We start from the raw sequence: 576,716 nt of genomic DNA, 5'->3' as shown, positions 1-576,716 counted from the left end.
TCGTCCCTCGATCTGCTGGCAGTGCCCCTACTTATACATCCCAAAATGCCATTGGCCTTCTTGGCAACAAGGGCACACTGTTGACTCATATCCAGCTTCTTGTCCACTGTAACCCCTAGGTCTTTTTCTGCAGAACTGCTGCCTAGCCATTTGGTCCCTAGTCTGTAGCGGTGCATGGGATTCTTCCTTCCTAAGTGCAGGACTCTGCACTTGTCCTTGTTGAACCTCAGCAGATTTCTTTTGGCCCAATCCTCTAATTTGTCTAGGGCCCTCTGTATCCTATCCCTACCCTCCAGCGTATCTACCTCTCCTCCCAGTTTAGTGTCATCTGCAAACTTGCTGAGGGTGCAATCCACACCATCCTCCAGATCATTAATACAAATGTTGAACGAAACCAGCTCAGGACCGACCCTTGGGGCACTCCACTTGATACCGGCTGCCAACTAGACATGGAGCCATTGATCACTACCCATTGAGCCCGACAATCTAGCTTTCTATCCACCTTACAGTCCATTCATCCAGCCCATACTTCTTTAACTTGCTGGCAAGAATACTGTGGGAGACTGTGTCAAAAGCTTTGCTAAAGTCAAGGAACAACATGTCCACTACTTTTCTCTCATCCACAGAGCCAGTTATGTCGTCATAGAAAGCAATTAGATTAGTTAGGCATGACTTGCCCTTAGTGAATCCATGCTGACTGTTCCTGATCGCTTTCCTCTCCTGTAAGTGCTTCAGAATTGATTCCTTGAGAACCTGCTCCATGATTTTTCCAGGGATTGAGGTGAGGCTGACTGGCCTGTAGTTCCCAGGATCCTCCTTCTTCCCTTTTTTAAAGATGGTCACTACATTAGCCTTTTTCCAGTCGTCCGGGACCTCCCCTGATCACCATGAGTTTTCAAAGATAATGGCCAATGGCTCTGCAATCACATCTGCTAACTCCTTTAGCACTCTCGGATGCAGGGCACCCGGCCCCATGGACATGTGCTTGTCCAGCTTTTCTAAATAGTCCCGAACCGCTTCTTTCTCCACAGAGGGCTGGTCACCTCCTCCCCATGCTGTGCTGCCCAGTGCAGCAGTCTGGGAGCTGACCTTGTTTGTGAAGACAGAGGCAAAAAAAGCATTGAGTACATTAGCTTTTTCCACATCCTCTGTCACTAGGTTGCCTCCTTCATTCAGTAAGGGGCCCACACTTTCCTTGACTTTCTTCTTGTTGCTAACATACCTGAAGAAACCCTTCTTGTTACTCTTAACATCTCTTGCTCACTGCACCTCCAGGTGTGATTTGGTCTTCCTGATTTCACTCCTGCATGCCCGAGCAATATTTTTATACTCTTCCCTGGTCATTTGTCCAATCTTCCACTTCTTGTAAGCTTCTTTTTTGTGTTTAAGATCAGCAAGGATTTCACTGTTAAGCCAAGCTGGGGGTTGCCTGCCATATTTACTATTCTTTCTACACATCGGGATGGTTTGTCCCTGTAACCCCAGCTCTCCTGGACTCCTTTCTCCCTCACGTTATTCTCCCAGAGGATCCTGCCCATCAGTTCACTGATGGAGTCAAAGTCTGCTTTTCTGAAGTCCAGGGTCCATATTCTGCTGCTCTCCTTTCTTCCTTGTGTCAGGATCCTGAACTCGACCATCTCATGGTCACTGCCTCCCAGGTTCCCATCCACTTTTGCTTCCCTTACTAATTCTTCCCGGTTTGTGAGCAGCAGGTCAAGAAGAGGTCTTCCCCTCCAGCACTTGCACCAGGAAATTGTCCCCTACACTTTCCAAAAACTTCCTGGATTGTCTGTACACCGCTGTATTGCTCTCGCAGCAGATATGAGGTGATTGAAGTCTCCCATGAGAACCAGGGCCTGCGATCTAGTAACTTCTGTTAGTTGCCAGAAGAAAGCCTTGTCCACCTCATCCCCGTGGTCTGGTGGTCTATAGCAGACTCCCACCATGACATCACCCTTGTTGCTCACACTTCTAAACTTAATCCAGAGACTCTCGGGTTTTTCTGCGGTTTCATACCAGAGCTCTGAGCAGTCATACCGCTCTCTTGCATACAATGCAACTCCCCCACCTTTTCACCCTGCCTGTCTTTCCTGAACAGTTTATATCCATCCATGACAGTACTCCAGTCTTGTGAGTTATCCCACCAAGTCTCTGTTATTCCAATCACATCATAATTCCTTGACTGTGCCAGGACTTCCCGTTCTCCCTGCTTGTTTCCCAGGCTTCTTCCATTTGTGTATAGGCACTTGAGATAACTTGCTGTTTGTCCTGCTTTCTTAGTATGAGGCAGGAGCACTCCCCTCTCACGTTCTCCTGCTCGTGCTTCCTCCCGGTATCCCACATCCCCACTTATCTCAGGGCTTTGGTCTCCTTCCCCCGGTGAACCTAGTTTAAAGCCCTCCTCACTAGGTTAGCCAGCCTGCTTGCGAAGATGCTCTTCCCTCTCTTTGTTAGGTGGAGCCCGTCTCTGCCTAGCAATCCTCCTTCTTGGAACACCATCCCATGGTCAAAGAATCCAAAGCCTTCTCTCCGACACCACCTGCGTAGCCATTCGTTGACTTCCACGATTCGACGGTCTCTACCCAGGCCTTTTCCTTCCATGAGGAGGATGGATGAGAACACCACTTGCGCCTCAAACTCCTTTATCCTTCTTCCCAGAGCCACGTAGTCTGCAGTGATCCACTCAAGGACATTCTTGGCAGTATCATTGGTGCCCACGTGGAGAAGCAGGAAGGGGTAGCGATCTGAGGGCTTGATGAGTCTCGGCAGTCTCTCCATCACATCCTGAATCCTAGCTCCTGGCAAGCAGCAGACTTCTCGGTTTTCCCGGTCAGGGAGGCAGATAGATGACTCGTCCCCCTGAGGAGAGAGTCCCCGACCACCACCACCCGCCTCCTTCTCTTGGGAGCGGTGGTCATGGAACCCCTATCCCTAGGACAGTGCATCTCATGCCTTCCAATTGGCGAATCTACTTCTGTTCCCTTCCCTCAGACGTATCATCTGGTCCACTCTCCGCATTAGTACCTGTGGAGAGAACATGAAAACCTGTATCTGCATTGCTGGTACATGGACGCTCCCCTTTCTTCTTCTGGAGGTCACATGCTGCCAAATTTCTTCACCGTCCTTCTGTCCCCGCAGTGCAGCCTGCTCTGAATCTTCAGAACATTCTGCCCGTAGAAGCATATCCTGACGTCTGTCCAGGAAATCTTCAGTTTCTCTTATGCAACGCAGGGTCGATACTTGTTTCGCCAGACCTTGAACCTTCTCTTCCAATATGGAGACCAGCTTGCACTTTGTACAGACAAAGTCACTTCTGTCCTGTGGAAGAAAGACAAACATGGCACATCCAATGCAGGTCACAACAGCTGAACGCTCTCCATCCATATTACCTTCCTTCTACAAGCTTCCTCAGGAGTGGTAGTAACTACTCAGAGAAGCCAGGAAGATATAAGCCTCAGTGGGCTCTCCCCAGGCGAACTCCCAGGCAAACTCCCTCTGTTCGCCTCTCTGCTGCTCGCCGCTCCACTCTTTATCCTGCTATACCGTCTCTGACACCTTAGCATATTACTTATAAGTGACCCATCATTAACACCCATTGGCCCAATCGGACCTGTAACTTACTGCAACAAACACATCCTTGCTCAATTTGCCCTTCAGAATTCAAATCCTGGGACTTTTGCAAAAGTGCCCCAAATGATCCCAGTTGCCTATGGGGAATACTTAATGTAGAGCTCTATAGATCACAATTAACATCTTGAGTTTCATTCAGAAGTAAAGCTGATGACAAAATAAACTTCACAGAATAGATAGATGATGATCCTCAGGATAACTTGTGGAAGTAATTAGCATTCTGCTTTATCAGAGACTACCAAATGCTCTTCAGCGTAGCATATTATGTGCATTACAGTAATGTAATTTGAATAAATCACCAAGGCAAAGATTATTTGGCGAGATCCACATCAGAGAGAAAAGGTCATAACTTTCCAGTCAAATGCCAATTTTAAAAAGGGTTCTTGCCAATGTTACTAACTTTGTAGCACCCCCACCCTCTCTATGCAGATGGTTATGTGTTATATCTTATAAACATGAAGGAATTTAGTCTCATAGCACCTATCTGAGGTAGGGAAGTATTATTCCCTTTGATAGATGGGGAAACTGAGGCATAGAATGATTAAGGGATGCTGTGAAGGTTCCAAAGGATGTATGTGGTAGAGCTGGGAATGGCTTGTCTACATGGGGACATCCATAAAATCTAATATGAATTAGATTAGTGAATTTTAAATAGGTTAGTTAAACCACATTAAATCCCCTGTGTGAGTACTGTTGTTCAGAATTCAAGTGGCCTTAATTTGGTTTAGTTTAAATTTACTTTGGAAATGAGTTAAAACTAAATCAAATTAAGGCCACTTGAATTCTAAATGAGGGTGTTTACACAGGAGTTTAATGTGGTTCAACTAATCCACTTCAAATTCATACCTTCAGTTAATTTGGATTAATTTCCGTCGATGTCCTCCATGTACATAAGCCCCAGATCCCCTGAGTCATAGCTTACCCAGGGTTAGCTTCTCAGTCATCTTCCCCACAAAGGGAAGACAGGAGACTCAGTGGTAATTGGTTATTAAAATTGGTCCTATAACCACTTGATGTCTGCAAATATGATTTTCTTGATATATTTCAAATGTAATGAGAAATGACACTGGATAGTCATAACTTCTTTATTTACTAGTTTTTCCTCAAGGTTTAAATTACATCCCTGGGCATTAAAAAAAAAATTCCTGATTTCATATTTCGCTATTGCCAACATGGTGAAGTGCAGCAATAAAGAGTACAACATTTCAACGTTCCTCAGTTCATCAGTGAAAATTTTGCCAGCTGATCAGTTACATGTTCCCCAATTCATCAATTCAAAGTGCATCATTGTAGAGCATGTGAGTTGAAAGTTTATAAGCTAAATTGTTTCTAAGGTCAGTCATGGAAGAAAGTATTAAGTTTAGCCATCAATTCAGTGGCTGAAAGCTGTCATCCCTGATAAGGGCTGTCGTATTTAGATGGAATAAATGGGCCCAAAGAGCCAAAGATATTAACATAACCCAGTCACTGTTTTAAACAACGTTTGGCATAGAGAGACCTCAGCCTACTTAGTCCCATGGAAAACGCACTATTAAACATCATTTGAACCTTTTATTAAAGATAGAGAAAATAAGGAAAAACAGTGAAAGCATTTGAAATGTAAAGTATTAAGTAACAATCTCATTTTAACAACATCCCTTGTTCCTTCCCTTTCTTGGAAGGATTTTTGGAAGGAAATCCCCCCTTGCTGACAGTCTCTTAGTTGGTATTAAAGATGGTAATAAGTGTTCTTTTGGGGGAAAAGACAAAGGTAGTTAAGATGGGCTGGAGCTGTCATGGTTGCGGTTGTCAGAGTTCAGTTTCATTTCCTCGACGACAAAACAAGACAAACACAAAGGGAAAGAGAGAAAAGAACAGTTACTTCTGTCTCTAATGTTGATGCTCACTTGTAACCTCACTGCTGAAGAAGCACAGGCACAATGTGACCAGCCGCTCCGAGGCATAGCAAACTTGTCCCGGCATGAGGCTGTTCAGGGCACTGCTTTTAGTTGCTTTTAGTACAGACTCACAGCAGTGTTGCAAACTATACAGTATTGGCTGACAAAGCTAGACTGTTAGACAGAAGGAAAAAGGAAAGATAGGAAAGAGAAGAAATAAGATGGAGAAGGAAAAGAACTGGAAAGGGGGAGGAGAGACAAACTCTTACATCCCAGGTGATGTTCGGGATCTAGCTGAAGTTGATAGAGGTCGCAGTTTCATCTGGATCCTTCTCTCTGGACCGGACAAAGGTCTGAGGTCCCAGGAGATGGTGTAGGCAGCCATGATAGTGAAACTCCCTCCAGTAGTAAATTTTTTCTTCCCAAAGACTCTTTCTAGAAGGACCCCAAAAGGGAGCGATGAGTGGAATAGCCCATCTCCTCATTATTTTGCCCACCAATTAGGCCTACTTCCTGACAAACTAATTCTGGTTCACTGATTTTTGGTCTCACTGGCTTGTTTACCAAGCATGACCTCAACACAGTCCTTGAATTATGGCAGTAGGCCCTTTTGTTTGGCCTAATTCAGTCTGTCTCACTTCTGCAACTTTTCCCATTAAACATTTGTTGTTATAGTTTATTGCAACTTATATGTTTACATTTTATGAACTTTTTAATGTGGTTTTCACAGTTGAGCTCAGTTATGATAAATTTATGGGCCCAATTATCACACCAGGGCTCAGCAAACAGCTACGCTCACAATTATACATACTCAAGAGTAACACCATTGTCTTTAATTCTTACTCTGGCAAAATGCACATCGACTTAAGGTTTTGGCTGTAGTATTAGGCCCCAGGTTCTTTTTTTTTTTTTTTTTTAACAGTGAACATCTAGTGTCTCTTAAAAGGCCTTTCTATTGTGAGAAATAACAGCACACACCCACAATACCTGGGGGAAGCCAAACATAACACTGACACATACCCGATTCTGGCCCTGATTTGCCACTCACACAATGAAGAGTAATGGCCACAGGGCATCAGTGATCCTCAGCCATTCTGCCTAAGTGGAAGTTAGAGAAATATGTGCCCTACTCTAATTTCTGTTCATGCCAGTGGAACTCAGTTCCACTACACACTGTTCTGCCCCAGCATACATCCAAGACACCTTATGCCAGGTGGTAGAGGGCAGCTACCAAAAACAGCTCAAAGTGAGGTTGGCAGACTATGGTACCCAAACCTCTATCTTCCTAGTGTTCAGTGAGTTGTCTTGTCTTTGAATCTGTGGTCAATATATAGTGGAACAAGATTTTATACAGTGAGATAATTCACTCTGTCTAGAGTCTTATATTGGTTCCAATTCTCATAACATTTGTAATGGCCACAGCATTTCAAAGCATCCCAGAAGGCTAGATTCTGACTTAGTCTACACAAGGTAACAAGGGGAAGTAAAAACAGTCCTACTGCCCTTCATAGTTTGGCTGGATTTTGGGGGGCAGGGAATGGCCAGAAAGAGAGCATGGGTCATCTAGTCTGACCTCCTGCATAACACAGGCCAAAGACCCTCACCCAGTAGTTTCTTCATCAAACCTCTGTAGAAGACAGCATATATTTTAGAAAAATATCATGTCTTGTCTTAAAGATAGCAATGATAGAGAATCCACCCCATCCCTGGGTGAATGGTTAATTATCCTCCTTTTAAAAAATGTATGCCTTATTTCTAGTCTCAGTCTGTCTAGTTTCAAGTCTAACCATTTGATCTCATTATGTTTTCTTCTGCTGGATTAAAGAGCTGTCGCAAAACCTCTTCCCCATGTAGAAACCTAAAACCATGGTCAAGTCAGCTTTTCACTTTCTCTTCACTAAACTAATGGATTGAGCTTCTGTAGTCTCTCTAAAGCATGGTTTCCAGACCTCCAATCATTCTTGTAATGATCTTCAATTTCATAATGTCTTCCATGGATACTCCTGGGGTAGTGCAATTTACACACTTCCCCTTGTTCAGGGATGTGCTTTAATTTCTTTTTAATGCAGTCATTTATTAGTGATTAAATAATTTCATCTTTTATTTTGCAGAAACAGCAAATTTGCAGAAACGTATCACTTCCGCAGAATTCCCACTGCCCCAATTTATGTAAACAGAAAACTTTACATAGTGTGACAGCCAAACAGCAAAATGGAATTGATTTGTTGCAAATGTAATGTGTTAGGAATACATTCTAGGTCACAAAACATCGTATCTGCATGGCAGAATCATAGAAAGGAAAATGATAACGTTACATAAAAGAGAAGTAACATCTGACCTTCAGATTAATCAGAATGAAGAACCATATATAGCTACACAAGTAACTCTGTCATATCAAAGATACCTCTAACTCCCAGTTACTTGTTTGCAAAATGACTCACTGGAGAACTATAATAAATTCCATGGTATTCTTCCCCCCCCCACACCACCACCCAAAAGAAAAATCAAAGTGTTCATTCTATGTCTAACACAGCTTAATGGTAGTAACTTTTCCTTTGCTTTGTAATTTCTGTGGAGTTTCATGTAACAACATAATATCAGAGAGACAAGATAAGTGAGGTAATATCTTTTATTGGTGGAAGGGACAAAGCTTCACAAAGCTCTTCTTCAAGTCCGGGGAATGTAACCAGAGGGTCTGAGCTAAATACAAGCTGGGACAGATTGTTAAGCATAAGGGGTTCACACATGCTGTAAGCAACCACTGAAAATGAAGTGGGCAATTTAGGATCAGCAGGCAGTAGGTTGTGTTATAAATTGTTGTAAAGAGCCATATCACCAGTGTCTCCTGTTTAATCCAGGTTTATTAGTGTCTAGCAGAGTTATAATTTTAAGTTCCCAAACTGCTCTTTTGAAGGTATTGGGAAAGTCCAGGCTACACATCTAAACCTACTTAAAACTGCCTTCACTAAACAAGGATCCTTCACCAGACAAGTAGATCGCCTCATGGAATGGGCCACCCAAATACCACAGGAGAACTTGCTTCAATACAGAAAAAAAAACCCACTGACCTCACATTTCTACTTGTTACCTATCACCCCACACTGGATTCCATATGGAGTATCATCAGACAACTACAACACATACTTGATGAGGACCACATCTGGAAAAGAAATATTTCCTGAACCCCCTTAATCCTAATCCTAACCTTTAATTGCCTACTTCATTTTAAAAGATCTCTTACAGCATGTGTTAATCTCTTATGTATATCAGTCTGTCCCAAATTGCATTTAGCTCAGACACACTATGTTCCCCAGACCTAAAGAAGAGCTCTGTGAAACTCAAAAGCTTACCTCTTTCTCCAGCCGAAGTTGGTTCAATAGATGATATTACCTGCCCTACCTTGTCTCTCTTTTATATCATGGCACCAACAACACCACTACAAATATAGCATAATTTCAGTTTATACAATGCTTCAGCAAAGGGTGGTCACTGTAATGATAGATAAATAACCATAGAACCCTGATTTGAAATATTAATAAAACAGCCTCTTCTAGTGAGGACAATGTTACTTCTTTGGTTATGCAGCTCAGATACTACACCAGGGATCGGCAACCTTTGGCATGCGGCCCGTCAGGGACATCTGCTGGTGGGCCGGGCCGCTTTGTTTACCTGCAGCATCTGCAGGTTTGGCTGACTGCAGTTCCCACTGGCCACGGTCCCGTTCCAGGTCAATGGGGGCTGTGAGAAGCGGCGTGGGCCGAGGGATGTGCTGGCCTGGAGGTATTAAAGGGTACTTCAGTCTCCTTGGATTCTCTGCCACTGTAGATGGATTGCCACCTCCAACTTGTCCTGGCTGTGTGATGCAGCTCAGAGCCACGTTGGCATGGCCATTGCTGCTGCTTCTTGAATGGTATGGGAGAGGAAGCTGGGCTGGAGCTGCATTGGTATGGAGTTAGGAGTGGTGGCTGACTAGGCAGAGCCATCTCTGAAGATTAAATACCATTAATAGTCCCTTATGTGGCCTAATCTTAGTGCCAGCCTTCTTTCTCAATCCAGGCTCCTTGATTGCAAAGCTCCTTGTGCGAGGAAGGTAACCACAGTCCCTCGCTGCCACACTGCAAATTCTGTTTATTCAGGTGGCCTCTTTGTGTGGCTTCTTGTTTTCTGTGTCTCCAAGCACTTGTTTTTTCCACATGCCTCTTAGCAGCTGAGCATGAAGCTCTGTTTGAGTGAGGTTGCTTGTGTGAAAGCTAAGTAGGCTTTCCCTTTAGCCAAATTTGTCTGAATGTTGCTTCATAGCATTTGGGACGGGTTGATTCTTCTTTCAGGATGGGATTTTCCAAAGAACGTAAGTGACTTAGGAGCATCTGGCTTTCAATGGGAGTTGGGCTCCCTAGTCACTTAGGGACTGATTGTTAAAGCTATTTAGGCACCTTAAGATCCAGATAGATGCCTAGTGGGATTTTCAAAAGTGCCTATCTGCATCTTAAGGTGTCTAAATATCTTTTCAAATCTTGCCTTTGGATTAAAAAAGTCTGTCTGTCTATCATAGGTCCTGATATGGCCCCCAATAGTATCTGAGTGCAAAATCACAATTTTTAATCAGAACATGCTTAGGAGGTAGAGAAATACTATTATCCCCATCTTAGTGATAGGAAACTATGGCACACAGAATCTCACCCTCTGATTTTTAACTATCCCATCATTTATTTTACTATATGGCACTTCGTTGCTTCATGACAAGTGCCTCTTAATAGATGAAATTAATAAAATAAAATAAAATAGAGGGGGAAAACCAATCAGCAATGTATGTGACAGAATTATAGCATAACTGGGCACTAGTTCTGTCTCTCTCTGCCTTTGTATTTTGTATTTTTAAAGCCAGGTCTTGTTGGTTTCTTTTATCCATTCTTTTGTCTCCCTGGTTTCTTTTATTCATTTTTCTCTCTTGTGTTCTACACTGTCCGGCTTCAGCTTGCATTAGCTCTTCTTGACTGACAAATTGCGAAATCGTACCAGATCAAACTTCACCAATTTCTCACTCCAGCAAGGAAGCCGTTCGTGATCTTTACTTATCAGGCTTTTCCAGCAAAAGGGGTGTTTTGTTTATGGGATGTGCAACTCTTTAGCCATTGTAACGTCCAAGAGTCAAGGGCAGTAGGTGAAATGTTGCTTCCAGACTGCACCCACTTGCTATATCAGTGGTTCCCAAACATTTTTCAGCCACAGACCACTTTGGCACAGGACTAAATGTCCCAGACCCCTTTCATTTCTGGTACTACCAGAATGCCCCTGCCAGTAAGGGAATACTGCTACTGGCATGACGGTTTCACTGTGCGGAGGATGCCATTTTGAGACCAAAATGGTGTCCTCCACGCAGCAAAAGTGCTGGAATGCTGTTCTGGCATATTCCAGCCCTGGTCAAGGGACGCACCCCCGCATAAGTCCTGGCAAACTCCAAGGGGTCCAGGGACCCCACTTTGGGAACCACTGTTCTACATCAATTAAACAGAGCAATATGGGGTAGATTGTAAATTGCTCTAAATGAGCAGACAGAGCTTGAGATCACAAGGATCCTACTTCCCTCCTTGAACAGTGACCAAGTAGAATCCCCGTTCTTGTGCTCCTGGCATGCAAAGACCTGGGTGTGCAGTCTAGCGCAGACAGCAATGCTAAACTCCCTGGTGGAGTGGGGTAGGGTGAAATTATAGCCTATAGGTAATGTATAGATATGGGTTGAAGCAGTAATGCAAAATCCTGCAGGCCTCGGGTCTGTAAAACAATGATCTTAGCTAAACAAGGCATAAGGCCCTAAAAGCCTTAGCATAAGTAGCTAACCAGGAGTGACCCTAGATGATAAAATACATCACAAGATGGAATAGTGTACTGACTAAACTGCTGACAGGTGACCACAAGATGCTAGCTTGTACCAGCTTGGGATAATTTAAGTTAGGAACATTAGTAGAAGTCTGACTACAAGAGTGCCATGATAACTAATTGTATATGCTAATAAGCTTGAGGTAAATGGACTAATAACCTCTGGGGAAAGGGCACCCTAACATTAGTAGGGTTAGGAAATAAAAACAAGGAAAAGGGGATGAAACCCCTACTGAATATGCATTAGGTCTAGTGGTATCAGTGTAACACATTATAAAAGTTGTATCCCAGCCACTGTGCTGTGGGAGATTGTGACTCCTGGGAGAAGGCAAGATGATGATCTCTGATGGCGATGGTGAGTCTGATGATGATGAGGATGATGACTAACACTTCAGGTCCTTTTGCAAGGGATGGTGAGTATATGGATGCTCAGTTGCACGTTATATTATCTCTATCTACTTCACTACTTGTATTAATAAAACTATTGCAAATTCAGAAGGCTTTTCCTGACGGAGAGTGTTGCAACCATGCACGTCGGGTTTCCCAACTGAACAATAATTCTAATAATATTGGTTCTGATCTTGGGAAGAGAACCTATCAAACTTCAGAGTGTTAATTGGGAATTCTTAAGTGATCAACATAATCAATGCACAATCAATAGATCATACAACAATATGGAGCCATGCGCCTTAACGCCCTCTCCACACCAACAAATGGGTGGGTTCTCATTCTATACCCTATTAAAGGGCCTTGTTATATTGTGGACTGTGCCTTTGTGGAGGTGTTACGAACAGAGAACTGGCCTCTGCATCAGGAGGAGTCATTGATTTCAGTGGTGCCAGGATTTCACCCCTGAGGACTGTTTTTGGATTTGCCACAGACTTGCTGTGGGCAAGCACTTCACCTCTTTCTGCCTCACGTGGCCTATGTGTAAAATGGTGGTAGTAAAACGTATCCTTCTTTAGGGCTTGAGTACTGCAAAGTGCTGAAATCCCTCAACTCACATTGACCCAGGGGTGACCTGGGGAATTACAAACCAGCAAACCTTACATGTGTACCTGATCAATTGGTTGAAATGGACATTTTAAAATAGCATAATAAAGCACCTGGAAGATCATTATAAGATAAAGTCTAATGAGTACAGTTCATGAGATGTTTCAGAGTAGCAGCCGTGTTAGTCTGTATCCACAAAAAGAACAGGAGTACTGGTGGCACCTTAGAGACTAACAAATTTATTTGAGCATAACCTTTTGTGAGCTACAGCTCACTTCATTGGATGCATGCAGTGGAAAATACAATAGGGGGATTTTATATACACAGAGAACATGAAACAATGGGTGTTACCATACACACTGTAAGGAGAGTGATCAGGTAAGGTGAGCTATTACCAGCAGGAGAGAAAAAAAAATCCTTTTGTAGGGATAATCAAGGTGGGCCATTTCCAACAGTGGACAATCACGTGTGAGAAACTGTAGGGGGGAAAAATAAACATGGGGAAATAGTGTTACTTTGTGTAATGACACATCCACTCCGAGTCTTTATTCAAGCTTAATTTAATGGTGTCCAGTTTGCAAATTAATTCCAATTCAGCAGTCTCTCGTTGGAGTCTGGTTCTGAAGTTTTTTATTGTAATATTGCCACTTTTAGGTCTGTAATCAAGTGACCAGAGAGATTGAAGTGTTCTCTGACTGGTTTTTGAATGTTATAATTCTTGACGTCTGATTTGTGTCCATTTATTCTTTTATTAGAGACTGTCTGGTTTGACCAATGTACATGGCAGAGGGGCATTGCTGGCACATGATGGCATATATCACATTGGTGGATGTACAGGGGAACGAGCCTAATTAGGCCTAATCACATCAGCCACACTATCAGAGGCTCTTTCACCTGCACATCTAGTCACTAACGTGCCACAAGTCCTCCTTTTCTTTTTGCGGATACAGACTAACACAGCTGCTACTCTGAAACCTGTCAAAGACAAGATACTGGACAAGACAGACCTCTGGTCTGATCTAATCTGGTGAGTCCCACGTACCTCACAGAAATGCTCAGCAACCTGACGGATCCAGGCTGAGTAGAATACTTTGAGATCTTGGGATGAAAAATGTTATTTAAATGATACTTTTGAATTTGGGGGGAAATGGCAGCATGATTTTGAAAATCAGTGAAACTGTATCTATTTTTGTTTGATGGATTTTGCAAGAATGTTGTCACAAAAGTTTTGCAAAGTGAAATCCAAAAGTTTCACCTGGCTTTAATTTCTGTTTCTTAAATGTGTTTCCTGATCTTAGTGGTTGGAAATACATTGACACTCTTTAGAACATGCTAATTGGATTAATACGCACACATTGACGCCCAATACACCCTTATTTGCATGTTGCTCTATACTTTTTACTTATATTTAGCATCTTCGTCTTGTAATTTTTGTGTGATGCCTGGTAACATTTCTATTAATGCACCAACCAATGAGGAAAGGAAAAGCAACAGCTCGACCAAGTTGTTAGAAATGGGTCATTTAACTGACTTGACTTTTAATCTAATTAAATATTTTGGGGGCAATGCTAATAGGAGTCTCACGGTTAATTCTTCATGTATCATGCAGAAAATATACTACATATTATCAACAGAAAATTGAAAGTCAGTTTAAAGATGGAGAAATTCATTGAGGCAAGGATGCAAAATATTCCAAGATATGACAAAAGTGGTCAGAAATATGACACCAAGAAAGATTTTGTCCCACTGATTTGAATGTTTTCACTTCTTTACTAAATCAGGGGTGGACAAACTTTTTGGCCCGAGGGCCACATCTGGGTGGGGAAATTGCATGCAGGGCCAGGAGTGTAGGGCTGGGGCAGGTGGTTGGGGTGCAGGAGGGGGTGCGGAGTGTGGGAGGGGGCTCAAGGCAGGGGTGCAGGGAGGAGTGCGGTGTGCAGGAAGGGGCTCAGGGCAAGGGGCTGGGGGGCAGGAGAGGTGCGGGCTGTATGAGGGGGCTTGGAAGAGGGTTGGGGTGCAGGAGGTATGCGGGGTGTGGCAGGGGGGTTGGGGTGCAGGCAGGGTGCAGCAGGGGGCTCAGGCCAGGGGATTGGGGTGCAGGAGGGGTTTGGGGTGTGGGCTCCGGCCAATGGGAGCTTCCAGGCCAATGGGAGCTTCAGGGGAGGTACCCACAGGCAAGAGCAGCACTCGGAGCCCTCTGTCCCTCCTCCCTAGGGGCCGCAGGGATGTGGTGCCAGCCGCTTCCTGGAGCGGTGCGGGGCCCGCAGCCTCATGGGAGTGGCAATCCCATGGGCTGGATCCAAAGCCCTGAGGGGCCAGATCTGGCCTGTGGGCTGTAGTTTGCCCACCCCTGACATAGATTGTAAGCTTTTGGGAGCAGGGACCATTTTTTTGTTCTCTGTTTGTACAGCGCCTAGCACAGTGGGGTCCTGGTCCATGATTGGGGCTCCGAGGTGCTAATGCAATACAAATAAATAATGAGGTATTGGACTGGATTATAGAAATTGATCTCAAGGTATTACATATCATTAAACTATAAAACATTTTATGTCACCTTTAAGTCGATTCCAATTAAAGCAGCAGATTTAAATAGTCAAATAAGAAACTGTGGAAGTTAAGGATAAGTATACAACATTTACTCTGCCCTGTCTCAGACTACAGACTTTAGTTACATGTTCACATACTGTGTATTTCTCAGTACTATCACCCCATTTTTCCTGACGAGTGTAAAATGTATATGTATATGTATATATTCAATCATACTGTGTACTTATATTATTCTAATTGCTTATGTGTTGTGTATTTTTCCAGTTTGCCATCACACAGCAGGGTGACCAGATGTCCTGATTTTATAGGGAGAGTCCCTATATTCGGGGCTTTTTCTTATATAGGCGCCTATTACCCCCCACCCCCATCCCAAGTTTTCACACTTGCTGTCTAGTCACCCTATCACTCAGATGCCCGACACTGAAAAATTATAATGATTTCCCTTGAAGGTGATAATGTATTATTGTCAGATCTCACTCATTGTATCTCAAAGACATACACTTAGGATCTGATCTAAATCCCATAGTAATCAATGGGAGTTTTACCATTAGTCTTTGGATCAGGCCCTTATACAATTGTATTTATATTCCCTGTGTTTTATGAATTCTTGTTTAATTGTGTCTCTTTCATGTAGCCATTTAGCTAGTATGTACTTTTTGTTAGCTCCTAATAAAAATTTCCAGAAAACAGAAACTGGTCACACAATTCGTCACTGTATATCGCAAACAAAAAACGAATTAGAAACATTTACCTCTCCTGCCTTGTTTATGAAAATATCTTATGCCTTACCAAAACACATGCATTTCCAGGAGAAGGCATTAGCAAGACAATGTTTGCTAACTATCCCCACCCTTTCCCCACAGATATCTCCTATTCTAAAAACAGGGAAAACTAGTACATTCAGATACTGTTATGTGGCAACAAATGCCAACTTTAATAAATTCTGTTACTATAATAATATGTTACACTTAGACTGAATATTTATTCTAAGGATCACAAATTTATTTTCAGAGGCACTCAGCTACAATACCATGTGAATGGGTATGGTATAAAAGCCCAGACAAAGATAAATAGTCAGTAAATATTATTGCCTGAATTTTATGGATTGGGAAATTGAGGCATAGAGAGATTTTTTTTTTTTTACCAATCTGAAAGTGACACCAATCCCATTTATTTTGTTTATTCCCAAAAGTGCAGATTTATTTAGAGTGTTTAGCTGTGCAGATGGCACTCGGGCATTGCAAATTAGCCCTTGTTGGTCTTATTATGTGTAGCGCATTTTCACAGAGCATCTATTGACTGGTAGGAGTAGAAGTATGTAAAATAAATGTATGAGGAGCAGTTATAGAACTAAGCTACAGAGCTGTAAATTATGTCATTCAGCCCATTCCAAAGTCATTTTCATAACCACTCTGTCCATTCTAGAGTCAGTTCACTACTTTTTCATCATGCCACCAGCCGACCAAAGTCATTATACCACTATCACATGATTGATCTTTCATTTTGCCATGCAAAGTAAAGATGCTGAATTATTTCTCTTCATTGGAAGTTAGTGTACTGGAAAATATTATGGTGATGTACACAGCACTGATGTGTGCAAGTCCCAGTTGTATGCAATATTTAAAAATGTTACATAACATGCCTATGCTACACAAATCCTGACTGTGAGCAATTTTCTCTAGAAAAGTGGGCTTGCGTTCAAGAAGACTTAATTGTATTTCATATTATCAGGAATGATTTTGCCTTCTGAAATGGCTGAAAAAAATTAGTCTTATTTGACAGTAAGCATAGTTTAGCTGAAAAGAAAAAGAATATAAGTTACCGAGCCTTTAGGTAAGAATGGAAAGAAGTGGCACCATCGTCTCCATGTGTGATGCTGTCCACTGCCACAATCTTCTGGGAGAGCTGTGTTTCTTTCTTCCTCCGTCCTCATGTACAGCTTCCACTACTCTGCCAGACAGTCTGGCTTTTGTAGGTGCTCTGGCTGAAAGTATGGGGGAAAACAGGCACTTATTCATATTCATATTCCAGACACGTCATCATAGCTTTTTATAGTATGTATATGTGACTTTGCCTCTCCGAGACTCTTCCCAGTTTGGTGGGAAGCTCAGAGGTGGTAAGTGGTCTGTGAGTATGGAGGGTGCTGGGTACATTTCAGTCTACTGGGAGTGGGGAGGATGGAGCTACGTTCCAGATTTCTTTGTGCGTTTGTGTGCTCAAGGCACTACAATGGGATTGGGGTGGGGGATTGTGAGGGGTGCCGGGGGGTCTGGACAGTAATCCCCTCTGTATCCTCACTCTCTATGGCGTTATGCCAAGGTGGGTCACTAGGAGGCAGAGAGTGGTCTTATTCAAAAAGGCAAAGGGGGGGACCATCGAGATACGCTGTGCAGCTATTCACCAGGATGGTCCCTACAGAAGCACTGCATGAGTGGACGGGGATTGCAGGCTACTCCAAGGGACATGAGCATGCTGCTATTTCCTGTAATGTACAAACAAAATCAAGCTATTTCTCAGTCTGAAGTTCTGCTGTATCTCCCCTTCAGACATGGAGAAAGTACAGAGGAAAACAGGTGGGGTCCTGGAATGATTGTCAGCTAACATGCATGTTTCTGGGCATTTGTACCTCAGCGGGGAGCAGTATTGGTTGTGGCTTGACTTGGCATGCAATGTATACTAATGCCTCTTGTAAACAATGAAAACAAACCACATGCTGTTTCCTGTAAGCTCTATCTTAATAAACTGTTACATTTTGTGCAAATTAATGCTTTTGTTATTCAAATCCCCTTTGGGGTTGGGGGGCAGAAAGGGGGCAGGTTATAGACTGTGACGGCACCATGCTGTGGGCGCCATTTTGAAACAGCAAAAGGATGGGTGGGGGGAAGGAGGCAGGCCTCCTAACTCACATCCACCAACAATTATATGTAATATATTGTAAACAAAGGTACTGACAGGACAAAGTTTCCTCCAGGGGATCAGACTTTTCAGTCCCAGCCTGGGTTTCTGGCTGGGACTCAGGCTCAGCTGATGCAGGGCAGGGCTAGTGCTGGCTTTCCAGCTGGCCTTCATCAGAGTCCTAAGTACCCAAAAGATCTTGACTCCCAGGGGACAGCTCCTCTCAGGCATCTTCCTGCTCATGTCCTGATGGGTCAAGCCAGTAACCCTCAGTGGGGAGAGGTAAGAGAGTGCCAAGGAAGGTAGGTATTGTGAAATATCTGGAAAACTGCCTTGCTATGAAGAACAACATATTATGGAACCATCAGAGTTTTGGCCTTGTTGTGGAAGGGATTAGTTATCTTCACAGCTCAGAGTGGGCCTGTGTAAGCCCCGTGGGTCCAGCTCACACTTGTTTTGTATCTGGCCCTGTATCTTATACCCACTTTATACTCCAAGTAGGGGTTAAGTGGAGCTCTAGTGATGTATGTCTTGTCCTGGCCCTCTGCACAGGGGTGAATTTCACACTATGTGGGGAACAAGAGCCCCATGAAGGGATTTCTCTGGGGCTGCTACTGTGGCTTCTGGCTAGGCTTCAGTATTTGGCAATTTGGAACTAAATATTTTATATAAAATAAAAGGCCAGATTCTTCTTTCCACTAAGGCCCCACACATTGCTCTGGGAGTGTAAGGGGCCTTAAAATGGGAGTACATGTAATTGGGGCCTTTCTTAGGTATAATTGACCTGAACTCTATTTACACTTTAAGGTCCACTTACACTGCCAGAGAGTGTAAAGTGGCCCTAGTTGAAATGAGAATGAGGCCCAAGATACTTTAACCTAATAGCTTTAACACTTCTAGGGAAGACAGAACCATTTTGTGATATGTGATGCTATCTCAGCACTTTCAGATATATATTACAGTTCTAGCTGGAACAGTGACTCTATGGTTTCATGCAATATAGGAGCCCATTTATCAATCTGTCTCAAGTGAAGCTGCTAACAAGACAATAAATGGCTGTGGAGAATGAAGAATACATCTCTTTAAGGAACCTAAGAATAGTTTGCAAAGTCACAAACCTCTTAGCCCCAGCCTCCTGCACAATGCACTTTGCATAAGCTGTGCAAATCATCTCCAGAATGATCTGTAGGAAGAAGAGGATCTCTCTGAATACATAGCCACTGCAATGCCAAACACAATACCCTGTGGCATAAAGAGAAAACCTCTCGCATGTTGACCTGGAATACACGTCATCTAGACCTATTGCACTCAGTCACGATGAAAGAGATGCAGAAGATGAACCAATTTTTGTTGTTGTTCCAGAAATTAATGTGCAGCAGGTTGACAAGTGTTCGCAAGAGCTAGTTTGTTCCTCCATCTGAGGGCTGCAGGGTTCTCCATCTACTGCAGATGACCCCAGGTTGAGACTAACCCCAATGGAAATAACGCTTCGTACTTCTGTAGCACCTTCCCTTGGAGGCTCTCAAAGTGCTGTAGGGACACTAATGAATGTAGCCTCCCTTCACTGTCGCTGAGAGGAGGATTAAGAATGTATCCCTGTGAGGATAGGAGGTTGTACTTTGGGCAAAGACAATAGCTCGTGCAAAAAAGGGCACCAGGATTGCTACTGAATAACCGAGTAGCAAACAATGGATTAAATACCCCTCACATCTAAAACAATCACAGGATACCTCAACCTCAGAGAGCGGAGAAATTAGCACCTTTCATTTCATTAGCTGAAGTGCTGTCCTTTGTTTTCTTTCTTATAAGCAACTGGGATGCAACAGATGTTATAGGATGAGAGAATCATATGGTTGAGTTCTATCTTTTATAATGGCCTTGCCTATCATGCGCTCTTCCAGCTCCATTAATCTGAAGAAACAAACAGTTGCATTCCTAAAATGACTATTTTGGAGCATTGCATGTTTCCTCTCTGCCAGCTAGTAAATAGTGTAGCTCCTGTTATGCTTTCCCTCAGCTTTTGCTTTCTCTCATTGCTAAGGGGGGTTTGACATAGTCTCACGTTCCTATTTTGTACACGGGAAAACTGAAGCAGGGGGAGATTAAGTGACATGACCAAGTTCACAAAGGAAATCTGTGGCAGAATTGAGGATGGAACCCATATGCCCTGCCTGCCAGTGAGGTGCACTAGATAGTGAAACGGCCTGCATGGAGTGGAGAAGCACATTCTGCACAAGGATGTAGATTTTGCTTTTTTAGCGTGTCACCTCTTTGTGCCATGTCTCTGGGAGCTAGGACCAGTGAACCGCTTCCAGCTGCAGGCTGTGGCTTAAAGTCACAATTTAGTCCTTAGTTTGTAAAGTGCTTTGAGTTCTTTTGGGATGACAGGATGCTATATAAATCCAAGATATTATGGGGATATAATAGAGATATTTTAACAAAATGTATTGTCCACAAGACACCAGCTCAATTGTTTCCTTTGTTTTCCCATTAGGCATGTAAACCTTAAGTAATGTCTTAATTTCTTTAAGGCTAATGGATGTAGTAATAATTTTATAAAAACTTTAGAAACATCTTTTAAACAATAATAATTTAGCTACTGAAGGGTCTGAACCAAAAGTCCCTTGAATTCAGTGGAAACACGCCCCCCCCCCCAGCCCTTGACTTCAGCAGGCTTTGGATCAGACCCAAAGAGCCACAATTGCCCAAGCTTGGACTTCAATCTGTAGCTAACAGGGGAGTTACAGAATAATGATTCTCCCAGCCAACAACGTCTGGTGCTTCCCAGTTCATGCCATCAATCAAAAAGAAGTTTGACATTGGGAGAGACCTACAGTGGCATTCCTGTGGCCTTTAAAGCCAGATATTACCCCAAGGATTGCACCAGTCATAAAACCTGAAGAGTAATGTTGCAGCATCAGCTGCTTGGCTGAAAATATTGCTATTTCTATCAACTGGGCACAGACAGAACTCGGTAATTAACATAAGTAGGCACAGAGTGGAGGGATGGGGTGGGGGAATCCCATGGAAACTAACTGGTCAGGAAATACTTTGGATCCGTATGGCTCGAAGGAGCTTATCTATGTTCAGATGGACAAAGCTGGCCAAATTTCCTCTGGCATTCGGGCTCTGCAGTCATTACAAACTGGGGCTCTAGATCACTGTTTCCCAAGAACTTCCTTCTTTCTCCCTGGCTTTCTTGCTAGTATGTAAAGCCACATCGCTTCAGGCCACGTGTTATTTCTTGGTCTCCTGCACATCACATCTCAAGTCAGGTGCTACTATGTAGTAACTGATTTACTGTGCTGTGGGACAGCTGCTGCACAGAGACGAGAGCTGCTATTTAAATGGCTGCTGCAGTGCAGAGCTCTGTGAAAGAGCCAGTGTAGCAGAGGTGGACAGCTGAACTGTCAGACTAATGGGAAATGTGTGGAGACCTTGGTAACCATCCTAGGGGGCCAAATATGGAGATTACTAATTTTTTACTGAGTCCTTACTCACGCAAACTCCCATTGGGTTCAATGGGAGATCAAGATTTGGCCAAATACGACCGGGCTGGTTTCTTGGTTTGTCTTGCGTCATGGCATTAATTATGCATTCATTAATTATCTTTTAAAGTAATTATGCTGCTCAACTATAATGCTACTTGGAATATCCAGGCAGTCCTGTTGCAAACCAAGCTAACTCTCCCCTCTCCCTCTGTGTGGGTATATAGAGATAGACAGAGAGAATATGATTCTCTCTCTATATAGATATAGTTAGTTATTGTTGCTGCACTTAACCCCTCTTGGCCAAGGATAATGGCACTGCTCAATCTGTGACTATTTTGTGAAGAATGTGGGTCATTGTACTGTACAATAGACACGAACCCAAATGTTGTGTAGTCTTTGGAGTGTAAACTATTCCTTACAGTCAGTGTTGCAGCACCTTTCCCCATTTCTGCCTGCCCATTTGGTTCCAATTTTTCATTCCCTCTCCTGCAGAGCAAATAGTGACCCAGAAGCCCTCTAGTATTTTCAGAAGAAATGGAAATCTATCTTCCTTTGTTTTCAGCCTTCAGATTCACTAGAGGAAAGCTACCCACTTATCTGCCTTTTCTTCACTAATGGAGAGAGCACCGCTCCTTGTTCTGTACAGGAGGAGAGGGATAACAGTGAGAGGCAGAAGGAACAATTTGTTAGAGAAGCTTTCGTCACATGAACTATTCAATGAAACTATTTCAGTAAAAATATTATTTTTAGGAAAAATATTTCTTATAATGCCTAGGTCTTATTTTTAAACTGGTTCTGCTGCTCCCTACTTCTGCTGTGACATACGGGGTGTAATATTTCATCCCCATTTCACTGATGGGTAAATGGAGGCACATAGGGCAAACTCTTAAAGGACCCTCGGCCAAGACTTTGGGCCAGATTCTCCGGCCCCCAAGTTAACTTTGCACTGTGTAGGGAATGGCTTTAAGTTCACTAAGTGCTGCATAGGGAACCTAAAGCAGCTTGAAATTCCCCCCTGGAGAATTCACCCCATGTAGGGACAATCTAAGTTGGCATAAAGCTGGTGGAGATGGCTGTGCTGGCCTCCTGCACCAGAATCACCAGTAGCAGTATAGGAAAGAGTGTATGGGGGAGTGGCACTAGATATGATAGAGCAATGCTCAGCTAAACCCAATTCTCCACTTGAGACAATGCATGTCAATGGCATAAATTACATATGTGCCATTGAGGCTTTAACTTGCTTTGAAACTGGGCACCTGAGAATTTGGTAGTAGCAACCAGCTCCCTGATAGCCCCTCACTGAACTGCCCCAAAGTGGAGGTCAGGCCAGGTGGAGAATCAAGCTCTTTATTTTCCTGTGTATACATACCAATCTAATGGCTTGGTTTGTGGGTGAAGTCAGACATGCTACCATTTGTGCTGGCAGTTGATTGTGATGCAAAAGTAGAAGTTTGGATATTTTAAAAAAAATAATCATTTTCCTCTTGGGCTTGTCTGGCAAAGGTGGGGCTAATAGTGCTCTGAGTGTTGGACTGAGCTCTACATCCAGGTCTAATATTGGCTCTGTCACCGATTACCTTTGTAGCCCTGACCAAACCAGTTCACCTCTCTGGTTTACTTTCATAGAATCAGAGAATATCAGGGTTGCAAGGGACCTCATCTAGTCCAACCCCCTGCTCAAAGCAGGACCAATCCTCAACTTTCCCTGTCTGGAGCATCGACTTGACAATATTATTTACCTGTCTCAGAAGAGTGTTGGAAGAAATATTGAGTTAAACTTTACAAAATACTTAAAAGATGAAAAGCGCTACAAAAAATGCTTATTAGTGTCAGCATTATTAGCACTAACAGTTATTAATCTGCAAGGGAAATGTATAATGACACTTAATTGAGAAGGCAGTTTAAAAAACACATGGCAAACCTGCGCTGAAGTCATCGAGAGTTGTGGGTGTGCACTAGCAGCCGAAGTGCATTATCTTGCCCATCACTGAATAAAGAGCTACATGATAATACAATTTATTAGGCCAGAAAACTCCATTCTTCATGGTCCAAAAGATTGTGTATAATAATGTATTTGTTGGGCTAATAAAAGATGTTATGATATCTCTCCAGATTTGTTGTTTGAAATGAATAACTTTGAATGATTTGGGAGAGTGATCAGGTAAGGCTATTAATAGCTCACCTTAAGTGATCACTCTCATTACAGTGTGCATGGTAACACCCATTGTTTCATGTTCTCTATGTATATAAATCTCCTCACTGTATTTTCCACTGAATGCATCCGATGAAGAGAGCTGTAGCTCACGAAAGCTTATGCTCAAATAAATTTGTTAATCTCTAAGGTGCCACAAGTACTCCTTTTCTTTTTGCGAATACAGACTAACACAGCTGCTACTCTGAAACCCATAAATAATCTAGTTAGCTGACTAGCAGGTCAACTATCATCTAAATTTGGACTGGATTCTTGTTGTGGAATTCATGACAAGAAGTCAAGTTGGCAGTTCTAAAACATTCTTTTAGAATAAGCTGTCTTAAAATGTCCGGCATATCATGCTGGGGATCTTGTTTATGTTGCATGAAGTGTTCACAAGCTATGATTCTCAATATGCACCTGGACAACAGCTGTGTCAAGGTTCCTTCCCCACTCTGAACTCTAGGGTACAGATGTGGGGACCTGCATGAAAACCTCCTAAGCTTACTTTTACCAGCTTAGGCTAAAACTTCCCCAAGGTACAAACTATTTTACCCTTTGACCTTGGCCTTCCACCGCCACCACCACCAAACTTTATCAGGGTTCCTGAGAAAATGTTGTTTGGACACGTCTTTCCCCCCAAAATCCTCCCAACCCTTGCACCCACTTCCTGGGGAAGATTTGGTAAAAATCCTCACCAATTTGCATAGGTGACCACAGACCCAAACCTTTGGATCTGAGAACAATGAAAAAGCATTCAGTTTTCTTACAAGAAGACTTTTAATAGAAGTAAAAAAAGAATCACTTCTGTAAAGTCAGGATGGTAAATACCTTACAGGGTAATTAGATTCAAAACATAGAGAATCCCTCTAGGCAAAACCTTAAGTTACAAAAAAGACACACAGACAGGAATATTCATTTTATTCAGCACAGCTATTTTCTCAGCCATTTAAAGAAATCATAATCTAACACAAACCTAGCTAGATTACTTACTAAGTTCTAAGACTCCATTCCTGTTCTGTCCCTGGCAAAAGCATCACACAGACCCTTTGTTTTTCTCCCTCCTCCCAGCTTTTGAAAGTATCTTGTCTCCTCATTGGTCATTTTGGTCAGGTGCCAGTAAGGTTACCTTTAGCTTCTTAACCCTTTACAGGTGAAAGGATTTTTCCTCTAGCCAGGAGGGATTTTAAAGGTGATTACCCTTGGACAACTACAACAGCTGTATCTAATTCCCTCTTGTGTTCCAGGTACTGACTGTGACAGCAGGGATTTAATGGCACAAGTAACTGAAAGTGATGAATGCCAGAGGATGCAAATTTTGTATCACAAACTGCAGGGTCCCGGTGACACATTTTTAGGCTTGAGAATTCTTGCAGAACCTCATTAAACTGCAGTATGGCACAAAGCTATCATAATTAGAATCCATGCATTGGCCGCCTCACAGCAAACTTTGTATCAGAAAATCTGCAGACAGCCCTTGCTGAAATCACATTTTTCTGGCTATTCCCTGATAGATTCAGTTCCTAGATTCATAGAGTTCAAGCCCAGAAGGGACCATTAGATCAGGTAGTCCAGCATGTCTCAAAATGGGGGTCTCAACCCAAAAAGGGGTTGCAAGATTATTGCAGGGAGGTTGCGAGAGCAGCGGCTGCTGGCCGGGTGCCTAGCTCTGACGGCAGAGCTGCCAACAGCAGTAGCGCAGAAGTAAGGGTGGCATGGGGCGGAGGGGGGGCTTCGTCAGTTGTAGAGAGGGGGCCCCTCATCCCAGACCAGCTGTAAGGGCCAAATCCAACCCGCGCCCCTACAACCTGGCATCAGAACTGCCAAACTTCTTTCTTTGTCAAGAGGAAAACAGATTCAAGGTGCACACAATGGGTGCACAGTCCCTTCAGGGCAGTGCAGGAGGGGGAGATGAGACTGGAGCGTGGGAGAACCAGGGACCAGTCTGGAGGATTGTCCTTTGCATGGATATTGAGGCCCTGTGTCTGCAGTAAGCAACTCCAGCTATTTAGCTGCGGCTGAAAGAGGAAAAGACAATTTGATCCCCTCCCCTAGTGCAGTCCTTAAAGCAGCAGTCTGTGCCCTTTTAGTCACACTTCACTCACTTTTTTGTGTAGAAGCTACACTGGGATCTGCTCAATAGTCTGAATTTATTTTGATAAACTGCTGCCAAAAGATCAGCTGGGTTTCTGGCAGTCAGAATGGCGGAGCTATCTATCCGAATCATAGAAGATCAGGGTTGGAAAAGACCTCAGGAGGTCATCTAGTCCAATCCCCTGCTCAAGGCAGCACCAACACCAACTAAACCATCCCAGCCAGGGCTTTGTCAAGCCTGACCTTAAAAACTTCTAAGGAAGGGGATTCCACCACCTCCCTAGGTAACCCATTCCAGTGCTTCACCAGTCTCCTAGTGAAATAGTGTTTCCTAATATCCAACCTAGACCTCCCACACTGCACCTTGAGACCATTGCTTCTTGTCCTGTCATCTGCCACCACTGAGAACAGCCCAGCTCCATCCTCTTTGGAACCCCCCTTCAGGTAGTTGAAGGCTGCTATCAAATCTCCCTCACTCGTCTCTTCTGCAGCCTAAACAAGCCCAGTTCCCTCAGGAAAATAGCTCATGGAAGCTTACCAAGACAGGGGCGGCAGGTTTGTATAATTTTCGGTGGTGCCCAGAACAGGTCCAAGTCCCGCCCCTCCCCCCACCTGCCTTGTAAGCCAGTATACAGTAACTCCTCACTTAAAGTCATCCCGGTTAATGTTGTTTTGTTGTTATGTTGCTGATCAATTAGAGCAGTGGCTCTCAAACTTTTTTTTCTGTGGACCACTTGAAAACTGCTGAGGGTCTTGGCGGACCACTTAATGATCTTTCCAAATGTTGTTTGTACCGTTAGCTAACTATTGTAAAGCACTTTGGATAAATGTGCTATATTAAAAAAACCCTAAATAGTAATTAACTTTTTTTGTTCTACACATAAACGCACACAACTCATATTTTAATATCAGTAGTCTTAACCTTTCTAATGCGATGGATGTGCCCTCTCTCCCGCACCGCAGCAGCCCCCAAGCTGGGGCTGGGAAGGAGTGGAAGGGGGGGTCTCTCCTTTTCTCCCCTGCCGCAGCAGCCCCCAAGCTGGGAGTGGGAAGAAGGGGGGTCTCTTCCTCTCTCCCCCACTGCAGCAGCCCCTGAGCTCTGGCTGGAAAGGAGGGGGGGGTCTCTTCCCTGCCACAGCAGCCACAGAGCTGAAGCTGGGAAGGAAGGGGGTCTCTCCCCAGCAGCCGCAGCCCTAGAGCCTCTTTCTCTGGCTGCTGTAGCCCTGCATGTCCCAAATTCCCCCCACCCCCTCTTCTCACACCACTGCCCCCTCCTACCTATCTCCTATTCCCCCCCAAGGTCACCACCTCCCCTTACATGTGCATCTTGTCCAGGGTCCAGGGACCTAATTAGAGGAGCCACGCCTGCGCAGCTCCACTAATTAGGTGGGTGGGCCTTCATTCTCTCATGTGCGGTCATCCAGGAGTGCACCTTAGAGGGAACTATCCACGGACCACCTGAGTGGAGCTCGTGGACCACTGGTGGTCCGCGGACCACAGTTTGAGAACCTCTGAATTAGAGAACATGCTCATTTAAAGTTGCCCAGTGCTCCCTTATATTGTTGTTTGGCAGCTGCCTGCTCTGTCCACTGCTTGCAGGAAGAGCAGCCCGTTGGCGCTAGCTGGTGGGGGCTTGGAACCAGGGTGGGCCGACAGCCCCCCCATCAGCTCCCCTAAGTTCCCTGTGTGGCTGCTGCCCACCACGCTATCAATTGCCGGCAGTTCAGCTGTCCCTCCCCACACTGCCCTGTGCTGCTCCTGCCCTCTGCCTTGGAGCTGCTCCCGGGAGCCTCCTGCTTGCTGTGCAGGTAGGGTGACCAGATGTCCCTATTTCATAGGGACAGTCAGGGGTGAAAGTAAGTTAGAGGACTTACCGGTACGCCGGAGTCCTGAGCCGGGGGCATGGCCTCAACCAGAAGAGGTGTGGCCTTAACTGTAAGAGGCAGAGCCTTAAATCCCCGGGCCCTTTAAATCTTGATTTAAAGGGCCTGGGGTTCCAGCTATGGTAGTGGCGGCTGGGAGCCTGGGGCCCTTTAAATCACGCCCGAGCTACCAGCTGCAGAGGCATCTGGGAGCCCCGGGGCTCGGGGGCGATTTAAAGGGCCCAGGGCTCCAGCTGCCGCTACCAGGCCCTTTAAATCAAGATTAGCAGGGCTCAGGTGGAGATTTAAAGGGCTTAGGGCTCTGGCAGCCACTACCACTCTGGCCCTTTAAATCCCCTCCAGAGCCCCGCCGCCGCTACCCTAGGGCTTCGGTAGCAGGGTTCTGGCGGGGATTTAAAGGGCTGGGGTGGTAGCAGCGGCTCGAGCTCCGGCGCCTTTTAAATCCCCGCCACTACCCCAGGGCTTTAAATTGCTGTCTGGAAAAGCCGGTCCCGGTACGGCGCACCGGCTCTTACCGGTACGCCATCCTGGGGCACACCAGCTTACTTTCACCTCTGGGGACAGTCCTGATTTTTGGGTCTTTTTCATATACAGGGTCCTATAACACCCCACCCCCTGTCCTGATTTTTCACACTTGCTGTCTGGTCACCCTATGGGCAGGTGGGGAGGGGAAAGAGGGGTGTTGTTGTCAGGGTGTCCCCCTCCCCCGTTCCTGCCCCCCCCATCTCCACAGAGCAGGGGGGGACACAGCAGGGCTCAGAATGGAGGGAGCTTGCTGGCAGCAACTGCTGTCTCCAAGTCTCTCTCTCACACACAGGGTGTTGTCTCTGTCTCTCTCTCGCTGCCATGCTGTCTTCCCCCCTTCATTCCTGCTGCCTTATAGAGTGAGGCTGCATTAACAACAATGTGTTAACCCTTGGGGGCTCAGCCAAGTGCTAGTTCACCCTTTAGCAGCAAAGCATTCCCTGGGAAATATCCCACCCTCTTCCACCCTCTTGACTCCACCACCTCAACCAAGCTTCACAATCATCATTGCTGTGTACAGTATTAAATTGTTTATTTAAAACTTATACTGTGTATATATATATATATATATATATATATATATAAAATATAGGCTTTTGTCTGGCAAAAAAAATTCCCTGGAACCTAACCCCCCATTTACATTAATGCTTATGGGGAAATTGGGTTTGTTTAACATCGTTTCACTTAAAGTAGCATTTTTCAGGAACATAACTACAACATTAAGTGAGGAGTTACTGTATATTTTTTAAAATAATGTAAAAATGTGAGGGCTCTGGGGTGGGGCTGGTGATGAGGGGTTTGGGGTAGGGGGGCTCAGGGCTGGGGCAGAGGGTTGGGGTGCAGGGGGTGAGGGCTCTGGAGTGGGACAGGGTTGGAGATGAGGGGTTTGGGGTGCAGACAGGCTGCCCCGGGCAAGGGCCAGAGAGGAGGATTCCCCCCAGCCCTCTCCCCGCAGGTAGCAGTGAGCTCCGAGGCAGGGTCCCCCCACCGGGGGAGGGCTCCCCCACTTCCCCCCTGCACCACACTCACTTTGCACCACTGCCATTGCACGTGCTCCTAGGGCCCCTCTCAGGTACAGGAAGCCCCCTTACCTCCCCTGCAGTGGGTGCCGTGGCGGGGGGGCTGCCATCACATGTGCACCTCCTCCCCTGCTGCTGCCCCGCACTGTAGTTTCACTGGGGGTGGGGCTGCCCCTTGTCCAGCGTGGGGTAGGGGCAGTGACTGTGGGCGGAGGAGCCCCCTGTGCTGGTGGAGGGTCCCGTTGGAAAATGAAAGTGTCTGAGGGGGAAGGGCAGGCTCAGGGTCAGCCTGTCCCGGCAGAATTGGATGGGGGGCGCTAGGACCCTGCAGTGGCAGTTGATGCAGGAAGGCAGCATAGAGCTCCAGGGGAGACCCGGGCAGCAAGGGGAGGCCGGGGCACACTCGGGGGAGGTGCAGGGGAGTGGCAGGCAGGGCCAGGGGAGAGACCTGGCCCCGAACATTGGTGGAGCTGGGCCCCCGGGCTCTGAATATTGCTGGAGCCCGGGCACCATGGGCCCATATAACTCCCCACCTATGTACCAAGAATAGAAAGGGTTAGAACAAAATAAACAAGCATATTCCAAATAGGTGAGAAAAGGTGTTTATAAACTTTTCCACTTCTATTGTCCCCTTTGCTTTTAGTGGAAACTACTTTTCATGGTGGAAGGATAAGCCCCCTAAAAGTTCAATGGAATTGTCAGGTGTACATTAGTCACCTTCTTGAAGTTGGTATTGGAAGATGACGCATGGGAACAGGGAACTCTAGCGGGACATTTTATACCGGCCTATAGTTGTGATAAGTCACAGCATTCTAAATAAAAACAGCAGTTATAATTAACACTTGTTTTAAATGTAGCCAGTGTGACATTCTCACTTAAAGTCTCATGAGACAGAATGTGTTATGTTGAATTAACACCTTTACAGGCAATGTGCTTTTTAAAGCAAGTGGATATACTGCCAGTACTTCATATAACCAGGGACCTTTCCCTTTGAATGCACATTTTGAAATCTTGATTTACAGCCTTTCAGGTGAACAGCTGCCAATTTTATGGGAGGGGTTGGGGTTCATCCCCCCCCCCTCCCCCCGCCTCACCATCTCTCAGCCTGTAAGCCACTCCTTTTCCTCTCTCCTCTTTGCCCCTGCAATTAACTCCTGTTGACATCAGGTCTGCTCAGGAGGGGAGCAGTGCTGCTATGTCAGTGGCTCACTCAGCCTTGTTGGATGCCTTCACAGGGAGGTCCTGTTTGCCAAAGGCTGTGGCCTCTGCTGCAAGCCTCCCTCCAAAGGTGAAGCGTAGTGTTACTGTCAGGGCGCAGAGGGCCTCAGATGGTGCCCCCATGGCAGTCAGTGAGAATGGCATCTGTTCATCTGACTGCCATGGCTATCGTCTCTAGAAACTGGGCCAACCTGCCATCAGTGCCTGGGCAGGTGAGACGCTGGGGAATAGTGCAAGAGAGCATCTCTAGTTACTATGGAAACAAACCCCTCCTTCACATTCACAGGATGATGAGCTTTTTTAATGAGCCAGAGCCTCCTCTGAGTTACACTGGTGTAAATCAGTAGAACTGATATTGAACTGAATATATATCTGGAAGTCTATTGTTCGAAAGGTTTTTTTTCACAATTCGTGTTCTTCTGCTATCATCACAAATCTATGTTCTTTGCCAGGTAAGTTATGCTAATATTGAGTGTAATAAGTCAGTCTTAGGGCACGTAATTGAACAGAAGGAAGTCTAAGCTTGTGTAAGACAATCTCATTTAGGGCACTTAGATTTGTCCCTTTTTTGTCTTCTGGCCCTTTTTGGATGACTACTCAGCTTTCTTGGTAAAGCACTTTGCGATCTGTGAATGAAACATTCCATAAGAACTAAGTGTCTATTATTGTTTTATTATTCTTTTACACATTACCAACAAAATTGGAACTAACAATGTGGTAAAAAGGATTTCTAAGGCTAATTATACTTGCTCATCCGTTCCTTCTATCATCTTTTCTTCTTTTGATGATAATCACAAGGAGCTAGCATTGGAAGATAATGAAGAATTAAAAGATTGGTGATATGGAAAGTTTACACATGAAAAACAAAGTCAAACAGTAAAGAAGTCATGATGTGAAAGCTAATGATGGAGAGGGTGTAATTCCCCTTCATATAGCTCTAGATACAAGGGGAGGGATAGCTCAGTGGTTTGAGCATTGGCCTGCTAAATCCAGGGTTGTGAGCTCAATTCTTGAGGGGGCCATTTAGGGATCTGGGGCAAAAATTGAGGATTGGTCCTGCTTTGAGCAGGGGGTTGGACTAGATGACCTCCTGAGGCCCCTTCCACCCCTGATATTCTATGATCCCTATGGCAGTTCCACATGGGGAAAAGATAGTGCTGCTTACCTTCTGCCGTGATAAAAACAAAGCAGTGAAGCTTTACAACTTAGGCTGGAATTCCATGATTTTTTCCCAAAGATCTCGCGTAGAGTTGTTGTGATGCATTAAAAATGTGTGGCTATAAACAGGGAAGTGAATGACTTACACTCTCCCAAGACAAGAGACACGTAGCGACTGATGCCCACAGCTCCCATTGACTTCAGCTAGGGTTGAGGGTGTCCAGCTGTTGGTGACACTGGGCACTACTCTAGGTAACTCGGGAGGGTGGAAGACCACGAGTGTCGATGAAGCCCTCTTGCTCTAGGCCCAGGCAAACTGAAGCTCCTTGAACTTTCTGTGACCCTGCACAACTATGAGGAAGCTAGCACACAAACAGACAGGTTTGCACACGGCTCGCTAGCCAAGGCCAGCTTTGGCCTGGGAAACGTATAGATAAGGCAGAAATGTTTAGCAAAAACTAGTAACAAATAGACCCAAATAAGGCAAGGCTCGGGCAATGCTACTGAGGAAAAACACAACTGGCTGCTTTAGCTGATTGGCTACGGTATTGTACGGGGCAACAGGTAATTGGTTATTTAAGCTTGTGTAGTGAAATAGGCAAAGGTATAAATTGTATACTGTAATCTGCATTCGGGGCTGCAGGATTTGAGACAGCTCAGTCTCCCTGCGCCCTATTTGAAGTTTCAAATAAATCTCTCTGCTTCTCCACCCCATTGTGGTCATTGGCAGACGCACACCAGGCAACGAACCCAGCTGTTGCTTGCCTCGGGCACTCTGTGCCGGCAACACAGCCCTTCTGAAGATCATGCTCTATGGGTCATATCCTCAGCTGTTGTAAACTGGCACAACTCCATTAACTTTAGTGGAGTTATACCAATTCACACCAGCTGAGGATCTGGCCTGCAGTGTGTATTTGTAAATGGATGAAATGCATTAGTAGGTGAAAAACAGCTCTCCTATAAGAGTGACTGTTTGTATAACTAAGGCCCCCCCTACGTATCTTTAGTAAAACTTCTGTAAATTGGAATATTAAGAACCTTAAGTGCACACAGCACTTTAATGGCTGGCTAATCCTCTTCAGAGGTGAGACTGTACTGGTTGGGGTGGCTAGCAGAGGGACTAGGAGTCTGGAGAAATGGGATCTGTTTTCAGCACTTCCACTGATTTGTTGTGACCTTGAGCAAATCATGTCACTGCTCTGTGCCTCAATTTCCCTCACTGTAAAATAGGGATAATAATACTTAGTCCATTGTAAAGTGCTTTGAGAATGTCTGATGAAAGGAATTACCTAAGTGCAATGCATTAACCACAACAATAATAGTAACAGATACCAATATTGATACTTAAACTATTGTAAAGGTTAAAGTGGTTTCCCACTGGGTCAAGCTTCAGAGGGTCTAATAATGTTTGACCGACAACATGGGCCGCTCCTGAGATTTCCTGCAGCAGTAGTGCAAACTAGTTGAAATATAATAAAATGTAAAAACCAGTACCTGACAGTATCTTTTTTAAAAAATACTCCCTTGAGAAAGGCTGAAGGTAAGTTCTTGCCTTGTTCTTTTGGAATAAATCTGTGGAACAAAAATACGTTTTCCCATGCTGTTAAACATCAACAGAAGTGCCTCCCTTCTTCACGCAGTAGGCCTCACCCAAAGCTCTGTGACGTCAACAGAATTGACTTCAGTGGGGTTTGGCTTGGGCCTGTTTCTGACATGATGGGTCTACACAACAGCAGTGGCACAGATTTCTTCTACTCACCCAACCAATGTGCTTCTGCCTTGACAAGCAGCACAAAAAGGAGCATGCAAAAATGCCCATGGCTGTTCATTTCCTCTCTGCTGTGAGGGCCAACAAAGGTGCCTGTCACAAGGTCACTGGTCCCTTTAAGAGGGAACAGGTCCAGTTCACATATGACTCATTCGCTGCCTCCCAGTGGGTTTTGATAGAGGGCACCTGGGTGCCATAAAGAGCCAGGCAACAGTTAGGAGAGAAGACGAAGGGGGCAGCAGCAGTAATAATAGCTGTTGGTGATGATGATGGGAGCTGTGGGGAGAGAGGTGCCGCAACCCCGTGAAAGCAGTCGTTGGAAAGCTAAAGGGAGTGGGGTAGAAGAGCTGGCATGGAGAAGGTGTGACAGGACTGGCCAGGGATGAGGAACCCTGCCAGGTAGATGGGTCATGCAGAGGCCCCTAAGTACAGAGGAAGAACCACCTCAACCAGGGGCAGGCTGAGCTCAAGAGCAAGAGGGTGATCCTGGAGGAACTCAGTCAGGCTAGGGCTGACAGGCAGAGGGGCCTGGGGAATGCTGCAGGGAGCTCTGATGCGAGGATTGCAGTGGAACAGTTGTAAGAAGTGTGGCAAAGACTCACCTGTGTGAAGGCTCTGGAATAGGGTGCTGGGAATCACGGAACTATGTGTGCTCATTTTCAGGTGGGTGCCTTGGAGAGTGGGCCCTGGAATAAGGGCAGAGGAACTGAATACAATGAAACTGGAGAACTGCTGCTTTTTTACTGGTTTTACCTCAGGGTTTATGATATATCTCAATTTAGAGTGGTACTAATAAAGTGTGCCCAGACGTGGACCTTGAAATGGACTTGGAGACAGCATCATTCCTTTCCTGGGCTGGTGGAATGGCTGTTGGTTGAGTTCGTGGAGGAAATGGCCCCAGGGACAGCAAAGGTACAACTGAGGCAGGACTCCACTGTCATGCTGTGGTCAACAATTTGAAGGTGGCCCTGGCAGTGGCAGGCCCTGTTACAGTGCTATTTATTATTTTAATTCATGGAGTTTGGGGCTGAAAGGGACCACTCTGGTCATGTACTCTGACTGTATAACACAGATCAAAGAACTTCATCCAGTATTTCCCATAGCGGGGGGAATTATTATTCTCTACTATGTAAGTGGATGCTAATTGAGTCCATTAGCTTGTGATCAAGCCAGACAACATCTTTAAGAAACATATAATCTCTATTTTTGTGTTTTATGATGTTGATATTTGTCATGTAGGAAACAGGATTGAAAACCCCAAATCCATTCATGGAGACACAGAATAACTACTCTAATAACTAGCAGTAACTTTTCTTTCAGTACCAGCTTGGACCACATATAAACCACTGACTCAACAGTGAAAACTTGTACCATATATTCCATTAGAACTCTTCTGAACCATCCAAGCTATGCCATATTTTTTGTTGTCGTATGACACTTTTTGCCATTGCAAATTTAAGCCGGAAATAACTTCTTTCTGCCCTCCTCTCCTTACTGTATAAAGGAGAATGACATGACTACCAGAGGAAATGGGCTTAACAAACAACAATGACTTCCAGCGTTAAGTCAGTTGATAATATGATAGGAAGTTTGTTGCAATAGTCAGTTAAATTTAGAGGGGACAAAGGCTGGCATTCCAGAAATAGTTAAATTTTAATGCTCCTTTAAAAATGCATGTCTTTCACTGAGACTAAAAAGAATATATTAACCTCCTGCATTTCCTTCATTAAGTAACCGTGCTCTTGTGTCAGCACCAAAGAAAATCCCCAGTGAACATGCCGTGAGAGGTCGCCAGGATTTCTAGCTATTCATTCACTCTGAAGTGACTAGTCCGGCTTGAATACTGCCAAACGAGCTAAAGCACTTGTTAGGACTGTATCAAACTGCACCCACTCAATTCCCTGCTCTGCCACAGACTTCCTATGGGACCTCAGGCAAATCACTTAGTTTTCCTGTGCCTTAGTTCTCCATCTGTACAATGGTGATGATAATACTTCCCTATCTCACCATATGTTGGGTGGATAAATACTTTAAAGACTGTAACGCTTAGAGATCTACTGAAGAAAAGCTTTAGATAAGAGTGAGGTATCATAAATGAACAACACTAAATGGCAAAGAGTAAATTCTGAAAACCAACAGACTTCCAGAAAAGCCAAGATGCATCCCCAGAAAATCTAGAGAGGTCCGTGGTAGTGGCAAGAATTGTGCAGCTTATAATCAGTCCAAACTGAGTCACTCAGTATGGTGATAATACAGCAGTAGAACAAAGGTTTGTGGTAACTCATAGCGAATGGTGACATGATCACTCTAGCTGAGGTCTGCTAGCATCCAGATGACACTTCCCAGCAAGTGTCTGCATGCGTGTACTTCACGCTTCAAGACCCTCTCTTTCTGGGGGGAGACCATGTTAACAGATGATTGTTACTTCCTTACTGTGATGTCATGGCCTCATTGATCTTAAGAAAATTCTAAAATTCTGTTATTAGTTTCTGCTACAACAATGACTATGGCCAGTGGAGATGGCTATTTGAAATCTGACCCAAGGCCAGTGAAGTCAATAAGAAGATTACAATGGGCTTTGGATCAGGATGATAAATAGATTATAGATTTTGGAAACATTTGTTTCACCCAAAACTTGCAGGTATGTCCATTAGCGGGCCAACCATTGTAAACTACAACTTGAAACAGACCTCGGTTAGGATGTTAATAGGGTGCATTTTTTGAAAGCACCTAATAATTTAGGAGCTTAAGTCCCCATTTCACAAGTGAGTTAACAAGCATCTGCAGGGTCCAGGTGGACAGTTAGTGTGCAGCAGGCTAGTGCAGGATAGATTCACACACACACACACAGGCTTGCCGCAAATTAATTGTGTAGGCAAGCCCTTAGGCACTTAGTGCTAGATTCATAAGGGGGACATATGTGCCTAACTGCCCCTTTCAGTAACTTAAGTGCAACATTTAGGTGCCACTCACATCCACAAAACTGCGGCTTAGCTGCTGCCTAACCTTGTAGACACCTAAGTTCCCTACATGCCAAAGGTACTGCTGCTAAAGCTTCCATGGTGCCTAAACTTCTGCATATGCATGTGCAAAACCACCCATATCTTGGTGCCACTGTGAAGTGAGCTGTAGCTCACGAAAGCTTATGCTCAAATAAATTGGTTAGTCTCTAAGGTGCCACTGGTACTCCTTTTCTTTTACCACCTAGTTCATGCCTCAATTCTGACAGGATTCACAAATTAAGCATTCCCCAGTCTATTTCGCCTTCAAGGCCTTATCTGCTAGGTGTGCTCGAGAAGTGCTCTCAACCTTTCCAGATTACTGTACCCCAGCAGGAGTCTGATTTGTCTTGTCTACACCAAGTTTCACCTCACTTAAAAAACTACTTGCTTACAAAATCAGACACGAAAAAGTAAGTGTCACAGCACTCTATTACTAAAAAATTGCTTACTTTCTCATTTTTATCATATAATTATAACATAAATCAATTAGAATATAAATATTGTACTTACATTTCAGTGTATAGAGCAGTATAAATAACTCATATGAAATTTTAGTTTGTACTGACTTCGCTAGTGCTTTTTATGTAGCTTGTTGTAAAAGTAGGCAAATATCTAGATGAGCTGATGTACCCCTGGTTGAGAACCACTGGCTCAGAGCACACCAACTTGCACAAAGGACAGTCTGGGGAAGGCACCCCCCCATCCCACACACACACCTTCACCTCCACCTCCCTGGCACCCATAGCCCATGGATTAGAAAACTCACTCACTTGAGATGTATGAAACCTGGGTTCAAATCCCCACTCTTTCTGATTTGATGCAGAACATTGAACCCAGGTCTCCCCCCTCACAAGTGAGTGCCTTGTGCTATCGGGTATTCTTGGACAGGTGTCTCCTGTCAAAGCTCTTCCAATTTCTATTAAATATGTAAATAGTCATTGGCCTCAAGAGAACATGACTGGGGCACTCATCTGTGGCATGGAGATCTAGGTTCCAGTCACTGCGCCAATGAATATTTCATTATTTTATACACAATGGGACATCTTTAACAAGAGAGACTGAGAGAGCCCTGTCCTGAGACACTCTATAGGACACTGGTTAGAATCCTCTGGGGGGAGATGTGGAGCATTTTCCATTTCCATTTTTCTTATAGTGTTTCAACATCTCTGCTGTTAACCCTAAAGGAATTACTACTCTGTTACCTTTCAACAGAATTCCTTCAATTGCTGATAAGTATTGAATAAATTAATTATATGGTTTTGGTATCTTGTTTTTATTATATCATTTTTCAATAGCTGTAATAACCGTCTGTAAATTCTCATCCTGTGTAGTTGCTCATGTAATTTCTTCCCATACTCTTTCTGATCTAGGAAATAATTTTTAAGTGCATCTACATGCACTACATCATCTTCTTTTTTCAATTACATTGGTTACTTCATAAGCTTTAGAAAGAATATCATAAACAAATAATGATTTCCCTGGCTGATAGTCTAATTTTAAATCATATAAATAGAATTGAAAAAATAATCTGTGCAACCAAGGTTATCTCTGTCATGTTCCTTTTTGAAATATTAACTTATGGTTTATGATTTTCTGCCAGTACAGATCTGTCATATATAAATGTGAAACTTTTTGCATGCGAAAACCAATGCCAAAGCCTCATTTTCTATATGAGCACGCTGACATTCTGTTTCTGAGATAGCTGTAGATACATAAGCCGCTCATTTCCACAGAGCACCATACCATTAATAGAACTGCTCCTAAGTCCTGTCTGAATGCATCTGAAAACATTTTTTTAAGTCTGTTACTATCAAATACTTTTAATACGGGAGCTGTTTTTATTAGGTGCTTAAGATGTTTAAATTCTTGTTGATGTTGACGTCCCATTTCCATTGATTATTTTTGCAAGTAAAGCCCTTATGTTTGTTGTTTTTTTTCTAGGTAGGTTTGTATTTTCCTACAAAATGAAACATACCCAAAAAATCCTGTAATGACGCCTTATCTTTTGGGTAAGCAATATTATCAATGGCTTGTATTTGTTGTGGATCAATCTATAATCCCTGACTGGTCAGTTTTTCTCCTAGAAACTTTAATTCTTGCATTTTAAATTTACGTTTATGTTTGTTACATTTCAATCCTGCTTCTTTTGTTGTAGATAATGCTTTAGTTAATCTTATATCATACTCTTTTAACTCTCTCCCCCATATTATTATATCATCTATGTACATTTGTGTGCCATCTATATTTTCAAAAATCTTTCGTATTGTTCTATGAGATACCTCTGGATGCTGACCATAATCCAGAAGGCAATCTTTTAAACCTGTAATGTCCAATAGGTGTGTTAAATGTGCATAGCAATTGACTTACTTGCACCAATGGTATTTGCTAAAATCCACTGGAAGCGCCTGAAGAAGAAAAGGATTTTGCTCCTGACTTTTATCCAAATGTTTCTTCACGGGTGCTTATTTTAAAATGTTCCCTTTTAACACACTTATTTAAGTCATTTGTATCTAAACATAAAGGCAAAGATCCATCTTTCTTTTCCAATATTACTAATGAATTCACCCATTCAGTCAGTTAGTCCACTCTTTTAATTATCTCTAAATTAACTAACCTTTCCAATTCGTTTTGTACCCTACTTGTTAAAGCTAAGGGTATTTTTCTAGTTGCCTGTATGACTGCTTTCTTTGGTTCATTTTACTCTATTTTATATATTATATCCAATTTACCAATGCTAGTGAATCAATCTGTAAATTGATGTTTTATTTCCAGTGTTTCAGAATACTGAATAGTCTGAGTTCTGCCAATCAGATTTCGTGCTAAACATGTTTCAAAGCCTTCACAAATACTCACAATAGGAATTGGTTCACCACTATAAGATTGTAAATTAGTATGTATTTGTTCTCTTACTACAGGTTTTACTTTTAGACATTTTACAATTTCTTCTGCCGTTACATTAGCTTGTGCACCTGCATCTACTACATATGAAAGAAATGTTCCATTAGTAGATAGCAAAATGTCTCGTGGCCCGCCAGCGGATTACCCCGATGGGCCACAAGCGGCCAGCGGGGCTGCATGTTGCCCACTGCTAACCTAGATGGAGCTACTATAAGGTGGGTGCATAACAGGTTGGAAAACCATTCCCAGAGAATAGTTATCAGTGGTTCACAGTGAAGCTGGAAGGGCATATCTAATGGGGCCCTGCAGGGATCAGTTCTGGGTCTGTTTCTGTTCAATATCTTTATCAGTGATTTAGATAGTGTCATAGAGAGTACACGTATTAAGTTTGAGGATGATACCAAGCTGGAATGGGTTGCAAGTGCTTTGGAGGATAAGATTAAAATTCAAAATGATCTGGACAAACTGGAGAAACAATCTGAAGTAAATAGGATGAAATTCAATAAGGACAAATGCAAAGTACTCCACTTAGGAAGGAACAATCAGTTGCACACATACGAATTGGGAAATGACTGCCTAGGAAGGAGTATTGCAGAAATGGATCGGGGGTCATTGTGGATCACATGCTAAATATGAGTCAACAGTGTAACATCATTGCAAGAAAAGAAAACATCATTCTGGGCTGTATTAGCAGGAGTGTTGTAAGCAAGACACGAGAAGTAATTCTTCCACTCTACTCCACACTGATTAGGCCTCAACAGCAATATTGTGTCCAGTTCTGGGCGTCACATTTCAGGAAAGATGTGGACAAATTGGAGAAAGTCCAGAGAACAGCAACAAAAATGATTAAAGGTCTTGAAAATATGACCTATGAGGGAAGATTGAAAAAACTGGGTTTGTTTAGTCTGGAAAAGAGAAAACTAAGAGCGGACATGATAACAGTTTTCAAGTACATAAAAGGTTGTTACAAGGAGGGAGGAAAAAGATGGTTCTTCTTAACCTCTGAGGATAGGACAAGAAGCAATGGGCTTAAATTGCAGCAAGGGTGGTTTAAGTTGGACTTTAGGAAAACTTCCTAACTGTCAGGGTGGTTAACCACTGGAATAAATTGCCTAGGGACATTGTGGAATCTCCACCACTGGAGATTTTTAAGAGCAGGTTAGACAAACACCTGTCAGGGATACTCTAGATAATACTTAGTCCTGCCTTGAGTGCAGGGAATTGGACTAGATGACCTCTCAAGGTCCCTTCCAGTCCTACGATTCTATGGTCAAATTACTCCAGATTCACACCATCATCCACAAGAGATGAATGAGGCCCTAAGCATTCTCCAGGATAAGACAGACTTTGATGGAATCTCATTAACTGTCTACATGTAGCCAAATCCATCTGGCAACCCTTTTGCCTCCATATTGCTCTTTTCTGTCTACATTGATAGCCAGACGTTTTATTTTCTCCTCCTTCATTGGCCCTCTGAACTATAAGCCTTTTTAATGAAATGAGCTGGCACACTCTGCTTATGTTGTGGCTGCCTAGCTAATGATCGGTGGCCCAGAAGGAATGGTATCATCAGAAGGTCTATTTGAATCCACAAATTATCAGGCAGCTAAAAAGGTGGTTGTCAGGTTGTGTTTATGAGGCCTGGACATTTATAGCAGCTGTCACAGAGTCTTTGGAAATAGCTGTTTCTCAAACCTGGTTGTTTTTGCACAGAAGTGCAGTAATTAGACCCCTGAAAAGTTTGTATTTGTTGTGTTATCCCTTTGTGGATTTTCAACATCAATTTCTCCCAATTTTGCTTTCTTCTTCCTTTCAGGAAAATGGCTGTTGTTGCACTGAAAACTCACATTGGTTTTGTTCAAAAAGGGATCCATTTTCAACAGAAAATGAGCCTGATTTCACATGAAAAATGTGCATAATTTAGGCAAGTATTTTGAGTTGACCCAGTTTAGAGACAAGAATGCCCACCCTGTCCAAGTTTTAGATCTACCCATTATATTTATTTGAATAATGTTTTTCCTTTTGGTATCTGAACTGAATGTCTCTCTCCCATAATGCCAGGCACTAAGGCTAAAATTTTCAAAAGGGCCTAATGGACTTGAAAGCCTGTTTTATTTGTAACAGTGTCTAAGGCATTTAGGAATCTTATTCTCATAGAAAGTCAATAGGACTTAGGATCCTAAAATTTCAGAGTTGTTTAGGTGCCTACAAATTTAAACAGGGATGTAGTGGGAATTTCTAAAAGCACATAGCTCAGTGGTTATAGCACTCCCTTGGTTTGTAAGATACGTTGGTTCAAATCCACACTCTGCCTGACGTGGAGCAATTTACATTTTCAGTAGTGACTGATAATGGACTTCAATTTCACAGCCAAGAGTTTAAAAGTTTTGTCTAGTATATGATTTCAAACATATTACATCAAGTCCAGGTTACTCACAACCTAATGGGCTAGTTGAAAATGATTTTAAAAATAGTAAAACGATTACTAACAAAAGCTGAAGAAACAAATACTGATTTATATGCGGCATTATTGAATTACAGAACATTGTCATTACAACAAGGTTTATCATCTGCATAGTTGCTATTTTACAGAAAACTTAGAAACAGATTACCTGTGCTTTTTCAGGAAGGATATAAGGAAAGGAACAAGTGTAAACATCAGACAAGTTTGTATCAAAAGAATTGTTATGACATAGGATTACATAAACTACCTTATTTGAGACTGTATAATAGAGTACATATCTATAATCAGGGGCGGTGGGGATCATAGGCTGGGGGAGGCTGGGACTCCCCAAACAGCCTGGCATGGCCCTGCCCTTATTCTCCCCCCAGGTCCCCTCCTGCAGTTCCCGTTCTTCTGTGGCCCAGTATTATTGGGGCTGTGGGCCTTCTGCTGGGACTGGGGCTGCGCTGCCTGCCCAGCACTCGGGGTACTAGGACTGCGCCACCCGACAGCCTGGTGCTCTGGGGCTTGGGGTGCTCAGGCGGTCTGGGGCATGGGGGTTGCTCTGGGCTCCTGGGGGGGGGGGCAGAAGGGGAGGGACAAGGACTTGGGAAGAAGGGGAAGGGCCAGGGGCTAGCCTCCCCCAGTGGCTGGTTCACTGGCCACCCATGTTTATAATGCTAGAAATTGGGTTCTGCAAGCCACTGTGACAAAAGAGGTAGCACCTCAGTCTTATGATGGCATGACTACTAATGGTCAAATGTATAGATGGAATTGGAAGCATTTGCATTTGTTATCTTGAAGACCAAACTCAGCTGAGAGAAGAAATGATATAGTACAGCAACAAGAGCAGCAACCAAATGGAAATGACATCAGTCCTCTAAGTAATAAGACCACTTCAATAATACAATAAATATAGAAGTCCATTGCACCAGAGATCTGTTACCAGACTTATAGAAAGCTGTTAAGATAATTCTGATATATATCTACATATGAATAAATTTGTGACATAAAAATGAATTAAAAGAAAGGAGATGTGGCATTACTGTGGCTTTAAGAGAATGGACAGAATCTTCCAGGTGTGGGAGCTGACAGTGGGAGGAGGCTGTTGGTTTTAGGTTAGACTGACCCATTGACCTGCGTTAAGATGCTCCGTATCCATGTTAACTGTGTATCTAATACAAACTATTATTTAGTTACTAGCGATGAATTATGACTAAGACGAGGGGCTTACTTGAATATAAAGCAACACAGAGGCCATTTAGGAAAGTGACAACCACCATCTTGGCTGATAGTGGGGTACAAAGCGTGGCTCTCCAGAAGTGAAAGCATAAGCTTCTAAACCTTGATCTAGGGAACTGGGCTCTCTGGCTAGGAGCTGTGACGGACTCGTCCTTTGTTTTGTGGGACACAACACGCACTGAGCAGCGGCTTACAGAAAGGCTCTGGTGTCCTTGATACTAGGGCTGATAAAAGTCACGAGGAGAATGAGAGGATAATGGAAAAGTTACTATTCCTGAAAGATGTTTCTAAAGTAATTAAGAGCAAGATTCTGATCTTGCTTACAATAGTATAAGTCTGGAGAAACTCCATAGGCTTCGGCAGCGTTAGTGTGGACTTGTGCCAGGATAAATCAGTGCAGCATTTGGCCTGCAGGTGTTGATACTGCTGGGTGATAGGGTACATTTTTATTCTGGTTCAGGTCAGCCACTACTATGCTGCCACTTTAAGGCTGCATTCACAAAAAGAGAGAAATTCTGCCGGTCTTTCCTGACACTGATTAGTCCTGTCCTCACTGGGACTGAGTGAACTGATATGAGTAAGGGTGGCAGAACTGGGTCCCAGGAAAATATCTGTTGATCTCACTGTGATAGTTCCCTCTGAACCTGTACTTGCAGTTGTGCTGCTGGGAACGAGGCCCCTCTCACTGCGTTGCACTGGAACGCAGCAGCATTGCATAAAGCTGGGAGCGCATTATTTGGAGGGGTTAATTCCTTGGACTCAAGTGACAAAAGAGAGCCATGGAGACGTTCACTATAAACAAAGGGCTTTAGATGGCCTGCAGCATTGCACCCCTTCCTTTACACAGCTGTTCCTGATGTGCCATTTTAGGGGTGAGTTGGGGGGAATTAGACTCTGTGGGTGGGATTCACAAGCGGGACATACACCCAAGTGCCACTTCAGGTGCTTAAGTCCAAAATTTAGGCACCACTGGCATTCACAAAACCCCTGCTCAGCTGCAGCCTAACCCTGTAGGCATCTAAAGTCCTTCGGTGCCTAAGCTTCCACCATTAAAATCACTGAGGTGCCGAAATTTCAGCAGCTGGGCATGCACACAGCTAAGTCCTGACTCCTCTCAGCAGCTTGGTACCTAATGCATACATAAACCCCAGCAGGATTAACACACTAGATGTTCCCCTGCCTATCTTGCCTTCAGAGCCCAGTCTGGTAGGCATGCTCAAGACACTTATAACACATTAGACACTTTAGCCCAGTGGTTAGAGCACTTACCATGACTCAGATCCACAGCTGTTTGATATAACACAGGGATTTGAACTTGAGTCTTTCCCCTACCAGGAGAGTGCCCTGGCCACTGGTTATGGGATATTCTGGGGTCAGATCGCTTTCATTTGCTCCTGTTGAAGCTGTTCCACTGTGTATAAATACTTAAATATTCATTAAGCCACAGAGAGAGACTCTGTAGCCCAGTGTTTAGGGCACTCACTTGGGCGAAAGGAAACCCAGGTTCCAGTCCCCCCCCCTTCTCTAATGAGTATTTATACACAGTGGAACTGCTTCAATAGGCCAGAATGAGAGAGCTGCAGAATACCCCATTGCCTAGGGCACTCACCTGAGAGATTGAAGACCTAAGTCTCTGCTCCACATCAGGCAAAAGGGGGATTTGAACATGGATTTCTCACATCCTCAGTGAGTGCTCTAATGCCTGGGATAAAGGTTATAAAATCACCACCCCTTTGGTTTTTTCTTAGAAACCTAACTCTCCCCGGGCATTGTATAGGCAGGCTGGATACCTAGTTCAGGGTGGTGAATGTAACTAGGCAGCAGAGCATCTAAAAACTATGTGCTATAATGCTGAGCATTGCAGCAGCTACATTCCTCCCCCCGTCCCTTGTGAAACCAACCCTAAATGTTTAGGTGGCACCAAAAGCTGTTCTGTGCAATGGGTTTGGCCATTGAGTATGTAACCAGTTAAATGTATGGTAGTAGTTTAAAATTACTGGAAACTGACTCAGCTGAGTGAGGTTCCCCTCAGCTGTAGGCAGAGCTCATTTGAATGAGGACCTGGTTTTTGGCAGGCCCCTGTGAAGGTGCTCAGCTTTGGAGGAGAGCACAAGGATGATACTCACCCCTGTGCATGGAATGTCCCCTGCTGGGGTCCCCTGGGCTGCAAGTCACCCCAAAGGGGCAGAGCGGAGTCCGGGTTATTGCCTCCTTGCCCATGCACCAGCCCATGGAGGGGAGAGACGCTCCAAAGACAAGGTGCAACAGGTGTGCTCCTGCAAATAGTGGTCTCTGGGAAGTGTTGTGGTGTCCTGGGCTCACCACCTCTGTGTGTTCCAGTGTAGGAGCTGTAGCTCTGCACTGCCTCTCCCCAGGCCCGTGCTGTACGTGCAGTTTGTGATGGATGCAGCCTGAAGACTTAGGTCAAGATTTTTAAATGTATTGAGAAGCTGAACTTCTACTGACATCAATGGAAGTTAGGTGCCTAAATACCTTTAAAAATCTGGCCCTCTAAACTGCTGCACCTCCTTGATGATCTTGTCCCATCCGAGTGGCACTTTGGGATTTAAAGGATGGCAGTGACATTATTAGATGCTGTGTCTCGTTAAAACATCAATGCTGTCTCTGTCTTTAATTAGTCCTGGTGATTCCCAAATGAACCTGATCCAGTGGCTTCTTCACAGATGTCTGTCTCTTTTCCATTGCTTGTAACTTTACTTAATACCAACTGATGTCTGCTGTATGGCGAAGAGCATTTGTAGTTGCTCCCTTTCACAAAGCACAGAGCACAACTGATTTTGCAGCACGGATTGTACAGTGCTATGCCCTATTCTGTTCCTTCTGGGCAGGGGTGCTAGAACTCGAGGTGCTGCGGGTGTGGCAACACCTCTGGTCTCGAAGTGGTTTCCATCATATACAGGGTTCACAGTTTTGTTCAATGGCTTTCAGCACCCCCACTATAAAAATTGTTCCAGCACCCCTGCTTCCATTCCTGCTTCCAATTGTTCCAGCACCCCTATTAAGACACATAAGACGGGGTATGTGTCTTAATCAGCTAGCTTTCTCTCTCTCCAGTGAATGACAGCTCTTACCCCTTTAGCTCTAGGTCCCTGCCTGTTTTTCTCACCAGAAAGCAGTTTGGAGGCTCAGAACCTATTCATGTATCTCCTTTTACATAATTTTATAAAAGGGGTAGGGTAGGGAAGCCTGCATTGGGGAGATGAGCTGTGCAAGAAGCAACACTGTGGATTGGCAGCTCTGAGGCTGTAGCTATTATGATGTGTCAGTATTTCTCACCTAAAGCTTTGAGATTATGACTTATTGCCAGAAGGGGGGGTTTACAGTTTTAGCAGTCTCAGCATCAGGTCAAAACTGGCTAATTCACGCTTCACTAATCCACACACAACCTTACAGCCCCTACCTTACATCTTTGAAACATTTCCACAACGACACAAGATTTACTAGTGCAGTGCAGGACAAGTGTAAGTCATTACAAGTAAACTACATTTGGCTGTTACTGTGTGTGACCCAAATACATCTTATGATGCATTATCCTGGTTCTTTTTAATTGTGTGTGTGTTCCCTTACTCATTAATTCACAAAATGGATCTTTAGTGCATTGGAGAGGTTCTTCATTATATACACGCCTGACACGCCTGAGAAACTCAGATTCAAATCCCAGATGGTGTGTCATTAAATTGGGTTCCAGGAAGTTTTTTCTAATGAGATCTTCAAGGTCCCTTCTTTAAAATCCTGTGGGATAAGAGGTGCTATATAAATGTAAATGATCACTAGAAACAAACAGTCTGGATGCTAGTCCATCCTCTTAGGGAATGGAAGGGAGGCAGGTCTGGTTTTCATCGTAATGGAGAAGACCTCTGTTTCTTGGTATACATCATAGCTGCAGGAAAAAAAAGACCCAAGCTTCGTTGTGGCATATGTGATTGACAGCCTTGTCTTGTCCTCTGCCTCACACAGCAAACAAACTGACAACCAGTCATTGAGCAGGTCTTCAGTCAAGAAAGAGCAGATGTCAGGTCTGAAATTAAGGGAACTGCTTGCATCCCAGATGAATATGTGGCATCTGCTCCAAGTACAGAAGCCTGAGAGAACAGTAACAACAAAATTAAAGCCAAGGAATGTTTCCTTCTCCTTCCATCTACCCCAGCTTATGCATCTCAGCAGGGATTCTCCCCAAATAGCCAATTGTTTGGGATAAATTGATTGTAATGTGAACTATGGAAATAAACAGAGCAAATTCTTGCATGTGAAAATATGAACCTGGATATTAATGAGACCAAGAGCTTCATAGGATTCACAAAAGGATCGGACAAACAAGAACACCCAGAGTCACAATAGCAAGCAAAATAAAAACGAATGAGAACCTTGGAAGGGATAAACCTTCCTGCTGCAGGGCATAAGCCAATCAATAATTATTAGAGGTTAAGATGGAACTTTCCCTGGAGACATCTTATCCCACAACTGCCTGCTGCAGGATTTCTTTCACCATCCTTTAACACATCTGGTGCTGGCCATTCTCAGAGGCAGGATTCTGGCATAGGTGGTCTATTAATCTGATCAGATATAATTCCTATGTTTCTATCCCTAAGAAAGCTCTGCCTTGTGAGATTCCCCCATTAAGATAGTGGAAATTTCATCTGTTCAGAAGATTTCAGCTTCCTCCTATTTGGGGTCAAAAGCTCATGAGAACATGAGCTCATGAGATTTCAGCGTCATCTTATGTAAACCTAAACCAAAGCCCAATTCTCTGCCCAAACCCCAAATGTTAGCCTCAGCCAGTTTCATAGATCCTGATCCAAACAGTGTTTCCTGAGCCTGTCTCTAAGAGCTGTAAATATGGGTAGAATGATTACCTTAGAACAATGGCATTTAAAGAAAAATGATTTAATATACATAGCAAGATGAATCATTGCCCCTCTAGCCAGTCCCTTGGCATAAGAACATCAACAGCGAAAATATTTTACATTTGTAATGCTTCTGCCAGGTGGAGCCAGCAGCAACCAGGGCCGGGTTCAGTATCTAGGGGTTCCTTTTCAACAATACAACACAAAACAGGCTCGAGCCCCCACCCAGTGACCTGGGATAATTACACATCACTTCTTGGTGCCTCTGAGTGGCAATACTTCCCTTCTCGCAAGCACAGTCTGAGTGTAGCAAAAAAAATTAATAAAAGGAGGGAATTTTCAGCATTAATTTGTGAAAACACAGCAACTAGGGTTCATAAACACAAACCATGAGCAAAAGACCCACCCCCAAGTAAGTTGGGGAGTGTCCTTTTCCACTCAGGTTCTTAAGTCCAACAAGTCCCTTTAACATGCCCATCCCTTCTCTGCACCCCACTCACAGTTGCTGTCCTGTCCAGTGCAGCCCCAGAGTTCCGAGGTTCATTCACAGAGTTCACCTCCCACCCTATGTGGAAGGGGGGGGTAAGGAGGCACCTTACACCCTCCGCTGCTTGGGCACTCACTTGTCGCCCTCCTGGCCGCTTGCTGTGTCTTTTTGCGGGGCCCTGCTAGCCACTTGCTGCGCCTCTCTGCCAGCCGCCCTGCTGGCCGCCCTGCTGGCTACGCCTCTCCACCAGTCAAGATGTCTTCAGATCCCACCACTTAACACAGCTCTCACTGATTTCAGCTGTTAGTGGGGGAGCCTCACTCCTGGTGCACACTGGGCAGTCTCTTGCAATAGACACTGTCCCAAAGTAGGTCTGATATTCAGACCTAAGTATCAGTGATTTCAGCTCTGCAGCATGTGACAAGACTCTCAATTGACTCTAAATTAGCTCTTTTATTATACCATGAGAAAACCAAGCTGATGACAAACATGATGGGATCAAGCTCACATATCGCTGTCAGCGGACAAGAGCTGGAGACAGTGAAACAGTTCAAGTATTTGGCGGCAATCATCACTGATGAAGAATCCAAGGCAGAAATTTGGGCAAGAACTGCACAAACAGCAGCAGCAGTGGCAAAGCTAAAGTCAATCTGGAGGAATAAGAACATCTCCCTGGAATCCAAACTGAAACTGCTGCACGCATTGGTCATCTCCATTTTTCTGTATGCATGCAAGACATGGACCCTTACAGCAGAACTTGAATGGAAAATACAGGTAGTAGAGATGAGATACTTCCATAAAATCCTGGGCATCTCCTACTTCCACCATGTCACTAATGAAGAGGTTCGCAACATCATCACCCAATCGCTGGGTCATATGAAGACCTCCTGCCGACCGTGAAGAAGCACAAGCTGAAGTGGTATGGTCATGTAACAAGATCATCTGGCCTATCCAAGGTCATCCTCCAAGAGACAATAGAAGGGAAGAGAAGTAGTAGTAGACAGAAGAAGAGATGAACTGACAACACAAAAGAGTGGACAGGATGGACTTCACAGAGACTCAAGCACTGACACATAATCATCAGGGGTGGAGACAATTGGCTGATTGATCATCAGTGATGGTGCCCCAATGACCAATGCAGTTATGGGAGTGGTGATTATGATGATAATAATGATTATACCATTAAGAGCCAAAGGGTGTCTAGGATCCTTAAACAGGGCCCACATCACCAAGTACAGATGTCTGTCCCCATCTCTCTCGACTCATTGGGCTTTGGAACCCATGTCCCTTGCATAGCAATTGCCATTCAGTTGAGAGCAAGTCCCTCCATCGGGGTATGCCAGGTACAGTTCTGCTGCCCTCAGTTCACACAACAAGGATGACAACCTTTTATTAGTCCTGCCCCAATAATAAGGAGACTGGGGATCCAACACTAGCCACAAGTGATCATTTGGTCAAGCAATTCCATCATGCTGAGCACTTAGGCAGGGTGGGTGTATCCATGCAAACGACATCAGCTCCTGAAGTCCTTTTCCACAGCTCACCACTAGATGTCAGATGAGAGCTCATTCAGACTCTGCTTACACATTCAAAAGAGATCTCACAACTGTGGTCAATGATCATAAATAAAATACAAAATGTCAATACAGTGAATAAAATGTTCTCTAGATTGTTCAGAGTTCTGTGACTGAGTTTGTTTATTATATAAACGTTACCTTCAGCAGAATGGCATGCACCTCGCAGGAAATCTACGGAAAAGAACATTCTGATGTTACTTATACCTCTGGAGAGTAAGCAGGATCAGCATAGTGTTTGAATATAGAATACAAAACTATCAAAGTTCTTGGTTAAAAAGAAAAAGCCATAGATGTAATTCTTTAGCTTTTTGGAAGTGGTTGTTGGGTTTTGTTTACTTAGGGTATGTCTACACTACGAAATTAGGTTGATCTTATAGAAGTCGATTTTTAGAAATCGATTTTAGACAGTCGATTGCATGTGTCCGCACTAAGCGCATTGAATTGTCGGATTGCGTCCTCACTACCGTGGCTAGAGTCAACTTTCAGAGCATTGCACTGTGGGTATCTATCCCACAGTTCCCGCAGTCTCTGCTGCCCATTGGAATTCTGGGTTGACCTCTCAATGCCTGATGGGGCAAAAACATTGTCACTGGTGGTTTTGGGTACATGTCGTCAGTCACCCCTCCCTCCGTGAAAGCAACGGTAGACAATCGTTTTGCACCTTTTTTCTGTGCAGACGCCATACTGCTGTTATCATCCACTGCTTCCGCTACAACTCTGCTCTCCTGCAGATGCCATACCATGGCAAGCAAGGTGCCCGCTCAGCTCACCACTGTTGTTGTGAGCATTGCAAACACCTCATGCATTATCCTGCAGTATGTGCAGAACCTGCAAAAGCAGGCGAGGAGGCGACGACAGCACAATCATGATAGTGATGAGGACATGGACACAGACTTCTCTCCAAGCATGGGCCCTGGCAATTTGGACATCATGGTGGTAATGGGGCAGATTCATGCTGTGGAATGCTGATTCTGGGCCCGGGAAACAAGCACAGACTGGTGGGACCGCATAGTGTTGCAAGTCTGGGATGATTCCCAGTGGCTGCGAAACTTTCACATGCGTAAGGGCACTTTCATGGAATTTTGTGACTTGCTTTCTCCTGCCGTGAAGCACCAGAATACCAAGATGAGAGCAGCCCTCACAGTTCACAAGTGAGTGGTGATAGCCCTCTGGAAGCTTGCAATGGCAGACAGCTACTGGTCAGTCAGGAATCAATTTGGAGTAGGCAAATCTATTGTGTGCGCTGTTGTGATCCAAGTAGCCAACGCAATCACTGAGCTGCTGCTATCAAGGGTAGTGACTCTGGGAAATGTGCAGGTCACAGTGGATGGCTGTGCTGCAATGAGGTTCCCTAACTGTGGTGGGCAATAAACAGAACACATATCCTTATCTTGGGACTGGACCACCTTGGCAGCCAGTATGTAAACTGCAAGGGGTACTTTTCAATGGTGCTGCAAGCACTGGTGGATCACAAGGGACATTTCACTGACATCAGCGTGGCTGGGAAAGGTGCATGACGCTCGCATCTTCAGGAAATCTGGTTTGTTTGAATCGCTGCAGGAAGGAGCTTACTTCCCAGACCAGAAAATTACCATTGGGGATGTTGAAATGCCTATAGTTATCCTTGGGGACCCAGCCTACCCCTTAATGCCATGGCTCATGAAGCCATACACAGGCACCCTGGACAGTAGTAAGGAGCAGTTCAACTATAGGCTGAGCAAGTGCAGAATGGTGGTAGAATGTGCATTTGGACGTTTAAAAGTACGCTGGTGCAGTTTACTGACTCGGTTAGACCTCAGCGAAACTAATATTCCCATTGTTATAACTGCTTGCTGTGTGCTCCACAATATCTGTGAGAGTAAGGGGGAGACATTTATGGCAGGGTGGGATGTTGAGGCAAATTGCCTGGCAGCCGATTACGGGCAGCCAGACACCAGGGTGATTAAAAGAGCACAGCTGGGCGCCTCCTCTCATTGCGCTCCTCCCTCCTCTCATTGCGTTCATTTAACTCTTTCCTGGACTCTGCCATTGTTTGCCTCCATGCATTCTGCTGAGCTCTTTCAGTGTGGGAGGACTGCATGAGCTCTGAGAACATTTCATCGCAAGTGTGTTTTTTTCACCTTCTAATCTGTGCTAGCCTCTGGGACGGAGATGATAGGGGGAGCATAGAAACATTTTCAGCTGCATGAGGAAAAAAAGGAAGAGTAAGTATTTAAAAAGATACATTTTAGAGAACAAAGGAAAGACTATTTCACACTGAATCAAGCGATTCACATTACATAGCACATGTGCTTTTGGTACAAGGTCGCATTTTGCCTCTTATATTGAGTGCCTGCTGGTTTGGTGTGAGACATCACACATGCTCGGCTGGGCAACAGAATTCGGCTTGCAGGCAGCCATGGTAAAGCAAAGGGTTTCGGCTTCTTCAACCTTCATAACATGTGGGAACTGTTTCAAACAGCAGCACCCTCCTTTCCCATACCAAGCAAAGCCCGTTGGGTTGGCCATTTAAAAGGAGGGGCTGCGGTTTTAGGGTGAAAGTGCAGCACAACCCAACCCCTCGCCCCCAATTCTCTGGGATGTTTTCTTCACCCTTCCCCCCCACCCCGCCCCACCGTGTGGCTAGTATCAGGGAAGATCCCTGTCAGCCAAACGCGAACAGCTCAGCATGAACGGGCCTCCCCCAACTGTGTGGCTAACAGCGGGGATGATTTCTTTTTAGCCAAAGGCAAACAGCCCAACAGGAATGGGCACCTCTGAATGTCCCCTTAAACAAATTTCCCATATTTCAACCAGGTGACCATGAATGATATCACTCTCCTGAGGCTAACACAGAGAGTACCTCCAGGAGAGCTTCATGGAGATGTCCCTGGAGGATTTTCCACTCCATCCCCAGACACATTAACAGACTTTTCCAGTAGCTATACTGGTCGCAAATGCATCTCAAGTCTTCAGGGCAAATTAATCATTAAATATGCTTGCTTTAAAATCCTGTATTATATTTACAAAGGTACACTCACCAGAAGTGCCTTCTCTGGCTTCATGGTCCGGGAGCCCGCCTTGGGAGGGTTGGGAGGGTATTGGCTCCAGGGTGATGAACAGTTCCTGGCTGCTGGGGAAAAGGGATTCTCTGCTTGCCTGCTGTGCGCTATCCTCAACCTCCTCCTCATCTTCCTCATCCACAAAATCCTCATCCCTGTTGCATGAGACTCCCCCCTTTCAGGTCCCCATGGACAGTGGTGGGGAAGTGGTAGGGGCTCCCCCTAGAACTCCATGCAGCTCATCATAGAAATGGCATGTATGGGGCTCTGACCTGGAGCAACCGTTTGCATCATTTGTTTTTTGGTAGGCTTGCCTCAGTTCCTTAACTTTCACGCAGCACTGATCTGTGTCCCTGTTGTAGCCTCTGTCCATCATGCCCTTGGAGATTTTGGCAAATATATTGGCATTTTGTCTTTTGGAACAGAGTTCTGCCTGAACGGATTCTTCTCCCCATACAGTGATCAAATCCAGTACCTCCCGTTGGTCCACGCTGGAGCTCTTTTGAGATTCTAGGACTGCATGGTCACCTGTGCTGATGAGCTCTGCATGGTCACCTGTGCTGACCAGCTTGCCACGCTGGCCAAACAAGAAATGAAATTCAAAAGTTCCTGGTGCTTTTCCTGTGTACCTGGCCAGTGCATCTGAGTTGAGAGCACTATCCAGAACAGTCACAATGGAGCACTCTGGGATAGCTCCCGGAGGCCAATACCATCGAATTGCGTCCGCGCTACCCCAAATTTGGCCCAGCGAGGTCGATTTTAGCGCTACTCCCCTCACCGGGGAGGAGTACAGAAATCGATTTTAAGAGCCCTTTAAGTCGACAAAACAGGCTCGGTCGTGTGGACGGGTGCAGGGTTAAATCGACCTAACGCTGCTAAATTCAACATAAACTCATAGTGTAGACCAGGGCTTAGAAAGGAAGTACCAAGTCAACCTGAAAGGGGGAATTTAACAACTTTCTTAATAGCTGAAGATAGGAAAAAGCCTGTGAGGCAGAGCTGGGAACAGATTTTGCAATCCTTAATCCCATGCTGTAAGCACCAGACAAGCTGACAGCTGTGTACAGTGATCTAACATTCAGAGAATGGTAGAAAGGTTACAGAGGGAAATGAATGTCCCAACTTGTCTGATTACATGCACTGCTCTTCACTTTCCAACCTTTGATTTGAAAAGCACTGATGCATCCACCCAAATTACTGGAAATAGATGGACAGCAGCATGGGATGTAGTCATTAGAATGTTGGCCTGGAAGTCACCTCAGTTGTGAACGTGGCTTTTTCTGTAACCAGTACAAATCACTTTAACTGGTCTGTGCCTCAGTTTACCCATCCATAAAATGAATATACTCCTCCATCTATTGGAAGTGCAGGGGGATCTTTGGATAAAGGTTCCCTAGGCGTGCACAGGATTATTGCTGCTAGTACTTCAAGATTGGGGACAAATCTTCAACCAGTATCAAACTGTGAAGCTCCATTGAAGTCAGTGGTACTGTGTTAATTTACACCGTATTAGGATACAGCTTGTAATATCTGGAGGGTTTCGTTCACATTTCCTACAAACCAATGAATCAATATTTGCACTGATTTCTAACAATGTTTTATAGAGATTATTATAAAGAACACCTGGAAAAGAGCTACATTCTGCTCTCATTTCCACAGATATAGATCTGGAGTAACACCATTCGCTTCAGTGGCATTACACTTGTTTGACTCCAGTGTATCTGACAGGTGAGTTTGGCCCCATAGCTTCTGTCTCTAAATTGCATCAGTAAGAGACTGAACCCCATAGTCAGGGAGCCGGTAATTCATAATGAACAGTTAGGTAGATGAAGCTAGAGGTACTGGCTGTAATTACATGAAAATAATACGTTATCACCTACCCAGGAATCCCTCTATGAATTTTAAATTAAATACATCAAATTTTACTACTTTATTAGCAAATCCTGTGGCCCTTAGGGCTGTGCTCATGTGAGTATTGGCCACGGCACTGGATTCTTTGTTAACATGCATTTTCTAATCTAGTCTGAGAGATTTCACACTCACGGTTTAAATGTATCTTGTTGGTTCCATACAGTAATGTGTGCAATCGAATGAATGTAAATGTTGTTCTCTATGGTTACCCACAGAAGAAATGGCTCCAGATACCTGTCTCATTTTCTCCAGATACATCTGGGAAATAATATGATTTGTGGAGGTGTATTCAGTAGATGATAAAGAGGCTACTTGGTAAAAAGATGTCTTAACTTCTGCATAGCAACATGAATCAAGTGGGTATTGCCTATACTTTTATGTGATCATACAGCAGAGATCAGCCGTACACTTTGTCGATAACCTTAATCTAAAATAAAGTTCTGTTGCACAAAGAACAAAAGTGATATATCCATGAACGAATATATGTAGGTACGTGTCTCCTGTGCTAAGCTAAGAGCAACTGAGACTGAAATGGCTGCCCAGCTCAAATCAAATGGGAGATCAAATATGCCATTTCCTCAAAAGAAAAGGGGATCCATTTAATAGCACATATAAATACACCCCGAAAATGTATTTAAAATATTTCTGACCTTTCTGATGCTTTACACTTTTAGGGGTGAGAGTGCTGAAATTCATGTGATAAAACACAAAGCCCGATGATGCTTTGTGTTTTATCACATGAAGAGCTACATGAAACTGTATTTATCACATACCTTTGATTGCCTCACATGTTGTCTTTCCACTAATTCATAGATTCATAGATACTAAGGTCAGAAGGGACCATTATGATCATCTAATCCGACCTCCTGCACAACTCAGGCCACAGAATCTCAACCACCCACTCCTGTGAAAAACCTCTCACCTATGTCTGAGCTATTGAAGTCCTCAAATCGTGATTTAAAGACTTCAAGGAGCAAAGAATCCTCCAGCAAGTGACCCGTGCCCCATGCAACAGAGGAAGGCGAAAAACCTCCAGGGCCTCTTCCAATCTGCCCTGGAGGAAAATTCCTTCCCGACCCCAAATATGGCGATCAGCTAAACCCTGAGCGTATGGGCAAGATTCACCATTCATTTGTACCAGAACTACTTTAACCTTCCTTTAAACTTTCAAACGGTACCTTTTTAATATAACAGCCTGACACAAATATGTTCTTGTTTACCCCAAGTATTACACTCTGTTAAACTACAAAGTGGACAATATTCAGTCCTGGACCAGTGACTGCTTTCAGCTCTGATATTACATGAACAATCAGGGCTAAAAATGCGTGTTTTAAGAGTATAATAATTGAGTGAATAATTGTTAATGACATATTCTTGTAACCCTAGTCTTTTTTCTGTTCACAGAGTGTCTGAGCAGACTATGATCTCCCTGAATGCATTTGTTGCTTGAAATTTCACACTATTTTTTCAATAATAATAATAATACTCTGTATTAATCACAAACATTTCTCTAAAAAGAACAGGCAGACTTGTGGCACCTTAGAGACTAACACATTTATTTGCGCATAAGCTTTCGTGAGCTACAGCTCACTTCATCGGATGCGTTCATGAAGTGAGCTGTAGCTCGCGAAAGCTTATGCTCAAATAAATTTGTTAGTTTCTACCATTGTTTCATGTTCTCTATGTATATAAATCTCCCCACTGTATTTTCCACTGAATGCATCCAATGAAGTGAGTGGTAGCTCACGAAAGCTTATGCTCTAATAAATTTGTTAGTCTCTAAGGTGTCACAAGTACTCCTTTTCTTTTTGTGAATACAGACTAACACGGCTGCTACTCTGAAACCAAACATTTCTCTGCAAGTATTTGCTGTTCAAGCTGCCTTGCTTTGTTGTGGTTGGTTAAATAAATTACATAGTGTATTGTCTGGTTTCTGACTGGATAAGTGTTGGCTACATGCAAATTCCCAATTAGATTCCATGAACATTGGAATATACAGTCTTCTCCAATTGCTCATCAGCATCTTCTTTTTTAGTTTTAGCCAAAGGTTCAGCTGTTTAAAACAGGGGTTTTCTCATATCGCAAAAGTGCCCATTTTTTTTAGTAACCAGAAAGTGGCCACTGCATGAAACAACCCTTCTTGCATGTCATCTGCCTTCCATTCAACAACTGTGTCAACTTCAAGGGGAAATTTCCTTTGGCTTTTTCTACTCTTGTTTTCTCTCTACATTATACATTCCTTGAAATGGTTTATGTTTAAAACAATTTTCATGTGTTTGTCCACCAGGAAATAAAGAGCAGAAGTATCAAACTATGTGATCATAAGCTGGCTGCTTATTGAGCATAATAACTGGCACTTTGCTGATATCGTCCAGTATACCACTAGCTAATTGATATGAAGCGACATGATGCAGGATAAGCACATATGGAAATTTCAAAGGGGGCTGTAGGGTGGCCGTGGATGTGGCCCATTGACTTTAGAAACAGGGTATTATCTGGTGCAGAATATGACCCTTAGGCTGGCCCCTAACCCTTAACATAGCATTCTATCTTCTTGGTGCTAACGCAGATCTTCTTGGTGTTATTAGTGATATGAGATTGTATCAGTTCGGAGCCTGTTGGGTTTATTTGATTTGAAGGAAGAAATCAAAGAGACATTAAGTTACAGTTTGCAGGTTATACCAAACTGAAAGATGCTGCAAACACATGAGAAGGCAGCAAATCGCAGAGAGACTGATGATGAAATAAGCAGAAATTCATAAAATGAGGGTTAACAAATGCAGGCTAATACATTTGGGCAAGAATGGTCTCAAAGCAGGAGGGAAGTGATTAGAGAACTGTAACGATGAGAAACTTGGAAATGAGAGTGAATAACAAATGTAATAGGCTGTTGTGTTCTGTGGTAGCTAAAAAGGGCAGTACAATATTGGACTTTTTCCTGAGTGAGGCATCACATCAAGGACTAACGAAGGAGGTAATATCACTTTATACAGCATTGGAGTGGCTCCGGTTAGATGACAACATGCAGTTTGGGCCACCTCCGATTGTAAAAGACAAAACTTTTAGAGAGGATCCAGGGAAGAACAATAAAGGACTTGTCTACATGGGTGGTTACTGCACGGCAAGCTGGTTATGAATCTACAGCTCACCAGCTTCCCGCACACTGCTACAGCACTGTGAAAGTCCCAGAGTGTGTCTTGTAGCTTGTGCGTATTGTCCACATGGGATGTTATGGCACAGCAATCTAGTGAGGTGTAGATTCCCACCCTGGTTTGCCATGCGGTAACATCCCACGTAGACAAAGATGGCTTGTGAAATGATATTTTATGTTTTTTATGAAAAATGTCATTCTGAGGCACACCTGTGGGTTGATATTGATGGGTGTGGAGACTTTGCGATCGCGGTGCAAAATGTTTGTAATTCCTTCTACTGGAAGCTGAAATTTCTCTCCTGACTTAAAGGAGCAGTGTGCTGATTGTAATACTCACTGATAGAATCACAGGGGTTTATTGGAACACTGCAAGTACCAACTCCAGCACACAGGCAGTTCTGAACTTCCTGCTAAACCCCCCAGACCAAATACAATAACAGAATAACAGAGAAGACAACAACTTAACACTAAGATAAGCACCATCAATTGGAGGAGGTGCTGTTTGCACTGATCATTACATGATCACTTAAAATATCACAAATAAACTAACTTAGTCCCTTTGCCATCATTCTCCTCTCCTTAAAGAACAAGTAGTAATTTCTTAAAGCCTGGAAATGATTGGACCGATACTGAGCTGATTATGAAAAGTATGATTCTACATGTCCTCAAGTCTCTTGCTCAGGGTTCTAGTCAGATAGTCCCTGTTCATTCTCTGCCCAGGCCTTCAATTCATAAATTCATTCATTTTCTGACAAAGCACAATTTTTTAAATAAACCAATATGTTATTGTCACCAATTACTTGATTTTAAGGCACTTTATTTTGTATTTTCTCTCTAGCTAAATGTTTGGGAAGATACTAGCTACTTTTGCAAACCCCAGACCATTAACACCAATAATGTTTCCCCATGTGACCTCAGTACAACAGCCACGCCTACTACTTCCTCTTTTTCTCTTTGTCTGCATCATTGACAAACACGTTTTGTAAGAGATTGTCAGGATTTAGAGTAAGGTACGAGGTATGAAAATTCTGGCAAAGAGCAGCTCTGAAACAAAGAAAATGAAAAGGGAGCAAATATTTTTAGATCTTTCATGGTAGGTTTCACTGTTGATTTTTCTCCATTCTGACCACTGACCTGACTCTGAAGGTTTGGCAAATGTATAAAGTAGGCTGTTGTCTAAAATCCCCAAGAGCAGAAAACTCAGCATTCATTTCATTTCAAAGCAAGTATTGAATGTGAACCAGATCTGTGCAGCGTCTATTTTAATCTCCATTTTTCTATAACTGTTTAAAGTTGGACCAAAGAGAAAGGGAGCTGGGCCATGGTGAAACTGCCAGAAGTTAGTGCATCTGCCCACTGCAGGTGAGTCTGACATGAGGATGTTGCCACTTTCACCTTCTCAATGGCAGGCAGAGACTGGAGCCTCCTCCTGTCATTTTCACCACTTCTGCTATACATCTGAAAGCATTTCTTGGCAGTGGGAATACCTGGCCATGGAATAACCTCCAAGGGAAGCGGTGACATCTCCAGAGCTTCTTGACTGGACAAATAGATGGAGACTATACTGTAGAAAATAATCGCATCCTGGCAATGGGGATGGACAAGCTGGCAAAACAGGTATTTACCACTCTCATTTCTTTTCATAGTTAAATGTGATTAGAATATCAGATACATTCCCTTACCATTTTGTCCAAGAAGCTGGTTATTCATTCTTGGTGCTCTGAATTGCACCTCTTATCTTAAAGTACTGTAGCACTCTTTTCATCATTCAACAAGAGATCTTTTATGAAAGGCACGGTGCTATGTGAGTGCTAGCAGGTCTTTCCTATTGTTCGCCAGGTTTTCAATATTTATTTTTTTAACAAAGGGAGGTAGGAACTTTCAACTCACTAACATTCAGAAACTTACTGTATTGTGGTTTTCAATAGCCTTCTGCAGTGAGTAATGGCACTGGAAGTTGAACTGCCACGTCTTTAAAACAGGGTCAGTAAACAAACAGTGATGTATTAAAGGGATAACAGGAAGGGCACATAGTTTCAAAAGGCAATAAACGAATCTGATATGTTTTTTTATGAGAGTACAAGTTTTGTTGATAATAATGTTGACATAACATATTTTGACTTCTGTAGGGTGTTTGATTTGGTACCTACCTCATGACATTTTGATTTTAAAAACTAGAATAATATAAAATGAATATGGCACATGTTAAATGGATTAAAAACTGGCTAGCTGAGAGGTCTCAAAACTTAATTGCAGGGATTGGTTCTTGGCCTTATGCTAGTTAACATTTTTATCAATGACGTGGAAGAAAACATAGATCATCAATGATGAAGTTTGCAGTTGACACAAAAATTGGAGAAGTGGTAAATAATGAAGAGGACAGGTCACTGATACAGATCAGTTTGGATTGCTTGGTAAATTAGGTGCAAACAAACAATATGCAGTTTGATATGGCTAAATGAAAATGTATACATCTAAGAACAAAGGCTGTAGGCCATACTTACCGGATGAGAAACTCTATCTTGAGAAACAGTGACTCTGAAAAAGATTTGGGGGTCGTAGTGATTAATCAGTTGAACATGAGCTCCCATTGTGACTGTCAGGAATCAGGGTCTGCAGCAGAGTCAGTCTCTGGGCACCCTAACAAACACAGATGACCTGTCATAGGCTGCCAAATTGGCTACACCATCTGCTCTTTTACCCAGCAGCAGCAGTTCAGTGGCTGCTCAAAGCATTTGTTCACAGCTGCAATAACGTCCCTGTGTTTGTGCACAGCCTTGGCCCCTGCCTTGTTCCAGTGCTGGTCCTGACTGTCTGCTGCCTTGGAGCCAGCCCTACTCTTGCCTTGAACCCTGCCTTGCCTCATTCCAGGTAACCCAGTTCTGATCCTTGGCTCTCATTCCTGACCCTTGGCTCTGACCCTTGGCTCTGGCATCTGGCTCTGACCATCAGCTCCTAGTCCTGGCTACCAACCCTTACTCTGTCCATTAGCCCTCACTCCTGCTCCAACCACTAGGCATGATTGCACATGCCCCAGTCTCTGATAGTGACATTGTGGACAAAAGAGCTGATGCAAGTCTGGGATGTATAAATAGGGCAATCATGAGTAGGAGTACAGAGGCTATTTTACTTCTATATTTGGCACTGGTGTGACCACTGCTGAAATACTACATCCAATCCTGGTGCCCACAATTCAAGAAGGATGTTGATAAATCAGAAAGGATTCAGAAACTGAGCCATGAGAATGATTAAAGATTAGAAAATGTGATACTGATAGACTCAAAGAGCTCAATCTATTTAGCTTAACAAAGAGAAGGTGAAGGGGTGACTTGATTACAATCTATAAGTGCCTACATGGGAAACTAATATTTAATAATGAGCTTTTCACTCTAGCAGAGAAAGGTAGAACATGATCCAATGGCTGGAAGTTGGAGCTAGACAAATTCAGACTGGAAATAAGAAGTAATTTATTAACAGTGAGAGTAATTAACCATTGGAACAATTGACCAAGTGCTGTGGTGGATTCTCCATCACTGGCCATTTTTAAACCAAGACTGGATTTAAGATCTTCTCTAGGAGTTACGTTGAGGAAGTTCCATGGCCTATGTCATTCAGGAATTCAAACTAGACGATCACAATGGTCCTTTCTGGCCTTGGAATCTACGAAAAAAATTGGTTCACAAGCAGATAAGGGAGTTGGATTATGTCCATGGAAAAACAATGGGAGAAACAGTTGCTGGCATGTGAATGAAACTGGAAATGGAAGCATAAAAACAAAGGAATCTGAAATATATGGAAGAGTGAACAGAAATCAAATAAACTTACAAAAGGGCAAGGGACAGTCACAGTCACATTCTATGCTATTATGCCACAGTATTCATAAAAAGGAATCAAATCTCAAACTTAAAATATGGCTTGAGTGTGTAGCCCGATAGATAAATATTACATTGATTACTTAAGAATCCCCAGTTATCACTTTGAGGGTTGAGAGGTTCTTGTCCCAAGATCAGGCCCAGTATTATTCTTATTGTTATGTAGCTGGGAACCCCGATGTGCAACACTCAGACTATAAGAACTCTTCTATATTTACAAACAGTTGATTAATACATTTGTCACAGTCACAAACACCCCAACTCAGTAAGGTAGATAGAGAGAATGTAAATCTGCACACCCATATACTCTCATCATTCCTTGTAGAACAACCTGAAATGTTAGCCATCATCTTCCTCATCACCATCTCCTTCCCCCTCATCACCAATGACCATCATTCTGGCACCTCCCAAGGACCACATCTCCTTCTCCTACTTCCGCTAGGCTGGGATGTAACTTTTATAATATGATACCCTGATGCCACTATATTTGCTGCATATTCAGTAGGGTTATTTCTCCTTTTCCTTATTTGTAGATCCTCATCTTACTAATGTTGGAGTGTCCTTCTCCTATAGGTTAGTATGTCAGTGATTTCAACTTATTATCATATATGTCAATTCGTTACCATGGCCCTCTTGTGGTCAGGTATCTGAGAATGTAGTTCATGTACCTGTTATGTACATCAATTTTTTGCCATGACACTTTTATGATTGGACACTTACACTCTTCTGGTTCATTTTTCCTATGGTCAGAAATTCCCCTTAAACACTCTATTTGCAGCTCCCCAATCATTGGGGTTTTCCATTGGACTGTTCATCTGTTCAAAGATCTCAGCCTTATTCTAACTTGCTGAATATAATGCAAAGCAGTGAATATAATAAAGGCAAGTTAGCCCTATGGGCTACAAGTGGGACCTTCTTTGCACAGCAGGTCAACTTCTAGTGTATATTCAGTCACATCCCTTCATTTTACTGACTAAAATGAGTCTTTAGAACTTTTTATTCCTGATTGCACTTGCAGAGCCAATATAGCTGTGGGAGCATGAGACTGGCTCAGACATCATCAGGAGAATTAACTTCCAAGTGCAAAATCTGTGTCAGTGGTGACTAGAAATGGTTTAGGAATTGGCACTGAATTTCTATAAATCTTTCAAGTTTTTAAAACTCCTTTAACCAGATTCAGATACCTTCATATTTACTCACCCCCTTGAGCTACTCTGATATCCTTGAGTAAGTATATCAGACAGTCTTTTATTTAAAGGGCTAGATTCTGATATACTGTTTACTCTCATATAGTTTAGTATTACTTTTGTAACCCACCTCTCAGGTGTGGCTGCAGCCTTCTCCCTTCTCGCCTCAGCGTTATGGGTCCAGGTTCACCTAAAAGAGCACTTGGTGCCTCCACCCAAGGAAACCCCTTCTAGTGCACAGAACACAGAGGGCTTGGCCCTTGGGAAAATATTTAACATACAATCTGTTACAGAGGAGTTTCAGTCAGAGCACAAAAAATAAAGTAACTAGAGTAATAAAACAGTAACTGGGACTTTACTCGGTATGGGGAACTCAGGATAAGTGACAGTGGAAAAGGGTTTAGGATAATAAAAGACAGAAACAACAATACATAAACTTTACCCCTCCCAGCATTTACAGCCACAGTACAAAGCACCCTGTGTTCCCTTCCAGCAAATGCCTGGGAAATAGGGAGTTTATGCTCAGTTTTTGATATGTACTGCAGCACTGAAATCTGGTGGCTAGCTTAAAATGAAAGAGCAAAATAAATAAACAAGGGTGTTGTTACAGAGTAACCACACCAAGGATGGTAAGATCATCCTTGTGGCTTTCTTCGCTGGATTCCAATGCACAGGTAGGCTGGCTCTTGGTAGCCTGACCATAACTCGCTTCAGCCTCCTCAGCAGGAATGCGGCAGGTAGAAGGGTCCTCCCTAGCTTCAATGCTTGTGCCCCTACCCTACTCCAAACACAGCCAAAACCAAAAGTAATACCAACACTTTCTGGTAGTGATGCTAGTCAGTTCTATCTCTGTCCTGAACCCTAGGCCATCTGAGAATCAGTACTGAACTTCTGTCAAAATTGCTGCTCTCGTCGCGGGTGAGTCCCCTAGAGGATCAGTGTGGTATTTCAGGAGTACCATCTCCAAAGGGATTACACTTTAGTTCATAAGAATGGCCATGCTGTGTCAGACCAGATGATGGAGGCGTAGGCTTATATCCAGAATAGAGCAGCAGTATTAGGACCTGAGTTAGCAGCCAAAGAAAGAATCGCATCCCAATAGAGATCAATTACATTAATTCAAATAAATTTTGACCCCATTTCTAGGTGTATTTTGCCAAAAATGTTGCGATGGTTCGAAGAATGACAGACCATCATTCCACTGAACTCCTCCTCTGCTCTTCTTCCTGGTCCCTTCTTTCCCTCCTCTCCCTATTTATATATGTCTTCTATTTTACTACTGTTACGCTCAACCTAACATGGTCTGTCTATGTAGTATTGTCTGATTTTGCATTGTCTGATCTTGCAGCATTGACAAGTTGTAAAATTGCCTGATTACAAAAGAAGATCCCATGAAGCTTGTGTATTAGGAAACATATAAAAGCTATAAGTCATTTACCTTTTTGTACTGTTCACTGTCTGTTTCTTTACGAAAATCAATAAAAAAATAATCACAAAAAATAGGTGCTTTGCTGAACTAGGGCCGTAATGCTAAGAACTGCTCAAGGGAGTTATTCTTCTCGGGACCTTTGTGGCCCCAATTAGAGATTGGCCTTTTCTTCTCCATGGTGAGAAGCGTGGCAGGGACAGCCAGTACCAAGTCCTGAGCAGATTAGATTTAGTAATTACACAAGTCAGAAATAAAATGTAATTCAGAATCTTGCTGCACTTCTAGGACTTCATACAAAAGATCAAAGAAATATAACAATATATATTGGAGAACAAAGGCTAAGATTCCATCCTCCACAGAGTTCATGGTAGGATTAGTCTAAAAGGCTTTTCTCCTTTCCTATACTGCTAAAAATGTCTTACATGGTATTTTTTGTGCATTGATGTATAGCTAAATTATATCTCAGTTCTATAAAATTAGAATACATGTGGACTGGGGATCATATTTCAATAAGTAGCAGTTTTTAACATCTGGGATTAGAAATTAGTGGAAAATGTTTGGTGATTTTAGTACAGATCAGCATTACATAACAGCACTTCTTAACCCGGAAAACACATAATTCAGCATAATTTCATTAATGAATGATCACCGGGTAAAATGCTGTACAGTTTTCAAGGTCTCATGGTGCTTGTTTAGGATCTGGTGCATTCAGCTGGAACAGCATAGTAATAAGACCTAGCATTAAGCCTGTTTCACAGTCTGGAAAATGGTTGCTTGCCATAGTGTAGCAGTTCAGACTTTTGCATGAGGAGCTCCTGTTTCCTGTAAAGCAAGTTTTCACTGCATGACAATTTATTTAATTATGTCTTATGAGATATGCAGACTCTGAGACAGAAAATCCCTGTGGTCATATAGAGCATCCTCATGTCACGACAGCCAAGGTGTTAAAAAACTATTGTGAATGCCATCTGTCACAGGGTCTACACCGGCACTCCCACTTCTGTGCCTGCACCCTGTGTTTAGGCTGGTATAATAAAGAGCCCTACCACCTTCTTCAGTGGTTTCACCTTTGTGTCTTTATTTACAGTGTTCTTGTGCAGTCCCAATTCCCCCCAACAACAATCACACCACAGACCCCTGGGTCTTCTGGCCCTTGAGGTTCCTTCTAGTAGGTAAGGAGACAGAGAAACAGCCCTTCTGTCTCCTCCCATGTCCTTAAAACCACATCAAGCTGATTTTATGAATTCAAGACCTCCCATCCCTTTTGCCTGTCTCTCTCCCCCTGCAGGAAGAGGTGAATCTTATCCTCTGAATGAAATAGATCCCTGGGATTCATCCTCATTATACAGGAAGCTTCAGAATGTCGAGCGCTCAGTTGTTGTTAGTGTTATTTCACTGCCGCAATTACGCCTGCTGCAGCCGTTCTGTGCTCAGTGCCCTGTTGGTGTAAATGTAACAGGTTTAAGGCCTTGACCCACACCTGAGTGGGGTATGGAGGGGGCTGGGATGCTACAGGAGCCCTCAGAAGGAATGTTTGTGGATTCAGAGTTCTTCCACGGAGCATGCTTTTCGGTGACAGCTCCACTATTCTGGGAGAGTGCAGTGGACAATCCCTCTCCACTTAGCCATGTGTGTTGATCTGCTAAGCAGAAAGGCAAGGCTCTGCTCCCTTCCCCAGCCGCTCCTTTGGGAGAGACTAACACTACTGGCAGTCCTAGTCACACGCTGCCTAGCCACTTGGTGACTTTCAGCTGCACAGAGGTCTGAGGGGGAAGAGGCTCCTCCTTCCTCTTCCCCCTGTAAATACCCCAACCCTGCACACAGTGTGTAATAATCTGGCCAAAGTGATTCTTTCTATCTGTGTAAAACACACACAGGGACAACAGATAGTATTCAAAAGAGTGAATTACTGAGGATTTTGGCATGGCTCTGGCTGAACAACTAATGTCTGTACAGCGCTTCCAGGATGAAAAGTGCTACAGAAGTGCAAAAAAAAAGTTTTTATCACCAAAGATTGTGATCTAGGCACGTGACTGGGAGCTGGCAGCTCCTGAGTACTAATCGATCTTCTCTATGACTTCCTTCTGTGAGCTTGTACGTGTAACGTAATCTCTCCTTCGCAGCGTCCCATCTGTGAGATGTGGGTAATACTTACAGTCGTCACCTGCCTCACATGGCTATTGTGGGGATTAACGGTTTTGAAGATAGAGATATAAATGCCACATGTTACTAGCATTTCTTTAAGGCATTAGCTATGATGATTTCTATAACCAGTCTTTCTCCTGGGATGCTTCAAATGAATATTACACTGGAATGCTGCCATTAGGATCAAACTGAACAGCATGCTCTTCTGTTGCTGACTCGATCCCAATGAGCCCCATTGGCAGGTGCATGAAACAATGAGCTTCCCAAGTCTGCTGTGAGCAGAAGCAGACTCTCTTCCTTATAAGGCCAGAGTATATGCTGGCAGCCATCTTAATAGACAGTCGGGTCAGTTAAATTATAATTGGCTCTCATTGGGACGCCTGCAAAAGTAACCGTCTTTACCTGCAGCCAACTAGCTCTTGGAGGGGAGTGAAAGTCCTTCTTGCCTTTGAACACATCAAACAATGGCAAAAAAGTCACCTCACCTCATGCTCAGTATGATAGCATCACCGGTGTGAGAACTAGCCTCCCAACTTGAATGTTCATTACAAGTGGTAAACGTGAATTCCATTGTAGCAAGACACACCCATTCAAAAAAAAATGTCACATAATTACAAAGTATTGACAGACACCTAAAAGTGACTTTGTGTGCCCAACATGAGAAACTTGATTTGTATGAGGGCAGGTGCTTGGCACTTTCTGGAAATGGAGCGCATGTAAGGTGTCTCAGTTTTGCATCCAGAACCTGAGGCACCCAAAATCACTAGTCACTTTGGAAAATGTAGACCAGAACCTATGTTAAACCTTAAATTCCATTTTTTAGGGCCTGGCTACACTAGAGAGTTCACAGTGGCGCAGCTGCACCAATATAGCTGCACCTCTGTAAAGTCTCTAATGTAGCTGCTCTGAGCTGACAGGAGAGAGCTCTTCCATTGGCTTAACTATTCCAGCCCCCAGGAGCATCAGTAGCTATGTTGGCAGGAGAAGCTCTCCGGATGACAGCACGACCCACACCAGTGCTTATGTCTGTGTCATTTACGTCACTCGGGCTGGGGGGCGGTGATTTATTCAACCCCCTGAGTGACATAAGTTACGCTGACATAAGCTGCAGTGTAGACATAGAGACTGTTGGCAAAATAGCTTCAATTAGGAGTGAGCCTACTAAACTTTCAGAGCGCACAGAGCAAGGTCTATCAATCAAACAAAAGGGCAGAGAAATGATATACTTTAACTGCATGTTTATGAAAGACGTATGGCTCTTAGTAATATTTCTCTGGGTAGTTTTCTGCAGCAGGCCTCACATAAAGTCAGACTTGGCCCTGAGGGCAACTCCAAAGGATGATAATGTTTTCCACTTGGCAGTTGATTCACTAATCATTTTTCCTCTCTTCAGCAGAATGAAGAGGACTGAACAGTTGCATAGAAAAGTCTTTTATCAAAATTCCCCATCCTCAATCTTAACCTTTAATGTTTGGCACCTAGCTCTTGGTTTATGAAGACGCATGCTGCCAAAAAGAAGCCCCTACTGAACAGAGTTGAGGATGGCTCTTTTTTATCAGGCATTTCTCCCAAAAGATAGTCACAGTTTCAAACATTATGGGGAATCTTTGAACGTTTATGAGTCAGTCATTTTCCCCAGCCACTAACCCTGACATATCAACTGGATGGGCTTTATACTTTTATTTACATTCCACCCATCACTATAGTATCTGAGCATTTTCCAGAGATGCATTCAGTGACATATCTGGTATCTGCCACATATGGCGCCTCCTCCATTCCTCTTAAGCTAGTGGGACAGCAATAATGTGCTATGGAGCAAAGAGAAGCATCAGGTTATAGGACAAGTGCACAGATAAGAGGGTGAGTTTTCATATGTAACTGGCAGAAACTTCAGTAGATTCCAGTCCAAGATTGAAATGGTGCAATATGACACACACCAGGCTATATTTCCAAAATAGTGAAGGATATTTGTTATGTGTGTCAGCTTCCCTTATGGAATTAGAGCTACAGGACTGAATATGGTCAAAATGAGTGAAATACTCATATGAATGTTCCCACTCGGTAATGACCTTATTATAATTAAATTTAACATCCTGGGGGATGGGGGGAAGGGAATACCAAACAAGCCCAGCACAGTAACATTTAACTTCAGACAGGGGAACCACACAAAAAAGAGAAAGCTAGTTAAATGGAAATTTTAAAAGGAACAGTCACAAGAGTGCAGTGCCTGTGAGTTGCATGGAAACTGGTTAAAAACATCAGAAAAGGGGCTCCAATTCATTGTACACCCCCAAATAAAAAAAAAAAGTAAGAGGACCAGAGAAATGCCACCATGGCTAAACAACAGAGTAAAAGAGATGGTTGAAGGCCAAAAGGTATCATTTGAAAATGGGAAGTCAGATGCTAGTGAGGAAAATAGAAAGGTAAGGCTGTGGCAAGTCAAGTGTAAAAGCCTAAGTAGGCAAGCCAAAAATTTTTTGAAGAGCAACTAGCAAAATATTCAGAAAATTGACAGCAAAAATTTGTTAAGCATCTCAGAAGAAGGAAGCCTGCCAAACAATCCTTGGGGCCACGGGATGATTGAAGTGCTAACAGAGGACTCAAGAAAGACAAGGCCGTTGCAGAGAAGCAGAATGAATTCCTTGCATCAGTCTTTACTGTGATGGATGTGAGGGAGATTTCCACTCCTGAGCCATTCTTTTTAGGTGAAAAATCTGAGGAACTGTCCCAGATTGAGGTGTCCCTAGAGGAAGTTTTGGAACAAATTGATAAATTAAAGAGTAATAAGTCACCAGGACAACATGGCATTCAGCCAAGAGTTCTGAAGAAATTCAAATATTAAATTGCAGAACTACTAACTCTAGTATCAGGTTTCAGAGTAGCAGCCGTGTTAGTCTGTACCCGCAAAAATATCAGGCGTACTTGTGGCACCTTAGAGACTTACAAATGTATTTGAACATAAGCTTTCGTGGGCTACAGCCCACTTCATCAGATGCATAGAATGGAACATATAGTAAGAAGATATATATATATTGTGACAGGGTCAAGCCAGATGGCTACAGGAGAGTAATAGAAGGCAGATATATTAGCCCCAGGTTAAGTAGGTCCCTTTTCCCTGGGTAAGGAAACAAGGAAGGTTCCAGAACAATCAGGAACCTTCTGGAGACAATTAAGACAGACAGGCTGATTAGAACACCTGCAGCCGGTCAAGAAGCTGCTAGAATCAATTAAGGCAGGCTAGTCAGGGCACCTAGGTTTAAAAAGAAGCTCACTTCAGTTTGTGGTGTCCATGTAAGGAGCTGGGAGCAAGAGGTGCTAGGAGCTGTGAGTGAGAATGCATACCGTTGGAGGACTGAGGAGTACAAGCATTATCAGACACCAGGAGGAAGGTCCTATGGTGAGGATAAAGAAGGTGTTGGAAGGAGGCCATGGGGAAGTAGCCCAGGGAGTTGTATCTGTCACACAGCTGTTCCAGGAGGCACTGTAGACAGCTGCATTCCACAGGGCCCTGGGCTGGAACCCGGAGTAGAGGGCGGGCCCGGGTTCCCCCCAAATCCTCCCAACTCCTGGTCAGACACAGGAGGAGTTGACCTGGACTGTGGGTTCACGAAAACGGCCAAACTGAGGGCTGCCGTGAAGCTCCAAGGCGAGCAAATCTGCCAATAAGCGCAAGACCCACCAAGGTAGAGGAAGAACTTTGTCACAATATACATACAGAGAACATGACAAGGTGGAGTAAGAGGCTAATTAATTAAGATGAGCTATTATCAGCAGGAGAAAAAAAAACTTTTGTAGTGATAATCAAGATGGCCCATTTAGACAGTTGACAAGAAAGTGTGAGGATACTTAACATGAGAAAATAGATTCAATATGTAGATGCAAAAAGAAAAGGAGTACTTGTGGCACCTTAGAGACTAACCAATTTATTTGAGCATAAGCTTTCGTGAGCTACAGCTCACTTAGCTCGTAGGCATCCGACAAAGTGAGCTGTAGCTCACGAAAGCTTATGCTCAAATAAATTGGTTAGTCTCTAAGGTGCCACAAGTCCTCCTTTTCTTTTTGCGAATACACACTAACATGGCTGTTACTCTGAAACCTGTCAATATGTAGATGGCCCATTTAGGCAGTTGACAAGAGGGTTACACATATTGAATCTATTTCCCCATGTTAAATATCCTCACGCTTTCTTCTCAACTGTCTAAATGGGCCATCGTGGTTATCACTACAAAAGGGTTTTTTTCTCCTGCTGATAATAGCTCATCTTAATTAATTAGTCCCTTACTCCACCTTTTCATGTTCTCTGTATGTATACATATATATCTTTTTACTATATGTTCCATTCTATGCATCTGATGAAGTGGGCTGTAGCCCACGAAAACTTATGCTCAAATAAATGTGTTAGTCTCTAAGGTGCCACAAGTACTCCTGTTCTTTTTAACTCTAGTATGTAACATATCACTTACATCAGCATCTTTGTACTAGATGACTGGAGGATAGCTAATGTGATTCCATTTTTTTAAAAAGCTCCAAAGGTGATCCTGGCAATTACAGTCTGGTAAGCAGAAAAGGAGTACTTGTGGCACCTTAGAGACTAACCAGTTTATTTGAGCATGAGCTTTCGTGAGCCACAGCTCACTTCATCGGATGCATAGCATATCGTGGAAACTGCAGAAGACATTATATACACACAGAGACCATGAAACAAAACTTCCTCCCACCCCACTCTCCTGCTGGTAACAGCTTATCTAAAGTGATCATCAAGTAGGGCCATTTCCAGCACAAATCCAGGTTTTCTCACCCTTCCCCCCCCTCCCCCCCCCACACATACAAACTCACTCTCCTGCTGGTAATAGCCCATCCCTCTTTGAAACCTCTCTTTATAATGCGCATGATAATCAAGGTGGGTCATTTCCAGCACTAATCCAGGTTTTCTCACCCCCCCCACACACACACACCCCTCCAAAAACCACACACACAAACTCACTCTCCTGCTGGCAATAGCTCATCTTACAATGTGCACAGCAATAATCCAAGTTTAACCAGAACGTCTTGGGGGGGGTTTGTAGGAAAAAAACAAGGGGAGATAGGCTACCTTGCATAATGACTTAGCCACTCCCAGTCTCTATTCAAGCCCAAATTAATAGTATCCAATTTGCAAATGAATTCCAATTCAGCAGTTTCTCGCTGGAGTCTGGATTTGAAGTTTTTTTGCTTTAAGATAGCGACCCTCATGTCTGTGATTGCGTGACCAGAGAGATTGAAGTGTTCTCCGACTGGTTTATGAATGTTATAATTCTTGACATCTGATTTGTGTCCATTTATTCTTTTACGTAGAGACTGTCCAGTTTGACCAATGTACATGGCAGAGGGGCATTGCTGGCACATGATGGCATATATCACATTGGTGGATGTGCAGGTGAACGAGCCTCTGATAGTGTGGCTGATGTTGTTAGGCCCTGTGATGGTGTCCCCTGAATAGATATGTGGGCACAGTTGGCAACGGGCTTTGTTGCAAGGATAGGTTCCTGGGTTAGTGGTTCTGTTGTGTGGTATGTGGTTGTTGGTGAGTATTCGCTTCAGGTTGGGGGGCTGTCTGTAGGCAAGGACTGGCCTTTCTCCCAAGATTTGTGAGAGTCTGGTAAGCCTAACTTCAGTACCAGGTAAATTAGCTGAAATTATAGTAAAGAACAGAATTATCAGACACAGGTAAACACCATTTGTTGGAGAAGAGTCAACATGGCTTTTGTAAAGGGAAATCATGTCTTACCAACCCTATTAAAATTCTTTGAGGGGATCAATCACCATGTGGATATGGGTAATCCAGTGGATATAGTGTACTTGAACTTTCAGAAAGCCTTTGATAAGGTCCCTTGTCAAAGGTTCTTAAGCAAAGTAAGCAGCCATGGGATAAGAGGGAATGTTTTTCTCATGGATCAATAACTGATTAAAAGACAGGAAACAAAGGGTAGGAATAAATTATCAGTTTTCAAAAGGGAGAGAGGTAAATAGTGGTGTCCCCCAAGCAGTTTCTATACCGGGACCAGTGCTGTTCAACATATTCATAAATGATCTGGGAAAAGGACCAAACAGTGAGGTGGCAAAGTTTGTAGATGATACAAAATTACTCGAGATAGTTAGATCCAAAGCTGACTGTGCAGAGTTACAAAGAGATTTCACAAAACTGGGTGACTGGGCAACAAAATGGCAGATAAAATTCTATGTTGATAAATGCAAAGTAATGCACATTGGAAAACATAATCCCAACTATACACATAAAATGATGGGGTCTAAATTAACTGTTACTACTCAAGAAAGAGATCTTGAAGTCATTCTCTGAGAACATCTGCTCAATGTGCGGTGGCAATCAAAAAAGCTGTCAGAATGGTCATAGAATATCAGGGCTGGAAGGGACCTCAGGAGGTCCTCTAGTCCAACCCCCTGCTCGAAGAGGGACAAAGCCCCAGTTTTTGCCCCAGATCCCTAAATAGCCCCCTCAAGGATTGGGCTCACAACGCTGGATTTAGCAGGCAAATGCTCAAACCACTGAGCTATCCCTTCCCTTGACATTAGAAGCCATTAGGAAAGGAATAGATAAAAAGATAGTAAATATCATAATGCCACAATATAGATTCCCACACTTGACTACTGCATGCAGTTCTGGTCTCTCCATCATAAAAAGAATATTAGAATTGGAGAAGTACATACAGAAAAGGGCAATAAAAATGATTAAGGGTATGGAAAAGCTTCCATATGAGGAGATTAAAAACACTGGGACTGTTCAACTTGGAAAGGAGATGACTAAAGGGGGATATGATAGAGGTCTATAAAATCATGAATGATGAGGAGAAAGTGAACCATGAAGTGTTCTGTACCCCTTCATATAACACAAGTGTGATGCTGACAGACCAGCTCAGGCCAGCTATAGGCCAATTCACTTGTGTGTGAATATCAAAGGAGTTAAATGTGTTAGTATATGTTCAGGCCAATTCATTTCTGTGTCATAGAGATCAAAGGAGATGTTAATTGTACTGTTTTTGCCAATCTATATCCTTTTGTTTATTAGAATCACGGAATCATAAAAACATAGGTCTGGAAGGGACGTTGAGCGGTCATCTAGTCCAGTCCCCTGCATTCATAGTAGGACCAAGTATTATGCAGATCATCCCTGAGAGGTGTTTGTCTAACCTGCTCTTAAAAATCTCCAATGACAGAAATTCCACAGCATCCCTAAGGAATTTATTCCAGTGCTTAACCACCCTGACAGTTAGGAAGTTTTTCCTAATGTCCAACCAAATTGCTGCAATTTAAGCCCCTTGCTTCTTGTCCTATCCTCAGAGGTTAAAGAACAATTTTTTCCCTCCTCCTTGTAACAACTGTTTATGTACTTGAAAATTGTTATGTCCCCTCTGTCTTCTGTTCTCCAGACTAAACAAACCCAATGTATTCAATCTTGATCATTTTTTCCCGACCTTTAATAATTTTTGTTGCTCTTCTCTGCACTTTCTCCAATTTGTCCACATCTTTCCTGAAATGTGGCACCCAGAACTGGACACAATACTCCAGTTGAGGCCTAATCAATGCGGAGTAGAGTAGGAGAATTACTTCTCGTGTCTTGCTTACAACACTCCTGCTAATACAGCCCAGAATGATGTTTGCTTTTTTTGGCAACAGCATTACACTATTGACTCATATTTAGCTTGTGATCCACTATAACCCCCAGATCCCTTTCTGTAGTACTCCTTCCTAGGCAGTCATTTCCCATTTTTGTATGTGTGCAACTGATTGTTCTTTCCTAAGTGGAGTACTTTGCATTTTTCCTTGTTGAATTTCATCCTATTTACTTGAGACCATTTCTTCAGTTTGTCCAGCTCTTTCTGAATTTTAATCCTATCCTCCATCCCAGATTTTTGCCAGGGTTTGCTGGCCCCACTCGGTCACATGGTGCCACCAGGACCCCTCTGCGCATGGCAGCTGCTGGAGCCAACAATCTGGGAGCTGCATTTGTGGGGAGAGGCAGCGGGAGACAACTGGGAGCTGCAGGGAGGGGCCACTAAGGGTAAGAGAGGGGATGTGCCTGGGGGCAAGGCACAACTCAAGCTGTTGGGGGGTGGCCGAACCTTTAAATTGTGCCCTCCCCCATTCTCAGCAGGCACCAGTGATCTCCTGCAGAAGCCCCTAGACCTATCACCCTGCTGCAGGTCAGAAGCCCTGAGCTCCCCGCTCTCTCTAGTCTGGTAGGTGGAGAATGGGAGGGGAAGTGGGGGTGGCTCTGTGAACCACAATTTAATTGTAAAGAGCCGCATGTGGCTCGCGAGCTGCAGTTTGGACACCCCTGCTCTATGCCATTATCTAAATCCTTGATGAAGATATTGAACAGAACTGGACCCGGAACTAATCCCTGTGGGACCCCACTTGATATGCCCTTCCAGCTTGATTGTGAACCACAGATAATTACTCTCTGAGAACAGTTTTCCACCCAGTTATGCACCCACCTTATAGTAGCTCCATCTTGGTTGTATTCCCCTAGTTTGTTTATGAGAAGGTCATGCAAGTCAGTATCAAAAGCCTTACTAAATTCAAGGTATACCACATCTACATTATTACTACATTACATTTACATTATGCATGCCTAGTAAATAAATAACCCTAGATCATAGCATATGTTAATGTAAGAGTGTATTCAGGGGTTAGAATGGCATGAAAACTAATGGAATGTTACTTTTATTGTTTTCATTTATCTACTCCTATTACAAGCTAGTGGCAGGCATTTACATTATGTTTATCCCTGTAACTAAATAACTCCTTGAACGCAAATGAAGGAGAGTGCTAAATTCAAAGCAACTGGCCATTGTGTGGGTACAGACACTTATCAGATTGTTGTCTGTGACAAGAAGCTTATAAGTACTGATTCAAAGAGAGATCCTTTATCTCTGGACTGAAAGAGAAGACAGAGATCCCCAGAATTATTCTGGGTAGCCCTGGGGGACTTTTGGGAAACTGGCAGATTATTACATCTCTGTATCATTTCGGATTTACAACCTTTACAACCTTTAACTGTTATTATATTTTACCTGCTTTAACCTCTCAGTAACTCCGATTCTTTTTTTTTTTTTAAGCTAATAAACCTATAGTTAGTTTATTATAGAATTGACCACCAGCATTGTCTTTGGTGTAAGATCTGGAGCACCAATTGATCTGAGGTGAGTGACTGGTCTCCTGGGACTGGGAGAAACCTGACATGGTGTAATTTTTGATTTAAATAACCTTTTATCACAAACTTCAGTTTGTCTGGGTGGCAAGATAGGCAGGAGAGACTAAGGTGTCTGTCTGTGACTCCATGGTAAGACTAGTATAGTGATCCAGGAGTTCACATCTGGTACTAGCTTGGTGAAATTTAATTCTAGAACACACCACCAGTTTGGAGTGTCTGCCCTATTTTCTGACAATCTGCCCTAAGGTAGGCACTCTCAGTTGTGAGCCTCTCCAGACATTGTGACAACAAGAACCAGGGGTTAACCAATGAAATTAATGGGCTGCAGGTTTAAACAAACAAAAGGAAGTATTTCTTCACACATCACACAGTCAATGTGTGAATCTCATTGCCAGGGGCTGTTCTGAAGGCCAAAAGTATGACTGGGTTCAAAAAAGAATTAGGTAAGTTCCTGGAAGACAGGTCCATCAATGGCTATTAGCAAAAGATGGTCAGGGATGCAACTCCATTCCCTGGGTGTCCCTAAGCCTCTGGCTGTCAGATGCTGGACAATAGGAGATGGATCACTTGATAATTGCCCTGTTCCATTCCTTCCCTTTGAAACATCTAGTATTGGCCACTGCTGGAAGACAGGATACTTCTCTAGATGAACTATTGGTCTGACCCAGTATGGCTGTCCTTATGTTCACTTTTCTATGAGAGAAGATGGTCTTGTGGATAAAGCCCAGCTGGAAAAGTGAGAGAGCTGGGTTCTGTTCCTAGTTCTGTCAGAGTCTTCCTGTAACCATGGCCAGTCACTAAGGTCTAAATTTTCAAACACGAGTGCCTCTGTTTACTAGTGCCGAGCTTTCAGTGAAGTGAATGAGAGCTGTGGGTGCTCAGCACCTCTGAAAACCAGGTGAGGGCCGTCTCGAGTTGCCCTTCCAAAATCAGTGGTTACTCTTGAAATGTGGCACTACCCTCTCAGTGCCTCATTTTCCCATCTGTTACCTGGGGACAATACTTCCAGGAGTATCTGGATTGTTGTGAGGCCTGATTCATGAATGCTCATCAAATACGCTAAAATCCTTGGGTGGAGAGTACTCTGTATGTGCCAAGTATTATTGTACTCAAAAATAAGTAGCTTTCGGAGTATTGTTCTGTAGGCTTGGGGCAGTGACTGGGGCATGCACTGGGAGAGAGGAGATCACGGGCCTATTCCTGCTTTGCCATTGACCTGCTAAGTGAGCTTAGCCAAGGACTTCATTGCTGTTCCAGTTCACCCATCTGTAAAAAGGGGATAATGACACTTACCCGCCTTTGGAAAGCACTGTATTAGAAGATGCAGAATCTGGATTAGAAGACTCAGAAGTTTTAAAAGGGTAAAAGTTCTGCTACTGCGAGCCTTCTACATGCAGAAGTCCCACTGACTTCTTAGGGAGCTCTGAGCAAGGAGGGCTTTGCAGGATCGGGCTCAAAGAGGCATATTCCACCTCTGGAAACTGATAAAGACAGAGAGATACTGTAATAATTTAATTTCTTCTGGGAGCTCACAGGAACAAGCTGTATATAAATTTGCCACTTTGGATGTCTGCACAGGACTCCATATATTGCACTTAATGGTAAAAAAATACATCTTCTGTATCCTCTTCAGGGCTAGGTTTATTGAACACCATAATCTATCTATACTATTCTAAGGAGAACAACAATGTATTTCTTTTAGTTTGGATACAAAGGTGCATTAGCAAGTCCTGCCTGATTTTAACATGGGCTTTCATTTCTACTATAAGGAAATAAATGAATATAGCTCAATAAAGGATTAGAGATTTATATTAAGAACAGCAGTTGCAGTTACACTAGCTAGGATGAAAAATATGAGGGCCACTTATGTTCCATTTTTAAGGCAAACACTGATCAATAGCTGAAATTAGGAGAAAGCTTCTCTCTTGTCCTAATTGGTGTTAGCTTAATGCTTTTTTTCTTTTTCTTTTTTTTTTCTTTTTTTTTTTTTTTTGAGTATGAGAGGATGGTCCTGTGGTTAGCATGCTAGCCTGTGCCTTGGGAGATCCATATTCACTTCCCTGCTCTGCCACCGACTTCTTGTATGACCTTGGGCAAGGCCCTTAGTATCTCTCTGTGCATCAGGTCCCCATTTGTAAAATGGGGAAACAGTAATAGCACTTCCCTACTTCACAGGGGTGTGGTGAAGATAAATGCATTGAAGAGTGTGAGGTGCTCAGATACTGTGGCAACGGAGGCCATATAAGTTCCACAGATAGGGTATTCACCCCTACTAGAGACAGCATTTTCAAACTATCACTGAGATAGTCTGTCTTCATCTCAGCGTCAAAATTATCACTCATACCCACAGGCTTTATCTGAATAATATATATTATGGATAGGCCCAAATCATGACCTTTGGATCAGGATTCAGTTCTGAACTTCTCCAAAATTTGGGAGATTTGGTGCTCCAATCTGGCCCATTTCAGATATAGTCACATCAATGCTATTTGACTCTCCTTTGAAACCAATGGCACTGAGAGTGATTGGAAAGAAATTGTAGAGGAAAAAGCAACAAAAGTTAGTGAGCCTTGGATAAGAAAGGAGACAGGAGCCAAAGGAGACATTATAGCTGGCAGCATCAGCTAGGAAAGATGGTGAGATGTCAAAGGTGAAGAAGAGGGAGAGGAAACATCTGGGAAGTCCTATGGCTTGTGTTATGCAAGAGGTTAGATTAGATGATCACAGTGGTCCCTTCTACCTTGGAATCTATTAATGAGTTTATTATTAAAAATAAGTGAAGTGAATGTAAATAGAACCCAATCCCTAAAACATTTGTTTGATTGCTATTATATTATTGGAGAACATGACTTAAAAAAACCTATTCCTGGTTAGCATTGTATTAGCACTAGTACATACACACACGGCTCGTACTGAGGCACTGCTACCTGTATTCCCTACAACTTGATCATCAGTGCTACCTTGCTAAGCTATGACGTATTTTCTGAAATAGACTGCCACCTTAAGGAGGTACTGGAGGTAGTGCTGACCTGGAAATTAAAAAAAAACAGCTCAATACGGTGAATGCAGCTTATATGCTTTTTACTTCAGTTATGCAACAAGAATAAAAAGAATTGGCCTCCAGAGGCTGGAACTTTTACTCATCTTGAATCACTGTTCATTTTTTGAGAAATCCCATTGACTTCAGTGGAGTGAAGTGGTATCATGAGTGTCAGAACGTAACCAATCCTCCTTATACTGTATCTCTTATGGTGCTTATTAAAGACTGCTGTTTCTTTCACGTTAGGTTCCCAACTCCCACTCAAGTTCTGACTCCTTTGAAACTCCCACCCATAAAATTTAGAACAAAGACATCTCCAGCCCTTTGATAAGACTCTTTGACTTTCTGAGAGATTAGTTCTGCGTTACTGCTTTTCTATTAACTTGGAAACATAGAAAATCTGAGGGTCTGGCTGCAGTGGGTAGACTTGACCAATTCAAGGGCATCCTAGAGCCTGAAACTGCAAAAAGAAAAACATGTTATATCGATACCTTTTTTTGTTCTCTGCTGTGCTGATGAACGCATCAATGTAATTCATGGGTAGCTGTCACTTTACATATTTTCGCCCTTGACCAGCTTGAGTTTCTTTACATTCATTCTATCACCAAAGTTTTCTTTGGAAAAATATCTCATTATAAAGGAACCTGATTCAAAACCTCAGAGCTGAACACCCTCAAAATATAAGTATGTGCAGAACTTGTTTGTTCCATGTCATTTAAAAACGTCTCTGCCTGTTTTAATTGTTTTTAAATCTCTATTTCCATCTGAGTGGTTTTCAATCCCTTTTTAAAATCTCTTCCTATTTTGCATTGTTCCTGTGGCACACAAGGGAAAGGATCCTGCCCTGACTCCCCTGTTGGGAATATCCCAGTATGGGGAATCCCACGTGGGTGTACAGCCAGCTAAATTGGTTCTTACACCATTCTTACTACAGCTCCCAGCATTTGTGGGGTTTCAGGAGGGTCATGTGAGGTGATGAGTCAGACCCAAACTAGAGCCTGACTAAGCCACGTGTGGAGATAAGTAACTCCTGTGTTAGGGCCAGCTAAGCCACAAGCCAGGACCTGGTCTGGTGACTCTAAGAGAAGGTGTATAAGCTTCACAGGAGAAACAGCAGCTCAGTCTGATCAATGTTGCTTTGCGCCTTGGAATTCTCCTCTGCCCAATAGTGGTGACAGACTCCACAGGCCTCAACCTGCCCTGGTTCCAGCCTAGCTCTTAGTCCTACCCTCTTCTTGTTCCAGCCCTGCTCTTGACTCCTGATTCTGTCTCTGATCTCTAGGCCTGGACATCCTCACTTCATTTTCTGACAGGTCAGAGGAGTGGTTGGAATGCACTGCATTCTGCTTCATATTCTACCTATGGGAATAGCCTGCTTCCACTGTAATTGAATCGTCTCGTTAGCACCGTCCCCCCACTTGGTAAGGCAACTCCCATCTTTTCATGTACTGTGTATATACACCTGACTACTGTTTTTTTTTCCACTCCATGCAGCTGATGAAGTGGGTTTTAGCCCACGAAAGCTTATGCCCAAATAAATGTGTTAGTTTCTAAGGTGCCACAAGTACTCCTCATTGTTTCATCTGGTAAACAGTTTCTTAGTGACTATTGCCAACTGGGGCAAATTAGAACAGCCTGGAGGCTGCTGGAGGCTCTGCTGGGTCCTGGGTTTTGTCAGTGAATTATGGACGCTTACCATAGTTTTATAGAATCTGGCCCCTTATTTCTATTTTGTCCCCTTCTAAAAGCTCTGCCTATTTCTATTCTGGCAGAATTATTTAAGGAGGTGCCAGAAGTAATTTGTTAGTATGTACTGTAGAAACAATTGAGCAAAGGGGGGAAAAACCAACGGACTCTCAGGGAGCATTTCCCAACGGTGAGATTGACGAGGCTGGGGAATAGTTTGAGGGCATGGTGAAAGTGCCGTCTCTAGAATTCTTGCAAAACTGTGGACAACACAAACTGGAACTGTAATCAACAACCCTGCTTTGGCATGGGAATGGACCAAGGGGTCTCATGCACCTTTATTTTCTATAGGCCAAACTGAAGTCTTCATTCAAGCAAAACTCACTCAGAAGTCAGTAGGAGTCTTGCCTCTGTAAGGACCTCAGGATTTGGCTCTAAGAGTCTATGGACCAAATTCAACCCTGGCACAAATGTGTGCGCCATTGACTTCAGTGGGGCAGGTGCCTATGTACAACGTGGCTTAATTCTGGCACTATCCCCAGTACTCCTCAATGATACACCAGCAGGTCTCATCTACTGAGGCTAGGGGATTAGTTCTGGTTACTTTAGGGTATTTTTGTCTCTCAAGCTAACAATATTGGCTGTGGAATAAAAGGTTGTGAAATCATAACCTATGCAAGAGCTAGTCGCAGATTCTAGGGCAAATGTACTAAGGCAAAAGAGGGTGCTTCTCTGTTATGGGTTACATGCATCAATGAAACATTCCCTCTCTGAGAGTATTTTACAAACAAAAGGTCCTTAACTGCATTGTACTGGATGCTTCATGTAGGATGCTGAGTGCCCTCATTTCCCACTGAAGTCAACAGGAGTTGCGGGAGCTCAAGGAATCAGCCCCCGATAGTGCAGCTAAATTGGCAATGAATACAGCTCTCTCCACGCTGTTGATGCTGCTAACTTTCACAGCAGCCGTGTTTGTCTACTTATCAGGTCAGTGCAGAGATCTCAATTCTTTCTTCTGCTAATGGCAATTTAAAAATAACACAATGCCATCGTCCAAAAAAAAATCATTGTGGCAGAAAGGGCATGTTTCAAGTCACAATAAAAATAACTGCTGGGGCTGCTGCAATTCTGCTAGTTATAAATCAGAGCCAAGAGAAAGCCGTGTCTGACCACTTTGTGCCCTGGATGGCCATTTGTTATTAGAGATTGTCTCTCCTTTACATTTTCTGAATCCTCTTGTACACAATCTAAGCTTTCAGAGTAGCAGCTGTGTTAGTCTGTATTCGCAAAAAGGAGTACTAGTGGCACCTTAAAGACTAACCAATTTATTTGAGCATAAGCTTTCGTGAGCTACCGCTCACTTCATCGGATGCATTCAGTGGAAAATACAGCGAGGAGATTTATATACACACAGAACATGAAAAAATGGGTGTTATCATACACACTGTAAGGAGAGTGAGCTATGACCTAGCATGGGATGCGGAGTATCCTGGCAGCATTAGAGGATTTGGGGCTCTCAACTAGAGAAACAACTGTAAAGTATTTCTTATCTGTTCTTGCTCTTTCTCCTGGGCATCATTAATTATCACTGTCCATTCACCTTCTGGTCCACCTACTCATTAGATGATCAAAGCAGTGCAAACTGCTTTTCAGTACATTTGGTCACACTAAGCAGCAGTTTCGTCTTTGACATGCAAAGAAGAGATTCAGGATTCATTGCTGTATCCATTGAAATCCATTGGAGTGCTGACCACCAGCCCCTCAGGAAGGAGCTGTGGATTCTGGGTCCTGATGCACTATTGAGCCAGTGTATCAGCAGGTGGCTGCTTGCACAAATGACTGATTCCAGGAGCAAGGCTCAGGGAGGAGGTCGGGAACATGACCTCCCCTGAAGAAGAAAACTAGGCAGTCACTGCAAGACCATGTTATTCAGCCAGGAGTGAGCTACCCAGGACAGCTGAAGTCTTCTGCAGTTGAGGCAGAGTCTGAAGGCTGTTCAGCACCCTCCACTCCCATTGAATTTAATGGCCCTTACCACTTCTCAGGAGGCATCCTGCAATCTACCAGATCAGGGCAAAAACATCACGTTGTTTGTGAAACTGTTATCCTTTCTAACTAACAGTCCTGGGAGATACAGAAAGCATCGTTTTGCCATCCATGGCTCTTTAATTCAGAATTATTTTGTCTGTTTAGCTTGTTATTAATTATTATAATAGCGGCTAGATCAGAGCCCCATTGTGCTATGCTCAGTACACACAGCTAGCAAGAGACAGTCCCATCCCCAAAGAGCTTACCATCTAACTAGGCAGGACAGATACAGGGGGTTCTATTAGCCTTCATTTTACAGATGGGAAACTGAGGCACAGAAAGATTAAGTGACTGGGGATTCTGGGGAAGAGCTGAAAATTGAACCTCAGGCTCCTGAGGCCCAGTCCAGTGCCTCAACCACATGACCACCTTCTTTCCCGTGCTTGTTTTGGGGCAAGGATAACGTCATCCACTGGTTTGTATGAATTAAAACAGGAACAAGTGCAGAGAAGTGATACTATGGTCTCCATTCTCTTGATTCTTTCTTATGGGAGTTGAATAAAGAGCTTGGCTTGTTTAGCCTAGGAAAACAAAGGGTGAGAAGGGATATGGCTGCTCTCCACAAAGAGATCAGGGAGCAAACGTCAGGGAGGGAGAAGACCTTTTTTAAGCTGAAGGACAATGCTGGCACAAGAACAAATGGGTATAAACTGGCATGAACAAATTAAGGCTGGACATCAGCAGCTTTCTAACCATCACAGAAGTGATGTTCTGGAACAGCCTTCCAATAGGAGTAGTGCTAACAAGTTTTAAGATGGAGCGTGATACATTTATGAATGGGATTATTTGAGGGATTTATCTGCAATAGCAGCAGCTGGACACAGTGATCCAGAAAGTCCCTTCCAGTCCTACGTTCCCATGTATGTTACCAGCTGAAGCATGACATCAGTGTTAAACAAACAAACAAATAATGATGGCAGTACTGGCTAAAATATCATTCACCAGCTGGTTTGAAATGCACCAAGCAACACTGGCAGTTCAACCTCAGCAAGCACTGCATGTGAAACTCTTACAAAGAAGCCTGATAACCCCAGAGTCTCTGTCCTTAATTTCACAGAGCATTAAATGCAAATGACAGAGTCCTGGTAATTCTGTATTTTTGGGGGAGGGGAAGAATGTGCAATTCCAGTTATTTTCAAGAATGTATTAATATTAAATATTGGTATTATGGTAGTACCTGCAGACCCCAACAAGTAGGACACCATCCCTGACCCAAAAAGTTTATTGTCTAGAATCATAGAATATCAGGGTTGGAAGGGACCTCAGGAGGTCATGTAGTCTAACCCTCTGCTCAAAGCAGGACCAATCCCCAATTTTTGCCCCAGATCCCTAAATGGCCCCCTCAAGGATTGAACTCACAACCCTGGGTTTAGTGGACCAATGCTCAAACCACTGAGCTATCCCTCCCCCCACACTGAGCTATCCCTCCCCCCAGTTTAAGATCAGATCCAGCAAGAGGGTGTAGCAAACACATGGAAGGAATGCGGAAGGAGGGGGATAGAGTGTTCTGTTAAGCTAAGATTGACAAACACTTTCGTTCATCACTGGGCATCTTTCTTACTACAGGGACTTCCTGAATTTGTTTATTAAGGAAAGATTTGTTCTCCTGTAGCCTGTGCTTTTCCCTTGTGCTCTTCAAATGTTTTTTCTTAGTTCTTGCACTTATGTCTGATGCGACTATTCCTTTTCCTCAGGAATGGCACTCAGATGTACAAGTTGGTAGTGGTGGTTTCCAGTTCCCACAAGAGTGTTTCCTGTAAAGCATGTTGGAATTTATTACTTTCTTTGTCCTTTCTGGAACGTTCTGAACCATGATGGGATCAGTTGGGATTGTGTGTCTGGGGACTGTTTGAGGCTTTGTTCCCTGGGTCATCTTTCATCATCTTTGATCAGCCTCAATCAGCCTTGTGATCACCCTGAGTGATTAACGAGGGAGTAGGGCTGACCTAGGAGAGAAGGCCTTAGAAACCAGAGGCTAAGCAACCAAGGGAAGTTACCGAATAAGGGAGTATGAAAGAGACTTTGTGGGAGGGAGTCATAATATAATCGCTACGGTTAGGAAGGGCCACATCGCCAGTGACAATGCTGCTCCTGTCTCCTCCACCTGCACCTGTATCCAGACAGAGACCTAACCCTGGATGCCTCTACCCAGATCCTGGTGTGGATTTGCAGAGACTGTGGCCTGCATTTTCCACTCACAGAAAGCCAGGCTGGGGGGACCATCCAATGTGAAAGGTGCCTTCTGGTGGAATCTCTCAGGAAGCACGTGGGAGAACTACTGGAGGAGGTGGCTAGGCTGAGGCGCATCCATGCCCATGAAGAATTCCTCGAGAGTACTCATATGGAGATGTGCAAGGCTGAGGAAGCTATCCAGCTACAGAGGATTGCTGTCACACCGTCGGGGGAGGAGGATATGGCTCTGTCACAGGGAGGACACTGGCTGCTAGTTACTTCTGGCAGCAAGTAGTGCTCCGCCCTACTCCCAACCCACCCACCATGGTGATGGAAAACTGATATGCTGCCCTGGCACGAGTGATGAGGAATCACCCACAAAGGTGGTGGAGGAGAAGCTATGTACCCCCAAGACTGGGAGGATCACAGCCACCACTCCCAGGAGGAAACGTAGGGTAGTGGTGGTTGCTGACTCTCTTCTGAGGGGTGGTATGCTGCCTGCCAGGGGCCCATATTGTGACAGATCTCTGTTACCAATCTGCCTGAGGCGTCAGATGATCAGGCTGAGGCCACAGGATCGTTAAGGGAGGAGATGACGGAACACACCAAGTGTCTACATTTTAAAGCTTTATTGATAAAATAATAAAATAACAGCAGAGAGTGCCTGGGGCGGAGGAGTGGGGTGTTCCCCACGTCACTCAGCGGAAGGAAGAAAGCGCTAGTGCCCCAAGCCCTAACCCACTTTCATACTCACACCCACACTACCTGAGGCTGCCCAGGCCTGGGTGTAACGTAAGAAGAAGAGTGTGGGGGAGGTGGATGGGAGTTCTGTCCTGTGCGCACAGGTCATCCAGGGTCTGTTGCCAATCTCCAATTTGCTTCAGCTCTCGGGATGGTTTTAAACCTTAGGGTCCTTTGAGGGCATCTTGGTCCAGGAATTCTGCCCCCCTGTGCTCTTTGTACCGGTCTGAGCTGGCCTTTCATGGCTTCTTCAGTTTTCCCAAAACATCCTGGCTTTAGGGATGCTACATCAGTTGTTTTCCCCCTCGTCGGCCTTCACTGTCTCTCTCGGTTTTGCAGCTGCTGCAGGTTTATGCAGTTGAATCTTCTTTTCTCGCAGCTGGTCAGAGTTGGAATCCAGGGCCCTCCCATCTTTCTTGGTAGGCCGCTGAGCATTGGTTGTGTGCTGTGGCCTTGAGCTGGAGTCAGCGTCTTATCTTCAGACTGAGCTAGCTGAAGTGTTGAGTTAACTTGTTCTCTGCTCTCTCCCTCCCTCTTTTGCCTTTTGCAACCTGTAAAGGAACCTTTCACCCACACTCACATCTTTAACCCTTCCCAGAATATTCTGCAATGCCTACAACAGCATTAGCAACATACAGTGCTGATCTGCCTTCCCAGAGAACCCCCGGCAGGAGGGGGGGTGATGTGTGACAGTATCCGAGATGTCACAGAGGGATTGTTGCAGATCATCCGGCCCCCTGACTACTACCCTGCGGTATTCATCCACATGGGCACTAATGATACTGTGAGGTATGACCCTGAGACGATCAGAAGTGACTACAAAGCTCTGGGGGTAAGGGTGAAGGAGTTGGGAGTGCAGGTGGTGTTCTCTTCGATCCTTCTGGTCAAGGGTAGAGACAGATGCATCCTGGAGGTGAATGCCTGGCTTCGAAGATGATGTCACCAGAAGGTCTTCGGCTTCCTTGACCACGGGATGCTGTTCCAGGAAGGACTGGTAAACAGAGATGGGGTCCATCTGCTGAGGAAGGGGAAGACCATATTTGGCTACAGACTGGCTAAACTTGTGAGGAAGTCTTTAAATTAGGTTTGAAGGGAGCCGGTGACTAAAGCCAACAGGTAAGTTAAAAACATGGAGACTTGGGAGAAGGGTTGGAATTTGGGGGGAGCATGGGCTGTTATAGCAGGGATAAAGGAGAGACAAGACAGAACTGGGTCGGGGGGGGAATCAAATCAGTATCTTAGATGTCTGTATACTAATGTGAGAAGTATGGGGAATAAGCAGGAAGAACTTAAAATGCTAGTAAATAAACACAACTATGACACAGTTGGCATCACAGAGACTTGGTGGGATAATACGCATGACTGGAATAATGGCATGGAAGGGTACAGCTTGCTCAGGAAGGACAGGCAGGGAAAAAAGGGAGGAGATGTTGCCTTAAAAATTAAAAATGTATACACTTGGACTGAGGTTGAGATGGAAATAGGAGGCAGACTTGTTGATAATCTCAGGGTAAGGATAAAAGGGGTAAAAAGCAAGGGTGATGTCATGGTAGGGGTCTACTACAGACCACCTAACCAGGAAGAAGAGGTGGATGAGGCTTTTTTTAAACAACTAACAAAATCATCCAAAGCACAGGACTTCGCTGTGATGGGGGACTTCAACTACTCAGACATCTGTTGGGGAAATAACACAGCTGGCACAGATTATCCAATATGTTTTTGGAATGTATTGGAGACAGTTTTTTATTTCAGAAGGTGGAGAAAGCTCCTCGGGAAGAGGCTGTTCTAGATTTGATTTTGACAAATAGGGAGGAACTGGTTGAGAATTTGAAAGTGGAAGGCAGCTTGGGTGAAAGTGATCATGAAATGATGGAGTTCATGATTCTAAGGAATGGTAGGAGGGAGAACTGCAAAATAAAGACCGTGGATTTCAAAAAGGCAGACTTTAGCAAACTCAGGGCGTTGGTAGGAAAGATCCTATGGGAAGCACGTCTAAGGGGAAAAACAATAGAAGACAGCTGGAAGTTTTTCAAAGAGACATTATTAAGGGAACAAGAGCAAACAATCCCATTGAGTAAGAAAGATAGGATGAATGGCAAGAGACTATCCTGGTTTAACCAGGAGATCTTCAAGGATCTAAAAACCAAAAAAGAGTCCTACAAAAAGTGGAAACTTTTAGGTCAAATTATGAAGGATGAATATAAACAATTAACACAAGTATGTAGGGACAAAATTAGAAAGGCCAAGGTACAACACAAGATAAAACTAGCTAGAGACATAAAGGGTAAAAAGAAAACATTTTACAAATACATTAGAAGCAAGACGAAGACCAAGGACATGGTAGGTCTGTTACTCAATGGGGGAGGAAGGAGGGTGGGAAATAATAACTGAAAATGGTGAAATGGCAGAGGTGCTTAAAGACTTCTTTGTTTTGGTTTTCACCAAGAAGGTTGGTGGTGATTGGACGTCTAACATACTGAATGCCAGTGAAAATGAGGTAGGATCAGAAGAGGCTTAAACATGGAAAGAACAAGTTAAAAATTACTTAAACAAATTAGATGTCTTCATATCACCAGGGCCTGATGAAACGCATCCTAGAATACTCAAGGAGCTGACTGAGGAGATATCTGAGCCATTAGCAATTATCTTTGAAAAATCATGGAAGATGGTAGTGATTCCAGTAGACTGGAAAAGGGCAAAAATAGTGCCAATCTATAAAAAGGGATATCAGAACAACCCGGGGAATTACAGACCAGTGATCTTAACTTCTGTACCCCGAAAGATAATGGAGCAAATAATAAAGCAATCAATTTGCAAACATCTAGAAGATAAGGTGATAAGTAACAGTCAGCATGGATTTATCAAGAAGAAATCATGTCAAACCAACCTGATAGCTTTCTTTGACAGGGTAACAAGCCTTGTGGAGGGGGAAGTGGTAGACGTGGTATATCCTGATTTAGTAAAGCTTTTGGTACTATCTCACATGACCTTCCCATAAACAAACTAGGGAAATGCAATCTAGATGGAGCTACTATAAGGTGGGTGCAAAATTGATTGGAAAACCATTCCCAGAGGGCAGTTAGAAGTGGTTCACAGTCATGCTGGAAGGGCATAACTAGTGGGGTCCCACTGGGATGAGTTCTGGGTCCGGTTCTGTTCAATATCTTCATCAATGATTTAGATAATGGCATAGAGAGTACACTTATAAAGTTTGCAGACGATACCAAGCTGGGGCATGGGGGTTGCTTTGGAGGGTAGGATTAAAATTCAAAATGATCTGGACAAACTGGAGAAATGGTCTGAAGTAAATAGGATGAAATTCAATACGGACAAATGCAAAGTACTCCACTTAGGAAGGAACAATCAGCTGCACACATACAAAATGGGAAATTACTGCCTAGGAACGAGTATTGCAGAAATGGATCAGCGGATCATTGTGGATCACATGCTAAATATGAGTCAACAGTGTAACACCACTGCAAAAAAAGCAACCATCATTCTGGGCTGTATTAGCAGGAGTGTTGTAAGCAAGACATGAGAAGTAATTCTTCCACTCTACTCCACACTGATTAGGCCTCAACAGCAATATTGTGTCCAGGTCTGGGCGTCACATTTCAGGAAAGATGTGGACAAATTGGAGAAAGTCCAGAGAACAGCAACAAAAATGATTAAAGGTCTAGAAAACATGACCTATGAGGGAAGATTGAAAACATTGGATTTATTTAGTCTGGAAAAGAGAAGACTGAGAGGGAACATGGTAACAGTTTTCAAGTACATAAAAGGTTGTTACAAGGAAGAGGGAGAAAAATTGTTGTTCTTAACCTCTGAGGATAGGACAAGAAGCAAGGGGCTTAAATTGCAGCAAGGGAAGTTTAGGTTGGACATTAGGAAAAACTTCCTAACTAACTGTCAGAGTGATTAAGCACTGGAATAAATTGTCTAGGGAGGTTGTGGAATCTCCATTTTTGGACATTTTTAAGAGCAGGTTGGACAAACACCTGTCAGGGATGATCTAGATAATACTTAGTCCTGCCATGAGTTTAAAGGATTGGACTAGATGATCTCTTAAGGTTCCTTCCAGTCCTATGATTCTATGATCCCTCATAGAGTAGAACAGAGCTTAATGTCCCAGTAGGTCTTTAAATCCCTTCTGGACTTGGGAGACTTTTTACATGGTCTGCATAAGAATCAAACATGCTTGTGCATAAACAATATGCAGGTGGCACGGAATGAAGGCTAGTTTACAGTACCAGTTCTTTAAGGAAACTTATTCAGCTCCTCCTTTCCTAGCAAGGGCATGGCCTTGGTTCCCTCAGGTGCAAGACTGAAGGTGGAGAAAGTGGAGGGCAGGGCTGGGAGCAGACTACAGCTGCACAAACGACACTTAATTGGTTGCAGGGTGTCCCATGTTAAATGTCTGCTGCTAACTAGCCATCAAGTTCTCTGTATTTGGCATTGACGCGACCACTGCTGGAATAGTTTGTCTGGTTCTGGTGTCTACAATTTGTGAAGGATATTGATAAATTGGAGAGATTCAGGGAAGAGCCACAAGAATGGTTAGAGGCTTATAAAACATGCCTTATAGTGAAAGACACAAGGAGTTAAATCTATTTAGCTTAACAAAGAGAAGGCTAAGAGGTGACTTGATTCCAGTCTATAAGTATCTACATCAAGAACAAATATTTTATAGTGGGCTCTTCAGTCTCGCAGAGGAAGGTATAACACAATTCACTAGCTGGAAGTTGAAGCTTGACAAATTCATACTGGAAATAGGTGTACATTTTTAACAGTGAGGTTAATTATCCATTGGGGTACAATACAGCTAATTTCTAATCATGTACCCTGTAATTACTGTTCAGGGGAAGTCAAAGCTGCAATGAGCAAACTAAATCTGTTGGATCCTGGTTACTGTAGACCTAGAAAGGACAAGGAAATGCTATAAATACACCAGGTACGACAGTTGAACGTCAAGGGCCTATCGGCCACAAAGCACTCTGTTCCTGAAAACACTGACTCCCGACACAACGTCAATGTCACCTACCTTCAGGAAACCTGGGTTATTTCTTTTCATGCTGGGCTTCCTCGAGGTCTTCTCAAGCTGAACATTGTGGACTTAGAGGCCTTAGATTGGCTCAAAACTATTTATCTGTTTTCTAAATCTAGCTTTGCTTGTCTTGCCCACATGCAATCACTATCTATCTAACAGAAGAGGAGTCACTTCCTGTGGACTTCCTAACTGGCATGATTCAAGGTGTTGCAGTGCCCTCTGTGGTTCCAGACTGTGGAATTTTCTTGTGCTTTTGCACAAGATTTTTTGCAAGCCAGCAGATTTCTCAGTCCTGGTGGGTGAAGCGTCTCCTTTTGGTGCTTTCCCTCATGTCTCCATATCTGTTTTTAATACGAAAAAGCTAGGAAATTCCAGAAAAAAACTACAAGAAAAGAATGGGCTGTTGCCAGCAGGAGAGTGAGTTTGTATGTGTGTGGGGGGGGGGGGGGGGGGAAGGGTGAGAAAACCTGGATTTGTGCTGGAAATGGCTCTACTTGAGGATCACTTTAGATAAGCTGTTGCCAGCGGGGGAGTGAGGTGGGAGGAAGTTTTGTTTCATGGTCTCTGTGTGTATATAATGTCTTCTGCAGTTTCCACGATATGCTATGCATCCGATGAAGTGAGCTGTAGCTCACGAAAGCTCATGCTCAAATAAACTGGTTAGTCTCTAAGGTGCCACAAGTACTCCTTTTCTTTTTTCAAGAAAAGAATGTTACAGATGAGAGTTTGGCACAAAAAGTCAGAAAAATTCTTTTTATTGTTGCTATTATGCAATTATTATTTATAGAATAGCAGTTCTCAGAGGGCCTAATTAGTTGTGCTAGGCACTGTACAAACAGAGGTAGACACAGTCCCTGGCCCAAATCACTTGCAACCTCAAAAAGACAGACAACATAGAAAGTGTGGAAGGACATGGAGAAAATCAAACAGATACAGTTGTATAGATGTATATACATTTGAATTCTTTCGTATTCATTTGATTTCTTTCATATTACACAAACAGGTAAAGAAGTATCAACTTCCCCCGCTGTCCCTCAGCTAAGCCTTCCTACACTGGCAGCTTTTTCTCATAGTTGTTGCTGCAGAAATAGGTCTGAAATGCAGAACAGTCTTGCACATCAGTTTGGGGAGGGCTTTCTAAGAACAATGGGCAATGCAGAAGAAAGCAAGAAGAGGTGTGCAAAGCGAACAACCAGACCGTTGAGGCTGGGAACACCAGCGGAACAAAGGGGGCCTGAGCAATGCCAGAGAGGTATATACATGATAGCTTACCTGCAAACTAAATAAATAAACTGAGGTTAGCTCTGCCTTAGCACTGCCCTCGGGCACATAACCATAGTTAAAGATTGTATTATGGTTAAGTAAGCTCACAGTGATGGTCCCAATCCTGCAAACACATATGCATGTGCTACAATTTAGGCAAATGAGTCATTCTATTGACTTCAGTGAGCCTGCTCATGTGCTTAAAGTTAAGCATGAGCAACTGGGTTTGCAGAACCAGCAGGCCTAAATTTGCTTCATTAATTATCTTAGCCGCTCAGCTGTATGTAAGGAAGGTTGCGGCTTGGGATTATCTTCCCTACTCTGTTGTACCCATATACACCTAAGCCATCTACCTCCCCCCCACACACACATCCGCTTTTATTGGGCTAATGTCACAGGCCGTTATTTAAAGGTGTTTATTTTTAAAGCATACCATAAATCTACTACAAGTCTCTTCTATGAAATATGTCTTTTCATTGGCTTTGTGATGTGATTCGTGCCAATCTCATTGCAATGACAGATGACACATGACTGTCATGTTTTAGCAAAGGGTGCACTCTTGGCAAGAACAGTGAATAATAAACCGATTGGGCCGAACTAATCTCTGATGCAATACTATTAAAGTCACAAGGGATGGAATTTGGCCTCCTCTGAAGATCTGGCTGAAAGATGTATTATTGGCATTGATTTCCATTGTGGCCATCTTTTATCAACAAATAAAACTAGGCACAGTGCCTATTGAGCTCCAGTAAAAAGTGAAGTGTAGTAGTGTATGATGTATCCCTTTTCCTACCTGGCTTCTGCTTTTACACAATGTTTCAGTTTCACAGTACACTGATGCGCCAAGAGCTGCTCGGGAATAGAAAGTACACTGATGTGGAACCTCCAGCTTCAGATGTTTTCCTCCTCCAGGCTATGAGATCTGGAGCTGAGCCACATAATTTATTTCATGTCTTCACCAAACCTGATGCTGCAACTCATAGAAACAGAAGACACGAAAGACTGAGACCCCACCACCCCAGCCCATCTGTAATAACAGCAAAGCAATCACCTGGGTACACCCATCTTATAACAGATGAGCCCTGCTCTGTGTCCTGAATATATAATTCCTTCCACTGCCACCATATACCAGCCACAGTGTTGAAAGGAAAATCCCCCCCACACTCAAACTTTTGCTTCAATGGGATCAACATCAGGCCTCTAATCCCTGAGCATCGGAACAGGTCTCACAATGAGGGACATTGATCTATTGGCAGGCTTGACAGAATTTCAATTCAAAATTTCAATGAATAATATTGATGTTTATTTTCAAGCATTATTATTTGTATTGATTTATATTTTCATAATTGTTGGGAAATATGCAGGGTCAGACAATTATTTAATGAGTGCAAATGTTGAGATTCAAAGAGTTAAGACTTTATAACTGTTAAAACTCGACTTGTCAATATTTCTTGTCAAAATATACTAAGTATATACAAAATATACTACTACCTGTACATTTCTATTATCAATTAAAATATATTTTCATCGGTTTGTGTGTGTACACCTACCTCTATGTGTGACTCAGCCACCACTAGAGGGGGACAAACACACTCTGCTTACGCTCCTGCACTCGCCTACCAGGAAATTTATATACCTATTGAAAGGTGTCCATCCCACCAGTGAAATGTTATGTTGCCAGCTCTGCTGCACTATTATTCCCTGAAATAATGGTCTCCGCAGATATGGCAGCCCAGACCCTCAAATGTGTTTATACAGGTATCAATCAATGGAAGTTAGGTTCCTAAATACCTATGAGGATCTGGGCCAGCATGCTTGGAAAGATAGTTTAAACCCACCAAACCATTGGGCCAAAAATACCTACACGATTTAGGAGCACAAATCCCATCGCGAGTCAGTGCTCCGAGGTCACTTCCAGAAAATCCCACCTGGGCACAAAAATGCAACCCCAGAACACAGCCTGTCACTACAAATCATTCCCTATATGTTGTTTGTGCTTTCTTGTGGGGTGATGTATAGCCATCAATAAATGACCTGGCATTTACTTTGATTTCATAAGTATCAAAAGAACAGAAAAAATGCATTTTTCTTTCACTGGTAAGAAGAATAAAATACAAAAAGAACTAAAGTGCCCTGATGTGGGGATAATTAGTGCCAAACAAACTAAACTGGATGAAGTGTGGAAGGACATTTATAAGACATATGACACTGGAAGACTGGCACCATGTATTCAGTATTAATATTTTGGTGAATGTTAGATTGAATTTGATATGAAACGATGAGAAGATGTCATAATTGCTCATATTTTAGAAAGGTTATTTCAGCTTATAGGAGGCTATCATGGAAATCCAAATGGAGCTGGTGATGACTGCATCCAATTAATGGGGCCAGAGCTGACTGAAGCAGCAGAGGAAACATTTGGAGAACAGAATGAGGAAGAAGAAAATATGACATCAGAGACGACATGAGAAGGATCTAAAAGCACCCTGGGGAGAAACATGGCACTAAAAGTTTGGTTGGAATTAATTAATGGAGAATTTTAATAGGAACAGTGTGAGAAAGTGATTGTGGTAGGAAAGAGAGGTCTATACTTACATGTGTAATTAAAGGCTCCATCTTGCAGAGTGCTGAGTCCCCTCAGCTCCCTCTGAAGTCTCAGTGAAGGTGCTCAGACAGCAATCCCAGGAATAGGCCCAGTGTAACTGCTGGGAGGCCAATGAGGCCTGAGAGGGTAAATAGCCATTTGTCATTCCAGGTAAAGGACAATACTGTTCTGACAGATGTAACTCTACCTTTAGGGACAGGTGCCTGATGGGGTTTACAAAAGCTCTTAAGCAGGCTAGGTGGCTAACTCACATTGATTTTTGAGTACCTGAGACAAAAAATGGCTTATGAGTATCTGAGAAACAGACTGTGTATAGTCTTTTGTCTTGCCTCTCACCCTGGCTAAAAACATACAAACCAATTTGCACAGCATTTTGTGCAAGTATTAGTTAGTGAATGTGAAAATTTGAACTCCCCTAGGGTCTTTGGCTAACACAGAGATGGATTACCTTTTTGTGGGGCCCTGGGCCAGAGCAAGTGGAAACCCCTCCCCACACCTTCCATCTGCAGTCCTCCCAACCCCGGTGCTCCTGCCAGGGAACGGGGTTGGGGTGTGGAGACTTGCCCGGCTCTGTCCACCCTGTGCTCCTGTCAGGGAGTAGGGAAGCCCCCTCACCACAGCAGGAGTGCTGGGTGGGCGGAGCGGGTCAGGGCACTGGGGAACCCATTTTGTGGGGCCCCTCCAATTGAGTGGGGCCCCTGGGCATGGGCCCCATTGGTCCAGTGGCGGATTAGCCACTAGGCCAATAGAATGGCTGACTGATGATTCACTAAGATGGCAGTGTGATGTCCTCTTACGTTATTTATAGAAATGTTTCCACCTAGAACAATCTAAATAGGGACAATTGGTTGATTGGGCCTGATTCTTATTTAGCACTAGTGTAAATTCTCTGAGATCAGAATCAGGCTAACTAGCTACTTTTACAAACATAATAAAGCAATGTAAAGAATGACTACGCTAAATCCAGTGTGTTACACAAAACTCTTCATTTGATAGACAGTTCAAGCTGTCTTTCCTTTTTCCTCTCTCTAACAGAAGCAAACTTTAAATCACAAAATATTTACAGAAACGTCTCCCAGGGCTAACCCAAGGATGTTATGGAATGAGCTACTGACTATCCTAGACACTAGTAAACTTCCTTCTCTGCTTTACAATGAGAGAGCCATGGGATCTTGAAGAAAACCATCCCTGTCTGACTTTAATGATTAGCTGATACAATGAATCCAGAAGCAGATGGAAACTGTGCCAAGAAAAAGTGCTGACCCATTCCTGGGAAATGAACAAAACATTCATTTACCAAGCAGAGATTTTATATAAATAGAATGGCAGTCACTAAGAAAGTAAATGGTCTCCTGGGAAGATAAATAGGTGGTTGTGCTCCTGGCGGTAAGAACACAGAGCTGAGAGAATAGTGCTCCCATTTACTTTATTTATAACAACGGGAAAGTATTACAGAGAAGAATTGTTTCCAGAGGTGGTGTTGGTCTGGTCTGTTTGGCTGGGAAGTACAGAAAAAGGGCCACTGGACAGCTCGTGCTCCTGTCCACACCACAGTGCAGCTTAACCTTTGCAGCTTCTGAGCAAACAGATCCCAATTCACCTCACTCTTAACCTTGTGTCTCTCCGTTGATTCAATGGAGATTAGATATCTTCTGGGGGAAATTCGACAGCCTGTATTATACAGGAAGTCAGACTAGATTATCATAATCGCCCCCTCTGGCTTTAGAGTCTATGACTCTAAAAGATCATGGCCAGATCATATGGTTCTTAAGGACGGATTAGAAGGGTAACTTTACACCATTACTGAAAGTAGAAAATAAAGTCATCATCAATGTCATAGTATCTTGATAGACTTATAGTCACAGTTTCCTTTTAAAATAAGCACTGACTATTTACTCAGCACTATACAAGATACAATCAGAGCTCCCAGTCTTGCAAAAATTAAAGTATGTCCTTTAGTTTAACTCTTGCCCTAAGAAAGTTATAATGTAAGACAAAGAGAACATAAGAACAGCAATATTGGGTCAGAGTAATGGTCCATCTAGCCTAGTATCCAAGTGGCCAATGCCAGGTGCTTCAGAGGGAATGAACAGAACAGGCAATCACTGAGTGATCCATCCCCTGTCATCCCCTCCCAGTTTCTGGCTAACAGTCACTAGGGACACACACAACATGGGACAGTATCTCTGATCATCCTGGCTAATAGCCATTGATGGACCTATCCTGCATGAACTTATCTAGTTCTTTTTAAAATCTTTTTATAGGTTTTGGCCTTCACAACATCCCCCAGCAATGAGTTCCATAGGTTATCTGTGCATTGTGTGAAGTACTTCCTTTTGTTTGTTTTAAATCTGCTGCCTCTTAATTTCATTTGATGACCCCTAGTTCTTGTGTTATGTGAAGAAATAAATAGGATTTCCTTATTAATTTTCTCCACACCAGTCAAGGTTTTATAGACCTCTACCGTATCGCCTCTTAGTCATCTCTTTTCCGAGCTGAAAAGTTCCAGTCTTTTTAGTCTTTCCTCATTTGAAAACTGTTCCATGCCCCTAATAATTTTTGTTGCCCTTCTCTGTACCTTTTCCAATTCTAATATATCTTTTCTGAGATGGTACGACCTGATCTGCACACAGTATTCAAGATGTAGGTGTACCATAGATTTATATATGGGCATTATGATATTTTCAGTCTAATTATCTTTCCCTTCCCTAATGGTTCCTGCACATTGAGTGGATTTTTCAGAGAACTATCCACAATGACTCCAAGATCTCTTTCTTGAGTAGTAACAGCTAATTTATACCCCATCGTTTTATATGTATAGTTGGGATTATGTTTTCCAATGTACATTACTTTGCACTCTGAAAACTGAATTTCATCTGCCATTGTGTTGCCCAGTCACCCAGTTTTCTGAGATCCCTTTGTAACTCTTTGCTGTCAGCACTGGACTTGACTAGCTTGAGTAATTTTACAACCTCATTGTTTACCCCTTTTTTCCAGATCATTTAGGAATATGTTGAATAGCGCTGGTTTTATTACAGATCCCTGGGGGACAGCACTATTTAACTCTCTCCATTCTGAAAACTGACCATTTATTCCTATCCGTTGTTTCCTATCTTTTAACTAGTTACTGATCCATGAGAGGACCCTCCCTCTTATCCCATGACTGCTTACTTTGGTTAAGAGCCTTTGTTGAGGGACATTACCAAAGACTTTCTAAAAACCCAAGTACACTATATCCACTGGATCACCCTTGTCGACATGTTTGTTGACCCACTCAGAGAATTCTAATAGATTGGTGAGGCATGATTTCCCTTTACAAAAGCCATGTTGATTCTTCGCAAAGAAATTGTGTTCATCTATGTCTGATCATTCTGTTCTTTACTAAGTTTCAACCAGTTTTCCTGGTACTGAAGTCAGGCTTACTAGCTTGTACTTGCTGGGATCACCTTTGGAGCTTTTTGTAAACATTGGTGTCACATTAGCTATCATCCAGTCATTGGTACAGAAGCTGATTTAAATGATAGGTTACATACCATAGTTAGTAGCTCTGCAATTTCATATTTGAGTTCCTTCAGAGCTCTTGGTTGAATATAGGGGTGCTGGCACAATTTGAATAGTGGGGATGCTGAGAGCCATTGAACCAAACTGTAAACCCTATATGATGGAAACCACTTCAAGCCAACAGGTGCTGCTGCATCCCCAGCACCCCTGGTTGAACACCATCTGGTCCTGATTACTTATTACAGTTAAATTTATCAATTTGTTCCCAAACCTCCTCTAATGACACCTCAATCTGGAACAGTTTTTCAGATTTTTCATCTAAAAAGAATGGCTCCAGTGTGGGAATCTCCCTCACATTCGTCACAGTAAAGACTAATGCAAAAATTAATTTAGTCTCTCTGCAATGGTGTTAGCTTCCTTGAATGTTCCTTTAGCACCTCCATCATTCAGTGGCCCCACTGGTTCATGTACATAAAAAAAGTTTTGCTGTTAGTTTTTGAATCTTTTGCTATTTGGTCTACAAATTCTTTTTTTGGCCTGCCTAATTATATTTTTACACTTCAATTGCCACAGTTTATCCTCCTTTCTCAGTAGGATTTGACTTCCAATTTTTAAAGGATGCCTTTTTGCCTCTAACAACTTCTTTTATTTTGTTGTTTAACCATGGTGGCACTTTTTTTGGTCTTCTAACTATGTTTTTTTAAGAGACTACACAAGCCATTGGGAAATCTAAAAAGAAGCAGTTTTGGAATTTATTGTTATCTTAATCTCTGTCTCCTTCCTTACCTAATGTTGAAGTGGAGAAGACAGTTGATTTCGGCTGATGTTTGTGAGCCTCGTAGAAGAAATAATGATGATGACCTATTGTTTTATACTTTGCACTTTTATAGTAACTTTTAGCTGAGGTTCCCGAAGTGCTTTGCAACACTGCACAAAGATGAACAATTGGCCTTCCTAGAGAGGCATGCAGGGAGCCATCAGATAATAACAGTACCTCGATCTTTTCAGCCATGCAACTCAAAGCACTTTACAAAGGAGGTATCATTATCCCCATTTTAAGGATGGGGAAATTCTTGCAAAGAGAGGGGATGCAACTTGCCCAAAGTCACCCAGCAGGCCAGAACCAGAATCCAGATCTTCTAAGTCTAGCATTCTAGCCAGTAGTCCACACTGACTCTATGCAGATTGGTGAATGACAGTGGATGTGTGAACAAAATCTTGTAGTCAACGGTATCAAAGCTACCTAGGATACCCAATACAATCAGTATATGTGCTTTAGCTGTAGCCATAACTGAGAGAAGATCAACTAATTGCAATCCATGCATTTTCTGTTTGATAGCCAGGCCTAACGCTCCACAGATTGTCCTCAGAATAATCTAAGGATGCTAGGAACCCAAGAGTTGCCCTGATCCAATCTTTTCAATGACCTTTTTCCCTTCCTTTCTCCTCCTCCACCCCCAAAAAGGAAAGAAGTTAGATAATGGTCTACCCTTAGCAAGACTGCCGCCATCAAGAGATGGCCTTTTGAGCAGAAGCTTCACCATAGCTTTCTGGAAGAGAGGCGGGTTCTTAGGTTATAATGGTAAACAAGCCTTTTCAAGGAAAGAAAAATGCTGAGGCTGATGGAAAGATAGATGGAAAGATGTGCCACAGAGTCCACCTGTTGACAATAAATTTTCCATGTTATTATTTTGCCATTTTATTCATAAGTAACCCCATTAATCAGATTAAAATCACTGGGGTTATCCTAATGGTAAACCTGGCTAAATCCAGTGAAAGAGATATTTTAAAAGACTTTATATGAGATTTCTCCCCATTCCACACTCACTCAAAACTGGCCCAAGCTTGATCGGAAGATATGAAACTTTAGCCAGCCTTCTGATGAACTTGTTCTGGTCTTTGAGTTGGAACAAAACAAAATGAGTTTAGCATGTTTTGAGGTTTGGTTGGGAATATTTTGTACAGTTCTTGCACTGATTCTCATTAGTTATACTAACTACAATTAAGTATTTGTTAACTAGCCCACTTTTTAGTTGTTTCACCCTTTTCTCCCAACATAGCTTTGGGGTACATTAACATACAGTGTAACTGTATTAAAATCTGTGGAGTTACAGATGCAATTTATATGGTCCTTTGCGTGTCTTCTTGCTTGATGATGGAACATTATACTCTGCCGAAACATAATATATTGACCCAAATTCAGACCTGGTGTTAACAAATGCATTTCCATTCAGCTCAGTGGAGTTTCAGTCACTTACAGCAAATGTGAATCTGGTGCAATGAATTAATTGCTTAAAGAGTATGTTTAATTTTCTTTCCAACTAGAGTTGAAATTAGAAAGCTCATCTATGGAGGCAAAATTAAGAGGCTAAAGGTGGATTTTTATGACCTTAGTTGCACACTCAACTGAAAAACTTCCATTAAAAGTAGAGATCTTTGCTTGACTAGTATTAATTAACCTAAATTAAGTTGCTTTACATGCAATAGACTTGGGTTCTTATTACTGAGAGATAAAACTTAAGGGCTCAGTTGGGATAAGCTATGGAAAGTTTGGGTGCCTATCAGCACTTTTTCCGCCTCTACCATACTTCTCATACTCTATCCTCTTCTTCCCCCAAATTGTCACAGCTGGGTCATGGGCAACCAAACCTAGTAGTTGGAACCAGAGTCCACCATCAACTGTGTCAGGATACCAGGAGATTAGCAGCAGAAGACAAACTGGAGATCAGAACCATGAGTTAGTAATCAGAGTCAGACTGGGTCAGGATACCAGGGGGTCAGAGGCAGGAGACAAACTAGAGGTTGGGATCCATAAGTCAGAAGCCAGGAGTCAAGCTGGGTTAGAATGCCAGGAAATCAAGCCAGGGAAGCAGGAGTGGGTAGCAGGTAGTTGGAAGCACAATGTACACAGAGCAGGGTGGAACCCAGTTGCTTAGACAGTTTCCTATTCCTGTTGGTAGCTTAAGTAGGGCCAGCAGGCCAATCAGACACTCTGGAACTCCGCCAATGGACCTCTGGGATGGAGCTACACAACGGGTCTGAGCTTCGTGGTCCTAGGTCATCTATTGTCAGCAGGCTACCAGATGGAGGGATGGAACATGGCTTTTTCCCATGAACCTTTCAGTGCTGGGTCCAAGACCTGTGGATCATGACACAAATCTCTTCCTCCATTTTCGTAACCCCAATAGGCCTCTTTGGGGGATTTTAAAGGGGGCAGTGATAATTTTACAAGTTAGTATACTACTCATCAGGTACAATGCCTTGAAACTTTATGGCTGTAACCCATTAATCAATTGCAACTCATTTGACCTAATGACTGAGCAACTCAATCTGCATAATCTCAGCCATTTTCTTAAGCAATCTCAGTTTCCAATAAATGGGTACACCTTTTCTCCCACACCTCAAAAGAGTGGAGGTATTCCATATACCTATTAATACCTTCCACTCATTCTGAATTTACTCTTCTTGGTGCTGGACAGTTGCTGTCTTAAAATCTTGCTTGTTCTGGATCTTCTTCAAGTCAGGGAAAACAGAGAAAGCAAGGCCCTGAAATTCACCAGAGCTAAAGACAGTTGCCAGCTCAGCAGATTGCCAGAATTCTGGGATCCAGAGATAGTTTGGTCCTATGGCAACCCTGTCCTTTGTCCCTTCTCCTTGACCTACAACAGCCCACTTATCATTGATAAAAACTAAGGACCTTGAACAGGATGGGCTTAGGTTTGGATTGTTTTTTTCCTAAACCATTCTCTAATTTTGTGACAGTTTAAGAGGAAACCAGAATGTGGACCAGAGTCTACCCTCATAACCCATGTTAAAAAAAAACCTGATGTCCATGAGGGGCTGTACACAGGCCCAGATTTAGAGGCAGATGACCCAGGCGACTGCCTGGGGTGCCAGGCTTCAGGGGCACTGGGCTTAGGGTGCAATTTTTGTTAGCAGCAAAAAGGGAATGTTTGAAGTAATGTGTTTCAGTATGCTGTATATGGATTCATTTTTCACTAACCTCCTGGAATGTTCTGGATCTTTGTAAAAATCTCATTGAATTTTCCAGACTTTCTGAAAACTACATTTTCCTTGAACCTCCTAAAATGTTGCCACTTATGTCCTCGCAGGTATATAAGGGCAAGGCATTGCCAGCCAGTCAGTGAGCTATAAGAACAAAGTGAAGTGAGAGTCCAGCTGCAATATTGAGAACCTTGTTTTATTGTGTAATTATGAAAGCGTTCTTGTGTTTTAAGACTTGAAGCATGTAAGTAGCAACTTATAAAGGATATATTTAATAAGAAGCCAGAGATATTTATCAAACCCCTGTTTACGCAACAGTATAAAAGAAATACTGTTACTTCTTTTGCCAGGCTGAACACATCATGTTTGACGACTTTCTAAGACTGTGGAACTAGACTTTTGCTCTCCCTAATACTGTCTGTTTTCCTCCAAAGAAAATAAAAAATGACTAAGTTCTTCATCTCAGCTGATTTGGCTTTGTGATGGGGTGTGCTGTCCACACTGGCCCTGCAAGAGCTGAATTAGGCCAGGTGAGCCCAGTCAGCTAAGTAGGCTGGAGGCAACTAATTAGAGAGAATTTCACCCATGAAGGACAGGTGGGGCGTCTACAAAAGACAGGACTTGGGAAGCAGAGGGGGCTGCAGGGATGGAGTCTGCAGTCACTCTGTGGGGAAAGGGAGGTGTGTTTGGGAGCTACAGAGATGAGTTGCGTAAAGTTACTCGCTGGGAGGAGGGAGTGATGAGACTGGCAACCCCAGAAGAGTGGGGAGGGCCAGGAGATGTGGAAGCAGCTCAGGAAAGGCAGCAAGGTGCAGGGAACAGAGCTTGGCTGTTGTGTAGAGGGTCCCTGAGCTGGAACTTGGAGTAGAGGGTGGACCCAGGTTCCCTTGACAGCCACTGCAGGAATGGCACTGGGAAGCAGAAGACTGCCTGATTCTGCTGGAGAGCAGGAACATGTGGCTCCTGGGAGCGAGAGTGGCTGCATAGGAGAAACTGATGGGAAGTTAACGGGGGGAAGGGGCATCAGCTTGATCGAGCTAATCCCCAGAACTGCCAGTAGGTGGCACCATCCAGCAGTGAGTAGAGCAATCTATTTTCAATTTATTGTCCTTGCACATTAAAAATGCCATCAAGACATGATCACTTTTATCTAAGCTACCATTATTTTTTATTTCTGTGATCAATTCCTCTTTTTGTCAAGACAAGGTCTAATATAGAATTCCCTCATGCTGGATGAAACACTTTTTGAGTTAGGAAATTGTCATCTATAATATTTAGAAATTCCAAAGATGTTTTAGCACTGGCAGCATGTGACCTCCAGTGTATGTCACTCAAATTGAAGTTCCCCATCATCACACAGCTTTTATTCCCACACATAATAGATATGTGCAAAAGGAAGCAGTCATCCTGTTGCCTACTGTGATTTGGTAGTCTGTAACACACACTAATACCCCATGTGATTTACCTGGTAGGACACTGATCCATAAGCATTCACAATCATTTTCCTCCAAGTTATCAGGATACCAGAGAGGGAAAGGAATTATTTAAGCTCAGTACCAATGTGGACACAAGAACAAATGGATATAAACTGGCCACCGGGAAGTTTACACTTGAAATTAGACGAAGGTTTCTAACCATCAGAGGAGTGAAGTTTTGGAATAGCCTTCCAAGGGAAGCAGTGGGGGCAAAAGATCTATCTGGCTTTAAGATTAAACTCGATAAGTTTATGGGGGAGATGATATGATGAGATAACATGGTTTCGGTAATTAAATATTCATGGTAAATAGGCCCAATGGCCTGTGATGGGATATTAGATGGGGTGGGATCTGAGTTACCCAGGAAAGAATTTTCTGTAGTATCTGGCTGGTGAATCTTGCCCATATGCTCAGGGTTTAGCTGATCGCCATATTTGGGGTCGGGAAGGAATTTTCCTCCAGGGCAGATTGGAAGAGGCCCTGGGGGGTTTTTCACCTTCCTCTGTAGCATGGGGCACGGGTCACTTGCAGGAGGATTCTCTGCTCCTTGAAGTCTTTAAACCACGATTTGAGGACTTCAAAAGCTCAGACATAGGTGAGAGGTTTTTTGCAGGAGTGGTGGGTGATTCTGTGGCCTGCGTTGTGCAGGAGGTCAGACTAGATGATCATAATGGTCCCTTCTGACCTAAATATCTATGAATCTATGAATCAGAGTCCGAAACAGGTAATGCCATTTTTGATGTAGAGCGCCACTCCCTCTCTCCTTTTGCCCACTCAGTCCTTCCTAAATAGGTAATAACCATTGATTTTAATAATGTGAATCATCCCTCCAGGTTTCCGTCATACCAACTAGATCAAATTTATGCTCATAAATGAGCAATTCCAATTCCTCTTGTGTATTAGTTACCAAGGCTCCTGGCATTGATATATAGCCAATTCAAGAACTTTTCTTTGTTTCCTTTGGTTCCTTGATTAATTTTATTCTCAACATCTTTATTTTGGGGCTAACTACAATCCAAAAGAAAAAAAACAGTAAATTCAAACCTCTGGGTTGCCTGAGAAGTCTTTAGCAGAACCCCACCCATCGGCTCAGGGCTTGTCCCTGTGCAGCCAGTCCTTTTGGTCAGCATTCCTGGGCCTACCTATCCCATCACTGGTAACAAGCTGTCTCAGGCTCTTGGCTGCAATCAGGCTTCCCTCACCAATGAAGAAGCAATGCTCTTCTCTGCTTCCTGGTCACTCCTGACTGAGTTGGGCCTCTTCCTTTTAAGTCCCCACTCCACTCCTGACAACGGCTGCAGAGGTAGCAGGGAGAGGTCAATTGTGTCCACAGGCCCTTGTTATCCCGCTCCCTGCCAGTGTGGGACATATCTAGCCAATACCCAAATTGGTTCCCTTTGGGAATACTTTGCATTTAACAGTTTGTTTTTTCTCAGAGCTTCTCATCTTATATTAAATTAACCCAAAGACGATATATAGGCCTTTAAAAAATAAAGTGGAAAAAACTTGATTGTTATTGTTTTTATTTTAAGAACTCCCTGTCAGCTCATGTTCCCCTTTCTCCTCCTCCACCAGTCGCTAACCCCTTCTGTAGGCCTCTCAATCCCCTGAAATTGCTACTCCTGAGCTCACCAGCCTGTTAAGCTCTGAATGTGAAGATACTTGGACTACATAAATGTAGCTTGATTACATTCTGTGCTAATCTTCATTGACAAAACAACAGTCTTATGGGTAAACAGACTATAGATGCAGACAGCTGATATCCAAGATCACTGGATTAAGAACATCTAATTTTTTGGAGTTACTTGAATTTTCCTAATGCATTTAGTCCCTCACGAATGCTTTTACACAACATTCAGGGCTTACAGTAGCTGCAGCTGAATGTTGCACTTTAGGTTTTGCACCAAAAGAAAAGAGGAAAATAAGTCATTTTATAGATAGAGCTGGTCAAAACATGAAAATTTTCGAGTTTGTTTGCCATCTTCAGAGTTCAAAATGGACCCATTTTTGGTTTTTCATGGAATATTTTTCTAAACTTTTTATTGCACTACTTCTCTAAATGTTGAGACTTTTTTTATTTACTGAAAGCTTGGTTAAAAAAGAAATCTGATAATCATTTCTATAACCATTTCAGTGCTTCTGATTTTTTTTAAATTTACTTACCTGGTGGTTTTGGTAACACATCATGGTTTCAATAACAATTTCAAGTTTAAAATGAATGAAAAAGAGAAAAGGTTGATAATGTCAATAATTTTTCCTACACAAAAAGTCAATTTCTAAACTAGACTTTTTTGCAATGGAAAAAGTCTTTGATCAAAAAAATTTCAATGAGCTCTGAATTGTTCAAGAATTGATCATGCAGCCATTGGAACCAGTGGTGCAGCTCCCATTGACTTCAGTGGGGCAAGATCAGGCACTAAGTCTGGCAATATGGAGTGTGATACAGCATGGCCAGAGGGCAGCAGGAGAGTGGTTTTTTTGGTTTTTTTTGAAGCAGAAAAGAATTTTATTTGTGTAACACTTACAAAAAATCACCAAAAAGGATAAAGCAAAACTATGCAACAAAACAAAAGCAAACACAAGGTATAACACAGCAGCCTTCAGGAGGGAGAAGTGTTCAGGCTAGCCTGGGCCCAGAGCGGGGGGGCTTCCTCGACACTTGTGGTCTTCCACCCTCCTGAGTTACCTGGTGGCCTAGAGCGGCGGGGCTTCCTCGACACTCATGGTCTTCCACCCCCTCGAGTTACCTAGTGCCACAGCCAGTGTCACCGATTATTCTTCTCCTGAGCGTGCCCGACAAGATGGGCACGGCTGCGGGGTGGGCGGTTTGGGGGTGGGGGGGACGTACACCACGTGTGATAGGACCCCTCCTAGGTGACAGTGATGATGGTATCCACAGCGGCAACGGCTGGGGCTGGGGTCTTTCTCTCTTCCCATCAATCAAAGGGTCAGACAGAGGGAACCGGACGGGGTCACCGAGCAGAGAACTTCGGACAGCACCCACCGCTCCTCGAAGGCGTCAAGGGAGTCGGTGGACGCCGCCCAGAAGAACTCTGCCCGGATACGTGAATGTACTGAGGATCGGAAAACGGCCCTACAATCGCAGGACGCTTCATTAGCCAACCTCCCCTTTCTGGTTTTATAAATGGCTGTTTTAGCTAGGGCTAGGAGGAGGTTAACCAGGAGATCTCGCGATTTTGTGGGGCCATGGATGGGGAGTGTGTAGATAAAAAGGTGAGGGGAAAAGTGTAGCCAAAAGCGTAATAAAATATTCGTGAGGAGCTGGAAAAGGGGCTGCATCCTGGCACACTCTAAATATACGTGCGCCAAGGTTTCCCTCACGTTGCGAAAAGGGCAAGTATCCGGGATGGGGGTGAACCGTGCCAAAAACACGCCCGTGCTCACAGCTCCGTGAAGGAGCCGCCAACTAATGTCCCCGATGGGCCTCGGGATCAAGGTGGAATACAGGCTGGCCCACTGGGGTTGCTCACCCTCCAAAGGTGGCAGGAGGTCCCGCCACTTTGTATCGGGGTGGGACACCAGGGTGTGGGCGTGAAGGGTGTGAAGCGTGAGTGTGTATAGATATTTCCGTGGGGCGATTTGGAAGCTGACAGGCTGCAGTTCATGCAGCCAGCTCGCAGTGAAAGGGTGAAGGGTTTGTTGGGATCTACGGGGTAGGCACCCAATTGAAAGGTCTGGTGGGCCTGGGGTAGAGGGTGGGCGGGGTGCACCCTCACGCAGGGCTCGGTTGAGATAAGCCCGAGCAGCAGGCGTCAAGGCGGCCTTCATCTCCTGGGTATGAGGTGGGGTATGAGGTCTGGAGAGCCCCATGCGCTGAGCGAGCGTCAGGGGATCCAGCCAATCTCCCTGGTCGTAGTCCAGGAGGTCTCCGACTCTCGTGACTTCCGCCAGGACCAAACTCTGGCGCACCGAGCGGGACTCCGCCGCCTGCACACGGAGTTGGGGGTTGTGTAGCAGGGGCTCCGCGAGGAGATCTGCTCCCACGGTGGCCGCCACGGACCTGGTCGTTGAAAACAGTTTCCAGGTCCGGAGGAGATCCTGGTAGAAGACCGGCAGCGCAGAGAGGTCTCGCGGAAAACCTCTCAGACAAAGATAAAAGAGCTGCTGGTCGTATTGGAAGCAGCGCAGGAAGGCGTGCGCCAATATGCTCCACGTCGAACTACCTGCACTATAAAGGAGTCTCTGCAGGGCCTGGAGGCGGAAGACACGGACCTGAGTGTGCAGACACTTCAGGCCCTGCCCTCCTTCCTTCAGGGGTAGATGAAGAACCCCAACAGGGGCCCAGTGCATTCCTGACCAAAAGAACTCTAGAATCGATTTCTGGAGGTTGGTCAGGAAACCCGGGGCCGGGACCAGGGTGTTGAGCCGGTACCAGAGCGCGGACAGGACTGGTTGGTTAAGCACCAGTGCTCTCCCTCGGAGGGAGAGACATTGGAGTAGCCTCGTCCATTTCCAGAGCCGCTCTATCATCCCGCCTTCTAAATTTTGCCAGTTCTCCGGCGGAGAAGGGTGCGTGGCAGAAAGGTAAACGCCTAGGTAGAGCAGTGGACCCGCGTTCCACCGGATGGTCTGAAGCGCGGGTGGGAGGGAGCTCACCTGCCGCCAGTCCCCCACCGCCAAGCCAGAGCTCTTGACCCAGTTGACTCGGGCGGAGGCTGCCGAATAGATGGCCTGGCAAGCCTCCACCCACGCCAAGTCCCCCGGGTCCTGGACCATGAGGAGCACGTCATCGGCATACGCCGACAGGACCAGCTGCAGCTCCGGCTCCCGCAGCACCAACCCTGTCAACCTCCTGAGGAGGAGACAGAGGAAGGGCTCGATCGCCAGAGCATACAGCTGGCCCGAGAGGGGGCACCCCTGCCGTACTCCTCGCCCGAAGCTGACCGGTTCGGTCAGGGTCCAGTTGAGCCTAACCAGACACTCCGCGGAAGCGTACAGCACCTGGAGAAAACTCACAAACAGGTCTGAATCCAAATGCCTGCAGAGTGCCCAGGAGGTACCCATGGTCCACTCTATCGAACGCCTTCTCCTGATCAAGAGACAGCAGGGCGAACAACAGACCGTCTCTATGCCCGAGTTCCAAAAAATCTCGGACTAGAAATAGGTTGTCAAAAATGCTGAGACCTGGGACAGTATAGGTCTGGTCTGGGTGGATCACGTCCGCCATCGCGGACCCTAGCCGCAGCGAGATTGCTTTCGCTACGATTTTGTAGTCCGTGCTAAGGAGCGAGACGAGACGCCAGTTTCATAAATCGCGGAGGTCCCCCTTCTTTGGCAACAAGGTGAGCACCGCTCGCCTGCACGAAAGAGGGAGGACCCCGCCCTGCAAAGACTCAGCCCACACAGTGGCTAGGTCTGGGCCAAGGATGTCCCAGAACGCGCAGTAGAACTCCACGGTCAGCCCATCCATGCCCGGAGATTTATTGGTGGGCATGCGGCGGAGGGCTTCCGAGAACTCGGCCAGGGTGAGAGGCAGCTCTAGTCGGTCTCGGTCGCCCACGCTGACCATGGGGAGTTCCTCCCAGAGCACCCTGCAAGCGCCAGGATCGGTCGGATCCGGGGAGAAAAGGCTTGTGTAGAAGTCACGGGCCCTCCCACACATCTCCACCGGATCCGTGAGGGGGGCACCGTGTTCTGCAAGAAGGCAGGTGACGTGCTTCTTGGCCCCGCTCGTTTTCTCCAGGGCATAGAAGAAACGGGAGCTGCGATCCATCTCCCGAAGGAGGTGGATGCGGGATCGAACAAAGGCACCTCGGGCCCGATGGTCCTTGAGGGCCCGGCGCTCCTCCCACTTCTCCCGGCACGCTCCGCAGAGGAACAGGTCCTCGGGGCTGGCGGCCAGACGCCTCTCCATCTCTAAGACCTCCCGTTCCAACTGCTCTATCACTGCATTTCTCCGTTGGCTGGTGCCCCAGGTGTAGTCACGGCAGAAGAGCTTGGCGCGCACCTTCCCTAGATCCCACCATCGCAGCGCCGAGGGAAAGGCACGTTGCTGCTCTCGCCAGGCCAGCCAAAACTCCCGGAAGGATGTCACGAAGCCCTCATCCTCCAACAGGCTGTTGTTAAAGTGCCAATAGGCTCTCCCCGGCCTCTGTGCACGGAGGGAGGCTGTTATGGTGGCTTGATGATGGTAGGAAAATGGGGCCGGCCGAATGTTGGAGGAGTGGGCCTGTGAAAGATGGAAAAGGGATAAATAAATACGGTCCACCCGAGAGTGGTATGACCGATGGGCCTCCACCTGGACAAAGGTGAACGTGGAAGTGTCATCTGGGTGGTGGTCACGCCAGACGTCTACTAGGGAGTGATGTTCTACTATTTCTCGGAGAATGTTCGCAGTGGCCGGGCTCAGCTTGGCCCCTGAGTGGTCCTGTTCCTCGAGGGTGGTGTTAAAGTCCCCTCCCAGGACTAAGCACTCATGAGAATCTAGGGTGCTGAGGAAGTTGGACACCCGCTGATAGAATTGCAGCCGCTTCGGGCTCGTTGTCGGGGCATAGATGTTAACGAGGTTGACCACGAGCCCCTCCATACAGACTTGGAGATGCAGCAGGTAGCCTGGCATGGTCTCAGTGACCCGCAGCACCTCGGGCCATAGGTTGAGGGAGAACAGAGTCGCCACTCCAGCTTGTCGAATCGTGAAGTGGCTGAAGTAGACCACGTCCCCCCATTCCAGCCGCCAGCTGTCCTCGGCGGTTGGAGCCGTATGGGTCTCCTGCAGGAAAACCACAGAGTACCCCCCTTTCCGAAGGTAAGAGAGCACCTGGGACCTGCGGAGAGCCATCTTACAGCCCCTGGTGTTCAAAGTTGCAATAATGAGGGGCGTCATGTGGACAGCTGGGGGGTGGGGGTTCCTTGTTGGCGGGGCTGTTCGCAGCCCCTGGCGGGTCGCGCAACAATCCGTGACCCATCCCGTAAGTGAGTAAATCATCATGGAAGCTGCGGGCCCGCCCGTAGGCCGCGGCACCGTACCTTCCTTTCCCTTTACCCTCCTTTATAAGGGCCCTTGTGGCCTGGAGGATTTGATCAAAGTTCCCCCATAGCTGGAGAGCTAGCTGTACCCTGTTGCAGGAGCCACGGATGTCTTCTAAAAACTCTCACAACACTTTTCGCAGCTCATGGGGGGGTGGGGTTGCGATTTCCGGGTTATTCCCTGGTGGGTCTCTTGGTGCAGCCTCATGGTCCGCTGAGGCGGGCGGCAGGGTGCAGACCACCGACGGGGCGTCTGACAGGCTAAAGTTATTAGGTCCGTCTCAAGCCTTGGGGTAGAAGAGGATGGCGGAGGGAAAATTGCAGCTCCTAATGGGTCGCGGCAGGAAAATGCAAAGGCTGCTCCTTGGGGGGATCCGCAAAAAAGGGAAAGAAATAACCCCAGGGGTGGCAATAGCATTGCAGGAGGAGGTGGATTGGGCAGGGACAGGGGTGGGGGTGCGGCTGGGGGCGGGGGCACAGGCGAGGCTCTGGGCTTCAGGAGGCAAGCAGCTGAGAGGTGGTGCCTCCCGAACAGATTCAAGGGTTAAGGGGGTGGGGAGGGGGCTCCCAGTGATGCTAGGCACAGGCTCTGTGGTGGATTTGGCAGCCATGGCATCAGGTGGTGGAGCACCTTCTGCAGGGTGCTCGCCCGGGAAGGCAGTTGGGGGAGGGAGCATGGGGAAAGGGGGACTGGGGTAAGGTTGCCCAGATCAAGGCCAGCCGGCAGTAAGTCATTCTCTCCCTGGGTGACCGGGGTCAAACCTAGGGCCTCAATCTCCTCATACATGGAGGAGAGGTCATCTTCTGCCACCCCGGGGGTCTCCCCTCTGGCGCCCGCTACGACGGTCGCTTCGGGGTTCGCGGGGGGTTCGGGTGATATTCGGGCAGAAGGGGCTTCCTCAGGGGTCTCGGAGGGGAGGGTCTCCCGTGGAGGGGAGATTCTACCTTCCAGTGCTATTTTGTCTTTCCCTCCTGACACCGGCGGATGGATCTCACTCGTGGGCATAGTGGAAGGCTCAGTGTCAGTGCCTCCCTTCCTGGCCTTCCGGGGGGCCTCCGCATCGGATGGGTGCAGCGGAGCTCGCTTCCGCTTGCCTCGCTTTCCCTGGACTAGGGTCCAGCCCTCCATAGCATCATCTGGCGGCTGGTTAGCAGGGGTCATGTCGGGGGATAGAGGCGATGGTTCAGAGGCTCGGGAGGGGATAACGGTGAGGCAGCATGGGGGGGGGGTTCTCCTTGGGACAGGCCCTCTCCTATGCCCGGTAATATCTTTGCTGCACCCTCCTCCATAGGCTCTGCTGGATTGTTAACAGCAAGGGCGGGGCTCCCTCGCTCGTCTGGGCGTTGTAGGGGAGGTGTCTCTTGGGCCCGGGCAGGAGCAGCGGTGGATCGAGCAGGAGGAGAGGTGGTTTCAGATGTCGGGCGGCCAGGGGCATCGGCAATGACGGAGCCGATGTCCTGCCGGGTCTCGGGGGTCTCGGGTGCCCCTCCCCGCTGGGCCAAGGGGCAGTCTCTTCGGACATGCCCCGCTGATCGGCAGAGGTAGCACCGGGCCTCTCCTGTGGAATTGTAGAGCCAATAGCGGGCTCCCTGGTAGGGGACTAGGAAGGACCCCTCGAGCGCCTCTCCGTCACGCGCCGCCGGCAGCGGTAGAAGCTGCATTTGCTGGCGGAACGAAAGGACATGACGGAGGGTGGGGTCCTTGCAGCCCAACGGGAGAGGGCTGATGACAGAAACGGGTTTCCCCAGGGTGGAGAGAGCGGGTAACAGGGCGGCATTGGGTAGAAAAGGAGGGACGGAGGTCAGGACGAGGTGGACGCCCAGGTCTTCTAGCGGCTCCAGGGGGACAAACACCCCCCCCCCCACCGCCAGGCCCTTCGCCTCCGATGCTAAGAAAAAGATGACCTTCCCGTACATTTTGGAGGCCGCCACAATAGCCGTGGGTCCTACCACCCTCGCCAATGCCTGCACGTATGTCTCCACGTGGGGCGAGGTGGGCACCAGGAGGCAACGGACGCCATGCTTCCTGGTCATGGTGGGAAAGGGGCCCCAGCCACTATTGATGGTAGTGGAGGTGGTGGGTGGGCGAGATGACGAGGTGGCAGGCGGGGGTGGGGGCTGCCATCACCCGGGCATACACCCTGGGGGCCGGGGGAGGGACGCTCGCAGAGCTGGTGGAGGGAACAGCGGGGAGGGACGCCATGGTCGATGACGAGGCCACAGCGGTGGGGGCAGTCTCTGCCATGGAGGGCTTGGTGGTTGTGGCCTTCCCCTTCTTCACACCCTGGCCTTTCCGGCTAACTGGGGGGGCTTTCCTAGAATCTGGGGGGGCGGTGGGCGTAGCAGCGGCAATAGTTGCCCGGTGCCTCTGGCTGCCGATGCCCCAGCGGGGGTGATGGAAGGTGTTTTGGCAGCCGTGGTGGGGGGGAGGCTTGGGGGTTGGGCAGGGGGCTGGGGGGGGGAGGGGAAACTGAGGTTGTTAGAGGGGCCTCACCCCTCTCATTCCCCGCCATCGTGAGCAGGGAGAGATAGGGAGACACCAGAAGGAGGAGGGGGGAGGGGGAAACAGATTAACCACTTCTCCCTGTTGGGCTGCAGGCGGGGGGGGGGGCAAATGGGTCGGACTGGACAGGGGAGGGAAACAGGAGTTGGGGTCAGGTAATAGGGGCAAACTGTGGGGTGGGCAGTCTGGGAGGGGGGGGACGTAGACCCACGCGTGTTTGTCCAAAGAGTCTTGTTTGGTCAGCTGTTGTGTCTGGTCCCGACGATGGAATTCAGGGCAAGCAGTTGAGTCTAGGGGCAGATGGCAGATTGCCAGCAGGGACGGACGGCAGGGGGGCCATGACAGTTGTAGTAGTGTTGCGGGGGTGGCACTGATGGATCGGGGGGCAGCTCCATGCCACACCCCCTGTGCCCCTACAAACGCAGTTAAGACACAGTCAAACTCCCCCCACACGAGAGTACAGTTCAAAAGTTACTCAGTCTTACGGCCCCCTCCATGATGATTTGTAGCTTCCCTGGGCGATGTCTCTGTCAGCTGTCTTCTCTCCCGGTCTTTGTGGAGCATTCCAAAAATGCCAAGCAGATAAGAAGACGATTAATTGCGGGTCCACAAACGAACAGCAAAACGGTTGGGTCTGGGGGCGTCCACTCCCCTCCTCCGGGGAGTGGGTCGGCAGTCTCCCCCCTCCTCCGGGGGTTGCAGCTGATGCAATAGCAGCATCCAAGGGCAGGCGTGGGGGGGCTGGCAGGCAAGCTGGCAGCCGAACAGCACTCGAATGGCAGCAAAGAAAAACAGCAAAAAAAAAAAAAAAAAAAAAAACGAAGAAAAAGCATCTGGCCCAGTAGCGGGGGGGGGGGGGGGGGGGGGGGGAACTAAAGCAGGGGCAAAAAGCAAGGAAAGCCCAGGCCAGAGGTCAGCAGGAGAGTGTAAGAAGGGAGCCTTCTTCCCTGGAGAGGGAAGAAAGTTTGCTATAGATTGATTAGAGCACCTGAAGCCAGTCACCTGATAAAACCCCTGTGCTTCAAACAGACAAGGAAAGGAGTTGAAGCAGAGTGGATTGCTGTTGGAGCAGAGAGCAGTTTGGAGGGAAGCAGAGGAGAGTTTGGAGAAGTGCTGCAGTGGGCTAAGAAGACCAAGACCCTAGGTAAAGGGACACCTGGTTTGTGCAGAGGGAGGGCAGGAAGCCCCACAAGCTGAAGGGCAGGAGAGGGAAGTAGCCCAGGGGAAGGAACCACTAGGTCAAGCGGTTTACCACTAACCCTAGGACACCTGGGCTGGGACCCGGAGTACAGGGCGGGCCCGGGTCCCTCCCTCTCCACTCCCCACCTCTAGGACACTAGTTGGGCAGTTAATACCCCAGTTCAGGGGCAAGAAATGGTGCCCTGAACCCTCCCCAAGAAGAGAAAGCGTGAGACCCATCAAGCAGTGCCGGAAAAAACAGACGAGCTACTCATCTGAAAAGATATCATCTAAAGCTGAAAGTTGCAAGACCACATGTTTCCCTCCTGCTTGGACCTGAGAGGAGAAAAATGATTCAGAAAGCTCCCAAACCTTCAGGAGAGTGGGAGCATTGTCTCCATGGCATGCTCCTTCATGCCTCCAAAGACTGCAGAAGCTTCTCTAGGAGAGAACCATGGGGTAGGCACTCTGCACATCAGGAAGGGTTGGAGCTCAAACATGAGGGATAAAGGCAGAGGGAAGAGCCTCCCTCCATGGCATTAGCTCCCTGTGAATTTTATATTTACCTCTGTAATATAATGCTGCACTCAGGTGCAGGTGCCTTCTTGTGCAGGTGCCTTTCCCAACGTAACTCAAAAGGAAATGTTTATGGAGAGCCACAGGGGTCATAGGTAAATGGTCAAATATGCAAACTAAAGGAGCAGTCTGAAGGAAGCTTTGAGAGTGAGAACTCAGGGGATTCCTGCCCCCTTTCTTGCAGAGAAGATTACTTGACCCTTTATCATTACACAGAAAAGTCATATTATATGTGTGACGCTCTGTACCTCGGGGGAACACCCTGCACTCCCATCTTCAGCCTTATAATATGATTGTGCGGTATCCAATGCAAAGTTTGTCATGGTGGATGTCTTCGGAAGGCTCATGATACACTGAGCATTGTTGTTCTAGTAATGTTATAGGTTGTAATTTCATGTGTATAGTTATGAGGCTGAAAATGTGTCCTCATGGCTTAAAACAAGCCCAGACAAAACTCTCCAGGAGCAGAGGGGCAGTTCACACCTCATCAGGGCATGTATGGGACAAACCCAGCCCAGCCTCACTGGAACAAAGGACACTGGCCTAGGCAGCAACAAAGGATCTGTTGGACTCTCGAGTGAGTCAGTTTGGGACTGTGATGAGGTAATGCTCACCTGACTCTGAAGGCGGTGGGGGAGCCAAGACAAAAGAAAGAATATGATAAAAGGGAGAGACATTTGCCATGTGCTTTCTCTTCCACCTCCATCTACAGACACCACCACCAAGCAACTGAAGCACTGATCAGAGGAGAGAGCCTGGCTCAAGGGCAACCAGCCAGCCTGTGGTGAGAAGCATCTAAGTTGGTAAAGGCACTGAAAGTGTTAAGCTCAGCTTAGAATGCGTTTTGCTTATTTCATTTGAGAATCTGACTTGTGCTTTGTCTTATCACTTAAAATCAATCTTTTGTAGTTAATAAATTTGTTTGTTTGTTCTACCTGAAAAAGTGTGTTTGGTTTGAAGCATGTCAGAGACTCACCTTGGGATAACAAGCCTGGTACATATCAATTTATTTGTTAAATTGATGAACTCATAAGTTTGCAATGTCCAGCGGGCGTAACCGGGCACTGCAAGATGGAGGTTCCTAGGGTTGTGCCTGGGACCGGAGATATTGGCTAGTGTCAATTGGTTGCACAGTCCAGGCAGCGGCTGGCCAAAAGTGCTCACTCACGTAGCTGGAAGCAGCTTACATGCCAGAGGCTGTGCGTGAACAGCCCAGGAGAAGGGGTTCTCACAGCAGAGCAGGGTAAAGCTGGTTCCCAGAGTCGAGGTTTGGAGTGACCTAGCAGATCACCAGTCCAGATAACACCAGGGGAACATCAGAGTATGGCATGGATTAAACACAATTAATTGCTGGTGTAACTCCATTGAAGGCAATTTTCTGGGAGGAATTTACAGCCAATGTCCTAAAATGTTTAATATAATTTGCAATTCTTTTAGCTAGACAAATCATTCATAAAACGTATTATAGTAAAATCATGGATTCCAGAGACTGAGTTTTTTAAACCCTGCTCAGGATCAGGACGTACATTCTACTGTCCAGTCAAATCCACATTTTTCTAGATTTTTGTTTCTGCAAAATTCTTGAAATTCTATGCACTGATCTTCTTAGCCAGAGTTGTTCTTTCTTATAACATGTAAAGAGATTGATGTGTAAGTCTAAATGTACCATAAACTCATAGGGCTGGAGCCCAGAACCCTTAGTGGTATGAGTAACCCCTGATGATACAGGTAGCCCCACTGAATGCTAATAGGATCACTCAGGTGAGTATGGTTTGCTCATGCAAGTAGAAGTTGCAGGATCAGCTTGTCCCTGGCCTTCATGCCAGGACCTAACAGACCCAGAAAAGTTCTGTGCTCAGGGGATGGCAAATCAAGTGCCTGGGAGCACAGCTGAAATATTTAGATAGTCAGCCTAGTTGCTAGGGAACATAAAGTATTTTTAAAGTATGCGAGGTTACAAGGCTACCCTAAAGTTAGACTAATACTATGTAGCATCTCTATGGCAACCAGGAGTGAACGGCATGTGAGGTGAAAGTAGAAGGGAAGATAGCATAATCATCAGCAATAAATAAACCTTGACAGGGCTTAGTCCAATTATGTTGTCAACCTGTTAAAGAATGTGAGTGCCCTGCTATAGTTCAACCACTCAGCTGGGAACAAAATTTTCCCTTTGCAGGTCCAGAGGAAATGACATTTTAAAAGTAGAAAGATAATGTCTGATGCTGTGGATGCTGACAATTGGAAGGGTTGAATGAGGGAGGGATGAAAGGAGAATAACCCTTATGCATGCTACATAATAAGACTTCTTCCTTAGTATTACCAGCTTGAACCAAATTTCCACAGCAGATCTAACTACATTGCCCACCCTGGAAACCCTTCCAATTTTGCCTAGGATAATGAGATGACGTTGCCATATTATCTGCAGTGTTCCCCATGAATCATTTAAACACTGTGTGTGGAATTCAACCAGTGCTGTGGTAATAGTAAAGTAGTTAAGCTAGCTCGATATCACGCTGTAGATAGGGTTCACCATTAAAAAGTCGGTTTTGCCAACAGTTAATTCATAGTGATATATGGTATTTATTATACTGCATTAGTGTTTATAGACCGTAACCAAGGTCAGGCCTCCATTGTGCTAGGTACTGTTGAAACAGTCCCTGCCCCAAAGACCTTACTGCCTAAATAGCTGGGCAACAGAGATACAGAAAAATGAAGCATCATGCCCAAGGCCACGTGGCAGGTATGGTGGAGTCACCATCACTGGCGGTTTTTAAATGAAAATTGAAGTTTTCCTCAGAGCTGCTCTATTCAAACAAGCATTAATTCAGGGAAATCATATGGCCTGTGCTATTCAGGAGGTCAGACTAGACAATCAAAATGGTCCCTTCTGGCCTTATAAAGTCAAGGCCTTAGCTACGAGACTATATGAGATATTGCAGTTTTCCCGTCTGCTCTGAACTTCATAGAGTGTGAATGAGTGAAGACCATTCGAGTGAGTGAGAGATCACAGAATTGGGCCCCAACTTCTCACTAGTTTCACATGCACTCATTCAAGGCCTGATCTTGCACCACTGAATTCAATGGGAGTTTTCCCCTTAAATTCAGTTGGACTGGATGGTAGTGCAAAGTACTTTTGGAAGTTCCCCTCAATCTTCTGCACTGGCGGCCATGCTCATTTTTGACTCTGCCATCTCACTGAAGATTTGCTGCAGCTTTAGAGACCCCTGAAGGAATGTGCACAGAACAGTTTGAGGCTAATCCTCTGCATCATGAAAACACTGTGGGGTTATCCCAGATTTGTAAGGAGGCAGTTAATGGGGGCAAAATTTGTCCTTTTTAATTTATTTTTGTTTCAGAACAGTTCTGCCAAAGATAGAACCGCCATGAGAGCTGGCACTTATATGGCCCCTATTGCCAGAAGTATCTGAGTACCTCACAAACATCTCTGTACAGTATTTATCCTCACAACACCCCAGTGAAGTAGGGAAGTGCTATCATTTTCATTTTTTAGAGGGGAACTGAGGAGACTGAGATGCTAACTGACTTGTCCAAGGTCACAGAGTAAGTCTGTGGCAAAGCAGGGTCTTGAATCCAGGACTCCCACATCCTAGGCTGGTGTTCTAACCACTCTACCATCCTTCCTCTCTGTCATGTTATTCTGTGAAACCACCAGAGATGGGAAGGTCGCTACTGTTCACCACAGCAGCTTTGCCTTTATGACAGACTATGGACATAGTAGTGGACTCCACTGCCCTTGAGACAAATGAAATCAAAAATAATCCAAATTCTGACAACACTGAGCCTGACTGAAAACTCACTGAAGTCAGTGGGACTCTTACCACTGACTTCTGCAAGCTATGGATCAAGCTCATTGTGAACTGCAATCAAATATCTAACATTCACATAGAGAGTCAATATGCCATATTACGGCATGGAGAAGTTCTCAGCATAGACGTAAGCTAATATGTTACGACAGTCAAAGTATTATCCGGACTGAGAACCGAGGATGCAGAGCTATTTTGTGCTCCAATCAAGACATGCCAGTTCTTAAAAATATTTATCATTTTTGTTATAATTTACATTTCCCACATTAACATATTTCATACTTTGTTCACTCGGACTGATAGAATTATTTTGGAAAAAAATTCACCAAGGATCTCACTAATGAAAATAAAAAAAAATTCCAAATTAAGTTGCTCAAAAAAGCTATTAGTTTTGAATGTAATTGGGCAATTAGGATACGTTAAGTAAATAAGAACTGACTGTTCAAAGTGCCTAATTATGTTGGTTAATTATAAGTTTAAATCCAGAGGAGCTATAATTAACAAATTACTGCATATTTTTATTAATACATCAAAACTTGGAAGAAATGTAGATTAGACTTCAAATCAGGTCCTTAGAAAGAATCCTATTGACTTCCATGGGCTTTGGATCAGGCCCATGCAATAATAGGCAGTGCTTTGGGATCCTCCAGGATCAAAGGCATTGTATAAAAAAAGATGATTTGTTATCTTCAAAGGGATGCAATCCAAAATTGAGGTGGATGAGCAAGATGCTATCAAAATTAAGTGGGTAGCTTGAAAGTATTTCCAGTCTGGAAGCTTCATTGCCTGAAGATCTTTTTATTTTTATTTTTTTTGTGGTGCATAGCGTCGGCCTTCTAGGGGAAGGAATAACTTGCTATTTTAAGCCTGTGAAGACTGTTATCAAAACATTTCCAGGACTTAATTGGCTCTCCACTTTTAAGCTTCCAGTAAGGCTCCGGCTACAGGAAGAGCTTCATTTTTTAATAAAAGCTGCTTTTTTTAAAAAAAATCCACCTGCGTCTTTTAATTAATTAATTTCTAAAAAACTCATATTCAGGAGTGATTTTCATTCCACTGTGTGCTCATATCCCCCTCCCTGTGTCACCTTTGTCAGGGGTCTTTTACATTTTAAATACCTGCATTTCATACTGTTTTAGTTCAATGTGCAGTGTTGGGCGAGGTTGGTGTATTGTTTTTCCTTTTTGCTTGCTGCATTAAAATGTTCTCCAAGGACGAAATTTGTCACCGTGCAGAGTGGAGGGGCTGCGGGGGTTAGGGACAGCACAAGGCCCTGGGGGACATAGATCTCATGCTGGGCTTCTACATGGGGCCAAATTTCACCATAAATGAACTAATATCAGTGAAACTACCTAATGGAACTATATTCGGACGAGATATTTACAGAAACCTTGAGTTATTCTCCTTTAAGAATAAATATTCTTTAATGCCTAAGGAGTTAGACTAGATGGATGTTAGACTAGATGACTTCATAGCCTATGATTCTAATTAATCTCAGGACAGATTGTTTCTGATGCTAGCATGGTTGCATGGACTGGGAGAAAGCACAAGATCACCTCCCAAACACCCTGAGTGGAGGCTGCGACACTACACCCCATATTCTCCACAAAGATAGTTATGATATCAGTACGGCATAACTAAGATGTGTTTTATGCAAGATGGATCTTGTGAGATCATTGGAAAGGCTATGATTTACTGAATATGATTATCCTGTTTGTATGCATGTACCATTTCTGTATCTAAAGATCGGAATATTGACTATACATCTGTACTACAAAAGTGTTTGCACCGGGGGAACGCCCTCCAGACAAAATGCAATCAGTCTGGCTGGTTGGCTGGAAACAAGTAAATAGACCATTTGAGAGAACAATAGGTCTTTGAAAATGCTAATCTCGCACCTTATAGAAGAATCATAGAAGATTAGGGTTGGAAGAGACCTCAGGAGGTCATCTAGTCCAGCCCCCTGCTCAAAGCAGGACCAACACCAACTAAATCATCCCAGCCAGGGCTTTGTCAAGCCAAGCCTTAAAAGCCTCTAACGATGGAGATTCCACCACCTCCCTAGGTAACCCATTCCAATGCTTTACCACCCTCCTAGTGAAACAGTGTTTCCTAATATCCAACCTAGACCTCCCCCACTGCAACTTGAGACCATTACTCCTTGTTCTGTCATCTGCCACCACTGAGAACAGACAAACTCCATCCTCTTTGGAACCCCCCTTCAGGTAGCTGAAGGCTGCTATCAAATCCCCTCTCGCTCTTCTCTTCTGCAGACTAAACAAGCCCAGTTCCCTCAGCCTCTCCTTGTAAGTCATGTGCCCCAGCCCCCTGATCATTTTTGTTGCCCTCCGCTGGACTCTCTCCAATTTGTCCACATCCTTTCTGCAGTGGGTGGTCCAAAACTGGACACAGTACTCCAGATGAGGCCTCACCAATGTTGAATAGAGGGGAATAATCACTTCCTTCTGTCTTCAGGCAATGCTCCTACTAATGCAGCCCAATATGCTGTTAGTCTTCTTGGCAACAAGGGCACACTGCAGACTCATATCCAGCTTCTCGTCCACAGTAATCCCCAGGTCCTTTTCTTCAGAACTGCTGCTTAGCCAGTCGGTCCCCAGCTTGTAGCGGTGCATGGGATTCTTCTGTCCTAAGTGCAAGATCTTCCTGGGATGCTACAAATGGCCTTTGACTCATGGCTGCTTTGACACTGCAGGGTCAAGTGATCATGTCACCTAGTACTGGACTCCATGACATAATACCAGTATTTTTCCACTGAGGTGGGGAGGAACCACATTGGAAAACAAAGGATTCCCGCCAAATGTAAAACCTATTTAAGACCAACGGAGGGAGATCACTGAGGTTCGTTCTTCACTGAATCCCCACCCAGGATGACTGCTGTAAACATCTAAGAAACAAAGACAAAGGAGAATAGGGGGAAAGACAGAGCCCAGGTTGGGAAGGTGCCTGGCCTGTGAAAGAAATACCTGGAGTTTTAAGCTGCAAGCAGGAGCAGCTTGCCTTCAAAGACCTCTGCAATCTGTCTAAACAAAATTTAGGGTGAGAAATTACTATTTGTAACCAGTTTCTTCAGTGTCTTAAGCTTATATTGTGTTTTTTGTTTTATTTGCTGGGTAATCTACTTTAGTGTGTTTGCTATCCCTTAGATTTGAAGTGATATCTTTTGTAGTTAATAAACCTGTTTTTGTTTTCTCTAAAACCAGTTTGTGAAATTCATAACTGTGTGTGGGGCGGCGGGTGGGGGAGGAAAGCTGTGTATATCTTCTTCCACACTGAGGGAGGGAGCAAATTTTATGAGCTTATGCTGTACAGTCCTCTGCAGTGCAAGACAATTTGGGGTTTACACTCCAGAGGGGGTTTGCACTTGAGTGCTGGGCAGTTCCCGACCTGAACTTGGGGGAGTGCAGTGATTTCTCCCTGCCAGCATCCCTAGGAGCACAATACACTGCAAAGGGGATAGGGAAGGACAGAGAGGAGACAGGGTCATTACCACACCTCCTCCTTTGCACTGACTTGCATAACAAGCCAGTCACACTGGGGGAATCTGAAGGAAATGGTGCAATATGCACCATGCTCCTGCCCTAGGGAGTGAGAAGAATTGTGCCTTCTGGAGCTCCCCAGAGGGTGCTGCAACCCCACACCATTACAAACACAGGCCTGGCCCAATCTGGCCCATTAGGTTTGAATGTATGGCTCCCAAAAGACATGAAACAAGTTCAGTGTGTGTGGGGATTGCGGCAGGATGTGTTTCTCATTATAAAGCCAAGGAAGGGGCTGGGGAAAAGGCATGAAGACAGGCAAATGGTAGGAAGAAGTCCAAGGAGGCAGTGGCAACATGTCAGACAAAGCAGACCTTGGCTCCTCATCTTTGGGAACTTGGACTGGAACCCAGTGTAGAGGGTGAGCCTATGTTCCCCTACCAGCCACTGGGAAGGTGGTGGGAAGCCCCCGATGCAAGGGGATAAAGACCATTAAAAGTCCTGAGAAAAGGGTGTGAGGAACATAGTGCCCAGAGTTGAGGGCTGAAGACTAGATATAAGTGTTGGGACTATTGTTTGTTTGACGTTTTGTTACCCTGAAAGGGGTGGAACTAGAACAGGATGTGTCCAGAGGGTCAAGCCATGAGAAGAGGCAGACTGTCAGCATGGGGTACTAGAGAGGAAAGAGCTGCTATGCCATACCCTGCCATGAGAGGGCACACCAGCACACCAGTTTACTCTTCTACACTCCCCAAACCTCAGCCCTGAGGGACAGATCCATGAGCCTACCCTCACCATACACTAGAAATTCCCTTCAATCCCTTCCTGCTGTGTACTTCTCACTGCTGGCTGCCAAGATAGCTGAGGCTTTCTTGAATGTGCCAGGGAGGGAAAGGGCAACAATGTGGGCAAGTTCTCCTCTCCCTTGTCCATAATGCAGCCATGCTGGAGCAGCCTTAGACTCATCAATGATTTGGGAGCATGTAACTCAATCCACAGTAAATGGCTGGGACCAATGAGCTAGTAATATGCCCCAAGCCACTAGGGCACTACTAGTAACTCTAAGGATGTTAACTGTAGTTGGGGTATTATATTCCACCCACTCTCAATTTCCATTGGCTGGAGTACAACATTCTTCTTCACCTGGGACCTGATCCAGATCCCCCAGGCTGAAAAGTACTGTCTGGACTTAATGAGAAAGAGATGTATAACTGGGCTTCATTGACATATCACTATGACTGAAGTCCTTAGCATCTCACGAGTTGTTCCCCAGTTTAAATCCTTCCAAACTGTGCTCTTTTTTCATTCGTTATTGTGCTAATTGTACCATAAATGGAAATTCAGATTAAATTTTCACATTTCATTTTTAGGGGGCATGATCTGCAAAGCATAGATACATGTCTTCATGTAGAACACCACCAATTTCGTCATTCATTTCACAGTTAGTTCCACTGATAAAATTCACACCAGGCATAAACATTCCCCATTTTGTGTTCCATTAATTTCTTAACTTCTTAGCCTTTTACGGTTTTCACTGATTTATTGTATCACTGTTGGACAGTGAAATTAGAGTACTCACTATGGAACAGGCAAATTTTTATTGACCAATTATCCTTCCATCTGAGTTGGGTGTTGGACTGCTGGTGGTGAACACTTAAATTAATACATTATCCCTCAAAGAAAGACATGCTGTTTTGATTTGTATCTCTTGCAGTCTTATCGAGGAAGACCAAAATAACCAGCATCCTATTTCAGCAATAGAGTTTACTCCTACAAATAGGTGGGAGATATTTTCTTAGGATCATTATTCCTCTGCAAGGGAGTTATCCTTGGTCTTCCAATGATAAGAAAAAAAATCTTTTGATCAAGAAGAATCTGTTAGAAGTGTTCAAACTGGGCCACTTTTTTGTGGTTTGCTTAAACTTTAAAGAATTTCAATAGTCCATTTTCATCCGACTGCAGTTGTTCTATTAAGATGAACAGATACACAAAGTTTATGCAGCAACCCTTCAAGATTTAGCCTTGTGATTAGTTCAGGGATCTGGAAGTCATGACATTTGGGTTCCAATCTTCTCTGTCACTGATTTACTGTATGACCTTGGGAAAGTCACAAAGGTAAGGGTGGAGACAAAAGCAGAGAGTTACATCATCATGTACAGATCAAATGAGCAACTACAAAATGGGAATTACTGGTTAGGTGGTAGTACTGCTAAAAAGGATCTGGGGGTTACAGTGGATCTCAAATTGAATATTACTCACAGGGGAATTCTGCACCAAAAATTAAAAATTCTGCACACAATATTTTCAAATTCTGCAAAATACTGCATATTTTATTTGTCAAAATAACACAATATAATCACACCAGATTTGATTATTTTGGTCATTTATTTTAAAATATCTGTCAGCAAGTATGTTAGTATCAATGGACACAACAAAAAAGATTCAGAAAATGTTTTTTGACAAATAGATTCCTTACTAGGCATGTTAATACAAAACGCTGAGTAATAATTTGTTTAAACTACAATACAGAACTCCTCAGAATCTGTGCAAAGGCTTGTGGGAGTCAGGGGTAACAGAGGAGCTGAGGGAGAGGGATGTAATTTCTGGAAAGGAGCCTGGGTGTGAACTTGAAGGGTTGTTAGGTACAGGTGGAAAAAGTATGGAACAGGTTTTTTTGAGGGGAGCAGGGAGGGACAGTTAGGGAGCTTCCCTCATGCAGACCCTGGGTGACCCCTAGCCTCTCCCATTCAGTCAGGCACATCTGACCCTGTCCCCATGTGTCCCTGCACCCTCATGTGTCCTTGCACCTTCTGTCCACTTGTATCCTTCCACCCCCACTCAGACAGCCACTCTCCCATCCCCATGTGGCCCTGAACTCCTTTTCCCTGTCACCAGGTGACCATGCACCCTTTCCCCCTGTCCCCATGTTTCTCTGCACACCCATGTGCCCTTGTGCCACCTGTCCACATGTGTTCCTCCACCCCCACTCAGACACCCACTCCCTCCATTCCCCATGTGGCCCTGCACCCCCTGTCCCTATGTGTCTCTGTGTCCCCACCCAGCCAGCCCCCTTCCCCCATGTGGCCCTGCTCTCCTTCCCCCTCTGCCAATGTGGCTCTGCACCTCCCTCCCCCGTGGCCCTGCACCTCCACTCCCATTCAGCCACTGACACAATCTGTCCTCCCGCACCAGCCCTTTTGAGCCTGTGTCTGAACCCCAGCAACCCCACACTGTCTGTCTCTCCATAGCCCCTGTCTCCTGACCTGGCCCAACAGGCACTGTGAAGAAGGCAGGCTCTTTCTCTTCCCTAGCTGGCTGGGAGTAGCTGCTGTGTTATAGTGCCACACTGCCCTCTGGTGGGCAAAAGGCAGAACTGCAGCAAAGTTCCAATGGAAGCTTTTTTCTGCAGAAAAAATACAAATATGAGTGGCTCATTAATTATGCACATGCACAGTGGCACAGAATTCCTCCAGCAGTAGAATATGAATCAACAATGCAATACACTTGCTAAAAAGGCTAATATCATTCTAGGATGTTTTAGCAAGAGTGTCGTATAGAAGACGCAAAATGTAATTGTCCCACTCAGCACTGGTGAGGCCTCAGTTAGCAGATTGTGTCCAATTCTGGGCACCACATCTTATGAGAGATATGAACAAACTGGAGAGAGTCCAGAGAAAAGCAATAAAAATGATAAAAGGTTTAGAAAACCTGACCCATGAGGAAAGGTTAAAAAAACTGGGCATGTTTAGTCCTGAGAAAAGAAGCCTGAGGGAGGAACCTGATAACAGTCTTCAAACATGTTGAGCACTGTTATAAAGAGGAAAGTGATCATTCTTCTCCATGCCCACTGAAGGCAAGACAAGAAGTAATGGGCTAAATCAGAGATATTAGGAAAAACTTTCTAATTATAGGGTTAGTTAAGCACTGGAATGGGTTAACAAGGAAGGTTGTGGAATATCCCTCACTGGAGGTTTTTAAGAACAGGTTGGACAAACATCTGTGAGGGATGGTCTTGGTACTGCCTCAGCAGAGGGGGACTGGACTAGATGATCTCCCAAGGTCACTTCCAGCCCTACATCTCTATGATCAGCAGCAGCCTGGAGTAGCTAGTTTTGGTATTTTCAATTTTTTTGGTTTGGATTGCCAAAAGAGAATGAAACCTTTTCCCCCTTTTTCAGTTCTTAGTGGGATAATCACAATTAAGTCATTCTCTGAATGGGTTCCTCTTGCTGCCTACATTTACTCTGGTAAAAGTTATTGCCTCCCACCCCCCATTCATAAAAGGAGAGATGGAGGTGAGTAGAAAGAAAATGAGGCACTTTTGAGGGGCAAGATAATGAGTAAAGGTTATTCTGCCTGGCAGTCCTCATTACCATTTAGTACTTTAATCCCAAAGGAGGCCAGTTCATCACTTCCCAAATGACCTTGAGAGTTTTTGCTTAAAACTTGTCCCGTAAATTATTATATGAACCACAATTATAATTCTCTGCATAGTCCATCATTTAATCACAGGATTCCCCGCCTGCCCTGACTTCTATTTATGCTTCCCTGTTCTGTCATCTGTAGACAGCTGAAAAGAGAAACTTTCAGACCATCCACTCAAGAAGGATAAAAATAAGAGCCCCCATGGTACTGTACAGAGGAAAGCCATTGGTGGAATTGACAAACCTGTTCTACCTATGGCATAGCAACATCAGACAGGTGTGGAAATGGAATGATTAAGACAGAAAAAGGATGATCTTGCAGTCAAGGCACTGGACTGGGACTCAGGAGAGATGCACTTCTTGGCTCTGCCAGAGACATCCTGTCTGGCTGCAGGCTAGTGTGTAAACTCACTGTGCCTGTTCCTCATATGTACATGAAAGTAACACTGCCTCCTTTCTCCCATGCATTATTGGTATAGATTGTAATCTCTCCCGCGTAGGGACTGTCTCTAACTATGTGTGTGTGTCAACTGTCTAGCACAATGGGGCTCCAGTTTTGGTTGGGGCTCTCCCAGTATTGTAAAACAAACAAATTAGTAATTGTATTGAACTTTATATAAAGTTACAGGGTCTGATCCAACACACATGATGAATAAGTTCATTTAGGTGAATTCAACAAGACTGTTCATCTGCATAAAGTTACTCACAGGCAAAAGAGTTTGTTGGACTGGGCCCATTTCTATTTATTCTATCTTAATGGAGTTCAGGTCAAGGCCCTGATCCTGAGGGGTCCAGACTACTCTACAGCTGCCGTTGAACACTGTTGGCATGGGACACTTGGGACTTATCCACATGAGTCCCTTGTCCCACATGCTTCCATTTTTCTCTTCTCTTTTTGGCTTTGGGTACCCAATGGAAGTTGGGGAGACTCTCACACTGAGCCCCTGGATTTGGGATCCATTGAAAGAGAATAAATACAAATCTCATATGATTTGAACAGTTACTTTATAGACAATAACTCCATAGGAGGTGTGGCTCCTCAGCACTGCTTGGATTTGTGTCTCTGTAGCTATAATACATAAGAATTTCTGAAGCACCTACCACAATGGTATCTAAGTACCTCAGTTCCTAGTGATAAAGATTCTGCAGCTGATCATTAACTGACAATTCTATTGACTGAGAGACAAATCCTGAAATCTTTACTAAGGTTTAATCAAATCCTAATCAGGCAAAGTCTCAATGGTTATACTCGGGTGAGCAATTTTTACTCAATGTATGTAAGGATTCCATATTCAGGCTCTAAATATGGACCTTGGAATTTGGCCCAATAAGCCAAATAAAATTCAGCTCATTCTCTCATAGGTCTATGGACTCTGCAGCGGTAATAGTAATAAAAACCAAACAGAGGTGACTCACAAGCAGTTGAAGTAAAATGGCATCATTTTCACAATCACTCTTCTCACCGTATTTTATACATTCCATGAATGGATTCTCAGTTGCATTAAAGTGCAGTTCAGTGATCCCTAACAGAAACAGAGATGACAGGGAAGGAAGTAATGAGCTCATACTGCAAACCTGGGACACACATTTCTGCCATCTCTATCTTTTTAGGGATTACAATATCCTATACTGGAATGTTAGGAGTTCCAAGCCTGACTGTGAAAAGTCACAACTTCTTTGGCCTCATTTTACCCATCTGCAAAATGGATTTACCCACCCCTCATGAGAGTGTTGTGAGGCTGAATTACCGTAATTCATAGTTGTAAAAAGAGTTTGAGAGCAGTGGGAGAAAGGTGCTATAAAAATGCAAAGGATTTTTTTATTATTGTAGGTAAGCTCTCAGCAGAGTAAAATGCAAAGCAGCTTAAGCATGAACAAATCTGTACTTTGCAAATGCTGCACATATTTACTGTGGCTAGTAAGTGCTGGTCTGCCTCATCCTTTCAGCTGTGGAAATAATCACTCAGCACTAATTACAGTTTTTCTCATCTGAAAACAGGTGTGCTGCGTATCTCTGCAAGTTCTAGAAAGCTGGTGGCAGTTTGTCATTTTGGTGTTGACACATTGTTACATTAGGCTTCACAACGTAATGACACGATACCATGAAATGATGACGTGAAAATTAGAGTGTTCACTTCTCTCCCCTAATTTGGTGCCATCAGTAAATGTAACTAGCTTACAGATTTGTCCTTCGCTCTAGGTCATTTTCTACACAGGGCTATAAACAGAATGCTTCAATGGATTGACTTGAATGTTTTCCTGAACTGGATACATGCAGATCTCTTTGCAGATGATGACCTGGCCTTAGTTATTCAAACTTTTGCCACTTCTTATCTGGACTATAGCAAGGCTATATATCTGAGCTTGAAGATAACAGTCCTTAGCAAACTCCAGCTATCACAGAATGCAGCAGTACATCTCATCACCAAAACCGGTAACCATGAGGACATCAGACCTGTCCTCTGCATCTCCATAGAGTATCAAGTCAAGTTCAAGGCCTTGGTCCTTATCCTCAAGGTACGGCATGCTCTAGGCCCAGGATACCCAAAAGATCACTGGAAACTCCAGGACGAGGACAGTGGTCAACAGCTCTGCTGTTCAGGTACAATAAAGCTGTCCACAGCAAGGTTAAATCTCATTAGTGCAGGCTGTGAAATACACTCCCACAGGATCTAAGACCTGCCTCAAACATCACCACTTTCCATTCCAAGATCCAGGGGCCTGACTTTGACCTGCCTGCATATTACAGCAGACATTATATAAAACACCTTCACAACATTCCTACTGGGGAGAAAGAATGACAAATGCTAATCATCTTGCTTATTGCATGACTGGGAGGCTCTCAGATACTGTGCTGATGAGGGCAAGTTAAGAACTGGAACAGAATAGACATAAATCCTCTAACAAGCTCTCGGATGTGCCTATAATCCGTTCATTCTGCGCTCCCTCTTTGTAGCCTTTGCTGTCTGATCAGGTGAAGGAGTTACCAGCTAGGTCTTATACCACTCTCAATAACTCTCACAGCCCCCTCCACACCAGCACATGGGGCAGGGGAAGCAGGAAAGGGGTAAGCCCAGATAACTGTTGCACCCAGCTAGTCTCAGTTGGCATACCAAGCCCTGAAGGCCACAGCCAGACAATGTAGAATGGAGTAGTCCTAAGGCTACTCTATGCTGTCCCAGGACCAGCACCCAACTAGCAGCAGAATGTAATAAATGGCTATTTAGCACATGCATTCCTATTGGGTGTAGCTGGGTAAAGACTCATTTCCACAGATACACCCAGTATGCCAACTCTGGGGCAAAGCTGACCCTTAATATTTCCATGGTCTGTGCACAACTCTTCTGTAACAGCAGCAACTAAATGTAATGCAATGCCTAGGCTTTGTTACCTATCTCCCCAGTAGCCTATCCGAGGCTGGATGTTTCGAGGAAAAATGATAGGGCAGCCAATGGGTGGTTAGCATTCTTGGGTTTCATAAGTGGGCTGGAAAGTGCCCGTGGACTAATGACTCATTCTCTCTCTCTCTCTCTCTCCAGAACATAGACCAGAACAGCAGGTGTTTATTTTTTTCCTGCTGCTGCTGCATTGAGGAAGAAATATGTGTTGGAAGATGGAGAGAATAATAAAAAAATACATTTTTTGGACATGATGCAGATAACTTGCGATGAGTTGATCAAGAGAGACTAAAGCAACTGAATTTTCAAAGCAAACAAAGCTCTCTGGACAGTCAAAAAGAGAAACAGCGTTTCATACAGGCTGTTTAACATTAATATATGTTTGAACCAGCATCTGAGAGTCCACAGAGGCACAGACACCCAGCCCCCAAAATCAGCTACAGTGGATCAAGAACATGCAAAAGTGCATAGAAGACACTGTTTAATAAGCAAATGTTTTGAGCAATTCATAATAAAAAGTAAGAAATACTATAATTATAGGACAATTTAGCACTTTGGCCCAGATCCTCAAAGGTATTTAGGTGCCTAACTTTAACCAATGGGGCACTGAATCACAGAAAAGATTGAGTGAGTCATTCAAGATGGCTCAGGAAGTCTATGATGGAGCTGAGAACTTATCCCAGATGTCCAGAGTCTCATTCCAATGTGTTAACCACAAGACCTTATTTCTGCCTCCCTATGTAACTTCTAAGTTTATAATTAGGAGGTTACATATATATTTAGAATCACACTTGAACTACGATTAAAATGGATGCATTCACAAAAACCATATGGATGCCTTTTGCATGTTCAGTATACTATATTTGCACATGATAATCAGGTAATTGCTTTCAGAAGTAACTGTTTGCACACACAAATGGTGCAACCACATTTTTGCAGATGCCTTCACTGTATTCACTTCTGACAATCTAGCCCTTAAGATCTTCCCCTTTGCACTCTTCCCCTTTGCACTCTCACCTCTTCTGTAGTTAACTATGAACAGCTATAAGCTTGAATCACAGCCCCTTCCTCAAATATTCTTCTGTATCAGGGTCATCTTTACACTCACACCCTTCCTGTAGATCTTAATTCCTTTTCCTAAGTTGAGAAACTTCAGAAGGGAAAATGCCCTGTTCTCTTGTTGTTGTTACCTTTGTTTATGAACTGGTTACCAATACTCCAACCTCATTTCTCTCATACATTTTCCACATCGTTAACTGTGTGAATTTTCTGTGCTTGGAAGGCTGTTTATCTGTGTTAAAATGCAGAATCTGTTAGCCAGTCAGAATCGGTAAAAAGACCAGATGGCATCAATAACTTAATATACTCCCAAACTTATGCTCCTGCATGCATCTAATAGCTGGCTTAAGTGTTAGCCAGTAATATTCTCTCTGTGCAATTGTTTGTATAGTTTACATTTTAATTAACCATATGTCCTGAGGGAGATACTGAAAGTATGAGATTGCTGCACATACTCTCCTCACCACACACACAAACACCCAAAATAACTCTGACTCAGAAATTTAGATAAGAAATTGACAGAGTTTGGTAATGCTACATCATTTTTTTTCTTTTTTAAAAAGGGGTCCTTAGAGAGCTGCTTTTGAAATGGCCCGTCTGTGAGTCAGTGGGGTCCAGCGGATCTGACCTGGGAATCAGAAAATGTAGGTGTTGTTTCTGGCTTGACCACTGGGTAAGCCTGGAAAAGTCATTCCTCTCTGTGTGCTGTGGTTCCCCATCGGTAAGAGCAGGGTTCTGTTACTCTCCTTCCTTTGCAAAGCTCTCTGAAATCTACAGGTAAAAAGTGCTCTGTATGAGCTAAGTATTATTACTTTGTTGAAAACAAAGCCAGTCTTTAGGGCCTGGGTTTAGGATTTGGAAGACCCAGAAACATCAGGCCTTGACTTTGAACAGCTATCCTGGAAAATCTAAAACATTTGCTATAGATTAGATTCACTGATTTTTTCCTAAACTCACAGGATACTTGGGCCATTGGGTCCAAGGGCCCAGGTCCCTGATTTCTGCCAGGACCTTTTTGTGGCTGGGAGAGCGATTGAATATAAGAACATAAGAATGGCCATACTGGGTCAGACCAAAGGTCCATCCAGCCCAGTACCCTGTCTACTGACAGTGGCCAATGCCAGGTGCCCCAGGGGGAGTGAACCTAACAGGTAATGATCAAGTGATCTCTCTCCTGCCATCCATCTCCACCCTCTGACAGACAGGGGCTGAGGACACCATTCCTTACCCATCCTGGCTAATAGCCATTAATGGACTTAACCTCCATGAATTTATCCAGTTCTCTTTTAAACCCTGTTATAGTCCTAGCCTTCACAACCTCCTCAGGCAAGGAGTTCCACAGGTTGACTCTGAACTGAGTGAAGAAGAACTTCCTTTTATTTGTTTTAAGCCTACTACCCATTAATTTCATTTGGTGGCCCCTAGTTCTTATATTATGGGAACAAGTACATAACTTTTTCTTATGCACTTTCTCCACACCACTCATGATTTTATATACTTCTATCATATCCCCCCTCAGTCTTCTCTTTTCCAAGCTGAAAAGTCCTAGCCTCTTTAATCTCTCCTCACATGGGACCCGTTCCAAACCCTAATCATTTTAGTTGCCCTTTTCTGAATCTTTTCTAATGCCAGTATATCTTTTTTGAGATGAGGAGACCACATCTGTACCCAGTATTCAAGATGTGGGCGTACCATGGGTTTATATAAGGGCAATAAGATATTTTCCGTCTTGTTCGCTATCCTAACATCCCTTTGCTTTTTGACTGCCGCTGCACACTGCGTGGATGTCTTCAGAGAACTATCCATGATGACTCCAAAATCTTTCTCCTGATTAGTTGTAGCTAAATTAGCCCCCATTATATTGTATGTATAGTTGGGGTTATTTTTTCCAATGTGCATTACTTTACATTTATCCACATTAAATTTCATTTGCCATTTTGTTGCCCAATCACTTAGTTTTGTGAGATCTTTTTGAAGTTCTTCATAGTCTGCTTTGGTCTTAACTATCTTCAGCAGTTTAGTATCATCTGCAAACTTGGCTACCTCGCTGTTTACCCCTTTCTCCAGATCATTTATGAATAAGTTGAATAGGATTGGTCCTAGGACTGACCCTTGGTTACACCACTAATTAGTTACACCACTAATTACCCCGCTCCATTCTGAAAATTTACCATTTATTCCTACCCTTTGTTCCCTGTCTTTAACCAGTTCTCAATCCATGAAAAGATCTTCCCTCTTATTCCGTGACAACTTAATTTACATGAGAGTCTTTGGTGAGGGACCTTGGTGAGGGGCTTTCTGGAAATCTAAGTACACTATGTCCACTGGATCCCCCTTGTCCATATGTTTGTTGACTCCCTCAAAGAACTCTAATAGATTAGTAAGACATGATCTCCCTTTACGGAAACCATGTGGACTTTTGCACAAAAATTTCTGTTCTTCTATGTGTCTGACAATTTTATTCTTTACTATTGTTTCAACTAATTTGCCCGGTACTGACACTAGACTTACCGGTCTGTAATTGCCAGGATCACCTCTAGAGCCCTTCTTAAATACTGGCGTTACATTAGCTATCTTCCAGTCATGGGGTATAGTAGCTGATTTAAAGGACAGGTTACAAACCATAGTTAATAATTCTGCAATTTCACATTTGAGTTCTTTCAGAATTCTTCGGTGAATGGCATCTGGTCCCGGTGACTTGTTACTGTTAAGTTTCTCAATTAATTCCAAAAACTCCTCTAGTGACACTTCAATCTGTAACAATTCCTCAGATTTGTCACCTACAAAAGATGGCTCAGGTTTGGGAATCTGCCTAACATCCTCAGCTGTGAAGACTGAAGCAAAGAATTAATTTAGTTTCTCCGTGATGACTTTATCGTCTTTAAGTGCTCCTTGTGTATCTTGATCGTCCAGGGGCCCCACTGGTTGTTTAGCAGGCTTCCTGCTTCTGATGTACTTTAAAAACTTTTTGTTATTACCTTCTGAGTTTTTGGCTAGCTGTTCTTCAAACTCCTTTTGGCTTTTCTTATTACATTTTTACATTTAATTAGGCAGTGTTTATTCCTATTTACCTCACTAGGATTTGACTTCCACTTTTTAAAAGATGGCTTTTTATCCCTCACTGCTTCTTTTACATAGTTGTTAAGCCACAGTGGCTCTTTTTTAGTTCTTTTACTGTGTTTTTTAATTTGGGGTATACATTTAAGTTGAGCCTCTATTATGGTGTATTGCTATCCAGACTTCTGCTGATGGTGGGAAGCAATTCCTCAATCTAAGAAACAATTCATCAATTTGTTTCAATTTGGAACAAAGTGATAAATTAAACAGTAAGACGTCCGCAGGACCAGATATGATTCACTCAAGAGATCTGAATGAACTCAAATATGAAATTGCAGAACAACTAACTGTGGTGTGTAAACTGTCGCTTAAATCAGCTTCTGTACAGATGACTGGAGGATAGTTAATGTGATGCCAATTATTAAAAAAGGCTCCAGAGGTGATCATGGCAATTACAGGCCAGTAAGTCTAACTTCAGTACCAGGCAAATTGGTTGAAACTATAGTAAAGAACAGAATGATCAGATACCTAGATGTACACAATTTGTTGGGGAAGAGTCAACGCAGCTTTCATAAAAGGAAATCATGCCTCACCAATCTATTAGAATTATTTGAGGGGTCAAAAACATGTGGACAAGGGTGATCCAGTGGATATATTGTACTTGACCTTTCAGAAAGCCTTGCAAAACCCTTCCTCAAAGACTCTTAAGCAAACTAAGCAGTAATGGGATAAAAGGAAAAGTCCTCTCATGGATCAGAAACTCCTTAAAAGAAAGGAAACAAAGGGTAGGAATAAATGGTCAATTTTCAGAATGCAGAGAGGTAAATAGCGGGGTCCCCCAACGGTGTCTGTTCCAGGACCAGTGCTGTTCCACATACTCATAAATGATCTGGAAAAAGGGGTAAACAGTGAGATGGCAAAGTTTGCAGATGTTACAAATTACTCAAGATAGTTAAATACAAAGAGTTACAAAGGGATCTCACAAAACTGGGTGACTGGGCAACAAAATGGCAGAAGAAATTCAATGTTGATAAAACCAAAGTGATGCACGCTGGAAAACATAATTCCAACTATACATGCAAAATGATGGAGTCTAAATTAGCTGTTACTACTCAAGAAAGAGATCTTGGAGTCATTGTGGTTACTTCTCTGAAAACATCCGCTCAATATGCAGCAGCAGACAAAAAAGCTAACAGTATGTTAGGAAACATGAGGAAAGGGATAGATAATAAGACAGTAAATATCATGGTGCCACTTTCTAAACCCATGGGATGCCCACATTTTGAATACTGCCTGCAGTTCTGTCACCTCATCTCAGAAAGATATATGAGACTTGGAAAAGGTACACAGAAGGGCAACAAAAATGATTGGGGTATGGAACTGCTTCCATACGAGGAGAGAATAAAACCACTGGGACTATTCAGCTTGGAAAAGAGACGACTGAGGGGGGAGATGATAGAGGGCTATAAAATCATGAACGGTGGAGAGAAAGTGTTGTTTTCCCCTTCACATAACACAAGAACCAGGGGTCACCTGATGAAATTAATGGGCAGCGGGTCTGAAACAAACAAAAGGAAGTACTTCTTCACATAACACTCAGTTAACTTGTGGAACTCATTACCAGGGAATATTGTGAAGACTAAAAGCATAACTGGGTTAAAAAATAAATAGATAAATTCCTAGAGAATAGCTCCATCAATGTCTATTAGCCAAGATGGTCAGTAATGCAATCCCATGCTCTGAGTGTCCCTAAGCCCCTGACTGCCAGATGCTGTGACTGGATGACAGCGGTATGGATCACTTAAAAATTGCCCTGTTTTATTCATTCCCTTTGAAGCATGTGCCACTGGCCACTGAGAGAAAACAGAATACTGGGCTAGATGGACCATTGGTCTGACCCACTATGGCCATTCTTATGTTCAGTGTGAACTCTGGCTAATGGGGCAGCCGTCTTGATAGCATGAGAGGTAGCCAATTCTAGTGGGCTAAGCATATGATTGAAAGCAAGTGACCATTATGTTCTAATCTTGGGTCTTACACTGACTCCCTCTTCAGCATCAGTCAAGTCACTTAACTTCTCTGCCTCAGTTTTCCCATCTGTAAAATCAGGATAATACTATTATTTACCTATCTTGCAGGAGCATGACAATGATAAATGAGTTAATCTTGGCATAGTGCGATGGAAATGCTAAATTCCATATGCTATGTCTCAAAGGTATGGCTCACACAGTCCATGATGAACATGGTACCAATACATAAATGGAGAGAGAGAACCTGCAAACCCTACTCACATGAGCTAACATCACTTAATCAAAATAATGCCACTGACTTCACTTGGTCTCATCAAGTGAGTAAGGGTTGCAGGATCAGGCAATTTGCAGATGGGGAAAATGAGGCACAGATATGTGAAATGACTTGCCAAAGGTCACACAGAAAGTCAGCAGTAGAGCTCAGAAAGTACAGTGCATGCTTGGGTAGAGTTGCTGTGAATTGTTAAACAACTGCTACACGCCAGCTTAGCCCAGAGAAGGCTGCATATCAACCATGAGGATCTTTATGTATCATTTTCTATTTCAGTTAGAAGTGCCTTGGACTCCTTCTGGATGAAGGGAGCTCCATAAATGTTAAATATAATTTTGTCTAAGATAATTTGTTCTGAAATCCCGAGAGTGCTCATGCCTCTGATATATCAGGGCGTTTTATAACTCATCAGTCTGTAGTTGCTGTTTTATGGCTTTCTGATGTCAGAAGGAACAATTGATTATGGCTGCTAAAAGCATGGCTCAGTACAGAAGTATTGTCATCACCTGTATGTCATTAGAGCAAATCTTAGTTATACTATCTCACCAAGGCAAGTATGATAAATCAATGTCTTAAGTCGCAATTGAATCTAGTGGTCTCAACTGACAATAATTTGTCAGGTAGAACAAGCAACCAAATTGCTCAACAGTAAAAACATTGAAGGGTAGCGTTAGATACTTCATGTAATGTAGATAGGAGACCATCCTTAAGGTGAAAAGCATCAAAACAGCAGATTTATTGTAATAGCCTTCCAAATACAGCATGGGCGGATTGAATCAGCACTCTACTGGATGCCTGGGATGGCAGCACTAACTTCATAGATTGTGTTTTAAGGGCCCGTTTTGAAATACGAGGTATGAGTGCTGCAGTGGAAGCCCCAGGAGGAAATCTGGTGGACTCGGCCAGAATACTTCCTGGGAGTCCCAGGCACGACATGCCAGGGAACCATAGCCCCAGCCAGCCTGTTCCTTACTCCATCCCTACCTCCAAGTAATGGAGTAGTGATTCTGCTCCTCTGATATATCACGGTTGCCCCATACGCTGAGGCACAAGGAGCAAAGGACAGGCATCTGCACAATACCAACCACAGTCTGGCCTCTGAAGGATCTTTTCTTGCATCTGTAGGACGCAAGGGAGCCAGCTCTGTCTAGCACTGCTATTCAGTTTAGGTGGGTTGGTCTGAAGAGTGGGTATCATAAGCAGAGTTAACGTTTGAGCGGGAGCTAAGAGAAAGAGACTGGGGTGACTATTTCCAACGTTTCCTGCCTAAGTCCCACTCCTTTTGATGTTAATATGAGGCCTTTCTTACTGCATGGGGGCAGGGAAGTAGAGAGGATTTGGGACTTACCAGGCAGGTAAAAGATTTGCTAACAAATTATTCTGGGACCAACCATTTAAGGGAGTCTCTTCTGCCTGATACTAGTTTAAGGGGCAATTTTCAAGGGCACAACTGCAGTTAGACACGCAACTCCCGTGAACATTCCGTTAGAATCCTTTTGTGCCTTGAAAAATCTCTTCCTTTGATTTTTAACTACCATCCACCTGAGACAGGTAAATCCTAGGCTGCTCCCAGTTTGCTCATCCTTCTTCACAACATGCTCTGACTCCCTCAGGCTCCTGATCTCTTCCTCCCACCTACTAGCCTTCCAGGAACCTACTGCAGAGCACCCTGACCTGCCTACTACTTCCCTGATCCCCCTGACTCCTCTGGAAAGAGCCCCATGCCAAATCCCACCTCTCTGAGATCTATTCACTCCCATCCCTCACTGGTTTTAGCCCACCTTCTTGCTTGGCCTGCTCACTTGTTCTCTCCCCCAAGCCCACTGGCCACATATCCTCAGCCAACCAGTCTTTCCCTGTGGGAGAGCAGTCACTTAGGAGCGAGGAACAGTGAGGAGCATTGCTGGGTCTAATTGTATAAGGGACCTTGTTGGACCTAAATGGGGGTGGAGCAAGAGAAGGGCTCAGTTCAACTGGGCTTTGTTTGGCCTCTGCCTGCAGTTATAAAAGCCTCGGTTTGGGAGCACAGGGAGAGGCAAAGCTAGTAGGAAGTATGGATACAGAGGCAGTTGGTCCCTTGAGGCAATTTATTTAACAAAGGTTTTATTAACCAAGATATTCCTCTGAAGCAATCTCCTGTACAGGGGCTTTCTGTGTGGGAGGCCATGTGATCTAGAGGATAGCGCACTGGAGTGGGTCTTAGGAGATATGAGTTCTGCCTGGCTTTGGGTATTACCCATAGCCAGTTTTCAAATATTTAAAGGCAGTCTATTTTATCCTCCTAGTCTGTGAGAAAGGAAGCATGTAGGTATTAGTGCTAAGGGGATTTTTCCTCCTCTGGCTTATCTGCGTGCTAGCTAGAAAGGAAAGAGAAACCTACTTTCCAAAGTGGGGCCCTTGATAGACAACATATCTCTGGTATTGAGGAAAAGCCCCTTTAAAGTGCAAACAGTGGTGTTGCCAAGACAACCAGTTCCAGAACTGGAAGAAGTGAAAAACAAAATGGACGCAGCGAAAGCCTGTTCCGTTCCTTCGGAGAAGAGGGAATGGGAGGAACCACTGCTGGGTTGGTAGGCAAATGCTAGCAGCAGTAACAGGAGTGGTACTTTCTAAGAAAGCATTACAATGTACTCTCACAGAGTTAAACAGGCATGAGGTTTTCTAGTCCCAGCGATGGGTTAAATTCCTCTATTGAGTGTCTAATAGGACAAGACCTCACATGCAGTCCAAGAATTTAATATCCTACCTATAGGATTCAGATGACCAATTTGCTAGTGAAGTTTCCTCCAAATCTAACTACTTGCCACATCTATCTAATTTATAAGATGCCCATTGCTGGGATATTTAAGTTCTCTAGTACAGCAGATATATAATATTTATTTTCCTCAGATGAAAAATGCTTTCGAAGAGAACTCAGACTTACAAACCTAAACAAATTAAGCCTCCCAACACCTGAAGCAAATCAGCATTAGATAAGTTCATTGATTTGCATTTATCAAGTGACTTGCTCAAGGTTTGAGTCTGTGAGTTGAAACCAGAACTTTCAACTCCCAAAAATAAGCTTCAGAGTAACAGCCGTGTTAGTCTGTATTCGTAAAAAGAAAAGGAGTACTTGTGGCACCTTAGAGACTAACCAGTTTATTTGAGCATGAGCTTTCGTGAGCTACAGCTCACTTCATCGGATGCATAGCATATCGTGGAAACTGCAGAAGACATTATATACACACAGAGACCATGAAACAAAACTTCCTCCCACCTCACTCCCCCGCTGGCAACAGCTTATCTAAAGTGATCCTCAAGTAGAGCCATTTCCAGCACAAATCCAGGTTTTCTCACCCCCCCCACACCCCCCCCTTTTCCAAAAACCACACACCCAAACTCATTCTCCTGTTGCCAGCAGGAGAATGAGTTTGTGTGTGTGGTTTTTGGAAAAGGGGGGGGTGTGGGGGGGGGGGTGAGAAAACCTGGATTAGTGCTGGAGGTGACCCACCTTGATTATCATGCGCATTATAAAGAGGGGTTTCAAAGGGGGATGGGCTGTTGCCAGCAGGAGAGTGAATTTGTATGTGTGTGTGTGGGGGGGGGGGAAAGGGTGAGAAAACCTGGATTTGTGCTGGAAATGGCTCTACTTGAGGATCACTTTAGATAAGCTGTTGCCAGCGGGGGAGTGAGGTGGGAGGAAGTTTTGTTTCATGGTCTCTGTGTGTATATAATGTCTTCTGCAGTTTCCACGATATGCTATGCATCCGATGAAGTGAGCTGTAGCTCACGAAAGCTCATGCTCAAATAAACTGGTTAGTCTCTAAGGTGCCACAAGTACTCCTTTTCTTTTTAAAAATAAGCTTGAATCACTAAATCATATCTCTTCTATTAAGCTCAACAATAGGACAAATTTGGAACTAAATTATAGACCTTTTGGAAGGCTCTTTATCATATTAGAATGGAAAGAATAATTGCTCCGTTCTCTCTCTCTTGTTTTTATCTAACCTCACTGTCACGAAGTGTCTTGTCTAAATATTTTTTGTAGCAAAAAATATTGTCAATGAATATTATGTGAATACTTTATCATGAGCTTCACATTCCTGAAAGGCAAGAGAGAATGTCTTTACTATGGAAACTGCAGTAGCACCTAGAGATCTTAACCAGGTTAGGGCCCCATTGTGCTAGGAGGATGTAAAACATTATAGTAAATGACCGTCCCTGCCCCAAAGAACTTACAATCTAAGCATCTGATCCAACTCCCAGGGAAGCGAATGGAAAGCCTCCTATTAACTTCAGGTAAATTGCAATGGTAAAACTTCCATCCTGATCCAAAGCCAACTGAAGTAAATGGGAGTCTTTTCATTAACTGTCAGTGGGCTTTGAATGGGGTACTAAAAGACTGAGACATAATTGGAGGATAACAAACAAGTGGTAGAGGGGGCTGTGATGGATGGATTACAGAAACCCCCTTGAGGCTGCCAACTGATTTGCCAAGACTACTTCTGCCCCTGCTTTCCCTGCCCTCCCAGCTTGGGACTTCAGTGCCTTGCCTGGTTTGAGCCAGATCCACTAGCCTGCTGCAAACCCAGACCCAGGTCTGAACCACATCCCCTAACAGCTGTAGGCTTAAACTGAAAGCAGCTTAAGAAGTGTTCCTGTCTTTAACACTCAGATGCTCAACTCCCAATGGGGTCCAAACCCCAAATAAATCAGTTTTACCCTGTATAAAGTTTATACACGGTAAACTCATAAATTGTTCGCCCTCTATAATACCAATAGAGAGATATGCACAGCTGTTTCCCCGCCCCCGCCCCCCAGGTATTAATACATACTCTGGGTTAATTAATAAGTAAAAAGTTATTTTATTAAATACAGAAAGTATGATTTAAGTGGTTCCAAGTAGTAACAGACAGAACAAAGTGAATTACCATGCAAAATAAAATAGAACACGCAAGTCTATGTGTAATACAGTAAGAAAACTGAATACAGATAAAACCTCACCCTCAGAGGAGTTCCAGTAAGCTTCCTTTTACAGACTAGTCTCCTTTTAGTCTAGGTCCAGCAATCACTCACACCCTCTGTAGTTACTGTCCTTTGTTCCAGTTTCTTTCAGGTATCCTTGGGGGTGGAGAGGCTATCTCTTGAGCCAGCTGAAGACAAAATGGAGGGATCTCCCAGGGGTTTAAATAGACTTTCTCTTGTGGGTGGATACACCTCCCTCCCCCCTGTGTAGAATTCCAGCTCCAAGATGGAGTTTTGGAGTCACATGGGCAAATCACATGTCCATGCATGACTCAAAACTTACAGGTAGCAGCCATGGTTCACATGCTACCTTGACCATCCTCATGTAGACTTCTTATGTGGATTGGAGCCTTCCAAGACCCATTGTACCTTAAGTACTTCTTGATTGGGCACTTAATTTGCACATTCCTTTCTCAAGAAGTTGACCAAATGCTTTACTAAGGCTACTTAAAAATCAAGCAAGTACACAGCCGATATTCATAACTTCGAATAAAAAAAGGATACATGCATACAAATAGAATGAATAGATTCAGTAGATCATAACCTTTACAGAGATATGTTACATGGCATATGTAGCATAAAACATATTCCAGTTATGTCATATATACATTCGTAAGCATATTTCCATAAAGCCTTATGGGGTGCAACGTCACAGGGGCTATAAGGGAAGACTGGGTATCGATTATCATAGAATGCTCTAGCACAGAATAGTTGGGTGAATTATAGTTTGCTCTGCATAGTTGTCCAAAGTGCCCTCGTGAATTTAGACAGAAGGACCCAGTTCATGCTAAAGCACTCTGAGGTGTAAAGGGGCAGGGGGGTTATTTTCTGTTAATGAGAGAAAGAAAAATCTTTCCTCTCAACTTCAAATGTCCACTGACAAAACCACTGCTGAAAAATTAGCTCTATGGGAAATGCTCTACTTCTCTCTTCATATACACCTGACACGCAGTGAGCAGGGGTATGCAGCTCTGTCTTTCCCCTTTCTTTCCCTTTGTGTATCCCTTGTTACATTTTTTATCTCTCTCCTTTTGTCTTTCCCTGGACTGAACCAAAGGCATCTGTTGCCTGTACACAGACCAAGGAACATTCTTATATGTCATGCTAAAGTGATCCAAGGCCAGCCCATAAGGACAAGCCATCTTCATCAATCTTTGTCAGAGCGCTCTACAACTGCCCTGGCAATCACTCCTGACATGCTTTCTGCTCATCTCTCTGTCTCCTGTCACTGGTCCCCAACCTGCAGTAAGCTACTGACTAGACTCTCTCCACCTTAATTTGCTAGTGTGCTGTGACAGATGGCAGTGGATATTGCTTGCTGCCCGGAGTCTGCAAGGAGAAATGCAAACTTAATGGGATAGAAGGATTCATCTCAGAATACTATAAGGTGCTTGCAGTTTCCCCTAAACCTGAAATGTATAAAGACCACTCCTCTCTCTGGAGTCACATTTTAACATTCAGCCAATGCTCAGCCAAACACACACAGTGAAAACTGGGCAGAGAAAAGTGGCTGTTTTTTGCTAAGATATCAGATGGATTCAGTGTTTTGTGTAGGGCTCCTCCAGACCACATAGCCAGAGTGATTGTTTTTACTGTCGGTCAAGCAGCAAGACAAGAGTCTCATTTTTCTGCAAAACTGCTCATGTGGTTACCTGGTCATCCCAACCCATTTATCTCTTTTGTCCACTTGTCACTCCCTTTCTGACACCTAGACTGTAAGTTTTCTGGGGGAGAGGCTGTCTTCTTTATTCATCTGTGCAGCGCCTAGCACAATGGGGCGCAGCTCCTTGACAGAGCTTCCTAAGCATTACTGTAATACAAATAACTAATCATAACAACATCTTCATTGTAGTGTTCACCACTGAACAGACAACATGCAACCAAAGTTATCACATAGTGATATCTGAGTTATTTCTTATTCTACGTGTATGGGAATACAGCTTTAACTCTGATGTAACAGCAGCTGAAAGTGCTCTCACACCTGAACGATCATGAGTCCAAATGGCCTGAGAGAGGAATTTTTGAGCATGCCATTTATTTCCTCGCCATACTATCAAACGCAGTCACTCTCAGTAACCTTTTCACAGGTGACCGTGCACCTTTTGTGGCATCCTTTTTCCTAGTGCCTTTAAAGAATGCAGTGTGTGGCATGCTGTACAGATTCCTTGTGTTAATAATGGTCAGAGGTTTGGGTGGAGCGGGCTCCAGCTAGCCTCTTTAACTTCTAGAACGTAGCAAGAAACCATACCAGAAATGCACCCCAGATTCTCTCACGCTGGTGTGCCTCCAATAGGAACTCCTCTGGGCATAGGCACTGACTTTTGTTTTTGCCAGCGGGAGCTTTTGAAGAGGTGTGTGTGTGTTTTGTGGGAGGCTGTTTTCAACATATTTATACACTTCTTTCATATTCTAGTTATTGAATATGTGCCTATCATTGGTATGTTTAGTATTTTAATAATGATTAAATTGCTATGAACTACATAATTACATTATCATGAATTACAGTGTATTAAAATTCATTATCACGAATTACGGTGTATTAAAATCATTGCAATCACCTACAGGCTGTCTTCACTAATGTCCCAGTTTAAAGACATTACGTCTCACTGCAGCTTTCTGGATGAAACTGTCAGCAATCTTATTTACATCTAGTTTCCTGATATGGTGAGCACAGTGCTTCCAGAGTACTGCAAATGACTCCAAGATCTCTTTTTTTGACGGGTAACAGCTAATTTAGACCCCATCATTTTGTATGTCTAGTTGGGATTGTATTTTGCTACGTGCATTACTTTGCTTTTAACATTGAATTTCATCTGCCATTTTGTTGCCAATTTACTCAGTTTTGTGAGATCCCTTTTTGGACTTAACTATCTTGAGTAATTTTGAGTCATCTGCAAAATTTTGTGTCATCTTTTTTCCAGATCATTTGTGAATATGTTGAATACCACTGGGCCCAGTATAGGCCCCTGGAGGACTCCACTATTTACTTCTCTCTATTCTGAAAATGGACCATTTATTCTTACCCTTTGTTTCCTATCTTTTAACTGGAGTGCCTGGCAATGTTTTCAGGATCATCTAAGGATCCTTAATTTAATTTAATTTAATTTAATTTAATTTAATTTAATTTAATGACAAGCCTTTTGTTATCTTAATCATGCCGCCACTGTTTATAAACAAACTCCCAGCCCCAAGGGCAGAAGCTGGGAGCAGCACAGAACTTATCACATTCCACACTCAAACTCCACCTGGGGCTAGGGCCTGCACTGTAGCAGGCCTCAAATATGAAACTCAAGAGGGGCCATGAACCACTATAGTCCGTTGGTGCTGAGCCCCCTCTTTTTTTCTGTGGGTGCTTGAGCCCCGGGACACCCACAGAGTTGGCACCTAAGCTGCTGTTGCCCAAATCTAAAGCTACTAGAGTAAATGCTCAGGGTATCCTGATAAAACAAAGGGGAAAGCAACAGTCTGCAAAACCCAAAGAGAAACCATTGCACATTACTGTACCTTATCAATATCATGTTCATGACACTTGGCCTTTCTGAATTACAAAAGCGAAAATTGATGCCCTCATCTTAAACAGATCCAAAAACCGCAGCACAAACTGTTTTATAGAATAGAGCCTCAACACATTCCCCAATGACGGTCATATCTCCATATCAGCTTTAGTTAAAGCCAAATACGCATTCCTTGTCCCATGTGAGCCTAAAATTTAGAGATTTACATTCAGCCTTACAGCAGCAACCTCGTATGAATGAGAGTTGAGAAGGCAACTGCTACTAAACAGGAGAATGAAAGGAAGATGAAGAATAGACTGCCCAAAATCTATGGTGTCGACATCTAGCAAATCTGTATGAGAGGCAAAAGCAAGAAATATTGGTATATTATTTGTATTGTTTTCTGTTGCTTGTGCTCCAAAAACTGGGTGAATAATAGAAAGAATTCTCAGCAAATATTTGTTTGAATTTCAAAGAATTCATCCCCACTGTGTTCAGACACCTTTCGTGTTTCTTTCTGCAAATGTTCAAACTGAATTTTACTGATGGCGAAAGGCAAATTTCAGAGTTTCATGCATTGAGTTTTCATAGACATTGAACTGTCAATTTGTATACACAAGTATTTGTGCCTGATATGACAGAGTGCCTATCCTGTCAGGGATCAGAAACACCATGTGACTTATCTAACCAATCACAACTCAGCAAACAGCTGAGATTTTGAATATTTGTGATCAGCCCATACAGTTAAAAATTGGAAAACATTGCCATTGAATGAAATCACATAATGAGTAAATGTGAAAAAGTCACAATCTGTTTGCATATATTCTAGAAGCAGAAAGAGAGGCTATATTAGCAACATATATTATTCATGTGAACTATCCTCCAGTCTCTCTCCTCTTTACACATCTTTTGTAAAAAAGGGAATCTGTTGCCTCAGAGTAAATGATATACTACTGGGAACATGACTACATGACTTTAGATTCCATTTCCTTAACTGAAGGAAGAGTTGGCAGAATTAACTCTGTTCACTGCCTACTAGCTGTGTTACTTCACACCATTTGGCAAAGCACTTGAGGAATGTTTCCCCATGCAGCACCCATCAACACCCCACAGAGTTTCTGGAAGGGAATCTCACTGTTAGAAAAGATTCCATTTGAAGAGTAACACAGTGGCATTTCGTAATGGGGTATGTCAGGTCACATTCAACATCACACTTGCTTTGGTTTTAGGGGAGAACTACATTACGTTTGGGATGGGGAACATGCCATGAGTTACATGCAAGACTTGGGTACTTGAGATACATGAGACTTGGGTATTTCCTTTTCAACACTGTCACCTACATCATCCTTTCCTGTCATTTGCTTTCTTCCAGTTATATGGCATGGCAGTTGCTTTGAAATTCACTTGTCTCCATAAACACTGAATTCCCTGGGTAGGACTTTATCTCTCACATACTTGACAAACCCCCTTAGTCATTCCACAGGGGTATTATTGTTTGGGGAACTTCTATTATAATGTCATCGTCACAGAATGAGTGACCGAAATAATTTATACTCACAAGTGTAAGTGATATTGTAGATGACATTTCTCTTACCGAATTCCAGCAGAGGGACTTGGCACTCTTTTCAGTGAACAAATTCTGCAGCAAGTCTCTGGTTCACATAGTCACCCTAAATAATTATCAGTGATCATCATTATTTATCTTCTATTAGTACAGTGCCCACCATGTGCTAGGATCCTTACTAATGATGAGGCAATTGGGCAGATTAGCTGAAAGACAATTAGACAGATTAGACATATAAATAATTAGAATGCAATAAGACAGATCTGCAGCTTTCACAACCAATTCTAGGCTAGATTGTAAGAGAATAATTAAGTTTAAAAGATGTAAATCATGCCATTGTTGAAGCTAGTGTTAACAGCAGTATATTATAAACCAGAAATTAGGTTACACAGATTGTGTTTTGGTTCATCTGGGTAGCTGTCTCTTGTAGTCTATTAACAATAATTCCAGGCATGATAAAGATGTCTCCAGCATCCTACACACTTTATCACCCTCCACAGCACCACAAAAAAGATACAATTGTAATTCATCTATATGAAAACGAAAGCAGATATACAAGGATTTTTAGATGTGCACAAGGTATGCAAGGATTACACTCATGAACAATACTGAAACTATGTTCAAGAAAATGTTGCACACTTAGTGAAGAAGGCTACAGTGTGCTATTCAGGAGCTGATCAACGTTGGAAGCAATACAAAGCTGCATGGCTATAGGGGTTATTAATTCATTTTATGCATATATGTATATGAGTAGCTTTACTCATATGAATAGTCAGCTATCTAACTGGGTACTTATTTGTCCCCCCATCACCACAGCATATGAGAGCCAACCTGGTCACTAAAATCCCATTGAGACTATTTATGAGATAAATTGTGTAAGTGTTTACAAGAGCGAGCTATAACAGTCATAATTTATCCAAAATTAAATATATGTTTCGTTCATTTCATCTTAACTCTGAGCACTTTTTTATTGCTTTCTTTCAACTCTCTAATTTTTGAGACATCCAGAAATGAATGTAATGTCCCTAAATGTGTCCTATTCTAATGAGGGTTAGTATCATTGTGAATTTGATTGCTAGATAAGATATGTCAGTTTTCCCTGCATGCATGTTTGAACTCTGGGGAGCTTTCAGAGAAAATTCTGCTTTCAATCCCTGACAGAGGATTTCTACTCAGACATGCGACATTCCCACCATAAACGGGACTCCTACTCACAAGAGTTTATGTTCTCTAGATTTGTAGATTCCAAGGCCAGACAGGAATATTGGGATCATCTAGTCTGACCTCCCTGTATAGCACAGGACACAGAACTTTCCCCAAATAATTCCTAGAGCAGATCCCTACACTACCAGCACTCCCAGTTACCTTCGAGACACCACTGACTTCCTGAGGAAACTACAATCCATCAGTGATCTTCCTGATAACACCATCCTGGCCACTATGGATGTAGAAGCCCTCTACACCAACATTCCACACAAAGATGGACTACAAGCTGTCAAGAACACTATCCCCGATAATGTCACGGCTAACCTGGTGGCTGAACTTTGTGACTTTGTCCTTACCCATAACTATTTTACATTTGGGGACAATGTATACCTTCAAATCAGCGGCACTGCTATGGGTACCCGCATGGCCCCACAGTATGCCAACATTTTTATGGCTGACTTAGAACAACGCTTCCTCAGCTCTCGTCCCCTAACGCCCCTACTCTACTTGCGCTATATTGATGACATCTTCATCATCTGGACCCATGGAAAAAAAGCACTTGAGGAATTCCACCATGATTTCAACAATTTCCATCCCACCATCAACCTCAGCCTGGTCCAGTCCACACAAGAGATCCACTTCCTGGACACTACAGTGCTAATAAACGATGGTCACATAAACACCACCCTAGACCGGAAACCTACTGACCGCTATTCCTACCTTCATGCCTCCAGCTTTCACCCTGACCACACCACACAATCCATTGTCTACAGCCAAGCTCTGCGATACAACTGCATTTGCTCCAACCCCTCAGACAGAGACAAACACCTATAAGATCTCTATCAAGCACTCTTACAACTACAATACCCACCTGCGGAAGTGAAGAAACAGATTGATAGAGCCAGAAGAGTTCCCAGAAGTCACCTACTATAGGACAGGCCTAACAAAGAAAATAACAGAACGCCACTAGCCGTCACCTTCAGCCCCCAACTAAAACCCCTCCAACGCGTTATTAAGGATCTACAACCTATCCTGAAGGATGACCCAACACTCTCACAAATCTTGGGAGACAGGCCAGTCCTTGCCTACAGACAGCCCCCCAACCTGAAGCAAATACTCACCAGCAACCACATACCACACAACAGAACCACTAACCCAGGAACCTATCCTTGCCACAAAGCCCGGTGCCAACTGTGCCCACATATCTATTCAGGGGACACCATCACAGGGCCTAATAACATCAGCCACACCATCAGAGGCTCGTTCACCTGCACATCCACCAATGTGATATATGCCATCATGTGCCAGCAATGCCCCTCTGCCATGTACATTGGCCAAACTGGACAGTCTCTACATAAAAGAATAAATGGACACAAATCAGATGTCAAGAATTATAACATTCATAAACCACTCGGAGAACACTTCAATCTCTCTGGTCACGCGATTACAGACATGAAAGTTGCGATATTACAACAGAAAAACTTCAAAACCAGACTCCAGGGAGAGACTGTTGAATTGGAATTCATTTGCAAATTGGATACAATTAACTTAGGCTTGAATAGAGACTGGGAGTGGCTAAGTCATTATGCAAGGTAACCTATTTCCCCTTGTTTTTTCCTACTACCCCCCCCCCCCCCCCGTTCCTCAGACATTCTTGTTAAACCCTGGATTTGTGCTGGAAATGGCCCACCTTGATTATCATACACATTGTAAGGAGAGTGATCACTTTAGATAAGCTATTACCAACAGCAGAGTGGGTTTTGTGGGGGGGGGGGAGAAAACCTGGATTTGTGCTGGAAATGGCCCAACTTGATTATCATACACATTGTAAGGAGAGTGATCACTTTAGATAAGCTATTACCAGCAGGAGAGTGGGGTGGGGGGAGAGAAAACTTTTTGTAGTGGTAAACACCCATTTTTTCATGGTTTGTGTGTATAAAAAGATCTTCTGTACTTTCCACAGTATGCATCCGATGAAGTGAGCTGTAGCTCACGACAGCTTATGCTCAAATAAATTGGTTAGTCTCTAAGGGTGCCACAAGTACTCCTTTTCTTTTTATCTTTTAGAAAAACATCCAATCTTGATTTTAAACTGGCCAGTGCTAAAGAATCCATGACCCTTGGTAAATTATTCCAATGGTCAATTACATTCACTGTCAAAAATTTGCACCTTATTTCCAGATTGAATTTGTCTAGCTTCAACTTCCAGCCTTTTCATCTTCTTATATCTTTGCCTACTAGATTGAAGAGCCCAGAGAAGCAGTGAGCAAGTGCACTTTGGCAAGGTCTCCCCCTTGGTACCATCATTCCTCCTTTGGATTTTAACTTTTACATGAGTGTTTAGCCTGAAATACCTCTCTAATTGTTTGCATTCATTCACTCATGAAAAGCACGGGCACTCATCACACTTTTCTTCACTCTTTTAACATTTTTTTTAAAGGAGGCTGGTGATTTAAGATGAGAAAAACATTCACTTGAAAAGGTATTAGTAAAGAAGTCTTGGAAGACTTATTTGGTAGTTAAACTTCAATGTGTTTTCTCCTTTCTCTTCTCTTGCAAACTTTTGAATGCAAATGTAGAAATGGCTCTAGTCTATTTCTTCATATCATGCCCTTTTTTTTTGAGTCATTGCATTGTTTTCCTAGACATATACTACAGTTTATTTTCACTGAAAGATAAACTAATCATTCACGGTTCAAGTGCATGCTATGAATATACAAACAAAAAAAGGTGGGGGGGGGACACCTTTAAAATCAGCCATTCTGCTGCTGCATAAACAGGATAACGATGTTGGTAACTTGGACCTTGTCTACATCAGAAAAATGTCCTGTTGCTGACAATGGGAGTCAGCAATGGATGCAGGTGAACTGGTGCTGACCCTGATTCAGAGACAAAACACAAAAAATATTCACTCCTGTTTCAGAAGCTGAAGTTTATATTAGTCCCAACGAGGTGCTGGACATTGTTTTCCTTTCTCTATACTTGCAGTTACACCACATTTATGATTTTTCTAGCATAACAAGCTCTGGAAGAGCAAAATTTTCATCTCAGATTCACATACGGGATTGGGAATTTAATATTCTGCTTTCCTTACATGCATTTGGACAAACAGAATAAAGTCCAGACCAGTTATATATATATTTAAAAGGGCCAGTTTCACATAGCTGAAAATAATTGAGCCAAATCAGCTGGGAGGAAGAATTTAATCAGAAAAATGTTAGTAACAATTGGAAATTGTTTAAGAACGCCTTAGTAGATGCCCAAAAAGCCACAATCAAGGAAGAAGGCTGTAGTAAAAAAACAAACAAAAAAAAAACAACCTGGTTTAGAGGGGAAGTGAAAGCAAATGGAAGAAAGGGAAAGTTGATAGTAATAAATATGAATTGGAAGCTAGGAATTGTTGAAAATTGATAAGGGAAGCAAAGGGACACCAGACAAAATCTATGGCCAGCAGAGTTCAGAACAATGAAAAGGAGTTTTTTCAATATATTAGTGTGATGGGATATACAAACCCCACACTGGGATGGAAGGAGTTAAAGGACTATACTGGGCCCAGCTAGCCCTGCCCCTCTAAATGTGCACAGCATGGTCCTACTGGAGACAGGGTAGAAAAGGGAGCAACTCAGCTCAGAAGTGGGAGGCTGGGAAGGAATGCAGACTTACCCTGAAGGCTCTTGCCACAAGGGGTGGGAGAAGCCTCCCTGAAGGAACAGGACTGTATGTGGAGCCCAGCTGGGGTTGGCAGTTTGTTTTCCTTTTCCTTTTTCTTTTTTTCCTTATCTGGGACCAGAGGCTGAGGGAGAGAAGCAATGGCAGGAAGCAACCCAGGGAAGGTTGTTCAGAGGGCCCTTCCCAAAGACGAAATGTTGACCACCTAGAACCCTGAGTCAGAGTGTGGAGTGTGCGGGCCTGGGTTCCCCACCACTGCCCCACGACTGAGTGGGCACAAACCACTAGACCCCTCGGCCCACCAAGTACCCTATTACAATTAGAAACAAAAAGAACCCCGACAATTGTATTGGTCTGTTACTAGATGGAAATGGTAGACTTATCAATAATGGAGAAAAGACAGAAGTTTTCAATAAATATCTTTGTTCTGTATTTGGGTCGGGGGTGGGGGCAGGGAATAGATGTAGTCATATCATATGATAATACTCTTTCCATTCCACTAGTATCTCAGCAGGATATTAAACAGCAGCTACTGAAGTCAGACATTTTAAAATCAGCAGGTCCAGATAATTTGCATCCAAGACTCAGAGCTGGCTGAGGAGCTCACTGGACCATTAATGTTGATTTTTTGATGTCTTGGAATACTAATTTTGAACATCAAACAACACCAGTACTCAGTGACCTGTTCATGAACAACCCACAGGATATAACAAAAACCACAAGGAAAATCCATTGAGTGCAATCAAATAATGAATAAATGTGAGACATTGCGATCTGCTCGCCGGTATCAAGAGGCAAACAGAGGATGAACACACTGACTACCCCAGGCCCTGCAAATAATTCACTCAGCTGTATTCTTTACATTTTCATAGGTTTCCCTTCCTGCCTCCCCCCAGCTGCCCCCACAACTCTAATCAATCTCTATATCTGCCCTGGACATTACCTGGTGTTTGGCTATCAATATTGTTCTTCACTTTCTATCCTAAATAGTATTGTTTAGTGAACTGTTTGTTAACAGGTGCTGCACTCCATGCCAGCAATAAAGGCACTTTGGTTCAGTGAAGTGATTCCTGTGTGCAATTTGTAAAGAGCTTTGGGACAAAATGCAAGACATTTTATCATTAATTATTGAGGCCTATCTCTGCCCTTTTATCCAGGCACTATAAATACCTTTACTTGTAAGTGGCTTAGAAAATTTAACCAGATGAATAAATAACTGCAGGCTGAGTGCAATGTATCACTTTGGTCTATTTCTGCCCACAAACCTCTTCATCAGCACATAGCAACAAAATCCCCAAACTGTTTTTCAGATCTGCCTTTCCTCACACCAGCTGCTGCCCAGGCCTAAACAAATAGACTTTCCCTTCCAGCTGTCGAGTAATATCCCTTTCTCTTCTCATTTCATAGCTCTATTCAACTATCATGCCATCGCATCGCCAAGACAAGGACTTCAAAATGGGAACCCTTTGAGAGTTCATGCCTGACATCATGTGGTAGGGCCCGGATTCAGCAAAGCAATCAAACATGCTGAACTTTAAAGATGCGATGAAATCCATCCTTTTGTAGAAAAGGCATACATTTAATGGGACTTTAAGCAGGTGCTCAAAATTAAGCATGTGATTAACTGCTTTGTGCACTATGTCCTGATGAACTCAAGGGGTAGCATTAATTTAATGGCAGCATACTATTATATTGGTTTTTATATATTTGAATTATCTATGGATATCTATATCATGTGCTTATATGGCCACCATCACTCTAGCATCTAGGCAAGCAGAATACAGAGCTCTCTCAGGGCAGGTCTACACAACGGGGCTAACTCGACCTAAGTCACGCAACTCCAGCTACGTGAATAACGTAGCTGGAGTCGACATACCTTAGGTCGACTTATTGTGGTGTCTACACTGTGCTGGGTCGATGGGAGAAACCCTCCCATCAACTTACCTTATGCTTCTCATTCCAGTGGAATACCAGAGTCAACAGGAGAGCGATTGGTGGTCAATTTAGGGGGTCTTCCCTAGACCTCTTAAATCAACCCCAGGTGGATCGATTGCCACGTGTCGATCCCCTGGTAAGTGGAGACATGCCCTCAGGAAAACCAAGTACTGGAAAGCCTCCACTGAATGGTCTTTATCAGAGTTCTATAACACAAGGATTTCTTGGGATGCCCTTCCCCGAAAATATCCCTACTACCCATCTGGCATAAAATTGCAAGGATTTCTGTCATTTTCCTCTAGACCATGAAGCCACCTCACACTGACATCATTCAGATTTTCTAGCCAGTAGATTATGTACAATAAGAATAGTTAAAAATAAAACTAGATGTTCCTGTAGAAAAGTCATGTTTCTTAGGAGCCCAGATCAGTGTAAAAGAGCCTCAGTAAAAGAGGAGTATTCCACCTAAGAGAAACAGAGTTGCAGATAATATACCTTTTCATTACAAATGAACTAATTTGTACCTGAAATGTTTGTAATGCTGGGTGCAAGGATTCTTTGTTATTCAGAATGATTAATGTTTAGATCATACCTGAAAAAGCGAAGTCATTTTCAGTTTGAGTTCAAGTATCTGTTTAATATTACAGCCATTTCTTCTGACATGAGCATCATCCCTGTGCTGAGTGGTAGCTTCCAAGTCAGTTTCCCAGTAGAGGAGAAATCAGTGATGCAGAGTCTCGGTATAATATAGGTGTAATTTTCTTTATTTAACATATACACCAGTCCTGAAATAAGGCAGTCAGACAGCATGCAGGGCAATCCTTTCTTCCAGGAATCTCAGCCCAACACTAACACCTGCTCCCAGGGAGTAACTCTGCCTCCAGAATTGACTCTAATCAGAGCCCAAGGCAGAAAGCAAACTCTCCTACTGCTCACACAGATCCCTCTTGCACAAAGCTGCCTCTGCATAACCTGAAAACGAACATAGCAGGCTAAGCAATGGAACAGGTCACCTAGGGAGGCTGGGGAATCTCCATCACTGGAGGTTTTTAAGAACAGGTTGGGAATGGTCTCAGAATACTTAATTCTGCCTCAGTGAGGAGAGACAAACTAGGTGATGTCTTAGGTTCACAGATTCCAAGGCTAGAAGGGACCATTGTGATCATCTAGTCTGACCTCCTTTACAACACAGGACATAGAGCTTCCCCCAAATAATTCCTAGACCATATCTTTTAGAAAAAACATCCTATCCCGATTTTAAAATAGTCATTGATGGAGACTCCACCATGAGCCTTGGTAAGTTGTTGCAGTGATTAATTACCCTCACTGTCAAAAATGTATGCCTTATTTCTGGTCTGAATTTTTCTAGCTTCAACTTCCAGCCATTAGACTGTGTTATTCCTTTCTTTGTCAGATTGAAATGCCCCTTATCCAATATTTGTTCCGCATGTAATTACTTAGACATAGCAAACAAGGCACCCTTAACCTTCTCTTTGTTAAGCTGAATATATTGATCTCCTTGAGTCTATCACAATAAGGCATGGTTTCTAATTCTTTAATCATTCTCGTGGCTCTTCCCTGAACCCTCTCCAATTTATCCACATCCTTCTTGAGTTGTGGGCACCAGAACAAGACTCAGTATTCCAGCAGCGGTTGCACCAGTGCCAAACACAAAGGAAGAACAACCTCTTTACTCCACCTCAAGATTCCCCTGTTTATGCATTCCAGGATCATACTAGTTCTTTTGGCCACCGCATTACACTTGGACCTTAGGTTCAGCTGATTATCCACCATGACCCCAATCTTTTTCTTGAGGTCTTTTCCAGGCCTATATTTCTATGATTCCATGTCTTCCCAAGAGTCAAAATTTGCTTGAATGCTAAAGAAAAAGAACTCAGAAGATGATGTGTAACAGCATTACTTGGTAATCCCTGCTATCACAATAGCCTCTCTCTCTGGGGAAGTACTATTTGCTGCACTGGCACTCAGCAATCTAGTAGGTGTTTTACTTTTCTGACTTCTGACAACTGTGATCCTCAGTTCAGATCCAGCTGCCCAGAGGTGGCACTGAGGATTGTCCATGAGTTCAGTTCTGGCTATTTTGCAGTAAGTAAAGTGATGATGTGTTGGTGCTTGGGTTAGACTCAAGCTCAGCTTTTGTGAAAGTGCCACACCTCGCTCTGTAGCAAACCCTGCAGTCAGTTCAGCAGTGATGCTGATGGACTCCACAGGAAGACATATCCATCCCATATCAGCAAGAACCACAGACAGTGTGACAAAGACCTGTTCTGTCTTTAGCTGTTGTCAGGAGCTCAGCTGGCTGTGGGCACAGCTGCCTAACAACCCAATCAGCTCATCTGAGCTCAATAAACCCTCACTAAGTGATTATTCTCCCTGACTGGACAGAAGGGCCAACAGATCACCATTTAAGCCTTGTAGCAACAGCTGCACAGCCTGCAGCTACTGCCAGACCCGCTTTCTCCACTGGTCCTGGTTCCAACCCTGGCTTGCTGCTCTCCAACTCTAGTCCCTGCCTACCTCTGAGCTCCTGATTCCTGGCTCCTGGCTCCGACCATTGGCTTGTCCCTTGACCATGTCTCTGGTTCTGCATTCTGATTCTGCTCTGATCACTAGGCCCTGACTTCTGCTCCAGCCACTAGGTCACACCGCTGACACCCCGGTGTATGAGCAGCCCACTACAAGAAGGGACTTCACCCTATGGCATGGCGCTCCCTTCCAGAAGGGCCCCAACCAGAGCCCAACCCACCTTCTTGGATGCTGTTGGGGTCCCGCAGGAAATGCAGGCTCAGATCACTGCACAACATGATCAGAATGCTGCCCTCCAGGCCCAGGTAGCATTTTCTGGCCCCATAACTCTTACATCCAAGCTGCCCCTACCCAGTAAGTTTGACAGTGGTCATGCCCAGTTTTGTGGGTTCCTTAACCAATGTCGGCTCGAGATCATACTGCGGTCACAGTCACGCCCTACAGATCAGTCCAGAGTGGGTTTAGTACTTAGCCTGCTCACAGAGAGGCCTTGAAGTGGGTGTCCTGCTCCTGGAAGGGTCCAGTCCTCTCCTTGAACACTTTGAGAGCTTTGTACAGGCAATGGTGGGCATCTTCGATGACCCTAGTTGAGAACGTATGCAGAAGCTTCTCTCCATGCCCTCCGGCAGGGTCCCTAGTCCATTCCCAAATGCACAGCACAATTCCAATGTCTGGCTGCAGACACCCACTGGAATGAGGCTGTTCAGTGACACTGTTTCAGGCACCTAGCCTGGGAGCCTTAATTGATCTTTGTATTAGGATGGATGATTGGCTAACAGAGGGAGCCCAAGAAAAACGACACGCTACCTGACCTCCACTGGCTAGAACTCTTCTGTCTCCTTAGGCCTCAGCTGCCCTGCCAGACCCCGAACTGGTGTAAGTCAACTGAGCCTGTCCCCACCTCTCCACTGATGAAAAGAATCATCATCGAGCATTGGGATTGTGCCTGTATTGTGGGATGCCTAGGCATGTTGCAGCAGGGTGCCCGGCCAATATCTGGCCCACCTCCAGGTTGTCTCCTGGCTATGGCTTTTTCCCTGACCATGCTTCTAGTTCTGTCCTCTGATTCTACGTCAACTGGTAGGACAGACTCCTGCGCCGACCACTAGGTCACATGGCCTACACCCCTACACAGCTGTCACTATCTCCCTGCCATTGCATAGGGCCAGTGATGGACCCCATCGACTGGTGTTTCTTTCCTGTGTATAGAACTTTTGTAATTTCCCCCAGCAGTGGATAGTCCTTCCCTTCTGCCCACCAGGTGTCTTGTAAAATCATTTGGCCACATCTACTTTGCCCGGTTGGTATTTGAGGGTGGTTTCCAGTTTTTCCCAAAGATACAGAAAGGAATTGAAAGGTATACATTGGGAAGGAAGTTTACTAGGGATACTCCCATTGGAGCTAGCAGACCAATAACTATTGAGGAGGGCTGATATTAGGCATCCAACCCCTTACTGTATTTGATTCCAAAGATATTGCAGCTGCTTTATTTCATGCCTAGATTCCTGACATCGTGCAGGGTTTTATTTGTACTTTAGAAGCAGAGCAAACTCAGAATAACTACTTCTCAGAGTAAAGTATTCAAATTACTGCAGAACTTCAGCATTCCCATTTATAAAGAACAGATAGATGGAATTGATTTAGTCACACACCTGGGGGAAATCGTTTGCCAAACCACAGATCCCAAAGTTGGAGATAGTATGGAACAACAGTTGCTTGGACAATAATTATTGACTCCTACCCTTCAACAAAGTCCAGAATAGGAGACATTCCACAGTGCAGCTGCTCAGTCATTAAAAACTCTGTACCAGGAAGCCTTTCCGATGCATGTCTGCAGCAAACGCAGTGGTTTGCTCCACCTCACTCATCTCACTGGCTGTAGCTGGGGGAATTGTCACCACATGAGCCTCTCCTCTTCCCACCACAAGGCAGGTGAAGCCTTGACAGTACTCACTCACAGAGGACATTTTGCCAACCTAAAACAGTCGTTTCTGCCTCTGCTATAGAAATAAATAGACAAAGAAGAGCTGATCCCACATGTCTGGTCATGGCAACATCACATAGAAACTGCATTTCACAAGTCACGGTATACAATTAAAACTATTATAGCCATATTTACATTATGCTCTACTTGTGGGTGATGCTAGTGCCACTCGTTCCATTGTCATTATTGTTTCCACTGGGGTAATCTGCCCAACTCCTTGGCATGCCAAGCCAGAACATCAGTGGAACAGGTACAGTCCCATATGGGGGATGAGGAAGAACATGGGGGCTCTCATAAGTGAATTTATTTGGGGGGAAGAGGGAGAATCTGTGCTCCATCCACCCAAACAGGTGGGTGGGTTATGGCTTATGACCCATAGGCATATGAATCCATCGGCAGATTCACTGGCCAAACTTACCCACCTGGGTAGTGGTGAATTAGCCACTTGGCCAATAGGGCTCGGCCAATTTGGGGCTCCCAGAAAAATGGACACCCGTGTTCCGACCCTCTTTGCCTGCCCAGTATTCCTGCCAGGGACGGGGGTCATGGCACTCCTGCTGGGAAGTGGGGGAAGCCCGCATGCTCCAACCCCATTTCCCTGGCTAGAGCATGGGGGCCTGGAGAAAGGGTGGGGAGGGTCCCCCCTTGCTCTGGCCCAGGGCCCCACAAACGCTTAATCCGCCTCTGACCTGGGGAAGCTGAAAAGGTCAGAAGCTGCAATTGAGTCTCTGTTCCGCTCCCCATAATTCTCCTGAGCACTGCCCCAACTCAGGATTGCAGAAGGGACAGGCCTGAGGCCACAGTAACAAATGTCCCTTAACGAGGGAAAAGCGAAGAGACTAAAAATGTTCAAACTTGTAATGAAAGGACATAAACAAAGGAACAGTGCTGGGTGCTGTAGAGGTGTCTACTGCCTTGTGTTTGGGAAGGCCGGCATAAATGACCTCTGACTCCGGCCAGTTGTTAGTGTGTGAGGACTCCCATCCCAAACTCATGGCAATGAAATGTGTATAGCAACTGGCACCATCACATATTTGCAACACACACGTACAAACTGCCTTTTTATTTTAATACAACAGCCTTTAATGCACAAGAATAAAGGAAAATCCAATCTGGTTTTCCATTTTCTGAATGCTAATAATGGGGCCATACACTTGAATAGCTACAGGCCACTGGAATTGTTGTTTGCTTCTTAGAACATCAATTTCAGCCTTCGTGCTATATTTTATGAGAAAGAATCTCCCAAATGATGGGTAGGGAAGGAGAATGAATGAATTAAAATAGATCCACTTTTAGCAGCCCTATTCCATTTGAGAATACAAACAGTGTTTTTAAAAGATTTGGCAAATGTAACCCTCTCCGATCACACTCTTTGTCACTAGTCTGAGGGAGGAATTTATATCAGTGTAGAAATATTTGTCATGCTTCTTTGTAACCCAGGTTGCTTTGACACATTGTGCCATGCACACTATGGAAATACATTCATTTGCCAAGAGCAAATATCTGTTAAAGGCAATTGATGACATGCTGGAAAGAATAAGAATGTACGTCAATCTCCCAAATAACATAGTGACAATGGTTTACAAAAGACCAACCAGCACTTACGCAGCATCTCCATATATCAGTTATTCAGCTTCATAAAATACTCTGGGGAGCCGTTTTTGTTTACTTTCATGCCACTTGTGTTTTCTGCCGTTTGGAATTATTTGCTGCTCTTTACACTGTCCGTATCAGGGAAACATCATATCACAGCAGTCAGAGAGATGAAAAGTCTCATTAGAACATCTAGATCCAGAGCCAAAGTTTTAGTCCAGGGGTGGCCAACCTGTGGCTCCGGAGCCACATGTGGCTCTTCAGAAGTTAGTATGTGGCTCCTTGTATAGGCACCGACTCCGGGGCTGGAGCTACAGGCTCCAACTTTCCAGTGGGAAGGGGGGTGCTCACTGCTCAACCCCTGGCCCTTCCCCCACTCCACCCCTTCCCATCCCCTCCCGTGAGCCTGCAGTGCCCTCGCTTCTCCCTTCTCCCTCCGCCCAGAGCCTCCTGCATGCCACGAAACAGCTGATTGGGAGGAGTGGGGGGAAGGGGGGTGCTGATCAGCTGGTGGGAGGTGCTGGGAGTGGGGGTGGAGGAGCTGATGGGGGCTGCTGACGTATTACTGTGGCTCTTTGGCAATGTACATTGTTAAATTCTGGGTCCTTCTCAGGCTCGGGTTGGCCACCCCTGCCTTAGTATATATAGGAGGACCTACATTTTTCCCATCCCACTCCCCTTCAAATGTAACCAATTATTGTCCATCATAAAAACACTACTATGCGCAGGGCCAGCCAAAGATTTTGGGAGGATCAGTGAGATTGTTCTATCCAATATAACTTTAGGTCACTCCACCTTCTATCTGCAGAAGTGTAGTCCAGGTGATTGTTTCTTTTGACCCTAGTGATTTGCCCTTGGTCAAGGATATTCGTACAAGGAGAAGGGCTAGAAACTCACTTCTACTGAAAGCTGAAATTTTCTTTTCTATGTCTAGTTTCCCTCAAATAAGTCAAGACCACTGGCATCACCAGGCAAAAAAGGCTGACATAGAGTCTGTCCAGTGGTGAGCTGGAGCCCGTTCCCACCTGTTCACTAGAACCAGTTGTTAAATTTAGAAACCCTTTTAGAACCAGTTGTTCTGCGAGAGACAACCGGTTCTAAAAGGGCTTTTAAATTTAACCGGCCAAAAGTGGGCCTTAGGTGCCGACTCCATGGGTGCTCCAGCCCTGGAGAACCCAAGGGGAAAATTTGGTGGGTGCAGAGCACCCACCGGCAGCTCCCCGCCCCGCCCCCGGCCCCAGCCCCAACCTGAGCCCCAGCTCACCTCCGCCCTGGCTCCGCCTCCTCCCCTGAACGCGCCGCCCCGCTCTGCTTCTCCGCTCCCCCAAGGCTTCCCGCGAATCAGCTGTTCACGCGGGAAGCTGCGGCAAGATGAGAAGCAGGCTGCGGCTTCCCGCTCAGGCCCAGGGAGGCGGAGGTGAGCTGGGGAGGGGGGCGGGGCGCGAGGAGGGCTGCCTGCGCTGCAGCAGGTGAGCTGGGGAGGGGGGGGTGCATGTGGGGAACCGCTCCCCACCCCAGCTCACCTCATCCACCCTCGGCCTGAGCGGGAAGCCGCCGCCTGCTTCTCTGCCCTCCCCGGCTTCCCGCTGAACAGCTGATTCGTGGGAAACCGGGGTGTGGGCGGAGAAGCAGAGCAGGGCAGCGCGTTCAGGGAAGGAGGAGGAGCGGAGGTGAGGTCATCTGGTGCCGGGCGCGGGGGGGGAGATGCCGGTGGGGGCTCTGCGCCCACCAAATTCTCCCCTTGGGTGCTCCAGCCCCGGAGCAACCAGGGACTCGGCGCCTAAGGTGCCACTTTTGATGTGAACAGTGGGGAGTGGCTGCTCCTCCTGCAACCCCCCTAGCTATGCTCCCCTGCCCCTAGGAGCCAGAGGGACCTTCCAGATGCTTCCTGGGAGCTGCCCCAGGTAAGCACCTCCGGGACTCCCCACCTCACCCCTCAGCAGGTGCCTCTGGCTCTTAGGGGCTGGGCGGGGTGGGCGCCCACTATGGTGGCCCACGAGACCCTCCTGCCCGGTTCTGGGGGCAGTCAGGGGACAGGGGAGGGGGGTGGATGGGGCTAGGGGGGCGTCAAGGAATGCGGGAGGGTTGGATGGGGCAGGAGTCCCAGGAGGTGGGGGTTGGCAATGACCCCCTCGTGGCGTGAGGAGGGAACCCGTTGTTAAGATTTCGGCAGCTCATCACTGAGTCTGAACCCTGCCAGTGAAAGACTGCTTCATACAATATATTCCCCGAGTGCTTTATCTAATCTGGTTTTAAATGACTGCTGCACATTTCAGGAACCACAACCATTCATTTGCGTTAGTCTTTGTCGCTGGTCCCATACAAAAACTGGTTAAGCAGCCACACTTGCTCTTCATTCCTGGAAGCAGGAAGCTTTGTATCTAAAACTTGCCAGAAATTAGTGTTGGTGGTGTGTGTATGGGGGGAGGTGACAGGGTGTATAAACCCCATCACTGGGCAGGAATGGGTCAAGGAGCAGCTCTGGGCTAAGTAGGCTCTGCCTGTCTGCCCTTACCGGGCATGCTCAGGTTGGAGGCAGGGTTTAAAAGCCAGCCAAGCAGCTCAGTTAGGGGCTGGTAAGAAAGGGAGGAGGACATGCCCTGGGAGCTCAAGGGGCAAACCGGAGCTGAGCCCACACCAAGCTGGGAAGCAGAGGAGCCACAACACCCAGCAACTGAGGTGAGGGTGATGGCCGGCTGGGGTACAGATAAAGGTAGGAAGTGACCCAGGGAAGCTGACTTGAGGCTGAGTCCACATGCTGACAGGTGAGCAGGCAAACCAGTCTCCCAGGGCCCTGGGTCAGAACCCAATGGAGTGGGAGGGCTTGGGTTCCCTTTTTCTCCCTGCCCCACACAGCACTGTATCCACTAGGTGGAGTTGCCATCCTGAGGACCTTAGAGACTAACAAATTTACTTATGCCCAAATAAATGTTAGCCTCTAAGGTGCCACAAGGACTCCTTGTTGTTTTTGCTGATACAGACTAACACAGCTACCACTCTGAAACCTGTCATCCTGAGGACTGTATCCACTAGGCAGAGTTGCTGCCCCTTGGACCATACCCATTAGGGCAGACTGCCACCATAGGTGAAAACCACTATGCAGGAGGCCCTGCCCTCCAATCATATGGGGCGGGGGGGGGGGTCCATAGAAAATTTCATTTTTTCATCAAAAATGCCAACTCTAATTTTGGGTGCTTTTCACCAAACAATCCCTGAAATTTTTCAGCTGAAAACTTGAAATTTTCAATTAGGGGGTTTGTAGTTTCCCAATGAAAAGCGGAAAAAATGTTGAGGAAGACAAACACTTTCTGTCACAATGTTCATTTAGTTGAAAACCCAGTTTTCCACTGAAAATAAGTTTTGGCAAAAACTTTTTGTCCATCCCTAACTGTAACCCTTCTTTTAACCATTTTTTCTTTAAGCCCTGACTCATGTAACTGTGGATGTTCCCATTATCCAAATCAATGTTCCCTGGAGAGCCTATAAAGCTGTGGGTCTCACTGCTATCTTGTGGCAATGAGTTCCGCAGGTCAGTTGAGCATTGTAAAAGTGCATTTCCTTTGTTCAATTTTAAATTTATCTGATTTGTTTTTATTTGATTATTGCTGTTACCACCTAAGGCCAGAGTGTTACTCCCAGAATTTCTTCCTGAGACTCTTTAATAGAAGTGTTGCCATTCACTGCAGTGGGGCCAGAATTCCACCCCAGTGTGTCTTGAAGACAGAGGAAATCGGGCTACAAGTCCCCTCTTATCTTTATCTTGCAAGAAGTTTTAATGAACAAGACAGTAGAAAATCTGAAAAGAAAATTAGAAATAACATAATTCTAACACTAACAAGATGTCTGTTTTTGATAATTATGTTTACTAAAATTGTAGCATTAGACATTAACAAATAGTCCCCTAAAATCAAATGACAGTTACTTGGTTTATAGAAAACTTCTGTATATAACAACCAGGATTGGCAAATACATCTTTAGCAAGATACTACTAATAAAAGCATGACTGAAAAGCAAAGAGCCATAGATTTTGGAGAGTCACTTAGTGCCCACTAGAAGTATAATGTCTGTCCTCATTTGAGTGGGAGCTAAGTGACTCTCCAAAAAGAGTAAATTAAACAATACACTTAGCACTTTAATACTTGCAACTTAAGCCCCCTTCCATGCTCAGGGGCTGATTTTCAAAGAGGCTGATCAACTCCCACTGACTTCATATACCAATCATACATACGCCCAACAAGCTACATGGCAGTGATGTTATGAACCACATCACATACCCATAAAGACAAGTGAGGCAAAAAGAACCTTTTAAAAAAAGAGAACAAAAGAACTCTAACATTTCGGAGTCAATCTGCAGATGGAATCATCATTCAAGACCTTTTGGGAATGTTTTTTCCCCCAAAGTCCCTGCACTGTCAATCCTGAAATAAATATCTATTTAGACCACTCTTAATTTTGCTGGAAATAATAGATACACCTCAACTCAAGTAGGATATGTCCTTGTGGAGCTTCCCATCATTCCTTCCTCCTCCATTCCAGTAATGGTCCCACCCATGTCAACCTGTTGGTTAGTCTGTCAGACAATCCTCTTTTTATCTTCTCCACGCAATCCCCCCTGCATGGTACAACCTCCCTGAACTTACCCACAAGGCAGCCCCTATCATCTCCATTTCTAAATCCCTCTTAAAAGCCCTGTGCCTTAGACGCAGCTGCATTGGCAGCAGGTGAACCCCAGGCCTGAGGAGGCTAGCCCCTGGCCCAGGCCGCCCCTTCTGCCAGAGCCCCCTCCCCAGGCTGCCGACCTCCCCTCCAGCATGCTGGGCAGGTGGCGCAGTCCTCCTGCCCCAGCTCTGGAGCGCTGGGTGGATGGCACACCCCCCCCAGCATGCCGGGCAAGTGGCGTGGGCCCCCTCCCCCAGCCCTGGAGCACAGGCCAGCCCCCATTAGCCCCTAACCACTCATCCAATCCCCCCACCCTCCCAGGCTCCACTAAAGTATGCTTTTAACTGATCCTGCATCAGGGCCTCACCCACAGGAGCCAAGCCTGCCCCCCTATTGACCCTCCTGGTTGGTTGCATGCCTGTTAAGCTCTACTTTCTCCTGTCTCTCACCTGCCTGCCTTGCTTTCAGAGTGTTTCTCTCCACAGGAAAATCCTGTCTGTTTTATTGGGACCCAGCACTGAAGGGGATAGACACAGGGGGAGCTGATTTGAATACCGCTGTCTGCTGTCGACTTTATTATTCTGGCAACAAACAGGAACAAATGGAAATAAGGCTTTGCTCTGAGTACAGAATGCCCAACTATTTAAAGGGGCAGAACAACACATTCCTTTGCCCTACTTTAAAATACTTTCCAAATATATATACATTACCATTTATGTCTAACGTAAAACACTATATGATTTAACTAAAAGTTACAAGTTGCATACTTCAGACTTTCAAGTTGCAAGGGATTATTGTGCCCCAGAATAACAACTGACTAACTAAACAATTTATGGGTTCAGGTGCACCACTGGTCATACTCTCTTGGGATAATATGGTGATGGTGGTGTGTCATTGTCCTGTACAACAGGAACCGTCAGTGGTAAGGAATCAACTGGCTTTGGTACCAAAGTTCCCCAAATTAGGAGTTGTAACAGAAGATTCAATCAGAGGATCAAAGAATCCTGTTGGAACATCTGTAGACTGTGACACTTGTTGAAGCTGCAACTGGTCTATATGTCATTTCCACAAAGTACCATCAGATAGTTCTACGCTGAACGACAAAAGGTACATGCATTTCACAGGTTTTCCAGGTTCTCATTTCACTCCATAACCACAGTTGTGAGTCCACACTAAGTCTCCTAAGTGAAAATAACAATTACAGGTCTTATATCATCAATTTGCATAGCTTGGGATTTGGCTACACATGAGGCAATATCCGAACATACCAGGTCCAAATCGGTATGCAAAGATAGCTTAAAAAAAAGTGCAGGGGACTCTTGGGTAGTATTATTTGGTGTGTTCCTGTAGACAAGCAAGAACATGTCCAGTTTCTGCTGATGACTCAAAGTAGACTAGTTAGTTCTAAAGGTATGCTTAAGTGTCTGTACAAAGCATTCCACTACTCAATTTGTAGGAGGATGGTATGGAACAGAATGCACGTGCCGAATTCCATTTGAAGCTAAGAACAACTGAATTTCTTCAGCTCAGAATTGAGTTCCATTGTCACTCACCAACTGTACTGGTAAACCAAATTGGCTAAACAAGGTATGAAGATATCCAATGATCTTGGTAGCTGAAATAGAAGCCATTCTGAAAACTTCTGGCCATTTCAATGGGTGTTGGCTAGAATTTAAAACATATAACCTTCTCATGGTTCAGCAAAATCCACAGGAATACATGTCCAAGGAGTCTGAGGCCACAAGGGTGTAGCCAGGATCATGCTGAATCTGCTGACACAGAGAACAGCACTTTGCCTTCCCCTAAATGTCTTTGTCTATCCATGGCCACCAGACATGACTCCGGACTATGGTCTTCATCTGTACAATGCTAAAATGACCTTCATGAAGAGTTTCAAAACAGGTATAATCACTCATATTCTCCATAAGAAGCAATCTTGAGTGCCCAGACATTTAAAGGGGCAGGACATCACACAGTCTGCTCCCTACTGAGTTCCTTTTGGTTTCCTATAAGGCTAAGGTGCCTAATAATCTTACCTATTGTCAGGGTTCCTTCTGCACTCTGAACTCTAGGGTACAGATGTGGGGACCCGCATGAAAGACCCCCTAAGCTTATTCTTACCACCTTAGGTTAAAAACTTCCCCAAGGTACAAACTTTGCCTTGACCTTGAACAGTATGCTGCCATCACCAAGCGTTTTAAACAAAGAACAGGGAAAGAGACCACTTGGAGACGTCTTCCCCCAAAATATCCCCCCCCCCCAAGCCCTACACACCCCCTTTCCTGGGGAGGCTTGAGAATAATATCCTAACCAATTGGTTACAAAATCATCAAAGACCCAAACCCCTGGATCTTGGAAAAATCAGTCAGGTTCTTAAAAGAAGGATTTTATTTAAAAAAAGGTAAAAATCATCTCTGTAAAATCAGGATTTAAAATACTTTACAGGGTATTCAGATTCAAACACAGAGGATCCCCCTCTGGGCAAAACCTTAAAGTTACAGAAAACAGAAATAAACCTCCCTCTTAACACAGGGAAAATTCACATAAAACAAAAGATAAACTACTCCGCCTTGCCTGGTTTACCTTTACTGGTTGCAGTATTGGAAACTTGGATTAGAATGGGTTGGAGAAGATGGATTTCTGCCTGGCCCCTCTGTCCCAAGAGAGATTAACCACGTAAACAAAGAGCACAAACACGACCCTCCTCCCCGCCCCCAAGATTTGAAAGTATCTTTTCTCCTTGGTCCTTTGGGTCAGGTGCCACCAGGTTAGCTGAGCTTCTTAACCCTTTACAGGTAACAGGATGTTGTGTCTGGCCAGGAGGGATTTTATAGCACTGTATAGAGAAAGGTGGTTACCCTTCCCTTTATATTTTTGACACCTATCTCCTCCCCCTCTGGCCAGGAGTCAATGAATCCATTAGTCACAGGTTCACTAACTGGCCCTTGAGCCCTTGTTTAACAGATGGTGGAACTAAGCTCCATTGCAATGATGTAATATCTAAAATGTACTATTCATTTATACGGTGTTCATAGTTGATCTCTCATGAAAGGATTCATAACTGCAAAGTTAAACAGGACTGGAGAAAAATGTTATATCTAATATCTTAAAAAGCAGTTGAGCTGGGAAAATCCTATTGTTAGAAATGTTGACAGCTGAAACAGCTCATGTACTTTTCCAGTTGAAAAGAAAGCATGTAGCAGGCCAAGAGAGAATGACGGCTACAAAAAAATAACAGACACTGTTATTAAGTGAAGAGTGGTCATTTTATTTGTGTGCAGGAGTCAAACAGAAGATACTATTTGGTTGCCAATGGAAACCTCACTACTTAAGGAAGGTATAAAGGCATTAAAGTGCCAGAAGAATCTATTAAAAATTATTAGCATCTGCACAGGTAAAGATATTCAAATAGATCTGAATATTCATAAGCAGATTTCCATTGTGAAGGGGAAAACTGCCAATTATAAGGTTCCCTTCAAAAACTATAACATGTGTTCCAGCCAAATTATGGAGAGTGGTCCTGCATGATAAATCATTGAATATTCATAAACTGGAGAATCCTTAAACAACCTGTGACCTTAGACATTCATAATCCCACCCCTCCATCCATTCATAGGAAATCAAGCACACCATGAAATGCAAAGGGAAAAGATTAGATGACACACAGATGGAGCCAGACCCCAGGAGTCCCTGGAACCCAGTTCTGTGCTCAGACTATGTTGTATCAACCAGGCAAGGTACTAACGAGCTTCAACAGGACTTTATTTTCAAAGTAGAAACCTCTTTACCAAGCTGCTGCTGCACCCTCTTTAGCTTTCTCCCAGCCTCTCAACTCGTCCCCCTCCTTCCTGTTTCCTGTCCTTTCAGACTCCCAACAGTCAGTACTCCCAATTCTAATAATTACAAGCAACATCTAAACACCACATTCCCTCCTCTCTTAAGAAACTCTCCCATTTAAAATAAACATTATTGTTCTGACCACAAGAACAAATATGAAACAAGACACTATACTGTTGGGAGAAATATTACTATGTTATGTAGTATCTACAGTGTTTTCAGTGTCTCTAGTCCAGACAGGTGGTCGTCTTGAGTGACAGGCCGTCTCTCAAGACCCGGCCCCGGTTCCAGTGCAATGTCTTGTTGTGTTGCTACTACGGTGAAGTCATCCAATGCAGATTGGGTGTTGGCATAATCTCCTCTTGGTGCATAGGCACATGCAAGATAAGAAGCATTCCATACCCGCGTGTCAGAAAGTCAATAGGTGTAAGGTCCCTTCTTCTCTATGATTTTAAGAGGAGCTGTGAGGTTTATGATCCCCTTTGCATAAAATTCCAGATTTTCGTATTCTAACGAAGGAACCACACTCAAACTTTGGTTCCTTAGCACCCCACTGCTTGTCTGTGAAAGCCTTAGACTTTGCTTGGTTCTGTTCAACTGTTTTTCTCACATCATCCTCGTTTGGGGCATCAGGTCATGCCTTTAACAATCCAGCAACGTTCAGTTTAGTATTCATCTGTTCCCCATGCAGTAACTCTGCAGGTGATCTTTGCATTGTGGCATGTCGTGTAGCCCGGTATGCTTCCAAGAAATCTGTAGTGAAGGGTATCCACAATCGCCCTTCCAGTTTAGCCGTTTACAAACTCTCTTTCAAACTTCTGTTAAACCGTTCAATTTCCCCATTGGCTTGAGGGTAATATAGGGATGACCTTCTGTGTAAAATGTTCCTCTGTGCTAGAAAAGTTTCAGACTCCAGGGAAGTAAATTGACTACTATCAAGGTTCCTCCCCCACTCTGAACTCTAGGGTACAGATGTGGGGACCTGCATGAAAACCTCCTAAGCTTACTTTTACCAGCTTAGGTTAAAACTCCCCCAAGGTACAAATTAATTTTATCCTTTGTCCTTGGAATATCCACTGCCACCACCAAACTCTAACTGGGTTTACTGGGAAACGTCGTTTGGACACGTCTTTCCCCCCAAAATCCTCCCAAACCCTTGCACCCCACTTCCTGGGAAAGGTTTGGTAAAAATCCTCACCAATTTGCATAGGTGACCACAGACCCAAACCCTTGGATCTGAGAACAATGAAAAAGCATTCAGTTTTCTTACAAGAAGACTTTTAATAGAAATAGAAGTAAATAGAAGTAAAGGAATCACCCCTGTAAAATCAGGATGGTAGATACCTTACAGGGTAATTAGACTCAAAACATAGAGAATCCCTCTAAGCAAAACCTTAAGTTACAAAAAGACACACAGACAGAAATAGTCATTCTATTCAGCACAGTTCTTTTCTTAGCCATTTAAAGAAATCATAATCTAACGCATACCTAGCTAGATTACTTACTAAAAGTTCTGAGACTCCATTCCTGTTCTATCCCCAGCAAAAGCAGCATACCGACAGACAAAGACCCTTTGTTTCTCTCCCTCCTCCCAGCTTTTGAAAGTATCTTGTCTCCTCATTGGTCATTTTGGTCAGGTGCCAGCGAGGTTACCTTTAGCTTCTTAACCCTTTACAGGTGAGAGGATTTTTCCTCTGGCCAGGATGGATTTTAAAGGGGTTTACCCTTCCCTTTATATTTATGACAACTACCATTATTTGAAACCACTTCTTTGGGGTTACCTTCCCCGCTAAAACCTGAAGAGAGGAACTTAATTACTATAGCAAAAGAGATTTGCGATGTAAACACTACCTCAGGCCATTTACTGAAATAGTCTATTAAAGTGATGGCATAACGGCAGTCACTTGGAGCAGTATCAAAGGGTCCTACAATGTCAATCACCACTTTTCCCCATGCAGATTCAGGAAGAGGAACAGGCTGTAATGGAGGGGTACATGTCACTGCTGTCCTATCATGCATTTGGCAAGTGACACAGGATTTTATGAGTGCTTCAGTTTGAAAGTCCATCCCTGGCCACCAATACAGATCCCGTAGTCATTCTTTGGTTCGGACAATTCCTTGATGAGTATCGTGTGCCAGGTGTATGAGTTTTGACTGTAATTATTCTGGCACAAGGAGCCGGTGTGTACCTCGTAGCACATAGCCATCAAACAAAGAAAGTTCATCCCGAACTCTAAAATAAGGCAGCAAAACTGAGTCAAGGTTTTTAGGGTGACTGGGCCATCTCTTTGTCAGAAATTCCCATAGTTTTTGTTGAATTGGACACACTGAACAAACAGCTTGAAATTCTTCTCTTGTAACTGCAGTGAGAGTGCTTGTAATAAGCGCAACCACTACATCCTCATCCTCCGGTGGACCATCTGGTGAAGGCAAAAGCAGGCAAGAAAGGCAATCAGTGACCACATTTTGGTTTCCAGGCTTATATTTTAGTTCATAATTGAAAGAGAGTAGTCTTGCAGACCATCGAGCAATACAGTATCCTGCTCTTCCCAGTCCTTTTGTGGTGAGCAATGTTGTCAAAGGGCTGTGGTCTGTGCACAACTTGAATGTGCGGCCCCACAGGTAAGTTCTCCATTTTTCAGTAGCCCAGACACAAACAAGTGTTTCTTTTTTGACTGTAGAATATTTTCTCTCAGCATTACTTAGTGTCCTTGAAGCAAATGCAACAGTCCTCTCTGTGTTGTCCTCATGAAGTTGTGTGAGAACAACCCCAAGTCCATAATCAGAAGCATCAGTAGTTACAATTGTGGGCAATGCAGGACTGAATAGTGCAAGTACTGAACTATGTACAATCAAATCTTTCACTGTTTCAAAACTAGCTTGTGCATCTGTTGTCCACACTAAGGTTGAACTTCTCCATAGTAATTCCCATAACGGTTCAATGACAGAAGCATAATTGGGAATGACTTTTGCATACCAGGAGGTAAGACCCAAGAAGGAACGTAAAGTTTGCAAATCTGTTGGAGGAGGAGCATTTGAAATTGCGAGAATATGATCTGGATCAGGTTTTAGTCTAGCCTGTGAAATTGTATGCCCCAGAAAGGAGAGTTCAGTTTGTCTAAATTTGCATTTGGACCTATTGAGCTGGAGGCCGGCTGTGCTGATGTATAAGACTACTCTCTTTCAATTATGAACTGGAATATAAGCCTGGAAACCAAAATGTGGTCACTGATTGCCTTTCTCGCCTGCCTTTGCCTTCATCAGATGGTTTAGTACAGACTGCAGGTTATTGTCATGCTCCTCAGAAGTATTTTCAAACACGATAATATCATCCAGATAGCACTGAACTCCATGTTGATTCTTCAGAATCAATTACATCATTTTTGAAAGGCACTTGGGGCAGATGCGAGACCGTATGGAACACGTTTAAAATGAAATAGTCCCTCATGTGTAATAAATGCTGTGAGGTCTCTGCTATCTTCATGCAACACAACCTGGTGGTATGTGCTCTGCAAATCAAGCGTAGAAAACATTTTTCCTCCACGGAGTTCTGCAAATACTTCTTCTATGTGAGGAAGAGGATGGCTGTCAATCACAATAGCTTTATTTGGCTCCCTTAAGTCCACACAAAGGTGAATGCCTCCACCCTTCTTCTGCGTCACTACTATAGGTGAAACCCATTCCAAGGAGTCAATCTCTTCAATAATGTCCTTTTGAACAAGTTTTCTAAGTTCCTCTGAAACAGCTTCCCTGACTGAAAATGGTAAGTGCCATAACTTCTGTCATACAGGCATCACATCATTCCACATTTTAACTTTATGCAGAAACCCATAAGCACAGCCGAGTTTCTCCTCAACCTGGTGTTGGGTCCCAGCTGAAACTGGTGTGTGTACCACAAGAGTGCTTTGCTGAGGAAGATCAATTCGTCCATTAACTACCCTGAGATTTAAAGCAGCCAATAAATCTCTGCCAAGGATAGCAGTGCCTTTGTGGACAACGCAGAACTCTGCCGTTACACAGCAATCACCAAAAGTAACTATTACTGGCAGGCAGCCACATACTGGAATATGGTTTTTCAAATAGCACACCAAGTGAAGTTTGGGTTCAGTAAGAGGCACATCTTTAAAGTAATGCAAATAGATGGAATCAGGTAGTATAGATACTGCTGAGCCAGTGTCCAACATTAGCTGAATAGAGTGTGATTTGCCTGAGGTTATGGCGGAAACGTTTACAGTGCACTTTATCTGTTCTGGAATATGTGCAGTAGTGATTTTGTCCATGCTAGCACAGTAACATCTGGTATTGTAACTGCATGCACCTGTTGATTGAACTGGCTACTGCGACATACTTTAGGAAAATGTCCAATCTTTTTGCAATGATTGCACTGAACTACTTTTGCCGGACATGCTGTGTAGCTTGCAAGGTGTTGTGGGGATCCACAGTGAAAACATGCTTTTAGTGTATTTTGAATTTGCTGATTCGGTGGTTTTTCATTAGTTTTCCTCTTGCAATTGTGTGTCTGCAGTGGCAGTGAACTTTTCTGCAAAGGAGCCACAGCCTGGACTGTGCCTCCTGTACCCATGCTCATTATTTTGGCTTCAGCTGTAGCTGACTCAATCTGAGTAGCAATGGTTATTGCTTTTTCTAGTGTAAGATGTGGTTCTAGGAGTAAGCGTTCTCTTACATGAAGCATGGTTGTTTTCTCAATGAGCTGGTCTCTAATCATCTCATCTGCCATATTCCCAAAGTCACAAATTACAATCAGACTCCTCAGGGAAGCAATATACTGTATTATAGTCTCCCCTAGTTTCTGCTCATGCTGGAAAAATCTGTAGCAATTAGCTACTACATTCACTTTTGGCACAAAAAAATTCTTTAATGCAGTGAGTGCAGTCTCATATTTATCATCTGCAAGGGGAAAAAGTGTAAAATATACGCTGCCCTTCTGCTCCAAGGCAGTGGATAGCAGAGCATGCTTTCTTACTTCAGAAATCTCTGTAGCACTGATTGCAAACAGATAAGTCTCAAACATATGGATCCAGATAGTAAAAGCAATTGGAGGCTCACCTGGGCTTTGCAGAAAGGGTGCAGGTGGGTTCAGAGGCAGAAGATCCAGCCTCGTCGCCAAAATGTTGTATCAACCAGGCAAAGTACTAATAAGCTTGAACAGGATTTTATTTTCAAAGTGGAAACCTCTTTACCAAGCTGCTGCTGCACCCTCTGTAGCTCTCTCCCAGCCTCTCAACTCCTCCCCCCTCCTTCCTGTTTCCTGTCCTTTCAGACTACCAACAGCCAGTGCCCCCAATTCTAATAATTACAAGCAACATCTAAACACCACAGACTAATAGACCATATATCTAAGAGAAGGCAGCATGGTTGGGGTATAGGAAGGACACAGGCCTTGGGATCAGGAGAGTGGGGTTCTATTCTCAGCTCAGGTGGCAACGCTGTGTGGTCTTGGGCAAGTCACTAAATCTCTTCCCACCTTCCCCTGTCAGTCTTCTCTATTTAAATTGTAAATGTTTCAAAGCAGGGATTGTCTCTCACTGTATGTCTGTACAGCACCTAGCACAATGAAGCTCTGATTTTGGTTGGAGCTTCTATGCACTATTGTAATACAAACAATAAATGTGAATAAAGTTAAACTGCTGAAGCTTAAAGAAGTTCACTATCTGAGGATGATAAAACATTAAGAAAGATTTTTAAAAGACCCCTAAGCTCAATAGTGCTCCAGCTTCAGTGCTCAGACTGATTTGATGTTACAGCTGTAGCTTAATGTGAGACCATCCAATTAAGTTTAACACCCTAAAGCTGAAATTTGAATTGAAAATAATGCTCTCTACATAAGCAAGGTTCTCCATGTTTCCCTGGTAGGTTTGCCCTTATGTCACCGCAGGTTATGGGACTGTCATCTGCTCTCCAGTGAAAGGTCTTTTACACATACAAAAATGACGCTACAAGAATATTAAGATTGCAAAGTCAAGCACTCAAAAGTTAGTAAATGCCAGAATGAAGTTTGCCTGTACAACCTTATTCAGCCCCTTTGTGTGTACACGTTATGAGACAGTCTTCAGTTGCATTGCATAATCATAATTTTTCCATGGCACTCCTGCCATATTCAGTGCAAACGAGGGACCTGCTCTGGGGATGAGTCGGGGTTGTGCAGTGAAGGAAGCTGTCTTCTCTGGGACACCAGCCTCTTTTGTTGCAGAAGTTGGAAGGTGTTTGGTGAGCGAGGCAGGGAATTGCCAGAAGTGAAGGACTGTTGCATGGTTAAGGCAGTTGAATGCTGCCCTGGAGAATTGGATTCTATCCTTGCCTCTTCCAGAGAGTTCCTATGTGAGGCTGGGTAAGTCATTTAAATTAAACATTTCATGGGTGGTCAATTCATTTTCTGGGTGCCTGACTTGAGACCCTGGGATCTGATTTGCAGAAGTGCAGAGTGCTCACTGCTGCAACTGAATTCAAGAGGAGCTGTGCTTTGAATATGTATAGTGCTATATAATGCTAAGTACTCTAAAATCAGGTCCTAGAGTCTCAAATTGGGCACCCAAAATTAAAACACTTTTAATCTAAAACTCTGTGTCCTTTCAATTGGCTCATAAAGTGGGGACAATACTGTTCCTTCAAGCACTGTGAAGACAAATTCTTCAATATTTGTGAAGCATGCAGATACTATGGTGAAAGCACCATACTTTCTCTGCTCCATCCCCACTCCTCCCCGAGCTGAGGCTTGTCCCCTTTGTAGTCCAGTCAGCCTGTTTCCTTCTCCTCCACACTGCCTGGGTCCATTGGGGGAGTATTAAAGGCCCCAATACCACACACATCTTCTAGTGTCCCAGGTCAAACATAAGGGAAAATGTACAGCTGGGTAATAGATCGATCCTAAACATGTTGAGATACTACCTCTTTGGTAAAACTATTGTGTCTCGGAATTATTACCATATGTAAATTAACATGGAATACGGTACCCAGTTGCATAGACCTAGAAAATAATAATTGTCTGGTTTACTTCTTAATTAGCACAATAAAATATTGGCCTTGTGACAAATTCACCTTCCACTCCTTTTGCGGTGGAATTTTCCATTGTTGTGCTGAACACTGGCAGGGAGGGGAGAAAGGGGGAATAAAAAAAAAGCCAGGTTCTAATTCCACGATGATCTACATCTTAAATAATTCAAAAGTGATGATTACTGTATGCCTGCGACTCTTATTACAGGGGAAGACAGAAGCAAAACCAAGCAGCTCACTGATTTAAAAGCTTTCTGGAGGCACCCTATTTATATCACACAGACCTGAAGAAAAAAATGCAGTAAAACTTGTAAATCTTCTTCAAATATCATAAAAATGATTAGAGGGGAGACTGACAAATTACCAGCACAGTAATTCAATCTCAGTGTTCTAATGATCTCATCGATCAATCAGGCTTCACTGCTGCGGTTCATGATACCGTCTAGACCCCCTCTATTGAATTATGGCTTTGTTACAAATACCTCCTTATCCATTATCCTTACGCTGAATATACTACCTTATTACAGCGGCACTCAGCACCATCAGAATTGAGGGTTTATCAGCAATCCCATTAGAAACCCTGTTTTTCAAAGGATTACAGTGCAGCCATGAAAATACACTCCAAGTTCAGATTCACCATGTGAGCTGGGAGAGAGGGAGAATGGACTAATGGTTAGAGTTAGGGCAGTTAGGATGCTAGCCTAGGACCTGGGAGAGTAGCTCCACCACAGATTTCCTATGTAATCTGGGTCAAGTCACTTAGGCTACATCTACACTGCTCCACAGTTTGGACTATGGGGGAATGAATAGCAGTGCACACCAAACTGCTGTTCTGTAGGTCCTCTGTGTCGATGCTGAAGGCATGAATTAAAAGATTCCTACTTTGCATTAATGTAGTCTTGTTTGAAGAGGATTATGCTAAGGTGAACCAGGAACCCTTTAGTTTTGGTGCATGCTGCTGTTCACTTCCCTGGAATCCGAACTGTGAGGCAGCATAGACAAACCCAAAGTCTCAAACTCAATTTACCTTAGGGCCAGTGCCGGTCCTCAAATCCTCCCAGCAGGCCAATAATGTCACTGAAGATGGTGTTCAGAAAAGAAAACGTTTATATTGTATTTTTTGTTTTGAATTTATTAGAAATAATAAAACTGTCACACAACTTTATACAATTCTTCGCCTGCCAGAGAGATTTTAGTGTTTGCCAGACACCTGGCAACACTTCAGTTCTGTCAGTTTGTTGATGTTTGGCCTCCGTGACTGAGCAGTTGAAACCTTCAGGATTGCAGCAAGGTGGGCATCAGATAGTTGTGGTCAGTATTTTGACTTGTTTATATTCATGTGGGGAAAAAAGTGATGCTGCCTCTATGGCTAACTCTGCCCAGAGACTAGTGATGGTATCTCTGTCCCTCTCCCCCCGCCAATGGGAGCTGTGGGGGGCGGGGCCTGCAGCAGACAGAGCCAGCAGCGTGGCTGCATGGGTCTCTCCTCTGCAGGTCGCAGTGGGGAGGTTCTCGGGCCGCAGATGGCCCACAGGCTGGGACTTTGAGACCCCTGCCCTAAGTCTCTCTGGGCCTCAGTTCCCCAACTGTAAAATGGCAACAGTAGTGCTTTCTTGCCTTAAAGGGGTATTGTAAGGATAACTACATTAAAGACTGAGAGGTACTCAGAACTACAGTGACAGGGGCCGGATAGACAGTGGTCAGATTCATATGTATGGAGGGATTGGGGTTGGATAATTTAATGTTTTTTTTGGAGGGGGTTGCAGTTTTTAGTGTTCATTTTGTAGGTCCTGAATCAGCAAAGCACTTAAACAGACGCTTAATTTATACTTATACTAATAGTTAAGCATGTGCTGAATTTGCTGATTTGGGGCAATAATTCATAAGTGAGACACACTCCAAGTGGGGAAAAACATGGTTCCAGTTTAACAGAACAGATGATTTGGAACTCAATTAATAAAGAATTAAAGGGGTGCGGGATAATATAAGTCATGCCAGTCCGTATGTGTTTCTGGAAAATAGTTCCTGTCAAACTAACTTGATATCTCTTTTTTTTTAAATGAGATTACAAGGTTTGTTGATAAAGCTAACGGTGTTGATGTAATAAACTTAGACTTCTGTAAGGCATTCAACTTGGTACCACATGACATTTTGATTAAATTAGAATGATATAAAATGAACATGGAACACATTAGATGAATTAAAAACTGACTTACTGACAGGTTTCAAACTATAATTGTAAACGGGGACACATCATCAAACTGATGTGTTTACAGTATGGTTCTGCCTGGATCGGTTCTTGGCCTTATGCTTTAACATTTTTATTAATGAACCAGAAGGAAACAAAATCATCTCTGACTTGCAGATGGCACAAAAATTGGGGGAGTGGTAAAGAATGAAGACGACAGGTCATTGATACAGAGCAATCTGGATCTGTTGATAAGCTGGGCACAAACAAATGATATGGCTTTTCATATGACCAAATATAAAGTCATACTTACAAGAATGACAAATGTAGGTCATACTTACAGGATGGGAGACACTCTATCCTGGGAAGCAGTGGTAGAGAGGATAATCAGCTGAGCATGAGGTGTGATGCTGTGGCCCAAAGGGCTAATGCAATCCTTGGACATATAAACAGGAAAATCTCAAGTAGAATTAGGGAGGTTATATTACTTCTGTTTTGGCACTAGTGAAACTGCTAATGGAATATTGTGTCCACTTCTGGTGTCAACAATTCAAAAAGTATTCTGATAAATTGGAGAGGGCTCACAGAAGAGACACGAATGATTAAAGGATTGGAAAACATGCCTTATAGTGATAGACTAAAGAATAACAAGGAGTCCGGTGGCACCTTAAAGACTAACAGATTTATTTGGACATAAGCTTTCGTGACAGGGCCAACTTGATTAGGATGGATGTAGTCCACTCCCAATAATAGATGAGGAGGTGTCAATTCAAGGAGAGGCAAAGCTGCTTTTGTAATGAGCCAGCCACTCCCAGTCCCTATTCAAGCCCAAATTAATGGTGTTAAATTTGCAAATGAATTTTAGTTCTGCTGTTTCTCTTTGAAATCTGTTTCTGAAGTATTTTTGTTCAAGTATAGCTACTTTTAAATCTGTTATAGAATGTCCAGGAAGATTGAAGTGTTCTCCCACTGGCTTTTGTATGTTACAAATTCCTGATGTCCGATTTGTGTCCATTTATTCTTTTACGTAGGGATTGTCCAGTTTGGCCAATGTACATGGCAGAGAGGCATTGCTGGCACATGATGGCATTTCTCACATTAGTAGACGTGCAGGTGAATGAGCCTCTGAAGGTGTGGCTGATGTGGTTGGGTCCACTGATGATGTTGCTAGAGTAGATATGGGGACAGAGTAGGCAACGAGGTTTGCTACAGGGATTGGTTCCTGTGTTAGTGTTTCTGTGGTGTGGTGTGTAGTTGCTGGTAAGTATTTACTTCAGGTTGGGGGGCTGTCTGTAAGCGAGGACTGGCCTGCCTCCCAAAGTCTGTGAGAGTGAGGGATCATTTTCCAGGATAGGTTGTAAATCGTTGATAATGTGCTGGAGAGGTTTTAGCTGGGGGATGTACGTGATGACCAGTGGTGGTCTGTTATTTTCCTTGTTGGGCCTGTCCTGTAGTAGGTGACTTCTGGGTACCCATCTCGCTCTGTCAATCTGTTTCCTCACTTCCCCAGGTGGGTATTGTACTTTTTAAGAATGCTTGATAAAGATCTTATAGGTGTTTGTCTCTGTATGAGGGATTGGAGCAAATTCGGTTGTAACTTAGGGGCAGCGAGAGAAGTGGAGTCTGAGAGGGCAGTGAAGTAGGCTGTCACTGCCTCACCACTCACCCAAAAATCTCCAGAGATCAAAACTGACAATATGGCTGACAAGCCACTTGGTTGTACAGCACTCTCTGCTGTAGTCTGTTGGCCTAACAGCACCTTCCTGAACAACAGTGAGGCGAGCAGTCAGGTCAGCTGTTGAGTTGTCAGAACTTTCCAGTTGTTTCTTCATGTACATTGTCCAACACTATCACTCTTTATTAATCCTAATAATTCATTTAATCCTAATCCTGCAAAACTCTTATACATGTGCTTAACTTCAAATACTTGAATAGCACCCAGTGACTTCAAGGGGACACTCATGTGCTTAAAGTTAAGCATATGCTTAAGTCCTTTGCTGAATAAGGATCATGTTGAGCTCTCTAAGGGCTTGATCCTGAGCCCCCTGAACTCAGTGAGCGTTTTTCCATTGACTACAATGGAATTTGGGTAAGCCTCTAACACTGAAGGCAAGGTGGACATTGATCACATGGCATATGTTGAAATCTCCTGCTATAAGCATCTTCAGAAAAGCAGAAGGCTGGAAGGAGTGAGGGTCTTTCTTGCTCAGTATGTTGACACCTCTGGACAAACCCTCCATATGCATGAATCTATATCTGAGCTGCTTCTCCCACAGAACAGTGAGGTACTTTCTTTGTAAAATCACAATGATTAATTAAGCTTGTCTAAATCAGTTTAATTCCTTTTAAGCTTTTCCTCTATTTTTAGAACATATAATTTTGGAACAACAACATTTTAAGATTCAGTGGCAGTTTCAGGAGAGTCTGCTCTGAAGTGTCAAGGTGAATTTGCAGTGAGCAATACAATGCGGCCTCACAAAAGCTTAACAAAGGAACAAAACAAAACAAAAAAAAAAAACCCAACTGAAAACATGAGTCAAATTAATCCCCTTGCTTCACCCACCAAAAGCATCTATAACATCCAGGAAAGAATCCTGAACCGTACTAGGGAAAAACCTCTTATTGGGTTCAACAGAGGGAAAATGTGGAGCTGTAGCATTTAGTCGTAGTAGTCACAATTCATCCTGGCCTGTTCTCTGTTGTTCTCAAGAAAATGTTTGCCAGACAGTATAATTAATGATTCGCATAGCATTCACTTCCTGGTAGAATCCATACTTCCTCAACATGTCTCTGTCCAGTGGTTGGATTGATAGAGATTTGAGTCCACTACATCGTTTGGCAAAGAGCTGAGTTTTTCAGCTGAAGTAGTAGAGGACTCCTGCTTTTAGCTCCAGAGACCACAGGTTCAGTCTTCTTCACTGATGCCAAATCCCACCCCCAGGACAACACATTACTTTGGCTCTAATTGATTTGTTCCTCTTAAAACATTCACATCCATGCAAATTCAGTGTGTCAGTGACACGGGGACCTCTTAGTCTTAGTTGAGAATAATAATATAACCTCTGGGTGTTCCTCTAGCTATGGAAAAGTGAAATATAAATTTCAAAAGGTTTGTAGAGTCTTTTTCTTAACCATACAGTTCATAGGTGCTAAACACAAAATCTAAATAAACCTTTGGGGTTCCCAGCTAATCTGTTTAACCTTCTCGATTACCTTATTTTCCTAGACTTTCTGGCTGCTTAGACTAATTAACAGTTCTCTGAGGGCAGAGTGGAAGCCTTGTGCTCTACAGGTATCCTAAATTCCATGACAATCAGACTTAATAAAAAGGTGCTTTCCCTGAGTTAGGCTGTTATAACACTTCACACGAATGAACAATTAATTACACCTCAAAGCAGCCATGAGAAGTAAGAAACGATTACGGAACAGTCACTCTAATTTTGAGACCTGGAAAGATTATGGAACAAATTATTAAACAATCAGTTTGTAAGCACCTAGAGGATAATATGGTTAAAAGGAATAGCCAGAATGGATTTGTGAAGAACAAATAGTGATAAACCAATTTAACTTCCTTTTTTGACAGGTTTACTGGTATAGTGGATTGGGGGAAGTAGTAGACATGATATATCTTGATTATAGAAAAACTTTCGACACGGTCCCACATGACATTCTCATAAGCAAACAAGGGAAATTTCATCGAGATTAAATTACTATGAGGTTTGTGAACAACTGGTTGAAAGACAGTACTCAACGAGTAGTTATCAATAGTTTGCCATCAGACTGAGAGAATATATCTAGTGGGGTCCTGCAGGGGTCAGTCTTGGGTCAAATACTATTCAATATTTTCATTAATAACCTGGACAATGGAGTGGAGAGTATGCTTATAAAATTTGTGGATGACACCAAGGTGGGAGGGGTTGCAAGCATTTGGGAGGACAGGATTACAATTCAAAATGAACTTTATGAATTGGTCTGAAATCAACAAGATGGAATTCAATAAAGACACGTGCAAAGTATTTCACTTAGGAAGGAAAAATGCAGTGCACAACTATGAAACAGGGAATAGCTGTCTAGGTGGGAGTACTGCTGAAAAGAATCTGGGTGTTGTAGTGGATCAAAAATTGAATATGAGTCAACAAAGTGATGCAATTGCAAAAAGGGCTAATATAATTCTGGGGGGTATTAACAGGAGTCTTGAATGTAAGACATGGGAGGTAACTGTCTCACTCTACTCAGTACTGGTGGAGCCTCAGCTGGAGGATTGTGCCAAACTGTGGGCACCACACTGTAGGAAAGATGTGGCCAAATTGAAAAGAGTCCCAAAATGAGAAACAGATATAATAAAAAGTTTAGAAAACCTGACATAAGAAAAGGTTAAAAAAATTGGATATGTTTAGTCTTGAGAAAAGAAAACCGAGAGGTGACCTGATATCAGTCTTCAAATATGTTAAGGGCTGCTATCAAGAAGACTGGAATCAATTGTTCTCCATGTCCGCTGAAAGTAGGACCAGAAGTAATGGACTTAATCTACAGCAAAGAAGATGTAGGTTAGATATTAGGAAAACCTTTTTAACTATAAGGGTAGTTACATTCTGGAAAAGGCTTCCAACGGAGATTGTGGAATCCCCATCATTGGAGGTTTTAAAGTACAAACACCTGTCAGGTATGGTCAAGGTTCACTTGGTCCTGTGTAAGCACAAGTAAATTAAACTTGATGACTTTTTGAGGTTCCTTGTAGCCCAACCTTTCTATGATTCCATTATTCCCATTTTACAGGCAAGAGGGGAGATTCTGTGCTGCAATTCTAAGAGATACAGTGCACAACTCACAGTCCAGGGGGAGCAGGGGCTCAGGTGGCTTTAAGCCACCTTTGCACTTCCCAACCCTGGGCTGCTCCATAGACTCCGGCATACCTTAAACAAACCTGGGCCTAAGTTTCCTGTAAGCTGTGCAGCTGTGTGGCTGTGCAGCAGCCTATTTAGTGCCGTGCAGGCACTTAGGGGGAACCCGCCCGGGGACCTGCCGCGGTCGGGGGAGGGGCGCCCTGCAGCCCGGACCCAGCCGCAGCCGGATCTGGCCCAGGCGTGGCCCCAGGTGCGGCTGGGGGGCACAGCCAGAGCAGCACACACCCAGCCATGGCCAGATCCAGCGCGGACTTGCTGGGGCTGAGGGAGGGGCACCTATCCTGTAGCCTGAGCTGCAGAGCTCCTACACTTTGGGAACTCCTCTCTCCCCACAGTAGCCCCGAAGCACCCTCCTGCACCCCAAACCTCTCATCCCCAGCCCCACCCCAGAGTCTACACCCCCAGCCAGTGCCCTCACCCCCTGAACCTAACCCTCTGCCCCAGCTCTGACCCCTCATCCCGGGCCCCACCCCAGAGCTGCACCACCAGCCAGAGCCCTCACACCCCTGCACCCCAACCCTCTTTCCCAGCCCTGAGCCCCCTTCCACAAAAACCCCTCGGCCCCATCCCCACCACCTGAATTTTGTTATGTGCACCAGTATGAAGGTGCTATGTCACACATCACCTCCATATTGGTGCACATAACAAAATTCATTCCGCACATGGATGGGAAAAATTAGAGGGAACACAGGGGGCCTGTCTAAGTTACTGGCTGACCTATGGCCTGCAGTGCTGAGTACTAAGCTCCACCCTCGACCCACCCCCTTCTACCTTCCAGCATGCACCTCATGCCAGCTCTTGCAGACGGATACTGAGAAGCCAGCCTTATCATTGTCTTCTTCAGTTCCTGTCCCAGGGGATTCTTTCCCTCTCCCTTCCCCGGCTTGATAGAGAGACATTAGAGCCCATTTACATCACTCCAACCCTTTTACTTGTGAAGGGGTCAGCGGGAAGGTGAGGATGTCACCCAGGAAAATTGAGGCACAGGGTTAAGTGACTTGCCAAAGTCACCCAAGGATAGGTGACTCTTATCCCTGTGTGATAGCTACAGGGCTATCTCCAGTCTCTCCTTTCCCCCACCCCCTTTTAATTTACTTCTTGTTTCCTTGTTTCAATAGGGGAGCAAACATTTTTTGTGCTTTCTGGCTGTGTAGTGAACAGTACTTTTCCAGAACTACCATCACTCACTTTTTTCGGTACTTAATCCAGTTCCATTAAAACAGTAACAGTCTCCTATGAGAGAGAACTTAGGATGGCCAGTAAAATATAGCATATTGCTCAGAATGAGGTCTAACATTTGCCATGTACATTACATCAAGGAGATATAATTTCTTCTTAGTAACACATTACCATTTTAGAAATGTAGCCTAGCATTCTAGACACCGACCTCACAGCAGCTGCGCGCCTCAAGGGATTTGTCTGTGATGATTTGCAGATCTCCTTCCTGGCACATCTGCTCCATCATTTTACCATTTGAAAAATATTCCTCTGCTTAATTCTGTGCTCCAGGAGTCATTATTCTGCATTCATCTGCACTGAACTGCTTTTGATATCTATTAGCACAGTTCTACTGAGGAAGTTCAAGTCCACCCAGAGCAGATTGGAATATTCCGTGTTATTTACTATTCTTTCCAAACCAATCTGTGAACCTATAACCCTCTGAAATAATCATGCCTTGTTATCTAGTATACGCAATAAGGAAGCCATAGGAGACACTTTTCATGATCATTGACAACAGGTGGTGTTATGCGTAGTGAGATAAAAGTAATCAGATCAAATGCTTCAGGGTATGTGCTGATCACAGTAGGGGTCAGGTAGGAATATCCCTACACAGACAGCATGGCACAGTTGGTTAGGTGAATTACAAGGAAGGGGTAGACTTCTGAAATTTCAAGAATTAGCATCCTGTGGAGACAGAGAGACCACCTTTGTGGCTCAAGGATCCATTGAAACAAAATCTGAGGTTGTAATAGTATGAAAAGTGTTCTGTTTCTGGTCTATTCTCTTTCCCTCTACCTGGAGGCAGAATTCTCAAAGCAGAGAATGTCTCCAAACCAGAGATGTCATGGGTGGTGGGTGAATCCCGGGCTCGGGGAGGCTAACCCCTGGCCCGGCCCATCTTCTACCCAAGGCCACGCCCTGCCTGCCAAAGCCCATAGCCCCCCTCTCCCCATGCGGCTGCCAGCCACCCACTCGCCTCTCTCCAGCATGCTGCACAGGTGGTGTGGCACCCCTACCCCAGCCCCAGAGTGCCGGGCAGGTGGGTGGGCATGAGGGCAGCATAGCCCTCCCCCCACCCCAGCCCTGGTGCGCCGGGCGGTCTTTGTGCACCCCCCTCTGCGTGCTGGGTGGATGGCACGGTCCCCCCTCTTCCAGCCCGGGAGCGCAGGTCAGCCCCCATTAGCCCCAGCTTGGGGCGACGGCGGGAAGAGCCCCCCACAGCACAGCACTGGGAAACAGGAAGGGGCCTGTGGGAGGAGCACGGGCAGGGCCACACAAGGCTTGGTGGGAAGGTTCAGCCTTCCCTGCCTTCTATACCCACCACCCATGAGAGGTGTAAATAGCACTGGCTGAAAAAATTCAGATCTTTTAGGGGAAAAATGAACACAGTCTTCATGAAAACTTCTCCCAGGTGTATTTTCTCCCATTTTCTCTCTCTTATGACCAAATAAATTGGTTAGTCTCTAAGGTGACACAAGGACTCGTCACTGTTTTTGCTGATACAGACTAACATGGTTACCCCTCTAACACCTTTCTCCTATTTGCCTCTTCTTTGCCACTTTCCCCATATCATGGCCACCAGCCCAGGTGAGGAAGAATGAACAGTTCTCACATTCAGAGCCTATCAGAACCATCCCGTAGATCACCTGGTAATACTAATTTACAGTAGATTGATGTAAGGTCCTCTCCATCCACCCATGGGTGTAGGATGCCACCTCAGCTTTGCAGCCAGACAAAGCAGCGAGAGATCAGACACAGCTTTCCTGCATGGCAGTGCAGAATTCTTCCTCCTCTGCGAAAGGATAACTCCCTCCACTGCAGGAACCCCTGGTGAAATGGTCAGGGCCGGGTTATGTAAGAGATCAGACTGGATGATCATAGTGGCCCATTCTACCCTTAAAAGCTATGAATCTGTTACTGGCTTCTGCCAGACCAGCCCCTTTCTAAGGCTTTTAATCATAAGTAAAAAAATGTTATTGACTCAAGTGAATTACCAGTGCCAGAGTTATATCACTGGTGATGACGTATGAGCCAGAAAGACTACAGCTTGACTCTCAGATCCAGGGTAAGTTCACAGAACTGTTAATTAGAAGAACCACCTTTCTTTTTTCCTCTCCCCCTGCACACTAGGCCCGTTTGATCTAGTGTTACTGAGACAGAAAAAACCGAGAATCCCACAATGCCATTTTTACTCAATCCCATCCCAGAGCATAACTGCACTTTACAAGCCTAATCCAAAACCCACATGCGGCTTTTGGATCAGGCCATAAGAATTCACTGTAGACGCTATTCACCTACAAAGTGCACTGTGTGTTTTAACACTCCAGACTCAAGGTTTCTAACCCAGCTGTGGAGCAGAGGATGTAGGTAATAGGCAGGACTCGCTACCTTACGGTGCACATACAGGCAAGTAGCCAGATTACGTTAGGCACACTGTTGACATCCCCTATTTTCATGCCACTGTCCCAGAGTGGTGGTACCCTAATGGTGGTAGCTAAAAGCAAGGACTGTGTAAGCATCAGAATCTGGTGTTCTTCATAGTGAGATAAAAACAACCATATGCATCAGGGTGTGCACTGACCACAGTAGGGGTCAGGAAGGCATCTGCACAATTGGCTGGGAGGGGATTCACTTCTTCTGAAACTGCAGGTGTTATTTTATTCGGAGGGCAGGGTAACAGGCTTAAAGGATCAAGTGTCATTTTTCGCCAAAGACTCATTTCATGTGCTGACTCGAGTGTGGGGAGACCCTTCTAGACATCACTCATCTGATTTCCTCCAAGACAGAACTGTTCTGAAGAAAGGCTCCTTGCAGTTCTGTCTATTATGTATGTAAACAGAAACGTATTGCTTACCAAACAGGCCCAGTGGCCGAGTAATTGAATTGCTCCCAAGGACAAAAGTCAATGTTACACACTAGCCCTTTATGGACAGGAACATCCAAACCAGCCAATGCAAATGCTTTTTGACAGACAGACATCATTAATCAACATCACAAAAAGTAGACATTGCTGCATATTTATCTGCTGCTGACAAGCTGGCTTCACATCCTCTAGTTAGGAACACATTGCATTGCCTGTTTCAGCAAGATAACAAAATGCCGTAAGGACCCGTAAGACTGCACTGTCCCAATTATCTATTCACTGTCACCTACTGGATAATTGTTATTCCTTGGAGACTGGGGGCTTGTTGGAGAGAGAGGGGATAAGGAAGATATATATTTTGGATCTGCACTGCAATTTAGATTAACTGCAGTGGCAAGAAGAAATATATGTGGAGCATGCAGCATAACTGCTTAATTACTCATGAATATAAATCAAATAATTTAAATTGCCCTTTAAATAAATATTTGGACAATTACTTGTCGTTGTAATAAATTACATAACTTGCCTGATGGGAAGCCAAATTGTAGGAGATTATTTCACACATGGAATCGTTCCATTGAATCACTGATGTTTTTCTCAGTACTGTAAGTACTCATGAAAGCCGTGATGGTGTGAAAGGATCTGTGTGGATAGACTTTTGAATCCACTGGGCTCCATGTGGATGTAAGGGTCCATTGGCTCAGGTCCAGCTACAAAATCAGGGCCAAAATTACATCAGGTTGATTTGAACGCACTATCTTCCCTATAGTCATGGAGTTTTGTTTGTGCTTCTGTTTAGGTCAGTTGAGTCCTGGTCAGTTCACTCCTGCACCATCCCAAACTGTACTATTAGTATCTGAAGGTTTTGCTGCTTCTGCATTAGACTGTAAACTCTTTGGAGCAGGGACTGCAAACCCAGTCCTGCTCCCACCAGAGTTAACCAGAGTTTTGCCTTTCATTTCAATGGGGGCAAGAGAAAGGCCCTGTCTCCCCCTCTGGGCCTAAGCCTAGAAACACTGCCAGATGTATACCAGGCTACCATGGACAGTACCCCTGGCTACTCACTATAGTAGCACTACAGTCAGCAGTATCTGAAGCATGAGGACCTATGCTTGCACTGCAGTGAGCACACTGTCAGTACTCAGTGCATAATACATTATAATTCATATTCAGTCCTATGTAGGTTCTTGTACAGCCCTCATCGCTGTATTATATGAAGATCAGCTTTGTAAAGTTATTTAGGTGCCTAAAGATGTAAATAAGTTCCTGGGGGATTTTCAAATGCAGCTATGCACCTGACTCCTATTGAAATCAAAGGGAAATAAGTGCCCCAGGTACTTTTGAAAATGCCAGTAGATCAGTGGTTCCCAAACTTGTTCTGCCGCTTGTGCAGGGAAAGCCCCTGGCGGGCCGGGCCGGTTTGTTTACCTGCCGCATCCGAACGTTCAGCCGATCGCGGCTCCCAGTGGCCATGGTTCGCTGCTCCAGGCCAATGGGAACTGCTGGAAGCAGTGGCCAGTATGTCCCTCGGCTCGCACTGCTTCCAGCGAGAGACTGCTGAATTGGAATTCATTTGCAAATTGGATACAGTTAACCTAGGCTTGAATAGAGACTGGGAGTGGCTAAGTCATTATGCAAGGTAACCTATTTCCCCTTGTTTTTTCCTCGCCCCCCCCCCCCCCCCATTCCTCAGACGTTCTTGTTAAACCCTGGATTTGTGCTGGAAATGGCCCACCTTGATTATCATACACATTGTAAGGAGAGTGATCACTTTAGATAAGCTATTACCAGCAGGAGAGTGGGGTAGGGGGAGAAAACCTTTTGAAGTGATAAACACCCATTTTTTCGTGGTCTGTGTGTATAAAAACATCCTCACTGCATTTTCCACTTTTATGCATCCGATGAAGTGAGCTGTAATTCACGAAAGCTTATGCTCAAATAAATTGGTTAGTCTCTAAGGTGCCACAAGTACTCCTTTTCTTTTAGTTTTAAGGAAGGATCTGATAGAGGACAATGAGGTGACTTGGCATATGTTTACAGAGACCTTCTCCCATGTGTAAGGGGCAGCACAGGAGAAAGCACTTACTAAGAAAGTTACTTATTTTGAAAATTTAAGTGAGCAGTGCAGGCTGGCATCATGGGCAGAGCAGAGGCAGGACTTGACATAATGACAATAGAGGAGGTTTGGGAAAAAATCAATAAATTAAACAGTAATAAATCACCAGGACCAGATGGAATTGCAGAACTATCATCTGTAGTATCTAACCTATCATTTAAATCAGCATCTGTTACCAGATGACTGGAGGATAGCTAATGATATAAAAAAATACTATTTTTTAAAAAGACTCCCAGATATGACCCTGGCAATTACAGGCCAGTAAAGCTAACTTCAGTACCAGACAAATTGGTTGAAACTACAGAAAGAACAGAATTATCAGACACATAGATTAACATGATTTGTTGGGGAAGAGTCAACATGGTTTTTGTAAAGGAAAATCATGCCTCACCAATCTACTAGAATTCTTTGAGGGGGTCAAAAACATGTACACCAGGGTGATTGAGTGGATATAGTGTACTTGGACTTTCAGAAAGCCTTTTAAAAGATCCTTCACCAAAAACTATTAAGCAAACTAAGCAGTCATGGGATAAATGAGGAGGTTTTCTCATGGATCAGTAACTGGTTAAAAGGAAGAAAACAAATGGTAGGAATAAATGGTCAGTTTTCAGAATGGAGAGAGGTAAATAGAAGTGTCCCCTAGGGATCTGTACAGGGTCCAGTGCTGTTCAATGTATTCATAAATTATCTGGAAACAGGATAAACAGTGAGATGGCAAAGTTTGCAGATGATACAAAATTACTCAAGGTAGATAAGTCCAAAGCAGACTGCAAAGAATTACAAAAGGATCTCACAAAACTGGAAGACTGGGCAACAAATGGCAGATGAAATTCAATGTTGATAAATGTAAGGTAATGCACATTGGAAAACATAATCCCAACTATACCTACAGAATGATAGAGTCTAAATTAGCTTTAACCACTCAAAAAGCAGATCTTGGAGTCATTAAGGATAGTTCTCTGAAAACATCTGCTCAATGTGCAGCAGCAATCAAAAAATGTTAGAATGTTAGGAACCATTGGGAAAGTGTAGATAACAAAACAGAAGGTATCATAATGTCACTATATAAATCCCTGGTACATCCACACCTTAAATACTGAATGCAGTTCTGGTTACCCCATCTCCAAAAGACATATCGGAATTGGAAAACGTACAGAGAAGGGCAATAAAAATTATTAGAAATATGGAAAAGTGTCCATTTGAGGAGAAATTAAAAAGACTGGGACTTTCAGCTTGGAAAAGAGATTTGATAGAGGGGGGATTTGATAGAGATCTATAAAATCTTGATGGGTGTGGAAAAAGTAAATACGGAAGTGTTGTTTACTCTTTCACATAACTCAAGAAAAAGGGGTCATTCAGTGAAATTAATAGGCAGCAGGTTAAAACAAACAAAAGGAAGTACTTCTTCACATAATGCACAGTCAACCTGTGGAACTCATTGCCAGGGGATATTGTGAAGACCAAAACCATAACAGGGTTAAAAAAAGAACTAGATAAGTTAATGGAGGATAGGTCCATTGATGGCTATTAGACAAGATGGTCAGGGATGCAACCGCATGCTCTGGATGTTCATAGCCTCTCTCAGAAGCTGGGAGTGGATAACAGGGGATGGATTATTTGATGATTGCCCTCTTCTGTTCATACCCTCTGAAGCGCCTCGCATTGGCCACTGTTGGAAGACAGGATACTGGGTTAGATGGACCATTGGTGTGACCCAGTATAACCATTCTTCTGTTCAATGTTTGAAAGTAAATGAGATGTGATGGATAGGCTGGGAGGTGAGAATAAGCTATGAAGGGCATTGAAAGTGAATAGAAGTAGTTTATGGTTTATACGATGGATAATGGACGGATGCAAAGAGAGGGATGATGTGAAAATGATGAGTTGGGACAGGGAAAATTATCTTTGCAGCAGCATTTTTAATGGATTTGAGCAGGGCAAGGTTGCATTTGTCAAGGCCAAAAAAGAGGATGACACAATAGTCAAGATGCAAAATTATGCGGGCCTTGTGTGTTTGAACAGAACCTGGCACAATGGATCCTAAGTCTCAGGGCCCTAGGTACTACTGCAATGTAAATACTTAATAATTATTAATGAGGATGATGTCATGTCGCAACACAATGTGGAATCTTACCTCCTCAGAGGCCTCTGTGCCCCTCAGTTACCAGGTAGCTGTTTAAATAGGTTATCCAGGTTCTGGTTGGCTGCCTGATTGGGCTTTCAATCCACTGCCCTGTTTGATACTCCAATCAATCTGTCTATCTGGCTCTGATCACTGTTGTATATGTGGAACTGTGTGAAATCTGAGCCAGGATTTAATAATTTGCTTGAAAGAAAATACATGTGTGTCAGGCCCATCACCTTGGTGTCAAGCCATCAAAATCAAGCAGGGTTATTTCATCAGCAAAGCTTCAGCACTCACACTTCGTAACAGCCTCTCACTTCACTTGTCTCTTCAGTCTCATACTTTGCAACAGCTTGTGTACAGCTTGTCTCTCAGCCCTGGAGAGCTTACAGCTGTATCCTAGCCTTTAGGGGACACACCATTACACCATGGGCACATTAAAAACCCCTGGAACATACTGTCACTGCAGCAAGATAACTGCAGTCTTCTTTTCACTGGGGAAAACTGGCTTATTACCAGTATAATGAGATCATCTGAGGGAAAAGAAACACCTGTCAGTAGATTTTTATTTATTTATTTATTTATTTTTACTCCTCCCAGTGGAATTTGAGAAAGAAAAGTTAAGAAAGAGGGAAGTAGATCACAACATCTGAAAAGGGAAACTCTTGCAGGGTTCAAACAATCCTGTGGGGGTGAGGGGGAAATGTCAGCACTGAAACTTTCCTGTGATGGCTTGAGACCTCTACTTCCACAAAGATAGGCTGAAAGCCACAAACGATGCGTCAGGGAAGCCATAGCGAATACCACCACATCGTTTACAAGTGACTCCAAACATAGAGGAATAGGCTAGTCTGTTCTGACCATCTGCTACACAACTCCTCTACAGAGGGCTATTCAACCTAGCAGAGAAAGGAGCCGACGCAATGGCTGGAAATTGAAGTGAGATAAATTGAGATGGGAAATAAGACACACATTTTTAGCAGTGAGGGTAATTAACCATTGGAGCAATTTACCAAAGGTCATTGCGGATTCTCCATCATTGGAACATTTTTAATCAAGTTTGTACATTTTTCTAAAAGATCTGTTCTAGTTCAAACAGGAATTAATTCAGGGAAGTTCTATGGCCTGTGTTCTACAGGGGGTCTGACTAGATGATCACAATGGTCCCTTCTGGCCTTATAATCGATGAATTTACTACTACTGCATCAGATTTCTTTTCATGTTAACACTTCCACCTTCTTCTTTGCCTTCTATGGCTTCTCTCATATGAGCAAGAATGCAAACCAGACCACAAGAATAGTGATAATGGCTTCTATCTGTATAGCACTTTTCAAAGGATCCCACAGGGCTTTACTAAGTATGCCCTGAATTCAGCAAAGAATCCCTTTTCAGCAAAGGACTTAAGCATGCGCTTAATGCTTAAGCACATGACTAAATCTCATTTACTTCAAGGGGACTTATGCATGTGCATAAAGCTTAGCACATGCTTGAGCACTTTACTTAATCAGGGCCTAGAGAGAGAGAAATCCTTAGTATTGACGATGTTATTGGGACAGATTCTGTTCTCGGATACCCCAATTGTAACCTGTACTAGCTCCATTGAAGTCAATGGAATTACTCTGTATTTACAACGGAATAATTTGGTCAAGTGAACTTACCCCAGCATTAGTGAGATTCAGAGGCAGCCCCAGTATGTTCTATTGCATCTGTCTCCGTTAGATCCAGACACACGCACACAGAATTTCTTTGCCTCACGCAGCACCCCAGGCATGATTTCCAAATTCAGCTTTACACATGACAGTTTGCTTCATTTTTATCTGCATACATTATCTGTGTTTGTCAGTTCCTGCCCTGGGCCCCCTCCTGTGTTCTAGCACCTGACATCAATCGTACCCATTGGCTAGAGCTATTATGACTTCTCCTGGCTTTTTTTTTTTTTTTAATAAATCGAATGAGCAAATTCCTTAGGATTATCACCCGGTTAACACAGGGAACGACCCAAAGGAGATAATAAATTATTATACACTTGGAACTGGCTACCGCAATGAGACTGGGGCCAGGGTCTGCCCCTTAAGGGGTGGTTTAAGTGCACATGGCACGCAATTCGCTCTTCTTGATTCTGTTATCATTTCTGCACGAGCCTCCTCCTTGTGTCCGGGGCATGGGAAAGAGGCCACATAAGGGCAAATTCCAGTCTGTGCTGTTTCACAAATGTGAAAAAATATTCTTTAGAAAAACAGAAACATGTGTTGCCCTGTACATCGGCCTGCCTTCTGCCTAGTGCTTCATTGGTTGGACCTGAGTGAAGTGAAAATAAAGGGAACACGCCACTCACTGAGTTCTAAAACATAACACTGTACACTTTCCCTGAACAAAGTCAGTGACATATGACACTGCTGTCATATGTACACTGCTGCTGAGAGCTGAGTGCCTCTCCTGTCAAATCTGTCTGAAGGACCAGACAGGAGCTCTCCATTTGCAACTGTCCCAATTTCTGGCTTGTTCTGAGACTTAAAACTCAGATAAGTGTTTTTTCTGAGTGAAAACAAACTCATTTCTTTGCACCTGCTAGTGTCTCATGTATTTTCAGTGCGGCTTGCTTACAAGTAGGACAAAGACCCTGCCACCTGATGTGACTCACTGCATTAACTACTCTGCTGCAGTGCTTCCACAAACTGTGATAAAAGGGTCAGACGAGACAGTTGGACTGACCCATGGTGACGGCGGGACCCTCATGACCCACCATCCCATTGTAGCTGTGGCACGGGCTGTTTGTCTGTGGCGTTGACTTCGTGTTCCCACCTGATGATGCAATGAAAATATGCTTCGGAGCTCTATTGCCAAGCACACTATTTCCTTTGAAGACATGATTTCTTCTTGGGTTTGTGAACCTCTCACACCAATATATGTATATGTCTTTAAAAAGCAGGGTACTCAGCTTATCACAAAATGCAGCACTTGGAAACAGGTAACAGCTCATAGCCATTGACTTCTTGTCTCACCTTCCCAACCAGCCAGTCCATTCCCACTCAACCCCGATCCTACCTGAATTGTTTTATTTCCTTTAAATTTTCTTCCACATCCCTCCTGGGTCTGGCTGGTAGCCAAGCTGAACTTCTGTCCCAAACGAGGCTGCTGCTGCTGTGGTACTCAGCTCTCTCCAGAGAGATGAATCAGCTAATCCTTTATTTGCGGTTCCCGTGTACGGATCTTCCATGCAGCAGCCCGTCTCCTCCGAAGCTCTTCCTCAAAATGACATCAGGATAACTTCTTTATTTCTCTCGACCTGACTGACCATGACTGTCTCTGACCCATAGGTGAATTCGGAGCATATGCTATGTTCAGATTTCTGATTCCCCAGCAGTGAAGCACAATCATCCCATTTATTGTCCAGCAGTCCTAACATATGGAAGCAACCAAACAGATACATGAGTCTGAGTCAGAATTCAGTCCAAACACACGCAGTTAAGAGGCCTACATTCCCACAGAAATGAAAGCTATGCATCTGATGAAATCCATGTGATCGCTATGGCAGGACAGTCCAGCACACCAGCACAGCTGTTACAATCCCACACGCTGCTGGCAAGATAAATATTTACTATTTACATCATGTTCCCACACATAGGGAGTCAGTCTAGAATAGTGGTCCTGAGCTCCAAAATGCAGGCTTCTGTCACTTGAGCTTCAGAACTCCTACAGCTGTAGTAAGTCACTTATGCACCCTGGGGGTTGACCAGTAGAGGGCAACATCACATACTCATAGGCAGTTCATTGCAAGCCGTTAACTAGATGTAAGAAATCGCCATCTCTCGCCCCCCGCATCAGATTCCCTTGGGTTACGCTGGGTTTTTTTATGGAACACGTGAGACAAATTCATCCATGGTATAATTCCATTGGCTCAGTGGGACACAGTTAGTGCCATATGATTTGTTTCTATTTGAATTTTTTATGATAACATTTGATTCTCTGATAATCCAGCAGTGGTTTTGCCCACTGTATATTGGCATTCATTGCCTGATTGGGGCCTCTGGGTGCTACAACAGGACAAATACAAATACATAACAGCTTTGGTTCAAGGAAACCGGTTGCTGGCTGAGTAATTCACAGTTCAGTGTGTATTATTTTCCATTTCTGTGACTGAACATTTCCTGCAACTTGCTCCCAGTTTAAGGACTTAATCCTTTAGCTAAAGCTGTAGAAGTCTGGATTGTAGTGATGAATGTGCAGAGTTCAAAGCCTGCTAATAGCCTATAATAGGGGGCGAATCAGAGCAAGGAACAGTGTGTAAGCCCCAGGGCCAGAAGAATTAGGCGGTTGGAACTCTCTGCTGCCTCTATATGGGAGAAGGGGAAAAGTCATTTCAGGACAGCTTCATTTACCTGATTTTAATCTTGCTTACCCATAATTCTAACCTATTGAGTTGCTTTGGAATCTGTTTATGTTTTGATTGCATAAATACTAATACATTTTAATTATAATAATGTATTATTATTGTATTTCTTCTTAGTGTATTGTGCTACAGCATGGCCAGAAGGCAGCAGGAGAGTGATAGAGGAGAGATATGTAAGTCCCAGGATGAGGAGAAGCCTTATTCCCTGTAGAGGGAAGAAAGGTTTCTATAGATTAAAAGCACCTGAAGCCAATTAGAGCACCTGAAGCTAGTCACCTGATAAAAACCCCCTGCTTCAATCAGCCAGGGGAAGGAGTTGGAGCAGAGTGCAGTTTGGAGGAGTTGAAGTAGAGGAGAGTTTGGAGAAGTGCCGTGGCTGGCTAGAAGACCAAGACCCTAGGTAAAGAAACACCCGGCTTGTGCAGAGAGAGAGAGGGGGGGGCAGGAAGCCCCACAAGCTGAAGAGCAGGAGAGGGAAGTAGCCCAGGGGAAGGAAGCACTAGTTCAAGTGGTTTATCACTATCCCTAGGGCCCCTGGGCTGGGACCCGGAGTAGAGGGCGGGCCTGGGTCCCTCTCTCCCCACTACCCTGCCCTGGGTTACTAGTGGGACAGTAAATACCTTAGCTCAGGGGCAGGAAACTGTGCCCTGAACCCCTCCCCCACCCCTCCAAGAAGAGGAAGTGCGGGACCCATCATAATCGTACCGGCAATTTGCTACAGTATGCGCAACGTGCCTCATGTGACCAGGATTCATCACCGATTGATTGGATCATTAGCTTCCCCCATAACTGTACTCATGGAAGAGCAATGGAATTGTGTAGGATATGTGCAGGAATGAGTGGGTCACCCTGGCATCATGTTCAGTGGACTCTAGCTTGATATAAAAAAACTCAGGTTCATTAGAAAAAAGATTCTGTCTGAGAGAATAGAAGCCATATCCCAGAGAGCAGGGATTATACCCAAGTGTTCATTTTTCTGTGGGTTTCCTGCGTGGAGATTCTGCTTCCTGAGGGGAGTGAATCTAGCCTGGGAGTCAGACAGAGCTGGCTTTCCAGCAAGGTCCATTCGGACCAATGGCAGTACACAGCGGGCTGAGCAGCGACCCAACAGACAGTGGCAGTGCTGAGCTGACTTCAGTGGAAACTGTGCTGATATCACAGAATTGGAACAGGTCACTGCATGTTGGAGTGGGGCCTGGTGGAGCAGACCTTTCTGAACTGGAGCAGGCCAACCCAGGAAGGCACCTCTTGACTATCACCACACCTAACAGGACCCTTGAGTGGCATGTTAGGAAGGCTGGACCTCCATAAATCAGACAATTACTACTTGGACATGTGGGGTTGGCCAAGTTCTTCATTTTCTTGTGTGTGTGTAATATTGTTTCACTATCTCTTGTTTGTTTTCCATGTTCCTCAAATGAAAAGTTACTTGTGGTTCCATGTTCACAAGGACTCTGAATGTCTGTGGGTTGGGAAGAACCACCTGCAAAAGTAACAAGGTAATTTGCCAGAGTATTTTCTGGGTGGAGGACTGAGCCATTGGTTTATTTATTTTAGAAAAGGAGTCCTATACAGATTTAACTTGGCCCTTGTTGTTGCTATTGGTACCTGGAAAGGGGTTTTTCTTTGCTTGTTTTGTTGCTTACAATCAACTAGAAAATATTTAATCAATGTTATTGGGACACTGTGAAGATGTTTCTAGATTTTCTCTGTATAAGAAAATGAGTGGATCCCTGTAAGTATCAGACCAGTTAATGTAGGAAAGGACAGGTCCATGGCTAAGAATTTTCTAGTGCATTGGATGCAGTGGCACATTAGCCACTGGGCCAGCAGGGCCTGTGCCCAGGGACCCCAACCAATTGGGGGGGCCCTGGAAAAATGGGCCCCCTGTACTCCAATCTGCTCTGCCCACCCGGTGCTCCTGTTGGGGAGTGGGGTCAGGGCATGGGGCTTGCCCTGCTCTGCCTGCTCTGCGCTCCTGCCAGAGAGTGCGGGAAGCCCCTGCGTCCGAACCCCGCTCCCTGGCAGGAGCACTGGGCAGGCAGGGCAAGCCCCCATACCCAAACTTCACTCCCGGGCAGGAGCACCGGGCAGGGGAGTGGGGTGGGACAAGCCCCCACGCCCTGGCCCCATTTCCCTGGCAGGAGCGCCAGAGGCGGGGAACTGCAGGTAGACGGGGTGGGGAGGGGCCCCCCACTTGCTCTGGCCCAGGGCCCCACAAACCCCTAATCTGCCTCTGATTGGATGACTCTAGGCATTACATGCCAAAGTCAGACGTGATGTAAGCAGTTGATGGAATCAGCCTACGGTGACAAGCATGGCATAAATGCTCAGAGGGATGGATGGATAGAATCAGCCTACTGCTGAGACATCTAAAGGCAAGCCTGTGTAAGCCATCTTTCAGAACCTTATCCATAGGCGTCATCCCCCATAGCTTCTTGTAGTGTGGCGGGTGCAGGCTGAACAATCGGAAGGTCTGGGTTCTATCTCTAGTCTCAGTTCTGCTACAGACCCAGAGGAAGTCATTGCATTTCCATGTTGCTTCCCTTCCCACCACTGTCTATCTTGTCTGTGTAGATATAGGACCAGATTTCCTAAGGGGTTTAGGTGCCTAATGGGATTTTCCAAAAAGCCTAAGCAGGTTAGGAACCTAAATCCCTATTCAATCGATGGGAGCTAGGTGCCTAACCTCCTTAAATGTTTTTGAAAGTCCCACTAGCGCCTATCTGCATTTTTGGGCACCTAACTACCTTTGGAAATCTGTCCCTTAGTGCAAAAAGACCACAGCTTAGATCTGGACCCCACTGTGCTAGACGCTTTACCAACACATAGTAAGCAACAATGCTTCAGTGCAGGAACTGTCTCTTTGTGTTTGTACAGTGCTTAGCACTATGGGGTCCAGATCTCCACTGTGGCCTTTAAGCATGACTGTAATCCAAATGATAATAATTAATTGGGTGCTGAAGGATTATTCATCTGTGCAAATTGGCAAGGTCTATCTATCCATCCAATCGTCAGTATTTCTTATTCAGCCAATACAAGCTCATGGTGAGCCATATGAAACTCTTCGGCAAAGGCTTTGGGTTTACATTCAGAGGTCCTGTCAAATTAGGCTCTTTTTCAGTTTTCCAAGATGATGTTCAGGCATCTGCTGATTACATGCTTCTGAGCAACAGGGGACCATAAGTGAGTCATGGCATTGAAATGGCTCCATGAATCATAATGTTGAAACAACTTTGTGAGTCATCCCTGGTACTCCAATAAGTACGGCTGACTTTTCTATAGAGCTACAATGCTTACAGGAAGTGGCTGTCACTGGAGCTAAACCCTAGCCCACTCTCCAAGGTCTACATGCTTCTTCAGGCTCAGCCTGGGGCAGGGGTATTGGCCAGTCCCACTGGTATAACAAGGGAAGGGCACCATAATTTTCATAACCTTTTTGATCAGTAATACTCATTGTTTTGGGAGGATTATGATCATCTGGGGGAGCATATCCAGGGACAGGAAGGGACGTGGCCCTAAGGGGTTGTTTCTAATGGCATAATTTACAGCAGCCCTTAGGCTAAAGCCACAGAATGAGGGGAACAGAAAGGAGGATTACAGCCACCTCCCCACTGCTTCTGTGCTTGGTGTAGCTCAGCTAGCCCCAGGGATTTGCATCTTTATCTGTCTTTCTGGGCATGATGGGTCGCTATGTGCAGATGACTTTACCATATGCTAACAGAAATATGCTGCACTTGCTCTGCAAGGATGGCTGGTGGCTTGGGATTCCCAGGGAGACTCAGGTCATTCAAGCTTTAAGTTGTGCCTCTGGTTCTGGAGTGAGACCCTGGTCCACAGGACTGGCTGGAAAACAAGAATTCAGTTTCACCAAAAAAATGAAGGTTTTGGAATTTGTTTCTGTTCTGCCTCAGAATGAAACCTTTCAGAAACATACAAGACTGGCCAATAGCCCAGTGCACTCCTCTGGGACAGGAGCGGAGCAGAGACTTGAACACAGCTGTTCTACCTCCTAGGTCAGGCCCCTAAGCACAGGGCTATAGCATCCATCTGTCCTCTTTTCTCAGTCTTGCCTGTTGGAGCTGTTCCACTCTTTATATAAATAATTAAATAGAGCTAGAACTAGTGAGTATATAGCCCAGTGGTTAAGACACTTGCCTTGCACATAGGCAGCTAAGGTTCAAGCCCCTGATCTGAAGGTAGAACCTGAACACAAGCCTCTCGTATCCCAGGTAAATGCTTTAGCTAGAGGTTATTCTAGGATGTGAGCTCTCTGACCAAAAATTCCTTTCTGGACCTGAGAAAATGTAGTACAGACTGGTACATTTCCATTTTGATAAATAAGCATTTTTTGACCAAAACTGTTTAATCAAAATATTCCAGACCAATTCTACTTCTAGGAGCCATGCAACATAATCACAGTCTAGAAGGGGAGGTGATATGGTGTCTTTAAGCCAACTTTGTGCCCCCATTCTGAGCAATTTAGGGGTCTGGGAGCCTGTCTAAGGCCTAGTCTACACTATTCAGTTAGGTCGACACAAGGAAGCTTATGTCAACCTAGTAGTGCTTGTGGCTATACTCAAATTGGTCTCCCACAGGGTAAATGCCCCATGATGGCGACATAGTAACACCACTTCCTCAAGAGGCGCAGAGCCTCAGGTCAATGCAGTGCCAGTGTAAACACTGTGTTAGTTAGGTTGAACCTAACTGTTCCACAAAGCCCAGTGTGGTCACCATTGTGAATTCTACTGCCCATGGGGCTTGGAAGCCCTCCCTCCCTTTTAAAACCCTGCAAATGTTTTAAATTCCTTTTCCTGATTGCCTAGCTTGGTGAGCACACCTAGCAGCTCTCCAATGTTTAGTGCAACTGTCCAGCTGACCATGTTGGCTACATGCTCCAGACTTGCTCCTGCCAGGAGAACACAGGAGATATTCAATCTTTTGGGCCTGCAGGGAGAAGAGAATGTGCAGGTACAGCTCCGATCCAGCCATAGAAATGTCGGCGTCAATGAGCAGATTGCTCAGGGCATACATGAGAAGGGGTGAGCCAGGGACCAGCAGCAGTGCCACATGAAAGCCAAGGAGCTTTGGCAGGCATACCAGAAGGCTAGGGAGGCCAACAGGCAATTTGGTGCCAAGCAACAGACCTGCCACTTTTATAAAGACCACAGCACTGTGGATACCTCCAAGAAGCCCAAGACACAGACCCCTGCCATAAACAGCGAAGAGGAGGAGAGAGTGGATGAGGAAAAGGAGGAGAAGGTGAATGTGGGACAGGTGACTGGGGGATCCAGCTATGCAATGAGCCAGGACCTGTTTTTGACTCCACCACAGCCCAGCCTGTCCTGCAAGTTGAGCATGGAAGAGACCAATGCAGGGGAAAGAACCTTGGGTAAATCTCACCATCTTTTGACTTTTCATTAATTTAATTGTACGAGAACAGGTAGTGAGCAGTACAACCAAGGAAGGTAGAGCTGCTATATGCTTTTCATTCCCCTCTAGAGTTAGGCAGGGAAGGACATACAGAGCAGTTTGTTTATGTACACAGAGATATCTCTTGAATCCTCCTGAGAGAGTTTGATGAAATTTTCATGGAGGTACTCTGCAATTCTATGCCGAAGGTTTCTGGAGAGGGCTGCTTTATTTCTTCATCCATGGTAGGACACTTTCCCACACTGCTCAGGGATAACTTCAGCAGACACCACTGCAGCACACAGGCTAGCAGCATATGGACTCAGACGGCTTTGGGACACCAGCTGCATCTGTGCTCTCTCTCTGTCTTTGTTACCCTCAGGAGTGAGCTATCAGCTAAAATCACCACCGCCTGTGTAAAACTGTGCCAGTATTCAGTGACATTTCCCTATATTACTAGAATCATGCAATGAAGTAATTCCCTCCTCATTTTCCCAGCAAGTCACACTCACCATCCTGGTGACTGGTGCCATGCACAAGCAATCCCACGCTAGTGTGACCAGATAGCAAGTGTGAAAAATCGGGACGGGGGTGGGAGGTAATAGGGAGCCTATATATAAAAAAAACCCAAATATCGGGACTGTTCCTATAAAATCAGGACATCTGGTCACCCTATCCCATGCAGAAGTGAGAATATAGTTTCTAAAACTTTTGGGGAGCCAGGGGAATGAGATCAGCATCTTAAGTTTTGCTTTCTTCAGTAAATACACTGACAATGGTACCTCTGTATGTTTCATTTTCAGCTGCTGCGACTGCAGCCTTCAGGATCTCCCCCACCACTCCCATTGAACGCCTGAGCCAGATCAGGAGGAGAAATAAGAGGACTGTATCGGTTCTGCATCAGAGTGTGAACACAGAGCCTGCTGATTGAATATTGCAGACAGTTTAGAGAAGGAGAGAGTGGAGAGGAGAAAGGCCCCGGAGTCCCAGCAGGAAAAGGAGAGGGAGATGCACCAGGACACAATGGGGCTTCTCAGGCAGCAAACACAGATGCAGCAGACTCTGGTGGACCTGCAGCTTCAACAATTCCAGGCTCACCTCTCTCCATAGCCCATTGAGAACTCCATTTTAGGACATCCGTCTACCCCCATCAATGTTCCACATGGCATCAGAGGTTGCTGCGCTACGCCTAACACTCCACCCTGGGGGACATTAAAGACTATCAGAGCTTCACATACACAGACCTGTGAAAGCCATGGTTAGTATAGGTGTAGCAGAAATGGACATTAATGGTCTTTCCTCTTAATAAATTCTGCTCTCTTAATTTATTCAGTCTTATTACATTTTTAATGGATTAGTTTTAAAATGGCACAGGTTTTTTTGCACTGATGTTGTTACAGAATAAAATTCTATTATTTGGAACATAATTCATCTTTATTAGTTCAAAACATATGCTGCCAAGTGCTCAGCAATGCTGAAAGTAACCAATTGCCTGTAACTGCACAATGTCAAACAACTCATAGGATCATTTACAAACAAAATTAATTGATGCATTGATAGTGTTGTATTCTCTACATGTACAGGCAATCACCAAAGGATTCCTACCAGACCACAAAAGAGCACAGACAGATAAAGCACACTACAACAAGACATACTACTCCAGCATCCTGTTAAAAGAGTCTTTCAAAGCCTGCCTGTGCCAGATAGCTCTGTGTTGAGCTCTTCTAATAACCCTTGTATCTGGCTGTTCAAATTTAGCAGACAGTCACTCCACCTCCACCCTGACAGAAACTTCCCCCCTTTGCTTCACAGATATTATGTACGACGCAGCAGGCAGCTATAACCATATGGATAATTTTCTCACTGAGATCCAATCTTGTGAGTCAACTATGCCAGTGACCCTTCGAACAACCAAAAGCACATACAATTGCCATTCTGCACCAGCTGTGCCAGTAGTTGAATCTCTCCTTGGTGCTATCGAGGTGGCTGGTGTTTGGTTTCATGAGCCAACAGACCAAGGAGTAAGGCTGGATCCCTCAGGATCACTACTGGCATTTCAACATCACCACTGGTAATCTGCCAGTCGGAAAGAAAGTCCCTGCTTGTAGCCATCTGAACAGTCCTGTATTCTTAAAGATGCAAGCATCATGCACTTTCCCTGGCTAGCCCACACTGATGTCCCCAGTGATCCACCAATGCTTGCATAACAGAATGCTTGCATAATCATTGGAAAGTTGCCCTTTTTGTCAATGTACTCACTAATGAGGTGGTCTGGTGCCAAAATAGAGGTATGCATGCTGTCTATCACTCCACTGTAGTGTGGGAACCCCATTGCTGCAAATCTATCCGCTATGTCTTGCACATTGTCAAGACTCACAGTCCTGCCTAGCAGGAGGAAAGTAATGGCCCTGCACATTTGCACCACAATGGCCCCCATGGTGGATTTCCTGACTCTAAATTAGATGACCAAGAGCAATCTGGTGTTGCAAGTTTCCACAGTGCGATCGCCACACACTTCTCCACTCTCAGTGTAGCTCTCATTGTGGTATCCCTGTGCTGGAGGGGTGAGGTGAGATCTAGGAATGTGGCTTTGCACATCCGAAAGTTCTGGAACCTCTGCTTGTCATCCCAAACCTGCATTATGATGCTAGTTCCACCAGTCAGTGCTCATTTCTTGGGCCCAGAAGCAGTGCTGCACAATCTACAGCTGCTCCATGACCACCACCAACAACCTTACATTGCTTTGAGACATAGCAAGAACCAATCTGTCCTCCAAGGAATCATCATGTTTCCCACTGATTCGGTTGTTCTTTGTGGCTCTGCAAATACTTCAGGATCATCTGTCTTGTGCTTGCAATATTCAGAACAATAGTGCTGTGCTGGGCAGGCTCCAGGCTTCTGTCAGACATGGTGGACAGCGAGGAGGGCTGTGCAGGTTTTTGAAAAAAAGGCATCATCATTATGGGATCCAGCGCACATTATGAGATGGCAACAGTTTCAAACTGGGAAGCTGACCCCATGCTCTCAATCAGCCGTGTGACTCATTTCAGCCCCATCATGCATTGCCATATCTTCCCAAAAGACAGTGTGCTGGATGATGGTGAGTTGCACACTGGGATACCTACTCATGGTGCACTTCACTCTACATTGATACAAGCACTCCTGGTGAATACGCACACCATCAACAAAAGGAGCCAAGTATGCACACACAAGCAATGTACTAACTGCAGCGGCTGTATGCCAGCATAACTTGAGTTGATGTAAGTGTGTGTGTAGTGTAGGCATGGTCTAAGTTATGGCAGTGTTCCGGGTATGCCCTATGAGCCACAATTCTGCCAAGAATCTCTGCAGCGTGGCATGCTGCACCCCACCCTCAACACACCCCTCCTGCCCCCAGCTCTGTCCTCTATTAGTCATGCCTGACTAATCTAATTGCCTTCTATGATGAGATAACTGGTTCTGTGGATGAAGGGAAAGCAGTGGACGTGTTGTTCCTTGACTTTAGCAAAGCTTTTGACATGGTCTCCCACAGTATTCTTGTCAGCAAGTTAAAGAAATATGGGCTGGATGGATGCACTACAAGGTGGGTAGAAAGTTGGCTAGATTTTCGGGCTCAACGGGTAGTGATCAATGGCTCCATGTCTAGTTGGCAGCCGGTATCTAGCAGAGTGCCCCAAGGGTTGGTCCTGGGGCCAGTTTTGTTCACTATCTTCATTAATGATCTGATGGATGGTGTGGATTGCACCCTTAGCAAGTTCACGGATGACACTAAACTGGGAGGAGTGGTAGATACGCTGGAGGGTAGGGATAGGATACAGAGGGACCTAGACAAATTGGAGGATTGGGCCAAAAGAAATCTGATGAGGTTCAACAAGGACAAGTGCGGAGTCCTGCACTTAGGATGGAAGAATCCAATGCACTGCTACAGACTAGGGACCGAATGGCTAGGCAGCAGTTCTGCAGAGAAGGACCTAGGGGTGACAGTGGACGAGAAGCTGGATATGAGTCAACAGTGTGCCCTTGTTGCCAAGAAGGCCAATGGCATTTTGGGGTGTATAAGTAGGGGCATTGCCAGCAGATCGAGGGACGTGATCGTTCCCCTCTATTCGACATTAGAGAGGCCTCATCTGGAGTACTGTGTCCAGTTTTGGGCCCCACACTACAAGAAGGATGTGGAGAAATTGGAGAGAGTCCAGCGAAGGGCAACAAAAATGATTAGGGGTCTGGAACACATGAGTTATGAGGAGAGGCTGAGGGAATTGGGATTGTTTAGTCTACGGAAGAGAAGAATGAGGGGGGATTTGATAGCTGCTTTTAACTATCTGAAAGGTGGATCCAAAGAGGATGGATCTAGACTATTCTCAGTGATAGCAGATGACAGGACAAGGAGTAATGGTCTCAAGTTGCAGTGGGGGAGATTTGGGTTGGATATTAGGAAAAACTTTTTCACTAGGAGGGTGGTGAAACACTGGAATCCGTTGCCTAGGGAGGTGGTGGAATCCCCTTCCTTAGAAGTTTTTAAGGTCAGGCTTGAGAAAGCCCTGGCTGGGATGATTTAGTTGGGATTGGTCCTGCTCTGGGCAAGGGGTTGGACTAGATGACCTCCAGAGGTCCCTTCCAACTCTATGATTCTATGATTCTACTCAAAGATTTGTGAAAGGGTCTTTGGCGGGCAGCCTCGTGGCTGTTTTATACAGTGCCTGCTCCTGGGGAATCCTCCACTGACTACATCTAGGGCTTTTAAGGACCCTTTGTGCCACTCTGCCCTTCTTATCCAATGTAAAAGAACTGGAGTGGTGATGAGGATCTCACCTCTTAGCACTCCAGTTCACCCTGCAGAGTGAATTCTCTGCACTGATATTTAGTTGCTATGTAAAAGACCAGGGCCAGCCCACAACATTTTGGCACCTGAGGCAGGGAGCTCAAATGACACCCCAATGCCCCCTCGCTTGGGCCATAACTTTGAAACTCTTTGTCCTAGTGGTGCCTCCCCAGTCTGGCACCTGAGGCGGCCACCTCAGTTCACCTCATGGTAAGGCCAGCCCTGTAAAAGACCCTCCATTCCTGTTAGAGAAGTGAAATTTGAAGGTTCCAGGAGGCTACACAAGGTTCCAGCACATGTGGTACATTTCACTAGGCTTGCTCTGACAGTGGTGATGAGAGAAGATTTCTTCCAGCGTCTCAAGTGGGCAGAGGGCAGCTCATTGCATTTGTCTCCTGGCCATCTTGACACACACACAGCAGCAGCATTGCTACAATGAGCCAATGGGATGTTGACTCCCCTATAACTGCAGGGGAGATAGAAATTTCCTTGTTGTGTGTAACCATGTGAAAAGCTTCTCTTCTGGTAGAGGCTTGCTCTCTTTGCACAACATGGCTTGTTCTCAAACTACTGGGAGATGCCGCATTTTGCCTAATGCCCAGAAGTTAGCACAGAACGATTGTTGCATGAATCTCCCCATCGCCAAGGGAACAGTGCCATTCAGAGTTAGCATACTTTCCTCATGAATTGCTTAACATGTTGCAGTTCCTGGCAGACACACACTGATCCAGGAAATGCTTAGAGTTCAGGGATACCTGTTTGGCATATTTACCCACGTTAGCCCACTTAGTGTCAAGTCCAATGTCTGTTTGCCTAGTATCTTTAGACTAGGACATAGCAAGACTCTCAAAAAGTCCAAGCCCAGTTACTTCCAGTGACTGACATCCCTGAAAGCCTCTCCTGAAATACATGCTGCTTCTTCTGGTCCTGCTGGAGCTCTTAATCTACCTTCTGCTTCATAAGCAAAAAGCCCTTCTTTCAGTCAGACCAACTTCTCCTCTTCAGTTTTTGCTCTGAGCCCACAGTGGATTCCTTAGTGTTTACTGGCTGAAGCTCAGTGTTTCATCTAATTCACATCTGATAGTCTCATCATCATTCCCCATCCATCTGAACAATATTTCCGACATGCTCCAGCCCTCAGTTCAGAGTCTGACTAAATTAAACATTTCCTTGATAAGAACCTTCCGAAACAAGGTCACTATCTCCATACCTCCAGCTCATTTCTCTATTCTCATAGCAAGGCACTCCAGGACTTATAGAACTTCACTTCCATTTATTGACTTCCCATGTAATCTGCTGTACTTGACCCAGCAGAGGTCCTAACCCCGTGCCAGCTGTTCTCTGCTTCTCCTGGACTGTGATTTTACTTCTACTTCCAAGCATACATCTCTGAAACCACAGACCAACACCCTCAAAGCAGTGCCATTCCATTGATTGCTGTGTGCACTGCAAAGCCCTCCCTAGCACAACCATCTGTTTGAACTCCCAAAACGACTGCTTCTTCTGTGAAGTTTTGCAAAAATGTTTTGCTGGTTTGACCTCCCCATAATGGCTTGGCTCTGCTCTGCTGCAAGCATGCATAGCCACTGGGCCTGACTGTTCTGTCAAGAATAAATCATGCCAAACTCACCTAATTTCCTTCTTTGACAGGGTTACTGGCCTAGTGGATAAGGGGGAAGCTGTAGATGTGCTGTATCTTGATTTCAGTAAGACTTTTGACACAGTCCCACATGACATTCTCATTGCAAACTAGGGAAATATAGTCTAGATGAAATTACTATAAGGTAGGAGAAAATTGGTTGAACGACCAAACTCAAAAAGTAGTTGTGAATAGTTTGCTGTCAGTTTTTTGGGGGGACATGTCTATTGGGATCACACAGGGGTCAGTCTTGGGTCTGATACTATTTAATATTTTCATTAATGATTTGGATAATGGAGTGGAGAGAATGTTTATAAAATCTGTGGATGACACCCAGCTGGGAGGGGTTGCTAGCACTTTGGAAGGAAAGAGTTAAAAATGACCTTGTCAGATTGGAGAACTGGTCTGAAATCAACAAGATGAAAATCCATAAAGACAAGTGTAAAGTACTACACTTAGGAGGAAAAAATGCAATGCATAACTACAAAATTTGGAATAACTGGCTAGGTGGAAGTACTTCTGAAAAGGATCAGGGAGCTATAGTGGATCACAAAATGAATATGAGTCAACAGTGTGAGGCAATTGTGAAAAAGGCTAATATCAGGAATGTTGTGTATAACACTGTCATAAATATAAAGGGAAGGGTAACCACCTTTCTGTATACAGTGCTATAAAATCCCTCCTGACCAGAGGCAAAGTCCTTTTACCTGTAAAGAGTTAAGAAGCTCAGGTAATCTGGCTGGAACCTGACCCAAAATGACCAATGAGGGGACAAGATACTTTCAAATCTGGAGGGTGGGGAAAGGCTTTGGTCTGTCTGTGTGATACCTGTGATGGGAACAGATCAAGGATGCAAGCCCTCCAACTCCCGTAAAGTTAGTAAGTAATCGAGCTAGAAAATACATTAGGTTTTCTTTGTTTTGGCTTGTGAAATTCGCTGTGCTGGAGGAAATGTGTATTCCTGTTTTTGTGTCTTTTTGTAACTTTCGGCTTTGCCTAGAGGGATTCTCTATGTTTTGAATCTGACTGCCTTCCATTCTGATCTTACAGAGTTGTTCTCTTATCTTTTTTTGTTCTTCTAATAAAGTTCTGGTTTTTAATACTCTGATTGGGTTTTTTGGGTCTTAAAAATCCAAGGCTGGTTTGTGCTCATCTTGTTTATTCTCCAGCCTCCCCAGGAAAGGAGGTGTAAGGGCTTGGGGGGATATTTTGGGGAAATAGGACTCCAAGTGGTCCTTTCCCTGCTCTTTTTCTAAATCACTTGGTGGTGGCAGCACACTGTTCAAAGACAAGGCAAAATTTGGGTCTTGGGAAAGTTTTTAACTTTTAACTTTAACTTTTAACTAAGTTTTAAGCTGGTAAAAATAAGCTGAGGGGGTTTTTCATGCGGGTCCCCACATCTGTACCCTAGAATTCAAAGTGGGGAGGGAACCCTGACAAACACGTAGGAAGTAATTGTCCTGCTCTTCTTGGTACTGGTGAGGCCTCATCTGGAGGACTGTGTCCAATTCTGGGTGCCACATTTTTGTGGCCAAATTGAAGAGAGTCTGGGGAGAGCAAAAAAAATGATAAAAGATTTAGAAAACCTGATATATGAGGAAAGGTTAAAAAAAAACATGGGGATGTTTAGTCTTGAGGAAAGAAGACTGAGGGAGGACCTCATAAGCTTTCAAATTTGTAAAAGGCTGTTTATGACACAGTGGCCCACTGGTGGTTCACTACTCTGTGTCAGTATCTGGTCACTCCTGACACACTCACTACACCTAATACACTGTCATCATGTCCCTAACCTGTACCTAAAATGTGTCATGTAACGTATACGTGATGACAGGGAGAACAAGGGTTTAAAACTCACCTTGTAAGCAACCACAGGAACTAGTGACCTGGACCAGCTAATGGGGAAGTTTTGCAAGGCAGTTTAAAAAGAGACCATGAAAGCCAGATACACTTCATAATCATTCTCTAAAAAAACAAAAAAAACCACACACACAAAGAACAAATCAAAAATGCCCCTGCAAAAGTAAAAATAATCTAGGCAGAAGTCCAAAAATAGACCGGGGGCTATTCAGTTTATTGCACTGATTGCAGCATATATGATTCCCTGCCTTGTGGGCAGGTGTCATATGTGCTCATTTGGTGCAAGCAGCTCATGGCCCTCAGAGACTGAGTATGGGCTCTTGAGACCAGAGTGGCTGAACTGGGGGAGCTAAGGGGAACAGAGAGGTACATAGATGAGACTTTCAGGGACACAGTAGAGCAGTCTCACCCCTGTCTGACAGCCTTTGTTCTGTTGAGGAGGATAAAAGTCTTGGGGAAGGAGAGCATCAAGCTGGAGCAGAGGAAAATGATCCCATAGTTGAGACCCTCCTTCCTGGTGATGTCATGGTATCCTCTCACACTGACGATATCTCTCCAGGTGAGAACTCTGTTATTAAGAAGAGACAGGTAATAGTAATGGGGGATTCAATTATTAGAAATCATAGATTCATAGATTCATAAAACCATAGAGTTAGAAGGGACCACAAGGGTCATTTACTCTAACCCCCAGCCAAAATGCAGGATTTGTGTCTAAAACATCCAAGACAGATGGCTATCTAGCCTCTTTTTGAAAAACCTTCAGTGAAGGAGCTTCCCCAACTTCCCTAGGCAGTTTGTTCCATTGTCCTACTGTCCTTACAGTTAGGAAATTTTTCCTGAGATTTAATCTAAATCTGCTGTGCTACAGTTTGAACTCACTGTCTCTTGTCCTGTCCTCTGTGGCAAGAGAGAACAATTTTTCTCCATCTTTTTTATGGCAGCCTTTCTATATTTGATACTCCTGGGGGAATACTGTGCCAAAAAATTAAAAATTCTGCGCACAGTATTTTAAAATTCTGCGCACGATACTTTAAAATTCTGCAAAAATATGCATATTTTATTTGTCAAAATAACACTGTATAATCACTCCAGTTTCAATTATTTTGGTAATTTTTTTCAAAATACCTGTCAGCAACTATGTCTATAACAATACAGACACAAACATTTTCCTCCAGGAATAGAGAGTTAAGGAAATGGCTGTGACAACCCAGTTCCTGTTTGTCTGCCCCCTTCCCTCCAAAGCCCAGCAGCAGGGGCCAGACACCCAAACCCACTCCCCACCAGAGCCCATCTGTGGGCCCCCCACAGCCCAGACTCTTACACACACACCCTAACCTTCAGAGCCCAGCTGTGGCATCCTCCATCCCAGACACTCACACCCTCTACCCCACAGAGCCCAGCTGTGGGGCACCCCCCCATCCCAGATGCTTGCATCCCTTATCCCCCCAGAGCCGAGGAATCCAGAGGGAGAAACAGCCTGATGCTGGGTCTTGGGTTTGTGTAGTGTTTCCTGCATGCCACTTCATTCTTTCGGGGTGTGCTGGGTACTGCAGGTGCTGGGAACCCTCCAGATCCCTCCCACTCCCCCCGGCAGTGTCTTTCTATTTGTGAGGGGTCCAGTGCCACCTAGCGTTCAGCAGCTCATTTTGTGGGGGAGGAAATTCTGCACATAATATTAATTTCTGTGCACATTCTGCTTTGCACAGTGGCACAGAATTCCCTAAGGAGTAATTTGAAGACCACTATCACGTCATCCCTTAATCTCCTCTTTTCCAAACTAAACACAACAGTTCTTTGCTCATATGGCTTTCATTCCACTGTATCATCTTTGTGGCTCATCTCTGGATGCGTTCCAGTTTCTCTACATCCTATCTAAATATAGATAGATAGATAGAAAGGATGTAGAGAATGTATATATATATATATATATGCACACACACACACACACAGATTTGGGTTTGTGATGACCAGGAGAACTGCATGGTGAATTGCCTGCTGGGTGCAAAGGTTGCCGACATCTCAAGATATCTAAATACACTTATGTGCAGTATTGAGGAGGAGCCAGTGGTCATGGTACATGTAGGTACCAATGACATAGGGAAAGGTAGGAGAGAGGTCTTGGAGGCCAAATTTAGGCTGCTAGATAAGAGATTACAGTCTTGGGTCTCCATGGTAGCATTCTTTGAAATGCTTCCAGTTTGATGCACAGGACCAAGTAGACAGGTAGAATGCGGGGTCTCAATGCATTTATGAGATGTCGGTGTTTAGAGGAGGGATTTAGGTTTATTAGGAAGTGGACAGTGTTTTGGGAAAGTGGACACCTATACAGGAAGGATGGGCTCCACCTAAACCAAAATGGAAACAGAATGCTGGCCTGTAAAATTAAAAAAGTCATCGAGGATTTTTTTAAACTAAGGGCAGGGGAAAAGCCAACAAGTGTGGAGGAGCATACAGTTAGGACAGAGACATCCCTTAGGGGAAGATTTATTGAAGGGCATACCGTATATCCTAGTAAAAAGAAGAGAGTATAAGTTGAAAAAGCACAGGTAACTGCAGAGAAACAGTGAAATAAAAAAGCATCCCATTCACTTACATCACATGAAGGCAGACTGACAAATTTTATAAGTGCCTGTATACAGATGCAAGAAGTCTAACTACTAAGATGGGTGAACTTGAGTGTCTGGTATTAAAATGAAGATATTGATATAATAGGCATCATAGAAACTTCGTGGAATGATGATAATCAGACACGGTAATACCAGGGTACACATATATAGGAATGACAGAGTAGGTCAAGCTGGTGGGGGAATGGCACTATGTGTAAAAGAAAGCATAGAGTTAAATATAGTAAAATCTTAAATGAATCAAAGAGTACCAAAGAATCTCTATGGTTAGAAATCGTATGCCTGAACAATAACAGTATAGCAGTCGGAATATACTATTGACCACTTGACCAAAATGGAGATGGTGATTGTGAAATGTTCAGGGAGATTAGAGAGGCTACAAAAACAGAAAACCCAATAATAATGGGGATCTTCAACTATCCCTGTATTGACTGGGATCATGTCACCTCAGGATGGGATGCAGAGATAAAATTTCTAGACACCATTTATGACAGCTTCTTAGCGCAGCTAGTCCTGGAACCCATAAAGAGAGGCAATTCTTGATTTAGTCCTAAGTGGCACACAGGATCTAAGAGGTAAATACAGCTCAGTAATAGTGACCATAATGTAATTAAATTCAACATCTGGGTGGGGGAGGAGGGGACCCAAGAAACCTACCACAGTAGCATTTAACTTCAAAAAGGGGAACAGCACAAAAAAGAGGAGACTAGTTAAATGGAAATTAAAAGGAAGAGTCACAAGAGTGAAATAGCTGCAAGGAAACTTTTTAAAAACACCAAAATAGAGGTTCAAACTATATCTATACCCCCAATAACAAAACAGTAAGAGGACCAAAAAAAAAAGCCACCATGGCTAACAACAGAGTAAAAGAGGTGGTTAGAGACAAAAAGACATCTTTTAAAAAATTGGAAGTCAAATAGTACTGAGGGAAATAGGAACATAAACTCTGGAAAGTCAAGTGTAAAGATATAATTAGACAGGTCAAAAAAAATTGAAGAGCAAGACACAAAAACTAACTGCAATTTTTTTAAGTACGTCAAAAGTAGGAAGCCTGCTGAACAATCAGTGGGACCACTGAAGAATCAATATGCTAAAGGAACACTCAAAGAAGACAAACCCGTTGCAGAGAAGCCAAATGAATTCTTTGCATCAGTCTTCACTGCGGAGGATGAGAGGGAGATTCCTACACCTGTGCCATTCTTTTTAGATGATAAATCTGAAGAATTGTTTCAGATTGAGGTGTCAATACAGGAATAAATTGATAAATTAAACAGTAATAAGTCACCAGGGCCTGATGGTATTCAATCAAGAGTTTTGAAGGAACTCAAATATGAAATTGCTGAACTACTAACTGTGGTGTGTAACCTATCACTTAAATCAGACTCTACCAGATGACTGGAGGTTAGCTAATGTAACACCAATTCTTTAAAAAAGCCTCCGGAGTTGATCCTTGCCAATTACAGGCTGGTAAACCTAACTTTAGTACCAGGCAAATTAGTTGAAACTATAGTAAAGAACAGAATTATCAGATACCTAGATGAACCCATTATGTTGGGGATGAGTCAGCACGGCTTTTGTAAAAAAAAAATCATGCCTCACCAATCTATTCGAATTCTTTGAGGGGGTCAAAAAGCATGTGGACATGGGTGATCCAATGAATACAGTGTACTTGGACTTTCAGAAAGCCTTTGAGAAGGTCCCTCACCAAAGGCTCTTAAGCAAAGCAGGCATTTATGGGATAAAAGGGAAGGTCTTCTCATGGATCAGCAACTGGTTCAAAAATAGGAAACAAAAGATAGGGATAAATGGTCAGTTTTCAGAATGGAGATAGATAAATAATGAGATCTCCCAAGTATATGTAATGGGACCAGTGCTGTTCAACATATTCATAAATGATCAGGAAAAGTGGGGAAGTTTAGTGAGGTGGCAAAGTTTGCAGAAGATACAAAATTACTCAAGCTAGTTAAGTCAACAACTGACTGCAAAGAGTTACAAAAAGGGATCTCCCAAAACTGGGTGACTGGGCAACAAAATGGCACATGAAATTCAGTGTTGATAAGTGCAAAGTAACAGTATTATTTACCCATTCACAAAACACAAGAACTAGGGGTCACCCAATGAAATTAATGGTCAGCAGGTTTAAAACGAACATAAGGAAGTAGTTCTTCACACAATGTGCTGTCTACCTGTGGAACTCATTGCCAGGTGATATTGTGAAGGCCAAAAGTACAACAGGGTTCAAAAAAGAATTAGATAAGTTCATGGAGGATAGATCCATCAACGGCTATTAGCCAGGATGGGCAGAAATGCAACCCCATGCTCTGGCTGTCTCATAATCTCTGACTGCCAGAATCTGAGACTGAATGACAGGGGATGGATAAATTGCCCTGTTCTTTCATTCCCTCTGAAGCAACTTGCTTTGGCCACTGTTGGAAGACAGGACACTGGGCTAGATGGATGATTGGTCTGAGCCAGTATGGCCATTCTTATGTTCTTATGAACTGGTGACATACTGATGATTAATATCATTGTGAAATGCATGTATTAATGCTGTATGAGGAATTATGGATACTCAGTTATATTATGCTATAAAGCCTGTGACCAAACAAAGAGAGAGAATGTTTTCTCTGAGACAGGAGGGAAGGCAGCTATCTATCAGTCATCTATTTAAATTAAGCATGGTGGATTCAAAACAATGGAAGCTCCATTTACATATAAATCAACAGAGTGACGGGAAGTCCACAGGAACCAGGGCTGCACAGCACACAGGCACTCAGGGAACTGCATGTTTATCTGCCAGCTGATGGTGTCCAGGATGTGAGCCACAGTGGCAGAACATATAAGGTACCCAGGCTTACTGGCCAGGTGGAGACACAACCTCTCACTGGTCTGGGCTGAACCCAAAATGTGACACTATAATAAAGAGGAGGGTGATCAATTGTTCTCCGTGTCCACTAAAGGTAGAACTAGAAGTATTTGGTTTAATCTGTAGCAAAGGTTATTTAGGTTCGATATTAGGAAATACTTTCTAACTGTAGGGATAGTTACACATTGGAACAGGCTTCCAAGGAAGGTTGTGGAATCCCCACCACTGGGTATTTTTAAGAACACGTTAGACAAACACTTGTCAGGGATAGTCTAGGTTTACTTGGTCCTTCCTCAGCCTCAAGGGGCTGGACTTTGTGACTTCTCAAGGTCCCCTCCAGCCATATATTTCTATGATTCTATGTTTCTCCTATGCTATTTTTACACCTGCATAGTTACATTGACTTCTGTGCATTTACTCCTGCTTTATACTGGTATGAATGAGAGAATCGTGCCCACTATCCCCAGATCCACCCCCATCTTCCAATCCCTGGTTGTTACCTGCCTAGCTACTATTTTATTTATTGCTGTTGGTGGAGTGGACCATACCCAACTTGACATATACATTATGTCAACTAACTTCAGAACTGACCTTCCTTTGAAATCACTCTCTTCATCCAGAATCTGATGGAGCTTATGCACTGTGATGGGTCTTAGAGACCCCACAGAGAGGGAAAGAGCAGTACTGGGCCAAGAGGGCCCCACACCTCAGCAGCTGCAGAGCATTCTCCAATGGAGGATCTGCCAAAAGAGGACTCTGACAATTAAGGAGGGAGGGAGAGTGAAGGAGATGCTGTCTGAAAAGAGAAAGCCAGTTTGCATCTTCTGGGGACAAAGCGATCCACAGAAGGAGGATCTGGACTGTGGGTATGTCATAAATATAAAGGGAAGGGTAAACCCCTTTAAAATCCCTCCTGGCCAGAGGAAAAATCCTCTCACCTGTAAAGGGTTAAGAAGCTAAAGGTAACCTCGCTGGCACCTGACCAAAATGACCAATGAGGAGACAAGATACTTTCAAAAGCTGGGAGGAGGGAGAGAAACAAAGGGTCTGTGTCTGTCGGTACGCTGCTTTTGCTGGGGATAGAATAGGAATGGAGTCTTAGAACTTTTAGTAAGTAATCTAGCTAGGTATGTGTTAGATTATGATTTCTTTAAATGGCTGAGAAAGGAACTGTGCTGAATAGAATGACTATTTCTGTCTGTGTGTCTTTTTTGTAACTTAAGGTTTTGCCTAGAGGGATTCTCTATGTTTTGAATCTAATTACCCTGTAAGGTATCTACCATCCTGATTTTACAGGGGTGATTCCTTTACTCCTATTTACTTCTATTTCTATTAAAAGTCTTCTTGTAAGAAAACTGAATGCTTTTTCATTGTTCTCAGATCCAAGGGTTTGGGTCTGTGGTCACCTATGCAAATTGGTGAGGATTTTTACCAAACCTTTCCCGGGAAGTGGGGTGCAAGGGTTGGGAGGATTTTTGGGGGAAAGACGTGTCCAAACTACGTTTCCCAGTAAACCCAGTTAGAGTTTGGTGGTGGCAGTGGATATTCCAAGGACAAAGGATAAAATTAATTTGTACCTTGGGGGAGTTTTAACCTAAGCTGGTAAAAGTAAGCTTAGGAGGTTTTCATGCAGGTCCCCACATCTGTACCCTAGAGTTCAGAGTGGGGAAGGAACCTGGACAGGGGTAAGAATCAGGTTGCGTGGTTGGTGCCTGTTCTTTTCCCCTCCTCCACTCCGTGCTGAGGGAAAATAACTGGACCCTATCAAGAGAGCTGGGCAATGCTTATTTGATTGAATGAGCTGCTGAGACTGTTTCAGAACTAGCTGTGAGGGAGTGGAAGGGGGCTGCGACCATGCCCCAAACCAAAGAAAGAGCATGGAGGTAGGAAGTGGCCCCCGGGAGGCAGGTCTGGTGATCTAAAGAGACGTGACTCCACACCTCTTCCCTTGGGCCATGGAACCTGGTGGAGAGGGAGGGCCTGGATCCTCCTAATTTTCCCCTTCCCCTCTGTCCATCCAGAAGAACTATGGAGCATTGGGAATTGATGGGCCGCAGATTCACCACTAGGCCTGCTGACTGCCAGGCAATCCCATCCCAGTGGTGTACAGGTAGGATCTATTCCTCACCCACATATTGTGAATTGACCTCCCTCCTCTGCCGGGACTTTGGGAGTGGAAGGACTGTTGAGTCATGGTCTCCCCACTTGACATGCTGGCCTCGGAGTAAAATCCTCTGCACATGTATTTTATTTTTCACTTCACTACTGTTATATAGAGGGCCCTTAAAGCCCCCAGTGTGACTGTTTTACACTGGTCTGATGGTACAAAGCAGCTTCAAAACCAGCTTAGTTGGCTACCTGAGCATAGGAGAATTCCCCAGGAGACATAAAAATGAACCTATACCACCCCCTAATTGCAGAAGGAGCATAGCCAGGGGTAAGGTAGCCATTGTAGCTTGGAACAAGCTACAGTAGCCCTGATCAGGGTGTGACGGGTTCTCCCCAGGGTGCCACCTGGAACCGGGGTACCACTGAACCCTTCCTCTCTCACTGTACTCCTGTGACAAGCTGCAGCCCCACTCTTGGTCCTACACTTCCACCAGCATTCACACAGGTAAGGTCACACCCAGCTGCAGCTACCTGCAGGCTCTCTGACCAGCTACTGCATTAACCAACAGTAGAAAAGCTACAGCTCCCTAGATTTGCACCTCCTCTGGAGTATAACCCCAGAATTATACTATCTTGTGCTGCACAGTGTAAGCTCATAGAGTTGGCTGAGCTGTGTTACAATCAGCATGTCAATAAACTCCAAACCCTCCACCTGCCCTACTGCTTGGGAGTCACCAACACTGAAATGGACACGAGCAAGCACTCAAAGAAAAAAAGGAGTTCCTAACCTTCTGCAACTGTTGTTCTTTGAGATGTGTTGCTCATGTTCTGGAATAGCCTTCCAAGGCAAGCAGTGGGGGCAAAAGACCTATCTGGCTTCAAAATTAAACTGGATAAATTTATGGAGGAGATGGTATGATGGGATAACATGATTTTGGCAATTAATTGATCTTTAACTATTCATGGTAAATAGGCCCAATGGCCTGCAATGGGATGTTAGATGGGGAGGGATCTGAGTTACTACAGAGAATTCTTTCCTGGGTATCTGGCTGGTGAATCTTGCCCACATGCTCAGGGTTCAGCTGATTACCATATTTGGGGTCGGGAAGGAATTTTCCTCTAGGGCAGATTGGAAGAGGCCCTGGGGTTTTTTCGCCTTCCTCTGTAGCATGGGGCACGGGTCACTTGCGGGAGGATTCTCTGCACCTTGATGTCTTAAAACCATGATTTGAAGACTTCAATAGCTCAGACATAGGTGAGAGGTTTATTGCAGGAGCGGGTGGGTGAGATTCTGTGGCCTGCATTGTGCAGGAGGTCAGACTAGATGATCATAATGGTCCCTTCTGACCTTAATGTCTATGAGTCTATGAGTTCATCCCCCGCCCCACTTCAATGTGGAGAGGAATATGCAACATTCTTTTCCCCTTGAGCTACGATTTCCCATGCTTTACATTCAAACTCACTGGTTTAGATAAGGCAAAAACAAGTTTAACAACTATAAAACATAGATTTTAAGTGATTATAAGGGATAGCAAACAGATCAAAGTAGATTACCTAGCAAATAAACAAAAATGCAAACTCAGCTTAACATACTAGAAAAATAGGATTGAATTAGCAGTTTCTCACGCTGACTGATGACATGAGCAGTCTGGCAGATTCTCAAGGCACAAGCTGCATTTGCTTTGCAGCTTGGGTTTCTCAGGTTTCCATACACAGGCTAGAAATCCCTTTAGCCTGGGTCCAGCTCTTCCCCCAGTTCAGTCTTTGTTCCTCAAGTGTTTCCAGGAGTCTTCTTGTGTGGGAGTGAAGAACAGAGGATGTCACTTCCTGCCTTATATAGCTTTAGCATATGGCTGGAACCCTTTGTCCCAAAACTCATTTTGTGGAAAAATACAGACATTCCAAGATGAAGTCCAGAGTCATGTGTCCTGGTCACAGGCCCTTGCATACCTTGCTGTGTCATAGCAGCTATTACTTACAGGCTGTCTGGAACGTTTTCAGGAAGGCTCACCAAGTGATGGATAAGCTTCTCCTCAGACCTATTGTTTTCCCTAATGGCTCATTACCCTCAATAAGCCTGAAAGCATTTTACCTAGTGGGTGTCACCCAGGTGTAACTACATTTGAAATACATATACATAGTCAATATTCATAACTTCAGATACAAAAATTATACATGCAAACAAATAGGATAATCGTATTCAGCAAATCATAACTTTTCCATTGACCTCTTACATGACCTGTCTTGATTAAAATGCAACATAACTATGCTATACTCATATCAGAATAATATCACTATAAAGAATATAGGGTGCAGTGTCACACAGGGGGAGTAAAGGGGATCTCTAGCCATATTTGTGCCTTCCCCTGGCAGGGCCTGCATCAAGCACAGCTCCATCAGACCAGAGGAACTAGCCCAAGAGAGCTAGCAGTGTAATGATTTCATCTTACCAGTACGTAGCATTTTCAGACCAGTGAAATATGTTACAGGCAATCACATTAAAATATATATATACATAAAACTCATCTATAATCTGTGTGATAGGGAAAGAAGATAAAAAGTAGAATTCCTATTGAAGCACTGCTGAACCAGAAGGTCAAAACTGCTTGTTAAATGACTTAAAAGACGAAGATCAAACCTCCCCAGATGAATTTGCTGAACCCGCTGGCCCTCCTCAGCCCCCTGCAGAAGCTTGCATCTTAGTTAAATTTAACTCCAAGGAATTCTTACACTGTTAAGCCTTCATGAAGCTGGTCTTTGATTAGGAGTGTCAGAAAATAAGAATGAGTACCATGGGAGTAAAAATGGAAATGCAGAGATTGTGAAATGAATCAGCCCAGCAGAAGTATGGAAACTAAAAGCAACCAGGAACCCAGCATAGCTCATTGTGAGACAAAACATCCCACTGGCTGAAATTATCTACACTGCCATCAAATTTAAACTGCGGGAGACTTGACAAGCTTAGAATTGCACCTAAAATAGTCTGTGTCAGCTCTGGAAGCCTCTTAGAAAATTAAAGTGAAGTTTTATATTCAAGTGCACCAACTGTAATGATATATGATGAATTAAAAATAAATGAAAGAAGCCTTCATCACTTATTTATAACAAAAAAATTACAAATTGGGCCACAAACAGTTCAGCTTACTGTCATGATTCAGCATATTATTTTCTCTTCGTGTAAAAATTACCATGTGAAATAATGGAGAAATAAGAAGGGTGGGTGATATCTTTTATTGGACCAAACGTCTGATGGTGAAAGAGACAAGCTTTCAAGCTACACAGGGGTCTTCTTCAGGTCTGGGAAAGGTACTCGGAGCATCACAGCTAAATTCAAGGTAGAACAGACTGTTTAATATAAGTTGTTAACACATATTATAAGAGACCATTCAAGGTGAAGTGGCCAGTTAACACCTTCTGTCATAGGGGGGGAAAGGGGGATTCGTGGGTTACAGATTGTTGTAATAAACCATAAATCCAGTGCCTCTGGTCAGTCCATGATTTTTAGAGTCTAGCAAAGTTATGAATTTTAGCTCCCAGGCTCATCTTTTGAAAGTGTTGTGCAGGTTTCCTTTGAAGACAAGGACAGAGAGGTCAGATAGGGAGTGATAGGTGATAGCGTATTTCTGTTCTTTATCATTTTTCTGCGTGAGTTCATTAGAGAGTGTGTTGATTGTCTTGTTTCCCCCACATAGTTGTTACTGGGGCATTTAGTGCACTGGATGAGGTACACCACATGTTGCAATAGGCATGTGTAAGACCCATGTTCATCATCAGAAGCAAGTTCTCCATAGACCAGGACACACCAGCTCAAAGCAGCACCACACCCTGCCAGAACAACATATGCAAAACCTGCAGATATATCTCCACTTCTGTGATGATCAACACCCCACATAACACATCTTTCAAGATCCGCAGGTCTTACACATGCCTATCACACCACATGGTGTACCTCATCCAGTGCACTAAAGCCCCAATAACTATGTATACAATGAGAAACACTATGCTCCTGAATGCACTCATCTAGAAAAATTATAAAAGACAAAACCACCGTATCACCCATGGGCAAACACTTTTCACAAAGTGATCTATCTGACATCTCAGTCCTCATCCTCAATGGAAACCTGCACAACACCTTCAAAAGATGAGCCTGGGAGCTTAAATTAATAACTTTGCTAGACACTAAAAATCATGAATTCAATAAAGACACTGGATTTATGGCTTATTACAACAATCTCTAACCCACTAATCCTGCACCCCTTTTCCCCTATGACTGCAAAAGTGCTAACTGACCACTTTACCTTGAATGGTCTCTTATAATATGTGTTAACTCCTTACGCTAAACAATCTGTTCTACCTTGTATTCACCTGTGACACTCTGAATAGCTCTCCCAGACCTGAAGAAGAGCTCTGTGTAAGCTCGAAAGCTTGTCTTTTTCATCAACAGAAGTTGGTCCAATAAAAGATATTACCCGACCCACCTTGGTTCTCTGATATCTTGGGACCAACACAGATACAGCAACACTGCAAATGTGAAATAATAACAGATGTGATTTTTTAAAGGGGGAAAATGCTTTTAGTTATTCACCTTCACGGAACAAGCTTATTCACTAAATTGCTTGACAGGTACAGATAATTGATGGATCAGTTAGGAAATTCCACATTGGCACATACCATATGTCAGGAGACAGACAAATTCCTACCCAAGCTGCTTGCCAAACCTTTCCTGTTGTGTACAAAGTTCTGGCAGTCCCCAGCACAAACTATTGATCTTCATAAAACTATGTAAGTATCTATATAAATTTAGCATTGGCAAGATGTTGACAACAAGCATCCTGGCTAATGCAATGTAACCACATCTTTTTCTTTCAGAATGTGGTGTAATCATTTGGGTCTGCATAATACGGAACACAATATCGCCACTGTTTTGTCACAGAGGCTTAACTATTACTTTCTTTTTTAAAAAAATTTCAGGTCACTGCTGAGGAATGTAATGGGTCAGATGCTTAGCTACTGTAGATCTTTGGCGCAATGGACCATTCCTCATTTGAGTCATATAAAACTGCAAACTGATCTGGAAAATAGCAATTCATTTTGTGGCTCCCTCTTTGGATCAATAAAATCTCTCTCAGATTAAAAAAATATTCCAGTGCTAGCTGAGTCTCCTGACGTCTCACGGAAAAATCCTCCATAATTTCTTTTTGCATTTTGCTACTCTTGTTCCTGAATGAAATATATTTTAATATCTCTTCTGGAAGATAACAAACAAGATAGAACCAAAGTAAAGAGAGAGTACAGAGTGTTTCTCCTCTGTAGCAGGCTGCAGCATCTCTGAGAACAAAATGACAGCTTCCTCAGAAGACGGAAAACTTACAGTCATGTTAAAAGTGCAATACCTGAAAAACATGATCATAACAGTTATGGCCAGGACTTCAAAAGAGCAGCTGAAAATCCCAGCCCACATAGCTACAGACCCGAGGCAAATGTGAACTACATGAAAGCAGTGTGGAACTTTGTTACCCTCTAGCGGCTGGCGCACATATAAGGTTAATGAGTTTGCCACAGGCAACAGCTGAGGGAGCCCTTTAGCTGAGCTATTAAGGGCTTGTGATTTTATCACCAAAGGGCCTGGGCCCAAGCAAAGTCAGTTACACAAACATTAACCAAAAACAATCCACAATTTTCTATTAGCCTGCTCCCTGCTCTTTGTTTTACTGTATAATTCACCAGCTTCATTTTTTTTCATCGGCAGGAGCGCAGGAACTATAGAGCCACCTGCCAAGCGACCGGTTCAGTCTGGTGCTGGTCTCTGTGCAGCATGACTGCACTTCAGCTTGCAGTATGTTCTTAATTATTTAGTTGTTAAAAATAATAATGAATTATAAATTAATAATCAGTCAGAGCAAGGGTTTCAAGCTGGCCTCCAATACTGCAGGCACAATTTTGCACTTGCAATTAATCACAGGCACAATTCAGAGCACGTATAAATCAGCTGACTGCCTGTGCTGACAGATCAGGTTTTTAGACACAGAAATGCTGTCATCTGTGCCCACAGTTAATAACAGATGGAAAATTGTCTGTGTATTTTTTGTGAGTGTAAAATTAGAAGTTGTTTCTGAAAATCAGGCCTTTACTGTTGTAATTTACTGTATTTATTATTATTTATTTGTATTACAGTAATGCCTAGAGCTGAGATCAGGGCCCCATATAATGCTAGGCAATGTACACATATAATAAGAGATGATCCCTGCCCTAACACAGACAAAAGATGGGGGGAAAGCAAATTATCTCCATATTATAGATGTAGAATTGAAACACAGAGATTTAGTGATTTGCCCAAGGTTATACAAAAAGTTTGTGGCAGGGCTGGAGTGTGACCATTATCTATTGAGTATTAAATGAAAGCCCTGAGGCAAAACCATCCTTCCCCTTTAAAAATTGTGCTAGTGTTGTAGGCCCCTTGTAACAATCCTACTGTATATGTCGGGGATGTTGTGTGCTTAAGAGAAGAGTTTCGTTCCGTACCGTAGGCCCAACCTTGCGTGGTGGTAAAATGCGCTGATGAACGTTTATGAGAATATCAAAGGATAATCCTGCATTATCAGGGAATAGAGGAGATGACCATAGTAGGCCTTTTCCATCTGTGATTTCTATCATTGTGAGAGTGAAGCCCTCTGACCATAGAGGTGCTACAAAGTCTGGTAGCTCCCCATCAAATGCCAAGCTGGGGTAAACCTCAGTGTATGCAGAGTGGCTGGGTTCTGGAAGGCTGAAGCACTGAGGGGAGGCAGATTGACGGCCTCTATTCCTCTTTCTTTTTGTATTTCTTGGATACTTAAAGCTGGGGTTGAAACAACCCCAAAAAGAAGGTTGAAGGGGACTGTCCAGATTGTGTGTCCAGATTCAGAAAGATAAGAAAACTCAGCTGGGGATATCTAGCCTGATCCCTGCCTTTTAATACATGGCCCTTTGCATCACAAAGGATCACAAAGCACATTATAAAATATCTACTAGAAATACAGAACCACTGAAATGCAGCCACGGATGGAAAGGCAACAACCAAGAACTGTGAGAAAAATGAAAATTTTGGCCAAGGACACTAGAACAAAATTCCGACTTTAAAGAAACACCCTGGATCTTTAGGCTATTCAGTACATCATTCATGCCAACAGCTTACCTTACCTGTTCTCGAATTGCTGTAAAAACAGTGTTTCAGCCACTCCCCTTGATTACTCTTATTGTTAAAAATCTATTTCCTAATGTCTACCCTAAACTTTTCCATCCCTAGGTTAAGACCCTAGCTCCTTGTCATACCATCTTCTGAGACCAAAGAATTCTCTTCCTTTATTTTTATGGTTATCTTGAAGATATTTATAAACGGTGATCATGTCCCTCCTGCATCCTCTCTGTAATAGACTACATAAATTCAACTCCCTCAGACTGTCCTCAGATCATTTATCTTCTAACCCTCGTATCTTTCTTGTTGCCCTTTGTATTTTCTCTAGTTTCTATAACACCCTTCCTAAGTAGTTCTATTTTTTTGATATTAAAAAATTTGAAATTGCACTAGCAAAGAAAAGGCTTCTTTTTTATTAGTTTTATATTTTTGCCTTTAAAGCACCAAGGGTAAAGAAGTTAAAATCACCAGTTTCAGTTTCTATATGAAGCCTTTCTCATTGTTTGATCACCGAGCAAAATGTTAAGTAACCAAGAGCAAGAGGCATTGAGCTCATAAGAACTAAAGAAGTCATAGAGGCTGACTTTTCATTTTGCCAGTGGGTGTCCCACACCGGCTCCCCCCTCTCTTGAGGCTCTGCCCCCACTCCATCCCCAGGGCCTCGCCACCACTCCACCTCTTCCCAGCCCCACTCCACCCCCTCCCCCTGAGACCCTGTCCCCTCTTACCCGCCACTTCCTGCTTTCTGCCTCCTGCCTTAAGGGCTGTGAGAGGGGTAGGGGCCAGAGAGGAGTGAGTGGCAGGGCCCTCCTCAGCAACTGATTGGTGATGCAGCCCCACTGAACAGCTGATGGGGGAGACCTGCTGAGGGCCAGCCACTGAAAAGCTGATTGGCGGCCAGCCCCATGGCCACCAGAGCAGCAGGTCTGGCCAGCCCTGAGGGTGCTGAGCACCCCTTATTTTTTTTCTGTGTGTGCTTGAACCTCTGAGCGCCCATGGAGTTGGTGCCTATGAAAACGCCGTTGTAGTCACCGTCCACAGCTGTTTGTATGCCAGCCATAAAAGTTTTCCTCCCTAGAGTCCTTCCCCAGTGATAAGGGTGGAGAATCTAATGTTAATCAGAGCCATTGTGGGAAGAATGAGTAATAAGATGCAGCATCTTTTACAGAAGTTGAAGGTTCTACTCCAGCATATGTCACAATAAACAAAAGTCCTTACTGTCAGATGGGTATTTGGCTGCCTATTTGAAATGAGCTGGGTGCTCTCAGTATAGTCTCCAATGGACAGATATTCTTTGGATGAGTCACTTTCTTCACTGCACAAGGAACTTTATAGAAAGCACTTGTGATGGGTTCAGTCACAGAGACCTCCTTGGGACTGTCACCTGATGTGCTGAAACTACCTCTGAGCCCGTTTTCTTTGTCAGCTTGGGATTCCAGAACCCTGTCTTGTTGAGCCAGGCACGCTAGCCTGCTGCAACACAGACCCAGGGTCAAAACCATGCCCCAAAGCTGCAAACTTAACTGAAAACAGCTCAGCAAGTACTCCTGTCTCCAGCACCCAGACACCCAGTTCCCAATGGGATCCAAACCCCAAATAAATCTGTTTTATCCTGTATAAATCTTATACAGGGTAAACTCATAAATTGTCTGCCCTTTATAACACTGACAGAGAGATATGCACAGCTGTTTGCTCCCCCAGGTATTAATCACTTACTCTGGGTTAATTAATAAACAAAAGTGATTTTATTAAGTATAAAAAGTAGGATTCAAGTGGTTTCAAATAATAACAGACAGAACAAGTAAGTTACCAAGCAAAATAAAAGAAAACATGCAAGTCTAAGCCTAATACATTGAGAAACTGAATACAGGTAAATCTCCCATGTAGAGATGTTCCAATAATCTTCTTTCACAGACTAGACTTCTTCCTAGTCTGGGCCCAATCCTTTCCCCTGGTACAGTTCTTATTAGTTCCAGATCAGATGGTAACTAGGGGATTTCTCATGACTGGCCACACTTTTGTTCTGTTCCACCCCCTTTTATAGCTTTGGCACAAGGCGGGAATCCTTTGTCTCTCTCTGGGTTCTCACCCCTCCTTCTAAATGGAAAAGCACCAGGTTTAAGATGGATTCCAGTATCATGTGACATGGTCACATGTCCTGTGAGACCCCTAGTCTCCATTCTTCCAAGGCTGGTCAGCACATATTCCAAGGTTTGCAAGTAAACAGAGCCATTGACAGGTGACTGATTCTGAAACACCTTTAGTGGCTTCCACTTAACATGTTTACATCAGTGATACAAGTTTATATCTTATTCTCCTAACTCCAGACATAGAAATAACACATGCAAACAAATGAGATGAACACACTCAGTAGATCATAAGCTTAGTAATGATACCTTACAAGAGACCTTTTGCATGAAGCATATTCCAGTTACATTATGTTCACACTCATAAGCATATTTCCATAAACATATGGAGTGCAACATCACAGCAGTATTGTTCCTAAAGCTATTCTGCCTCTCTTTCCCCCTCTCCGCTTTGCTGCACAGCTTCTGCGGGAAACTTCCTCTTCCCGACCTCCCCTCCTTGCTGTTACACTTTAAAGAAATAGTGCAGGATCTATCCTCACAGTTTCTGCCCTTTTGCTCTCTCTTTTTTCCTCCATATGAATTTTTTTTCTCAAGAACTAATATATAAAAACAAATGATAGCTCCAGATGAGTCACCATGAACAACCCCATTCATCTTCTAGCTTTCAGAAGGATTTTGACTAGTCAGTTCTCTTACATGATCAAATTTCAAAAGTATTGACTTCTGTTCTGTGTTTTTAATAAATAATAGGCTTCTTCTGAACAGCATGATTTCTCATTCTTCTGGCAGTGGTGCAAGTACAATAGTTACTCGAGTCACATGGCAATTTGGACTGGAAGCAGCTCCTGAAGACGTCCATTTCCTCTGTACACACTAGAGCTTACTTTGGGATAACTTAAGTCACTCAGGGATGTGAAAATGCCACCCCCCTGAGCAACGTAAGTTACACTGACCTAAGTGCCTGTATGGACAGTGCTATGTCAGTGGGAGACGTTCTCCTGCTGACATAGCTACCACCGCTTGGGGAGGTGGAGTAATTATGCTGACAGGAGAGCTCTCTCCCATCGAGCATGTACACTAGCAGTGTTACAGCGGTGCAGCTACATCGGTACAGCTGTGCCGCTGTAGTGATTATAGTGTAGACTAGCCCAGAGTATCATACCCCACAACCTGCCAAGGCCCAAATGCAGCGTGGACAAAGACCCAAAGTGAACGATACACATGTTCTTCCTTCAGTGTGAATAACTCTGTTCCTTTAGTGAAAGTGACTCTTTCTCTACCCTCAGTGTCCCGGTTCTTTATGTCTGAGGAGACATTAAATTAGTGTGGATTGTAGGTAACTTTAGGACTGAATGAAAGACATCTTTCATAGTGAGGTATATTCGAGACTAAGTTTAGTACCTTGCTCAGTCTTCCCAATGTAAGATCTTAAGTTTTCAGCTATGTCCAGTGACAGCTGTTGGTGTTGTCTAGTATTTTCCTCCTCCAGTTCTATCAGAACTGGATCTCCTTGGATAAGCTGGGTAAGTCTGAGTCTTCATTACAATACTGAAAGAAGAAAGCCCAAGCAGGTTTAAAACAAACAAAAGGAAGTATTTCTTCACACAACGCACAATCTGTGGAACTCCTTGCCAGAGGATGTTGTGAAGGCCAGCACTATAACTGTGTTTAAAAAAGAACTAGGTAAATTCATGGAGAATAGGTTCATCAGTGGCTATTAGCCAGTATGGGCAGGGATGGTGTCCCTAGCCTCTGTTTGCCAGAAGATGGGAATAGGCAACAGGGGATGGATCATTTAATGATTACCTGTTCTGTTCATTCTCTCTGAAGCAACTGGCATTGGCCACTGTCAAAAAAACAGGATACTGGGCTAGATGGACCTTTGGTCTGACCAAGTATGGCTGTTCTTATGTTCAAGACCTCTCAGGTTTGGAATCTCTCAGCCTCACATCCTTTAGGCAGAGCCACTTAAGATAAAGATCTGCCTCTGAGATTGGCAATGTTGTTCTGCTGTGTTGCACTGTAAACAACTGAGCTGGGCTTACAATCGTGACTGACCTGGGGCTTAGCTCAGCAGAATGAATATGGGGTCTTGTGGTAGCAACCTGCTCCACTCTCTCCCAGTCCATTTCTTTGTGAGTGATAACAAGGAAAGAGCGGTTACTCAGCAGTAGCTGTTCTTCCAGAGTTGTCTCCGTGTGTAGACATGGCTTTTGAAGGCAGCTGAACACCAGGGAGTCAAATCCCACCAGTGGGAATATCCAGAAGCCGTGGACAATGGAAGTTTGAAATCATACTGTATCGATACACATGGAATTCAGAGATGGAAAACTCCAGCTTCTTGATGGGGACTATTATTGTGTAAGGTCATAAATGAGAATACATTTTACAACTAATTAAAATGTTAAATTGTCAGTGACCTGCTGACTTGTGAGAAGCAGAATTTTTACAAACCTATAACCAGGTCACCCAATAAATAAATCCGTTTTCCTCATGCAGGGCTGGGACTGTTCCTATTTAAGCCCTATTAGGTGTTACTGTGGGAATGAGAGGATCTTTGGGTTTTCTTTCCACTCATTCTGTAAGACTCAAATGACTCCACCCTGTGTTTTAGGTCTTGCCCTATGTGAGGGCATCACACTGACATTTGGGCTTGCTTCTTGCACTTTGTGGCATTCCAGTGCCCCTTTATGCATCCTGTCCAAGTTCTGTGGGCTTACCATATGATTGCCATAGGTAATTAGAGCTTCATTGCAACCCAAGATACCAACATTTACTCCTCTATTTAGAACAGCAACTGCTGTTGTATCTCCAGTACTACAGTGTGGTAATTGTGGACCTTCATGACAATCACTGTATTCTAAAATAAGGTGCCGTTCTTCTGAACCCGGAATGAATATTAGATCTGTTGATTAAATCAGCCATTTAAAAATAATTACTTGTATTTTGTAGGCTTGCAGAAAATTTCTTTCTCTAGAGAGGCATTCTTCTCAAAAGAGAACCTCCCACTTGTAAAGTAAAACCCTCAGCTGGTCACTTTCCATGAATACAATGAAAAAAAATCCATGTTCTTCTTTTTTTTAAAAAAAAAAAACCTAATTCTCTTTTGAATAGCACTGACCAAACACCAGGTTGGATCCCGATAATAAAGACTATCTTACATTTTACACTGTATCTACTGTATTATGTTGTACAATAACCAGCAATTCATCTGTGAAATTCCTAAATGGGAAAGACATTATAATATTCCACACTTCAAAGGACAGTATAAACATTAACTAATTATGAGATGAGCTGGAAACCTCTATTCTCTGGCTAGGAAGTTTGTGAATTACTAAAATTTAGGGAGGAATTTAGATGTAGAGAAAAATGTTCTTATCTTTACTATGCACTTATATACCCCTGTTACCATACTATCTAAGCACCTCATAGCACCCCGTGAGGTAGGTATGTTCTATCATCTCCATTTTACAGAGAAGAATCTGAGGCACAAAGGTCTCACAGGAAGCTTGTGGCAGAGCAGGGAATCGAACCTGCATCTCTGGAGTCGCGAGCCAACACCATGCGTCATCCTTCCTCACACTTCTCCTATCTTCATACAAATTGCTGCATGCTGCCATTACTATTATTTATTTTGTCTGACTATAACGTACCTGGTAAAAATAATGATTTTGCAGCGGGTTGATAGAGCAGTTTGGTAAAGGCAATAGAATTGCATGTGCATATATCCAACAGCTCCAGTGCACTGCACTCCCAGAAACTGATCAGTGCAAAGGCCTTAAAACTGCAAATACTGAAGCAATCAGAGGTGATTTTCCCTAAAGAGTCGGAGATCACAGATTGCTGACTCCTGTCAGTTAGGAGGCAAGAGTTGTTTGCAGAGGCCTGTACTCTAAGTTGTCCAAGTTAATATTATTCCAACTCAGACTGTTATATAGACAAGGGTACAAAAGGGAAACATTCTGAATTAGTCAAACAACAGCACAATAACAGCTCCAGATCTTCTCAACTCACTTCTCCTTCTTTCCCCCAAAAGACCAGCTATTACCATCTTTCATATCATCCGAAAGATTATCAGAGAAGGGAGTTCTTTATCAAAACGCTCTATTGTTAAAGGGAAAAGGAAATAAGGGATATTGTTTTAAAAAATAGCTTTACTTAACACTTTACATTTCAAAATGCTTTATCTGGTTTTCCCTTTTTCTTGTGTAACTTTAATAAAAGGTTAAAACAATGGTAATGGTGTGTTTGCCAAGGGACTAAGCAGACTGAGGTCTGTGTATTTGAAACCTCAGATTGTGTGTAACTATTTAGTTTTGTAAAGTGACAGGTTCATTTTAATAAGCAAACTAGGGCAATATGTTCTAGATGAAATTATTATAAGGTGGGTGCACAACTGGTTGAAAGACTAACGGTAGTTATCAATGATTTGGTGTCAAGCTGGGAGGATGTATCAAGTAGAGTCCTGCAGGGATCTGTCCTGGATCCAGTGCTAGTCGATATTTTCATTAATGACTCGGCTGATGGAATGGAGAAATAATCATCTTAGTTTGCAGCAAGGGAGATTTAGGTTGGCTATTGAGGAAAAACTTTCTAACTAGAAGGATAGTTAAGCACTGGAACAGGTTACCTAAGGAAACAGTGGAAACCCCATCCTTCAAAACAGGTTAGACAAACATTTGTCAGGGGTGGTCTAGGTATATTTAGTCCTGCCTCTGTGTGTTGTGGTGGGTAGGACTAGATGTCCTCTTGAGATTCCTTCCAGCCCTACATTTCTATGATTCTGTGTTAACCTTTGGCTCTGTGGGCTTTGACTACCTCTGGTTCTGTTTTCCCTGCCAGCTTAGGACTTCAGTGCCCTGCCTGGTTTGAGCCAGACACGCTTGCCTGCTACAAACCCAAACCCAGGTCTGAACAACGTCCCCCAAAAGTCGCAGGCTTAACTGAAAACAGCTTAAGAAGTGTTCCTGTCTCCAACACTTAGATGCCCAACTCCCAATGGGGTCCAAAACCCCAAATAAATCCATTTTACCTTGTGTAAAGCTTATACAGGGTAAACTCATAAATTGTTCACCCTCTATATCACCGATAGAGAAATATGCACAGCTGTTTGCCCCCCCCCCGCCCAGGAATTAATACATACTCTGGGTTAGTTAATAAGTAAAAAGTGATTTTATTAAATACAGAAAGTAGGATTTAAGTGGTTCCAAGTAGTAATGGACAGAACAAGTCTATGCCTAATACAGTAAGAAAGTGATTACAGATGAAATCTCACCCTCAGAGATGTTCCAGTAAGCTTCTTTCACAGACTAGCCTCCTTCTAGTCTGGGTCCAGAATCACTCACACCCCCGTGGTTACTGTCCTTTGTTCCAGTTTCTTTCAGGTATCCTTTGAGGGTGGAGAGACTATCTCTTGAGCCAGCTGAAGACAAAATGGAGGGGTCTCCCAGAGGTTTAAACAGACTTTCTCTTGTGGGTAGTCCCCCTCCTCTCTCCTATCCAGAATTCAGCTCCAAGATGGAGTTTTGGAGTCACATAGGCAAGTTACATGTCCATGCATGACTGAGTTCCTAACCAGCCATGCCACATTCCTGGGAAAGCTCAGATGTGGATTGGCGTTTCCAAGTTCATTGTTGGTTTAAGTATTTCTTGATTGGGCACCTACTGAGAATAGTCTTTTCTCAGGAAGCTGACCAACTGCTTCACTGAGGCGACTTAAAATTAAACAAGTACATAGCCAATATTCATAACATTGAATACAAAAATGATACATGCATACAAATAGGATGAATATATTCAGTAGATCATAACCTTTACAGAGATGTTACATGGCATATGTAGCATAAAACATATTCCAGTTATGTCATATATACATTCATAAGCATATTCCCATAAAGCATTATGGGGTACAATTTCACAATTTACCATTTGTGAATGATACATTTTATCATCTAAAAGAGGACAAACATGAATTCCTGCCTCCCAGCTGGTCTGTAGAGGAAATGAAATCCGAGGGTATGGGGGTAATTGCAAAGCGAAGAAGAGAGAGGGGGAAGCTTCTCTAAACAAACACGACACAGAAGTGTCTTTCATCCTGATTCTGCAAACCCTTGTGCATGTGAGTCGTCCCATTAACCAGTGTGACTGAGAGTTGTTGGACCAGGTCCTTTGTCTGGCATTTAAGAAATAACGTTTGTTGGGGTGAATGGACCCACTACAAAAATTGGCTGCTCTAGATACCCTGCCCTCAGAGCAGAAGGATGTGAAATCTGCTGTGTACTTCTGAATGGCCGTGCAGTGCCACACTGTATTAAAAGCTGCCAGAAGTGCAGTAAAGTGGTCCAGTGGATAGGGCACCATTTTGGGAGTCAGGCGATCTGGATTCTATCACCACCTCTGCTATTGACTTTCTGTATGACCTTGGCCAAGCCACTTCACCTCATTGTGTCTCTGTTTCCCCTCACACCCTTTGTCGTCTTGTCTATTTAAATCATAAGTTCTTTGAGGCAGGGGCTGTTATACTGTGTGTCTGTACAGCACCTAGCACAATGGGGCCCTGGTCTCTGTTGGGGACTAAAGGTGGTATCATAATACAAAAAATAAAATGGTGCCACTTGATGACATCTGCTGCATGCAGTTTAACAAGGGGCAATAACTCAGTGACGGTAAATGAAGAGGGCCCCTTAGGGGGATAGACAAGCACAAGTATCTGACTTCTCCCTTCCACTCTTTTAGGTGCCTTATGGCAGGTGTGTGTCCTGTCTCCTTTTTTGTTTATGCCAGTCATCGACTATGGATTAAAACAATGCAACAGTGATACATATGGCCTAAAATGGAACAATTCAAGGCTATTTGATCTAGACTTTGCTGACGATAAATCACTCTTATCAGTGAAGATGCCAACGGACTACAAAAATGCACAAACCAAGTAAAAGAAGTAATGGAGAAGATAGGTTTGAGATACAATGCAAAGAAATGTAAAGTCATGTAAATGGGGACTATAGGGACAGAAATCAAAATTGAAGAAGAGAAACTGGAGAAGGTGGATAATTTTACATATCTTGGAAGTACCATCAGCCAAGATGGTACTAGTTCCAAGGAAAGAAGAAGAACTGGGAAGCAAACGCTCCATTTGGAAGACTCAAAAACATCTCCCTCGAGGCAAAACTGAATGTGTACAAAGCAATTGTTATCGCCATCATAACATATAGCAGTGAGACATGGCAACTTAGCAAGAAAGATACGCAAAAGCTGGATGCATTTCATCACAAATGTCTGAGAAGAATATTGGAAATAACATACAGAGATAGGAAGACGAATGAAGAAGTCAGAAAAATTACTGGACAAGGTACCCTCTCACAAATAATCTACAAAAGAAGACATCAGTGGCTGGGACATGTACTGAGAATGGAAAAAGAACACTTACCAAATACCGCCCTTGAATGGAAGCCAGAAAACACAATAAGGAAGAGAGGAAGACCGCAAATAACATGGAAATGAACAGTTCTGAATGACATCAAGCACCTCAACTTGAAATGGGAAGATTTGGAGAAAAGGGCAGTTCACAGGCAAGGATGGCAAATGTGGGTATCCCAATGTGCAGCAAAGCACGGGATGGAATAAGGTCTAAGGTAATGGCCCAGGATAGCCCATACTCTTTTTGGGGACTACATGTTGCCCTGTGCATCTCACATTGACAGAAATAGGAGTGGCCTGTGAAAACTCAGGTCACTAGATGGCTCCTCATTTTCAGACTAAAAAAAGTCCCAATTTTGACTTGGACCAAGGGGAAAAGATAGCCTACCACATATCAATAGCAAATAAACTGCACCTCCACATTGGTTGAACTTCTCCCTAGTCTCGCAAATTCCTTTGTCTAACTAACTGCCTCTGCTCTGATCAGCCCATCCTACTACATACAAAATAGAACTGCATTCTCATCTCATACTTAATTCTAAAAGAGTCTCTCTCAGCTGTTTTGGGCTATTGATTCTAGCTCTCTCTGATGCAGTAAACTTAAAAATAGATTTAACTGTACCTTTGATTATCTTCCAATTCTTTATTTTTGGTTATAGGGAGAATCATCGAAGATGAGGGTTGGAAGAAACCTCATGAAGTCATCTCGTCCAACCCCCTGCTCAAAGCAGGACCAATCCCCAACTAAATCATGCCCGTGCACATCATTAATGATGCACAGAACTGAAAATGGTGTGTGTTATCACCATTGCGCTCTACTGGGTAGAGTTAGAACTGTTCAGCTTTGTGACACAGGCCCCAGAGAGCTCACAGAAAAAGGAGATTCTCCCTTAAGTCTAGTGTTTAGTGGGGCTGTACTTTTGGAGCAGGAGGATCCGAGTTCTGTTGCTGTGTAGATCTGAATGATCATGCTGTGAAGAATTGGGTAAACAGTGACGTCATAAGGGTCTACGGATTGGTTACAATATTCATCTTTGTGAGCAATGGTCTTCTCTTCTAACAGCCAGACCCTGATCTCCCTTACAATGGTTCTGTGCCAGGGTCATGCCTGATCTATACCAAAGGAAGTCAGAATCCAACCCCAAAACAGGTATCACTGAGTGAGAAAACAAGTTGATAGTTGCTTGTATTGTTCATCCTCCATAGCTTGACAAATGAATCCAATGTAGCTATCATTTCTGAGATCAGATAATGGCAAAACACAGCAGTGTTTCTCCATGATCGTTCTTCCTGAAAGAGAAAAGGGGGATGGAAAGCAAAAGCTGCAATTTTGCAGAATGCCATTTTCAGTTAGCTACGGAATATCATTGCCACCTAACAAACAGGAGCTGGCAAGCATCTTTTTCTCAGTGGGAGAGTGAAGTGCTTAGATGGTGCTGGGAATGGTTTCATGTCTGTGATAAATCATCTGTAGGAGATAGGGGAGAAAGGAAAAAATTGCCTCGGTGTGCAAGCTTGGAAACATGATTAGCGAATATGGTTTAAATTCAGAGCACTGCCTCCTCATCCATTTTAATACCATGCTTTTCACAGGATCATAATTCAGTCACCACGTTTTGCTCTAAACTGAAACTCAGACCCCTAAAAATGTTAAGCCAAATTTGCAGTCTCCCAAAACCCCAGCCTGCCTGGCCTTTTTGTCTTCAAGCATCATAAAAAACACATGCAATAGCCACTTCCCACAAACCGGGTCATCTAAACAAGTATGGATTTAGGATGAGGGACTTTCTTTTGCCGACATATAATAGAGACTGGACGATAGATCAAGGCAACTAAGGTGATAATTCGGCTGAATTATCAAATTAAATAAAACTTGTGACAAAACTGCATCCAGATCTGGAAAGGGAAAACTACCAGCACAGGAGCCTTTCTGCTTTTCTGTTTTATTGTGTTATATGAGAAAAGGAAATAAATACAATGGTCAACATCAAAGGTAACCACAGACCCAGGATAACAATGAGATCAAGGAACCGCTCAGCACTTCAAAGGAATCATTCAGATGACCTTGGAAAACTGAAAGCCATCAGGGTACACTAAGTGAGGATCTATGACCAAAATTGTTACAAAGAGTGTAAGCAGCTTGGTAATGCTGGTTGGGACAAGATTGCCAATTGCCCTGTGTGCCCAAGCAGGAGAGGAAAGGTGTGCAAGAAGCTCCTTGACTCCCTTTTGCTTATTACCCAGATCATAAATCACAGCACAGGGAGGAGAGCAACCTCTATGGGGCCAGGCCCCCTTCTATCCAATCCCATACACAGGCAAGAAGTGAGTGGACAGGGCAGCACAGCTGTGCCCAGGTGGAGCAGAAAGGAAGCTGGAACAGATTACTTCCCCCGTCTACACCCTGAAGCGTGTCCCTTACTCAGGACAGGTGCAGAGTGACATTCCAACCCCTAGATGTTCCTTCTGCCATGGGTCGGCAGAGGTATGGCCCCAGATGTCATCAAAGAAGGAAAGCATCCAGTCCCACTCTGCAGCCTGGATCCTGAAGGTGGGGCAAATCTCAGCTGTGAAACAACAAACAGTCATACGAGTAAAACTTTACGAGAATACATTTTCAGGAAAAGTGAATGTAAAAAAAGAGAGCAAAGGACAGAAAATGAGATTAAAAAGCCAGATCATAGGCTGACATGTAGCCCTGTTGACTTGATCTAGCCCAGGGTTTTCAATTTACCAAAATATCCCCTAACAATGTTTCCCACTATTTGCCGAGCTCTCCTTGAGATCTCCTCTTATCTATTTAATAGAAAATGATAACTCTTCTACAAGATTTTAAATCACCAAATAGAGCTTCATAAAGTTATATCCATCCTAAAGAATTCTATGAGACTGTTCTAAAAACCTACAGAAAGGACATTCAGTTCTAGGAGCCAGATCCCCACCTCGTGTGAAGGAACATAGATTCATTTTTTTCAATATTGTCAATATATTAGCCCTAGAAGTTTCAGAGTGTTGTTCACAGAACCCTATTCAATTTCTATAGGAGCATGTTGGTTTAACCCTTTTTAAACTCTATAGGATGCTGGATGAAAGTACAAAGTATTATTAGTGCTTTGAGATGGACCCACATGGCAGATTTTGTCTCTAGCTCTGAACCCTTCTCCACTTTGATCATGGGATTTTGGATTGGCCCATTATTGAGATAGAGATAGCCACCAAGTTTGGCTCTCATACTCCCTGAAGTTGTGATATGGTTGGAGGTTGGGATTTTATTCAAGCCCCATTACCATTTTTATTTGGTTTTTGACTTTTAAGAAATAACATGAAAACAGCCAAGGGCTCTTAACTACATTACAGATTATGAGTCTGATACTCAAACAAACATGAAAGTACTTCAAGTATGTGTGTGGTCCTATTGAACTCATCTCTGTAAGTTCTCAGGTGTGAGGTCTAAATTACATGTGCAACAAAACATTGGGGTCTGGGAGCATGTTTGGAGATGGGGGACTGTTTTTCACTGAAGATGCACCCAGTGCTGGAACCTTTTGTATCCCCCTTGCACTGCAGATGTTCAAATGGATGTTCTGAAAATGTCTGTTCAATAAAGGATATGAATGAACAAAAGACACCGAGGATCTGCTGATGTGATTTGGTTTTTGGGTTGTTGATTTAGAATAAAGATCTGTTGATTCAAGCTTAAGAGGATGACACATTAGAAATGGAAGTTTTATATTTATCCATAGATCAAGTATTGCTCATTCCTCTCTGTTCTTTCCTGAATGCTCTTCTGCCTCTTATCTGAAGTTTATCTTCTATGAATGTCTTTGATATTCACATCCTGTTGCAGGTTCTAGTCTTGCTGATGACCTGAGCAGGTGGTTTCCTTTGCTCATAGGGAGGGGAAGGGAAAATTCCTGATTGTAGAACATTCGGGGGGGGCGTTATATTGATGCACCAGGAACAAGCAGACAAGGATGTAATTTCCCCTGTGAATTACACCCATTTCACAATAGAGAAGAACTTGCTTGTCATCTTTTCCATCCAGTGAGAAATCCAATCTCAAACTGTTCTGCAGCCATCAGTTTTCCCATACATTGACAATAGGAGTCATCAGGATAACCACAAAAGATTCCAACTGATGATGAACCACCAAGGGCAGACCTGTGCTCATCTAGCAGCCTGCTCCGGCATTTTGCGTGCTAGATGTTGCTGCAGGTTACTTCTACGTAAAAGAATAAATGCACACAAATCAGATGTCAAGAATTATAACATTCATAAACCAGTCGGAGAACACTTCAATCTCTCTGGTCACGCGATTACAGACATGAAAGTTGCGATATTACAACAGAAAAACTTCAAAACCAGACTCCAGCGAGAGACTGTTGAATTGGAATTCATTTGCAAATTGGATACAATTAACTTAGGCTTGAATAGAGACTGGGAGTGGCTAAGTCATTATGCAAGGTAACCTATTTCCCCTTGTTTTTCCCAACCCCCCCTCTCCCCCACTGGTCCTTAGACATTCTTGTTAAACCCTGGATTTTTGCTGGAAATGGCCCACCTTGATTATCATACACATTGTAAGGAGAGTGATCACTTTAGATAAGCTATTACCAGCAGGAGAGTGGGGTGGGGGGAGAGAAAACCTTTTGAAGTGATAAACACCCATTTTTTCATGGTCTGTGTGTATAAAACATCCTCACTGCATTTTCCACTTTATGCATCCGATGAAGTGAGCTGTAGCTCACGGAAGCTTATGCTCAAATAAATTGGTTAGTCTCTAACGAGCCACAAGTACTCCTTTTCTTTCACTGATGAGAGAAGACTGGACTCAAGAATTCTCATTAATAAATAATTTTGGCCCCAACTGCCACTGCTCCTTAAAGTTTCTGTGGCTGCATGCTACCTTGGGAATCAAGGCATGGCTGCCTAGGCTTCCCTGTGCACTGGAGTAGCTGAGGCAAGAGCGCACTGCATTTTCCACTTTATGCATCCGATGAAGTGGGCTGTAGCTCACGAAAGTTTATGCTCAAATAAATTGGTTAGTCTCTAAGGTGCCACAAGTACTCCTTTTCTTTTTTCAGTAAAACTCCATCTCTTGGTATCTGTCCTGAAAGTTCCTTTGGCTGGATTGCCCCCTCCTTGGAAGGCAATTCCATGGGAAGAGCAGTGTAGTCCATGGTTTCTGGATGCAGAATACCCAAATCAGTGCATATGCCATAGATCTGCAAGAGGCTAAGATCATCCACACACAGGCCTTGCATCTCTGCACGGCTCTGGGTGGCCCCACCAGCTACTGGAGAGCACAGCTCCATTGCAGCCACACTGCCAGGGGATTGTCTGTGAGGCTACCCTAAGAGATCCCAGGAAGAGGATTCCACAGTGCGGAGAGGAGATGTGGCATTTCATGCAGCCTCAGTTGCATGAACTTCTGGGGGATTCCCTGTGGGATACTCCTTCAAATGGGTGGCCCTGCCCCTTCAGCAGACTCCTCCAGAATCTATTGGTTCTGGTGCCTGGCATGCCCTGCCCATTCTTTGAGAGAGAGTAACTGAAGGCACAATGTGATGAGAGGACTGTGAGGGAGAACCTCATGGGGTTTTCCATCTCTACTGCCCCCGCCTCCATTTTCTGGGAGTGGGGTAACCTGGCCGTGATTACAGGTCCTGATCCAAAGATAGGCAGTGGATACTGGGGTTGGTCAACACGCAGGGAGATATTGACAAAGGCACAAAGGACACTGATGCATCCTGTTCCCACTGAAAGACAATGAGAAGCAGGCACCTAACTTCCATTGATGCCTTTGAAAGGCTCCCCACTAATAAAGAGGGACGCTTCAGAACTAGTGAGAACATTTTTGCTAATGAAAGTGCCCCCTGCCCAGTGAAAAGCTGAGCTGCCCCTGTGATAGTTTCCCATTCTGCTCTTTGTTACACCTCCCCCAGCTTAACAAATACACTTTGCCTTTATGGCACCTTGTAAGCACAGGAATGTTCCCTTTGTAGATGGTAATGTAGATTGTTCCAGGGATGACGCCAGTACTGCCATTGCCCATGCAAGTGATATTGCTAAGCAACACTAAGGAACATTTATTGCACATCCTGCTATTTATGTTTCTTGCTTCACATGTTTACTTTTACTTCTGCCTCCAAGTTCCAGTGATGGTGTTGCTGTGTTTCAGATATACCATTAGTGAAGAAGAGGCAAATTCCGCATTAGAGTCCATACAAGTTGTTGGTGTTTAATCAAGCCTACTGTTTAATTTCCCTCTGCTGTGGCAATCCTATCTACTCTATCCATATGTTGTTTGGGAAATTTCCAGCACTAATTTAATATAGTGAATATGAGATCTTCCATTCCTCTGTAAACTAGCTATATTGATTAATAAAGGTGTCAACAAGCTCTAAAGCTCATACTGATGACTCTCTAGCTCAGTGTTTCCCTTGGGATGCCGCTTGTTCAGGGAAAGCCCCTGGTGGGCCGTGCTGGTTGTTTACCTGCCGCATACACAGGTTTGGCCGATCGCGGCTTCCACTGGCCGCAGTTTGCCGCTGCAGGCCAATGGGGGCTGCAGGAAGCGGTGGCCGGTATGTCCCTCCTTACCGCAGCCCCCATTGGCCGCAATCGGCCAAACCTGCAGATGCGGCAGGTAAACAAACTGGCCGGGCCCGCCAGGGGCTTTCCCTGAACAAGCGGCATCCCAAGTTTGGGAAACACTGCTCTGGCTTATTGCATGACACCCACATGTACCCTGAAAATACTTAACAACTGGCTTCATTGCACTGTCGCTCAGCATGGAAACCTCATTTCCTATTATATTACACCACTTACTCCTGGGGGAATTCTGCGCCACCATGCATGCACAGAATTCATATCCAGATTTCAGATATGCAGATTTCCCCCCCAACCCCAATAATACACTATGCTGGGGAGGCACTGCAATTACAGCTTTTGCCCACCAGGGCTGCTGTGGTGCCAGATGAGAGAGCAGCTGGCTCATGGGCTAGAGCAGCCAGCAGCAGAGAGGGAGGGGCAGAAGTTGCTTTCCTCACAGTTCCCTGCCCATAGGGCCAGGTGACAAGGTATGGGATATGAGGGGACAGACAGCGTGGAGCACATAGGGCTGCTGGAGGGGTCACATAGACTGGGTTCAGAAGGCTAGCGGGGGGACACAGACTGGGGTGGGGGGAAATGACCTAGTGGGGTGACAGCATTGAACCTGGGGCTTAATGGGAGTGGAGATGCAGGGACACATAGGGGTGAAGGGAGGGGGTGCAGGGACACATGGGATGGGGGAGGGGTGGCTGAGTAGGTGTGCAGGGACACATGGGGATGGGGAAGGGAGAATGCAGGTGTAAACTTTGAGTGGGCTAGAGTTCACTTCATTGCCCTTCTCCCGTGCCTAAAAAATACCCCAACTCCCATAGAAAAGTAGCTGGAGACACAGAGTTCAGTCTCTGAGGATTTTCAGCAAGGATTGCATAGGGTCAACCTCCCCACATTCAAGTCCCAAAAGGAACTAAAGAAATTAATTTAATTAAATAACTTTATAAAATTTTATGATAAACAAATAATCTAATTTTTACAGCATAAAACGGCTGTTTTATTATCCATAGACATTATCTTCACAGTTATATTATAAACATAAAGAAAGAAAACAAATTAAAATCTGAACAGTTCAGTCCCCACAGAAACAGTGAGAAGAAACTGAGAGTTCCCAAAAGCTTAGGTTGAGTTCACCTGAGTCTCAGCTAGAGTCTTTGATCACCAAATCTATACAGACTGCTGAGTCAAAAACAACATCTTCCCTCCACTTGCTTGTAGAGATCTTCGGCTGGAATCCAGGCAGACTCTGTCTCTGCTGAAATCGCTGCTAGCCAGTCAGCTGACCGATTAGCCAACCACTCAGTTAAGTCACTCAGTTAAGTACAGATCTAAAGAAAACCCTGTTACAAAGAAAATACAAAATGGAGACTAGCAAAATAGAAATGACTCTTTCCCCATTAGTTGGTGACTCAGACTAGTTGAGACAATTTAACTAGAGCAGTTTGGCTAAAATCAAAACAACATTCAAAGCATACAATTAAAATAGACAAAAGTTATTTTTCCCTCCCAGTTTCCCCTGGCTATAATTACCATTGCCCATGCTGCCCTGTTAGAGGTTAACAATATCACTAACCTGCTGCTGCAAAATGCTTCAGCCTTAGGGACAACAGCCTGCTCCTGGGCCCAGCTTCTCCCAACTCACCCAGGGCACATGGCCCTTTGTAAAGCAGCTGCCATGACTGCTCGCCCTCATGGAGTCTGACCCCAGCAACAGGAAACCAATTGGAGCAGACCCAAAACTACCACACCCAATTCCAGAAGCTTCTGGATGTGGAGTGTTTAATCCGCCTAGCAACAGTGACCCAGACACAGCTCACTCCTACCTCCCCCCAATGGGTCTCTTAAAGAGATATCTCCTTATTAGGCACATGGGTTACACGAGAACACATGGGGCAGGGGAGTGGAGAGGTGGAGGGACACATGGAGCCAGAGGAAGATGTGCCTGACTGAATAGGCAAGGTAAGGGTCAGCCAGGGTCTGCATGGAGCAGGCTCCCCAATTCCCAAATCACCCCGCTCTCCAAAAAAACCTGTTCCATACTTCTCCCACCCACACCTAACAACCCTCCAAGTTCACTCCCAGGCTCCTGCCCAGTAATTACTTCACTCTCAGTGCTCCGTTACCCCTGACTCCCCAAAGCCTTTGTACTGCTTCTGAGCGGTGTGGGAAATACGTTTCTGTATTGTAGTTTAAATGAATTATTACTCAAAGTTCTGTATTAATATACCTAGTAAGGAATCTATCTGTCAAAAAACATTTCCCGAATCTTTTTTGGTGTCCGTATTGTTATAGACATACTCACTGACAGGTATGAAATAAATTACCAAAATAATTGAAACTGGCTGGATTATATTGTGTTATTTTGATAAATAAGATATGTAGAATGTTGCAGAATCTTAAAATATTGTGTGCAGAATTTTTCAGTTTTTGGTGCAGAATTCCCTGTGGAGTAACCATTTCAATGCTACTTCTGTGTTTCTATAGTGGAGTTTCTGAGTGGACCTCTTCAAAAGAATCAGAACTGATGAGAAACTAGGGAGGATCTGTGCACACATGGCTAAAGGCGCTAATATCAAAACATCCACCCTACCTGCAAGGAGATGGTGGTCTCCTCTGCTTTTCCTCGTGATTTCTTATCTTTAGAGAAAGGCCATTTCACAACCCCAAGCTGGTATCATAATGTGCTATGTTATAATGCAGCACAAGTGGGACAGGTAAAACTCATAAGGGATAGGTTTTCACATATGAGGGGCTTTGCCTTTTAAATGGGTGTCTGTATTTGAGACATTCAGAGATGAGCTCAGCAGCATGGTATTTTTGGATTTAATACCAAAACTCGTGCACCATAAGCCCCTGAATTAATATTTCTCAAGTTGGCTCCATCTAATTTCCACCTGAATTTATTTACAGTGAATTAAAATGTACAGTAATGAGGAAAACTGTAAATACTGAATATAAGTGAGAAGTTAAACATAGGGACAAACATTGTCAATACAGCTGTCTGAAACTGGATGGTTTGGATTTACAGTGGCTTGTTCAAACCTCTCTTTGTTGTCACTTTGAGTTGTATTCCTCGAACTTCACTTTGAGATTTGGGGCTCAAGCCTGAAATATCTCTAGGCACCCAGCCTACCCTCTACCCCAGTAATTTAACACAAAATATAAGTTGTGACTGCATGTCATGAGATGATCCTGATGCAGCATTTAGATTTTATTTATGCATTGGACTGGAAAGAAGATGAGAGAGCATCTTATTAAAATATTTGATACTAAAGGAAACTGGCAATGTTAAAAAATAATCAATTTGCAATATGAGAAGATGACTTTAACACAAAGACCCAATTTGATTCTAGATGTAGATGGTCTCTCTGTATGTAGTCACATACCATGTTTCTAGAGAAGGAGATGGAATAGACTGTGGAATAAGAATTAATTTAAGAGAAGTAGATTTAACACAGTAGGGAATATAGTAAATGTCAGATTAAAATATTAAATGAATTGCACTGGAATCAAAACAGGTCAGTTTTATACCATTACAAAAGAGAAATTAAGGAGTAACAGTGACAAGAAGGTCCATTAAGAAATTCAAGAAAGCAAATATCCGTACAGCGTCAGTGCTGGGAATGTTTGCATATACACAAAAGACATCTAGCTTTTCTGCAGAAACTGCAACAAAATTAATCATTTTGTTTCTTCTCCTCCTTGACCCAGTTCAAGGTCCTTTGGGCTCTGAATAACCCATATGTAAACCTGCCCCAAATATAATTTTGCCGATAGATCGCTACATCTATGGTGGGGACACAACAAGCCTGGCAATCTCTGCTCTGCCAATTGCTGTCATCAAGTTTTGCATGCTCCCAGGCTTTCCCAAGTTAGAGTCATCTGGGGATGCACTATGTTCTACTGAGCCAGGAAAACCTCAGAAACCATTAAAATTTTAAATACAGCACCTGGACCACCAGACGCTATCAGAGCTGCTGAAACTCACGTACATATCAGCAAAGGTATTTTGGTGCATAGGGATTTGGGATTGTGTGGAAAGCTGTTGGAACAAGAGACTGGATCCGGGTGGGTTAACATTTCTGACCATTTCTAACCCTTCAGAAAGTCCTGCATTCCTTTTTGTCTGCTCTCCAGATATTTCAAAGAGGTCAATCTATGCTTATTGGTGCATATTGTGCACAAGGTCGTCTCTTTCCTCCCCCTCTCCACCAAACATTGCAGAGCACACAAACTGTTGCTTGACTGGTTCACTGCCCTTTTGTTCACAGGATTCCAACTATCTGCTGACACCTTCAGGCAGAAAAATTAATCTTTCCAGTTTAAGTGTCAGATTTCAAAGTAGCAGCCGTGTTAGTCTGTATCCGCAAAAAGAAAAGGAGTACTTGTGGCACCTTAGAGACTAACAAGTTTATTTGAGCATAAGCTACGAAAGCTTATGCTCAAATAAATTTGTTAGTCTCTAAGGTGCCACAAGTACTCCTTTTCTTTTTGCAGTTTAAGTGTCTGTGTGTTTCTCACTGTTACAGATGCACAGGGTCTGAAGTGATGGGGGAGGAGGGTTCTTTCACTTCATCTTGATTTGGTTACAGCAAAAGCACAAAAGATGTAGCCCATAATTGCTGAATAACTATTGTATTGTACCTTTCTTAGGAGCTGTAAATAACTACCTGCAGTTCCTCCCTTAAGAAGGCTGAACTCTGAGCTAGCATTTATTTGCTTCAATAGGCCTTGCTTTATGCTGATGCATATGTCCCTTTGTCAGATTTTTCTCTTTGCAGATTGGAAAAGCTTCAAAAGCAAGGATAGTTTCTTCCTGTGGGTCTGGCAAGCTCCTAGCATGTTTGGGGCACTGCTTTAATCTTAATGATAAAAAATAGTGGTATATACAAATCACTAAATGAGAAGGATCAGAGGGTCGCTGTGTTGGTCTGTAGCCACAAAAACAATGAGGAGTCTGGTGGCACCTTAAAGACTAACAGATTTATTTGGGCATAAGCTTTCGTGGGTAAATGCATCTGAAGAAGTGGGTTTTTTACCCATGAAAGCTTATGCCACATTGTAAATGAGAAGATTAAAGCAGGGCAGGAGAATAGTGAGGAAGCAGAATGGTTCTGGGTTCAGACCATAGTCATGGTGTTGGATTCAGCCCTTCCATGTGAAAAACATGAAGGTTGGTCTCAGTGTTGCCAACTCCCAAGCTGGTGTCATGGTATCACAAATCTGATCGTATTTAATGTTTTCCAAAAAGCCCCAGCTCCTGGATTCATGTGATTCTATGCAAATATCAACTTTCATTTAAAAATCAAAGGAAGTTTCTAGTCTTATGGTTGTTGAAAAAAAGCTTGACAGCATAAACTGTAATGGCTCAGAAACTAGAAGGCATATAAAAAGAACCCAAAATGTTGGGGGTTTTTTTAGCATCTCATGATTTTTGAATGCTTGTGATTGTCTTTACTGAGCTTAGGATAGGGGTTCAGCATGCAATGGGAAAAGGGAGATCCGGGAAGCAAACAGTGAGCACTATATTCTCCCTTTAGAAGCAAGAAGATTCCAGGTGATCGGTGTGTGTGTGTGTGTGTGTGTGTGTGTACACACAGTATTACTGTTTGGACCAGCACTCACTCCTTCTCTCTGCAACTATACCCTGCAGAGAGGGTGCAGCTGACGCAAGAACTAAATCACTAAATGAGCAGGTTTAGTTTAGGAGATCCGAGACTGTTCCCTGTGATACCCAGGATTGTGACTTGATTTCTAGAGCTGGCTGGGAAAAGATTTTCTCCCCATGATAAATTTTAGCAAAAGCAAAATATTTGTATTTATTTAGTTAAGTTTAGTTTAGTTATTAAAGATTTTCACTGAAAACCAGCCAATCTTTTTCTAGAAAAATCTAAAATTTTCCTTTTTGAGTTTTCAGTGAAAATCTTTAATAACTAAACTAAACTTAACTAAATAAATAAATAAAAAGAGACATTTCCTGCAGAACATTCCATTTGAACAAAATACCATTTTCTGTCAAAAAAACCCCAACACTTTTCAGCAGAAAATGTTCATCCAACATTACATTTCTCTCCAGGTGCTTATGCTCTGGGAGGGATGCAGCCCTTTCTGCTACCTCATCCATGGCTCTGCAATTCCTTATTCCCCTCCTGCTAATTCAAGGGGTTTGGCATATTGTTTTTCTGCCAGGTGATTTTTCTGCAGGGGGAGGTTATGTAATTCCTGCAAGGAGAAAAGTGGCTATTTATAGATTTCTAAAGGGTTATTATTTTGCATCTGTACTTAAGTGGAAACTGTACATTAATGTGCATAACACGAGTGAATTAATCCAGATGTGATGGAGCTAGGTTCATGCTCCAGCATACAATCATTATACAAGAAATTTGGTGGCTATAGTTTATGGCAAATGTAATTCAGCATGACAGCATCCTCCCTCCTGTTTCCAGCTTAGCCACTAAAAATCCCTCTGGGCTGGAATTTGGCTCATAGGGGCAGATTCTGCTCTCAGTACTATTTGTGAAATCACACTGAAATCAGTGCGGTTGCCCAGTGCATGGATACAGAATGTGGCACTCAAGGTCTCAGGTTTAAGGGCAGCCCCTAAATCTTCTGAATAGAAAAGAAACATTTATATTGACATTTCAATGTTTTTCAGCACGAAAATGTAATGTAGCTAAATGTGCATTTTTCAAGCTTCACCAGCAGGGGCACTCAATTTAGGTTACAGTATCTAGAGTTTTTCTAATAAAAAGTTGTTTAAGGCCATATTTGACCAGACACTGTCCCTCTAATTCTTTATAGTCCCATAAGGTGAACATAGCAAATGTAAAGCTCGTGCCTGCACCATGACAACAGCATACGCTTTGACGCTATTGTAATGTTCTAGCCACTGTGTATATGTTCAGTTGCGCTCTGGTTGAAGAAATCAGAACAGCTCAGCTGCTAATTGCTGAAGCTAGTGCAGAATGTGGCAGCTGTTTTGGGACTGTCTTACTATGAGTACATGAAATGGGTGCTTTGGGATGTGCGCTGGCTGGCTGTTGGCTTCCAGGTGGAGTTTAAAGTGTTGATTCTGATCTAGAAAGCCATAAATTGCCCAGAACCTTCATTAATAATGATGTAAGCAAGGTCTAAATGAGCTCTCCCCTGACATCTAGTGAGGAGCTGGGGGAAAAGATTTCAGGAACAGACCATATTTGCATAGACATGCCTATTCTGCCTAGGTGTTCAGCAGATGGAGCTGCTTTGCAAAAGTGATCAATTTTGGCTGTGTTTGGGTTACAAATCACTTTCTATTTGAATGCAGAGGTAATGAAATGTGGTTATCCTTATTATACGAGTAAAGGGTAGCAGAACTGCACTGATTGAGGGGATCACCCTAACTGAAACCTCACTTGCTAATGCCAAAACTGAGGGGGGTGGGGGGGGGGGGAAATAGGTGTTTTTAATGTGGTGGTGTGGGTGCTGTCTAAATTGTCCTAGACACCATTTATTCCTCTATTCTCTAGTGCTTAAAGATAGCACTGATTGGGCTCAATTGAATGTCCTTGTTTCTGTTCAGGGATTAGTAGAGTTGGTATCACTGATGAGGAGATCTAGGGGCGGAGCCTTAGACTGGGTGTGGGGAAAATGTTGTAGAGAAAGACAATGCAAACCGTGCACTAGCGTGAGGTTCCCCACTACCTGCTGAAATCACTAAGAACTGGGTTAAGTGGGGGAACCTCAGAACATGACATCGCAGAAGTAGCAGGGAGCAGCAGGCGGTGGTGGAGAAAAACAATGGCACTTGTGAGCCAGTTGCAGGGGTGGTAGCAGCAACAACAGAGGTATTGCTTGATGCCCCCTCCCATGTGGTGGGAGGTGAGCCCACATGAATGCACCTCTGGGTCTAGGCTACTGTGTCCAGGGAAACAGGATTTTATGTTCATTTTTTGTTTACACCAAGCATATACATGACCCATATTCAAGAGCAGCCCTAGGGGTTTTGTTGGCCAGGGTGGAAAATGTTATCATTGCCTGTTGGAGTGGCCAAGTCTCATCCCCCCAGAAAAGCAAGCCAGTCAGCAGAATGGAGCGGGGGAAAAAGTCCAAGTGGTATGGTGACCCCAAGAAGTTAGTACCCAGGGTGACCCTGCTACTCGCCTGCCCCTACAACCAGCCCTGCTTCTATCGCCAATTTCTCATCATACAGAAGCAAATCTTCAAGGCCCCAAATACTGACTAATCACTCAGGCCAATGGGAAATGGTATTATTCATCATGGCCAAAGGTGGGTCCTGAAAAAGTTGTATTTAGCCCCTTCAGAGCCCAACACTAGTGTTCCTGTGACAAACTTACCCCTAACGTTGAAGTTCCAATTCTGCCCTCAGCTATCTAGTGGCCTGGTGGGTGGTGACAAGACTTCCAATGAATGGGAGTATTATACAAAGACGCAAGACAAGAATTTGATCCAAGATTCCTTCATGTCAATCGCTTTATTACTGAAAAAAGAGGGGAGTTTCCATTGACTCTCCATAGAGTAAAAGATCTGCCACTGTTGGGATGGAGAACCCACAGAAAGTTCTAGCCAGAAAGTCCAGATCCAGATCCAAACTACCCCTCAAAACTCATTGGTGTTTGGATCCAGGGTTTTGCCTTGGGCTTGTTTCTACAAAAAACACAAACTTCAGGCTGATGCTGGTAAACAGATCCATAAATGTACACAAAACTTCCCAGGCAAGGTTGTTGAGGTAAAAAAATGGGATCTTTCAGAAAACAATTAGATGTACCCTGAGGGTACAAAAGCAGGATAAGCCTTGATGGGCTGAGGGACCTTTACTCATTCCCAAAACAACTATTCTGTTTCCTACTAATAAGCCATTAAGTTACAGTGCTGGCATTATGTGGCTTCCAAGGTCTGAAAGAAGCTATTATTCCTCTTTCAATAAAACTGGTGGTGAGTTACAGTCAAACTCTAAACCACAGCTCCCTGCCTGAAACAGAGGGTTATTTTATGTTTTAAAGATAAAATCTTTAAAGAGTTTACAAACAAACAAAAAAACTAACCAATCAAAAATCAAAACCAGATCAATAAAACAAACAAAACCTAGGCTGAACGACCCGTGCAAAAACCCCATCGAATGAAGAACAAAAACAAGCATTTTCAAGTTTATTTTATCTTTCCCAACTCCCACATCAGTAAAATGACACTGACAATGAATGTGGTAATATTACACCATTATGTCAATTGTGCCCCTGCCTTGGCTATGGGGGTTCATAGTTTTCCTGTTACACTGATAGTTAAGGAGCGTAGCCCCCTCATGCTTTTTTCCCTTTGTTGTAAGGGAGCATTTGCTTCCTTGCTGCTTTGTGTCCTCACCAGAGAAGAGCAACGTGTGGGAAGGATTTAGCTCTCTGATACCGAGTGAGGTGGTAAACAGTGTTTGTCAAAAGACAAAATGTCTCTTTAGGCTGATAAAATATTTGCTCTCCAATTAAGTGCTCTGTTAGCAATTCCATAGTCCCCCTGTATGAATTTTTAGGTAAGACCAATTAACATGTATGATTTATTTTTACTTTAGATATGGCATTTGTCGCAATGAAGTCTGGTGAAATCATCTGCAGTGTGTTGTTAAAAACATAGCCTTGTGTCCAATTAGACGCAGCAGAATAGTTGGCTTGGCTCAGAGAGACAGTTCTGTCTGGGTGGTAGGCATGATTGTTGGCATTTTGAGAATGTTTCCAGAATGAGCTTTTAGCAGAAGATAGCATTGAAGCAAATAGTGTTGTTTAATTAAGTGGATGGGTAGGAAACATCAGGAATACTTGGCGCTGATGCTGCATTATAATGAATTGTGTAAATGGGCACTATAGTGGTGACAAATGCAGAGCTCCAGATAATATAAGAATTTCCTATGGAAATTGCTTATCTTTGACCAAATGCAGTAGATCAAATCATCACACATGAGATTTACAGTATTCTCTTGATCATAATCTAGGCTGCTGCTAAAATCGCCTTTCTGGTTTGTTGCTCTGACTCTGCCACCCCTTTCTTTAAGACTCTCTTTCACTGCATCAAACAGCAACTCTTTGCCCTAACCTTAAAAGTCCTCCACAATTTAGCCCTACTCCACCATCTGTCCTATCATTTTACCAGAAGGTCCTCTCCATTCTTTGCTCAGCCAAAGATACTGACCTCCGTCATTCACCCACAAGAACCTTCATGCTCTTTCTCATGCCATCCCCTATGTGTGGGATAATCCCCCATTTAAAATCTGTAAAGCCACCATCCTGTCCTCCTTCCAGTCTCTCCTCAAAACTCTCCTCTGCCATAATGTCATAATCTCGCTGCATTTCAGCTTCCCCATCTGTGAAATGGGAACAATTCTTCCCTACCTCAAATGGCAGTTGTGAGGCTCAATTTGTTCAAGTTTGCGAGGTGCCACAGGTAGCCATATAGCTACCTAAACAGATATATAGATACAGCTTGATATATTATATTTAGGCAAAATATAATCCATATTAGACATGCAGCCTTGGGCCATGTCACTGGCCAATGCTGATTTTTGCAATATCTCCACTGTATTGTGTGTGAATGTAACGTTACCAATCTTTGTGGTAGCATTACTGGAAGTAAAATCATTCTGTTCTTCATGACATGGAGACCACCAGATTTTGAAGAACTGCAGAAAGATGCAATTTCTGAGCAAATCCGAAAGAGAGAGGAAATCTGCTTTCTAGTTAAGGACATAATCTTGCATAGACTCATGCACATGAGCAACTTGACTTGCAAGAGTTGTCTCATTGAGGTGAATGTGGTAACTCATGTGAGTAAATTTGCTCATAAACTTAACTGATTGCAGGAGAAAACCACATTGCAGGCTTATAATCAAACCAAGTTCTGTGCTAATGGTTAGTAAAGCTACCTGATAAATAAGCTACCTGGAAGATTTCTATACAGAATAATTGACAACTTGGAATGGACTGATTGAGATACATGTTGATTTATTGGAGATATTTTCAAATACAATTCAAGATGTGCTAAATTAATGATCACAGACATAGATGAGACATTCAGTACAGGAAACTGAATCCACGCACCATGTGCCTGTGTCTACTGTACTGTGTCAGTAATTAGTTTAAATATATCTATTACATCTGTTGATTTTGCTTCTACTGCTGATTAGAATCAAATCTGCATCTTTATTTATAGAAGATCACATATTGTAATAGTTTAATAAGCCCAAATGAAAATTGCCTGAGTCGCAGGACTCTAACAGCTTAAATTAGTGTAAAAAAACACACATTAACAAATAAATATTTCACTTGAAATGGAAACTTACGGAGTTTGTTTGTACAGTTGCAAGCAACCTTTAAGGCTTTATAGTGGCTGTAAATGTAGCACTGAATCTATTCATAGTTAAGATTCTGTTGGTGGAAGCAGTGTCTTTTTCAATACCACACCTGTCAAGTATAGAGAGGGTATATTTATCTGGCAACAGCAGACTTCTACCTTTGAGTGCAATTTCCACTTGTGCTGAGAATGGGCGACAGGGGATGGATCATTTGATGATTACCTGTTTTGTTCATTCCCTTTGGGGCACCTGGCATTGGCCACTATCAGAAGACACAATACTGGGCTAGATGGACCATTGGTCTGACCCAGTATGGCTGTTCTTATGCTCTTATGAGAAGTAAAAACTGAAGTGTATATCAAATAAAGCTAAAGGTGTGGTTCTCTTCTTATTCACTATAAACACAGTCCTCATGTCCTGTGTAGGCTCAGAACTCACCCCTTTCCTGGGGATTGACTTTCTTAATAAACAAAGGAACAATAAGATGCCATAAAGTCTAGTTCAAGCCTTCTTCCCAGACTGGCTGCCCATAGAGGTCCAGTTTCAGGAAAGTATCCCTATTTAGGAAAGCACTTAAACATGTGCTTTACATCAAGCCCACACTTAAGTGCTTTCCTGATTACTGAGATGAGGATTTGGAGCTCAGGGCTGCTACCCACGCCTTCAGAAAATGGGGGACAGTTAATGGAGGTGGGATTGTCTGGAAGGGAGGGTCAGCTGACTTTTTTGTAGTTGCCTTGTTCACTTGTGGTAGGTGTCATAAATTGTACTGCACTGTACTTAGAGACAAACACCTACAAGATCTCTATCAAGCGTTCTTAAAACTACAATACCCACCTGCTAAAGTGAAGAAACAGGTTGACAGAGCCAGAAGAATACCCAGAAGTCACCTACTCCAGGACAGGCCCAACAAAGAAAGTAACAGAACACCACTAGCCGTCACCTTCAGCCTCCAACTAAAACCTCTCCAGCGCATCATCAAGGATCTACAACCTATCCTGAAAGACGATCCCTCACTCTCACAGATCTTGGGAGACAGGCCAGTCCTCACTTACAGACAGCCCCGCAACCTAAAGCAAATACTCGCCAGCAACCACACACCACACAACAAAAACATGAACCCAGGAACCTATCCTTGCAACAAAGCCCGTTGCCAGTTCTGTCCACATATCTATTCAAGGGACACCATCATAGGACCTAATCACATCAGCCACACCATCAGAGGCTCGTTCACCTGCACATCTACCAATGTGATATATGCCATCATGTGTCAGCAATGCCCCTCTGCCATGTACATTGGCCAAACTGGACCGTCTCTACGTAAAAGAATAAATGGACACAAATCAGACGTCAAGAATTATAACATTCAAAAACCAGTCGGAGAACACTTTAACCTCCCTGGTCACTCAATTTCAGACCTAAAAGTTGCAATTCTCCAACAAAAAAAACTTCAGCAACAGACTCCAACGAGAAACTGCAGAATTGGAATTAATTTGCAAACGGGACACCATTAAATTAGGTTTGAATAAAGACTGGGAGTGGATGGGTCATTACACAAAGTAAAAACTATTTTCCCATGCTAATTTTTCCCCTACTGTTACTCACACCTTATTGTCAACTGTTTGAAATGGGCCATCCTGATTATCACTACAAAAGTTTTTTTCTCTTGCTGATAATAGCCCACCTTAATTGATTAGTCTCGTTATAGTGTATATGGCAACACCCATTTTTTCATGTTCTCTGTGTATATATATATCTTCCTACTGTATTTTCCACTGCATGCATCCGATGAAGTGGGTTTTAGCCCACGAAAGCTTATGCCCAAATAAATTTGTTAGTCTCTAAGGTGCTACAAATACTCCTCGGTTTTTTTGCTGATACAGACTAACACGGCTACCACTCTGAAACCTGTACTTAGGCTGTATTTTAAAGTTATATCCAAACTCCCATTGACTTCACTAATGCAAAATCAGGCCTTTAAAGATCAAATCGAACACCTGCAAGCAAACCCGCATTATTTCTGTGGGAGCTCTGTCAAACAAAATGAAAATACTGTCTGAGATTTGTGCCATAGAAAAAATAAACAGGGATTGTCACTGAACACTTGTAATTGACAGCTGGGAGGTTGGCTTCTAAAACCGTAGCAAATGAGATATGAACTTGGTGTGTGTATATTTTATTAACATTTTGGAAACCAGATATCATAATCCACTTAGGTTTTTTCCAATAAACATCTGCTTTATCTGTTTCCTGGATCAGTATTGCTAATCTTTTTTTGCCTGGTTTGAAATGACTGATATTTTTTCTCATATGTTTACAGAAAAGGTTTAGTGGAAGGACTGCTTGCTTTGTGTGGAAGAATGAGCACTCACTTGAACTTTATAAATTCAGTGCAAAACCAGCGAAGAGGCGAACTTTTTGCAGTCTGAACTGCAGAGTATCTTTTTTTTTTTTTTTTGGCGTGTTTCTGTGAAAAGAAACAATACTTTGGCTGGTAGGTTTACCTTCGATATAAATTGTAATTGCTTTTCGTGAAAACCACAATGCAATCGAGCTGGTTTTAATGCTGTTTTAAAACTTGTTACATGGCATGAAAATACCTTGGACTGATTAACTTCTAGGTGGGTAGTCAGTGAAGTAAAGGACAGTATGATCCGATGTTTAGAGTGTGGGGCCTAGAAAACTGGGTACTGCTCCCAGCTCTGCATGTGACATTATAGAATCATAGAAAAGTAGGGCTGAAAGGGACCTCAAGACATCATTTCGTGCAGTAGTTCTCAACCAGGGGTGCGCATACCCCTGGGGGTACATCAACTTGTTGCCGGCACAGAGTGCCTGAGGCAAGCAACAGCAAGGTTCGTTGCCCGGTGTGCCTCACCCAATAATTACAATGGGGTGGAGAAGCAGAAAAGTTTATTTGAAGCTTCAATATGGTACAGGGAGATATTCACCTCAAATCCTGTACACAGAGCAGAAAGTTACACAGACTTTTATACATCCTTTCTTCAGCATACTTATCCAATAGCAAGCTGCTCTAAGTATCCATATAGCCAGCCAATCCAGATACCAGCTAGTTCCCTTTTTCTTTGTACCATCTGTTATACCATATATATAAAGCTGCTTTGTTCAGCAGTGTTTTACCATATCTGCCCTGTCTGGCCTTGTTTAGTTTCAGACAGTCTGACTTTGCAACATATTGTTGCAGATCCTCAGCATAACTGCTGCGAGTGCCTTCAGGCGGGGGGGCCATGGTCACTTGGGCCTAGTGCGAGGGGGCTTCATCGACACTCGTGGTCTTCCATCCCCTTGAGTTACATAGTGGCCATGCCCAGTGTCCCCAACAAACTCGTCTAGATATTTGCCTAGTTTTACAACAGGCTACATAAAAAGAACTAGCGAAGTCAGTACAAACTAAAATTTGATACAGACAACGACTTGTTTATACTGCCTTATATATTATACGGTAGCGCAAAGTGCGTATGCACACTGTGTTACACAGGCATGTCATGTCATTTATGGATGCGTGCAAGCATGTTAATTACATTGAAGTTGTCATGGTGTAGATGAGGTTGCAATTTAAAAATGGATCATTTTTTAAAATAAGGAGCTGGAAGCAGTGGTTGTGGCAACAGTGAAAATTTTAAGAAATTGAAAATGACTGGGAAAAAAAACATCATCAGTTCTGTGAGGAATATATTGCTTTTGTACATCTACAAATAGTGATCCACCTCAAGCTTTGTGTTTCCTTTGTGGAGAAACTCTATCAAATAACGGTATGAAGCCAGCACATTGGCAATGACTTATGAAGACAAAATACCCTGTGCATGCGGGTAAGCCAGTAGAATTTTTTCAAAGAAAGTTTTCTGAGTTCCGGGCTTGAGAGTTTAAAATGAAAAAAGTCTTCATCTATTTCTACGAAAGCACTTGAAGCTTCATGTCTAGACCATTTGGCCCACTTGACATCTAAGTTCAAGTCGTATTTCCCCAACATTCAACACAACTCAGCTCAGTTCAACTGGGTAAGCAGCCCATTCATTTTGTCAGATGTAAGCAGCAGTAATGTCGCTTGCCAGTCAGCAAGAAAATCTTCTTGAGCTGTCCTCAGACCGTGGTCTCCAAATGAAGTTTAATGACTCCACATTAACCCAGTTCTGGTGTTTAGTACAGAAAGAGTACACTGACCTTCGGAACCAGGCTTTGGATGTTCTGTTACCTTTTGCGTCAACATATCTTTGTGAAGCCTCATTTTCTGCTATGACTGCCATCAAGACAAAGAGTAGAAATAGACTCAATGGGGAGAAAAACTTAATTGTTGCTGTTGCTTCACTGCCTCCCAAAATGACAAGGCTCACAAGTGAAAAACAGGCTCAAATATCACACTGAAATGTAAGTACTGTATTTATATTGCAAACAATTTATTTTATAACTATATGGTAAAAATGAGAAAGGAAGCAATTTTTCAGGAATACAGTAACACCTCGCTTAACGTTGTAGTTATGTTCCTGAAAAATGTGGCTTTTAAGCGAAACAATGTTAAGCGAATCCAATTTCCCCATATGAATTAATGTAAATGCGGGGGTTGGGTTCCAGGGAAATTTTTTTCACCAGACAAAAACTATACATACACACAGTATAAGTTTTAAACAAACAATTTAATACTGTACACAGCAATGATGATTATGAAGGTTGGTTGAGGTGGTGGAGTCAGAGGGTGGGATATTTCCCAGGGAATGCCTTACTGCTAAATGATGAATTAACACTCGGCTGAACCCTCAAGGGTTAACACATCGTTGTTATTGTAGCCTCACACTCTAAAAGGCAGCACGAATGGAGGGAGAGGAGACAGCATGGCAGACAGAAATGGAGACACACACCCTGTGTGTGTGAGAGAGAGAGACGCATTGTCCCTTTAAGTACGCTGACCCCACTCTGAGTACATTGCCTTTTTAAATATATCAGGAAGTTGAGAGAGCAGCTGGGGCCAGCAAGCTCCCTCTGTCCTGAGCCCTGTTGTGTGTCCCCTCCTGCTTGATGAAGATGGGGAAAGTGGCATGCAGGAGTAGTGGGGAGGGGGATACTCTGACATTAGACTCCCTCTCCCCTGCCCCCCCCCACACACACAGCAAGCAGGAGGCTCCCGGGAGCAGCTCCAAGACAGAGGGCAGGAGCAGCTCACGCAGTGGGGGGCGGGACAGCTGAACTGCCGGCAATTGATAGCCTGCTGGGCAGTTGTGGCACAGGGAACTTCGGGGAGCTGATGGGGGCTGCCAGTCCACCCTGGTTCCAAGCCCCTCTCCCCCACAGCTAGCTCCAGGGCTGCTCTTCCTGCAAGCAGTGGACAAAGCAGGTGGCTGCCAAACCACGTTATAAAGGAGCATTGCACAACTTCAGACGAGCATGTTCCCTAATTGATCAGCAATGAAACAACGGTAACCGGGACAACTTTAAGTGAGGAGTTACGGTAGTGTGCTGTGACAATTTTGTATTTTTATTTCTCATTTTGTAAGCAATTTGTTTTTAAGTGAGATGAAACTTGGGGTACACAAGACAAATCAGACTCCTGAAAGGGGTACAGTTGTCTGGAAAAGTTGAGAACCACTGATCTAGTGTGTCCCCTGTGCTGAGGCAGGATTAAATATATGTAGACCATCCCTGACAGATGTTTATCTAATCTTTTCTTAAAAACCTCCAATAATGGGGATTCCACCGTTTCTCATGGAAATCATAAATGAAAATGGGAATATATTTTAACTCTCTCAAATATGTTTTTTTCCAGGGGGAGGGTTAATATAATTTGTTAAAAGTTGTGGAGAAATATTATTGTTTGTGCTAAATATTATGTAGTCACTTCATAGTCAAAACTGTATCTAGCTTTCTTACATTCTCAATTCTGACACATCCGTCATAGTTTCACCAAAACTGAACAATCCCAGCTAAAGTTTCCTCTGCCAGAGGAGAATATTTTTTATTTTATTGTTGCTACGCACATAATGCAATGTGGCTGCCCACATACAGCTATCAACACCTTTACTGTTGGGATTGAATGTGGAACCTTCAGCACCAAAAGCACACACATCTATCATCTGAACTAAAACAGTAATGCTGTTATGCGTGGCTAAGTATCAAGCTGTTACAGTCACTATTACCATCAGTCACTAAGGTGAGACATGGTCACATGCACCAAGGCCCAGATTTTTAACAGTATTTAGGCATTGTTGCACTCAGTGTAGTAATGCTTAATTGATTTAGGAGCTAACTCTCATTTTTTAAAGGGATTTAGTCATAAATCACATTGGAAGTTGATGGCATTTAGGCCCTTAAGTGTCTAAATCACTTTTGAAAATGAGATTTAGGCTCCTAAATTAGTTAAGCATTGCAAGGCTGCGTGCAGCAACACATGAATACCTTTAAAAATCTGCATCTAAATGATTAAATATTCTTTAACATTAAAAATTGGTATTAGCTGATTAAACAGCGTCACCCTATGGCCAACACTCTTCTTCTTCTAGCCTTAGTCACATCTACATGGGATCAGCTCGAGTCCTTTTTTCCATTCCAGTCTGTCTTGAAGTAGTTCCTTGGAAACTCCGCAGCTAATCAAATCCTTTGGTATGACATCCATCCATCTAGTCTTCCAACCCTTCTCTTATCCTCCACTTCTAGGTTTAATATCCTGTTTCCTATACATTCTTCCAGTCTTCTTTTCATATGGCCAAACTATCTGAACCTGGATTCCCTTAGCTTTTCTGTAATTGGTACCACTTTCATACTTCCTCTAATTCATTTGTTCCAAATATGGTCCATCCTTGTAACTCCAAGCATCCATTTTTGCATTTTCACTGCCAGTGTATTCAAGATCTGCTCCTGGCTCTTCCTTCATGCCCAGCATTCAGAACCATATAAAAGTTAAGGCTTAATTACCATTTCAGAAATCTTACTTTTAATAGATCACTCTTCTCACTTCTCTCTCTTTTGTCAATGTCATTTCTGTTTTGCTTATAAATTCTATATGACTAACATTACAAGGCAAAATCAGGCTTTGTGTGAAGAGAGATGATCACATATTTGGTTGCACGTCAGGTTTTGTCCTGCTCATTTCCCAGGATACATTACAACCATTAATTAATATAGCTCTGTTATTGAAAATAAACAGACTTGAAGAAGGAATTACAAATCAAATAATCCATGCTTCTTTGAATTTTAAGAGGCTAATTGTACTACATATATTTTCTGAAAGCCCAAATTTTCATAGAATCATAGAAATTACCTCAAAAGGTCATCTAGTCCAGCCACCTGCACTGAGGCAGGACCAAGTAAACCTCGACCATCCTGGATAGGTGTTTGTCCAACCTGTTCTTAAAACCCTTCAATAATGGAGATTCCACAATCTCCCTTGGAATCCAGTGCTTAACTATCTTTTTTGCTAGGAAGTTTTTCCTAATGTCTAATCTAAAATCTCCCTTGCTGCACATTAAGCCCATTACTTTTTGTCCTACTTTCAGGGGACATGGAAAACAATTGATCGTTTTCCTCTTTATAACATCCCTTAACATATTTGAAGACTGTTATCAAGTCTTCCCCTGTGTTCTTTTCTCAAGACTAAACATGCCCAGTTATTTTTTAAACCTTTCCTCATAGGTCATCTTTTCTAAACCTTTTATCATTTTTGTTGCTTTCCTCTGGATTTCTCCAGTTTGTCCACATAGCTTTTAAAGTGCGGCATCCAGAACTGGACACAGTACTCCAGCTGAGGCCTCACTAGTGCCAAGTAGAACAGGACAGTTACCTCCCATGTCTTACGTACAACTGGCCATTACGTATAACCCTATGATCCTTTACGTGCTTACAAATTGATTGTTTAATTTATTCCAGTATCTTCCCAGATATCAAAGTTAGGCTGTCTGGTCTATAATTCCCAGGCTCTTCTTTGTTCCTCCTTTTAAAGACAGTTACTATGTTTGCCCTTCATTCCTCTGGGACATCACCTGTCCTCCACGAGTTCTTGGAGATAATCGCTAATTCTCACCAAATAGCAGTAAAAGCTTAGTTATATACAGTAAAATTGACCAAAGCTATCCACAGAGGGAAAACCCTGCTCTTGAAACCATAAATGCTGTAATGAAGATAAGTGTTCTTCTCTCAAATCTACCCATGATGAAATCTTGATTTCAGGGAGAAGCTGTCTGGAAATGTCTGACAAATATAATGTTATATTGACATTCCTTCAAAGCCTTCAGGAGGTGAACAGATACAGAGGTGAAACGTTCACATCTCTTCATGGTGGAGAAAACAAACATCGGTGGCTCCAGTAGTGTTTCTGAGGTCATCTCTGAGCTTTCTGGAGACAGATCTGTTGTAACAGCTTTTTGGAGACAAAGCCCACTGTCGATTCAGATGCTGTCTGTGCTGACAGCAGATATTACCACATGGAAAGCTTAATAATAAAATGCACTTAATGGCAAGCTGTATTGTATACAGTTACCCACCCAATAATATGAATCACATGGCAGTGTGTAGAGAGAAAGATTAAACACTGCGGAGGGAAAATGATGAGTAATACTCCCATTCTGTAGGGAGAGGTGTTTGGAAATCATGTTCCTACTTGCTACAAAGAGGTGCAGGCAGTGTTTAAATACAGCCCCAGCCAGATCTATTTAGCTTCATGATTGTAGGGGATTTCTCAGGCCCTTCAGGGCTGCCTCTTGCCTTTTCTCTCCCTCTAATCTGGAGATGACTGGGATTTCAAAGGAAAAACTCTGAGAGAGTTGTTGGGGGAGGGTCTGATAAAGTATAGGAAAGTGCATGTGGGACTGACTCGGTAGCTGTCTCTCTTGAAAAACACACACACTTATGTCTGTCTCCCCAATCCTTACTCAGTGACTTCTCCAAATAGTCACCCACCTTTTACAGGTCCCTCATCTTGTTCGAATATCACCTCCCCTAATCTCTCACATCCTCAAGCCGCTGGAGGAGGATCCCGAAAGAGGGATCTGCCTCACCACACATGACCACAAGGAGGTGCCCTGTGCTGAGCTGACCTCCCCAGCGCACTTCCTGTTACAGACAGCGAGCTGTGGACAATCATGGGGTGGCATGTAGTGGCCCAGGGAGGGCAGCCTTAAGGCACCTCTGGCTGTCAGACCTTTGATAGCCCTCACAGGGCCCTGGGCCAGAGCCTGGTGGAGTGCGAGGGCCCAGACTCCATTACCAAACCCCCACCCCCGAGGCAGTTTGAAGGGCCTAAGCCCTGACTACTAGGCAAAACTTCCCGCAAGTGAAGGCCACTACAACTTGGTGGAGAACATAGGCAATTTTCCACCCTTGGAGAGAGGGAAGGACTGACTGACCCAGATAGTCAAACAACCTGGGACTAAAAGACGTGGGCTGGTAGGTGGACCTAGAGTGCCTGCTTAAGTGGATGATGGCAAACCGGCAGGCCAGCAGAAGCAGCAGCAACAACTCCTATAGCAAACGTCTGCCCAGCAGCAACAGCTGGTCTGGGACTTAGGGCACAACAACAGGAACTACTGCAACAGTTGGTCCAATAGGTCTTAGTCTTAATGCAGCTTCAGGGTCCGTGCCCTCCCGCCGGGACTTAATCTCCAGTGTGTATAAGCCTGAGCCTGGGCGTCCCGCCCACATCCATGAACTCACAAAGATGGGGCCTCAAGATGACCCAGAGGCCTTCTTGACAACAGTTGAACGAGTAGCAACAGTAGCCCAATGGCCACCTGACCAGTGGGCCACTCTGTTGGCACCTTAGCCAACAGGACCAATGCAGGCCGCATATCGGGGGCTGGATGCTGCCACAGGTGGCGAGCTTTGGACAATTGTGGAATGGTAAGAAGTGGCCTAGGGAGGGTAGCTTTAAGGTGTCCTTGGCGGTCAGAGCTTTAATAGCCCTCACAGAGCCCTGGATCAGATCCTAGTGGAGTGGGAGAGTCCAGGCTCTCCGACCAAGACCCTTCCCCCCATCTTCACACATGGATGGGCCTAAGTCCTGGCCACTAGGCAATGCTCCCCCCGAGTGAAGGCCATCACACTGGACAATGTACATCATATTTGCAATAGTTGAAAAGGGTGGGGTATCTCACTACATAGTGGTTCAAAACTGAGATTATAGAGAGCCAGGCACTGGAATCAAAGAAAGAAGCCACGCATCCTACCCTCCCTGCCAGAGTATGCGTCACAGTGGTGGCGGCTATGCTGTGCAAATAGCTGATTTTTCGGTTTGCTGGCCGAATCTGTGGCGCCCTTTGTGGACACGTAGCCGGGGTCACAGACTTGCGCATAATGATCAGAGAACAAACAACCTCCTCAGCTCTAGTGGGATGGCACAAGGAATTTTGAATTGCCTATCTGTGCTGCGTGGGATAAGGAGAAGAATTCGGTCTCCAACTTGACTCGTCTCTTTTTCACCTTCCTAAATTCACCTTTGAAGCCAAAAACCAATCGCTGTGCAACGGTGCACATTTCCCTTCTTAGTTAATATAGGCTCCAAACAGTGTGACTGCGCATCACTTGATAGAGAGACGCACAACAGGGCTGTGTTTGTGCCTGAGACAGCGAACAGTCTGCATGAAGCACACATGAGCTGTGTGTGGGCTAGCAGTTCTGCTTACGGACACCATTGATTTACAAGCTGATATTCATGTCAGGATTTCTTTTAAGGATATCTGAATGGGTCTATTTTTAGACTTTGCTGTGATCTTAGTCCATGAGATGTTTCATGCATAATGCAACATCAACCGGCAGATTTACACTCCTACTGTAGATTGGCTGAAAGCTGCCACAACAAATCAGAACCCAAAATGCTGCTCTGGGAAAGCTGTGCAAATGGGTTTTCTTCACAATGTCTTGATAAAACAGCTGAGCTTGCTAATTATTTCTTCCAGTGGCATAATATTCTGTGACATGTAATGCAAACCATTCCAACCTATTTATTTTTAGATTGATCAGATCCACCAATTGCAGAGTCTCTGAGCATATACACAATGACAAACCAGAATTTCATAATGTAAGGAAGGATATATATGTGACTATCTCAGGTACTTATATGGCCTCCATCACTGTACTACCTAAGCACTTCACAATCTTTCATGTATTTTTGCTCACAACATCCCTGTGAGGTAGGGCGGTGCTATTATACCCATTTTACAGATGGGGAACTGAGGCTCAGAGAGACTAAGGGACTTGCTCAAGATTATAAAGTAAGTCTGTGGTAGAGCAGGGAATTGAACTTGGGTCTACCTGAATATCAGGCTAGTGCCCTAATTAACAAACCATCTTTCCTCTTCAAGGACGGTTGTGAGGAGGTAAGGCCCAGGGCTGGGAGTTTAGGGCTCTATTTCCAGTTCTGTCACAGACATCTTGTGTGACCTTGGAGGTACTCGCTATACCAGTCCTACCTCCAAGGCTGATATGAAGTTCAGTTCATTAATCATTGAGAAACACTCTGAGATCTGCAGATGAGAAGTGCCATGTAGACACGTAGGAGTTACTTCCAGGAACACATTTCATTCTGTTTTAAGCAAGTCACTAGAGTTTGTGGGGAATGTGGTTGTTTAGTTAAAGGAACTCAAAGAGATGTGAGGAAAACAGGGAAAAATTCAATAGGAGCATATGCAAATGTTTCATCTACAAAAATTATTAAATATTTTATTAAAACAATTACACTGAAAAATTATGGGGCCTTTGAAGAGTTCTTGTGCCAAATTGGGGGGCTAAATTCACACATCAAAATGTGAATCAGGGGAATTTTAGTCCCGACTGAAGTGTAAATCCTAAAGCAACCTTAATTAGGGAGTCACGAACAATGTGTATAATAAAACAATCCAATCTAGCACTACAATCCCACAATCTGATTTGCACATGAAGCTATTTATGCTTACATGCACTTCCATTGAATTCAGTGGGGCTCTGAACAGGTGCAGGGATGCTCTCATGCAGACCAGGTTTTGTAAGCGACCAGTTTGTGTTTGTTGGGGTGTATGTATCTTTATCATGTTATCCCTCTTCCAAATAGATCTCCACATTCAGCTAATCTTGAAATGTACCAAATAATTCCATCTAGATTTTGGAGTCACCTATTTCGAAAGATACCAGGCTACAGAACAGTCTTTTATCCAGCCATTGGGTAGCATGCACCAAAGACTGTTAACTAGAGTAGGCCTGGCCTTGGCAAAATAACAACACATTAGGTATTAGCTAACACCAAGTAAGCACATCCCTGCTGCAGTTAACTGTTTCTGGACAACATCATGCATCAATTCATCCATTCTAGGTGTTAACCTGCTCATTCTTGGGTTTTCCCTTTGAAATTCTTTTTTACCCACTCCCCTGCAATCAAGTTGTGGTTCCTATCACTTAATGTGCTCTATTAACTGTTCCATTTCCTTCTTCATCTGATTTACCAATTTAGTAAAAGTAAATGTTTGCTATGTCTCCCTCCTGTGCACTCACTTCTCCCATTCGAACAGGCACCAGTCCCTCCAGGCAGACAAAAGCAACAGACACTAGGGAAACAAATTCAGGTTTTGCAGGAGCAGGTAGCAACCCCCACTCTCCTCCCAGAGCCAGGATAAATACCAGGACTACGGCTTCCAAACCCCCTGCTCTAACTCACGGAGCCCACTCCCTGCTCAGAGCTAATAATGTAACCTTCTTTTTCAAACATTTCTAGATACTGGTTATGTTTTCCTTTATATACTCTCTCACATGCAGATCTCTCAATAACTATACAAACAAATTGCCAAGAGATTGTACAGGAACACACCAACCCCTCGTAAGATAAGGATGGGATGAGAAGATAATGGATAAGGATATTTTGTTTGAACGAGCAGGTACAAGGGTCAGGGTAACTAACAACATCTACAGTGTAATACGTAACTTGTTTGTATCAATGTATAAAAGGAAAAGTCATAGGAGGGGCAACTTTGTGCTGGTCTAGGGGACAGGATCCTGGTGTCCTGATTAAACTGGTACCATTCTTGCAGGCATACATGTATTAGTATACGTGTAGCTCCTAAAGGGCGCTAGTCCTGTGCTTTGTTGACAATAAACCCGCCTGAGCGCCTTCACCACCAAACCGAGCCTATGGTCTTTTTGATGAATAGCATGGAGGTCTGCTGACTTAACATGCTGTACTATGTGCGACTGACGTCAGAGCTCCAAGAACACCAACGCTGGCAGAAGTAACAACGCCGCAGCATCAGCAACGCTCTGTATGTTACAGATCCCCTCAGCGTTGGGGCCTGGATCAGGTTAATCGTGAAGCATCCTATTTCAATACTGAAGTAGGTGTTAAAATTACATTTGAATTTTTGTTTCTACAACTCCAATTTTTAGACATGAATTAGATCTTCTTACCTGGGTTATTCAAATAAAACCAAATTATTGATTGACAGCAGAAAACCATTTACTGACTCATTCACCGATTCCAAAACAAGCAACTAAAGTCTGTGGAGTCCTTGGCACTCAATCCCTTGTATCAGCTAAATAATTTTAAAGCACAGCCAGCATGAATGAGTCCAATTCCACTTCCAGCTGAGCTGATTAGTCATTATTTTTGGTTACACATTTTTAATAGTATTTTTTGATGTTTACATAAAAATCAAACACTTTAGTGAACTGCAAAGAACAATTAAGTGTGATTAATGGAGCTCTTTTTGGTTTTGGAGAGGTAATTACTTGTTGCAATTATTGTTTTTCTAATGGTGTTGTGGTTCCTACTATAGGCGTCATCCTTTCCATGTAACTCCATTATCTGTGTGTGAAGTACAGTCATTCTTCTTGACCTTCAAGCTGTCCTTGACCATTCTTCTCACAGGGGTTTTCTCCCTGGTCCTTTACATGGCTCTACATCATGTAAGGGAAAAGCCTTCTCCTGCACAGCTCCTGCCATCTGGAACAGCCTTGCTGTATTTCTCCATTTCATCAGCGATCCCTCTCATTCTAAATCTTATCTGAAATTATTGCTCTCCTTTGCCTAGGCCTCTTACTTTCTCTCTCCCTTTTTATCCATGTTATTGTAGTATTTAATTCTGTGAAGCAGACAAGCAGCAATATTCAGCCTAGGTCTCTAGAGCCATATAAGGCTCTGCAGGGCGTCACAAAAGACTTTTGTGTTACTTATTGCTTTGATTGGTGCTTAAGCGTGAAGCAATTTGGGCAGCATTGAATAAATGGCTCAGAGAGGCAATAATCCCTCCAAGCAGCCAAAATGTGGAACAGCATAGCCTTTTTTGGCACCCAGGAAGAGAGCAAAGAAGGAGACACATGAATGAAAGATAGCAGCTAGGAGGGTGTGGAAGAGGAGAGTAGATCATGAGAGAACCAATAGCTGAGGTCCACAAAATGAATATGATGTGACATCTGACAAGACATTTCAGCGTTTGCCTAATGGCATTGCTTCAGTACTTGATGACACTGAGCTGCGACATCACAGCATAGCCCCAGGTTTTCCAAACCACATGTGTATAAAAATTCAAACATAATCTGAGTGCACAGTTGTGGCAAATGCACAGGCAGTAAACTGCAGCTGTGTACATACAGACACTGAGTTTGTCGCTGGCAATCAAACCATCATCAACAGCACTTCTGCCACTTCAGCTAAAGAAGTAACTATGTTATCTGGGAGTAAGTGGAGCGTAAAAGGCTCTTATCCTTGATGTGGGCCAGACACTAGAGTGAGATAAGATCATATGCCCTTAGCCAAGATGTTACATATTCCCCTAGTCAGACAAGTGATCTAGCTCCACAGGAGTTCAATTACCACCTGGGGTGAAAATTAATAAATTAGGGGTGCATATAGAGACCTCCCTCCTATCCCCAGGGTCAGTGGGGATCAAACCAATCTGTCTCCCTTTCTAGGTTCTGATTCTAGCGTAGCAGCGTGGTGTTCGGGGCATGGCAGCATGGTATTTGAGCACCCATGACTTGTGGTATCTAAAGAACTTGAACAGGGTGTATGGGCCCTTTAAGGGAGGCTTAAGGCTCAATACAGCCCTATTAAAAATTAAATCCCTTGCCAGTTGAGCTAAAGAAGCAACTTTACTTTCTGGAAGTAAGTTACAGGTTCTCATCCTTGATACAGGCCATCCACCAAAGGAAAAGATGATTACATGTGTGAGACAGAGGCCCACTGGTCTGTGTTCACTACTCCATCTGCATCCGATGAAGTGAGCTGTAGCTCATGAAAGCTCATGCTCAAATAAATTGGTTAGTCTCTAAGGTGCCACAAGTCCTCCTTTTCTTTTTACTCCATCTCAGCAACTCTTGTCAGGCCTTACCTACTCACCACACCTCACACACAGGGGTCATGATATTTATTTAAAAGGTAACATGTAATATATTGTTTGAAATCTAATAACACACTGGTCATTAATATCAGGGTGAAATGTTTGTACCAAGACTGTAGGTGAAATTGTGGATACTCTCTGATATTATGTCTTGGAGACTGATAAAGGAGACAAAACAGGTTTTTTCCATATAAAGAAAATATGGTGGCAGATGCCCAGTTCAAGAAAGAGGGCTCTGATCTGTTGTCTACAGGCAGCCAGTGTCTGACCCTCCCGCAGTTTTGTAAGAGTGGAGTTGTGACCCTCAGAGAACCCCATGGCCAGATGGCAAGGACTTCCTGGTTTGCAGCAATGAGTTTCAGCTGGCCTGACTAGCCCAGGGTACCGCAACTCACTGCTGTCATAACCTGTATCTAAAATGGGTCATGTAAGGTATCATATGTGAACTGGTGATACAGTGGAGATTAATATTGTTTTGAAATTTACATATTAACACTATATGATGAATTATGGATACTCACTAATATTTTGCTTTAAAGTCTGTGACCAAACAGAGAGAGAGAAACAAGTTTTCTCCCAGACAGGAGGGAAGACAGCTATCTACCTGGCTTAAGAATTAAGAATGGTAGAATCATTTGGGAAACCCCATTTACATGGAAATGAGCTGGGGAATAGGAAGGCTACAGGGAGGGAAGAGCAGCATGAGGTCCATCCTCTTGAAACAGAATCAATGAACTTTGAGAGATATAAGCAGGGACAACCATATTGGCATCTTTCAGCTAGGAAGACAAGGGAACGCAGCACCTTGTACTTCTGTGGAAGGTTCTGACTGACAGAAAGTCAGCCATGTCCAGAAAGGAGGAAGATTGGTAAAAAAAAATCTACATTGAACTAGGGCTGTAACTTGTTAAGTTAGGTCTTAGTCATTAGAAAGCTTATTCTTACTTTTATTTTCTTGTAACAATTTTTCTTTATCCCTTGTACTTGAAGTCACTTAAACCCTCTCTTTTTGTTAATGAACTTGCATTACTTGTAATCTAAACCAACCCAGTGCTGTGATTGTTTCTTGTTAACTCCGGGTAAAGTAATAAGCTGTGCTTTTGGCTCTTTGAAGGAGCAAGGGACTTTATTACATCTCTGAGTGGTCCAGGAGTGGGCCGACGCTTCAGAGTAGTTGGTTTTGGGAAAAATTAGGACTGGGGGTGCACTGCGGTCACCTTGCAAGTAGCAACCATGGCTGGTGGAGACCAGGATGGGGCTGCTGTGTTGTAGACAGGCTGCTGGGGTCAGAGTGCTGAACCAGGTTTGCACAGCATACAGACACTCAAGGAACTGCATACTTGTCTGCCAGCTGGTGGTGTCTGGGGTGTGAGCCACCACAGTAGAGCATTTAAGGCACCCAGGGTTGCAGGGCAGGAGATGACACAACCTCTCGCAGGTCTGCACTGCACCCCAGAACGTGATAGCATGCAATTACTATTTTTTCATAGTCTTTGTGTAACCTGCTAAACTTTGATTACAAAAGTACCCATTACAACTCCATTTTACCTCAGCAACAGTGAGCAGGTTGAGTCTCTTTTTACAGTAGAACTCCCACCTGTGGATAATGACACATATGCAGATTTGGACAGTTGTGTATGCTCATACCCTGAGTTGCTCTAGTTTAGAATAAAGACACCACAAGGAAGTAAAGCTGCTCAAACTAAACAAAAAACAAAACACCTTTAAGTTTATAAGATGACAATTTGAGGGTTAACTAAGACTCCTCATAAATCTAAATCTGATCTTATCATTACAGCAAAACAGCAAATACTATGTAAACAAAAATAATATCAAATGTACAGATTTCTATTTTCAGTGCCAAAAGGTACCCAGGCCACATATCCTATCCACTTAAAACATGCACTGCTGATTTGACCTTTATGTCACCACATCGTTCTGAGCTGAACAAGCAGCAAGCATCCTGTTCTTTGAATACGCTGGTATGCTTTTACTTGTGGTTATCTTCTTGGTACAATTAGTAAAAGTGGACCTTTGGGCATCAGACCTCAAGGCAGAGATCTTCACCTCCCCTCTGGTATGTCTGTCTCCCCTTGGGTTTGACTGACCTAACTCAAGAGTTTGGCACTTTTTTTTTTTTTTAATACTGGGGCATGGAATTAGTCCCCACCCTCAGAGATGTCCTACTAAGCCTGTTAACTTTTTTTTTCTGCTACTCCCAGACTAGTTGGAGTCAGTGGACAGTTGCTCCACACTTCTGGCAAAAAAAACACCCTGACTACTACTGTTTAAAGAAACAGCAGCAAAAGCATGGCTTACATTGGCAAACACAAGTGGCCTGTTAGACACATCAAAGGTTTTTGCGCACACAGTTTCTGCAACTGCATGCAGTCACAGGTTCAGTGTGAATTTTTGAGCATGCAAGTGTATACATGCAACTATTTACAGGCTGGGCTGCAATATCAGGATGTAACTCCATGATTATTTCTCTCTGTATTTATTCAATAGAACAGCAGTTCTCCGTCACTTGAAAGCTTTCTTTCATGCTATAACATTTTAGTATACATTATGTATGTAAGATGCTGTAAAAAATAAAGCTGTATTATAAAAGTCATATTAACATCAATGCAAGTGGTGATGATATCCCTGTATGACATTTCATCTTCTGCCTCTGAATTTTTGGAAACAATATATTTTAATGAGTCATAGTATTGACTTAAAGTCAAGTCAGAAAATGAAATTCTCTATACAGGGCCAAATTTAATTGGGAACCAGCAGTATTATTCTGGAAATATCAAGAATCTATTGTTCATTTTGTGATTTTTGCACAGACTTAGAACAAAAACATTTTTTCAATAGCTGCTTTATTAATGGAAAAATTTAATCCACAGTTCTTTGAAATTCTTGTTGTTCTTACATTTAGCGTTACAAAGAAAATAATGTCTTGCTTATAATCTTTCTCATGTATGTTCCCAAATGAAATGTTTCTTTCAAAAACCAATTAAGGTTGCTAAGTGACAACAATGTATTTATCATCATATCATTTAAAAATATGCAAGCACTAAAATACAAGGAAATGGATAGTTAAGGAAATGAGAAATCTTACACTGGTCATGTAATAAATATAATCCCATTGGCCAAAATTTTCAAACTTGGGTGCTGAAAGCTAGGCACCTAAATAATTCTCCTGGTAAAAAAACATTAAATTCCACAAGGTGGGTTTTCTTTCTTTCTTTCTTTCTGCCAATTTGGTGAAATAAAAGGAAAAAAGGAAATGTCATTTATTTTTCAAATTCCATTATGACCATTCTGCTGAGTCCAAATAGGATTTGCCATACTGGATCAGACCATTGGTACACAGAATTCAGTATCCCACCTCCACCTCCTGGAACCCAGTACTTCACGCTCCAGAGGAAAGTGGGGGAAGACAAAATGTATCTATTGTAGTTAACTGTGCACATACTGTACAGGTGGGGTGAGGGGGCATGGGTTGTTGGCATTCCTTTCTGACCCTTGAAGAAATCAGCTTGTTCTCTGAAGCATGACATGTATTTGCTTTATTACCACATGCCTAAACTGAAGATTATGGGCCAGCAAGTTAAAGTATGGGCTGGATGAATGGACTATAAGGTGGACAGAAAGCTGGCTAGATTGTCAGGCTCAATGGGTAGTGATCAATGGCTCCATGTCTAATTGGCAGCCAGAATCAAGTGGAGTGCCCCAAGGGTCGGTCCTGGGGCCGGTTTTGTTCAATATCTTCATTAATGATCTGGAGGATGGCGTGGACTGCACCCTCAGCAAGTTTGCAGATGACACTAAACTGGGAGGAGAGGTAGATACGCTGAAGGGTAGGGATAGGATACAGAGGGACCTAGACAAATTAGAGGATTGGGCCAAAAGAAATCTGATGAGGTTCAACAAGGACAAGTGCAGAGTCCTGCACTTAGGATGGAAGAATCCAATGCACCGCTACAGACTAGGGACCGAATGGCTAGGTAGCAGTTCTGCAGAAAAGGACCAAGGATTACAGTGGATGAGAAGCTGGATATGAGTCAACAGTGTGCCCTTGTTGCCAAGAAGGCCAATGGCATTTTGGGCTTTATAAGTAGGGGCATTGCCAGCAGATCGAGGGACGTGATCGTTCCCCTCTATTCAACATTGGTGAGGCCTCATCTGGAGTACTGTATCCAGTTTTGGGCCCCACACTACAAGAAGGATGTGAAAAAATTGGAAAACGTCCAGCGGAGGGCAACAAAAATGATTAGGGGACTGGAACACATGACTTACGAGGAGAGGCTGAGGGAACTGGGGTTATTTAGTCTGCAGAAGAGAAGAGTGAGGGGAGATTTGATAACAGCCTTCAACTACCTGAAGGGGGTTCCAAAGATGATGGAGCTAGGCTGTTCTCAGTGGTGGAAGATGACAGAACAAGAAGCAATGGTCTCAAGTTGCAGTGGGGGAGGTCTAGGTTGGATATCAGGAAACAGTATTTCCCTAGGAGGGTGGTGAAGCACTGGAATGCGTTACCTAGGGAGGTGGTGGGATCTCCTTCCTTAGAAGTTTTTAAGGTCAGGCTCGACAAAGCCCTGGCTGGGATGATTTAGTTGGGGGTTGGTCCTGCTTTGAGGAGTGGGTTGGACTAGATGACCTCCTGAGGTCCCTTCCAACCCTGATATTCTATGATTCACCATGGTATTATTTCAGTTTTATATAAGTGTTACTCCATTTATTTCAATAGACTTACTCTAGTTGTGAATCAGACCCTTTATTTCCAGATAATCCACTTTAAAAATAAGTTGTAAGGGGGTGGGGGGGAAGGAGTGTTTGTTGAAAAGGAAAATATAGACAACCAGTGAAAATTAAGAAAAACATAAAGTAAACTCTCTCGGATTCTTTCTAGCAGATAATTAAACTCCAGAGAGCTCTTGGGGATCTATGCTCTAATAGTAACAAGGAAGAGGTGATAGTGAAAATGGGGTGGTAATGGGGTGGTACAATAAAATGAGAAGAAACGAGAAAAAAGTCCCAGCAATTCAAAGTTGAAATTAGTCAGAAGCACTAACTTTGTGATTTGCAGGGCGGGTGCTCAACGCTCACTCCACCCCAAGCTCTGCCTCCACTCCACCCCTTCCCCTAAGCCCCCACCCCTGCCTTGCCCCCGCCCCAATTCTTCCCATCCCATCCCTGTCCCTGCCTCTTTCTGCCCCTGCTCCTTCCCCTCCCTCCCAGCGCCTCCTGCATGGCGCTGGACAGCTGATTGTGGCAAGTGGGAGGCGCTGGGGCTGGGGAGGGAGAGGGAGGAGCTGATCCATGGGCTGCTGGTGGGTGCTGAGCACCCACTATTTTTTTTCCATGGGTGCTCCGGTCTCGGAGCACCCACAGAGTCGGAACCTATGGAATTAGTTACAGCCCACATATCTCTGCATAAGCTATAATTAACCCCGCTTAGCACCCAGATAAAAATAAAATAGAGCCTTCCTTTAAACAGTTTGGGATTTGTCAGCATTATTTCACATAACAAGATACAAAAGACTATGCAGTGGGTGATGAATTGGAATGCATGGTTTAATAAGCAATGAATACTGCAATGAATAAATAAAAAGGTTACATGAAGGGATAGACATGCTGGGGCACTTTGGGCTAGGTAAGGAAAGTCACACCCCTTTGGGGCTGTCAGCTTGGCTGGTCTCATAAGCTAAACAAAGCTGGACCTAGTGAGCGCTTGTCTGGAACATCTAAAAAGAAGCCAGAGAGCTGCAGCAAGCAGTGCTAGTGATTCAATAGATGGCACTGTAACACTGAACCATTCCGTCACCAGGATGCAAGGGAGGTAGAGTAACCTGTGACACGCTCACTGCAATGAGTTTTAAATAATCAAAACCAAGAAACAGAGTCTGCGGCATCTAAAATCAACTATATCTGAAAAATAGAATAATCAGTCAATGTGGTAGTGATGTGAACCTTCTGGAGGATATGCACAGCTGAGCTCCTTACCACTTGCGATCATTAAAAATTCCTTGGCTAATTATGTATCTTAAGCATAGGGTTGTTAGTCCCAATGCCCTGACCAAATTCCAGTATGGACAATTACATTCTGAATAACTAAAATTCCCTCTACAGTTTCAACTGAATGTGGTTTTCTCTCTAATTTACAGTCCACTCTCCTCCCCAGTCTCTTTTAGAACCAGTGCTTTCCAGGTTCTTTGCTTTCTTGACACATCTTTGTTTTGGATTATATCCCCACACATGTATTAGCTTGTTTAGTTTTGTTTTTCGTGCTGAATTTCTTTTCTTCTGCTGCTCAGATTGGAATGAGCTAGATTAAACTTCCACCTTCCAGCACTGCCAATATTGTCACACCATCTTTTTAAAAATTACAAAAAAGGCCTAATCTCTCTGAATGGGATGAAATAGCTGTACTTTGCTCTGGGAGTTTTCTTTGTGGGCAATTTTTGTCAGTTGCTCGCTGATGGGTCCATTCTTTGTGGTACAGTGATATAAATACCATTATGTTCTCTGCTATGCTGGATGTATCAGATAGTTTCATTTTGCCCATGACTTTGCAGGCAGTTTTTACAACCCAAATTATTCTTTCCTCCCAAAAAAACCTCCAAACTTATATATAAATTCCCTAAAAAGATCATTTAAATGTTCAAGCACAAGTGTGACCACATTGTGACATAAGAAGCATAATCAAAAGAACATTCTATGGGGGATAAATAGATTGTTTTCTTATTGACATTTAAGGTGGTCTGGGTTTCAATGAGATATCCTAAATCAACAAAAGGAAACCAATCCATTTCTCCTCTTTTAGAACTCCCACTGCTTTTACATCTAATGAGCTTTCCTTGCCAATCCTAGTTCAGCCATCTGCTTTTATCTCTAATGTATTAAAAACTGAGGTGGGATTTTCAAAGCATAAAAAACAGTTAGGAACTGTGACAAAGTTCCTCCTCTGCCTTGGTGGGTCCTGTGCTTATTGGTGGATTTTCTCGCCTCAGAGGTTCACAGCAGCCCTCAGTTTGGCCACTTTCGTGGCTCAAATCTGCCGTTCACTCAGTTAGCCTCATCACTGGCCAGCACGGGGAAAGGAAGAAGAACAATCCCTGCAGTTACTGTTGATCCACCTAGTGGATAGGAGAATAGGCCAGAGACCTTCCCTTCTGGTGGAACCCACAGTCCAGGTCAACTCCTCCCGTATCAAGTAGGTAGTTGGGGATATGGAGGGAGGGGGGAACCCAGGCCCACCCTCTACTACAGGTTCCAGCCCAGGGCCCTGTGGATTGCAGCTGTCTACAGTGGCTCCTGTAACAGCTGTGTGACAGCTACAACTCCCTGGACTACTTCCCCATGGCCTCCTCCCAACACCTTCTTTATTCTCACCACAGGACCTCCCTCCTGATGTCTGATAATGCTTGTACTTCTCAGTCTTCCAGTACGCCTTCTCACTCTCAGCTTCTTGCACCTCTTGCTCCCAGCTCCTCGCACGCACACCACAAATTGAAGTGAGCTCCTTTTTAAACCCAGGTGCCCTGATTAGCCTGCTTTAATTGATTCTAGCAGCTTCTTGATTGGCTGCAGGTGTTCTAATCAGCCTGTCTGCCTTAATTGTTTCCAGAAAGTTCCTGATTGTTCTGGAACCTTCCCTGTTACCTTATCCAGGGAAAAGGGACCTACTTAACCTGGGGCTAATATATCTGCCTTCTGTTACTCTCCTGTAGTCATCTGGCCTGACCCTGTCACAGAACACAAGTCATATTGAAAGTCAATGGGTCTTGTACTCCTGGCTCCCTAACGTGCTTTTGAAAATTCCACCCAAAATGGATTTCATAATGCTAACAGGTGCAAAAAACAAATCAAGGGCACGGGTGACCAGATAAAAATGTGATTTTGAGGGATGTGGTGAGTGTTCTGTTTCTCCAGTATATACATCCCAAGATGCACTTGTTCATCAGTTCCACTTAAGCCTCCCAATAGTCTTAGGGCTTGTCTACACTTACCGGGGGATCAACGAGCCGTGATTGATGCATTGGCAGTCGATTTAGCAGGTCTAGTGAAGACCCGCTAAATCGACTGCAGATCGCTCTCCTGTCAACTCCTGTAGTCCACCAGATCAAGAAGAGTAGGGAGAGTCGATGGGAGAGCATCTCCTGTCGACATCGCATAGTGTGGACCCTGCGGTAAGTAGATCTAAGCTACACCAATTTGAGGTACGCTATTCACGTAACTCAAATTGCGTAGCTTAGATCAAATTTCCCGTGTAGTGTAGACAAGGCCTTAGTAACATGTAGGCAGAGGATAAGTATGTAAATCTACAGTAAGTGACCATAACCAGGAAAGCATTTACAGGGAGAATGAGGCAGCACAATAGAAGTTGGAAATGGTGTCCTCCACAAGTAAATCAGTGGGTATTACATAAGGAACTGATTTTTTAAAAATGATTTTATTTATTCATTTGAAGCCTTTCTTGAAATGAATTTGTGGCAGTCCCTAGTTCCCCCGGGGAGCAGGCCTCTGCAGCATCAGAGGAGAAGCAGGATTTAAGGGAGAAAGAAGACACCAGAATCATTTCACTTCCCCTTTGCAAATACAGCCATCCCTTGCAATATATTGAAGCTCAGCATGCCTGGTGCCTTCTCCTACCCACTGATTCTCCAGCTGCTGCTGCTGGCAAGTTGTGTTCCCAGCTTCCAGCAAGTGCCAGGGCCTTTCACAAAGAGGTCACTAGCAAAACTTCAAATAAATAATTAAAAAGCTAGAGAAGCTGGCAGTTTCAACCCCCAGGGCAAGAATTAGAAAACCTGGGGGAGGTACAATTGCAGCCCAGGTCTGAGATGCCATTGCAACAGCTGTGGAAATTTCGCACAGCAAAAGTATGCAACAATAGTCAGCAAAGAGCTGTATATTTTGAGCACAGTTCCACTTTTCTGTTGATATGGAGACTGCAGATCCTGTATACAAGGAGTCGGCAACCTTCAGCACACGGCCCATCAGGGTAATCCGCTGGTGGGCTGCGAGACATTTTGGTTACATTGACCGTCCACTGGCATGGCCCCCCACAGCTCCCATTGGCTGCAGTTCACCGTTCCTGGCCAGTGGGAGCTGCGGGAAGTGGCGGCCAGCACATCCCTGCGGCCCATGCCACTTCCCGCATCTCCCATTGACCGGGAACGGTGAATCGCAGCCACTGGGAGCTGCGGGGGGCCATGCCTGTGGATGGTCAATGTAAACAAAATGTCTTGCAGCCCGTCAGCGATGGGCCATATGCCGAAGGTTGCTGACCGCTGCTGTATACTATACATGCTTCTATTAAACAGAAACTTGTCTATCCACTGGTGATAAGCTGGGGCTTTGCATTAGGGTTGCTAACTTTCTAATCACAGAAAACTGAACACCCTGTCCTGCCCCTGCCCCGCCCCCTCTCCGAGGCCCCACTCTCTGCTCACTCCATCCCCCCTCCCTCCGTCGCTCACTCTCACTCACTTTTACTGGGCTGGGACAGGGGGTTAGAGTGTGGGAGGGTGAGGACTCCGACTGGGGGTGCAGGCTTTGGGGTGGGGCTGGGGTTGAGGGTTTTGGGGTGCAGGAGGGGGCTCCAAGCTGGGGCCAAGGGGATCAGACCGCAGGAGAGGGTGTGGGCTCCAGCTGGGGGTGTGTGGGCTCCAGGGTGGGGCCAGGGATAAGGGGTTTGGGGTGAAGGAGAGAAGTCACCTGACATTAATTAGGGAAAATGCCGGAAGGAGGATTCATAAGCCTAAAACTGTGAGAAGGACACCCACCCCAGAGTGCATGAGGGAGAGTCTTCTGCCTTATGTTCTTGAGTTCTACAACCAAAAGTTCCTTTTCTGTGCCCCTCTCTGCTCCCTCACTATACCCCACTCACAGTGGGTGTCCTTGGTCAGTGAGGATCCAGGGTTCAGAAGTGCATCTGTGTGAGTTCACCTCCCACCCAGGGAAGAAGACACCTGGCTTGCTCTGCCATGTGAGCACTTGCTCTGGCTGGCTGCCTCGCCAGCCGCTGTTCCTTGCCGCCTGGCCGCCCTGCTGACTGCTCGCCACTTTCACCGGCCGCTCCCGACTGCTCGCCACTTTTGCCAGCAACCAGTCTGTGACTTCGTGCTGCTACCTGCCTCTCTGCTGTGACCTCTGTCAGTCAATCTCTTAGTGATTTTTAGCTCTCAGCATGCTGGGCAGAAACACTGCCCTACCACAGGTGATTTCAGCTCTCACTGGGTTCATAACATAACAAAAGGCTTCTAAGGAAGCCTATTTATTTCTGTCTTTGAACAGTGGAGATGAACAGGTTAAACCTGACTGATGATCCATAGGGAAAGTCCATACCTCCTGGCTAGGACTTTTGTCCCCACCCCTTTTACTTTCACAGGGCTTTGGCATTCGAGCCCCTTGCTTAATGAGGTCCTTCCAGCTGAGGGTGACCCCCTCCTTTGGGATAGGTTAAGCACAGTTTTGCTCCCCTTTATTCATACAATAAAGACAACAACACTGATAACAACATTTCACTACCCCCTGCATTCAGTACTATAGTGATTTTTAACCCAACACCAGCCAAAGTTGATCACTTCGAGCAACACAGCTCTATCTGCTGGATATCTAAGCAGAGTAGGTGTGTTCATGTAAATACAGTTTGCTCCTGAAGTCTCTCCCCATCCCAGCTAGCTGTCAGGGGAGAGTTCATTCAGACCCTGCTTACATATGTGTGAACTGTACTTTAGGGCAATATTCTGTCCTTTGTGGTACTTGCTGGAGCAATTCTGGGAGAACAGGGAAACAGAATAGAGTGGCCACACCGTGGGTACAGAGAGAGCATACATGCACAGAACAGGATTGGAGAGAAGAGGGAGAGCCTTTTCAGAAGCAAGAGCGTGCACCCCATCTAGGGTCTGCTGCTTATCACAGAGTTAGGGTTGCCAGTTTTCAACCACAAAGTCCAGTCAAAAAGGGAATCTAGCAGTGTCCAGTCAGATGTACTGACTGGACACTAAAAGCCTGGTTATCACAGGTGGGGGAAAGTGTCAGCCTGTCACCCAGCCCTGAAGCAGTGGCTCTCATGGCAGTACGTGTGCACTGGCTTGTGTGGGTGGCCCATTTGAGGAGCACAGTTTGCAGGGCTGTGGGGGAGGACAGAGTGTAGGGGCCCATGGTGAGCAGGGTAAGGGGCTCTCAGAGGGCATGGAATGTTCCCCGGGAGGAAAGGAACACGAGCTGCCCTGCCAACCAGCGCTTTCCTCAGCCATGCTCTCAGGCAGCTCTGGGGCGGGGAGGGCTCAAGCAGGCAGGAAAGGGGGCTGCTGGGCAGGCAGCGAAGGAGGCAGAGGGCTGCTGGGCATAGAGGGAGGCGGGAGGCTGGCGTGAAGCATGGCGGCATCCTAGCTCACCAGCAGACGCAGCACTCTTTTGACCTACTTTTCCAGGAGGCCTGCTGGACCTGGGGTGTGCCAGTCCCTTGGGCCTGCTCATGCTGGAGTTGAGGGAGAGGAGAGCAGCGAGCTACTGGGGTCGGGGGAGAGGAGCGAGCAGGGGGCAGGGCCTCAAGGGAAGAGGTGGAGTAGGGACAGGGCCTGGGGGAAAGAGGTGAGGCAGGGGGTCTAGTTTTCAGACATTAGAAAGCTGACCACTCTACACAGAGTATGCACTGAAGACAGCCTCTTTGGGCACTGGCATGGTTTTCCTCCTCTATCCTAGAAGAATCCTGCTCTGCTGTGATATATCTGTGCTGGGGAAGGGAGTCTCCCAACATTTGTTCTTTTCCATCCCACCTGACTCTTTATCTTCTAACCTTGCAACAATGGGGCAAAACTGGCCCTGAAAGTTAAGGGGCAAGGATTCCTATGGAACTCAGCAAATAAACAGCAATCATGGTATCAACCTTATCTGAGCAGGCACCCAATGCACAGTGAGGAGACATGCACCCTGATGTTCGGAGAGACCCAGTGTTTTTCAGATAGTGCCGATCAGATCAGATCAGATCAGATAAGATCAGATCAGCTCATTTCTTCGAAAACATCATTTATTGTTCCATCCATTTAGGGCCTGAGGCCTGCTGTTTCCACACAGGCAAACTTCCCATTGACTTCAGTCAAAGTTTTGCTTGCTTAAGGACTGCAGGTTTCAGCCCTGTATGCATGTTAACAGCAGATTCCAGTTGGCTTTGATTTTTCTATTCCTCTCTGAGATTAATTATTCATATGCAATTTTTAGATACTTATAAGTTGGGGGTTATGAATTTCAAGCAATTTTTGTTCCCCAACAGGGCCAGCTCTACTGTTTTTGCCGCCCCAAGCAGCGCACCAAATTGCCGCCGCCGCGAGCGGCTGAAGATAGAAGCTGTTGCCAACTTGCCGCCGCAGATGGCTAAAGAGAGTGGCTGCCGCAGAATTGCCGCTGCGGCGCAAACGTCCTAACAGCACACGGACGGCCGCCCCTTGCAGATTGCCGACCCAAGCACCTGCTTGGAACGCTGGTGCCTGGAGCCGGCCCTGTTTCCCAGGACCTGGTAATAGCATTGTGTCATACAGATAAATGCAATGCATAATAAAGCTGCAATTGTAGGTTAGAATTCTTAATAACCTATAAAACAACTGATATTTAAAAAAATCACACATAAATAATATATTTATGTGAGGTGATCATGAATTCTATGTATATACTGCAGACTACTGGTATAATTTAAAACTTAAATCAAGTTGTCAGCTATTGCTTTTATCAGCATAAGGTTGTAATGTGACAGTTAAAAGACAAAGTTGCGGTATTGTGACAAGTTTTGTTAGAATCTTATACTGATTACAGCGTACATTTCATGTCATCCCAAAGCCCCCTGTTATGTCTTCCCCCACAGACTTCTTGTCTTTATAAGGAGCAAAAGCATGCTTCTATTCTATTCCTCATATGGAGTGCACCATAGAAGTGCAGAATAATGTAAAACAATCCCTAGCTGCCTCGGACCTTGTGAGGAGTATAGACGTATTATGGGGAACTGGCCAGCCTTTTGATAGACTGGTTTATATCTACTACAACAGGCCCTCCAAGGTTCTGGAACACATGTTCTTATGTTGCTTATCAAAAGAAATGGTCACATATAAAGTCAGCTTTCTCCTCAAAAAAACAAGTGTTCACTTCAGGTAAAATCATAATTAGGGGATTCTGTTTTTATACCCAGGCCTCTCAACCTCCAAGATTGTTTCTCTGATGCATGCATTTGTATCAGAAAGCATGATGGAGATGGTTGAGGCATAGTGGTCAGAGCCAGAGGGGCAGAGCCAGAATCAAGAGTCTAGAGCAGGGCTGGAGGAAGACTGGAGTGAAAGCAAGTCTGGAGAAGGTCTATGAACAGGGTGGGAGCTAGAGCAGAGCCGGAGCAAGACTAGGAATGGGGCTGGACAAAAACCAGGGCTTGGGGAATCTGTTGCCACTGCAGCAGAGAGTTCCAAGTTCTGAAGTGACAAATGAGCAGATTGAGCTGCGGTGCCTTCTGTGAGGCTTATATACCTGTCCTGAGAGTCACTAGACCAGTTCTTGGCTTGTGGATTGGGTGGAGCCTAGCACATAAGTGACTCATCACCTTACAGCTTGGGCCACAATTCAGCAACCCATTTCTATTCAGCAAGGAACTTAAGCATGGGTTCAATGGGACTTAAGTACATGCTGTGCTCTAAATGCTTCACTGAATAGGGATGGATTTAAGCACATTCTTAAATCCTTTGCTGGATTAGGTCGCTGGGTGCACAAAAACTGATGGAGATAGTGGGAATAGAACTCAGATTCTTCTACTCAAAAAAAAAAAGAAAAGAAAAGAAAAGGCACAAGCCCTTTTCAATTGACCTAACAGAGAGCTCTTGTAAATTCTCCTAGGTTCAGAAGCTCCAGCTTTGCAGTTCTAAAGCTTCCCAGTAGAGGTCAGTGGCACTGGCATAGACACACATTTACAGGAGTCACTGGCGACTGGAATTTCATGTCTATAAAAAGTGTTAGAGTTGGGGACTAAGTGCTGGATCTTTAAGGTACTCAAAAGAGAGTTCTGTTACCAGAGCACTTGTGGGTTTCTTGATCTCATGTAGCCCGTAGGTCAATTTCTGAACACTTGTGCTATCAAATCGGGGACTGGTCTTTCACTACTTACGATTGCCAAACTCCCATTAATTTAAAAAAACAGGCAAAAACTATACACTTATTTAAAAAAAATCCCATTGTCATAATATAGAAGGAAATCTCAGCTCACCGTATATATATAGCTTTAGTCCAGTTTTGTTTGTTTGGTGTATTTTTGCTATTATCCCTGATCAAAATGCTCTCTACCAATATTTATTTCTCCTTCATGCATTGCCAGGTGGCAGGTTCATGCATAGGTTGCAGACAGAAAGAGAAGTCTTTGTAAAACACAAAGGGCCAACCGCTATTCTGATTTACACCCAATGTGATACATCTCATTCATTTCAATGGCAGAACCTGGGTATAAGTCAGTGCGGAATTTGGCCCAGTGTGTGCTTTTTGAACTAAACGATGCTCCACAATTTTAGTGTTAGTTGTTTTTACTGCCAGCAGTGTCAAAAATGATCACTTTGATTTTAAAAGGTGATTTTTCACAGGGATTTCTGATCAGTTAGTCTCTTTAAGTAACTACGTTGCTCTAAATTGCTCAGGCATGTGCTGTTGTCGAGGTATTTAAATCATTCTCTGCATATGAAGAGAAGCTATTAACTATACTCACCAGTGTTCCTAAAACATAGAAAGTAGATATGATGTGCACTATAGTAATGGCCCAGGATTCACACACCCTTGTTTGACTCACTCTCTTGAATCTGATATATAGTCAGCAGTAAGTAGTTAATTTGCATTCATTTTATGGTCTCAGGAATCAATTTTTTAGGGATGACAGAAGAACTAGTTAATTTAGATAGACCGTGTACTATCCTCAGTTGGTCTAAATCAATAGTAGACCATTGTTTCAACATAGTGCTGCTGATGTACATCAACTGAAGATCTGGCCCAACGATCTTACAGTAAAATATACCTTCCTTCCAGAAGTACCTAAAAGCACTACAGTATAGGAATCACTTCACCCAGCATTCAAGTGCAGCTATCTCTGGGGAGAAACTTAGCAACTATTTAACAGTGCACGCACCTAGGGTGATCAGATAGCAAGTGTGAAAAATCGGGACAGGGGGTGGGGGGTAATAGGAGCCCATATGAAAAAAAGCCCCAGATATCAGGACTGTCCCTATAAAATCAGTTTCAGAGTAGCAGCCGTGTTATCGGGACATCTGGTCACCCTACACACATCACCACCGGTCATCAAGTGTATGATAGACAGTGGGAAAGATTACATAGGTGCAGCATAAGAACCTGAGTAAGTTCTCAGTGAAGATACAGAAACAATTTTTTATGTAGCTTGGCCAGAACACTTTACAGTAGCTTCCCCATTTATTTCCAGTGATGGAAGTGGTGCCAGAAGATACATGCAATATACCTGCTTCTCCTTTCTCACATGTGGATTTTCGATGCTATGTATCACTCTCGCTTTCTTAGAAGCAGGGTAAATTACCAGACCACAAGTTACAGAGAAGTATATTGTGTTTCTTAGCAGTTAGTCAGTACAGAGGTTTTTTTGTTTTGTTTTGTTTTTCTCACCACCAAGCTCAGATATGCTCTTAGGATATGTCCACACTGCAGTTAGACCTTTGTGGCTGGCCTCTGTCTGCTGACCTGGGCTCACAGAGCTTGGGCTAAGGGGTTGTTTAATTGCAGCATAGAACTTCGCTTGTGCTGCAGCCTGAGCTCTGGAACTCTCCCGCTTCACAGGATCCAAGAGCCGGGGCTCCAACCCAAGCCCAAATGTCTACACTGCAATTAAACAGCCCCTTAGCCCAAGCCCCACGTCAGCTGGCATGGGACAGCTGCAGGTTTTTAATTGCAGTGTAGACATACCCTTAATCTCCCAGTATGGTTAGCACACTCAGCACTTGGGCCCAAAACCTCAAAAGTATTTTGGCACCTAACTCCATTTAAGTCAATAGGCACTAGGAGCCTAGATAACCTTTAAGGATCTAGGCCTTGGCTACTAATCCTGTGAGGGGCTGAGCAACTTGAACTCTGAATGAGTGCAATTTGTAGGAAGTATTCAGCATCTGGCAGGATAGGGCCCCTGGGGAGAACCTAAGAGCTGCCATTTAGTCTTCACTTATAAGGGGAACACAAGGGGCCAAGTGTTCTTCCTCTACCTCACGCTCTAAGCAGGGCATTGCTCTTGTATGTTAAAAAGAAAGTGAAACATGATGATAGTATGTGAAGGAAAGAAACGGGACTGTGAGTCATCAGCTACAGAAAGAAGCTGTGCTAATTTGTAGCTGCTTCAGTTTTATACAGGTTATTTTCAGACCATGTTAGTGTTCAAAGGAACATGCCCATATGATTTTGTTTTTTCTCTACACAAAATAGGAGATTAGCATTTGCTTTGTACATTTCTGGAAGTGATTACATTTGCATTAGTGTATTATTTCATGGACTGTTTTAATTTGTTATTATAAAAATACTGTATTGTAGATAGAAGGAAGCAAAATGCACTAGGAGGAAGAGGTTTGTATTATGAAATACATTGATTATACTTTGTAACATACTTAGCTTGATAAATTGGAGCACTTTCTGGAAAGCTGGACGGCTCTGCTCTATTAAAGCAGATCAGCTGAATTCCTGCCACTCTCATAAGTATGCAAATCCTGTTAGGTGTAATTAGGAATGTACAAATTCAGGGCCCAGTTCTGTGAAACAAAATGTCCTCTTCCCATTGACATCAGCTAGTTGAAGGAGGTCAGCATTTCACAGGGTTGGGATCCTATACAGCAGAAAGAATCTGAATGAAGAAAGGAAGTAAATGTCTCCAAAATGTAAAACAGTGTATAATGAGGAAAATTACAAGTAGTTTAATGTAAAATTATAGTGTAGGAGACAAGCATGCCAATACTTGAGTCCTACAAAAAAGTACCAGAACTTACTTATCTGATGGAGCCAAGCTGAAACTGATCCAGGCCAAATTACTTATGGGCAGCAGGAGCAGAGAGGGTCATAATACTCTTGCCAGGACCCTTCAGCCTCTGCAGCAGTAAAGGACACCTTGCCTTGGGCAGAAAAAAAAAGATGCCCTCTGATCATAGGGGAGGCAGGGATGCGCACAACAAAGCCGGGAGTCAGGCACCCCTGCACCCTTTGGCTGGCTGAATGGAAACCCAGCAACTTCCACCTCTCTTCCCAGCCATACCTGGAACAGCAACACAGGGTAGCCCCTCAGCTGGGGACCCCTGCACAGGAAGTAACAGACTGGGGCAGCTGCCTCCCCACTCAATCAAGGAGCTCCTACTGGAGTTAGGGCTGGGAGGGATGGCCCCAGAGCCCTGCCAAGCTCTCTACTGGGGCTTTACATGGGGATCAGGATGCTAGAGGTCCATGGAGCTGAACTGTGTTTTATTGGCAAAAAGTGAAGGTGAATGCAGGTTAAGTTGAACAAGTGGAACTTCATTAAACCCTGTGCCCTGCTGCAGGCATGCCAAACCCACACCCCCCCCCACTGAAATTGGGCTTGTTTTTGGCTTAATTGGCTAGTGAGTTGCTTGCTGGCTAGTTTTTGGCTTGTAGCTTGTTTGGCTTGTAGCTTGTTGCTTCTTTATTTTTTGATCAGCTCCTGGCAAGCAGGGGCAAGGGGGGGCATACAGGGGAATAGGCGGGAGAGTCAGGGGTGCACAGTGGGCCCACCACAGTCCCAGACTGCAAGCCGGGGGGATCTAGTCACATAGAGTGTTGGGGTTCTTAGGGATTGGCTTGTTTTGGCCTTGTTTTGAAATGGGATTAGCTTTATTTTTGGGTTATTGTGAAAGTCGGGGTGCTTATTTACCGGGTGAAAATTGACAACTGTGCCCTGCTGTGTCCATGAGGATGCATTGCTTCCAGCCCAACATCTTTGGACTCTTGCCTTGACCAAAGTCTCAGCTGTTTGCATAGTCTTTGAGATAGTTTGGTCTCCTCAACAGGTGACCACACCAGAAGTGACCTATTTCTGTCTCCCTGTCATCTGTCTCTGAGTACAGCAAACTCTCTTTCTCTGTGGAGTCTCTTTCCTTCCTCTGGGGTTAGCTGCTGGATGGTTCTCAGTCTCTGCATTCTGTGGTGGTCTCTGTCTCTCGGAAAGCTCTCTCATGCTCAAATAAACTGGTTAGTCTCTAAGGTGCCACAAGTACTCCTTTTCTCTGGGCATTGTGTCTGCTGGTCCCTAAGTGCCTCCTGTTTCTTTGGATTACTTGTCCCTCTTGAGTAATCACCTCGTATGACCTTGGTGCCACTGCACCCTCACAACTCCTTTAGTCCGTTCCTTCTGGTGTCTCCCTAATTACTGGATCCTCACAGGAATGCCTGTCTCCAGGGCCAGTATGTCCTTCGCTGACCTGTCGTACGCTAGTGCCTGCTTTCTCTGATTGCCAGCCATCGCCTCTTGGTGGTATCTCCATCCATGCCTGTGATGGACTGTTTTGGCCTCCATGATGGGGTATTCCTGTGTGCCAGAAATGCTAACTAGGGTCTGAATCACAAGAAACAACCTTGTATGCTAGCCCCTTAGCTGTTTTCATAGCTGATCCCATCTTAGCATTACACTGTGGGTATGCTGAGGAGGAGGTGGGGTGGTCAAACTCCCATTTGTGGGCAAATTCCTTTAATTCTTCCAAGGCAAACTGGGGGCTGTTGTCAGGGAATAGAGTGTCCAGAATGCCATCTCCCGCAAAGTGGGCCTTCAGTTTGCCAATCACTGACTTGCTTCCTGTAGCAGGCAGGGCATTGACCTCCCAAAAATTTGAACAGTAGTCAACTGTAATCAAGTATTGCTTTTCATTGAAGGTAAGTTTGCTCACACATTTCCTTGTGGTTAGGCAGTCAGCCTATGTGGTAACAGTCTCTTTCTGCTGGCTGTTATCACATGACTGGCAGGCGTCACACCCTTCCATCAAGGAGTGGAATCTTGTATTCTTTCCTGGCCAGTAAACACGCTCCTGAAACTGTCTAAGACAGCTGTCAATGCCCAGGTGTGAGGCATCCTTACGTGATGACGCAGGTACAACTAACATGTCCTCTAAACATGATTCCATACTGTACGCTCAGTTCATCTTTAATTTGAAAATATGGTATTTGGACTTTTGTCTTCTGGCCACCCTGCTGGTATTGCTTTCTTGACTGCCTGCAGATGAATGTCCTTTTCCGTAGCCTGTTTGATTTTTGTCAGCTTTCCTGTTGAAACTGGGAGTTAGTGCAGCATATTAATGGATTCAGTGTCTTGATCTCCTTCCCCTAACTTGATTATACTGGATACATATGCCCTGCTCAGGGTGTCAGCTAACACCAATAGCCATCCTGGACAATATCTGATGTCTACCTGGTAGCACTGGCGTCACATCAACATGTGCTGCAATCTCTTTGGAGCAGTAAGAAGGGGCTTTGCCATGATTGTCTCTACGGGTTTGTGGTCCAAGTGCAGTATTACTGGGTGGCCATAGATGTACTGATGCAATCAGTCCACTCCAAATACCACAGCCAGAAGCCTTTTTTCTATCTGGGCATAGCCTGGTTCAGTCTCTGACAGAGATCTACAGGCCTAAGTGGCTGACTGCTCCTGCTAAAGAGCTACACCCAGTCCTTTCTCTGATGCATCAAACTGGAGTGTCAGTGGCTCTCCTGGATGGTAGTACTTCAGTACAGAGGCATGTGTTATCATTTGTTTCAGCATGTCAAATGCTTGCTGTTGGTGACTTGTCCAGTCCCATTCAACATCCTGCCTTGTGAGCTGTTATATGGGTTCCACTACTGCAGCCCAGTGGGGACAGAACTTGGATATAACAATTATCATTCTTGTGAAGTGCTGTAACCCTTTCACATCCACTAAAGCTGGCATGTCTCTGACTGCCTTGATCTTGTTGAGATCTGCTTTCAGAATCTCTGCTGTGAGCACATGTCCAATGTCTATCTCACACGGTTCGAGTCACATTTTTTCTGGGTGGAGTTTTACGTTCTTGTCTCTGAATTGCTGTAGAAAAGCTTGTAGTTTTCTGTCATGGTCTTGTTCAGCTTCTGTATCATTACTCCCTTCACCTACAGTTAGGTGGAGGAATCTCAGGAAAGAGATGGTCTTGAGTTCTGGCAGAAGGAGAACTGTGGGGAAAACTACAAGAATGGAGTTAGCCCCTGTGGTAGGCCTTGAAACAGGGCAGAACCGCAGGGAGGCAACCCTGGGAGCTGGTGTTCTGTGGAAGAATAGAGCACTGGTGAAAATCTAAGAGAACCCACTGGTGAGAACCCGTGCTGAAGCCTGGGGCAGATGGAAATTGTTTAAGTTTGTACCACTTAAGCAATTTACATGAGCTAGTGCATCACAATTAAGATTTCACTCCTTTATGCCTCAGCTCCCAATGAGAAAATCTTAAGATGCCTTGGTTCTAATTTGAGCCCCTGAACAATTCAGAGTCTCCATGGACTCAATGGGCGTAAAAACATCTCTCCTTAGGGAAGGTCAGTCCAGAGCATGGCTGAGGTATGTTGGAAAGCTGGTGGTGGGAAGTTTGTCCAGCAGTCGCCAAAGCTATACTGAATGTGTTCAGCAGATAAATAGAGGGTTTAGTAGGTTATTAATCTGGGACCTTTTACCAGCATCCGAATCACTAAAATAATGTTTTTTGTAGTGTTGTTCTAGCAGTGTTGGTCTCAAGATATTAGAGAAATAAGGTGGGTGAGGAAATATTTTTTTTTTGGTCCAATAAAAGATACTACCTCTACCACACTGTCTCTCTGAAATAATGTGAGATACATTAGTGAAATACATTATTTGTTCTCAGATGTACGGAAATAATCTTTGAAACTATTCAGGAGGCAAAGTTATATTTGTGTATGTTGAGAGTTTTAAAGAGGACAGTTACAGACAAATACTCTTCTATCTTAATTATGTGTGTAATCACACAAACTCATTATTTATTTATGCCAGGGGAGAAAGGAAGCAGCCGGGCATTGAGGGACCATGAAAATCAGCTTTTCTGTCTCAACTGAAGCTGATCCATTTTGAAGCTGCTTGACCTATTGCCTGGGAAGCTGAAGATAAGCTCCAAATGGAATCCTGCAGTGCTTGGCTTCCTTTGAAACAATGACTGATCACTCCAAATATGAATTAAACTAAGGTGTAAATGAAGTAATTGATTCTTTCCCCAGTACATGCTACAAATTTACTGTATGGCTACTGGCTATGTAAACAAACCCATTTCACATTGCCATGCCGCAGAAGGCTGTAACAAAAGCTTTTTTTTTCTTTAGCATTGAGGAAGAAATTTTGCTGTATATAACTGTGCAAAATATATTCTGTTGCAACCCAAGTGGAAAGGAATAATTTTATGGGCAAGTTCTCTTTGAAATTAGCCTAATGGGGTCAGAAACAGTGGGTGTCTTAGTTTAGTAACACACTGAAGCTGAATAAAGAGTTTACCTGAGCCCTTTCCTCTGAAAAAGCCAAAAGAGCAAACAAAATCTTTCTTTCCAGATGGCCCTACCTATTCCCACCTTAAAGATATGATACAACTATATCACTAAAATATTAGAAACTAGGTGTAGCAGAAACTTTACAGAGTTTACAGAATAATTTATGATAGACTTGATCCTCTGCCAACTGAAGTCAATGACTGCTTGCAAGCCCAGCATCTAATATTTTATATAGCACATTTCAAGCCAAAGAATCCCAAAGCATTTTACAAACTTGGGGCGTAGTTTGCAATCAGCTATGCAGTGGTACAATTTACTATAAACTGACTGAACATGGTTACCTTTTACTTGATGATAAGGGAGGTGGGTATTAGTTGTAAATTATGTATTATTCCCTCCACGCTACTGGTAAATAGGAGGAGGATAACCCCAAGGATTAGGATGGGTCACCTCTAAGACTGCAACCTGGTTATGGAAAATAGCCCTGATTGTGTGGGGGATGAACATGTTTAATCTCCCTGCCAGAAGTCATATCAAATGACCAAAGCAACGAATTATTGGGACACTTGCCAAAACGAATCATTGAATTTGTAGAGAATGGCATCACTAGTGTAAATTATACCAAAGGTGACTTAAACCATGCTAATAATTTGGTGGTTATGCAGATCAGTTATGAGGAAGTACCTGATTCTGCTCCCGCTGAAGTCCAATGATTTCACTGAAAGCTAATCTGTATTTAGTGGATTCTCGCAGACAGCCAGAAAGCAACTGAACTGAGTACACATTAAAATGCAATGAAGGCTTGAAATGGTACTTTACCACTGTGCTTCAATCCTAACCTGCAAAAACACCCCTTCTTCCAGTTCTGGGCCTCTCTTGAGTGGATGTGTTGCCAATTGTGTTCTGTTTTAGGTGGAAGGAGGATTTTTTTTTTGGTTGGATGTTTGAGGTCAGCTGACTTTTCTGAAGGGTAAGGTTTAGGGTTAAATTTCGGCAAGGTCTACCCTACAGACCTATATCAGTATAACCACATCGCTCAGGGGTGTGAAAAATCCACACCGCTGAGCAATGTAGTTATATCAACCTAACCCCCTATGTAAACAGTGCTATGTCGATGGGAGAGCATCTCCTGTCAACATAGCTACTGCCTCTCAGGGAGGTGGATTAACTATGCCAATGGGAGAAGCTCTCCTGTTGGCATAGGGGCATCTTCACCAAAGCGCTCCAGTGGTGCTGCTGCATGAGGACAAGCCCTTAAACAAAGAGATGGTCTCCTCATGTTGGCTGCCTTTTCCCTACAGGAAGAATTCTCCCCAGGTAGAGAATAAGATATACCCAGTGCATCTTATATTGGCCAGATGGATGAGGAGGTGGACCAGCTACTCTACATAGAATCATAGAATATCAGGGTTGGAAGGGACCTCAGGAGGTCATCTAGTCCAACCCCCTGCTCATGTGTTCCAGTCCCCTAATAATTTTTGTTGCCCTCCGCTGGACATTTTCCAATTTTTCCACATCCTTCTTGTAGTGTGGGGCCCAAAACTAGACACAGTACTCCAGATGAGGCCTCACCAATGTCGAATAGAGGGGAACATGACTCTATCCCTTGTGAAATCAGCAGATTTTCCATAGGAATTAATGCTGCTTAATTCCTGCTCTGCCACTCAGACATCATGTATGATAGGACTGGTATGCAACCACCGAACCAATGTCAGCTCCTGAATGAGCTAGCTGGACAGAGAATGGCATGGGAAGGTATGATTCATGGCATGCCTCCTTCCTTCTCTATGTTTTCCAAGTACCTCCCTTCCGAATGGAGAAGAAGATGCACTGGAATTTTTTGTGGATTGCCATGTAGAGTTTTCCATGGAATCTTCCCTCTCCAATATGTTTTGTTTTGTTTTTCTTTGTTTTAATATAAATGACGTAAGTGACCTTTTACAATGCTCCCAAAAAATTGCCAGCTTGTTTCATGATCCATTTTCTCCCTTAGATGGAAAGCATTTTACTACTTAAGTTTTATTTTTATGAATTCTTCTTATTTAAGGGCAAGTGTTTATTTTTCAGATAATTGCTTGTTTTCCTTCAACACAAAGTATGGAGAATCATTCCTGGAGGTGGCTGCAGCCACTAAATCTTAAGAAGTGAAGTGCAGAATACCCTTCCCCCTTGAAGACACTACTTTAAAAGGATTAAATTTCCTTGTGACATGCTAGTAAAGTGTCATTGGAGGTGTCTCATTTTAGAAATTACAGATACCACAGTGCTGCTCCTAATGGACAAATGGTGAGATCACAGAAAACACCATCATATTTGAAACCAAGTAGCTTCTTTGCCAGCAATCGTTTTCAGTAAAAATGTCAAGAATTGATGGGCATGCAAAGTGAACTCTCCCCTCTGGGCAGGGCCGTGTTGGGGAAGCTTTCATCAGTACTACCTGTGCCGTACCTGGTATTTGTATACACAGAGTACCTCATTCCCCAGGGTGGATCTGTCAGCTCCCTTCCCAATACTAAAATGTGATTAATATTTATAAAAGGAAAATACATGACAAATAAGATGCATCTCACTTTTGATTTATTATGCACACTGTCCATGGTATCAGCTATGTGGGGAATCTGAATCCCAGTGCCATAGAAGCCTTTTAAACAGTAACATCATCAAATGTTTAATAAGGTTCTGCTGGAATATATTTGGCTCAGGGTGACCTGTAATTTTTCCCAGTGGCTTTCAAAGCATTGTATATTTGGTATTTAAATAAGTAGTTCCATTTATTTTGACGTGACAAAGTACGTTCTTATTGATGTATTCAATATACTGAGCTCCTGTGCTACATATACAGTACATGGCAGAAGACTACCCAATTACATATCATTCTCATCAACCAACTCCATGCCGGTAGTGGAGGCAACAATAACTATTTCAGTGGGCAGAAACAGATTGTTGTTAATATAACCAGGTTATTCTTCCATAAATTAAATGTGGGGAAACTCATTACCGCAACCTATAGTGCTCTTATCAGTCTTTTGAGGTAACAGTAACACATTGCACTTACTTTGCACCTTTCTTCTGAGGATTCAAAGCATTTTATATATCCTAAAGTCCATATTTTCAAAAAAATGTAGTTACAGGGATGCAAACAAGTAATTGCTTATACAGAATTGGTAGTTGCTTCCACAAACACTTTTTGTTCTTTTTTTTTTCCACCTCCATTTGGCTAGGAGGTTGAAATCTATCCTCTGTGATGTAAGCACATGAGTTAGCCTTATTTTTGTGTCCTCTACACCAGTGTTTTTCAACAACTGGTCCCTGAGATCTCCCTAGCACAGTTTAGGAAGGCAGCAAGCCGGTTCCTGGTATCAAAAAGGTTGAGAAAACATTGCTCTGCACAGAACTACTGCAATGTGCGTTATGCAAGGCTACAGAGGAATGAAACACTTTAGCTAGCGCAGAATGCAGCTACTCCCCTATTTAGCTGTGCTACTAATGTGGCGTACATTACACTAAATCTTTGTAGAGTGAAGTGGCTTGTGGGTACAATTAAAGGTGATGATTTAGATCTATGAAGTCCTTATGTGGTTTGAGTTCTGATTATTCTCTCTCTGTTCACTTTCTGTACAGCTGGAGTGTTCCTGCTAATCTTCCCCAGACTGGAATTCTGGGGGACTTGCAGCAGACCAGGTCTTGGCAGAGGGCCCTCAGTTCTGAAATTCATTCCCTATCTGTTTGACAGAGCTTGGTGTTTATGAGAAAGAGGCTGAGTGGAAATTATGATCTTGGAAGTTCATTTTTTAAAATGATTTACTCTTGATTTGCTTACTTTCGATGATTGCTGAATGTGTGGGCCCAGACGTTTTACAACAGAGGAGAACTTTTATAAATGATAAGTTATAAATCATGCATTTTGCATAATAGTTTCTGATTTGTGCCAGCACACACACATTTTGTGTGTGCATCTTGAAAACAATATTACTGTAATTAATTAACCTCACAGTACTCCTGTGAATTCGGTAAATATTACTGTCCAAATTATACACAGGGGCAAACTGAATTACATGGCTTACCCAAGACATACAGTAAGAGCTATGAATAGAATCTAGCAGACTCACTCTCCTAACTTTTAGATGATACTGCCTAGTTTCACAACCTATTACCCTTTCCCAATAGCTTTTACCCAAAATTCAGCAGTTCAGCCACAAAGCACGTCAGAGGGTACTACAAAGTAATGTTAATGGGATTTCTGTCTTTAACACACATGTGGCATATTTTTAAAGTTTTTGGCCTCCTTTTTTGTGGTAGACCCATTTTTGGTGGGGAGAAGGATGGTTTCACTGTTGATCATCCACATCTTTGCAATTCAAACAATGTGTGGCTGTTTTAACACAGGCTTTCTATGTGTTTCCTTACTTGAATTTGAATCCTGTCCTAAATCTAATCTGGATCCAAACACTTCTTTCTCATTCCATCTCTAGTTGCATGTAAAAATATATACATATAGCCTGTTGCTTTAAAACAAAACATAAAAGTATACAAGCAAGAAAGGTTGTTACAGGGGAAGAAGTTTCTATATGGCATATAAAGCTTTCCAGCAGCAGTTTTCAAAGTGTGGGCTGTGGACTACATGTGCTCTACAGTCCCAAAGAGCTGACTGATCACTTAGAATAGGCTCCTCTTATGTATTTCTAGCTACTATATCACATTAAAAGATGCTAAAAGTACTTTTATTAATATATTCTCTCCGTGTAAACAATTGCATTAGTGTCCACTGGGAAGCTGAGATGGCCCAAAAGCTGAGATGGCCCAATCTCCGTTTTAAAATGTTGCCCATACTGTGGCCTTATCTACGTGGGGAAACTGACCATTCACAAAACAGAGTAATTATTCCAGAATGCAAGTGACTTTTATTCCAGAGTAGAATGTCCACACAGGTAGCTATTCCAGAATAGATTTAGTGGAATAGTTTATTGCACTATAACTATGCCAGTCAATTTCCTAATGTAGAAGAGGACTATGAAAGAGTTTGAGAACCCCAATAGTGTTGTACAGTTCTCAAATTCCTCCTGAAATGTCAAGTGCATATAGGATACAGTATAGTTATAGCCATGTTGGTCCCAGGATATTAGAGAGACAAGGTGGGGGAGGTGATATCCTCTATTGAACCAACTTCTCCTTATGACAAGATAACTGGCTCTGTGGATGAAGGGAAAGCAGTGGACGTGTTGTTCCTTGACTTTAGCAAAGCTTTTGACACGGTCTCCCACAGTATTCTTGCCAGCAAGTTAAAGAAGTATGGATGAATGGACTGTAAGGTAGATAGAAAGTTGGCTAGATTGTTGGGCTCAACGGGTAGTGATCAATGGCTCCATGTCTAGTTGGCAGCCCGAATCAAGTGGAGTGCCCCAAGGGTCGGTCCTGGGGCCGGTTTTGTTCAATATCTTCATTAATGATCTGGAGGATGGTGTGGATTGCACCCTCAGCAAGTTTGCAGATGACACTAAACTGGGAGGAGAGGTAGATAAGCTGGACAGTAGGGATAGGATACAGAGGGACCTAGACAAATTGGAGGATTGGGCCAAAAGAAATCTGATGAGGTTCAACAAGGACAAGTGCAGAGTCCTGCACTTAGGACAGAAGAATCCAATGCACCGCTACAGACTAGGGACCGAATGGCTAGGCAGCAGTTCTGCAGAAAAGGAGCTAGGGGTTACAGTGGACGAGAAGCTGGATATGAGTCAACAGTGTGCCCTTGTTGCCAAGAAAGCCAATGGCATTTTAGGATGTATAAGTAGGGACATTGCCAGCAGATCGAGGGACGTGATCGTTCCCCTCTATTCGACACTGGTGAGGCCTCATCTGGAGTACTGTGTCCAGTTTTGGGCCCCACACTACAAGAAGGATGTGGAAAAATTGGAAAGAGTCCAGCGGAGGGCAACAAAAATGATTAGGGGACTGGAACACATGACTTATGAGGAGGGGCTGAGGGAACTGGGATTGTTTAGTCTGCAGAAGAGAAGAATGAGGGGGGATTTGATAGCTGCTTTCAACTACCTGAAAGGGGGTTCCAAAGAGGATGGATCTAGACTGTTCTCAGTGGTAGCAGATGACAGAACAAGGAGTATTGGTCTCAAGTTGCAGTGGGGTAGATTTAGGTTGGATATTAGGAAAAACTTTTTCACTAGGAGGGTGGTGAAACACTGGAATGCGTTACCTAGGGAGGTGGTGGAATCTCCTTCCTTAGAAGTTTTTAAGGTCAGGCTTGAGAAAGCCCTGGCTGGGATGATTTAATTGGGGATCGGTCCTGCTTTGAGCAGGGGGTTGGACTAGATGACCTCCTGAGGTCCCTTCCAACCCTGATATTCTATGGTGAGAGAGACAAGCTTTCAAGCCACACAGAGCTCTTCCTACCTAAAGAAGCACTCTTGTGTGGTTCAAAATCTTGTCTCTCTCACCAACAGAAGCTGGTCCAATAAAATATATATTATCTCACCCACCTTGCCTCTCGAAGTGCACACAGTATTCTTGTCCACTTCCTACCCTAAATTATTTTGCAATGTTGCTGTGCACTGTTTAAATGGCCACTGCATTTTACCCTACTAAATGTTGTATGCCAGTTGTGGGTTAAGTGATTACTTTATATTTAGTTTGTAAAGCGAGTTGGGATATTTTGGGCTGAATGGCATTTGGGATGAAAGGCATATGGTAGTCACAATTTATTTATAATTCCTCCCAGTATCATTTGGGTCTTTTTGCAACTCATGAACGGAAATGCATGAATAAAGTGAAGAATTCCTACTCAGCAGACTCAATGATAAAAGAAAATTAACAAACCAGGTTTCCTATTTTGTTCCATTCACATTCACACACCAGTGAAATCTTGGCCTAGCTGAAGAAAATGGCAGACCTCTCATTGATTTCAGTGGGGTCAAAATTTCATTCAGTTTACAGTCCTCTGTCAGGGCTGGGGCAGGGAAAACCCCAACATGGCAATACCAATCATTACACAATCAATCACTGTTGTTGTTGCTAGAAACCAGAACTGGACTTAAAGTTAAACAAAGCAATTTTTTTCAACAATGAATATTTACCATTGGTTGGAGGGGAACTTAATTTAGCTGAACTCCTGGTTGGTATGGTAGTCAGAATTTTAGTGGCTGTTGTCTTTTTCAATACCATATTTACTTAATTTTCTGAGTTTCAAAATATATCTAAATCTCTTCGGCCCCAGAAATGTTTGACATAGGACCCATCTCAAGAATTCCAAAATAAGTTTCTCATTCCTCAAGAAAACCCAACAAAGCCCAGTTTGTTAATCCTGAAATTAAAGTCATTTTGCTCTGCAGGGCACTTTAAAAATAAAATTAAAGCTATCTTTCATCCTTTCTGTAGCAGGATAATGACGGGGCAGTAGAAAATAGAAGCAATTGGAATATAAAAGCAATTTAGAGATACTTTCTTAATCTCAGTAATTACCTTATTTAGAGCAGTCAGGGTTGGTTAGAAAGAGTTATATATGCTTCTGTATTTACAACTGTAAGTGTTTACTGAGCTGGATTAAATATGTGATATAAATGTTATATCTGTTCTTCTGCAAAATCATACCAAGAAAAAAACAGAGTATGATCAAGCAATAGATTTCTTTTACCTTCGGCAAAACTGTCACTATGGATACAAACTCGGTGCCAAATTCATTTTATTCACATGTATTCAACCTCACTTATATCACTGAGTATGCATGTGGGAAAGTAAAATCAGAATTTGACCCTGTGCGTGGACCTGCTGAACTGAATCCACACAGTGATTTAAGAGTTCACAGGTATTAATAATCAGCATTTTAAAAATCATGTTTTTTTAAACAAAGTAAGATCCATTTAAATATACAGTTATGAGCTGGGTGAAAAATTGTTATGTGTTGAGCTAAAACTTCATGGAGATTGATAGGTGTGAATGCACCCTTCAGTTAACATAACTGTAAGGATAAGCCTCCAACTAGTACAAAAGGAGCATGTGAACTCACTCAGGAGTTTTTGCTAAGTACTGTTTTGGCTAGGTAGGTGTGTGCAAGGGGAAGCAGAAGACAGATGACCAGAGAGAAATACAGCCAGCCAGAAAGAGCAGCTTAAAGCCTGGTGTCTGACCCTGAAAGAAACCTGAGAAGAGGTTTTTGAGTCAAGGGAGCTGGCTGAAAAGAGTGAGCAAAAGAAGCGGTTTCCTGTTGTTTGATTCCTTCGGTGTTCAGAGAAACAGGGCTTTGTACATTCTTTGTAGATAAACAAAACTGCATCAAAGAAATATCTATCACCAATTTCTACTCACAGCTGGAACTTCCCGAGAGCTCCAAATTTTGAGTAGCCACTGAGATCAAAAAGGGGCAACAAATATGCACAGTATTTCCTACAGCAGTTTGACATTCAGATTAATTTGGAAATGTCAGATAAATTTCAACTCCCACTGAAGTTACCTAGAGTTGAGAGGACATAGGACCTTGTGGGAGGGGCTCAGCACATTGCATTCAGTCCCATTTTTTCCTAGGTCACTGAAACCAAAAATTTCCAGTTTGGGTACCTAGAATCAATGGGAACTGCTCATATGCAGCATCTCTGAAAATCAGGCTACTTAGTTAACTGCCTAACTTTGGTCATCCAAAATCAGGAGTCACAAATGGCTCCTTTGTGAGCCCCTCATGTCACTGATGCACCCATTGCATATGGAGCACAGATAAAAACCTAGCATAAATTTGTCATAATTTACCCATTTGTACACTTGGTATAATACTGCTTACCTACTTACCAGGGGGATTGGGAAGACTGATTAATTAGTTAATGTTTGGAAAGCACCATAAATATAGATATTACTTATTTGTTATATTTAAGAAAAGATCATGAGACTCTCATTTTTTCCCCTTTATAAAACCTAAATTTTGGACATAAACTGGCAGACACTGTATCTGTCATTTTCCAAGACATTTTAGATCCAGACAAGCTTTATCCTTTAAACTGATTTGATTTCCGATAGTAGTTTAAGAAAGCTGCAAGGGGTTTTATTCCTTCAGTTTTGCTCCCAGAATAGCTTAAAAGTCTGACTATCAACCATTATTGAATATACACACACACACACACACACACACACACACACACACACCCCCCCACCCCCGCCAAACATCTAAATTTTTTCTTGTACCATTATCTGTGTATACTTTGGAAGTATTTTTTTTGACATACCGGGCCAGATTGTTAGCTGCTGTAAAGCAGCATAACTCCGTTAATTTTAGTAGAGGAATGCCAATTTATATTAGCTGAGGATCCGGCCCACTGCTGTTTGAAGCAACGTTTTTTTCTCTGTGCAGGTTGTGTCCCGCAAGCCTTTCAGAAATTTGTAGTGTATCATTATTGTGTACAGGACATGATATTGTCTGATTGCAGTACTTCCTTGCAATAGGCTATAACTACACAGCCTTTTAAAAAAATCATTCTTGTTACACAGAACATAATGTGGAGTATTCTGCATACAAAACAGTGCTGAAGAAATGGTCTTGGTAGCAAAAAGGAACACGTTCATTCTTTTCTACAGGGCTTTAATCAGTTCTCAGAAAAGTCTAGTTGAGACTGAAAATGGAAGAGAATAATTAGCTTTTTTTTTGGAGATTATGTTACTCAAAAATTCTGACATTACTGTTTTACTGCACAGCAGGAGGAAGAAATTGCGTAAGGTGGAGATATGTAGAATATGCACAAGTACATCAGTTCCAGCTTCTCTGAAAAGGGATTGGAAATTTGACTAATATATAAAATCTCATTGTGGGGAGGGGGAGGAATGTAGTATGATCTATACATAGTTAACTCTAGTAATGGCTAACACTGCAGGAACTCTGCATATAACAAACCATATTTAATACGTTATACTGTTTCCCACTCTCCACTGGCGAAGTAACTATAATTCCATTTCAAGCGCCCCCCACCAAATCAGCAAATTAAATTTAACCCTGGATTTAAATATTTTATAATGAAGCCATTTATCTTTTATAAATATAAACATTCCTAAAAGAAAAAACCCAAAATTTATCAAAGTTATTCTAATCTATAAGAAAAATTATCACTACAAACATTCCAGATGCCAGAGGAAAACATAAAGCACTATTTGTGAAATGTAACTAAAATGACCTTTTCCCTCATTTGACCACATTGACAATGAGTTTTCTTGTATCTCTAGGGGAATTACTGACAAATCAAAATGCTGGCTTTACAAAACACAACAAAATCTGTATAATTTATATTATAAAAATATTATTGGAGTGTAAACAAGTTATAGATTAATAGAGCACTTCCTGTGCCCATCAATACAGTGTAATAGAAATATCTATCTTTATTCCTCTGTTATTCATATAGACTGTATTCTGAGTGTATATATGTATTTTAATATGTATGACGATAATTTTCAAAAGCAATTAGTGTTACTGAGTTAAATTTTGGTCACCTAATCTGAATCACTTTAAGGATGCTTAGTTTTCTCAGGGTGGATGCTCAGCACTTCCTGAAAATTCTTGAGTCACCCCCCCACCCCCCCAATCCATTTTTTCTGTCCCCCTAGAGGTGGCTCTGGAGGGGATACTGCTGTCACCCAGGGCACTATGTGGGGAAAAGAGTGGGTGAAGATCTGCAGGGAGCCGGTAGAGGGGATTGGGGGAGCTCATTTGCTGCTGTCTTTGGATCTTGCCTGTGAAGCTATTGGACTACAAAGCCAGCCAGAATCCATCATGGTAGGTCTGATTCCTCTATTTTAACTATTCTTTGTAGGCATATCTTCTCTCCTGGTCTAAATTCAATCTTTTACAAACAATATTGTAACAAAATATTTGTTAATTCATAAAAACAAAAACATCAAGGAAAAAACAGTATATTTTGGATAGAAAAAATAGACTTTAAAATAAAAATTAAAAATGTCATCTGATTAGAATCTGATTGTAAAGACTAAAAAATATTCACATCTGTGAATATGCTTCTTTAAAATCTGCTATATCTTACTGTTAGCCAAACAAGTGACTTTGGATGGCTACAGCCCTTACCTTATGGACACTGTACAGCTCATTAGCTAATCTCCTCTATGATAAATCTACATTAAAACCATGTGAAATGAAACATTGTGAGCCTGATTATCTTCTCACTTATACCAGTTTACCACGGAGTTACTCTTGGTTTACACTGATGTGAGGTGGAATCAACCTCACTGTTTGTTTTTTTTCACCAACTCAGAAACTTCTTGAGCAGAATTAATGTACTGCATTGGCCATCTTGCACCATTTGATCCCCCATTTTGAACTTTTATTGACAGTTTTAGCTAAGGTACCTTTTACTGCTTGCTTAGGAAATTGAAAATTTCCCTGCTTCTTTATTAATGTGAACTAAGGCATGTCTACACTGTAAAATTAAGTTGACCAAAGTTAACATCGACATACAGCTGCCACAGTAATTAAATTCATAGAGCATGGCAGCAGTCCCAGCCATGGTGAGGAAGAGGAGAAGGAGGCAATTTGGGACAATAAGTGGGGAGAGTACATGAGCATCAGTATATGCAGATAGGGCAATTGCATTGAATACTGGCACTGTTTTCCACAGGCAGTGGTGATTGTAGCTGATCTCTTACTCCTGAGATGTAATGGAGGCTGAAAGGGAACAGCTCCTGCACGTGTCTGGCCGCAGACTGGATCTCCATGCTGCTAGCCTGTGTGCTGCAATGGTGCCTGCTGACATAATTGCTGACTGGCAGGAGAAAGTGTCCTACCATGGTGGAAGAAAGAAGAAATAAGGCAGCCCCGCCCCTCACCCCGAAACCTTTGGCAGAGGATTGCAGACTCCTTCCAGGAAAATTTCCTCAAGATCTCTGTGAGGATTCATGGAACATCCCAGTGCACATAAACAAACTGTTCCCCAGACCCCCTCTGCCTAGCTGTACAGGGGAATGAAAAGCAGATAGCCACTCTGCCTCTGTTGGTTATTTCACTACCTCTTCTAGCCTGATTAAAAAAATAGTAAATGAACAGATGTGTCCCTGCAATATCAAAGCAAACTGTGTACTTACCAGAGGTTCCTTCCCCTGTATCAGTCTCACTGGTGCTAGACGTAGGGACTGGCTCGACTGCCCTGGAGTCAGAAAGAGGTTATGGCTCGCCGCACCACTGTATCCCCCACTTTTCTGTCCCCCATACTACTCCTCCTCTTCGTCGTCTAACACCTCCTTTTCACTGTGCTCTTCGGGGGCCTGTGACTCCAGCTCCCTTGAAGTATCCATGGGGCTCTTGGCAGTGGTGGAGTCTCCCCCAAGGACAGAATGCAGCTCCTTGTAGAAGCGGCATGTCTGTGGCTCCGCACCAGAGCAATTGTTTGCCTCCCTTGCCTTCTTGTATGCCTGCCACAGCTCCATGATTTTCACGAGGCACTGTTGGGTGTCCCTGTTGTAGCCCTTCTTCCCCAAGCCCTGAGCAATCTGCTTATAGATATCAAAGTGTCTATGGCTGGATTGGAGCTGTGCCTGCACATTCTCTTCTCCCCACAGACCCAGGAGATCCACCACCTCCTGTGTACTCCAGGCAGGATCACATTTGCTGTGTGGAGCAGACATGGTCAGCTGGGCAGTTCCTATGTGAGCTCTCCATGCCAAGCAAACAGGAAATGGAATTTAAAATTAATGGGGCTTTAAAAGGGGAGGGGCGTGTATCTGTGTACCTGGTCACCAGGTAGCGGAGTTGAAAATGGTGATAAGAGCGGTCACAATGGAGCATTGTGGGACACCTCCTGGAGGCCACGAAAGTCGATGTAAGTAATGCAGTGTCTACTCTGACACTGCATTTCCCTAACTACGTCGCCATAAGCGTGATGCCTCTAGCGGAGGTGGAGTTAAGAAGTCAGTGTAGCGGGCGAGTTACATCCCCTGGAGCGACATTTTAGTGTAGATGCTTACCGAGTTAGGTCAATGTAAGCTGCCTCACATAAATCTAACTCCATAGTGCAGACCAGGCCTTACATTTAATTTAATAAGAAACTATGGAATTACTGCTGTCAAACTACTGAAGTCAATAGACTATTGAGTTCCTCTTTAGTAATGCCTCGGGGAAAGGCCACTTCTGGTTCACTTGCAGAGTGCTTTGCTTTTGAGTGCAGTGGAGCCAAGGAGGCTTCTCTGTTTCTATATATAGTTGCTTTTCTCTTTTCTTTATTTATCTTTTTTGGTACACAACACTGATTATAGTGTTAGACATGGTCAGCGATTGGGGAGTAGAAGTAGAGATGTTGTTAGATTGAGAGATGACTGGATGCTGATTTGTTCTTCTTATCATAATAAGAAATACTTGCATTTAATAATTAAATTCTTTATTCCTTACATAACACTTACCTAACAACACAAAGTCCAGAGCCTGTGCTGAGGTATAGTCAACAACTCTCTGTTATATGCCAAAACTGAATTAATAAATGTTTTTAAACTATAAAGATAGACTCAAAGCCTCAACATATATTGACTGTTTAACAAAATGTTAGTTACTACATACCTCATTTAGTTATAGCTATAACAGGTCTACTTAAAAACAAATAAATCGTCTTCAAATTAGCCCACAATTTAACATAACTGTGGTATTTATATTTTAAATAGCAGATTATGTCAGTTTAACAATTATAAATTATATTTAAATGTATTTTATACAGTCAACATAAGTAAACAATTCTCTAGGATTAAAAGGACCAAAACCAAAATCAAAAATGTCCTACAGCGTACTCATAGACTTTAAGGTCAGAAGGGACCATCATGATCATCTAGTCTGATCTCCTGCACATTGCAAGCCACAAGAACCTCACCCACCCACTCCAGTAATACTGTTTGCACTACTTGTGAAATACTTTCTAACCTCCAGTGTGCTTCAGAGGCATTTACTGTATATAGAATTATGGAATACAGGAGAGTCACTACTTTATTATTTACTGTATTGCCAACCTCAAAAGTACAAAAATTATGAGAATGGTCCAAAAATAATTTGATATGTGTTATGGTTTTTGTGTCTTTCATTTTTGAACTCCCATGTCTACTCCCAGTGAATGTGTGTCTATTCGAGTGCTGCCAGCTCCCACAAATGTACAAAGTAAGGTAATTTAAGACTAAAGGTTGATCATGACAGACTAACCTAATTCCCTTCTTTGAGAAAATAACTGATATCTTAGATAAGGGAAATGCAGTAGAGCTAATATACTTGGACTTCAGTAAAATATTTGACATGGCAGCACATAGAAAAATATTAGTTACATTAGAGAAGATGAGGATTAGTACAAGAATGGTAGAATGGATGAGGAACTGGGTAAAGGGGAGAAGGCAACGGGTTGTGCTGAAAAGGTGAATTATTGGACTGGAGTGATGTTACTAGTGGAGTTCTTCAAGGATAGGTCTTGGGACCAATCTTATTCGATATTTTATTAATGACCTTGGCACAGAAAGTAGGAGTGTACTATTTGAAATTTTCCAAAGATAAAAAAGTTGGGAGGCATCATCAATGCAGAGGAGGATCAGGATATTATACAGGAAGATCTGGATGAGCTTGAAGACTAGCGTGATGGAAATGTCATGAAATTGAATAGTACAAAGTGTAAAAACAAGAACTTAGGGTCTAATAATAGTAATTTCTGCTACAGGCTGCGGGGGGGTGGGGTAGGTGGAGGGGGAATCATCAGCTGGAAGCAATAGAGGAGAAAGACATGGATGTGTGTGTCAAGCACAGGATGACTATGAGCCACCAAGGTGATGCAGCTGTTGTTAGGAATTTTCTGCCATTTTGTTTTGTTGTTTGTTATCCTCCATGTTATTTTGCCTTCTTGTTTCTTGGCTTGACACTCTTTTCTTTGTTGTTTATTTTTGATTGGGTAAGCTTAAGGGATTTCTGCCTAGTAACAGAGGCAGGAAATTTGAAGGAAAAGGCAGGAAAATCTGCCTGGCAACGGGAAAGTATATAAGAGTTCCACACAGCGTGCCGGTTGCTGTCTGTCCTAGAGGTAGTCTGTGCTCGTTTGTGGTAACATTGAAGAAGAATACACCTACCTGTTCCTGCCATCAAGCGGTTCCGTATCCAATCCAGTGGTGGCTTGCTCTAGTGGTGGCGTGTTCTCCTGAGGCTCCTGGTCCGGGTTCCTGGGTTTGCTGATCCCATCTGGTTTTCTGTTGTCTCCTGCTTCCATCAATAATGTGTAATAGAAATATCTATCTTTATTCCTCTGTTATTCATTAAACCATTGATCTGTTTTGTTAATAAATACCTTTTGTTTTCTTCCTTAGAGTGAGTAATGTAATTATTGGTATGACCATAGGTGATAGATACTAATTCAGAGTAAACGGGCCTGTCTGGGAGGGGGTCCTTTATAAAGATACCTCCAAGTTTTCCGGTAACACTGTGAAAAGGTGAATACAATCTTGGGATGTATCAGGCAAGGTTTTTCCGGTAGGGATAGGGAAGTATCCAAGCCATTGTATAGAGTACTGGTAAGACCTCATTTGAAATAACATGTATAGTTCTGGATACCCATGTTCAAGAAAGATGAATTTGAAGTGAAACGGGTGCAGAGAAGCGCTACTAGGATGACCAAGGGAATGCAGGGGCAGAGGAGACTGGAAGAGCTTGGCTTGTTTAGCCTAGTAAGAAGGCTGAGAATGGACATAATTGCTTATGGGCGGCAGGTATAAGAGGCTTGGGGAGGCTAAGCCACCCCAAACGGGGCAAGAAATGCTGGATGCGGCACACCTCCCTTTGGAGGCATGCTGTCCTGCTGCCTTTACAGCACCACCACCAGAAGCTCCCTAGCAGTGGGGGGCCACGTGCGTTCCACCCAAAGGCCCTGTTCCCGCTCAGCCTCTTATAGAATCAGAATATTAGGGTTGGAAGAGACCTGAGAAGGTCATCTAGTCCGATCCCCTGCTCAAAGCAGGACCAACACCAACTAAATAATCCCAGCCAGGGCTTTGTCAAGCCAGGCCTTAAAAACCTCTAAGGATGGAGATTCCACCACCTATGGTTCCACCTCATATGATTCTATGAAATTCAGGCTACAAATTAGAAGATTTTAACTCTCAGAGGAGTGAGGTTCTAGAACAGCCTCCTAATAGTTGTGGCGGGCAAACAACTTAGTTTTAAGAGTGAGCTAGCCAAATTTATGAGCGCAAATGAATGAGGGGCTGGCTTGTGCTGGTAGGGGGCAGGACTTAGCAGCCTTAAGGCTCATTTCTGATTTATGTTTTATGTGCCTAAAAGCTCATGTGTCCAGGCTTCAGCCGGCCACCCTTAGGCTTCAAGAAGGAATCTCTTGCCACCAAGTCTATTCGGGTGTTTTTTTTATTTCCTTCCTCTGAAGTACCAGCGATGGCTAGGTCAGGAGATGCGACAGTGGACAGGATGGGTCAGTGCCCCGAGGTGCCACCGCACAGTCTCTTTTTCAGGTGCGTGGCAGGCCGGTTCTTGCCGACACACTCAGGATCTGATTGCCACAAGAGGGGCCAGGAAGGGCTTTCCCCCCCAGTCAGATTGGCAGTGAGTGTGGGTTTTCTGCAGGGTCACTGGGCAGGATTAGCTGAGTCTACCTCACTTAATCCCTGACCTGCCATTGCAGGGACTTTGGGCACTGGCGCGCCTTGGTCCCTCCCACTGTCTGCCTGGGGCACCTGACGGTGATGGGTGAGGGGGGAAAAGGTCGGAGATGGCCGCATTCAGAGACCATTAGCAACGCCAAGCAGCGGGAGACAGTCCTCAGTGGTAGCAGATGACAGAAGGAGGAGTAATGGTCTCAAGTTGCAGTGGGGGAGGTTTAGGTTGGATATTAGGAAAAACTTTTTCACCTGCTTTGAGCAGGGGGTTGGACCAGATGACCTCCTGAGGTCCCTTCCAACCCTGATAGTCTATGATTCGCACAGCATGCTGGGATTTGTATGCGTGAGCTGCCCCTTCCACCCGGCTTCCCCCAGTGACCCTCAGCTGCGGCAGGGCTGCCTCTGGGGTTAAGCAGCCTCAGTGCCGGGGTCGCGCCTCGGGGGGTAACTAGGAGACTGGGCCGCGACAGTGACCGCGGAAGGCGAGGAGCCCTCCCCCGAAAGAACTACAACTCCCACAGTGCTCCGCGCGCCAGCCGCCTCAGTGGCGGGGAGGAGCAAAATGGCTGCGGCTAAGCCGAGGAAGAGGAGTCGTGGCTGAGGTGAGTCTGCGAGGGCAAGTGAGCGGCTCCGGGGGAGGGAGAGGAAGCAGCGGGGCGGAGGGTGGCCGAGGCGAGAGGCGGCAGCAGGGAAGCGAGGCGAAGGCGGTCGGGGTTGTGGCGCCGCACAGAGGCTGGGGCACTTCGTCAACGTCGCCGGCCGGCGCGAGGCGGGGGACGGCGGGGGACTGGCGTGCGAGGCGCCCCCGCGCGCCTGTGTCCTGGTGCCTGGGCCCCCGGCCCCGCAGTTCCCGCGCTCCTGGTGCTGCGCAGCCAGCGAACCTTCGCGTGGTGTCCGCGCGCCCTGCGCGTCGCTCCGCCGGGCTGGGAAGTCAGCTGGCCCGAAATCACATCGCAGAGCGCTCCAGGTGTCACCGAGTGCCCGCGAGGGGCTGCGCTGCAAAGTTTGCCCCGGCCGCCCGCCAGCCTCCCGAGCCCTGCTGGGGCTTCACCACGTCCGTGTCCACTGCAGCGCCTGGGGCCGGGGGGGTCGGTCACTCGCTGTGGGAAGGGGCCGCGAACTCATCGCGGAACAGCCCCCTGATACTATGTTGTGATGTCAAGTATCAGAGGGGGTTAGCCGCGTTAGTCTGGATCTGAAAAAGCGGCAAAGAGTCCTGTGGCAGGATGAGATAGGCCTGTTAACATCACTATGTCCCTTGGTATTGTAGTGTCTGGAGGCAGGTGTTTCTGTTTTTCGTCGAGTGATATCCTGATATGGTATACATACAGGTCTGTCTTGCGTAGTATTGACCAAACACCATGATACAAATATTGTAGCATGCTGTCAAGCTGTTCAGGGAATCCATTTAGCGCTAACGAATGTCATTTGCTTGTCTGACACTCTTAGGATGGTTGTGTCCTGGCAACACATGACAGTGAGGTGTGACAATGCAGACCTGACCTTTGTAGTGTTAGATGAAAGTTACACAGTTTTGTGACTATCCGTGATGATAGCTTTCCATCTCTCTGACGGGCTGGTGTATTATAGAGACTAAACTTGACCTTTGGGGGGGAATTTGTTTATGGTATGATGGACTGCAGTACAGAGATTGTCTGTTGAAAGACTCTGTAAATAGGCTCTAAAATGTTTACATAAAATTTCACTGAGAAATTACAAATTTGGGGGATTAAAATACTGATTGTAGGGCCATCACACTGGGAGAACTTCACTAAGTGAGACTTTAAATTGCTTTTGAAACATGCTATTAAATCCTTCATAGGAGGAAACGATGCTTTAAAATGTGCCAAAATGAGTGAGTTGGCAGGTCTATGATTGTTCATTCAGAAAAAACAGTGTTAAAAGTGGGAACTGAAGGTAATTATTTTACAAATAAGATAGCAGTGATTGATTTCTGGTTTCAAATACTATAATGTTGGAAAATGTTAAACTTCTTTCCCCATTTTCTCCTCTGCTCTCTTACCCCATCCTAGTGTACATATGTCTGTGTGAATGTAAATATGTACTGTATCAAAATTTGGAATTCCATTAGACTGCAATACTAAAACTGCAAATAGTATGATTGATCTTCTGCTTCAGGTCTAATAAAACGGAATCATTAAGAACATAAGAATAGCCATGCTGGGTCAGACCAATGGTCTGTCTAGCAGAGTATCCTGTCTTCTGACAGTGGTCTGTGCCAGGTTCATTCAATGGAATGAATGAACAGGGAATCAACAAAACAGGGTAATTATTGAGTGATCCCTTGTGGTCCAGTCCCAGCTTCTGGCAGTTAGAGGTTTAGGGACACCCAGTGTATCAGGTTGTGTCCCTGACCATCTTGGCTAATAGCCATTGATGGACCTATCCCCCATGAACTCATCTAAATTTTTTTTTTAACTCAGTTATAGATTTGGCCTTCACAACATCTCCTGGCAATGAGTTCCACAGATGATCTCTATGTTGTGTGAAGAAGTACTTCCTTATGTTTGTTTTTGGTCCAGGAATCACACATTGAAATGAATAGGCAGTAGGTTTTTGTGTTACATGAAGGGGTAAATAGCGCTTCCCTATTCATTTTCTCCACACCATTTTTCCCACTAAAATACAGATTTCACTCCAAGGGTGGGGGAGTGGATAAAATGCCGAAGAATCTCACAACAGGTTACTTGTATGTAGTGGGCTATGAAGAAAACTTTCTAACTATAGGACGAGATACCAAGGTAGATTGTCTAATCCCTGTCACTGGAGGTTTTTAAGAACAGGTTAGATAAAGACCTTTCAGAGATGGTATAGATGACCTCTTGAGGTTCCTCACAGCCCTGCATTTCTGTGACTCTATGAAGGAAATTGTTTACATTCCTAACTACAGTGGGTGCTAGTAGGTGCCCACATTAGTAACACTGATGACTTTCAGATTCCCAGATGATTGGTTGGCTGTTGGATCAGAGACCTGTTGTGGAAATAGACTGCCATTGTTCTGGCTCCATAAGCTTTAAAGGAAATGAAAATAAACTGTTTCATGAATTTTGTGTCATGTAACATCTGTATTTTGACATCACTAAAATGGCTAATGTTAGGGGGTTTTCAATAAAAATGTCTATGAATGGGATTATCATAGTTTAGCATAGAAAGCAAAAGTTAGTAGCTGACAGCTGTTCAAAGAATCTTAAGCAATTCCAGTAGTACATTTTTGTTCCAAAATGTGTGGTTTCCCTCTAATCAACTTATATAATTTTTATGTGATTAAAATATATAAATGGTATTTTTATCAGTGCTTTCAGTTGATTTTATTTTAATATGGTGCTTCTCTACTATTTTATGCTAATAGCTGGATTCTGAGATGGCACTTTCAGAGATGGACTTTACTGAGAGAAATGGAAACTGATGGCTGGCATATTGAGTATCTTAGGAGCATCATATCAGGGTGAAATAAGATGATTACCAGTACAATGGCACTTTTAGGCTTTTTTTTTTTTTTTTTTTTTTTTTTTGTGGATGAGCATGTTAGATTTGTGGCTGTCAGTTACATGGGGAAAACTTTCCTTTTTACCCACTTGTTTCATACATTTTCTTGCCATGTTTTGTAATGATTGAAGATTTGTTTAAAAACGGGCTTGTTCCTTTTCAGTCAGTTTTCTTTTGAATTGATTCTGCAGCATATAAAGGCTGAATTTGTGGTAGTTTCCATGGCAACAGTGTCATAATATTTGTACATATACATCAGTAGTACCTATTGAGGATCTCTGTCTGCTTTACAAAAAAATACATTTAGCCTCACCGATACCCCTGTGTGACACATTATTTCAATATTGCAGATGGGGAACTTGAACAGAGGTGAAAGGCAAAAGGTACAAGTGAACAATAATTTTGAATGCTTCAGTTCTTGGGTGCCCAACCTGAGATGCCTCGTGCCTGATTTTTCAGAGGTACTGAGCACCTATATCATGATCTTTATTTGGGCTTGGGGGCTGTTCATCTCTTCCAAAAAAGAACCCTAGAAATCTCCAGTTGGGAAATCCAAAATTAGTGTCTCACAAGGCTTGTGAAAGAGCTGTTAATAAAAATACAGATCTCCTGACTCCCATTACTGTACCCTAATCACAATACTATATTTCCTCCCACAGACTCAGGATTGCGACTTTGTTGTGGGCTCAAATAGACTAGTTGGTTAAGGACAGGAAAAGAAGTAAGGAAGTATTACTATTCCTCCCCACCGCCAGCGCACACATTTTAAATTGACATAGCAATTTCTAGTTGGCTGATTGGAGGCTGAGCCTAGAGCTATAATTACCAGGCATTGCACTGATTGCTTTACTTCAGCCCAAAGGCTATATTAATTCTCCTGGAATGTATGGCAACAGGAGGGGAGATTGACTATTGTGAGAATCTGAAATTGTGGAATATGCTATGTGACATTTTTAGCTTGTAAGAGCCCACCTCGCACTAACCTTCTGCTGTAGAGCTCTTTTGGTCTTCCAGGGCGTGCTGATCAAAAGACTTTGGACTGCAACAAAGTCAGTGTTTGTGGCTTTCTAGAGTTTGTGTCGCAGCTATTTTCAGGTGGATGGGTCTGCCAGCGCAGACAATAATTCTAATTGATTGGAATATTAAATGATATATGTTCTTCACTATGCATAATGAAAAAGTCTATACAAATAAATGGTATTGTGGATTTATATCAAGTTTTTGTGTGGTTAAAAGTTAAAGAATGGCTTTTCTAACTGCCTGTCCTTCAAATTAAGCCTGGGATCTGAAAGTAAAGCTGTGCTCTTTCTAAGCCACTTACCAGTTTAAGTCACTTGTCAGAATAGAACAGCATGCTGACAGAGCCATAACTCTAAGGATATGTCTACACAGCAACTAGACACCCGCGGCTGGCTTGTGTCAGCCAACTCAGGCTCGCACCAGCTGACCAAGGCTATGGCTGCAGTGCTGTTTCACTGCTGTGTAGATGGCTGGGCTGCGGCCCAAGCTCTAGGACCCTGCAAGGTGGCGGGTGTCCTAGAGTTCGGGCTTCAGCCTAAGCCTGGTCAGTCTACAGAGAAATGAAACAGTCCCGCAGCCTGAGCCCTGCTAGCCCGAGTCAGATGGCATGGGCCAGCTGTGAGGTGTGGGGTTTTGTGTTTGTTTATTTGCTGCATAGACATCTGGGTAAGACTAATGGTCCACCCTAGCACAGTATCCTGTCTTGTGGCAAAGACCAGTGCCAGGTGCTTCAGAGGGAATGAACAGAACAGGATAGTTATCGTGTGATCCATCCCCTGTTGTCCAGTCCCAGCTTCCGGCAGTCAGAGGCTTAGGGACACCCTGAATGTGGGGTTGTGTCCCTGACTTTCTTGTCTAATAGCTATTGATGAACTTATATTCAGGGAACATATGTAATTTTTTTTAATCCAGTTATACTTTTGGCCTTCACAACATCCCCTGACAATGAATTCCACAGGTTGACTGTGTGCTATGTGAAGAAGTACTTCCTTATGTTTGTGATAAATCTGCTGCCTATTTATTTCATTGGGCGATCCCTGGTTCTTGTGTTATGTGACGGGGTAAATAATACTTATTCACTTTCTCCACACCATTCATGACTTTATAGACCTCTAGCCTATCACCCCTTAATTGTCTTTTTTCCAAGATGAATGGTCCTAGGCTTTTTAATCTCTCCTCATGTGGAAGCTGTTTCATACCCTTAGTCATTTTTGTTGCCCTTCTCTGTACCTTTTCCATTTCTAATGCATTTTTTTTAGATGTGGTGACCAGAATTGCATGTGGTATTCAAGGTGTTGGCATACCATGAATATATATAGTGCCATTATGATATTTTCAGTATTGTCTATCCCTTTCCTAATGGTTCCTGACATTCTTAGCTTTTTTGACTGCTGCTGTATGTTGAGCAGATGTTTACAGAGAACTATGCACAATAACTCCAAGATCTCTTTCTTGAGTAGTAACAGCTAATTTAGACCCCATCATTTTGTATGTATAGTTGGGATTATGTTTTCCGATGTGCATTACTTTGAACTTATCAACATTGCATTTCATCTGCCATTTTGTTGCCCAGTCACCCAGTTTTGGGAGATCCCTTTCTAACTCTTCCCGGTCAGCTTTGGCATTAACGATCTAAAATCATTTTGTATCGTCTGCAAACTTCGCCATCTCACTGTTTACCCCTTTTTCCAGATCATTTATGATTACGTTGAATAGCATTGGTCCCAGTACAGATCCTTGGAGGACACTACTATTTACCTAATTCCACTGTGAAAACTGACCATTTATTCCTACCTTTATTTCCGGTCTTTTAACCAGTGACTGATTCATAACAGGACCTTCCCTCTTATTCCATTACTTCTTATTTTGCTTAAGAGCCTTTGTTGAGGGACCTTGTCAAGGCTTTCTGAAAGTTCAAGTATGCTATATTGACTGGATTACCCTTGTCCACATACTCATAGAATCATAGAATATCAGGGTTGGAAGGGACCTCAGGAGGTCATCTAGTCTAACCCCCTGCTCAAAGCAGGACCAATTCCCAATTATATTATCCCAGCCAGGGCTTTGTCAAGCCTGACCTTAAAAACCTCTAAGGAAGGAGATTCTACCACCTCCCTAGGTAACGCATTCCAGTGTTTCACCACCCTCCTAGTGAAAAAGTTTTTCCTAATATCCAACCTAAACCTCCCCCACTGCAACTTGAGACCATTACTCCTTGTCCTGTCCTCTTCTACCACTGAGAATAGTCTAGAACCATCCTCTCTGGAACCACCTCTCAGGTAGTTGAAAGCAGCTATCAAATCCCCCCTCATTCTTCTCTTCTGCAGACTAAACAATCCCAGTTCCCTCAGCCTCTCCTCGTCAGTCATGTGTTCCAGACCCCTAATCATTTTTGTTGCCCTTTGCTGGACTCTCTCCGATTTATCCACATCCTTCTTGTAGTGTGGGGCCCAAAACTGGACACAGTACTCCAGATGTCCGCAGTACTCCACAGTACTCCATTACTCCTCACTAATGTCCAATAGAGGGGAATGATCACGTCCCTCGATCTGCTCGCTATGCCCCTACTTATACATCCCAAAATGCCATTGGCCTTCTTGGCAACAAGGGCACACTGCTGACTCATATCCAGCTTCTCGTCCACTGTCACCCCAGGTCCTTTTCCGCAGAACTGCTGCCTAGCCATTTGGTCCCTAGTCGGTAGCGGTGCATTGGGTTCTTCCGTCCTAAGTGCAGGACCCTGCACTTATCCTTATTGAACCTCATCAGATTTCTTTTGGCCCAATCCTCCAATTTATCTAGGTCCCTCTGTATCCTATCCCTACCCTCCAGCATATCTACCACTCCTGCTAGTTTAGTATCATCCGCAAATTTGCTGAGAGTGCAATCCACACCATCCTCCAGGTCATTTATGAAGATATTGAACAAAACCGGCCCCAGGACCGACCCCTAGGGCACTCCACTTGACACCGGCTGCCAACTAGACATGGAGCCATTGATCACTACCTGTTGAGCCCGACAATCTAGCCAACTTTCTACCCACCTTATAGTGCATTCATCCAGCCCATACTTCTTTAACTTGCTGACAAGAATACTGTGGGAATCGGTGTCAAAAGCTTTGCTAAAGTCAAGAAACAATACATCCACTGCTTTCCCTTCATCCACAGAACCAGTAATCTCATCATAAAAGGCAATTAGATTAGTCAGGCATGACCTTCCCTTGGTGAATCCATGCTGACTGTTCCTGATCACTTTCCTCTCATGTAAGTGCTTCAGGATTGATTCTTTGAGGACCTGCTCCATGATTTTTCCCGGGACTGAGGTGAGGCTGACTGGCCTGTAGTTCCCAGGATCCTCCTCCTTCCCTTTTTTAAAGATGGGCACTACATTAGCCTTTTTCCAGTCGTCCGGGACTTCCCCCGATCGCCATGAGTTTTCAAAGATAATGGCCAATGGCTCTGCAATCACATCCGCCAACTCCTTTAGCACTCTTGGATGCAAGTCGTCCGGCCCCATGGACTTGTGCACGTCCAGCTTTTCTAAATAGTCCCTAACCACCTCTTTCTCCACAGAGGGCTGGCCATCTACTCCCCATGTTGTGATGCCTAGCGCAGCAGTCTGGGAGCTGTCCTTGTTAGTGAAGACAGAGGCAAAAAAAGCATTAGCTTTTTCCACATCCTCTGTCACTAGGTTGCCTCCCTCATTCAGTAAGGGGCCCACACTTTCCTTGGCTTTCTTCTTGTTGCCAACATACCTGAAGAAACCCTTCTTGTTACTCTTGACATCTCTTGCTAGCTGCAGCTCCAGGTGCGATTTGGCCCTCCTGATTTCATTCCTACATGCCCGAGCAATATTTTTATACTCTTCCCTGGTCATATGTCCAACCTTCCACTTCTTGTAAGCTTCTTTTTTATGTTTAAGATCCGCTAGGATTTCACCGTTAAGCCAAGCTGGTCGCCTGCCATATTTACTATTCTTTCGACTCATCGGGATGGTTTGTCCCTGTAACCTCAACAGGGATTCCTTGAAATTCAGCCAGCTCTCCTGGACTCCTTTCCCCTTCATGTTAGTCCCCCAGGGGATCCTACTCATCCGTTCCCTTAGGGAGTCGAAGTCTGCTTTCCTGAAGTCCAGGGTCCGTATCCTGCTGCTTACCTTTCTTCCCTGCGTCAGGATCCTGAACTCAACCAGCTCATGGTCACTGCCTCCCAGATTCCCGTCCACTTTTGCTTCCCCCACTAATTCTTCCCTGTTTGTGAGCAGCAGGTCAAGAAAAGCTCCCCCCCCTAGTTGGCTCGTCTTTGCCCTGGTACAGGGATACTATGATATGATTATTCCATTCTGTTGGTACTTCGCCAGATACCCACACTTTGAAGAATATTTGTTGCAGGCTGTTGCTCACTGCTTCCAAAGCATCTTTGAGCAGGTCTGGGGGAATGTCAGGTCCAGCAGTGCATCCACTCTGTAACTTTGGAATGGCCTTTCGTACTTCCTCAAGTGACAGAGGGATCAGTGGTTTCAGAGTGGTAGCCGTGTTAGTCTGTATCAGCAAAAAGAATGAGGAGTACTCGTGGCACTAACCAATTTATTTGAGCATAAGCTTTCGTGGGCTAAAACCCACTTCATCGGATGCATGCAGTGGAAAATACAGTAGGAAGATATATATATATATATACACACACACACACACACACACAACATGAAAAAATGGGTGGTGCCATACACACTATAACGAGATTGATCAATTAAGGTGAGCTATTATCAGCAGGAGGAAAAAAAACTTTTGCAATGATCATCAGGATGGCCCATTTCCAACAGTAGACAAGAAGGTGTGAGTAACAGTAGGGGGGGAAATAAGCATGGGGAAATATTTAGGGATCAGTGTTTGTCATTGGGTCTTCAGCCTTATGGTTTGCCATGTCACATAGCTCTGGACAGTTGTCAGTGGCATAATGTGCTTTCCATCTATCCAGGACCTTGTCCATCAATGAACAGGGAAAGCTGGCCAGTTTCGTGGTGTAGATGCTGGAAAGTTGTTTATGGCTGCCAGCTAGGTGCCAGGTGACTGTAGGCAGGATGCAGATTGTTGAACTTTAGGCCATTCTCTGCCTCGTCGTCCAGGGAGTTGATGTAAATTTCAATCATGTTTTGCCACAGCTTGGAAAATGCCTTTCAGCCTTCACTCCCCCTCCCCTCTCCTCCCCAAGAGCTGAGTACCTAAAGTTCACACTGCATTTGTTACACATTAGCTCTTTGGGGCAGAAGACCTGTCTTACATGTATGTAAAGCACCTAGTACACACTGGAGCAGTATATAAATAATGACATATAAAAGAACTACAGTAAAAGAATATTAAGGTTGCTTAGTCAAGCGCTCAAAGATTTAAAAATGCCAGAATTAAGGTTGCCCGTACAAACTTAATTCAGTCCCATGTGCGTATGTGTTAGGATATAACTTTTAGTTAAATATTCAATATTTTTTCCATAGGACCTCTGCCTCATTCTGTGAGTTCCAGCAAGTTAGTTGGTGAAAGAAGGGAGGCTTTCCTGTGCTCTCAGCTCTGATAATCAGAGCTACAGCAGCCCCCAGCAACTGCAGGGAAAGTTTTGCTGAGCCTCTGCAGTCTTGGGAAGAAACGGGCTTAGTTGCTTCATGGGGATTGTGCATGTGTGGTCTGGGTAGCATCTGGGAACTGTTTCAGCATGCAGCACTACTAGTGCACATGGAATCTTCAGAGAATTTAGTTGTTGGGTTCTAACAAATCTTTACTATAAGTTTCAGAAGGTTATAAGTTGGTCAAATTTGGGCCCACTATTTATTATTTTTATTACTGGAGTGCTAGGAGCCCTAGTTTTGGGCCAGTACCACAAAGCACTAGGAGCTGTACAAACAGAACAAAACAACGGTCCTTTCCCTGAAACACTTACAGACTAAAAAGACCAGACAGACAGACAGGGAAGGCATACGACACACAAGCAGAGTGTACAATCTGGTGGCAGCAAATATAAGTTCCACAGTTTTATTTTCTCTCTGGTGGGTTTAGTTAGGAGGGGATAAGCTAAAGGGCAGAGAGAAAGGACATTGAAGGGAAGGAGGATGAGGGAACAGAAGGGGAGAAGAGTGTAAGTGGAGGGTTCCCAGGTGTCTGGTTTTCGACTGGAATGCCCAGTCAAAAAGGGACCCTGGTGGCTCCAGTTGGCACTGCCGACCGGGCCATTAAAAGTCCAGTCAGTGGCGCAGCGGGGGCCCAGGGCTAAGGCAGGCACCCTGCCTGCCCTAGCTGCACGCAGCTCCCGGAAGCAGCCATCAGGTCCTTGCGGCCCCATGGCGCATGGGTGGCCAGGGAGGCTCTGCACGCTTCCCCTACCCCGAGTGCCAGCTCCGCAGCTCCCATTGGCTGGGAGCTGCGGGGGAGGCGCCTGCGGGCGTGAGGGCAGTGTGCGGAGCCTTCCTGGCCGCCCATGCACCAAGGGGCCACAAGGACCTGGCGGCTGCTTCCTGGGAGCCATGGTAAGCGCCGCCGGGACCCCTCTCCCCCAACCCCCTGCCCCCAGCCTGGAGTCCCCTCCCACACCCAAACTTCCTTCCGGAGCCTGTATCCTGCACCACCTCAACCCCCAGCCCTGAGCTCCCTCCTGCACCCCAAACCCCTCACCCCCAGCCCCACCCCAGAGCCCACACCCTCCATACCCTAACCCCCTGCCCCAGCCCTGAGCCTCCTCCTGCACCCCAAACCCTCATCCCTGTCTCCACCCCAGAGCCCGCAACCCCAGCTGGAGTCTCCTGCACCCTGAACCCCTTATTTCTGGCCCTACCCAGAGCCTGCACTCCCAGCCCAGTGAAAAAGAGTGAGGGTGGGGGAGAGCAAGCGACCGGGGGGAGGGGCGGGGAGAATGGAGCAAGTTGGAGTGGGGCCTCAGAAGGGGCGGGGTAGGGGTGTTCAGTTTTGTGCAGGTAGAAAGCTGGCACCCCTAGTGACATAAAGTGAAGAGACTGAGGAAGGGGGAGGTTTGGAGCACACAGCCAGTCAGCACAGAGAAAGTCCAGTCAAAGTCTCTGGCTAGCTCCTCTTTGCAGCTTTCCGATCCCTGTGGACTTGGGAGAAAAGGCACACCCCTCACACCAAGGTGACTTTTCTATTGCCTGTTCTAAAGCATGGGGGTGCTAAAACTTCTGAGTGGAAAGGTTGTAAAAAAAATTATGTGGGAAAAATTTTTCTTAAGCTTGTTCTCAGAAACAGTTAAACTGTTTCAGCACAAAATTTTCAAAAACTTCAGCATTAGGCTCACACCTGGTATGAAAAACTTCAGCCTGAACAATTGAGGTTTGGCAAATTTATAAGCTTTCGAAAATAGGGTCTTATAATAGGAAGTGTCAGGCAACCGTAATTATATTTGTCTCTACCTTCTACCTATAATGTTTCACTGGCAAAGTGTATCGTGTCCCCATTCATTGCGGTTGTCAAAAATTCAACACTCATAAACATCAGGCTCTTTTAATTAAAACTTTGTTAAGGCTGCTCAATTACGTGTACTACAAATGCACCCTAAATGAAGCCAGAAAATATCTGTTCTCTGTAATCCCTGAGTCAAATTTTCAACCAAAGTTGTTAATTCATCTTTATTATACAAACATGCACCACCCACAATACACATGCTTTCCCCCTCCACAAAAAATAAAAATAAAAGCTTTAACTTTGTCCTTGTGGAGAGGCATACTTTTCAAACATGATAGATTGACTTAAATCACTGATTTTAATCAGCAAGCACTAAACCTTGATTTAAAAAATTGATTTTAATCCTACTTTGTGTTTTACTCATTAGTTATTATCTTTGAGAGGTTCATTCTCCTCGGTTGTTATAACCGTTAAAACATGTTGATTTGCAACTAAATGTAGTTTTATTAAATTTTGTACTTCTTTTTGCTCACCAGAGGATACGGTATCTGTACTCTAAACAATAATATAGCTCAACATTCATGTAGTCAGATTACTAATTTTTGTTTTTTATGATGTTAGAAAATGATGTATTATTATTATTAGATGGTTTTTTACTTGTGAATTGTCAAGCTGCATTTGATGGAAATTGGAATTCAAATAAATGTACAAAAATGGCTTTGTAAAAATTTTTTTAGTTTCATAAAACTGCCTTCAATGTGCTGTACACATAAGGAAAAATTTATCAAAGCATGTTTTGCATTTGAAATTAATACATTAAACCAATGTACATAATGTCTTGACTTCTTACTCAAATTATATTTTTATTTTCTTATAGCTTATTTCATCTTGCAAAACTGAAGACAAATTCCTGGCTAACAATGCCTGGTAGTAAGTATTACAACCTTTAGTTATCTTGAAAAAATGTTTAAGGATATCATGTTGTGTATTAAATATTGCTTAATTGGGGTAGGGGGAACCCAAGTGAAATAAGGGAACTAATGCAGGTATTATCTTTTTAGTTTAAAATGGAATTGGATTTGCTCAAGACCGTGTGATTGGCCATACATTGATGTACCAATACATATCTGTTGAGAACATTTTAAAAATGAAATCTCATATATAAGGTTGGCAACTTCTTGTTAACTGCTCAGTGATCATAAAATCTTCATAGTTGTAAAATTGTTCATCATAAAATTATGGTGAATTTAGTACGTGACTGAAAGTATGTGGTGGGGCAAAACAAAAGTTACAAAAGAAGCCTGTGGTACTCCAGTGCAATCCTACCCACAAAGTATTTTAAAATAGTAAGTAATACTGTATAGTAAATAGAATTAATAGTTAACTTATAAAATGATAGGTCTATGACTTAATATATAAAAATACAGCTAACATTTTGACAGAAGCATCTTTAAGATTCAAAAAGATCATGTATCTTGAGGAAGAAAAACCTCATGTACATAAAAGCTTCAGGCTGGGGAAGGAAATGAACCCACCACACAATTAATACCAAGTAAAGTAACTTATCTCAAAAAAACCTCCCAAAAAAACCAAAAAAACCCCCCAAAAAGTAGTATTTATAATAATTGAATTTCTCTTTCATAATGACTAAGTGAGAGTCTTCAAAAACAAAAACCAGGATTGTTGAAAATATAGATATACTGTTTTGAATATGGATTTTACAAATGTCTGGATCGATCAGGAAACATTAACCTAATTTGTGTTTTAGGTCACTTGTCATCTCAGAAATCCATGAATCAAAATATCTGCTATATGTTAGGAGCTAAATCTGTTGGGTATTTTGCTATTTAGTTACTACTTGCTATTTACTGTAAAATATTTTTGGGGTATTTTGTTGTATTACAGTGTCACAGCTTTTTGTAAATTGCTGTTCTATAGCTGAAGCAGCATTTGGATGTTTGCTGTTTGGGCCCTCATGATTATGAAATACGTTTCTATAAATATTTTTGCATTTTTTTCCCTGCATCATGGAATAAAGAAATGGAACAATCTCCTTCATTTAAGTATAGGGAGAGCTCTTGTAAAGAGAACATGTTATGTAGAATGCAGAGTAGGTGTTGTATGTCAACAATTTTAATAGCTTGCATGTTGCCAAAATGGATATTAAATTATAGTTGAATTCACTTTTGAGGTTGCTGGCATAGTGTTCATATTTCTTTTTTTTATTGAGAATGCTTCAGTGAAGATGTCAAGAGAAATAGCCTAATAAAAGAAATGTAAATTTAATTTTTTCCTCTGTCTTTATCAGAAATATTTTCCCCAGGTCTGGCAAACTGAGTGGTGACATAATAGAAATGCTATTCCTTTTTTGACACTTGTGTTATTGAATCAGAACATGGGGTTTGAGAGAATGTGTGTGATTTGGATTTTGGGAGAGAATGGAATGCGGTAGAGATAAATTGGGAGTAGAGGAGGGTTTTATTTTAAATTGAAGGGCAGTTCACAATTTAATTACTAAATTTTATTCTATATTAGGTTTGAATTCAGTGTGAACATTTGTACTGCATTCCTAAAAAGGAATTCAGATAAATGGGTGTGTGGTCTGTAATGATTGATAGCACTAATTCTATTGATGGTCCTTTATGACTATAACTGGAGTGCATATGCTTGTCTGTGATTAGGTACCTCTTCAGCATAACTTTCTTTTTGAGTAGTACATAGACAATAGAAACAAGACTTGGCCATTAAGGTCCAAAAATGGGGAGGAAGCTTGTAGCTTCTTTAAGAAGTGCAAAAGAATGGTGATTCATGGGGAAGACAAGTGAGGAAGAATACCTGTAGAGTGAATGTGTCAAGGTTGTTGATGTTGAATGTCAGCCTGCTCGCTTTGAATAATAAATCAATCGATTAGACATATAGAGAATTGATCACACAAGAGGTATATGGGTGCTTAATCAAGAGCAAAGGTTTTTAAACTAGGGCAGTACTTTTGTAAAAACGGTGGAACATCTGTTTTTAAGCAGTGATGCTTGATGCTATTTATAGCCCCTCATATCTTTTTATAATTGTCAGATTTTTTTTTTACCAACTAAATTGACCCCTTCCATCCCTACCCCCATTCTTGGGGCGGGGAAGAAATCCTCTCCGGACCAGCCTTGTATGTTTCATATTTGTCTTTATCAGATGGTTGCTTTGGTGTAAATTAAGAGATTCTGACTTGTGGATGACTTTAGAGTTGCAGAGGTAGCCCTTGTGCAGAAACAGAACCAGACTGCAAAGAAATCTGGAGATAGGAGCAGTGGGATATTCAGTACAAAATAAATAGCAAGAACTAAAATTTGTACAGTATGTAACCAAGTGGTACGGGTTGGGGAGAGAATGTAACCCAGCAGCTACACCTGTAATATTAGTACATTTGAACAAGGAGCCAAGGTAAATATTCTGTCTTAACATTTTTTCATGTAATTATTTCTAATTGGAAAGGAATGGGATCAGACTATAAAGAATATAGGATATTAGCTGTGAACAGATGAGTTTGAAGATGGGTTTTTGCAAGCCTCTGAACAAGCTTGCTAAAGATTGTACTAATCTTTCCCTGCCTCTGACATAGTGTTTTTGTTTTTTAGGGAGACACTGGTGTCATCCTGACACCACCGTTTCACGCTCTCCCACCCTTTAAGTTGTATACAGGGGATGTGTCTTGATTCATCTTACTTTACATTTTGCATACTGTGTTATTGTTCTTATGTGCTTGTAGTATTATTTACCAGCTTATTGGGAGACATTAAGGGGGGTGGGATAGCTTAGTGGTTTGAGCATTGGCCTGCTAAACCCAGGGTTGTGAGTTCAATCCTTGAGGGGGCCATTTAGGGATCTGGGGTAAAAATTGGGGATTGGTCCTGCTTTGAGCAGGGGGTTGGACTAGATGACCTCCTGAGGTCTCTTCCAACCCTGATATTCTATTCTATGGTAACTCAAGCTTTTTAAAAAAGAAAAGGAGTACTTGTGGCACCTTAGAGACTAACCAATTTATTTGAGCATAAGCTTTCGTGAGCTACAGCTCACTTCATCGGATGCAAGCTTTTTACTCTCTAAAGCTGAGTCCTCCCTGCATTATTAGCTTGAGCTTCAGCAACACTCAGTCTCCAACCCATCCTTCCTGATGGGCTACCTTGAGCTTAAAGCTCCAGTTTATTTCAAGCTAGAAACTTATGGGTGCAGTGGGGTTAGGTGTAGCGCAAGATTAATGCAGTGGAAAAAAAAAACCCTCTGAGTTGGAAAATAAAACCACTGTAAATTAGCTTCTTTGTAGATGTCACACAGGATTCCTACTAACCAACTCCGAGCATTTCTAGTTGTTAAGAAGTAGTATGTTGCTATGAAACCTCAAATTATGGCCATCCTTCAGTGCTCCACTACAGTCTACTTCTCCTCTCAATGTTACAGCTTCATTCATACTGTCATACTCAGCTGTAAAACATTGACTTCAATCTCATAGTTATTCATGGGCAAATTCATTGCCACTAGACAGGTCTGTGGTCATCTACTGAAATTCACATTGTGCATTTGAGTACATGTAATTGTGAGAAATTGAATGTGCATTTTGACTGGTAATATGTTGGAGCATGGATAAATTTATTTAAGTCAGTGATTTTAAATCCGTTTTTAATTATTTAAATCAAGTGAGAAACTTTGATTTAAATAATTGAGTTTAATCTTGTTTTGTGTTTGTACTTTTTAGGTATTTTCCTAAAGAGAGGTTCAGTCTCGTGTTCATTTGCAACCAAATATAGTCCTCACGCTAAATTTGGTACTACTTTTTGCTAACTAGGAGGATATATTGTCTATGCACACTTATGTAAGTAATTATATAGCGTGAACATTCAGATGCTTAATTTTTACATTTGTATTATGTTGAAAATGGTGAATGACTCCTTTATTTACTAGATAATTTTTTACTATGGACTTGTGTCAATCTGCATTTGCATGGGATTTGGAATTCAATTCAAAGTCCAAAAACAACAGTTTAAAATTTTTAGATGAAAGCTTCCTTAAATGTACTGTATACATAAACATTTTTTCTTAACAAAACATGTTTTATATTTAAAACTTTGATTTATTAAGCAAAGGAAGTATTATCTGCAGTTAGTGAATTGATGGATTGTTTCTGGTCACCATGGGCCAGATTTTTGAGGGTATTTAGGTGCCTGAAAATGCAGATAGATGCCTAATGGGATTTTCAAAATTTCTTAAGCAGGGTAAATACCTAACTCCCATTGAAATAAAATGAATTGACATTCAGTGGGAGCTAGACATTTAACCTGCTTAGGTGCCTTGTAGGATTTCCTAAAGCATCAATCACACATCTAAGATGTAAAATGCCATTGAAAAACTGGTCCCAGGTCCTTCAGATTTTTAGAGTTAGTAGATCGCATCCTCTGCCACATGTTTTCATTCATAGATTGGAGTAAGAAAATAAACTTTCCTGCTTTTCAATTCCAAGTTGGTTTCTTAACTTTGAGCTAATCCAAATGAAGAGAAGATCCTTTCTGCACTTGCTGGCTAAACCATTGCCAAAAGTATTTAATGGAAGAGCTTTTCTGCACAACAGAAATTGAAAGCCCTTAAATTTGGGGATAAAATTGCTCCATTGTAAAGACTGAAAACAATATAGATGCTTGCTTAATACAGTATATGATGTGATTATATTTATAAAGTTTGAGTGGACCTCATAAGTTAGAGGTGGTTTCTTGATACTTTTTTAGTTATATAAAGAAATGTCCATAATTCATTCAGATTTTAGGATGACCTCATTGATGCAGCATATTTATATTTAAATTTTAATAGATTATAAATTTAGGCCTTAACAAACTTTAAATTTAGTTTTAAGCACAATTTTTTGAAAAAAATAATTTGGATAAAAATCTGATATTTGTGATTTAAATACAGAAAATCAGTTTATCCATCCTGGTTGGAGTGGGAAGTATGTTCATTGTGGAGCTGAAGAATCTGAGCTGTGTGCTTGGGTGGCAAGGCATATGACTTGAGATTTGAAGTAGATGTGAATGTTGTCTTAACTAGTGATTTTCTAGATTTTTAGTGATTCAATTGATTGGAATACAATTAAGCAGTCTTAACTGTAAATTCACAATTTTTGTGGTGGAATGTTTATATTGCCTTTTGTGGTTAACTAGTAAGAATTCTCAACAATGATTGGCAGGCCCATTGTGTGTCACTGGAGTATGCAGGGTAATAAGCAAACATGAAGAAAACCAAGATAATGCATAAAATGTCGGACATTTTATTTTTACAAGTGTAGCTGGCTATAGTATTAATTAGAATAATAATTACAATAGTGATGTTTTTATAATAGGAAACAGTACTATAATGTTCTATTTAAATTGTTTAGTTGGAAAGAGACCACTCATTAGAATTCAGGTATATGTATTCATTATGTGAGAATTAGCAAGGTTTAATGTAGAACAAGCCCAACTTTAGAATACTCAAAATGTTCACTCATTGTTACAGAAGCATTCCAAAATCTTGGATTAGGTTTCTTCAATTATTTCTATTTTAGAATTTCATTCCTACTTCTCAAATCCGATGTGTCTGTTTCTGACATTCTGTAATGACTTTTATCTTCAACCAAAGGATGTGCTGAAGATTTTTTTTTTTAGTTTGTGTAAAGTGAAGTCTGATTTATAGCAGGTGGATTGAATGGAATGAAGGAGTTCTCTTCCTTGAGATTACAAATTACGCTTGTTTAAAAAATAGTATTATATGCTGTTGGGGATTTAAGTCTGTTTTCACTTGGGTCTTCCAATCATTCCAAACTCCAAGTAAATTAGTGACTAAGGCTTTAAATCTTACATGGGACAGATTGTTTTCAAAGTCTTTTACAGACTGAGTCAAGACCTATTGCACCAGATGCTGAAAACTTTAAATACAAACTCTTCCTTTCCCACACAATATTGTCTTTCCTTTGTTCTCCTTAATATTCTGTTTCTTGTTTATGGCAAAACTTTTCAGTCTTATATTGTGTTGAGTTTTAAAAAAAATATTATGGTAAGTTAATGACCAACTGAACAATGAGCTTACCAACTTTCTTTTAATATTACTAGCAGCAATTGTACAGAATACATTGCTATCATAGATCTTTTAAGTTGCTTTTATGTTGTCAAAGTTGCCTTTATAGTTCAGTGCCATTCTTTCCCCCCCCATGCCACAATTGGGAGTGTATATGGGGGAAATAGTTCCATGAAAGTGTTGAAACATCAGTAAATATGAGATTGTATACTTTTTAAAAAATGTTTATCCTTCTTAATATTTTAATTTATAACTGTATTCTTAGTTTTACATGATCTTATGGAAATACAAAGTATTACATGTCTTGCTACAAAGATGCTAAATTTACTGGCAGAGTTACTTGAGAAGATTAGTGGTCATTTCTAAAAAATCTCTTTTGTATTTCAAAGGGTTGTTTGTAGATACAATAGGGACACAATCAAGTCTACAACTAATAATAAATATCCATGCTAGTTAGCATGTAAGTTGTACACAGCTAAATTTGATTTGTACTTAAATGTCTGCAAAACTGAAGTGGAAATAAAATATTTCAGTGGGTTTCTCCATAATTTGTGGTCCTAGGAATTCTACTGTTGCAGATTTTGGCCGAGAATGGTGGATAGTATTGCATCTACTATAAACAAGCACATATTGAGAAAAATGATTCTAACTGTATTTCCCCACTTTGTAAAAGAGAACTAATAGTTTGTAATTCTTTAAGAAGTAAGGGAAATCAAATACTCTGGAAAGACTAGAAGATAGACATTTCCTTGAAAGAGCCAACAAGAATATTGGAGTGGAAAAACTTCCATTCACACTAATTTATTATGACTTTAAACTCCTATTGAACTCCAGTATGAATAAAGAGGAAATACCTGATACTGAGTGGGAACCAAGATTATATTTGCTTTGACTTTGCAGTCACATTAGTCCATAAATAAATGAAAGCAGCATTCCCAGGGAAAAAGGAACTAAGTTTTTTTTTTTTTTAAATTTTTCCTATGAAATATAGTTATAGGTGACCACCATAATACAGTTTTCCTAAAGCCTTATATATTTTTAAATGTTTGTCATTTTGTATTCTGTGTTGTATTGTTGAAACCCTCACTGTATCTTGCATAAGCCAAGATAAAGACTTACATACTTTTGTAACAGCGTTTAACAAAAAATAAAGGAGAGGGTTGTAGGGAGAGAGAGAGAGGGCTGTGCAGCAGTCAGGGTTCTGGGATGGTGAACGAATCTGTTTATAAATGTCATCGGAAGCCTTTCAACTTCATTCCATTGGATGATGAGGCAGGAACAGGAAGAGAAGGTCTGCTTGGACCTAGTTTTAAAGCCCATCCAAGCTCAAGAGTGAGTCATTTTCATACCTGACCCAAACCTGAAGCATTTAGGCAGGTTGCAAGGGTCTAGCCTCTGGCCTGGATTCTTTCCTTTTCCTGTCACCCCAGACTCCCTATTTGCATAAAGCCCATCTCCCTATTAAAGCCTCCTTCCCAATGCACATGCCTTCTTTACCCAAGGCCCAGCACTCCATTGTTTCCCCCGTTCCCTTGCCTTCCCATTCTGTCTCTCTGAACTTCTTTCTTACTGTCTTCCTCATTGCCTTCAACAACAGAAAGCAGCACTGTGGGGAGAACTGGAGCTCGGTTTCTCTGCACTCTTGCCTCAGCTACTCCAGTGCACAGGGAAGCCTAGACAGCCATGCCTTGATTCCCAAAGTAGTATGCAGCCACAGAAACTTTAAGGAGCAGTGGCAGTTGGGGCCAAAATTATTTATTAATGAGAATTCTTGAGTCCAGTCTTCTCTCATCACTGACTCATCAGACCAATAGAATGGTAGCATGTCAGTCAGCTGCAGAGGAAGGGTGGTGATTGGTTGTTATTTCTGAAGGGCAGTTCCCCAATTATGAGTGTCCTGACCTGTTCCCCTCTATAGTCTAAGTGCAAAATTCAACTCAACCATAACTATGGAGCTGCGACCAGTGCTTCAATTGTCAGACGAGCTGTGAACCCATTTTTCATTTTGCATGTCATATTGATGTATACGCCGATCAGATTATAAATAAAAGCTATTCTTTAAGAGTTCCTTTCAAATAAAAATTGATTAGAGTTACTCAGTGGAAAAAATATATTAATACAAGTGTTTTGTTCAAAGTGCTTATACATCTCACTTGTGTAGAGAATCTTCAGATTAATTATTCATGTAAAATTGTGCTTCAATATGAAGTATTTAATGGAGTAGTATTAAAACACTGCAGAACAAAACTTTCCTGATTGTGGATACTAGAAAAGGAATCTTCACATAGATTGTAATTTCTCCTTGAAATAGTTGACAAAGAAGGATTTAATCTGATTTACTTTAGTATTTTCTTGAAACATTGTTTTTTACCAATCTGCTATTACAAACCTTTTATTGATTTTTTTGTTTGTTTGTTTAAACACTGTTGTTCAAGTTTTCCTCTTGGTTATGCAGTTACAGTGCAGGTTTCAACATACAGAATACAAAATGACAAAATAATTGAACATACAAGGCTCTAGGAGAACATTGACTACAGTGGTGGCTTACTATTATTCAGGAGATTCTAAAATAATTTCATTGTTAGTATTCAAAGGGCACTTTGCTTTATATCTGTGTACACGTAAAAACATTAAACAATTTTAGTAAAGTTGTACAGTGTTGAGTCCACAAGATAATAATGAAACAATCTGCAAAATACAAAATAACAAATTACAACTGCCCAACTAGGACTCTATCCAGAAAATTGTACCTTTTTAGTAGGTTATACAAGTACATATTCAAAATATGTCTTGGCAGATGGTGGACCTGATAGGCAGAGAACATATTATGCCTATGAAGACTTTCATTTTGTCACATGGATATTGCAGCTCCTAATTAGCTGTTGATGATTGTCTAGTGTTCTACGTTAGGAAAGGGGCTGTGCAAATTGGAAGCAATTGAAACTTCCGTATCTAAAATTATCTATGCAATTTATAACTGATGAATGATATCTCAATTCATTTTTTTTGCATTTTCAGTATTTGATTTAATTAATACCCTTATGTCTTTTCATTCCCTACTAAAAAGTCATGTATGCATCAGATAGGTTTTTCATTTTGTAAGCTATTTGGTATAGTTTTAGCTTAAAAGCAAGCACCTGATAAAAGCATACTGAAGTTCAAAATCAAAATTTTGCAGTGAATATTTTATAAAAGTGTCGCTAAATTTTATTAACTTACCTGTTTGTTAAAACCTGTCATTGTTGTTTACAGAAATTACTTTGCAACTGGTTTTCGTATCAGTCGTTGATTAATCTTCATGTGCAGCATTATTTGATACTGATTTCTGAATCATGGGACGGACGGGTAAGACTCATGCTGATTATACATGCAAGTGTTCTGATTTTTCTTTCATAAAAATATAAAGATCAATTGGTTTAATTTTTATGTTTCCCATGTGACTATGTGCAAATTATAGTATCGAAAGACCAAGAGTGAACTGGCCTGAGATGACTGATAGCAATTAATGATACACTGAAAACTTCTTGGCCTGTCTGACAAGTGGCCTCTGGGTTTTCTTTTTTTGCCTTCTGGAAGGGACCAGTGATCACTTTAAGATCAGATACCTTGAGAATAATCAGGGATAGAAATTAATTGGATGCCTCAATTCCAGCTTTCAAATGGTGTAATCTCATTTCTAGGAGTTAATGAGAATATGTGCTGCTAAACTCATGCTGAAATTGAAGGAAGCTGGTAATTGGAAAAACTAGATCTTAAAGCAAGGATAAGATAATAAAATTTAATAACTCCTCTTGGAGTTACAGCCAAAACTGTGGAAGAGTGAACGGTCTTGGTGGTTTTTGGCACGAACTGGTGGGAACCCTACAAATGGGCAAAGAGTATATTGGCTCTGTTCCACTGGCTTGTGTGAAAGTGTGGTGTAGTTATGGCATTACCCCCTCCATGTGTTCATTGTCTCTCTCAGCTGTAGATGCTCCTAGTCATGTGCACATTGAGATTCTGGCTGACCCCTCTGCGGGTATCGTTAGGGAGCAGAGGGCTTTTTCACTTATTCCAGAATATGGGTAAAATGGTAACAGTGCCTTTGCTTAAGGTTGCCTCCATTAGAAGACCCTGTTTCCTGTGGCTTAAAACTTTTGAGTTCTTTAACTGTTCGGGTTCAAATTTTCTGAGCTGGGTGTCTGCCTAAAGCTGAAGGCTTTTGCAAGTTTCAACAAAACCAGGGTAAGCATTTCCCAGAATGAATTTTGAGGAAAAATTCATTGTTTTACCCATGTTAAATTCTCTTAGCAATTTCATTGAGAAGTGCCTCTGTGCTTTGGATGAGGAACTCAAAATTTGGCAAGGGGGTCACCTTGTTTGTTCCTTTCTGTGGAAAATATACCCAAATTTGGCCAAGTTATAAGCTGCTTTTATAAATCAGTTTGTACACGTTCAGTCGAAGTTTGTTAGAGACTGGCAGCTAAATTTTCAAAAGATTCTATCTGCACTGAGCATGCTGTGTCCCTATGTGCGGACCGGACTGTACATGTATCATTCTCCAGAGTGACTGAAAATGCTTCATCCCCAGGCTGCAGGAGCTGAGTAGGACTTCCACTGCAGTTGTTCTTCACAGTACCTGGGGGCTGCTGTGGTATGTGGCAATGGAATGGACAGGAAGGAGACTAGTCTTTTGCTCACAGTACTCCTGCTGCTGGTGCCCAGCAGCATGGAGAAGGCTGTGCCTGACTGAATGTGAGGTTTTTGGTTTAAGTCAAGTTGGTTTAGCACATCATAAGTGTTGCTTTCAAGTATGATCCTACCTTTGGATAAAATAAAAGTGATAAGGGAGTGACTGAAGCTGTGCCACCTTAAAAAATTATGCAGTATTATACAGACACTTCTTGTGGAAGAAAAATTCATATGAAAAGGTAACTAGTGGCTTGCTGGGAGTATAGGAAATCATAAATAAACCACAAAGAATATTTTTGAAAGATGGAAAGCCATTTAAAATCCAAACTAGCCTCCAGCTGTGATATCTGAAGGGCATGTCCCAATTAAAATTCTCCATTAATGGAATATTACTTTATTTTGTGAGCCTGTTGCAAATGTTTTGTAGCTACTGCAATATTTTTCATAAAAAAAGGCAACACCTTCAAAAGATACAGTAAATCAGTACCTGATTAAACTACTAATAAATCCTATTAAAACTAATTTGTACTGAGAAAATTTAGAAATATTTATAGTGGAGATTGTCTTGCTGTCACCTTATGAGTGTCCTATGCTTTTGAAAATAAACATAACTCCAGAAAATTAAATCTATAGACAGTACACTGTAGTACCAATAACTACTGCTTTCATAAAGATTAACACTTCAATATTTGTCAATCTTTAAACACTTAGAAATGATCTAAATTTACAGTAAATGTTGAATATTTGATGTTCTGGAAACAGTCTGAGCCCTAACTGATTTCCCATACTCTTTTTACAATCTTCCCATTTAAATCCACTTGAACATGTTCCACATGATAGTTAAGAGTCTGCACTATTTGTTTAGCGCTAACCCCTGAAGAAGGAAAAACCTGATCTTTGCTCCCTGGACCTCAGATATGGCTGCCAAAGCCCACTTTGTAGAACACCAAATGCAAGGGAAAAAATTAGCTTGTGGTGTCATGAAGATGATGTACAGTTCTAGCACTGGTCTAGGACTCAGGAGATCAAGGTTCTCAGTTCAGCCACCAGAATAACATAACTGGAGTTGACGTAGCATAGGGCGACTTACTGCAGCGTCTACACTGCACTGGGTCGACAGGAGAAATTCTCCCATTGACTTACCTTATGCTTTTTGTTCCGGTGGAGTACCGGAGTCGACAGGAGAGCGATTTTAATGCCTAGGGGTGCTTGCTTTTGCAACGCCAGCCCTATTTTGCCAAGTTCATGTATTGGACAGGGAACCTGCAAGCAGGCATCTGCTTTGTAACAGGATATGGCCTGACTTTAGACTGGGCCTTAGGCCTTGCACTAGGCCCTTATATCAGGCCTCAGGTCTCAGGCTCTCTCTTTCTACTACTCTGAAAACGTGGCTTCTATTGGACATGTACAATCATTTGTGCGTACCTAAATCTTGTGTATAAATCACGTATCTACCTGTGCACATGGCCTGTTGCTCTCACAAGGCAAATTAAGACTCTATCAGGTGGTGTGTGTGTGTGTATATATATATATATATATATATATATATATATATAATTTGTCTGGAACATTGGGTATTTCCATACATTATGCATATGTAAATAATTATATGTGCCTAACTTTAGCAATCTGGAACAAAGTATTTAAAGCCTCACAACACCCTTATGAGAGAGCATATCTCCAGCCCCCTGGATAGGGAAATGCAGTACAGAGAGGCTGTTGCTTGTCAGGGACGCACGGTAAGTCTTGCTGGAAATAAAACCCAGAACTCCTGATCACAAATCCCATGTGATAAACGGTAGACTGTGCACCCTTATTTGAAATGAGTAGTACCAAAGGTTTTACTTTCATTTTCAAAGCATTTTACAAAAATTAAACAATCCTTTGAACAACACAAAATTTCCATACCAGATTATGGCCAAACTCTGTGAAACATTGCGTTTTTTAATGTAGTGTTGCAATTTAGATTTTCTTTTTTCTGTGTATTGAGTGTAATATTAAAGTATATTGAGTAGAGAATGCCTTTTCTGGGTTTTAGCCATACTTGCTTATAATCAGGAAACAAAGACTATGTTCAGTGACAGTTAAGGCTGCATTAAGACACATGTAGGCACTCAAAACCTTAAAAGCAGGGAAATAAGGTAAGGGGAAAACTCCTGTTTCTTTCCATCTTCTTATTATTTACAATGTTGTTAGTATCTAGAACTTTATATGGTTTTCATTTCTGTGTCCAACAGATACCAAAAAACAATACATACCCAACTTCATCAAATTTGCACTCTAAAGTGAAACCTCAATGGTAACATCAGCAGTGTGAAAGCAAAATAAGTTCCAAAAGCATGTGACAAATGTGTCAAACTGTTGATGCAAGAGGCTGGGGTCACTGAGTTTTGCATGACAGAGTGAACTGAATAAAGTTGGGTTATGTATTGCTGTCTGATATGGGTTGGAGATGGAAGTGAATGCCTTTTGGAGGAAGTTTTAACAGTATTGTAATCAATGTAAAGATGGTAAGGAATACTGGAAACTTTTGTTAACTTGAAAGTATAAAAGTATGAACATACAAGGGTTTGAGTGGGTAGGATGGGTTTTGGTGCAACCTGAACTGTCATTAACCTTAATTCTTGTTTGTTAATTTCTCACACAATAGCAACTTGGGGGCCCAGCTGAGGGTTAAAGCCACTTTGTGGTAGGTGCTGTGTAGAAACGTAGTAAAAAGTCTGCTGTCCAAAGAGAACTGATAGTCTATGGCTGTAAGCAAAATTGGGGCTTGAATTTGACAGTGCAGCTGGTGACTGGAACAGGCAAATGGGGAGTAAAGAGAAGGGTGGGAATATGAGCTAAGAATAAAAACAGAATTTTATGCATAGTAAGCAGTAGTATTATGATATATATTTAATTATTGACCCAGTCATATTCTCACTCACGTCATGTTTTGCTACTGACTTCGCTGGGGGTAGGTCTGGGTGCTGTGTGTGCATTGGCATGTCCTGCAATACCTTGGTTGCAGCTTAGAAAGAACTACTGAAGACAGATGATATAGCAGCCTTAACCCTGCCCTCTTGGGGTTGCCAGTCGTCAGTCACCCTCTCTGACGATCCCTCTGTACATACCCCTTTACCACACTACACTCTCCCAATATCCATTACTATATATCAAACATCCATAACTACTAGTGGCTGAGGATAGGGAAAGGAATCTGGTAAACAGGTTATGCAAAAAGGGGACAGAGTTAAGGTTGCAGTGTATGTTCTGTGATGCGCAGTTGTTGTAATGGTAAAGATGTGTGGCTTAACTTTTAATTTTACTTTTGTGGATTTGTAGTCACCCTAACTGATTAAGTTTTTTTGCTTATTAATATAAGACATGCTAGTCCTGCAGTGCTTACAGTCTGTGTATAAAGTTTGTCTCATGAGATTCCCAACAAAATAATTGAACCTTAATATTTAAAATCTAGGTAGATTTTTGTCATTAGTTCTTGAAGAAGAAGTTTTATGAGCACATATAGTGAAAGATTACTTTGTGTGAAAACAAGACCCAGTTTTTTTGCCATGAAAGCTAATGGAGAAAGAAGCATGGTGACAGAAACTTTTTGTTGTGAACCTCTGCTGGGGAAAGTTTTAAAGTGAGAATTCCTCGATAGGGGAAAAAATTTGAATCTCCTCAGGCCATGTCTATACTACTAGCTTATAGCAGCACTGATGCAGTTGCGTTGCTGTAAAATGGCTCATGTAGCTGCTCTATGCTGACAGGAGAGAGCTCTCCCATCGACATAATAAAACCACCTACATGAGTGGTGGTAGCTATGTAGGTGGGAGAAGCTATCCTGCCGACATAGTGCTGTGCACACTACCACTTATGCTGGCAAAATTTATGTTGCTTCGGGGGCATGTGTGTTTTTTTTCACATCCCTGAGCAGCGTAAGTATTGCCAACGTAAGTGGTAGTGTAGATATGGCCTAAGCCAGTTAACACTTTTTACCAGCATTATAGACTGAGTTACTGAAGTTTTCAAATCATGGTTTAAATACTTCAAGTTACGTAGAATTCACCATTGACACTAGTTTAAACATGCAAGTGACCATGCCCCATGCTGCAGAGGAAGGCAAAAAACTCCCAGGGTCTCTGCCAATCTGACCTGAAGGAAAATTCCTTCCCAACCCCAGATATGGTGATCAGTTAGATCCTGAGCATGTGGGCAAGACCTGCCCAACAGATACCTGGGAAAGAATTCTCTGTAATAACTCAGAGCCCTCCCCATCTAACTATTCTGTCTGAATAATTTAGCTGTGTAGTGAATGTGTGTATGTTGGCATATGTGCTTTTAGGCCCTGATCCAGCGAACCGTTTAAGCACATGCTGATTATTGAGTGCTTTGCTGGACTGGGGCTTGAGTGAGGGTGGGATGTGCAAGTCCTTATTAGTTTAGACTGCACAGTTTACTCTTTATTAAATTAAAAATCTGTCTTGTCCATTTGACATTTTTAAAAAACAGTTTAAATAATGTCTTCATTTATCTGTAGAAGAAAAAGTATTCTTAAAACATTATTAATTCCAAAACTAGTTAAGGTTGCTGTATAACAGCATAGTTTACCCATCACTTTACAAAACCCACGCACTTGAAAGTAAAAGTTGTAGGTAGACCTCAAATCTTGCATTATGTATGAAAACACATTCAAATCAAGTGTAAAGAACTTCATATTTCATCCCAGCATAAATAGTGATTAAAAAATCAGTTCTCAAAATGTAATTGTAAATCAGACTACAAATGTATTCCTGCACATTGTCATATATTGAACAGCCTCAAATGTAAGTTAATTCATATATTTTCCCTCAGAAATTAATACTTTTCCTCCTAAAACACTATTAAAATTTCACCTAACTGATGTCAGCTTGTTCTTTGAAGGTACAGTAATTGTTAATGCTAACAGGCAGTCGTTGTCACACAAATTAATAGGCAGCAGGTTTAATACAAACAAGACGGAGTATTTTTTTTTATCCACAGAACACACAGTTAACTTGTGGAACTCATTGCCATGGGGTATTGTGATGACCAAAAGATACAATTTAGATAAGAACGAGATAAGTTCAAGGAGGATAGGTCCAGCAATGGCTACTAGCCAAGATGGTCAGGGATACAACGCCATGATCAGGGACTTCCTCTGACTGCTAGTAGCTGGGGAGGGGAGGAGGAGTGGATCACTCAAACTGCCCTGTTCTATACACTCCCACTGAAGCGTCAGTACTGGCCAGTGTTGGAGACAGGCTACTGGGCTAGATGGACCATTGGTGTGACCAGCATGGTAGTTCTTATGTAAATCATCACCTTCTACTCATCTGTTAGTTATGAAAAAATGGTTCCTTTATATCTTCAGCCATGTAGTAACTGTGTCAAAGATTGTATACAATTAGAAAATGTTTGCATGGATATTGTGTGAAACTTGAAAGTAAAAGTTTAAGCCAAGATCTTCAAAAGTGACTAGTGGTTTGTGGCTCAATTTTTTGGGTGCTCCAGTTGAGACATACTAAGGTCTAAATTCATCAAGTCACTTATGTCCCTCTTTTTCCTTGATTACATCCCTAACTTAAAGCATAAACTACTCAGATGCTTAAAGTTAGGCATATGTTTAAGTATCTTGCTGAACTGGGATCTTAATTTGTCTCAAGCTAGGTGCCAAAATCATTAGTTATTTCTGAAAATCTTGATTGTAGCATTTTATTTTTAATGTCAAGCAGAGATGGATCTAGCCTCTTATTTGTGGCTATGTAAAATTAGGTTTTCCTCCTCCTGGTTTTGGAAAGTATAAGGTGTATGGGGAGAGCAAGCTGCCCGTATGTGGGGAAAATTAATATGTGAAAAATGAGTAAATGTTCGTTACTGAGACTGCACTTAAGCATTTCAGTGCTACAGATACATTTCTGGTTTTCTGACAGTTATACCTAGATTGTTCCCTACCCAAAACAATGTTCCAATATGCAAAATAGATTGGAAGTTAACTGTTTCATAACACAGGTAAATCTTTAAAATGTTTACAGTTTCCAGAGAAACGTTTAGATTTACCCAGGTTATAAAACACAGGTAAGATCGTGGATAAGATCCTGTCTACTTTTTATGTGTTTGTAACAAGGAATAACCATGCTTTCTTGTATGGCTGTATCTCAAGTGCAAGTCTGGTCTAAGGCCCCTTGTACACCCGAACAGTTTTACCAGGTTTTTAACTTGTTAGTGGCATTAGTTGCTTCCAGATGTGGTGTTTTTCTATTATATTTGTTGAACAGTAACTCTGGATGTTAATGTTTCCCATCTAGTAGTCTAGGCTCTCACAAAGCTGTCCTGTAATCAGGTCAGATCTGTTTAGAGGATGCTATCTGCACAACAACTCATGTCTGTATCACCAGACTGAGTGGTCCTCTCTCCTCCTAGTTCTGTGTCCCATGCATGGATACGTTGCCTCACATGTTTTTCGTATTGCTTTGTATGTATGCTGGGGACCTTTGATGTCCTGACTTTCCCAGAACGTACTGGTAAAAACAGTGAAGTCAGTGTTGGTGGTGGATGTGGATACATAAGTTTGACACTTGGTTTTGATGTGGAAGAAGCTGCTGAATGGATGTAGCTCAACCATATTTATTGCAACTGTGTCAGATAAATGTGTAACTTGGCTAGTTTAATAATTGTAGTGTAGAGATAGCCTTAGTTAAAGAAGGGGTATGTGTGATATGGCGCATGATTGTGGGCTGGGAGCGTATCACAGGGTAGAAAATTAAAGCTGCTTGGAACGTCAGCCTATTAGGGATTTAGGAGCAAGCATTCTGAGTCTTGTGAAACTGCTGAGTGGAATATTACACTTTCATTAGGTGTAATTGCCCAAAAATGTTATATTACACTCAGCATAATAGTAGGCATCCTTCAGTCTTGAGAGACCATGGTACTTGAGAGAGTATTACACTCTCTCAGAACTAAATATAATCCGATTTTCCTGACATGAGTTATGAAAAAGCCATCTTAAAGTTGTGGCCCCTGTCATTACTATTTATAGTGTGATCGTTCTTTCTATATTAGGTGGACAAGTGTAAGAAAAACATATAACTTTTTTTTATTGACGTTAAGGAGGCTATGATGAAAAATCTAATTTTGGACCAATCAACCTTGGCAATGTACATCTTGAAGCAATATTGTGTATCCTACTCCAGTTTGGTTATTGCTTGCCTAGCTTACTTTAATAAAGCAGGGTCAGAAACACAATAACTTCTGTCAACAACTTGTCTTTGTGAAACGATAACTTTCTGAATTTCTTAATTGTGGTTTGTGACAGGGTGGCATTTGGGACTGATATAAATAAGATGATAAAATATGTATGTTGTATCTTTGTATTAATCCCCATATCTTTATCCCAGAGATGATGATCATGAGTTTTACGGCAGCTGACAAACACATTGGCAGGTACTACCCGCATTTTTAAAAGCTCAGAAGATACACCTTTAGAAAGCTTTTACTGTTTTACTTAGACTTTCATTAGACAGCTTTACTTCACAAGGGTAGCACTGTGTATGTGCTGATGAGTTACTTTTATTTTTTTGATTGAAAAACATAAGAATGGCCCTACTGGGTCAGACCAAAGGTCCATCTAGCCCTGTATCCTGTCTTCCAACAGTGGCCAGTGCTAGGTACTTCACAGGAGATGAACAGAACAGGTAATCATCAAGTGATCCATCCCCTCTTGCTCATTCCCAGCTTCTGGCAAACAGAGGCTAGGGACGCCATTCCTGCCCATCCTGGCTAATAGCCACTGATGGACCTATCCTCCATGAATTTATCTAGTTCTTTTTTTTGAACCCTGTTATGGTCTTGGCTTTCACAACATCCTCTGGCAAGGAGTTCCACAGGTTGACTGTGTGTTGTGTGAAGAAATACTTCCTTTCATTTGTTTTAAACCTGCTGCCTATTAATTTCATTTGGTGACCCCCTAGTTCTTGTGTTATGAGAAGTAGGAAACAACACTTCTTATCTACTTTCTCTACATTTCATGATTTATAGACCTCAATCATATTCCTCCTTTGCCGTCTCTTTTCCAACCTGAAAAGTCCCAGTCTTATTAATCTCTCCTCATACGGAAGCCGTTCCATACCCCTAATAATTTTTGTTGCCCTTTTCTGAACCTTTTCCAATTCCAATATATCTTTTTTTGAGATGGGGTGACCACGTCTGCACACAGTATTCAAGATGTGGGCGTACCATGGATTTATATAGAGGCAACATGTTATTTTCTGTCCTATTATCTATCTCTTTCTTAATTATTTCCAGCATTCTGTTTGTTCCCAACATTATTCCCAACATAAAAGATTTTCAGTATTGACCATTTTTCTTTGCTACAAATTCTTCACTTTTATGTTTGACTTAGACCTACATCATTATTCATTTTAAAACTTTATCAGATGACAGCATGATGGCAGAAATTGTTTATTCTAGAATTCTGATGGGAAGTAAGATGCAATTTATACATCCCAACTTTGAACAATATCTGTCAGAAAGGCAGACTGTGATAGTGACGGGGAATAGAGAGATTTCAGGGATGGATGTTGATTTCCCACAAGCCAAATTCAACTACAGGCTTCCCCCGCATATGATGATAAATTGAATCAGGGTGATCGAAATTAAGATAAAAATGTTTGGGTTTTTTTGGAGATTTGTGTTTTCCTAGGTGCTGGAATACTATGAATATGATAGCAGTATAAATAACTAGGTTTTCCCTCCTGCAACAGCTGAAAATTTCTCTTGGGTTAATTGCAGATATACTTACCTGGAAAAAAAAAATCTCAATGTAGTTGATCTTTGCAGACATTTGAGAGTTTGGTGAATAATAATGTTTTAGATTCTTTATCGATCATTTTTATATACAGAATAATTTTTGCTATTGACTGAATCAAAAAACGTGTCCATCTAATGTTTGAAACAACCATTTAAAAATTTCCTATTTAACAGCTTAACAAGGTGGGGAGCGAGAGCGGGATTGAATGCCAGAGGAATTGTGGTTTTGAAGAGCAAAACAAAAGTGTGTCCAGAAAGCCAGGAAACCCAAGAGCTTGAAAGATTGGGTAATGAATGTCTGTAATGAAGTGTTTTTGTGGAGACGCTGTGAAGTCACAAATGGAAGGCGTTAGTCAGAAGTTTGGAACTGAGAGCATACGGCATAGGGGTATTAAACATTGAATAGATCAAGACTTGCAGAGTAATGAAATTGTACCCAGCAGTACCACATAATTGTCAAACTCTATAAATTCACAAGGTGGCACCATAAAATAATTAGAGCTCTGCTTTTATTTTCTGTCTCCGTTTAAAAAGTGTCACTAAAACCTATGAAGTAGTGGAATACAATCTAATTAAGGAAACCTTTCTTCAGTCAACTAGATATCTTTAAAATCTCCAAACTAGTAAGACCTCATTTTCTCAATAAATTCCATTTTTGTGGGACCCACACTTCATCTCAGATCCCTAGTTGTGAGGGTTTTGATTCTTGAGGGCAGAAGATACGTGGTGAACAAGCCATGCCCTACTGGCCATTACATGCCCTACTGTGCAGAGTATAAATACTGCCTTTCAAATGTTCTAGTGAGTTCCTTCTTGACTGTGGTCAGTGAGTAGCCTGCCTCATTGGCCATAGCTCCAGCTTTTCTTTAGACCCTAACAGTTCCTCATTGGGTATCTTCCAGTCAGGTGTGGTATGATTGTTGAAACCTTTCACTTGAGTGCTTTGATAGATTCCCGTGGTGATTTGGTGCATGCCTTGGCGTTCAGATGCCACTGGTTGTTGGTGCCTGGCAGCTCTTCCATGCTCAGTCACATTCATTCTTTAAGCTAGTACCTTGGAGCTTTGATGATTGCATTCCCTGGGCCTCTTGAATCAGCCAGTTGGAACTTCAGGAAGTGTTTAAGATGCTTTACGCTCCCCCATTCCCTACATGATTCCAGCCACTTGAGTTTAGGTATGGTGAGTCTTTTTGCTGTAGGCTACTATTTGAATTCAGATGATCTGGAGCACTTGGACATCAGATACTTCTGCTTAGGAACAAGAAGACAATAACTCCCCAAGGAAGGTGCTGTCTTTCCAGGTTCTTTACAGATGCTGTCAAAGGCAATTGATTTTTGAGCTTAAATCAGTTCAGAAATCTGAAAAGCTCTAAACTGAAGAGATCTCATCACTGAACCTTTGTTCAGTTGGGTTGCTGTGACTTTGTGCCTATTTTTTACTAGATAATAGAGGAAATCATGGTAGAGCCTTCACACAGCTGTCCTAGCCTCAAAGGCAGTTGAGGAAAAAGTGCAGCTTATGCCCCCATGTCCATGTGAGAGTGTAGTGGTGAAGGCAACCACAGCTAGAAGACTGGCCACACCTGTGGTACGGTACCCCATGATCGTGAACTGCAGAATGGGGTTCATCAGGACATACGATTTACCAGCCTGTTGCTGCAACTGTATAACATGAATTACCAGTTCTTTCTGACCAATGTCCAGATGAAGTCATGGAAGAAGGCTTCTACCTAGATCAGTTTGCTCCTCCAAAGAAAGGTCAGGAACTTAGGAAGGAATTCTGTGAGGACACACATCTGGCCTGGAATCTGGTTCAAACAGGATTTGAAGCAGGTGAGATGGTGGAGGCCACTGTCTCAGGTTGAAAGCTGATCTGCTTAGTTGCAGGTATCTAGATTACATCAGACCATCCTTCCTTTCACTAGAAACAGAATTTCACTGTGATGTTGGTTTCAGTTTTTTGCAGAGGGCAAAAGAAACAGACCACCCAGCATTCTCTTGGGCCTGTATTTATGATTGTGCCCTTCCCTCAAGAAAGAGAAGGGAAAGGTGAAGCAGATTGTTTCAATCAAATTTTATTCTACACTGAAGTCAGTGGGACTTAAGCACTTGCTTAAATATGGCCATGAATAGGCATAGATGTAAATACATGTTTAAGTGGCTTCTTGAGTTGGGCCCTAAATGAGCATTTAGGTAAGGACACATCATAGTTTTGTACTAGATGTAATAGCTGAACAGTTAAACTAATCTGGAGTATGTGTTCCTGGTGACTCAAGTCATTGAGTTCTAAGGTCCGGTACCTCTACTGGTTCAATGAGTATCTCCTGTGGGGAAAAAAGATAAAAGTTAATAAGGTGGTCAAGGTGCATCTTAGAGTAGCTGACTACTGTTTAGCTTATTGAATCACATTGAGATCAGACTAGATGATCACAGTGGTCCCTTCTGGCCTTGGAATCCATGGGAATCTGCACATTTTTGGAGCTTCTTCTTGCTATGATCTCATTTTTGTGTCCGTTCTTGAAGTATAATCTTTATGGGCCATTAACTAGGGAGTCTTTACCTTTTCATTGGTATGCCCAATTTCTAACCATATTAAATTACCACATGTCCCTTCTGTCTGTAACTTGGTTCTCATCTGATTACCTTGTCTGTATGCTCATGACCAGGTTAAATCTGTTCTGTGAATCTCTCTGCTATAAATTTCACATTTATGTATTCTGTGTACAGTGGCAAATTGGAATTTGTATCTATGTATTAACATTAACAATATGGCCAGAATATCTACATAAACATATACTAGGGCTGTCGATTAATCTTAATATTTGCACTTTAAAAAAAAAAGAAATAGTATTTTTCAATCCACCTCATACAAGTACTGTAGTGCAATCTCTTTATCATGAAAGTATAACTTACAGATGTAACCAAAAAAAAAAAAAATTTACATAACTGCACTCAAAAATAAAACAATGTAAAACTTTAGAGCCTGTAAGTCCACTCAATCCTACTTCTTGTTCATCCAATCGCTAAGACAAACAAGTTTGTTTACATTTACGGGAGATTCTGCTGCCTGCTTCTTATTTACAGTGTCACCTGAAAGTGAGAACAGGTGTTCGCATGGCACTTTTCTTGCCGGCTTTGCAAGGTATTTATGCGCCAGATATGCTAAATATTTGTATGCCCCTTTATGCTTTGGTCACCATTCCAGAGGACATGCTTCCATGCTGATGATGCTTATTTTAAAAAAAATAATGCATTAATTAAATTTGTGACTGAACTCCTTGGGGAAGAATTGTATGTCTCCTGTTCTGTTTTACTTTCATTCTTAAAAATATATTTCATGTTACAGCATGTTACAGTCGGATGATGACACAGCACATGTTCATTTTAAGAACATTTTCACAGCAGATTTGACAAAACGCAAAGAATGTACCATTGTGAGATTTGTAAAAATAGCTACAGCACTGGACCCAAGGTTTAAGAATCTGAAATGCCTTCCAAAATCTGAGAGTGATGAGTTGTGGAGAGTGCTTTCAGAAGTCTTAAAGGAGCAACACTTTGATGTGGAAACTACAGAACCTGAACCACCAAAAAAGAAAATCAACCTTCTGGTAGCATCTGACTCAGAAGATGAAAATGAACATGTCTTGTTCCACTCAGCTTTTGATTGTTATCGAGCAGAACCCATCATCAGCATGGACGCATGTCCTCTGGAATGGTGGTTGAAGCATGAAGGGATATATGAATCTTTAGTGCATCTGGCATGTAAATATCTTGCAATGCTGGCTACACCAGTGCCATGCGAACAGCTGTTTTCACTTTCAGGTGACGTAAACAAGAAGTGAGCAGCATTATCTCCTGCAAATTGTAACCAAACTTGTTTGTGTGAGCGATTGGCTGAAGTAGGACTGAGTGGACTTGTAGGATCTAAAGTTTTACATTGTTTTATTTTTGAATGCAGTTATGTAACAAAAAAATCTACATCTGTAAATTACACTTCCACGATAGAGATTGCACTACAGTACTTGTATGAGGTGGATTGAAAAATACTATTTCTTTTGTTTTAAAGTGTAAATATTTATAATAAAAATAATATAAAGTGACCGTTGTCAACTTTGTATTCTGTATTGTAATTGAAATCAATATATTCAAAAATGTAGAAAACAACCAAAAATATTTAAATAAATGGTATTCTATTATTTAACAGCGCCATTAATCACGATTAATTTTTTTAATCGCTTCACAGCCCTAATATATACCTATATGTTCAGTATATTTGATTTATTTTGTAATTTGGAAAATATACCCAAATATCTCTAGGTGTGCACACCTAAGTTCCTTCTAAGCTGCGTGGCTGTGCAGCTGCCTATTAAGCCCTGCGCAGAGGCTCAGGGTTGCGGTGTGGAGAGGCACCTCTCCCTCACCATGGACTTGCCGGGGAATAGGGGTGCCTCGGCCCCAACCCAGCTCCGGCATGGACCTGCCGTGGCCAGGGGAGAGGTGCCTGTTCCTCTGCAGCCCAGGTAATGCTGTGGGGAGGGAGAGCCGGGGGCAGAGTGTGTCTGTGTCTGTGTCTCTCTCTCTCTCTCTCTCTCTCTCTCTCTCTCTCTTCTTCTTCTTCTTCTTCTCCTCCTCCCCCCGCCCCCCCACCCCCCGACGTAGCCCCTGGGAAGCCTGGAGCCCTCTGCCCCATCCCTGAAACTTCCATCCCCGGAGCCCGCACTCCCCCTCCCCGCACCCCAATCTTCTTCCCCAGCCCTGAGCCCCCGTCCCACACTCTGAACCCCTCGGCCCCCTCCCCCGCCACTTGAATTTTGTTACGTGCACCAATATGGAGGTGATGTGTGACACATCATCTCCATATTGGTGCATGTAACAAAATTAATTCTGCATGCGTGGGAAAAATTAGAGGGAACACTGGTGCACAACCACTTAAAAGCAAATGTTAAATCTAACTAAATAGCACTCCTTTGTGGTCTTCCCCTCGCCGCTTCCCCCCACCTCTTCCCAGTGAGCACCTACCAGCTTCCCACACCCTTTATGTTCTTCCAAGAAGCACTGTTTTTCTCCCCAGTCTTTCATAAACACACAAGTTGAGGCCTGTACAAAAAGAGGGGCTGATTCTAAAAACACTTGAATATACATAACTTACATGCATAGTCCTCTTGAAGCTGGTGAAACTACTCATGTGACTAAAGTTAAATTCATGTAAATTTTTGCAGAATTAAACCTTAAATTTTGAGGGACAGTGAAATACAAGTGGCAGCTGCCATTTGACTGGTTATTCTCACTGTTTGCAAACCAAAATAGGAGTCTGTAGAAATGGATTTGTGAAATGATGAATGAAAGAAAACACAATTATAGTGGTGGTAGCTTAAGTTGCCGCCTTCATAGGAGAATGCACGCAAAAGAGTGTCACCTAAACAAAACTGACAGTTAAAAACTGACAGGGAATTCAAGTCTTTTAGTCAATACTGCTCTGTTACCATGGTGAAAACTAAGTTTTGACCATATGTCAGGCTGGAAATGTCAGATCCAAGATATTCATTCTCAGAACCTTTCAAGGAAAATTAGTCTCTGATCTTCATCTCAGCAGGACCTTTGCTTCCTGGCTCCTTCAACTTTTAAAATATCAGTCATCTTAAATAAACAAAACAATTACAAAAACATGAACATGGGTTCATACCTCAGTATCTATATAACTCTATGGTGATGCCAATGTGTGTGTTTCATTTCAAAATCTAATGCTATTCCTTTTTAATTGAAAAATTACCTTTTATCCATGAAAAAGTAAAAATTCTATTCGAGAGATAGAGTGGGTGAGTTAATCTTTTATTGGACCAACTTCTCTGGAGAAAGACAAGCTTTGAAGCTACGCAAGACCCTGGGACCAACATGGCTACAACACTATAAACAAAATTCTATTTAGGAATTTGTGCTTAAGAATTTATTTTAATAGCAGTTTTGTACAAACATCGATTGTGGTCGTTTCTACTTCCATATCCTCATTTGTTGGCCACCCTGCCATTACTGCTGAGCTCCTCATTACCTTTATTAAAAACTGAATCAAAGTATTTGCTTACATGTTGGACCATGCCTAGATTCTTTAATCTCCGCCCTGTCCTCAGTGCCTAGCTGTCTCATTTCTTGTTTCCTTGGAGTATTTTATAGCATGCATATTTATTTCTTTCTCTAAGGTATGTCTACACTATGAAATTAAGTCGATATTGTAGAAGTTTATTTTTAGAAATTGATTTTATCCAGTCGATTGCATATGTCCACACTGAGTGCATTGTCGGCAGAGTGTGTCCTCACTACCGTGGCTAGCATTGACTTACGGGGCGGTGCACTGTGGGTAGCTATCCCACAGTTCCCGCAGTCTCTGCCACCCATTGGAATTCTGGGTTAAGCTCCCATTGCCTGAGGGAGGGAAAAACATTGTTGTGGGTGGTTTTGGGTACATGTCATCAGTCGCCCCTCCCTTCATGAAAGCAATGGCAGACAATCATTTTGCGTCTTTTTTCCGTGTGGACACCATACTGCTTTCAGCAGAGGTTCAGTAGGACTGCTAACTGTCATCATGCACCGCTTCCACTGCAACTCTGCTCTGCTGCTATTGTCTCAATAGCGAATTTCTCCATGTTGTCTGTCATGGGCTCCCGGGTACGTGTGTTCTTCCTCCGAAAATGTGCGCGGTGCTAACTGTCGTCATCCACCGCTTCTGCTGCAACTCTGCTCTCCTGCTCTTGTGAATCCACCTCGCACGTCCTCTCGTCGTTCTCTATAAATATCTGTTCTCGTGGCATCTATCATCAGCCACCGCTTCTGCTGCAACTCTGCTCTCCTGCAGACATCATACCACAGCAAGCATGGAGCCTGCTCAGATCACCGCGGCAGTTATGAGCATTGTAAACACCTCGCGCATTATCCTGCAGTGTGTACAGAACCACAACCTGCAAAAGCAGGCGAGGAGGCGATGGCTGCGCGGTGACGAGAGTGATGAGGACATGGACACAGACTTCTCTCAAAGTACGAGCCCTGGCAGTTTGAACATCCTGGTGGCAACGGGGCAGGCTCATGCCATGGAATGCTGATTCTGGGCCCGGGAAACAAGCACAGACTGGTGGGATTGAATAGTGTTGCAGGTCTGGGATGATTCTCAGTGGCTGCAAAACTTTCACATGAGTAAGGGTGCTTTCATGGAATTTTGGGACTTGCTTTTCCCTTCCCTGAAGCGCAAGAATACCAAGATGAGAGCAGCCCTCACAGTTGAGAAGCAAGTGGCGATAGCCCTTTGGAAGCTTGCAGCACCAGACAGTCGGGAATCAATTTGGAGTGGGCAAATCTACTGTGGGGGCTGCTGTGATCCAAGTAGCCAACGCAGTCTCTGAGCTGCTGCTATCAAGGGTAGTGACTCTGGGAAATGTGCAGCTCATAGTGGATGGCTTTGCTGCAATGGGATTCCCTAACTGTGGTGGGGCGATAGACGGAACGCATATCCCTATCTTGGGACCGAATCACCTTGGCAGCCAGTACGTAAACCGCAAGGGATACTTTTAAATGGTGCTGCAAGTACTGGTGGATCACAAGGGACATTTCACTGACATCAACATGGGATGGCCGGGAAAGGTACATGATGCTCGCATCTTCAGGAATTCTGGTCTGTATGAACAGCTGCAGGAAGGAGCTTACTTCCCAGACCAGAAAATTACTGGGGGGGATGTTAAAATGCCTATAGTTATCCTCAGGGACCCAGCCTACTCCTTAATGCCATGGCTCATGAAGCCGTACGCAGGCACCCTGGACAGTAGTAAGGAGCAGTTCAACTTTCGGCTGAGCAAGTGCAGAATGGTGGTAGAATGTGCATCTGGACATTTAAAAGCTTGCTGTCACAGTTTACTGACTCGGTTAGACCTCAGCGAAACCAGTATTCCCATTGTTATTACTGCTTGCTGTGTGCTCCACAATATCTGTGAGAGTAAGAGGGAGACGTTTATGGCAGGGTGGGAGGTTGAGGCAAATTTCCTGGCCACTGATTACACGCAGCCAGACACCAGGGCGATTAGAAGAGCACAGCAGCGCGCGCTGCGCATCAGAGAAGCTTTGAAAACCAGTTTCATAACTGGCCAGGCTACAGTGTGACAGTTCTGTTTGTTTCTCCTTAATGAAACCCCCCCCCCCCCCTTTGTTCACTCTACTTCCCTGTAAGCCAGCCGCCCTCCCCCCTTGGATCACCGCTTGCAGAGGCAATAAAGTCATTGTTTCAAAATAATGTATTCTTTATTAATTCATCACACAAATAGGGGGATAACTGCCAAGATAGCCTGGGAGGGATGGGTGAGGAGGGAAGGACAAGGCCACGCTGCACTTCACTTCAAAACTTATTGAATGTCAGCCGTCTGTTGCTTGGCCCTCCCCCCCACCCCGCCCCACGTTCTTGGGCATCTGGCAGGGGAGGCTATGGAACTTGGGGAGGAGGGCGGGCAGTTACACAGGGGCTGCAGCGGCGATCTGTACTTCTGCTGCCTTTCCTGCAGCTCCACCAGACACCGGAGCATATCAGTTTGATCCCCCAGTAGTCTCAGCATTGCATCCTGCCGCCTCCTCATCACGCTGTTGCCACCTCTCCTTTTGCTCCTGCAACCGCTCATCTTGCTTGTCCCTCCTGTTCTCTCATTCATTTTCTGCTTTCCTGGACTCTGCCATTGTTTTCTTCTACGCATTCTGCTGAACTCGTTCAGTGCTGGAGGACTTCATGAGCTCAGAGAACATTTCATCGTGAGTGCGTTTTTTTTCCTCCTTCTTATCTGCGCTAGCCTCTGGGATGGAGATGATAGCGGAGCATTGAAACATTTGTAGCTGCGGGAGGAAAAAAAGGAGAGTAGTATTTAAAAAGACACATTTTAGAGAACAATGGGTAGACTGTCATTGTGAACCAAGCTGTTAACGTTACATAGCACATGTGCTTTCGGTACACGGTCGCATTCTTATATTGAGTGCCTGCCAGTTTGGTGTGAGAGATCACACACGCAGGGCCAGGCAACAGAATTCGGCTTGCAGGCAGCCATGGTAAGCCACAGCCTTTTGGCTTCTTCAACCTTCATAACATGTGGGAATGGTTTCAAACAGCAGCGCCCTCCTTTCCCATAACAAGCACCCGTTGGGTTGGCCATTTAAAAGGAGGGGCTGCAGTTTTCAGGTTAAAGTGCAGCACAAACCCAGCTAAACCCCTCCCCCCCAGTTCTCTGGGATGATCACATCACCCCTCCTCCCACCGCGTGATGAGTATCAGGGAAGATCCCTGCCAGCCAAACATGAACAGATCAGCGAGAACGCATCCCCCCCCCCCCCCCCCCCCACACACACTTCGTGGCTAAAAGCGGGAATTATTTCTTTTCAGCCACAGGCAAACAGCCGAGCAGGAACGGCCACCTCTGAATGTCCCCTTAATAATGTCCCTGGAGGATTTCCACTCCATCCCCAGACACGTTAACAGACTTTTCCAGTAGCTGTACTGGTCACGAGTGCATCCCAAGTCTTCAGGGCAAATTAATCATTAAACATGCTTGCTTTTAAACCATGTATTATATTTACAAAGGTACACTCACCAGAGGTGCCTTCTCCAGCTTTATGGTCTGGGAGCCCGCCTTGGGAGGGTTGGGAGAGTATTGGCTCCAGGGTGATACAGTTCCTGGCTGTGCGGGAGAACGGTTTCTCTGCTTGCCTGTTGTGCGCTATCTTTCTCATCCCCAAAATCCTCATCACTGTTGCAAGGGGGGAGTCTTATGCAGGTATCTGTGGATGGGGTGGGGTAGTGGTGGGGCACCCCCTAGAATTGCATGCAGCTCATCGTAGAAGCGGCATGTCTGGGGCTCTGATCCAGAGTGGCTGTTTGCCTCTGGTTTTTTGGTAGGCTTGCCTGAGCTCCTTAATTTTCACGCGGAACTGCTGCGGATCCCTGTTATAGCCTCTGTCCATCATGCCCTTGGAGATTTTTTCAAATATTTTGGCATTTCGTCTTTTGGAATGGAGTTCTGATAGCATGGATTTGTCTCCCTATACAGAGATCAGATCCAGTACCTCCTGTTCGGTCCATGCTGGAGCTCTTTTGCGATTCTGGGACTGCATGGTCACCTCTGCTGTTGAGCTTGCCACACTGGCCAAACAGGAAATGAAATTCAAAAGTTCCCGGAGCTTTTCCTGTATACCTGGCTAGTGCATCTGAGTTGAAAGTGCTGTCCAGAGCGATCAAAATAGAGCACTCCGGGATAGCTCCCGGAGGCCAATACTGTCGAATTGCGTCCACACTACCCCAAATTTGACTTGGTGATGTCGATTTCAGCGCTGATCCCCTCGGGGAGGAGTATAGAAATCGATTTTAAGAGCCCTTTAAGTTGACAAAAATGGCTTGGTCATGTGGATGGGTGCAGGGTTAAATTGATCTAACGCTGCTAAATTCCACCTAAACTCGTAGTGTAGATCAGGGCTAAGATGTTTGATTCTGCATTATATTATCACTTGATCGACCTTGACAAAAGTATTACACTGAAGATAGGCTAATATGCCCTAGTTTGCATGATCTGTTTTCACATTTGTTATATTAGTGGTATTACAATCTATGAAGCAAAGTGCATGACACTTGGGCAAGTCTGTACAGCCCTGCTGATTGAGGTCTAGAGACTCTTATGACATGGTTTTTTAGAAGGGCAGGAGTTTTCAAGGTGCTGACTCAGTAGCAGGAAAAGAGGAATGCTGTGGGAAGGAAAAACCATTAACAAGAGTTTGTGTCAAGGTTCCTTCACCACTCTGAACTCTAGGGTACAGATGTGGGGACCTGCATGAAAAACCCCCTAAGCTTATTTTTACCAGCTTAGGTTAAAACTTCCCCAAGGTACAAACTATTTTACCTTTTGTCCCTGGACCTTATTGCTGCCACCACCAAACGTCTAACAAATATAACCGGTAAAGAGCCCACTTGGAAATGTCTTCCCCCCCCAAAATCCCCCCATGCCCTATACCCCCTTTCCTGGGGAAGGCTCGATAAAAATCCTCACCAATTTGCATAGGTGAACACAGACCCAAACCCTTGGATCTTAAGAACAATGAAAAAGCAATCAGGTTCTTAAAAGAAGAATTTTAATTAAAGAAAAAGTAAAAGAATCACCTCTGTAAAATCAGGATGGTAAATACCTTACAGGGTAATCAGATTCAAAACATAGAGAATCCCTCGAGGCTAAACCTTAAGTTACAAAAAGACACAAAAACAGGAATATACATTCCATTCAGCGCAACTTATTTTATCAGCCATTTAAACAAAACAAGAAAAGGAGTACTTGTGGCACCTTAGAGACTAACAAATTTATTTGAGCATAAGCTTTCGTGAGCTGTAGCACACGAAAGCTTATGCTCAAATAAATTTGTTAGTCTCTAAAGTGCCACAAGTACTCCTTTTCTTTTTGCGAATACAGACTAACATGGCTGCTACTCTGAAACCTGTCATTAAACAAAACAGAATCTAACGCATATCTAACTAGATTGCTTATTAACTCTTTATAGGAATTCTGACCTGCATTCCTGCTCTGGTCCCGGCAAAAGCAACACACAGACAGAGAGAATCCTTTGTCCCCCCCCGCCCCTTCCCCCCTCCAGCTTTGAAAGTATCTTGTCTCCTCATTGGTTCTTTTGGTCAGGTGCCAGCGAGGTTATCTTTAGCTTCTTAACCCTTTACAGGTGAAAGGGTTTTTCTTCTGGCCAGGAGGGATTTAAAGGTGGTTAGCCTTCTCTTTATATTTATGACAGTTTGAAAGAAATAAGTAAACCAGGATAAAAATGTATATGAGGGAATCAAGAGCAACACTGGGGAGTGGGAGGGAGAGGAAGGGTTGATGTCAGGGAAGTAGAGCAGCTAGAAGAACTGAGCAAAGGAATGTAACTGGAGAAGGAAAGTACTTGTGGTAATTGAATATTTCTATATAATGGATTGAAACTCTTAAGGGACCATCCAGAAGATGAAACCTGCAGTGGGGATTCATTTGAAACTCTTAAGGGACCATCCAGAAGATGAAACCTGCAGTGGGGATTCATTTGAATTGCTCAGTAGATTTGAAAGGAACATTTGATTGAAGATATTTAATGTTAAACCTTATGTGAGCTGGATGTTTTTGTACTTGATTTAAGTTGTTAAATTTAACTTACTGTTAAGTTTCTCACTACTTTTTGTGTAGTATGTTCTGTTTTTTAAATTTAATTGAAAGGTTTAGAGTGTGTAACGTTTAGAATTTCCTAATGGCAATATAGTTATATGCAATAGTATTGCCTTTTGAATCCAGAAAGATGTAGGTAGGAGTTATTTGCTTGCAACGAATTAGTTCCTATGACATACTATGTTTTAAAAGTGGTTTCTCTTTGAATGAAGCTGGTTCAAGGTTTTAAGCCCAAGTACGACTCCTGAAATGGAGTAATTATTTTAAGCAAAGCTGTTGAGAAGGCTAAGTCTTCAAATACTGTGTATGATTTGGGTAATATGGATAAATACTTTGATTTGCAGCAAGGACTGTTTAAGCATATACAATATATAATTGATTAGCTTGTTGTAAAATTCAGGGTATAAAAAGAGGTCATATGAAATCTGTAGAGTATCTTCCGATCTTTTGTGATTAGCCTGTGTAATTGATCTCCATCTTGGGGAGTGAGAAGACTTGTAAAACTATAAGCAGAGCACTGTGTATCTAAGTAGATGTGCATTATGGGGTGGGATGGCTTTGTCACAGCATCTTCTTAATGTGCCATTTGTGTGAGATAGATGAGAAGGTGAGATCTGCTGCTGAAATTCTTAGCTGATTTCTTTTAAAAATAACAGAAACAAACAAAACAAAAAACTCATTGCAACTGGAAGTCCAGTATCCAGACTAACCTATTGCCTTTGGAGCAGCCTGCAGCCATACGACACTAAGCTGTTAGCATGTCAGGTCTCTCAAGATATGGATGGCTGGATTGGGCTTGGAAAAGATATCACTAAGGAAAATGAAGGTGCTGTAGGAAGCTGTGGTGGCAGTTTAGTAGCTCTCACTTTTCCTTTGTCTATATCAAATAATCTAGCATTGGTGAAGTGAAGGAGTGAGTCTGTGCTCATCATTGTCTTCTGCTTTTTAGTGCCATCCAGACTGTATTGGTAGTAACTAGGCCACAGAACAAATTTACTTTAATTTTTTCTTTATTCTGACAATGCTGCTTAAGATAAGAGTAGAAGACAGATCTATAGTCTTAGTTTGGAACCTTTCTTCTTAGTAAATTACACAAGAAACCGACCAGTTTGCTTTCAGCTATGGATGGACAGTAAGGGGTATGCAAAGTCAGTGAGGTATTGGTTCCTAGATGCCTGAAAGAGAATAAATGTGTCTGTCCTGTTTAATTCTGGATCACAAAAAAAAAGGGGTTCTCCCCCCAGGATTTCTGTAAGCAGTGCATCTGTGTCTTGAGATTTTCAATATCAGTAATTTATGCATTTGATATCTGTTAAAATATTTGTCTGTCTTTTGTGATCCTTACCCAGTGATAGTCACACAATCTGCCTAATCTTCCTTCTCAACTCCTGCATTATATTTGTTAAGATATTTTCTGTGGTATAATAAAATTTCCAAAGACATTTGTCACAGAGGTTGCTAAATTGAGACACTTATAAAGGTATTTGTAGGGCAAAGTTCTGAGAAACAAAAATGAAAAACAGTTCACCAAATTTCTTGGGATGCCTCATGTGAAATTATGGTGAGGTTCATGTCTGCTTGCACCTCCCCATATTCACTGGTATTTTGACACAATTGTCAACTTTGTCAAAAGAATGATATTTCAGTTGTTTGGATTAGGATAGACAATTCAGACTTTGATTGTGGAAGCTTATAAAACTAAAATGGAGAGCTTTCATTTGTCATGTAATCATGCCTATAAATTAAAAATCTTCTATTTCATGGTCCAGAGCAAAAGCCTAGCATTTTTCGCATAAAAGATTCTCAGGTGAGTGAGTCATCTGGTTGAAGTAAAGCTCTGATTTCATTATCAGGAGGATAACATTGAATGACTTTTCTAAATTACTGTGTTAGTAAAAAGATTTCCAACTGTTGAGTATTTTGCAGCTTTATAGGCTTATGAACCATAACAAGTTTTCACGTCTACGGATGCAGTTGTAATTATGCACCATACATGAGTTTTTATGCTTCAGCTCTGAGGCTGATTGAAGACTTTTCCTGATAGGCATTCAGTGTGTATTTCAAGACTGCTTTAGATAGTAGCATTGAATAAACCTTATTTAGAACTGTCTATCTTCATTTATAGTGATCATTTTAACTTGACTTGTAGCAAACAATTACTGATCAACTCAGAATGTGGTGACCATCATATGTCTTCATGGAAAGTTTTGTGGAGGCTCCCATTGAGTTCAACAGATGAGTAGCAGTAGCATATTGTGGGTCCTCAGATGAGTTCAAAGACCAATTTTGGGCCTACATCCCTGTCTGCAAGCTTTCCACCATATCAAAGTGCAGCCTCCCAGGGAAGGAAAGAAAGTGTAAACTCCTTTAATTATGTTAGCATAGTGTTGTTGGCTTCTGCCGTTATTTCTAATTTTATCCTGAGTTGAAAAGAGTTGTAGCAAACTATTCCAGTGCAAGCTGAGAAGAAACACTAACCTCCCACTACCATTGTTTACTTTTCAGCATATTCCTGAAAAATAAATGCCACTGGGAAAGTGTGAGTTTCTTAAAACTTCATGCATGGTTTCCAAAGGAAATATTAAAAAGAACCAAAAAAAACCCTATCACCGATGCTACTGGATGCCAGAAAACTTTTGAAGCAGTTACTGAATTTAAATATCTGGGTATTTAATTAGGATTAGAATTTCATAAAATCATAGAATATCAGGGTTGGAAGGGACCTCAGGAGGTCATCTAGTCTAACCCCCTGCTCAAAGCAGGACTGATCCCCAATTAAATCATCCCAGCCAGGGCTTTCTCAAGCCTGACCTTAAAAACTTCTAAGGAAGGAGATTCCACCAACTCCCTAGGTAACGCATTCCAGTGTTTCACCACCCTCCTAGTGAAAAAGTTTTTCCTAATATCCAACCTAAATCTCCCCCTCTGCAACTTGAGACCATTACTCCTCGTTCTGTCATCTGCTACCACTGAGAACAGTCTAGAGCCATCCTCTTTGGAACCCCATTTCAGGTAGTTGAAAGCAGCTTTCAAATCTCCCCTCATTCTTCTCTTCTGCAGACTAAACAATCCCAGTTCCCTCAGCCTCTCCTCATAAGTCATGTGTTCCAGTTCCCTACTCATTTTTGTTGCCCTCCGCTGGACTCTTTCCAATTTTTCCACATCCTTCTTGTAGTGTGGGGCCCAAAACTGGACACAGTACTCCAGATGAGGCCTCACCAATGTCGAATAGAGGGGAACGATCATGTCCCTCAATCTGCTGGCAGTGCCCCTGCTTATAAATCCCAAAATGCCATTGGCCTTCTTGGCTACAAGGGCGCACTGTTGACTCATATCCAGCTTCTCGTCCACTGTAACCCCAGGTCCTTTTCTGCAGAACTGCTGCCTAGCCATTCGGTCCCTAGTCTGTAGCGGTGCATTGGATTCTTCTGTCCTAAGTGCAGGACTCTGCACTTGTCCTTGTTGAACCTCATCAGATTTCTTTTGGCCCAATCCTCTAATTTGTCTAGGTCCCTCTGTATCCTATCCCTACTCTCCAGCGTATACCACTCCTCCCAGTTTAGTGTCGTCTGCAAACTTGCTGAGAGTGCAATCCACACCATCCTCCAGATCATTAATGAAGATATTGAACAAAACCGGCCCCAGGACCGACCCTTGGGGCACTCCGCTTGATATTAGCTGCCAACTAGACATGGAGCCATTGATCACTACCCGTTGAGCCCGACAATCTAGCCAATTTTCTACCCACCTTATAGTCCATTCATCCAGCCCATACTTCTTTAACTTGCTGGCAAGAATACTGTGGGAGACCGTTTCAAAAGCTTTGCTAAAGTCAAGGAGCACCACGTCCACTGCTTTCCCTTCATCCACAGAACCAGTTATCTTGTCATAGAAGGCAATTAGATTAGTCAGGCATGACTTGCCCTTGGTGAATCCATGCTGACTGTTCCTGATCACTTTCCTCTCATGTAAGTGCTTCAGAATTGATTCCTTGAGGACCTGCTCCATGATTTTTCCAGGGACCGAGGTGAGGCTGACTGGCCTGTAGTTCCCAGGATCCTCCTCCTTCCCTTTTTTAAAGATGGGCACTACATTAGCTTTTTTCCAGTCGTCCGGGACTTCCCTGGATCGCCATGAGTTTTCAAAAATAATGGACAATGGCTCTGCTTTCACATCCGCCAACTCCTTTAGCACTCTCGGATGCAATACATCCGGCCTCATGGACTTGTGCACGTCCAGCTTTTCTAAATAGTCCCAAACCACTTCTTTCTCCACAGAGGGCTGGTCACCTCCTCCCCATGCTGTGCTGCCCAGTGCAGCAGTCTGGGAGCTGACCTTGTTCGTGAAGACAGAGGCAAAAAAAGCATTGAGTACATTAGCTTTTTCCACATCCTCTGTCACTAGGTTGCCTCCCTCCTTCAGTAAGGGGCCCACACTTTCCTTGACTTTCTTCTTGTTGCCAACATACCTGAAGAAACCCTCCTTGTTACTCTTAACATCTCTTGCTAGCTGCAATTCCAGGTGTGATTTGGCCTTCCTGATTTCACTCCTGCATCCCCCAGCAATATTTTTATACTCCTCCCTGGTCATTTGTCCAATCTTCCACTTCTTGTAAGCTTCTTTTTTGTGTTTAAGATCAGCAAGGATTTCACGGTTAAGCCAAGCTGTTCGCCTGCCATATTTAGTATTCTTTCTACACATCGGAATGGTTTGCCCCTGTAACGTCAATAAGGATTCTTTAAAATACAGCCAGCTCTCCTGGACTCCTTTCCCCCTCATGTTATTCTCCCAGGGGATCTTGCCCATCAGTTCCCTGAGGGAGTCAAAGTCTGCTTTTCTGAAGTCCAGGGTCCGTATTCTGCTGCTTTCCTTTCCTCCTTGTGTCAGGATCCTGAACTCGACCATCTCATGGTCACTGCCTCCCAGGTTCCCCTCCACTTTTGCTTCCCCTACTAATTCTTCCCAGTTTGTGAGCAGCAGGTCAAGAAGAGCTCTGCCCCTAGTTGGTTCCACCAGCACTTGAACCAATTTCTTATTATTAAATAATTTATTAATAATTTCGTATTATTAAAGCAGTCCCATTGGTTACTAAGTTGAATTCAACTTCTCTGTATGGATATTCAAAGTTCCCTATGATCTTAGCTACTTAAGAGGTCAGTACTCCCTTGTTGTCTATGATTTCTTACAACTGCTGAGCTCTAGTTGTATGCTGAAAATGTTAACTTGTGAGGAAAACTTGTTAGTGCAGGAGACTCAACTTTTATAGGAGCTGGAGATAGACTAGGGAACTCACTCCCAGGAGAGAGAAGAATGACCACTAAACCAACTACTTTCAGAATTCACTGCAAACCTCATTTTCTTCAGTTTTTCCCTCCATTTCTTCATAAACACAAAACACGTCCATTCACACACAAACGTGAACAAGCAAACAGAACCTATGTACTAATCAAGTTGTTTTTTCAAGACTATGAAGGATGGAGAGTGTTGCTTCTGTTTTTAATTCTTGGGAGGCACATAGGCTGAAGGGGCGGGGCCATAAAAGAGGCTAGGTAATATCAGAATGAATGAGTGAGTGGACACACAATCTTTGTTCAGATTGTTAATGAAAAGATCTCTATCCAAACTGTAAGATTTTTGACAGGGATTCTTATAGGTAAGATCCCAGGAAAAAACTCTGGCATGTGACAGAGGCACAATTTTTTTCCTTACCTATTTTTTAACTAAGGGCGAAAAATGCTATTTGGCTGTTCAGAACTTCTTTGTAGCTGTCTTAATTAAAAAACAAACCCTAAAACTTGCAGTGTGCATTAACTAAGCCTTTTATGTTAAAGCCAGGTTAAATTTAAGATGTTTCTGTTCATGGATTGCAGTTAAATATTTCACTTTGTTATATAACTTTTCATTACACCAAATTCAATAGATTGGGGTTTTACTCTTTTGATTTGCAGTATAATGGGATTTAGTCATGTGGTCAGCTTTTTGGATAAACTAAGCTGCAATCCCCATGCAGTTCAGTATTTTTACTCTGTAAAACCTGAGTAGTCAATAATTAGAATACCATTCAAATCTGGCATGGGTAGATTTATAATAGTTTTGAAGGGACTTCTGAAAACACTTCAGTGGATGTTTTTTAGTCTGCCACAAGTGACTATCATGTGGGAGACAAAAGGATAAAATAATGCAAGGACATAGGAATGCATTTTAAAAAAAACCTTCTAAATATTTAACCATAAGTGGAATTTCTACTCAGACAGTCTTCACTGCACCAAGGCATCTGTGAGAAGAGTCTTTATAATGGATTTAAATTTAGTAGTACCCTCATAAGAATGGCCATACTGGGTCAGACCAAAGGTCCATCTAGCCCAGTATCCTGTCTTCCAACAGTGGCCAGTGCTAGGTGCTTCGCAGGGAATGAACGGAACAGATAACCATAAAGTGATCGTCCCGTCACCCATTTCCAGCTTCTGGCAAACAGAGGATAGGGACACCATTCCTGCCCATCCTGGCCAGTAGCCACTGATGTACCTTGTGACATTGCACCCTATATTCTTCACAGTGATGGTATCATGATTATGACATAATTATAGTGTATTTTATGCAAGATCAGTCATGTGAGGTGCCATTGGGAATGTTTTGATTTGCTGAATATGATTATCCTATTTGTGTGCATGTATCAGTTTTGTTTATGTATATTGACTACATATCTGTATTCCAAATGTGTAGTTACACCTGGGTAATGCCCACTAGACAAGATACTTTTTTGAACCCTGTTATAGTCTTGGCCTTCACGACATCCTCTGGCAAAGAGTTCCACAGGTTGACTGTGCCTTGTGTGATGAAATACTTTCTTTTGTTTGTTTTAAACCTACTGCCTATTAAATTCATTTGATGACCCCTAGTTCTTGTGTTATGAGAAGGAGTAAATAAGACATCCTTATTTACTTTCTCCACACCAGTCATAATTTTATAGACCTCTATCTTATCCCCCCCCCCCCCCCCCCGTCATCTCTTTTCTAAACTGTAAAGTCCCAATCTTATTAATTGCTCCTCATATAGAAGCTGTTCCATATACCACCTTTGCTTAAACTATAAGGTATTATATACAGGTAGTTCTAAAGTGATTAGTCTCCTGACTTTTAAATAGGTGTCCCTGTCCTTAAAGTTTAACATTCTTGTTTAAAAGTCTGTTTTGTAAGGCTTGCTTATTAGCCAGGAATTTATTTAAAAAATATGATAAACTTGCTAATTATACTAAAAGAAATCCAAATTGGTAGTTTGGTACTACCACTGTAAAGTGATATACAGCAGCTGAATTAACAGAGGTTTTCCTAAAACTAGTCTATTTCTCTCTCCTGTCATCTCTCATAGAAATGGAAGGCTATACATTACATGAAGTTTGATTTTAATGAGACTAGTCATGTAAACTCATTCATAATATATCCTGTTTACAGTAGGTGGTGGTAACAGAATATGATACTTGGGTTGTCTCGTGTTTGGTAGCTTTGTTGATGTCACATGGAAAGCTAATTAGGTAAGTTTAGTGTCTTCTAGTATATTACATGAATACTGCTAAGTTGAGCAGAAAAGATGCTGAACTGTTGAAAAAGGACAGCTAAAAAGAATAGAATACATGGAAAGTAACCTCACATACAGGATGAGGCAATATGTTCAAGTTCCGACAGTTGAACAGGAAAATACTTATGACTACAATCCTGCATGGGAGCCAAGTCCATTTATGCATTTGGGTAGGTGGGAAAAAATCACTTACTATTTTGGTGATGTGCAACATTTCTCACTGTGTGGTTTGTAGAATACTTTTTTATTTAAAAAACAAAAGAGAATACTCTTCATAAATTCTTAACAGGTAGACTATGAAAGCTTGATTGAAGAGGACATATATTTGAATACTAGGAAAATGTTAAAGCTAGCGTTAATCTACTGTGTACGACTTTTACATGGAATATAATGTACTGATTCAGCTTTTTCCACTGACCTAACTTCAAGTTTCATATATTGATTTGCTAATGAATATTATTTTTTCCCATTCTACTTTTTTTGCCATAAGCAAACCAGTTCAGGGCACAAAAGCATGCCAGAATCTTTTTCTTTGTTCCTGTTGCATAGATGGTAAAATGTAGTAAATATAACACAATTGAAAGATACTATGGGAAATCTGCAGTGGGGAAAAAGGTAAAACCGACATGTTTCAAGTCTACTGTACCGGAGATTTAGCTTGATGTTTAGTTTGGCAAATTCATTTGGCTGAACAAAATTCAGTGCGGGGAGGATATTCACCACACAAGGGCAGAAATTGTGTCCTATTGCTCACATGGTCTGGCTGCCAGAGTGAATCAGCAAAGCAGCTCATAAATAAATGTCAAGATCATATCCTCTCCGTTATTTTACATTCAGATTATATAGCTTCAATTGTCAAAAACACTGTTTTTAGGCTTGATGTTGTAGCTCTTGGTGTAGAAGAGTTGCCTTTGGTAATGAGCTTTTAATTTGGCCTTTCTTGACAGTAAATGGAAGAAAGGGACACGAGTATGTGAAAGATTAAAAAAAAGAAAGTCTTTACTGGAATGAACAGTATTTTCATTAATTGTGAACACTAATAGCTGTATGGAAAATATGTATTGAGAAAGTTATTTGAAATACAGATAAATACAGAAAACAATCTCAAATTATTTTGCTTAAGTTACTATGAGTTATGCAATTGTTCTAATTTAGGAAAATAATCTAATAACATTCCAACATCTTTGCTGAAGTGTGGTGCCCAGACTTGGGCATTCACCTCCATCTGAGGACTCACTGGTGCTGAGTAGAGCAGAACCATTACTTCCCATATCTTACACATGACACTTTGGTTAATACACCCCACAATATATACCTTTTTCACAGCTGCATCCAGTTGTTGACTCCATTATCCAAGTCATTAATGAAAATGGGCAGATCCCTGAGGGACTCCACTGTCAAACTGGGAGGAAGTATCTAGTGAACTGTTGATAACTCTGAGTACTGTCTTTTAACCAGTTGTGCACCCACCTTATGGTAATTTCATGTCGACCATATTTCCCTAGTTTGCTTATGATGATCTTTACTTCAAATTTTTAGTGTTCTATAATATGTACCTGATTTAGCCAGTTGTTACATATTCAGTCTTGTTCCCTTATTTTAATCAATATCAAATATTATAAAATGTTGTACTGTACAAAACAGGTTTCTTTAAGATAATTGTAGATGTCCTTTTAAAAAATATCACATAAACCATTTACTTGGTTGATATTTTGCTGTGGACGATTCTTGTGAAATGTAGTAAGTTTTTCCTCAGTCCTATAGTGAGATCTTGGAAGAGTGAAGTAATATTTCTGTTCTCATCCCAATCTGTGGAAATGATCTATTATACCGTGTTTTCAACTATGTATTCATGAATCAATCAAAGGACTGATGAAGGTAGACTGAAGGACCAAGTGTTTAAAAACAAATTGTTGTAAATTTCACAATTGTTGTTCGCAAGTTACATAAGATAAAACCAATTAATTAAATTGTCAGAAAATAGGCATAACTGAAATTGAATGCGGCTCTTCCTTCCCAAATGGAAAGTTAATTATTAGGAGGGAGAGAAGAGGTGGATAGGGTAACAGTATCTAGTGCTGTACAGTATCTGTAATGGAGAGGGATTCAGCAAAATTAGACAAGGAGTTGTGTATCTATTACAGCTCCTCTTGACTGGTAGAAAGCAAGAGTGGAAAATTCCTGACCAGTTATTGAGTTTGAAACCAGTGGATAGCTTGTACTTTGACCTCCCATACATCTTGTTGGATGATAAATATGGCTAAAAATGACACAGGTTTCTCAGTTGCATAGAGATCCAAATGTTGAGTAAAGTCATACAACTACAGATATAACCTTCACCCCATCCCCTCACAAACACTGTCCCTACCCCCAAACAAATGAACTGCAGTCGTCAAGTTAGTACCAAGACATTCTTAAGTCTGTTTTGTTTTAACGTGGGCGTTGTTTTTGCTTAACAACCTCAACTACTTTAGCAAAGTTTTTGTATGTTTGAGTTAGATGTTAGGAAGGGGATCCGATTGTTAGATATCTAATCTCCTCTAAAGTGTTCACCACCTCCTACCCCATTATACTGCTTGCTATTTGAGTAAGTATTGTGTTTTTGAGTTTTGAGAGGCAAGCTCCCACTGATTTTTGTGGACAATTACTAATATTAGCTTACCTCTAAATAAATAGCTCCTGTGCTTCAAAGCTGCTCTACTGTGGATCTGGGACTTGACCAATGAGTTGGAATCGCATCATATCTCACCCATTTCCGGAATATTTAAAATTAGATTGGATAAAGTGCTTAAAAATACTGTAGGGAATAAATCTGCACTGGTAGAGGAAAGTGCCAGATGGCTAGCTGGCTATATTCCATTTTTGGTTTTAAATGTGCATTATTACTTTAATTGCTGTTTCTTGCATGTAAATTATAATAGGTTTTTATTCCTTTGAACAATCTGGTTGTGCTCAATCCCAGGAAAAAAGCGAACTATACCTAACCCATATTCTCTTGTCTTTATGAACGGGAAATGTGATGTGTGTTGCTTATTATGATAAAGAGAGACTGCATATTTTACTCTAAGAATCTTTTGATATATCTGAGTAGAACGTTGTCATACTGCGATTGACAATGGAAATGCGGCAAGAAGATGAACAGGCATTTTTAAAAGTGTAATTTCATGTAGTTGTCTTAATAGCCCACAAACGATAGACGGATGGGAAGGGAGCATCTTGGTATATCTTGGTTTGCATATTGCATTCACAGAATAATTAATCAGCTACTAAATATCAGATTAATTTTATTGCTTACTGTAATTTACAGATGTAAGTATGAAGTGTGTGTATACACATACAATAATATGCCCCTTCCTTATATTGTGAAAGGATAATTCAGAGCCAAGATAAGGCAATAAATGGAGCAGTTCTGGTGCAATTTATTGTCTCGTTTGGAGATGTTTGCATTTTTCTTGTCATCCCCAACCCTCGTTTAATCTAATTTACAGTGGCAAAGACATTTCTAGGACACAGTGGCTCCCAGTACTCAAGAAGTTCGCCTATTGTTTCTGAAGTATTTACAAAGGGATTATGACATCTTTAGAACAGAACAAGTATCTGAATGCTTTTCTGTTAACCATGAAAAGAAATACTTTCAGCAGTATATTCTTAGTTGTTTTTTTCTCTTAACAATTATTAGTTATTAAGAGTATTGGTTTGGGCTGTGGGAATATTCTTGTTTGAGCATGAGATTATAAGTAAATCATCTGCTGTAAAGTTAATGCATGACTTATAACATAGTTGCTCCAATCAAAGTGCATTACATATGTATTTCAGAATATTAAACTGGCCTTAACAGCCACCTGCAATCTAACACTGTTGTTCCTGTGACCTTCCCCAGGATGCAATATGAGCTGTTGGGTCTCCTCAGCTCTCCAGACTGAGATGCTTTTTACACTGCTTTTCTCATGAATAACAAAACTCTCTAGGTGCTGATCACTCTCAGCTACCAGCATGTAAAGTTTCTCCCTAGCTGAGTACATGAATGCTGTGGCCAGCCATCCATGAAGAAGTACAGGGCGACACTTGAATGCCCCTCAGTTCCAGTCTTGCCCATCAGAAATATGTCTTGTACCTTCAGTGGACTGTCTAAACTCATTTGTCATATCAACAAAGGGTAATGAATATGCATCAGTTCCGTTGACCTGACTGAAGTGTTTGGGAAATCTTTAATCAAACACAATGGTTTAGATAAGAGTAAAACAAGTTCATTAACTAAAAAAAGATAGATTTTAAGTGATTTACATGTGGTAAATTACAAAGGTCACAATTGGTTGCAAAAGAAATAAAAGATAAACATGCAGTGGAATTCCGAAACTTTAACAAGCTAAGTAAGATTTGAAGCACATGGCCTTCTCACTTCACCAGATGTTGCAGGCAGTTATAGAATCATAGAAGATTAGGGTTGGAAGAGACCTCAGGACGTCATCTAGTCCAGTGGTTTCCAAACTTTAACAACCTGTGAACCCCTTTCACTAAAATGTCAAGTCTCGCAAACCCCCTCCTAAAAATGAATATTTCCAGGGATTTTCTCCTTTACCTGAGTATAAATTATAAAAGCAGTGATCTTGGAAATATAAAGTTTGTTTTTATGACATGCTTATTACACACTATTTATTATTAATTATTATTTATCATTACAGTATTTTTATTATATTATGAAAACGGCAACACTCTTCCAAGATCTCACTTTTGTAGCTTATATCACTTTGAATAAGCCTGTTATAAGACAAGGCTCCTATGTTTCATCAAGGAGTATCAGATGTGAAACAACATGAAGGTATTTAAGAAGTCAACTCAAAGAGTTCCTCCTACACAAGCATTCAGGTCTTGAGCAGTCCAGGCAAACAACACACATTACATCAAAGCTTAAACTTGTTCTTCATAATAATTTTTAAAACCCTACTAGGTACCTATTTAATTTTAAAAACAGCAAAAAATATCCACCTCCCTTTCCATTTCTTATAAGGAGTCTTGAAGTTTAAATTTCCTCAGTGTTATAGATATGCTTGCTTTGATCTGCTTAGCTCTTGGAAGTCAGGGGCTCCAGGCTGCTGGCTCCTTGCTGTCCGGGGCTCCTAGGGACAGCTCTGTCTGCCATTAGGGAATTTTTTCCGGAGAACCCCCTGTAACATTTCGCAAACCCCACTTTGGGAACCACGGATCTAGTCCAATCCCCTGCCTAAAGCAGGACTGACTAAATCATCCCAGACAGGGCTTTGTCAAGCCAGGCCTTAAAAACCTCTAAGGATGGAGATTCCACCACCTCCCCTAGGTAACCCATTCCAGTGTTTCACCACCCTTCTAGTGAAATAGTTTTTCCTAATATCCAACCTAGACCTCTCCCACTTGAACGCGAGACCACTACTCCTTGTTCTGTCATCTGCCACCAGATGAGAATAGCCTAGCTCCAACCTCTTTGGAACCCCTTCAAGTAGTTGAAGGCTGCTGTCAATCCCCCCTCACTCTTCTCTTCTTCAGACTCAATAAGCCCAGTTCCCTCAGCCTCTCCTCATAAATCATGTGCCCCAGTCCCCTAATCATTTTTGTTGCCCTCCGCTGGACTCTTTCCAATTTGTCCACATTCTTTCTGTAGTGGAGGAACCAAAACTGGATGCAGTACTACAGATGTGGACTCCCCAGTGCTGAATAGAGGGGAATAATCACTTCCCTCAATCTGTTGGCAATGCTCCTACTAATGCAGCCCAATATGCCATTAGCTGCCTTGGCAACAAGGGCACACTGTTGACTCATATCCAGCTTCTCGTCCACAGTAATCCCCGGGTCCTTTTCTGCAGAACTGCCGCTTAGCCAGTTGGTCCCCAGCCTGTAGCAGTGAATAGGATTCTTCCGTCCTAAGTGCAGGACTCTGCACTTGTCCTTGTTGAACTTCATCAGATTTCTTTTGGCCCAATCTTCCAATTTGTTTGGGTCACTCTGGACCCTATCCCTACCCTCCAGCTAATCTACCTCCCCCCGAGCTTAGTGTCATCTGTGAACTTGCTGAGCGTGCAATCCATCCCATCATCCAGATCATTAATGAAGATGTTGAACAAAACTGACCCCTGGGGCACCCTGCTTGATACTGGCTGCCAACTAGACATCGAGCTGTTGATCACTATCCGTTGAGCTCGATGATCTAGCCAGCTCTCTGTCCACCTTATAGTCCATTCATCCAATCCATAGTTCTTTAACTTGCTGGCAAAAATACTGTGGGAGACCGTATCAAAAGCTTTGCTAAAGTCAAGGTATATCACGTGTACCGCTTTCCCCATATCCACAGAGCCAGTTCTTTCATCATAGAAGGCAATCAGGTTGGTCAGGCATGACTTGCCCTTGGTGAATCCATGTTGACTGTTCCTGATCACCTTCCTCTCCTCCAAGTGCTTCAAGATGGATTCCTTGAGGACCTGCTCCAGGATTTTTCCAGGGACTGAGGTGAGGCTGACCCATTTATAGTTCCCCAGATTCTCCTTCTTCCCTTTTTTAAAGATGGACACTACATTTGCCTTTTTCCAATAGTCTGGGACCTCCCCCGATCACCATAGATTTTCAAAGATAATGGCCAATGGTTCTGCAATCACATCAGGCAACTCCCTCAACACCCTCGGATGCATTGCATCCGGCCCCATGGACTTGTGCATGTCCAGTTTTTCTAAATAGTCCTTAACCTGTTTTTTCACCACTGGTGACTGTTCACCTCTTCCCCATACTGTGTTGCCCAGTGCAGTAGTTTGGGAGCTGACCTTGTCTGTGAAGACCAAGGAAAAAAAAGCATTGAGTACTTCAGCTTTTTCCACATCATCTGTCACTTGGTTGCCTCCCCCACTCAATAAGGGTCCCACACTTTCCCTGACCACCTTCTTGTTGCTAACATACCTATAGAAACCCTTATTGTTACCCTTCACATCCCTTGCCAGCTGCAACTCCAATTGTGCTTTGGCCTTCCTGATTACACCCCTGCATGCTCAAGCAATATAGTTATACTCCTCCCTAGTCATCTGTCCAAGTTTCCACTTCTTGTAAGCTTCCTTTTTGTGTTTAAGCTCACCGAAGATTTCTCTGTTAAGCCAAGCTGGTCGCCTACCATATTTGCTATTCTTTCTGCACATCGGGATGGTTTGTTCCTGCGCCCCTAATAAGGCTTCTTTAAAATACAGCCTGCTTTCCTGGACTCCTTTCCCCCTCATATTAGCCTCCCAGGGGATCCTGCCCATCCGTTCCCTGAGGGAGTCAGTCTGCTTTTCTGAAGTACGCTGCTCTCCTTTCTTCCTTTTGTCAGGATCCTGAACTCGACCATCTCATGGTCACTATTGCCCAGGTTGCCACCCACTTCTACTTCCCCTACCAATTCTTCCCTGTTTGTGAGCAGGAAGTCAAGAGGAGCATGGCCCCTAGTTGATTCCTCTAGCACTTGCACCAATGGTCCCCAACACTCTCCAAAAACTTCCTGGATTGTTTGTGCACTGCTGTATTGCTCTCTGAGATGTCAGGGTGATTGAAGTCCCCCCTGAAAACCAGGGGCTGCGATCTGAAAACTTCTGTTAGTTGTCTGAGGAAAGCCTAGTCTACCTCAACCTCCTGGTCTGGTGGTCGATAGCAGATGACCTCACGTCTTCACCTTTGTTACTCTCACCTCTAAACTTAATTCAGCAACTCTCAACAGGCTTTTTTCCAGTTTCATACTGCTCTCTTACATACAGTGCAACTCCTCCACCTTTTCTCACCCTCCTGTCCTTCCTGAACAGTTACCCCACCAAGTCTCTATTATTCCAGTCTATTATCATAGTTCCTTGACTGTGCCAGGACTTCCAGTTCTTCCTGCTTGTTTCCCAGGCTTCTTGCATTCCTCTACAGGCACCTAAGATAACTGGCCGATTGCCCTACTTTCTCGGTATGAATCAGGAGGCCTCCCCGTTGCACCTTCCTCCTTGTGTTTCCTCCCGGTATCCCATAAAATCATAGAATATCAAAGTTGGAAGGGACCTCAGGAGGTCATCTAGTCCAACCCACTGCTCAAAGCAGGACCAATCCCCAACTGAATCATCCCATCCAGGGCTTTGTCAAGCCTGACCATAAAATCCTCTAAGGAAGGAGATTCGACCACCTCCCTAGATAACCCATTCCAGTGCTTTACCATCCTCCCAGTGAAAAGGTTTTTCCTAATATCCAACGTAAACTTCCCCTACTGCAACTTGAGACCATTGCTCCTTGTTCTGTCATTTCCCCACTTACCTCAGGGCTTAGCTCTCCATCCCCAGGTGAACCTAGTTTAAAGCCTTCCGCACTAGGTTAGCAAGCCTGCCTGCGAAGATGCTCTTCCCTCTCTTTGTTAGGTGGATCCCATCTCTTCCTAGCAATCCTTCTTCCTGGAACAGAATCCCCCATGGTCGAAGAATCCAAAGCCATCTCTCCCAACACCAGCTGCGTAGCCATACATTTACTTCCACAATTTGATAGTCCTTACCTGGGCCTTTTCCTCCAACAGAGAGGATGGACGAGAGCATGACTTGTGCCTCAAACTCCTTTTATCCTTCTTTACAGAGCCACATAGTCTGCAGTGACCCACTCAAGGTCATTCTTGGCAGTATCATTGGTGCCCACGTGGAAAAGTTGAAGGGGGTAGCGGTCCGAGGACTTGATCAGTCTTGGCAGACACTCCACCACATCCTGAATTCTAGCTGCAGGCAAGGAGCACACTTCTCGAGTTTCGCAGTCTGAACGGCAGATGTATGACTCCATCCCCCTTAAGAGGGAGTCCCCGACCACCACTACAATCCATCTCCTTCTCTTGGGAGTAGTGATTGTGGAACCCCCATCCCAAGGACAATGTATCCCATGCCTTCCAGTCGATGGGATCTCTTTCTGATCCCTTCCCTCAGATGTCTCTTCCAAACCATTCGCCGCCATAGTACCTGTGCAGAAAGCCTGAAAACTGTTTATCTCTATCTGCCTTGGGACTACATGTGTTCTCCTCTTTCTTCTTCTGGAGGTCACATGCTGCCAATTTTCTTCTCTGTTCTGCACTGCCCTCTCTGATTCTTCAGCATGCTGTCCCTGCAGTACCAATCACTGACTTCTATCTAGAAAGTCTTCATTTTCTCTGATGCAGTGCAGGATTGAAACTTGGGTCTCTAGTCCTTTAACCTTCTCTTCCAAATGGAGACCAGCTTGCACTTCATACAGACTAAGGCTCTTCTGTCCTCTGGGAGAAAGACAAACATGGCATATCCTGTGCAGGTCACAACAGCTAATTGCTCACTATCCATGTTGTCTTCCTTCTAAGAGCTTCTTCAGATGTTTTATTTCCTGCTCTCAGAAGCTTAAAAGGCAAGATCTCTGTGAGAACTCCCCCTAGGGAAACTCCCTCTGTTTGCTTCTCCTCTGGTCGCAGTTCTTAGTTCACAGGCTGGATTTTCCTTCAGCATGGGACCACTCCCCTTAGTTCAGTGTCCTTCAGGTATTCATTGATGTTATGAGCAGAGAGATGTAAGGTGAAGAGGAGAGGTCGTTTGTGTGTTTTGTGTTCTCTCTTATATGCCAAAGTCCTTGCTGGGTCATGGGGTTAGGCAGTTCCATGATGTATGTGCTCTGCATCAATCCTTCACATATGCAGAAGGTATGAACAAGAAATTTACAATTCATATGAAGTTCAACATGTCTTCAGGGATGACATGCAAATCTTTTGTTTACAGTCCCCCCCGATGGCAAATGGTTGCTTAGGTAGCTAATAGCTTTCTAACACCTTTGGTCAGTCCTTTGTTGACACTGAGGAGCTAGTCTATGGACGTTTCCCAGAGCTAAAACATATTTCAGTAACAATCATAAAGTAGAACCTTAACTCCACACACACTGTTGCTATACATATTTCAACCGTACAATAATGTTCAGTAGATTATCCGTTTTCAAATGATACCCCACAAGGCATCCATTGTACGTAATTAGGGCTGTCGATTAATCGCAGTTAACTCGTGTGATTAACTCAAAAAAATTAAGTGTGATTAAAAAAAAAATATCATGATTAATCGCACGGTTAAACAATAGAATGCCAATTGAAATTTATTAAATATTTTGGATTTTTTCTACATTTTCAAATATATTGATTTCTATTGCAACATAGAATACAAAGTGTACAGTGCTCACTTTATATTATTTTTATTAATATTTGCACTGTAAAAAGGACAAACAAAAGAAATAGTATTTTTCAGTTAACCTCAGACAAGTACTGTAGTGCAATCTGTTTATCGTGGAAGTGTAATTTACAAATGTAGATTTTTGTTTTGTTACATAACTGCATTCACAAACAAAACAATGTAAAACTTTTTAGAGCCTACAAGTCCACTCACTCCTACTTCTTGTTCAGCCAATTGCTAGGGGTACCTCTGCAGTATGAAATTATTTAGAAATTATTCTATTTGAGTTTTCGGAAGCTATTTTATGCATTCGGTCTTCTATGTCCCCACTAAAATGCGTGATTTCAGCTGATTGCGTCCACAGTACCAAGGCTAGCATCGAATGTCGGAGCGGTGCACTGTGGATAGCTATCCCACAGTTCCTGTAGTCCCCGCTGCCCACTGGAATTCTGAGTTAAGCTCCCAGTGCATGATGGGGCAAAAACATTCTCACCGGTGTTTCTGGGTATGTCTCATCAGAAAGCTATAGCAGACAATCATTTTGCACCTTTTTGGCGTGCAGACGCCATACTGCTTTCAGCAGATGGTGCACCGCTGCTCTCCTGCTACCATGAATCCACTTCTCCGACTCAAATCTGCTCTGCCACCGTGAACCAAGCAGCACAGCTTCCGCTGCCAACTCTGCTCTCCCGCTATTGCCACGCTTCTGAGCTTTTCCATGTTGTCTGTCCTGAGCTCCTACTTCTGTGAAAGCCACAGAAGACAACCATTTTCAGCCTTTGTTCGGCTACCGTGAACCAAACAGCACAGCTTCTGCTGCCACTCTGCTCTCCTACGTTTCACGCCCTTTTTCCAGGATTACCCGTGCAGGCGCCATAGCCATGGAACCAATCAGATCTCCACTGCAATTTTGACCATTGTAAATACCTCGCGCATTATGCAGCAGTATGTGCAGTACCTGCAAAACCGGGCGAGGAAGTGACGACCGCGTGATTACTATACTGATGAGGACATGGACACAGACGGCACGGCATGTGGCGATTGGGAGATCATGGTGCTGTTGGGCCAGGTTCATGCCACGGAACGCCGATTCTGGGCCCGGGAAACCAAGCACAGACTGGTGGGACTGCACAGTGTTCCAGTGACTGAGAAACTTTCGTATGCATAGGGCCACTTTCATGGAACTTTGTGCCTTGCTGTCCCCTGCCCTGAAGCGCAAAGACACCAAAATGAGAGCAGCCCTCACAGTTGAGAACCGAGTGGCCATAGCCCTGTGGAAGCTTGCAACGCCCGACAGCTACCGGTCAATCGGGAATCAGTTTGGAGTGGGGAGATCTACTGTGGGGGCTGCTGTGCTGCAACTAAGCAACATAATCATTGACTAGCTGCTATCAAGGGTAGTTACTTTGGGAAATGTGCAGACCATTGTGGATGGTTTTAATGTGCTGGGGTTCCCTAACCACGGCAGGGCGATAGACAAAACGCAGATCCCTATCTTGGCCCCAGAACACCGGGGCGCCAGTACATAAACCACAAGGGGTACTTTTCTATGGTGCTGCAAGCACTGGTGGATCACAAGGGACGTTTCTCCGACATCAACGTGGGATGGCCGGGAAAGGTGCATGATGCTCGCATCTTCAGGAACTCTGGTCTGTTTGAACTGCTGCAGGAAGGAGCTTACTTCCCAGACCAGAAAATTACTGTTGGGGATGTTGAAATGCCTATAGTTATCCTCAGGGACCCAGCCTACCCCTTAATGCCATGGCTCATGAAGCCATACACAGGCACCCTGGACAGTAGTAAGGAGCAGTTCAACTTTCGGCTGAGCAAGTGCAGAATGGTGGTAGAATGTGCGTTTGGACTTTTGAAAGTGTGCTGGCGCAGTTTACTGACTCGGTTAGACCTCAGCACAACCAATATTCCAATTGTAATTGCTGCTTGTTGTGTGCTCCACAATATCTGTGAGAGTAAGGGGGAGATGTTTATGGTGGGGTGGGAGGTAAAGGCAACTCGTCTGGCGGCCAGTTTCGCACAGCCAGACAACAGGGCGATTAGAAGAGCGCAGCAGGGTGCGCAGCACATCAGAGAAGCTTTGAAAGCCAGTTTCATGACTGGCCAGGCTACTGTATGAGAGTTGTTTGTTTCTCTTAAAGTTACCTGCCCCCTATAATATATAAGCAAATAAAGTCACAAATTGTTTAAGAACCGTTCTTTATTATTTGTTGCACAAAACATTGAGAGAAATCAGAAGCTAGACAGGGGAGGGGGATATTGGGTTAGGGGGGTGGAGGAGGAGGGAAGGACAAGTCCAGAAACCAAGTCAGAATTTAAGATATGCCAGCTTTCTGCTGTTTGTGCAGTCCTCTGGGGTTGACTGTGTGGGTCCCCGTAGCCTGTCCCCCCCCCCCCCGGTGTTATTGGGTGTCTGGCTGAGGAGGCTATGGAACTTGGGGAGGAGGGAGGGTGGTTATTCAGGGGCTGCAGCAGCAGTCTGTGGTCTTGCTGCCTTTCCCGCATTAGATCCACCATACAGTGGAGCATGTCAGTTTGCTCACCCATGAGCCTGACCATAGCATCTTGCCTGCTCTCATTGCGCACGTCCCTCCTCTCTTCGTATTCATGTAATGCTTTACGTGACTTCGCAATTGTTTGCCTCCGCGCATTCAACTGGGCCCTATCAGTGTGGGAGGACTGCATAAGCTTGGCAAATGTGTCATCCCGAGTTCGTTTTTTCTGCCTTCTAATCTGGACCAGCCTCTGGGACAGAGTAGATAGGAGCCACATTGAAACATTTGCACCTGCTGCAGGAGGAGGAAAAGGGAGGGTAGTATTTTAAGATACATTTTAAAGAGCAAAGGGGACACTGTTTCTCAGTGAAACAGGCAATTCATAGTACACAGCACATGTTCTTTCTGTACAAAGTCTCGTTTTGCCTCTTATACTGAAGTGCCTGCCACATTGGTGTGAGTAAGCCATCACATGCAGCCAGGCAACAGAATTCAGCTTGCAGGCAGCAGCCAGGCAACAGAATTCAGCTTGCAGGCAGCCTGCGGGCTCTCTGGGATGATTGCATCACACAACACCCTCCCCCGCCCCGACACCCCCCTCCCACCGCGGGGCTCCGATGAGGCTCTGAGCAGGGATGAGCCCTTTAAACTAAACGCGAACAGCCCAGCGCCACTGGGTTTCCCCCCACCGCGTGGCTCCGATCAAGCTCTCTCTCACCGGAAGTGCCTTCTCCAGGGTCATGGTCCGGGAGCATGCTTTGGGAGTTGGGGGAGGCTATTGGCTCCAGCGTTAAGAGTAGTTTCTGGGTAGGGGGGAAAACAGATTCCCCACTTGCCGCCTGTGCACTGTCCTCCTCCTCTTTGTCCACCAAAAAGTCATATTCCTCGCTCCGTGCTACTCCCCCCTGCAGGTGTCCATGGACAGTGGTGGGGTAGTGGTGTCGTCACCACCCATAATTGCATGCAGCTAATGGCAGAAGCGGCATGTATGGGGCTGTGACCCAGAGCGCCTGTTCGCCTCCCTGGCTTTTTGGTACGCTTGCCCTGAGCTCCTTGATTTTTGTACGACACTGTTCTGTGTCCCTGGAGTAGCCTCTTTCCATCATGGCCCTGGAGACTTTAGCGTACGTATTTGCTTTCCTTTTTTTGGAATGTAGTTCTGCCATAAGATTTGTCTCCCCAACATGCAATGAGATCCAGTACCTCCAGTTCAAAGCATGCTGGAGCTCGTCTGCGAATCCGGGACTGTGTGGTCTCTTGAGATGGTGAACTCTGCATGGTTGCCTGTAATGGTGGACTGTGTTGATGGTCACCTCTGCTGATGGTGACCAAACAGGAAATTCAAAAGTTCCTGGGGCTTTTACTGCCTACCTGGCTAGTGCATAGGAGTTCAGAGTGTTGTCCAGAATGTTCACAAGGGAGCATTCTGGGATAACTCCCGGCGGCCAGTATCGTCGAATTGCATCTACAGTACCTGTAACCTGGAACTGCAATCTCAATTTTAGCGCTACTCCACTTGCCGAGGTGGAGTACAGAAATCAGAGTAAACAGCCCTTTAAATCGAAAAAACTGGTTTGGTCGTGTGGACGGAACCAGTTTTATTTCGAGGTAACTCGGCTTATTCCGAAATAACCGCGTACTGTAGACCAGGCCTGAGACAAACAAGTTTGTTTAAATTTATGGGAGATACTTCTGATTGCTTCTTATTTACAATGTCACCTGAAAGTGAGAACAGGCATTTGCATGGCACTTTTTTGTAGCCAGCGTTGCAAGGCATTTACATGCCAGATATGTTAAACATTTATGTGCCCCTTCATGCTTCGGCCACCATCCCAGAGGACATGCTTGTTAAAAAAATAATGTGTTAATTAAATTTGTGACTGAACTCCATGGGGGAGAATTGTATGTCTCCTGTTCTGTTTTACCTGCATTCTGCCATATATTTCATGTTATAGCAGTCTCGGATGATGACCCAGCGCGTGTTTGCTTTAAGAACACTTTCACAGCAGATATGACAAAACACAAAGAATGTACCAATGTGAGATTTCTAAGGATAGATACAGCACTGAACCCAAGGTTTAAGAATCTGAAATGCCTTCCAAAATGTGAGAGGGACAAGGTGTAGAGAATGCTTTTAGAAGTCTTAAAAGAGCAACGCTCCGATGCGGAAACTACAGAACCCGAACCACCAAAAAAGAAAATCAGCCTTCTGCTGGTGGCATGTGACTCAGATGATGAAAATGAACATGTGTCAATCTGCACTGCTCTGGATTGTTATCGAGCAGAGCCCGCCATTGGCATAGACACATGTCTTTTGGAATGGTGGTTGAAGCATGAAGGAACATATGAATCTTTAGTGCATCTGGCATGTAAATATCTTATGATGCCAGCAACAATAGTGCCGTGTGAACGCCTCTTCTCACTTTCAGGTGATGTTGTAAACAAGAAGTGCCATCTCCTGCAAATTTTAACCAAACTTGTTTGTCCGAGCCATTGGCTGAAGTAGGACTGAGTGGACTTGTAGGCTCTAAAGTTTTACATTGTTTTATTTTTGAATGCAGTTTTTTTTGTACATTTGTCAGTTCAATTTTCATTATAAAGAGATTGCACTACAGTACTTGTATTAGGTGAATTGAAATATACTATTTTGTTTTTTACAGTTCAAATATTTGTAATAAAAATGAATATAAATTGAGCACTGTACACTTTGTATTGTGTTGTAATCGAAATCAATATATATGAAAATGTAGAAAACATCCAAAAATATTTAAATAAATGGTATTCTATTGTTTAACAGTGTGATTAATCAAAATTTTTTTAATTGCGCGATTAATCACGATTAATTTTTTAATTGCTTGATATCCCTATACAAAATATATAACCATATAAAAGTGGTGATTATAGGGTACAGGGTGTCATATGGGATACAGAGTGTCACAGTTCCCTGTTGTATTTTCATGTAACGTGCACTAAAAGTCTTCAGATAAACAAGAGAATAGTATCTGTTCCCTAATAACAAAGGAATTGCAGTAAATCCTGAAATATAAAAATATTTAAGTATGTTTTGCCATAAACTTTAGGCAGGGATACTAAATATGTAGTAATACTAGAATATTTATTTTATAAAACAGTGGCTTGATGATTGGGGATATGGTAGGGAAGAACAGCACCTGTCTTAGGCTATGTCTACTCTAGTCATGCGTGAGTGCTGAGAGAGAGCTCTCCTAGCGCTCCTGATAATCCACTTCCATTAGGGGAATAGCTCTGAGCACTGTTCACACTAGCGCTTTAAAGCTCTCAAATTTGCTGTGCTCGGGGGGTGATTTTTCACACCCCTGAGTCTGCAAGTTAGAGCGCTATAAAATGTAAGTGTAGACAAGCCCTTATAACTTGGGAATGCGGAAAAACATCGTACTCTTCCTTTCAGTCTTTGGGGGTCAACTGCACCGGGGCTGAAAAAGTGGTGAATAGTGGAATTTGTTCCCCTAGCTGAGTAGCTTCCCTCTCCTGCTGCAGAGATAATAGCTGCTAGCTGTACTCTCTCTGCTTCTCCTGGAGATGCTTTCATCTGTGAGTGTAGGAGGTTCTAACTTTCCCCACGGTCCACTCCTTCACTTACTGGCTGTTGGAGGAAAAACTGCTGTTCTAAAAGGCAGATTTAGGGAGGAAACTGCCAATGCTCCCTCCTGGCAGCAGATCAAGAGGTTACTGTGAGGAGGTGGTTTCGCTGCTTGACTGCCGCTGTTTAACCCAGATGCTATGTGTCTTGTCCCACTTCTACAGATGGAAGTTTTTAACTTTCAGGCCCTGGAGTAGGATAGGCCCATATTCTACAAGTCTTTATGCCTATGCACATCATCTTCTGGTGGAATTGTTGCCTGTTATCTTTCTGACAGATACTGCTTCCTAAGGAAAACATGGGAAGGTGTGCAAAAAATTAGCTATATTACAATATTTAATTTTGGTTTGTTTTTAACTCACTTTCCACAAATGACCTTTTTCTAGAAAGTGAGGTTGCAGAGTATAGTTACCCTTTAACTTCTTCCCTGTATGTGTAACCCACATACCTCCTGGGTATGGTGCTCTGTCCCCCTGTAGTGGCATCAAGGCTACATAGAGATTGAGTCTGCTACAGCATTAGCTAAGAGCCATGTGGCTTTTAGCTCATACAGTAGAGGTTCATGCACTAAGCTTCAGAGGTCCCAGGTTTGGTCTCACCGATGACCTGGGTCTGTCCATGTAACATCTGCTTGTACTCTTCCTCTCTTAAATGACTCTATACAGCTTCTAAAACATTCACCTTCTAATAACCTGTTTTTTTGTTTTTTGGCAAATGTTTTTCCAGGAGTATGCTGTTGCTGTGCTGCTTTGCGCCCTCGTTACAAACGTCTGGTGGATAACATATTCCCCGAAGATCCCAAAGTAAGCAATGATTTAATTTAAACTTTAACCAGAATTTTTAATTTGAATCTTCATTTACTAAAATATTATTGTAACAGAAATAGTAATATTTTGTAACTTTTAACATACTTTTTGGAGAACGAAAGGCATTCAAATTTTAATCTGCCAGAGCATTCTCCAGTAAGAGAGAAATCTGCAAAATTGTGATCCAACCATTTGGACCACAAATATTTAATATTAAACAGAATTTTTGTTCAGATATGACCACAAGTTTGAACGTATTTCCTTTTCTCTGTTGCCTAGCACTTCTTAGTTTTCTGTCTTTTTGAAGTATATAGTTTGGTTTAACCAATGGATGATGAGCCAATTGTTTTTCATCTTTAGTTGTCCATATGTATTGGTTTATTGTGACTTCATTTGGATACACATAGTACAAACTCTTTCATGCCATGTTCCTTGAAAATATAGTTCCTTCTTGAGTGTTAAGTACTGATGATGCTAAATATCTAATACAGCTGAATGTTTGAAACTAATCCAGAGTTTCTTTAAATGGTGGAAGATCACTTTCAGTGTCTTACCAGATTTGTACTACCTTTTTCTTTTTTCTTAAAAATGAAGGCTATAAACAGTTTGGAGTTCTGTGTGTAGGTCTGGCATATGTATGAGGCAGAACGTGCAGCATGTGTGTTCTTCCTAGAAGGTCCGCTATTATCACTGTGGGCTAGCTACCTAAGTTTTGTAAAATATCGGCTGCAGGGGAGAGTTGTTCTTTTCTGTGGATCTGATATCTTCAAAGCATGGATTTTTTTTCCAGAGAAAACAGTCATTCAGAAATAAATTCTGTCTACCTACAAGAGAGTGATACTGATGGTCTGTTTTCTATATACAATCATAGAAACCAAATACTTCTTTAAACAAGTTTGGTACTAGTGGTATACATAGGCACCAACTTCTCCTGGTGCCGGTGGGTGCTCGACTCCCATCCCACCCCTATTCCAACCCCTTCCCCAAAGTCCCCGCCCCAACTCCGCCTCCTCCCTACCACTATTGGACTCCTTCCCCAAATCCCCGCCCCGACCCTGCCTCTTCCCCGCCTCCTCCCCGAGCGTGCCGCGTTCCCACTCCTCCCCCCTGCCTCCCACAGCCTGTTACGCTGCGAAACAGCTGTTATGTGGCGGCAAGCGCTGGGAGGAGAAGTGGAGATGTGGCGCTCTCAGGGGAGGAGGTGAGGTGAGCTGGGGCGGGGAGCTTGGCTGCGGTGGGTGCAGAGCACCCACCAGTTTTTCCCCGTGGGTGCTCCAGCCCTGGAGCACCATGGACTCGCTGCCTATGCTGCTATAGAGAAACGTTTCTGAACATCTAAAGTTGTACTAGCCTTACTAGTGCTGTGTGTGCTCTCAAAAGCAGCCCTGTTGCAGCAATCCATTAGACTCTCCTATTGTGCTGGTCGGTGCACAAGGTGAGGGAGAGCAGGATATTGTCCAGCCCACAATGTATGACACTGCAGATGGTTGTAGGCCTAATTTTGCATGGTAAAATGTTAATTATTGCATGGCATCTAACTGTGATCTCTTTAGACCTCTGGGACATCTTGATACTAAAGATTTTTCTTTTTCTAATGATTCATTTAATATATCATGGACATGAGATAGATAGATATAGAGATAGATATAGAGATAGATATATATTCTTCTGTGACTGTTCACACATAAGTTAATCATTCTTGTGGGACTTTGAGAGGAAATACTCTTCTTTTATATAATTAATATTTAATTTGACTTAAATTGTGAGTTTTGAATTAATGAATCTGAAATATTGTTTAAAAACTATGCTGTTTGCTGAACTGCCGGTTAAACTGCTTTGTAGTGTAAAATAAGTTGGATGATAGTAGACAATCACAGATCAGTTACTCAGCCAGGAAAGGGGACTTTAACAAGAGTACAACTTACTGCACCAGTAGCACTGCAGGAATGTAGTTATCACTTTCAGGGTTACAATGTGGCATATCTAATCACCATTACTGTATGTTCTTCCAATTGATCCCTATATTCTCCAATTTATTTAAATATGAAATTATCAAAGTATGGAAGAAGTGAAGAAAAATTCCTGCAGAATGATCAGGTCATTCTCCCCTTGAAGCTGATGCTGGTGTACAAAAAGAAATGACAATTTTAAAGATGTTACTCTAGTGGAAGAGGACTGAAGCTTCTGGTTGAAGGGGCTGAGACCCTGCTAGCGGCTAGACTTTTACCTTGATGTCAGTGAGAGAACTGGACAAAAAGCTGTGGGGAAAAAATAATTCATGAATAACCCTTTTTCCATTGAAAAAAATTAAGAAAAATGTGTATTGTCTACCAGCTGTGATCGGTTATTCAAATGAGCAATATATTTTAATCCCTGTTTCATCTCAGCTCTAAAAATTAACCTGTGATAATGCTGAGTACTCTTTGTATGTCAATAACTGTAGCTGGTACTTTGATAGTTAGAAATATCAGATGGCTTCAGCTCCTTAAACACCAGCTGTAATACAGACAAATATGAAAGCAGTGGCCTTGTACAGAGAAGAGTCAGAACTGTTAAGGCATGATATTGGAGCAATGAAACATTTAGACTGCAATTTCAGTTATATAAAAACAGTTTTAGCCTGAAAGGATTAACGTGACACACTCACTTCTGAAGTGTTTTATTGAAGTAATTAATGGCTTTTTGAAGGACTCTTACTTAAGTAACAGAAATTGGACTTTGGAAAAATAGTATGTCTGAAGAAAGATGTCACAGCTCACCTATAATCTGCCTCTGTTAGAAGGAAGGGGGAACACTGACCGCACACTTCTCTGAGAAGTACTGGGCTTAATCTTTTACTTTGCCATTTCTGTATTTTAGGCCCTGGACAAGCTTGTTAATGAATAATTTAACATATTCTAGCAAAATGACATATTATACTTTGTATTAGCCCTGAACCTGTGATTTGAATTGGAAAAGTGAAAGATACTTCAGAAGCTTAAAACTATTACTATGAATTAAAAAAACAATCTTTGTGGTATTCCTAGGATGGTCTTGTTAAAGCTGATATGGAGAAGCTGACTTTCTATGCAGTTTCTGCACCAGAGAAGCTGGATCGAATTGGAGCTTACCTAGCAGAGAGACTGAGCAGAGATGTTGTGAGACATCGCTATGGGTAAGGGATTCGGTCACTGCATAAATACTGAAGCTGAAAGTTAGCTGTTTTTCCCCTATCATTATTCTGGTTCAGTCTACAAGACATACAGAGTCAGAACCTTGGATATTGTTCATGCTGCTGGGCAGGGGATAGCCAAAATATATTGAAAGTAAAGTGAATTATGAAGTTATAGGTAATGTTGGATGTGAAAATGACCTGGATTTACAAATCAAACTTCTAGACTCAGCAGGACATATTTCCCAGTATATTAAGAGTGTTTTCTTTTAATATATCCTTCAGTTCTTGTGTTGGAGCTATAATTGTTATATAAGCTAATTGTCTGACTTCACAGGTGATTGTCCTTAATACTTGAGCTAAATTAATCCTCCTGACCCCAGGGGAACAGGTTGAAAATGGTCTTTCCTGTATTTTCCCAAAGAGGGAATAGGGGGGAGGAATATATAATGAAAATAGAGATAGGAAGAGACCATAAAGTTAAGAGATTAAAAAAATGAAACAGACAACACATGGAATTGGAAGAGAATGTTGCTGCCTGGCAGTTATTGTTGAAGATAAAGGAGTACAGATGTAAAAACAACTAAGAATTTTTTTATGGAAACGGTCAGTATGTGAGTGACAGTAAACACATCTCCTGATCAGCACTCTTCCCTCTCACTAACACGCTCTGTGTAGATTGAGATGTCTCCTTAAACTATGGAAGTTTAGATACATTGCTGTCTTGTCATACTGGGATTTTGGTAGGCTGAAAGCCCTCTACTGACTGGAAGAGTGGTGCCTTTAATATAAAATAAAAAGTAGGAAAAATAAGATTAAAAAATATTTCTATAGGAATACCAAGGAATCTTTACCTGCTTTGATTTGTCTTGAAAAATATACTTCTGAAATAAGTGGAGAATATTAGGGTGATGTGCCTTACACCTATCTGACATATAAATTTTTTTTTTTTTTTAGTTTTTGTAATATGGGCTTAAATAAAAGCATGTAAAAGTTTGGGCCAAGGTAAATATGACACAATGTGCATCTGTATGGATCTCTTCTCCATTTGCTTTCAGGTATGTTTTAATTGCCATGGAGGCACTGGACCAACTTTTAATGGCTTGCCATTCTCAGAGCATTAAACCATTTGTGGAAAGTTTCCTTCAGATGGTGGCCAAGCTGCTAGAGTCAGGGGAACCAAAGCTGCAAGTTCTTGGAACCAATTCTGTGAGTAAACAGTTTGCTAACCCAAATCTGAATCAAGTTCATAGAAGATTGGAGGTGGTGAAAGACTGAATACCAGCTGAACATCTGGCATGACAATCGAAGGAAAAAACATAATGAAAGCTTGAGATTGCATGTAGTTAGTTCCTGTATGACCCATATGAATGTATCTATAAGCAGCTTAACTATCAAAATAATCCTTATCTATGGATATTTATCCTATTAAAAGTATAAAATGATTTTCATAGTAAAAGTTGGAGGTGAATGCCTTACTCATGAATACAACTAATTTTATTTGCTCTTTTTTCCTTTACAGGGTCCATCCAGTCTTCCTCTGTTTTCACTGTAAAGTAGATTCTGCTTAGTTTCCACAGGCGTGGGGCATGGAGACAGATAGTTTGGCAGCTAATTTTGAGCAGCCAGATACCAGGGCAATAAGAGCCCAGCAAGGAGCTCTTCATCTCTAGGAGGCTTTGAAAGCCCATTTCAGTAATGAGCCACAGTAATATTTGCCGGTTATCTGCATTCTGCCTTCCCTTACCATCCCCTCCATTGCATCAATTTTCCTGTACCCAGCCCAGACCCCCATGATTAAAATAAACGAAGAACCTTTCTTTCTCAAAGTGTTTACTTTTATTGTATACATACAAAGAAACAGAACAGGAAACTAAGTCTGGCTGATAACATTGGGAGGGGAGAAACCAAGCAAGTCAGATTGTTTTTCGAAAGCAAAGCCCAAGGAATGGGCTCCTTTTGTTCTATGTATCCTCCCCTGGCGTTGAGTGGAACAGATGCTGAATTCCCCCCTGCCTCCTGGAACGTTTGGGGTAGGGGTATTGTGAACAGGGTGATGCTTGCAGGCAGTTCTGCAAGGCCTCCAGATGGAGTCTAGCCTCAATCTGCTTTTCTTGAAGCTCAACCAGATATCTCAACATGTCTGATTGGACCTTCATAATCCGCAGCATCTTTTCCTGTGTGGCATGCTCCTGGGATGCTCTCCGTGTCCATGTCCCGTTTCTCAGAGAGTGAAATCCTCTGGGCTCGCTCCTCCTCCTCCAAAATGTTGTCCTTCTTGTTGCCTGTGGTGGCCCAGGACTCATACTCCTGGGAGATGTCCACACTGTGTTTGTGGGGGTGTAGTGGGGTCACCACTGTGAATCGCATGCAGCTCATGGTATAAATGGGATGTCTTGGGCAGAATCAATGCCTGGCAGCTGAGCAGTGAAGTTGTAAACGATGTCCAGAGCAGTCACAGCGGAGCATTGTGGGACACCTCCTGGGGGCCATTTGAGTCAAACTACACAAAGCTGTGTCTGCGCTACCTCTCTGTTGACCCATCAATATCAAATTAAGAGGTGGAGTAATGAAATTGCTTTTACAGGCAACTTAGGTCAGTGGAAGGGACCTGGTAGTATTGATTATTACATCTATTTATTATGTCTATTTAAGGCGGCTTCCGTAGACCTAAGTTTGTAGTGTAGACAAGGCCTGAGAGAGAATAGTCATCCGAACGATATAACCCCCTCTTCTGTCCTCCATAGAAGGTGTATCATGCACCACAAAACCAAAAGCCTTTTATATTTCTTACATTTATAGGAGAGTGTTATTGTTGATACTTTAAAGTTGTGAAACTTTTAACTCTAGCTTTTAGTACCTTTTCGTAAAATTTAAACTGCCATGAATTGTAGGTACCTTTTGCTTCAGTTCTATCAAACTTCTACATAAGAATTGATCTGGACAAATCACTTGAATAGGCTCTGAAGATTTTTGAACATTTGTGAACATGTTAAAATGATGATGTCCTCCTTTTTTCCTCTTTCCTGAACTTCATGGTTCATTAAACTGTAGAAGACTGATTTGTCTAAAAAAGCCATTTTGAAGACAAGAACCTAATTAATTACACTGCCACATAATTAGCAATGCTGTGAAACGAACAGTAGGACAGCAGGTATTTGAAGCCTATTCATGAAGCCTTTAGAAAGAGGAAAGCTTTAAATTTTTTTTTATAAAATAGTGTATCAAGAGAAACCTTTTCTCTGTTACTTATGTTCTACAATGAGTGTCTGTGGGCTGTTCTCCTTCAGACAAATGAGTGGCAATAGACTTTAGAACATTGGTTTGATTGTTATTCACTTTTTTACCATGTGACAACCCAGTGTATTCTGCTTCCAGGAAGAACAGTTTTGTACAGTATCTCAGATTTTAGAGCCAGCTATTTCAGTGATACTTAGAATATAGTTGTTAGAAATCTGCTAAATTTAAACTGGAACTACAGCTCTCAGTAGGTAAAATGGCAGCGACGTTGTTGGGTACAGAACTGATGTTGCAGAGGAAACAGGAGAAAAGATGCAGGGCAGAGGAAGATAATGAATGGTAATGGTTTCATTATATCTCCCTCAAATACAGAGGTCTCACCTTTAAGTTTGTACAATGCCCCTGAATTTTAAAAAAATAAAATATCATGGTAGTGACTGCTGCAGATTCCACATGGCTTTTCCAGTCATATCTGGATGACCTGTTGATACAGGCCAGTTCTAAAGTTCAGGGACCATGATGGAAGGGATGCGCTAGATCAGTGTTTCTCATCCTTTTTGATACCAGGTACCGACTTGCTGCCTTCCTAAACTGTATCAGGGAGATCTCAGGGATTGGCACCAGTCCACGGCCTGGTCATTGAGAAATACTGCTCTAGACTGTGCTTGGTGATCTGTAAAGAAGTGTCAACTCTGTCTTCAAGTTTGGCTCATTTGGGGACTTTGAGATAAGAATATAAGAAAACGGTCACGCTGGGTCAGACCAAAAGTCCATCTAGATGCTAAAAAGATACTAATTTCTTGTCAGATGTACAGTTTGAATTCTTAGATGTGGCATCAAGAGCTTTTTCTCCGGTCTGACCTGTTCCATTCCTTTTTTAAACCAATATTTTTGTGTAAGCAACTAAATTTGTGGGGGTCTGTTATCTCCTGAGGCTTCTTCAGCATCTCTCTCCAGTGCAAAAGCCATACAAATATCATCTGGGTCACATCACTCACATGTTCTTTTGAGTCAAGAACTCTTCTTTGTTGTAGCAAATGTTGATTTTTATAGCCAGTAATTGTATAGCATTGTATAGGATAAAAACACTGTCAACCCTACTCAGTGAGGCTACTAATGGATTTGATAGTTTAGTGTTTGAAAGTTGCAAATAACATTAGGTAACATTCAGCATTATCCTGTATCATTTATGGACGTTTTTTACTTTTATAATGTTCAAAGCATTTTGTGCAAACCATGAGGCATTAGGGAAATTCTGCTTAAGTCTGTGAATTTTTGTGAATTGAATGCTGCTTGTTAATTTCTGTTTCAAATGCTACTGAGCAATAGGAGATGTCATTATTTGGTACATAGTTTAGATAGACTGTTCAACCTGGCAAGCAGCTTTGTGAGGTTGTTTGATGGGTAGATGCCTTTTTTCCCCCAAAAATGTTATGATACAACACTTTGTTTCAATTTTACATGTTCACGCACCACAAGGTATGCTCTATTTCATGCAGTTGCATTTAGATCACTTTGAAATAATGCAGCTGCTAATGGAACAGCTTTTGAAAATAAAATGTACTGCAGTTTAACCTTTTTTTATTAGGATAAAACAGTGTTGCCAACTCTCGTGATTTTTTTTTGTGTGGTGAATCTTATGACATTTGATATATTTAAACCCCTACTAGGTGGAATCAAGAGATGGTATGACAATCTCAGCTTTCATTTTAATTTTTTTCTAACCTTCATCGTTACAGAGAAAAGGTTAGAAATGTGAAGCTGGTGCACCCTAAAGCCTCAAACTTAACCAGACTGCAGATAAAAAGAACCCAACATTTATTACTTTGGCTTAAAACTCATGGCTCTTTTGTATCATGTTTTTTTGGGCTGGACGCATGTTTAAATGCTCAAGGTTGGCAATACTGACTTCACACGGTTGGAGAGGAAGAGTCCTCTAGGATCTCCCATGGATATTCACTCTTTCAAAGGAAATATTTGTGACTGTCCTTCTTCTAGCTGTTGAGGGTTAAAGCAGTTCCTTCTACAGCCTGCCAGTGTTGCTGCATGTAAACCAAAGTGTATCACCTGCAGCAACATGAGGTCTCTACTCTACTCTTCCCCCCCCCCCGCCACCTCAAGGCTCTGATCTCATGGCCTACACAATGCCTTTGGCCTCTGCTGGCCTGGAGAACAGGCTTGTGAACAAAACTGATCACTTTTGTATAGCTTGTTGACCTACCATTAGATTGCAAGACCATCTGTCTTGGTCTTCACAGATTTTATAAAATAGTGTAAAATTACATCAGAACACTTTAAAAAAAATCCATTAGCTAAGCACATTAATCCAAATGAAGAAAAAATCACTTAGGATCTATAGTCCAATTGCAAACCAGTTTTCTGAGCAGGGCTGATATTTTTCTGGGGAACATTAGGGCAAGGCCTATTTACTTTCTCCCCACCTTGCGTGTTTCCTTTTTGTTTTACTAGATTAACCAAATAAATTAGGATAAATTATTAATGCTGATCTTATTGTGCAACAATATTCTACACTGCATTGCAACATGAGGATTCTTTTTTCTGTTTAATGTTTACCAAGTCAAATGTTTAAAAATTGAACAGCCACTTTTGAAAGTTCTGGAGTTAAAAACTAAAAAGCCGTCTAGTTCTCTTTTTGGAAACTTTTGTTACAAAGAGTTTTCTAACCGTGCTTTTTTTTTTTTTTTGTCCCCTAGTTTGTCAAATTTGCCAACATTGAGGAAGACACCCCTTCATATCACAGACGCTATGACTTTTTTGTTTCTCGATTTAGTGCCATGTGTCATTCCTGTCACAGTGATCCAGAAACACGAACTGAGTAAGTGCCAGTTTATATTGTATTGCTATGTACTCTGTTAAAAACTAAAGCAGAAGAGAAGTATACAATTTTTGTAACATTCGGTGATCATTCAAGGAAATAACATTAGAACCTGTACAATATTTCAGGAAAATAGGCCTCATACTGCAAGTCTTACTCAGTTAAAACTCTCAGTGTAGTTAAGTTTTACCTGAACAAGGGCTGCAAGATTGCACCAAATATATTAAGGGACACAGGGCCAAGCCTACAACCATATGAGTCACATGAGAAGTCAGTGGCACTACTCACATGAGCAGGGTTACTCATGTGCAAGTGTGTGTAGGATTGGGCTTGCAAATTGTAAACAGGAAAAAAGTGCTGTTTGCTATGTCCGTTATTCATCCATTCTCATTATGCTTTTTAAACAGAATGTATTTACAGATTTACACAGCGTGCTATTGTGTAAGACTCTAAGGATATGTCTACACTGCAATCGGAAGTGTGGTTGCAGCACATATAAGCATACACAAGCTAGTGAAGCTGCATCCGAGTGAGCTAGCCACCTGAGTAAGAACCCAGGGTCCCAGGCAGGCTTGAATAACCCACGCCGAAGCCCGTGCTACCTAGCTATTAGTACTAGAGCTAGCTAGATTAAAACTCGCTCAGGTATGCCCACACATGCTGCAGTTAGACCTCCTGATTGAAGTATAAGCATACCCTTAGGCTCCTAACTTCTTCAAGAACTAGTATGTTGTTGATTACACTTCCTTCAGCACTTACCTACTGCCAGGGCTGTCCTTGGTTGGCGGTGGGGCCCGAGACAAATCCACCTGCTGCTCTCCTCCTCGCCATCCACCTGCTTGCCTCCTCACCCCCCTGCCCACTGCTCACCTCCCCGCTAGTCTCCTCGCTATCTATCCGGTGTGCGCTTCCCCCCCGCCTGCCCGCCATTCTCCTTGCTGTCCACCTGCTCGCCTTCTCACCTGCCTGCCCATCGCTCGCCTCCCTGCAGTCTGGCTGGTACCCTGCCCGACCACCACTCTCCTCCTTGCCGCCTGCCTGCCTGCCTCTTTACCCCCCCACCCAACTGCCATTTGCCTCCCCATTCCCGTCCTCGCCCCGCCTGCTCACCTGTCTCCCACCTCGCCTCCCCACTCGCCTCCTTATCTGAATATCTGGATAAATGGTGTCCAGATCGTACATCAGTTGGGATGCGGGGCAAAGGGCTAAATATCGGGACAGTCCCATTTTTTATCGACATGCAGGGCCCCCCCCAAAGTGCAGGGCCTGGGGTGGTTGCCCTGATTCGCTCTACCAAGGGACGGCTCTACGTACTGCTCTATTGGAGACTGTTAAATCTCTTGGTGCAATCAACCACTTCCAAATGAACTCCTGTACCTCCTGGCTCCTTTGTCATACAAAGCATTGTCACTGACACTGTTATTAGTGCTTCTTGTGCTGAAGATTGTCAATGCTTCAGGCTCTCCCCTCTACACAACTGTCTCATTGATTTCAGCCACTTATGTAGGAGCCAAGTGACTGCAACAACTTGGACAAAGATGAGCTAAAGGACACGTCTGATGGAAGTACATATCCAGTACAAAGGAGCATCAATATTGTAGGGAGAGGGAGATGGATCAGAGTTTTCCACAGTTTCCTCATTTTAAGTTAAGGTCAGTTCAGGAAATCTCCAAGGAATACAACTGAAATATACCTGGCCCTGAAACACTTGTGCAAAAAGATTGCCTCACACTGTTTACCCAGCTGCTGAATGTGACAGACACTGCACGCTGCTGCCCTTGTCTCAAAGGCAAATGAATAGTGTCACAGAATGTTGTCTGTCTCTGTCCCATACTTGAAATAAAATTCCCAAGAAGGGAAATCAATTCCATCTGTGAAATAAGCTTATAGAAATATAATTCCCAGTGAAGAAAAAAAGTCCCAAATAAACATTGCTCTGTATTTGTTATGAATCCTATATGTAATATTATACTAGTCTTACTAGGGTTATATAGTTCATGAGGCTTGGCCATCTGAAAGTGATAATCTAGTGAATGGTAAAAACGCTTTGTATTTTACATACTGTAGTACCTTACATACAAGAATCTAAAGACATTTTAATTTAACCTCTTAACATCTCTGTAAGAGGTAAATATTACTTCTGTTTTCATACAAAGCTACTGAGGCAGAGATTAAGTGAGTCACCCATGGTCATACAGGAATTCTGTGGCAGAGCCAGGAATGGACCCCAAATCTCCTGACTGTATCCTATGCTTTAGCTGTAATGTCCTCCTTTGTTCCTGGAGGAAATGGTCCAACATTGCTGCATCCACAGTCTTTCTCTGCGTACACTTATTACTGTAGTGGATAACAAGAAAATGAGACTTGGGAGATGAAATGGGGCAAAGTAAGATTTTTTTTATTTTTTTTAATATTTGTATAATTAGAATAAGATAACATTCTCTTTCCTGGCTGAAAGCAGAAACTGCTGTTCCACATGACTTGGTGTTAGCTCCATCCAGACTCCTGCACTTCTTAGAATGGGTCTTTTAAGAGGTCCCTTTGCAGGAACAACTGAGAGACTGCTGATTGTTGTATTAAAGGAAAGAGGGAAGGATTTGGGAATTGTGAATCGCTGGGGGAGGGTTTGCTAGAAGTCAGTGGTATATGGGTGCTTTATGGCTCTCTCCCCTCTCTATTCTTCAGTGACATCACCCATGATGAATGACCCTTTTGTTTCTTTTTCTGATTCCATGACCCTTTCTGTCTTGTCTTCTGTGAAGCCCCCAGCACACTTTAGGCCCTCATTAAATATTGTATAGAGGCTTGTTTACCTAAGCATCTGGCCTGGGTCAATGTCATAGGCATATAGTTCCTGTGGTTCCCATCTTTCCTATTGGTGAGAGTTGCATAAGGGCTGGGGTGGGAATAATTAAGGAATAGTGGGGTAGTTGATTTATATTATCCAAACCTATTGTAATAAGTAGGCAGGCCATTTGTCTGGTTTTAAGCCAACCAGTCTGTTTTGTTTGGTTTGTTTGTTTGGTAAAGTTTGATGTCCTGTCTGGTGCTGATATAAAACTGGATGTGGTTTTGTCCGATGTCATTGCAGATGCACGGAGGACACCATTTTGCAGAGTGCATTGCTCCTCCCCAACCAACGTGGCTTCGTAGGCACTATGCACGTGGGGTTACGCTGGTGGGGGGTGAGGCAGCATGATCTGCAAAATGGCATTTTCCATGTGGCATAATGCCTGCAAGGTCACTCTGGTAGGGGCAGGGTGCTCTGCAAAATGGCATCCTCTCTGTGGTGTGGCCACACATGCAAGGTCATGCTGGCAGAGGTGCGTCCACACCTTTCTAGAAGTTCATGCAGCTGAGCCAGATGTCCTGTATTCTGGGGAATTCAGTGGCATCCTACTAATAAATCACATTGTGGATGCATACTAAGTGTGGTTTTGAGTGCTGTCAGACAGGAGGAGTTAATTTAGGGAATGAAAAGGGGAGAATCTTGCTAGAAGCCTAGGGTCAACCCTTTTCAAACTGGATTGGAGTGTCAGTACTTGTGTACCCCTGCAGCACTCTGACATCTTTAAGGTGATCATCAGGGGTCAGCAATGCTGTCGTGAGCTGGGGATACTATGACTTGGAAAATGCACAGATTGACTAGCATATTCTTTGATAACTATATCTTACTGCCATTATTTAGTTCTTATTTTACCTGTTAAGATCAGAAGATCATGGCACTTCCTTCTTTCAAATGAATAGATTTTTTTCTGTTTGTAACCATTCATCTTGCAATGAGCTTTTCTCTAACGTATGTGAAGTGTGAGCCTTTTGGAACCACCTTGAGACTGGTTTTAGGAGATGGAATTTAAGTAAAACTGGAGTAGTTGGGTTACCTGACTTGCAGTGCAAAGAAGTTTCACATGCAAAGTGTCTTCCTAGGTTTGTTCAATCATAAATAGCTAGTTCTGAGGCCACTATCTAGAACAAAATATGTTTAAACAGAAGTGGTAATAAGCTCTGCTCTGCATGTTTTCAGTATTTTTAAAATTCAAGTTATCTTTAATATATTCATCAAACATTTGTTTTTGATTATGAAAGTCCTGCTGTTTTAATAGGCCACATCCTTTAGTTTTCTTTGAATCTGAGACTCCAAAGTGGGTTTTAATGTGATTTTAATTTACATTAGTCAATTAGAATGAAGTGCCTCATTGCCAAACAACAATTGTGAATTGTCCCATGAATCTTAATGGGGGGTTAACTCCAACAGTCACTGGTGTGGAGTTGCACCACCCTACCAGAATGGCAGGAGAAGAGTGTGGCAGGGCCTGGCTCACCCACCTAAGCAGTTTCATCTCTGCTGGTGGGATAAGTACCTGAGGCCTCTCTTGCCTCCTGAGAGAGGCCAGGGGGACCCATGTTGATACACCTGCTGCTTCTAAGGGGATCCCTGCTGCTACTCCAAGTTGGGGAAGAAGAGGGCGCTATGCTTCTGCCTCTGCTTCTCTGGAAGGGAATTGGGTAGACCTTTGCCACTGCATTTCCAAGAGGGAGATGAAGCTGTTTGAGTAATGGAGGAGGGGAAAGGCTAATATTGTGGTTTTCCTAGGGCACCAGGTTCCCTTTCAGTCCTGAATAGTAGCCTTCTAACAAGTCTTCACTTACATAGGAAATATTTAGTTTATATAAGTAATCAAAACCCTTTACTACTACAATAGTGCAAAAAGATATTATGGTACAAAATAAACTATCTAAGCTTTAGCTGAATTTTCAGTAGTGAACTTCCAAACAGTTACCTTTAGCCAGTTTATCTAAAGTATAAACATCATGGTGATGAATTTTGTGTGTTAAAACTTAAATAGATATAGGAATGGATTTGCCAGCTTAACATAACACTTTCTGCTTTGTTCGGCAGGATCACTGTTAGTCCACTTTGTGTAGTGGGAGTGTAAGCTGTGGTTAAGGATGGCATTTTGTATATAAATTAGTGTAATTTAAAGGCCAGCATGTCAATAGTGTAAAAACACTTTAATTCATAAAAAGTAAGTATATTGTACCATGGACTTGTTTTTTAGTATTACATAAACACTACATTTTTTGGTCTTTAGCTCCCTCTAGTGAAATGTTCTCATTTGTTGTGTAAACTATGTATACACATTATTGAAAATACTCAAACCAGTTAGAATTTGTGACACCTTTTTTTATAGAATGTGATTTATAACTCGACTATATTGTTACCCCTTTTTCACACTAGAGGTTAGCCACATTTTGGGCCCTGTGCGTTGTTTCTGTTAGGAGGATGATGTGCTACCAGTGCTGCTGTCCGGGGCTTCGTTGTGCTTTCTCTCAGGTTCTCTGGTATTTCTGTTTATTTCACAGATATGTGGCCTTCGTAAAATAATAGCCAGCTAAACCTCTTGCCTACGTGTTCCTTTGTTTTGGGTGGTGGTGTGCCTTTGTTTTGGGGTGAGAGGTCACTGTTGCTTCAGCTACCAGGTTCCATAAGGGAGTGTAATGGCCTCCACATTTATTCTGAATGCAAGGTGGGTGTTATACCCACCAGCAAGGTTTATCCCAACCTATAACAATATTGATTTTTCCTTACTTTCATGCATTACATTGTTCAGCTTTCCTTCAACAGTAAAAATTCAAATTGTTAAATATTTATATTAGTCAGCACTGGGTGGAGGCCTACTCTGCTAGGTATAGTACAGAAGACACTTTCTTTGCTTAGAGGAGTTTATAATGTAAGAAATAACTGAAATATTCATCTGAAAGCTGTATATTTTTATTAAGGAAAGCATACTCACAGTGCATCTTCATGGGAGAACATGGGTCCCAGAAGCTTCAGTGGTTCATGGTCATTAAAAATAGTTAACACTTAAAACACTTTGAGTTCTAAGTAAAAAGTGCCATATGAGTTGTAAAGATTAGCATTTGGTCTTAGTTTCCTTATCAACTTGGACAAGGTCATAAAGCATGCTGATCATAGAGATGGGGTTGGAACACGACTCTCTGGTAATTCCCAATCTTGTTCCTCACACCAACAGGAACGGGGATAGGTCCTAGCCTTAAACTAGTGTGTATCCTAATACAGTTATCATAAGACTGCAGACTTTGACAAATCATGAAGTAGTTCCAAATATCTAGTCTTTCTGAGACAAAACTAAGATGCAGAAGGATTTCAAGGTTAGCATACATTTGATATGCTTACAATATTCAGATGTAAATCTAGCCCCCTTTTTGGCGTGTTGGACGAGACCTCTTCTAGTGGAAGCTGAGACATTCTCCTATGCAGGAACTATGCCAGAAGATGGAGCACAACATTCCTTCAGCACAACAAAAGCCCTAGCTTCATGGGGCTTTCCTGCATAACAGTGACAGTAAGGATATGAGTGCTGGGCCTATGGTGCTGCTGTACAGATCCACTGGCCTTTTTCCTCCCACATAGTGCTGGAATAAGTAGCTCTTCTCCCACCGTGATCAGAGGGGAAGTATACCTTCCTCCCCGCCTTCAGGGGCAGGATTTTGGTCTTAAAGAATTTCCATTTTTCATGTGTAAGTTTCCTGTCAGCCTGAAGTAACTCTGAATCGATCCAATTCAGTTTACAATATCATTGTGAAAGTGACTTCCCAAAAGGCTGTTTTTTTTTGGTTTTTTTTTTGTTTTTTTTAATGAAAGCTTAAATTCTGCAGAACCCCACTTTCCAGGACAAGTTTCCTATTCATGTTGGCAAATGAGCTAGCAATTTTTTCAGGACATTAAACAGTATAACTCAGATTCTCAATCTCCAAATTGATTCTTAGGGTAAGATTGAAAAAGCCTGTCTGTACAGAAATCTTAAGCTTGGTTCTCATCGTCTCCTTCATAAAAAAAACAAAAAACAAAAGAGATAATCATAGGAGTTAACACAAAATTTACCATTGGGATGGACAGTGAAATCACTCTCGATAAACAAGTTTTCACTATGTAAAATTTAAAAGTACCCTTTGATAGGGGTGATTATTGGTACAACCACTACATGAGCAAAACTTGATTGTACACCAAAGATGTATAACTGAGAATTAAAGGAGCATTCTTGATTTAAGTCATGCTACTTTCCTCTAAAGAATAATAAACATCTCCCTTCAAAAATGTTAATGTTATGGATGACACTATGTGACTGAAACTCTTGCTGTGATGGAATATTAAAATGCAGTGCACTTTAACTGTAATTCCTAGACTTCTTAAAATTGGAATTAAAAGACTGCGCTAGACTTCTTCTAAAGTAATAAACGTGCATTTCTCTAGCTATTTGAAATGCATCCCAATCACTTGCACATGCGGCCTCTACCTCTTATATTAACCTAGAACTCCTAGAAACAGGTTTAGTTTCTGGTACCGAATCCTAATTAGACCTACAATAGATTATTCAGAATCGTAGCCCCCTTATTTTCCTGTAACTGTGTTCCTAGTGAATAATGTGGCATTTATGAAGTAAAGCTTGGAATATTTTAGTTTAGTTTAGCAACTGTAATGTGACTGACAGTTATCTTAGAGAAGTAAGAATCAAGGCCAGTGACCGTATTCCTTTGTGCTGAAATTAAGATTTAAAATCGCTTTAAAGGAGTGATAAAATCTTTATTTTAAAAAGTCCGATTATGCTAAATCTTCTGACCTCTTATAACTAGGTGTCTCTTGTCTCGAAATAAGTGTGTGTATAAAAAAAAAAAAAAAAGCCATTGCCCCTTCAACATAGTTAATGTTTATCAGTTCAACACCACAGATATGAACCTTTTCTGTATAAGGTTGTTTTTTACATAGTTTCTTCTGAACTACACCTGTGTTTATACTTATGGATTAGGAATGTAAAAATGTAACCGGTTAACCAATAAGCCTGATGCTTATCGTTTTCTGTTAATGATTAAATTCCACCCGGGGTCCCAGCTGGCAGCCGCCTGTGCCAGGCATTTTGTGCCAGAATCCCTGGGTGCGGGGCTGGCAGCAGAGCCCCGCCTGAAATGTGGGGGCGCTGCAGCACCCCCCGCATAAATAGTTCCCCGGTTAAATGTTTAACTGTGTAACCGATAGAATTTTAATCGGTTACATGGTTATTGTTTTTACATCACTCTTATGGATACTGTATAAATGGCTGTAATTAATAGGACTGAGTTCTCAGTAGAGGTCAGAATATATCAGTTTGTATTTTTTTGCAGTCAGCATTTTGGTGTATTTGGTTGATAAATACAGATTGAAGTGCCCTTTTGTATTTCATGTTTAACTTTTATTCATTGATCAAGATACATGTAACTATTCTAACAATTTAGGCTGTCTTCCCTTTTCTGGCTTACTTCTGTCATTTCTAATCATTCTTGTAGATCTCAACCTGCAAAAATCTTGAAAGATTAGCTCCTTCTTGTTTTTTGTAAGCCATGCACTTGGTGCTTTAAGAGGCAATCTGTACAGTAGAAAAATTTTATATATTTGCAAGTGTGCCTGAAGATCCATATCAGTATAACTTTTAAAGGCCATATATTGTCCTCATGTGTGCATGCATTGCTTCCATCAATGTCAGTAGGAGCCTTGTGTCCATTTAAAGGAAATAGGTATGTCCGTACAGTTTTAAACATATTTCCAATTTAATTCCATTTTAGAGCTTAAATGAAATCCAAACTTCATAACCACACTGCCTAATAACTAGATAAATCATTAAGTCTTATGCTATGTTTCCATCTTCTGAAATTTCTTTTCTCTCCTAGGATCCGGATTGCTGGAATCAGAGGCATTCAGGGAGTAGTACGTAAAACAGTGAATGATGAGCTCAGAGCAACCATATGGGAACCTCAGCATATGGACAAGATAGTTCCCTCACTGCTGTTTAATATGCAGAAGATAGAAGACATTGACAGGTATTATGCACTAATTATCGCTAATTCTGATTTTTTTAAAGAAAGGTTTAGACTCTCTTCCAAGAGTAGATAGCTTTTCCTTCCCTGTTAGAGTAGCTCTCATTGTCACTAGATACTCTTGATAAATGTGTATAACTGGTAGCATGTATATGGTTAACTGCTAATCTTTGCCTTGGTAAACATTTTTTTCAACAATCAATATTTCAATTGTTCCAGGTCCCATCAGACTGAAAATTGGTTCACAAATTGCTTATCCAGATACCTTTAAGCTTTTTAAAATTAAAAATCACTTGTTTCATGCAGTGTCTGACATAAAAATCAGCAAATACCATTTTTGCCAAACTTAACAAACCTGTTTAAAGTTGAGATTTTTATTAATTTTTAGGTAGTCCTTAAAGCAGTTTCTGGGATTTTTCTTTTAGGGGAGGAGAAGTGGAAGCAAGATATGGAACTAAGGCACAAATGGCAGTTGAGCACCCAGCTGCTGTTGACTTTCAATGGCTCTTTGGCTAAATCACTGTAGCTCTTGAGAATATGCAACAGTTACTTTTCCAGTGCATTTTTGTATGTACCAGTATGTATATCAAGTTTTCTTTTGTTTTTGTTTTTTTCATAATAGTATTGGAGCCATACCATTGCTGATAAATACTGTTCTGCGGAGCATGTATTACAGGCAAATGTCCATTTGGTAATCCTGTGGAATTGCGTCAAGCTAATTCCATTTGTGGAGGCATTCTTAAACAAATCTTTCTTTTGGTGGCTGAATCTGGCCCTTTTAAGAGCCTGCCTGTTGTTATCCCTGGTAGACTTTCTACATCTACACAAAGCAGTCATTTCATGCTTTTTCTCTCTCTCATGCCTTCCTGCTTTGCTTTCCTGAACCTACAGGCCCTTTGTGTTCTCTCCTGCCTCACTTTTTCTTCCATTTCTGGTTGGCAGCACCTGGCTCCCCTTCAAAGCAGCAGCAGTTTCAAGCTAGGCTGGTACCAATGGCTCCCCACTTCAGATCAGTCATTGTCTACCTGCCCATTTCTCTACATGCTTCTCTGAAAGTGCCTCTGGAATACAGATTGTCCAGGCCTTTGGGGCACACAGCTGTCTCCATGTGGCTTTTACCCTTGAAAAAGTGGCCTGAACAAAAGCCAGTTGTTCCCAGGACCCTCGTGTTGCTGCTTCTAACGAGAGCAGCCTAGCCAGCCTCCACTGGCTTTGGGATGTCTGTACTAAAAGAGAGGACTTCTCAGGAGGAAGTAGACAGAGGCACCTCTACATTACCCCCTTTCTGGTTCCCTCTTAACCTTTCCCTGTGCTAAGAAGCAGACATATGGTTAACTAAATTAGTACTTTCTGCATTCATTTCTTTAATGAGTAAGACTCTGACTTAAATGGGGTTTGGGTTAGTCCGTAAAGGAGGTCATTTCAGATGAACCCTGGGGTAAAATTTATCACTTAGTGAGCAAAGGAAAGTAATATCTGAGGCTAACTGCTTATTTGAAAGATAGTATACTAAAGACACTCAGCAGAAAAAAATGGCTAATGCTTTTCCAAGTGGCAAATAAGTGGCTTTTATACTCGTGACATAAAAATGGAAAACAATATTTATCAGTTGTTGACTCTTGGCCTTAAATGCTACAAATAATAATTGTTTGTTTTTTGCTACTGTGACTTTATACATGCAGAGGCAGAAGAGAAAGGCATCTTAAAGAGTGGGAGTATGAACCATATTGTTCTAGCAGATGGCATCAAAGCATTATGTAGGAAAGACCAGTCTTTCCAGCCCAGCTGCATAGAGAATGAATAAATACACACTAGCATCTTAAGGGAGAATGAAACATTTCTCTTGACATTGGTTGCTTTTAAGACACAGTTATGAACCATTCTTCAAGTAGTGTGCTTGCACCTTTGATCTGAGATTTTTGGTAGCGGTGCCTATTCGGCCCAAACATGCGCCCCACACATCCTTGTGCCCCTTGCTGACGTAATATGGAGCAGCACAGGAAAACTGTCCTCATTTCCTTCTCAACTGGCTTCAGCCTGAGATGGATCCTCTGTGTGCCTGTTTTCTCTAATACTTCAAAAATTAGTTAGCATATAGTTACCTTGTAGCGTTTGCAGTTGTTGGAATAGTTGTTCCTTTTGTGTTTTTTTTCCTTTAACAAATATATATATATATATTCATAGAGATAATTTAAGAGCTTCCCCTTATAGAAGTTTTTTCATTATTTTATTCTGGAATGTCTCGCCTGCCATGAGGCTATGCCGGTCAGTGATGGGCATTCCCAGTTCCTCTACTGTTTGGGTGATACTCATATCCTCAGGTTTCAGAGTAACAGCCGTGTTAGTCTGTATTCGCAAAAAGTAAAGGAGTACTTATGGCACCTTAGAGACTAACCAATTTATTTGAGCATAAGCTTTCGTGAGCTACATCCAATGAAGTGAGCTGTAGCTCACGAAAGCTTATGCTCATATAAATTGGTTACTCTCTAAGGTGCCACAAGGACTCCCTTTCTTTTTACTCATATCCTCAGTAAGTGCAAGATCTGCACTTCCTTCAATGGTATCTCCCAGAAAAAGAGGGAGATCAAGTTAAACTCCTAATGATGGAGCCTGCTTTAGGACCAGCTTCTGATCCCGTGGTGGAGGACTCCCCTCTACATAGACCTCCCAGTACTGCTAGCAGCCCATCCACATCAAGGTCGCTGGAGACGGCTAGAGATGTAGGCAGTACCACGGCACAAAGTACATCTATGGTACTGAAGTCCTCATCCACATCTGCCTCTAGCTAGGAGGAGGTAAGGAGTAAATCTATAAGAAATCTCATTCACCGACACACAAGAAGGCACGGAGACCTCAGGTCCCATGAGGAGTTCCATGCAAGTTCCAAGTGATGCCGGCACTGCAAGGGTGGAGCAGAGTCCATTGTTTGGACAGACTTGGTAATAAGTTTGGGTACCTGTACCCACACCAACAGAGAGACTGTTAAGAGTTCTAAGCCTGTCCCTGAGCAGCACTTGGTACCGATAATATGAAAATCAGTGGTACCAAAGACTGCTTAGCTACCCATGCTACAGGTTGAATCGAACCAACTTACTCACATGCCAAGCACTCAGTACCAGCTGCACCAATACTGAAGCCATCTTCCACAGGTTCTCCCTCAACTCTTTGATACTATGGATATCGCAAGAATTTAGGACCATAGGACCTGATAGTATCTTCAGAGCCGAAGTTTCCTCTGTTAATGAGTGCTGGGGGTTTGTCAGTGACAGGAGTCTCTTGATCACCAACCTCTCTATCACCTAGAGTAACATACTTACCTGCGTCTACTTTGCAAGCTGAACAGCTAGCCCCGCCACACCCTTTGGAGTATGTGCAGGGTTCTCTTGTCTATTCTAGGAGAGCACTGTGTCCTTCCTACACTTACGTGTTACAGGAGGATAGATTTCAAATGACACCCCCCTGGCAGGAACACAGATGGATGCTTCCACCTATGCTATTTGAGCCCCCTTAGTGGCCCTGGTGGGACCTGTGGGCGTTCTATCATCAACAATTTGCAGCAAGGTCTTTGCACCGCTGGAGGGAACAGAAAAGGGACCATTCTTCCTCCACCTCCTCTACCACCATTTATGACAGAGGAGGAGACCTTTGAGGAGCAAGAAATAAGAGTGGTTAAGGAGGTGACACCTCTTACTAATATTTCCTCCTCGTTGCCTGATGAAGCTGTCATGCTTCCACCACCCTCTAAGGCAGATGACGTTAGGCACTTTCAAGAACTGATGAAGTGAATTGCCGACGTGCTTCAGACTCCCTTAGAGGAGGTTCAGGAGTCCTGTCATAAACTTCTAGATATTTTGCATACCTACACATCTCTGAATTATCATTCTGGTCAATAAAGGCTGCTAAGACAGTTTAGCAAATCCTAGCTGCCATACCACCTACTTGCAAGAGGGCAGATAAAAGGTAATATGTCCCTGCCAGGCAATCAGAGTTTTTATTTTCTCATCCAGCTCCAAATTCCCTGGTAGTGAAGGCTTTTAGTGAACAAGGTAGATAGCATAGCTCAAAGTCCACCCTTTACAGAAAGGATGACAGGAGGCTTGATCTTTTTGGTCCCAAATGCTATGCTTCAGCCACACTTCAGTTCAAAATAGCAAATTATAAGGCGCTCATGGTCAAATATGATTATTTAAATTACAACGAACTTAATTCCTTTATTGAGCACCTGCCAGAGGAACATCGTGATCAGTTTAAGGCTATTGTAGACAGGGTCAGCTCCTGGCAAAGATATTGTTCCAGGCCTCGTTGGATGCTGCACATACTGCAGCATGATCTATATTCACTGCAGTGGTCAGGAAGAGAGTGTCTTCGCTGCAGCTGTTGGGCTTCCCAAGAGAGGTTGAGAGTACCGTCAAAGACCTGCTGCGGCCCCAGGGGTTCAAGCTGTGTGATAGGTGTGGTAAGCCTATGCCCAGAGGGGATCCGCACGCCACTTGTCTGAAGTGCCTGGGAGAGGGACATTTGCAGGACAAGTGTAGTGTTTGCAGAGGCTTCAAGCCCAGAACCAAAAGGGAGAAAGGATATCGGCTGAATCTCCTTTTAATGGAGTCTGCTCTCTGGCCTCAACCAGCACAAGAGGCAGCATCAGCAGCCTCGTTGCACAGCTCACCGGCCTCAGTGCGGGACACCTCGGCACTGCGGAAGGACTTGCATAAGGAGCGTCAGCTCATTGGTGCGACACAGATCACAATCCCCGGTGCAGCATAAGAAGAAAAAGGCAGAGGGGGTCATTCCCACATCAAGAAGAGCAAACAGGACATCAGTGTGGTACGTCCCAGACCGGGACACCAGAAGGCTGGTCCATTGGTCCCGTCACTGTTGACTCCAGCCTTGAGGGGAGGTCCGTTGAGTCCGGTGTTGGTGGACTCCCTAGTCTGGGAGGTGTTGGAAGAGGACCTTGACCTTCCCTCCACACCAGTCACTTTCGAGGCCGCGTGGGATTTGATTGCCATGATGGCACAGTCCCCCACCACTCATTCACCGGTTCAGGTACAGACAGCGGAAGCCCCAGCTCATCCTGGAGCATATGGACAAGATAGTTCTCTCACTGCTTTTTAATATGCAGAAGATAGAAGACATTGACAGGTATTATGCACTAATATGACAAATTCTGATTGATTGATTGATTTATTTATTTTAAGCAAGGTTTAGACTCTCTTCCAAGAGTAGATAGCTTTTCCTTCCCTGTTAGAGTAGCTCTCCTTCCTGGAGCGCTGATACCCGGTACATCTGCTGCACCCTTTGGGGACTGACAGCGGCACCATCTGTGGCACCACCTATCCGGCACTGTGGCAAGCCCAGCATGATGCAATGCTGTTACCCATCGCCTCGATGTCGGGTCAGGGTCTGCCCCACCCTGGTCGGGCTCGGACTATTCCTCTGAGTCAGAGGCGGAATTGTTCGTGTCCCGACACAGCCGGTACCGATCAAGATCCCGGCTCCGGTCTCAGCACTGTAGCGTGGAGGATCCCTTGGTACCAATGGTGTCCTGGCCACCCCAGTGGCAGGGCCCAGTACAATGGCCCTTTTGGACACCTTGGGCCTATCACCAGGCCCAAGGGCATAGTTCCAAGGTGGCATCAGTAGTTTTTGTTGCCCATACTGCTCTCTCGCTCCCCCAACCCCCTTCCAGGGCTCCCGAAAACCATGGGGTGCAGACCCCGGGCCTCCCGGATTGGGTGCGTTGTCAGAGCTGCCAACACCTGTTGCTCCCGCAACACTAGTCGCAGCAGCAGTGGATGTCCCTGAGCACATCACAGGGAACTGGAGGGGCTGTCCCACCTCAAGCCTCATCTTCTTCCTTGCCGTGTAAGACAGAAGAGGGCACTACAATGTCCCTCCCAGCAATGGACATGAAAGCCCACCAGAACCTCCTTAGGAGGATACGCCAGGACCTCAGTATGCAAACTGAGGAAGTTGTGGAGGACTCGGACCCGATGGTCAACACATTCACCCCGGAGGATCCCTCCAAGGTGGCACTGCCTCATAAAAACTGTACAAAACACCACAAAGGTGCTCTGACAGACCCCAGCCTCTATACCACCTACAGCCGGGGTGTAGAGAAGCATTACTTCATCCCACAAAAGGGGCATGAGGACCTCTTCACCCACCCCCAACCCGGGACCTTGGTGGTGGATGCAGCAAACCGGAGCCCGCCCCTAAAAATAAGGACTCCAAAAAGCCCGCCCCTAAAAATAAGACAAGCTTAGTTTCCTTACCTCATGAAACTCACCCCTCATCCTCCATGGCAACTCCCGATCAAACCTCAGCTGTGTCTCAGGATGCAGGTCAGATGCTTCACCCCAATCTGAACGTTCTTTAACTGCAAGCATAGTTCCTCAATGGTTCTTGGGACTGGAGGCCACTGGTTCATGGGATGTACAAAACGTACAGGGACACACATCTCGAAGAATTCTAGATACCTCACCGGGTTAGTAACCTCTCCTTTCCGACCAATCCGTGCTGGTCGGCACGCCATGAAATGGCACTGCCTGGTGTGAAGTTGCTTCAGGAACGACTCCTCTAAAATCAGCTGCTCTGTGTCATCCTCTTCATCATCCTTACCCCACTGCTGCCACTGAAGCTGCTGGTGCTACTAGACAGCTGATGTTGTTGCCACATCATCTGCTGGGTGGTGCAGCAGGCGAAGTCCAAATTCATCCAGCTTTAATTGCTGAAATGCAGCCCAGCCTGCCTCTGTATATTCACAGTTGCCAACATAGTGGTGCAGCACGGAGCATTGTTGGGCCCACGCCGGCTAACAGAAATACGAAAATGGGGCTAACCCACCCAGAAAAGAAGCACTGGGCAGAGAAAGCAGAAACCTAGGTTTCTTTTTTTTTCTTTTAAGAATTTGAACCCTCCTGGTTTCTGCTATGCATCCCACAATGCAGCGAGAAAAATCCCAAAATGCATACTTCTTAGCAGCAAAACAAAGGACCACAGAATATCCTCCAAGAACTCCTCCACATGCTCAGTGTGCACAATGATGCAAATTTAAAAAATGCACAGCCATCCTGTATGCATGCTATTAGTGTGATTTATGTACTGCAGGTTAAATAATGGCATCAATGAGGTTTATCACTCCCCCACCCCACCTCACCCCACATGTAGGCAAACTCAAAGACTTGCATATGCTGTGTCTTATAATTCTAAAAGTCACTTATTCTTTTTCTCTACTGCACTTATGCTTCATTACAGTTCTGTATTACAAGGGAGAAATGTACTATCTAATTGCTTGTATATGTAATATATCCTTTTTCATAAGCCTGAAACATTCTTCCTACTCATGGTTTCTAGAATAAATGCTCAAAGTAGGGATTGGAAGAGGTCGTATGTAGTTTATTACAAGCTGAGCAGGCATTTACCATATACCCATTCATAACAGATTTTTTTGATAGCTGCAGTGGAAAAATGGCAAAGTTCTCTGCAGTGAAACATGGTCATGTACTCAGGGCTGGATTAACGCAGGGGCTTTAGGGGATGCAGCTCAGGACCTTGGATTATAAGGGGTCTCCAAAATATATCACTTACAGTGTTGTTTTTTCAGTTGGCAGCTTGAGAGACAGATCTGGGCCACAATGGTCTTCCATTTGCCTGAGCATCAGCTGTTCCTTCATGCCTTCTGGGAAGCAGCAGCCAACCAGACCTCTCTGGAAACAGCAGAGTTCTTTTCCCCTTCCCTGAGGAGTCTAGCCTATTCTCACAGGAAGGGAGGGGGCACAAAGAGCCCTACAGCTCAGGGCAGGTCCATGCCCTTCACTCCCTCTCCTCCCTTCCCCCCCCCCCCCCCCCCACTTGTGTGAGCAGAAATGGTTCCTCTGCTCCTCTCCCTTCCCTCCCTGTAATACCTGTCTTAAGAAAGGAGAGGCTGGTGAAGAGAACCCCTGGAGCTGCCCTCTCCCTGGAAGAGGGGAGGGGGGACCCGGCTGCATCCCTCCCCCACTCTGGGAGAGGGGGGTGAAGAATCCAGTAGGAGCAGAGGTGGGGCTGGGAACAACTGGGGGGGGGGGGGGCACATGGGAGGGGCTAGAGGGCAGAACTGCAGGGGAGTTGAGTTGATGGGAGCAGGGCAGATGCACTTCAGTTTGTTTTCCCTCTGTTTACTGTCATGCTATGTGTTTAATTTAGAAACTTTTCATGTGCATTTAAACACATTGGAGCTAGACTATGTTGCTACATTTTGACTTAATCAAGTACTGTATCAGATATTTATGCAACTTAAAGTGATCTGTAATTGATATGCTTTCATTAGTTAATTTGATTGGGTACCGTGCAGCACTCTTCCGAAAGACTCTGCAAGCAAATATCAGAAAATTTCAGGCAATAAGAAAAGAAAATTAGATGTCCGTTCATTTCTTATGAGTTTAACTTCTAATTTGAATTTTGTAGTTTTAATAGAATTTATATTAATAGCATGCTGTTTTAATAACATTACAGCATTACAGTATATTTATGTAAATAATTGTTTGCAACATTTCAATGGAATATTGTCTACCGGCATGCTTAATTTTTTATGTTGAGATTAATAAATAGTCTGGCATCCCACTCTTGAAAAGTTGCAAGCCCTGACTGGTGGCAGGCTCACTAGAGAGCAAACACCTGAAAAGCCCTTTGGCCCTAGAGAGTGCCCTTTAGCCCACCAACATTTGGACATTGCCTTATCTGTCCCACCAGAAAATGTAATTGAATATCACTGTTGTAGGTAATTAAGAAATTGAAGTCATAGCATCACTATGTGTATTACTACCAGTTATGTGCCAAACTTAAAATAGTTTTGTTCATTTTAATTTTCATTCAGCTTTACAATTGGTATATCCCGTTTAAAAACTGGAACTGAAATAACCAATATAACTTAACAATAAAGTGGTTGGCATTGGGCATAGGTGGTGGTAAAACACAAACAGTATGTCTACACAGCCCACAGCAATGAGCGTCCCAGCCTGAGTCAACAGACTTGGGCTAGCGGGGCTCGGGCTAGCTCTCTAAAAATACGCTATGTAGACAGTACTTTGAAGTTGTGACTCAGGCTCTGAACCTAGCTGCAATGTCAAAGCACATTCTACACTGCTATTTTTAGAGCACTAGCATAAGCCTCGCTAGCCTGAGTCTGTTGACCCAGGCCGGGAGGCTCGGTGCTTCAGGCTGTGCAGACTTACCCTCTAATAGCAAATCCAGTTTTCCTTCCTATTCTATTAGACAAGTGTCCTCCTGATCTCCTCTTTTGCACCCTAAAAATGTCTGGCAAGTGTCTAATTATTAACCATCTACTTAGTATTGTAGCTTCTAAAATATTGACCAGAGTAAAGGCACTTAGGTTTGACGATATAAGTTTAGATCATAATGACCTTAAACCACAAAGCTTCTGTGAACATTGGAAAGCTGTAGAGCTGTGAAGTATGTTGTCATGTGACTACAATGACATTTCTTTTCAACATCTGACTTTTTGTGATACTCGTAGGCTACAGCTGTAAGCTACTAAAACTATTAAATGTGGCTTGCCTCTTTTGATTGACATTCTTTGTAAACAAAGTTAACACACAAGCATTGTGTTCCCGGAATTGAATATGCTTGCAGACTTTAAGGTCTGCAGGATATAGTTGTGATGTAGTTATGTGGGCAGCAATGTTTTAATTGGTTCCATCATTTATTTATTTTTTAACCTGGAAACCAACTATTACTGCAAAAGTATTGGAGTTTTCATTTCACACTCACCCACCTAATGATGATTAAGCAGTGGGCAAGTGAAGGAGATCATTAGTCACTTTGTTCCTACCAAAGTTTTGCCCAAGTTGTTGCATAGATTTGGGGCTTTTAATTCATTTTGAAATATAATACATTAATACAAGTAAACCTTAGCTATGTTACCAAAAATATTTTATGCAACCTGAAACATCACATAACTTTTGCTTTAAATTCTTTTTCAACTTGTCTTTTATATAGGTTTACAGTAGGTTTCTGTTTATCCAAAACCCTATTATCGGAATGTCCGCATTATCTGAATCCCTTCCTTGTCTCCCAGCGTGAGGTACAAGCTCTCTGTAGCATGTATCTCATGCTGGGGGATAATGTGGACATTCGGATAATAGAGGAAAGACCCTCCTGGCAGGACTGCAAGGGGGAGGATAAGCCCTCAACCGTGGGAAAGGCTGAATGGCTCCTGCAGCAGCAGAAGGAGCCCTCTGCAGCCCTGCTGTCCTGGAGGGGAGTGAGTGGGGCCATGACAGGATTCTGCTCTTCCCTGCATGGACTGCAGCCTTACCTGCACCTTGTGCCTGCAGGGATCAAGTGTCCACCGACCCTGTGGCAGCACAGGGACCCCTCTGCTGCCCTGCAATCATGGGAGTGGGTGAGCAGGACAGAGCAGAGACCTCTAGTTAGGACTGCAAGGAGGAGGAGGAGCCCCCAGCCGTGGAGGAGGCCATCTGCTGCTGAATGGCTCCTGCCCTCTGAATAATCTGAATTCCAATTGAATAAAATCCATAAAAAGTCATTAAATAAAGTACTGTGTTTTATAATACTTTTTTCTGCTATACTTAGAGGGTTGTGTAAGACCAAGAATGGCTATATTTCTTTGGATATAGCTGAGTTCAGGGCCGATACAAATGCAGCTGGGGCTCCTTCAAAACTGTTTGACTTGTTCTTCTTTTACAAGACATAAGGTTCATTGCAGGAACTTTTTGTTCTATTTGCCCCAAAGTGCTCCTCTAATAAAAACTGCATGTGAAAGGCGAAGGCAATAGAGAGTGTATTCACCAATTATGTTTTTCTGAAGAGAATTACAGCAGGGGATAGAGGTTCCTTCAGGTCATTAACCTCTATCCAGTTCCTTCAGATCAGGATGGAACCCTTCAGATAATGGAAGGATTGACAGAATTGTCTGAATTAAACCTAACCAAATTGTATAGCTACATGGCTAACTAGTGTGTTTGATCTTGGCAAATAGATTTTAGATTTAAAGCTGTCTAGGATAAAAGGGCAACCATTTGTTCACCAGATTTCTCAGTCCATAGACAAATCTACAATACTAGATGTGATGGTGTTACTGGATAAGTAACATGTCAAAACTCAGTATTGGTAGCCATTGTTTTGCCTCCTATTGGTTACTGGTCCTATGACTAAATTATTTATTGAACACTTACAGTTTGCTTGGGGGAGAACAGATATGTAAAGACTGACATTGAGTCTCTGCTCCAGGTAGTTCACAAACTAGTACAGACACACATAAAGTTGTTTACCCACAAAAATATTCAGGGCTAGACCAGATGGACAGTTAGTGCACAGCAGGCTGTGATGTAAATCTACAGCACATTAACCTGCAGTGCACTAACTGGCTACGTGAAATGGGAGTAGATCAAAGCACGCTATACTTTTAGTGCGCAGTAGCAGTGTCCACATGGCTAGTTAGTGCCTGGCATTATAGTGCATTCTAGGTTTACATCCCAGCCTGTCTGTCTTGGAACAATTTGGATGAGGTATCTTGCAGAGGTCATTGTTGAGTGGCTTTGCATAAGTCAAGCACTTGAATACTAGATGGATGAGAGCCATAAAAGTACCTAGGGATAGGTGTATGAGTAACAAGTGAAAATAACTCCAGTGCAACTTTTTTCTTTGTTTTAGTCGAACTGGCCCACCTTCATCCCCTACAGGAGGAGAGAAAGAGGAGAACCCTGCTGTGCTGGCCGAGAATTGTTTTCGAGAACTGTTGGGCCGAGCAACCTATGGGAATATGAACAATGCTGTCAGACCAGTTTTTGCGTGAGTAGAAAACAAATGTCAAAATAACTGTTCATCCTAAAAGTTGGAAGTGTGTCTAATATTTCAATAAAAAAGATTAACAGTTTTAATACTTGAAATACTGCATTCTAATCTTTTTTCCCTGCCCATCGCTCTGATCACGTCACTTTGAACCCTTTCACTGGCTGCTCCTGTTTCATCCCATAAAACTCTATCCCATAACATACCTTCTTGTCCCCTTTTTCAAGGCCCTTCAAAAATCTACCTGTCCCAGCTAGATGCCAGCCTTGTCTGCCCATCTGTTAGCTTCCCCCATGCAGCCCCTGTATTACAATGCCCTGGATGGGTTGTTGCCAGTGGAGGCTGAACTTGGGTTTACAGTTTTAATTCAGCAGTCTTCCTCTACTGCCTGAGCTAAAAGACCCAACTCTGTTTGCTCATAGACCGTAGCCAACTCATAAACTGCTATGGTCCAGACTCCAGGAGGAGACAGAGCCACATTCATTCCAGTAAGCATGAGTTACACATGGAACACCCCTCTGAATTAATACATATGGCTACTACTTAACCCTTCTTCAAGACACACCTCTGCTTGTGATACCTACAGGAAATCAACCATCTGATAATGGTTTTGTTGTGCATCAGTCAGGGAAAGCTAATTATATTAGTGTATTTGGTACCTTCAATGATGTTTGACTTGTGCACAGAACGAACTGATGTAAACTGTTCTCCCTATCATCTTTTCCTGCCTTCTGATTTTCACTCGTGTTGTTTTTGTCTCAGATTAAATTATAAGCTCGTTGGGTCCAGAACTGACTCTTTTGCTGCGTGTTTGCATAGCATCTAGCACAGAGGGGCCTGATACTGATTTGAGCCTCTAAGTTAGCACTAATAGAAATAATGTCCTTCTTGCAGCTAATCTATTAAAGTAATATTTGTTTGTTTTTATGACCACTTATGTGAAGTTCATGCATTATAAATGCAGAGTATGCCTACTTTCAAACACATTTGTGAACTGTTAGCTGTCCATAATGCATTTTAACCAAAGTTCAGAGGTTACATACTGAAATGGAAGGGTGTTCACCAACATTTTGGTAAGTAAATAGCTGAATAGCAAAAGTGAATGAACTGTAGAAACTGGCATTTATATTCCAATAATGATTTCACAGTGATATAAATTACTGAAAGCAATTTATACCACATGGAAAGACCTTGTAGGAAATTGGAGCAGTTACTGTTTTTGCTGCTCCATTTTCTAACATTAGTATTCATACTGAAGAAGCTAAATCTGAAGAGAGAGATGGTTTGTGTTTCCCCTTTGAAATAGCACCAGTTCTACCTTCAGTTAGTTAAGTGAAACAACTCCCAGTGATTGCAGTAGGAGTTGCAGTGGGTTACTGGGCCTACTTCTGCATTCAAGGACAAGTCTGCATAGTAACCAACAATCTTCATTTGACTAGAAGTGCTCCAAATTTTGCAAATCCATCCCTGGTGAATCAGTCCTAGTCAGTGTGCCAGGCCATGCAGCCTACAGCCTGAGGGGCCAACTACTGCACTGTTGTTCTCCTCCTGCAACTGCAGAGCTCAGTGAAGAATAACCATTAGGCCAGCTAGTGTCTGATGCCTCTTGCTTTACTACTCCTCTGAGTTAAGCCCATTGAAGTCTCTGTGAGGAAGCAATATAACAGCCACCCTCTTCCTGCATTCTAAGTTTCTCTGGGATGAAGGAAAGAGGAATCATTTTAGTGGATGGGTTCAGAAATTGTGGAGAGCTGGGCCTGAGAGGATATAAGGAATGAACATGGGGCAGGGAACTTGTTGGGGAAGAGAGCTGCCTTTGATAGAAGACAGAAGGTACACTTCTAAAAATTACCAGCTCTTCACCAGTGCATCCACAGTCGACTCCACCTTGGTGTATCTCTCCAAGGCCTTGGGAATTTGTCTGTCAGGTATTGAGAGATCCCTCACCATATGCAGACCAGGAAGGAAGCTGGAGTTTCTTCAGCTGGACAGCCTTGGGGCTCATCTTCACTCCAGGTGACCAGCATTCTAAGGCAAAAGGACAGTAAGGGTGCTACATTCTGCACTGCTAGTCAGGCATGGTCTGATTGCCTTGGTAGAGGATGGCAAGTTCCTGAAGGCAAGGAGAGCTTTGTGCACACAAAACTTCAACTTGAGGATAGTGAAGTCCAACACCTGTCTGCCATGTCCACCATAGGCCAGGTGATTATTTTTTTTTCTGAATTAAAGGAGCCTCCTCCTCCAACTATTCATGTTGTCAGCCAGGGTACAGTAACTCCTCACTTAATGTCATTCCAGTTAATGGTGTTTTGTTGTTACATTGCTGATCTATTAGGGAACATGCTTGTTTAAAGTTGCGCAATGCTCCCTTATAACGTTGTTTGGCAGCCGCCTGCTTTGTCCACTGCTTGCAGAAAGAGCAGCCCGTTGGAGCTAGATGGTGGGGGCTTGGAACCAAAGTGGGCCAGCAGCCCCCCATCAGCTCCCCAAAGTTCTCTGTTCGGCAGCTGCCCAGCAGGCTATCAATTGCTGGGCAGTTCAGCTGTCCCTCCCCACACTGCCCTGTGCTGCTCCTGCCCTCTCCCGGGAGCAGCTCCGAGGCAACCTCCTGCTTGCTGTGCAGGGGAGAAGAGGGATGCTGATGTCAGGGTTTCCCCTCCCCCCCTCTCCTGTACCCCATCTTCACAGAGCAGGGGGGACATGATAGGGGCTGAGGATGGAGGGAGCTTGCTGGCAGCAGCTGCTGTCGCAACTTCCTGATCTACTTAAAAAGGCAGTGTACTTAGACTGGGGTCAGCATACTTAAAGGGGCAATGCGCGTCCGTGTCTCTCTCCCTCCCTCCCACTCTCACATACTCTGTCTCACACACACATGCACACCACCCCTCCAGCACTTTGGAAAGTGGAGGGAGTGGTGCGCTCCAGTGGGATAGTGTGGGTTCATCATCAGCGTTCAGTTTCCGCAGGGAATCTTGGCGGCCACTGCCATGCGTCTGTTGTGTCTCCTCCCTCCATTCATGCCGCCTTGTAGAGTGTGAGGCTACATTAACAACAATGTGTTGACCCTCGAGGGCTCAGGCAAGTGCTAGTTCATCGTTTATCAGCAAGGCATTCCCTGGGAAATATCCCACCCTCTGACTCCTCCACCTCAATCAGGCTTCACAATCACCATTGCTGTGTTCAGTATTAAATTGTTTGTTTAAAACTTATACTGTGTGTATAAAAAAAAAAATGTCTTGTCTGGCGAAAAAAATTTCCCTGGAACCTAACCCTCCCCCATTTACATTAATTCTTATGTGGAAATTGGATTCGCTTAACGTCGTTCTGCTTAAAGTAGCATTTTTCAGGAACATAAATGCAATGTTAAGCAAGGAGTTACTGTAATTACAACCTTCTACAGATCTGCTAAGCACATGCCTTTCCTGAGGAAAGGGGTGAAGAAACTCTCCTACAGGTTAGTATTAGCTTGTGGTCACCATTCTCTGCATTCCATTGCAACAGCAGAGCCAGCATAAATAGATCCTTTATAAATAATTGACATGTGAATAGAAACATGCAAGTGCTGCAAAGATTGTGTACCACTGAAGACCATGAGAATCTGGAACTGAAATTGCAAGAAACTGTTTCTAAACAAAAGTTAGGTGACCAGACGCTTTCGTTGTGCAAGTGACGAGAACTGATAAAAGAAAATAACAAAAGCAGTAAAAAGTAAATTAGGCTTTCATTTCCAGTCTGAAAATCTGAGGTGATGGCTGTAACACAGATGGGGAAATAAGATTTTCTTTTTCTTGACAGGTTTCAGAGTAGCAGCCGTGTTAGTCTGTATCCGCAAAAAGAAAAGGAGGACTTGTGGCACCTTAGAGACTAACCAATCTTTTTGAGCAGAAGCTTTCATGAGCTACAGCTCACTTCATTGGATGCATCAGTGGAAAATACAGTGGGGTGATTTATATACACAGACAACATGAAACAATGGGTGTTAACATACACACTGAAAGGAGAGTGATCAGGTAAGGTGAGCTATTACCAGCAGGGGAACAGGGGGGCGGGGAGGGAGAGAGGGAACCTTTTGTAGTGATAATCAAGGTGGGCCATTTCCACCAGTTGACAAGAACATCTGAGGAACAGTGGGGGGGAAATAGTTTTACTTTGTGTAATGACACATCCACTCCCAGTCTCTATTCAAGCCTAAGTTAATTGTATCCAGTTTGCAAATTAATTCCAATTCAGCAGTCTCTCGTTGGAGTCTGTTTTTGAAGTTTTTTTTGCTGAAGAATTGCCATTTTAGGTCTGTAATCGAGTGACCAGAGAGATTGAAGTGTTCTCCGACTGGTTTTTGAATGTTATAATTCTTGACGTCTGATTTGTGTCCATTTTATTCTTTTACGTAGAGACTGTCCAGTTTGACCAATGTACATGGCAGAGGGGCATTGCTGGCACATGATGGCATATATCACATTGGTAGATGTGCAGATGAACAGCCTCTGATAGTGTGGCTGATGTGATTAGGCCCTATGGTGATGTCCCCCGAATAGATATGTGGACACAGTTGGCAACAGGCTTTGTTGCAAGGATAGGTTCCTGAGTTAGTGGTTCTGTTGTGTGGTGTGTGGTTGCTGGTGAGTATTTGCTTCAGGTTGGGGGGCTGTTTGTAAGCAACGACTGGCCTGTCTCCCAAGATCTGTGAGAGTGATGAGTCGTCCTTCAGGATAGGTTGTAGACCCTTGATGATGCGTTGGAGAAGTTTTAGTTGGGGGCTGAAGGTGATGGCTTGTGGCGTTCTGTTATTATCTTTGTTGGGCCTGTCCTGTAGTAGGTAACTTCTGGGTACTCTTCTGGCTCTGTCAGTCTGTTTCTTCACTTCAGCAGGTGGGCGTTGTAGTTGTAGGAATGCTTGATAGAGATCTTATAGGTGTTTGTCTGAGGGGTTAGAGCAAATGCAGTTGTATCTTAGAGCTTGACTGTAGACAATGGATTGTGTGGTGTGGTCTGGATGAAAGCTGGAGGCATGTAGGTAGGCATAGCGGTCAGTAGGTTTCCAGTATAGGGTGGTGTTTATGTGACCATCGCTTATTAGCATCGTAGTGTCCAGGAAGTGGATCTCTTGTGTGAACTGGTCCAGGCTGAGGTTGATGGTGGGATGGAAATAGTTGAAATCATAGTGGAATTCCTCAAGGGCTTTTCCATGGGTCCAGATGATGAAGATGTCATCAGTGTAGCGCAAGTACAGTAGGGCCATATGGGGACGAGAGGTGAGGAAGCGTTGTTCTAAGTCAGCCATTGGCTGAACTTTGTGACTTTGTCCTCACCCATAAATATTTCACATTTGGGGACAACGTATACCTTTGTATACCTTCAAATCTGCGGCACTGCCATGGGTACCCGCATGGCCCCACAGTATGCCAACATTTTTATGGCTGACTTAGAACAAACCACCCTCCCTCCCCATCCCCCCTGCGCGCTGTTCCTCAGATGTTCTTGTCAACTGCTGGAAATGGCCCACCTTGATTATCACTACAAAAGGTTTTTTCCCCCCCGCTCTCCTGCTGGTAATAGCTCACCTTACCTGATCACTCTGGTTACAGTGTGTATAGTAACACCCATTGTTTCATGCTCTCTGTGTATATAAATCTCCCCACTGAATTTTCCACTGAATGCATCTGATGAAGTGAGCTGTAGCTCACGAAAGCTTATGCTCAAATAAATTTGTTAGTCTCTAAGGTGCCACAAGTCCTCCTTTTCTTTTTTCTTGACAGCGTCCATTTATAAGAGAGCATATTTGCATCTCTGGCAAAGCTCTCTGGAGAGGAAAGATGATCCAGTAGTTAATGCATTAACCTCAGAGACCTAGATTCAATTCCCTGCTCTGCCACAGACTTCCTATATGACCTTGAGCAAGTCTCTCTGACCATCTGTAAAATGGAGATAATAGTACTTCGCAGAGGTGTTGTGGCGATGAGTACAGTAAAATATTGTGAGGCTGTCAGTACAGTAACAGGGCTGGCCACATTAGTGCCTGAGACAGATAAGATCTAATTTCAACCTAGTGATGTTGGTCAGGATTGACTTTAAAATCTCCTTGCCTTTGGTGGCTTTTAATGCTCATTCAGTTTCAATATGACTATTAATATATGCCTTATCTCAAATTCTCACTTTTAATTTTGGTGAAATCTGACTGCTCCATCAGGCAAAAATTACTAGTTTGTGAAAGTTGAAAAGATTTATAGTAATATGCACACATTGGGGTGTTTTTGTTTTTTTGTTTGTTTTGTTATTAACATTCTCAGACGGTTTAGAATCTCATATAGTTATAGTACAAATATGCAGTCTTGAATAGCTGAGATGTCTCCAAGGGGAAAGGAAGGCTATTCACTGTAAATTGAGTTTTCAGAGTATAATACCCCTACAGACTTGAATTTTGCCACAGCATCATCTATATAAAGTTTTTGGTATAATAGAGAAGGATTGGTTGTCCTTCCAACAAATGTGATTCAGGAGACTGCTTTCTGAATGGTTCTTGAATTGCACCATTAAGGCTTATACTCCCAAGAATGTGTCTCTGCTTATGCAGTGTAGTCTGATAACATTCCTGTAGAGTAGCTAGAGAGTTATTGGCCTCTAATTTCTTGGTGCTTAGAAATACTTGTAGACTGATACCTTATGCTCTCAGCTCACTTCTGTCATTTAATCAAGCTATAAATGTATTTTCCTTTTAATACTCTTCAGTAGTTATGCCTTCAAATTGTGTTCATTTTAGTCTCTCGTCTCTGAATTTCTTTGTTTATTTGATTTGAGATGAAAAATGCTATATGCCTAAATACAACATAGGAAATAACTGGCTAGGCAGTAGTACTGCAGGAAAGGATCTGAGGGTTATAGTGGGTGACAAATTAAATATGAATCAACAGTGTGATGCAGTTGCAAAAAGTCTAATGTTATTCTGGGGTATATTATCAAGTGTCATGGGTAATATGTGGAGGCAATTCTTCTGCTTAGCACTGGTGAGGCCTCAGGTGGAGTATTGTGTCCAGTTCTGGGCACCACGCTGCAAGAAATATGTGAAGAAACTGGATAGAGTTCAGAAGAGAGCAACAAAAAGGACTAAAGGTTTAGAAAACCTGACCTATGAAGAAAGGTTAAAAAAACTGCTATGTTTAGTCTTGAAAAAAGAAGACTGGGGTGGGGGAGGGTGCAGACTTGATAAGTCTTCAAATATAAGAACAGAAGAACGGCCATACTGGGGCAGACCATAGGTCCATCTAGCCCAGTATCCTGTCTTCCAACAGTGATCAATGCCAGGTGCCCCACAGGGAATGAACAGAACAGGTAATCATCGAGTGATCTATCCCCTGTTGCCCATTCCCAGCTTCTGGCAAACAGAGGCTGGGGACACCATCCCTGCCCATCCTGGCTGATAACCACTGATAGAGCTATCCTCCATGAATTTATCTAGTTCTTTCTTGAACCCTGTTATAGTGTTGCCCTTTACAACAGCCTTTGGCAAAGAGTTCTACAGGTTGACTCTGCGTTGTGTGAAGAAATGCTTCCTTTTGTTGGTTTTAAACCGGCTGCCTATTTAATTTGGTGACCCCTAGGTCTTGTGTTATGAGGAGTAAATAACACTTCCTTATTTACTTTCTCCACACTAGTCATGATTTTATAGACCTCTATCATATCCCCTCTTAGTTGTGTCTTTTCCAAGCTGAAGAGACCCAATCTTCTTAATCTCTCCTCATATGCAAGCTGTTCTGGACCTTTTACAATTCCAATATATCTTTTTCTGAGATGGGTTAACCACATCTGCACGCAGTATTCAAGATGTGGGTGTACCATCGATTAATATAGAGGCAATATATTTTCTGTCTTATCTATCCCTTTCTTAATGATTCCCAACATTCTGTTTGCTTTTTTGACTGCCGCTGCACATTGAATGGATGTTTTCAGCGAACTATCCACAGTGACTCCAAGACCTCTTTCTTGAGTGGTAACAGATAATTTAGACCCCATCATTTTATATGGGTAGCTGGGATTATATTTTTCAATGTGCATTACTTTGCATTTATCAACACTGAATTTTATCTGCCATTTTGTTGCTCAGTCACCCAGTTTCGCGAGATCCCTTTGTAGCTATTCACAGTCTGCTTTGGACTTAACTATCTTGAGTAGTTCTGTTTCATCTGCAGATTTTGCCACATCACTGTTTAGCCCTTTTTCCAGATCATTCTCAATATATTTATAAAGTACTGGTCCCAGTACAGACCCCTGAGAGACACCAGCATTTACCTCTCTCCATTCTGAAAACTGGCCATTTACTCCTACCCTTTGTTTCCTATCTTTTAACCAGTTATCGGTCCAAGAGAGGATCTTCCCTCTTATCCCATGACAGCTTACTTTACTTAAGAGCCTTTGGTGAGGGACCTTGTCAAAGGCTTTCTGAAAATCTAAGTACACTATATCCAGTGGATTTCCCCTTGTCCCCATGCTTGTTGACCTCCTCAAAGAATTCTAGTAGATTGGTGAGGCATGATTTCCCTTTACAAAAACCATATTGACTCTTACCCAACAAGTTACGTTCATTTATGTGTCTGACCATTCTGTTCTTTACTATAGTTTCAACCAGTTTGCCTGGTACTGAAGTCAGGCTTACTGGTCTGTAATTGCAGGGCTCACCCCTGGATCCCTTTTTAAAAATTGGTGTCACATTAGCTATCCAGTCATTTTGGTACAGAAGCTGATTTAAATGATAGGCTACAAATCACAGTTAGTAGTTGTGCAGTTTCACATTTGAGTTCCTTCCGAACGCTTTGGTGAATACCTAAGTTCCCTCTAAGCTGTGTGGCTGCACAGCAAGCTACTAAGGGCCACACAGGCGAGCAGCCACCGGGATCTGGACTGGAGAGGAAAGAGGTAGGGGGCCTGGCGGGCCACTGCCGGGGAGAGGCGCCTCTTCCCCAGCCCTGGCGCCAGAGCTGCAGCTGCGAGAGAGGGCTGAGGGGAGTCCTCTCTCCCCGCTGCAGCCCCAGGACATCTTGCAGCCATCACACACACACAAACACACCCGCACTCCAACCCTTTGCCCTGAGCCCTGATCCCCTCTCGCACCCCAAACACCTTATCCCCAGCCCCACTCCAGAACCTGCATCCCCAAACGGAGCCCTGAGCCCCCTCCCACATTCCAAACTCCTCGGCTCCACCCCTGCCACTCATCACCTTGGTGGACATGACCAAATTCATTCCTCACATAGATGTAAAAAATTAGAGGCAACATTGGGAATACCATCTGGTTCTGGTGACTTATTACTGTTTAATTTATCAATTTGTTCCAAAACATCCTCTAATGACACCTCAATCTGGGACAATTCCGTAGATTTGCCATCTAAAAAGAATGGCTCAGGTTTGGGAATTTCCTTCACATCCTCAGCTATGAAGACGGATGCAAAGAATTAATTTAGTTTCTCTGCAATGGCCTTATCATCCTTGAGTGTTCCTTTAGCATCTCGATCGTCCAGTGGCCTCACCGGTTGTTTAGCAGCTTTCTGCTTCTTATGCACTTAAAAAAAATTTTGGCTGTTACTTTTTGAGTTTTTGGCTAGTTGTTCAAATTCTTTTTTGGCCTTCCTAATTATATTTTTATACTTCATTTGCCAGAGTTTATGCTCCTTTCTATTTTCCTTACTAGAATTTAGCTTCCACTTTTTAAAGGATGCCTTTTTGCCTCTGACTGCTGCTTTTACTTGTGTACCTACAGTGGCACTTTTTTTGTTCTCTTACTATGTTTTAAAATTTGGAGTATACATTTAAGTTGAGCCTCTATTTTGGTGTCTATAAATAGTTTCCATGCAGCTTGCAGGGATTTCACTTTTGGCACTGTACCTTTTAATTTCTGTTTAACTATCTTTCTCTCTTTTGTGTAGTCCCCCTTTCTGAAATTAAATGCCACAGTGTTGGGCTGCTGTGATGTTTTCCCCACCACAGAGATGTTACATTTAATTATATTATGGTCACTGATACCAAGCGATCCAGCTATATTCACCTCTTGGACCTGGTCCTGTGCTCCACTTAGGACTAAATCAAGAATTGCCTCTCCTATTGTGGGTTCCAGGACTAGCTGCTCCAAGTTAAGGTGTCAAGAAAATTTATCTCTGCATCACATCTGAGGTGACATGTACCCAGTCAGTATGGGGATAGTTGAAATCCCGCTTTATTATTCAGTTTTTTATTTTTATAGCCTCTCTAATCTCCCTGAGCAGTTTGCAGTCACTATCACCATCCTGGTCAGGTGGTCGGTAGTATATCCTTACTGCTATATTCTTGTTATTCGAGCATGGAATTATTATCCATAGAGATTCTATGGCACAGTTTGGTTCATTTAAGATTTTTACTTCATTTGATTCTATGCTTTCTTTCACATATAGTGCCACTCCCGCACCAGCACGACCTGTTCTGTCCTTCTGATATGTTAAGGGCTGTTACGAAGAGGACATGGAGAACAATTAATTTCTGTCCATGGAACACAGAACAAGAAGTAATTGTCTTATTTTACAGCAAGGGAGATTTAGGTTAGTTATTAGGAAACCCTTTTTAACAAGGATAGTTAATTACTGGATAGGTTACCAAGAGAGGCTGTGCAATCCCCATCACTGGAGTTATTAAAAACTGGTTACACAAACATCTGTCAGGGATGGTCTGGGTGTACTTGGTATTGCTTCAGTGCAGGGGGCTGGACCAGATGACCTGTCAAGGTACCTTCCACCCTATATTTCTGTGCTTCTATGTTTAAACAGTAGCGATTGTAGGGAAGTACCAAAAAATACCAGCATATACAATACGCTAGATGTACTTTTCAGTCTGACTTATACAGAGATACTGCAGTGTTCTTAGTCCTGATGTGTTTTCTGTACTGCTCAGTCATGTGGTGCCATAATATTTTGTAAGCTCCTATCCCATTTGCAGTCATCTTCCAAATTACTGATTCCTCTAACTAAAACTGGTTATTTGCATTCTAATACCATATTTTCAACATTCCCATCTTTGGGGCTGAAACTTTCCATGCTTAGTCTCTGCTGATTACTGGAACTGTTCTTGTTGAAAAGTTCTATTTTATGAAAATTTTGGCACATGGAAAACTAACTTTCAGCCCTATTACCAATTTTTAAGTGATTACATATGAATATAGAAATAGTTTGCAGACACGAATTGACAATCTATGTTATGGATTTTATTTTCATATTCACACTGAATCTTTCAGTGTATGAAGGGGCAAATTATAATCTTGTTTTCCAGTAAGACAAATGTTAAAGAATAATTTTGTTTCATTTTGTTTATAGATTAGTTGTCTACCAACTGGCAGCAAGCAGCATTTCATATCTGTTGAATATAATGTACATTTATGTGAAAAAACAGATTTTTTTTTAAAGTAGTGCCCCTTCACCCTATAAGCATTACAGAAGAAGCTTATTGGTCACCATGAATTTTAAAGCAAATGCTGTATTTTACGAGCATATTTATTTACCTACCAAAAAATACTGAATCTGATGGAAATAAAACAGTGATCATTTACAGTTTGACACCATTGAAATACCATGCCTGTTAAGGCTAAAGTTTCAGAGATCTGGAGATTCTATGCAAATAACATACTGACTTAATTTTCATAGTTGATAACTATGCCTTGCTTCATTTACATAAATGACAGCAAATGTCCCCGTTACCAGACTTAAGATTGACAAGATTGTAGCACAGAACGTAGGAATTGCTGTGCCTCTGGCATCTCTGGTCCTTGTTCCAGACTTCGTGAAGGGGTGTGGTCTGGTTGCCAGGACTGTGCTTGCTCTGCGAGGGGAGGGGGAATCTGGCTGTTTTCTTTTATCAGCTTTTCTGATTGGGCTGCTAGCACCTAGCTGATTAGCTAAATCTGGCAGCTCCTTGCTCTCTGTAATATGGCTGCTGGTTCTCTTGCTGTGCTCCCTAGTTGCACACAAGTTCCTGTGATCAGGGAGAGATGGCTAGAGCACTACTCATTTTGATCTAGCCATAGCTCCAAGCCTGTGGTCATGGTTGAGGGGGATTTTTTGTGAGGGGAGCGATGACTAATGCTCTAGGCCAGGGGTTCTCAAACTGGGGGTCATGAGGTTATTATGTGGGCAGTTGCGAGCTGTCAGCCTCCACCCCAAACCCTGCTTTGCCTCCAGCATTTATAATAGTGCTAAATATAAACAAGTGTTTTTACTTTTGGGGGGGGAGGATCACACTCATAGGATTGCTGAGTGAAAGGGGTCACCAGTACAAAAGTTTGGGAACCACTGCTCTAGGCTATGTCTCTGTGGTTAGAATCCTTCAAAGACTCTAACCAAAGCTATCCTACCTAGAGTGGCAAAGCAATAGTTTCATATTAGTGTGTTTCTTCAGCTTTAAGCTTCTGGGTAGTGTTTCCCAAGGATCATCCCTTTTTTGAGGTAACTGGCTTGCGAAATCTGTAAGGGTGCTCAGTGTACACTTCCTGCTGTCCAGTTTTATGGGGTCAGGATCATCTTGGATGTCTGTGTTTTTTGCACTTCAGAGGTAGCACTAATACTCCTGGGTAAGGGTAGTTTTGAAAGCAACTAAAGACGCAGTTTCTTCTCTCAAACAGGAGATTTAACAGGCCTGAATATCTATTGTATTTTCATCCGCTTGTAAATATAGTAGGTGAGAAATCATATTTGTCTTTGCTTCTTTGTAGGCTTAGCTTGACATGGATAATTGGACATGTATGAGGCCTCATTTCTTGGAGCCAGGATTAGGGAGGTTAAATGGATCAGGAGGCTGGAAACAGAATGTCTGTACTAGCTAAGATAAGGGGAAACACTCAGGAAACCATTTACAATGGACAACATAACAAAGGATAAGATAAGCCTGGAACATAAGATGAGGTAAAGAGTAAGTTATGTATGAACAATGCGTGCTGTACAGGGATTGGTTCCTATAAAGTGATCAGGCCAGTCTCAAAATGTGTGATGCAATGTATAGTAAATGCAGTGTAATGAGTAAATGTATATAAAGGGAAAAGGGGTGCTGTGTAACTTTGGCTGTGTGGTATGCCCTGTACCCGCTTGAGCCTTGATTAGGCTCAACTGCAGTTTGATTATATGCCAATAAAGATGAGTGATAGTTTGGAGTTGCACTGAATTCTTGGGAACTGGATGGATAAGGTCTCAGAAGCCACCCAGCGTACTCCTGAGTGGGTAAGGTCCAAGAGGCTACCCCAACACTTAAAATTTTCATTTTTGTCTGTGGAGGGTGGGGGGAAAGCATTTAAAAAGGCATATGTGCTGTACGAGGATCCAGGATGGAGTTTTTGGTTTTTTAAACTCTTGTGCACATTGCAGCCTTTTACAGTGGTTGTTTTACCAAGTTCACTTCAGAAATTTGTCAGCATGGTACTGTCCTATTAGTGACAAGAGTAGGGTTGTAATTCATTTTTTTCTTATTTTAGGTCAGGTCATCTTACTGTCCCTTATCAGTACTTTTCCTGGATTGTTTTTGATGATAGTACTTGTGGGATTTTCTTTTACTACCCTCTTGTGCTGTACTTTCATTTTCTTCTTCCTCTCCAGTTGTCTGAAACTTTTAAGTACTTCTTTTCCACTTTTCACTTTTCCTTTTCAGTTTGTTGCTCTCATCTGTTCCCTTCCTGTTGGCCACTGTCCCCCATGGCATATCTAGTATTAGATGGAACCAGTACTGCAAAGGTTTAACTCTAGACCAGTGGTCACCAACAAGTCAATCGCGATCGACTAGTTGATCCTGCAGCCTCTGCCAGTCAATCATGATCTCTGGCTTTTAAAAGTTCGGCGGCGCAGCAGGGCTCAGGCAGGCTGCCTGCCTGCCCTGGCACCACGCTGCTCCTGGAAGTGGATGACTGCTGGCACGTCTGGGGCCCTTGGGGGTGGGAGGGTGAGGCAGCTCCATGCGCTGCCCCTGCCCTCAGCTCCCATTGGTCAGAAACCGGCCAATGGGAGCTGTGGGGGCAGCAATTGTGGGAACAGGCAATGCCGGAAGACTCGCTGCTGCTCTCCCCCTCAGGGCCCCAGAGCTTGCACCCTCCCAGAGCTTGCACCCCTCACTCCTGCACCCCAACTCCCTGCTCCAGGCTGAGCCCGGAGCCCCCCTCGCACTCCAAACCCCTCAGCCCCAGCCCAGAGCCTACATCCCCTCCCGCACCACAACCCCCTGTCCCAGCACGGTGAAAATGAGATGGGGAAGAGTGAGCGATGGAGGAAGGAGGGAATGGAGTGAGCAGGGCAGGGCCTTGGGGAATGGGCGGGGTAGATCCTAGGTTGATCTTAAATTCAAAAAGTGATCTTGTGCGTAAGGTTGGAGACCACTGCTCTAAACATAATGCCTGAGATAGTCCTCAAACTCTAGTGACACATCTTGCAGTCAATGCAAATAGCATAATTTACGATCCACTATGGGGACAGCAAGCCATGATGATCTTGGGCAGTGATCCCAACCTTTTTACGCCCAAGATCACTTTGAATTTAAGGACAACCTAGGATCTACCCCACCCCTTCCCCAAAGCCCTGCCCTCCTCACTCCATTCCCCCCCACCCAGCTCGCTCTCCCCCACCATCACTCACTTTCACCGGGCTGGAATAGGGGATTGGGGTTCGGGAGGGGGTGTGGGCTCTGGGCTGGGGCTGAGGCGTTCACAGTATCAGAAGGGGCTCTGTGCTGAGCCTGGGGCAGGGGTTTGGGGTGTAAGAGTGGATGAGGGGTACAAGCTCTGGGAGGGAGTTTGGGTGCAGGAGGGGATATCAGGTGCTGGCTCTAGGAGGGGGTCAGGGCTGGGGCTTTGTGTGCAGGAAGGGGTTTGGGGGTACAGGAGGGGTATAGGGTGCTGGTTCCAAGAGGGGGCTCAGGGCTGGGGGTGCAGCCTCCAGCCAGTCAGCATTTGCCTCCAGCGGTTCCTGGTTGGCGGTGTAGAGTGGCTGCCGGTAAGGCAGGCTCCCTGCCTACCCCGGCGCCACGCCACACCACTCCCGGAAGGGGTCAATGCGCCCCTGCGGCCCCTGGGAGCATCAGGGGGCATGTGGCTCTGCGCGCTGCCCCTCTCTGCAAGTACTGCCCCCGCTGCTCCCCTTGGCCACAACTCCCCGTTCCCATCCAATGAGAGCTGCAGGGGCATTGCATGGAGGGAGGCCCCTGTCCCCAGGGCTGTGCTGGCCACTTCCAGGAGCAGTGTGGGGCCGGGGCAGGCAGGGAGCCTGCCTTAGCAGCAGCCCCACTGCACCACCGGAGATCACGATCAACTAGGAGATCCTCTGGGATCGATAGGGAGATCGCGATCGACTGGTTGGTGTCCACTGATCTAGGGGAATAGAAATAATTTGAAGTTGAATTGCATCCAGGGTGTAATAACTAAAATAAATGGTGGTTGTCCTTATATGTATTTTTAACCCATGTAAGGAGGAATTAGTAACTTGTTTGTTTAATTTTATTTTGACTTCTGTTTCAAAAAAACCCTTCCAAATTAGATCTTCCATTCTTGGCTCCTGTTGATTGTTACATAATCATAATACTTTGTTACATAAAATAAAAAGTTGCTGAATATCAGTCAGATGCTTTCTTTGTTGCATTTTATAGCAATGCTTTTTTCTGTCATAGTAGCCTTTTCCTCTTCTCAGCAGTAAAATGGAAATGAAAGACTTTAGTTCTGCTTATCTTATTTTTTAAGTCAGCACAGTGCTGTGACAGGTTTCAGAGTAACAGCCGTGTTAGTCTGTATTCGCAAAAAGAAAAGGAGTACCTGTGGCACTGCTGTGAAGTGCTAATACCTTTGAGATGTGCCATGCTGTTAGTGCCTTTCCTCTGACTAAAAGGAAACATTTCCATATTTCTTTCATTGGACTGTTTTTAAAAAAAAGCTGGGAAGTGGGAGGTTATTCAAAAGAGAACTTTTATAACCTGGCCAGCCAATGATTTGGTAAATTTTATTTCCCACTTTAAAATAAATATAGAGGGAAATATTTGTATTAATTGCTTGTTTTGGTTAATGAGGACATGTAGAAGCTGGAGTGTCAGATTCTGAAATGTATACTTTTTTCTCTGTATATTACCAGAGATACTTCCAGGCAATGCATGAGCTCCCTTCTCATCACATCAAACACAACAATTGAGTTCTTATTAACAAGGTCCTTCGAATTTTAGGTCCTCATACTTAACCAATCTTATTTCACCATGTTGTGACTTTCACCCTTTGTTTTACTAATGATGGTAGCCTCTTTCATCTGCTTGTCCACTTCTCCCAGAGATAACTTTTTGCCCTCTGTTTTGTGTGGAATGCCCTCCAAAAATCACTTCACACATCCAGAAGTCTGTGTTCCTTCAGATACTTTAAGATCTCTATTATGATGTCAATGATGACATCTAGACAAATTGCTTGTTAGTATCTCCTGACCAGGTATTAAAAAAGAAATGTCAAAGCCTGAGGATTGTACAGTTCGTTAAAAATGTATATAAACTATTGTTCTTGTTGTTGTCACCCTTTCCCTCCCTGTTTTTAGGTTGTAAATTATTCGGGGCTTGGACTCTCTTTTATTGTATGTACAATATCAAATATGAGTGCCTGATCTTGTACGGGGCCTCTGGATGCTACTGTAACACTTATTCTTTTTCGAGTGATTGTGCACATATGCATTCCACTTTAGGTTTAGGGGCACCCAATTCATTTGAGTAGGAGACTTTTGCCAGTATTACCACTAGGTAGCACATGCTCTCCTTGTGCATTGAGCTAAAGACAAAAAAGGGGCATGTCTACCACCCCACTCTCAGTTCCGTCTCAGCGCCGATGGCAAGAGTTGGAGCTCCTGTAGTTTTTGCTTCAATTTGCCAGCTTTAAGTCTTCAATGTATATAATTCTATCAGTTAGCCTTAGTCTGTCAGCACTGCCAGCACCGCTGTCGCTCCCAGCGCCATAGATATCATCTCTGCCAGTACCTTATGCCGGCACTACTGACATCGATTAAGAGTGCAGCATTCTATCTACCTTGTCCTCGGGCGGCTTCTGACCAGCAGGTCTCGTCGTTACCAAAGCCCCCATGGACCCCAACAGAGAATGCTCCTCTTTCCAGACGAGTACTACATCTTCTTATGAGGCCTGTACCTTTATTCCCCTCTAAGGGTATGTCTACACTACGAAATTAGGTTGATTTTATAGAAGTCTATTTTTAGAAACCGATTTTATACAGTCGATTGCGTATGTCCACACTAATCGCATTAAGTTGGTTAAGGCTGAGTGCGTCCTCACTTCCGTGGCTAGCATCAACTTACAGAGCAGTAGCTATCCCACAGTTCCCGCAGTCTCCGCTGGAATTGGAGTTCTGGGTTAAGCTCCCAATGCCTGATGGAGCAAAAACATTGTCGCGGGTGGTTTTGGGTACATGTTGTCAGCCCCTCCTCCCTCCATGAAAGCAATGGCAGACAATTGTTTCGTGCCTTTTTTCCTGGGTTACCCGTGCAGACGCCATACCACGACAAGCATGGAGCCCGCTCAGCTTACCGTCACCGTACGTCTCCTGGGTGCTGCTGGCAGACACAGTACTGCATAACTACACAGCAGCAACTCCTTGCCTTCGTGGCAGAGGGTGCAGTAGGACTGATAGCCATCGTACATCTCCTGGGTGCTCCTGGCAGACCTCGGTGAGGTCGATTAGGAGCGCCTGGACAGACATGGCTATCCTCCTCTTAGAGCACTGAATGGGAGCCAGAGACTCCAGGTCATTTTCTTCTTTAAGTTTTGTTTCATGGAGATTCAGTCCTGCCTGGAATATCATGCGAGCTGGAGGCTTCTGCTTCAGGCTGCTCTCCCAGCGGGCAGCACCGTGCGGTCGCACCTACCCCAGCATACCCCTTGCTCCCATGGCTCATGAAGCCTGGACAGTAGTAAGTAGCAGTTCAACTATAGGCTGAGCAAGTGCAGAATGGTAGTAGAATGTGCTTTTGGGCATTTAAAAGCTTTCTGGCGCTATTTGCTGACTAGGTTAGATCTCAGCACAACCAGCATTCCCATTGTTATTGCTGCTTGCTGTGTGCTTCATAATGTCTGTGAGAGCAAGGGGGAGACGTTTATGGCAGGGTGGGAGATTGAGGCAAATTGCCTGGCATCTGATTTTGGGCAACCAGACACCAGGACAATTAGAAGAGCACAGCAAGGCGCACTGTGCATCAGAGAGGCTTTGAAAACCAGTTTCATGACTGGCCAGGCTTCGGTGTGACCGTTGTGTGTGTTTCTCCTTGATGCAAACCCGCCCCCTTTGTTGATTTTAATTCCTTGTAAGCCAACCACCCTCCCCCCTTCGAAATAAAATAACTTGTTTTGAAACCATGCATTCTTTCTTTCTTTCTTAATTAAAAAAATAAGAGATAATGGACAAGGTAGCCCAGGTGGGGTGAGGGAGGAGGGAAGAACAAGGCGACATTGCTTATTGTAGTCACACTAAAAATCAAACTGTTTGAATGACAGCCTTCTGTTGGTTGGGCCATCCTCTGGAGTGGAGTGGCTGGGTGCCCGGGGTCTCCTCCCTGTATTCTTGGGCGTCTGTGTGAGGAGGCTATGGAACATGAAGAGGAGGGTAGGTGGTTATACAGTGGATGCAGCTGGAGTCTGTGCTCTTGTTGGCTTTCCTGCAGCTCCAACAGACGCTTCATCATGTCCATTTGCTCCCCCCAACAGATGCTTCATCATGTCTGTTTGCTGCCACGTTAGCCTCAGCATCGTGTCCTGCTTCCTCTCTTCACGCTCACTTAATTCTTTCCTGGCCTCTGCCGCTGAATGTGTCCATGCATTAAGCTGTGGCCTTTCAGTGCGGGAGAACTGCATGAGCTCGGAAAACATGTCATCATGAGTGCGTTTTTTTCGCCTTGTAATCTGCGATAACCTCAGGAATGGAGATGATTGGGGGAGCGTAGAAACATTCTACACTCTACGATTCTGGGGGGACTGCATGGTCACCTGTGCTGCTGAGTTTGCCACGCTGACCAAACAGGAAATGAAATTCAAAAGTTCCCAGGGCTTTTCCTGGCTAGTGCATCAGAGTTCAAAGTGCTGTCCAGAGCAGTCATAATGAAGCACTCTAGGATAGTTCCTGGAGGCCAATACCGTCGATTTGTGTCCGCACTACCCCAAATTCGACCAGCAAAGTCGATTTTAGAGGTACTCCCCTCGTCGGGGAGGAGTACAGAAATTGATTTTAAGAGCCCTTTAGGTTGACGGAACGGGGTTGGTTGTGTGGGCGCAGTCATTTTTAAATCTACTTAATGTGGCTAAATTCGACCTAACCCCATAGTATAGACCAGGCTTTAGATCTTGTTCAGGGGACATGAGGCAGAAGGAATAGGACTGGTACTCCTAAAAAGAGGTTCCTTTATCTTACCCTCCCCTATGGTCTACTGAGAGAATAGAATATCCTCCATGACCGCACTTGTCTTGGCCTGCTCCGAAGGAGTCTAGTCCTCCATCAGAGTTATAGTCCAAGAGGAGAGTCTAGTGCAGGAAACCTCTGGAGAGACTCCTTCCACCATCCCTCCATCAGCTGTACTAGATCTTGTTGAGGAAGGGGAATTAATGAAAGAAAGCCAAGATGTCTTCTCTCCTTACTCCCTGCCCCAATATTTTACCCTGTTCCTGACATGAAGCAGTCACCCCAGAGTTGACATCTCATTCTCCAGAAAACTTTAAAGTCTTTCAGGACTTGATGAGAAGAGTAGCTACTTCTCAGGGTGTCAGGCTGAGCTCGTACAAGAAAACTCACACAGTCTCCTTAATATTCTATAGGCTCCTGCCCCAGGAAGGGTTGCCCTTCCCATTAATGAAGTCTTGTTAGAGCCAGTGAACATTCACTGTCCTCTATGCCACATACGGCAAAGTGGGTTGATAGAAGTTACCAAGTCCCTCAGCAGGACTTTGATTACTTCTTCACCCACCCAGTTTCTGACTCCTCTGACACCAGAGAGTGCACTCAGCAGTCTCATCTAGATCTGCTCCTGATAAGGAGTTCAAGAGACTGTACAGTAACTAAATGGAGGTTTTCTGTTTAGGTGCAATCTCAGCCCATACCACCCCATCACACAGAGATCTCACTTGTATTGTACTTTGTTACATGTGGAATCTTCTGACCTATCAGTTAGTTCTGTGAGAGTCCACTTGGTGTCAATATCTGCTTTGCATCATGCCACATGGGTCACTTAGAGTAATGCTGGACAACTGGGTAGTGATATATTACATCAACCTCCAAGGTGGAACAAGATCACAATTCTTGTGCGCAAAGTCGCTAAGGCTGTGGAACTGGTGTTTCTACCATTGGATATAAGTATGAGCAGTCTACCTACCAGGCTTCTAAAATACACGTGCAGACTTCCTGAGCAGATACTTCTGACAAGACCACAAATGAGAACTCAAAGACTCTGTCTTTTGCAGGGTTCTACCAGGAATAGGCCTCTTTGCCATCCTGAACACCACGAAGTGTTGCCCTGTTTCTGCTCCAAAGAAGGTTATGGCCATAAATCCCTGGGGGATACCTTGACAATACCATGGCCCCATACTCTTCTTAGCCACCTCTACTACTAATCTTCAAGAGCCTTCTCAAGCTGTGACACAGATGAGACACAACCAGAGCAATTCTCATAGCAATGGGCTGACCAAGACAGGTATTGTACTCAAACCTCATCCACCTCTCGGAAGTAACACCCCCTCAAACTTTCTATCAGGAAGGATCTCTTGCCACAGAACTCAGGGATCTTAATTCATCCTGGTCCCTCCTCCCCGAACCTGAAAGCATGGCTCCTCAATAGCTCGAACATGGAGCTAACTTGTTTAGATAGAGTTCAGTCAATATTCCTATCTGGTAGAACCCTCAATACTCACAAGACATACCCCCAAAATGGTAGGTAGACTGCTCATACTTATATCCAATGGTAGAAACACCAGTTCCACAGCCTTGGCGACTTTGCGCACAAGAATTGTGATCTTGTTCCACCTTGGAGGTTGATGTAATATATCACTACCCAGTTGTCCAGCATTACTCTAAGTGACCCATGCGGCATGAAGGAAGTATTATGAAGCATATCATACTGTTCTTAGCTCCAGAATGTTGATATAAAGCACCAGTTCCAGTAACACCATTTACCCTGGGCTGTGACTCCCTGCTGGAGCGCTCCCAATCCTAGCAGAGAAGTGTCTGTGGTGAAGATCTTTGATGGTGCGGAATACAAGAATGGGGTTCCAACACAGACTAAGTGGGTTCTTCCACCATGTGAAAGTCTCCTCCACACTAGGAGAGACTGTAAAGTGTTTGGATAGGCTTTGTCGGTTTGGGGTATACACTGTTCTTACCCACATTTGGAAGCATCTGAGTTGTAGGCTCGCAAAATGAAGAAAGTTCATAGAAGAGCAACAGAAATTATTACAGGTCTATTAAACATGATCTGTGTGGGAAGATTGAAAAAATTGGGTTTGTTTAGTCTGGAGGAGACTGAGAGGGGATATGGTAACAGTTTTCAAGTACATAAGATTGTTACAAGGAAGAGGGAGAAAATTTGTTCTCCTTAACCTCTGAGGTTAGGACAAGAAGCAGTGGGCTTAAATTGCAGCAAGGGCAGCTTAGGTTGGACATTAGGAAAAACTTCCTAACTTCATGGTGGTAAAACACCTAGAATAAATAGGTTGTGGAATCTCCATCAGTGGAGATTTTTGAGAGCAGGTTAGACAAACGCCTGTCAAGTATGGTCTAGATAATACTTAGTCCTGCCATGAGTGTAGGGGATTGGACTAGATGCCCTTTCAAGGTCCCTTGCAGTCCTACGATTCTGATTCTATGGAGAGTCACAGACATGGAGGCTGACGTGTGACCCAAGAGCCTTAGGCTAGCCCTTGCTGTTTGTTGGCTCAGTTGTATTGTGGAGATAATATTGGAAAGGGTAGAAAATACAGTCTGGCTGTTGTGGAATCTAGGGTAGCTCCTATAACGTCTGTTCTTTGTACTGGGAACTGTATGGATTTCTAAAAAAAGGAGTACTTGTGGCACCTTCGAGTCTAACAAATTTATTTGAGCATAAGCTTTCGTGAGCTATAGCTCACTCCAATGAAGTGAGCTGTAGCTCATGAAAGCTTATGCTCAAATAAATTTGTTAGTCTCTAAGGTGCCACAAGTACTCCTTTTCTTTTTGCAGATACAGACTAACACAGCTGCTACTCTGAAACCTATGGATTTCTAATGATTAATACGGAGCCCCAGAGATTGGATGTTGCTGTGTGGACCTCTTGAGCTGGCAGGCGTTGTAGCAGCCAGACATCCAAGTATAGGAATACTGAGCTCCACCACTGTTGGAGGCAAACTGATATCTCTGGGGAAATCTTTGTAAATAACCTTGGGGCAGTGGAGAGTCCAAAAGGGAAAACTCGATACCAATAGTGATCTGTTCCTGTTACAAAGCATAGGAAAAGTTGTGAGCAGGTGGATCACTACGTGAAAGTATCCTGAAGGTTGACATCAACGAAACAGTCCCCTGGATCTCGGGAAGGGATTATGGTAGCTACTGTCACTATTCTGAGATGTCCTAGAGCACAGTTGTTTAAGTTCCTTAGATCAGGGATTGGTCTCCACCCGCTAGCTCTCTTGGGATCTAGAAAGCAATTGGAATAGAAGCTTCTTCTGACGAATTCCAGTGGAACTGGCTCCATTGTCCCCAGGAGGAGGAAAGACTGAATTTATTATTTTAGGAGTTCCTTGTGAGAAGGATCCTTGAAGAGGGTGGAGGGGAGGATAGGATGGAAGTGGATGACCTCCAATATCTACTTGTCTGAGGTATGATATTCCCAGGCAAGCAAGAAGTAAGACAGTTGGTTTCCAAAGGGGCTGTAGTTGCACAACAGAGGATCCAGTGGAATAGGTTTGTCAGTGCCCTCAACCGAGATGTCAAAACGGCCTCTTAGAAGGATGGGCAGATTAAGAAGACGTACGGGTGTCTCTGCAGTTTGACTCTTTTCTGGAAAGTCTCCTGAGGTGTGCAGAAAGTGTTCTGGTGGTACTAGAATGGTCTGGATCAAAGTGGTTTGGGATCCCCTAAAGTGCCTTTTCATTGCAGCACATAAATCAGAATGCCGTGTCCTGATGCCGCAGGCTGTTGAGAAGAAACTGAGCAACAATGAGTTTTCGCTTCCTTAAATGCCCTTGTTCAAAGCACAAGATACTGCTCTGTGCAGGCACGGGCTTGCAATTACTACTGTGCAGTCTCTGAGAGCGCATGGGCATGTGCGCATCCTATGGTGGAGAACCCATACGATCATATCCTCAAACTATGAATCTTCAATATATTGGCCTTTATGCCTCAGCTTCCTCAACTACAAGATTGGGATAATACTTATTTATCTTACAAGGGGGTTGGTTTCAGAGGGACCTGTGAATGCTCAGTACCTCTGATAATAAAGCCACTTATTTAGGTTCCTAAATAGAAACTAAGATGACCAATTTTAGGCACTGTGACAGGGTCGGGCCAGATGGCTACAGGAGAGTAATAGAAGGCACATATATTAGCCCCAGGTTAAGTAGGTCCCTATTCCCTGGTTAAGGTAACAGGGAAGGTTCCAGAACCATCAGGAACCTTCTGGAGACAATTAAGACAGGCTGATTAGAACACCTGCAGCCAATCAAGAAGCTGCTAGAATCAATTAAGGCAGGCTAATCAGGGCACCTGGGTTTAAAAAGGAGCTCACTTCAGTTTGTAGTGCGCGTGTAAGGAGCTGGGAGCAAGAGGTGCTAGGAGCTGAGAACATATACTGTTGGAGGACTGAGGAGTACAAGCATTATCAGACACCAGGAGGAAGGTCCTATGGTGAGGATAAAGTAGGTGTTGGGAGGAGGCCGTTGGGAGGAGGCCATGGGGAAGTAGCCCAGGGAGTTGTAGCTGTTGCATAGTTGTTCCAGGAGGCACTCTAGACAGCTGCGTTTCACAGGGCCCTGGGCTGGAACCCAGAGTAGAGGGCGAGCCTGGGTTCCCCCCAAACCTCCCAACTCCTGGTCAGACACAGGAGGAGTTAACCTGGACTGTGGGTTCACAAAAACGGCCAAATTGAGGGCTGCTGTGAAGCTCCAAGGCGAGCAAATCCGCCAATAAGCTCAAGACCCACCAGGGTAGAGGAACTTTGTCACAGCACCCAAATGTCAACATTCTGGCCAGAGGTTTTGGCAAATAGAACATGGATCTCCTGACTTCCAGTCCTCTTCTGTAACTACAAGACCGTCATTTAAGAGTTAACAAGCTGAAAACCTTATGACACACAGCAATGATAAATGGGACCACAAAAATTGTCTCATCATTGCAAACAGGACTTTCAGTTTAAAATGACTGAAAACCAATTGCTGGGACACAATCCATAATTTTGTCAAGAATCAGTATAAAAAACAAACACTGGAGAAAACTGACGTCTTTTGGTTTTTTGTTACAGACATTTAGACCATCACAGACTCTGGGACCCCAATGAATTTGCTGTCTCCTGCTTCAAAATCATCATGTATTCTATACAGGTAGGTTTGATCTAGTCCAATATTAGACCTATACATACCGTAAGAACAAAGCTGACAACATGAATTATATGCTCGCTTACTCATAATTAAGGCTACATTTTAGTCACGGGTATTTTTAGTAAAAGTCATGGACAGGTCACAGGCTGTGAATTTTTGTTTACTGCCCGTGACCTGTCCATGACTTTTACTAAAAATACCCATGACTAAATCTTGGGCAGGGGGCCATGGGTGCTCAGGGGCGGGGAAGGAGGCAACGGTCGGGGAGCATTGAGGGAGGTGGCCCAGGACCCTGCTGGTGGGGGGTGGGGGGCAAGCAGCTAAGCCCGGGACCCCACTGGCGGTGGTGGGGAGCGAACAGGCAGCACGGCCCAGGATCCCCACTCGTGCTGAGGGGGAAGAGTTGGCGGGGCTGGCATGAGCTCCCTACCTGGCTCTGCATCCCTGCGGCTCCTAGGCGGTGGAGGGGCCAGGGGGCTCCACGCTCTGCTCCTGCCACAAGCACCGGCTGCCGCAGCTCTCGTTGTCCAGGAAGAGCAACCAATGGGAGCTGCGGGGGCGGGACCTGCAGGCAGTGTGTGGCGGAGAGTCCCCTCCCTGGCCCCTTCACTGCCTAGGAGCTGCAGGGCCATGCTAGTGGGAGGTGGGAGCCCCCCACCCCGAGGTAAGTGCCCCCCACAACCCCAATCCCCTGCTTCTAGCCCTGAGCCCCCTCCCCCACACAAACTGCTGCTTCTGGCCCAGGTGCTGCCCAAGTCATGTAATCCCTAAACCAGCACCAGCCGCTGCAGAAGTCACGGAGGTCATGGGAAGTCATGGAATCCGTGACCTCCATGACAGACTTGCAGCCTTACTCATAATGACAGATCTCTATTTGGTGGTAGATGAAGGCAAAGAATCTACAATGTCCCTGCCATTTATGTGCCTTATAGGAAAATTTGATCTCATCCTCCAGTAGTTGTCAAACAGTTTTATCCTGTACCCGTGACCAAGAATCACAGTTGATGAGTATCTAATCCCATATGTTCTTAGATTTGTGGGTGTAAGGAAGAATAAAACTGACTTTCAAGTCATAACCAGAACACACATCCAAAAGGCAAAGAATTGTCACATTGTTAACTCAAACTATTGATACAAGTAATACAACTAATATTTTCCATTCCATCAACGTACCACTTAAATGAGGCTGTACTTCATTTAAGATGAGGGGTACTAATGGAAAATGGTCCTTCCTGGCCTCCTTTATCCACCTTTAGTCCAGCTTTTTATTGACTGGGATTTAGAAATGTATAATTTGCTCAAATGCGGTGCTAAAGCAAAGAGGAACACCACTCAAGATTGTTAGTCTGAGTTCAGGGCTGAATGGTTGTGTGTGGTGATATTTTTAATTAGAAAGGAAAGTAACAAACAATTTTTTTCTTTTATAGGCACAATACTCCCATCATGTAATACAGGAGACCCTTGGACACCTTGATGCTCGCAAAAGGGATTCACCACGAGTCCGAGCAGGCATTATTCAGGTTCTTTTGGAAGCAGTTGCCATTGCTGCTAAAGGATCCATAGGTGAGTCATGGTAAATAAATGGTATGAAACCAATGAACTATTTCAGTGAATTTCAGAATGAATAAAAACGTAAGCTGTTGGATTTTTTTGTTTGTTTGTTTTTACCATTTTTAGCTTTTCTTTCAAATCCAAAATTAAATCAGATTTTCCATTCTCTCTTTGGTGTAGGTGGAACTTGCCTTATACTTTGTTCAGCACTTAAAGCTTGTTCCAGAGTGCTGGTCCTATAATTGCAGGTGTGGCCTACCTTGACAGTTAGAGGGCCTCAGACCTTTACAGCCAGGAATTCTAAGGGTTGTAGACTTGAGTAATTATGTGAGAGAGACCAGGCCTCTTGCTTAGTCAGAGGGAGACCAAGATCTAAGAGTCTCCAAAATGACTGGCAGAAGGAAAACTACTAAGTGAAGAGAAGTGACCAAAGGGCCCAGAGTGGGACTGGAAGAGCCTCTTCCACAGAAGGGGCAGGACCCTGGGAGCAGGACAATTGGGAGTCCTTGGTAAGGAAATTCAGTGAAGCCCTGATATGAAGGTAATTGTGAAACTCTGGGGAAGAACCAAAAGGAACTTGAGGAGCCCAGGAACAATGCTGAATTTTTGTTTAATAAATGAAACTGTAGAGGAGAGACTTTGATGAAATTCAACATTATGTTTCTGACTTTGTCTAGCCCCGAATAGGAGAATAAATTGAGACACAGCAGTGCACCCACATTGGGAGGTGCCTCTTATGGCACTAGATATATGTATCAACACTGAGCCTTAGAACATAAGAATGGCCATACTTGGTCAGACCAATAGTCCATCTAGCCTAGTATTCTGTCTTCCAACAGTGCCCAGTCCCAGGTGCTTCAGAGGGAATGAGCAGAACAGGGCATCATCAAGTGATCCATCCCCTAGTCCAGTTCCATCTTCTGGCAGCTGGAGACTTAAGTACATCTGGAGCATTGTGTTACCTCCCTAACCATCATGGCTAATAGCCATTGATGTACCCATTATACTTGAATTTATCCAGTGCTTTTTTGAACCCAGTTATGCTTTTTGATCGTCATAGCATCCCATGGAAACAAGTTCCACAAGTTGACTGTGTTGTGTGAAGGATACTTCCTTAGGTTTGTTTTTAAACCTACTGCCTATTAATTAGAGGGGGTGAATCATGGTCCTTGTATTACGTGAAGGGCTAAATAACACTTCTTAATTCACTTTTTTGCACACCATTCTTGATTTTATGGACCTCTTATCATATCCCCTCCCCTTCATAATCTCTTTTCGAAGATGAGCATTTTAATCTCTCATCGTATGGAAGCTGTTCCATACCCCTAACCATTTTGTTCCTTTCCTCTGTACCTTTACTAATTCTCGCATATCTTTTTTGAGATGAGGTAATCAGATCTGCACACAGAAGTCAAGGTGCGGGCATAGCATGGATTTATATAATGGCATTCTGATATCTTCTGTCCGATTATCTATCTCTTTCCTAGTGATTTCTAGCATTTTGTTTGCCTTTTTGACTGCCGCTGCACATTGAGCAGATGTTTTCAGGGAACTATCCACAAAGACTCCAAGATCTTTCTTGAGTGGTAACAACTAATTTAAATCCCATCATTCTGTGTGTATAGTTGGGATAACTTTTTTTCTGTTGTGCATTACTTTGCATTTATCAACACGGAATTTCATGTGCCGTTTGGTTGCCCACTCACCTGTTTTTTTGAGATACCCTTGTAACTGTTAACAGTCAGCTTTGAACTTAGCTATCTGAAATTTTGCCACCTCTCTGCACACACCATTTTCCAGATCGTTTATGAATATATTGAACAGCACAGGTTCCACTACAGATCCTTGGGGGAGACTGCTATTTCTTTCTCTCCATTGTGATAATCCTTCATAATTATAAAATCAATGTTAAGCTCCAACCACCAGTGAATACATTACGGAAAAGTGTTGCTTTTCATTTTGTCACGTCTTATGGGTAATTGACATTCTATTAGCCTTAATGAAAGGTATCTGAAAAAGCCTACTTTTCTGTTTTCCTACAGGCTGCTACTGACCAGCAATATACTTTGGTATGGTGGCTTAATTCTGCTATGCTCTGAATGCATGGAAAGTAGTGTTCCAAAATGCACTATGCTCTTCAGAATCTGAAAACACACAGAGTTATATTTATGGTTTCCAAATATATTTGCCATTGAAAATATATTTAGCATTTCATAAATGGGTGCATCATACAACTGATCATTTTAAATTGTTTTCAATTTGAAAAATTGGGAGTTAAATACACTCTTTTAATTAATTTCTTAAATGGGGAAATTTATTTAACTTAATTGTGAGGCTTGTGTATAATGGAACTTTAAAATTATTTGGAAGGCATATCAGTCTCCCTCTCCCATTTTCATGCTTTCCTCAGTGCTATTCCTATCCTTTGTGATCTTGTGTACCATTTAACTCTCTCCCTTCTAGTGATTGTCCATGAAATACACAATTTCATTATGTATAACTATAATCGTTAATGTTTTTATAAAATCTGAGGAACCAATAAGAAACTATTCAAATCACTTACTCTAACTAGAGAAAGAGAGAAAACCTTTTGAAGTGATAATCAAGATGGGCCATTTTCAGCACATTTCCAGGAGTTAACAAAAACGTTTGTTTATTCCACCCCCCCCCCCCCCCCCCACACTGTTCCTCAGACATTCTTGTTAACTCCTGGAAATGTGTTGGAAATGGCCCACCTTGATTATGACTTCAAAAGGTTTTCTCTCCCCCCACCCCACTCTCCTGCTGGTAATAGCTCATCTTAAGTGATCACTCTCCTTACAATGTGTATGATAAACACCCATTTTTTCATCGTCTGTGTGTATATAAATCTCCTCACTATATTTTCCACTTTATGCATCCGATGAAGTGAGCGGTAGCTCACGAAAGCTTATGCTCAAATAAATTGGTTAGTCTCGAAGGTGCCACAAGTACTCCTTTTCTTTTTGCGAATAAAGACTAACACGGCTGCTACTCTGAAACCTGTCTAAAGAGTGTTGCCATCTTTAAAATAGCCATAATGCTCCCTCTGGTTTTGTGTTGAAGACTTTGAGTTTCAGACTGCTTACTTTCTCCTTCAAACAAATCAAGTTCACCTGTGCTTTTCAGCATAATCGACAGTTCTTTTGAAAAGGGATTGTTGAAGATGTGTCTAGTTTTGTTAGGCATTTTTAAACTAGAGCCATTATTATCTATTACTTTACAGGCCCAACAGTCTTGGAAGTGTTTAACACCCTACTGAAGCACCTGCGTCTCAGTGTTGATTTTGAATTAGGTGAGAGGCGTAGCTCAACTGGCAGTGCCAGTTTCAGCACAAGCTCCAAAGAAAGCGATGAGAGGATTGTCCAGAATGCCATTATTCAAACAATTGGTGAGTGAAGGTTTTTTTTCCCATTGAGCATGGACTCACTTCAAAAAGTTAACTTAAAAACTGACATGGGTATGAAGTCTAAACACAGAGCACTCCTTTAAGTAAAGGTCTTGCCATTCACCTCTTTTCTATTTCTCCTCACTCCCACCAAGATAAGAATAAGGTGTCTGACTGCACCAGCTTTTAGAACACAGGCTGGGTTTTTGGGGTTGAGAGCTAGAGGGAGCTGTCTTTTTACTTGTTAACTGGGCAAATAAGATTTCTGTCATTGAGGCACAATAAAAATGGAACTCTGTCACTTCTGCCGAGTCGTATTGCTGATTAATATTGTGCTTTGGAAAAATACAAACAAAACCTATGGGTTTGTCTCTTACCTAAAACATAACCTTTGAAATATAAAGCTGCTGTCTTAAATTCCCATATTTTTAATGTATACTGTGTATCAGTTATATGTATACGATATCTATATGATATGAAAACCACCTGGGCATCACAGTGTACATTAGTGAGATGTATTTTAATTGTTACTGCTTGAAAACTTGTTCAAAAATCAAACATAGCAGCAACAATGACACCTACTGGCCACTTGTATTTATTGGGTTACTGCAGTGTTTCCAAGAGATATAAAATCCTGTTTTAGCATTCACTTCTGTAAATAATTTCATTATCATTTCTCTCTCTTTTCAGACATTCCTGTTACTTTAGTGCTATTTGTGTTGCTATGCATTTAATGAAAATTATTACTTTAAATTTCCCCCAATTATTTTGGTCTGATTCCCTCAAATTTTTGTTCAGCAGATTTGGAAAATTAATCTGTTTCTTAAATTTCTCTATACCTTAACCCTTACAACTGCAGTAACTATTTCTCAACTGCATTGTAAGACTCAACTTTGTCATGGTTTTAGAAATCTTTCTATCTCAGAAATTCAGATTTAACATAACTGCATTGTAGTTTGTAGGTGAAGAAAGAGCATAGTCATATTCTTGTAAGAGTTCTTCTTTGAGCACCCCATTCATGTTTAATAATAGCATAGGAAAGTGCAAAGGTAAGGAATTGAATTAAATTTCGTTCTAGCTTGGAAAATTTCCAGCTCCTAAATACTCTGTTACCTTGCAATTAATGTCAAATGCCCTGTTTAAGTAGTATAATTACTCAGGAAAGATGAGATTAGAAAGTGTGTTGGGGAGAAGAGGGAGAATGAGGTAGTCGTGACAAGATGGTGTACAGTAATAGGCAGAATTGCACAGATGAATACTCAGCTATCTATTACAGCTGTAATACAAAGTAGAACATTGCAAAAGGTACAGGAGACCCAGACAGAGTAGATATTTTATTCCTTTTTAATTACATTTATTACATTTATTAACCTCTGCAGTATAAAGAAAGTAGCCTGAAGTGTAATCTTTCTCTCCATTTTTATTTAGGGTTTTTTGGGAGCAATCTCCCGGATTACCAGCGGTCAGAGATTATGATGTTCGTTATGGGGAAGGTACCTGTTTTTGGAACATCCTCACATTTGCTGGATACAAGCCACCTTGGGTTTGTACTTTGTCGCTTTTTTTTTTTTGAGCTTCTGAATATAAACTCTTTTCTGTTCTGAAGCCCTCCTAAAGTAGAACTTTTAAAAATTGGAATTTAAAATAACTCTTAGCTGCTAGGTTTCTATTCAATGTGATAGAGAAACAAGCCACACACAATGACAGCAGTATGAACCCAGCATCCAAAATGCAACTTCAATTACAGTTGATTGGAAAGCCCTACATATCATGCACTGCAAAATTTCTGCTCTTCAAACTCATACAGGTGTTTCGAAAAATCAATGCACTTAATGTTCCATTAATTCCTTCCATTTTAGGAAGTCATGGAATTGTCTTCAGGCTACAAATTTTTAGACAGCTGAATCATTCAGAAAGTTTTCTGCTTCATTCAATACTAATTGACTTTAAGATTAAGGAGGAGTCATGGTGGGAAAATTATGCCGAACTTGTTTCACTTCAGTTGGCTTATTTTTCATTTTAAAATCGGGTGGTCAACTTGGACACTTAAGGCCTGATTTTTTAAAAGTGCTGGGCAGCTACAATTCCATTTGAATTCATTGGAAGCTACGAGTGCTCAGCACTTCTGACATTTAGGCTCAAGTTCAGCACTTCCTATAAGGCAGTGGTCCCCAACACGGTGCTCGCGGGCGCCATGGCATTTATGTATGCCCACCGTCAGGGCCGGCGCCAAGGAACAAAGAGGAGAGGAGCGCATCCGCCAGAGAAGCTGCTGCCAAAATGCCGCCGAGGAGTGCTTCCGTCGGAGAAGCTGACGCCGAAATGCCGCCGAGAAGCGTCGTTGCCCACCACACTCTTCTGAAGGCATGAATGTGCTCTTGGCCACAGAAAGGTTGGGGACCACTGCTATAAGGAAACATTCAATACTGGGACACTTCTGAAATTTAGGCCCCTCTCTATTTACAGCATTGTTCAGTGTTACTTTGCATGTTCTTTGTGTTTAATTGCTTACTCAGTTGTGTGCCTTCCTGTAACTATCCTTTTGAAACAGTTTTTTAACCATTCATTTGTACCTCTTTTGTAGGTGTTTACCCTTTTCTTTTTTTAGTCAGTCTTGTACCTTGGTCTCCTAGCTTGTTGTTTTCTCTTGGCACACAAGAAGTGATTAAAAACAGTATTTGTGGTTGAATAATATTTTGAAGTTATACAGAGAAATTGATTCAAGCTAACTTTTGAGTATCTTCCCCCGATTCTAGGGATTTGGGAACTAGGCGGATTCAGATCATGTTGCTGAGATCTTTACTTATGGTAAGCCTTATTTGTTAAATATATTTTCTAAAAGATTCTGTAGATAACTTATTCTGTAAATGCACAGAATTTTGATTCTAGTCAAATTAAGAAATGTGGTATACATGTTCACACTACCAAGATATGTAGATATATAGAGTAAAATCACAGCTGCTCAAGCACAGGTGCTTTACAAGAAGCTCAGGAGTTAATCCTCCATTCCCACAGAGTAGTTCAGAGAATGTCTGTCATAATTGGGGCTGCAGGCCCAAAGAATGCCAGGGAGTTGAAGTGGCTAGTTCTGCCAGCAGTGCTAGCATCCTCCTAAGTGAAATATTTTTCCCTCTCCACCACTACGAGAGCTGTAATTTCTATACCCTTCTATGGTGTAGCAGTGGGCGCTTATTAAGCTCCCAGTGCCTCAGGAGGCATTATGGCTTAAAATGGCAAAGCACTTCAGGCACCATTACTCAGTGCCTCACCTCCCAAGCCTTCCTCATCTTCTTAAAAGGCATAATTAGAAATACTGATTTTTCACAAATACTCATTTAAACTTTAAAGTTTCTTCAGCCATTCAAATTACACTTAAATATGAAATTTACCAAATGCCCTGGGGCTCTAGGAAACATCTTATGAGTTTCAGTTGGTTTTAATAACTCATCACTGGTAGAAGGGGCAAAAAGTTTGTAGAGTGACTTAGATTGTGGTTTATAATAGGTTGCTATATAATAGGTAAGGCTCCGATTTTGTCACGGAAGTCACGGAATCCATGACTTCCAGAGACCTCCGTGACTTTGGCTGCGGTGGTTGGGAGCTGCAGGGTCCCCCCACTGCCCACGACGACTGGGAGCTGCGGGGAACCGTGGTACCCCGCAGCTCCAAGATGGCGGTGCCACGTATTCCGCAGCTCCAAGCTGGCAGCGGTGATAGGGGTAACCTGCTGCCCAGCTAGGGAGTGCGTTGTGGGAACTCAGCAGTTCCCCATGGCTATTTTTAGTCAAAGTCAGGGACTGGTCATAGGCTTCTGTGATTTTTTCTTTATTGTCCATGACTGACTAAAAATATCCATGACAAAAATCTTAGCCTTAATAATAGGTATGCATACACTAAAAAGCCTACATATCTGTAACCCCAGAAAAACTTAGTTAATTCTACCATTTTATAGTCTCTGTATCGTCTATGGGATTTATTTAATTGAACAAATGAGAAAAGAGATTCAGTTGAAAATTAATTCAAAATTGGTCATTGAGAATCAATCCAGTGAGCAAATATATGTTCTTAGTATGTCTCAAACCTTTTTAAAAAAACAAATGAGGAGGGGGAAATTCCAGATGTGGCATCATATTGACACCCTTCTGGTTCATCAGCTGGGTTGGAACCTTTAGATCAGAGGTGGGCAAACTTTTTAGCCTGAGAACCACATCTAGGTATAGAAATTGTATGGCAGGCCATGAATGCTCACGAAATTGGGGTTGGGTGGCTGAGGGGCTGAGACTCTGGAGGGGAATGCGATCCAGTGGGTACAGACTCTTCTGCCCATTCCCCCCCCCCCCCCCCCGAAGTTTAACCACTTTTACCCCCATCCTCTCCAAACTATTCCAGTCTTGTTTCCTCCCTTCTACTGACTCCTCATCCCAATCTCTAGTCATGAGACTTCTCATCCCAGCACCAGTCTCCTTGCCCAGCCAGTTCTAATCTCCCCTTTTATTTGCTTGTCTAAATCTCAGTCTCACCCTCCCACTCGCCTTGTCCAGTTTTTCCCTCCACGTGTTCCTTGTCCAATATCAGTCTCCTTCTTGCTCCCCAGCTCCTTGTCCCAGTCTCCCTTTCTGGCTCCTTGTCAAAATCTCTTTGCCAGCCATACCCTATTCTACCCTCCACATCCTGGGTCATTGTCAGATCCGTCCCCTACCCTGTTCTCTACTCACCCCACAAACTCTTGTTCTCAGTCTCCTTGTCCAGCCAGTTCCAATCTACACCTCTTCCCCCAGCTCCCAGTCTCCTTGCCCAAAAACTGAGTCTCCCACCTGCAACTCCCAGTCATTGAGTCACTTTGCATGATTGGTGCTTCCACAGTCTGGTTGCATGTTGGATCTGTGAAGTGTTGGAGTTTGGATCCTGTGAGGATGGATTTTCAAAGGAGCTCACCTACCATTTAAGCACCTAGGATATGTCTACTACACAGCAATGGAAGCTTAGGGTTAGCAGGACTCGAGTCAGCTGACCCATGTCAGGGAACTCTGGGCTTGAGTGTCTACACTGGGTATAGGATTTTCTCAGTCATGCTCGAACCTAGGGCTCTTGCGTCCACACTGCAATGCACAGACCTGAGTCAAAGTAACCCTGTCCCAGGGTGCCTCGCACCCTCATCACCCACCCACCCCAGTGTCGATACTCTAGCCCTACAAATGTGTTGCACTGTGGGAAAAGTTTACTGCCCACTCTGGTTCCTAACTCTGACAGTGCTATAAGGAGCACATGAGTACATACACTGTATAATTAGCTCCTTTGGTGGCTGACTCAGTAGAACGACTGCAGTTTGAGAAGGCTTTATACTGATTTACAAGCTAATCTGAGAATTGAGCTCTCCACCTTTAGGCTGAGTCATGTTGGCAAGAAAATGCACACGTGCACCTGTTCTGAGGATAATTAGGACACCAGTCTCCAGGGCTGTCAAACTAGTAAAATGAAACTTCGCAATTCTTAATTTTTTTTAAATGGAATGTTCGATGAAGACGTTTTTGTTCGGTTTGTTTTTTATATATTTTTGTCTGCTTTGAAGTTAGCTATGTATTTTCATTAAAACTATCTTGTTTTAATTTGCTAATATATTTCTGGGCTGAAATTTTCTGGGTCTGGTGTCTGCCCAAAATGCCTTTAAAAAAAAAATCAGCTGTTTGACTTCACAGAGTGGGGGGGGAAGTTTCACCATTTATTTTAAAACTGGTCAAGTTATAGGGTTTGAAAGTAGCATTTTGTATACACAACACTTGCAATATGAATGTGTTCTTTTTTTCCAATTTTCTAAGCAAAGAGAGGCTGTATTGCATCTGCATGTGTGGCTGGGCATGCTAGATTAAGTCTACAAGGGAGTTTGTTGCATACACTGTTAAGGGAGAAATGGAATGAGGCAGGGCTTCTAACCTCATTCTTTAGATTGAATAGTTAAAAACCTTCTGTACCTGGAGCATGTTTTTTCACTATATTTATTATCAAATCTCATATTGTGCCCAGGAGCTTGAAATATAACATGTAGATGCTGATTCTGGAACTGCTTTCACACAGGCTGAGGGATCTGCCCACATGAATACAATTGTACGATAAGAGTTTTGAGGTCATGAGCCAAAGACAATTAGTCAATGGGGAATCTTTCCATTGACTTTAGTAAGTATTGGATCAGACCCTAAAAGAGGCAGACCTTTGCACAAACTGTTGCCTCATTCAGTGCACATCTTTCATGGGAAAGGGCATTCCTGTAATATCCAGCTTAAGAAATATTTTTCTTTTTACGGGGAGAGGGAGACCCAGAAATCCTAGTTTTTTAAAAAATCCTCGTAAGATAATATTAAGGATGCATGAATAAGCAGTCAAGTCAGGAAATTCCAAGTTAATTGCATTTACAAATGAACCTATCCCCCCCAAACACTTGAAAAAAATCTGCTCACTCAGAAATGGAATGGGAGTTGAGAATTATTCTTATCTAGTAACGTAATATTGGTTTACAATGATACTGCTTATGTTCTCTTGAACAATGAACAGGTGACTTCAGGATATAATGCAAAGACTATTGCTGCTGCTCTTCCTGCCCCATTTCTTGATCCTTTATTGTCTCCTTCACTCATGGAAGACTCTGAACTAAGACAGCTGGTCTTGGAAATATTGCATAATCTTATTGATCGGCATGACAACAGAGCAAAACTTAGAGGAATAAGGTAGTGTTCTGGTTTTAATGGCTTCAGTTATAATAATTGTTTCTAGTTTAATAACCAAATGCTAAAGTAATGCATGTAGTTAATTATATTTTTCAAAGCACAAACATTTTAATGCACTATTTTCCCAAGCTTTAAGTTGTTAGATATGGTTTCTTATGTACACAGCTTCCCATGTCTTATTATTTACTATGCATTTTAGTAACACTGTAGTCCACCTTGCCATAACAAAACTGGTAAACAGTTATATTGATTGAAGGACAGAGATGGTTCTGTCCAAGCCCTAATATATTATTTATTAAATGGAGGTTCTGAATAGTTGTTGGTTTAATTAAGTTTTTAATTGTATTTTTGCTTTGTAGAAGATAGTTTTTTTGCTCTGTAAAATGCAACCTTCTGTGTTTGAGTCATAATTACTTTTGTTTCCTTTCCTTTAAAACTGAAAATTGAATGTGATTGTTAAACATGAGTATAATTAAAATGGAAATTGCAAGAATGTTTTGAATAGCTCATATCATAGAATCATAGAATATCAGGGTTTGTAGGGACCTCAGGAGGTCATCTAGTCCAACCCCCAACTAAATCATCCCAGCCAGGGCTTTGTCAAGCCTGATCTTAAAAACTTCTAAGGAAGGAGATTCCACCACCTCCCTAAGTAACGCATTCCAGTGTTTCACTACCCTCCTAGTGAAAAAGTTTTTCCTAATATCCAACCTAAACCTCTCCCACTGCAACTTGAGACCATTACTCCTTGTCCTGTCATCAGCTACCACTGAGAACAGTCTAGATCCATCCTCTTTGGAACGCCCTTTCAGGTAGTTGAAAGCAGCTATCAAATCCCCCCTCATTCTTCTCTTCTGCAGACTAAATAATCCCAGTTCCCTCAGCCTCTCCTCATAAGTCATGTGTTCCAGTCCCCTACTCATTTTTGTTGCCCTCCGCTGGACTCTTTCCAATTTTTCCACATCCTTCTTGTAGTGTGGGGCCCAAAACTGGACACAGTACTCCAGATGAGTCCTCACCGGTGTCGAATAGAGGGGAACGATCACGTTGCTCAATCTGCTGGAAATGCCCCTACTTATACATCCCAGAATGCCATTGACCTTCTTGGCAACAAGGGCACACTGTTGACTCATATCCAGCTTCTCGTCCACTGTAACCCCTAGGTCCTTTTCTGCAGAACTGCTGCCTAGCCATTCGGTCCCTAGTCTGTAGCGGTGCATGGGATATATTACACAGCCTGTTTTTCCCCATACAACTTCCCTTAACAAATTATAAATAAGTTATTTTATTAAAATGACATATTTTTTGCCTTTGTAGAATAATACCAGATGTTTCTGATCTAAAGATAAAACGAGACAAAATTTCAAGGCAAGACGTGAGCTTCATGAAGAAGGTAATAGCATGAAACAGTTATCTTTTCCTTTGAAGGAGCATGTAAAGTAACTGAATCATTAACTCGTCTTTCTTTGCTGCAACATTTTCACATCAAATAAAAATCTCAATATAAAATTCTTTTATAATTTTTTTTTAATTTATAGCACCTTAAAAGCAAGGTACTGAATCATTTCTGAGACAGTTCTGTGCACTGAAGAATTTACAGCTTAATCTCTCATTCTGTGGGAATACTGGCATGCCTGAAGTTGGGTACTTCGCAGAATCAGGGCTTTAACGACTTTAAGCCATGATCCTGAAGTAAGTTCCATGCACCCAGACTCATGTGGAGTACCAGTAACTTCAATAGGGTCCTCCAATACAGATCTAATCCTCAGCGATTTTTTTTTTTAAAGACAACATTTGTAGCCCATAGGGCTAGCTTTAGCATTTTACTTTACTTATCAGTGACACAAGGAACCTTCAGGCTGTATCCTGTAAGGCATTAGCTTAAACAGTTAGCATAAGACTTTGAGGCCTATGAACTTTAGCGTAGATAAGTGTCCTAACAGTCACCCCAAGTTTTGGGGAACTGGGCATAGTATGCTTAAGGGGAAGAGTTTGTAGAAAATGATACTTGGTAACCACAGGAACATTTAACTGTGGTACTAGGCTTGGATATTTCAGGATAGAAACATTGGCAGATGCTTAACCACGAGCTTGCCTTGGCAACAAATTGACTATATGATGATAAGCTAAAATCATTAATATACTAACTTATAGGATAAGGACACACCAACATTATTATGGTGAGGAAGTTAGATAGGGACAAGGAAGGCTGGGCATTTGTCTGAATGTTCATGACAGTCCCATGGCCATATAAGAGGCCAGACCACCAAGTAAGGAGCATTCGGCCCACTGGACTCGTTTGGCATGCCGGGGCAGAGCAGGACTTTTATCTCTTTCCACCAGGTCCCCAGGAAGGGGCGTTAGTATATGTCAGGAATGGTACAAGATATTACCTTAACTCTGTATTTTTGCTAATTTTTGTGGTTTGGAGCCATTGTGTCTTTACTAATTATGCTAATAAAAGTGATTAAAGCTTTGCATTGCTCTCAGTGTAGATGTCATCATTGTGCACATCTGGGTTCCCAACCAGATAGTAAACTTGATGAGCTTGATTCTGTTGTGCCCGATTCTGGAATTAGAACCCTACAATCCCCAGCCAGCTCTTTCAATTGGTACTTAATTGGAAATCAGTAATAATCAATAACCAGTAAAGAATTGGGCAACACATTCAAAATTGATTTGTGAAAAGCAGTGTATTGTGGTATCTTTTCAATTTCTCATATTATTAGAGGAGTTATGCTTGTTTGTTTAAATAACTTCTCCCTATCAAACTTGCTTCTCATTATACCTTCACTGCAGGATCAGTCATAATTTTGTATCTAATGTCACAGTCTCTGGCTATAGATGTATAATATCTTTGTTGCCGTATCTAGTCTGAGAGGGTGAATGACCTATGGAAAAAATAAAGAAAAAAATCCTAAACATATTTAAAGAAATCTTCATAATCTTTAGATTTTTGATCACATGCATTATTGGACACAAGATCTTAAAATTCAGTTTTGTTTAGGAGTATTAGCTTCTGAAATAAGGATGCAGACCCTAGTGTAGAGAAATAATTTGCTGGTCAAACACTTATATGCAGACTCCCATTGAGAAACATAAAACTAGTAATGTCTGCTAGCAGTGGTGTAGGAAATAATTTTCTAACAGAAGTTTTTCTAACTAGCATTGCAGTTGTTGAGATACACATATTTGCTACCTAGAAATATCAGGCTCAATTAGGTTGCAGCAGCTTTGAAATAGTAAGCTGCCATTTGTAGAACAAAGGACTGAATCCATCCGGATCCCTGTAATTTTAAACCTTTATTTTAAACTTATATGCTAACCGATGTCAAATGATGTTAATACCTCTGCTACCTATACATTTGTTTATCACCTGCAAGGGCATGTCAGGGCATTCCATAGAAAAGGAAAAAGCCGTGAGCAGACAGTTGCATAAGCAATGGCCTTTCTAGATCATTCTTACTATATGTTCATTCTTTGCCTTGAAATAATAATTTCTTTAAAAAATAGATTTAACTGATGCTTAGGACATTTCTTGAAAGTATAGACTGATAATTATAGACTCCTTCATTGTAATGTTACTGTGATTTGGTTTGCTCTTCAAAAGGCTAAAAGTATGATTTTCAAATGTGTCAATGTGTTATTTTCAAAAGAGTCTTAGGCAACTGGGAGCCTAATTCTCACTGAAAGTCAATGGGATTTAAGCTCCTTAAGTGCCTTACTCACTTTTGAAAATGGGGCTGGGGCTTGGGCTTGTTAGTCACTTAGGCGTGTTTCAGAATTTTACCGAAGATCTATTTTTTCATTCTGTTCCCTCCCCGCATTTCCATAAACTGATGTAAATGTTCGTTTTCGTGAATACTTCATGTCAATGTAAAACCTGGCAGAGGACATATATGATTCCTGTATAATGTTGTGTGTGACTTTTGTCTTTTAAACTATTTATGTAAGACTCAAAAGTGTGTTCACATAAAATGGCATATTACTCTAAAATTGCACTCAAGGTAGAAATGTAGTGCTCTTTTGTTTAATAACCTGTTTTGGTGTATTTTAAAATAATCTTTATTGACGGTATCTTTTCAGTATTGAATGTCCCTTTTCTGCACTTTATAGCATGGCCAGCAGTTGTACAGGCACATCTACTTAGGCTGTAAAGAAGAAGATAATGTCCAAAAGAATTTTGAGCTGCTCTACACTTCTCTAGCTCTTATAACAATCGAACTAGCCAATGAAGAAGTGGTTATTGACCTCATTCGATTGGCCATTGCTTTGCAGGTAAGCTTCAGGAATGATATTTGGGTTAATCCGTTAATGGTATATTTATGGATATCTTTTATTGGACCAACTTCTGTTGGTGAAAGAAGCAAGTTTACACAGAACTCTTCTTCAGGTCTGGGAAAGGCAGCCAGAGTGTCTCCAGTAAATGCAAGCTGGAACAGCTTGATTTACATAAGTAGTTAACACATGTTGCAAGAGACCATTCAAAGTGTAGTGACCAGTTAACACCTCTCCAGTCACAGGACAAAGGAGATTAGTGAGTTACAGATGGTTCTAATAAACCATAAATCCAGTCACTCTGTAAGTAAATATAAATGAATATGAAAAGCTGAGTATTGAGATGATTTTAATTTGGGCTGGGTTTTTGCATATATTCAGTAACAGGAACCAAGATTTTCAAGGTAGAAATTTAAATATGTGGCATGAATACCAGCAGCTTCCCAGGTTCCCAGCATCTTTGAAAAACAGGCAACTAAATAAATGGCCTGTTTTTCAAATTGCTAAAATTTTGTCTGGGTCTCTCTTATTAAATGAAATAAGACTTTACTAAAAGGTTGCTAAATGCAGCAGGAAGGCAGTGTGATCTGGAAGAATGAACAGGAGTATGGATTCAACAGTTTAGATACCATGGTTATTGGAGCAGTAGAAGAATCTGGATAGAAATAAGTCCTGAGCTCTAATCCTGGCTTTTCCAGTGATTCATTATGTGGTCCTAAGCAAGTCACTTCACCTTTCTAACAGTTAACCACTTACCTCCAGAGAGGTGGTGAAGATTAAGGAGCTATTATGTATGGTTTTGATATGTTTTGCCTGTGACTCATGCCAATATTTTGTCTGTTTTTAAGTGAAATTTATGTTTTTAAATAACATTCTAATTCCCTGAAAATGTTATATTTAGGATGGGAAGGGGTCTTATGGGGAAGACACAGGACTAGATGTCAAAAGACACTCTTCTCTACCATGGGACACAAGTAACCCCCAGAGATTTCAGTAGAGTTATTCATATCCTATGGGGATAGAGTTGAAATGGGTCCCTGGGCTTTGCTCTGCCATACTCATGGGGTAACGGGGTCCTTACATTCCCTTATGTTAGTTGTTCCCAGCTATAGAATGAGGCTATTGCTTACCTACTTCAAGAATGTTAAGACGCTATATTTGTGAACTGTACTGAGACCTTCAGATGAAGGCATTAAGTACTAGTTAGTAGTGTACATATAGTGATTATGAAATATTCATGTAAATTCAGAATAACTTGTAAATGTTGGGCCACCTGATGTTTTCCTTTTTATTATAGGACATCGCCATCATTAATGAGGATAACTTGCCAATGTTCAACCGCTGTGGTGTCATGGCATTGGTTGCAGCCTACCTTAACTTTCTAAGTCAGATGATTGCAGTCCCTGCCTTTTGCCAGCATGTCAGCAAGGTAGTATAAAATCAGTGACTTTGATATTTAGCATGGCATTTCCTACACTACAACAATTAAATAACTTTTACTAAATGTTTCTTTTCTTTTTAGTATCTTTTAGCATAGCAACATGCTCGCTGATTTAAAGCTTAGAAAGACTACATGTAATAGGTAGAATATGTAGAGATTCTGTCATTATTGTAACACTTTCGCCTTCTGAGCACACCCTCCTTTTTGCATAATTTGTGTTGTCATCATATCTGTTGCAATGGCCTCTCTAGTAGATGTATTAGCGGCTGCATTTCTTACTGCAGAATCTTGGGAATATGAAGCTGGACCCACTGTAAGATGATATTCAGCTCTCTCTCCAGAGACTCTGTATAGTTAGAACTAATGTCCATAATACATCTGTGCCTGTTAATACTACTACAGTGAAATCTCTGTCAGCTCAATGGGAATTGCATACTACCTTCAAGCTTGTACAGTTAATTTTCACCTCTTCTAGTGTAGCATTTTAATTTTGTTCACCTACATTACTTTTCATTATAATTGGAATTTTATATTTATTGGCCAGATCCTCGGCTAGTGTAAAACGTATAGCTCCATTGCCTTCAGAGAAGCCATACTGATTTATATCAACTGAGAATCTAGCAGACAGTCTAAAATAAACAAAACAGTTATTTTAGATATTGGTTAGTTTAGGGGAAAATATATCTTAACCTATTCAACCCAGTAATGTACCATTGTGATGGCGTCTGCTATACAATATATGCAATATTCTGTGTGCACAAATAAACATTAAATATGGAAGTATAAGAACGAAAAGTTTCATTCATTCACTCCAAGACCGCTTGCGTTACTTTGCTTGTTTTGCAGGTCATTGAAACACGAACTGTGGAAGCACCCTATTTTCTACCTGAAAACATCTTCAGGGACAAGCGCATGTATGTAGATACAAATATTTATAATAGAGTGGATGAGGATGCATTTTAACGTTCTCTTTATCGAGATTAAACAATTGTACATCATAGAGTAGGTTGAATCTATGGAGAAGTGGCACAGAAAGGGTAATGATACACAAATTGGGGAAGAAAAATGTAGTATTAAAGATAAGATGGGAAATCTCAATTTTAATTTCTTAGTAAAAGGTTAGTCAGAAGTAAGTTGCATGTTGATGCTATAGCATCTGAGTAATATAAGGTTTTTTATTTGTACTCTGTAAATGTAATGTAGAATGTAGCGTGGTATCCTAAACCCTTCAGAAGCGGAGACCCACATTTCATAATAGAATCCTTCTCTGCATCATAATCTTTCAAATCCATAAAAGATTACTGGGAAAGTTATTCTTGAATGTAAACTGAACTGATTATTAGAAAATCTATTTCATTTGCAATTACTTTGAACTGGTGGATCAAAATGAGGCCAAGAATGTTTTAGCAACTCCTAGACTGGGTGAAGAATAAACAATGATGATTAAGTTCCAAATCGTCTAGGTGTGTTGTGTTAAGGGGACTCATAATATTTTTTAAATGTACAGAGAAATTAGAGCTTTGAATATATCAGTTAATAACCAATTTAACTATGTTCCTTTCTGTCGAAACATCAACACTGACTCTTCTTTAGGTGGTAGTTGACTTCCAATATGATCTTGATTTATTTTATTACATGTATAGATCTGTATCAATAAATATTAATTGCTAAATATATATTATTTGACAGTCTTCCCAAATCTTTGGAGAAGCATGAAAAAAACTTGTTTTTCCTGACAAACAAGATTGCAGAATCATTAGGTGGCAGCGGATACAGTGTGGAAAGATTGTCAGTGCCATATGTGCCCCAGGTAACAGGTAAGCAGTAATCAATTACATAAATGTTACAACAGCAGCTACTGAGAATTCATTTTTCCCTCATATCTGATCTGTAACCCACATCCAACCTATATGTAACTTGAATACTTTTCATCAGCATTTTCTGGTAGTATAATTTCTGTTTTCCTCAGAAGTAAGAGTTTGTTCATGGTGTACTGTACAGTATACAACACAGGATTTTAACTCCTAGAATTATTTTCTGCATCCTTTTAAAAAAAAAAAAAAAAAAGCCACAAAGAGGAAAGTTTTGACCTCACTTCGATTTCATTATTTGTTAAATGAGATGGTAGTGCTTATTACTAACTTTCTGAAATTAATTTGAGCTTTAGTATTAAGTCAGTGTTGAATCTCTCTGTATACATATTCACTTGTTCACTAGATAAGTAATTGAAAGCCAGTCCTGGTTCATAAATGTTCACTCTTTGACTGAATGTGGCCTGGGTTACTGGGCTCAGTCAAACTGTCAGTGGACCATGGGTTCACATAACAAAAATACTAGGAAAGGCAGTATGGCCTAGTGGATAGAGCAGTGGACTGGAACTCAGTAGACATGGGTTCTATTCCTGCTGGGTGAACTTGGGCAAAATGCATTGCCTCTTTGCCTCAAGTTTCTGTATACGTAAAAAGAGAATAATGAGGCTTATGTCCTTTAAAGTGCTTTGAGATGAACAAGATATATTTATTATGTTTGTCTCTAATTAGCGCATTTTGTTGCCTTTTAATACTGGAAAGATGGATTGTGCTGTTGCTGATAAAATATCTCCATGTAGAAGCATTGTGGGAGCTTTTACCCTCCCCTATGTGCAAATAACTTTTCTGGTTGTGTTGCTAGAGAAAGTGATATCATGTTTTTGGTGTTTTGTTTTCCTATTCTTTTGCTTAGCAAAGAATTTTTTTTTCTAGAGTTCTTGCTTCAAGGCCTGATATGTACATTTTGTGGATTTATACTATTGTAACTATGGGTCATTTGGGGGATTAACCCCCAGGACCTCTCAAGATGAATTATAAACTTTTGCAGCCTAAATTTAATGTTCCTAGCTGGGAGTTGTGGATCAGGTACAGAAGGGGACACAGTACACACTGAACAGCAAGTTACAGAGGCCACAAAAGCTCTAATCTTATGAGAACCAGTCCCCTAACAAAACTGTTGACGGTGCCTTGGTTCTGCCATGAGTACTGTGGCAACGTAAATTCATTTAAGGCACCGTAACGATGTACTAGGCACCATGAGTCATAAAATGGTGCTCTCAGCACTTTCTGCTGCTAAGGTTGCATCTCACAGTAAAAGCGGAAAATTCCGTTATGTATGTGGAAACATTTCAATACCTTATACATGTGGTGTTAACCTTTTTCACTATTTTTCAGATGCCAGATAGAATAATGTAACCCTTTACGTTAAAATTGAAGGAAAATGTCAGGTGTCAGCAAAAGAAGCATTTGTTGTTTTCTTTTAAGAAGCCATGCCTTTAATTTCTTTGGGGTGGGAATGAAGAGAGGTTGCCTGATCTGAATTTCATGCAAAAAGTCCGAGTTCTTATATGAAACAAATCAATTTCTGTTTAGTAATCTTCACACAAATTGACATAAAGAGTGCTGATGTTTGGGTTACAGATGAGCTCATTAAATAAAGCAGATCTTTTTTTTCTTAGATACCATGTAAAAAGTTAAAATGATTGTTACTAAATTAGGTCGTGATTCAAAAAGCACACCTATTTAGAAAGGGCATTTAAGCACATGAAGGCGGGAGGATTATAGCACTTGCTTAACTGCTTTCCTTAATAGGGATTGATTTAAGCACTTTACTACATCCGGGCCTGAATTAGTTGTTCATATGTACTTGAACGTAAGTTAGTTTCATTTAATGTTTTTTTGTTTTAATTTGATTATGCTCCTTTTTGCAGAAAAGTAATCTGAATGGGTTGCAAGTGCAATATGATTAGCTGGTTGAAAAATGGAATTCCCCGTACTGTGAGATATTCTGAGATTTTGAATTTTCATTTCATCTCAAATTGGGATGAAAAGTTGAAATCTTGGAATTTTTTGTGAAATCAAATATGCAGAAATAATTCATTTTGATCTTCTCAAGACATTCCAACTTTTAATTACCAGTATATTACAGTTTATAATAGAATAAAATGATAAAGTTAAAACAAAATGTTTTGCTAATTTCGCATCAAAAATTTCAATAGTTTGTACGTCCCTTATAGGAGTGCTAGTGCCAATGTAGAATCCAAGCCTGTATTTTCGCCTGAAATAGTATTTTGGGTTTTGCTTGCCTGTTTAATTTTTTTGATACACATACATTATTACTAATATGTGTGAACAAGGGGATCCTTATTAATATGTGACAAAAATACTGGGTATGTTGCTTTTGTCTAAGCCAGATGGGCTTGTTAGTGTAATGGGAACCAATAAGAGTAGCTAAAGTGTTACTGGGCATGGGGGAAGTATAATATATGAGCGCACACTTGAAGACTGCCTCAACTCCTTATCTCAAGACAAGGTCAAGCAACCATTCGCGAGGGGTAAGAGGAGATTCAGGGGGGAGGGGGAGATAAAACACTAAAAGACCAGGGAACTACCTGCCTCTGACCATAGCACAACCTCATGCCTCTCCCCCCGATGGGGTACAACAAGGGTGGGATGAAGACCCCAGACTCACAACCCCCCAAATGGAACATGATCATAAGTTGCAAGGGGTGGGACTATGGGCGTGCATTTCAGGTATAATTGGGGACCTACCAAATTCATGGCCGTGAAAAACGAGTCATGAACCATGAAACCTGGTCTCTCCCCATGAAATCTGGTCTTTTGTGTGCTTTTACCCTGTATATACAGATTTCACGTGGAAGACCAGCATTTCTCAAATTGGTGGTCTTGACCCAAAACGGAGTTGCAGAAGAATTGCAAGCTTATTTTATAGGGGTCCTGGTATTGCCACCCTTATTTCTGCGCTGCTGTAGGCAGCGATGCTGCCTTCAAAGCTGGGCAGACAGAGAGCAGCAGCTGTCGGCCAGTTGCCCCGCTCTAAAGGCAGCAGCGCAGAAGTAAGGGTGGCAATACCATACCATGCCATCCTTACTTCTGTGCTGCTGCTGCTGATGGTGGCTCTGCCTTCACAGCTGGGCTCTGAGCCAGCAGCCACTGCTATCCAGCTGCCCAGCTCTGAAGGCAGCGCTGCCGCTTGCAGCAGGACAGAAGTAAGGGTAGCAGTACTGCAACCCTCCGTACAAGAACCTTGCAAACCCCCCCCCCCCCCCCAAAAAAAAACAACCCTCCTTTTTGGGTCAGGACCCCTACAATTACAACACTGTGAAATTTCAGATTTAAATAGCTGAAACTTATGATTTTAAAAATCCTATGACCGTGCACTTGACCAAAATGGACTGGGAATTTGGTAGGGCCCGAGGCATAATTACGCCTACTGAGGAGGGGGAAGACGGAATACTGGGAAACAAGGCTCTGCGGCGTCAGAGTTATGGGACACATGCTTGCTGAAAATTAACCCCGATAAACATCGCATTGCCTGCGCTTCAGACTTCTAGTCTTCTGCTTTCTGTCTGCATGACAAGAACCAGGGAAGAGGGTAAAGGAAAAGCCTTCTAACAGTCCCTGTGAAACATTTTGATTTAACTGAATAATTTCCAACAGGAAAATCTTTAATGGGAGTTATTGAGCTACTTAAATATTTAAATGCTAAGGGAAGCTTTTGAAAATATATGTGGTAACAACTACTGACTTTTTTCTTCAGTGCATTACTTTTCTTAATTGTCTTTACAAAGCCCTGTTCTGGTGATAAAAATAAGAAGCTGGAGGAAGTGAGTGTTTCGAACCTTAAGAGTAGTGTTGAGATAAGACCAAAGCTCTTCTATCTGTCTGTTTTCATGCCAATATTGGAGAGAGTTTTATTAACATATTTCTTATCTGAGCAGTAGAATTTCTGGGGTTTTTCTGGGGGGGGTTTCTGTATCTTTTGCTTTATAGGTGATTCTTAAACATAATTTTTTATTCTCATTCTTGTTTTGTTAATTTAGCTCTATTTCCATCAGGCAAAAAGCCTCATAAATGCAGACGCAAATCAAAAGGTAAATCTGAACCATAGGTCTGCCTGCCCTCCTCATAGCTATCGTGTGTGGATAGGACATACCCCACCAAACAACTGCTTTTAGAAGACCTTTAGATAAATAAGCGAGAAATTCTGTTGTGCATAGTTTTAATTTCTTACTTTTCCTCCTGTTTTGCTGCCTCAGTCCTCATGCTGTAACTAGTTTTGTAGCTGTAATTTTATCAGGTTTCCCTTTGTTTTTATTCTTGGACTTTGAATTCTAAAATGTGGTGGTTTCCTTTCCTTTTCTTTTCCCAAAGATTTAATAGCTTCATAAATATCAATTTTGTAACTGTTCCAAGTGCTTCCTCGTAATCATATCTCAGGTACTCCACTGAAGCTGCAGCAAGATGCCAGACCTCTGCTGCACTACAGTGCAGCAATAATGTAAATACTGTGGCAAATTTTAAAATGGATGTTTTTATTGAAAAATACAATCAACTCGCTAGTTCCTGTTTGTTTTCATATTAAATTCAGTTTATTTTCACCTTGTTCCAAATCTGTGTTATGCCATAGGTTTTTGTACTGAAAATGCATAATTGTGACATAGAAGTTGTCAGAAGCAGATGGAGGTTATTGCAGCTGAATCCAGGGCAGGTGGGACTTTCAGTACACAGGGAAGTTTCAGAGCATGTTTGGGTTCATAAGGCAAGCACGTTAGTTTTGTGTTTCTGGTAAAAAGATCATAAGTAAAATAGCATAGTCCTTTAAAGTATCCTAGTTAGGTTACAGTATGTGCATCCCATTGAGATGAATGAGATAATTCACATCTGACACAGCTAATGTTTAAGACAGTCTGCAGAGTCAGGACCATGTCAATTTATTGGTTTACAATTGGGTGTATCTGCACTGCACGGTTAATCTGGGTGCTTGGCACCTGGATTAACCTAGCCCCGCTGCAAGCATCCCCACAGCAAAGCCCTATCCATGTTACTGTGTTTTCACTGTTTCTCCACTCCTGTTCTAGAATAAGCATGTCCACATAGAGTTGCTCAGGACTAGCTGCTGCGCTTTGAATTCACACTCTGCCTTAATCCAGATTAATTTGCAAGTGTAGACATGCATTCAGTTAGTTGTAAAGAAAATCTTAAATATAGTGAGGGTTAGAAAAGAAAGTAATATGAGAGTTTATATTCTAGATCACAGTTGTTTAGCACTAGGTGGATTCTGTATTGAAATCCAAAAGTATCCAAAATAAAACTATAGGGGATTTTGAATAATTTTGTAAAGGCACATATTATCTCTGTACCCACACTAGTATAGGCTAGAATAACACTTCGTTCTTTCTCTATCCTCTGGGAGAGGAAAACTCCTGAATTTACATAAAATAGCCATACTGGGGGAAAAGAAGTAGCCCAGATACTACCAATAGTCCTCTGTACGTATGGATGCAAAGTTTAGCCCACATAGATTCAGTTGCAGGACCTGGGTCATAGTCTCCAATACCAGCCTCTTCAAAGTAGGATGTAAAAAAACACCTCATTACCCAATGCAATGCTATGGGGGAAATTTCATCTAGACTCCATTTGATATCCTGAAGCATGGGGGTTTAATGAGCCTGGTCATTTTATTTTGGCTATCATTCAAATGATATTAAAGTCCTGATTAAGTGACTGTCAGGTTTTATTTGAATAGTTTTTCTTGGACTTATATAATGTATTTAATCACTCAATCTGAACATTTTGTGCTCATTTTCTCATAGTCAGATCATATGGTACAAGAACAATTTTAGTGGAAATATCAGATCCTTAATAAAATTATGAAAGAGTTTTTGTTTTGATTTTCATAGAAATGTAGGACTGGAAGGGATCTCAATAGGTCATCAGTCCAGCCCCTTGCACTGAGGCAGGACTAAGTGTTATCTAGACCACGGGCCTCAAACACGCGGCCCGCTGGGTTATTTCCTGTGGCCCGCCAAGCTCCCCGTGCCCCCCTGCACCCTCCCGGAGTTATTTCCTGTGGGCCACCAAGCTCCCCACTCCCCTTTCCCCCAGCGCACCATGTCCCCGCTCCTCTGCCTACCTCCAGGCACTTATCGCTTTCCAGGAGGGAGGGGGAAGGAGCCAGGAGTCGCATGCTCAGGGGAGGAGGCGGAGAAGAGGTGGGGCAGGGATTTGGGGAAGGTGTTGGAATAGAGGCAGGGAGGGGGCGGCGTTGGGGTGGGGACTTTGGGGAAGGGGTTGGAATGGGGGTGGGAAGGGGCGGGGCAGGGGCGAGGCCTCATGGAAGGGGTGGAGTGGGTGCGAGGCCGGGGGCAACAGGGTAGGGGGTGTCAGTGATGCGGCCCTCAGGCCAATGTACTAGTCCTCATGTGGCCCTCTTGGTGATTTGAGTTTGAGATCCCTGATCTAGACCGTCCCTGACAGGTGTTTGTCTAACAGACCACCAATGGGGGAGATTCCACAACTCCCTAGGTAATTTATTCCAGTGCTTAACTACCTGTACAGTTAGACATAAGGAAAAACTTTCTTACTTAATTTTCCTTTGCTGCAATTTAAGCCCATTACTTTTTATCCTGTCTTCAGTGAATAAGGAGGACAGTTTATCCCCCTCCTCTTTATATACTTGAGTACTGTTATCGTGTCTCCACTCAATCTTCTCTTCTCCAGACTAAACAAAACCAAATTTTTTTCAATCTTTCTTTGTTGGTCATGTGTTCTAGACTTTTAGTCATTTTTGTTGCTCTCCCCTGGACTTCCTCTAATTTGTCCATATCTCAGACCATTTCTCCAGTTTGTCAAGACCATTTTGAATTCTAATACTGTCCTCCAAAGTGCTTGCAACCCCTCCCAGTTTGATATCGTCCACAAACTTTATAAGAGTACCCTATGCCATTATCCATATAATTTATTAAGATATTGAATAGAATTGGATCCTGGACATATCCCTGCAAGACCCCAGTCGATATACCATTCCAGATCAATTGTGGACCACTGATAACTACTCTCTGAGTACAGTTTTTCCAACTAGTTGTGCATCCATCTTGTAATAGGTTTGCCTAGGCTACATTTCTGTAGTTTGAGGTCATCTGAGACTGTATCAAATGCCTTACTAAAGTTCAGATATATCACATCTTCCCCCCTTATCCACAAGCTTGTTACCTGTCAAAGAAGGATATTAGGTTGGTTTGACATGATTTGTTCTTGACAAATCCATGTTGACTATTACTTATCAGCTTATTTTCTTCCAGATGCTTACAAACTGATTATTTGCTCCTTTATCTTTCCAGGTATTAAAGTTAAGCTGACTGGTCTATAAATTCCCTGGATTGTGCTTTTTCCCCCTTTTGATGGATTGGTAACATAGTTGTCGTTTTCCAGTCCTCAGGTATCTCTCCCATGCTCCCTGAGTTCTCAGAGATAATCACTAATGGCTCAGAGATCTCTTCAGCTAGTTCCCTAAGTTTTCTAGCATGTATTTCATCAGGCCCTGTTGAAGACATCTAGTTTGTCTAGTTAATTCTCCAGATGTTGTTTTTCTATTTTAGCCTCAGATCCTACCCCATTTACAATGATGTTCCTTGTGTTAGTCATTCAATCACTGCTAACTTTTTTGATGAAAACTGAAACGAAAAGGGATATAACACTTCGGCCATTGTTGCATTTTCTCTTCATCTTTCAGTAGCTGCAGCCGTGTATTCCACCTACCTGTGAGCGCACAGCACTCCAGAGCTGGAGAAATTTGCCTAGCAGTACCAGTAGGGGTGCAGCATTCGCACCTTGTGACCATAGCCCTTCCCTTGACTACATGAGGCGGTGCCACCCCAACCCTCCCTCAGTTCCTTCTGACTGCCCATAGCTGGAGTCGGAGCTCTGTGTGGTCTCAACCTCTCATCTAGTTAGTTTGTTCTCTTGTTGTATATAGTTAGTAGTACCTTTAGTGTTAGTTAAGGTTGTGTTAGTTGTTGTAGTAGTTTGTTTCTCTCATAGAACCATAGGGTTAGCAGAGACCTCAAGGGTCATCTAGTCTACCCTCCTGCCAAGATGGATGGTTTAAACACAACAAATCCTGCAAGACAGACAGCTATCCCACCTCCTTTTGAAAACTTCCTGTGAAGGAGCTTCCACCACCTCTCAAGGCAGTCTGTTCCATTGTCCTACTGTTCTTACAGTTAGGAAGTTTTTCCTGAGATTTAATCTAAATCTGTTATGCTGTAGTTTAAACTCATTGTCTCTTGTCCTGCCCTCTGTGGCAAGAGAGAACAACTTTTCTCCATCTTTTTTTATGGCAGCCTTTCAAGTATTTGAAGACTGCGATCATGTCCCCTCTTAATCTCCTCTTTTCCAAACTAAACATACCTAGTTCCTTCAGCCTTTACTCATATGGCTTGCATTTTTCAGGGACCCCTCACATGAGATACTGCTCCTCTAGCAGGTCAGCTCTCTGCTGGCTTTGGAGCAATGGAGGAGGTTCTGCTGGAACACAAGCGTCACGGCTTCTACTCCCAATACTTCCTGGTACCCATATCCAAGGGAGGGGTAAGACTCATCCTCAGCCTTCACAGCCTCAGCAAATATGTCAGGTGCATGAGGTTCCAGATGGTCACTCGATCAACTATCCTCCCTACATTGTCTCCAAATGACTGGTTTGCTGCTCTGGACCTTCAGGATGCCTGCTTTTACGTGGCGGTTTGACTGAGGCACAGAAAGATCCTTCAGTTCACAATGGTGGAATGCCACTTTCAGTACACAGTGCTTCCATTCAGTTTCTCTGCTGACCCCCTGGGTTTTTACCAAATGTGTGGTCATTGTTGTGGCATTTCTGAGGAAGAAGGGAATTCACATCCTCTCATATCTCAACTACTGTCATATCTCTTCATTCTCTAGACAGACTGGTTTGTCTCCCTCCACTGGTCCTAGTCTCCTTGCAAAGCTGGACGTGTCCACAGAATGTTTTCCAAAGCATTCCTTTTGTCCAGCCTTCACCAACCAAGTCAGCTGTTAGTGATGGCTCACTGATGGGTTGAGGAGTGCACCTGTGGTCACTGAAACTACAGGGACTGTGGTTGGTGCAGGCAGCCACACTCCATATCAGTTTGCTGTATCTTTGGGTTATCCACAATGCCTCTCACATTTTTTAGTACTATATCAGAGACTCAGTGATTCGCATACTTACAATACCACTGCAACGTATGATGTGAACAAACAAGGGGGAACACAATCCAGGTTGCTCTGACTATAGGTGATCTGTGCATGGCAGTTCTGCATCAAGGAGAGCGTTACTTTGACAGCCGTAGTGATAACATCCGCAAGGAGTGTGTGTGAATTGCAGACTTTGATGGCAGAATCTCCTTATAGACGGGGGCAGCAGCAACGTGCCATGAAAAATCCTGCCCGGCCCGGCCGGGGCCGCTCTTCTTCTCCTCCCTTGGGGACAAGGGGCAGGGGCGAGAAGCTTGGTCCTGCCAGCTCCCCTGCCTCTTCCCGCAGTGTGCTGGGTTCCTGCCCCTCCTCCTCCTCCTCTCAGTCCCTCCCTGCTGGCCGATCAGCTGATGGCCCTTGTGAGGGGGTGGGGGAGGAGCGGGGTCAGCGTGCTCGCTGCTCCCAGCGGAGGCAGAGAAGAAGCGGGGGAAGGGCCTTGGAGAAGGGGGCGGGTGGAAGCAGGGTATACCCCCTCCAGTCCTCTGCCGTGAGCACCCCAGAACCCCAGCCCACACCCCCAGCCCTCTGCCCTGAGCCCTGCAGCCCTGCACACCCCCCAGGTCCCTGCCCTGAACCCTATACCCCCCTCACACACACCCACCCTCTGCTTGACTCCTTCACTGCCCCCATGACCCCAGCCCTGACTCTGGCACCCCCACACATACCCAGGCCCCCCACACCCCATGCCCTGACACCTGTACCTGCCTCACAGGCCCCCAGCCCTCTGCCCTGACTCTTGCACCCCCGCCCCCACATACCCAGCCCCCACACACCCCATGCACCCCCCCACATCCTGACTCTCGCCCCCCAACACCCCCACCCTGAGCACCAAACAGGAGCTCCTGCACCCCCCCTCCCACCAAATGGGAGCAGCCCAGGTAAGCTCTCCACACCCAAACCTCCTGAGCCCCCTCCCTCATTCTAGCTCCTGGCCAGACCCTACACCCCAACCCCCAGCCTGCTCCTTCACCCCCAGCCCTGTGCTCAGTGCACTCCCACCCTCAGCTCAGTGCTGAGAGAGCGGAAGAGAATGGGCCAGAACCAGGGAGAAGGTAGGTACCCACTGTATGTGAGCAGGGCCAGGTCCCCAGACCGGCAGCGGGCTGAGCAGGTTCAGCAGCCAGGATCCCCGCTGGCAGGAGCCGGCAGATGGAACCCCTGAGCGGCAGCGGGCTGAGCCGCTCAGCCCACTGCCTGTCTGGGGTCCCGGCCGCCGGTCCCACACAGCCCGCTGCGGTTCTGGGTTTCTGGCTGCCGGCCCCTTGCCAGCCAGGGTCCCAGCCACAGGCCCCGCTCAGCCCGTTGCTGGCCTAGGTGAACAGAACCCCAGACCAGCAGCGGGCTGAGCGGGCCGGCAGCATAAGATCAACATTTTAATTTAATTTTAAATGAAGCTTCTTAAACATTTTAAAAACCTTGTTTATTTTACAGTACAACAATAGTTATATAATATATAGACTTTTAGAGAGAGAGAGAGAGAGAGAGACCTTCTAAAAAACATTAAAATGTATTACCGGCATGAGAAACCTTAAATTAAAGTGAATAAATGAAGACTTGGCACACCACTTCTGAAAGGTTGGCAACCCCTGTTATAGATAGTTCTCCAGGGACAAAGTGACTTTTCGACCACACCCAAAATTTTTGACTAAAGTGGTCTCTGTTTCATTAGAACCAGTATATTTACCTGTTTTTTCCTAAGTCACATTCATCTCTGGAGGAGCAGCGTTTCCGTATCTTAGATGTCAAACATGTCTAGCCTTTCATCTGGACATATCTGGAATACGCGGCTGCATCTACTTGAAGAAAAAGAAACGCTTACTTACTGTAACTGTGGTTCATCGAGATACGATGCAGATTTGTATTCCATGACCAACCCTCTGTCCCCTGTGTATTGGAATCTTGTGTCCACGCATTCAGTGCAAAAGAACTGAGGGAGGGTCAGGACGGTGCCACCTCATATAGCCAGAACTGAGGGAGGGTCTATGGCCATGGAGCACAAGCACAAGCACTCCCCCTCCACACTTTCAACAGGTCTGCCTCCCACTTCTGTCTTTTGTTCATAGTAAAAACTTTGAGGATGACAGCTATAATTCAAACATGGATCACTAGCTTTGTATCCTGCTTTTGATTAATAGTTTCCTCTGTCTTGCAGTGGAGGCCTTTGAATTGCCTGGTGGTAAAGAAAGACTAGAGCTGCTGTCTTTCTGAAATGTTCAGTATATTTATATATGTGATAGACCATCTAGCATCTCGTTTGCCAGGCCTTGTCCTTCTGCGCAGTAGGATTCAGACAGAATGAAGGCAGAGTGGTTTCCTGTGAAAAATCTTTTTTTGGTAAAATGCACTATTTTGCATTTTGGAGAATGTAGTATTAATCTTCTAATACAGAGTGTCGAGTTCTGAAATTGTGTCTTATGTTACTGCTAGGGGGAAAAAATACTTCCTTCATCATCCTGAAACAGAGGATGACCAACTTTAAGGACTCGAAAAAATCTGATGCTCATTTATGCTACAATAAGGACCCCTTATGCTGTTCTTAAAGTGGATGTAAAAAATGATTTTATTTATTTTGAATCAGTGTATTATAAAGCAAAGTAGAGGAGCCTTAATGGAAATGAGAAGCAGGCACTGTATCACTTGATTAAGCATGTTATCACCCATGTAAATCTCACTCCCTCTATTTAACAGATCACATTTTGAGAGAAACTGGGCATTTGGGCACTGGGTCTTTATATAGAAAAGGAAAAATCGATGCTGTAGGAAGCTGTTCCAAACTTTGGAACCCTGGAGGAGATTAATTAGTGGGCAGAATACAGGTTATGAGGTCAGAGAGAATTCATTTTTTCACTACCCTTTTAAAACTGTGTTTGGATTTAAAAATGTTAGTTCTTTGTTTAATAGTAGATCTATATTTTGTAACTACTCAGACACCATTATATAGTCTGAACAATGAGTTTTCACAATAATGGTTCACTTTCACCCAATGTTCATAAAAAAATAGGTTTCAGAGTAACAGCCGTGTTAGTCTGTATTCGCAAAAAGAAAAGGAGTACTTGTGGCACCTTAGAGACTAACCAATTTATTTGAGCATGAGCTTTCGTGAGCAGCTGTAGCTCACGAAAGCTCATGCTCAAATAAATTGGTTAGTCTCTAAGGTGCCACAAGTACTCCTTTTCTTTTTTCATAAAAAAATAATTTCCTATCATCTATAAAGATTCTTGTCTAAAATTTGTTGCAGATGTCATGTCCTTGAAAGTAAGGAATTTCATACTGGTCTCTTGTTTGAGGCTGATCACGTTGGATAATCCATGTCTATATAAATTGGTTAATAATCAAAACCATGGTGGTATTGTATAAAAACCCAGCTGAAAGTGCACGTCTGGCAGCAACACAACACCTTGACTAACCAGAAAGCTCCAAAGGGCCCATATGATACTTAACACACAGATATGGGCTTCCTTTTCCTAGTCAACAAAATATTCTTCTGAGTGCAATCACCTTGTTTTCCTAGTATGTCAGATTAAAGTGTGTCAAAATGGGGGAGGCATCTGTACACATATAACCATGCTGAATCCAATGTAGGACAAAAAGTATGTGTATAATGTACCTATGTGGATTATAGATAAGGCAGCAAGGTGGCAGCAAAGATGCAATTTTGTCTTGCATTTATTTCTTATAGTCAGCATGCTTTATGCTCCCCCAAAATTCCTATACGTTCTTTGGGTGTCATATGGAACGAGTAGAAAGTAGCAAGTCTGCATCAGAAAATTAAAGATGAGCCAGGTTCTCCAAAATACCTTTATCAATGTGGAGTATCTCTGGCAACCATATTAAAATACATCTCCAGCTGTATTTCAGAGCATGGGTAATGGTAAATTATTAGCTAAATTAGTCCTGATACCTGTAATCTGTGTGGAAGCCTCAGGCTGGTTTATCTACTGTCTCCCCTGTGTTTTGTTCTTCATTCTGTCCTTTTTATGCTATAAAATTAATCCTATTTTATTTTTAAGACTGTATTGAACCATATTTCTTGTTTGTCTGAAGAGACAGGAAGCAAATGCAAAGCTATTGAAAGGAGTGCTTGAGTGTGTGCTTTGGTACTACAACATTATGTTTGCAAAGGAAAATGAGATGAATGTAGAAAAGTAGAAAATTAAATGAATAGATGGGGAAAATAACAAATTCAACAAATTCAGAAAGTGAGGTCTTCTGTATATGATGTGTGGGATTCAGAGCTCTACCAGGGATGTGGAGGACCTCCCTTGTCATACATTAATACATCTTTGCCAAGTGACTATTGCATGGCCTTTGCTTAATAGGTTGGTGGTGATAGGCCTCAGGTTTCCGCATAATAATTGGCACCCTTGTCGGCAATCTTAGAAGAAGTCAACAATTGAATGAGTCATGAAGTCTGAGCTAACTTCATCTGTAGAATTGGTCCTTTTAGAACAGGGTCGAGGGACTTCAGCCAGAGCAACACAAGGAAGATTGTGGCAGCCAATGATATAACTCTTCCATGCATAAATCTAGAGGGCTTTAGTTTTCCATTCACCAGCTTCCACAAGCACTTCTTCTTATAAAAATTTGGAACAAGATATGAGTAGGTAAGTAATTGCCCATGCCCCGTGTCCCAGCTATGCTGTCACATTACAAGACTCATTGGAAGGAGTGGAGGAGAATGGAAAATCAAATCAAATGTATAGCAGAACACTGAGTCAGATTTGGCATGGAGTCCTGAATGTTCCCTATTAAATGTAATTCCACTGCTCCCTCTAGCATTAATGAAACTACCGTACTCTTAACCAAAAGTGTAATCAGTCTTGCATTCCAAAAAATTTTGCAGGCGGTTAAACTTTCAAAAGTGTTTCTTGATGCAATAATAAGAAAGGAGGGAAATGGTTGTGTAACCAAACAGGGAACCTATGTTATAAACTAAGTTATGTCCAGCAAATTATGTCCAGATGACTGGAGGATAGCTAATGTAACTCCGATTCCTTTTTTATTTTTTTTAAAAGCTCCAGAGGCAATCCTGGCTATTACAGGCCAGTAAACCTAACTTCAGTACCAAGCAAATTAGTTGAAACTTTAGTAAACAGAATTACCAGAGCACATCTGCTCAATGTGCAACGGCAGTTGAAAAAGCTAACAGACTATTAAGAACCATTCGGATAGGGTTAGAAAATAAGACAGTAAATGTCATAATGGCACTATATAAATACATGGTACTCCCAAATCTTGAATACAGTGTGTAATTCTGATTACCCAATCTCAAAAAAAGATATATTAGACTTGGCAAAAGTAGACAGAAGGGCAATAAAAATGCTTTGGGGTATGGAACAACTTCCATCTGATGAAATATTAAAAAGATTAGGACTGTTCATCTTAGAAAAGAGATAATTAAAGAGGGATACGATAGAGGTCTATTAAAATCATGAATGATGTGGAGAAAGTGAATATGGAAGTGTTATTTACCCCTTCATGTAATTCAAGCACTAGGGGTCTCCCAATGAAATTAATAAGCTGCAGTTTTAAAGAAACATGAAGAAGTACTTCTTCACCCAACACGCGGTCAAAATGTGGAACTTGCTGCACAGGGATGTTGTGAAGGCCAAAAGTATAACTGGGTTCCAAACATAATTAGATAAACTCATGCAGAATAGGTCCATCAATAGCTACTAGCCAAGATGGTCAATGATGCAACCCAATGCTCTTGGGGTATCTAAGCTTCTAATTCCCAGAAGCTGGGACCGGACAACAGAGGATGTATCACTCAATTATTGCCCTGTTCTGTTCATTCCTCTGAGGCATCTGGCATTGGCCACTGTCCGAAAACAGGATACTGTGCTAGATGGACCATTGGTCTGACCCAGCCTGGCCATTCTTACACTCTTATGTTCATCAGATCAGTGGCAGCAGGGGAAGAAGGAATATTTCTCCTCCCACACTGTTCCTTTCTGCAAAGAGCCATCTGAACCATCTGTGGAAGAGCTTTTTTGTGTTTCAAGACATCTCCAAACTAAGGCCTAAAAACATGAATTTTAAATTACAAACAACTCTTCAGAATTAAACTTTTGTGGTCTAGAAGTGTAGAATGTAATGTGATGGTATTACATGGCTGTTCTTAACTTGTGTGACACTTAGAAGAATTTTAAGATCACTAATACATAAGGCAACTTTGTCATATTTTTCACAAATATCCTACTGATAAAATAGATGAACGTGTCTAAAGTAGATAGGGGAAAACAAATCCACACCTATGTGAGGAAACATTCCTTTGTGAGGAATTTGCTTATTTTTTTAATCACTGATACAGAAAATGAAAGAATGTTATTTTTGTCTAGATGAAGATAGACTATCCAGAAGGAAGAGCATTGTGGACACTGTATCTATTCAGGTGGATATTCTGCCTGGCAACAACACGGAGGATAAGGTATGTGAAAAACAAGGTATCCTAGGAAGTATCTCTTGCATAAAGAGACAACCTACAGAATGAAACTTTTCCAGAGAAGCTCTTAATAAAAATCTCTACTTCTGAAGAGTTACAAAATAAGAGATACAAGACAAAAGATTTTGTATCTCTTATTTTGTAACTCTTCAGAAGTAGAGATTTTTATTATCTCATTTATTGATGCTGAGGTACACTACAGTATTTGAGTTATTTTTGACCATTAATATAGGCTACTGTTTCAGTGAAGCTTTTAGATAGTTACCTTTCAGCCAGGGTAACATATTGTGGGAACGCTAATTATATGCTAAATTTCTGTGTAATATATTATGAGATGTTATATCTTAGCTGAGTAAGATACAGGTAACTCCAAATATTTAACTTGATGTCCCTGAACATATACTAAGGGAACTGAACACAGGAAGAGAGAAATTCCACACATCGTATATCGTAAATAAGTCTTATATCTTGTCCTTTCTTTTTTGAGGAATGTATAATAAACTGTATTTTAAGGCAGAGGAAAGAATTGATAGAATCAAACAAAAGATACAGGCATTAAGGTACAGGGATAGAGACTAATTATCTTGCAGGAAGGCTTCAGTATGACTAACTGTTGGGACAAATCTTAGACTTCTTAACTGAAGTGTTCTGAAAAAGATATTCCCCCACCCCCTCCAAAAAAAAGTGTGCTAAGCATAAAATGTAAGCTGTTTCTGTTACTTCTAGCTTCTGTCAGGAAATGGGTAACATTAAGGTGAAAAGAACAGGAGTACTTGTGGCACCTTAGAGACTAAAAAATTTATTAGAGCATAAGCTTTCGTGGGCTACAGCCCACTTCATCGGATGCACAGAATGGAACATATAGGAAGAAGATATATATATATATATATATATATATATATATACATACACATATACATATATACACAGATAAGTTGGAAGTTGCCATACAAACTGAGAGAGGCTAATTAGTTCAGATGAGCTATTATCAGCAGGAGAAAAAAACTTTTGTAGTGATAACCAAGATGGCCCATTTAGACAGTTGACAAGAAGGTGTGAGGATACTTAATTTAGGGAAATAGATTCAACATGTGTAATGACCCAGCCACTCCCAGTCTCTATTCAAACCCAATGGTATCTAGTTCGCATATTAATTCAAGCTCAGCAGTTTCTCGTTGGAGACTGTTTTTGAAGCTTTTCTGTTGCAAAATTGCCACCCTTAAATTTTTTACTAACCAGAGAGGTTAAAGTGTTCTCCTACCGGTTTGTGAATGTTATGATTCCTGATGTCAGATTTGTGTCCATTTATTCTTTTGCATAGAGACTGTCCAGTTTGGCCAGTGTACATGGCAGAGGGGCATTGCTGGCACGTGATGGCATATATCACATTGGTAGATGTGCAGGTGAACTAGCCCCTGATGGCATGGCTAATGTGATTAGGTCCTATGATGGTGTCACTTGAATAAATATGTGGACAGAGTTGGCATCGAGCTTTGTTGCAAGGATAGGTTCCTGGGTTAGTGTTTTTGTTGTGTGGTTGCTGGAGAGTATTTGCTTCAGGTTGGGGGGCCATCTGTAAATGAGGACTGGTCTATCTCCCAAGATCTGTGAGAGTGAGGGATCGTTTTTCAGGATAGGTTGTAAATCTTTGATGATGCGCTGGAGAGGCTTTAGTTGGGGGCTGAAGGTGACAGCTAGTGGCGTTCTGTTATTTTCTTTGTTGGGCCTGTCCTGTAGTAGGTGACTTCTGGGTAGTCTTCTGGCTCTGTCAATCTGTTTTTTCGCTTCAGCAGGTGGGTATTGTAGTTTTAAGAATGCTTGATAGAGATCTTGTAGGTGTTTTTCTCTGTCTGAGGGGTTAGAGCAAATGTGGTTGTTTCGTAGAGCTTGGCTGTAGGCAATGGATCGTGTGGTGTGTCCTGGATGAAAGCTGGAGGCATGTAGGTAAGTATAGCAGTCAGTAGGTTTCCGGTATAGGGTGGTGTTTATGTGACCATCGCTTATTAGCACAGTAGTGTCCAGGAAATGGACCGCTTGTGTGGATTGGTCTAGGCTGAGGTTGACAGTGGGATGGACATTGTTGAAATCATGGTGGAATCCCTCAAGAGCTTCTTTTTCATGGGTCCGGATGATGAAGATGTTGTCAATGTAGCACAAATAGAGTAGGGGTGTTTTAGGGGATGAGAGCTAAGGAGGCGCTGTTCTAAGTCAGCCATAAAAATGTTGGCATACTGTGGGGCCATGCGGGTACTCATAACACTGCCGCTGATTGGAAGGTATACATTGTCCCCAAATGTGAAATAGATCTGGGTGAGGACAAAGTCACAAAAGTCAGCCACCAGGTTTGCCGTGACATTATCGGGGATACTGTTCCTGGCGGCTTGTAGTCCATCTTTGTGTGGAATGTTTGTGTAGAGAGCTTCTACGTCCATAGTGGCCAGGAGGGTGTTTTCTGGAAGATCACCGAAGGATTGTAGTTTCCTCAGGAAGTCAGTGGCGTCTCTAAGATAGCTGGGAGTGCTGGTAGCGTAGGGCCTGAGGAAAGAGTCCACATAGCCTGACAATCCTGCTGTCAGGGTGCCAATGCCTGAGATGATGGGGCATCCAGGATTCCCAGGTTTATGGATCTTGGGTAGCAGATCGAATACCCCTGGTCGGGGTTCTAGGCATGCGTCTGCACAGATCTGTTCCTGTGCTTTCTCAGGGAGTTTCTTGAGCAGATGGTGTAGTTTCTTTTGCTAATCCTCAGTGGAATCAGAGGATGATGACCTGCAGAATGTGGAGTTAGAGAGCTGCCTAGCAGCCTCTTGTTCATATTCCAACTTATTCATGATGACGACATGAAGACATCTCCAAGTGGTCTCTTCCCTGATTCTTTGTTAAATCTCTTAGTGGTGGCAGCATACTGAATTCCAGATATGGGGAATTTTGTGTCTTTGGAAAGTTTTAACCTAAGATGGTAGAAATAAGCTTAGGGGGTCTTTCATGCGGGTCCCCACATCTGTACCCCAGAGTTCAGAGTGAGGAAGGAACATCGTGAATAAGTTGGAATATGATCAAGAGGCTCATACCTCCCGAAGTACGAGGCTCCCATAAGAGGCAGCGGGACTATAAGAGACTCCCTCAGAGGCGGTCTCGGCCTGTCCCCCAGCCTGGGTCCTCCAAGGGCAAGCAGGCGGGGAAAAGGCGCTTTTGACAGGACACTCGGGGCACCCTGCCAGTCCTCATCAGGGATCTACCCCCAATAAAGCTCCCCTTCTCCAACCAGTTGTGTGCTTTCCTCACGGAATGGTCGCAGCTAACCTCGGACTGATGGGTCCTCAACACCATCTCCCAGGGTTACACCTCCGTTTTACTTCCTCCACGCCCAACCACCCCCCGCCCCTGTCCCTCTTGGGGGACCCCTCGCACAAAGCTCTGCTCGAGCAGGAGGTGGGGCGGCTCCTAGGACTAGGAGCGATAGAGGCGGTGCCCGAGGAGTTCATGTGCAAGGGGTATTGCTCCCGTTATTTCCTTATCCCAAAGGCCAAAGGGGGGCTCAGGCCCATCCTGGATCTGCGAGGTCTTAACTAGTGCATGGTGAAACTCAAGTTCCGAATGGTTTCCCTGGCCTCCATCATCCCTTCCCTGGATCCCGGGGACTGGTACGCTGCCCTCGATCTACAGGACCCATACTTCCACATCCACATATTGGAGGGGCACAGACGCGTCCTCAGTTTCGTGATGGGACGGAATCACTACAAATTCACTGTCTTCCCATTTGGTCTGTCCACTGCCCCCAGGGTGTTTACAAAATGCATGTCGGTGATAGTGGCCTACCTCAGACAGTGGGGGGGTCCAGATATTTCCCTATCTGACTGATTGGCTTGTCAAGGGCACCTCCCAGTCACAGGCAAGGGATCACATGGCGCTCCTCCTGTCCATGTGCACTGTCTTGGTCCTGTTGGTAAACAACACCAAGTCCACGTTAGTCCCGGCCCAATGTATAGAGTTTATCAGGGAGCTCCTGGACGCAGCGTCAGCCAAGGCCTCTCTCCGGCCAGACAGATTCGAGACCCTGAAAGGTCTCATCGACTCGGTCACAAGGTTCCCGGTGACAACAGCCAGGGTTTGCCTGCAGCTCTTGGGTCACATGTCGGCGTGCACATACGTGGTCCATCTCGCCAGACTCAGGATGAGGCCCCTCCAGCTCTGGTTGGCCTCAAAGTTCTCCCAGGCCATGGGCAGGATGGACAAGGTCCTCACTGTGCCAGACTCTGTGATCACCTCTCTACGGTGGTGGTCTGCCCCAAACAACATGCTCCAAGGGATCCCATTCAGGGACAGGGCCCCGTCGTTGGAGCTGGTGTCTGATGCGTCTGACCTGGGTTAGGGGTCCCATGTGGGGAACTTTCAGACCCAAGGCCTGTGGTCGGCTCAAGACCCGACCCTACATATAAATATCAGGGAGCTCAGGGCGGTGCAGCTGGCGTGTATGGCCTTCCACTCGCACCTGGAGGGCAAGGTAATCAGGGTCCTCACGGACAACACGGCCTCAATGTTCTATATCAACAGGCAAGGCAGGGCCCGATCTCCTGCCCTCTGCCACGAAGCCCTCAGGCTCTGGGACTTCTGTATAGCCCATGACATCCACCTGAAGGCCTTCCACCTACTGGGTGCCCGGAACGAGAGGGCGGATCGCTTGAACAGGGACTTTTCCTCACAACACGAGTGGTCCCTCCACCCGAAAGTGGCCCACCGGCTCTTCCGAAGGTGGGGAACACCCCAGGTGGACTTCTTCGCGAGTCGGCGGAACGGGCGATGCCCCCAGCTCTGCTCCATGGGGGGCCTAGGGAGAAGCTTCATCTCTGATGCCCTTATCCCTCTAATCAGCAGGGTCCTGGAGAAGATAAAGACGGACAAGGCCTGGGTCCTCCTGATTGCCCTGGCATGGCCCAGGCAACATTGGTACAGGACCCTCACGGGCCTGGCAGTAGCTCTGCCTGCAGTTGCCACTCCGCCTGGACCTGCTCTCTCAGGACAAGGGCCACCTCCTCCATCCCAACCTAGCGGCTCTTCACCTCATGGCATGGCTGCTTAGTGGTTAGGTGGAGAGGAAAGGACGTGCGCAGAGCAGGTTCAGCGCTTCCTCCTCGAAAGTAGCTGGCACTCCACTTGCCGCGCTTATTTGGCAAAGTAGTCCCAGGTTTCTATGTGGGCAGCGGACCAGGGTGTCTCCCCTGTGGCCGCCCCAATCCAGCTTATCCTTGATTACCTCCTCCACCTGAGGGCCCAGGGCCTGGTGCCCTCATCAGTCAAGGTGCACCTGGCAGCCATATCGGCTTTCCATCCGCCGGTGCAAGGGCACACTGTCTTTTTCCATGCTATGACTGGCCAGTTCCTTAAGGGTTTGGACCGACTTTTTCCATATTCTAGACCCCCGGTCCCACAGTGGGAACTAAATCTGGTGTTGGCTCGTCTCACGGGGCCCCTGTTTGAACCACTGGCCACGTGCTCCTGGTCTCACCTCTCATGGAAGGTGGCTTTCCTGGTTGCAATCACGTCGGCCAGGCAAGTCTCGGAGCTCAGGGCCCTGACCTCCGAGTCGCTGTACACGGTCTTTCATAAAGACAAGGTCCAGCTCCGCCCACACCCCGCGTTCCTCCCGAAGGTGGTCTCTGCCTACCACATGGGTCAGGACATTTTTCTACCTGTCCTCTGCCCCAAGTCTCATGCGCCCAGTGAGGAACACTGTCTCCACACGCTCGATGTATGGCGGGCTCTGGCTCTCTACCTCGAGCGGACCAGGCCGTTCAGAAGGTCCTCGCAACTGTTCGTCTCCTCGGCTCAGCGCGCAAGGGACCAGCCGATTTCCACTCAGCGGCTTTCCAGTCGGATCACTTCGTGCATCGGTTCCTGTTGTGAGCTGACGGGTGTCCCCCCGCCACCCATTGTGAGGGCAAACTCGACTTGGGTGCAGGCCTCGTCGGCTGCGTTCATGGCCCATGTCCCCATTCAGGACATTTGTAGGGCCGCCACATGGTCTTCGGTTCACACACTCACCTCGCACTATGCGATTGTCCCCCGAACCAGGGATGACGCTGAGTGCGGCAGGGCTGTCCTTTGTCCTGGGAACTTGTGAACTCCTACCCACCTCCAACAGATATCGTTTGGAGTCACTTATTGTGGAATACACATGATCAATCACTCAAAGAAGAAAAGACAGTTACCTTTTCCATAACTGGTTCTTCGAGATGTGGTGTTCATATCTATTCCACATCCCGCCCTCCTTCCCCTCTGTCGGAGTTGTCCAGCAAGAAAGAACTGAGAGTGGGGAGTGCGCGCCAGGCAGGCACCACTCAAGGGGACGCGGGGGGCGCTCCCCACTACGGGTTCTGCTAGGGGAAAAACTTTCAGCACTGGTGCACGTGGCGAGCACGCACACCTATTGTGGAATAGACATGAGCAACACATCTTGAAGAACACCAGTTACGGAAAAGGTAACTCTCTTTTATTTCGTATTCTGTCTCATCCTCATTAAAATTGTGGCCTGTCCATATCTTATTTACTTCACGCTATTCAAAACCTGCTTTGAATACAGAATTTTAATTTCCTCGTGGGCTTTTGTATGGTGTTCTCAGCATAGTGTCTAAGTACTTCACAAATAACTATTTTTCACACGCCCCTGTGTGATGGGGAACTGAGGCACAGAAAGTAAGGTCAAAAGTGTGCATTAATTGTAGGTGTGCAGCTTGGGATGATTAGAGCCCTTAGCTCATTGTCCCATTCTCCTTGCGTAGCTTGTCCTAGTCCCCACACCTTCTCCATCCTGTCCCTAAACTGGTTCACAGTCTCAGCCTCCCCTCTTCTCCACCCAGGTCCCAGTTTTCTGGCCTAATCAGTCCCTAGAACCTAACTTCCCTTGTTCCCAGCCCCAGTCTTTCCTTCCCACACCATGCTCTTGGATCCAGTCTGCTCCTTCCTCTGTATTTCACCACATCCCTCCTCCAAATTCTAGGTCAGGCTTTTGTGTCCTCTCCATTTGACTCAGTTTCCTCTTTCATGTTGCCTGGGTGGCAGTAGGGAGAGTATTGAGAGCATAGAACAGAGTCATCTCTGTTCTGGTGCCCAGTTCCTTAGCCACCCATAGCAGCCGAGAACAGCAATTGCAGGGAAAGTCCTGCTCAACCCTGTGATGGAACTTGCTCAGTTCAGGCAAAAAATTTAAAGGAATTTAGCTGTCAATGTTAACAAGTCTCTACTGAGCATGTGCAAACTGCAGTTTTTCACAGGCTTATAACTTGGCAGCGTGTTTTGTTTTGTTTTCCCCAGCAGCAAAAACCACATACTGACACACAGGCCACCCCTTGGCAAATTTCAAGTCCATGTTACAAAGCATAAAGGTGCTAGGTAAAATGTATTTTCCTTAATCTCATTCCCAGAAGCTGCTGAATTTTTTTTGCTGAAATTTACCGAAAAAAATTAAATTAAAATATAAAATCAAAAATCAACCTGAGGCATTTCAGCACAAGTAGTTAATTTTGTAAACTTATAGGCAACTGAAAAATGGGTGTTAATAATGACATGTCAGGCAACCATAAGTATGGCTGGAACTACCAGCTTTGTATATAATAAAATAGGTGGATCACTAAACGTGAGTCATTGCAATGGTGAAGAAATATAAGACTACCTTATGTATTCACAGTAATCTGTCTCTTAAATAAAAACTCTGTTAGGGTAAAAAATTTAAAAGGTATTTAGGCATTGCTGCACTCAACGTTGCAATGCCCAACTGATTGAGGAGCCTAAATCTAGGCACTTAGGCTCCCATTGGGATTTTGGCTCCTAAGTCCCTTTTGAAATGTACAGCTTTGAACACAGCAACTTGTAAATACCTTTAAAAATCTGGGCCTTAGTCTTGTGTGAGAAAAAACATTTGTGCCATTTAAGCCAAATTATAGTTGAGTACAGACAAATTACTTATTCTTCAGCAATTTGTGTTGTTTCACTGAATTAAAAATCACTTATTTCCTTTAGGTCAATAATACTGAAGAAATCACTTTTGAAGCTTTGAAGAAAGCAATTGGTGAGATTTATTGCAATACTGCATTTACACTTCTCCAGTAAATGAAATATTTGCCAGAAAAAAGCATACTTAAAATACTATATTAGTTTCTCATCATATAGCAGGTTGATTTGAAACCACAAATCCCTTAAATGATCTTCAGCATTTCTTAGAGAAATCTTCTCTTTACCTATAGCTGGTGTGACTTACTGAAAAGCTGGTAAATGAATTCTTATTTTTAACGGTTTCTGGAACTTTGCCTTTACAGGTCAAGGCTTGAAAAACACTTAAGCAATTCACACAATGTTTTATCCGTAGCTTGTGTGAATTTCAGTTAAGTAAATATCTGTAAAGCACCTTCAATATAGTGAGAAATGGTCAAGCCCTCAAAGGGAGTTCTCTGAGTATAGTGTATGAAATTAGCATTATGGGCTTCAGAGGAATTCCATTTTTGTCTCAAACTTCCATGTCAGATATGCTCAGTTCATGATTAAAAAGGTGTTTTTCCAACTGCCAACCCAGCAAACTTAACCTAGGGTCTGAAAATGAATCTGAGTTCTTCCTTCTGACATCTCACCACCAGTAATAAAGATTATGCAAGTCAAACTATGTCCATGCCCATAACAAAGTGTAACTTGGAACACAAGGTTACAAGACAACAGGGTGTTACTGAGGGTATAACTTAGTTTGCAAACTCTTTACTGCTGGTTATGATGCATGAAACTCCAATTTGACTTTCTGATCCCAGGTTAAATTTGTTAGGCTGACTGTTTAAAAAAAAAAAAAAAAGTGAATAGTGTATGGAGTTGATGGTCTTGTGTACACTTGAAGAATGCTTGTGTACACTTGCAGATACAGACTAACACAGCTGCTACTCTGAAACCTGAAGAATTAGTACCGATCCCCATGTTAAGTATATTGAAAAAAAGAAGCTGCAAAAAGTCTTAGCACCTGTTTTCAGCTTACTGCCCCACATGTAAGGGCAAGAAGATAGCAAAAGATGGATAACGGATTGCATAGTGTAAAATACTATAAACCCAAGAATATGGCCACTGGATGAAGTTTGGACTACATTCCACTGCATCTGTGATGACCTCCTGTGCTCAAACAATAACTTACTTGGCAAATCCTGCAGTCCCTATTCAGGCAAAACTCCTACTGATGGACTGAGTGGAAACTGAGTTGGGACCACAGGTCATGACGTTGTGTTCACCTTTTTACACTGATTCTCAAGTACATGTTCCATTATTACAGGAAATTTGACTAACTAGAACTTATTCAATAAGTCTGCCTAACCTGTGACTACTTTTTACTATTCATTTAAAAGATTCTAGCCTTATGTCTTAATTTTAAAAAGTAGTAGTAAAAAAATGAAGACATCTTAATGTTTTGTCCTTTCACTTATTGTAGGAAATCTGTATAAGCATAAATTAGAACTGTCTTCATTTTTTAAAAGATAATACTGGGCTTGAAGAGCAGGAGAAAGAAAAGAGGCGTCTTGTGATTGAAAAGTTCCAAAAAGCACCTTTTGAAGAAATTGCAGCACAATGTGAAACAAAAGTGAGTACTTGGTACATTTTATATTGTTCTAAAGGTTTTTGTACAAGTGATGAGGGAGATACGTGGGTAAAGGGTGGTTCATGATGATGTTTACTGTTAAAAGAAAATAGTTGTTGCCTTTTTTGCCTTCATCTGTGCTCTGAATTTTTAATCTGTGTAGGAAATCAAAATTACGTATACCCTGAATGGGTTGGGTCACCTACATCTCACAAAGCTGCTATTATTACTATTTATTATTTGTATTGCTTTAGTGACGAGGAACCCTAGTTATAGACCAGGACCCTACCGGGCTAGGGATTGTGTGTGAACCTTCTTTTGGCTTGTCTACACTACAAAATTAGGTCAACCTACAACCACCTCAGCAATTAAATTAGCTGTTGGTGTCCACACTGCCCTCCTTCTTCCGGTGGTGCACGTCCTCACCAGGAGTACTTGCACCCACTGAAGTGGGGCATTGTGTGGGCACTGTCTGCCTCATGAGGCTCACGTCTGGAGCTCCCTGCCCCGGGGTTGACAGCTCCAGCTGTGAGCTAAGCAGGGCTCGGTTTCACAGCAGAAAACCTACTGGCAGACTGACATTCTTGTCAGTTTCTTGGCTGCTATGATGTCGCATTTCCTCTCCGGCTCTGCCTGTCAGCCTGGCACAAAGCTCACAGCTGGAGCCTCAGGACCCCAAGGATGACAGCTGGAGATGAAATGTGAAATTATAGCTGCCAAGAAACTGACAAAGATGTCAAGTTCATTGCTGGTAGGCTCCCTGCTGTGAAATTAAGGCCTACACCAGGCCCAGGGCAGGTGGGGGTGCTGGCTGAGACCCCTGTGCCTGGCTTACAGTTTGGGCTCTCAGCACTGGGGTGAGGGACTCTAGCTGTCAGCGCTGTGTGGCTGTCAGTGCCCCACACTCCAGCCACGTCGACCTAAGCGCTGCGCCTCTCGCGGAGGTGGAGTTAAGTCGATGTAGTGGGTGACTTACCTGGAGTGGAACACCATTGTAGTGTAGACACTGACAGAGTTAGTTTAACGTAAGCTGCCTTACATCAGCCTAACTCTAGTGTAGCCCAGACCTTTGTCCTCCACCCCCCCACATACTACACACACTTTTACCTTTGCTGCCTTTGAGACTGGGTTTCAGAGCCATGATTATTTTGCTCTGGAATTGCAAGTAAATGCAACTTTTGGATCACGCCAACATGCTTTAATTGACTGGAAGGGTCATTTCCCCCCCCCCCCCCCCGCCCCCTTCTCATCTTTTAAGAAATAAAAATCTACTTCAGTTTTGTTAATAAACTCCCAGTTGCTATTCTTTTGCCTTCACACAACTGAGTCCTTGCTGCAACAGGGAAGCAAAACTCTGAAATTGGGAGTATATTCCACTTAACCAGTCCAGGATTCTTATTCGTAGTCATTCTGTGTACAGTGGTTTTACAGGATATCATTACAATATTTAAATTTGTTCTCTTTGTAGGCAAACTTTCTTCATGATAGACTTGCACAGATATTGGAGCTCACCATTCGGTAAGGTTTTATGCACAAAAGGGAATTAATTAAAAGTAGGGTAGTTGTCAGAAAATTCTGTGCTACTTTAAGATGCTAGTCTCATGTACATTATTGAAATAGCCTCATTTACAAAACATTTGATTTTATTGCTGCTATTCTGATTTTTTTTTTTTTTATTTAGAGGAAAATATCCTGTGTCAAGATTAGCCTATTAGCTCATCAAATATTTTCTGTTTTAAAAAGGTCAACCTGTTTTCTATCCAAACCATATAATTAGAGGTATTGTTAAGGATAAAACTTGGTTTTTTTCCATTAAAATTATTGAAGATCTTCCATGAGGATTGTATCCATTAATTAGGGTTTAATTGGGTTCCTAAGAAAGTTCCACCTATATAACTGGACAAAATTGGGCGTAAGTTTGAAAGATGTGAAAATATATATTGGCAACACAGCGCTGGAGTATTTTTATAAATGTATTTTATATATATATTTGTCATGCTTACAAAAATGTTGAATTCTCCCTTTGTTGCATGTGCTCTAGGTATTAGCTAGCAATCTATGTATTGTGAAGTGCCATGCACATCTGTTTTGCATTTGAGGTAATATTGTAAATCAAAAGCCCTATCTCGATAGTTATGTTGACACCAACAAAACTGGTGATTCAGGTAAAGATACAAACAAAAATCAGCCATTATAATTTGGTTTCATTACAAATGTAGGAAAAGGATACAGTAAGGATGGAAAGAAATTTAGTATCAAGTTTCCAAGTACTCGAGGAAGTTAAAAGTAATAACAGATTACATAAGTATATTATTGTGAAAACTTGAATTATATGCCTTTGTTTTCTCCTTCCTTCTTTACAGTCCTCCTCCTAGCCCCTCGGGAACGATGACCATTACTGCTGGACATGCTCATTACCAATCCGTTCCAGTCTATGAGATGAAGTTTCCAGATCTTTGTGTGTATTAAGTGTCTTCTGAAGTCTGCAGGACATTATTTAGAGTAGAGTACAATAAACAGACCAAGATGAGTTTTCAAGTTCTTTGTTAATTTAGATTAAGTAAATAGTTTTGTAGAAAAATGATGGACCTACAGTATATAGGAATGATTTTTAACCAAACTTTCAATTATTTTAACTATTCTCTAATATTTGAAGTTAGTTTTGTTATGTTACCTTATTATTTCACTTACAGTCATTTTTCATATTTCAGTAGGTTTAAAAGTCAGAAGTAAATATTTCCTCCTCTTTTGCCAGCGTGTTCTAGAGTTTCAGAGACTTTAAAAATGAGTTTACAGAAATACAATTTCCTAGAATTGGGGGCTATATCTGCAATGCCTGGTGGCTTCCTTCCACCTGGGTTTCCAGATTTGGGTAGAGTGCTTTTGGCGTGCTTTCTGTTACCATATGTATCAGTGGAGCAATATCTTAGCTCCCTATACTGTTGCTGTCTAGTAGCTATTTATTCCATTATTTTGAAATACATTAAATAGGCAACCTTTTACCTGTTAAGTTTCACTAATAAATATGACTGGTCAGCCAATTGTTAAATATTGTTCCTGGTGAATGATTAACAAAATGTGCTTTTTAGAAATCCAGCACATGTGCTGTTTCCTGCCGAAAGTTGCAATGTTCTGCTTGAGAGATGTAAATCCTCCTCTTGGAGCTCTGACTTGTGCAATATTTTTCATGTCTTATGTGTATAGTTTACAGACTATGCTTTTGAAAATGCAGTAGTATTTTGCTGTCTGAATTATAATAAATAAATATATATTTAGTATAGCAACAAACTGAGGGCATTTTAAATGGATAAGTACTTTAAATACTAGTTCATTTGTGAAATTATAAACACAGAACATAAGATTATATGAAATGTTGCTCTGTGTAGTTTAGTAAAATAGGTTTTTAATGATATTTTGCAAATTGAAAGAAAACTGTGGATGAATTCTCTTGAAAATTATCAATTTAGATGTGTTTTCAAGCAAAAGCATTTTGCAGCTATATCTGTTTGTATACATTTTTGTTGCATTTGACAAGTCTTCCTGTGATTATTGAAAACCGATGTGGTAACTTTCATAGGTTTAGATACCTGAGTATAAATTTCAAATACATACACAGAACATAACTTTTTGTTAGCTCTGTACATAAAACTGTACTGTACAGTAAGTTGCTTGGCCCTTGATGGTAATTGACAATGTTGTCTTCATGACTCATTGAGAAATTCTGTGTGTAAAAATGAAAAGCTCTAATAGTCCAGTGCTATTAGCAGTGAGCTTTGTAGTCTAGGTCTAGCTGGATTTTTCTGAAGCAGCAAATATAATCAACTTTCATTCTCAATACAAACTTATTAAATTCAAAACAATATATTTCTTTGAATGGGTCAGGGCTGAGATGAATAGTGTATTAAACTAATAACTCTTGTTATAAATTGATTAGGAAGCTAGTCAATATGTTAACTGTCCTTGGCAATTTCCACACTTGCTGAAAAATGTAGGGCTTCTGGATTTTTAAACTTAAGTACAATGTTCCTTTAAACTATCTTTAAAGGAGTGAAACAGCACGTTTCCAGAGAAATTTCAGCTATTTAGACCTATGAGATGACACATCAAGACTTTCAGGAAGCATTCACAAAACTCAGAAAGGTAATTGAGACCTTTTTTTCAGTTTGACAGTGCAATCACAGCTGTTAGTGGATGACGAAACAACCTCTTACCTACAGCATTCCGTTGTGATTGTTACTGCTGCAACGTATCATCCTGATCAGACCAGAGTCAACAACATTAGTAGAGCTCGTTGTCACCTTAGTTTTTAGTTTTCACTTTTTGTTTTTTAAGGTAAGATATTAGATTTTGACCTATATAAACAGAGTGTATTTTTTTTAATTAGATGTAAGCTAGGGACGCAATGTAGAACAATCATCATCCACACTGATGTGATTTTATAAAGTAACACTGTGCACATTTATACAAAAAAGAAATAGAATTAAAGAGTCTAAAGAATAAGAAATAAAGAATGTACTTTCATTTGCACTCTTGTAATACGCAGACTGTGGTGTAAATATAGAGTTTTCTCAGATTAACTAAATTCTGTTGCATGTATACTGCATGAGAAAAATTATATTCAACATTTCATGTACCATTCATTTGAAGTCTATTGATGAAGATTTTTTTTCATTTAATCACAAGATAGGCTCCCACATGTCCTAAATTCAGACTAGTCTTGTTCAGGATGTGCAGATGTTAAGGAACTAAAGATCTGTAATCTTTTGGGACTTTGCCTGATATATAATTTCTTCCCTGCTGAAAATGCAGAGAGTCTGCAAGTTGAGTACTGTAGCCACTTTGGACAGATGAGAATTGAGGATTTGTGGAAGTCTGCTGCATAATATGTTGTACTCATAGTTTAATGTAGGTAATAAATTGTAGGTATTTTGAAATCAAATTGTTCAGAATGCTGTTTTAATGTATACAGTTGCTTTGAATCCTGTATTTCTTTCTGGTCTTGAAAAGAGTTGCAGAGCTTAGAATACGAAGTGTGCATACTGGGCTTGTCGTGTCTGTGACAGTTTGAATACTGTTTGAATGTTTATCACTTCATGTCCAGTTGACATTTGTATGTATTCCAGCTTCTGCTTTAAATTCTTTTAAATGTAATGTCACTTTGAGTAATTATGGTTTTTGATAGCAGTTCATTTTAAGGTAAATTAAAATTATGTTAATTTAGAAGAAACAAAATTAGCCTGTTCAGAGTAGGGCTAATGTGTCTGTTTTATTGATGCCCGTACATTCTTTACTGTTGGTGTTGAACCAGTTTCATGAAATGTAAGAATACACTGTGCAATGTACATTTCAGCAATAAAATAAACCAAAAAGTTAAAATAGCTGAGTTCGTTACAAATTAATTTGAACAGTTACAGTATGAATTACTGTATGATACTTGAGGTTAAGAAATCAGTGCTGTCCTAAATACAGTACTTGCTTATCGTTGAGAAGCAAAATAAAATTTCACTTAATACAGACAGTTATTTTGCAAACCCAAAACATTTCACTTCTTCATAAAGTTGGGACTTGTTGGAAAAGTTCAACAAGATATTAGGCAGCAGCAAAACTTAAAAAGCATTCCTAAGGGCATATAAGAACAGCCCTACTGGGTCAGACCAACGGTCCATCTAGCCCAGTATCCTGTCTTCTGAAAGTGGGCAGTGCACGATGCTTCAGAGGGAATGAACAAGACAGGGCAACTTCAAGTGATCCATCCCGTCATCTAGTCCTAGCTTCTGGCAGTTGGAGATTTAGGGACACCCAGAGCATGTCTTACCCAGGATTTTCAGAAGCCCCAGCAGGGGCAACTTAACTATTTCACTCCAGGTGGTGTCAGGAATAAATCAGTAGGAACACAGCGATTCTGTCTGATGAAGGATTATATGCAAGTGTGCGGCTGTTGTCTAACACTGCAGTTTATTAGATTTAAGCACACACACACACACATAAGCAATAGGTTTAGAACATCCCACATATTTACCTAACATCTGGAACGGTATTGAATAATTAATAGCAGATTCACAGTGGCCAGATGCTTACCCGCCGGGGAAAAAGGGTGTCAGGAAAAACGTCTGTTTTATAACTAACTTCTACAAAATGCATAGGTCATAATGACCCCTACTGGGTCATCACTTTTCTGACTTTCAATAAACTTTTAATATTGGAGGTGTCTAGATTCAAGGTTTTCCAACCACAAAGGTTTTCAGTTTCAGTTGTTTACTTGTCTGTCTCTTCCTCCTATTCTGATTAGCAGAAACTGTAGCTAGTTTTGACCTTGCTTCTGAAAGCCTGTCTCCAAATTAACTTGTAACTATGTGATGTTCTATATTATTAATTCAGGGTGGCTGTATGCACATAATATGGTTACAATTAACTCAGTCACATTCTGGGGTATATACACCCCTCAAATCCAGGGCAACACATGGGGTTGCATCCTTGACCATCTTGGCTAATAGCCATTGATGTACATATCCTCCATGAAATTGATTTTTGAACCAGTTATAGTTTTGGCCTTCACAACATCCCCTAGCAATGATTTCCACATGTTGATTGTGCCTTGTGTTGAAGAAGTACTTCTTTTTGGTGGTTTTAAATCTGGGTGCCCATTGATTTCATTGAGTGATCCCTAGTTCTTTTATTATGGAAAGGGGTATGTAACACTTCCTTTATCCATACCATTCATGATTTAATAGACTTCTATCATATCCCCCCCTTAGTTATCTCTTTTCTAAGACAAACAGTTCCAGCCTTTTAATCTCTCCTAACAAGGAGACTGTTCAATACCCCGAATTTTTTGTTGCCATTCTCTGTTCATTTTCCAATTCTAATATACCATTTTGGAGATGGGGCAACCAGAATTGCACACAATATTTAAGGTGTGGGCGTACCATGGATTTATATAGTGACACATTTTCTGTTTTATTATCTATCCCTTTCCTAATGGTTCCTGACATTGTTAGCTTTTTTGACTGCTGCTGCTGCACATTGAGCAGATGTTTTCAGAGATCTATCCACAGAGAATCCAAGATCTCTTTGAGTGGTAACTGCTAACTTAGAACCCATCAATTTGTATGCATAGTTGGGACTATGTTTTCCAATATGTATTACTTTGCACTTATGAACATCCAAGTGCATCTGCCATTTTGTTGTCCAGTTTTGGGAGATCTCTTTGTAGCTCGTTGCACTTTGGACTTAACTATCCTGAGTAATTTTGTATCGTCTACAAACTTTGCAACCTCACTGTTTACCCCTTTTTCCAGATCATTTATGAATATGTTAAGCAGCACTGGTCCCAGTGCATATCATTGGGGAGACTCTCTTACCTCTCTATTGTAAAAACTGACCACTTACTCCTACCCTTTCTTTTCTATCTTTTTTGACCAGTTACTGATCCCAGAGCAGACCTTCCCTCTTATCCTATGGCTTCTTAGTTTAAGACCTTTTGATGACTTGTCAAAGACTTTCTGAAAGTCCAGGTATACTATGTTGATTGTATTACCCTGCTCTACTTGCTTGTTGACAACCTCAAAGAATTCTAATAGATTGGTGAGGCATGATTTCCCTTTACAAAAAGACATGTTGAATTTTCCAACATATCATGTTTATCTATGTATCTGAAAATTTTGTTCTTTACTAGTTTCAACCAATTTGCCTAGTATTGAAGTTAGGCTTACCAGCCTGTAATTGCCAGGATTGTCTCTGGAGCCTTTTTTAAAAACAGACTTTACATTAGCTATCCGCCAGTCATCTGGCAGAGGGTGATTTAAGCGATAGATTACATACCACAGTCAGTAAGTTCTTTTTTTAAGTTACTTTTTGTTTTTATATAAAATATTAAATATATAACGAAATAAAAAAAATATATAAATGCAAGCACAAGATGGAAATACCATATAAATAACAATTCAGTGTTCATTGTTTGTTTTTTCCCACTAGGTTTTACAAATAAAAAAACACATGAACCTGTAGAGGTCATAGAGCACATCAGTTGTTAAAGTGACTAAATAAGTGAGAACATAACCTATGAGTATAGGGGACTAATATATACTAAACTGCAAAAATATGCAATAGTTTCATATGTGACCAGGCGTTCTCATATTTTTTCCAAGTGTTTCTATTAGTCACTTTTTCCATTAATTCAGTAATAGAGAGCTCGCTAACTCAGTTTGTATATGAAGGACAAATTGCAGAGTTCCTTTTTCTCAGAATAACTCTTTTGGCTAATAAACGGTTAACTGATAATATCAACTCATTCAGCCCCCCTAACGTACATAAGCTTGGAGAAGGAAAAATAGCAACGCTTAGTTTTTGAGAGAGCACTGAATGTGGCGTTTCAGAACACGTGCATTTTTGACAGGTATAGAGGATGCTGTGAAAGGTTGGCATGTGACTGTTCGCATCTCCAACATTCATTGTGTATTGCCAATCTAGCTTTAAATAAATATTTTGGAGTCCAGTAATTCCTGTTCAATATCTTGTTCTGGAAGAATCGGAAGGATAAAGAACTTTAAGTATCTTTCACATTGACAGAGATCCTCCTGGGTTTCTATTGTGATAGTAAGGCTAGGTTTTCTTTCCATTTTTCTTTGAGACTGAGATTTCCAATTTTTCTTTGAGACTGAGATTGAGAGGTAATGCAAATCACCTATAAGTAGTTCCTACAAAGTGACTTTTGTTTCCATATTTCTTCATACGATCTTGTAGATGTGAGAGAGTTGAAACAGACCAGTTGTCCTTTATCCTTGTATGATTCCTGGAGCATAGCTGCTGAAAGAAAGAACTGCAACACATCGGTAGCAAGGAGGCCAGTCTCTCATCTTGTGTTGTATCTTTAATTTTTGTTAATCCTTTTTCTACCCAAATCATCTTAAGTATGGCGTTGGCCTTGATCCTGAGGCAAGGGTTATCTCACAGTGGTAGAAGAAGAGAACTAGTAAGATCAGATGTTGTAATCATCTTAATGTTTTTCAGAACGTTCCATGTAGATTGGATTTTTCTTTAAGGGTCTGGGTAGCCTCTTAAGGTATATAGAAGAGAAGGACCTAAGCTTTTTTCCATCTCAAACCAGGCATGTGTGTATACAGAGTTACTGGAGGGGAACCACTTTACAATATGACACATTTGGAGTGTTAGATAATATAGATACCATTAGTAGTCCTCAATTTCATATTTATGCTACAAGCAAGAGATGCTAACATGGCTCTCTGTCGTGGTTAAGGGCAACCATGTATCTAACTCATTGTTATAGTCATTTTAGGGAATAATATTGTAGCTTTGGCTGATAGCCACATATAAGAATCTATCCATGCTACACTATGATTTTGCAACCAGCTAGAGGCATGTTCAGCTTATAGTTACAGGTTAATATGTTGGGGGTTTTGTCCAAACACAGCTTTTCTACCATCACAGCCTATTTGGCCCCCCTCATCCCGAACCTAGCATTCTTATAACTTTTTTAGGGATATGTTCTGGATAGCCTATGAACTATGCTATCTTTAAGAACCATCCCCCCGCACCCTTTATGCCTAGGCTTTCTTTCACAAATCCCATAATCCTCTATCTCAAAAAGTGACTATTTTCCATCATGGAGCCCTTCCTGGCCCTCCAGATTGCAGTGATTACTAGCTTATGGATTTTGGTGGGACAGCCCAGAAGCAATGCAGGGCAGAAAGGGGTAGCTACATTCTGAGTGAGGTGATGTGTGTAAACCAGGTGGACAAATGAAGGGCTTTTGTCCATTTATAATGTCAAATTGAACAATAAGGGCAAATTCTTGGCCAGGTCAAACTCTGGCCACTGGCAGGATGATGTCATGGCTGTCTGGACCGTATGTGTTTGGCGGTGTGGGTATGGGGGGTGTGGCTGTCTCCACACTAAGGAGGTTGACATCGCTACCACCCTGTAGTGTACACCCAGCCTAGCCCACCAAAAGGGATTTCTCCATCAGTGTAGGAATATCACTTTCCTAAACAAAAGTATCTGTCACCGAAGCACTCTTCCAACAACATGGCTGCGTCTACACTGGGGTTTAGCTGTATTGGCTTTTTCACACCCTGGACTACTGTAGTTATGTCAACCTACCTTTTAAATATAGAGCAACCCTGCGTGAACAGGCAGCAGCCAGAACAAATCCAGCTCTATGACAGCAACTTCATTCTGGGTAGTAGAGTAGTCATAGCAGTTTAGAGATTACCCAAGAATGCGGGACTGTTGCTGCCTGGGCATACTCTGGCACAGGGAAATCTACATTCGGGGGTCACAGTACTGCAAATAAAACTAGTCCTACTGATTTTTTTGGATCAAGGTTACCATATTCCTGAAATGCCAGAGGACTTTGAAGGTCATTTGGGTTCCCAGACTCCAGTGGGACTGTTGATTGAACTCAAGTCTATGCTACTGATTAGGCCACAGGCAAAAATAAGTTTGCCTAAATGGTGACAGCAACCAGATCACATGCCAGACTAATTATCTAGCAGAGGCAGTAAGCAGTCATTAGCTATTAATTACATAGGAGCCCTTCATGGACCAGGACCCCATTGTGCTAAGTGTATTAACACTGCCTACTACAAACACACAGCATGCTTTTAGCCAACCATACTCCTTACCAGTTACAAGTAGAGTAAAAAGTTACTGTGTGGTTTGGACCTAACTAGAAATTCCTTTCATAGATTTCTGCTTCATTTAATTGTTATATATATTGTTATATATATCATGGAGATGGATTCTGTTCGTTGAACTCTAATGGTGATTAAATACAGTTGATGCTCAGTTAAGATTTCATTTTTATAGGCATTGATCCTGCAAGCACTTATACATTTGCTTAACGTTACACACTGAGTAATCTCAATGACTTTGGTGGACTTACTCAATCAGCAAAATTAAGCATGTGAGTAAATTCTTTTCAGGATTGGAGACTTAATTTGTACAGGTTTAGATATAAGTAGTAATGTTAACTGGCTTAGCGAATGTTAAATTCTTCATGAAATGCCAGAGGTGGGGAATATGCCCGCAGAAAGTATTCGTGACTTTATCTAACTGTCATGGTCAAATAGCAGCACGCTTATAATGTAGTCTATCTAACATAAGGTAGGTAAGGATCATTTGAGTGGAGCAGTCTGTGAAGCTAAATAAAGCTGATGGAGGCATTATTGGCATGTAACTTTATCTCTGAATGAGCATACTGTGTTCATTATGAGCTGGAAAGTTCTGCATCTAATATTAAATCCTAACAGTTGCCAGAAAGGACTTTCTTTGAAACATTAGTTTTATCTGAGGGTTTCAAAGCAGCAGTATCAATCTATATTAGAGGAATTAGCTTGTGCTCATGTGAATTTGCTAATTGTCAAATTCATTTCTTTCAAAGGCCAGTTTTTCCTTTCAGCTAATTAGCTGACTGACCTCTTTGTTGTCACTTTTTATTTGTAAATGACATGGGGTAGGAAACAAATTGCAGTCATTCTGCCAAAAAGGCTGTTAAGAGAACTTCTAAAAGTCCAGTTCTGAAATTAGTATGAATGCCTATTGTTTAGTATCAAAACTCATCCTCCGTGTCAGATGAAAAGAACGGGCAGTGACATTTTGTAGATTAATCCTGGTTTTTTGCTGAAGGGGATATTTAAATAATCATTTTTGGACCCAGCATTGCATCTTGAAGGAATGTGTGAGGTTCATTTGGATTTGCCTGTGGATGTAATTTCTCAAGTCACTTCGCCAACCCTCCACTTTGCCAACCTTCACGCCTTTTGTGATTAAATGTTAGTGCGGGGTTGTAGGCTTAGAACTTTCTATCAGTTTTCTTCACCAATCTTGTATTTTAAAAGGTGTATGTACTTCAGTTGATAATGAGGGAAGTGATTCCTTCCACTAACGGGAGGATTCACAACCACATACTATCCCTCCCTTCAGTTTTTCATGTTGCTATTCCTTTGGTGGGCTTTCCCTAAAAGTCCTGGGGGGGAATCCGGGTCCCATAGAATGCAACGGAAAAACTCCCATTAACATCTATGAGGTCAGGATTTTCACTCCTTATGTGTGGGACATTTCCCTAAACATTTGCTAGTTGCTTTCTTAATTATGAACTGTGATGGTAACTTGTACCTCCAGCAGACCCACAGTAATCCTCTGCTCTGTCACTGAAGCAAGCTCACTCTCTACTGGTTTTGCTCCATGTTGCAAATGATTAGCAAAGAAATGCAGGACTGGAAGGGACCTTGCAAGGTCATCTAGTCCAGCCCGCTGCACTGTGGCGTTTTCCACAGTGGTCTAATCTTGTACTGCTTTTTTAAAAAGACAGTAAGTATCCTATATGCCTCGGTTTTGTGATAACTTAGTTATCAAAGAACATTCAGATGCAGCCCTGGATTTTAAGGGAATTTTGCATATTTACCTAACGTTCTCACAATACTGACTAAGGTAAAAAGACCAGATGACATGGGCAAAGTCAAACAACTTCATGATGTGGAAGAACCAACGCAGGCCTTCTGCTTCCAGAGCCTTTGCTCTAATTGTTGGACCACACAACGTCCTTGCGCTCAACACAGAGCAAAGTTCTGATGACTAAGTTGCAGATCCTTAAAAAAGGAATCTAGACAAGAAATACTGAAACAGTTTCAGAAAAATCACTATAATAAAGATAAGATGTTGCAATTATAAGTTAGTAGCAAGTGTCTTTATTGTAAAAAAAATGTTAGTGGAAATTCTTCATTTGTTTCAAGAGGAGCCTGAAAGGGGGTGACATTTGAAAATTTGACATTTGGTTTTATTACACTGTCAACTGTTTACTTCAAGTTAATTTTCTGTTTGAATATCCATTTCACACATTTACAGTAAAATCAAATCAACAGTTGTAGTAAAGATTGTCAGTAATTTTATAGATCTAATTAAGTTAAAGCGTACTATGACAGCACCACCAGAAATCTTCTGCAAATACTAAAAATGAAATATTTACTCTAATATATGGGATGAGATTATATTCAGTATTTTAGGTCATAAATCAGAAAGTGGTAGACTGCTTTAATTTAACTTCTAAACTAAAAACTTGCTTAGATTTTTTTTTTAGATGAAGAAGAAAATATCCCAGGCAACCTGTCTTTTTTATTTTCATACACAATTCAAAGTCAGAATTAAAAAAAAAAAAAAAAAAAAAAAAAAAAAAAACTTTCATGCAAACTGGTTAAACATTTATTTAGCCACCAGGGAGAATTTCTTGTCCACAGCTCCATGTCTGCTGTGAGTTTTAGGAGACCAAGAATTGCAAAGCATGGAATGGACTGGAGGGAAGAACCTGTTCTGTTCAAGACCCTGACCTTTGAAACATACACACATCCCTACTCATTCTGAAACATCTGACTAGTCCCATTTTATGGTCTTGCTATGCAGGAGGTTAGAGGAGGTGATTGTGGTCCCTTCTGGGTTTAAAATCTATGGATCCCATTGCACTGTTGGTTCTAATCAGAACTGAGATGAAGCAATGAGATTAAAATTGATGCCAGAACATATGCCAGCATCGAAAGCAATGAAGCTGCTGTTGATTTAACTCTCAGTGAGATTTGATTAAGTAGATAATTTGCTTCCTAGCATTAACATTTAATTGGTCACATCAAAGCTTTGAAATTAACACCTCATTGTGTGTACTTCATTGCTTAGCTGCTAAGTAGCAATAGCCTTACCTATATAAATCAGTGTTGTCCTATTAAGCAAGTCATTCAGAAAACTCTGCAATGGAAAGGCCTGGAACCATCCATCATAATAATAATAAATCGTAGCTGCCACAGAAAGCAGCAAAAAGTGCAGAGTACTCTAGATTTGCTATTGTTCACAGTTCAATTTTTCAATGATTCTGGGAATAAGGATTTTTAATTTTCTCCCACCCACTCCTCAAAGGTCTCATTACAGCTCACAATGGTGTGTTTTGTTTTCTAAAAGGGGGACAGGAAAGAGGCTGATTTGCTGCTATAGTTTAACAGTGTAACTCCACTGATTCCATGCAGATGGCATAAGGGAAGCGTGACAGTGGGCCACAGGAAGGAAAAATGTAGTTTAATTTGAGCAATCTATTAAATTAGTACTGTTGGCATCATGCCATATTCCTGGAAGCTGAAGTTTGTTTCTCCAAAGAACAGTCACAGCATGGCCAGTAGAAATGCAGGCTTCCCCACCTCATTTGGCCCCCGTGCGTGAGTTCTGATCAGAAGATGCCACTGTGCTCCCTGTCTACATAATATACAAAAGGGAAATTGGAGACCTATAAAACTCTGCAGCATGTTACAATTGCCCGTTGACATGCAGAGCCAGTAGGAGGCCGGGCAAGAAAATTCACAGCGAATGGGGATAGACCGGAAACTAAGGCCTCAGCTGGCCAAAGATGTAATAGGAAGGGGCTCCATGTCGTTGAAGGGAGAACATGTGCTCTGTGACACCTTGAAGCCTGGATGGGTGACCTCTGTAGAGGTACTGCAGACATCTACTCATTTTTTTGGAGACGTGTCTGACAGATTTTCCTCATCTCCTCCCACCCCATCCCTGAATATTCAAGAAGGATATTGGCCAGAAAGTGTTACCATAGGTACGCAACTAGTATAGCATGGATCTGAAGCTTAGTATTTTACAATCATGGAGGAGTTCTGCATTAACTACACACATAGTGGCATGTAATATGAAAATGTATCAAATTCTAATTCCAACCCTTCAATTGTGTGTGTGTGTGTGTGTGTGTTTGTTTCCAGTGAGACACATCTCATTTCCAATACAAAACAAAATAAATTGTAACCAAGTGCCGGAGGTGTTAGCAAAAATCAGTCACCTGACAGAGGGGTCTTTACAAAACAGCTGAACAAAACTACTGGATACTTTCAAATAATCATGTAAGACAGATGGAAATGGTCCTTAGGGCACATTTCCCTGTAGAACAGAGTTCTATATCCTAACGTATATAACCCGTTACCTAGTCTGTAATTCAATCTGGGGTATGTAAGAAAATGTAGAAGAGACTTTACAAAGATAAGATAAAATAGGACACGCAGCGGTTGATGGTGGCACCCTCCATGCCACTTCCCAGTTGGATATAGAGACTTGGCTATCTCTCCTGTGGCATGGCTCTGGCTTTTCCCCGGGGATGGCGTGCAGCTCTCTTTATTCTTCTTAAAGCACTCCTCCATGGACCTGCCTCCTCGCTGCTCTCCTCAGAGCTGGAGGTTCTGGTGCCTACTCCAGCGTCACCTGCAGGCCTTTCAGCTGTTCCGCTCCGACATGAGACTGTATTCTCTTGGCATGCTCGCCTGGTTAGAAACCTCAAGCTTTCATTGAAAGAGGCGGCAGCCATACACTCAGCAGCTGTCTTATCACAGGTACACAGTAGCTTCTCGCACATGCTCCAGCCAATGCCTTAAAAGGGAGGTTTTAAAGTTGAAAATGGCTGACAGCAAATTGTAATTGGTGTAAGTAGCTTTAAAAACATGTCGTCAGCTCACCACTTATAGTAAAGCTATAACCACAGTTTTCAAACTCAGGCTTCTAAATCCATAGTTAGGCATCTAAATACAAGTCATCTGATTTTTCAGAGATGCTGAGCAACTGCAGCTGCCATTGACTTCAGTGGGACTTGGAGATGTTACACTCTGAAACTGACCAGTTTGCATTCAGGTGCCCACCTACTGATAGAAGTCAGCCATACCCTGAGAGCCACCAGTGCTCTGTGGACAACACTGTTTCGCTTAACTAGGAAAAGTGCTCAGGTTTAGGACAAGCTTAGCTAGTGCATTCTAGCTAAGCCTAACCTAAACTTGATCACTTTTTTCCTACTTAAGGCCAATTCCAAATGGCTCTCAGAGCACTGTTAATATAACCCCCTTTTTTTTCCGGTTTCTAACTTCTGTGATTCTGTTCTAGTTGTGTGCTTCTACACTGATCTCTATTTTGCTCAAGGGGAATGTCATTAATTTAATCATCAGACCAAACTTACACTTTGGTTTATGATCTAAACATACAACTTCAGATCTCAAACTTCCCTCTGTCTGGCACCCGAGTTTTTTAACTTGTTCCATACAGCATTGATGGGAAAAACAGCACCTAAAACAAAGAACAAATGTTTACCTTTCTTAAAAGTAACTCATCTCCCTGGAACACACAGTATTTGCTATTGTTTGGCTATTCATTTTCATTGCATCTTGAAACTGGGAATACATTTGTTTTAACCTTTGATGAAAAATGTTTCTTATCCAAACAAGTTGTTAAATAAAGCTTTTCATCATCTTACTATTACTTTCTCATTCATTCAGAGTCGCTTGCTTTTGTCTTTATTCAGCTGCGAGTTCTTTGGAAGGGAGACCGGACTCTTTTTTTTTTTTTTTTTAACTTGTCTGATGTAATAAATTGCGTAAGTAATCCTTTCAAAAACTGGGTATCTGTCTCTCATATTCCCTAAGACTTTAATTGACTGACAACTTGGAAACTGCTAGTATCGTGAGGGCTAAATCCTTCCATGGAATAAGTCATAAGTTAGGACTGGAGAAGACCTATACTCAGAGAGTCTAATTTCCTGCTAGTTCCTTACGATATGTATTCTAGTAGTCAAACTTGAGATGGCTCAGGACTTCCATCGCTTCGCCTAGGGTGACGTTTCAACATGCTACTGGACCTCACCCTGAGAAAGATTTCCCTTTCCTTAGGGTTAGTGTGAATTTTCTCTAATTTTATCTCATTCTTAGATGTATCCTCCAGTAAATGCAAAACTCCACAATGGGGTCAGGATTTCACGCCTGGTGTTTACATTCTTCAAAAGGATAGTGCAGCATAGATCTATATTAACAGACTAACTTGTCTATCTGCAAGTTACTATTCATCCCATCCATTTCTTAAGTATGCTTTACCTCAGCCTCACTCCACACCTGCTCCTCATACTTCCTCCCCTCCCTCTCCTCACCTATTGTGCCCTCCTTGCCCCGCCTAACCATTCTACCCCTCAAATCTGAGACGTTAACATTACATTTGTCACAATCCCACTGATTGCTATGCTTGAACGGTCTAGCCCAGCGGTTCTCAAATTTCATTGCACCATGACCCTCTTCTGACAACAAAAATTACTAAGTGACCCCAGGAATGGGGGACCGAAGCCTCAGCCCACCTGAGCTCTGTCCACCCCGGACAGGTGAGCCAAAGCCCAAGGGCTTCAGCCCCAGGCAGGGGGCCTATAACATGAGCTCCACTGCCCAGGGCTGAAGCCAAAGCCTGAGCCCCGCAGCCCAGGGTGGAAGCCCTTGAGCTTTGGCTTTGGCCCCAAGCAGTGGGGCTCAGGCTTTGGCCCCGGGCCCCAGCAAGTCTAACACCAGCCCTGATGACCCCATTAAAACAGGGTCACGACCCACTTTGGGGTCATGATCCACAATTTGAGAACCCCTGGTCTAGCCTTTTCCCTACCATTTCTGTCTTATCTATTTAGAAAAGCTCTTCAGGGCAGGGTCTAACACAATGGAGTTCTGATCTTGGGTGGGCCCTAGGCACCACTATAATACACATGATTAACAACAGACAGTGCTAACTAGAAGGTTGTTGGAGAGCCGGCACCTGTCCAGTACATCTGTAGGATAACCTCTTCCTTCTTGGCCACAGTAGCAACCATAAGATTCAAATTCCTGTGGGCATCGATCAGTCAAGCAAAACAGCATTTCTCCTAGCTGAAGCAGCTCCTGCTTCACCTTTCCATTCCCTCTCATTTGCAGAAAGGTGAATCTGTCACAGACTGCAAAGAGAGACATTTTGTTTACTAAATAACATGCAGAGTTTGACACTGGACATTCTTCAGGGCAGAGCCCATGTCTTCTCTTTGTTTGGAACATTCAGCGCTACCACAGACTCCCTCAAATTCTTACTCGTTTTACATAGTTTCTGCCTTCCATAATCCACCTCTCTCCTCAGAACCTTATTGAGCGTCTCTCTAATTACCCAGGGTCCTCTGGAATGGGTCTGAATTTACCAGCTGATTTTCATAAAAATGGTGAGTGGCTTACAACTTGTATGTATTTCCAAATACCACATGCTTCACAGGGTCTTCAGCAGAATTGTATGCAAGACTGTAAGCCTCTTGGATCAGCTTTTGTTCTGTGTTAGTACGGGAGAAGCACATTTATGACTAGGACCCCCAAGTCGCTATGGTAATACAAATACATAATTATACAATGTTACAGTCTTTCTACTGTGTGTCTTCAGGACCTCTAGGTATGAGCATAACAGAAATAACAGCTGTAGTAGCATACTGTTAAAGGAGGTCAAATGTGTTCAGTCAAATTAGACTCATGGGACTACAACTGTAGTTTTAGATGACTTGAGAAATCCTGCGTCTGCCTTTTCATTAGGATTAGATTTTCCTTCATTTACTTAGTTATTTTATTTGGTGCTATTCTTAAAGACCATCCCAATATTTCTATCCTTGAACCAAAACCATGGCCAACTTTAAACCTAGCTGAAGTAACCCCCAAACTTCGGTAAACTCCCATATTATCTCCATGTAATTGTTTTTAAGCTGGCTGTCCTACATTGAGCACAAATTGCCTTTGCTTAGAATAGATTCTAATGACTATTTCTTTGCGGAGAAGGAAAAGGCAGATGAAATGAGATCTCCTGTACAAAGGCACTGGCGAGTAATTAAATGTCGTTATGCCAGCTGGGCATAATTAAGAAAAGAGAGGCAGAGAATAGTCAAAATGGGAACACAGACTTTCATGAAGGGAAAGCTTTTTTTTCACTCTGCAAGTGTAAGATGCAAATTAAAAGGGGTTGTGATGTTAATGTTTTGCACTTAGGTAACGTTTCAGGTTAAAGTGGGTCTTTCTCCCAAGGTTCTCAAAGCCGTTTTAAGATGGTCAGAAATAAGAATGCAATGCATTAAGATTTGACTCGTTCTGAAAACGGATTGATTAAAATCTAGAGCTTACTTAGAGGAAAGAATGGGAGCAAGACAATGGCTATGTTGTGTCTGAAGGAAGGAACAGTAGGAGCCAGAGCACTGCCCCAGGACAGGGATCCCATGGGTCCTGCAGGACTTGCTGCCATAACAGTGGGAGCAGGATAAAAATGCCCCCAACAATGTGGGAGCGGGTGGGAGTGGATATTGTGGGGCAGGACGGGAGTGGGATTAACAAAATAATCCCCTGCCGGGCTGTAATAGGAGCATTTTTCAAAATGGAATTTGTGCCAGTTAACCCACGTATGCCATTAATGCTAAGGTGATATGTGTGTGTGTCATTCCTCCATGGTCCACTTTAAAAATGTTCCTAATTAAGTTTGGCTACCAGAGGAGCGAGCAACCTGTTAACTGCCTATTGAGAAGAGGGATGGTCTTGCAGTTAAGGCTCTGGACTAAGACTCAGATCTGGGTTTGATCACCACTTCTGCCACAGACTTCCTGTGTGATCCCCAGTAAATCACTTTAGTCCCTCTATGCCTCAGTCTCCATAGCTGTAAAACAGTGATAATACTCCCTTTGTCTTGTCTATTTCTACTGAGAGACCTTTGGGGCAGAGTTTGCGTTTCTACAGTGTTTTTCCACGGTGCTCAGCACAATGGGGCCTTAGTAATTAGTGATGCAGCAAACAGTCAGAACTGAAGGAAAGAAATCTTTCTCACTGTTACGTGCCAAGAGACCCATGTTTGTCTGGTACAGCCTAGCCCCAGCTTGCATTCCTGAGCCTCTGGTGTCACCCCAAACTATGTCCCTTCTGAAATGTGACCCTCTTTCTCTGGTTCCACTCATCCTCCAGGGCCCTGATCCCAGACTGGGCTCTCTGAGCACTACCAGAATATGAGTAATTATTATCGAAAAGTCAACTTAAATAATTCAATCGTTTGAGAAATGCTGGCTTGCCCCTGCCCTCTTGCTCCTGACTATCCACAGCCCCCTAGCTTTGGGGCCATTCCTCTCACCATGTCTAACACACAGGGGAGATCTTCTGATGAAGCATGCTGAGACCTGGAGTGTGCAAGAATGACCACTCTCAACGGTCTTGGGGAACTCTCTAAACTCTGCACAGAGGTGCTGAAAATAAAATTGAGATGGGGAGCCTGGAAGGACAGTGGCGCTGTCACGGAGCAGAGAGGGGGTTTGGGAGGGGAAAAAAAGTCCTCGTGCTGCCTCTGATAGTTGCAGGCAATACAGGGTCGTTTAGACTGGAAATTAAACTTGCTTAAAAACACAAAGCAAGTGAACATCCCTTCTCCGAGTCCATTTTTATCCACCTTTTATTTTAAAGGTACATTTGCAAATAGCTTGTAAGGGGTTAATGAGAGCTACATATGTTAATGGAAAATCATAGAATGGTACAGTCCAGCACTTACAGATGGTGATAAGCACCTCAGCAGAAGGTATTAGAGAGATTGTTACATCACTGCTGAGAAGCTTGTAACCATCAATAACACATGCTATCCATGTCCGTAACAGGTTTATAACAGCCTAGCCATCTGTAAAGGTACCTTCGCTATACACCGAGACCCATTTTTCATTAGATGTAACTGAGAAAACCATTATGTCTACCTTGTCTGATAGCTTCATCAGGCCCCCTCTCAGCGAGCGTCACTTCTGGGGATATCGCAGAGGAAGCTGTGCTCGCTTCTCCTATCTTAAAGCTTGTCTCTGCAGATCACATGATATACATGTTAACTCGCATTAGAAAGAGTCGCACGAAGGCAAGAGGGTACTCTCCTCGTTCCACTATCAATAGCGTATCCTCAAGCAGAGGCACTGAGCCAGCAATGTGACTGAAATCCTTTAAAACTTGTGGGTGGACAAAAAGTTTTGTTCCAAACAGAATAGGCTGGGTGAGACCTGCTTATAGCCTTAGTCGATAACCTCTTCTGATCTGTGCTCTGCTGCTGTGAGTAAAGCCAGTGTTATTCTCGAAGGTCCATACAGGGATAATACATAAATCTAGGGCGGGAATAGTGCCGCTCCACATGGCTTGGGAAATACTGGGCCTGGGTAGCTGTGACGGGGAATAGGGACGTGGTTTAAGTTGAAACAGAAAATGAATTTCATTTGTTGTACCCTCACCTTGTTCTGTTGTCGTGGTGGGATCGTTTTCAGTGGGGATCACGTCTGGCCCTGTTGAGTTAATACCGGCTGTGGCTCTGGTTGGCCCTTCCATCGGGAAAGCATCCTCTGTAACTTCTGAAGGTACACTTACAATTAAATCGCCTTCCTGCCCCCTCTGAACTGATGGGGAGAAAAAGAAAAGCAAGAAGGAGAAATAGCAGGATAATCACTAACAACACGCCCATTTAAATGGTAAGTAAATTGGTCTCCTAGACAACAGGACAGAGTAATAATCCCAGACAGACCTGGTTTAAAGCACCAGTCATTGAAAGAAACCCCAAATTCCCACTCTTGTTAATTTCTTCACATTTCTTACGTATCTTAGAGTCATGCTGGTTAAAGATGGCGATAAGAGTAACCCGTGTTTATTACAGGTTAAAAAGAATGCATGTTACACTTGAAAGGTGAAGGATTATCCCAGGTAGCTAAATGACATAACCAGGTGATTGGGCAACCAGAAAAGGTGCAGGTCAGTGTTTGTTTCCTGAGTTCATCACTCCTCTGTTCTTGGTCCACCACCCCACCAAAGTAGCCCAGTGATGCTGAACTGAATAGCAGCAGGAGAGGTGGTGACACGCTCGTCTAGCTCAGGTTTGGCGGGTGAGTCAGGAGAATGTGAAGAGACTCTGAAAGGTAGAGCACAGAGTAGTGGCTCCATTCACTTATTTTCTCTTGTATTTCCCCTGTATTTTCACACTATTGTTGCTTTTGGAGCTCAGCGAGTCTTGTTGGAGACTGGTAGCCTTGGCATGAGGCTGGGAGGTTTCCGTGAGAGGGAAAGCACACAGAAGGGCATGTGAAGAAAGGAACTGACAATAAAATATTTACCAGTTACTTAGTGGGGTTCACATGGGTTGGACTTAGAGCTCTGTGAAGAACTAATTTTTTGGTTCCGTGGCTGAACCTTAACTTTTTTTAAAAAGCCTTGGGTCAACACTAAATGAGCATTTTTTTGGCAGAACAAAAAGTTAAAAAAAAATTGTTTCAGGTCAAATGAAACATTTTATTCAACCCAAAACCAAACATTTTGTTTCATTTTCAAGGGCTATTTTTTTTTACCTTTTCAATAAAACAAGAAAAATTCAAAACAAAGTCATTTCAAATCAAAACACTGAAACGTATAATTTTTAAAATGCCAAAATGAAACATTTTTACTTTTTTTCAGAATTTCTTTTCCTGAGCCAGTCTGGTGTGTTGCATGTGAATTTGTGCTGCTCTGGTCAACCCAAGTATGCATTTTTTTCAGGGGGGCAGCCAAGTTTAATCCAGGAAGCTTTGCTCAGTGCTAGTGGGGCTGCTGGTTGCTTTACCTGGTTTTGACGCAGTGAAATATGAACAATGCTCAATAGTCATACACAGTATAACCAGAGTTAGGATGCTTTACTTGCAGGCATCTCACCATGAACAGCTACAACGCTTCACATTCCAGACAACAATGATTGCTATGTGTGATGCCCAGAGATTTTGGGATGTGTATGTTGGACCTTTAACATTTTTGTATTTAAGCAAACTTAGAGTTGGTGAAAGCTGCATTGAGATCCATCAAGACTGAAGTACTGTGTCTATACACAGACCAGACAACACTGGCTGCCCCTCACTGCAGAACTAGCTACTGAAGACAGAAAATGTGAGTCGTTTATCAGAAAACAAACTGTAAGGAAATACAGACCTTGGTGAAATGCAAAGATGGCGAATGCAGCCTTTGCACAAGGCCTTGTAATAGGGTGGAAAAAGTGAAAATCTCACCAGTAGAGGTTTGTATTCTCCCTTCAATTTGCAGTAGATGAAAATGTGTTTTGTGGATAAAATGATAAATGGTTTTGATCCCATTATAAAATACACCTGTCACCAGGTGCTTGAAATACTTTTTACTTTACTAATAAGCCCCACAAACACCACTCTAAAGTGGAAGTATAATAGCACACCCATTTTACAGAGGAGTAAACCTAAAATGCTAAGGCCCAAAATTTCAATAGTGTCCCTGTGGAAGTTTTAAGATGTTCACCCATAATTAGTGGACAACTAGGTTGGATTCTTAAGTGCTTGTCTGTGGTTGACCAGAAAGTCATTTACAGAGCTTGGAATGAAATCCAATTCCCCTCTCCTAACCATTAGGCAGCACTATCTTTGCCTGCTAAATTCATCTTGCGAAGTGCTTTTTTTTTTTGCCTGCTTTTTAATTCTTTAGAAATGCAGATCATAAATGACCCTAAAATTGGTGTCTGAATATTGACACCATGGTAGTTAGCGTTCGCTTCTGGGGTGTTTTGATGTAAGGAAGCATAGATGCCCTCTAATGACAGGCACTCAGCACTGGCTTAACTCTGCTCCCACAAGGTCAATGGGAAAACGCCAATAGATATCAATCGGAGCAGAGGTGGTCCAGAGCTCAGTGCTTTTCAGAATCCCACCCTGTGTTCACTAGATACATTTACTAGCTGTGTTACAAGCAGTGTTTCCAACTTTGCCAATTTCCTAATAAAGGTTTATATTTGCTGCAGATATTTTTGGTCTCGTGCTGATGTGCTAATTACATATGGCAAATTATCGTTATGTTTTTTTAAAAGGACCGTTACAGATGTGCAAATACAGAAACTACCACTCACATTCTGCTTTGGGCGTTCTCCCCCGTGCATTGCTGAGCTCTCTGGGAGTAGCTGTAAATACACAAACCGAGACGGGAGTTGTTGTCTGATCAGAAAAGCAAGCCGCAAATGATAAAGTAAGAGAGCTGGCGTACGACAAGGGGAGGACAGCTATGAAGTAACAATATCACTTACACTCAGAAGTGGGGGTTTTCAAGCTGGTATTGCTGGCCGCAGGTGGACTTCCTTTAAAAACAAAAACCGCATAATATTGTCCTAACATTCACAGGTGACCTTGGGATTTTCTACTCTTCCAGACTTGTGCTTGGTGTGATGGCTCAGAGCAACCCCACTGGACAGGGACCCAGATTCCAAAAAGCACCTGGGCTCTGCCAAGTGGAGATCAGACACGTTGGTGACCGTGTAGTTGGCCTGGGAGCGCAGAGGCTGTCCAGCCTGTCTGCATTGCCCAGCTCCCCTTCTTGCTGATACCTGAAGCAATAACAGACCATGCACTCCCATGGCCCGCCCGCTATGTGGAAAATCCTTCAAAGCGGCAGCCTCCCCTGCTCCCCACAAGTGACGTGTTCGGCTGTGGAGAAACACATTCATCTGGCTTCTCTTCTGTGTTTCTGTAAGGTGAGCATTCGCTTTCACCCGCAACAGCCCAGCATACGTTCGCTGCATGGGGGGCAGAGGTAAAACCACTTCCCACGACATCACAGATTTACACTGTGCTTTACATAGCTAGGACCCATTCCCTTTCACGGTCTGTTCAAGGAGCAGCTCTGCTGGCTCAAAGGCTAAAGTTGGAGTCCTCTTACAGTGAAATCTTTTTTGTCCGTCCCCTGCCCCCCCATCACCATGCTATGACTTCACTATGAGTCAAAGCCTGAAGTTCTTATTAAGGCAAGTCTCCCGTTGACTTCATTGACTAATTTCCTCGAGTAAGAGCTAAGCAGTGACTTCATGACATCAGAATTACACAGGCACATTTCAATGCATTGAAACGATTCTGGCTGGAGACTGTCATTGTGTGTTGTAGTGTGTATAAAATATTAAAGTGAGTCCTCCCAGCAGAGGGCATCTACAAATCCAAAATGCTATACTCTAGGACTTAATCTTATATTGGCTCACAGGACCAATGGTAGGTTCTTTTGTATTAGCCCTTTTGGTTAACTCCGAGCATATTTCAGTCTTTCCCCTGGATTATTTATGTCACTGCTTCTGAAATTGGTTGGAAATCTTTCTTCTGAAGAGTCAATGCACAAACCTTCTGTCATGGAAGTAGTTGTCAGCAGTGGTTTATCACCCTTGTGGTAAAGAAGCTCTGCAAAAATAAAGGAGGTCTCATTTCAAAGCGATGCACTAGCCATAAAAACACAATCAGCTCATGGGCAATTCAAGAGACGTCAACTGAGTGTAACATGACTACAGTCATTAGCAATATTGGTGCAAGTGGAACCTGATTTATTTCGGTTCATGATTGCTGTACCGTTTGTTCAGCGCTGACACTGCCCGCAGTCAGTGCCGTGCAACATGAGCAAAGTCCAGGCCCTGCCCCACAGAGCTTTCCTTTGAAAACATTTACTGAAACACCTTCATGATCATTATTCTTTAAGGCTCCAATTCAACAAGGTACTTAAGAACATCACTACCTTTAACACATGAGCATGCTTAAAATTAGGCACTTGCTTAAGTATCTTGCGGAATCAGGCCCTAAGACGGTATAGTTAGAACAGTGTGCACGTAAAAATGGCATGAATCCGACCCTTTTATCATTGCTATCTTTAACATATGGGAGGCAGCCTGTTTTAAAACAGTGGTGTTTGTGTGTGTATATTATACACATGTGGGAATTTGGATATTTGAACCAGTTTATTATTTTTTTAAATAAATGTGTTCTTCTGTAGTTGGACACACAGAACTACCTCTTCAAACTAGAAGCATTGTGGGTAACATTTTCAAAAGCACCTCTCAAAGGGCATTTCTGCCTGTAGTGCCCCCTGCTGGCCAAGTATGGCTCAGCAGCACCCTTCCTCAATTTCTCCTGCAGTGGTTCCCTGGAATAATCCACAGAGATTTTATGTCCAATAACAAGCAACTTTCTTGGGGACTGGGTTATTAATATGACCAAAGTAGCTCTCTTTCACCCAAGACTCCTATGGAGCATAGCCCCTCCTCCTTGGTATGTCTGGCTCCAAACCTCTTCGCACAGTTATCAGCCCTTCCCAAATTCTGCTGAGTCAGTCCCTCCTCTTCAGTTCAGGGGTTCACGGGCCCTTACTTGGGCCTGTGTGCGTTGGGCTCTCAGCTACATCCTTTCTAAACCGTTTCAGCAGCTCTTCTCTCTCAGCTGCCATTTACTCCTTTATACGGCCCAGGTGCTTTCTCTTAAGCCCATTTGGGCAGCAGGCAATCAGCCACAGGTGCACTAGACCCCGCTCCCTCTTAAGAATCAATCACCATATGACAGTGACTCAGTGATTTAGAAGTCTAAGTCCCATTTACTCAAGTGACTTAAGAACCTGCCTGAGTCACCTTAGAAAATGGGACTTAGGCTCCTTAGACACATTTGACAACTTTTCCCATTGTATTTTAGCATCTTACTACAGAGGTGTTGCACTTTGCTTTTCTGTAAAGAATCTCTCTGCTGAAGTGTGCACTAGCTTTTTTTGTGATCAATAAGATGATATAAATTGAATACATTAAAGTCAAAGGATTCTAGAGTTCAGGACATACCCTCCACATGAAGTGTTGTCAATCCTTTCTTGCTAGTTGTTTCTGAGAAGAAGAGAGATCATAGCTGAAATACTGTTAGGAAGCATTTTTTTCAAAGCCTGAAACACACAGTGCCAGCTATACAGGGAGGTAATCAAATGAGTGACTATGATGAGGCCACTGGCACGCAAAGGGTTAATAGTGCCCTAGGGAGGCTGTGCAGGAAGCAGCCAATAGGAGAGGAGCTGCGAGGAACACCCAATCAGGGCTTAGCATGTCCACAGAAGAAGAGCTGTGGGGCAGAGCAAGGGCAGTTACACCCTGGAGCTCAAGGAGAGAGAACTGGGTGCCTGGTAGGCAGACAGAAGCTAGCTCCCTGGACAGAGCAGTGCTGCTAGTAAGGACAGGGGGAGCTAGAGAAGAGCTCCTGGCTGTCTGCTGGGATTTGCATCCTGAGGCAAGGGCGAAGCACGTGCTGGGGCCACTGGGGAAGTGGCCAGACAATTGGCTGCAGTCCCCACTGGAGAAGTGGTGGGACAGTTGGACTGCAACACTTGCCCTGGAAGGGGGGAGCACAGGTCTTGACACGGCCAGAGGGCTGTGTCATGAAGAGAACACTGCCTTCCTTGGAGTGACGTGCGTCTGGGAGCAGAAGTCCCGGCAGCCGAGGCACCACTGGGAGTGGGTGTACCAACCTGCAGAGCTAATTCCTAAGATGACCAGTAGGAGGCACCAGCGTGGTGAGTGGAGCCCCATCATGGAGACCATCAAATGAAAAGATTTCTTGATTTATGAAGGCTCTGTTCCATCAAGATATATAACTGGGAACCTTTGAATCCCAAACTAGTCTGGGGGATCACTGACCTGCCTTTAACATCAGTACTAAGCAGAGCTGTCTGCAGGACAATAGTGCCGTTTAGCAGCCATTTTTCAGGTTTCAGTGCGGCTCTAAAACAAAACCTTTTGAACGGGTTTGTGAAACAGAATTGGGTTGAAACAACTATTTTTAGATCAAAACCCTGAGCTTTTTGATTTGGGCCTCTCTCAGTAGAGGTGAACTTCCCAGCTTCAGTGCTAACTTCTTGGCTCTTGGGCCTGTCACTTACCCTCCATTTCCCTGTCTATAGAGTAGGGATGACACTTGCCGGCTTTGCCAGGCTCTGGGAGAAATAACTCTACCAAAAGCGTTAAGTAGTTTACGTTGGCAAAGGACTTGGCAGGTTAAAATAAAAGAAGGTTGTGTAAATGAGCTAAGTGTAACAACCTTTAGGCACTCTGATGTTTCTGGTGCTTCCCTGAGACTCCTGCAAGCACACGCACAGACTGCCAAGCACTTTTGGAAACATGGCCACTGAGCTGGGCTGAGAAGCTGCCCCTGTTAGTTCAAACCCAGCCCAAGGCCAGAGTGTCCAAAAGTCGTCGCCATCTCATAATCTGTTCAATGACCTATTTGAAACGACTTTGGGGGCATCTCACTAGACAAGTGTTCATAGTAATAAAATTGTAGCCCAGTTCAGCGACCCTTTGGGCAGCCTTAAAGGTCAATGAATGGAAATGGAGATTAATACCCCTCTTGTCCTGGCCTTACCCTACACTCTGCCATGCCAGGGAGGGGTCCCATAAGCTGAGCAGAGTGGGGAAGCTTGTCTCCCCCCTCACCCATGAATTGCCTTTACTGTGAGCAAAGAGAGGACTTCACCCTTCAGGACTGTAGTCTGGCCCCATTCACACACAAACTTGCTCTATAGATCTGGCCATCTAGTCAAATCACCTGAATTAATCTACACCCTCCTACCACTAGGATTCACTGAGTCATGGGAAATGGAAATGATTCATGGAACAGAGAACAGGACAGCCATTGATGCCATCTGCAGGATAAGAAACCGAGACACCAGCAGCAGCACTGTTCTCCTTGGATCCAATTTGGTGCCCTTTCCGCCGATGGAAAGATTCCCATTGACTTGAATGGTCAGTAGATCAGGCCCTTTATTATTACCTGTAACCTGAGCTGGACAGAAGGAGACATCCAGGCCGTTCAAGGAAGAGTTAACGTGTGAATTGACAAAACACTCAATAGCCGCTTTGTCACAATTGCAGAGAAGCCGTTCACAAGGATCCCCAGACTCTGGAGTAAAAACAAAAATCCAGACAAGGTACCATTGAAATATCTGTTTCCACCATCTGCCTTCGCCTCTCAGGCTTTCCATCGACAGCTCCATTTCATTTTGTAGAACATAACCCTATACTGTATTTCTGCAAGTACCGAGGATAAATAAACTCAGGCTTTACAAAACAATAAGACTGAATTATCCTAGGGAAATTCAGGATGACGTTTAAAGTAAATGCTGGGTTTTTTTCTATTCTACCACTGGCTATTGCTGGCTAGAGAGAGTACGTGGTGCAGCTCTGATTGTATTTGCTGTAGGGGATATTACAAAACATACTTTGCATTACAGTGCAGGTTACCAAACAATTTCCATCACAACCTTCTGTTTTCCCACACTGAGAACTCTGTGACAAATTCACCTTTGAGAAGAATATTTATTTCCAGGCTCACACCCTTAGCAAGGGCAATATTTGTTTTTTTCAGTTTGAACAAAACACCTTTGCCATTTTCCAGTAAAGGGAGACAGAGAAAAACACTTTCCCCATCGAGACGTGCTTTTTTGAAGACAGAGCTAAAGCAAAAATGGTGAGAGACTAGAAAGGATTGTGGGATCAGATTGTTTGTTAAACCAGGCTTAATTCAGAGTGGTGCTATCAATGCGTTAGCTACTCTACATTTACCCTGGTGTAACAGCGATCAAAATCTGGCCCCTGGTCTTTACAGAGGACTAGTGCTTGATGAGAAATTGTTTTAAAGAGAAACCATATAGAGGAGTGAAAAATCACTTCTGCACATCATGGTAACATCTGCTCAGCTTTTACCAGAGCTGAATGGAGCTCCCTCCCCTTACAAAGTCATCTCAATGCCCCTTTTCTCCACAGGTGCCAACTTTCATGCAGTAAATAAGCAGCCCGACTTTCACAATAAGCCATAAATCAAGCTAATCCCATTTCAAAACAAGGCCAAAACAAGCCAATCCCTAAGAACCCCAACATGCTATGTGACTAGATCCCCCTAGCGTGCAGTCTGTAATCCAGAGAGCCGTAACACAGGGCTTGAAGGGACCTTGAGAGGCTATCTAGGCCATACCTCCACACCGAGGCAGGATTAACTGTACCTAGACCTACAAGACAATCATAGGTGATTTCTGCCTAGTCTATACATGGCTCTCAGTAAATTAATTGGAATTATTATTATTTATCATTTATATAATTGTAGCCCCGAGGAGCCCCAGTCATAGACCAGGACCCCGTTGTGCTAACGCTGTACGAATACAAAAGCAACCCCCCTTTTTCCCGATCAGTACAAAGCCCTGGTAACAGGCAGCAGTCCCCTTTGAACCTTACCACAGGTAATGTTTTTGGTAAGACAGCTGATGTCCATAGAAATCTTGGCAGGGTCCCAGGAGCACTCCAGCTCCATGGCTTCTTCGTAGCATTTGCGGTGCTGGAAACAGCAGCTTAGGAGCAAAACAAAGAAACCAAAAATACAACTGAAAGAATGCCAGGGACGCACATCCTCATTTTCGTTTCACTTCCTGCTTCCCCTTTGGATGGTTATGCGATGGGCAACAGGCAGGTGCACAGGATCCTGTGAGAGAAAAGGGGGGGGGGGGCGTCCCTTTTTTCTGACTAGTTTATCAGTAAGGAACATTCATTCCTTTTTCCCCTCATGGCAGACTAGGCCTAATAGACTAAGCACAGCGGGGTGCAGTGAGAATCTGTCTGCCGCTCCCCACCTTACTATAGCCCCCTGACACTGTGTCGGTGCAGAGGAGCCCTAAGGCACAGAGAGTCTCCCTGCCAAGCGCAGAGCTGGCTCTGCTGTTCCTCTTTCCAGAGTCCCTGGCCCAGAGGGGCCAACAGGAGACATTTCTATCCCCCAGCTATTTCCTGGTTGTTGCAAAAGCCATGGCAGACAGAGTTCAAGTTAGGACAGCCCAGTGCTGGGGGCAGCCCCAGCCCCCAGCAGCACCCTCCCCAACCCCCAGATCGCTCAGGGAGCTGCAAGCTTCTTTCCGCTGTCCTGGGCCAAGACACCAGACTTGGAGTTGCTGTGTTTGAACACAGCTGACTTCCTTCATGGGACTAGGGAGTTCATTAAACCTCTCTGCGTGTTGGGTCCTCTCCCTCCTCATAACAGCTAATCCTTCGTATCTTTCTGCCATGGGTATTCAGAAAGATTATTAAGGCTGTGATGTGAGCGCCATGTCCTCCTCCACATGTATGGAAGGAGGAGGAGTTGGTGTACGGTGTTGGTGTTGGTGGTGTTGTGTACGGCCATGGAGGGTTGTACCCTGTGAGCAATTTGTTTCATTCCACCCCACTCCCAGTGTGTCCCATTGCCCCTGCGCTGCCTGGGACCTTGACATGGCTCTCGGCAGCGAGGCAAGTAGGAGGGCTCCTAAAATGGGCTGTGCCTAGGATGTTTGTCTTGGTACAAAAGATTTGTCTGAGGCTATGAGAATCCCAGGGGTTGCTTCTGAACAGGGCTCTCCTACTAGGCCTTGGACTGTGTCCACTCTGGGTGGACTCAGACTGTTTGATCCCATAGAATCATAGAATATCAGGGTTGGAAGGGACCTCAGGAGGTCATCTAGTCCAATCCCCTGCTCAAAGCAGGACCAATCCCCAACTAAATCATCCCAGCCGGGGCTTTGTCAAGCTGGGCCTTAAAAACTTTGAAGGAAGGAGATTCCACCACCTCCCTAGGTAACCCATTCCACTGCTTCACCACCCTCCTAGTGAAATAATGTTCTCTACAGAACAGGAGCAAGTGACAGGCACCCTTTGTATTGTAGTGTAACTGTCTCTTTAAAATACGAGTGAGCACTAAAAGGCCCAGAGGATGAAAGGGAGCATCGGTTCTAACAAATGGTGAATGTTTGACCTGTCTATTGTTTCCACTCACTGGTATCCATTTGCTATCTCTGCTGGACCCTTTCCATGGTGTGACGGCACTTGAGGCATCACCGTTGTACCAGGGGAGTATTAAACAAAGATGGGAATGAAACATTCCATAGAAAAGCCTTGACAGAGTCTTCAGCTTGACAAACACAATTATATCCAAGACCCGGCTACAGTCTGTGATCGCCAAGATGACCTGCCTGTTACACTAACAGGTCGGGGAAATCCTCACCGGAGCCTCTTGGCGATGTTTGGAAAGCAGACAAACAATGCTGAGCACTGTGAATTCAAACCATGTACAAAACCTAGTGTACTAGGCTAGCGAGCCCTGCCCTGCAGACCCACAGTGTCAAAGGTGCAGGTTTGTAAAATGAAAGAGCAGTGGGGTAAAAGTAGAGCGCTGTGTGCTCTTTATAGGTGGATAACCTTCATGGGATATAAGGATACATCCTCTATATTTCACTCTTGCTAGTGGGATTATTTGAACATGCAGCAGTTCGGGGGTTTGCCGCTTAGAATCAGAGAAGGGAAAGCTAGGGGAGGGTGATTTGGTTTTGTGATTAAGACGCAGGACTAAGATCCTGATCCAGCAAAGCACTTAATTTAACATTAAGTGTGCTGGACTGAGAAATGGTTCCTATTCCTTGCTCCACCACAGGCGACCTGCAGGACCTTTGGCATGTCACAGGCCTAGGTTCACAAAGATACTTAAGTGCTGTGACGCTTAGCACACAGGAACACACTGTGAGCTTGGTGCCTAGGCTTCCTGTACCATGAATGGAGATGGATAGGCACCTTAGACTGTGATTCATAAAAGCCAGCAGAGGCGGGGAGCTGGCCAATGAGCGGAAGGAGAGGGGATGCTAAGCCTATTAGAGAGTCCAGGCCCACTAAATCTGGGGTTTAGGCACTTAAATACCTTAGAGACTGAGGCCTAGATTTACAGAGACTGAATTGGCTCAGTCAGATTCTGGAGATGATGCTACTTCTCTCCCTCACAGGGGTGCTGAAAAGCTAAATTCATGAATATTTTCTAAGTGCTTTGAGATCCTTCGGTGGAAGGTGTCCATGAAAGCAAAGTATTATTTAGCTACTTCGCTTTAAAGACCTGAGCTGAAATCTCAGGATCCTCGGTCACACCAGTTTAATACCAGTGTAACTCCATTAAGTTCAATGCAGTCGAACTAATATAAACTTGGAGTAATAGAGTGGAGATCAGGCCCATTAACTCTAAAGCCAGCTTTGCCACTGATTGCCTCTTTGACCTTGGGCAAGTTTCTTGAGCTCTCTGCTTCATCTTTCCAGTCTCAGACTAGAAGATCACGATTTAAGGAATTTAGATGGAGAATGGACTTCAGCAACTGACCAACTTCTACATAATGCAGATCCTGGCACTGGCAGAACTGTTTCTTTTAGCAGGATGTTTTCAGTGTCTGTGTCTCTTTAAAGAGGTTCTCTAAATCTGAACAGTATCTTGTATATGTATATGGAAAAGCAAACATCTGCATCTCTTATACCGTACAGTGGGTTTTGTACTGACGGGAGAGATGCTGTTAACCCATTTCAAATCCATCTGTTTGAAAAGGCCGTGTCTGTGAATCTTTCTTGGGCCAAAGACTCTGATAGATTGTCCCGCAGCTTCTCATGTTCTGTATTTAGGCAGCTTTTCATTAAAATGATAAGTGAGGGGCTGTTTAAGCGTTGAGCTGTTTCAGCGATCAGTTCATTGAACTGGATCGAGCTCTGATTTCAGAGTGTCAGCACCTTTATTCAGAGAGCAATTCGCCAAGCCATTCACGAGGACTTTGTGTGGCTTTTCTCAGCTGGGAAGATAAAAATTCCATTTTCCTCCCCTTCAGATGATGTGGGATTGCAGTGGATTCATCTCCATGCAAAAATCTACTTTAACGCTCTTTAAACCATGAAAACATTCCTCACTTAGCAAATGAAATTACCTCTTTCCCCACCTACGCCTGGGCAGGACTTGGCCCTTGTTGCATTTCTTTCCCAGTGTTCCCCAGTCAAGTGACCATGAGGAAACAGGACTCTCAGCACTGATGCCTCCTGTCCTATATTTTACCTTACTGGCCTAGCAAGGGAGAGCACGGACTGAATTACCATCAAGGATCTGTCCACCAGGGGCAGAGGCTAAAGCACAGAGCTAGGAGTCAGGAGTTTATGGTTCTGTTCCCAACACTGCCAAAAATGTCCTGTGTGCTCTGAGGTAAGTCACTTAATCACACCATGCCTCAGTTTACCCACGTGTAAAATGAAGAGACTAGCTTTGTGCTCTGATGCTACCATGGTCTGTAACCTATGAATGTGTTTAGATGGTCTAGTACTATGACAATGAGCATGTACACAGAGAGAATCTGCTGCCTCTCAGGAGTGGTTTCCTTTTGCAGCCCGTTTAGCCCAGCTTCACAGCCAGTGTTACAGGGAAATGTGGGTGCAGAGGTGTGGACTACGCCTGCTTTTAATTTCAGGGGGAGAGTGGTCCACATTTTGCCAGCTGAGAGTATTCAGGGAAATAAAGGCTTGGATGATAAATCCCAATATCTGTAGACAGCAAGGGAGAAGCACAACATATGGGGTTACTATCCGTGCCTGAAGATCCAGGGGATGGGATTATCCAGGCCTAAAATTATCCCTAGCCCACTGAAAACAGCCTTTCGGGAAGTTACTGCTCCGTGTGGTTCCAGGGCTGTGCTGCAAAATAGCTGTTGTTATTGCCGGTGAATGGGGAAATGGATGGCACCAAGAAAGGGCAATGATCATTTAGGAGGGCAGGATAACCGACGTTATATCCAATGTTTTGTGGGTCATTGGAGACAGTGTTGGTTGAGGTTACATGTAAGCACAGATTGGATACTTGGATATTACCATGTGAGCCAATCGTCCATTTGTAAAGCTAAGGGTTATGACCATAAGTAGTTTAGCCAAGTGTTAAGTTTCAGACTGTCACCGCAAGATTTCAGCATTGCTCCTCTCACCACACTTTGTTCTTTTCCACTCGCACCCATCCACCCCAGCAGAACGATCTCCCAGGAACAAAACACACCTGTCCGCTTCATCCACAGGGAGCCCTTCCATCTCGAACCGGCAAGAGCAGCCATAGTCTTCGAAATCCCTGGGGCAAAGTCCAGTTACACACCTCATTTTGTTCACGAAATGGAGCAGCGCAGGGAAGTTAGTGAATATGGCCTGGAGCCAAGTGAAGTGAGAACCCAGGCAGTCTGAGAGAATAGACATAGGAGGATGATATTCAGAGATGGAAAAGATCTGGATGATACTGTACGTGCTGGGGTCCCTCTCCGTGGATTCAAATGCAGGATCAGGGTCTAAGGCAGAGGTCCCCAAACTTTTCAGGATCGCACCGCCACTTACCCCGTATGTTCCCCTCCCCAGGGCTGGGAGTGGGGCTGTAGCTCCCAAGGCGGAGAGATGTGGACAGAGGAAAGAGGACCAAGGCTGGGGCTGGGAGCAAGGCCAGAAATGGAACTGCAGCCAGGGGCCGAGGCTGGAGCCGGTGCTGGGGCCAGGTGTGGAGCTGCGGCTGGGGGCAGGGCCAAAGCAGAGCTGGGAGCAGAGCAGGGCTGGGTGTCATTCCCTCCCCACCATCCGTGGGGGCTGGCCTGGGCCTTGCCACGCCCCCCTGAACGTTCCTCTGCCCTCCCTCACAAACGTTCCTCCACACGTCCCACAGTGTGGGGACCTCTGGTCTAAGGAATGACATAGTGCAGTAGCCCTTCTGGGGGCCTTAGGAACTGCAGACAATTTAATCCTTAGATATTAGCTTTAAGGGAAATCTGTAATTTCAGGAGTTTTTTCTGCTCTTTTTTTATAAACAAATTCCATGCTATTTTTACTGCCAAAAATATCAAATCATGAGTCTGCACTTACCAAAAAACAATGCAACGCTGTCCACATTTTGAAAGACCCCATTGAAGAATGTGATATTGTCTAAACCAAAAGCATAATAAAACTGGTGAAAAATGTTTGCCCTTGTATAAACGTATGTCGCATATATTGATTTCAATGGGAGGCATAATGCAGCTGCAGGCATGATATAACCCTTGCAGTATAGCCAACCCTGAGCATTCAAAAATTATGAGACAAGCCCCCCCAAATCATGAGATTTTAATAAATAATACCTTTGGGAATCTATTTTTTTGCCTCCTGGTTTTTGAGCCTTTTGGGGTCTTATTGTCATGCTTTTCTCTGCAGCTGTGAGGGCTAGAAATGTAATTTTTAACAGACAAATTGAAAGATGAGATGCTCATAGAATCACCTGACTCCAGGAGCTGGGTTTTTAAGAAAATTCCACAAGGGATAGGACACAGTGGTCAGTGATGACGTCGCTGGGTTTGGAGTTATGCAGGCATTCTTTTGAGTTTGATGTTAAAGGAGGTAACCATGTGGATAGAGGCACTACACTAATGTTACCCAGCTCTGAAGGAACACCCTCTAGTGGAACCAATATGGTTCATTCTCTGTACTCATCTGATCCTTTCTTCTGAGACTGACAAAAATGTCAGCTGTGGTTGTGATTTTTTTTATGTGAATATGTGTGTGCTGGGGACTGGAGTGAGATTGTCTTTCAACTACACGAACCGCAAACAGCCATCAGAAATTCCCCATTTTATAATCTCTGGGGTTTAAGAATAAACCCCATCTTACTTAAGATGTAAAAAGAAGTTTGTTTGGCTTAATGGTTAAGATATGGTTAAGACCATGAATCTTGAAGGTTCACTTACTCTGTTTTCAAACTCACTTTTCTTTTGAGAAACAGGTAAGATTTAATCATTTCAAATGTAAATTCCTAGCTAGTTCGTTAGCTATAAACCTGTTGCAACAATAAACTCAGCAACAGTGGTACAAATTTTTCTCTAGTCAACTTGAGGACCCTCACCTAGGTTGTAGCAGAGATGGTTTTGGTTTGTGTTCCAGCAACACCAATGATGCAGTATCTGATAGAGGAGCCTGATCCTCCTCTTACACTCATGTCAATCAGGAGGAACTCCACCAAGCTCCATGGACTTACATCAAGGTAAAATAAGTGCAAACGAGAGGTGACTCAGGGCTCTGAGTTATTTAACCTCTGCTAAAGGTCCAGTATAATGAGGGACAGATCTGTGAACACTACTGGAAAGTTCTTTCTGGATCTCTTGCCCAACGAGGTTGCACCCTGGCGCCTCTTAATGCATAAAAATATTGTAACAAGGAAAGCTTAAAAATTCTTACTCAGATTTCTTTCAGGTGCAAGTGGAAGCTCTGGTGGAAGGGCTGGGGGCTCCGATTCTTGGCCGCCTGGCTCACCAAACATATTCAAGAAGAAAGAATTTTAAAATGGAAAAGAAAAAGAAAATATATATACACTTCACAAGGATAGAGAGTGCGTATTTTATAGAGTAGCCAAATACCAGAGTGCCTTGGTAGCAACATTAATGCACTGATTCAACAAAGCATGTGCTTAAGTCATGTTGACTTCAAGTTTAAAGTAGTTATGCACATGTTTAAGTGCTTTGCTAGATAGGAGTGGACTTACACACATACTTAAGTGCTTTGCTGAACCTGACCCTTTTTGGGGGTACTCGAGCTATCACAAGCTGGCCACTTCCATTGTGCCATTTAGTCCGGAAATCCCTGTGACCTTCATTTGTTTGATTTGTGAGGTTAGGGAGAATCTGCACTGAAGCTCCATTGCTAATTCAAAGCCCCTATTTTCCTGTGTCTTCTGTGCTTGGATGTCCCTTTCAAATACAGAATCCTTTTCGTAATGCTCCCTAAGCTTCAGTCCCAGCTTTCATTCTCACTGGAACCACTTCAGTGCTTGAGGGCTTCAACTCAAACCATATCATGCTCGAGGGACGCAGCACCATTAGACAGGTATCAGTCTAGCAATGTACCTTATCCGAACAGGTCACCTAATCTATTAATATATTGAGAGTGCGTTGCAAGAGATCTCTGAGGGATTTCTTGTTTGCTGTATTTCTGATTGCTTCACTAGGGAGCCTAGGCACGGGTTATTGGCATGTATTTGTTTAGTTTTTTTGAAGTCCATATTATTATTATTCACCATTTATAATGCTATTGTGCCTAGACTCCAACTGGGTCAGGGCCCCATTGTGCTAGGTCACTACCCCAAAGATCTTAAACTTTTCAGATTGGCTTATCTCATTTATATTGTCTACTCTCATCAGCTATTTCTGCTTCTTCATTTGGATTATTGCTGCCTCCCTTTGAAACTGCCATGGTAGAATTTTTCCACGTTTACTTTTCTGTTTATAAAATTCTGCATTAGGATAAAGAGTGGTGATTTGTTTTGCTGCTTCTTGCATTTCTCCACCTGGTGGTGAGTAATTTGCAGAGTGTGTGTTTTTGTTTGGGGTTTCTTTTGCTTCCTTAAGGATGGGTAAAATTTTCAGAAGTGCTTGGGGAGGAGATAGCATAGAAGAACCTTGGGGCCACTTATTTTTATTTCTGCCCTAATCTCCAGGAGCTCCATGAATTCCTCTGAGCCCCAGTGAAAGACTTTTGGGTAAACAGTGACCCAGCAAGATTATCATTCTGCTTGTAGCCAGCTGCTTTTCTCCAAACAGAAAAGTCCTTCTTATAAAATGTGACCTTTGCAGGAAAAGAGAAGCAGCACCCTGAAACTTTGATAGCTACAAGGAATTCAGATCACTGACTAAAATGATATGAACCCATTAGCAGGAGTGTCATTTAATACTGCACATGCATAAACAGATTTGGCCCAGACTTACAGTTAAGCAAAGCTATCTTTGATTTGTAGGCTGCTCCCTGTGCTCCCTTTACAACGATAAAAATCCTTTTGTCATGTCATATTGTTACTGTTAATTACATATTGGGCCACATTCTCAGGTGGTCCAAATCAACATCGTTCAGGTGTAGTCTGTGCTGATTTGCACCAGCTGAGGATCTGGCTCAGTGGGTAAAATTTTCAAAAGCACCTTATCCCATTGACTTTCTATGGGACTTGTGCTCCTAAGTCACTTACGCCATGTTGAAAATCACACTCAAATACTTTAAGGCTGTCATTTTCCAAGGAGTCTAAGAGAATGAGTCTGGTACCCAACTTCCATGGACTGTCAATGGATTATGAGTACCCAACTGCTGTATCATCCTTTGTAAAGCCCAGAGCAAATCCATGATTCTGAATCTGAAAACAAAGAATTTATGCAGAGCAAGAACCATAGCCCTAAACTCATGGAGAGCAGAGTTGCTCAAGCATGTTTCATAGTTGATTTCATTCTTTTGAACAAGTTTAATTGGCATAAAATTACTAGCACAAGAATATCTGCAGCCTGCTGGTGAGGTTATATAATAATCTCAGCCCCCCTGTAATTATTTGACTCTTTTTCTTTGTATGACCGGTAATGACATTTCCAAGTTAGTATCAATAGGCCAATGTTTGTTAACAAAAAGAGAGAACCTGGTTTACAGTCAAAATATAAGCAAAGGCGCTCCCTGCACATTCTCCTTAGTACATACGAGAGCGCACAGGATTTTCAGTCAACAATTTAGTTGACAAAAGTTAACCTTTTCCCCAAGCAGCTTGTGATTTTTTTTTTACTGCTTTGTTATTTAATACATCTATTCCAGCAGCATCTAAAAGCACACTGAGTTGGAGCCCCATTATGCTGTGTGCTAAACAAACACGTAGTAGAGGACAATCCTGCCCCAAAAAGCTTACAGTGTCACAGACTTTAGTTATTCTGAATTACTCAGTGAATAGTTGAAGGCCCTGACTGATCCTACAATGAGCTCCACGCAGGTGCCCATATGGAATCCTGTTGACTTCATTCATTGTAACATCTAGGCCAATGCAAAGATAGTTTATCCTGTCCGTTACTCAGGAACTACCTGTTGCAAGCATTGCTTTACTCTTTGTTACCTGCCATTTATGCTATGAGATTGGTCACAAGGTAAACAGTGGTGTTTCTGCACCCTGATCAGATGAATACCAAATACGCAAATCGCTTTCAATGGGATCACAAACATTTCCTGCATGCATGCTTGCTTTAATATATAGTCACATGAATATGAAGTGGATGCCAGCTGTAGAGAGATTCCTGGTTCTGGAAGTATTCCCCTTCTTAAGTATGGGGAATGACCCTGAAATATCTAGTATTTCCTGAACCAGCGTGTCCACTGGTATTTGCACAAGGTTTTTGTATAATTTCCAATTTCCTAAATATGTTCTTCCGAATAAAACGTAAGAAGTACAGACATTTGCAAAAGTAAATAAAAGGGCTCAAAAATACTCTCAAAGCAAATGGATGCTTTTTATTTGAAAAAGTGTCTCTGACAATCTCTTACAGACTTCACATGTGATTCATGTAAAGACAGAAAAAGTTTATCAGGAAAACAAAACATGAGAGAAGACTTTCTGGATAAATCATTGACTTAAATGGCTGACATCATGTCTTTGAGTGGCCATACTAATACTTCACATGTATATGGCACCTTCCCTTCCAGCCAAGGAACGTTCACTTTACAAATATTAATTAATTAAATCTGAAAACACTCCCATGAAGCAGGTATTAACAGTCCTATTTTATAGATGGTAGGGAAAGCTTCAGAGACTTGCCCTTTGTCACACAGGAAGTTCTGTGATAAAGCCAGGCCTCATGGTTCCCAGTCCCAGGCCTTATTCACAAGCCTCCTTCCCCCCTTACAACTGTTATTACAAGGCAGAAGTGGTATTCAGATCATATAATTGATGCTGCTCTTTTGATCATGCTTTCTAGAAGTGTAATCTTAACAAAGTCCAGCAATGAGAGAGTGTGTGCCCTCAGCTTATGCATTTATAATCACAGCTATTTCAAATTGCTTAATGTGGGACAAGGAATGTAGTACAATTACGTCAAAATCACCCTAAACTATTTGGAGCAGACAGCTGAGTTGGGCTTACGTACTCAGGAGTTTAGCAAGCCAGTCCATTAAGCAAATTTACAACAACTTCTCTGAATGCCACCTAGCTCCCACTCAGAAAATGGAGATCAACAAATAAGGGAAAAATCAAAGCTGATCATCTTTTCTAAAACGAGAAAAGCTGTAGGCCAAAATGGACCTGGATTTTTCAGCAAGCCTTTGACAAGTTCCCACACCAAAACTTCTTAAGGAAAGTAGCCATGGGATAAGAGGGAAGGTCCTCTCATGGATCAGTGGCTGGTTGAAAGATAGAAAAAGAGAGAGGAATAAATGGTCAGTTTTCACAATGGAGAGAGGTGAACGGTGGGTCCTCCAAAGATCTATACTAGGACTTGTGTTCTTCAACATATTCTTTAATGATCTGGAAAAGGGGGTAAACAGTGATGTGGCAAAGTTTGCAGATGATACAAAATTATTCAAGATAGTTATATCTAAAGCAGACTGCAAGGAATTACAGAGAGATCTCACAAAAGTGGTTGACTGGGCAAAAAAAAAATGGTTGATGAAAATTAACATTGATAAATGCAAAGTAGTGTACATTGAAAAAAATAATCCCATCCCCACCCTCACATGCACAGAAAGATGGGGTCTAAATTAGCTGTTAACTACCCAAGAAAGAGATCTTGGAGTCACCCTGAATAGTGCTCTGAGAACTTCTGCTCAATTCGCAGCAGCTGTCAAAAAGGCTAACGGAATTTTAGGAACTATTAGGAAAGGGATAGAGAATAAGACAGAAAATATCATATTGCCACTATATAAATCCATGGTGCACCCACATCATGTTCTGGTTGCCCCATCTCAAAAAGAATAGAGTGGAACAGAAAAAGGTTCAGAGAAGGGCAGCAAAGATGATCTAGGGGATGGAATGATTCCATATGAGGAGAAACTAAAAATATCAGCTCAAAAACGAGATGACTAAGGGAGGATCTGACAGAGGTCTCTAAAACCATGACTGGTGTGGAAAAAATGAATAGAAATGTGTTATTTACTCTTTCCAACAAGACAATAACAAGGGGTTAGTCAATGAAATGAATAGGCAACAGGTTTAATACAAGCAAGAGGAAGTACTTTTTCACACAATACACAGCTAACCATGGAACTCGTTGTCATGGAACGTTCTGACTGCCAAAAGTATAACTGGGTTCAGAAAACAACCGGTTATGTTCATGGAGGATAGGTCCAGCAATGGCTATGAACCAAGATGGTCAGTAGGGTTGCTAACTCTGACTGGAGCTATTCCGGGAAATTATTTTTCCCAGCATGATGTAATGTCATTTTCTTAAAATATCCTATTAAAATCTCCCAGATTGCTTACAATAGTCACCAGGAGATTGATGCTGATTCCAGGAGACTCCAGGCCAATCCTGGAGGGATGGCAACCCTAATGGTCAGGGATGCAACCACAGGTTTGGGGAGATCCTAAACCTCTGACTACTAGAAGCTGGGAATGGATCAGTCCAAAATTGCCCTGTTCTGTAAACTCCACCTGAAGCTCTGGTATGGGTCACTGCTGGAGACAGGACACTGGACATACAGTATGGCAGCTCTTGTGTTCTTATTTAATTAAAATGTTCAAATCTGGGTATTTAGGCTAGGATTTTTCAAAGGAGTTTAAGAGGAAGTTAGGTGCTCAACAACCCTTGAATTTCATATTGAATTGAGGCTCCTGTGGAAATCCCAGTCCTAAACATTCCAATTTATTTTTAAGCAACTAAATGGCAGCTTTTATCTGGGTTCCTGACTTTAGACGCTCAGGTGTGAGCTTTTAACAGCTGGTGCAATTAAAGATATTAGCAGTGTATTTGTTTGATCAATAAGCAAAGTCTTTTTTATGTTTTTTTGGATATACACACTGATTTTCTAAAACCAACATTGTAGCAGTTATTTCTGTACTAGTAGCTGAAAACTCTGTGCTGTCAAATGGGTATAATTTATAAAATCAAAATGGCTGAGAACTTCAAAACTGGATAGTAACAGCTGGTGAATCTAGTGATGCTTGAACCTGGTGATAGTCTAAACAAGAAGTTCTTTGAACCATGTTGGAGCTGTTTCCATCCCTTCAGTCATTCTAGGGCCAGCTTCACAGTGACATACTCACTCACTCACTCACGCACACTCCCTCCTTCCCTCCCTCCTGGAATATTTTTATATAGATTCTATGACATTAGAAAAAAGAACACAGTGATCTTCTTGATGACTGGTATTGTTATATTAAGCTCTTAACACTAAGTTTGATTAATATAGTACTCTTCTGTGATTTGTGTTGACTCAATTCTCCGCTGCAATTCACACCATAACAATGCCTTTGAAATTCGAGAGATGAGGCCGGTGTAGTAAGTCAGTGCAGAATTTGACTTCATGTGAGCTCTATTACTGTACGTCTTTCTAACTTCAGAAACAGTCATGTAGAGCAATTCCTTCCACACATTGTGACAAGAACAAAACAATCTTATGAAAAGGAAGAGAATCACATACAGGATAAAAGCTCAGGAAGATGGTTTAGCTGAACCTCATTGTATTTATGTATGTCTGAATGGTCGGGAGTGTTTGGATAATATAGATTTATCCAAAGACTAAAATACATTCATAGATATTTTGGAACCCTTTTATGTAACTGGTTTGTAGGGTTTTTCTATGAGCGAAACGCTGGGAGAAGCGGAGGTTTCCAATTGTGTTTACATTATAAACGCATTTAAAAGTTTTCTTCCATTACTCTAAACCTATAATGCCTTTGAAATCCTGCAACAACACATTTTACCACTAATCTGATGATTATGCCTTTTTCAGTATGTGCTAGTGATGAGACAGGGCGGTAATCCAAAGATGTTGTTCAAAAGCTAGTCCACTTGAAATGGGCAGTATTAGGGTATAAACGTTAAATAGACATAAAAATATGCAGTCACTTACCACTGTATAATACCATCAACATATTCATCAGCAGAATTACAATCATTGTTTTAATCCAAAGAATGGAAAGAGTCACACAGCAGAAACATTTGCCTGGTGAAGTAAGTAAAATGTTATGTAGGGAGTTTACGTCTTAAATGGACGAGTAAAAAGACATTTGTTATAGGGGGACATTTTCTGTGACTGAATTATTTGTGTAGCCTGATCATATTTCATTTTGATTTGACATGCAGTTACCCACTAACACTTGTGAAATGCACATATTCTAGCAAAGTGGAGTCTCACATGGTATCCCAACATTTTAATTGATACAATGACTATTTAAACTTGATTAACAATATTTGCTACAGGACCACTTGAGGTGAGTAAACAGACTATTCCAAAATACTGTTAATGGGGAAGCCATAACTGGCAACAAAATGGTGAACTTGAAGTTTGTTTCGTTTTGATTCTACAATAAATTTTAATGTCTTTAAGGAATATTTAGTCAAAACACTTCCTTTAAATATGGCACATTGTATAACGAAACGTTGTATAGTGGAAGATCTTCAGTAGGTGTAAACCATCATAACTCTATTGACTTCATTTAAACCACCAGAGGAACGGCCCCTGTGATAGTCAAACATTAATTGTAGCTTTTACAGACATACTGACGTAGCATGTACAATATTTTCATATTGACGTAAATTATACAGCATGTAGGTCTAGGTCTGAGTCTGCTTTTACTAACAGCAGTGTCAAAGAGAAGTAACTCCACTGAAGTCAATGGAGTTTTGCTGATGTGAAGGGGACCAAAAATCAATCTCTCGGTTGCTGTCTCCAGCTGTGGTTTATCCTGGGTTTTAATTTTCTGAATCAGACATTACAGGATTTTCAAATGAGCAAATGAACATTTAATTACCAATGTGCAAACATGTATTTACCCCTCACGATCTTTTCCCCTAAATACTGCTTATAATGCTTAACATCAGCCTAATGCTGACATTCACATTTACTAAATTCTCTTGTAATGCTTTACCAGGATGAATGGATATAAATATAATGGGGGGGTAATTCTGGTTTCGTACAATACCCTAAATCATTTTGCCTGCTCTTTAGTCTGCATCCTCACTGTCTTAAATAGTTTTATCTTAAATAGTTTTCTCTTTGTGTGCAATTCTTTAACAATAAAGAGCATATGAAAAAGAACTTACCTTGAGGAATATTATTCAAGAGTAGTTGGATGGAGGACAAATGGATTTCAATGGGGTCAGTAGTAAGTGATTTATACCCCCTTGAACGTGTACTTTACCCATGTGATCACTTCTTTTATTAACCCTACTTCAACTTTTATTAATTAGTCCTTTCATGAGATTTCTGCAGGTCAGTATACCTACTGCATAGCTTAACTTAGCTATGGGAAATAGCACGGGACATGTAAAGGTTCTATATTAAGAGGCCTTTCTACAGGTGCATCCACTGTGCTGCACGCTGACTTAATATGATGCTGCTGTAATTAAATAACAATTGTTTCACTGTATTCCCTCTTCTACCAAATCTCTGGGTCATGTGATTATGGCTTTTAATAACTTAATAAGAGGTCGTGGCCAGTGATGAAAGACTACTGAACACTTATACAACATTACAAGCTTTGGCATCCCACCAGTGTTGAAAACCCTGCCTTTATCTAATCTCTATGGGTCTGATCCAAAGCTTAAGGGCATCAATAGAGAGGTATCCACTGATTGCAATGGGCTCTGGACCAGGTTTTCTCTTAGTTTAATATGTACTCCTTTTAGCAATGCCAAATGCAGTTAGTCTTCAAAGTCACCATTGGCAAAGGACAATGGTTATTCATTTCAGATGCACAATTTTAGTGAAAGCTAGTTGAAAGTTTGGGATATTTTGCCATTTGGGGCTTTAATAAGTCACTGTATCTGGGGTTGAGGCTGACAACACCTGACGTTCCAGTTTGCCTAGGTGGCAGAATTTGTCTCCTCATTGAGCAAGCCATCAAGGTCACATTACTCTTGTACTGCACACCCTCAGTTCAGTCACAGTGCCGTTTCAAGGCCTTGGTCTCAATGTACAAGGTCATAAAGGATCAGATCCAGCTAGTGTAGAAGACTCCATGTCTACCCATGACCCTCAGAGACAGCTGCACTCGTCTGGGACACTATAGCAAAACAAAGTAGAGGATGAGGCTCATGAGAACCAAAAGCAAAGCATCCTTGACTGCAACTTGTTCTACCATAATGACTGGGCTGAAGCAAAGGCCTGACCCCTTTTAAGCAAGCAGCAAGACCAGCCAAGCCACACCATTCTGCCAGGCTGTATGTTACCGAGGCAGTTATAGCTAAGATTCATAACACCATTCTCTTGTCGTCACCTTAATTTGTCATATTAACTGCTTAAGAACAGCTATGGTGGTTCCCCTTTTGTCATTAGGCTCTGTGCTATGTGCAAAAGAGGAGTCAGGGAAACCTTCTGTGGGTGGTCTGAACGAGCTAGGAGTAAAGTAATTGTTTCCTCAGGGAGGCAGATGGCTCCACAGTTAGAAATCAGCAGCCAAAAGAGGTGTCTTTGATTTACAATGGGCCACCTTGCCAAGTGGTGTGAATTGGCATAGTTCCGTTGACATCAATGGACATATGCCAATTTATGCCAGCTGATGATCTGGTCCAACATATTAATGTGGAGAGGTTGGAATGGCCCAAAAAGGTACGTAAAAAGGGCTGTGGAGGTGGCCCACATGAGTAATAATTAGGCAATGGAGAGAGAAAGAGAGAGAGAGAGAAAAGACTAGAGCTGGTTAAAAAAGTTCTATTTCAACATTTCTTGACCCAAAAAAAGAACATTGTTAATTTTTTTTTAAAATGTGCCCGTTGTGCTACTGAGGAGCTTCTAGCAGCAGAGTAAAGCCCCCTAAAGTGATATTATGATAATAAGAATAATTCATTTCCACAGCTGCACGAGTGCTGGCTCTTCCTGCTCAGGTTTCCATCCAACGCAGTAGCATGGGTACTGGTGGTGGCTTGTTATGGGAGCCTAATGGAAATATTGAGCTTTGTAATGGAACTTGAGCTAGGGTGGTGACTAATAATTAAGGCTGCCAGGGTCTCAAGAAACAGGAAAAAGGTCACAGCCACCCTGGCTTTCCCTTTTGCCCATGACTCACTCTACAGCGGTGGCTCCTGCCCCAAGTTTCCCTCTCCTGGTGCAGCGCCACTCAGGTTTGGCCTGGTTGCGCCTCTGTCATGATGCAGGGGGAAGGACAGGCAAACACTGAGTGGCACTGAGCGCCGATGTTCCCGGGCACAAGGCCCAGAGTGGGGAGCCAGGCCCAGTCCTGTGGGACACAGGAGCTACTGCTCTCCAGTCCCCAAGTGAATGTGTGGTGGGCTCACTCACCAGCCCCTCCCCCCAACTCCCCTCCTCACTTGAGCCAGGATTGGGGTTGTGGTGCAGGGTGTGTGTGTGTTGGGGGGTGCTGCCAGAGGTGGCCAGCACCCCCTTATCTGTCCATTTATTTAATCAGGCATCATGGAAAAATTCTGTCCAGCATTTTCCCACAGAAAATGGCTTGTTTACCAAAATAAAAATTTTCACAGAAAATGTTTTTCTTTATTTTGTTTTTCAGTGAAAACTGGGGAAACACCCAAAACTGAAAAATTGCTTTCCAGCTTTCTCTGTTTCTGTTTTTTCATTCTCTCTCTCTCTCTCTCTCTCTCTCTCAATCTTTCTCCATACACGTGCCCCTTTTTTCCTCTTTTTTTCCATGTTGCCACTCAATAAGAGAAAGAGGGGGGAAGGAAAGGTAAACTAAAAATTTCTTTTTCAAAAATCCCAAAATGTTCAGTTTCAGTTTCTAAACTTTTTTTGTGGGAAGTTTTTGTAAATGGTGGTTTCTGTTTTTTAATTCTGCAAAAAGCCCTGGCCAGCTGTATCACAAAGGATACGCCTATTATTCCTAGTCTGATTTACACACTGTTCATCCCAGCCATTGTTCTTTCTAATGACCTGACTTTTACTAAGTGGTGTGGTTATAATTTATGTCATTCTAAATTCCTTTGCCCTTTGCTATGACTGAGAGCTTAGCACTTGCACCCTGCCACCAGGTACTATGGTGAACATACGCTTTGAAAGAGGAGCACCAGAAACCCTTGTTATGCCTATAGATTACTTTGTGATTCCCAGTTGTGATGTTCTTCTTCTTTGGTATTGTATTAGTTAGTATAGTCTTCTCTTTATTAAAATATCTGGGTTAAATTTGTACTCAGTAACAGGGAAAATATGTTCACCTTGTTTGAAATGTGAATACTGTAGTTGGATGACATACTTTTGATTCACGGCAGCATTAGGTATTACATAGGAACACACATGTTATGTGATTTTTGTTTTCTGGTTGTTGCTTTTATTAGCAAGAGCTGTTTGTTCACTGAAGGTATACGAAGGGATTGAAGGGAGCAGGCTAAGGACAGGACTTTTTAGTACTTGATATGAATCAGCATGAGCTAATATAGATACAGCATAGCAGTGAAAGCACTGTAGGTACAAACATTTCTTACAGAAGAAGATGCAGTGGTTGTATTCTCCCACTCACATGGCTCACCAGTTTAAAGCATGGAGTAAGGGAGATCTCTTGATTTGGAACACTGAACGATCTGAAAATGTTTAGGTTCATGAAATAGTAAACAAGTGTCACCTCTTAGACGTCTTTTAGGTCTGATTTAAAATTATTTCATATTTATTATGATCTCTTTAATGTAATTTTGGACAAAACTAACAATCTGCATACATTAACAGTCTTTATAGATATCTTTTATAAAGCACAGTTTAAAAATCTTTTTAAAATATTTCATTACAGTTAAATTTATTGTTTGAAATTCACCTGGTTTTATACATCATTTATACAACCCTGTGGAGGAAAAAAAAATCTCTAGAAAATAGCTGGTTGATACAAATATTTGCAACTAACATATCTAGCCATCAATTGTTGTTAAATGGAAAAAGACTACTAAAGACTGCCAGAACTCTTCTCATTTGCAGTAAATTCCCTCAGTGCTTTAGACAGATTTACAGATGTTTGTAAGGCATTTTTGCTTTAATGCTGGAAGAACAAAAGAAAATCACACTCAGAACATATTTCACAAGGAGAATTTCTAAAACATATTATAAGCTTAATTATACGTTTTTATTTCATAAATAAAAGATAATAAAATAGCTATTGGGGACAGACTCTTAATTGCTCTGTGGAGATTTAAAGTGTCTCGTTAATGATCTTTAGCACCTTTTGCAACTTTACTGAGCCATATTTTCAGCGGCTATAACTGGACATACCTCCACTTTGACACATTTAATAGATTATGGAAGAGTATAACCAGAAAGTTTACTTACTTTGTGAGTAAGCCTTTCTTTTGACCCTTTCACAGATGTAAGTTGCATTTTTCAAGAACCAGGAATAGTATTCAATACAGTACCTAAAGATTTAGTCAAAGTTAGGGGAGTAATCTCTTTTCATCTATTGTGATTTTATACGTACATTTTTTCAGGTAAGTGTTCTAGTCTAAATATACAAAAAATGTATGCTGCATAGAAAAGCCTGGATTCTGATTTTGTTAATGCTGCTATAAATCTGGAATAATTCCATTGAAGTTAAATGGAGTTACCCATGATTCAAACCCTGTGGATGTCAGATCAGATACTGTCCCAGAATATTTATCCATTTGGGGCCCAATTCCCAGTCTTTACTCAAGTAAAACTGCCATTAACTACAATGGGAATTTTGCCTGTGGGAGGACTGCCTGACATCTTATTTGGAAATCAGGTAATTCTTACAAGACTTGTTCTTTCAAAGATAAACACAGTTAGCCCAACCTTGCTGTCACCCTAATAATGCAATATAATGGGCTGACTCCATATACGCCTTTTTGCATTGGACTATAAAGCCTACACTGTACTCATGAAATCCCACTGAGTCAATGGAGCGATGCTGATTCACACCAACTGAAGATCAGACCACTATCAGCAAAATTACAAATGCAATGTCATCAGGGATAAGTACCCAATGACACCTACCAGGGATTTGCTTCAGACAGATTTGAATATAGGGACTAATCTAAAGACCATTGAAAGACTCCTATTAATTTCAATGGGCTTTAGATCAGGCCCATAATGGAATATGACAAATTTTCTAAATAGAGATCCAAGGTGGGTGAGAGGTAATATCTTTTACTGGACCAAGTTTTCTCTTGTCTCTTTCACCAACAGAAGTTGGTCCCATAAAAGATATCACCTTACCCACCTTTTTCTCTCTAATATGCTGTCACCAACATGGCTACAACAATGGAAGATACTTTCTAAATGTCTTTTCTTCCATTCTGTATTTCCATCTCTCATTCGCACTTGTGGAAGTTCTTGAATAATTGTCTCGGTATAAGTTTTTCCTCTCAAATTCTTAAGCCTTCAAGGCCACAAATCAAGTATACAGATTCTTGTCTGAAGAAATTATTGTCCACATTCCTCTCTCTCTCTCTCTCTCTCTCTCTTTTTTTCAGGAATAGGGATTAATGGGAATAGACCGATGCAAGGATATCCTACTCATACAGAAGTATAATCAAAATACTCAGAGGTCTATATTTGTAACATTTATCAGTAGCTCTAAACTTATTTAAACATCTGGGGATTTAGCATAGGATTTTTTAAAGCGCTTAACATTGCCCTAAGTCTGCTTCCAGTGACGTCAATGGCAGTTTTATTATTACACACTGTCAGGACAATGCTGAGCACTTTTGAAAATCTGTCCCATAAAGCACACTTAAAAGAGCCATTTTTAATGGAAGAGTTTAACAGAGGAACAACCTGAAGGCAGCACGACAAGGGTGCTGAGATGGGCATGCCATACGTAGAAGGCTTGAGGACTGTATGGAAGCAGGAAACCAGACAAAAACTCCTCCTGGCACAGAACATATTGTTCTCTCTCAATTGCTCTTTCAGTTTGACTCTGCATTTTGTTGGTGTAAGTTCTGGGGACAAGTGGCTCTGCTCGGCCGGGGGGGGGGGGGAAGAGATAGCTCCTCCCTCCCTCCTCCAGCTCCCAGGTACCTGATTTTCCACAAGCTCCTCACTAACAATATTTAAGAGTGAGGGGAAAAGTATGCTGCCCCCCCCCAACCTACAGCCAACTAGAAGGAGTCTAAAAATGATTGTCTGGGTTCTCCAGCTACGTGCAGAGTTCAAAGCCCTCTTGGAATAGAGGAAGACAATCTAGTGCAGAAAATGGGAAGGCTCAAAGGCTATCCTGAGCCTAGGGAGCGAGCATGGAAAAAGGCACAGTGTATAAAAAAAAAAAGGAGGGAAAGAGGCATGATTAGTTCAGTGCCTCAAAAAGTATATCACTTATCTAGGCAATGAACCTTGCAGCACCTTGTGGAATCAACCTAAGTAGCACTTTTCCTTTACCAACAGGATTTTCTATTGCAAACACACCAGCTGCTATTTCTGTTCCTTTTACATCACAATGTTTTTGATATTATTGGGGGAAGAACCCTGCTGATGAGGAGCCTATTAAAATACGTACTTCAGTGCTGGTTCAACATCAAAACTGCTGGGATTTCAGGTGGACTTTCATCTTACAGTGACAGCCTCAGTGAAGTGAATGCCTCAAGTTTAGACTCATGAGGAACATGATGCTCATTAATTTTTGCTGTATGGTCGGAGTTAACATCAGCCCAAGAACACAGTGAACTCAGGAGATTTGCTACCACCAGCGAGCCTGGATCAGACCAGGCTGCACTTGCATTGCTGGTGAACAAAAATGGTTGGAAAATTTCCAGTGAACCATTTTTGTAACCGCAAATGGCTTTTTTTTGGACAAAATGGACTTTTTTTTCAAAAAGGGTCCAATTTTCTCAATTTTTTGGGGGTCAAAATATTGAAATTTGAATTTTTAGTTTGTTTATGAAAAACCTCAAAAAATTCAAAGAAAATTTTTCACAAAAATGAAAACTCTTTACTTTTCATCAAATAATTTAATGGAAAAAAATGTCAACCAATTCTCCTGTTTACATTCAACGCTGCTATAATTCCATTGACTTCAGTAGGATTTTGCTCACTAACAGCAGGGCTAAAATTTGGCTTTTTATCTTGGAAGCATTCAAGCTCTCCTCCTACTTTTCCTGTATCTATAGTCAAGCTACCAAGTTATGTAGGTACTAATCAAATCAAGAGGGCTTGAGCTGTGCTGGATGGTTTCTTCAGCACCATTTTCAACTGAATTTATGAGCAGGTGTTACTGAGTGTTCTGAGAATTAGAGAACAACAAAACACTCCTCTGCTCCAATTTACAACAAAGAAAGAGAGCCCTCTATTGTAGTACACTTCAGTGTAAGTAGCAGCCTGAGGCCTATCTCAGGGGAAGCTGGAGAGCAATGGGAGAGGCATATTTTTCCAGTTCATACAGTGACTTTCATCTGCCACTACAGGGTCCTGCTGGTTCAGTCATAGGAAGGTGCTAATTTTGGAGCTACTCCCACATATGGGCTTTCGGAGACCTGGTGAGAGTCTCAGTGATGATAATGTGTTGGAGACATGCAGTGGCATCCAGCCATGGGATTTTTCACAATGAGGCAGGTAAGTGTTAACATCCCCATTTTACTGATGGGGAAACTGAGACACAACATTTAGGTTATCCACTCCTGGCCTTTATTTCCAGCTCTACTCCCAACTTGCCCAAGGTCACTCAGCAGCAGAACAGAGCCCAGGAGTCCTGCCTCTCCCAGTTTCCTATTCTAGGCCTGAGGGAAAATCCTGGCCCCTCAGCTCCATCGCTGTTGTGCCCTCTCCTCTCATTGGATGTAGGGAGTACAGCAGAGCTAGGAGGGGCAGAACTAGCTCCAGGACCAGGGGAGTGGACCATTGCCTTTGCCCCCTTCCTAGAATCCTGTGCCTAGCTGGGAATCTGGCCTCTGACGATGAACAAAACCAACCTGCTAGAAGAATGTTGCCCCAGTGTACTAACCAGTCCTTCCAGGCTGCGTGAACACAGCATTCAGGTTACCTTTATTCCAAACGAATCACTGCCTGAAGCTGAGGGACATGCCCTCTTCTCAGACTCCATTTTGTCCCCACACACACACCACAAAAATCCCAATCCCAATCCCAAGTGGTTGGGGCTGATGCTTCCCTGAAATGCGTCCTCCCTGCATGCTTGATTGTAAGGTCCCATAGGGCCAGACTTGCAGACTTTCAAAACTAACGGTTGGTGATTGGAAACTGTCCTTTGAGAGAGTGACAGAGAGCATCCCAAGAAGGTAAAGGATGGCAAAAAGAAGGCTAGATTTACCTCATGGCTTCTTTTCTTGAATTTCTTCTTTGATTGACACAAAGGCACTGCTGGAAAAATTTACACAGCTCCATCACGCAAGGATTGATCTTTTGAGCCATAAAGGTAACAGGAGGGGAGTTCATGGGTGGCTCTTTAAGAGTTGCCTGTGGACATCCTAGAAGAAATATAACTCTGAACTAGTGTGAATACTTGGGAAAGATGCTGATTGACAAGTTCATTGCGCTAAATGTCATAAAAACCAAGCCTGTGTGGGACAAAACTAATGGAAAAACATAGTACACAATTTGGAAGATCTTTGAGTGAGATCAAGTTTTAAAATAGGAAGGTCTCCGTTCAATCCATGCTAACACCTATTTAGCATAACTCTAAGGAATAATCTTATTGAGTTCCTATTTAGTTTTTTACAGAGCATCATTTATAAGTGGAAGTTCAATATAACTGAAATTGCAGCTTTGCAAATTGTGATGCACTGAAAAAATTGAGAATTTTATTCCATTTCATTATAAATGACATTTTCTATATCCAGGTTTCACTTTCTAGAGGATACAAAGGAGCCTGATGTACAGTTTTGCATCCATTCATTAAGAAGGTCACTGACAGCCTAAAGCAGAAATTTTTACCGGGTTTGGACAACTCATTCTTATTAATTCTAATGGGAATTGGGCATCCAGTTCCTTTAAGCAGCTCTGAAAATCTCAGTCTAAATACCTTAGCTGTGGGTAGAACTGGGTGCTTATATGGAGTATATAGACTAAACAGTCTTTGGTGAAGCGTAGGCTGAAAATTTGACCCGAAGCCTTAACAGTAATATTGTTTCCATTTTCATTTGTATTCCATACATGTTTTGATCATCTCCACTGAATGTTCTAGCTTCATGAATTCCCATGCCTATATGATTAAGGTCTAACAACAATCTCTAGATTCACTGAGGCTTCTCAGTGCAGTTGTGATACTGTACCTCCTCTTCCTCTGCTGGAATCTGAATTGTTAAGTAATGCATCACCTGGTTCATATTTTTGTCCCTTAGACTGAAATTTGCCGGAGTTCACAGATGGCAGCCTCTCACTCTTCTGCACCTCTTTTTATATATCTGTTTAAGAACAGGAGAGCAGAGGCTTTGACACTAGCTGAAATATTACTGAGTAGACATTGCTGTTACATTTGTTTCTTTGTTTGATTTATATGATAATGAGCAAATGCAACATCCGTTTGATAAGATCTAGATTGCTTTGCACTGGCAATTATATTACCAAAAGGATTTGACAAAAATTTCCCCATTGGGCTTTAATAAACCCTATATATGATATGCATATATGCTTACAGAAAGTGGTTTGTCACTTGTTTCTCTGTTTAAATAAAAACACTTTCTCATAATGAAGAAAAACCTTGCACAGCCTTTTTCATGTTAAGTGCATTGTCCGGAAATTTTTGTTTCGTTCCCTGAAAACTTTATTGAAGTTATTGATAGCATAGCACAGTATTTAAGGGTGCACATGTGTACAAGAAAACATTATAGATGGATCTGCGGGTATCCGACCCTGAAAACCCATTTTAACAAAATCTGCCTTTTGGAACAAGCTGGTTTGTTTAAAAAAAAAAAGAAAAGAAAAGAAAATTTGCTCTTCCGAAATATTTTCACAAGCCCTGGAGGCAAGTTTTTATTCTCTGCTAGAGATGATCTCATAGTGTCCAGAGACGCAATTAATTCCTTCCAAGGCGGGGAAATGGCACCAAACCTCCCTTCAATATGATGGCAAAATTTTAACAATAACATTTTGGCTGCCCACTCCCACCCATCCCTGTTCTCTGCACTCTGTGACATTATTAACCAGACCATCAATGTGAGGCTCTAGCTTTCCAGATTGTCCCTCTTCTACTCTTACTGAGGAATACCATTCTCAAGCACTGTACTGGGTAAGCCAGGCCAATATTTTAACTGTGTTTTAGTAATAACAGATATTCCCCCAATCCAAACAGAAATTTTAAGTAAATATTTTGTTTTTTAAAACACTTTTATTGATTTTGTTCAGTAAATATAGAAAACATCCCACCAATCAAACAATTCAGAAAGCACAACAGAATTTCACCATGAGGAGGTGGTTTACATGGTGACTATTAGACTTTGCCCAAAGGATCATAACTTTTATCCAACAAAAAAACACAAACTCAGAGGTGAGGTTGACTTGGGATAAATAAACTGAGTTCAAGTACCAATATCATAGGTCCAGTCAGTTGATTGTCAAATGATGTGGTTATCCATTGTGAGGTGACTGTTTCCTTATTTAGCAGGTGCCTAGAAGAAGGCTGGCTTCAGAGTAGCAGCCGTGTTAGTCTGTATCCGTAGAAAGAAAAGGAGGACTTGTGACACATTAGAGACTAACAAATTTATTAGAGCATAAGCTTTCATGAGCTACAGCTCACTTCGTACAGTAGGCACAATCCATGCTTACAGCCCTGGTTCACACCCCGCATTGTTGATGCTCCTTTTATCATGGAGCAGTGGCCATCAGTAAGTGAATGGTATTTTGATGGATTCCATCCTTTTCTCTTATTTTAAATGTGGGGTTTAAAGATGTTTCATGTTTGTTTGTTAAAAGGCTCCTGATACAACTGGGTGGCCTCTGATGGTTTTAGTAAAAGACTTTCTCTCATTACAATAGTTTCACTTCTGCTGTTATGTTTTAATTGATATTTTGGATGATAAGGCTTAGCGCACTTGAGATGACAGAGGCTTCTGAAATAACACCTTAATGATTGCCCTGTCCTATTCATTCCCTTTGAAGCATCTAGCATGGGCCATCGTTGGAAGACAGGATACTGGGTTACATGGTCTGACCCAGTATGGCCATTCTAATGTTCTTAATGAGCCTTCCATGGTAATGAAAGCAAATACCAAAGAAGAACACACACTTCAGATGAATTGTAATGGCCAGATAGTTTAATTCCATAGTGACTGCACTGGTCCTGTCCTCATGGACCCATGAAGACAATGGTCTGATAAGTTTTGCATTAGATTTAATAATTACCATATCTTTGGTTGTTGTTATATCAATATAGCTTCAACTAATGTGCTCTTCACATTGAGTTACTGGACCATTTACTCTAGAGATACAAATGGATCATCTGCAGCTAACATGACTTTCAAAGGGTTTTGTGGGACCTGTTGGGATGCTGATATGGTTTCCTTAGTTCCTGTGTTTTCTTTTTTGTTTATTAAATTTACGCAATGATTTTTTTCTCATTGTAGGGCTATGTGGTTCAGTATCTCTCTCTTGCTCCACCAACTCATCTTCAATTCTTAATAATTTCTGTACCTGGGTCTCCAAAAAGACTCCAACTTTTTATCAAAAAGAAGCTCCAAAATATGCAATCTCTTATCAACATCTGGTCCAATTTTTTACAATAGAGCAACAGAGACTGGAAATCAGAAATGAGTAAAAAATTTTCTCTGTCCCATGGTGCCATAACGAAGCTGAGGAAGTCATAGTGTGAAGTGCACAGCTGATTAGCCATCTCTTACCGCTGATGGTGTGTGGTGACAAGAAACAGGTGAGGGATTTTTTTTTAGCCTATTGCAGCAGAAACCAAAATATGGTGCCTTAAGGACTAAACTAGACCGATCATAGGGTTATTATAGGTGGAGCATTTGGATTTCAGAAACGTCTTTGTTTTATTAATTGGAATCCTGTTTCTTTTTGGGATTTTTCCCACCTCTCTTTAGACTTCTGCACCCTCTCCACTATCAAAGATACACTGCACCGGTAGTACTGACCTGCTCTCCTGTTGCACAATGATAAATTAATGTTAGGAAATAATTTCATTAATCTTTCACTAGCTATGCTAAAAATGCGTCAAGGATATAAACGTCCATCTCTGAGAACAGAAACAAACCACTAATTACCTGGGGTTAGAAAGAAGGTTCTCTACTGGTATGTTCTTGAAAGGTTATGAATTATGGGGAGGTGGTTATATTTCCCTTTGATAAATCTGGTACAAGCCACTATTTGACATGGGACTAGACGGACCATGGCACTTCCTATGAAATGTGTAGAAGTTACGGCATATGACACTTCAGATCTCATTACATGAAAATCCCCAGCAAATACTCCATACATTAATGGAAACAATCTTTTAGCTTTAAACCAACAAAAAAGGAAATTCCAGCACAGTAGCATGGAGCCCTCTTATCATTCCAGGTTCATGAAAAACACTTTTAAGCACAAGTTACAGCACTATCTAAATGTGTCCTTCACTTTTATTTAGTGTCACCCTGATTCTCTGATTCACATCAGTGTGACGCTATTTACTTTAATGGCTCAACTGCTGGGGGTACATCCACAGCTAGTGTACATTACACCAGCTGTGAGTCTCCCCCCAGTTTACTCCAGTGTAAACGAGAAGAGAATCCCCCATTCCACAGTATACAGTGCCCTCATTGTAGGCTGCGTCCACACTGCAAGCTAGCGAGGGCTGTGAGTCCCCTGCTCGTGTACCATATACGTGCACTAGCACTCATCAAGCGAGCACGAGGCTAAATAACAGTGCAGCTGCAGTAGCTCTGGGAGCTGATGTGGCTGAGATGGGCCAAATACTTACTCACCAGTTTTAGGTTACTGTGGCTACACTACTATCTGTATGAGTGCTAGACTCGCTTGATGAGCACTACTGTGGGTACGCACACATGAACAGGAGACGGTCACCGCTAGCTTGCAGTGTAGACAAAGCCTGTGGAGAGACGACTTTTCCGCACAGGTCAATGTCACTAGAGGAGGACATTTCACTGGAAGTAGAGTTGCCATTTCCGCATATTGCAGTACAGAAAGCTGAAACAATTCCTGGCTACGTCACCATGGGTTATTTTTAAGTGCTTGATGGCTCAGTCACAGGGTTGGATTACGGTCAGGTTTTGGGGGTTTTAGTTTGTTTTTGTGGGTTTTTTTTAACATGGGATATGTGTGTCTTTATTAGAGCTAGTCAAAATGTATCTGTTTAAAACTTTTTTATGATACAGGGCTTCTATTCAGAAATGAAAATTTTCTGCATTTTTTTAAATTTTGTGACTTTTTTCCCCATGGAAAAAACCACAAAAATTGGTTTTCGGTCCTCCCCCCCCCCAACACGCCCTTTCCCCCAGTCTTTTTCAGTGGCAAAAAAGAAAAAAATGAGAAGAGAAATGGGGAAAAAAGATGAGAAAGGAAGAAAAACATTTTCATTGTCAGTTTATGAAACATTTTGTTTTTTTCAGTTTTGAAAACCAAAAAACGTTCAGTTTTTTTGTTTTGTTTTTTAGTCAAAGTGGTGGAAGACAAGCAGCGTCACCTTTTTAGTGCCCTGCATGGTTTTTGTGTTGTGTTGTCATGCATTTGCATTTAACTAACACTCTAGATAAGGTGGCTAGATGGCAGCAAAGACTCATACAATTGTTGCGAAAAATGCAAGCTTTAAACATTGGCTGGTGGGTTAATTGTTTTGTGTCTCTGCCACTTATTTTGTAAGTGTTTTTGTGACAAGGAGAAGTAGTTTTTTGTGCTCCCTGCTCTTGTGATGCAGCCTCATGGAACAGGAAAAATCTCACACGCAATGTTAGGGGCCTAGATCATTCCTGCCGGCTCCTCTATGCATTGATCTCCTTTGACCCACATGGACAGAAAAGGTCAACTGTATGGCCCCATTTCCACTTCCTGGAACCCGGCAGAAGAATCCCTAGGAGGGAGTCAGGATCCTTGTGGAGGGGAGCAAGACCAGAACTAAGTTGGGAGACAATGATCGTAATGGTGGGGGCTCAGGACAATGCTGCCCCCCTCCCTCCTATCAACCCTACAGAAATTAGGCAGAAAATGTATTGCAGTCCTGAGCTGTATTCTATTTCCCATGGAGCCCCTCCCTTCTGGGAAAATAACAGTAATGAGGAGTCCCAGCCACAGCCTTGGCCAGGAAAGGATCTAGTAGCAAAACTACCAAAGAATAGAGAGGAGGTGATGGGAGAGTTGGTGACTTCTTGACTCCTATAGGGCACCCTCCCACAGAGAATGATTTGGAGGAATTCACAGAGGGGTACACTCAAAGTTGTGGAGCAGATGCAATGTATAGTGTTGGTGACACTGTTGAAGCTAACTGGCTTCAATCAAGTTGCTCTTGGATTTATGCTTGGGATCAGGATCTGGCCTTACATCTATTTGAGATTCCTTACACACAGGATATAATCCCTCTGAAAGAGTAATTGCATTTTTGGGTCCAAATACCTCACATTCTGTATGGTTTCTGCAATCTTATGTTATATGATAGGAGAGGTCATTCCACTTGCACTTGAATTAATGAAGCTCTGTTGAAATATGCCTGAGTTGTCTAGTGCTGACATGAAGTTTAATATAAAATGGCATCCAGAGGCAGGAGGGAAATGAAGTTGCTGTCAATCTGAAAGAGATTACTTCAAAGCAACGTCCGCCCCCTTTGGAACTGGCCAAGCTAGCAGTAAAATTGGACTATCCCTGCATCCCAAACTGCCAAGCATTCTGACATCTGGAAACATCTGTATGTCAAGAGGCCAGGGGAAACTATGCTTCAGATATTGAACAAGCACTTGCTCAAATGGCAAGAGCATGTAAATATCAGCTCGTTTAGTGGAAACTCCACTTCAAGTGTTTCTCTGCCCCACAACAGGTTTGCAGCAATTCAGTGGACTTGTCTCTTTAATAGCATTTGGCACTTACTGATTTCCCATTTAATGCCAACTGAAACTTATTGGTTTCTTGTTCTAATAAACTGTCTTTAACGACATCACATTGAGTCTGAATTTTAGACTTAGACTGTGTACTGAAATGGATGTTGAAGTTACCTTATAATGCATATATATAAATATATTGAGAGCCCCTTTCTTATAGGCTCTCAAAGCACTCTGCTAAGGTGGGCAAGTATTATTCCCCTTTCACAGAGCTTAAGTGATTTTCCCAAGGCTAAAACGGGTCAAACAACTTTTGATGGAACAGTTTTCTATTAGAAAATGCAGTTCTGTTGAAACCAAAATGTTTTTTGGGAATATGTTGATTCCAATGAGCTGTTCAATGGGAAAAAGTTGAAACTAACTGTTTCAACTTTTTCGTTCCATTTTCATAATGTTGAAATGTTCTGTTTTGATGTCCTCACCTGATTTCATATATAAAATATTAACATTATATATATGATGAGCTATTCTAATGTTTTGACATTATCAGAATGAAACCTGTCAGTTTCCCAACTGGAATTTCTGTTCTGTGAGAAAATTTGACTTTTTGTTCTAAATGAAAATGAATTTTCCACAAAAAGGTTATACAGTGAGTCAGTGCCTCACTGTATAAGTGAGTACAGACCTGCAAAGAGAACTCAGGAGTTGTAGCCTGCTAGTCCTCTGCTCTCACCCCTGGTTTTCTGCATACAAGACCACTGTGGGATAAGATATAGATAGGTGAGAACAATAGTTTTATCACTTAGCATTAAGATCTGAGTGGAAAACTGTCTCTGCTGTGGTGATTTCATTGCCTGCTTAGGGCAGGTCAGCTCACTAAGCAGAAATATAACTATAGTATTTAATAACATTGACATTGTAATATAAATTATTTCGTCTTGTAATGTTCACATAACAGTGAATCTGGTTCCTCAGAAGGAAGTGTCAAGCAAGCCTGCCTCCTGCTGGCAAGTGGCTAAAAGTCATTTTCTGGAATAATACTCTGTTCATTTAAAAAATACTGCCACTGTATTCATGCCATTTGTGTGGCACTCATTGCGAGAGAGATCTCTTTACCATCACCTGTTACAAAGAGGTCCTCCATGCCCATGTTCTTCTTCTCACTGCCATTTTACAAAATTATGTGACAAAGTCAGAGAATACATATATTTGTGGATTCTTGGAATAGTGCTTCCCCAGATATGAGGCACGTGAATTACTCTATCCTGTAGGTGACGTCAGTTTTATACCAAAGGCTTGAGTCATCCATTGGGTCCCCAGAAGTTCCTGCACAATGGTACAGGCTGCCTATAGCCTTTTTCCATGATGAGACCCAGTGCCAAACAGTGCACCCCACAAAGTGTCTGGTGCCTGCCTAGCAGGTGCCAGGATCTGGTGGGTTGAAGTTACTCTGCCATCCATACTCTGCATATCCCTGAGCCTCCATCAAGCCCCAACTAATTACATACAAAGAGTCTGATCTTGAGAGGTGCTGATGTTGCTGAGAATGCTGGGTGCTTAGGATGAGGCCCAAGGTGCTGCACTGTCTGAACCACTGTTTATTTCGATTATAAGATAGCCTGATAAACCATCAGATCACATCAAAGGTCTGGAAAAGGAATTTTCCACACTCTGATTTACTGTAGTATTTGCAACATTGCACATTACTCATTATTGGAATGAGGGTTGCCTTCCCTTAAGGCTTCAGGTAAAGGTCTCCAGGGCACTGTTGATCCCTTACAGAAACTCATAAGACACCATGGTAAGTAGCTAGCTAGCTGGAATTTCTTTATTTCTAGTTGTTGCTAAAGGGACATCTAACCTGTCTCCAATTCTGAGGTCCTAGAGATACCCAAGATTTGCCCACAGAGAAGGCCAAGCTGATCTGAACCAAACAACACAGAGCTTACAATAAAAAACACCACAATCAAAAACATCTCTGTGCAGAATCATTTTCTGATGGTAAAGAACAACTGCAGCATGGTCAGGTATGTGAGCCTAATTCTTCTCAAATTCTTCATTTCTCACCATCTACGATACAAAGAAACCAAAAATACACCCATTAGTTATGCTAATCACTAATTGCCAGTGACAACCAATGGGTGCTATGGGGAGTAAGACATATTTGCCTCTTGGAATGGCTACATCTATTTAAGCAGAAGAAAAACAACAGAGGTCAAGAAGGACAAAATAATTAGCTACCTACCATCATTGCCTGGGGCTGGAAGCCTTCTAAATTCAGTACTTCTTTCTACCGTCTGGTATTTATCAGTTGCCTACTGGTAAGTTTCAGTAGAAACTCCCGGCTGAGAATGACCAAAGTCCCAGGCTAGCTTGCTCTCTCTCCTTCTCGTCACTGCCTGTCTTGCTACAGGTTGTCCATCATTTGGGGTTTTATGCCGAAGTACTTCTTCCGGTCCAGCTCCATTGCTTTTCATGGCTGACATTATCAATTTCAAGCTATAAATATGCATTATACACAGGTGAAAAATTAGACTTCTTTAAGAAACGTACATCATCTAGCTCCAGTTTACATTCCAATGCTTTGAATTTTTACTTCTCCGAGGCTATGTCTACACTACAAAATTATGTTGACCTAAGTTACGTTGGCATGCAGCAACCGCAGTTATTACATCGCTTGGGCACGTGCACGCTACACTGTGCGTCGGCAGTGCGCGTCCTCACCAGGAGCACTTGTATCAGTGCACGTGGGTAGATATCCCACTGTGCAACTTACCACCACTCAGTGCCTGGTGTTTTAGAAAGTTTTTGCAATGCCTTGTTTTGGAGGGGCGTCTAGGAGCGTGGGGGCAACTTCCCACAATGCAGTGTTCTCCAGCCCATCACTTCTACTGCATCCCATAATATTTTGCATCTTCTTTTCAAAAATCCCCTCAGACCTGTGTGGCCCTCCTCACCGTCAGCCATCTCTAACAGAGGCGTGGCACCTGAACAGCTCCGCACTATTGTCCTGAGCGCTGCACGCACAGGGCGCAGAGCTGCAAGAGGAGCCACGGGGAACATGACGCTGCCTGGGAGGCAAGACTGCTGTGGGACATAGAAAGAAACAACTCAGGGTTGGTGGTGGTGATCACAGAGCAGCTAGAGAAGGTGAAGCGCCAGCTCTGAGCCTGAGAAACAAGCACTGACTGGTGGGATTGCGTCGTCATGCAGGTTTGGGATGACGAGCAGTGGCTGCATAACTTTCGGATGCACAAGGCCAAGTTCCTGGATCTGTGTGCGGAGCTTTCCCCAGCCTGCCGGTGCAGAGACCCCCAAAATGAGAGTGACACTGACTCTTGAGGAGCAAGTGGTGATTGCACTGTGGAAATGCGCAATGTCAGTTTGCTGCCAGCCAGGCAGGAATCAATTTGGAGTTGGGAAATTCACCACAGGCGCCATTGTCATGCAAGTGTGCAGGGCCAGTAATCACCTCCTGCTAGGCGGGACTGTGACTCCAGGCGATGTGCAGGACGTAGTGGATGGTTTTGCAGCAGCAGGCTTTCTGAACTGTGATTGGGCGATAGCTGGCACACGTATCCCTATTTAAGCAGCCGACCACCTTGCCACAGAGTACGTTAGTAGAAAGGACTACTTTTGTATGGCTATGCGCTTGCTGGTGGATCACTGGGGATGCTTTACTGACATCAGTGTGGGCTGGTCAGGGAAGGTGCATGACACTTGCATTTTAGAACACAGGACTCTGCAGAAAGCTGGAAGCAGCGACTTTTCTTTCCTGACTGGCAGCTTGCCATTGGGTACATTGAAATGGTAATAGTGATCCTGGGAGACCCAGCCAGTCCCTTGCTCATGAAGCCATACACCGGTCAACTCGACAGCAGCAAGGAACGCTTCAACTACAGGCTCAGCAGGTGCCCAATGACAATTGAATGTGCCTTTGGTTATTTGAAGTGTCACTGGCATTGTTTTCTTATGAGATTGGATCTGAAACAGAAAAATATCCCACTGGTTATAGCTGCCTGCTGTGTCCTGCAGCATATCTGTGAAGCAAACGGAGCAAAGTTTCCGCTGGGGTGGAGCACAGAGGTGACGCGACTGTCTGCTGAATTTGAACAGCCAGATACAAGAAGAGCTCAGCACAGAGCTCGATGGCTCAGAGAGGCTTTGAAAGAACATTTTAATAGTGAGCCAGAGCAGTGTGTGTGGCTGTAGTGTGTCTCTGCAGCCTTGCTCTTTTGCAGCCAGGTAGCATTCTTGTAGTGATTGCTGTGTATGTAGGAATATAATGCTGTCAATGCACCTATTGTTTGTGAATAATGTTATGGTTCTGTGACAAAAAAGTAACAGGCAACTGGAGCATGTCAAACCTGCCCAGCACCAAACAACATATGTTGTGATCTAATAGAGTTGACTCTTTATCCAAACAAAATAGAATTTTATTCCATAACATGAATGAGGCCATTCAAAAAGAGCATTTAAAGTTTAATAAATTAAAGGAACAGAACTTATGAAGGGGGAAAGAACAGTCATTTCCATTTCAGGTACACTTACACCAACCGTGGCTTTCACAGGTCAGCATATGTAAAGCTGTGATTGTCTTTAGTGTCTCCCGGGGTGGGGTGGTAGGAATAGTGCAGTGACCCCTGATGACATGTGGAATGTTGTGGGGGATGGGGTAGGGAGGTCCCGATATTGAGTTCTCTATGGGCTACAGAGGGAGGCGAGCACCAGATTCTTGGACCTGTAGATCTATCAGAGTCTACAGCTTCATTGGTTGCTTACTGAGGAGCCCTATTATGAGCTGGTGCATTTTCCTCTCTTTTTCCTGCTGGGATTCCTGGGCCTTTCTCCTCTCCAGGCTGTCTGTCAGGGTGATCCTCTGGGCCCTAATCTGGTTCTCTGAAGCAGCACAGGCTTGCAGCATTTCCTGGAACATGTCATCTGGAGTCCTCTTCTTTCCCCTCCCTACCTGGCTCAGGCGTTCCATGGGTATGGAGGGGGAGGCCCTGAAGGCCACAATACCAGCAGCTGTAAATACAACACAGAGAGGTACCATTGTCCAGTGTATTCCCAATGGAAATCGAAACTTAGGATACTGACCTCACTCCCCTTGATCCCCCAAAGTTGTAAACACTACATTCTCACTTCTCCTTGGGACTGATACAGCCCGGCACCCGTCACAGCACTTGCCAGGGTGAGTATGGCCCGTGAAGAGGGTTGGGGGAATAGCTCACAGCCGTGGATATAGCTATACGGGGCAATGGCATTCAATACTGGCACCATTTCCCACAGGCAGTAGTGACTTTAGCTGGTATCTCACCCCTGAGGGTCACAGAGGCAGAGAGTGCAAAGCTGCTGCTAGCCTGGGTACTGCAATGGTGCCTGCTGAAGAAATCGCAGAGATCTCTACAGAGTATTCATGGGACATCTCGGTGCACATAAACAAATAACTCTACATGGCCTCCCTCTGCCTAACTCCAGAGGAGAATGAAAAGTAGCTGGGAACTCTACCTCTCGTGGTGGTTGCACTACTTCTTCAAGCACAAGTTTAAAAAAAAGAGTAACTCAACAGCAGTGCCCTGCTACTTTGGGGGCTCCAGCCCTGTAATTTCAAAGCAAACTGCATACTTACCAGAGGTTCTTTCCCCTGTATTGGACTCGCCTGTGCTCGACTCTTAGGACTGGCTGGACTGTGGTAGAGTCAAAAACATGTCCTGGGTCGCTGCACAGCTGGATCCCCACGTCACCTGTCTCCCCATATTCCTCTTCCTCTTCACTGTTCACAAAAAGCCTCTGACTCAGACTTCTTGAAGTATCCACAGTGTTGTTGGGGTTGGTCTCCGCAAAAGGATGGCTTGTAGCTCTTTGTAAAAGCAGCAGATCTGTGGCTCAGCACCAGATTGATTGTTGGTCTCCCTGGCCTTCCGTTTTGCCTGCCACTGCTCCTTGGCTTTCATGCGGCACTGCCGCTGATCCCTAGTGTAGCCCTTCTCCTGCATGCCCCAAGCAATCTGCTCGTTGATATCCATGTGTCCAAGGCTGGATCAGCCTGAACAGCCTCTTCTCACCACAAGCAATCCAATATTTCCTGCCTACTCCAGCCAGGAGCGTGTCTGCAGTGTGTAGCCGGCATGGTCAGCTGGGCCGTTCAACTCAACAATGGAGAGTTGCCGGGTGTGCTCACCAAGTGGGGAACCAGGACAAGTAATTTCAAAAACTCGTGGGCTTTAGAGGGGCAGGGCAGCTTCCTGTCTAGGCAGCAGAGTTTGCAACTGTAACCAGTGGGGTCAATGTGGGGGATTGTGGGACAGGTCCTGGAGGCCAGTAACAGTGGACGTAAGTAACGCAGCATCTACATTATCACTGCGTCAACCTAACTACATCAGCCCTGGCCCTCTGCCACTCAGGTGTTAAGTTGGCGTAGCGGGACACTTACATCGACGGGAGCCAAATTTAAGTGTAGACACATCCACAGCTAGGTCGACCTAACCGTGTAGTGTAGACCAAGTGAGAGAGTACTATTAAAATAAGAAAAGCGCAAGTACAGAGTACAGTGCCCAAGCATTTGGGAAAACCCACAAAAATGGCTGAGAGCACAGAGCACTGGCTCCAAACTCCCATAAAGGCAAAAACCAAATGAACAAAATATACTAAGATGTACTTAGAAAGTTAACGCTCCCAAGAAGTGTGATCGTGCCTGACTAAAGAAAATTGGATGTTTGCAGTAACAGCTGCACGACACACATGCAGACGCCCACATTTAGAGAAGGGCTCGTTGTGAATCAATAACCAGCCGGCTGAAGACAGTATGAGTTGGTATGCACAAGAGCTTTCCTAAATCAGAAATATCATTGTTAGACTGCCAAGTAAATCTGAACCAAGGTTTTGTTTCCAAGTCTCTGCATGAAAAGCCCAGGGGTTGCTGAAAAAAAGCAACCCCCTCTACCTTCACTGAGCACACTGCTTAGGAGACATTTGTGTGGGGAATGCAACGTGCCAATTCGATCTCTCAGGCAGCTCCATTAGCACAAAAGGGCCACAAGGAAGCAGTGTTTGCCTTAAAAAAGTGATTGCAGCCCAACTGTGGAGTCTTCATGTTGCTGCCCCTATTTTGACCAAGCAGTTATCACAGGAAGTTTGTCTTATTCAGATTTATTAAAAACCCATTTCAAACTACTACGATTTCCTTTGACAATGTCAAAACATTGTTTTATTTTTCCATATGCTTCCAATTAATCTACCACAAGGTCTTCCGCAAAGCTTCCCTCTCCTACGGAACTGTATTGGTACCTATTTATCCGCACCACAGAGCTATTCATATTCAATTTCCTATGTGCTCAAACCCACCCATGGGTCTTCATAAGAGAACCCCTCAGTTAGTGTTTATGGAAATAGTTACAAAGAACATCCACAGATTAACTGGACATTTCCCACTCATTCACCTCATTTCCCACCTCCTTCCCCAAATGACGGATACAGGAATTTTACTGCATACCTTTGCTTTCTAATGCTGTATACAGAGTGTATCGGATAGCTCCTAATTATACAGCAGTTGTCAAACTTCATTACACCGTAACCCCCCTTCTGACAATAAAAATTATTACATGACCCCAGGAGGTGGGACTGAAGCCTGGCCCCACTGTCCCAGGTGTGGGAGCCAAAGCCCACGGACTTCAGCCCAGGGTAGGGGGGGCCTGTAACCTGAGCCCCGCCACCCAGGGCTGAAGCCAAAGCCTGAGCCCTTGGGTTTCAGCTTCAGCCCAGGACAGTGGGGCTCTGGCTTTGATTTCAGATCCAGGCCCCAGCAAGTCTAATGCCTGCCCTGGCGACCCCATTAAAAAGAGGTTGTGACCCACTCTGGAGGCCTGACCCAGAGTTTGAGAACCGCTGAGCAGAACATGGTATAACAAGATCCCCAGCCTGGAAGTCTAAACTAGGCAAATTCAGACGAGAACTAAGGTGCAATTTTTTAAGCGAGGTTAATTAAATATTGGAACAAATTGGGTATTACTGTGCTGGATTCTCTGTCATTTGAAGGCTTGAAATCAAGACCGGCTGTCTGTATAAAGAGATGCTATTGCTCAAACAGAGGGTGTGAGGTTGATGCAGCAATTACTGGGTGAGGTGCTTTGCCTGTGCCATGGAGGAGGTCAGGCTAGATGATCATAATGGTCCCTTCTTGCCTTAAACTTCTTCCTTCTAGAGTCTAATCTAATCTGCTTTTTTAATATTCCAAACCAGTCTATTCTTTACTCTCTAATCCATGTCAATCATGTGTGCCTTGTACATTTCAATACAGGGGTAAACCCTGTCCCACCCAGGTGATGAGACGATACTCACACCAATCAGAACTCTTTAGCCACAACATCCAAACGCCATTCTAGAAAGTGAAAAGAACAGGAGTACTTGTGGCACCTTAGAGACTAAACAATTTATTTGAGCATAAGCTTTCGTGAGCTACAGCTCACTTCATCGGATGCATCGGATGAAGTGAGCTGTAGCTCACGAAAGCTTATGCTCAAATAAATTGGTTAGTCTCTAAGGTGCCACAAGTACTCCTTTTCTTTTTGCGAATACAGACGAACACGGCTGCTACTCTGAAACCTGTCATTCTAGAAGTGCAGTCATGCATGCTAGTGTGAAGTTATGGCATAGTAGCAGCTCTGCTTAAGGGCTGGAAGCATTTGGCCCTTGACCAGACTCTCACATTACACCTGAGACCTACCTCGAGGGCTTGATCCTATGTAGCTCTCCCATGTAGAGCTCCCTCAGCCCCCACAAGCCAAGCTGAGCAAGACCAGGCCTATACCATATGACATCTGGTCCCACACAACCTGGAACACATGACTGGATTATACTGACTATATGGTAGGAAGGGTGGTCTCATGGATAAGACATTGGACTAGCACTCAAGAAACCTGGTGTCATTTCCCAGATCCACCACAGACCTCTGTGTGAAATTAGGCAAGACCTGTAATCTACTTTGTGCCTCGGTTTCCCATCTATAAAATGGGGTCATACTTTTTTAACCTCACAGGATTGTGGTGAGAATAAATACATTAAAACCTGTTTCAGAGTGGCAGCCGTGTTAGTCTGTATTCACATAAAAGAAAAGGAGGACTTGTGGCACCTTAAAGACGAACAAATTTATTTGAGCATAAGCTTTCGTGAGCTACAGCTCGCTTCATCGGATGCATTCGATGAAGTGAGCTGTAGCTGACGAGAGCTTACGCTCAAATAAATTTGTTCATCTCTAAGGTGCCACAAGTCCTCCTTCTCTTATTAAAACCCGTGAGACACTCAGACATTCTGGTAATGGAGGGCCAGATAAGCATCTTCGCAAGAGGGACTATATTTGGCATACTCCTGAAATCCTGCATCCTTGTCATAGCTCCTCAAGCACAGCATTTCTCTCACACCATTTTAGTTTCATACCTACTTTAGATGGGTCAGAAAATATATGTGTTAACTGGCAGCAACAGTATGTACACTACTCTGTTCAAATGCTGCCTGGCCTGGAGCACAGTTTGCAATGTGGCTTTGATTTCAGTCTGATACATTAGCATTACGAGAGGAGAGTGTGAATGTCACGTCTCCGAAAGGCAGTGGAAGAACATTAATTTGATGTGATTCGCTCGGCAGCTAGGGCACTCTCCAGTTTGAAAACCAAAGTGACAGTCAATGTCGGTAAAGGAATAATCTGCTTCTGTACAGGTTCCCTCCCTCCGCTGTGTGTTTGCCAATGCATCTTGTCTTCCCTGTGTCGGTCTTTTAGACTGGAAGCTCCTTGGGGCAGGCTCTGTCTCCATTTTAGTGCCTTGTGTAGGGCAGAACATTTTGTTAATGCTGAACAAATACATTATTATTAATAACACTTTGCAAGGAATCCAGCCTAATTCTGAGAGGTAGAACCCATTGAACACACTAGAGATGCTATGGAAAATCAAAACACGATTGGCAGCAATAGTTTCAACAAGTCATTAGACATAATCCCACCTCCTTCCTACCCTCCCTTACCCCCTTTGACGTGGCTTGGCCCCCAAGGGGTGCCAGAAGAGAGCAGTCCCTGCCCACAGGAGAGCACCGGAAATGGGACTGCAGCCAGATTTTGCCTGGGGCAGGATATGAGGAGACAGGCTTTTTGCATCTTTCCTCCTGTGTGCAGATAAGTCAGGAGTAAGCCAATATATGACCTTTCACATCCATACAGGCATTCAAATAGCATAGGGACGGTGAGGAGTGCTGCCGAAATTCCTAGATTGGTATCATAAATCAATATCCACAAAGTAAACTGCCAGCTTATTGATACACATTAAGTGTTCACTCCTGCAACAGGATCATCTGATGCAGACCCCTCCAGAATCCCACTGACTTCAGTGGGGCTCTGCATGGACAAAGGGGTCTATGCTCGGAAATTCAATTGCAGGATGGTGATATAAGCAATTCCACCTTGATGTGGTCCTTAGTCTATTTGCAGTCATTCCATCTATGAAAAGTAGGCATGCCAAATAATAGATAGGACATCCACAAATATTTCTATGTCCTGTCTTGTTCCAGACTAAATCTAAAGTGCAAAGACTTAATGATAGTCCCTCTCCTAATATTAAACCACATTATAGTTTTATAACATCACATTAATGCAGACAAAGTCTATGGCTAATTCAGTGGTTGATTTATGGAGCTGGGATTCTGGCTACGTATGAACATCAGTTAATACTCGAGGTGCCTGATCCTGAATCAGTGAAGCCAATGCATGTTCTTCTCTGATGACAGCAGGATTAGATCCTCTGTGCACAGGGAAATCATCCCAGCTATCACCAGGCAGTGCCAGTGAATGTGGGCAGGGATGTGCAGAATGTGACTGGGCTTAACTGAGATGAATTGCTGTAAGAGCTGTGTGTACAGGAGGGTCTATCCAGCATTGCTCAGGGTGATGGATCTGGGTCCTAAATCAAGTCTAATAATGAACTGGAGAAAGGGTTAAACAGTGAGGTAGCATATTTTGCAGAAGATGCATTACACAAGTATATACAATAATGACGATCTAGAGAAGGTATATCCTGTTATCCTGTTCTCATAACACAACAGGGGGACATTCAATTAAATTAAAAGGTGACAAATTCAAAACTGATCAAAGGAAATACTTTTCTACACAATGTATGGACAGTGAAACTCATTGGCACAGGATGACTTTGAAGCCAAGAATTTAACAAGAATCAAGCAGCAAATGACCATTCATATGGTCAAGAATATCCACAAGAATAAGGAATGTTTACAAAAAATTTGGAACGGATATTAAACCTCAGACTTCAGGGTTTAAACCAAGCTCTAATTATTAGGGATTAGGATGAGATCTTCATTGGGGCAGATTACCCACATCTGCCTACTATGGGGCTTCTTCCCATTTCCTCTGAAGCATCTGGTGCTGGTCACTGTCAGAAACAAGCTAGTAGGCTAGACAGAAAGGAAGGCTCAGTGGCTGAGGTGTTAGCCTCAGAGTTGGGAGACCCGAGTTCCATTCCCAGCTTCACCAGGGACTTCCTGTATGACCATGAGCACGTCAGCTGGCTTCTGTGTGCATCAGTGGCACAGCCCTGCTACATGGAGGTGTTCTGAGGGAAAAATACATGAATGACTGTGAGGTGCTCAAATACTGTGGTAATGGGGGTCAAACAAGACCATGGGTCTGATGCACTATGGCAATTCCTGTGGATGCTGGGGATTCTTATCTGTGGAATGACTTCTGTCTGCAAAAAGCCTCTTCGGATTCCATTTACAGAAAGTGGCTTTAAGAAACTCTTGAGCTTTCATGTGCCTGATGCCCCATTCCCACCACTTATTTCACTTCTGAATGCTGGGTTAGGTGTTCTTCACCCTACGGTGCCCTCCCACACAATAAAATTACATTTATCATCAGAAACCATGGAACAGCTGCTTTAACTCTTCAGGCCCAGCAGTGCTCGGTGGTTAATATCACCCTTCAAAACAGACAAGGTCTGCCTCAAAGCAGAAACACTGCCACCACACCTGACAGTACGGCTTTTCTCTGGGAACACAGAAATCATTTCATTTTGACCACATGAAGTAGCCTCATGGGCTCCACCGAATTTCCTTTCTCAGGAGCAGTTTATAACTGAAGAACAAAAAACAAAGCGGAGCAAAAGAGGACATGGAGAGCTCAGAGTCTGGCTCATTGAGTGCTTTGAAATATAAAAGACATGGGATAAATTTGCATCACATCACCCTAACCGGCTTTAATTAGCAGACAGGATGAGTGAATTTCATGTCATGGAAAAACAGTTCACATATTAACCTAGGGGCGGGAAGTATGAAAGCACACTCAGCCCATCATTTCTGGCTTTTGACCATGGCAATTCTGGAATGGAGCAGCTATCCGCAGGGGACGACAGGGGGTTGCCTGTGGGCGAGCACAGGGCAAAGAGGACCAGCATGACAGGGTAGGTCACAACGAGGAGTATTCGGCTGCTGGAGACCAAGGGGAGAAAGACTAGTAGGGAGCCAGAAAGTGGGGTGGTGGCCCCACTGGGCATAGAGAGGAAGCAGAGTAGGGTGGGCAGATTGAATGTAGGCAGGGTCCAGTGGGAAGCAGAGATACATGTCAGGAGGAGAGGTGGATGTGTGCTTTGTGGTGGGAGTCTTCAGACTGGGAGATGTGTTGCCTGTTTGGGAGAAGGTCCATGACGGTCATTATGGGCTATTTTCAAAAATGAGAATGAGAATTAAATGAGTATGAATAATGAAAAGAGAAGTAACTTTTCTGGAATTTGATGGTAACTAGGCAGGAAATTGGTGTGAATCCAGTGGGAGAGGGAAAAAACCATTCAAAATCTATTAAGCACCAGCAAAACGTCTGCAGCCATTCCATCTTGTGCCAGGACCAGGTCATATGGCACCAAGCTAAATAGGGATGTGTCAGCAGCTGGTCAGGAGACTAACTTGGTGCTGTGGTACGTGGTCTGATGATTCAGTAGGTCACATTCTTTTCTCTGCATTACTGACTAGCCAAAGGTGCTAGCACCAGTCTGGGGGCACGATGCTGCACTGCTTTATGATGAACAGTAGAATCAAGGTCTTGAATACTCATGGTCATCAAATATCCCAGGGCTCTTTCTGAATGAACCACTGTGGTCCTGGCTAGATATTAACTGGTGAATTTGCATGCTGCTTAATTAAATACCTTCCACTGTTCCAGTCACACATGCTTTTCTTTTTCACACCCTGTCCTACACTGTTGTGCAGTATTGCTGTGCACTGTTAAACAGCTTTCATGTTCCACCCGAGGGGTGGCTGAAGTGAGCCCTTTGAAAAGGCACCCTGGGGTGCTCCAGCTTGAAAGTCACATTATAAAAACAAGTATCGTTAGAGAACTGAGTTCAATGGCTGCTCTCAAAAGATAGCTCATATGAGTCAAATAAAGTGAGATTAAGGCTCAGTTTTTCAAAGCTGCCTGGAGGACTTGGATGCCAAATTCCCATTAACTTTGGTGGCTTAAGTGGCTCTGAAAATGTTTAGCCTAAATCAACATACAGTCTTAAAATGAGGTATTCACATTCCAGACCAGGCGACAGACAGGGAAGGAATTAAGATCAAGTGAAAATCAAGATTAAAAACCCCGAAACCACCACATTCCACTCTTCTGTCATAGGAGGCACCCCCATGGGTCAAGATAAGATGTATCTAAATACGTGAGTCCTTCTCCAGCCCAAACCTCAATAACCCTTTGAGTTTTGCTAGTCACTGACTGCAGCTGGGGAAACCATCTTTACAGTTTGGTTTCCCTTAGCTTCTGTATGGCTCACCGCAGCCAGGAGACTCAAGTAGGAGTGCTAGCTATACATACTGAGGCCTAAATGTGGAACCAGCAGGGACAAGAACTGCAGCAGGGCATGCAGCTTCAAGATGCAGAGTTAATTTCCTCTGGCCTTGTTTTCATCTCCTGTATTTCTTCCATGAATAATTTGGAACAAAGGCAGGGATGAGCCAGAAATAAAACCCATGATCCAATCACCCCTGAACGTAGAGAGGGCTCAAATTCAGCTCTGAATTTCTCAGCTTGGGGCTGGCTGTAAAATGAACCAGATAAAACCCCAGATAAAGCCTCACTCCTGAACTTGGAGAAAGTGTGGATCCACACACCCCTGCCTAAATAGTTGCATGGTAGGAAGACAGGATGGGGTTTGGAATGTGGGTTAATTGAAATGGAATGGGATGTTGGCTTAAGTCTTTATGTTTGTTATGAGTTTATGTTACTATTCTAAGGGCTTTTCTACATTACCTGCTGGATCAACGGGCTGCGATCAATCCAGCGGGGGTCGATTTATCACATTTAGTTTAGATGCGATAAATCGACCGCTGAGCGCTCTCCTGTCAACACCGGTACCCCACCAGGGCGAGAGGCGCAGGTGGAGTTGACGGGAGAGTGTCAGCCATTGACTTACCGCAGTGAAGACACCGCGGTAAGTAGATCTAAGTACGTCTACCTCAGCTACGCTATTCACGTAGCTGAAGTTGCGTAACTTAGATCATTTTCCCCCTTAGTGTAGACCAGGCCTAAGAGTCATACCCATGCATCACACTCTTACTGAAGTCAATGGGAGTTATGCTTAAAAAAAGGATGGCAAGATGTGGCCATAGTTGCTTTTTCTTTTCCACTTCAACAGTCACACTCAACATGTTTCTTTCTATCTTAAGCATACGGTATAATGGATAGAGCTGTCCACACCAAGAGCACAAATGTTTATTTATTTCCTATGATAAGCACTGGCAAACATCTGTCAGATTTCTTATATTTCTGGCTGCTGTTGTGTTTAGAAGCAGAAGTTTCCTTCTGCTCCCTGAATCATGTTTAAGGATTTAACTTGACTTGCTATGCAGTTTAGCCTAAGTCTACTTCTAAGCTATTATGCTTTTCAATTGTCAGCTCTGGACTAGATGACTTGGGGCTAATTTCCAAAAGAGCTCAGGGCCAGATGTTCATGGGTTCAGCACCCACAGTTGGGCCCAGATTTTTCAAGAGAGCTCCTTCTAGGCATCTAAATAGGGCCCAGATTTTCAAAAGTACTCAGCACCTATTGTGATTCTTGTGACCTGAGCTACATACCAAGCCTGCACCTAATCTTGTGAAAACCTAGCCCCTGACAGGCATCCTTGATTTGTCGATATTTACATCACCAAAAGAGGTTGGCCACATCCTGAGGCTTAGGGACTGCTGGACTGGTAAACAGTCTTGATTTTCTTTCTCTAGATTACATGTTGTGTGTAAAGCAACAGGGATTGACTTTTATTAGTAAGAGTATTTGAAGCATGCTATTTTCTTTTGGCTAAGGGAGTTTTCAGATTCTCCCCAAAGTTAAAACCAACACATGTAACACATCAGTGTTTCTCAAACTTTTGTAGTACTGGTGACCCCTTTCACATAGCAAGCCTCTGAGTGCGACCCCCCTTATAAATTAAAAACACTTGTTTATATATTTAACACCATTATAAATGCTGGAGGCAAAGCGGGGTTTAGGGTGGAGACTGACAGCTTGCAACCCCCCATATAATAACCTCATGACCCCCTGAGGGGTCCTGACCCCCAGTTTGAGAACCCCTGACATAGGTGAATGCCTTTTTAGTAACATGTTTTGTATATTAGCATTATATGACTCACAAATGGAACCAAAGTGAAAGTGGCCCATTTTATATATGGGAGCGCACAAATATATGTAACCTCAAAATATGACATATTGTCACATATTTAAAACACATCTGTCCTTTTCACATTGGAAAATCTGAGCAAGTGTATTTTGTCAGTACCTCCATTTTTTTGCTGCTCAGAGAGCAGGTACTTACTGGAAGCTGTATGCAGTTTTGGTAACACTTCAGGCTTGAATACAGGGGTAGACAACAATAATGAAGGCAGATCTGTTATAAATGAAGGAAGGAAAAGAATACAACAGGCCTTGGCATTTTAATAGAAACATATGGCAGGTTCAGTAAAGGATCAGTAGACCACATAAAATTACACATTTGACAAACCATCTGCTTATATATGTGTGTATGTATAAGCCCACATACAGGGACAAATTAATTAATTCCTTTATCATAAATGTACCAGGCAGCATTCTTTACTGGTTATCTCAGAACAACCTCGTTCTTGTACATAGGAAATAAACTTACCCGACTCTGTTTGGATAGATACTTTGGTTACTTCAGGAGAAGCTGGCTGTGTCCAGAATGGATACATTTCAGCTATGGGAACAAAACCAAACACATTTCAATAGTTATTATTTCTTTCTTGTATAATGCCAACAGCATGCTTGGTGCGCTATAGACAGATAAAGACACAGGACTCCTGTCCCTCTTGAACTAGACAGCATATAAAATATGGGGAGATGATGAAGGGTGAAGTTCAACATGCATATTGTTAGTCCCAAGGTTTTGGCAGGTCATGAACTAGTTGTGAGTAGACAAGGATTTACAATACGCCCCCTGGCATAATTCAAATGGCTGGGAGCATGTCAGAGAGGGCATTCCAGGCATACAAGGCGCCGTGACAGCAGGCCCAGGCATGAGAAGAACACGGCTGCTACTCTGAAACCTGTCAGAAAGTGGGCTGATAGCTAAGTGGTGCGCGTGGAGTGAAGAAGGCAGAAGAAAGAGTCAGGAGCATGGAGGCCTTTGGGTAAGTAGCTGCGGTAGGACAGTCCCAATAATTGTATGTAGCTCCCCTACAATGATGAAATCTCCTCACTAGAAAGAGGAAGAGGTTTCGGCAAATCCTGCCTTTGTTCAGCAGAGACAGAAGGCATTGGTGAAGATGTACCCACTGCAGAAACAAAGAACGTATATTAAACTGTCCAGCCAGATTTCGGAGCTAATTCAATACGAGTCACATAATATATGTTTATGGGAAAGAATCATGGACTAGATTTTCAAAAACATCTAGTGATTTTTTGCATGTCCAACTTGAGACTAGAGCTGCATGGAGAAAGGCCATTCCATTTCGTGGAGGCACTTCATATTTCAAAATTAGTTTTTGTTCCAATTTGGAAGGAAAACCAAAAGTTTAGAATTTCTCTGTGAAAGAGAATGGTGCCCCAGCTCCAGGGCAGTCCACCAGGAGGCCTTTGAAGCCCTGGGGCTCCAGTTCATGGGGAACCTGCATGGTGGGCTGCCCCAGAGCCCCTGACCTTGGAAGCCCACTGTCCCCAACTGGGCTGGAAGCGACAGTGCTTGGGAGCCATGGCTTCCAGGCTCTCGGTTCCCCATTAGCCCCCCAGGAGGGCTGGCAAAGAGCAGGAAGGGAAAACTGGCAGGAAACCAGGTATGTGTGTGCCAATTCTGTTACAATTTAATCGAAATCAAACCATCTCCATGAAAATTCACTCGTCACTTTTGAAAATCATGGCTCAAGCTCTTTCCTCATCTGACTTGAAATGTTTCAACTTTGACATGTATGGAAGCAAAAAGTTACATGTACTGGATGCTGATGATGTTTGTGGGAGCTTTGATCTCAGGGTGGGCAAACTGTGCCCTTGTATGTCCACACTAGTTCTCATTTGGCCTTTTGAGGTACCATGAACCTGACTCGCTTCTCTTCCCTTCTTATGCTCAGATTTTCGGGTACAGGCTGGGGTGTTTGATGTCTGGCGGGTCAGAAGAAGAGTTTCTATTGTTCTTTGCACCCCTATGACACTATCTGAGCTGGCTGCTCCCTGAAAATGACGGGGATAGGCCAGGGCTGATGTAATTTGTTGAATGCGAGGACTGTTTTCTCAAGATGGCAGCAAGTTCAAGCTTGATGCTTTTCCGCAGGAAGTAACATTTCAGTGGATTGGGGGCCACAGAAAATCCATGGTTGGATCTAAGAGGAGCTGTTTTTCTCTCCTTTCCCCATCCTGTTAAGCCCACATTCTCCTTCCAGCACACAGCCCCTGAATAGCTCTACAGAGGGTAGGAAGTTGGGCCAAGAAAGAATAATTTCCCCGGGCTACAGAGTGCCTGAAGAATCACTCCACAGCTGCTGTTCCAATGCACGCCCTACACAGGCAGGGAGGACAAGCTGAGTGATCACCTGAGCAAGATTTGGCCTTTAAGCCTCACTGAAGATGTATAAGCAAAGGACATAGTCTGCTGAGTGAGTGAGAGCCCCTTATGTTCCCAGGCATCTGATCACAGCAGACCATTCTCTGAACTCACTTGATGGCTGTATTTGGGGTAAAATATCATCACTTTCCATGGTAGTAGGAGACGGCCTTGTAGTGCCATGTCCTTTTGAAGCATCTGTCTGTAACCACAAGGGCAGCTGTAGAATTGGAAATCCAGATCCTTTCAAACCAACAGTCTTTGGCCATGTGGGAAATCTTGTAGATAGGATTTCATCTCCTTTCCATGCAACAGTCTGTTCCCAGGAAGGCATCCTGGTCGCTAAAGCCATAAAAGAACAGGAAGGATTTTGTTATCTGATTGCACATTGATGTACACTTCTAGTGCAGCACAGCCAAAGCCAAAACATCCAGAAAATGGTGAACATAACACTTTGGGGAACATGTCTAGAGTACATATGGTAAAACCTATCAATTCCTAGAACACGTTGAATAGCAACGGCTCAACCTTGTTAGCGAGGTCAGGGGAGAGATGGATGCATGGTACAATTTCATTTTATTCAACATTTTCTGTTTTCTGAATGGAAAAAAAAAGTTTTCAAAAACAAACATTTTACTGAAAAGTTTTCTGTTTATTGTAAAAAAAAAAAAAAAAAAAGGGAAAATTAAATGTTATTTTTTCAGTTTTTTTTCCCCCTAGAAAATAATTCTATCATTTCCTAACCAGCTCTACTGCTGAGCTAAGAGGTGAGGGTTAAGGAGTGGGATCATGTGAAGGGCATGTGGGGGAAAAGAAGAGGGATGAGTTTGGTGGGAGAGGGAGGGCAGAAAGTGGGATTTGAGGATTGGGGAAATTGGGTGGAGGGAGTTGAGACTTGGAATGTGAAAGACAGTGAAGGTTTGGTGTGAGAGGCTTGAGAGACCTGGAAAGGGAAAGGGTTTGGGGATAAAGAGGAAACGTCTGTGAGAAGGAAAAAGATGAATATTTAGAGATAGCTGGGAGAGAAAAGATGGTCCAGTAGCTTGGGCCCTGGCCTAGCACTTGGCAGATGTGGTTCAAATCCCAGCTCTGCCACAGACCTCCTGTCTCTCCTTGGGAGTCACTTAGCCTCTCTGTGCATTCGTTCCCTATTTGTAAGATGGGGATAAATAGCTCTTCCCTACCTCACAAGGTATTTTGAGGATAAATACATTGAAAACTGTGAGATACTACAGTAATGGAGGCCATGTAATTACCTTCGATAGTTAGATAGAGAAAGAGGAGACAGACTGGTGAGAAGGAGGGGTTTATGGGGAGAATGCGTGAGATTTGGGAAGCATCTTGAACTGTCTCCTCCATCTCACATGCCCTGCAACCACGTTTCCTTAATTCACATCCCTCCGTAAGACACTTCTTCTGTGAACAATGAAGTTATTTAAAAAAAAAGCTTTGGGCCACTTTGTGCACAGAACTTCGAATCCCCAATCACACACTATTAGCCTGATGTGTAATGTTTCTCCAGTTTACATATCTTGTGCTTTAGGAAAATGCTGTGCTTTCCTCTAGATTTTGTACTACACCATGCACACAGTGGTGCGAACCAAATAAGAAACAGAAATGCATTTCAACTAGTCAGCCCAGGAGATTAAATATTTAGCTCTGAGGATACTTGCATACTTTTAAATGTCCAAATGTCTTCAGGGGGCTCATCCGCAATCTTGTCAGGGTCTTCTCGTAAGGTCATTAAGCTGGGAAGAATTGAGTCTATATCTTTTAGTTAGTAAAAGTTAGAGTTAGTTGTATCGTGCCATGCTCAGAATCCAAAACAAATTTGATAGCATTTGGATATGTAAATCAAACACATGGGTTTAGATTGAGTTCTGGTGTAAGAGAAACAACCATTGTCTTTGAAAGAAAAGTAGCTATTGGGCAAAATGTCTATATGTTTTTACTGTTTTGTTAAATAGGAGAAATAATTTTCTTGGACTTTATCCTGCACAGGTAAAATTCCCATTGACTTCACTTATAATATTTGTGATGTTCATATTGAGCAGAAGACCAATTCACCAGTGGCTGCACGAGGTCAACATTTTAGGTGTAGCTCAATCTACCATGCAGTTTAGGTTACCACAACAGGTCTTGCTGTAGCAACTGGCCAAATGTATCTTATCCCCCTCTAGTGGCTAGCTCACATAGACGATAACAGCTTATTACTGCTGAGAGCTAATGGAGTTAGTCCTTTAAATCAAGTGCAGTAGAGTTCTGTGGTTTCGGTACTGATCGTTCACAGCTCTGGAGATCCTATTTTCACACAAGTGTTTGTTATTTTGGGGAAATTCACCTAGATTTACTTTCCCAGATGTGTATCTATGGAATGAACACAAGTAGCTTACAAACCTTACAGAATATAGTAGATACCAAATATCATCTATTCATCTCTATAGGAAGAGACTGGACTGAAGCGACTGACAAGTTCACTGCTAGATAGAATGCTAGCTCCCTCACCCCCCATCCACATCTTAGGCCCTCCAAACATCTAGAGAAGACATAGCTCATGGGGTCATGACTACACCTACCTCTCACACACCACACTCATGTGGTGCATAGAAGAAAATATTTTCCTTTTCTGCCCCTAAACATTGTCCCAGCATTTCACCTCTCCATTATTTCCCACCTTTCAGAGAGATGTACAAATTCCCCACCATATCTCCAATTGGGGTAAATGCAACACCTTTCCCCTAAATGACTTTGCTTTTGTATCCAAATTAGAAATATACATCTCTGGCTTCTTTTCTCTCAGTAAGCAAACCAGACACTTCCTAAATCTTACACCAGGCACTTAAGACCACCCTCAAAGGATAACACATTAGATGAACATCTAATCAATCTTCATATTATTTTCTTCTAATTATTTGTGCTTTCTGAGAGCAAATTCAAGGTCTTAGCAGTGCTGTAGAGTCAAATCCTATAAGGAGTTGAAAATCTACAATCCCCAAGGAAGTCAAAGGGCTATGGGTATGCTCAGTACCTATCTCCATTTAAGGGCCTGATTGAAAACCCATTGAAGTCAATTGGAAGACTCCCATTGACTTCAGTGAGTTTTGGATTAGGTCATAAAGGTCAGACCAGGGCTGGATTTCCAATTAGGCACAATAGGCATGTACCTAGGGGTGCTGGCATTCTAGGGAAAATGCCTTACCTTTCTAAAACTGTGTGCCACACGAAGGTCAGCTGTAGGCAGGGGGGTTCTGAAGATGCTGTGCCAAGGGTGTAAGTCCAGCCCTGGGCCAGACACTGCATCCACTGAAATCATTAGAAGTTTTGCCTTCAGTGGATAATGGATCTGACCCTAAATGTGGTGATGTGCCAGTGTTGCATTTAACTCATACACAGTTTCCTGTGGTTAATATGTAGTATAAACAGACAAGTAAATCTCTGCATTCATTGCAGTGGTAACAAGAAAACATGTTGTTGTTCATTTATTCCTTCAGGATGTACTCACCCAGGAGCGCAGACATATTACTGGAAAATGTGTAATTAATAACAGGAGACTTCTCTATCATTTCCCAAAAGTCAGACATATTTCTGCCTGCAAAAATACATGCACAGAAATAAAAAAGGGGATTAAAGCAGTAGATTCTTGATTCAATCAGTGCTGTAAGTGTAAAGGGTTATATTCTCAAAAGGGATAAGTTCTACATTTACCTATTCGGCCTGCCATCACGCAGATATAGATACAGTCTGAATCATTGCTCTGACTCACTGAAAGGAAAACAAATGTAGATCAAATGCTTTTTATTAGAGTACTTTAAAGGAGTTGAAATCATGGAGTCAAAATCCACCTAGTAGGGGTGACTACTAGAGCTAGTTGAAAAATCTCAATCCAAATTTCGTTTTTGACAGAAAATTCGGTTTTCGACTACATGAAATTTTGCACAAAAGTGCCTGCTTTCTATAGAATATTTCAATTTTCTTCAAAGAAGCAAGATATTTCCATTCAAAAACTGAAATATTTTGATTTGAATATGCCTCTGTGGTGTCTTATAGGAATTGTAGTGTAGGTGCCTCATGTTCCCTTTCTCCTCTATGAGCTAGACTCCTCCTTGTGAACTACATCTCCCATGATGCACTATGTGCAGGGACTCCCCATGATGTATTGCCTCTATTGTCCAAGAGGGGAGATGGTTGTGCCTCATAGAAGATAGAGTCCAACCAGGGAGTCCACCTTATGCAGGACAATGGGAACATAAGACATCTGAACTACAGCTCCCATGAGGCATCGTGACAGCATTTCCAAATGAAAATATTTTTGTTTTCAGCTGAAGTATTTTGGTTTCTGGATGAAATTTTTCAGTATTCAAATGTCCTCCAAAAAATAGACCAAATTTGATTTTTTCCCCTTTTTTGTCCAAATTTTCCACAAAAAAAATCCCCATTTCAAACCAGCTCTAATAGCTACTCACCAGTATAAGAGGAGCCTAGGTTGGAAGAGTCCTTTCTTGAGTCTGGTTCACTCCCAAATGTACAGTTTTTTTAAATAGCAAATAATAAATCAACAATTATTTTTACAAAATTACCAAATAACTGCACCTCAGAATTTGAAGTATTCCTATTAATCTGTCTGTCAATATAGTTAGGAAATTCTGCAATTTTAAGGTAATATTATTTAAGCTTTGATTATGCAGTCCTTAGTCAAGTTGATGTGCAGTAGCTCAGCTGAGCAGTCTCTTTAAAGTCAGTGGGATTCCTTGTGGAGTAAATTGCTACCAGATGTAAGGAAAGGTGTCAGAATCTGACTCTGAGTTATATAAGGCAATTCACAGGATTTTAAGGGTAACAACCAAATCAAATAATTTTCAAAGGGATATTTAGCCTCTAAAAATACTCAGGAAAAGTTAGTCCCACATTTTGGGCCAGATTCTGATACATATACTCAAGTTGAATAGTACCTTACACCAGGAGCAGTAATAGTAATAATAATAATAAATAATATCCAGTGCTTTATAATCAGTAGATCTCAACGCACCTGTAAAGGCATATCAAAGCACCAGTCTACCGGTGGGGAAACTGAGGCACACAGAGATGAAGTGACTAGCTGAAGATCACCCAGCAGGTCAGTGGCGGAGCTGGGACTAGAAGCCATGTCTTTGGAGTCTCAGTCCAGTGCTCTATGCACTAGGCAACATTGCTACCCCCTGTCCCATTGAAGTCAATAAGTACTAGTGGAGGAAGTTTGAAGGACTATTTGTGGAATGTGATACTAAAGTTGACTAAGGGAACCTTAATCCAGCCCGAAATTAATCCCTTTACATTTTTGGTCATATGTTACAAAGACTCTGACAGTAATTCATTACATTATGAAACAGAGTTTTAATAAAAATATTTTCTCAAGGTGATTTGGTTTACAGTTGCAGCCCCTATTCTGGTGAGGTCAATACTGCTGATGAAGCAGTGGGGTTAGCTACCACCTTAGTGTTTATAACATGTCCTTTTTATGTTCCAGGAGGGAACAGAACAATGATAAAAAGAAATGCACACCTGAGACGATAGAGGTGGATTTGAAAATTTCTGTGAGGTAACTGGTGGAGTTTCCAATAATATCAACAAGTAAAGCTGTAAAATCTAGAAGACAAAACAGAGCAGGTTTACAATCCAAGGCCCCAATCCAGTAGTCCATCCCTGTTCAGCAAAGCACTTACGTATGTGCTTCACTTTTAGGCACGTGCTTTGCCTTTGATTTCAGTGGTAATTAAGAATGGGCTTAAAGTTACGTATGGGCTTAAGTGCTTTGCTGAATAGGGATGGATTTAACTACAAACTTAAATACTTTGCTGAACTTGGACTCAAATGCTTATCAGTAGGAATGCTCTGAAGTATAACACAGAGATTAAATACTGCATACAGGGGAATGTTTTCTTATCTGTACATGGCCTATGTGCCACTGGAATCCCACTTAGGTGCTACATAAACTCCCAAAATAAGACTTATGTGACGCAGAGGCCTTCACTGGCCCTCTACAATGAAGAGAAAATCACATTTAGAGCCAACACTGCAGTATCAATTTTAGCAGCTTTTCAGTACATGGCATTTATATTACAGTGAACTTGTGTAACTTGCCTTAGGAAATCAGCAAGAGATAGGAAATACAGGCCACAAATGTAAGCTTAGCCCCCGTGGCCTTTAATTTGTAGTGTTATTCCCTTTCCCCAAACTTCTGGTTTTTTATCATCCAAACCTTTTATTACTTTGCTTGCAAACTCATAGACGCCGTTTTGTTTTGTGTTTGTACCATGCCTAGCACAATGTGCCCATGGTCCATGAGGAGTGCCCTGACGGGCTATCACAATACAAATAATAAATAAATAATAATTATTATGGTAGTGCCCAGAGTTCCCACATGGTGCACAGGGATCCCATTGTGCGAGGTGCTGCACATGCATATGTACAGATGTGGGTCCTAGCCCCCAAAAGTAGAAGAAATAACCAGGATCGTGGAATATCCTTTTCATATGTCACAGCTGGGACACTGTACCGGCCCAGAGCCGTGCTCAGGTTTGTGCAAGAACAAGGGGCACGGAAGTGCCAAATGACTCTGTAACACAGCTGGATGCCAAGTCACCAGTGCTGGGAAATGGCCAGGTGCACAAAATGGGGAAAAAGTGGCCTCATACCCATTCTGGAATTTGAACAGTGCTCAGAGGAGGTGGGGGGAATTTGTGCAATGGAGCTTCTCACCCCACTAAACTGCCCTATATAGACCCCAGTCCTCTTTTGCTCCTTCCCCACCTCTGGGCTTAGAGGGGTTACTGCAGGCTTGGGCCTGGAGGAACTCCTGGATATCTCCAGGGAACTGAGAGCAACTAGAGAAGCTAAATTGTACTATAAAATTGAACCCACAGATATCAGATATTGCTGGGAGGCTCTAGAGGGGCTGTCTTTCCCTCTTTCCCCTTGCATTCCCTATGAAGAAATGCAGGTTTTTTTCCCCAGTGGCAACTCATCTTGCCTGCTTGGCTGACAGCTCCTTTCCAGGGCTGCCAGCAGGGAGCGGTCTTCTGGTGCTCAGTTCACTGAGTCTCTCCAGTGCTTCAGAGTGGCCACTTACCATGGCTTTTGACTTCAACGTGACTACAACACTCTCGTGAAGAAAGTTTCAGGACTGGGGCTGAGAACCTGCTGCTCAAATGGAAACAATTTGGCTTAAACACACTCAAACGCCAGCCCACTCTCAGTCAGACTGCTTTTGCACCCACCTGTTAAGTCATTTGTCATGTTGTTTAAACAGTAGCAATACCTCATAGGGAACTTGCTGGGGTCAACATTTTTCAGGTTAGAAACTGCAAAGAGGGACAGTGGAAACTGAAATCTTGACGGATTCACCTTCTACAAAAATGCATTTGAGAGGAGAATAAAACGGTATGGTACCCACTGTTATAAATGGCGACCGAAACTTTGTGGAAGGCAAATGAGCTGTAAGAGGTAATGCTCAGCAGAGAGAAGAATTTTTTGGTACCTGCAGAAAAATGTGCATATCTATTAATGACTTCAGTGGGTTATTTATTTATAACCCAACTATTGAGTCTGATATAACAGTGACATGATTTTATTTCTACATCACACCATACAATGACTGTAGGCAGATGCATTTGAATTTTGTTTTCATTGTGATCTAGCAGAAATCATTTTAAATCATCATTTTTAATTTTAAGCAAACAAAACTAGAGAGGCCAGTACAAAAATAGATGTGGGGGGGGAGGAAAGAAGGAGCGATACAACAAATGTGAATCAAAGAGATCATTCTAAAGACACCTTGTTAATAATTACACACACACACACACACACCCCATGTTACAGGAACTCATCCAAATACAGCAGTATACCATAGTGTATTTTTACAGCTTTGTCCCCTAACTCCTTTAGCTCCGTATTTCAACTTATGTGGAGCTGACGGTCCACGACATGCTTCACATCCTTTTGTAGCACAACCATGTTACCTTTGAGAGCTGTATTTAACATTCCATTCACTAGTTCAGTCAGGTTAATCGCAGCCAGATCAACAGATTTGGCAGGCAGCTCTGAAAAAGAAGCAGCATTTCTGAATGTCAGACATTTGACAGGGCTAGGAACCTATCAATGTGCTGTGTATATATTCCTCTAAATGACTTTGATAAAGTGAGTCAGTGAGATGCTGTCATCTCTGGGAAAATGAAAACATCAGATTGCTTATTAGGGCTAGAAAACAATGTGTGGTGACTCTGAGAAGCTAAATATACCATGAGTGCAATGCAATGGCTGATACTAGAATCAGGTGAGAACGGGAGGGGCAGTGCTATGTCAAAAGGAAGACAGGGCACTGTATATGCATTCACTAATTAAAAGGCACTTTTGACAGCGTTCCTGAGTGCTCTGCAGTGGATGCCAGGTTATTCAGCAAAATCCTAGGATGTTGGAGTCCATTAACGGGCAACACACATTTTCATTAAAGTGGCATTGAAGCAGGTGCCCCTTTATAAACCACACTCATCTGGAAGAAATTTTCTGTTAAATTTCCACCTGTCAATGTTGCATAGAATTGGAATGAAGATTCAGCTATTTTAATGAGGTGCCCTGACTGGCCAAGGAGAATAACCTAACTAGATCTGGCCAAATTTTTTTAATTTGAGAAAATTTTCTGATCAAAAATTGCGAGGGCTTTTTTCTAACTGACAATTTTGTAGAAAATGTTTTGTTTAGCTCAGACAAGACCACTAAACAACCAAGGGAAAGGGCAGAGGTGGAGGGTGTGGGATTGGGGCGGGGGCATGGATGAAAAACCCAAGCCAGAAAAAAAATCAGTGTTGGGGGAAAAAAATGTCTATGACAATGTCTTGCCCATTTTTGACCAGCTCTGAACCAAACATGTTCCAAACTTGGGTATTTAGAACAACAGGAAAGCTGCAGTGCATACAATGCAGCAACTAGGAGCGAGGAAGAGACATAGAAGCCACACCATGTGCTATAGAAATCAAACCACTCCTCCTCCTCGATAAGATAAAATAAGGTTAGCAGGACGGTTTCTGGAACATAAATGGGATTGTAGCCTATGGTCAGGGGGGTGCCAGCTGCTGGAAGCGGTGTCCGGTTTGGGTACATGTTAGGATGAGAATGAGAGAGTCTGAGGGAACCAACAGTTGGGAGGAGGGAGTAAGCAACATCAGGGGAAGGCTCATGGAAAGACGTATATCATAGGAAGCAGCAGAAGAGTGGTCTTCGGGTTGCATGATAACCAGGAAAATGGCTGCTGAGTCACTGTCCAGGCTTTCAGGGGAGTGAGGTGTCAGGAATGGGGTGTGGTTGTTTCTAGCAGGGTAGCGGTAGGGAAAAGTGGCTGTGGAAGGGTTTGCCTGGCTGCAGTTCCTGAGTGGAAATTACTGAACAGGAGTTCACTCACCAAGTAGCGCCCATTGGGCTAGCTACTGTACTTCTGACTCAGACTTAACCCCACACAATCAGAGTAACTTCGGAAGCCATGTGCCAGGCCTTACCTGCAGTAGCCAGCACGGCCACGTTCTTCTCCTTCTTATTTTCTCCTTTTATGCCTGCAGCTGTAAAATGGAGAAAGTGAAATCTGAGAAATGACTTTCCCACTCAGATGACCAACCAGGAATCTCAAGGGGTTTCTCTGTTCCTCTAGAGTGTTATGGCTGTGAAATGGTTGGACAATAGTACTGCGAGCTAGTCCATCATGCAGAGCCACAAGTTACTTCTAACAGCAGCAGAGCGTGTATATGCCAACAAGAAAGACCTAGCTTTTAAAGGAACAAAGGTTAAGAAATTAGCTTTTCTCTCCCCTGCCCCCTCGCTGGGCCTGATCCTGCTTTCAGTGAAGTCAATAACCTAACACCTTTCAACTTCAGTGGTACAGAAACAGGCCCTTGATACAAGTGAATAACTTCCTTTAATAGGAATCAAAGGAAGAAGAGAGCCACAAAGTGTTCTAGAGATTTAGAGACAGGCTTGCAAGCACGATTAACCATAAGATGCAAAGGATGATGCAGCATGCCACCCTGAAAACGGTGACAGCTAGAAGCACGCTAATTAGTCAAAGCATGCTATTTGATATGCTACTGCTTCTTCTGGGTAGTCATACAGCTAAGGTGCTGGGCTGGGATTCCAGAAATCAATTCCTGGCACTGCCACAGATGTCTTGTTTTATCTTGGGCAAGTTACTTCATCTCTCTGTCCCTCAGTTCCCTGTCTGTGAAAGGGGAATAATAATACTCCCTTTGTTTGCCTTATAAACTCTTCAAGGCAGGGACTGTCTCTTGTCCTGTGTTTGAACCATACCCAGCACAGTGAGCCCCTGATCTCAGCTGGAGCCACTAGAAACAACCATAACACAAATAATACATAAGAATGGTAATGTTCCAGAGGTAGGCGCAACAGTGCTGGAGAATGAAGTCTTCCATTTATTTGCAGAACATGTGGCCCAGACAGCATCAATGCAAATTTCTCAGGCCAACATGCCTCTCTGCCTTAATCCTGGTGTAACACCAATGACCTGTAGGCAGGTAGGATAGAATCTGGGACCTCTGAAGCTTAGTGTATGAGCCTCTACTGCATGAGCTAAAAGGCAGATCCCGCTAAGCCAATGCTGTTACAGACTCATCACTCTATAGATGGTCTAGGTGCACTAGAAGGGGTCAAAGCACCACACAAAGCGGGCATGGACTACACTGGCAGGCTCAAGAAGATGGTTCATTGTGAATCCGACCAATTGCTGGCCTCTCTGGTATGTTAATTAGTTCTAACACCTCTGTGACACAAAGTCTCATTCTTTGCAAACATCTCTCCTCAGACCTGAAAATGCACTATACCAAACACATATCTTACACACATCTATTTATCCATAAAGAAAAATATATAACATATCTACAGAGAGCTCATAACTTGTCAAGATTCACAGTCATTGTGAGATGCCTGCACGGGTAATATTTAAGGAATAATGTATTTATATTGAAATAATGCTTTATGGACTTGGGGTAAAACTTAGTCACTGGAGCCAATATGTCTCAGTGATGGCCCATTCGGAAAGGTGGGACTTGTCACCCCATCCTATCTAGCTGGTGATGCCACAGAATTTCAGCCAGTAATAGCATTTTAACTACCTAAGGAAGCGGAGAATCAGGCACCCTGGCCTCAGCCTGCATCTTGTGTCTCCCTTAGGTGACATGTCCTTTTGGCTTTGAGACTCGTGGATGGGAAAAACATTTTAGATGTTCCCGGGGCAATATCAAAGTGCATGTGCTGGGGAAATTACTTTATCATGTATCAAAATAAATTGCAGGTGAAAGTGATGTTTCAGAAACACTTCACACTTACCCAAGTTCCATACGAGAAGGAGACATAGAAATCCTGTACTCAATTTAACAGGCACATGCTGATGGAACCATGGCATTTTGGAAACCTACTTCCAGTCGCTTCAACTGTTTTAGGAGAAAGAAACAAGATTTTGGTGAGCCTACATGGATCCAGTGCATTTGTCAGTTTCAATGTTTCCAACTTTTGCAATATTTTGTGTTGTTCTTAATCTCCAGATCCTAGAATCACGTGAGAATCTCGGCTTTTATTTGAAAAAACAAAACAAAACAAAACTAAGTTTCTCACCCTTGTGACTGCAGAGAAAAAGCTAAGAAAATGTGACCTGAAAGCAAAAAATCTCAGAAGGCAAAAACAAAAACCCAAATCAAAACAAACAAACAAACTAACAAAAACCATGAACAAACTAAACCAAAAATCTAGAACTTCTTATTTGTGATTTTTTATTCAGCCTCATGACATTTTGCGCACTGACTCAAGGTTTTTGAATGATTGGGACTGTCAATACTGCAGTTTACAGATGTTTCAAAGACTCATACTTAGAGCTGGTTGGGGAAAAGAGAAAGAAGTTCTGACAACTTTTCTTTTAATTTATCCCCCGCCTGTTTTTTCAGTATCAGAAAATGTCAGCCAGCTCCATCGTTGGCTGAAACTCTGGGGGGGAAGATTTCATGAAAACGCAGTCAAAAGTTTTTCTAATTTAGTGTTCAATGGCAACCTTCTCTGTTCTTGATTGTTAACGGTAAGAATACATACTGAACTCTTCTTAGCCTCAGGATAATACTGTTTGATTACAAATTATTACCATTTCTATTAACCCAGTCATCCTGATATTTAAATTGTTAGAAACTAAAATAAATTCTGAAAATAGTTGAAGTACGATTCTATTGTAAAAATAGTACTGAGGGATTCCATTTTTAGTGTGTCCATGTTACATTTACTCCTCTTACAAGTGAAAGATGTTTCTCCTAACTGCTAGCCTTGCAAACTCAAACTGGGATCTGAGAGTCAAGCTGAATTCTTTCTAGCTAATGAATCATTATCATTAATAAATAACAATAATAATGCCTAGCTCTTATATAGCACATTTTTGTCAATCTCAAAGCTTTTTACTGAGGATATCAGAATTATCCTCATTTAACAGATGGAGAAACTGACGCACAGAGAGGTGAAATGACTTGCCTAAGTTCACTCAGCTGGCCAATGGCAGAAACAGAAATAGAATCTAGTCTCCTAAATTTTAGTCCAATATTCTATCATCCAGACCACCCTGCCCCACCACCTGTCCAAGCCTATTACCTTTTGGGCACAGGTTTAGCTGAAGGCAGACAGTAAGGTAATGGGGTTGGCCAGGTGACCCTGCACTTGGAACTTAGTTAACAACTCTATTGATGAAGCATGAGGCAGCCAATAACAGTTTACTGTCCCATTGTTTTATAGCGTCTGTAGAATTGACAGGAGTGAAGAAGAGTGAAACCCATTGAAGTCAGCAGATCTGACTGAGTACAAACAGGGAGCAGATGTGCTGAGTAGGGAGGTCTAAGAAACTGTACTTCATCATCATCTGGTCATTTTTGTTGGGCAGTTATGTATGGTGAGCCAAATGGGTTTTTTAAGGCACTTGTCTGTGCTGAGAGTGGTACCGAGCTGCTCCACCCCAAATCAGTCTTTTTGGGAGGGTCAGAGGGTTGGGAAGAGAGATGCGTTAGCAAGAGTTTTGCTAAATTTTAAATGTTAAGAGGCTTTGTTTAGCCACAGTGGGCAAAAAGTTGCTTTAATCTGCAAATATGTTATATAATTATATTAAGAATGGCCCTAGTCACATGATTAAAATTAAGCACACGGTTAAGTGTTTTGCTGAATCAGGGTCTAAAACAGCATAAGTAGCCTTGATCCACTGTGAAAGAGAACCGATGGAAAAAGACCAGAATTTGCCAGCCAGATATCACTGCAGGAAAGGTAAGTGAGAGCCCAAAGCATGCTTTGGGACGCATGTCCCTACTGCAGCCTGTGGACAGCATGTGCATAAAGCAAGCATCAGTGACACACAAGTTTCCTTTTTGTTTCTTTGCTCTCTTCCGCTCCTAAGAGGATTTGACAAATTTGTTTAAAAAGCAAAAATAATTTGAACACAAATATTTAAGCCAAACTCCCCCATTCCATTGGCTCAAGGATGTTTCCTGTTTTATTTCTTTCTGTTGTGTGCGTTGAGTGAATGCCTGAGGCAGGCTCACTGTGGTAAAAGGAGAACAAATTCCCTTTACATGCTCAATCTGTCTCCCAAATAAACAAACATGAAACAAAATTAACTGCTTCAATATGACAGCGGGGAAAAGACCTCTGGGGACGGTAACAACTAAAAACTCACTACTTCACCCACACAATATAGCTTGGGAGTCTTGTGGCTCAGGGAGGGAGTCTCCCTCACTAGGCTGCCTGGTTTCCAGGGGCACATGAGCTCTTTAGAATGGCATGCAACTTGTTTCTCACAAATTTATTTGAGCACAAGCTTTCGTGAGCTACCGCTCACTTCATCAGATGCATGTGGTGGAAAATACAGCAGGGAGATTTTATATACACAGAGAACATGAAACAATGGGTGTTACCATACACACTATAAGGAGAGTGATCAGGTAAGGTGAGCTATTACCAGCAGGAGAGAAGAAAAACCTTTTGTAGTGATAATCAAGGTGGGCCATTTCCAGCAGTTGACAAGAACGTGTGAGGAACAGTAGTGGGGGAAAATAAACATGGGGAAATAGTTTTACTTTCAACTGCTGGAAATGGCCCACCTTGATTATCATACAAAAGGTTTTTTTTCTCTCTCCTGCTGGTAATAGCTCACCTCACCTGATCACTCTCGTTACAGTGTGTATGGTAACACCCATTGTTTCATGTTCTCTGTGTATATACTATCTCCCCACTGTATTTTCCACTGAATGCATCCGATGAAGTGAGCTGTAGCTCACAAAAGCTTATGCTCAAATAAATTTGTTAGTCTCTAAGGTGCCACAAGGACTCCTTTTCTTTTTGCGGATACAGACTAACACGGCTGCTACTCTGAAACTTGTTTCTCACAGTGCACCCAGCCCGCTCTGTGAGCCGGTTTGAGTGAGGGACCCATGGTTTAGCCCCACTGGGGATGAATTGAGGGTGCATGGAACAACAGTTGCTGCTTTCTCCTTCCAGCTCAGGACCTACAATTGTTATTGGGCCTGGCACAAGCAGCACAAGATGTGGAGGTTCCCAATATTCCCAACCCCCAAAATTCAGAATCCTGAGTTAGATGCACCAAAATCACAAGATTGGCCCCAACATCATGAGATTTAAAAAAAACACCACCATAGAATATCTCATGATTGTTGGTCAGCCTTTTGAGTTTTGAACTCCCCTTCTCCCTTCGCCTCATCTGCAGGACGGTTACAATGCTGTCACCTCTCCCAAATGTACAGTAAGGTGATTCTGGCCCTGTTGCAGGAGCTCTCACTGGAGGAAACAACTAAGATCAAACTACATAGATTTGTATGAAATGATGCCAGATGGTTGCCCACTGCCCCGTCTCCCGGGGAAGAGCACCCAGTCAGAGCTGCTGTATGTGGAACTCTGCACCCACCCTCAGGAGTTGACACCATTCTCACAGGAGGGAAGGGGACAAGAAAGAGCCCCCCAGCTCAGGGTGGCTCCACCCCCTCCTTCCTCCTCCTTTCCTGTGAAAAACAAGGCAATCTTCCCCCTCCTGCTCCCCCCTCACCTCTTCATCCCTCCAGCGCCAGGCATGGGAAAGGGGAGGAGAGCGGAGTGATGGACCCCAGAGCTGAAAGAGGAGCAGAGTGGGGAATGAGGGTAGATGTGGGGCTGAGGGGTGGGCAGAATTGATTGCCGAGCTGTGGGATGGGCAGTTGTGTGGCAGGCGGGGCACAGAATTAATTAGAAATGTGGGGTTTGGGGAGAAGCTGGAATCAAACAAACAAAAGGAAGGACTTCTTCACACAATGCACAGTTAACCTGTGGAACTCATGCTGGGGGATTTTGTGAAGGCCAAAACTATAATGGCGTTCAAAAAAAGAACTAGATAAATTCATGGAGGATAAATCCATCAATGGCTATATGCCAAGATGGTGAGGGATGCAACCTCATTCTCTGGGTAGCCCTATCCTCTGATTGCCTGAAGCTGGGAGTGGATGACAGGGGATGGATCACTTGATGACTGCTTGTTCTGTTTATTCCCTTTAAAGCACCTGGCATTGGCCACTGTCAGAAGACAGGATACTGGGCTAGATGGACCACTGGGCTGACCCAGTATGACCATTCTTATGTTCCCCACCAACAGGTCAGAGCCAGAATCATGTTACTCAGTACATTCAGGTGTGTTGGCAACACTAATTTTCTCACACGCACATTGGGGATGGGCAAGGGGAATTCAAAAATGTGAAGACAAACCAAAAAAAGTATATATAGTCTTTAAAATGAAATCTCATGATTTGGGAAGACATCCAATGATTTTTTAACTTTTGTTGATCGGAACTGTGGCTAGCTGTCATCCACCATAATTATTGCTTATGCTAACTATACTGTATGATTTTTTAAATGGGAACCATATCTTGGGCATGTGGGAGAGAGGATCTTATACTAAAGTATGTTTTTAACCAACAATTATCTGTCTAAGATCTTTTCTTGGCACATCCATACATCTCTGAGAACAGGAGGCTTCATCTGGCACACAGCAAAGCACAAGTAAGAGTAAATGGGAAATTTTGCCGGCGTAAGAACTGCAGTATCAGAGACTGCAACAGTATCAGCAGGCGGGGCATAACATTGTGTTTGTGGAGGGAGGGTCTATAAAAATGATGATTTCCCACCCATTATTCCATCATGGAAAGGTAAACCATTATTTAAATATACTACACTCAGAATCCTGAGAACTTCCCCTCATCAACATTTGGTCCTCAAGTCCCTTTAACACACGGCTACCCCTCTGATATAGAGCCACAAGAATGATTCAAGTTCTGGAAAAGCTTGATTACAATGAGAAATTTGAGAAGCTCAATCTATTTAGCTTAACAAAAAGAAGGATAAGAGTTGACTTGATCGTGGGGTGAAATCCTGGACCCATGGAAGTCAATGGGAGTTTTGCTATTGACTACCATGAGACCTGAATTTCACCCAGGATCTATGAGTACCTGCATAAGGAGATATATCTGAAACTAGAGGATTCTTTAATATAGCTGGTCTGATAGGAAAATTTCCACAGGAAATTCTGATATCTGTTTTTGTTCTGAATTTCCACAAAATGAGAATTCCAAACAATTTTGATTCAGAACCCTCAGAATGTTTTGTTTTGTCAATATTCAGTTGTTTTGCTACACTAATGTTGACATGTTTCATTTTGATAAGGTACAGATGTTTTGCTAATATAAAACATTCTAATATAAAATATTAAAATATAAAAGTTGAATCAAAACAATAAAGTTGGAACAAACTGTTTTTACCTTATTGAAATTAAACATTTTCACATTATTGAAATGAAATGTTTTGACATCAGAAAAATGAGAAAATAGAAATGATCTTGCCTGTCTAAAATGTTGTTGAAACGGATACATTCCTGCAAAATGTTTAGGGTTTGATGAAACTGCATTTTCTGATGATAAACTGGTTTTTTGACCAGATCTACTCTTTAATCTAGCAGACAGCAACATAACAAAATCCAGTGGCTGGAAGGTGAAGCTAAACAAATTCAGACTGGAAATAAGGAATATATTTTTAACAGTGAGAGGAACTGACCATTGAACGGCATACCAAAGGATGTGGTGAAGTCTGTACCACCTCAAATCAAGTTTGGATGTCTGTCTAAAAGACATACAGTAGCTCAGCCACACACGATGACCTGTCTTATACAGCAGGTCAGCTGAGAGGAGTCTAATGATTTCCTTCTGGCTTTAAAAATCTATAAATTTATGAAATTTCAGGTTCAGTCCTGCTCTTATTAGAAACAATGCACATCTGACTATTGACCTCAATGATAACCGGTTTTTTGTCTTACAGTTATTTAGATATATAGGGTCAGAGGCAGATTAAGGTTTCCTGGGGCCCTAGGCCAGAGCAAGTGAGGGGCCCCTTTCTGCCCCTTCCTCAGGGCCCAGCCCATTTCACCTAGGGTCCCCTCCTTCCTGCTCACTGCAGCCTTGCAACCCCTTTTGCTCCTTTCTGCACCCCCACTGGGGCCCCAAGACCGGAGAAGCTCTCTCCCTGCACGACCGCCCCAGAGCTGCAGCAGGAAGTGAGAGCTCCTCCAGTCCTGGGGCTGCAGCAGGGGTCCAGGTGCTGGGGCTTCCATTGTCACCCCCCGTGCTTCTGAGGGGAACCAGGGTTGGGGCGCTAGGGCTTCTCCCGCCTCGCCTGCCTGGTGCTTCTACTGGAGAGCGGGTTGGGCGCGGGGCCTTGCCCTGCCACCCCGCAGCTTCTGCTGCAGATGGGATCAGTGGCCCCTGTGGGGGCTGCTGACGGGGGCTTCCCCTGCCCAGTGCTGCCACCGCGGAGTAGGGGTGAGGGTCCAGGCTTCCGCCACTGGCGGCGGATATTTTCTAGGGGGTGCCCAGTTGGCCGGGGCCCCTGGGCACGGGCCCCGTTGACCCAGTTTCAAATCCACCACTGTATAGGGTCCAATTCAGCAAAACTTTTAAGCATGTCTGTACGTGCTTTGTTGAATTGAGGCCTCAGAGTTTTGCTGAGTAATTAGCCTACACCAGGCGTTCTCAGCATTTTTCTCTCTGAGCCCCCGCCCCCCCCCCCCCACCTGCACCACAACAACCGTTTTTCAGTAGATCAAAAGCCAGGGCCAGCATTAGGGGGTAGCAAGCGGAGCAATTGGCCAGGGCCCCGTGCCACAGGGGGCCCCCGCAAAGCTAAGTTGCTCCAGCTATGGCTTCAGTCCCGGGCAATGGGGCTCAGGATTCGGCTGTCTGCCCTGGGTTCCAGTAAGTCTAATGCTGGCCCTGCTCTCTGTTTTATTTTGAAACCCCTCTGAAACCTGCTCCCGGCCCCTCAGGGGACCCCTGACCCCTGGTTGAGAACCTCTGGTCTACACCTCAATTTGTCATTTTGGAAGGATAAAAGAATCACAGAAATTATTGATGTTTGTAATTGCATTTCTCAGAATGACAAGGTTTGCCAGCAGAGCTGTCATTCATTCTTTGGTTCAACAAATGTTCCCAGATAAAAAGGGGAGTTCATCAAGTATCCAGGTACTTTCCTAGCCAGGTTTCAGATTCTTTGACAGTTTGTTTAAAGCTGCTAGAGAGCTCAACAGTGCAGCAGAACAGGGGAGGAAGGGAGGGAGAGACCTACAATGTGTGCAATATTGCATGATATAACAGAGACTGGAGAAAGCAAAGCTTGCAGTGGGCAAAGCAGAGGTGGGAGATAGAGGAACATAAAAATTGTCATACTGGAAAAATTAGGAGAGAGATGTAAAAGGGAATGGGAAAAGTAGCCAATATAACAGAACAAGAATGAAGTACAGTGATTTGAATGCTAAAATACTGTGGCTCTGGAGAGAGAGACCTACATCTGTCCCTAAATGCTCCCTATAGACTGGTCTGAGTACTTCTGTTTAACTCTATCCAGTGTATTAGAATATTCAGATTTTTAAATCAAATATTGTCATTCTGCATTAGAAACTCCCACCTGATATTATACCATATCTATTGTAGCATGATGAAAACATGATATGGAAAGATAAATCCTCATAAAATAAATCTTGAAATACTGCTGGGGAAGAGAGATGTAACCACATCAAAGAAGTGAAAGCAGCTTTGAAGTAGGATTAATATACATTACTAAAGATTTGATCATGAACTGACTTTATGTTGGTACAAGTTTTGCCTGAGGAAAGAATGCAGGATTTAGCTGTAGAAGACAAATGCCCAGCTCATTTAACTATAATGGACACATCCTTGTTATAATTTTTAATGGTATCTTTCCTTTTTTACTGGTACCAATGTAAGCTTTGCAATGAGTGAAATGCACAATCGGGCTAAAAATATACAACATTTTCACTGTCAAAACTAAAAATTGCCAGTGATCGTCATTTGACAATGTCTTTTAGACTGATAAGACACTCAGTACTAAAGAGATGGGCATGACATAAAACACACAGATAGACCCTGCAAGTTTTGTTCCAATGACCATTTTCCTCCCTAATATTTCTCACGTGTAGGTTGACAGTCAAGCTCCTAGCCACAAATACTGACACCAATCAATCTGATATGATAATTCAGCTAATTATTTATTTCAAATTAAATTTTTACTATGTTTTCATAGCTTGAACCAGGTAACCGACACACTTAAATAACAAGTAAACTTTTATTCCCATCCAATGTTTCTAAAACCCAGATACAGCAAAAATGGTTTTGGTGTTGATAACAACCTCAGCAGTTTGGGTTACACTTATGTGACCCTAGAGATTCAGGACTAAGTACCTCTTCATTAGTCTCACCAAACAAAGATCTCAAGGTAACTAACTTATTAGCTATGCTTCATTTTCACCCACTTTAATGTGACAAGTAACCGTGCAGGTTGAAATGTTCTCTTTTTTCCAACACAAAAGGAGTCCAATCAGATACCAACTGGTTTCCCCTCTTATCTATAGTGCTAAACAGAGCAGAACAGAAGTTAAGAGGCTGAAGGAGAGAAAAGGGAAAGATCTTGCATACTAATGTCTCTATCTCTGTTCAGTTCCAAGATCTAAAGGTCACCCTTTCAGGTTTAAAACAAACTTTAAAAAACAGGTCTAAATAAATCTTCTCTGGCTAATATGAAAAAAGAAGTTCGTTCTTGACTTAATTTCTATCGTCACCTGATTTGTATTAGATCAAAAGTTTACACTTTCTACAATAAGTCTGAATTTAAGAAATCATATGTTATAAAAACTCTCTCCTAACATTCTTCATTCTTCAGCCTCAAGGATTATTAACTGCACAGATTGAAAAAGATTCTTTTAGGTACCTCTCCATAGCAGCACCATTTAAAACTATTCACAATGTGAATATCTAGTCATCTTTTAATACTGACTTACCTGGCTTCTCCTGATATGATGATTAACTTCAGAGAGTTTAAATAGACAGGAGGTTATCACACTGTTTTAATAAAATCTTAGTGAAAGACAATAGTCTGCGAGTGGACAGGCTTGATAAAATTGCCTTAAAAAATCTTGTGAAAATGGTATTATAATCCCAAAGGCAACTAGGCTAAATGAAATAGGATCATGTACAAGCAAAGTGCCTGTGGTATGTCCTGAACTGAATCCCTAAATGGAATGACTTTGCAGCAGTCCAGGTCAGGATGTGAAACCACTTTGGGCAGTAATTACTTACACTGAGAAATAGAACTGAAAGGATGTTTTTCCCCTTTAAAGGGACAGAGCCTTCCAATGTAATTAGGCCATTTTTGATGCTGCCGGTTAGTCATTCTGGACAATGGATATTATGGATAGGTCTGAAGAGAGTGGTGTAGGAAAGTTGAAATACAGCTCAACTACAGTCAACTAGATGAGACTATAGTGGTGACATGAAGTAATAATGATGACACTGAGTGATGTGTCACTACTCTACCCACTGCATCCAAAGCATCATAGGAGGAAATGAGAAGCTCAAAGAAAGGTTCCATAACCACCTCAGTCCATGGAACTCAAGGTGCTCTACAGGCATTAATGAATTAAGCCCCAAAGCAGCCCTGTGCAGTAGGGAAGTATCATGACCCCCATTATACAGAAGAGGAAAATAATGAGGAGCAAGTTAGATCCTGGCTCTATTGAAGTTCATCTCTATTGAAGTGGATGACAAGAGTTTTGTCATCCACTTCTATGGTGCCAGGATTTCACCCAGCGAGTTTAAGCTCCAAAGTTCCAAAAGTGGCCGGTGATTTTGAATGCCTTCTTTTTTGGGGTGCCCAACCTAAGTCCTGATTTTCAGAAGTCTCACCCAAAACTTAAGACACCCAACATTATAGGCTATATTTGGAAATCAGAATGTACAGGGATTGATCCAAACTCACTGAAGTCCATGCAAAGACTTTGACTTCCCTGGGCTTTAGATCAGGTCCTAAGAGACCTGCACAAGGTCATGAAGGCATTTATTTACCATTTGCAGCAAATCTCTCTTTTTGATTACTTTGTCCTCATAGTGTATCCCAATGATGTGAGCTGGAGGAATGCTACAATGTTACCCAATTAATGCAGCAAAATACTGGCACTGGGCATAACACTTTGACCTGCTAATGTATGACATTTGGGAAAGTCAAAAAGCCATGCTTTGCTGGATTGGAGAAAAAATAGTTGTACCAAATGGGACTGTCAGCTCTTCAGGCACTCCTGGTTCACTGTGCCCAGTGCTCTTTGCCAGTTTTGTTGGAATTCTTCTGCATATGTGCATCTAAGCACACCTGTAGAAAGATCAATCTATTCAGCTCTATGTCTGCCCACCCCATAGCGAATACATCTCACGTTGAGTGGTTGTCTAATCAGTCACAATAGGAAATATCTATTAGAGATGGGCTCAGCCTATAAAGTTTGGATGTAAATCTGTATCCAGATCCAAAGTTTGGAGATATTCAGACGTTGCATTTGGCAAGGCCAGTTACAGAGCTAGGGGGCAGTTGCCGGGCTCCAATTCAATCTGGACTTGTCTACTAACTTCACTAAGGTCCACAGGTGTTCAGACCTAGGGCACTATTTCAACCTCCACCTTGTGCATTTGTTACTGGCTATCATGTTGACACAAAACATCAGGGAAGTGATCTTTTCCCAGAGGAGCTATGGGTGCTGAATAAGCAGGGCTCTGTGTGTGCGCACATGCTCCCCCCTCCGCCGCCCCCGTCCATCTGTCTGTCCTCCTTGTGATTAGATTACTAGCCTGGGAATTGGAAGACCCAGGTTTAAATCCCTGCTCTGCCTGGTTCAGGGTGATTTCGGATGAAAAACTCTGCTCTGAGTCAGGTACAGCGGAGTTGAATCTGGATCTCCCACATTCCAGGGTTATAGAGTTTGTTATGAGTCTCGCTCTCTCAGACATTATAGCCCCAGCAAAGCAGCACATTTGGGTGAAATCTCATTTTGGCAACAATGTGCCAACCAGCTCTATGTGGCAGTCACTTCCATAATAAAAGACAGCTTTTGTGAATTGTGATTGAATGCAGCAGCCTGAGTAACTTGGAAACACCTTTTGTTGAAAGGATCTGCCTTAGCCATACACAGTTTTTATTGCCATTGACCCTGGCTCAATATCTCATCAACCAGATTGGGATGAAAGTGTCCAGTATAATGACAGGCAATAACAGCCATACCTGAGAAAATGTGTTTTCTGGGAGCAATTCCAAATTGTTTGATGTTTGGAAGTGAAGATAATTTGACTTTCAGCAGGATTTACATCATACAGCATTTCATCTTTGAACTTTGCAATTTTAACTCTGCCCTGCTGTGGAGTGATGCTCGGCTAATCATTGCAACACGGTATTGTTCTGCGACAGCTTTGACACAGGAAGCATTATTAGGGACAATGCTGACTTCTCACTCAAAACACTATCCCTGTGAATTATGCGGTGCTTTCTCAGGGGTATAGTCTTTAGGCTTCATTTCTGCCTAATGAGGTACAAAACAATCATCATTTCTTTGTTTGCTTACCAAGAGAGGAATGGCAAGGGCCACAAATGATAGATTTTGCCCAGATTCTGCCATATATTCACTGACTTGTGTATTGGATATATGAGCATGGAGTCAGTGCCTTTAAAATCATATAACACCCCTAAGCAGGAATCAATTGTCAGACCAGCAATACTTTCACCCAAGAGGATACACTGAATTCTAATAAAATTATCTTAGGACAGGGCTGTTTTCTGGTTAGGGCAATTCGGCAGGTTCTGATGTGCTACAGATGGCCTAACCCATAAATCCCTCTGTTCCAAGGAACTACCGGACCCAAGGTCCAAAAGGGACTTGCTGGCCACTTCATGACATGTTCTGCTAATCCAGGTTCAAGGGAGAGCATCTCTGAAGGTTATTTGTTTTCCCCTGCCACAACTGTGTATTTTTTAAATATGTCACCCTTCAGCTAGCTGGATTATAATGAGAATTTCATGTGTGAAATCCTGAACCCCTTGTAGACAATAGGAGCCTGGCCATTGAGTTCAGTGGGGCTTGGAGTTCCCCCCTACCCCATTTTTGAAAGGCAACAGGCACTCTTTACTAAATTGAAGCATTAGGTTTGGAGTATCTAGGGCTCAGCCCTTCAGAGCCCCAAGGCCAATACATTGAGTACCCCTGGGGGCTTCTGTAAGGGTTCCTCTGCCTCAGAACATCAGTCATTAGAACGCCACTACGGGCCCAATCCAAAGCCCATTGAAGGCAATGGGAATCTTTCAACTGATTTCAGTGGGCTTTGGAACAGGCTGTATGATAGGAAATGCCCCTGATTTTCTGTTTGCAATTAATAAATCAGATGGATAATTTCCATTTGTCCCAGATCTCTTACTTTAAAACATCAGGGAATTGTCGCAAAAGCATATTTCAAAGTCTTCATAGGCTAAAATGCCCTGGATAAAAAATGGTGACTGGATACCAAAAAAACAAGTCCTTTCAACAAACAGAATTTGGCAGTGCTTTAAAGCATGGAAGTGCTAAATATATTACCCATATCTCAGCTGACAAGGAGCTTGTAATCTTCACCTAAAGGGAGTCCAAAGTTTTCACTATTAGCAATGGATTGTACAATGAGGGAAGAACAGTATGTCAGTCATTTCTGTCACCCTTGTTGGCAGAAACTCACCTCAACATGGAAAACATGGAGTTTGCTTCTCAGAAAGATTTTTGACCAACAGTCCTCTGAGCCACTTACCTTAACAGGTCAGTTTGTCTGTACCAGCTTATGGGACAACATGAGCTTGAGACTCCAACTGCCTTAGCCATGGAAGATGGGAGGCACATTCACTTGAGGGGGATAAGAGGCAGAGATGTTCTGATAATATCTCTGAAGAAGACATACGCTAGCTTCTCATCAAGGGAGCATTGCAACAACCAAACATTGGGTTCTGCCGGGCCATACAAAAAGCTACTTGGGGTGGGTGGGTCATATTTGCTAAGACGGTCAGTATGCTGTATAGGAATGTCTGTAGGACATCACGTTTAGAAGGTCTCATTGGCCCTTGCAAGCATTAGTATATATATATTGGGATGTGCCACATGCATATTTATCAGTAATATAAAAATTGCTCAGGAAGATCACATTGCTCATATTTTCCATTGCATCCGCTGCATAGATACTTTTTCCAACCTGTAAGGTGCCAGTGCAAATTCAGGGGTATGCAGAAGCCCAAGACTAATTTATCTCTCTTGTCAAGGTATTAATTTGGCCCTTTGTTTCTAAGTTTTTTTTAAATTTTTCTTCAGTTGAGTGTTCTATTGTTCCGAGCACTGTAGCATTGTATATACGTTTTCAATTATATCTGTATGAACATGTATGATACCAAGTGGGTAGTTAGATTAATCTCAAATGTTTACCTCCTTATGGGTTCCAAGAGAAGTTAGCTAGTGATTAGATCAGGAGACTGAAAATTCATAGAATCAGCGACATCCATTCTAAAGGGAGAAGTCCTGGCAATTCAGCTTTCCTTCCAGTACAGCATTGTTCCAACAGTACATGTTTGGTAATTTATCCAATCTAGTTGTCAATACCCATAAGAGTGAGAACAAATGGCACCTGGAGATCAAACTGGCCAGGAAAGAATCCTGAGAGGAAGATCGAGAAAGACACATGGGGGGACCAGTGCTGGACAAAGAATCAGCCACATCCCTTCTGCTGCTGCTGCTTGTGTGACACTGGAAGCAGCTGCTCAAGTTATTCATGCTCCTAGGAGTCCTTCTGCTAGATCCAGACCTAGGACAACTTCACATGCCCTCCTGACGTCAGTCCTGCATAAATCATGAATAATCTGGCGAGGAGGGAGGCTGTGTGCAGCTGGATGGAGTCAGAACACAAATGCTCATTAATGCTGCTGATGTAGGACGCTATCTATGTATGAGTGCTTATTTGAGGATGATTACAACATCTTCCTATCCTGGCCCACATTTCTTTGTTTCCTAACTTGTGTTGAGGTCTCATCCAGCCCACCATTTCTCTGAGTCTATGATTAAACTACTCAGGCCAAATTAATCCCTGGTATAACTCCGATAACTTCAGTGGCGTTACAGTGGAGATAAATTTGGCATGTGCAGCAAAATTCACTTACTTGGCAAGCTTCTGTATCTGGGTGATGGCCAGGGAAAAGATCCCGTGTGACACATTTCAGTGCCTGTGAACAATGGATGAATGGCTCACCTATGTGGTTATGCAATGTCCATCTAAATGTCATCCCTGTTGCTGTCTGCAAGTCTTTGCAGTAGAGTCCTGCTGGGTATCTCTCTGCTTCAGACTGGGCCCTGTGCTATTCTGGTTGCTAAGCAAGTCAAACTAATGTTAAGACATTCTATGAGAACAGTTTGATGCATTTGATACTGTACTGTTCTTGTCATGAAAGTAAGTCAGGCAACAGAAAGTATTTGTGCTGCATGAAATCTTTAAAGCAATAAAATTCTTAATCCAAATGAATGCAACTCAAAATTCAGAAGTAACTTGCTGTTTCATTAAAAATATTGCTCATCCTATAGATATTTATTGAAATTTGGCAGTAAGTGAGATTGGAATGAGGCCCTTAAATTGATTTCACACTAAGGTAACTCCATTGAGCTGTTGAGTTACTCCTGATTTACACTGGTGTTCGAGTGAGATCAGAATAAGGGCGACGATATTTTGCATGATCTGGTTTTCAGCAAACATTTGCAGTAGCTTTTCACACTGCATTTCAACTGTTGAGCAGAGTAGGTTGCTTGGTGCTAATCATGTGGCTGCAGTCAGATGGGCTTTCTTCTGATTCCCTCATTTGCTTAGTGTACTCCATTTTCTCAAACAGGGTCAGATGCCAGTAGTGTTCAGTTTTTCAGCAGCGTCGTATTTAGTGTGCTCCCTGTGAGCCTTGTTAAAACATTAGTAATTCAACCTCCTTCAGTTGTATGTGTCTGAAATTTCAGCACTGGACAGATATTTAGAAAACACTGATCCCTTGTCAAGGTACATTTCACTCTAGTCACTTTTTTTTTTTTTTACTCAGGGCTTGTCTACACAGGGAAATAAGTGTGAAATAGCTAGGTTGTGAACGTACAGCACAATAGCTATTCCACATTAACCTGCACTGCACAAAGGCACTCTTAGTTCAGCATAAGTGTGTCCGCACAGGGAGCTAGTGTGGAGCAGGCATTCAGCAATAGCTATTCTCCATTAGCTATTCCAGGCTTTTCCCCCACGTAGACAAACCTCCAGAAATCAAGCGTCTAAAAGTCATGCCCATCTCCATTCTCTCAGGAAATTCCACTGGAATGATATGAAACACACGTGGAAGTTTCCACAACCACTAGTGAACAGACTGTAACTTACCTAGCGACGTGAAGCGGCTTCCAAATCAGCTGTTTATGCGAAAATAAACCAAACAATGATCATTAAAATGCAACCAAACCAAATAATGATAATTAAAATGAAACTTTTAAAAATGCATGACAAAGCTTTAGCCCAGTGAAAACTACCACATGAATCTGTTCACAGACAGCGCTTTGGGTAAGTTAGCAATAACAACGCTTTGCACATCTATATCACCTTTCCTCTAAGGATGTCAAAACATCAATCATTAATAAAGCCCCACAACATCCCTGTGAGATAGGTAAGTAGCATGACACCAATTTTACAAATGAGGAAACTGAAGCATAGAGAAATGAACTGATCTGCCCAGGACCACAGACCAAGTCAGCAGTAGAACTG

General features: G+C 42.9%; 4 protein-coding genes and 1 long non-coding RNA gene across 10 annotated transcripts; 3 read left to right on the top strand and 2 right to left on the bottom strand.

Annotated features, from left to right (window-relative positions):
* The first annotated feature begins 194,718 nt into the window (after nucleotides 1–194,718).
* LOC122464211 lies at nucleotides 194,719–201,421 on the top strand. Its single transcript, XR_006288151.1, has 4 exons — nucleotides 194,719–194,765; nucleotides 195,538–195,652; nucleotides 195,791–195,864; nucleotides 200,581–201,421. It is a non-coding gene; the product is annotated as an uncharacterized LOC122464211 (long non-coding RNA).
* A 102,752-nt stretch (nucleotides 201,422–304,173) lies between these two features.
* Nucleotides 304,174–477,463, top strand: EFR3A (EFR3 homolog A). 6 transcript variants are annotated; one of them, XM_007069456.4, is made up of 26 exons: nucleotides 304,176–304,328; nucleotides 316,527–316,579; nucleotides 325,988–326,080; nucleotides 373,014–373,090; nucleotides 376,120–376,247; nucleotides 377,303–377,453; nucleotides 382,199–382,320; nucleotides 391,045–391,194; nucleotides 402,868–403,005; nucleotides 427,487–427,565; nucleotides 428,990–429,125; nucleotides 432,358–432,522; nucleotides 433,948–434,062; nucleotides 435,276–435,327; nucleotides 439,066–439,238; nucleotides 440,556–440,631; nucleotides 443,355–443,516; nucleotides 444,814–444,945; nucleotides 445,804–445,871; nucleotides 446,647–446,774; nucleotides 462,383–462,471; nucleotides 470,503–470,551; nucleotides 471,987–472,090; nucleotides 473,556–473,605; nucleotides 474,451–474,545; nucleotides 476,250–477,463. In XM_007069456.4, exons 3-26 carry the CDS (start codon nucleotides 326,068–326,070, stop codon nucleotides 476,252–476,254), a joined length of 2,457 nt encoding a protein of 818 aa, XP_007069518.1. In that variant the 5' UTR covers nucleotides 304,176–304,328; nucleotides 316,527–316,579; nucleotides 325,988–326,067; the 3' UTR covers nucleotides 476,255–477,463. The 6 variants fall into 6 exon arrangements, with proteins under 6 accessions (XP_037747932.1, XP_043395021.1, XP_007069518.1 ...); XM_037892002.2 differs by adding an exon at nucleotides 320,391–320,507 and having other exon boundaries at nucleotides 474,451–477,463; XM_043539086.1 differs by lacking the exon at nucleotides 325,988–326,080 and having other exon boundaries at nucleotides 304,175–304,328.
* Nucleotides 465,101–487,694, top strand: LOC122464389. Its single transcript, XM_043539087.1, has 3 exons — nucleotides 465,101–469,875; nucleotides 487,516–487,519; nucleotides 487,684–487,694. The coding sequence occupies exon 1, from the start codon at nucleotides 467,678–467,680 to the stop codon at nucleotides 468,605–468,607; it is 930 nt and encodes a 309-aa protein (XP_043395022.1). The 5' UTR covers nucleotides 465,101–467,677; the 3' UTR covers nucleotides 468,608–469,875; nucleotides 487,516–487,519; nucleotides 487,684–487,694.
* OC90 (otoconin 90) lies at nucleotides 481,433–515,435 on the bottom strand. Its single transcript, XM_043541902.1, has 14 exons — nucleotides 515,390–515,435; nucleotides 508,769–508,834; nucleotides 507,428–507,487; nucleotides 506,586–506,760; nucleotides 501,965–502,077; nucleotides 500,508–500,636; nucleotides 498,533–498,574; nucleotides 497,064–497,120; nucleotides 495,986–496,036; nucleotides 493,164–493,370; nucleotides 492,648–492,746; nucleotides 489,686–489,860; nucleotides 488,085–488,191; nucleotides 481,433–487,507 (listed from the first exon to the last, which is right to left on the bottom strand). Exons 1-14 carry the CDS (start codon nucleotides 515,433–515,435, stop codon nucleotides 487,200–487,202), a joined length of 1,635 nt encoding a protein of 544 aa, XP_043397837.1. The 3' UTR covers nucleotides 481,433–487,199.
* A 4,714-nt stretch (nucleotides 515,436–520,149) lies between these two features.
* On the bottom strand, nucleotides 520,150–561,173 carry HHLA1 (HERV-H LTR-associating 1). Its single transcript, XM_043541901.1, has 15 exons — nucleotides 560,827–561,173; nucleotides 558,990–559,049; nucleotides 557,460–557,540; nucleotides 556,895–556,978; nucleotides 556,719–556,802; nucleotides 555,004–555,087; nucleotides 553,171–553,227; nucleotides 552,968–553,054; nucleotides 551,143–551,235; nucleotides 549,580–549,807; nucleotides 547,558–547,629; nucleotides 547,195–547,302; nucleotides 524,712–524,868; nucleotides 520,766–520,848; nucleotides 520,150–520,478 (listed from the first exon to the last, which is right to left on the bottom strand). The coding sequence occupies exons 1-15, from the start codon at nucleotides 560,900–560,902 to the stop codon at nucleotides 520,435–520,437; spliced, it is 1,398 nt and encodes a 465-aa protein (XP_043397836.1). The 5' UTR covers nucleotides 560,903–561,173; the 3' UTR covers nucleotides 520,150–520,434.
* Nucleotides 561,174–576,716: the final 15,543 nt, after the last annotated feature.

The sequence above is a fragment of the Chelonia mydas genome, chromosome 2, assembly GCF_015237465.2.
Source record: "Chelonia mydas isolate rCheMyd1 chromosome 2, rCheMyd1.pri.v2, whole genome shotgun sequence".
NCBI lineage: Eukaryota > Metazoa > Chordata > Testudines > Cheloniidae > Chelonia > Chelonia mydas.
Note: the sequence above shows the minus strand (reverse complement) of the source record. Positions and strands in the feature narration are given on the sequence as shown.

Bases quoted from the DNA above. Each gene is read 5' to 3' on its own strand.
- LOC122464389 (XM_043539087.1), top strand. From the start codon at position 467,678: ATGTGGGCAGCGGACCAGGGTGTCTCCCCTGTGGCCGCCCCAATCCAG.
- EFR3A (XM_007069455.4), top strand. The intron at 373,091-376,119 runs GTAAGCAATGAT...TGGTATTCCTAG, and splicing joins TATTCCCCGAAGATCCCAAA to GATGGTCTTGTTAAAGCTGA. The intron at 403,006-427,486 runs GTGAGTAGAAAA...TTTTTGTTACAG, and splicing joins GCTGTCAGACCAGTTTTTGC to ACATTTAGACCATCACAGAC.
- HHLA1 (XM_043541901.1), bottom strand. From the start codon at position 560,902: ATGCCATGGTTCCATCAGCATGTGCCTGTTAAATTGAGTACAGGATTT. The intron at 556,979-557,459 runs GTAACATGGTTG...ATTTTTCTGCAG, and splicing joins GTTAAATACAGCTCTCAAAG to GTACCAAAAAATTCTTCTCT. The intron at 524,869-547,194 runs GTACTGACAAAA...TATTTCTTCTAG, and splicing joins TGAGCAGCAAAAAAATGGAG to GATGTCCACAGGCAACTCTT.
- OC90 (XM_043541902.1), bottom strand. From the start codon at position 515,435: ATGATTGTAATTCTGCTGATGAATATGTTGATGGTATTATACAGTG. The intron at 508,835-515,389 runs GTAAGTGACTGC...TTGGTGAGCCAG, and splicing joins GTTGATGGTATTATACAGTG to GCGGCCAAGAATCGGAGCCC. The intron at 498,575-500,507 runs GTAATAATAAAG...TCTTCTTCTCAG, and splicing joins CTGTCCAGCTCAGGTTACAG to AAACAACTAGCAAGAAAGGA.